The 496,254-nt window shown below is 42.6% G+C and overlaps 2 protein-coding genes across 6 annotated transcripts; both read left to right on the top strand.

The window, feature by feature from the left end:
* Nucleotides 1-7,725: 7,725 nt before the first annotated feature.
* Nucleotides 7,726-192,912, top strand: grk4 (G protein-coupled receptor kinase 4). The gene is made up of 16 exons (XM_063049532.1): nucleotides 7,726-7,882; nucleotides 54,112-54,207; nucleotides 128,748-128,860; nucleotides 146,438-146,515; nucleotides 148,612-148,712; nucleotides 160,092-160,184; nucleotides 160,394-160,457; nucleotides 163,464-163,604; nucleotides 169,187-169,377; nucleotides 172,457-172,494; nucleotides 173,447-173,536; nucleotides 177,253-177,461; nucleotides 179,678-179,815; nucleotides 187,038-187,175; nucleotides 190,057-190,188; nucleotides 190,965-192,912. Exons 1-16 carry the CDS (start codon nucleotides 7,831-7,833, stop codon nucleotides 191,019-191,021), a joined length of 1,731 nt encoding a protein of 576 aa, XP_062905602.1. The 5' UTR covers nucleotides 7,726-7,830; the 3' UTR covers nucleotides 191,022-192,912.
* Nucleotides 192,913-204,782: 11,870 nt separating this feature from the next.
* Nucleotides 204,783-470,059, top strand: htt (huntingtin). Of its 5 annotated transcripts, none has more exons than XM_063049530.1 (66): nucleotides 204,783-205,081; nucleotides 224,080-224,163; nucleotides 230,698-230,818; nucleotides 232,469-232,528; nucleotides 233,988-234,067; nucleotides 238,614-238,752; nucleotides 244,810-244,951; nucleotides 255,237-255,415; nucleotides 259,508-259,712; nucleotides 279,464-279,544; nucleotides 280,778-281,151; nucleotides 284,386-284,509; nucleotides 299,872-299,990; nucleotides 309,567-309,678; nucleotides 309,772-309,909; nucleotides 318,878-319,036; nucleotides 319,891-319,988; nucleotides 327,217-327,356; nucleotides 330,272-330,335; nucleotides 331,960-332,060; nucleotides 335,287-335,433; nucleotides 338,281-338,401; nucleotides 341,404-341,546; nucleotides 345,124-345,275; nucleotides 349,827-350,026; nucleotides 354,787-354,913; nucleotides 355,596-355,723; nucleotides 357,251-357,361; nucleotides 360,636-360,713; nucleotides 361,413-361,636; nucleotides 363,109-363,187; nucleotides 365,062-365,223; nucleotides 371,550-371,605; nucleotides 375,354-375,502; nucleotides 376,604-376,740; nucleotides 384,828-384,944; nucleotides 386,945-387,067; nucleotides 389,433-389,671; nucleotides 394,400-394,542; nucleotides 396,208-396,415; nucleotides 398,276-398,414; nucleotides 400,889-401,068; nucleotides 403,015-403,191; nucleotides 404,984-405,060; nucleotides 405,931-406,069; nucleotides 409,008-409,130; nucleotides 410,203-410,404; nucleotides 411,839-411,984; nucleotides 413,633-413,810; nucleotides 416,618-416,722; nucleotides 416,928-417,115; nucleotides 419,193-419,319; nucleotides 419,536-419,639; nucleotides 421,667-421,821; nucleotides 422,369-422,508; nucleotides 423,527-423,609; nucleotides 428,108-428,238; nucleotides 430,030-430,159; nucleotides 437,197-437,352; nucleotides 450,168-450,358; nucleotides 451,807-451,921; nucleotides 455,080-455,293; nucleotides 457,593-457,698; nucleotides 460,290-460,452; nucleotides 463,779-463,939; nucleotides 465,960-470,059. In XM_063049530.1, the coding sequence occupies exons 1-66, from the start codon at nucleotides 204,993-204,995 to the stop codon at nucleotides 466,171-466,173; spliced, it is 9,297 nt and encodes a 3,098-aa protein (XP_062905600.1). In that variant the 5' UTR covers nucleotides 204,783-204,992; the 3' UTR covers nucleotides 466,174-470,059. The 5 variants fall into 5 exon arrangements, with proteins under 5 accessions (XP_062905600.1, XP_062905597.1, XP_062905599.1 ...); XM_063049527.1 differs by having other exon boundaries at nucleotides 280,778-281,280; nucleotides 410,203-410,416; XM_063049529.1 differs by having other exon boundaries at nucleotides 299,875-299,990; nucleotides 410,203-410,416; nucleotides 465,960-470,058.
* The last annotated feature ends 26,195 nt before the right edge of the window (nucleotides 470,060-496,254 follow it).

Genomic DNA, 496,254 nt, shown 5'->3' with positions numbered 1-496,254 from the left:
AAAACCCGCACTAATTTTTATAGATGCACCGTAGAAAGCATTCATCACAACCTGGTATGGAAGTTGTCCTGTCCAAGACCGAAAGAAGCTGTAGAAGATTGTGAACATGGTGCAGCACATCACACAAACCAATCTTCCATCCACGGACTCACTTTACCCCACATGCCATTGGAGCAGTGCTGCCAGGATAATCAAGGACACGACCCACCCAGCCAACACACTTTTCGTCCCTCTTCCCTCCGGGAGAAGGCTCAGGAGCTTGAAGACTTGTACGGCCAGGTTTGGGAACAGCTTCTTTCCAACTGTGATAAGACTGCTGAACGGGTCCTGATCTGGATCTGGGCTGTACCCTCCAAATATCTGGACCTGCCTCTCAGTTTTTTTGCACTACCTTACTTCCCATTTTTCTATTTTCTATTTATGATTTATAATTTAAAGTTTTAATATTTACTAATTTTAACTATTTTTAATATTTTTAATATTTAATATTTGTAATCCAGGGAGTGGGAAGCGCAGAATCAAATATCGCTGTGATGTTTGTACGACAATAAAGTATAAAGTATATGGCATATAGTTAAATATAGGACTGTATTACTGTTACTGGTGCTGTGATAAATAATGTGTATTGGGTGGTAACAGTGTTCAGAGGACACATACACACATCTACAGATACATACAATTCTTGCAGTGATGGAAGACTGCAGCCAATGACCATTAGAATCAGAATCAGGTTTATTATCACTGGCATATGTCGTGTGGTTTGTTAACTTTCCAGCAGCATTTCAATGTAATATATGGTAATATAAAAAGAGAAAATAAGTAAGTAAATCAATTACAATAAGTATGTATATGTATATTAAATAGATGAAAAACAGTGCAAAACAGAAATTACATATATATATGGGTTCACTGTCCATTTAGGAATCGGACGGCAGAGGGGAAGAAGCTGTTACTGAATCACTGAACGTGTGCCTTCAGGCTTCTGTATCTCCTACCTGATGGTAACAATGCGAAGAGGACAGGCCCTGGGAGGTGGGGATCCTTAATACAGGACACGGTCTTTCTGAGGCACTGCTCCTTGAAGATGTCTTGGATACAGTGGAGGCTGGTACCCAAGATGGAGCTGACTAATTTTACAGCATTCTGTAGGTTCTTTTGGTCCTGTGCAGTAGCCCCCCTCCCAACACCAGACAGTGATACAGCAACTCAGAATGCTCTCCATGGTACATCTGTAGAAGTTTTTGAGTGTTTTAGGTAGCAAACCAAATCTCTTCAAACTCTTAATGCAGTATAGCCACTGTCTTGCCTTCTTTATAACTACATCAGTATGTTGGGACCAGGTTAGATCCTCAGAGATCTTGACATTTGAAAACCTTAAATTGTTTACTCTCTGTTCTGATCCCTCTCTGAGGATTGGTTCGTGTTCACTCACCTTACCTTCCCTGAGGTCCACAGTCAGCTCTTTCGACTTCCTGACATTGACTGCAAGCTTGTTGCTGTGACACCACTCAACAAACAGATGTATCTTGGTCCTGTTCGTCCTCTCGTCTCCATCTGAGGTTCTACCAACAATGGTTGTATCATCAGCAAATTTATAGAGGGTATTTGTGCTATGCCTAACCACACAGTCATGGGTATAGGAGGGAGTAGAACGGTAGACTAAGCACACACCCCTGAGATGCGCCAATGTCGATCAGGCCTCTGTACCTCCCTCTGCAGCTGGATCCTCGACTTCCGAACCAGAAGACCACAATCTGTGTGGATTGGTGATAACATCTCCTCCTCACTGACAATCAACACTGGCGCACTTCAGGGGTGTGTGCTTAGCCCACTGCTTGACTCTCTCTATACCCATGGCTGTGCGGCTAAGCATAGCTCAAATACCATCTATAACTTTGCTGATGATGCAATCATTGTTGGTAGAATCTCAGGTGGTGATGAGAGGGCATACAGGAGTGAGATATGCCAACTAGTGGAGTGGTGCTGCAGCAACAACCTGGCACTCAACATCAGTAAGACGAAAGAGCTGATTGTGGACTTCAGGAAGGGTAAGACGAAGGAACACATACCAATCCTCATAGAGGGATCAGAATTGGAGAGAGTGAGCAGTTTCAAGTTCCTGGGTGTCAAGATCTCTAACGATCTAACCTGGTCCCAAAATACCGATGCAGTTATAAAGAAGGGAAGACGGTGGCTATACTTTATTAGGAGTTTGAAGAGATTTGGCATGTCAACAAATACACTCAAAAACTTCTATAGTTGTACCATGGACAGCATTCTGACAGGCTGCATCACTGTCTGGTATGGAGGAGCTACTGCACAGGACCGAAAGAAGCTGCACAAGGTTGAAAATCTAGTCAGTTCCATCCTGGGCACTAGCCTACAAAGTACCCAGGACATCTTCAAGGAGCGGTGTCTCAGAAAGGCAGTGTCCATTATTAAGGACCTCCAGCACCCAGGGCATGCCCTTTTCTCACTGTTTCCATCAGGTAGGAGGTACAGAAGCCTGAAGACACACACTCAGCGATTCAGGAACAGCTTCTTCCCCTCTGCCATCCGATTCCTAAATGGACATTGAACCCTTGGACACTACCTCACTTTTTTATTATACAGTATTTCTGTTTTTGCACCTTTTAAAAATCTATTCAACATATGTAATTGATTTACTTGTTTATTTATTATTATGTTTTATTTTATTTATTATTGTTTTTTCTGTCTGCTAGATTATGTATTGCATTGAACTGCTGCTGCTAAGTTAACAAATTTTGCATCACATGCTGGTGATAATAAACCTGATTCTGATTCTGATCGTCTGAGGAGGAGATTTATCACCAATCGCATGGATTGTGGTCTTCCTGGTTAGGAAGTCATGGATCCAGTTGCAGAGGGAGGTACAGAGGCCCAGGTTCTGCAACTTCTCAATTAGGATTGTGGGAATGATGGTGTTAAATGCTGAGCTATAGTCAATGAACAGCATCCTGATGTAGGTGTTTGCGTTGTCCCGGTGGTCCAAGACCGTATGAAGAGCCAACTGAGATTGCATCTGTCGTTGACCTATTGTGGCGATAGGCAAATTACAGTGGGTCCAGGTCCTTGCTGAGGCAGGAGTTCAGTCTAGTCATGACCAACCTCTCAAAGCATTTCATCACTGTAGATGTGAGTGCTGCTACCGGACGACAGTCACTAAAGTAATGGTTGTAACCGTAGCAGTGAGAGATTGAAAATGTCCTTGAATACACCCACCTGCCAGCTGGTTGGCACAAGTTGTCAGAGCCTTACCAGGTACTCCATTGGGGCCTGCCACCTTGCAAGGGTTCACCCTCCTTAAAGACAGCCTGACATCGGCCTCAGAGATCACAGGGTCACCAGGTGCAGCAGGGATCTTCACAGCTGTAGTTGTGTTCTCCCTTTCAAAGCGGCTACAGAAGGTATTGAGCTCATTTGGCAGTGAATCATCGCTGCCATTCATGCTATTGGGTTTCACTTTGTAGGAAGTAAAGTCCCGCAAAGCCTGCCAGAGTTGATGTGCACCCGATGTCGCCTCCAACCTCGCTTGGAGTTGAGGAAGGAGTATCATAGAGGGTGTTTGGAATCTGGAACACACTGATGGACGAGTTTTGGATCAAAGGTGTCAGGTGTGTGACGGGCAGGGCTGTCCAACAAAGCTCATGTATTGGAGATGAGGGTCTTCACCATCTGCAACAGTTTCACATCCTGGAGGGGAATTCCCCCGGTTCGACAGCAGGTGGCGATAAAGTTCACCTTGTGTGCCACGGTTCCCCACGTCGCATGAACAAGAGATTCTGCAGATGCTGGAAATCCAGACTAACACGTAAAATGCTGCAGGAACTCAACAGGTCAGGCAGCATCTATGGAGAGGAATAAAGGGTTGATAAGGCCCATCAGGACTGGTAAGGAAGGAGGAAGAAGGTGGGGAGGGGGGAAGTGAGGACAAGGAGTACAAGCTGGAAGGTGACCAGGGGAAGCCAGACCTGCTGCGTTCCTCCGGCATGTCGTTCTGGATGTCCAGCATCTGGAGAATCTCTTGTGTTTGTGATTTTTATAACGGACTTTGCTTTGAGGAGTTTACTGAAGAAGAGCCAGCACGGGAGTGATGGGTGTTTGTGTTTGGGACAAGATTTGGATGAACATATCAGTGGAGGGTGGAAGATGAGCGGGCTGTCAGGAGAGCACTGGAAAGTTTTTCCCTGTATTTCATAACAAACCAAAACCAATAGCAAAGGAAAACTGATGATTACAACTCCCAAATGATTCCATAGCTGTGATTATAAAATAACAACAGACCTTAGTCGTTACATCATCTGTTTACAATACTAGTTTACTGAAAATAGTTACCAAACCTTTTTAAACATATGAGCAATACACTCCTCTAAAAAAGCTATGAGAACCTTCATCAGGTTTTTTGGAAGGGGAAAAGAAAGATGATGAAGGTGGGGAGAGGAGAATGAGTATAAACTAGAAAGTGGCTTTTTCCCCCTTCCTTTCCATCCTGATGAAGAGCCTCAGCCTGAAACGTCAACTCCTTATACATCTCCATAGGTGCTGCCTGACCTGCTGTGCTCTTCCAGCACTTTGTATCTATGGAAAGCAATAAAGCGTTTACATTTTGGGCTGAGACCCTTCATCAAGAATTAAATGCATACCTAGTTTTCACAAGAAAGAACACAATTAGAACCAAAACAGAGTCCACTTTAGTGCAAAATGATACAAATGGTCATAATGCTGCTAACTTGTAATGATTAGGGGTGTGTGCAAACCAAATGGGTGAAGGGACGTAGTTATTTCTGAACCTGGTGGTGTTGGGCTACAGGCTTCTGTACCTTCTGCCCGATGGGAGCGGTTAGAAGGTGGCACAGCCAGGATGGTAGGCATCTCTGATGATGGATGTTGCCTTCTTCAGATGGTGTCTCCTGTAGATATTACCATTTAGGTTTAAGCCTTAATAATTCAAGTTCAAGTTTATTGTCATTCAACTGTACACCGCCAAAGGAAACGACGTTCTTCCGGACCAAGGTGCACAACACAGTACATATAATTCACACTTAACATGTGGAGTAAAATTACTGCAAGGAAATTAACAAATAATAAAATATATTCCAGAAGATTGACTTTTATCATAATGTGCATTTACAACACAAGATAAAATGTAATTAGTAAATGTAAATGCAAACAAGGGAGATTCTGCAGATGCTGGAAATCCAAAGCAACACATACAAAATGCTGGAGGAACTCAGCAGGCAAGGCAGCATCTATGGAAAAGAGTAAAGGGTCGGCTTTTTGGGCCGAGACCCTTCACCAGGAGGACTGTTGTACTCTTTTCCATAGATGCTGCCTGGCCTGTTGAGTTCCTCCAGCATTTTGTGAGTATAATGGTACTGGCACTTCATACATAATGACATCTGGTGGCAGGGAGTTCAGTAGCCTCATGGCCAGTGGAAGAAGCTGCTTCCTATCCAACGAGTCTTTGTCCTAATGCCTGATGGTAAGGGATCAAAGAGATTGCTGGACTGACGAGAGGGATCATTGACAATGCTAAGGGCCCTGCGTATGCAGTGCTCTGATAGATGGGTGGAAGAGAGACCCCGATGATCCTGTCAGCAGTGCTTGCTATTCTTTGTAGGGTCTTGCCGTCAGATGCCTTGCAATTCCCATACCAGACAGTGACATGGTGGGTCAAGATACTCTCGATGGTGGTCCTGTAAAAATTGGTTAGCATGGATGTGGGTGAAGCCTCACTCACCTCAACCTCCTCAGGAAGTTGAGATCCCGCTATGCTTTTTTGACCAAAGAGATAGTGTTGTGGGACCAGGTGAGATTGTCCATTATGTGCACTCCCAGAGCTCTCTCCACAGACGAGCCATGTAGGTGCAGTCAGGAGTGGTTAAATCATTTAAGTGGTTTAATAGTTAAATAAGCTTTATTGTAATCTCTGTTTTTATAAGCATTGGAGATTAAAGAACATAAAATCTCATGTTTCCATAACTCTCCCCTACAGTTTATCCCTCTAACGGATTGTCATTGTGTTTTCCTTGCTCAGCTTTTAACTCCTGGGGTCCCAAGATCGCTTTGGGGCTTTTTGTTCTGAGGTAGTGTTGCTATTAAGTTCACCTACAGGGAGTAACCAGTTGGAAAATTGTCGATGACACCGTGATAGAATTGTTGACGGAAAACTCCCAGTTGGAAAAATTCAACCCTCATTGAGAAAGGTAATTGCAGAGTTTAGAAAGATGTCTGTGTGCTTATTGACGTGACAAGTGAGTTTCTGTGTTTGTCAAAATGGAAAACGGGTGTTTATAGAATAGTACAGGCCCTTTGGCCCACAGTATTGTGCTGCCCTTTTAACCTTCTGTAACCTGAATCTAACCCTTCCCTCTTACATAGCCCTCCAAGTATCTCGACCCAAAATGTCGACTGTCCATTTCCCTCCATATTTTCTCCAGCTCTTTGTTGCTTTCATGTTTTTGTTTGTTCTGATTGTGTTCCTTCTAAAAATGATGCTTATCTGATGCTCTGTACTTGTGATGCTCTTGCAAGTAAATTTTTCATTACACCCGTACATACATATGAGTACAGGGCCCTGGTGGAGGACTTTGTCAAATGATGCAAGCTGAATCATCTGCAGCTCAACGTCAGTAAGACAAAGGAGATGGTGATGGACTTCAGGAAGACTAAGCCCTCTTACAATTGATGGTGAGAATGTGGATGTGGCGAGGACCTACAAGTACCTGGGGACGCACCTGGATGACAGACTTGAGTGGAGTACCAACACAGAGGCTGTGTACAAGAAGGGCCAGAGTTGCTTCTACTTCCTGAGGAGACTGAGGCCCTTTGGAGTGTGCTGACCTCTCCTTCACATTTTCTACCAGTCTGTTGTCGCCAGTACAATCTTCTATGCGATGGTGTGCTGGGGCAATGGCGTCAACACGGGTGATGCCAACAGGCTCAACAAACTGATTAGAAAGGCTGGCTCTGTTATAGGAATCAAACTGGACACACGGGAGATTGTGGTAGAACAAAGGACCCTATGGAAAATCCTGGCAATTCTAGATAATGTTTCTCACCCCCTGCATGCCTCCTTGACTGAACAGAGGAGCAGTTCTAGTAATAGACTAAGACAACTGTGCTGCTCCAAAAAAGTGCTATATGAGGTCATTCTTACCCTCAGCCATTAGGCTCTATGAAGAGTCAACGTACAGCCGGGGAAGTGATGACCCTCTCCTGTTAGACTGTTTGAGGTAACTTATTTTTTATTCTTTCTACTTCTCTTCTGATATTTATATCTATGCACTTTTATTGCTACTGTGACACTGTAATTTCCTTTGGGATCAATAAAGCATCTATCTCTATATATAAATAAGTAATAAATAATATTGATAACATGAGTTGTAGGGTCCTACAGGTTGTGGAACTGTTCCTGGACCTGGTGACGTGAGACGAATCAAAGGGGGCGGAGGGGCGGGGCATAGGTGAGTGATTGATCGGAATGGGGCGGGGCCTCTGGCGATGACGAAAAGATCAGGGGTGGGGGCTCAAGCAGTGACTTTGTGGGCCCTTTACCGGGGGCGGGGTTTCAGGCAACGACGGGCGGAGCTTCAGACGGTGACGGGGTGGGCCGTGGCAGGGTCCGGGGGCGGAGCTTCAGACGGTGACGGGGTGGGCCGGGCCGGGGCTGGGGGCGGGCCTTCAGCCGATGACGGGGTGGGCCGGGCCGTAGCTGGAGCCGGAGCCGGAGCCGGAGCCGCAGCCGCAGCCGGAGCGGTTGTGAGGCAGACCCTTCAGCGGAGACACCGGGAGCGGCACTGGGCGCGGATGGAGCTGGAAAATATTGTGGCCAACACAGTGCTGCTGAAGGCCAGAGAAGGTACGGAGCTGGCTCGCATCTGCCGCCCGGGGTTTGCGTGGCGGCAGCCGGCGGATGGAGACCGAGCCCCGAGGGGGGTAGGGAAGGATCCGCAATCCACTCCCCGACCCCCGGCATCCTTCCTCGGGACCCTGGTCTGGACAGAAGCGGCAAGGCCGCAAGAAGATTCCCCCCTTCCTTTCACCGAGTCCTCCGCCCGATCGGCCTCTCCCCTGTTCCCGCGGCCGGGGGAAGCGGTGCTGATATTGGCTCCCTTCTCCCCTTTTCCCTCCCCTCTCCTCCGGCCCCCGCACTCTCCCTTCCCCTCCCCACCCAACCTCAGCTCCCCTCTATTCTCCCGCACTCTGAGCACCCCCTCCCCAATCGCACCTCGCTCCCTCCATCTCCCCCCCACACACCTTTGCAACCCCGTCCCTTCTCCAGCTCCATCTCTATTGTGTGTTATTTTCCCCTCTCACCACCCTCACGTTTAATCGGTACCTTTCTCTTGAATACACCTTCACCCTGACCCATCTGGTCCTTATAGTTCATCCGTTTTCCCCGTTCGTTCCTGAGTTGGACCTGCTAACTGACTGCTTTATAATTCTTCAAATCTGTCGCTGTTAGGTGGAGACCTGTGTAGTTCGCAGTTTTTCATTTTGAGTTTTCAAATACTTAGCCCATCTTCATTCCCTCCTTTTTTCCGTCCTCCTTATTTAAAATTAAAATTGTTTGAGTGGTTGCTAATAGAACCAAGAGACTAGAGAATGTAAGATGACATATAATCAGCCCTATTCGATATATTCAACAGTCTTCTGGTGAACTCTTGGGTAATTAAGAGATGTGGCTTATTTCTTTCTTGGCTAACAGATGTTGGTAACACTGTTGCTGGTGACTCCAGCTACAGATCTGAGTATATTTTCCAAGTTGATGTTACTTAAGTAGTATTGAGAGAGACAGTTTGTGGTGGTGCCTCTTGAACTGAAGATGCAATTGTGAGAAATGAAGTCCTAGAGCTCCACAGTGCAGAAACAGAGCCTTTGGCCTGTCTCGTCCATGCTGAGCTGTTACTCTACCTAGTCCCATTGACACGACCTGGACCACAGCCTTCCATGCTCATCCCAGCCTTGGTACTCAACCAGACTTCTTTTAGATGTTGAAATTGAATCCACATCCACCACTTCTGCTGGCAGCTTGTTCCACACACTCACCACCTTCTGAGCGAAGAGGCTCTCCTTTAGATTCCCTTTAAATAGTTCACCTTTCACCCTTAACCAGTGACCTTTAGTTCTAGTCTCACCCAGTCTCAGTGGGGGCAAAGGTCTGCCTTTGATTACCCTATCTATAACTCTCATAATTTTGTATACTTCTATCAAATCCCTCCTCGTTTTCCTACGCTCCAGGGAACAAAGTCCTAATTTATTCAACCTTTCCATATAACTCAGGTCAAGTCCTGGCAACGCCCTTGTAGATTTTCTCTGTATTCATAAAATCTTATTGATATCTTTCCTGTAGGTAGGTGACTAGAACTGCACATAGTACCCCAAATATAGCTTCACCAATGTCTTATAAAATTTCAACATAACATCCTGTTTCTCAAAAGAAACACATCCTGGTTTGGTCAGTCATTGCTTGCAACGTTTGTTTTATAGTGTAAAGGCTTGGAGACAAAGTTAGTTGTACCTTCAAGTTTGTGTTGATTTTGCTGAGCTTTTGGTCAGAATGCTGACCATGATTTGTATCCTGGTGTAGGGTTGGCATTTTTATACCCAGCACTGTCTTGTGACATTGTGTGGCCTTACTTTGCTGTGATCGGTTTGCTTATCTTTGTGATTATGTTCCTGTACATAAGATGGGTCGTAGGGCAATCGTGCTGTAATTTCAGCTTTCAGAGATAATTACGGCAGTCGGCAACTGCTAAATGGGCAGTCTAATGTTTGGTGTGCAGGAGAGGATCAAAACCAAAGAGGGGCACCCAAAGTGTAGTGAATCTGTGGAATTTGTTGCCACAGATTTCACCTGTTGTCTGTCAAATATGGAAGTGTCCAAAACCAAAATGGAGAATCCAGCAGAGGGTTCTGCACTCCGAGATTGTAACTGTTACAGTACAGGAACAGGCCCCTCGGCCCACAACGTTGTGCTGAACCAATTAACAATCAAATGACCAACTAGCCTTAACCTTTCTGCCTATACAATGCCCATATCCTTGCATTTTCCTCACATTCAGATGCCTATCTAAACATCTCTTACAAGTATCTAATGTATCTGCCTCTACCATCACACCATCACTTTGTAAAAAAAAATGCCCCTCTCATCTCCTTGAAAATTAACCCAGCTCACCTTAAATGCACATCCTCTGGTATTAGGCATTTCAACCCGTGGAAGAAGATACTATCTGTCTTCTGAACCTTTATCAGATCTTCCCTTAGCTTTTGCTGCTTCAGAGAAAACAACCCAAGTTTGATTAGCATCTTGTATAGCACATGCCCTCTTATCCAGGTAGCATCCTCTCAAAAGTCTCAAAATCCTTCCTACAGAGAAGTGATCAGAACTGCGTGCAGTCTCTACTTCTGAATACATTTGTATTCTGTTTTCATCACCAGGTCACTGGGCAGTGTTCCTCTAGTTCCCCGAGCCCAAGGCTCTGCAAGTTCCTCTTTAGACTCTTCCTTCTCTCTGCTGCTCCGGAGAAAACAACCCAAGTTTGTCCAACCTCTTGATCCAGGCAGCGTCCTCTTGTTTGCCGCAGCTGAGGTGACTAATGTAGTTATTTATTGGCTGTGGGTGTTAACTGAATTTGGCCTCTTGACCCATTAAGTGTGCTCCACTACTCATGGCTAATTTTATTTTTAAAACCCTCTTCTCCCAGCCTCTCCTCGTCCCTTTTAACTCCCTTGCCAATCGAGAACCTGTCAACCACTGCTTTAAATATACCCAATGACTTGCCCTCCACAGCCATTTGTGGCAACAAATTTCTACAGATTTACTAGCTTCTGGCTAAAGAAATTCCCTCTCACCTCATTTTTAAAGGAGCGTCCCTTTATTCTGAGACTGTGCCCTTAGATCCTAGACTCTTCTAGTGGAAAAATCTCTTAAGTCCACTTTCTGTTTCCGGTAGGCATCAGTATTTCTACCCAATCCCGCCCCCCCCAAGTCATTCTGAACTCCATTGAGCACAGTTCTGAATCAGAATCATGTTTAATATAAAAGGCAGAGGTCATGAGATTTGTTGTTTTGAGGTAGCAGTACAGTACAATATATGACATCTATATTACCATTGGAAATAAAAATGTGTTGGTATGTATCCGTGCAGTGTTTATGTAAATATGAATTAAATAAGTAGGGAAAAAACAGGGAGAGAATGTACAAGCGTTCATTAAAGGCATCCATTAGTCTTGTGAGACCATGGACCTGAGCCTGGAAAGTCTTCACTCTCCAGGGCGCAGGCCTGGGCAAGGTTGTATGGAAGACTAGCAGTTGCCCATGCTGCAAATCTCCCCTCTCCACGACACCAATGTTGTCCAAGGGAAGGGCATTAGAACCCACACAGCTTGGCACCGGTGTCGTCACAGAGCAATGTGTGATTAAGTGCCTTGCTCAAGGACACAACACATGTTGCCTCAGCTGGGGCTCAAACTCATGACCTTCAGGTCGCTAGTCCAATGCCTTAACCACTTGGCCATGTGCGCACAGCGTTCATTATCCATTCAGAAATCTGAAGGTAGAGGGGAAGAAGGTGTCCCTAGAACATTGAGTGTGGGTCTTCAGACACTGCTCCCTCCCCCCTAATGGTAGCAATGAGAAGAGGACATGCCCTGATATTGAGGATTTCTAATGATGGATGCCACCGTCTTGATGCATTGCCTTTTGAAGATGTCCCTTGAGGCTTGTGCCCACGATGGAGCTGTCTGAGTCTACAACCCTCTGCAGCTTTTTCTGATCCTGTGCAGTGACCCTTCATACCAGACGGTGATGCAGCCAGTCAGAATGCTCTCCATGGTACATCTGTAGAAATTTGCTAGAGGCTTTGGTGACACACCAAGTCCCCTCAAACTCCTCATGAAATTTTGCAGCTGTTTTGCCTCCTTTGCTGTTTCATCAATATGTTGAGCCCAGGTTAGATCTTCTGAGCTCCACTGAGTACAGTTCCAGAGGCATTAAACACTCCTTGTACGTTAAACCTTTAATCCCTGGGACCATTCATGTGAGTGTTCTCGTGTCACTGGTGGTGTGTTGCTGCTTTGCACTGCTGCGTGCTAGAGATGTTTCCACTTTGCTCTCTGGAATTCCAGCATTTAGACCGGGGGTTCCCATCATTTTCATGCCATGGACCTCTGCCATTAATCCATGGTTCCATGGACTCCAGGTTGGAAAGTCCTGATTTAGACCCAGTGACACTGAAGAAACAGTGATGCATTTCCAAGTCAGGACTGTACACGGTCAGTGCTTACAAAGGCGTGCGTTTAAAATCTGATCTCTAGGTCATTTTAGATTCCTGCACTGAAGTGGAGGGGGCCACTTGGTAGTGTAGCGCTTTTACAGTGCTGGAGACACGGTTTCAATTTCTGCCGCTGTACCCTATCCTTGTGACTGGGTGGGTTTCTTCTGGGTGCTCTGGTTGACTCCAACATTCCAAAGGTCTATGGGTTGGTAAGTTCCAGGCATGCTACATTGGCGCCGGAAACACGGTAACACTTGAGGGTTGTGTTGCTTGTTGAAACTGTAATGTTTCGATATACATGTGACAAAGCTAATATAATTTAAAGAAGTGTATAAAATCATAGCCACACTGGACAGAATGGGCTCTTTGGCCCATCAGGTCTGCACCAGATGTTGAGTGTCCTCAATGGGAGGCAAAGGATGCTAGTGGATGGTTGTGTTTTTTTCAGACTAGTGGCCTTTAAGCAATGGTGTGCCACAAGGATCGGTTCTCGGTGCCCTGTTGCTTGTCGTGTATATTAATGATTTGAATGAAAGTGTAGGTGGTATGATTAGAAAGTTTGCATATTACTCCAAACTTGTTCGGTAGTGTTCAGTATAGGAAAGTTACCTAAAATTTAACAAGATAGAGATCGATTGGGAAAGTGGGCAAAGGATACAACAGGTAGAATTTGACTCAGTTGCATGTGAGATAATGCATTTTGTGAAGTTAAACCATGCCTGGATGTGTACAGTGGGGAACAGGTCACTGTGCTTTCCAGAATAGAAAGACCGAGCAGAATGCAGACCAGTACAGGCCCTTTGGCCAATGATGTTGTGCTGACCTTATAACCTGCTCAGAAGTTCACGGTACATTGATTTTCGAAGTACGTACAGTATGACGTGCAATGAGCTCAAATAGTTGGCATGGGCGAGTTGGCTTTTGAACCAAACAGCTGAAATCAGACTTGGAGCTCATGGTCTAATGAGCAGCAGTGAATCCGGTTCTCCACACTGTTCCCTGCGTGGAGTTGGTCCATTTTCAGGGATGGGCTTGCTTCCGATTGGACTGGTTTGTTGCCCACTTCCACTGCAGAGGAGGTAGTAGTTGCTGTAGTCCTGATCGAAACGGTGCTGAGAGTTCTAAAACAATGGTCAGTCAGGAATGATTTGAATCTTGTGCCTTAGTTGAAATGCTGCCTAGATTTTCCTGTTGATGTTGAGGGGATGTTGCCTGTCCTATTGCCATTGCTCTGTACAGATCTGCTTTTTAGCTGGAAGAGGCAAGGGGCTGGAGAAGAAAGAATCTGATAGCAGAAGGCAGTAGATCACGAAATAAAGGGAAGGGGGGTTGAGGGCAGGAGAGAGAGGAAAGATAAAAGAGTAGAGGGGCTGGACAAGAAAGGGGGGAAGATACCATTTGTGCTCAAAATCTTTTCCTCAGAAGTCCAGCATACATATTGTGCTGCCTTAAACCTATTTGTTGCAGGACCGAGTAAGACCAGCCAGTTTATTCCCCAGAAGAACCTGAAAGGACCAGTTGACAGTCTAGTGCTCCTTTTTTTGGGTCAATGGTCAAAATTTCAGGTTTATTCCAGGTCAGAGTTTAACATCCCATTGTTCATATTACAGTGATGTTGTCAATACACAGTTATCATAACAGTTCTGTACTTAATTAGTTGATTTAACTGGAAGCTACATCACTATACAATATTGCCTTAACCTAATTAAATACAGAATTATTATGGAACTGGATGCTCTTTGTCCTAGCAAAGCATTGTGAAGGTGTGCAATTGAGAATGAAAACACCAGCAGACCTTTAACTGCAACCTGATAACATCCAACTGTCCATAAGTTTATATGATATAGGAGCAGACTCGGGATATTCAGCCCAATGAGGATGCTCCACCATTCCAACATGACTAATTTATTATCCCTCTCAACTCCAGTCTCCTTCCTTCTCCCCGTAACTTTTGATGCCCTTACTAATCAAGAACCTTTCAACCTTTGCTTTAAATATACCCAATGATTTAGCCTCCACAACCACCTGTGGCAATGAGTTCCACAGATTCACCACCCTCTGGCTCAAGAAATTCCTCTTCATCTCTGCTTTAAAGGGACGTCCTTGTATTCTGAGGTTGTGTCCTCTGGTCCTAGACTCACCCTCTGTAGAAAACATCCTCACCATGTCCTTTCAACATTCAATTAGATTCCTCCCCTCATTCTGGCCAGAGCTATCAAATGGTCCTCATATGTTACCCATTTCACTCTTGGGGTTATTTTCATAAACCTTCTCTGGACCCTCTCCAATCTCAGCACGTCCTTTGTTAGGTAACGGGCCCAATACTGCTCGCAATATTCCAAGTATGGTCTGACCAATGCCTTATCAATGCCTTCAGCATTACATTCTTGCTTAGTCACTGTCAGCTGTGGGTACGCTGGCAAGTTTGTTGGATCTAGTGCCATCCCATACACCTAAGCATCATTGCCCAGTGCAGCATTCAGGACCTACCCCACAGTTGGTGCCATATCTTGGATGACCTTATTGTAAACTACCGAAAGTTGAAAGCTTCGATGGATGGATGGGCAGAGGATATTCCCAGTAGTGAGGGAGTCTAGGACCAGAGGGTACAGTCTCAGAACAGAAAGACATGATGAACAGTGATGAGGAGGAATTTCTTCAGCTGGAACGTGGTGAATCTGTGAAATTCATTGTCACTGATGGATGTGGAGGCCAAGTTGTTGGGTACAGTATATATAGAGTGGAGTTTAATAGGTTCTTGATTAGTCAGGGTGTCAGAGGTTATGAGGAGAAGACAAGAAATTGACACCGAGAGGAAAAATAAATCAACCTTGATCAAATGGCTGAGCAGACGCAAGGAACCAAATGGTCTAATTCTGCTCCTGTGCCTTAGAGACTTGCTTAGTCTTCATCTTCAGCTCTCTCAGATGAGTATGAAAGAGCTCATGCAATACTTCTAGGGAGTTTTTCAGTGTGTACCGGCCATTATTCTTTTCCCTTTAACAATTGCTAAAACTGATTATCTGGTGATTATCATTTTACTGTTCATGGGAACTTAGTGTGAGCAAATTGGCTGCTTTTCAACATGAACTTCAATTCAGAGGTATGTCTTTGTTTGCAAGCTATTGCGAGGCAGTATTAGGCATCCGTTAGTCTCGTGAAACCATGGATTTGCGCCTTGGAAAGTTTCCAGGGTGCAGGCCTGGGCAAGGTTGTATGGAGACTGGCAGTTGCCCATGCTGCAAGTCTCCTCTCTCCACACCACCGATGTTGTCCAAGGGAAGGGCACTAGGGCCGATATAGCTTGGCACCAGTGTCGTCGCAGAACATGTGTGGTTAAGTGCCTTGCTCAAGGACACAACACACTGCCTCAGCTGAGGCTCGAACTAGCAATCACTAGACCGACACCTTAACCACTTGGCCACGTGCCAACTGTGAGGCAGTATTTGGAGTAAGATACGATACAAATAAAACTCTTTCATGCTTGTAGAAAACACATTCATTCAGTAGCTACTGACAACATGTATAAAGTTGGGCTGTGGAACAGGAAGTGTACAATCGGTGAATCAAGGACTTAGAGAAGGCAGGTTTATTTTTTGGGTGTGAAACAATTGGGTAAACAGATAAGATAAAATCCTGTCAGGAAAGCCTAAAGGAATGGGAGAACTTTTAAATGCCACCCACTCAAATGTTTGAGAAAATGTCGAGTTGAATACTCGGGTTTACTTCAGACTGGTTGTAGTGCTGGATGGAAGATTGCATAGGAATGATAGGCCAAATGGCGAACTTTATTCTATTTTAAGCCATATGACAATCTGTGCTTGCCCCTTTTTAAAATAATGACCCATGTTCTAAAGTTCTTTTAGCTGATAGTTGCAACGTTATAGATAAAGACTGTCATGTATGTATTGTCTCTTGTGTGTAGCTCTTTACGGAAGGACAGCTGCCTCGCATGCAGACAAAAAAAGTTTCCGATATTCTGAGATTTATGTGATTATTGGACTATACTTTATACTGGTTTCCTTCATTTTCTTGGTGTTTTCTTTCTTGTGGCTGATTGGCGGGTGAGTGATCTGATAATTTTTTTATGTGTAAGAGTGTGGTTGGGGGTTTGGTGCTACTGTTGCTGTTGTTTTCTGTGAGTGAGGGGGTCGAGAACTGTTATTGACACTTGTTTTTTGCGTATGAGGGGGTTGGGGATTGTTACTGTCGTTTTTTGCTGTTGGGAGAGGGAATCTTTGGGGTCTGAGTTTTGTTTCTTTTATCGTGTTGGGGAGAGCTTTTGTCTGTCTTTCATCAACACCCATGGTCCTTCTGTATTTAGTGGCTCTCTGGTGAAGACAAATGTCAGAGTTGTATTGTACATACATGCTTTGACAATAAATTGAACTTTTGAAACCTCAGGTATCCTGATCAATATACACTGTACATAGCTGCGGCAGCATTATATGAACAGAACTTATGGCCATGATCAGATTTTGTGGAAATTTAATTTTACAATAGTGACTGCATTCCAGAAGGATTATACTGATTGGTCATCCTAAAGCTGTAGAAATGCAAAATATTCTTTGAAAGGTTTTACATCCGATGAAATAGTTCAGATTCAAATGTCACATATATATTGAAGCATATAGTGAAGCATGTTGCTTGCGTTAACGACCAACACACCCCAGGGTTTGCTGACGGCAGCCCACAAGCGTCACCACACATTCTGCTGCCCACAACCCTTACTAACCGAGACGCTGGCCTGTCCTTAGACCATGACCCGACTCCCTAACTCCCCTCTCTGTCCCCAAAACCATCTCTACAAACCTAAAAAAAAACTATTAAGTCTGAACGGAGACCTCAACGAGACTTAGATTTTTCTTAGATTCTGAAATGTCTTCAGGATTGCAGTTCCAGTTAACCACTGCCCCCATCCCCCTCTGGCAAACTGGATGCTGTTGGAGATTCCCTGTTGGGGGCTAGAAATTTGAAACCTCAAGGGTAGTCTGCTCCTGATTATCTAGTAATAAATGTTTACAGAGTAGCACTGATTCTGATTTGGCAGGAAATCCAATCCCAAGCTGAGGCCTTGAGTTACCTCTCGGACATTCAGTTTATTATCAGGCCCTCTATCCACCCTTTGGTTCCTGGAATCTGAGTTCCAGCTGTTGTAAATGCTGTGGTGTTTACAGTGGCCATTAAATCTAATGGTTCAGTTCACTGGAGGCTTGGGCCAGGAGGCAGAGGACAGCCTGCGTGTGGAATGGGGATTGCTTTGTTACTGTTGTCCTGTTCTTGCTGTTATTTAAGTTGGTCTGCTGAACATTGTGGGCACTCTATTTTAGCGCCGGAATGTGTGGCGACACTTGCTGCCTGCCTCTTGGGTTGGGTTGGTTGTTAACACAAATTACACGTTTCATTGTATGTTTTGGTGTACTGGTGATCCAAAGCAACACACACAAAATGCTGGAGGAACTCAGCAGGCCAGGCAGCATCTATGGAGAAGAATAAACAGTTGCCGTGTCAGGCTGAGACCCTTCTTCAGGACCAGAAAGGAAGAGGAGAACTCAATATAAGAACGTGGAGGGAGGGGATGAAGAAGTACAAGGTGGCAGGTGATAGGTGAAACTGGGAAGTAGAACTGGGAGGTTGATTTGGGAAAGAGATAAAGGGTCGAAGAAGGGGGAATCTGATAGGAGAGGATAGAAGACCGCGGAATAAATGGAAGGGGAGGAGCATCAGAGGGAAGTGATGGGCAGATAAGGTGAAAGAGTTACACACATCAAAGTCGCTGGTGAACGCAGCAGGCCAGGCAGCATCTCTCGGAAGAGGTACAGTCGACGTTTCGGGCCGAGACCCTTCATCAGGACCAACTGAAGGAAGAGCTAGTAAGAGCTAGTGAGAGAGTTATTTTTTGTCTTTTGTTTCTGAACGTTGTTGCAGAGCTTGATACGCGTTGCTAATGAGATATATGGTGTGTTCACCTTTGTTATTTGAGGGATTGAGTTTGAGCTGCTAGGCTGCCTAAGACTTTTGCACAGTACGTGTATTTGTCAACGTCGAGTAGAGAGTGAGTTTGTAAATCTGGCGGGAGCAAAGGATGTTGGCAATGGCGAGGGTAGAGTGCTGCGGGAGGGGTGTGAGACAGGTGGCAGAGGAGGAGGGGCAGTGGGTGGCACGAGTGCAGGCACCTAGTCCTGAGATACCAGGGAAGGCCATTTGATTCCAAACAATTGATCAATACAGAATGTCTCTCTGGTGCTGCCGGCTCCCTCCCCGATTCCCGACCACGATTCCCCTCTCCCTGCCCACTTCCCACTCTCAGTCAACAATAGACACCCCTATCAGAATCAGGTTTATCATCACTCACATGTATGAGTTTTTTTGTGGCATCAGTATAGTCCAATACATAATACAGTCCTAGTTATATATGTGTGCTTAAGACTTTTGCACAGTACTGTACAATAGATGTGAGGCTTGGATCAAGTGGACAGCTAGAGACTTTTTTCCCCTATGGCAGAAATGGCTAATATGAAGATGCATGATTTTAAGGTGATTGGAAAAAATTATAGGGGGACGTTGGAGGTAAGATTTTATTTACATAGAGTGTGGCCAGGTGGAACGTGCTTCCAAAGGTGGTAGTGGAGGGACGTTTAGGAGACTCTTAGGAATTTGTGTGAAAGAAAAATGGAGGGCTACATGGGAAGGGAAGGGTTTGATTGATCTTGTACTAGGTTAAAAGGTCAGCTCAACATTGTGGGCCAAAGGGTCTGTACTGTGCTGTAGTGTTCTGCGTTCTATAAGCAGTTATTTCCAGCCCTTGCCAGAACTGATTGCGATTTCAAGTTCTAACAAAGGTTCACAGATCTGAAATGCTACCATTTTGCTTTGCGCAAATTCTGACTGATGAGTTTTCCCAGTTTCCTCCTCTTATTTCATATTTTTAGCGGACACAGTTTTGCTTAGTTTTCATTGTTCTCCCCACCTAGTTTTCCAGCCCTCTGTGATACAAGATTCACCTCTTGATTGTATTTTGAGCCAAGTATTCCCCTGGCAGTGCGTCCTCCACCATTGAGTCCACCCAGCCCACTTTATTTATTTCCCTCCTCCCAACGGCTGTGTCAGGACAGTGTTCCTCTAATCGTTCCCACTTCGCAGAGTCCAGAGATCAAGTCTTGTTTGTTTTATTGGAACAAACAAATTACATAGCTTGTTCATTGACAATGCCAAATCCCTCTGTAGCGTTGACTCTCCCTATCTCTGCAGCCCTCTGACATCTTACTGGTTCTTCAGTTTTGGCCTTGTGCACCTTTTGCCCGCATCAGTTGACGTGGCCTTGTGTTGCTCAGTGCCTAAGTGCTGGGATTGCCTCCCTATATCTCGGCGTTGTTCTGTGTGTTACTAATACAGATAAGCAGCACATATCATTTTGTTGAAATGACGTAAGCATCTTGCTACTAATATGAGTTCTGTTTTACTCTCACAAAATAGAAGGTTTTCTTCACTGGGGATCTTTCTAAATTGGATTTTCTTTTTTAAACACAGATGTGATCTGCTTATTTGGGGCACCACTGACTTCATAAATTCCAGGGTTTGACTTCCCAGCTCTTGGCTTTTTTTCAGCTTGATTCACATCAGTGATCCTGGCCTCTGAAATACTCAACCAACACCAACTACTGTTTTAATGCTACCTCTGTCGTGGTTCCAGAGGAGAATTCCACAACTGTAGACTAGTCCTGTTTCTTCTATTCACATTGGAAATTACAGTGAAATGCCTTGTTTGTGTCAAGGATGTGTTGGGGAGGGTAGTCTGCTAGTGTCACCATTGGCAATGTAGCATGCCCGCAGCTTACTAACCCTAACCTGTGCATCTTTGGAAACAGGACCTTCCCATAGAAAACCCACGTGGCCATGGGTGGAATGTACAGGAATTGTTTCCAGTGGTGCTGTAAAGCGTTACGCTAACCATTACACTACCGTGCTGCCTATTTGTTTCTCAGTATGCCTTCAGAACCCTGCTTACTGTGTAGGTATCCCTAATAGACCTCCCAAAGTCACCGTTCCACACTTATCAGCATTAAATTCCATCTGCCTTTGCTCTGCCCTTCACTCTCATTACTTTTTCTAGATATTAATTTATTTAGGGATACAGCGGTCTTCTGGCCCACTGAGCTGCGTCACCGACTGATTTAACCCTAGCCTACTCACAGGAAATTTACAATGACCAATTAACCTACTAACGGTACATCTTTGGACTGTGGTAGGAAACCAGAGCACCCGGGAGAAACCCACGCACACACTGGAAGTATATACAAACTTTCTTACTGAGGACACCAGAATTGAACTCCAGCCACCACTCTGAGTGGTAAGAGCATTGTGCTAACCTGTACAACGTCGACTGCGCCTCTTCCTATAGATGCTGCTTGGCCTGCTGTGTTCACCAGCAACTTTGATGTATGTCACTCCTGTGGCACCCTGGTTTCCTGTAACTTCTCCAGTTTTCAGTTCTACTTGGGGTGATGGTGGCAGGTTGCGGTGACCAACTTTTTCATCTGCCACCTTGTTCTATTCAAAGATGCTGCTAATTCCAATTGGCAATTTTGACATTATAATATAAAGTGGTGATAATCTTAAGAGTAGGTTAAAGGGTCAGCACCTCCCTTTATGAGATCTTGCTGTGCCCCATGTGCGTGTCTGCACTCCGCTAGCTGGGAAGCATTTTGGGAACCTGTGCTGCCCCAGTGTGCGATAATGAACAGATCTGATTTGGTGATGTTGATTTGCAGGGACTAATATTGGCCAGAGGGTGTAACCATTTCCGTCTGTTTGTGACTTTAATACCCATAGGTTGACCCCAGAGCACTTTGGTGGCTCCAGGAAAATAATTCTGACCATAGTCAGCATCCTGCTCGCATGTAATCTCCTCTCACGTCTCCCATGTGTACTGGTGTTTTAGGCAATAGTATTTCGGAATCTTTGTTAAGTGTAGCAGTTACCATAATGCTATTACAGTGCCAGTGCAAACACGAGGAACTTTGCAGATGCTGGAAATTCAGGCAACACGCATCAAAGTTGCTGGTGAACGCTGACTACAGCAACTTTGATACAGTGCCATTGACCTGCTGCCTGTAAGGAGTTTGTACACTCTTCCTGCGACCACATGGATTCTGGTTTCCTCCCACATTCCGAAGACAAATGGGTTAGTAGGTGAGTTGGTCATGTGGTTGTAATAGGCCGTGGACTTATTGGGCCGGAAGGGACTGTTACTGTGCAGTATCTTTAAATAAAAATTAGCTCTGTTTCTGGTGGAAGAGGTGGTGCATGAGAAGGAGGGGGTTGTAGAAGGAGGGTAATCGATGTGAGGATTCAAGGTCACAAGACCTTTTGCATATCTCTATACTTGCTGTGCAACATCTGTGGCTTCATACTAATGAAAATGAAATGTTCCCAGGAGTAATGCCTTGTTTACTGGAAAATAAATGTTCTGGAGCCCACTAGGGAGTTTCATACAGATTGGTATTCCGTGTAGCATTTCTTGACTCTGCACCTTTTGCCAAAGTGGCAGCTTAAACTTATGGGCCAAATCTGTTTTAAATAATTGTAATTGAATCAGATTTCAAAGTACATTTATTATCAAAGTATGTATAAATTGTGCAACCTTTTGAGATTCGTCTGCTTACAGGGTGCCGCTAAACAAGAATCAGAATCAGGTTTATTATCAACAGCCATGTGACGTGAAATTTGTTAACTTAGCAGCAGCAATTCAATGCAATACATAATCTAGCAGAGAAAAATAAATAAAATAAAAATAATAAATAAACAGGTAAATCAATTATGTAAATTGATAGATTAAAAACGTGCAAAAACAGAAATACTGTGTATTAAAAAAAGTGAGGTAGTGTTCACAGGTTCAATGTCCATTTAGGAATCGGATGGCAGAGGGGAAGAAGCTGATCCTGAATCACTGAGTGTGTGCCTTCAGGCTTCTGTATCTCCTACCTGATGGTAACAGTGAGAAAAGGGCATGCCCTGGGTGCTAGAGGTCCTTAATAATGGACGCTGCCTTTCTGAGACACCGCTCCCTATAGATGTCGTGGGTACTTTGTAGGCTAGTACCCAAGATGGAGCTGATTAGATTTACAACCTTCTGCAGCTTCTTTTGGTGCTGTGCAGTAGCCCCTCCATACCAGACAGTGATGCAGCCAAAACCCCAGAGAACCCAATTTTTAAAAAAAAAGCACCCAATGAGCAGCGAGGGGGATAAAAACCATAAATGGTGCAAACAATAAAAGCAAACAACAGAATTCGGAACAAAAGTGAGTCCATAGACTTGGAGCATGCCCACAGCCTCAGGCTCAGTTTATCAGACAGTGGGGCCAATTGTGTGAAGCTTGCAAACATGAAGCCCGGGGCAGGACATAGCTTCAGCACCAATCTGAGCGGCAAGCAGAACGATCAGGCTTTGTGTCCATGGGTATTGGCTCGTTATTTTCAGGTGTATGAACATACAGTGAAAAGTTTGTCTTGTGCACTGTTCATACAGATCAAATTATTACACAGTGCATTGAGCTAGAATAAGGTAAAACTAACAATGCAGAAGAAAGTGTAAAAGCTACTGAGAAGTCAATGCAGATTAACGACAAAGTGCGAGACCACAAAGAGGTAGATTGTGAGGGCAGGAGTTCATTTTATCATGTGAGGTCTGTTCAAGAGTCTGATAAGTGGCATGGACGCTGTCCTTGAGCGTTTGTATCTTCTGCCCAGTGAGAGAGGGGAGCAGAGAGAATGTCAGGGTGGTTGGGCTCTTTGGCTGCTTTACTGAGGCAGTCAGAAACATAAACAGTCTATAGAGGGAGGCTGCTTCCTGTGGCGTGCTGCCACAGCTCTGCAGTTTCTTGAGGTCACCTGCAGACAGTTGCTATTCCAAGCTGTTACGCATCTAGACGGAATGCTTTCTATGGTGCATCAGTAAAAATTGTTAAGACTCAACAGGGTCATGCTGAATTTCTTTAGCCTCCTGGGGAAGTAGAGGAGTCAGTGAGCTTTCTTGACCGTGATGTCAAGATTGTTGGGCTAGGACAGCTACTGGTGATATTCACACCTAGAAACTTGAAGCACTCAAATTCAACGCCATTGACATAGATGTGTGCATGCGTACTTCACCCTCCCTAATAGTACTGCAAAGCTTAATTTGTGCTAAAGATGGTGTAGAACTTGGATGGGGCTACAGTTAACACTTGTACAGTTGTGGTTGTCATTCTGTTAAAGATGTGAAGTGACTGGAGAGGGTGTAGAAACGATTTGCGCGATGCCACAACTGTGAAGTCACTTGTCAGCAAAGAATGAACATTTTGTTCTGCTTTTCTCAAAAAGGGCAAGCTGTGGATGACCTAATTCAGATCTATCAAGGATTTTTTTTTGTTTTTGATAGGAAAAAAGCGTTGTTATCAGTTGAGAGAATAGAGGATGTTATAGGTGATACAAGAAAGGAAACTCAGTTGCAAGAATGTGGAACTCGTTATGACTTTGAGGAGACTGTACCAATAAACTTAAAGATAGCTAGGTGTACAAGAAGGAAAAGAGAGCTATTCTTTTGGATTTAGAGACGTAGTATGAATTGGTTTGGTTGAATAAGCTGTTTGGATCAATTTTTGCTTTATGCTAGAATGATTGGACTAGTTTGCTCATCCTCCTGCACATTTCTTTTTATGTATTTATACAATTTTTAAAAAATACAATGATCCATTTAGGATGCAGAAGCTTTAGAGAGGGTATGGAGGAGATTTACCAGGATGCTAGCTGGATTCGAGACTATGTCTTATGAGTGAGCTAGGGCTTCAAAGTTCAGAGTAAATTTATATCAAACTACATAAATGTCACTATATACAACCCTGAGATTCATTTGCTTGCAGTCTTTTCTTTTTGGAGAGAAGGATGAGAGGTGACTTGATAGAGGTGTACAAGATGACAGGCACAGATAGAATGAACAGCCAGGGACTTGTTCCCCAGGGGAAATTATGCAAGGGGGCATAATTTGAAGGTGATTGGAGGAAAGGACAGAGAACGGTAGTGTGTGGAACACGCTGGCGCGGTGGTGGTGGGGGCAAATATATTAGGAACATTTAAGAAAAATGATATTAAAATGGAGGGCTACACACATAAAAGTTGCTGGTGAACGCAGCAGGCCAGGCAGCATCTCTAGGAAGAGGTGCAGTCGACGTTTCAGGCCGAGACCCTTCGTCAGGACTAACTGAAGGAAGAGTGAGTAAGGGATTTGAAAGTGGGAGGGTGAGGGGGAGATCCAAAATGATAGGAGAAGACAGGAGGGGGAGGGATGGAGCCAAGAGCTGGACAGGTGATAGGCAAAAGGGGATACGAGAGGATCATGGGACAGGAGGTCTGGGAAGAAAGACAGGGGGGGGGGGACCCAGAGGATGGGCAAGAGGTATATTCAGAGGGACAGAGGGAGAAAAAGGAGAGTGAGAGAAAGAATGTGTGCATAAAAATAAGTAACAGATGGGGTATGAGGGGGAGGTGGGGCCTAGCGGATGTTAGAGAAGTCGATGTTCATGCCATCAGGTTGGAGGCTACCCAGACGGAATAACCGGAATATCCTCCAACCTGAGTGTGGCTTCCTCTTTACAGTAGAGGAGGCCGTGGATAGACATGTCAGAATGGGAATGGGATGTGGAATTAAAATGTATGGCCACTGGGAGATCCTGCTTTCTCTGGCGGACAGAGCGTAGATGTTCAGCAAAGCGGTCTCCCAGTCTGCGTCGGGTCTCACCAATATATAAAAGGCCACATCGGGAGCACCGGACGCAGTATATCACCCCAGCCGACTCACAGGTGAAGTGATGCCTCACCTGGAAGGACTGTTTGGGGCCCTGAATGGTGGTAAGGGAGGAAGTGTAAGGGCATGTGTAGCACTTGTTCCGCTTACACAGATAAGTGCCAGGAGGGAGATCAGTGGGGAGGGATGGGGGGGACAAATGGACAAGGGAGTTGTGTAAGGAGCGATCCCTGCGGAATGCAGAGAGAGGGGGGGAGGGAAAGATGTGCTTAGTGGTGGGATCCCGTTGGAGGTGGCGGAAGTTACGGAGAATAATATGTTGGACCCGGAGGCTGGTGGGGTGGTAGGTGAGGACCAGGTGAACCCTATTCCTAGTGGGGTGGTGGGAGGATGGAGTGAGAGCAGATGTACGTGAAATGGGGGAGATGCGTTTAAGAGCAGAGTTGATAGTGGAGGAAGGGAAGCCCCTTTCTTTAAAAAAGGAAAACATCTCCCTCATCCTAGAATGAAAAGCCTCATCCTGAGAGCAGATGCGGCGGAGACGGAGGAATTGCGAGAAGGGGATGGCGTTTTTGCAAGAGACAGGGTAAGAAGAGGAATAGTCCAGATAGCTGTGAGAGTCAGTAGGCTTATAGTAGACATCAGTGGATAAGCCGCCTCCAGAGACAGAGACAGAAAGATCTAGAAAGGGGAGGGAGGTATCGGAAATGGACCAGGTAAACTTGAGGGCAGGGTGAAAGTTGGAGGCAAAGTTAATAAAGTCAACGAGTTCTGCATGCGTGCAGGAAGCAGCGCCAATGCAGTCGTCGATGTAGCGAAGGAAAAGTGGGGGACAGATACCAGAATAGGCACAGAACATAGATTGTTCCACAAACCCAACAAAAAGGCAGGCATAGCTAGGACCCATACGGGTGCCCATAGCTACACCTTTAGTTTGGAGGAAGTGGGAGGAGCCAAAGGAGAAGTTATTAAGAGTAAGGACTAATTCCGCTAGACGGAGCAGAGTGGTGGTAGAGGGGAACTGATTAGGTCTGGAATCCAAAAAGAAGCATAGAGCTTTGAGACCTTCCTGATGGGGGATGGAAGTATATAAGGACTGGACATCCATGGTGAAAATAAAGCGGTGGGGGCCAGGGAACTTAAAATCATCGAAAAGTTTAAGAGCGTGGCTATATAGGAGGGAATGGTTAAATTGATCTCTGAGTAGGTTAAAAGGTTGGCACAACATTGTGGGCTGAAGGGCCTGTACTGTGTTGTAGTGTTCTGTGAATTTACATCCATTGCTTCTTCTGGAGAATCTCTGCTACTAACCACTCCTAGAATATCACTATAGTTCTGCCCTTTGCCTTCATTCTGTATCCTTAAATTATTGATCCTTTGGCTAGCAGCAGTTGTTTCATGACATGAATCCCAGGACATACCTTCTTCTCTTGTACAGGATGTACCAGAGTCCAAAGTGACAGACACACAGGCGATTCAGGAACAGCTTCAGCGTCAGATGTCTGAATGGGCATTGAACCCACGAGCACTACCTTGCTACTATTTTCCCTTTTTTTGCACTAATTTAATTTACCTACTATAATCATCGTGTAGTTTTATTATCATGCTTTACAATGTACTGCTGCCACAAATTCCATGACATCTGCCAGTGATATTTAACTTGATTCTGATTCTCTGTCCATTCTCTCAAGACAATGAGTAATTTTAAATTTGTCTCCGATCCACTCTCAACAAAGTTGAAGTCCGTGGCGTGAAGTGACTGAGAGTACGAGACTCCCCCCAGATAGGACGCCAGTCTATTGCGAGGTTAATCCCAGCATTTTGCCGGTACCCATTTTCAGCTGGGTGGACTGGAGCAGTGTGAGGTTAAGTGCCTTGCTCAAGGACACAACACGCTGCCTCAGTTGAGGCTTGAACCCACGACCTTCTGATCGCTAGTCCAACGCCTGAACCACTTGGCCACGCGCCACACACATACTCTCAACAAAGCTCTTTCTAAAAAAACATCCAAAGCTTCGCCACTTTACCTGCTCAACTTAAATCCTTCATTATGAGGATGTTGTCAGGACTAGAGGGCCTGAGGTACAGGGAGAAATTGGCAGGGTTAGGACTTTATTCCACGATGTAGGGGACTGAAGGTGGTGATGTTATGTAAGTGTACCAAAATCATGAAAGGCATAGATAAGGTGGGTGGTAAATCTTTCCCCGCCCCCAGGAAGGGAGGTCCAAAACTAAGGGGAACAGATTTAAGGTGAGGGGGAATTTAGGAGTTCCCCAGCTTTTTTATGCCATGGACCAATACCATTCAGCAAGACGTCCTTGGACCCCAGGTTGGGAACCCCTGACAGAGAAGGGGCAGACTAGGCTGCCGGAAGAAGTGGTTGAAACAGATACAATAGTGTCAAAAGAAGCACTTGGAGGGGTGGGTTTGGATGGACCAAACACAGCAAATTGGGTCTAGCTGAGTATGCACTGTGGTGGCACAGACTGGTTGGCCTGAAGGTCCTGTAACTGCTGTATTGGTCTATGACCCGGATTCGAACTCCAGTAACTGTTGGCGAGTTTCTGTACTGTGTTGCGTACAACATTCTGAGCCATCAAGGATTCAGCTGAGGTTGTGATTGTTGGTATTGTATATATTGTGCCATTGAAGAAAATGCTTGCTTTCCTTGATGTGGTTCCAAGGCTGTTGGGTGTCCTTTGCAAAACCTGGTCTGGTGTGAGAATTGGGAACCGTGATAGGGTTTCATTTTATCAGCTAGACTGGGTGTGTGCATCTCTGTGCAGCAGAACAGAAGGTTTTTATTTTGCTTTGGCAATCTCCCACGCTTCCTCATCGTGGAGAACAGTAGCCCCTCAAACTTCGAGTTTGTTTAGGTTTTGTGTAGGGTAGACTGGCGAGCTGCCATCAGATTCTCCAGTGTTGTTCATGCTTGTCTTGGAGACTGAGTCCACAGTCCATGGTATATTGTGAGGTGGTTTCTTCATTCAACGGTCCTGGTTTTTTTTTTAAACCCTGTTGTTAGTTAGTACAAATGTGATGGAGATAAACTGTTTGAGAAAGGCTAGATTAGCCAGTCGGGATTTTAATCTTTCTATCCTATCTGCCTCCTGATGCCACTCTGAAAACTGCTTTTGTAGATTATTTCCCTTTTTGCCAGTTGTATTGAGTGATGTCGGGGGAGCTCGAGAAATGTGCCCTTACAATAGAAAGGTTCCCTGATTCTGGCCTCTTGTATACTTGTGATTTTGCCTGTTTTGGTAGAGCCAGGAATTCCCTCCAGCAGGCTCAATGAGCTGAATGGCCTATATCTTACGGTCTTAAGGTCTCTCATTAACCCTTCCCTTGGAAACAAATTCTGTTGCCAGTTTCCTGGTTGCCTGTCCTATGATTCATTGTCACTTACGTTGCGGTCCTGTGAACTGTCTGGTTATTGATGCTGCCTCACAGCTCGAGCATGGTTAGTGCATCGCTTTACAGTGCCAGCGACCGCTGGCCAGGGTTCAGTTCCCGCCACTGCCTTGTACGTTCTCCCCATGACTGTGTGGCCTTCCTCCGGAAGCTCCGGTTTCCTCCCACAGTCCAAAGGACTCGTGAGTCCTGGGCAAGCATAGTGAAACTTGCAGGACGCCCAGCACAGTCCTTGCTGATTTGATTTAATGTAGGCGACGCATTTCACTATGTTTTGATGTACATGTGACAAATAAAACTAATCTTTATCGTTGCATAACCCTGGTTCAATTTCCAGCGTCTGGTCCGTCACTAGGTGGAGATTGTACGTTCTCCTGTTGATTTTTCCTGTGTGCTTCCACGTCGTAACTATTGTTGGTTTTTGTGAAGGCGGGTCACAGGAAAGCCATTGTGGAGTCGATGGGGCCTCAAAGGTTATGAGGAAGAGGCAGGAGAATGACGCTGAGAGGAAAAATAAATCGGCCTTGATCAAATGGCGGGACAGACTCAATGGAGCAAATGGCCCTATTCTGTCCTATATCTTATCATCTTATGGCATGTGAGGAATAGCCAACATGGAAATAAGTTGAGGGAATGGGATTGATGGGAATGCTTTGACAGACAGCATTGTGTTGGACTGAATGGCCTGTTAGATCATTTAGAGATGCCAGAGCTAAGTTTAGCATCAATGACTCAGCTGAGGTGAAACCTGTTGTTCTGGGGCAGCAGCACAGTGCAGCGACGTAGGATGGATGTGAATACTTGAAGAGCAGTGACGTAGTGTTGGTAGATTCATGCACTGTTCAGAAGCCTGGTGGTGGAAGGGGAGAAATGGGTTCTGAATTGCTGAGCGTGGACCTTCAGGCTGCTTTACCTCCTTCCTGATCATAGTAAAAAGACGAGAGCACGTCCCAGAATGAAGCATAAAATCAAGCTATTGATCTGTTTTCCCATTTGAACATCAATGAAGGAATATTAAATATTAAGTGCTACGGAACAGATAAAACGAAGGGATAGAGCACCAACTGTGGGGGCACAGAGATATAGAGGATGGTGCTGCTGCCTGGCACATCGCATGACCCAGATTAAACCTGACCTCGGGTGCTGTCTGTACGGAATTTGCATGTTCTGTTAAGGCAATGTTGGCTTCAGGGTGCTCCTGATTCCTTGCACATCCCAACTGGCTGCTTTAAATTACCCTTCAGTGTAGGTGCAGTACTGTCCAAAAGTCATGGGCACAATTATGCAGTAAGAATGGCTTAAGACTTTTGCACAGTACTGTATTTGTCAATGTGGAGCGGAGAGCGAGTTTGTACATCTGGCGGGAGCAAAGGAAGTTGGGAATGGCGAGGATGGAGTGCCATGGGGGAGGGATGTGGGTTAGGTGGCAGAGAGGGAGTGCCAGGGGTGGTGGGGGCAGACACACCCAGCCCTGAGGCACCAGGCAAGCTCACTTGATTCCAAACAATTGGTTCATCGATCATTACAGAATGTCTCTCTGGTGCTTCCATTCCCTCCCCTCTCCCTTCCCCTTCTCCCAACCATGATTCCCCTCTCCCTCCCCCTTCCCATTCCCAGTCCACAACAGAGACCCGTATCAGAATCAGGTTTATCATCACTCACATGTATCATGAAATGTTTTTATTGTGGCAGCAGTATAGTGCAATACATAAAATTACTATAGTACTGTGCAGAAGTCTTAGGCACCCTAGCTGTGTATAAGACTTCTGCACAGTACTGAAAGTACCAATGTGAATCAAAGGAGAGAGAGAATTAACGTGTAGGGCTACAGAAAAGTAAAGAGGGAGAATGAGATTGCTCTACAGGCCAGCTGACATGGACTCAATGGGCTGAATGGCTGCTGTGCTGTAACAGATTGGTATTGGTATTGAGTACCGATCAATTATTTAGAATAACTAGAGTCATAGAAAAGTATAGCACAGAAACAGGCCCTTTGGCCCATCTAGTCTGTGCCAAACAATTTAAACTGCCTCCTCCCATCATCATGCAAAGAGACCAGAGTCCTCCATACCCCTACCATGCATGTACCTATCCAAATTTCTCTTAAACGTTGAAATCGAGCTCGCATGCACCACTTGTGCTGGCAGCTCATTCCACTCTCTCATGACCCTGTGGGTGAAGAAGTTTCCCCTCCTGTTCTCCTTAAACTTTTCACCTTTCACACTTAACCCATGACCTCTGGTTGTAGTCCTACCTAACCTTTGTATATTTACCCTATTTATACCCCTCATAATTTTAGAAACGTAGAAAACTACAGCACAATACAGGCCCTTCGGCCCACAAAGCTGTGTCGAACATGTCCTTACCTGAGAAATTACCTAGGGTTACCCATAGCCGTCTATTTTTCTGAACTCCATATACCCGTTCAGGAGTCTCTTAAAAGACCCTATTGTATCTGCTTCCACCACCATCGCCGGCAGCCCATTCCATGCACTCACCACTCTCTGCGTTAAAAAAAAACTTAACCCCTGACATCTCCTCTGTACCTACTGCCAAGCACCTTAAAACTGTGCCCTCTCGTGTTAGCCATTTCAGCCCTGGGAAAAAGCCTCAGACTATCCACACAATCAATACCTCTCATCATCTTGTACACAATTTTGTATCTCTATGAACTCCCCTCTCAATCTTCTTTGTTCCAAGAAATAAAGTCCTAACCTATTTAATTTTTCTTTATAACAGGTCTACCAATTCTGTCGACATTCTAATAATTTTTCTCTGTACTCCTTCAAACTTATTTGCATCTTTCCTGTAGGTAGGTGTCCAAATTTGCAAATAATACACCAATGTCTTGTACATCCTCAACATAATATCCCATCTCCTGTACTCCATACTTTGATTTATGAAGGCCAGTGTGCCAACGGCTTTCTTTATGACTGATAAATATTTAGAAGGATCTGCTGAAATCAGTATATACATTAGCATTGTCACTTGTACATCAAAACATATAGTGAAATGTATTGTTTTGCATCAACAACCATCTCAGTCTATGCTTCCATTGTCAGCATAGCTCGGCACTACTCATTAATCCTAACCTGTACATTTTTGGGATGTGGGAGCAGCCACCTAGTCACAGGAAGAATTTTCAAACTCCATACAGACAGTCGCAGGAATTGAACCCCAATTGGCCCTGTAAAGTGAAATGGCTGCCCTCCCCCTGCCTCCTGCTTATGCATTGTCTGTAATTATTACCGTGATTAGTTTAGTCTGGTGCCTTTGTGACTGCATTTCATCCATGAGCTGAGAGAGGTCAAAGGAAGATGAAGTGTCCCTGTACTGCAGGAAAGGAGGAGGGAGGTGGTATTACCTCAACAATTTGATAATTCTGCCATAACTCTTCCCTTGGTCTATTCATGGGTCATTCTTACTGGTTAAGCTCTCCTCTATTTGAAACAACATTATGTTAGTATTTACTGACTGAGCTAGTTTGTGTGATCACTGAGTAATGTGCTGTACAGACACTGCAAGTCATTCTGGACAATACGCTTCTCGATGCCGTTTAGTACAGTATGTATGCTGCTATACCAAGACCTTACTCCTTGAATCCAGTTGGTACTCCAGAATTTAATCACTTCAAACCACTTTTTATAATGCTGTTTGCATTGTAAATACAGTGGATTCTGGTTAATTGGGCTGTCATTTAATCGTGGCAGCCACTTACTTGGGGCAAGTCTAAAAGAACAAGAACAAATTGAGCAAGCAGCTGGGATTCCCTTCACATTTTGAGACCCTACGCCACGTATTTGAGACAGGAGACTTCTAACTCTTGTCAGTTGCTTGCATGTCATGTGGCCATTAGAGCAAACCGTTTTTAAATAGCATCACTTGCACGTTTGTGTTCGTAAAGCAGTGATTGTCGTCACTGATAGTTGGCAAGTAACAAGTAGTAAGACAATCCAGAACTCACTGTTTTGCTGTCTGTGGTTTCAAGCATTCAGGCTTGGAGATGCCAGGAGCGGAAAATAAAACAATTTCACTACTTCAACAAGTTAGGAACTATAAACAATTTGAAGGTATTGACAATCATCTTGAATGTTACAATGAAAGTGAAGATTTGGAGGATGCAGTCATTGAAAGATTTATTTGAAGGCAGTCCATTACCTGCTGATTTTGTTCATTTACAGTCAATCAATAAAATGCGGCAGTGTGGACTGGATTAATTCCTCTTTTGATAATTACTAGGAACTAGTGCACAGTTTTATAGTACAGTAGGTAGTATTGATAGTATTCTAGTTCGTTTTATATTTCATTTACATTCATAAATAGTTACTCAGTTAAACAGTAGTTTCTTTGTTATACCTTTTAAACTATTTTCATGAAATTTCATTTAATTGGGCTAAAATGTACTGGTTCCGATATGTCCCAATTAACCAGAACCTACTATACATGCTGATATTTATATATTTATGCACATTTTAATCTATATCCGTGCTTTAACTTCTGACTTATCCTTATTCTTAGATAGATAGACATACTTTATTGATCCTGAGGGAAATTGGGTTTCGTTACAGTTGCAAGGATAGAATATAAATATAGCAATATAAAACTATAATAATTAAATAATAATATGTAAATTATGCCAGATGGAAATAAGTCCAGGACCAGCCTATTGGCTCAGGGTGTCTGACCCTCCAAGGGAGGAGTTGTAAAGTTTGATAGCCACAGGCAGGAATGACTTCCTATGACGCTCTAGAATGAGTCTCTGGCTGAATGTACTCCTGTGCCCAACCAGCACATTATGCAAATATGTTCTTCATAATTTTTGAATTTTTTTTGCATGTTGCAGCAATTTCCTAATAGATGTAAGTATATATGGCGGGTAAAATTGATCCTTGATTTCTCTGACACTAACTGCAATATCTGGTCTTGTGCAGCCTGTTCTATTTTCACCTGACCTCTACAGTTGCAATGGTCATCTCTATAAATGTGCGGCAGCAAGATTCCTGTTTGATTTTTGAGGGTGGCATGCTAACATAGTGCTTTATAGCACCAGCAATCACTGACCAGGGTTCAGTTCCTGCTTTTTGTACGTTCTCCCTGTGACCACATAGGTTTCCTCCCAGTGCCCCGGTTTCCTCCCACATTCCGTAGATGTATGGTTAGGGTTAGTGAGATGTGGGTATGCTGTGTTGGTGACATTCGTGGATTGTTACCATCACTGTCCTTGGTCTGTGTTTGTTCATGCAACTTGATGCCTTTCACCGTACATTTCGATGTGGATGTGACAAATAAAGCTAATGGTAAACTCAAATAAAGCTTATCTATAACCCCCTTGCTCATCTTTCCTCTACCGTGTAGTGTGCAAAGGTTTGTTGGAATGTTGTTGAGTTGCTGGGCCAGTGGCCAGCTGTGTATGATTAAGAATTGAACTTTGAACCTTTTCAGCTATATGGTGTAATGCCTTACTCAAGAGCGTTGGATTATTTCATAATCTGGTAGCCTCAAGCAGATACTTGAAGTAATAGACCAGAAGAACACAAGAGCAGAACCTCCGGCTTGTAATGTTTGTGCTAACTACACTGCCAATCTAAACTAATCCCATGTGCTGCCTGCATCTCTCTCTTTCTCTGCCTGTTCATGCTCCTTAAAACGGGCTGGTGGTGTAATGGCATCAGCGTACGGTCCCTGGTTTGAATCTGGCCGGCTCCGTGCTGGCCTGAGCATGGAGCTGGCCAACTGGAAGAAGGGAAATGCTGAAGAGGCAAGGCTGCTGCCTGGTGTGCCACGTGGCGTGGAGAGGGAAAACAGCAGGCCTCTTGAAATTTGCTCTTAGATCTGGTTTTACCATATCCCCTGGGCATGTGTCCCAGCACCTTCTACTCAAGTTCACAGTTCAAAGTAAATTTATTATCATTATGTCACACCATATACAATCCTGAGATTTGTTTTCTTGTGGGCATTCACAGTAAATACAAAGAAACGTGATAGAATCAATGAACACAAGACGGACAAACAGCCAATGTGCAAAAGACAATAAACTGTGCAAATACTAAAAGAAAAATAACCAAAATAATGATAATAAACCAGTAAGTATCAAGAACATGAGGTGAAGAGTCCTTGAAAGTGGGTACCTAGATTGTGAGAGCAGTTCATTGTTGAACTTCAAGTGAAGTTGAGTGAAGTTTATTCTCTCTGGTTCTTTCTGTACAAGAAGAAAGTTTTGTAAATCTCATTTTATTTCCTTCCATTTTTATTACCCTGCAACCAGCAGGCTCCTGAACCACTGTGGTTAACTTCACTTGCCTGAGCACCAAACTGACTGCATGACTTACTGTCTTTCAACTCATGTTCTCAGTATTATTTATTTATTTTTTATTTGCATGGTATATTTTCAAGTAGCATGTTGGTTGTTTGTCAGTCTTTATATAATTTTTCATAAAATCTGTTTTGTATTTTTTTATTTTCCTGTAAATACCTGCACGAAAAGGAATCTGAAGGTAGTATATAGTGACAGATATACTTTGAACTTCGCTCTCTCCAGATTTTGACATCCTGGGGAAAAGTGACCATCTACCCTGTCCGTTCTCTCTCACAATTTTATATACTTTGACTGGGTTGCTCCCCTTTCACCCAACACTCCAGTGTAAATCACCCAAATTTGTCCAATCTCTTCTTTTAGCCAGTACTCTCTAATCCTGGTGAACTACTTTTGCACCCTCTACAAAGCCTCTACATCCCTCCTAACCTGATCCCAAGTTAGTCGAACTAAAGTTTTATACAGTTGCAGCATGACTTACCAACTTTTATTCCCAATGCCCTGACCAGTCAAGGCAAACACGCAGGACACTTCCTTTATCACATTGTGTTGCCACTTCCGTGGATCAACGGAATGAAAAGGTTCCTGTGGTCATCAGCATTCTGTCATTTACTGTATACTGTTGAATATGACCTCCCAAAATGCATCATGTTAAACTCCACCAGCCATTTCTCCATTAAAATTTTCATTTCATCCATATCTTACTGTATCCTTTGACAATCTGCCATGCTATTCATGACTCCATCAAAGTTCACATTATCTACAGGCTTACTAATTGCACTGCCTACGTACATATTCATCTACATCAGGAGCTCCTAGCCTTTTTTGTGCATGAACCAATACCATGAAGCCAGGGGTTCGTGGACCCCTGATCTAGGTCATTGAGTTATACTGTAAACAGAGATCTCTGTAGAGCATCATTAGTCACCTCCTATTAGAAACATCTATCTACCATTTCCCTCTTCTATGACCAAGCCAATTTGGGATCCAGTTTACTGATGCATTGTGGATATCATGACTTTATCTTGTGGATCAGCGTACCAGAGGGTCTTTGGAAAATTATAGATAACATCCATTGCCCTACTCTCAAAATTCTTCCTTACTTGCTCAAAAAAAAAAATTCAGTCTAATTTGTTCCTAAACACAGCTTTGGTTAGATGTGCAGTTGCACAAGACTTTATCTCCTCGAACTCCCATAATACAAATAAAACCTTTATCTTTGCATATATTTGCATGTTTTGCTCTGTAAGTGATTTTCCCAGTTCCTTTCATTCTGTGGACTGCATATTTGCTGGTTTAGATATCTTACAGATGCTGGCTTGTCTCTGTGGTGTCTTGCTGTGGTGCCCACTGCGTGAAAGAGGGCCTTGAAGTGAGCATTGATATTGAGACTTAATCCAAACGGGTTTAGTGGGCATCATCCAGCTATCTATTAATTAATTAATTATTATTATGTTTGCTTGTTTTTGAATTTTATTTATTTATTTGTTTAGAGAGACAGTTTGGGACAGGCCCTCCTGGCCCAACAAGCCGCACCCAGAAACCCACCCATTTAACCCTAGCCTAATCCCAGGGAAATTTACAATGACCAATTAACCTGTATGTCTTTGGAATGTGGGAGGAAACCAGAGCACCGGGAGGAAACTCACATGATCGTAGGGAGAATGTACAAACTCCTTACAGATGGCACTGGAATTGAACTCTGAACTCTACTCCATGCTGTAATAGCATTGCGCTGACTGCTACGCTACCATGGCATCCCATTCTCGCCTCAGAAAGGTGGTGGGTTCAACTAGGCCTACATAACACTTTCAGTTCTTGTGCATTCACTATAATCATGTGAATTAACTTGAATTATCAAAACAGAAGGGTGTGGATCTAATGGGGGTAAATGGGATTAGTGTGTAGATTGGTGCAAAAATCGTTTTCAGGTAACCTCATTTGTACTTGGAGGTAAAATAAGCATAAGTGTTTTTCCAGCTCCAACACCGGCACAACCCCCCCACACCATCTTGAGGCAGTGCCTGAAGAAGGTAGCATCCATCACTAAAGACCCTCACTATCTGGGATGTGCCCTCTCCTTGCTACCATCAGAAAGGACGTACAGGAGCCTGAGGATGCACACTCAATGATCCTGAGCAGTTTCTTCCCCTCTGCTGTCTATCCATGACTACCTTGTTATTCCTCTTTTTTAAACATTGTTTATTTAAAAAATTTTGATATCATAAAATAGCAAATTTCATCATATACTGTAAGTTAGTGATATTAAATCTAATTCTGATATTCCCAGCTGAATGTTTCAAAAGAAAACATTCTAGAGTCACAGAGCATGCAGACATCCCACCTCTCCCGGAAATTCCGGGAGTCTCTCGCATATTAATAGTGGCTCCCTGATGCCCGCAAGTTATATACAATATCACGGAAATCAATTTTTATGAGAGCGAGAGCGATCACGAGAGAGCGAAAGAGAGCGAGCGCGAGACAGAGAGAGAGAGAGCATGCCATGGCAGAGTGTTCCAAAAAAAGAAAATATAAAACGTACTTCACCCCAGACTACACTAAAGTGTACCCCTGCCTAATCGAGGTCAAAATAATGACAGTGTTGCTCACTGCACTGTTTGCAACAGTGACTTTTCTGTTGCCCGTGGTGGGTTAAGACTAAAAGACATGTTGAGATGAGTTTAACAGGTGTCATTCGTTCATTAGCATAGCCAACGTTATTTAAACTAGCTGGCCAGCTGCTAAGGAGCTACTCTATTGCAGACACCCCACCACTCCCGGAAGTTCCGGGAGTCTCCTGCAAATTGATGGTGCTACCTCCCTGAAATGAGTTTTTGCAGGATGGGATGTTTGAGCATGGATACTTCTGCCCAACCAGTGCATGCTGACCGCCGGTCCCTTCCTCAGCTGGTCCCAATTCCCTGTGTTCGGCCAATATCCCTCTAAGCACCATCCCTCTACGTACCTATTGAAATGCTTAAATTATACAGTTGTACCTGCCTCAACCACTTCCCCGGCAGCTCGTTCTGTACACTCACCATTCTCTGTGTGAAAAATTTACCCCTCACGTCCCTTCTAAACCTTTCTCCTCTCTCCTTAAATCTATGCCTCCTAGTTTTGGACTCTCCTGGGGAAAAGTCTGCTACCATCCACCTTATCGATGTGTCTCATAAACATTTCTGTAAGATTGCCCCTTACTCTCTTGCACTCTCAAGGAATAAGGTCCTAGTTTGCCCAACCTCTCCCTCTAACTCAGAACTTCTCATTCTGGCAATATCCTTGCAAATCATATCTGTACTCTTACCAGAGTAACCACATCTTTTTTATAACAGGATAACCAGAGCTGTACACAATACTCAGTGTGCAGCCTTGCCAATGCAACATAATGTTTGAACACCTGTATTCAATACCCCACGTGAAGGCCAGCATGCTAAATGCTTTTTATCACCACCCTTGCTACCTGCAACACTGTTTTCAATGAACTATGTACCTGTACTCCGAGGTCGCTCTGTTCCATTGCACTCCCTAGTGCTCTACCACCCATAACACAAGTCCTACCCTGCTTTAAGTATTGGAAGTTATTGCATTTCTGTTTGTGGGCACAAGGAGGCTGTACTTCTGTCACTCCAAAACCACTTCATTTGACATAAAATCCCTAAGACATTCTGAGGTTGTCTGGATTCAGCAGTGGCTAGATGGGAGACACCAGAGAGTAGTGGTGGATAACTGTGTGTCAGATTGGAGGATGGTGTGTAGCGGTTTGCCTCAAGGATCTGTACCGGGTCCAATGTGTTTGTAATATCTATTTATGATCTAGATGATGGGGTGGTAAATTGGATTAGTAAGTATGCAGATGATACTAAGATAGGTGGTGTTGTGGATGATGAGGTAGGTTTTCAAAGCTTGCAGAGAGATTTAGGACAGAAGAGTGGGCTGAAAGATGGCAGATGGAGTTTAATGCTGAAAAATGTGAGGTGCTACATTTTGGTAGAACTAATCAAAATAGGACATACATGGTAAATGGTAGGGCATTAAAGAATGCTTTAGAACAGAAGGATCTAGAAATAATGGTGTAAAGTTCCCTGAAGATGGAATCTCATGTGGATAGGGTGATGAAAAAAGCTTTTGGTTTGCTGGCCTTTATTAATCAGAGCATTGAGTATAGGAGTTGGGATGTAATGTTGAATTTATATAAGGCATTGGTAAGGCCAAGTCTGGAGTATTGTGTACAGTTCTGGTCACCGAATTATAGGAAAGATGTCAATAAAATTGAGAGAGTACAGAGGAGGTTTACTAAAATGTTGCCTGGGTTTCATCTCCTAAGTTACAGAGAAAGGTTGAACAAGTTTGGTCTTTATTCTTTGGAGCATAGAAGGCTGAGAGGAGACTTAATAGAGGTGTTTAAAATTATGAGGGGGATTGGTAGAGTTGATGTGGTTAGACTTTTTCCATTGAGAGTGGGGAAGATTCAAACAAGAGGGCATGGGTTGAGAATTAGAGGACAAAAGTTTAGGGGTAACATGAGGGAGAACTTTACTCAGAGAGTGGTAGCTGTGTGGAATGAGCTTCCAGCAGAAGTGGTTGAGGCAGGTTCTTTGTTGTCGTTTAAAGTTAAATTGGATAGATATATGGACAGAAAAGGAATGGAGGTTTATGGGCTGAGTGCAGGTCGGTGGGAATAGGATAGGTTAAGAGTTCGGCATGGACTAGAAGGGCCGAGATGGCCTGTTTCCGTGCTGTGATTGTTATATGGTTATATGGATGTCTCATTTACACATTGTGAACTATTGACATTAGTTGCAATGCCATTTCTTGGTGGAGATAACCAATGCTATCAAGCTAGCATTCTCATCTAGGGATCTTTCTCTTTCTTGCAGTGAATCAGATGCCAATTTGCAAGCCATAGAAACACCATTTGCATGTGTTTTGCATATAAGGCCTTTTTTTATCATGCTAATTATGATCTTGTATTGTCCCATGGTTCTCTATCCCCATCGCAAGAGATTCTGCAGACGCTAGGAATGTTGACAACACAAATAAGATGCTGGAGGAGCTCAGGCAGCATCTGTGGAGTGGAGTAAACAGTCAATGTTTCTTGCCGAGGTCCTTTGTCAGAACTGGAAAGAAAGGGAGCAAAAGCCAGATTCAGAAAGTGGGGTGGGGTGGGGTGTGGGGAGAGGAAGGAGAACATGATGGCAGCTGAGGAGGAAGTTGGGTGGGGGGAGGGACGATGAAGTAAGAAGTTGGGAGGTGATAGGTGGAAGAGGTGACCTGCTGAAGACAAAGGAATCTGATAGGAGAGGACAGAGGACCAGGGAAGGAAGGGGTACCAGAGGGAGGTGATGGGCAGATGAAGAGAAGAGATGGGGTGAGAGGGAAATCGGAATGGAGAAAGAGAAGTTTGGGTGGGGGGAGAGAGAAATTAATGGAAGTTAGAGAAATCAGTGTTCATGCCATCAGGTTGGAGGCTACCTAGTGGGAGGTTGCTCCCAACCTGAGAGTGGCCTCATTCTGGCAGTAGAGGAGGCCATGGACTGACATGTCAGAAAGCGAATGTGAAGTTGAATTGAAATAATTAGTCATCGGGAAACCCACCCTTCGTGGCGGACAGAACGAAAATACTCCTTTATCCCAATTACAGAGACAGGCGCTATGCACTTTTTTTTTCTTGACCCAAATATTATAGATCAATTTTCCAAGATTACCTTCCATTTAATTTCCTGGCTCTGTACCAAATGATTTTTACAGCAGGTACTCGGGTTCCCTTGTAGTATTTTATTTCTAGCTTCGGCGATAGATTTTGTTTAGGAATGACGGTGGAATGTGAGAGTGAGGTTGAGCTGGTTAGGGAAGTAAATGAAACCTAATATTTGAATACATGACAGAACAATCAAGATGGGTTGTAGCTCACTAATCTCTCATGGAATTCAGGAAAAAGTATCTTCAACCAATCTGGGTTAGAATATTGTTATTATTATCACAAAGGTTGAAACAAAGAGAATTAATGCATTGCTGTTAGGTAATTGAGGTTGATTTGAAAGTAGAACATGGATCAGTACAGGCCCTTCGGCCCATGATGTATTGACCCTTTGACATACTCTTAAGATCAATCTAAAGCTTCCTTTCCACTTGGACCTCCATTTTTCTATCATCCACGTGCCTATCTTAGAATTTCTTGTGTCCCTAATGTATCTGCCTCTACCACCACCCCTGGCAGCATATTCCATATACCCACCATTCTGTGACATCACCCTATACTTGCTCAAATCATCTTAAAGTTGCACTCACTTGTATTTGCCATTTGTTGTTGTTCCTTTCCACGCAGGGTGGCAACCTTGCCATTTCTTAGCATTTTTGTCTGCCTTTTCTCATGAGGCCGAGTTGCTAGATTGACGCTCAACCCAGCATGCAAGGAGCTGGCGGGATTCGAACCCAGGGCCACTCGCCTCAAAGTCTGGTGCGGATGCCTCTACACCACCGGCTGGCATACTTGCCTTTTCAGGCCTGTGGAAAATGTCTCTGACTGTACACTCTATCTTGTACACCTATCAAGTCATTCCCTCATCCTCTCATCCTCCTTCACTCCAAAGAGAAATGCCATTGTTCACTCAACCTATTAAGACATGCTCGCCAATCCAAGCAGCGTTCTGGTAAATCTCCTTTGGATCCTCTCTAAATCTTCCACATCCTTCCTGTAATGATGCGATCAGAATTGAACATAATGCTCCAAACAGTAATACTGTGCTGAGTTTGGAAGTTTATTTTTGTGGGATTAGTAGCAAAGTGGGAGGAGGCTTGTGTTTGAGCTTTGACTGGTTGGGCCTGATGACTAGTTTCTGTACTTGAAATGCATTGTAGGTATTTCAGTGAAATTCACAGTTAGTCATGCTGAGGGTTGCTGGGGAGTAGCAGAGATGCATTAATGATTTGGATGTGAATGTAGGAGGTATGATTAGTAAGTTCACGGATGACAAAAAAAAACGATTGTGGTGGTGATAGTGAGGAGGATAGTTGTAGGCTACATAATGATGCTGATCGATTGGACAGAGTAATAGCAGATGCAATTTAATCATTTAGAGCATGTTGATTCACTTTGGATGGGGGTGTGGAAGTTATTAAAGGTACAAGCTAATCTGAGGGGACATAATTTTAAGGTGATTGCAGGAGGGTATGGGGGGATGTCAGAAGTAGGTTTTTTTGTAGTGGTGGGTCTGTGAAATGTACTGCTGAGGTTGGTGGTAGAGGCATTTAGGATTCAAGGTTCATTTTGTTTTCTAAGTGCATGTGTAATACAACTCAGATATTTGTCTTCTCCAGATAGCCATGAAATACCCACGAGAAAATAGAAGAAACAAGACTTGTAGACCCCAGAATCACCAACCTCCTCCCCTTCAGAAAAAGTGACAATACAATCCCCGATCATTTCCCTGCAGAGAAAACAGTGACAAAAGCAATCCCTTCCCCCTCCCCGCAGAAAAACAGCAACATAGCATCAAATCTCCACCCCATCTCCCGCATTTAAAAAAGACAGCAACAATACAATCCCTTCCCTGCAGAAAGGACAGCAACAATACAATCCCCACCCCATAGAAAAGACAGCGACAATAGCATCAGAACTCCCTTCCTTCCGCAAGAAAAAACAGCAACAATAACAATCCCTGACCCTTACCCCACAGAAAAACCAGCAACAATAACAAACCCCAACCTACTTACCTGCAGACAATAACATAGACACATGGATGAAAGAAAAATAGAAGGCCATGTAGGAGGGAACAGTTAGATTGATCTTAGCGGTTAAAAGCTCAGCACAACATCCCAGGATGAATGGTCTGCACTGTGCTGTAATGTTTTATGTTTTAAGATAATCCCGCCGCTGCCCGCAAGAAGTTTGTACGTTCTCCCCATGACCATATGGGTTTCTTCCCACGGTCCAAAGACGTACCGGTTGGTAGGTTAATTGGTCATTGTGAATTGTCCCATAATTAGGCCAGAGTTAAATGGGGGATTGCTGGGTGGTGCGGCTTGAAGGGCCAAAAGGGCCTATTCTACGCTGTGTATCAACAAATAAATAAATAAAACATAGTGAGAGGTAGGTCACTAGGGAATGTGGAGAGATAGAGAGATTTCATTGTACAAGCCCAAAGAAGCCTGAAGGTGGAAACAGAGGCGGTGGAGCAGGCAAATGGGATACTTCATGAGCTGGGGCATACACACGTTAAGTCAACTTGATGAAAGAGGTTGGTATTTTAGTTCAGCACACTTTATGAAGCAAGTGGTTGCTCTGGAGAGGGTGCAGAGGAGGTTAACTTATTTCTCAGCACGTAAGAGGTTGCCAACTGAGTCCGTGCTATTTACCAGGATGCTGCCTGTGATGGAAGCTGTCAGTCATGAGGAACGATTGGATAGGTTGGCTTTGTTTTGCCCTTGAAATGGAGAGAGCTGAGGAAGGGGGTCTGATTCAGCTGTACAAAATTGAGGAAGAAAGGATAGTTAGCAGGAAGCTTTTCCTCTGCAGCAAAGGTTTAAGATGGGGGAAAGAACTTCTAGGAAATTTTTCTTCCAGGACTGGTTAGAACATAGAAAATGGAACACAAAATCACAACACAGACCCTTCATCCCACGATGACTAATCTAACCCTCCCCTCCTACATAGCCCTCCATTTTTCTATCATCCATGTGCCTATCTAAAAGTTTCTTTTGCTCCTAATGTGTCTACTTCTATCACCACCACACGCTGCTCCCTGTAGAGCAAAACAGCTTAACTCTGACATCCCCTCGATAGTATCCTCCAGTTATCCAATTATGCCCTCGTATATTAGCCATTTCTGGTTTGGGATTAAGTGTCTGTCTGTCTACTTTACCTATGTCTCCTATCTTGTATACCTCTATCAAGTCTCCTCTCATCCTCCTTTGTTCCAAAGAGAAAAGCCCTAGCTCACTTGGAATACATTGGGATATGAAGTACATTATTTGAATGGGTGGTAGTGGCAGAGGTTGTCACAATGTTTAAGTATTTGGATATAAGTCTAGTTTATTGTTGTATACACAAGTATGTGATTGCCGAGGTGCAATGCAGCATCGCAGGCTCGTTGGCATGGGCAAAATCGACTGAAGAGCCTGTACCTGTGCTGTGTGACTCTGGATCATTTTGTGAGGTCACTGAACATATTTCCCGAATTGTTCTGGTACTTGTTGCAGGAGCAACTGGTTTTGAATGTTTCCTTTCTGAGCACATTCTTGAAAGTACCCGTAAGTCAGATGAAATAAGCAAACCAGTAAAACCAGTCATGTTGAAACAGTCCTGATCACATTTCTCATGTGCACACTGGAGCTGTGTGCAGGCAAGTAAAGCTCGAAAATGTGCTGCCCAGACAAAGGAGTGAAGGTGGATTGGTCAGAGGGGCCAGGGCTCCTTCTGTGATTGCAAAGGCATAAATGGCTGTCATTATCCACAATAAGACCATAAGAGAAAGGAGCAGAATTAGGTCATTCGGTTCATCGAGTTTGCTGCACCCTTTGATGTCCTCTCTCAACCCCATTCTCCTGTCTTCTCCCTGTGACTTTTGACGGCCCTACTAAATAAGAAGGGTGGCGGGTTGGAGAAGTCTCTACCAAAGGACGTATAAGGCACCCCTTCTCTGTGCTAGCCTGCAGGTCGCTCTTGGGCAAGGTGTATCACCCGCTTAGCCCCCCCTTCACCTGAACAGGGTCATGTGAAACCATGGGAACAGTTGATGGATGGTTGTGTGAGCAGCTGGTGCATATCTCAAGTCCTGGCTATGTGACAACTGACAGCAGGCAGACAATCTCTGAAGTGTATTGATCATGACTGGGGTCACCCATCTTGTAAAGACACTGTCCAGAGGAAGACAATGGCAAACCACTTCTCTAGAAAAATTGGCCAAGGACAATTGTGGTCAACAGATGAAGACCATGACTGCCCATGTCATATGACACAGTACATAGTGATGATGATAATGCCTAATCAAGAACTGATCAACCTCCACTTTAAATAGACTCAATGACTTGGCCTCCACAGCCATCTGTGGCAATGGATTCCAGAGATTCACCACCCTCTGGCTAAAGGAATTTCTCCTTATCTTTAAAAGAGCGTCTTTCTATTCTGAGGTTGTGCCCTGTGATCCTAGACTGTTAAGAGAGTGAAGGGGTGAAGTGACGTAGATGGGAACATTGTGCCTAACAATGACCAAGCAATTAAATTTGGCAAAGATTATGTAAAGGAACGATGATGGCATCTGTCTATTTCGAGGGACAATAGAGTGTGCGGTGTGGGTGGCACAAAAGTGGAAGGTATGGAGATCCTGGTATGCCCAGTCATCAAGATCCCTCTCTCATCCTCACTGGTGTCGTCCAAGGGAAAGCGAAGCAATACGTTTGTCACTGGCAGGAGCTGCCAGAAGGGTGTTCAGTGACGTCCAGCCACTTTAGGGGCTCCACTCTGGATCTTCTGTCTGGATTTACTCCTGTAGCCTCCATCTCTCCCGAGGCTGTCCACAAGGCAGTGAAGCTATTTAGATAAATAAAGATCAAATAAAGGAACGTACAATTATTACAGCTCTCTTCATGATCTCAATTTCCAAGCTCTCTGCAATCTGTACGACAAAGTTGCTGTTGTAATAGATGAAATGCACCAAGAGCATCGAGAACCCACAAGTGGCATTAAGGTGGCAACCAAATAATCTTTTTAAAAAAGAACTGGCTTGCTTCTCTTTCGTATCTTTTTCATGAGAGTCTTTTTTTTTGGGAATGAAAGAAATATAAGATTAGCTTTATTTGTCAGAATCTGAATGAGAATCAGGTTTATTATCACTGGCATGTGTTGTGAAATTTCTTAATTTAGCAGTATATGTATGTTGATCAGATTAAAAATTGTGTAAAAGCAGAAATGACATTAAAAATTGAGGTTGTGTTCATGGGTGCAACGTCCATTTGGGAATCATATGGCAGAGGGAAGAAGCTGTTCTCAAATCGCCTTCAGGCTTCTGTACCTCCTGCCTGATGGTAACAATGAGAAAAGGACATGCCCTGGGTGCTGGGGGTCCTTAATAATGGATGCTGCCTTTCTGAGACCCCGCTCCTTGAAGATGTCTTGGGTTCTGTGTAGGCTAGTATCCCAGGTGGAGCCGACTAAATTTATGACCCTCTGCAGCTTCTTTTGGTCCTGTGCAGTAGCCCTCTCCCCCACCCCCTCATATCAGCCAGCAATGCAGCCCATCATAATGTCCTCCACGGTACATCTATAGAGGTTTTTGAGTGTTTTTGTTGACATACCAAATGTCTTCAAACTCCTAATGAAGTACAGTTGCTGTCTTGCCTTCTTTATAACTGCATCGATATGTTGGGACCAGGTTAGATCCTCAGAGACCTTGACACCCAGGAACTTGAAACCACTCGCTCTCTCCACCCCTGATCCCTCTATGAGGATTAGTATGTGTTCCTTCATCTTACCCTTCTTGAAGTCCACAATCAGCTCTTCTGTCTTGCTAATGCTGAGTGCAAGGTTGTTGCTGTAGCACCACTCTACTAGTTGGCATATCTCGCTCCTGTACACCCTTTCATCTCCATCTGAGATTCTACGAACAATGATCGTGTCATCAGATTTGTAGATGATATTTGGTAAAAGGCATCCGTTAGTCTTGCGAGACCATGGATCTGTGCCTGGGAAGTCTTCACTCTCCAGGGCGCAGGCCTGGGCAAGGTTGTATGGAAGACCAGCAGTTGCCCATGCTGCAAGTCTCCCCTCTCCATGACACCAATGTTGTCCAAGGGAAGGACATTAGGACCTATACAGCTGGGCACCAGTGTCGTCGCAGAGCAATGTGTGATTAAGTGCCTTGCTCAAGGACACAACACCTTCCCTCGGCTGGGGCTCGAACTTACGACCTTCAGGTCACTAGTCCAATGCCTTAACCACTTGGCCACGTGCCCACAATGATATTTGGTATAGATGCTAGAATTGCATGTGCATTGAAATATACAGCGAAATGCGCCATTTGCATCAACGACCAGCAGAGCTGGGGTCAATCTGGATGTATCGCTATGCTTCTTTGGCCAACATAGCATCCCCTCAATTTACTAACCTTTACGTGAGAGGAAACCGGGAGAATGTCCAAACTCCTTACATCAGCAGTGGAAGTTGAAACCTGGTTGTTGCCATGTTATGCGCCTATGCCACCCCAATAGAAAGAACGCTTCACAAATTTGCATGTTATCTCCAAATTTTATTGACCACTGGTGTTGCCTTTCCCTGCTGCGTCCCTAAGCTCTGGAACTCTGTGTATGTATCTTTCTCTGTGTAATCTTCTGTATTAAATTAATCTTCAAAGAAAATTGCTATCCAAATTTTAGATTATCTGTCAAATCATCTCCTGCTCCAGCTGTACATCTGGATTTGGGATGACTTCCAGTCTGCTTTTGTGGGTTGTTAATTAGGATTAGTTCTTCATCCAATGGGTGTACAAGGTTTTGAAGACACTTCTGGAAGTGCATTGTTTTTAGCATAATTAATGTAAAATTAAAAACTGATAATATGGTAAAGAGAAAATCTGTAGATGCTGGTAATCAAAGCAACACACAGAATGCTGGAGGAACTCAGCAGGCCAGGCAGCACCTATGGAAATGAATAAACTGTTGACATTTAAAGCCAAGGCCTTTCATCAAGACTAGGAAGGAAGAAACCAACAGTTTGTAATCTTCTGGCTCTTCAAATCTATATTCTAGAAAAAGCAGTAATAATCAATTTCTACTAAGTTTTGGGTTAATTGCTGTTTTCTGTTCTCTGAAGAATGCTTTGAACTTTATGCTGTTTGGGTCATCATGTGTTGGGAGGGAGAGAGTAGGAAGTACCTAATTGATGTTGGGCGTATGAGGTTTCCGTGTTCATTCTTACTGAAGGACTATCAGTGAGAGAGTAATAGCTTTTTGTACAGATGTTATTTAGATAGAGGAAAAAAAAACATTTTAGTGACACCTCAGGATGTTCCAAAATGCTTCAGAGCTAATTAACTGCTTTGGAAATATGATCACTTCTCTAATGTTATAATTTCACATGGAGATGTTTCTGAAAAGCTATTAGATTTGTCCTCCCTTCCTGTACAGTAATGTACTTAAATCAAGCAAGAGGAAACCAGGTTGGAGGGTGTTTCTGTTTGATGTTCATTGCATGCTCTTTCCCCGTAGAGATGCCACTTGCTACTGTGACTTTCTTTCAGGATATGATCATTGCCAACATCTGTCGCCTACTCCTGATTGCTCTGACCTTGTTGCAGCAGCGTTCCCGCCCTCTCTCGCACCCTCTCACACTGCAGGAACTCAGCAGGTTAGGCAGCATCTATGGAAAGGAGTAAACAGTTGATATTTTGGGTCAGGACTTGAAAGGAGGGAGGATGAAGCCAAATTAAGGTGAGGGAGGAAGAGAAGATGGTGTGGGACCTGTTGAGTTCTTCCAGCACTCTGTGTGTGTGTGTGTGTGTGTGTGTGTGTGTGTGTGTGTGTGTGTATATATACCATTAAATCTTTTGGTACTCTATCTTATCTACCAGGAACATCTCATAGCCTCCCTTTCCACCTTCTAATTTTTAACTTTATTTTCTTTAGAGTTATGGACTCTATAGGGTTATAGAGTCACAGTAATGGACTCTTCTGGCACAATGAGCCCATGCTGCCCAATCACATCCATGTCACCAATTAACCTCCCAACCTGCATGTCTTTGGAATGTTGGAGGAAATCAGATCATTCAGAAGAAACCCATGCAGTCACGTGGAGAAAGTCACACTAGCAAGTGGCATCTCTACGGGGAAAGAGCACTGTGATAGGGTTATGCTACCGTGATGTCCGACATCTCTCTTACTCTTCAAGGGACCTGGTCCCAGCTGCCTACATTTGATATATGTCTCCATTTTTCCTTACTAGACCTCCCTCGTCAATCGGTGTCTCCTAATCCTGCCAGCCTTGCCCTTTATTCCAACAGGAACATGCTGACCCTCAATTCTTATCTCCCCTGTAAAAGTCTCCAACCTGTCAAGTGTCCATTTACCTGCCAACAGTCTCTCCAAATCAACTTTTTAAAATTGCAGTGTTTGGTGTCAGCCACCTGAGTGTAGGGTGACGTCAATGTGGGACATGAGAAAAGTGACAACGACCTTTGTGTCTTCCCAAAATAAACTTTCTATCCTGACGAGTGTAACAAGGCCACTGCACACAGTCGGGCAGGCACAAACTACTGATCTCTTCACGTGCCCCAGCCCAGCTTACGCAAGGAATGAAATTCCATCATTCTGTTGTTTTCTAATTTGTTTTTGTCAGAGTCATGGAAGAGCTGCATCTCTTCACTTCTTCATCCCTATTTTTACAGATAATGGTAGAAGTATTTGTCATGCTTACATCAAAATATACAGTGAAATGCGACATTTATATCAATGGCCCACATTGTTTGAGGATAAGTCCACAAAACATAGGAGCAGAACTGGGTCATTTGGCTCATTGAGTCTGCTCTGCCATTCCACTTTGGCTGATTTATTATCCCTCTCAAACCCATTCTCCTGCCTTCTTCCTGTAACCTTTGATGCCCTTACGAATCAAGAACCTGTCAAACTCCGCTTTAAATATACCCAGTGATTGGCCTCTGTGGAAACGAATTCCACAGATTCACCACCCTCTGGCTAAAGAAATTCCTCCTCTTCTCTGTTATCCTTTTATTCTGAGAGAGTGACTTCCAGTCTGAGACTACCCCATTATAGAAAGCAGTTTCTCCACGATCAGTCTATCTGGGCCTTTCAGATTTTGATAGGATTTGCTGGGAGCTGCTCACCAGTGTTACCATCCTTCTGGCACCAACATGGCATGGCCACAGTTCAAAAACACTAACCCGTGTATCGTTGGAATGTGGGAGGAAACGGGACTACCCAGAGGAAACCCACCGGTCACGGCGAAAATGTACAAACTCATTACTGACAGCGGTAGGAATCGAACCTGGTTTGCTGATTGCTGGCTGGCATTGTAAAGCAATGTTCTCACCACTATGCTACCGTGCTAAAATGAAGCCAGTGAAAGATTTTGGAAATTGTGCCCTTTTCATTCGACATGATTTAAGAGTAATGTGACAGGAGTTGAGGTGCCAACCATAATGCAAGAGCATTAATAGGTCAGGAATGAGCCAACACAGCTCCTCAAGGCGGCTCTACCAAAGTCAGGTTTATTCAAAGATTCACTTTATTATTGAAGTATGTACGCTGAATACAACTCAGAGATTTGTCTTCTGCAGATACCCATAAAATACAGAAGACCATAGAAGTAGTTGAAAGAAAGACGTCAATCCACCTCCCTCACATCAGAGTGGCGTAGAAATGTGATCAAAGTGACTTTGACTGTGGAATGATTGTTGGTGCCAGACGGGGTTATTTAAATTTCTCAGAAACTGCTAATCTGCTGGGATTTTCATGCACAACAGTCTCTAGAGTTTGCAGAGAATGGTGTGAGAAAGAAAAAGAACCATCCAGCGAGCAGCAGTTCTGTGGGTGAAAACTCCTTGTTAATGGGAGAGGTCAGAGCAGGATGGCCAGACTAGTTCAAGCTCGCAGGCAAGCGATAGTAACTCAAATACTCAGATGCAGAAGAGCATCTCTGAACACACATTTCGAGCTCTGAAGTGGTGGGCTACAGCAGCAAAAGCCCACAAATACACTCAGTGACCATACAGGGGGAAACTAACATGAAAAACATTTATGAAACGGTATAACAAAGACTAACAACAATATGTGAAGCAGACAAATTGTGCAAAATTAAATAATACTGAGAACATGAGTTGTAGAGTCCTTGAAAGTGAGATTGTAGAGTGTGGAGTCAGTTACAGACCTGCTTTCAAGTTCTTAACTGAGTGAGGTCTCACTCTGAAATCCTATGCCCTGGTTTCCAATTGCCTGATGAAAGGCAACATTTTGGCACCGATCCTATTCAAACCTTTTTTTTTGAATTATGAAGGTTCCTCTATAATTTTTCTTCAGCTTAATTTTTTTCCCTCCTAAGACCATTCCTTCATCCCAGCAATCGGCTTGTCTGAACCCGCCTGTAAATGAAGTGCTGGACTGATGAGTTTGAATAGCTGTATGTGGTTTCCTTTGAGAGTCCTCATGATCCCCAATTTCTACTTCAGCCCTTGCTGCCGCTGTTCATTGTTTGTCAGTAACAGGCTGTAAAGCTGAGATGTCAGCTTTCATCTTAGTTTTGCAAGTAGTGTTCATTTTCTAATGATTGTACATTAGACATTGGAGTAGAATTAGTCCATTCAGCCCGTCGAGTTTGCCCTGCCATTCTGTCATGGCTGATTTATCATCTCCCTCAACCCCATTCTCCAGCCTCCTCCCTGTTACCTTTGATACTCTGACTCAGCAAGAATTTATCAACCTCCGCTTTAAATATACCAAATGACTTGACCTCCACAGCAATGAATTCCACAGATTCAGCACCCTCTGGCTAAAGAAATTCCTCCTCATCTCTGTTCGAAAGGGATGTCCTTGTATTCTGAAGCTGTGCCCTCTGGTCCTGAACTCTTCCACTGTTGGAAGCATCCTCTCAAGAGGTCACATCTGATTATGTTGAGTGGTGTGGAAGTATTCCTGCAGAATAAGACCAGGTCACTCTGAGGTCACTCTGTAGAAGAGGGCATGTCCTGGGTGATGGGGAGGGGGTTCTTAATGATGGATGCTGCTATTTAGAGGAGTCACCTTTTGGAAGTGTCTTCAATGCTGGGATGGAGCTGGCTGAGTTTACAACTTTCTGCAGCTTTTTCAAATTCTGTGCAGTGGCCCCTCCATAGCAGATGGCGATGTAACCAGTTCAAGTGCTCTCCATGTTACCTCTGTAGAAATTTGCAAAAGTCTTTGATGACAAACTAACAACACACATCAAAGTTGCTGGTGAACGCAGCAGACCAGGCAGCATCTGTAGGAAGAGGTGCAGTCGACGTTTCAGGCCGAGACCCTTCGTCAGGACTCATGTCTCGGCCTGAAACGTTGACTGCACCTCTTCCTACAGATGCTGCCTGGCCTGCTGCGTTCACCAGCAACTTTGATGTGTGTTGCTTGAATTTCCAGCATCTGCAGAATTCCTGTTGTTTGATGACAAACTAAGTCTCCTCAACTCCGAGTGAAAGAGAGCTGCTGTTGTGTCTTCTTTGCAATTGCATCAATGAGATAGGTCTTCAGAGATGTTGACACCTAGGAACTTGAAACTGTTCACTCTTTGCTCTACGATCCCTTGATGAGATGGTGTGTTTCCTCGACTTCCTCTTCCTGAATTCCACAATCAATTCAATTCCGGAAGGGGGTTTTCAGTTTGTCCCACTTTCTGGACTTTTTGACCGTTCTCATTGCAAATCCATTTAGTTGTGAAACTGATTATTTTGACAATAGAAATGTGGAGGCAGCTTGTTAGAGGGAGCAGGAGATGCTGGGAATCTTGAGCGACACAGACATACAAATATTGGAAGAAAGCATGTCAGGCAGCATCAGTGGAGGGGAACAATTGATGTTTTGGACTGAGTCTCTCCATCATGACTGGAAGGAAGGGGTAAGAAGCCAGAATAAGGTGGTGTGTATGTGGGGTGGGAGAGGAGCTGGCAGGTGATGTGCAGGAGTACAAAATGTAAATGGAAACTGTGCCTGAGATCAACTGAAGGCAAAAATTGGAGACACACCTGAAGATCTGCTCCAATTCTTTAATAAAAATCTCTTTTTTACCAGTCGACTTGTAGGCTATTTTATGAACTCTCAGAAGAAAGTAAATGTTTATAGTCTTGTTTCATTAGTAAAATTACTTGTAATAAAGACAAAAGGATTGGGTTGTAGAGAAATCAGAAGGGCTGTAATATTCAGGCTACCGTTTGAAATGGAGATCATCACGCTGGAGCTGGAGCTACAGTGGGAGCAGTTTTTTATGGAACAAGCATGTGTGTTATCAGAATGGCTAGCCTTAGCTTGTTACTTGGTCTTCTGCAAACTGAACAAGAAAAGTCTAACTTTGAATTTAAGCCGTTACTTTTATCTCACCTCCAGCTACCAGATAATTTTTTTAAAGATTAAAAACAGATATCTTAAAAGCATTTTTAAAATTATATGCTATATTAATTCAGTGAAAATGCTGCTGACCCGTTGTACTGTCCATCATAAACACCCGACTGCCTTACTACATCAGAGGGCAGCTGAGAATCAGCCTCACTGGTTGGGTCTGGATCTGGACTTGCATGTAGGCCAGACCTGGTTAGCAGAAGGATCTTGGCCCAAAACGTTGACTTCAATTCCTGACCTGCTGTGTTCCTCCAGCATTTTGTGTTTATAGCAGAGTAGATTTTCTTTCTTGAAGAACATTACGTAAAGCAGACAGCTTTGCAGCAACATTCCTGAAAAGAGTAAATTCCCAATACTAATGGTGCATTTGTATTCCAGCACACCCCCTCTGTTTGGATTCCGTCTACACTTTTCAATGCCTTGGTAATGCAGGTCCATAAACAAACACCCCACTCCCTTTGCAAATTTTTCTCCCCTCTCCCATCAGGCAGAAGATACTAAAAGCACATACTACCAGGCTCAAGGACAGCTTCTATCCTATGGCAGGATAGTGTAGCGGTTAGTGTAATGCTTTATAGCGAAATGCTGCAAGATCAGGGATCAATTCCCCAACACTGTCTTCCTGTGACCTCATAGGTTTCTTCTGGATGCTCTGAACTCCTCCCCTATTCCAAAGGCATATGGGTTAGGGTTAGTAAGTTGTGGGCACACTGTGTTGGCACTGGAAGCATGGTGAATGTGTTGGTCATTGATGCAATCAATGCATTTAACTATATATTTCGACGTGCATGTAACAAATAAAGCTAGTCTTTATCCCTTTGCTGTTTTGAGATAATTAAATGGTTCCCTTGTAGATAAGATAAGGTGGACTCTTTACCTTACTGTCTACCTCAAGTCATGGTCTTGCACCTTTCTGTCTACCCATAGTACACTTACTCTGTAATAGTAACACTTTACCCTGCACTAAGCCATACTACCTCAATGTACTGATGTGATGAAATGATCTGTATTGATAACATGCAAAAATAAAGTTTTCCACTGCATGTCGGTACAGGTACATAACCTCTTGACCAATTTTCTGGTGTTTCAGTGAAATTTGAACTTATAATCCATGAAGCAATCTGCTGCTACAGGTGCAGAAGTTTAACTCTAAAGGCACTGTACTGTTTGGTTCCTTTGAAGCAATATAAAAATTGCTCTAAACTACTTTGGTTCCTTGCAGGCGGTGGAGGGAAGAGGAAGGGCCGGAGTAAAAAATGGCGGGAGATGCTACGGTTGCCCCACATCAGTGTGTGCGAGGAACTGCGACGCACTATTGGTAAGTAGTCACTGTATTTAGACCGTGTGGTGTCCTACTACACTGACACATGTTTTTTGTAGATTTATATAGAACATACAACAGTACAGCACTGTACAGGCCCTTCAATCACGATATTGTGCAGACCTTTTAAGCTAAGATCAATCTATCCTTTCCCTCCTACATAGCCTCCATTTTTCTTTTATCCATGTGCCTTTCAGGCATCTCTTAAATGTCCCTAATGTATCAGCCTCCACCTTGGTCATGTATTCCACACCCACTGCTCTGTGAGGTGGGGGAGAAAACTACCTCCGACATCCCCTCCTATACTTACATTTAATTGTTGTAAAATTATGCTGTCTTGTATTAGCCATTTCTGCCTTGGAATAAAATCTCAGGCTGTCCACTGGATCTATAGCTCTTATCATCTTATACACCTCTATCAAGTCAAGTCTCATCCTTCTTCTCCCCAGAGAGAAAAGCCCTAGCTCACTCAACCTTTCCTCACAAGACATGCTCTCTGATCTGGGCAGCATCCTGATAAATCTCCTTTGCACCCTCACTAATGCTTCCACATCCTTCCTATAATGAGGTTACCGTAACTGAACATGATGCTTTAGCTGTGGTCTAACCAGTGTTCTATAGAGCTGCAACATTATCTCACAGCTCTTGGGCTCAGCGCCCTGTCTAATAAAGGCCAGCACACCATTCGTCTTCTTAACCACCCTTTCAACTTGCGCGGCAGCTGTGAAAGATCTAAGCAAGTTTGATTTATGCATGTTAGATATCTTGATCAACGTACTTCATTCTGCTCTCAATAAATTTGTTCATCAAATTCCAACCATCTCTCCCCTGCTCATACACTCCCCGCTGGTCCAGAAGTGCCATGATTTTGAAACTGGCATGTGGTCAAGTGGTTAAGGCATCGGACTAGCGACCTGAAGGTCGCGAGTTCGAGCCCCAGCCAAGGGAATGTGTTGTGTCCTTGAGCAAGGCACATAATCACACATTGCTCTGTGACGACACCGGTGCCAAGCTGTATGGGTCCTAATGCCCTTCCCTCGGACAACGTCGGTGCCGTGGGGAGGGGAGACTTGCAGCATGGGCAGCTGCTGGTCTTCCATACAACCTTGCCCAGGCCTGTGCCCTGGAGAGTGAAGACTCCAGGCACAGATCCATGGTCTCGCAAGACTAACGGTGCCTTTATTTTTAAATCTCTCCAATTGTCTTGTTCCCCTTCCTGTGTCTCTGTAGTCCTTGCAAGCTCAAGTGGTTGAACTTTGCTCGCCTCCAGCTCTAGCTTTGCTGACTTCACCTCTTTGCTTGTGATGGAACTGAGGTGTCTGGAACCCAAGTTTTGGAAGACCCTCTATAATCTGTAGCCCATTTAAGACTCTCCTTGAAGGTCACTTTTCCCGTTACCTGCTTTATTACCAATATGGGGCAGCATGGTCATGCAACACTCACAGCACCAGAGACCTGGGATCAGTTCCCGTTGCTGTCCGTAAGGAATTTGTCCATTCTCTCATGACCATAAGTTTCCTCTGGATGCTCCGGTATCCTCTCACATTTCAAAGACGTCTGGGTCAGTAGGTAAATTGGTAACGTGGTTGCATTTGGGTGGCCTGGGCTCGTTGGGCCAGTAGTGTGCTGTATCTCTTAAAAAAAACAATTCATTCATTCCGATTTTCTGATAATGTGCAGTGCCTTATGATATAAAACATGTTGTTGTACACCCAACTTTAATCATGTGTGTGTGTGTGTGTGTGTGTGTGTGTGTGTGTGTGTGTGTGTTCTCAACAGAAGAAAGCAGAGTGCTTGTTTTTGGTAAAGAGTTACTCAAATGACACTGCTGTGGGCTCTCCTGTGCAGCACAGTGGCACAGAGGTTAGCATAATGCTTAGTGTAGTGCATACTTGTAAGATCAGGGTGCAATTCGCGTCTCTTGACACTAAGGACTTTCTACATTCTTCCCTTCATCTGGATCCTCCGTTTCCTCCCACCTTACAAAGGCACAAGGGTTGGTAAAGGTTAATACGTTGTGGGCATGCTATGTTGGTTCCAGAAACATGGTAACATTTCCAGGCTGCCTCCTCAGACTGTGTTGGTTATTGATGCATGGTGAAGCATTTCACTGTATGTTTTGATGTCTCGATGTACAAAAGACAAATAATGCTAATATTTAATCTTCTTGTAGATAAGTAATAGTTCTTCATTTGTCCACTATTTTTTTCATGTGCAGTAGATTTCCACAACAAATCCCCAAAATCTGGGAGCCTAAACTCAAAGATTCCTGCTATGTTTAGTGTGTGCTTGGAGGTCCAAAGCTCTACAGTACAAAAATGAAAATTGAAAAATGCTGGCAGATCAGGGCAACAACAGTAAACAGAGAAGTAGTTAGTATTTCTGAGCAATGACCTTTCATAGAATTGGTGAACTTGCTGGGTGGAAATTGACCTCCACTTTTCCGAGTGAGCCCACTCAATTAGATTAACAGCATCTTGGGACCTGGTGAAAGGCAGCAAGTCAGTGAAAGCCTCCCTTTTGTTTGCTAAGAGGAATTTTATTGCAATTTTCTGTATAGCTGAATTCTGGCAAATTAAGTTTGAAAAGTGCGGAAATGAAATTTAATTGGTTTGAGATTGTCAGGAAGTATTACTGGTTTTTGGAAGTCATTTGACTATATTTAATTTCTTCTCAAACAACAGGAATTCTGCAGATGCTGGAAATTCAAGCAACACACATCAAAGTTGCTGGTGAACGCAGCAGGCCAAGCAGCATCTATAGGAAGAGGCGCAGTCGACGCTTCGTCAGGGTCTCGGCCTGAAACGTCGACTGCGCCTCTTCCTATAGATGCTGCTTGGCCTGCTGCGTTCACCAGCAACTTTGATGTGTGTTGCTTTAATTTCTTCTCTTCCTTTTACTTTTAGAAATTAAAGAACTTTATAATTGTACCTAGTTTCCTCATAACTCTTATTATGCTTTGATAAAATAATGTGTAAACTGTCTCCCAAAACTTGCCAAGTAGAATTTAAAGCAACACCGATAAAAATGGTGGAGTTACTCAGCAGGTCAGGCAACATCTGTGGAGAGGAATAAAGTGTGGCGATTCATAAGAATATAAGAATTAGGAGCAGGAGTCGGCCACCTGGCCTGTCGAGCCTGCTCTTCCATTCAATAAGGTTGTGGCTGATCTGGTCATGGACTCATCTCCACCTGCCTGCCTTTTCCCCATAACCCTTAATTCCAACCTAGTCTTAAATATATTTACTGAGGTAGCCTCCACTGCTTCAATGGGCAGAGAATTCCACAGATTCACCACTCTCTGGGAAAAGCAGTTCCTCCTCATCTCCATGCTAAATCTACTCCACTGAATCTTGAGGCTATGTTCCCTAGTTCTAGTCTCACCTACCATTGAAACAACTTTCCTGCCTCTATCTTATCTATCCCTTTCATAATTTCTGTGTTTCTATAAGATCTCCTCTCATTCTTCTGAATTCCAGCAAGTCTAGACCCAGGCGACTCATTCTTTCCTCATAGTCTAACCCCCGCATCTCTGGAATCAACCTGGTGAACCTCCTCTGTACTGCCTCCAAAGCCAGTATATCCTTCCTCAAGTATGGAGACCAGAACTGCATGCAGTACGCCAGGTGCGGCCTCACCAGTACCCTGTACAGCTGCTGCATAACCTCCCTGCTCTTGAATTCAATCCCTTTCGCAATGAAGGCTAACATTCCATTTGACTTCTTGATAGCCTGCTGCACCTGCAAACCGACTTTTTGTGATTCATGCACAAGAACTCCCAAGTCCCTCTGCATAGCAGCATGCTGCAATTTTTTTACCATTTAAATAATAATATGCTATTTCATTTTTTTTTACAAATTGGATGACCTCGCATTTACCAACATTATACTCCATCTGCCAGACCATTGCTCACTCACTTATCCTATCTATATCTCTCTGCTGGCTCTCTGTATCTTCTGAACAATTTGCTTTTCTACTCAATTTAGTATCATCAGCAAACTTAGACACACTACACTCAGTCCCCTCTTCCAGATCGTTAATGTTTATCGTGAACAGTTGCAGGCCCAGCACTGACCCCTGTGGCACATCGCTCACCACTGATTGCCAACCAGAGTAACACCCATGTATCCCAACTCTCTGCTTAGTTAACCAATCCTTTATTCATGCTAATACATCACCCCTAACTCTTTGCATCCTTATCTTATGAATAAGTCATTAAAGCGGCACCTTATTGAATGCCTTCTGGAAATCCAAGTAAATAATGTCCATCTGTTCCCCCCTATCCACTGTGCTCATTATATCTTCAAAGAACTCCAGTAAGTTTGTCAAACAGGACCTGCCTTTGCTGAAACCATGCTGCATCTGCCTGATGGATCCATTTTGTTCTAGATGCTGCGCTATTTCTTCTTTAATGATAGCTTCAAGCATTTTCCCAACTACAGATGTTAAACTAACTGGCCTATAGTTACCTGCCTTTTGCTTACGTCCTTTTTTGAACAGTGGCGTGACATTCACCATCTTCCAATCTGCCGGTACCTGCCCAGAGTCCAGAGAATTTTGGTAAATCATCACCAAAACCTCTACTATAACTTCTGCCATTTCTTTCAGTACCCTGGGATGCATTCCATCAGGGCCAGGGAACTTATCTATCTTCAGGCCCACAAGTCTGCTCAGCACTACCTCTTTAGTGATAGCTATTGTAGTGAGATTCTCACCTCCCATTGCATCCATAACGTCTCTCTTTGGCATGTTAGACATGTCCTCATCATGAAGACTGACACAAAATAGTGATTCAAAGCCTTGGCCATTTCCTCATTACCCAATATCAATTTTCTCTTCTTGTCCAACCACCTTTTTCCTCTTTATATAATTATATAAACTTTTACTATCTATTTTTATATTTTGTACTAGTTTATTTGCATAATCTAGCTTCCCTTTCTTTATTGCTCGCTTAGTGGTACTTTGTTGCTTTTTAAAGTTTTCCCAATCTTCCAGTTTCCCACCTCTCTTAGCAATTTTGTATGCATGAGCTTTTAGTTTGCCCAAGACCCTTCATCCTCTCTCTAGATGCTGCCTGACCTGTTGAGTTCCTCCATCATTTAGTGTGTGTTACTCTGGATTTCCAGCAACTGCAGAATCTCTTGTGTTTATCAATTAGAATTTTTTTTCTTTTCAGATTACAAGACAAGTACAAGGTGAACTTCCTGCCTTACAGGAAATTTCAACAAAGATCTACCTTCTATGGTAGTTAACAATCAACTATCAGATTGTTTTTCACCATGTGTTTGTGTGTGTGGGGTGGTGGGGGGGAAGAGGTATCTATCTTTAGGTGTCAAACAACATACACAAAATACTGGAGGTATTCAGCAGGTCAGGCAGCATCAATGGAAATGAATAAACAGTTGACTTTTTGGGCCGAGGCCCTTCTTCAGGACTGGAAAGGAAGGGGGAAGAAGCAGCAATAAACCTTTTAGCAAAGTCTTGTTGCAGAAAGTTGACTTGAAATGTGATCTTTCCACCTCCCAGTTATAGAATTATACCAAGGGGAAGGAGTGGCAGTCTTTTAATGGAAAGATTTAAATGTAAGGATGCATTAAACGATTAAATTTCGCTTCCCTTAAGGGCAAAGTCCACTGCTCAAGACTGGGGTGAAAAATATTGCTGACATAAGATGCTAATTCCAGGTCATTTACAACCTCCCCACAAAAACAAGAAATACAAGAAATTGTATTTGTCTTCTATTTTTCATGAGCTCTGGCCATCCTGAAGTGGATTATGTGAATAACTAATTCACTGAAATAAAACAGAGATACCAATTGGGCCATGTGCCATCTTTGTAGAGAGGGGGAAGGAAAGGATTATTCTCTGAGTTCAGGCACCGTTCAACCAAAGGAAGGACAATGAGCTGAAGTATTAATCCTTCCCCTTCTCCACATGCAGCCTCACCATGACTGTCTGCAGTGCAGAAGCTTCTCAGCCATATCTACATGAACAAGATGTCCATTTAGTCCCAGTCCCTCCCCTGTTCTTTCTCCACAGCCCCAAGTAGAGAACAGATCATGAAATGCGGAATTGTTTGTAATAAGAGAATGAAGAGCTCCACTTCCCTTTCCCAGGATCCTGATGTCTCTATTGTCATAGATCCGTGCTTATGGGCTGGTCCAGATGACGTTCAGGGTTGTGCCCAGAACTGATGGAGGGTCTCGATCTGAGATGTCTTCTCCATAGATACTGTCTAACCTGCTGAGTTCTTCCAGTATTTTGTGTGTTATGTGAAGCATGCTAGATCTTTAGGCTATCTCCTGAATGGTGTTTCATCCAGCAGTAAGTAGCTTGTTTTTTTCTCTTGGGTGCAGTTTCAAAATCTATTGAGATATATTTATAAGTGTGGAATTATTGTCCTGCTACTTTATGACCATTTGACCATAAGACATAGACTCTCCCATTCTGGGAAAAATCCTCTCCATGTCCACTCTATCTAGGCCTTTTAATATTCAGTAGGTTTCAGTGAGACCCCTTCCCCACCTCATCTCAACTCCAATGAGTGTAGCCTCAGAGCCATCAAATGCTCCTCATAGTTAACCCCTTCATTCCTGGGATCATTTTCAAAAACCACATCTGGACTGTTTTGAATGACAGCACATCCTTTCTTAGATAAAGGGCCCAAAACTGCTCACCCTACTCCCAAGTGCAGTCTGACGAATGCCTTATAAAGCCTCAGCATTATATCCTTGCTCTTGTATTCCAGTCAATAGACAATAGGTGCAGAAGTAGACCATTCGGCCCTTCGAGCCTGCACCGCCATTCTGAGATCATGGCTGATCATCTACTATCAATACCCGGTTCCTGCCTTGTCCCCATAACCCATGATTCCCCTATCCATAAGATACCTATCTAGCTCCTTCTTGAAAGCATCCAGAGAATTGGCCTCCACTGCCTTCTGAGGCAGCGCGTTCCACACCTCCACAACTCTCTGGGAGAAGAAGTTCCTCCTCAACTCTGTCCTAAATGACCTACCCCTTATTCTTAAACCATGCCCTCTGGTACTGGACTCTCCCAGCATCTGGAACATATTTCCTGCCTCTATCTTGTCCAATCCCTTACTAATCTTATATGTCTCAATCAGATCCCCCCTCAATCTCCTTAATTCCAGTATGTATAAGCCCAGTCTCTCTAACCTCTCTGCGTAGGACAGTCTGGACATCCCAGGAATTAACCTAGTGAACCTACGCTGCACCTCTTCCACAGCCAGGATGTCCTTCCTTAACCCTGGAGACCAAAACTGCACACATTACTCCAGGTGTGGTCTCACCAGGGCCCTGTACAAATGCAAAAGGATTTCCTTGCTCTTGTACTCAATTCCCTTTGTAATAAAGGCCAACATTCCATTAGCCTTCTTCACTGCCTGCTGCATTTGCTCATTCTCCTTCAGAGACTGATGAACAAGTACTCCTAGATCTCTTTGTATTTCTCCCTTACCTAAATCCACACCGTTCAGATAATAATTTGCCTTCCTGTTCTTGCTCCCAAAGTGAATAACCTCACACTTATTCACATTAAACGCCATCTGCCAAGTTTCTGCCCACACACCCAGCCTATCCAAGTCACCTTGAATTCTCCTAACATCCTCATCACATGTCACACTGCCACCCAGCTTAGTATCATCAGCAAACTTGCTGATGTTATTCACAATGCCTTCCTCTAAATCATTGATGTAAATCGTAAACAGCTGTGGTCCCAATACCGAGCCCTGTGGCACCCCACTAGTCACCACCTGCCATTCTGAGAAACACCCATTCACTGCTACCCTTTGCCTTCTATCTGCCAACCAGTTTTCTATCCATGTCAATATCCTCCCCCCAATGCCATGAGCTCTGATTTTACCCACCAATCTCCTATGTGGTACCTTATCGAATGCCTTCTGAAAGTCAAGGTACACCACATCCACTGGATCTCCTGCGTCTATCTTCCTGGTTACATCCTCGAAAAACTCCAATAGATTAGTCAAGCATGATTTGTCCCTGGTAAATCCATGCTGGCTCGGCCCAATCCTATCACTGCTATCAAGATATGCCGCTATTTCATCTTTAATAATGGACTCTAGCATCTTTCCCACTACTGATGTTACGCTAACACGGCGATAGTTCTCTGTTTTCTCCCTCCCTCCTTTCTTAAAAAGTGGGATAACATTAGCCAATCCTCTCGAAATGAATGCTAACATTGCTTTTGCCTTCCTTACCACCAACAGTATGCAAGGACAATCAAAGAAATTTCAGTGATTTCTTGAAGATCAAAACTGTGATTGGGGTATTTAACTAAATTTTGCCTGTTAGTTTTGTGTTAGTTTATTGCCATTTACGTCAGGATAGTGAAATTCCTTGCATGAAACTGGGTGGTAATAATAAATATAACATTAAATGAAGTGAGTGCACATCAATAGAATGGTGCAAACTGATGCTGTCCACAAAGAAATGTTAACATGACAATAACAGAAGAGGTAGAATTCTTCCAGCATTTTGTGTGCGACGCTATGGATTTGTGGAGATGTACTCCCGCAGTAGATTTGGTCCAGTGATGATGAAGGAAAAACAGAAAATAAAATATGAAGTCTGCATATTGTTTGACATAGAAAGGTGGTGCTCACATGCCTGCTGGCCTCATCCTGCTTGGTAGAAGTCGTGGGTTAGACTGGAAGAAGTGAAGATACCTTGATTGAGAACCCTGGTATATTTTGTGTACGTCTGGCCCTTGTGTTTGCCAGTGGTGGAAGCCCTGTTTCAGTTCCGAATTTGAGTCTTGTCGTCTGCAACCAGTCACATTTCCTTCCTGTTCTTGTGCTGCCTTCATACTTTCTTGCTTTCGCTATGAGAGTTGTGGCCAAAGCAGAGGAGGGTGTTGGTGTGTCCAACGACCAATAAGAGCTGCAGTTGCAGAGCAGAGGGGTTGGGTAAACGTGAGCTCTCAACAGTAAGTCAGTTGGGCTTTCCAGACTGAGAATAGGCCAGAAGCAGATTGGAGATCAGATCAATTTGGGTGGCTGCTAGATGTTAGTTTGGAGAGATGTTGAAGAGAGTTGATCAATATGAAAAGGATTGAACACCCACACTAGTGCAATATAGACCACTACAACACAGAAGCAGGCCATTTGGCCCATTTAGTCTGTGCCGAACTATTATTCTGCTTAGTTCCATCGAACTGCACTGGCATCATAGCCCTCCATACCCCTCCCATTTATCTACCTATCACATTTATTGTTGAACTTGAAGCTGAATCTACCAGTTGTGCTGGCAGCTCGTTCCACACACTCACCACCCTCAGAATGAGGAAGTTCCCCTCATGTTCCCCTTAAACATTTCACCTTTCACCCTTAAGCTATGACCTTTAGTTCCAGTCTCACCCAACCTCAGTGGGAAAAACTTTGATTTTTTTTTGTAAGTTTGATTTTTGATGCACCTAATAAACACTCTTGCAGTAAAGTGAAAAAGTAACTCCAGCAATTTTTTTTGTTTGGTCATAACCCATATATCTAACACAAGGAACCTTTGCTATAACTCAGGTCCTCAAGTCCTGGCAACATCTCGTAAATTTACTGTTCTTTAAAATTTTGCTTTGTGTACATTGCCTCCTTCCAAAATATTTCCTTTCTCCCACAATTTCATCTGGCACAGCACTGAGCTGTGGAATTCTCTCCCTGGCTCTCCCTGACATCTCAGGATAAAGAAAGATTAGTTTAATTTGTCACATTGTACATAGAAACATCAAAACACACAGTGAGGTGTCTCTTTTGTGTCAATGACCAACATAGTCCAAGTATGTGCTGGGGACAAGTGTTGCCATGCTTATGGTGCCAACATACGTACTTGGGCCCTTGGCTCCCAATGGAGCATGGGCCATCAATGACCTCTCGTCTCCATCATCCTCTGAAGTTGATGGCGTGCTTGCAGTTCATCAATGCTTCTGCAATCCATTGTATCCATTGTACAGGGAGTTGACCTATATAGCTTCTACCTGTTGGCCGGCCTTGCCCATTTCCACCTCTCACGACAAGGACGTAGGGTTGAACTTTGGAGAGGTGTGGTGCTAACATACCATGCCTGCAACTTACTTATTCCAACTGACATATGTTTTGGAATGTGGGAGGGAACTAAAGCACCCAGAGGAAACCTAGGCAATCAGAGTGAGAACGTGCAAACTCTTTCCAGACAGCGGTAGGAATTGATCCCTGATCGGTGATCACCAGCACGAAAAAGCATTATGCTACTGTGTCGCTGTATTTCCTCCTTTCGTTACCTGTTCCCAGCATCTTCTTGGTTGTAATATCTCTTGTCACTGAAGATCCTCTTTTGAAGCAGCTTTGAATGTTTTACTCTTGTTAGGTCAGATAAATGTAGCAGTTCTTTGAGGAAACCTGGTATATTGTACCGGGTTAACGTATATAAATACAGTCAAGTTGAAGATTGCATGTCACACATCTCTTGCATGTACCTCAACCACAGGAGGGAACAAGAAATAAAACCTATGTCAATCTGTGGTTTGAGATGGTGTGGTGATGAGAGTAATGAGAAGAAAGTACGTGCTGTGAAAGGAAGAAAATAGCTATTAAAAGGAAGAGAAATTTGTAGAACTACTTGAAGGTTCAGAAAGTATCTGAGGAGAGGAAAAGCAGTTCATGCTTTAGGTCAGGGATCTTTTAGCAGAGCTAGATATGGTTAGAAAACATGTCTTAGGTTGCTGAGAAGGGAAGGGAACAAAATGAACCCCCTTGCCAGGGTATAAATGAACGAAAGAGAAACTGAGTGATACCAGTGCTCTTGGTAGCACTTGATGCATGGCATAGAAATGCCAATGCCAGGAACTGAAAGGTTCAAAGTTAGTTTTATTATCAAAGTACATGTATGTTACCATATACAACCCTGAGATTCACTTTCCTGTAGTCATAATCAGCAAATCTAAAGAATAGTGACTATAGCAGGATCAATGAAAGGTCAGCCAGAATGCAGAAGACAACAAATTGTGCAAATGCAAAAATAAATAAATAACTTGAGATAATGAGATGGTCCTCAAAGTGAGATCATTGGTTATAGGAACATCTCAATGATGGGGCAACTGAGTGTAGTTATCCCCTTTTGTTCAGGAGTCTGATGGTTGAGGGGTAGTAACTGTTCTTGAATCTGGTGGTGCAAGTCCCTTGGCTTTTGTACCTTCTACATGACGGCAGCAGTGAGAAGAGAGCATGGCCTGGGTGATAAGGGTCACTGATGAATGATGCATTTCATGTGGTCATGCTCAAATCCATAGAAAATGTTGGGTACAGCCTGTTCCATCACAGGCAAAGCTCTCCCCATCGTTGAGAAAATTTACATGAACGTTGTCACAAGCTCCAGGTGCTCCTCTAGCTTCTTCCATCAGGCAGGAGGTACAGAAGCCTTAAGACCCACATCACCAGGTTCAGGAACAGTTACTGTATTACCCGACAACCACCATTCTCCTGAACTGGCATGGATAACTGCATTCTCCATTACTTACCAATATGGGTTAGTAAGTTTTGGGCATGCTATGTTAGCACTGGAAGCATCCACAAGCGTTTCAATGTATACGTGTCAAATCTAATCTTTAATCTTTAATCTTTATTTTTCGCATGTTTACTGTTACTCTTTCCACAGTATCCCCAGCATTTTCTAATTTTATTGCATGTTTTTTTGTTTATGGTTTTCAGAGACGGTTTGCAAAGATGATGCAAATTTTTTGCTTTTTCCATCTGAGGGGTTGGAGTCTTGCAAATGCTTCGACCGTTCATGGGTTCAAATCTCATTGCAAGTAGTACAGACCTGCCTATATGATTCTGAGAGGTAATAAAGAGTTAAACTAAGGCACTGTAAATAGAGTAGGAGATTTATCTATGGTGTTTTGTGAACCTTTCTACACTTGTCAGTGTCATTATCTCTGTTTGTGGGAGGATGCCATGTGGAAGTTACTTATGTGTTTACTACATCATAACAGAGACTCCACTTGAAAGTGTTAATTTGGTTGTAAGCAGTTTAGGTTGTTTAGGAAAGGATGTGGAAGTTTTCTCTTTTCAAAGTCAAATTAAATTTATTATCAGAGTATGTATACTTTATACTGTATACTTTATTTTCTCAATTCTTTGCAGGCACTTACAAGAAAATAAAGAAATAATGTTTATTGCTCTCCATAGTTATTGCTTGACCTGCTGAGATCCTCCAGCATATTTCTGTGTTGTAAATGGTTAGCATAACGCTTCACAGCGCCAGAGTCTGGAAATTTGGTGTTCAGTTCCTGCTGCTCAGAGTGACCTTTGTACCTCACAAGAGAAAATCTGCAGATGCTGGAAATCCAAGCAAAACACACAAAATGTGGGAGGAACTCAGCAGGCCAGGCAGCATCTATGGAAGAGAGTACAGTCAACATTTCGGGCTGAAACCCTTTAGTAGGACTGGAGTAAAAAAGATGAGTAGATTTAAAAGGTGAGGAGAGGGGAGGGAGAAACACAAGGTGATTGGTGAAACCAGGAGGGGAGGGATGAAGTAAAGAGCTGGGAAGATGATTGGTGAAAGAGATACAGGGCTGGAGTTGGGAGAGTCTGATAGGAGAGCACAGAAGGCCATGGGAGAAAGAAAAGTGGGGAGGAGCACCAGAGGGAGGCTATGGGTGGGCAAGGAGATAAGTTGAGATAGGGAAAGGGGGATGGGGAATGGTGAAGTGGGGCATTACCAGAAGTTTGAGAAATTGATGTTCATGCCATCAGGTTGGAGGCTACCCAGACGGAATATAAGGTGTTGTTCCTCCAACCTGAGTGTGGCCTCATCGCAACAGTAGAGGAGGCCATGCATTGACATATCAGAATAGGAAGTGGAATTAAACTGGCTGGCCACTAGGAGAGTCCACTTCGTCAAGCGGACGGAGCATAGCTGCTCGCCAAAGCAGTCTTCCAATCTACCTTGAGTTTCACCGATATACAGGAGGCCACACCGGGAGCTCCAACAGACTCACAGGTGAAGTGTCGCCTCACCTGGAAGGACTGTTTGGCACCCTAAGTGGTACTGAGGGAGGAGGTGTAGGGGCAGGTGTGGCACTTGTTCCGCGTGCAAGGATAAGTGCCAGGAGGGAGATTAGTGGGGAGGGTTGAATGGATAAGGGAATCACGTAGGGAGAGATCCCTGTGGAAAGCAGAAAGTGAGGGGGGAGGGAAAGATGTGCTTGTGGATGGGATCCCGTTGGAGGCGGTGGAAGTTCTGGAGAATTATGTGCTCGATGCGGAGGCTCGTGGGGTGGTAAGTGAGGACAAGAGGAACCCTTATCCCTTGTAGGGTGGCGGGAGGTAAGAGCAGACTTGCATGAAATGGAAGAGATACGGTTGAGGGCAGCATTGATGGTGGAGGAAAGGAAGCCCCCTTCTTTGACAGGGGAGGACACCTCTGTCATTCTGGAATGAAAAGCTTCATCCTGAGAGAAGATGTGGAAGAGACAGAGGAATTGTGAGAAGGGGATGGTGTTTTTATAAATAACAGGGTGGGAAGAGGTATAGTGCAGGTAGCTGTGTGAGTCCATGGGTTTATAGTAGGCATTAGTAGATGAGCTGTTTCCAGAGACAGAGACAGAGAGATCGAGAAAGGTGGAGGAGGTGTCGGAAATGGATCAGGTAAATTTGAGGTTATGGTGAAAGTTGATGAAGTCAATGAGCTCCACATGGGTGCAGGAAGTAGCACCAATGCAGTTGTCTTGTAGCATAGGAAAAGTGATGGACGTGTAGGCCGGAACATAGACTGTTCCATGTAACAGGCAAAAAGGCAGGCATAGCTGGGATCCATGCGAGTGCCCATGACTATACCTTTTGTCAACACCACTTCATCCACTTTGCCTCCAACTTCCAGCCGGCCTTCAAATTTACCTAGTCCATTTCCGACTCCTCCCTCCCCTTTCTTGATCTCACTGTCTCTATCTTCGGAGACAGCTTATCCACTGATGTCTATTATAAACCAACAGACTCTCACAGCTACCTGGACTATATTGCTTCCCCCCACCCCCCCCATTACTCATAGAAACGCCATCCCCTTCTCTCAATTCCTTTGTCTCCGCCCATCTGCTCTCAGGATGAAGCTTTTCATTCCAGAATGAAGGAGATGTCCTTCTTTTACAAAGAAAGGGGCTTCCCTTCCTCCACCATCAATGGTGCTCTCAACTCCATCTCTTCCATTTCACGCAAGTCTGCTCTTGCCCCATCCTCTCGCCACCCTAACAGGGATAGGGTTCCTCTTGCCCTCACTTACTATCCCACCAGCCTCCGCGTCCAGCACGTAATTCTCTGGAACTTCCACCATCTCCTGAGGGATCCTACCACCAAGTGCATCTTTCCCTCCCCCCTCCCCCCTCCCCCCCCCACTTTCTGCTTCCCACAGGGTTTGCTCTCCATGTGACTCCCTTGTCTACTCATCCCTCCCCGCTGATCTCCCTCCTGGCACTAATCCTTGCAAGTGGAACAATTGCTACATCTGCCCCTACACCTCCTCTCTCACTATCATTCAGGGCCCAAACAGTCCTTCCAGGTGAGGTGACACTTCACCTGTGAGTCTGTTGTGGTCATCTACTGTATCTGGTGCTCCCGGTGTGGCCTCCTGTATATCGGAGAGACCCGATGTACATTGGGAGACCGCTTCACCAACCACCTACACTCCGTCCACCAGAAGAAGTGGGATCTCCCAGTGGCCACCCATTTTAATTCCACTTCCCATTCCCATTCCGATATGTCAATCCATGGCCTCCTCTACTGTCGCAATGAGGCCACACTTAGATTGGAGGTGGAGGAACAACACCTTATATTTCATCTGGGTAGCCTCCAATCGGATGGCGTGAACATCGATTTCTCGAACTTCTGGTAATTCAACCTCCCCCCCCACCATTCCCCATCCCCCTTTCCTTCTCTCAATTTATTTCCTTGCCTGCCCATTGCCTCCCTCTGGTGCTCCTTCCATCTTTTCTTTCATCCATGGCCTTCTGTCCTCTCCTATTAGATTCCCCCTGTTCTAACCCTGTTTCTCTTTCACCAATCAACTTCACAGCTCTTTACTTCATCCCCTCCCCCTCCTGGTTTCACCTATCACCTTGTGTTTCTTTCTCCCCTACCCCCCCCCCCACCTTTTAAATCTACTCCTCATCTTTATTTCTCCAGTTCTGCCGCAGGGACTCGGCCCGAAACATCGACTGTACTTTTTTCCATAGATGTTCCCTGGTCTGCTGAGTTCCTCCAGCGTTTTGTGTGCATTGCCAGGTCTTTGTGACCATGTGTGTTTGCTTCGGGTGCTCTGTCCAAATACGTAGAAGTCAGTGTTAGTAGGTCGTGACTACGCTGTGTTGGCACCGGGAGTATGACGACACTTGCGGGCTGCCCCCAGAGCATCCTCCAACTGTGTTGGCCTTTGACATGAGTGGTGCACTTCACTGTGTTTCGAGGTTCTGAAGTACATGTGACAAATAAAGCTATTTCGATATACCACCTAAACAATATAATATAAAGCTTTTTAACGTGCAATTTTCTGGTATGCAGACTATGTCCCAGTTCGGACTCCTTTTCCTCCTAATTTGATTGTTATACGTCTTCACTATCAGAGCTACTTGCTTTCATCTAGAAATCTACTTCCTGTATCCAGTTTCATCATTGATCATCAGTCCAATCCTTTCTGACCTACATTAGCACCCGGTATGGTAAAACCTCTTTTTAAGTACTAATCCTGTGTTTTAAATCTTTTGCTATGGCCTTGGACTCCGATCTCCAAGCTCCTCCCATTAAGACTTCCTGTCTGATTTCTGTATCTGTGCCTTCAGAGGGTGTTCTCTCGGCTGCCAAAATCCTTCAATTCCCTCCCTTAGTATACTGTTCCTATGAAACATCGTGGAGGATTTCATAAAGAGTTGGAGGATCTAAAAAAACTGCACTGGCCTCCCCACCATTGAGGACATTTTCAAAGACCAGTGCCTCAGAAAGGTGGCATCCATCATTAAGGACCCCATTACGCAGGATGTGGCCTCTTCTCATTGCTGCCTTCAAGGGGGAGGTCCAGGAGCCTGAAGACACTTACTCAATAGTCATTGTAAATTATCCTGTGATTGGACTAGGGTTACATAGATAGGTTACTGGAGTGCGGCTTGTTGAGCTGGAAGAGCCTGTTACGCGTTGTATCTCAAAATTAAAAAAAAATTATGTATTGTTCTGTACTGTTGCCATTAAACAACAAATTTTATGATGTATGTGAGTGATAATAAGACATAGGAGCAGAAGTAGGCCATTTGGCCCGTCATGTCTGCTCCACCATTCTGATTCTGTTGCTTGTTTAAGAGTATTCATAGTGTTGGCTCTTGACTATTCCTACTGCTTCTGGGAGAGAACTGGAGGATTATTACGGCACACAAGGCCACCCTCCCTTTTCCCGATAGCCCTGCAATTATTTTAATGATTTATTTATGCAGCTTAATGGAAGTGAGTCCATGATGTGGTGAATCAGCTTGAATGTTAAAGTGAGTGGTGACTAGAAAGTGGGGAAAATTAGTGTGTGTCTGGATGGAATTATTTTTCCTGTGGGTGAAGTGAACTTGTACTCTGCAATTACGAGCATTAAAACATATTAATTAGGCACAGGAGTAGGCCACTCAGCCTTTCGAACCTGCTCTGCCACTCAAGATTATTTTGTGCTTTTGCCTACTCTTACTAACCATATGCATACTTGTTTGCTGAGTTGTAGCTACTGCTGCCTTAAAAGTATTCAACACTGTTTGCATAGTCCTTTTAGCAAGACTTCCAAAGAACTTGTGACGTCTTTAGATGCATAAAAGAAATTCAGTTTGTCTTTCTTACGTGGGTGAGTCTTTATTTTGAAATGGTGAAACTATATTCTAAATCTTGCCATAGTAGGAGATACCCTCTCTGCATCCATCTTGTCCAGACTGCTGAGGATCTTGCATGTTTCAATCATATTCCCTCCTGCTCTTCCAAACTCCAGTGGATCACTGTAAACACAAAATTCTTCAGATGCTGGAAATCCAGAGTAATACACACAAAATGGCAGGAGAACTGAGCGTCTATTCAGAGTCCCTTCATGCCAGTATTGGCTCGAAATGTCAACTATTTATTCCTCTTCATAGATGCTGCCTGACTTGCCAAGTTTCTCTAGCATTTTGTGTGGGTCGCAATAACTGCTCCAACCTTTCCTCACAAGACATCCCAATCATTCCAGGCATCAGTCTGATAAACCTGAGAATTTCTTCTTAACCATCTTTCCTTACAAAAACCTTGGTCTGAGAAATCTCTGCCCATGTGGTCTGTGTTGCTGTTTGCAAATATGCCCCCTCTCATGGGGGAGAAGATACAAAACCCAGAATATGATTATTGCTAGATAGTTCAAAGTTCAAAAAGTTCAAAGTGAATTTATTATCAGAATACATACACTCTATCCTCATTATATGCGAGGGATACGTTCCTTGAAGTTGACGCATAATGTGACATCGCATAATGTAAATAATTATTTAAATAGAGAAAATAGGCATGTGTTCCAGAGGGCTTCCTAAATATGTTTTATCTGTAATTTATTCACATTTTTATACCAATACAACACAAAAGCAGTACTACAAGACAACATTTATATTATATTTCATCAATTTAAGGTAATATTCAATGTAATAAATCATAGAAAGTTAACATCCGAGGGTGTACATTACTCACCAACAGTGGCAGCTGTGTTCACTCCGGGAGATGAGTGGTTGTTGTGGTGTCGGGCAGCTTGACATGGATAAGGTGGATGATTGTGGTCGTCAGGATCATATCAAGCACAGTAAGGGGTGAAGACTCACAGAACTCTTAGAACTGCCGGCAGCAGAAGATGATACCTCTTTGAATAACGTGGTAAGGGTTGTTTGCTTGGCAGCATTTGGTTTTTCAGCATAAATTTGCTTGTTGGGAAGAAGGGTTGACGGCAGGGAACGACTGAAATGCTGACTCCGTTCTAAACATGGGTCCATGTCCATCGCCATTTGTGCCAAGTGTTCCGACTTCCACCATTCCCTCACCGTTGGTAAACTCCCGGGATTTTCAAAATCGTCTGTTGCTTGCAGCATCTGAGGGATAGTTTGCCGTAAAAAAAAACGCCTTGAATGTGGATCACACCTTGGTTGAGTGGTTGAATCAGCGATGTTGTGTTAGGCAGCAGGAAACGCACTGTTATGTTAGGATGAATGCTGTCCAAATGTTTAGGATGGGCTGGCGCATCGTTAAGCAACAAAAGAACTTTAAAGGCAAGATTCTGTTCCCGGCAGAAGCGTCCCAGAGCTGTGTTACCTTTCAGCTGATGCCGCGCTGTTTATAATTGTTAAAGCGGTTCTCTGCCGCTCGGCTGACGGCCCAGGACATGACATCGGACGCTTAGGAGGCATAGTTAAATATTTCAAGCACAAAATCACTGCACTGTAGGTAAAACCAGCAGAAGTTTAAGATCGCGCATCCATACCTTGCCAAAACCAATGCGAGAGTGGCGGGAGTGAAATTGTGAGGCGTGCACACATGACTTGTATTGGCGGGAAGGCAGTGCTCCTCGCATAACTGTGAATTTTGGACGCATATAACGAGACGTTGGTAGAAATAGGTTCCTCGCATAACTGAGTCCGCATAGTCTGAAGACGCATATAACGAGGATAGGGTGTACACGTCACCATATACAACCCTGAGATTCATTTTCTTGTGAGCATACTCAATAAATGTATAATAGAATAATAACTATAATGGAATCAATGAAATACTGCACCAACTTGGAATTTCAACAAAACACAACTAACTGTGCAAATATAAAACAAAAGGAAAAAAATAATAAATTGATAAATAAATAAGCAATAAACATTGAGAATGTGAGGTGAAGGGTCCTTGAAAGTGAATCCATAGGTTGTGGGAAGAGTTCAGTGATGGGGCAAGTGAAGTTATCCCCTCTGGTTCAAGAGCCTGATGGTTGAGAGGTAATAACTGTTCCTGAACCTGGTGTAGTGAGCTTTGAGGCTCCTGTACCACTTTCCTGATGGAAGTATCAAGAAGCTGCCCCTAGAGCTGGGGTCCATGGGCCCCTCGGTTAATGGTAGAACTCCACGGCATCAAAAAGGCTGGGACCCCGCCCCCCGCAGGAAAACCCTAAGTTCAAACGGTTGTTAATGAAAATGACCCATTTCACTGTTTCGATGTACATGTGATATTGTGAATCTGAAGCTCAAACGCTTGTACTACCAGCTGAAGGGCAGCTTCTACCCTGCTTTTGTAAGACTATTGAATAGTCCCACAGATAGGCTCTTGACTTCACAATCTATCTGTAATATTTTATTCTGCATTCTTATGTTTTATCTTGGAATACCTCAAGGCACTAATGAAATGATGCATATGGTTGGTATGCAAGACAAGTTTTTCTTTATTTCTTTGTACATTTGATAATAATAATCCAACTTACTAATTTAATTTCACCTACCCTGTTTTGTAGTCTCTCAGCACAATCCTCTGCCCTTAATTAAATGCATCTATACCATTCACCTCAGCTGCTGTTTAAGGCAGCTATTGCTACATTCTTGCTTCCTCTGGGTGAAGTTGTTTTCCTGAATCTCTTATTGAATTTATGAGAGAATTGATTGCATTTGTTTATGATTCTGGAACTCCTCCTCAAACGAACACCTGCCCTTTTAAACACTTGAGCTCGGTTCTTCTCTTTTCCAGTAAAGGAGCCCCCGGCCTTTCCTGGTGGCTGCTGTGATTTCATGCAGAACTCTTGTACATTTCATCCACCGCTCCCATGTGCTGTTTGAAAGTTGGAGATTATTGCTGCACAGAGCAATGCCCAGTGTGGTATTTTGTCATAGTCACTGTTGTCTTTTTCTGTTCCTGTTAGCTATTACGGTGCTTCGTAGATTTGGCACCAAGGTAGAAATATTTGTTTGAGTGTGAAAGTAATGATTAAGCAGAGATGATAACCTCTGTCCAGATATGTTATTACAATAGAGAAAGTAAATGCAAAGCCTATCTCTGGCTAGGGCTCGTCATGACTCCTGAATGACATGATCATTCTTTGCATACATGCAGTACCTTGCAAGTAGAATGCTGACTTACAAGCAGTCCTTAGCAGCAAGCACCAAGTGCATTCTGGGAAGAGTCTTAACAACACACACGAAATGATGGAGGAACTCAGCAAATCAGGCAGCATCTATGGAGAGAAATAAACAAAAAATCAGTATCAGATTTACTATCACTGGTGTATGTTATGAAATTTGTTGTTTTGTGACAATGGTACAATATGTAATAAAAATGTAAATTACAAGCAGCAATATATTTTGAAAAGTAAGTAGTACAAATGTGAGAGCAAATAAAAGAAAAATAATATTGAGGTAGTGTGCATAGGTCAGGGGTCCCCAACCACGGACCCGTTTAATATTGACAATATTCTTGCGTACTGGCCGACGGGGGGTGGGGGGGTGGGGTGTTCAAGTAGGTTTGCCAACTTTCTCACTCCCAAATAAGGGACAAAAGTAGCAGTCAAATACGGGACACTTGTATTTACCCTGAGAAAGACTACCATGACCATGAAGCCTGGCGCGGGCACCTGTGTGCGTTTGTGTGACGTGCACATGCGTGTACGTGCCAATTTTTTCCCCTACAAATTGGTTTTGGCTTAATCTTCTCGATTCTGTTAAGTGAAACTACACTGTACATACATTATTTCTACTTTATATAGGCTGTGTATTTATCATATCATTCCTGCTTTAACTATATGTTAGTGTTATTTTAAGTTTTATGTGTTATTTGGTATGATTTGGTAGGTTATTTCAAGTTCAACAGTGTGTGACAGGGAATGAGGAAAGGTGAAGCTGACTTATATCATTTCATATCACCAAGTCATATCGTTTCCTCGTGGACTGGTAGCACATGCTTTGCGGCCTGTTGGTTGGGGACCGCTGGCATAGGTTTATTATTTGTTCAGAAATCTGAAAGCGGAGCGGAAGAAGCTGTTCCTAAAATGCTGAGTATGTCTCTTCAGGCTCCTGTACCACGTCCTTAATGGTAGCAATGAGAAAAGAGGGCATGTGCTGGGTGAAGGGGCTCCGTAATGTCGGGTGCCTTCAATGATGTCCTCAGTGTTGGGGAGGCTAGAATCTATGATGGAGCTGGTTGGGTTTGCTACTTCCTGCAATTTTTTTCTATCCTGTGCAGTTGCCCAATACCAGATGTTGACATAACAGTCGATGTTTTCATTAGGAGTGGAAAGGAAAGGTCTTGACGAAGCCAGAATAAGATGTTGGGAGGAGATGAAAGTGAGAGCAGGAAGGTGGGTGGGTGGGGGGTGGGGGAGGGGGATGAAGTGAGAAGGTGGGATGCGATAGGCAGAAAAAGTAAAAGGTTGAAGATGATGGAGTCAGATAGGAGAGGAGAGTAGACCATAGGAGAAAGGGAAGGAGAAAAAGGCCGCCAGTGAGAAGTGGTAGGCATGTGAGTAGGAGAGGTGAGAAGGGAGTCAGAAAAAGGAATGCAAGAAGAGAAAATGGGGGGAGGGGGGAGAATTTACCAGAAATAGTTTCGAAAACATGAGATTTTGCAGATGCTGGAAATCCAGTGCAGCACACACGATGCTTTAGAAACTCAGCAGGTCAGGCAGCATCTAAAGAGTGAATAAATATTTAATATTTTGGGCCAAGGCCTTTCATCGAGTTTGGAAAGAAAAGGGGCAAACGCCAGAATAAGAAGGTAAGGGGAAGAACATGACAAAATTAACACAACTGAGTGTTTTGAATCGGCTTACTATGGTATCCAGAATTCTGCACCCAGGATGGCCCACCCACCGCTGAAATGGAAAGCATGCAGTGGCATGTGTCGGGCGTCTTCCATGTTCTATGTTTAACCCTTTATTTGACCATTGTGTAACCAGTGTAAATCACTTGCAGCATACAAAATGCTGAAGGAACTCAGCAGGTCAGGCAGCATCTATGGAAAGGAATAAACAGTCAATGTTTCAGGCTGAGACCCTTCTTCAGAACTGGAAAGGAAGGGGGAATAAGCCAGAATAAGAAGGTGGGGGATGGGAAGGCGTACAAGCTGGCAAGTGATAGGTGAAGCCAGATAAGGGGGAAGGTGGGAGAGGGAGGGGATGAAGTAAGAAGCTGGGAGGTGATGGGTAGAAAAAGTTGAAGCAGAAGGAATGTGATAGGAGTGGAGAGTGGACCATAGAAAAAGGGGAAGGAGAAGGGAACCAGAGGGAAGTGATTGGCAGTAAGGAGAAGAGAAGAGGTGAGAGGGGAAGCAGAAGGTTACTTATGACCATATTAGAAACTCGAGAGACTGCAGATGCTGGAAACCCGGAGCAACACACAACATTCTGCAGGAACTGGGTGTGTTGGGCAGCATCTGTGGAGAGAAATGGACAGTCAATGTTTCAGGTTGAGACTCTTCATCTTGAGGTACGAGAGAAGAGGGGTGCGGTGGCGGGGTTGTTCAAAGTGGCAAGGTGGGTTGAGAATAGAGGAACAACTCGTATGGAACTTTGGGCTTTTAGGACGGCACAACTAAATACTCAGTACAACATTATGGGCTGAAGGGCGTGTCCTGTGCAGTATAGTTCAATGTTCTGTGACTTTTGGCAAGAAAGCCGTGATAAACCTTTGTAACAGTAGCTTGGCTACAACCGTTTTCCTAGCACCATGCCTCACCAAGATGAAAGGTGCGAAAGAGTTTTGCCAAAAAATATTCCAGGCATGTAGATAGGATGTAGAGCTTGGTGTCGCCGTCTTATCCACATCTGATAGGAGGAGGAGAAGATGGCAGTGTGACACAGCTTGCGCAGCGACTCCGGTGAATGATATCTGTAATCTGTCAAGTAGGGTACCGTGCACAATTCTGATTTGATGGAGACGGACGTGAGAGAACGGAGGAACATCTGGAGAAACTTCTGAAATGCCTTTTTCACTGCCGCTGTTACTGTGTGATCCGGAATCTCTGGAGGGGAAGGCCCCGAATCCTTGGCTTTGCTTGTTGCTCAGCGGCCGGGACGGGATCGAAGTGCTCGGCAGAGATGGTTCTCGGTGCTTGGTGTTGAAGGGCTGGTCGGAGGCTCGAAGTTTTCAGACGGACTCGGAGTTGGCTGGGGTTGGGTGCTTCCAATGCATCGACAGTTGTCGGTGCCTGGAAGTTTATGGCAGAGAGAGTTTCTCTCTTCTGCCGCCTGCTATCGGGGACTATCAGGAGTCGATCGGAACTTTGAGACCTTTTTTTTACCGTTCCCATGGTCTGTTCTTTATCAAATTATGGTATTGCTTTGCACTGCTGTAACTATATGTTATAATTATGTGGTCTTGTCAGTGTTAGTCTTTGATCTGTCTTGTTTTCTGTGATATCACTCTGGAGGAACATTGTATCATTTCTTCATGCATGCATGCATGCATGCATGCATTTCTAAATGACAATAAACGAGGACTGAGTGTCCTCATAATCTAATTTAATCTAATCTAATCTAATATTGTTTAACTTTGTACTACCTCAAGGCACTGATGTAATGGAAGGCTCTGCGTGAATGGTATGTAAAACAAACTTTTCACTGTACATGTGACAACAATAAACCAATTCCCCAGAACAGAGGAGAGTGTGAGGGAATCTGTTGGATGTATTTGGGCACAGGACAGAAGGATTGGAGTTTTGGAGCAAAGAATCAGAAGTGACATCTGGAATCTTTTTTTTAAGCGGTTAGAGTCTGGAATGTGTTGGACCCGGAGGTTTTATTTATTTCTTTAGTAATACGGTGTGGAGTAGGCTCTTCCAGCCCTTTGAGCCACGCTGCCCCAGCAACCCCTGACAAACCCAACTGATGCCAACCTAATCACGGGGCCACTTACGATGACCAATTAACCTATCCAGCATGTCTTTAGACTGTGGGAGGAAACCACAGCACCTGAGAAAGCCCACACATTCCACGAAGATGTACAGAGGCTCCTTACAGAAAGGCTGAACTCCGGAACGCCCCGTGCTGTAATAGTGTCGCTAACTGCGATGCCACTGTGGCACCCTGATCCAGAGGTTCCTTGCAATACAGGAATAAGCCGTAACATTTGGTGTTTATGGTTATTGTATTAGATGGTGCAAGAACAAAGCAAAAGACTGTGATTATCTCAGACTGGAAATGAAGCACATTCCACTGATAAAAGTTAACCCATGAAATGGTCAGATTTAAATGGTGAGACACCAGCTGCAGAAAAACTAACTTCTAGAAACTACAGACTCTTTTCAACTACAATTACGAGACAACATACTGACCAATTACATGTATGCAAGTTATTATGTACAAATGATAAGCATGCATAGGAAAGTTAAACTGCAAGAAACATAGAATTATATTGTAGAGGTTAGTCTGACATTATTACAGCTCGGGATGTTGGAGATTAATTCTGGCACCGTCTGTAAGGAGTTTGTACATTCTCCCCATTACTGCGTGGGATTTCTCCCACAGTCAAAAGACATGCTGGTTAGAAGGTTAATCGGTCATTGTAAAATGTCCTCTGGCTAGGCTGGTGTTGCCGAGCGGTGCTGTTTGTTGGGCCAGAAGGTCCTATACTGTGCTGTTTCTCTAAGTGAAAATAGGATTCAATTGTAGCCACGAATAAGGAGATGGATCAGTATGTAAAAGGAAAGATGTTGCAGGATATGAATCACTGGTCATGCCAAGACTGCAATTCAAACTTAACTTGTGAATTGTGAAGGTTTTTGGGAAGTCTGGAGAGCATAAAAGACAAAACCAAGAATACCGAGTATATACACTTGAGGAAGTCTGCAGACGCTGGAAACTAAAGCAACACACACATAAAAGTGCAGCAAGCCAGGCAGCATCTATAGGAAGAGGTACAGTTGACGTTTCGGGCCGAGACCCTCCGTCAGGACTAACTGGAAGAAGAGCTAGTAAGAGATTTGAAAGTGGGAAGGGGAGATCCAAGATGATAGGAGAAGACAGGAGGGGGAGGGATGGAGCCAAGAGCTGGACAGGAGATTGGCAAAAGAGATACCAGGCCGGAGAACGGAGAAGATCATGGGATGGGAAGCCTGGGGAGAAAGAGAAGGGGAGAGAGGAACCCAGAGGGTGGAGAGCAGGCAAGGAGTTATAGTGAGAGGGACAGAGGGAGAAAAAAGAGAGAGAGGAAAAAAAGGGGGGGGTGAATAAAAAATGTATTAAAAAGAAACAAATAAAGGATGGGGTACGAGGGGGAGGTGGGGCGTTAGCGGAAGTTAGCGAAGTCAGTATTCATGCCATCAGGTTGGAGTCTACCCAGATGGAATATAAGGTGTTGTTCCTCCAACCTGAGTGTGGCTTCATCTTTACAGTAGAGGGGGCCGTGGATAGACATATCAGAGTGGGAATGGGACGTGAAATTAAAATGTGTGGCCACTGGGAGATCCTGCTTTCTCTTGTGGACAGAACATAGGTGTTCAGTGAAACGGTCTCCCAGCCTGCGTTGGGTCTTGCCATTATATAGAAGGCCGCACCCGGAACACCAGACGCAGTATATCACCCCAGCCGACTCACAGGTGAAGTGTCGCCGAGTATATAGTTGCCTCCTTATCGTAAGCCCATAAATTATAATAAGCAGCCCATCAACACATCTGGTGGCCTTGTTATAGGAAGGAATGGAAGCTTTGTAGAGGGTGCAGAGGTTTACTAGGATGTTGCCTGGATTAGAGAACATGTTTTATGAGGACAGGTTGAGAAAGTGAGGGCTTTTCTCTTTGGAGCGAAGGAGAATGAGAGATGACAATAAGAGGTATTGATAGAGTGAACAGCTAGCACTGTTCTCTCAATTGAATTGACTTTATTACTTACATCCTTCATATACACGAGGAGTAAAAATCATTACGTTATGTCTCTGTCTAAATATGCAATGTGCAATTATAGTAATTTGTAAGAAATAGGGCATAATTTTAAGGCAATTGGAGGAAAGTATGGCAGGCAAATGGATGTCAGAGGTAGCTTCTTTGCACATAATGGTTGGGTGCTTGGAATGTGCTGCCAGGTGGTGGTAGAGGTAGGTACGCCAGGTGCATTTTAGAGACTCTTAGATAGGCACATGGATGAAAGAAAAATGGAAGGCTTTATGGGAAGAAAGGGTTAGATTGGTCTTGGAATAGGTCAGAAGATCGGCACAATTTTGTGGGCCAAAGGGCCTGTACTGTACTGTTCTATGTGCTACGGTGTGAAGATTATTATGGCCATAGAAGAAAGGTTCATGCCATGGCCTCAGTCTCAACGGAAGAACATGGCAATCAACCAGAAACCAGGATCACATAGAAAGATATCACACATGGAGTGAGTGTGAGCAGATTGTGTTACCTCCACCCCATCAATGTAGCAGAATGGTCAAAGCATGGAAGGAGGCAACTCTGTTTTAAATATGTAATTTGGTTTATTATTGTTACATTATCACAAGTTGTGGTTATGTGCCAACTGACACCAGACAGACATTCTCTGAAAAATATTGATAATGGCCGAGTCGCCATTGTATAAAGACACTGCCCAGAGGAAGGCAATGGCAAACCACTTCTGCAGACAATTTGCCAGGAACAATCATAGTCATAATCTGCTACACACTTTATACTTTTATACTTCATTGTCGCCAAACAATTGATGCTAGAATGTACAATCATCACAGCGATATTTGATTCTGCGCTTCCTGCTCCCTGGATTACAAATCGATAGTAAATACTAAAAATTTAAATTATAATTCATAAATAGAAAAATGGAAAGTAAGGTAGTGCAAAAAAACCGAGAGGCAGGTCCGGATATTTGGAGGGTACGGCCCAGATCCAGATCAGGATCCGTTCAGCAGTGTTATCACAGTTGGAAAGAAGCTGTTCCCAAATCTGGCCGTATGAGTCTTCAAGCTCCTGAGCCTTCTCCTGGAGGGAAGAGGGATGAAAAGTGTGTTGGCTGGGTGGGTTGTGTCCTTGATTATCCTGGCAGCACTGCTCCGACAGCGTGCGGTGTAAAGTGAGTCCAAGGATGGAAGATTGGTTTGTGTGATGTGCTGTGCCGTGTTCACGATCTTCTGCAGCCCCTTCCAGTCTTGGACAGGACAACTTCTATACCAGGTTGTGATGCACCCTAGAAGAATGCTTTCTATGGTGCATCTATAAAAATTAGTGAGGGTTTTAGGGGACAGGCCAAATTTCTTTAGTTTTCTCAGGAAGTAAAGGCACTGGTGGCCCTTGGCAGTAAACTCTGCTTGGTTGGACCAAGTCAGGTCATTTGTGATATTGACCCCAAGGAACTTAAAGCTTTTGACCTGTTCCACTTGTGTACCACTGTTGTAAATGGGGTCGTGCGGTCCACTACTCCTTCTGAAGTCAACAGCCAATTCCTTCGTCTTGCTGACGTTGAGGGATAGGTAATTGTCTTCGCACTATGCCACGAGGTTCTTAATTTCCTCTCTGTACTCAAACTCATCATTACCCGAGATATGGCCTACAGTTGTGTTATCAGCAAAATTGTATATTGAGTTTGATGGAAACTTGGCTACACAATCATGGGTGTACAGTGAGTACAGCAGGGGGCTGAGTACACAGCCTTGTGGGGCACCGGTGCTCAGAGTGATTGTAGAGGAGAGCTTGTCCCAACAAACCATGATTGTGCACGACGTTTGACACGGCACGTAATGGTCACGATTGTCACATGTACCCAGGTAGTGGAAAACTGCTCTGCATGCCATCCCTACAGATCACATCAGTCCATCAAGGTAGTGCATGGTAAAAGCGATCACAGAACGCAGAATAAAGTGTACAGAGAGAGTACAGTGCAGGCAGGCAATAAGCAGTAAGGTCATAACGAAGTAACTCCACCATGGATGGCGCCAGGCAAAAGGAGGAGGGCTGGGCGTGGGGCTAGCAACCAATCGCGTAAAAACCCAGAGCTACTGAAATGCTGACAGAATCCTCAAAGACCTTATCCCTGGGACATGAAGGATCTTCGCCTCAAAAGACGTATGAAGTGGTGTGGTGAAAGCTGCGAGTCCGTGGAAGCCACAGGACCTGATCCGCCTTCTATCATCCTGATCCACCAGCGTTTTGAGAGACCGGCCCAGGATAGACGACTCTGGCGAGCTGCTGTCAGTGGCCCTATGCGCCAGTAGGGGTGATAGGCTTAAGAGAGTAAGTAATCATAACGAAGTAGATTATGAAGTCAAGGGTCCATCTATGGTGGCTGTTCAGTAGTCTTATAACAGAAGGATAGAAGCTGTCCTTGAGCCTGGTGGTATATTACGCAGGCTTTTAGGGAGTGAGGAGAGCAGTATTGCTCTTAGAAAGGCAATGAGGGATTGAAAAGCGGAGTAGCTTTCTTCCATGTCGAAACGACTCTGTCATACTGGTTGAGCGAAGAGTATGCTTCAGCCCTCTATCTTTTTGCACATTTTATGGAGTTCTAGGTTGTGTCTCCAGCAAGGTGGGCACCTGCCTGACCTGTTGAGTTCCTCCAGCATTTTGTCAAAGATAAACTTTCTTTGCCATATATATTTACGTGTATTAAGAATTTGCTATGGTGTGTTGGTCAGGGTGTGACATGCAACAACAGAAAAAAAAGTTATATATGATAAAGAATTACATAAATATTAAAAGTACAGATAGGGAATATGATGTGCACAAATATGTAAATGCCAGCCTATATTTACCATGTAAAAGCATTATAAAAAGTGGTTTAAAGTGTTTATGTTGCAGTAACTGAGGTATAAATAGAGACGAGCAGGGGTGGGGTAGGGTGTTGTGTTGCTGTGACTTGCTGGATTTCCAGTATCTGCAGCATCCCATGTGTCTCCGTTTCGCACTGGGTTGCTTGTTACAGGTTTTTAACTCTGTCCCATGATAATGTGGAAAGCACACACTCGGTGTTCCCATATCCTGCTTTTTATCTTCTCAGGCCATCCCAAAGAGTTTCATGTTGGTCTAATGTTGGTCTCTGTGGGACAGGAGAGCCACCCGTTTGCTTGTGAAACAGTCACAGCAGCCGCTTCCAAACTGGAATTCCTGAAGGTGAAAGAGAGAGACGAGCTCAGTGGGAACTGGCTGGAATCCAGAGAATGCAGGAAAGAACAATATTGCAAATCAGCCTTTAATTTCTGAAGCAGCTGATGAGTCATCTACAGTTGATGTAAATCGAGGACAGGCAGGGTGGAGTGGAATCCAGAACCTGTGTTACACCATAGTGCCCGTGCAAACCACAATACATTCTGTGTCTAATTCTCTGCCTCTCTCCCCTTTATCTCCGCCTCTCTATTTCCCTCTATCCCTGCTACTATGTCTCCCTCTGGATCTTTCTCTCTTCCCCTCTGCCCCTCTGAGGGTGTGTCTATCTCCCAGCCCCTCTCTGCCTCTGCCTGTCTCTTTCCCAACCCCTCTACCCCTCAGTCTCATTATCCCACCTCCCTCAGCCCTCCTTTCCCACCTCCCACTTTCTACCTACTTCAGAATCAGAATCAGGGTTGTTATCTCTGTCATGCGATGTGAAATTTGTTAATTTAGCAGCAGCAGTTCAATGCAATACATAATCTAGAAGAGGAAAAAATAAATAAATAAAATAATAAGTAAATCAATTACAGTATACGTATATTGAATAGATTAAAACATGTGCAAAAATCAGAAATATTGTATATTTTTTTAAAAAGTAAGGTAGTGTCCAAGGGTTCAATGTCCATTTAGGAATCGGATGGCAGAGGGGAAGAAGCTGTTCCTGAATCGCTGAGTGTGTGCCTCCAGGCTTCTGTACCTCCTATCTGATGGTAACAGTGAGAAACGGGCATGCCCTGGGTGCTGGAGGTCCTTAATAATGGACGCTGCCTTTCTGAGACACTGCTCCCTGAAGGTGTCCTGGGTACTTTGTAGGCTAGTACCCAAGATGGAGCTGACTAGATTTACAACCCTCTGCAGCTTCTTTCAGTCCTGTGCAGTAACCCCCCCCCCCACCATACCAGACAGTGATACAGCCTGTCAGAATGCTGTCCATGGTACATCTATAGAAGTTTTTGAGTGTATTTGTTGACATGCCAAATCTCTTCAGACTCCTAATGAAATATAGCCACTGCCTTCTTTTCTTTATAACTGCATCTATATGTTGGGACTAGGTTAGATCCTCAGAGATCTTGAGACCCAGGAACTTGAAACTGCTCACTCTCTCCAATTCTGATCCCTCTGTGAGGATTGGTATGGGTTCCTTTGTCTTACCCTTCCTGAAGTCCACAATCAGCTCTTTCGTCTTACTGATGTTGAGTGCCAGTTTGTTGCTGTGACACCACTCCACTAGTTGGCGTATCTCACTCCTGTATGCTGTCTCGTCACCACCTGAGATTCTACCAACAATAGTTGTGTTGTCAGCAAATTTATAGATGATATTTGAGCTATGTCTAGCCACACAGTCATGTGTAAAGAGAGAGTAGAGCAGTGGGCTAAGCACACATCCCTGAGGTGCGCCAGTGTTGATCGTCATCAAGGAGGATATGTTATCACCAAACTGCACAGATTCAGTTGCAGAGGGAGGTACAGAGGCCCAGGGTTCTGCAACTTCTCAGGATTGTGGGAATGATGGTATTAAATGCTGAGCTATAGTCACTGAGCAGCATCCTGACGTAGGTGTTTGTGTTGTCCAGGTGGTCTAAAGCCGTATGGAGAGCCATTGAGATTGCACCTGCTGTTAACCTATGGTGGCGATAGGTAAATTGCAATGGGTCCAGGTCCTTGCGGAGGCAGGAGTTCAGACTAGTTATGACCAGCTTCTCAAAGCATTTCATCACTGTAAATGTGAGTGCTACCAGGCGATAGTCATTAAGGCAGCTCACATTATTCTTTTGAAGCACTGGTGTAATTGTTCCCTTTTTGAAGCAAGTGGGAACTTCTGCCCGTAGCAGTGAGAGGTTGAGAATGTCCTTGAATACTCCCGCTAGTTGGTTGGCACAGGTTTTCAGAGCCTTACCAGGTACTCTGTCTGGATCTTCTGCCTTGTGAGGGTTCTCGTTAAAGACAGCCTAACATCGGCCTCTGTGTGAGAGAGAGAGAGAGAGATCACAGCGTCATCAGATGCAGCAGGGATCTTCACAGCTGTAGTTTATAGATTAGGAAGACACGCAGTCCTCTTTTATTGTCATTTAGTAATGCATGCATTAAGAAATGATACAATAGTGTGTTCTCCCTTTCAAAGTGGGCATAGAAGGCATTGATTTAGATTTAAACATTATATTTAGATTTAAGCATTTATCATTGCATTGAAAGCTTGTCATACTTGCAAGATCTGGAGTGAACTGTGCTGTAACAGTTTTGGAATGCCATCCAACCTGTCACTCCCCAACCACTTTATCTACATTTATATGGCTCTTTGTATGTTTATGAATCACTGAATAATCCAATTTTTTTAAACCATACTTTCTTAATGCGGATATCTCACAAATGAAAGATTAGCATATGAGGAGCATTTGATGACTCTGGGCCTTTATTCACTGGAGTTTAGAAGAGTGAAAGGGGAATCTCATTTAAACCTCATTGTCGTCATCATCATCATCACCATGTGCCATGACACTTTGACCATGATTATTCTTGGCAAGCTTTTCTACAGAAGTGGTTTGCCATTGCTGCCTGCTACGCAGTGTCTTTACAAGCTGGGTGACCCCAGCCATTACTCTTCAGAGATTGTCTGCCTGGCAACACTGGTTGCATAACCAGGACTTGTGATATGCAACGGCTGCTCATACGACCATCCACCACCTGATTCCATGACTTCCTGTGGCCCTGATCAGGAGGCTAAGCAGGTGCTACACGTTGCCCAAGGGTGACCTGCAGGCTAGTGGAGGGAAGGAATGCTTTACACCTCTGTGGTAGAGACATATCTCCACCCCAGGAAAAAAATTGGAACCTACCAAATATTATGATGTCTGGGTAGTATGGACATGGAGAGGATAGTTCCAATTGTGTCAAGGACCAGAGGGCATATTCTCACAGTATGTCCCTTTACAAGAGAGATGAGGGGGAATTTTTTAGCTTGAAGGTGGTGAATCTGTGGAATTCATTGCCACATATGGCTGTGGAGGCCAAGTCATTGGGTATATTTAAAGCAGAGGCTGATGGGTTCTTGATTAGTAAAATTGTCAAAGGTTATGAGGAGAATGCAGGAGAATGGGATTTGAGAGGGAAAATAAATCAGCTGTGATGTAATTTGGATGAGCCTATTGGTCTAATTCTGCATCGATGTTTTATGAAACTGTTAAGTTTGTGCACATCGGATGTTATGCCAGGTGCTTTTTTGTGTATACAAGGATGATACTCAGGCTGTTCATTCAGATTGTCAAACAAACCTTTTCATTGAGTGAGCAATGAAATTTTATGATATTGTTTGAATAAGAAAGAATTAGGTTCAAAATAGTGTGCTTTGGAGTGTATACAGGGAAGATTTCCTCTGACATGTTTGGTAACTAGAGGAGGTGGGTTTAAGGTACTTGTCTCAAGAACCAAAAGAGCAGGGAAAACTTTCTTTTACTTATTCAGTTAATCAGCAGTTAATTCCCCAACAATATGTTGGATACTGATGTTTTTGAACCAAAGTCAAGAATGAGGAATAAAACTTGTTCCTTGATTAAGCACTAAAACAGCAAATTAAGGGAAAAGAAACATGACGGGAGAAAGAGAGAAAGGTGCAGACAAAGAGCAAAGAATGGAGACAAAAGAGACTGAGAGAACATGGTGTGATCTTCTTACACTCGATTCCATTGAATTTCCATAGATAACAGTTAACCATTCTGAAAGCCCTCATTCACATAATGCGATACCGAAGAAGCTTCTGGAAAGATAGAGGAATTGCAAACACTGGAAAACACTAAATTATTAAGATTGGACTCATAAGCCACTTGAGAGCCCAGAAGTAGATCAACAGAACGAAGACCATCATTCTCGACCTCGAGGGATAGCCGCGACGACATATGCATAGGAGAACAAGCATAAGAAAGTTAAACTAGAAAGAAAATAACAGTTACAAAGTCCAAACCCAACAAATGTGATGAATTTAGATTCAATCAAACTTTCAAAAAATTTAGTTGAGGAAACACCAAACAAGCTGGGGGAACTCAGATCAGGCAGCATCAATGGAGGGGAATGAACAATTCACATTTTGGGCCGAGACCCTTCGTCAAGACAGAAAAGGAAAGGGAAAGAGGCCAGAGTAAGAAGGTGGTGTAAGCGGGAAGAGTACAAGCTGGTAAGTGATATGTGAAACCGGATGAGGAAGAAGATGGGTGGGTGAGGTAAAGTGAGAAGCTGGGAGGGGATAAGCCCAATAGTCTGAATCTGGTCCTTAACCCTCCATTCTCTGCATATTCTGAACACCACTGTGTTGCAAAAGCCACCACCACTGTCCCTGGAAGTGCATCCCAGGCACCCACTACTAGATTTTAAAACAAAGCTTACTTGTCCTGCACATCTCTTTACAACTTCCCTGCCCTTAACTGCAAACCCTGTAGTAGTGATACAAGTCTTTATCACTGCACCTGTACGTGTGCCAGTGAAATTATCTTTAACTTTAGAATCAAAAGGTTAGATGTTTCAATGAGTTCAAAGTTCAGAGGAAATTTATTATCAAAGTCATGTCACCATATACAACCCTAAGATTAATTTCCTTGCAAGCATTCACAGTAAGTACAAAGTAACACAGTATAATCTATGAAAAACTGCACACAAGACAAACAACCAGCCAATAGCAAAGGACAATAAATTGTGCAAATACATAAAGAAAGAAAGCAATTAAAAAATCAATCAATAGATATTGATAACATGAGATGAAGAGTCCTTGAAAGTGAGTGCATGGGTTCTGGAAACAGTTCAGTGTTGGGTGAGTGAAGTTATTCCCTCTGGTTCAAGAGCCCGATGGCTGAGGGGTAACAGCTGTTTCTGAACTTGGTGGTGTGGGTCCTGAGGCAGCTGTACCTCCTTCCCGATGGGAACGGCAGGATGAGAACATGGCCTGGGTAGCGGGGATCCCTAACCATGGATGAGACAGTGCTCCTTGTAGGTCAACTCATTTGGGGTGGGGGAGGGTTTTACCCATGATGGACTGGGATGTATTGGTCTTATCTGTTCAAGGGCATTGGTGTTTCCGTATCAACTGGGGAAAAGATACAAAATATCTACATTATTCACGCTTCTCATAATTCTATCTGTGGAATTTAAGTGCAATTCTTGTTCTGGAATTGGCAGAAGTAGTTCCTAGAACTGGCCCGGCTTTCACATGGGGCTTATCAACGAAGCCTGGTGGAGCCGTTTCTACTGACAGGAGAAGGGGCAAAGATGGGTTACTGGTACCTTAAAAGCAGTCGCTTTGAGCAGATGAGGTTCATCAGCTGTGGTTGGCAGCTCACCTGATCTCAATCCTTTGCTGCCTTTGAGAAGGCTCTTCTTCCCCAAGCCACTTATGGGGAAAGCTTCACGAGTAACCCCGAGGGAAAATCTGGAGCTGGAGTCCCTAAGTCGAGTTCAGTGCTGGTACCAAACCTTATCAGTCTCTCCCATTCCTTTAGATTCATCAGTTACATGGAGGGAGAGAGCCTACTGCATGGGCAACAGCTTGCTCTCTGTATTGTACTGCCCCGGTATGACATGGACAGCTTGGACAGCAATATCCGTGGTTGACCCTGACCAACGGAGGGCCTCAAATTGCTAGTCACTGGTAAAGGTGACCAGAGTTGTCAGAGACCTACCTGATTAATTGATATCTTCCAGGGGAGGAAACTCATCGTCTGTACCTAAGAAGTCAACATAGGACCCCAGGCGCAGCCATATATATGATTCTTAAATTTCTGAAATTGCCTAGCAAGTTGATGAGTTCAAGGACCATTAGGGCAGATTCGCCTTGCCTGGGGTTCCTGATGGAAAAACTGATCTCTTTATATATTTTGACACCGTTGTATGCCCGTGAATTTTCGCTCCTGTACATTTATGCCAAAGTTGATTTCATTGTCATACACGCACAAGTGCTATAAAAAAAACTTGCAACGCATCGCAGGCACGTACATTATATAAAGCATGAGACAGTTCTTATGAGAAAGAACACAAGAGCAACAAGAAAAAATGTCCACTTTAGTGCAAAGTGGTCAGAGTGTTGATAAACTGTGGTGATCAGGATTTTGCTGTTTGGTTCAAGAATTGAATGGTTGAAGCTGTTATTGAATGGCAAGACTGAGTACGAGAATGTTTTCACAAACAAGAGAAAAGCTGCAGATGCTGGAAATCTGAGCAACACACACACAATGCTGGAGGAATTCAGCAGGCCAGGCAGCATCTAGGAAAAGGGTACAGTGGTTCTGGCCTGAAACATCAACAGTACTCTTTTCCTAGATGCTGCCTGGCCTGCTGAGTTCCTCCAGCATTTTGTGTGTGTTACGAGAATTTTTATAGTTGTATGACCTATACTTCCTTGGTTATTGCATGTTAGTTTTCCTATTGGAATTGAGTTGGATTGGAAGATTATTCAAGAGAAAAAAAAATTATAAAAGATTAGCTTTATTATTTGTCCCATGTATATCGAAACATGTATTGAAATGCGTAGTTTTGTGTCAATGATCAGCACATTCCAAAGATTGTGCTGGAGGCAGCCCGTTCATGTTGCCATGATACCAGAGAAGGTTAGTGCTCACTTGTTTGAAATTCAAGCTAATTTTTCCTCTCGGTAAAATTTGTCAGCTGAGGCAAAACAACAAAACTAGCTAGGTTAAGTCCATTCTGCACTCTCCTGAAGGACTTACTAAAATGAGGCAAACAGAATTGGATGCATTGCTGCAAATGATGCTTAACATTCTGAGCCTCTGCACCTTATGTCCCATATTCTTTACTCTCACTCTACCAACATGCCCTGTCACTCTCAAATTTTAATTCTCACCCAACATCACTCAACCAGATTATTGTCATTTGTAGAGTCGTAGGAAAGTATTGTGCAGAAACAGGCCTTTTGGCCCATCTAGTTTGTGCCGATCCATTTAAGTTGCCGAGTCCCACTGACCTGCACCAGGGCCTTAGCCCTCTATACCCCTACCATCCATGTACCTTAACAAACTTCTCTTAAATGTTAAAATCAAGCTCACGTGCACCACTTGTGCTGGCAGCTCATTCCACCTCTCTCAGCCCTCTGAGTGAAGAAGTTTCCACTCATATTCCCCTTAAACTTTTTACCTTTCATCCTTAACCCATGACCTCTGGTTGTAGTCCCACATAATATTGGTGGAAAAAGCCACCATCAAATCTCCTCTCAATTTTCTACATTTCAAGGACTTAAGTCCTAACCTATTCAATCTTTCCCTATAACTCAGGTCCGCCAGACCTGGCAACATCCCTGTAAGTTTTCTCTGGTACTCTTTCAATCTTACTTACATCTTTCCTGTAGGTAGGTGACCAAAACTGCACACAATACTCCAAATTAGGCCTCACCAATGTCCTATACAACTTCAACATAACATCCCATCTACTGCACTCAACACTTTGATTTATGAAGGCCAATGTGCCAAAAGCTTTATGCCAAGGATCAACTTTGTTTGCAGTACATATTTGCATTTATTTGGTGTAGTGTGTCGGTCAGGGTGTGACTTGCAACAAAAGATGACAGTTAACAATGCTGGTTGTATGAGCATGTCGAAATTGGATCTTATCTTTTACCACTGTTTCTTCAATATCATAAAGCACTTTGGTTGTGCTACGTAAATATTAATTTTCTTTCTGAACATCACCCTTTTACAAGAAGTTCCCATCTTGCAAGCTGAATAAAATTTCAAGCTGCAATCAGAAAGACTTCAAGTAAAATGTAATAAATGCTGTCATACCCATTTGCAAAATTTGACCTGACAGTTCGACCTGACCTAGAATTGGCTGGGTTTCTTGTTCCTTTTGATTAACTTTATTAGAAATGATATATGGTTTTCAGGGTTTTAGCCAAAGGGATGTTTGCATATTCGCTCTTGCAGTCTTGCTGATGATGCAGCGGGTACAGAGATATATGCATTTGGTTCTCGTGACATTGAAGAATGTGTCCCTCAAGTAGATTGTCAGGGTGAGGAAGTGCAGTGATTTGGTTTAAAGCAGAGTTAAGATCATAAGATATAGAACTAGAATTAGACCATTCAACCCATCAAATCTGTTCTGCTATTCAATTACAGCTGAAGTATTTTCCTTCAACCTTATTCTCCTGCCTTCTCTCCGTAATCTTTGACACCTGTACTAATAAAGAGCCTATCAACCTCCACTTTAAAAAATACCCAGTGATTTTGCCTTCAGTGCCATTAGTGGCAATGAATTCCACAGATGCACCACTCTCTGGCTAAGTATTTCTAAAGAGATATCCTTGTATTCTGAGGCTGTGCCCCCTGGCCCCAGACCTCTCCCACTAAAGGAAACATTCTCTGGTTGTCTACTTAAATTTCAAAGTTCAAAGTAAATTTATTATCAAAGTACATGTATGTCACTGTAGACAACCCTGAGATTCATTTTCTTGCAGGCATTCACAGTAAATGCAAAGGGAGAACAAGAAAAAGCAAAATAATAATAAATAAATAAGCAATAAACATTGACAATATGAGGTAAAGAGTCCTTAAAAGTGAGTGCATAGGTTGTGGGAACAGTTCAGGGTTAGGGTGAGTGAGGATGTCTTCTCTGCAGGGCTTTACCCATGATGGACTGGGCCATATCCATTACTTGTTGTAGTCTTTTCTGTTCAAGGGCGTTGGTGTTTCCACACCAGGCTGTCATGCAACCAGTCAATATACTCTCCACTGCACATCTATAGGAGTTTGCCAAAGTTTTAGATGCAACATCTTAGCAAAACAGAGCTTTCTTTGTAATGACACGTGCTGGACGTAGGACAGATCCTCTGAAATGATAAACACCGCGGAATTTGAAGTTGCTGACCCACCCCACCTCTGGTCTCCTGATGGGGAACCTCCAGTTTCCTCCTCCTGAAGTCAATAATCAGCTCCTTTGTCTTACGGACATTGAGTGAGAGGTTGTTGTGGCACCACTCAGCCTGACTTTCATTCTCCCTCCTATATGCTGATTCTTCACCACCTTTGGTTCAGTGAATGACAGTAGTGTCAGCAAACTTAAATATGGCATTGGAGTTGTGCTTAACCTCTCAGTCATAAGTATGAAGCGAGTAGAGCAGGGGGCTTAGCACACAGCCTTGTGGTGCACCTGTGCTGATGGTGATTGTGAAGGTGTTGTTGCCAGTCTGAACTGACTGGGACCTGTAAGTGAGAAAATCAAGGATTCAAGAATTCAAAGTACATTGAGATTTGTCTGCTTACAAAGTAAGAAACCGGAAGGAACCCAATTAAAAAATGAAAGACCAACATCCAATGCACAGAGAAAGAGAAAAAAACACAAACCATGCAAACAGTAGAAGCAAGCAACAGTATCCGGAACCATATTGAGTCCATATATCTGATTCCCGGAGCAGCCGGTGTAGGCCCAAAGCCTTGATCTCAGTTTATTATACATGAAATTGCACCTGCTATTGATCTGTGATGATGTTAAGTAAATTGGAGCGGATCCAAGTCACTCCTCAGGCAGGAGTTGGTATGTTTCATCACCTTTCTCTTAAAGCACGTCAAGACAGTTGGATGCAAGTCCTACTGCACAACTCACTGAGGCAGGTTACCAGGTCTTTCAATATTTTATAGGTTTAAAGAGATTTGTCTAAACTCCAGTGAGTACAGGCCCAGAACCTTCAAGTGCTCTTCAGAAGTTAACCGTTTTCATTCTTGGGATCAATCTCAGGAATCTGATATGGAGCCCAGAACTGCTCCCCATTCTCCAAATGTGGTCTAACCAATGCCTTACAGGGTTCCAGCATTAAAGTCCCCATTTTTGAAGCTCTAAATAAAATGGGTTCCTAAAAATCTGCTGCAACTTTGCTTATGACTATGTTTAATAAAGGAGCACTAGTTAAACTTCACAACTTCCTGTTCTTTGGTCTCTGAAGAAGAGAGTATGAATGGTGATTTAGAAGAAAATAAGTTCTCAAAGATGCGCTGGGTCATCTTTGGAATTCTTTCCCCTTGTGAGTTGTGGGTCCTTAAAAGTGAAAGTCAAAGGAAAATTTATCATCAAAGAACATATTGTTTACGTTATCTTACTGTCTACTGTGTTGAGATACTTCATCTTGCTGGAATTTATGGGAAAAATAAAGAAATGCAATATAATTTACAAGAAGCTATACATAAACAAAGACTGACAAACAACCAGTGTGCATGACAAATTGCACAAATAAAAAATAATGAGAACATTAAGTTGTAAAGTGTCCTTGAAAGTCATAGAATCAGTTCAGAGTAATAGTAATTGAAGTTAACGTAACTTCCTAAACTTAACTTAGCTTAAATCCTTAACTTCCTAAAAGAGCAAAGATGTTGGTGCACTTTTCCTCATGTTTGCTTAATGTGCACAGCCCAGGGCAGGTCATCCGATATGTAAGCACCCAGGAATTTAAAGCTGCTGACTCTTTCCATTATTAGCTTGGTTATTAGGTCCAAAATTAGCTATATTCCAGTTAAATAGAACAACATCTGGGTATTACATCTGCTTCTCATTCCTACCATCTGCTTCAGATGGATGATATTGGAGTCCTAGTGCTTGGATAACTATTCATATGACTACAAGACATAGGAACAGAATTTGGTGATTCGGGCTGGTGAATCTGTGGAATGCATAGTCATAGTCCCGCTTCACTCAGGTGCTTAAAGCGACAGTCCACAGTAAACAAAATCTGTGGGTTCATAACAATTGTCACAGACTACTGTGAAGGCCAAGTCATTGGAGGGATAATAAATCAGCCATGATAGAATGGCAGAGAAGACTTGATGGATCGAATAGCCTAATTCTTCTCCTGTGTCTTATGGTCTTATTCCTACTGCTTTTTTTCCCTCATCTGTTGCACTGATATGGGTGATGTTGCATTGCCTTTTGCTTCAAGAGGTTCATCTTAAATAAATTTCACCGTCAAACGGGCATTTGTCCCCAATGTAGCAACACGACTGCTCTTGTGTTTTGGCCACATGGGTCATGGGTCAATGAGTTTGAGTTTGCAGGTCCCAGTCAGTTCAGATTGGCAATGGGTTTGAGTTGGTGGCACTTTGGTACTTTTTGACCTTGATTTAAGAAATTGAACCGAGCTTTGTCATTGTTACTTGGTAAAGGATTGACAACAGAAATAAAATACTGCAGATGCTGCAGTGAAAACTATGATACTGGGAAAACTCAGCAGGTCAGGCCACATCTGTGGGAGAAAAATGGCCCATCAGTTTGGCTAATGGCCTTTCATCACAACTTGAGGCGTAGCAGTTAAGGTGATGCTATTACAGCTTGGACAGTCAGAGTTCAATTCTGATGTCCTCTGTGAAGGGTCTCTGTACGTCCTCCCAGTGGAATGTGCGGGTGTTCCCTGGGTGCCTGGTTTCCTCCCACAGTCCATAGTCATAGTCATAGTCATACTTTATTGATCCTGGGGGAAATTGGTTTTCGTTACAGTTGCACCATAAATAATAAATAGTAATAAAACCGTAAATAGTTAAATAGTAATATTATGCCAGGAAATAAGTCCAGGACCAGCCTGTTGGCTCAGAGTGTCTGACCCTCCAAGGGAGGAGTTGTAAAGTTTGATGGCCACAGGCAGGAATGACTTCCTATGACGCTCTGTGTTGCATCTCGGTGGGATGAGTCTCTGGCTGAATGTACTCCTGTGCCCACCCAGTACATTATGTAGTGGATGGGAAACATTGTCCAAGATGGCATGCAACTTGGACAGCATCCTCTTTTCAGACACCACCGTGAGAGAGTCCAGTTCCATCCCCACAACATCACTGGCCTTACGAATGAGGTACAAAAGAAGTACAAATACATACTGAGTAGGTTAATTGGTAATTGTAAATTGTTCTGAGATTAGGCTAGGGTTAAATTGAGGTTGTCGGGCGATGCTAGGCTGATGCGGCTCACAGGCCAGAAAGGCCTACTCCACACCCACCGTATCTCTAGACAGACAGACAGACACAGACAATAGATAGAGCGAAGGTGAGCTTCAAGATGGAGGTGAAGAAACCAGAGAGTCTGTAAGTTGGAGGCTGAGGAAGATTAAATGAGGAAAAAGTGATGCTAGTGCAAGAATGTATTGAGGGATATGCAACAAAAGGATATGCTGATTTATTTTTCCTCATTTATGCCATTAATTTCACATTCCTCTCATGACTCCAGATAATTATTTTGCATTTACATCATCTCCAGACTTCCTTTTTTGGCAGATGTGTTAAAGCAGAGGATTGGTGGGGCAAAATATAGGAAGGTGTTAATTTGTCGGAATACCTATATATTTAACTGATAAGTTTACTATAGGAAACCAAGAAGTTACATATTGGTAGGAAGAGTAGAGCAAGTTACTCATTGGTATTAAGTCTGTGATTCAAGATTGTTTATTGCCATTCTTCAGTACAAGAGTGTAAAGGAAAATGGAATAATTGTTACTCCGGATCTAACATAGCGATATAGAATTTCATATACACGAATCATAAAAAGCAACACAGATCAATAAGGCTGTGAAAGATGTCAAAACAAGCACTGGTGTTAGTCTAGAGAAGTGTAATGCAGTGAAATTGGATCAAGCTTGTATTGAACCTTGATTTGACCACAGTTAAATGTCTACATAGTTCTTTTCTCTGTAATATGAAAAAGTTACAGTCTGAAATAAATGTAAAATTTACTAAGATTGTTTGAGAACTGAGAGAATGTGACAGGAAAGATTGAGCAAGTAGATAGAGGCCTTTGGCTTGCGTAAAGGCAGAGAGCTGATCTAATAGATTGAACGTGAGGGTGAACATGAACCATTAAGGGAGACCTTGGTTCGATTTATCTGATTGTACCACAGCCAACTGTTAATATAAAATAGCCATTAAGACAACAAATAATGAAAAATTCAAGAGAGTTTCTTTACCCAGAGAGAACTTAGAATGTGGAAATTCTACCAAAAGGAAGAGGGTGTTTTACATCAAAGAGGAACTGGATAAACTGATAAGGGAGATTGCATAGTCATATTCGTGCAGAAACAGGCCCTTCAATCCAACTTGTCCTGTCCAACCCAGATGTATATCTACATAAATTATTCCCACTTATCTACATTTGGCCCATATCCTCTAAACCTCATCACAAAAATGACGCATTTCACTGTGTTTCATATAGATGTGCTGAATAAATCTGAATTGAACCTTTCCACAGGGATCGTTCCCTACGCGATTCCCTTGTCCACTCGACCCTCCCCACTCATCTCCCTCCTGATACTTATCTTGGTAAGTGGAGCAAGTGCTACACCTGCCCCTACACCACCTTCCTCATTACCATTCAGGGCCCTAAACAGTCCTTCCAGGTGAGGCGACACTTCACCTGTGAGCCTGTTGGGGTCATCTGCTGTATCCGGTGCTCTCAGCTTGGCTTCCTGTATGTCGGTGAGACCTGACATAGGTTGGGAGACTGCTTCGCCAAGCACTTGCGCTCTATCCGCCAGAAGAAGCTCGATCTCCCTGTAGTCACCCACTTCAATTCCACTTCCCATTCCCATTCCAACATGTCCGTCCGTGGCTTCCTGTACTGCCTCAATGAGACCACACTCAGGTTGGGGAGTAGCACCCTATTCCATCTGGGTAGCTTCCAAATTGATGGCCTGAACATCGATTTCTCTAACTTCTGGTAATTGCCCCCCCCCCCCCCGCAAACATTCACCATTCCTCATTCCTGTTTCCCTCTCTCACCTTTATCTCCTTACCTGCCTATCATTTCCCTCTGGTGCTCATCCCCCTTCCCTTTCTTCCATGGTGTTGTATCCTTTCCTGTCAGATTCCCCCTACTCCAGCCCTTTATCTCTCAGCTCTTTACTTCACCCCCTCTCTCTCTCCCAGTTTCAACCATCACCTACCACCTTGTACTTCTTCCTTCCCTCCACCACCTTCTTACTGTGACTTCTCCCCTTCCTTTCCGGTCATGATGAAGGATCTCGGTCCGAAGCATCAACTGTTTACGCTTTTCTGTTGTGGCTGCCTGGCCTGCTGAGTTCCTCCAGTGTTTTGTATGTGTTGCTTTGGTTCACCAGCACCGGCAGATTTTTTAGTGTTTGGATTTCTGAAGCACGCTTCGGTTATGATCACATTAACAGGTGGAGCATGCATGACCAGGTTGTAAATTTGTACATTTGTCATTTGTAACTTTGTCAGTCTTGTCCTGTGTGTCTTGCACAAAGTGCTGGAGGAACTCAGCAGGTCAGTGAGCATCTATGGAAAGGAATAAGCTGGTTGTCATTTTGGGCTAAGACCCTTCATCAGGACTGGAAAGGAAGGGGGAAGAATTCAGAATAAAAAGGCTGCAGGCGTGCTGTGGATAGGAGTACAAGTCAGCTGGTGATAGGTAAGACCAGCTGAGGGGGAAGGTCAGTGGTTGGGGGATGAAGTGAGAAGCTGGGAGGTGATAGGTGGAAAAGGTAAAGGGCTGAAGAAAAAGGCATCTGACCACGTTGGAGGAGCACCGGGGGAGGTGATATGATGAGGAAAAGGGAAGACGTAAGAGGGGAGCCAGAGTAGGGAATGGAAGAAGAGGAAAGGAGAGGTTTGAGAAACCAGTGTTGAAGGCTACCCAAACAGAAAATGAAGTGTTGCCTCTTCAACCTAAGAACAGCCTCATCATGGCAACAGAAGGCCATGGACCAATATGTTAGAATGCAGATTAGAATTAAAATAGTTGGCCACCAGGAAATACTGCTTGTTGTGGATGGAGCGAAGCCTTGTCCTGGTCTGCTTTTAATTTACTTTGTGTGATTTGATGCATGACACGGCAGTAACACTGCAACTTCTGGGTTAAGAGACTTGTGGGGTCAAATTCCATTCTGGTGCACAATCTGAAATCTGAGTGCAGTACTGATGCAGTATTGAGGCCAAGAGTAGGGAAGTCTCATAGAAACTTCTTACGTGACCATAAGACATAGGAGCAGAATTAGGCCATTCAGCCTATCGAGTCTGCTTTGCCATTCTATCGTGGCTGATTTACTATCTCTCTCAACCGCATTCTCCTGCCTCCCCCCCCGCAACAAATCAAGAACCTTTCAATCTCCACTTTAAATACACCCAATTACTTGTCCTGCACAGCCATCTGTGGCAATGAATCCCACAGATTCTGCGCCTTCTGGCTAAAAAATAAACCTCTTCATCTCTGTTCTAAATAGAAGAACCAGACATCCCTCTGGTCCTAGATTCACCCATTTTGACATCCACTCTATCTCAGCCTTTCAATATTCAATGAGATACCCCTCCTCCATCTTTCTTCTGAACTCTAGTGAGTGATGATGGACCACAAGATAGATGAGGAATTGATTGACTTCATTCCTGACAATCTGATGTGTGAAAAACAGGAGTTGGACATTTAGCTTAGTGAGGAGGTATTTTTTCGCTAATTTTCACTGGTAACTAAAATTCACTAATGAATCTTCAAATTCTCACGGGGCTAAAGAGGCTCTGTTGTTGAGTATATTTAGGGCTAAGGTTGATAGATTTTTGGATGATCGTAGAATTGAATTATTTATTTAGAGATACTGATAATGTGAACAGCCCCTTCCAGCTGCACCACCCAGCAACCCACCAATTTAACGCTATCCTAATCACAGGACAGTTTATAATGACCAGTTAACCTACTAACTGATACGGCTTTAGACTGGAAGGTAACCAGAGCACCCGGAGGAAACCATGCCATAGGGAGAACGTACAAGCTTCTTGCAGACAGCAGTGGGAATTGAATCAAGTCATTGGTGCTCTAAAGTGTTAGGCTAATTGAGTCAACTGTGCTGACTCCCTCTGCTGAGGTGGTTCATGATTCTGATGTCCTAGTTGAGCAGATTTGAAAGGTCAAATGGCCTAATTCTTTTTCTATCTCTTATGTTCCCTCAACAAGGCACATTGGCCCTCATAAATCAATGTATTGTGTACAGACGTTGGGATGCTATGTTGAAGTTGTATAAGACGTTGGTGAGGCCTGATTTGGAATAATGTGTGCAGCTTTGGTCACCTACCTACAGCAAAGATGTAAACAAAGTTGAAAGGTTGCATAGAAAATTTACAAGGATGTTGACAGGTCTGGGGGACCTGAGTTATATGGAGAGATTGAATAGGTTAGGATTTTATTCCCTAGAACATGAAGATTGAGAGGAGATTTGATAGAAGTATGCAGAATTATGAGGGGTATAGATAGAGTGAATATATGCAGGCTTTTTCCACAGTGGTTGGGTGGGACTGCAACCAGAGGACATGGGTTATTGTTGAAAGGTAAAAAGCTGAAAGGGGAACATGAAGGGAAACTTCTTCACTCAGAGGGTTGTGAGAGTGTGGAATGAGCTGCCAGCACAAGTGGTGCATGCGAGCTCGATTTTAATGTTTAAAAGAAGTTTGGAAAGGTACATGGATGGTAGGTGTATGGAGGGCTATGGTCCCAGTCCAGCTCGATGGGAGTAGGCAGTTTAAATTTCTGTATGAGCTAAATGGGCTGAAAGGCCTGCTTCTGTGCTGTACTTCTCTATGACTATGAATAGTCAGCATAAATCTGGATTTTGTCTGTATGAAGGTTTATACCACCCCACCCCCAGAACTGACTTCTGTGAATTTTCTCACTCATTGTAATTATTTTATCTGTTTTTCAATCAGTATAAAATGTCCTCATCCAGGGCCAGCAGCGACATGGTTTTCAGCTCGTAACCATCATACAGAAGACAGCAATTCAAGGCCTTCTCAAAAACAACTATGGGTAGAGGAATAAATGCTTGCTTTCCTAGCGATGTATAAATATCCTATGTATAAATAATATATCAACCAAAATTTAGCTTGCGGATTTAAAATGTCCTGGGATTAGCTATTGATTTTGACAGTGTAGTCAGCCGAGGTGATTTGAGTAGTCTATTGCGGTGTACTAAAACTGACCAATGAAGATATTCTGTTTGTCTCCTTCACACAGCAGCAGGATATAAAGAGATTAGCTTTATTTTTCTTGCGTACATTGGAACATACGGTGAAATGTGTCAATGGCCTACTCAGCCCGGACATGCTGGGGGCAGCCTGCAAGTGTCGCCTTGCGTCTGATGCCCTTTTTAAAGAAGGGCAGGGGAAAGCTCAAAATTCTGCCTGTAAAGTTAAAAGGATTTTGCGTGCGTGTGTTGTTATAAAGGTTTTGCATTGGTTGGCAATCTGCCCGGACTTGTGACAGAAGGGCCAGAGATTTTGTTGATAATTAACCCTGGACATTTGAGCAGATGTTGCCTGAATAGTGATGGTCTGCACCCATCTTGTGGCTCCACGGAGTCCGCTGATTTTCTGAGCTCCAGGCGTGGCTGCGAATCAGAATTTCTTTGTTTTACTTTGAGACTGGCGGTGAATTGTTTAAAAGGGATTATGAAGTCGCAGAGCCGTGTTCGGCAAGTAAAGTATGCCAAAATCTCTGTTTGACAGAGTTCACTTGAAGGGGAAAGTGAGGAGTCATCTGCCACAATATGAAAAGAATGAAAAGAAATGGCCTTTGTTTGGCCCATATTGGTTAAAATACCACAGCATATGCTGTGTAGATAAGGTTAAGTACATATCTAAGCACTTTCCATTCCATTTACTAAGTCTTTCGGCCCAATTCGTACATTCTATCCAACATACTGGCACTTGTGGGGGCGCAAGCAGTTTTAGGCCCCTTTTCTAACAAAGGATGCACTGGCATTGGAGAGGGTCCAGAGGAAGTTAATGAGTATGATCCAAGGAATGAAAGGGTTAATGTACAAGAAGTGTTTGATGGCTCTGGGCTTGTAATCACTGAAGTTATTTTCCAATGTCAGGGAGTCTAGGACAAGAGGGCATGATTTCAGGATTGAAGGACGTCTGTTTAGAACAGAGATGTGGAGAAATTACATTAGTCAGAGGGTGGTAAATCTGTTGCCACAAGATGCTGTGGAGGCTAAGTCACTGGGTGTATTTAAGGCAAAGATAGATAGGTTCTTGATTAGCCAGGGCATCAAAGGGTATTGGGAGAAGGCAGGGAGTGGGGATAATTGGAAGAATTGGATCAGCCCATGATTGAATGGCGGAGCAGACTCGATGGGCTTAATGGCCCACTTCTGCTCCTCTGTCTTATAGTCTTATGAAGTTTAGCCAAATGGGGAGTGATGGAGGTGGGATCTCATTGAAACTGCTGAATATTGAAAGGCCTAGATTTGGAATGGATATGGAAAGGATGTTTCCTATAGTGGGAGAGTCAAGGATCAGAAGATGCAGCCTCAGAACAGAAGGATGTCCCTTTTAACCATATAACCATATAACAATTACAGCACGGAAACAGGCCATCTCTGCCCTTCTAGTCCATTCCAAACTCCTACTCTCACCTAGTCCCACTGACCTGCACTCGGTCCATAACCCTCCATTCCCTTCCTGTCCATATATCTATCCAATTTAACTTTAAACGACAACATCGAACCTGCCTCAACCACTTCTGCTGGAAGCTCGTTCCACACAGCTTTGAACAGAGATGAGGAAAAACTTTAGCCAGAGGGTGGTGAATCGGTGGAATTCATTGCCACAGGCTGCTGTGGAGGCCAAGTCATTGGGTGTATTTAAAATAGACGTTGGTAGGTTCTTGCTCAGTTAGGAGATAAGATGGAACACATCAGCCAATGTCATGCTGAATGGCAGAGCATGCTTAAAGGCAGGGTGATCTCTTTGTCTTATTTTGTTATGTTCTCCACTTTAAAATTAATAGATAAAAGAACAGTTTCATCTTCCTTAGTAAGTACTATTTTAGGAGGTACAACAAGTTCCATGGATGAGTCAACTTTTTTAACATTTATTTTAGTAATACAAAGGAGCATTATTTTAAAATATAAACACAAGAAATTCTGCAGATGCTGGAAATCCTGAACAACGCATACAAAATGCTGGAGGAACTCAGCAAGTCAGGCATCATCTACGGAAATGAATAAATAGTCGACCTTTCGGGCCAAGACCTTTCTTCAGGACTGTAAAGGAAGGGGAAAGAAGGCAGAATAAAAAGGTTGGGTAGAGGGGAAGGAGGATAGCCAGAAGGTGGTAAGTGAAACAAGGTGGGTAGGAAAGGTAAATGACTGGAGAGGAAGGTATCTGATAGGATTTTTTCTTAATAATTTTAAGATGATAGGGGGAAAGTATAGAGAGGGCACAGCTTTAAGGTGCTTGGCATCAGCTACAGAGGAGATGTCAGGGCTAAGTTTTTTACGCAGAGAGTGGTGAGTGCATGGAATAAGCTGCCGGCAATGGTGGTGGAGGCGGATACGATAGGCTCTTTTAAGAGGCTCCTGGATAGGTACATGGAGCTCAGAAAAATAGAGGGCTGTGTGTAACCCTAGGTCATTTCTAAAGTAAGTACTTGCCTGGCACAGCATTATGGGCCGAAGGGCCTGTATTGTGCTGTAGTTTTACTGTGTTTCTATGTGCAGGAGTGAGATATGCTAACTATTGGAGTGGTTCCGCAGCAACAACCTGGCACTCAACGTCAGTAAGATGAAAGCGCCAAGGCAACAAATTTCACGGCATATGTCAGTGATAATTAAATTGAATCTGAAGTTCAGTGCTGGACACTTCAAAGCGAAAGGAACAAACATACCAATCCTCACAGAGGGATCAGAAGTGGAGAGAGTGAGCAGTTTCAAGTTCCTGGGTATCAAGATCTCTGAGGATCTAACCTGGTCCCAACCTATTGATGTAGTTATAATGAAGGCAAGACAGCAGCTATAGTTCATTAGGAGTTTGAAGAGGTTTGGCATGTCAACAAATACAGTCAAAAACTTGTTTAGATGTCCTGTGGAGGGCATTCTGACAGTCTGCATCTCTGTCTGGTATGGAGGGGGATGGGGCTACTGCATAGGAGTCAGCTCCATCTTGGCTACTAGCCTACAAAGTACCCAGGGCGTCTTCAGGGAGCGGTGTCTCAGAAAGGCAACGTCCATTATTAAGCACCTCCAGCAAACCTTTTCTCACTGTTACCATCAGGTAGGAGGTACAGAAGCCTGGAGGCACAAAAACTCAGCGATTCAGGATCAGCTTCTTCCCCTCAGCCATCCGATTCCTAAATGGACATTGAACCTGTGAACACTACCTCACTTTTTAAAAAATATACAGTATTTCTGTTTTTGCACGTTTTTTAATCTATTAAATATATGTAATTGATTTACTTGTTTATTTATTATTATTATTTTTATTTTTTTTCTCTCTGCTAGATTATGTACTGCATTGAACTGCTGCTGCTAAGTTAACAAATTTCTCGTCACGTGCTGGTGATAATAAACCTGATTCTGATTCTGCAGTGTTGCGGCAAGGCAACAAATTTCACGGCATATGTCAGTGGTAATTAAATTGAATCTGAAGTTCAGTGCTGGACACTTCAAAGCGAAAGGAACAAACATTTTTTTGCATAAGTGGCAGGGAGAGTTTGTAATAATTGGTCCTGATGAAGGGTCTCGGCCCAAAACATCAACTATTCTTTCCTCTCCATGGATGCTGCCTGACCTGTGTGTTTGTTGCTCAGGGTTTCCAGCATCTGCAGAAGCTCTTGTGGATATTCAGATTGAGTTAGAATTCTCAAGAATGAGGAAAATATTGAGGCTTGTGATCCAAAGATAGGCAAAGGCATGTCAACAGTGAATTCCTGGAACCACCTCAAGGTTTGAATGCTCTACTTTCACCCAAATCTTTTACTTTGTTTTATTCAGATAAAATCTTGGCTGGATAGTTTTGCCTTGTGATAGCATGTACAGGTATGCGTCGCTTAACGTCCACGATACGTTCTGTGAAACCGGACATTATATGATTTGTACGTTAGTGCGAACACCATATTATATACTTAGCAAACCTATATGGAGTACTGTAGTGTACCTGTATTGACTAAATCCATGTCATTAGCAATTTCTCCATATCCGATATAGGTCCCTCTCGCATTTTCGTGAGCCTTGTAGTTTTCAGTGAAGCCAATCCTTTAACAGCTTCGAGAATTTTTTCTTTGTTTTTCAGGATCGTTCTGATTGTCGAGTGCGATATGCCTAAATCCCAAACCATAGCATTCACTGGTTTTCCACCTTCATATTGTTTAATAACCTTTTGTTTCACTTCCAAATCAATACTTTTCCTTTGCCGCTTGCTGCTGCTGTCACAAGGAGTGGTTTTGCTGCGTTTGGAAGCCATGATGCACTTCACGGCTATTTTCGAAAGAAAATTAAACAGATAACGCTACTACACTTAAGAGACGTGCGATACACGAGATTGGTTACGTCCAGTACGTCACGTTCTCCAATCGGGACTACGGACGTTGTCCGAATGGACGTTACGCGGCGCACACCTGTAATAGGAATTTGCTGTGGCATGTTAGTGAGGGTGTGACGTACAACAAAAAAAAAAATTCGGCAATTGTAAAGAATAATATAAAAATAATGTTAGAGGTTAAAGTATGGATATGGAATAAACTGTGCATAAGTAAATACTAACAAGACAAAATCTGCAGATGCGGGAAATCCAAGCAACACACACAAAATGCTGGAGGAACTCAGCTGACCAGGCAGCATCTGTGGAAAAGAGTACAGTTGATGTTTCAAGCCAAGACCCTTCATCAGGACTGGCCTGTATTTATAATACAAACAGCATTATAAAAAGTGTTTTAAGTTGTTTACAGTGCAGTGCAATAAATATTATAAATAGATATAGAGGGTAATAGATACAGGGGGTTGGTTGAGGGCCTAACTAAAATGGTTGATCAGCCATTCCAGTAATCTTCCCTGTTTAGTTTGTATAACTGATTTTACTGTGATGAGTGATAATCTCCATAATGCGTGTGTGCGTCTGAGCGCGTGCACGCACCTTGTTAGGTTTGTTATTTCTTTCTGCATTTTAGTGCATAAATCAGTTAGTTAATTCTCCGCATATTAACAAAATAACCTGAGGGAAAGTATGTTTTGTGTATCAACTTTTGTTGCCTTTTTACTGGAATTTTTTTCCGAGTCAATACACAACTCTTCTCGGGAAGGCTTGCAGCTGGTTTATGCACAGCAATAAGCTGTAACGCAGAAGCAGTAACACAGAGCTGACCTTGGTCTTTGTGCCAAATGTTAACTGAGATACAAGGAATTTCTTTTTGCTTCCAATTATCTTTTCAGGAAGTTATTACAACTTGGATTGTAATCATTTCCCTTTATATTGATTTGTCATTTAGAGAGTTACAGATATCGTGTGGAGAGTCTTTATCAGTGGTCAGTCCACATTTGGAGTACTGTGAGCAATGCACACAAAATGGTGGAGGAACCAAACAAGTCGTGCAGTATCTATCGTAGGGATTCCCAACCTTGGATTCACAGACCCCTTGGTTAATGGTAATGATCCATGGCATAAAAAAGGTTGGGAACGCCTGATCTGTGGAGATGAACATTTTGGGCTAAGATCCTTCATCAGGACTGTTTGTGTCCTGATTATCTGTTTGTTGTTCCTTTTCGTGCCTTGTGGCACATTGGACAGCATTTTTGCCATTTCCGTAGCATTTAACTGTTTTTTACGAAGTTGAGTTGCTAGCTCGCACTTAACCCACCACGGATGGAAAGCGTGCAAGGGGGCCGGCCAGATTCAAACTCAGGGCCATTTGTCTCAAAGTCCAGTGCTAATGCCACAGCACTATCGGCTGGTGCTGAACTGTATGTGTTTAGAATGCTGGGAGCAGTTTTGAGCTCATATATAGGAAAAGATGTTCTGGCATTGGAGCGGGTCCAGGGAGATGTGCATGAATGATCCCTGGAATGAAGCGGTTAACGTGTGAGGAGCATTTGCTGGCTCTAGACCTGTACTCATTGGAATTTAGAAGAATGAGGACGGATCTCGTTGAAACATGCCAAATATTGAAAGGCCTAGGTAGAGTGCACGTGGAGAGGATGATTCCTATAATGGAACAGTCTAGGACAAGAGGGCACAGCCTCATATAGAAGTACATCCCTTTAGAACAGAGATCGGGAGGAATTTCTTGAGCAGGGAAATATAGAAACATAGAAAATAGGTGCAGGAGTAGGCCATTCGGCCCACATTGAGCCTGCACCGCCATTCAGTATGATCATGGCTGATCGTCCAACTCAGAACCCTGTACCAGCCTTCCCTCCGTACCCCCTGATCCCTTTAGCCATAAGGGCCATATCTAACTCCCTCTTAAATATAGCCAATGAACTGGCCTCAACAGTTTCCTGTGGCACAGAATTCCACAGATTCACCACTCTCTGTGTGAAGAAGTTTTTCCTCATCTCGGTCCTAAAAGGCCTCCCCTTTATCCTCAAACTGTGACCCCTCGTTCTGGACTTCCCCAGCATCAGGAACAATCTCCCTGCATCTAGCCTGTCCAATCCCTTTAGAATTTTATATGTTTCAATCAGATCCCCCCTTAGTCTTCTAAATTCCAGAGAATATAAGCCTAGTCGATCCAGTCTTTCATCATATGAAAGTCCTGCCATCCCAGGAATCAATCTGGTGAACCTTCTTTGTACTCCCTCTATGGCAAGAATGCCCTTCCTCAGATTAGGGGACCAAAACTGCACACAATACTCCAGGTGTGGTCTCACCAAGGCCTTGTACAACTGCAGTAGTAGCTCCCTGCTCCTGTACTCGAATCCTCTTGCTATGAATGCCAGCACACCATTCGCCTTTTTCACCGCCTGCTGTACCTGCATGCCCACTTTCAATGACTGGTGTATAATGACACCCAGGTCTCATTGCACCTCCCCTTTTCTTAATCGGCCACCATTCAGATAATAATCTGTTTTCCTGTTCTTGCCACCAAAGTGGATAACTTCACATTTATCCACATTAAATTGCATCTGCCATGAGTTTGCCCACTCACCTAACCTATCCAAGTCACCCTGCATCCTCTTAGCATCCTCCTCACAGCTAACACTGCCGCCCAGCTTCGTGTCATCTGCAAACTTGGAGATGCTGCATTTAATTCCCTCATCTAAGTCATTAATATATATTGTAAACAACTGGGGTCCCAGCACTGAGTCTTGCGGTACCCCACTAGTCACTGCCTGCCATCTTGCACCTGTGTTCTGGCAGAAAGCTCTGGACCAGCTGCAACAAGACTGCCCAGGCACTCAGTGTTACCTGGACAGCATCATTGTTACCGGCAAGGATGACAAGGGACATCACCAAAATCTCAAGACCGCGTCAAAAAGATTGGAAAATTATGGGCTCAGAGGATGACGCAGCAAGTGTTGTGTCTTTAAACCAAGCAATGCTTACCCGATTAACACACAAGGATTACACAAGTGTGCTGGGGAAATTCAAGCAGCGGTGGATGTCCCGAGGCAAATACTTTTTAGGATACGTCAATTACTGTAACAGGCTCCTGCCAAACCTGACTACTGCACCCCACCCCTTGAATTCATTACTGGAGACCAGGAAGAAATAACAATGCACAAAGCAGTTAGCTTTCTCCAAAAGACAAAGGAAAGGGTGATGCCAGATACTGCGCTCACACATTATGATCCACACTTTCCAGTGACGCCTTGCCTTAGATATAGTCATGTCACATGTTAAGAAGTGAACGCTCCAAAGCATTTGCACCACGCTCCCTTACCCCTGCAGAGAAAAGTTATGCACAGATTGACAGAGCAGCCTTGAGCCTGGTTTCGGGTGTAAAATTCTTCAACCAGTACTTGTATGGGAGGGAGTTTACCCTCATTACTGATTATCAAGAAGAGAAGATGGATCTGTCAAGTAGGATGCCGAGCACAATCCCGATTTGACGGAGGCTGACAGAGAGTGGTAATTGTGGAATTCATTGCCGTAGACAGCTGTCGAGGTTAAGGCATTGAATATATTTAAAACAGAAGTGATAGGCTCTTGGATTAGTAAGGATGTCAAAGGTTACGGAGAGAAGGCAGGAGAATGGGGTAGAGCAGAAAAATGAATCAGCCATGACTGAATGGCAAGTAGACTCAATGGACTGTATGGCCTTTTTCTGCTCCTATACTTTATGGTCTTACAAAGGTGTAGTGATGGCTGCGGGAGCAATGCAGACCTTAATTTTGAGGGTGATGTTTATCACAAAAGTGGTTTGGGAAAGGAGAAAGCCATAAGAATACAAGACTGGAATATAGGAAACTGAAGGGTGACATTATAGAAGTATATAAAATCATGAAGGACCTGGATGAGGTGAATGCTCCGTCTCTCTTCCCCCACCCGTTCCCCCCCACCCGTCCCCCAGGGAAAGGAAATCAAAAACTAGAGGCATTGGTTTAAAGAGTGAGGGGAGCAATTTATAAGGGACTTGAGAGGCAATATCTTCATGCAGGAGTCACAGATTGGGAGAAGGTTAGAGAAAATAAGGGGATGAGACCTGTAGAAACTTTGATTTTATTTCAACTCTTCTATGGGGTGGCTAATGTAACCACAGCTGAAATATTGTATGACTAATTTAACCCTATCCAATGTAGGTTAACAAGCACGGTTAGTGAATTGTATGCAGAGCCCTGGTGAGACCATACCAGGAGTATTGTGTGCAGTTTTGCTCTTACCAGCGAAAGGAGTTAATTGCCTCATGAGGAGAAATTATGCCAATAAAGACTAATGGAATATTGGCCTTCAAAAATAAAAAGCTAAAATGTTGAATATAGAAACGAGATACTGCAAATGCTGGAAGTTCAGAGAAGCACACTCAAAATGCTGGAGGAACCCAGCAGGTCAGGCAGCATCGATGGAGAGGAATAAAGAGCTGACGTTTTGGGTCAAGACCCTTTGTTGGATATTGAACATAGAAAACTTTGGTGTAGCTATAGAAAGACCATATCTAGAGAAATGTACAATTTTGACCGATGTGTTTTTGAAAGAACAAGTGAATGTCAGAAAAATTGTGGCGCTCTTTCAGTAGAGTGATATAAGGGTTAGATTGAGCAGAGAGATTGGGGGAAATCAAAGCAACACTTACAAAATGCTGGAGGAACTCAGCAAGTCAGGCAGCATCTATGGAAAAGATTACAGTTTGATGTTTTGGGCCGAGACCCTTCAGCAGAAATTGTGTAAACCAGGTTTGTATGATGTGGGTGTAAAAGGCTCATGTTAATTTATTTTGGTGTTTGAGTAAATGGAAGTATTTTCCACAACCTGGTACATGCAAGACAAGGCGGCACAAGTGTAAAACCAAAGCCACAGCCATTCAGAAGGCTAGGAAACTCTCTTGGAAAAAGAACTGGAAATACTCTCAGAAAAAACAATAGATCAAAGCTCAATTTCAATGGATTTTTGATTTACCAGGTTATAAAAATACTTGAAGTTGTCAGGTTAAATTGTGTTAAGCTGGAGATAATCCAGGTTCCCTTTTAGATGGTGGAATTGGCTTGAGAGACTTGGTGGCTTACTCTGTTCCTGTGAATTGGTGTCTGGTAAAAACTGAGCCATCAAGAGCTCTGCTTTTGAGGTAGATAATATGTTTATCATCTCCGGCTAGAGGTTTGATTAATGCTTGCTTCCAAAGATCTGAAATCCAGATTCCCATCTTGTGGTATTGCACTGAAATTGAGAATGGGGTTTAATGTTTAATATAGAATACAGCACAATACAGCACAGTACAGGCCATTAACCTGTTCTAAGATCAATCTAACCCTTCCCTTTTATATAACCCTCCATTTTCCTTTCATCCAAGTGCCTAACTAAAAGTCTCTTAAATGCCCCATGTATCTGCCCAGGCAACGCCTTCCATGCACCCAGCACTTTGTGTTTTTAAAACAAAACAAACTATCACTGACATCACACATTACTTTCCCCCAAATGTGTTAAACTTATGCCCCATCGTATCTGCCATTTCCACCCTGGGAAGAAGCTTCTGGCTGTTCACTCTATGCCTTTTATCATCTTTACACCTCCATCAAGTCATCTCTATCTCACCCTCCTTCACTCCAAAGAGGAAAGCTGTAGCTCACTTTGTCTTCCTCCTAAGGCATGCTCTCTAATCCAGATGCCACTTTGGTAAATATCCTCGGTTTCTCTCCAAAGCTTCAACATCCTCACCACAATGAGGCAAGCTGAATTGAACACAATACTCTGTGTGGTCTAACCAGAACTCACTGGGTTGCTTCTTTGTGGGTGGTACCAGTCTAGTCTGTCTTTTAGTTTAATGTGCTAAGTGTGATGAACGAATGAACAGGAACGTGACATCAACCTGGACATTTGGGTGTAGAAATTATTTGAATTAATATATTTCTGCATTGGGGTTTCAAATCTTGCATGGAGAGAGTGAGACCTATATTGCTGTGTAAAGTTATGATTGTGCAGACATAATCCAAAAATAAACTCCTTTGATTGCCAAGTGAGAGAGAGAATGGGAGACAGAACATGATGTAAAACTCTTCCAATGTTATAAGAGTGTGTAGTTGGGAGGAAGTTACAGCTGGGAGGGACTACATTGGACAGTTGAACAGGAAAAGACCCAGCTGCCCTTCGTACAACTGTACTGTTTTGTGCATCGTGCTATTGACCTTCCCCCATTCCAACCCTATCCAATAAGGCTTAAGAAACCACCACAAATTCTTTACTAATCTTAGCCATCCAAAAGTAGCCCACTTGAGTTCAAAAGAAGGGTGAAGGGAGACAGTAAACATGTTAAATAATGTGATTTGTGTGTTTGTTTTTTGTTTGGTAAAAACATCCATGATTCACTGTACTCTCTTGAGACTTTTGACGCTAGCATAATCTTGAGGGGTGAGTTTAAAAAACAAACAAAATACCGGTGCTATATGCCGGAGTATTCACAGGCTAAATTTGTAAACTGCTGACAATCATTTTGATAAAATGTTTCCATTTGAATGGTGCCTTTCACACACCCCATGTCCTGAAGTGGGCTACAACTAATTAAGTATATTGGACCAGACATGTATGAAAAATACAGCCAGTTTGTGTAGATCTGAGGCTTTAATAAAAGGGCTTTCTCTCTTCTCATCTCTCACTCTTCTGTCTCTCCCAATCTAGCTCTCTGTCTCTTTCACTCCCTGTCTCCCTCCCCCTCCATCAAAGGTTATGGGGAGAAGGCAGGAGAATGGGGTTGAGAGGGATAGTAAATCAGTCATGATCAAATGGTGGAGCAGACTTAATGGGCCAAATGGCCTAATTATGTGCTTACGTGTGTGTGTGCACGCGCGCATGCGCCTCTCTCTCTCCCCTCTCCCCCTTCCCTCTCTTCCCTCTCTCCCTTCCCTCTCTCCCCTCTCCCCCTTCCCTCTCTCCCCTCTCCCCTTCCCTCTCTCCCCTCTCCCCCTTCCCTCTCTCCCCTCTCCCCCTTCCCTCTCTCCCCTCTCCCCCCTCTCCCCTCTCCCCTCCCCTCTCTCCCCTCCCCTCTCTCTCCCCTCCCCCGTCTCTCCCCCTCCCCTCCTCTCTCCCCTCTCCCTCTCTGCACCCCCCCCCCACACTCCTCGACCTAAGTGCCTTCAGCAGTTTGTATATTAAGACCATCACGCACAAAATGCTGGAGGAACTCGGCCATTAGGCTGCATCTGTAAAGGGAATAAACAGTCAATGTTTTGGGCTGAGGGCTTTCTACAGGACTAAAGGAAGGGGGCAGAAGCCTGGGTGAGAACGTAAGTGGGAGGGGAAGAAGGAAGGAGGGGTGGGAAAGAAATTACTATAAGTTAGAGAAATGTCCATGCCTTCAAGTTGGAGGCTGCCCGGATGGAATATGAGGTGTTGCTCCCCAGCCAATTGGGCTGTGCAGTGTTACTCATGCAAACATTGACTGTCTTCCCATCCATAGATGCTGCTGGACCTTTTGAATTACTCAGGCTCTTTGTGTGTGTTGCTCCAGACATCCAGTGTCTGCAAATCTCTATTGTTTATTTGGGCAGTTAGTATAGCTTGAAGGAGTCAGTTCTGGGGAAGTGCTTATCATACAATTGCACTTTCACATAACCGAGAGCATAATCATATAGAGCGTAAACAGGATGCTGGTTTATTTTGCAAACCATTTTGCATTCAGCTGCTTAGGCAGACTGCTAAAGTGGTTAAAGGCACTGGATAGTCAGCACACTTAGTGCTGTGTACACTTTGGGTTGCTGTGAAGTGAGGGTCATTCAGACTAATACACTGTAACACAGGAAAAGTGGTTGTTTAGTTTGGAAAGATAATCTCTGGTAATGAGTGGTTGTTCTGCCTTTGATGTTTCTAACTCACAAGAACTGTGGTTCCTCAGTACAGCAAAACCTCAGTTTCCCTCTGGTGAACTCTTAGCACTGCTGCAGCTAAATTAAAGCTCATACCATCCGGGACAAATCTGCAGACTTTTGCTAATTTGGATTTCTCTGGATTACGTAAAACTCGTTCAATATTATAAGTGTGTGTAGTTGGGAGGAACCAACAGTGAGGAGGGACTACATTGGACAGTTGAACAGGAAAAGACCCAGCTGCCCTTCGCACAACTGTACTGTTTTGTGCATCGTGCTATTTTCGGAAATCCTCCACCCTAAGCACTCAAAGTTAGTACATTTAATATCAAAGAACGTGTGTGTCACCATTTACTACCCTGAGATTCATTTTCTTGTGAGCATTTCTAGAACTACCATAGAATCAATGAAAAACTACACACAGAAACTAACAAACAACTAATGAAAAGAAACTGCAAGTTCAAGAAAAGAACAAGTAATAAATAACATCATCATCATCAATATGTTCCATATCTTATGACATAGGTGATCATGGTCTCATGACCATGATTGTTCTTGGCAAGTTTTTCCACAGAAGAAGTTTGCCATTGCCTTCTGGGCAGTGTCGATACAAGATGGATGACCCCAGCCATTATCAATATTCTTCAGAGCTTGTCTGATGTCAGTGGCCGCATAACCAGGACTTGTGATGTGCACCAGCTTCTCATATGACCATTCACCACCTGCTCCCATGGATTCAGCGGGGTGGGGGGAAGGGGGCAAAGCAGACGCTACACCTTGCCCTTGGGTGACCTGCAGGCTGGTGGAGCGAAAGAGCGCCCTACATCTCCTTTGGTAGAGATGCATCTCCACCCACCCATATTGAGAGCATGAGTTGCAGAGCCCTTGAAAGTGAGTCCATAGGTTGTGGAACTAGTTCAGTGTTGAGGTGAGTGAGAAGCCCGATGGTTGTAGGGTAATAATCGTTCCTGAACCTGTAGTGTGAGACCTAAAGCCCCTGTATCTTCTCTCTGATGGCAGCAATGAGAATAGAGCATGGCCTTGATGGTGGGGGTCCTTGATGTTGAGTGCTTCTTTCATCTGGCAGCTCTCCTTGTAGATGTGCTCAATGATTCCCTCCATCCATGGTGCATAGTAGCTGCAAGTGTCCTAGCTTCAAAATGCACTGACCTTACTCACCTGGTTGCGATGGTAGCATCTCTCAGACTCGGTATAAGGTCGGTGTATGGAACGTACAGGTTCTACATTCTGACTTGGAAATACTTCACCTGTGGAGTTTTCCCCCGGTGGTTCTTAATTCCAGTACTACAGTAGGTGAATTTTCAGTGGTCATGAGAGCTCGAGGAAGTTGAGACCCTTGGACACAGCTCAGCACATCGTAGAAACCACCCTCTCCTCTGTAGACTCTGTCTACACTTCTGGCTGCCTTAGTAAAGCTACTAGCCTAATCATAAACCCTCACCCTCCCTATTGGGCAGAAGATATTAAAGCCTGAAAACACATACCACTGGGCTCAAGGACAGCTTTACCCTGCTGACAGAAGCCCAGTTCCCTAGTTTGATGAAATGGACTCCTGACATCACAGTCTACCTTGTAATAGGCTTGCATTGTATTGTCTGCCTGCACTGCATGTTCTCCGTAACCGTAACAATTTTTTCTGCATTATTATTGTTTCACCTTGTTCTACCTCGATGCACTATGTAATAATTTAATCTGTATGAACAGTCTGCAAGGTGAGTTTTTACACTCTACCTGGGTACATGAGACAATGATAAGCCAATTACCATCTTTATCTTCTTGAGCACATTGGGTGTGGTCAATAAATGCTGTCGCTTACATATTCCCCCCCCCCCAAAAAAAATCATAAAGCCTCACTGACGTTAAGACCAGTTGATCAAAGGAAAGGCTAATGGCAGACTTGGAGTTCTTAATAAATATGTCCTTGTCTCTGCTTTCCATGCATATCAAATGTACTCATATAAAGAATGATTGATTTAAGAAGGTCTGCTGCAGAATGGAAATAACGTGAATTGTGTTTGGAGTCTGAATCAGCATGTTTTGATGGCCTCGAGAGATCATAGGCCATTTTGGCCATCAAGTCTGCTCAGTCATTTCATCATGGCTGATTTATTTTCCTTCACAACTCCATTCTCCTGAATTAGAATTAGAGTTTAAAAAATTTCTTATATCCATCTCCCAACATGAGAGATTAAAAGTCTTTGTTGCATCTCTGTTGCTACGTACAAGCAATTAGAAAGGGAAATGTGGGAGGATATTGCCCAAACACTAAGATGATATACATAATTGTTTTGTTACATGTACGCATAGCCAGTTACATTTATGTACAGTCAGATATGCAATCAGGTCAATGTGTATTGATAATTCTGATGGCCTGGTGAAAAAAGATGTCACAGTGTCTGTTGGTCCTGGCCTTAATGCTGTGGTACCGTTTGTCAGATCGAAGCAGCTGAAACAGTTTGTGGTTGGGGTGGCTGGAGTTTCTGATGATCCTCTGGGCCCTTTTTAAGCACCTCCTGCTGTAAATCTGTGGAATGTTCTGCCTCAGAAGGCAGTGGAGGCCAATTCTCTGGATGCTTTCAAGAAAGAGTTAGATAGATGCATTAGTGATAATTTTTCAAAACTCTTTAGGTTCTGGACTAGTTCCTGAGGATTGGAGGGTGACTAATGTAACCCCGCTTTTTAAAAAAGGAGGGAGAGAAAACCGGGGAATTATGGACCGGTTAGCTTAACATCGGTGGTGGGAAAAATGCTAGAGTCAGTTATCAAAGATGTGATAACAGCACATTTGGAAAGCGGTAAAATCATCGGACAAAGTCAGCATGGATTTGTGAAAGGAAAATCATGTCTGACGAATCTCATAGAATTTTTTGAGGATATAACTAGTCGAGTGGATAGGGGAGAACCAGTGGATGTGGTATATTTGGATGTTCAAAAGGCTTTTGACAAGGTCCCACACAGGAGATTAGTGTGCAAACTTAAAGCACACGGTATTGGGCGTAAGGTATTGATGTGGTTGGCAGACAGGAAGCAAAGAGTGGGAATAAACGGGACCTTTTCAGAATGGCAGGCAGTGACTAGTGGGGTACCGCAAGGTTCAGTGCTGGGACCCCAGTTGTTTACGATATATATTAATGACTTAAAGGAGGGAATTAAACGCAACATCTCCAAGTTTGCGGATGACACGAAGCTGGGCAGCAGTGTTAGCTGTGAGGAGAATGCTAAGAGGATGCAGGATGACTTGGATAGGTTAGGTGAGTGGGCAAATTCATGGCAGATGCAGTTTAATGTGGATAAATGTGAGGTTATCCACTTTGGTGGCAAGAACAGGAAAACAGATTATTATCTGAATGGTGGCCGATTAGGAAAAGGAGAGGTGCAACGAGACCTGGGTGTCATTATACACCAGTCATTGAAAGTGGGCATGCAGGTACAGCAGGCGGTGAAAAAGGCGAATGGTATGCTGGCATTCATAGCAAGAGGATACGAGTACAGGAGCATGGAGGTACTACTGCAGTTGTACAAGGCCTTGGTGAGACCACATCTGGAGTATTGTGTGCAGTTTTGGTCCCCTAATCTGAGGACAGACATTCTTGCCATAGAGGGAGTACAAAGAAGGTTCACCAGGTTGATTCCTGGGATGGCAGGACTTTCATATCATGAAAGACTGGATCAACTAGGCTTATACTCATTGGAATTTAGAAGATTGAGGGGGGATCTTATTGAAATGTATAAAATCCTAAAGGGATTGGACAGGCTAGATGCAGGAAGATTATTCCCGACGTTGGGAAGTCCAGAACGAGGGGTCACAGTTTGAGGATAAAGGTGAAGCCTTTTAGGACCGAGATTAGGAAAAACTTCTTCACACAGAGAGTGGTGAATCTGCGGAATTCTCTGCCACAGGAAACAGTTGAGGCCAGTTCATTGGCTATATTTAAGAGGGAGTTAGATATGGCCCTTGTGGCTAAAGGGATCAGAGGGTACAGAGGGAAAGCTGGTACAGGGTTCTGAGTTGGATGATCATCTATGATCATACTGAATGGCAGTGCAGGCTCGAAGGGCCGAATGGCCTACTCCTGCACTATTTTCTATGTTTCTATATAGAGCTCTTAAGCAGAGTCAAGGGATATGGGGGAGAAGGCAGGAACCGGGTACTGATTGTGGATGATCAGCCATGATCACAGTGAATGGCGGTGCTGGCTCAAAGGGCCGAATGGCCTATTCCTGCATCTATTTTCTATTGTCTATAAATGTCCTGAATAGTGGGAAGTTCACATCCACAGACGCGCTGGGCCATCTGCACCACTCTCTGCAGTGCCCTGTGTTTGAGGGTAGTACAGTTCCTGTACCAAGCAGTGACATAGCCAGTCAGGATGCTTTCAGTGGTGCCCCTGTAGAAAGTCCTGAGAGTCTGGGAACTCATGCCAAACTATTTCAGCCATCTGAAGTGAAAAAGGCACTATTGTGTTCTCCCCATAACTTTTGACACCGTTATTAATCAAGAACCTATCAACCTCCACTCTAAATATGCCCAGTGACTTGGGCCTCCACAATGAATTCCACAAATTCACCCACCCTCTGGCTAAAGAAATTCTTCATCTCTGTCTGAAGAGTTATCCTTCAATTGAGGTTGTGCCCTCTGGTCCTAGACTCCTCCATTATAGGAAACATCCTCTCTGCTCCACTCTATCCAGGTCATTCAATATTCGATAGGTTTCAATGAGATTTCCCCCTCATTCTTCTAAACTACAACAAGTACAGACCCAGAACATTCAAACATTCCTATGCAGTAACTCTTTTATTCCAAGGACATGAGAGACTGCAGATGACGGAATCTGGAGCAACACACAAAATGTTGGGTCAGGCAGCATTTGCGAGGGGAAATGGACAGTCAACCTTTCAAGATCCTTTGTCTGTACTGAAAGATAGTGGTTATAGCCAGTCTAGAGGTGGAGGGAAGGGATGGGGTGCAGCTACAGCTGGCAGACCATAGGTAGATCCAGGTGAAGGGGGGTTTGTGGATAGTTTCAGAAGCTGGGAGGTGAGAGGTGGACTCAATGAGGAGTTGCTACTGAAACAATCTAACAGGAGAGGAAGGTGGAGCAAGGAACCAATTAAGGGAGGTAGGGAGGAATTTGTGGATGATGTTGTGGGAGGGGGAATGAGACATGGTGATGGGGTCCGGGTGGATCAGGAAGATAGAGAAGGAGGAACAGTTACTAAGCGTTGGAGAATTTAGTGTTCATGCTATTAGCTTGAGTGGATATGGCCTGCACTGCCACATCTGTAAGGCTGTGGAAGTTGATATAGAGCATTGAACGCAGCACAGTACAGGCCCTCTGGCCCACAGTGTTGTTCCAACCCTGTAACCTACTCCAAGATCAATCTAACCCTTCCCTCCCGCTTATCCCACCATTTTTCTATCATCCATGTGCCGATCTAAGAGTTTCTTAAATGTTCCTAATGTATCTGTCTCTACCACCATCCCTATCTCTGACATCCCCTATACTTTCCTCCAATCACCTTAAAATTATGCCCTCTTGTACAAGCCATTTCTACCCTGGGAAAAAGGCATTTGCTGCACACTCTATTTGTGCATGTTCAAATCTCTGTCACGTCACCTGTCATCCTCATTCGCTCCAGTACCTAAACTTCAGATCGTGTGGATTATCAGGAATTCAGGAGTTTCAGAGACTTGGCTTGTTTTACCTGGATACTAATGGATTGCCTAGTATATGGGGGGAAATTAAGAACTATAGTAAAGCCAGATTAAATCACACAAAGGTTTATACTAGAAGTACTATTCTGATAAATCTGTGGTAGCTTTTTTGATTTTTGGAATTGTGCATAAATGGTTATAAATAAATGAAAGTCAAAAATACTTGTTCATGCTTGGAACAGATGAAGGTGTTCCACTGGACACAGTAATTCATTCCTGCCATTATGGTCAATATCTAACTCTTGTCACTGCCATGCTGTCTAGATAATGGCCGTGTAGGTGGTGCTGTGGCATTTTCCTAACACTTCTTCCCCTCAGGAGGAGCAGAGTAGCTGTTATGGAAACTGCCACCCCCAAGTTGCATAATATCCCATACAAATTTCCGTCATTATTGCAAAATCAACATTCACTCCATGGGAACGTTAACAACAAGAACTGCTGTGGTTTCTGAAGACTCCCAGATTAAGTGAGTTGCTAAGTTGAAGTTGGATAAGATGTTGGTGAAGCCTAATTTGGAGTGTAGTTCTGGCCACCTACCTACAGGAAAGACGACAATAAGATTGAAACTATGCAGAGAAAACTTCACCATAAGATATAAGAGCAAATTAGGCCATTCAGCCCATTGGGTCTGCTCCGCTATTTCATCATAGCTGATCTATTTCCCTCTCAACCCTACCTTCTCCCTGTAACCTTTCATGGCCTGGCTCATCAAGAACCTATGAATCTGGGCCTTAAATACACCCAGTGTCCTGGCTAAAGTTTGCAAGGCCTTTACCAGGGCTTGGGGATCTGAGTTATATAGGGAAAGGTTGAGTAGGTTAAGACTTTATTCTCTAGAGCGTAGAAGATTAAGGGGAGATTTGATAGAGGTATACAAAATTATGAGGGGTATAGATAGCGTAAATGCAAGCAGGCTTTTTCCACTGAGGCTAGAAATCGAGGTCATGGATTCTTTTTCGAGTGTTGTACGAGCTGCCAGTGGAAGTGGTAGATGTGGGTTCAGTTCAAAGTAAAAATTTATTATCACAGTACATACGTGTCGCTACATACAACCCTGAGATTCTTTTTTTCTGCGGGCATACTGAGCAAATCTATAGAACGGTAACTGTAAACTGTAAACAAACTATGCAAATGCAGATGTAAATAAATAGCAATACGTAACAAGCATGTAAAACAATATAACAAGAGTCCTTAAGTGTGTAGTTAGCCCCTTTTATTCAAGATTTGATGGTTGAGGGGGTAGTAACTGTATTTGAACCTGGTAGTGCGAATCCTGAGGCACCTGTACCTTCTACCTGATGGTAGCGGTGAGAAAAGAGCATGGCCTGGGTGGTGAGGATCTTTGATGATGGATGTTGCTTTTCTATAGCAATGTTTCATGTAGATATGCTCAATGGTTGGGAGGGTTTTACCTGTGATGTACTGGCCCAAATCTACTACCTTTTGTGGGATTTTCCACTCAAAGGCATTGGTGTTCCCATACCAAACCGTAATGCAGCCAGTCAGCACACCTTCCGCCACACATCTATATAGGTTTGCCATGGTTTTCGATGACATGCCAAACTTCTGCATACTCTTGAGGAGGTAGAGATGCTGTTGTGCTTTCTTCGCAATAATATTTACATGATGGGTCCAGGATAGGTCCTCTGAGATAGTGACACCCAGGAATTTAAAGTTAGTGACCCTCTCCACCTTTGATTGGCTGGCTGGTGGCGTAGTGGCATCAGTGCCGGACTTCGGAGCGAAGGCTGCCGAGTTCAAACCCACCCGGCTGCCCAGGCACGCTTTCCATCCGTGCTGGGTTGAGCGCCGAGCTAGCAACTCAACCTCATAAAAAAGAAATTGCCTGCTACAGAAACATCAACAGTGAGAAGTTGATGGCCTCTGCTCTCTCGTGAGTTTAAAAGGTAATTTCCTTTTTTTTTTTACACCTCTGATCCTCCAATGATTACTGGCTTATGGATCTCTGTTTTCCTTCTCCTGAAGTCTACAGTCCGTTCCTTGGTCTTATTGACATCGAGTGAGAGGTTGTTGTTATAACACCAGCAACACACATCAAAGTTGCTGGTGAACGCAGCAGGCCAGGCAGCATCTCTAGGAAGAGATGCAGTCGACGTTTCAGGCCGAGACCCTTCGTCAGGATTAACTGAAGGAAGATAACACCACTCAGCCAAGTTTTCAGTCTCCCTCCTGTATGCTGATTCATCACCCTCTTTGATACAGCCCACAACAGTGGTGTTATCAGCAAACTTGTATATGGTTTTGGAGCTGTACTTAGCCAAACAGTCATAGATGTAAAGCAAGTAGAGCAGGGGGCTAAGTACACCTCCCTGCGGTGCTCCTGTGTTGATGGAGATGTTTTTTGTCAATCTGAAATGAGGAAATCCAGGATTCAATTGTCCAAGGGGGTATTGAGGCCCAGATCTTGGAGTTTACCGATTAGTTTTGAGGGGATGATGGTATTAAATGCTGAGCTGTAATCGATAAAGGACATCCTGATGTGTGTACCTTTGCTGAGCAGATGTTCCAAGGTTGTGTAAAGAGCCAATGAGATAGCATTTGCTGCAGACCTGGTGTTCTATGGCAGATTGGAGTGGATCCAAGTTGACACTCAGACAGGAGCTGATATACTTCAACACCAGCCTCTCAAAACACTTTTATCACTGTGGATGCAAGTGCCCCTGGGCAATAGGCGTTTGGGCAGGTTACCATGCTTCTTGGGCACTGGTATGATTGAAGCCCACTTGAAGCAAGTGGGTATCACACTGCCGGAGCGAGAGGTTGAAGATGACTGTGAATGCACTGGCCAGTTGGTCAGCACAGGTCTTCAGTACTCAACCAGGTACTCCATCTGGACCAGATGCTTTCCTTGGATTCACTCTCTTGAAGGCAGTCTGCATGTCATCTGCAGATACTGAGACCAAAATATCATCGGGGGGCATGGGGGTGCATGATGGTTCAGCCCTGTTCTCATGGTCAAAGTGAATATAGAAGGCATTCAGCTCATCTGGAAGTGAAGCTCTGCTGCTTTAGCTTTAGCTTTGTGGCAGGTTGTGGCATTCAAACCCTGCCACAGCTGTCGAGCATCCCTTGTTGATTCCAGTCTAGTCTGGAATCTCCACTTTGTCCCAGAGATTGCTTTCGGGAGATCATACCTGGCTTCATTGGCTGTTCAGATATCTGAAGGAAGAGGGAAAGAAGCTGTTCCTAATGTCTTTGGGAACTGGGCAACTGGAGGAAACCCATGCGTTCTTGGGGAGAATGTACAAACCCCTTAAAGAGGACGCCGGAAATGAACTCCAAAATCCACCTTCCGAAGCTGTAGCAGTATCTCGTTAACCACCACACTACCGTGACATCTTGGTCAACATGGACCCATTGAGCTGAAGGGCCTATTCCCCTGTTTCCTTGCAGAGGGACTTTGTGCTTCTGGCTCTCTGTAACCACTGTGTTAATGTAAATGGTGGTGAGGGTTGGGACGTGAAACAATTAGCCGGCCCTTCCCAGGCTCTTTTTCTTCTACCTTGCAAATGTCTCCCCTGTCTGGAGTGTGTTGGTTTTGCTGTTTCCACTCATCACTGGCGTTTTTGTCCAGCTGTTGGAAGTGCTTTGAAGTTGTGGGTGGAGTTATTTCTAGATGTTCTGTTCTGACTGAGAAGTTGTTTCATTTTTCGTCAGTTGTTACACAAATGAAATTTGTTTGTGAGCCATCCTGGGTGTATTCTACCCAGCACAGAGTAGCCCATTGGGCCTGATAGCCCAATTCTGCTCCTATGTGTTACCAGCATGTGCAGCATAAACTGTTCACCCCATAAAATGACTGAAGGTTAAAGTAACGGCAAGTTTAAAGTAACGGCTCCCTTTTATTTATTGGAGAGGGTGGAGGTTGAGGATGGCAGAGGAGGAGTGAAGGTGATAGAAGAAAGAGAAATGTTAATTAAGAAGCAGCTCAGAGTGATTTCCTAAAATGGGTGATTACTGACTTGTGCTTTGCCACAGAGAGTTTGAGTGCAGCCTACAGGACTGAACTGGTTCCATACTGTAATGGGTGAGTTCTTCAGTAACGTTTTAGTGCCGCCCTTGCTGAGGTGGCAGTTTCAACTGCACCCGTGAGTCTTTCTGACGACAAATTTGCCTTCATGGCTTCCACAGAAGAAAAACTCATCTTCACATGGCTCCTTTAATCAGTTTCAGGGTTATTATCACTGAGAAATGTCATGAAGTTTGCTTTGCAGCAGTAGTACAGTGCAATACATAGAAAATAACTCGGTTACAATCAGAAATATATATTTAAAAAGTTAGTAGCATGGAAAGAGAGCACAGCAGTGAGGTGGTGTTCATGGACTGTACAAACATCTGATTTAGATTATGAGAACACTCAGTCCTCGTTTATTGTCGTTTAGAATGACATCACAGAAAAACAGGACAAACCAAAGACTAACACTGACAGAACCACATAATTATAACGTATAGTTACAGCAGTGCAAAGCAATACCATAATTTGTTAAAGAACAGACCATGGGCACGGTAAAAAAAAGTCTCAAGTCCCGATCGACTCCCGAGTCCCTGATAGCAGGTGGCAAAAGGAGAAACTCTCTGCCATAAACCTCCAGGCACCAACGACTGCCGATGCATTGGAAGCAGCCGACCACAGCCGACACTGAGTCCGTCCATCTGAAAACTTTGAGCCTCCGACCAGCCTCTCCGATACAGCCTCCCGAGCGCCATCCTCTGCCGAGCGCTTTCGACCTCGCCCCAGCCGCCGAAACAAGCAAAGCCGAGGATTCAGGGCCTTCTGCTCTGGAGATTCCGGATCACACAGTAACAGCGACAGCAAAGTGGGCATTTCAGAAGTTTCTCCAGATGTTCCTCCATTCTCTCACGTCTGTCTCCATCAAATCAGAATTGTGCACGGCACCCTACTTGACAGATTACAGATATCATTCACCGGAGAGGCCGCACACGCCGCGTTGCGCTGCCATCTTCTCCTCCTCCTCCTCCTGATGGTGGAGGGGAAGAAGCTGTCCCTAAAACATTGAGTGTGTGTCTTCAGGCTCTTGCACCTCCTTAATGGTAGCAATGAGAAGAGGGCATGTCCTGGGTGATGGAGGTACTTAATGATAGATGCCTTCGCCTTTTGGAGATATCCTCAGTGCTGGGGAGGCCAGTACCCATGATGGAACTGGCTGAGTCTGCAGCTCTTTCCGATCTTGTGTCGTGGACCTTCCATATCAGATGATGATGCAACCAGTTATCTCTTACTGAAAGCTGCATCAGCCCTTGCAAACATTCATATCAGAGAGCTCTTGGTTCCCCATTTAATCCTTCATTTCTGGACAAAAGTGACCCGTGCCTTTCAGTGACTCAGTGAAACTCAGCCAAAGTGAGCTTCAAACTGGTCTGCGCTCATAACATGTAACGAGGTTTCCATTGCAGTTGTTAATGAACCACAGTCATTACAGGTTGTCGGTATGTGAGCCTTTCTGCAGGAACAAGAACAAGAAAATGTTATTGCACACACCCTTTCCTGTTGATTTCTTTTTGTAAAATGGTTTCGAGCTTTATTTTGTCGAGTGGGTTATTCTTTGACATTTCATTGTCTCAACCGTAGGGTTTATTATTTGTGGATTGTGTGGGTGTTGGAGGACCTGTGGCTGTTGGAGCACGCTGCCATGGTTACACTATGCCTTATAATTCTGTTGTGGTTTTGGGAAAGGAGTGTACAAAATCATTAGGGGCACAAAGTTACACACACAAAATGCTGGAGGAACTCAGCAGGCCAGACAGCATCTACAGAAAAGAGTACGGTCGATGTTTCAGGCCAAGACCCTTCAGCAGGACTGGAGAGAAAAAAGGAAGAGGAGTAAAGTTAAAAGGTGGGGGGATGGGAAGGGAGGGAGAAGCACAAGTTCATAGGTGAAACTGGGAGGGGGAGGGGTGAAGTAAAGAGCTGGGAAGTTGGTTGGTGAAAAAGATATAGGGCTGGAGAAGGGGGAATCTAATTGGAGAGGACAGACAGCCGTGGAAGAAAGAAAGGTGGGGGGGAAGCACCAGGGGGAGCCAATGGGCAGGCAAGAAGATATGGTGAGAGAGGGAGAAGGGGATGGGGGGGCGCATTACTGGAAGTTTGAGAAAGCGATGTTCACACCATCAGGTTGGAGGCTACCCAGACAGAATATAAGGTGTTGCTCTTCCAGTCTCAGTGTGGCCTCATTGCGACAGTAGAGGAGGCCATGGATGGACATGTTGGAATGGGAAGTGGGACTAAAATGGGTGGCCACTGGGAGGTCCTAGTTTTTCTGGCGGATGGCAAAACAGTTATCCATACTACGTCGGGTCTCACTGATATAGAGTTGGTAATTGTGCACAATCTTTTTGCAGGATTCGGGAACGTGAAGTAGAAGGCATAAGTTTAAGGTGGGGGGGGAAGAGATTTAACAGGAACCTGAGAGGCAACTTTTCCACCCAAATGGTGGTCAGTACAATGGATTCCTGTTAATTGGGCCATCAGTGAATCAGGGCAGCCTCTTATTTTGGATGACTCTTAAAGAACAAAATCTAATCAAGAAAATAGCCTTCCCCACTCATTTCCCTCTTGGCACTTATCTCTGCAAGCACCAGAAACGCTAGCCTGCTCCCTTAATTCAATTTAGGGCCCCAAACAGTCCTTCCTGGTGAGACAACACTTCACCTGCGAAATAGTTTGGGTCGTCTACTGTATCAGGTGCTCCTGATGTGGCCTCCTCTGCATCGGTGAGATCTGATGTAAATTGGGAGGCCACTTTGTCGAGCATCTCCACTTCACCTGCCATAAGCAGAATTTCCTTGTGTCCAACCATTTAAAATTCTACCCCCATTCCTGTTGCAACTTGTTGGTCCATGGCCTCCTCTTTGCCACGATGAAGTCATTCTCAAGGTGGAGAAGGAATACTTCACAGTCTGTCTAGGTAGCCTCCAACCTGATGGCATAAGCATTGATTTCTCCTTCTGGAAATTTTTTCTGTCCCCCTTCCCTCTTCTACTATTCCAGACTCTGACCTCTTAGCTCTTCTCCTTACCTGCCTATCACTTTCCCCGGTGCCCTTCCTTCTTCACTTTCTCCCACGGTCCACTCTCCTCTCTTATCAGATTCCTTCTTCTTCAGCTCTTTATCTTTCCCACCTACCTGGCTTCACCTATCATCTAGCTAGTCCCCCTTCCCCTCACCGCCACCTGGCATCTTCCCCCTTCCTTTCCAGTCCTGAAAAAGGCCTCAGCCCAAAATGTCAACTGTTTATTCATTTCCATAGATGCTGAATTCCTCTAGCATTTTGCATGTGTTGCCCCGAATTCCCCTTTGTTTATTTGGGACAACATGCCTTTTAATTGGGACAGGAGACTGTTGTCGAACAGTTTCTAATTCATGATAGTCGCATGCCCTTGTGTGGCCGTTAGTTAGATTAGATTAGATTATGAGGACACTCAGTCCTCGTTTATTGTCATTTAGAAATGCATGTATTAAAAAATGATACAATGTTTTTATACCATGCTTTGAGCAATCGGCTTTCAAATAGCATCAGTTGCATGCGCTTGTGTTAAGTTATCCACATGGGCCAACGAACACCGATTCAAGAAGCATTGACCTTTGATGATGTTGTACCAGAACACTTATTGTTGGATTACGACACTACTTCATGTAGGAAGGCAATGAAGGAGTCCATTGTCTGCACCACGTATCTGTGTAGATTTTGTTCTTTATTTTTATTTTGACTTTAAATGACAGATCTGAGCTTGAGCTAATGACTACACAGGATGCCAGGAAATTTATTGTTGGATTATGACACTACATCATGCAGGAAGGCAATGAAAGCAGTCCATTATTTGCACCAGGCACTGTTCCATCTCAGCTGAGTGTGCTTGGCTGTGCAATAACTGAAATGCTCCTATGCACATAGCCTTTGTTGCCACACAGCTGGAATTGTCTTTTATATAATAATATAATTTTGAAATTATGAAATATTAATTGTGAAATACCTGTAATTAATTGTTAATGAATATAATCCATAAATTTTCTAAATAATAAGCATACCACAGCCTTTACTTTGAAATATTTTAGAGCTTCAATGTATTTACATCGTCAGTGTTTCAAGTTACACTTACAAACTGTACCAATAAACACAGAATGGACCTTGGTAGCTCAATGTTAATAAACCGTGGCCCGCTGAACGTTGACGCTATCTGAGTTAAAAAGTGTAAGAAATATGAAAGAGTTTTCTTGTACTTTATTTCATTATACCCTTCAATCAGCAAAATCGAAAGTATGTGATTTTTCAATTTTCATTCTAAATATTCATAGTATGCATATTACAAAACAAATTAAAGTGCCGCGCAGTTTTTAGGCTGTGGAAAAGGATTTCTTTCTCAGAGCAATGTTTGGTCTACGCAGCTGTAAAAACAATTAGAGGGAACTTTGGAACCAGGTGTCTGCACTAATTTTGTTCATTTACAGTCAATCAAAGAACATGGCGGATGAATTCCTCTGTCAATAACTACTATGAACTAATACTCCATTTTATAGTTCTGTACTAGTTTTGGTAGTGTTCGAATTTGTTCTGTATTTCATTTAAAAACATAATCTGTTACTTAGTTAAATGCTGGTTTGTATTTTTTAATACCTTTTCGACTGTTTCCATGAAACTGATTAATTGGGGCAGCAACTTAATTGGGCCAAAATGTGCTGGTCCCAATGTGTCCTGATTAAGCGGACTTCATGGTAGAGTATATGGAAAGAGCTGCCAGAGGAAGTGGTCGAGTCAGGTACATTAACAACATTTAAAAGATACTTGGACAGGTATGTGAATTGGGGGGGGGGGGCATACGCCAAATGTGGGTAAATGGGACTAGAGGAGAACTTTGGTCAGTATAGACCAGTTGGGCTGAAGATCCTGTGTCACTCAAGTAGGGAAGAATTTTCTTCTAGATTTTATTAGAAATTGTAGGTTTCATTTGGATGTAGTGTGAGTTTTAAGCAGTGTCACATGTACATTGAAACAGAGTGAAATGTGTCATTTGTGTCAATGACCAACACAGTCCGAGCCCACAAGTGTCACTCTACTTCCAGTGTCAATGTACATGCTCACAACTGACTAACCCTAACCGTATGACTTTGGAATGTGGGAGGAAAGCTGAGCGTTCATGAATTCACAGGGAGAATGTATGAACTCCTTATGGACAGCAGTGGGAACTGAACCCTGATCGATGATATTGTGACGCATTATGCTAACCACTAGACTACCATGCCACTCCAAACAGATGCCTTTTGATTTAGTGAGGATGGGTGACCCTACCAAGAGCCTTCAGCGAACATAGCTCTTCATGTCATTGAGGCACACAAGCCTCCATACCCTACGACAAGGTGGTGGTCCTCCTGGAGGATAGTAAGTGTCACATCCCATTAATTAATTTATTTATTGAGATACAACATGGAGTAGCCTTTCCTGCCCTTTGAGCCACACTGCCCAGCAGCCCTCGATTTAATCCATGGGACAATTTACAGTGACCAAATAACCTACCAATTGGTATGAGCTTGGACTGTGGGAGGAAACCGGATCTCCAGGAAGAAACCAATGCAGTCATGGGGAGAGCGAACAAACTCCTTTCACACAGTGGTGGGATACACTGGGGTCAGAAAGGGCAAAATCCAGCAATTGGGCTGCAGTGATGGCGTGCATGGATTCTTCTGGAAGGCCAAGGCTTTCAGCCCAAGGATCTGCTTTGCTGAAGCCCAAAAGCAGCAGGAAAGGTTAGGAGCACTGAGGTAATCAGCAGCCCCAGGGACAAAAAAACAGGGCTATTCTCTCCTTATTACTAACATTAGGGGAGCAGAGAAGGTTATTGGGGTCTCCCTACCTTCTGTCCAAGACCTCTTTCAGAGTCGATGCCTCCAGAAGACACGGTACATCATTAAAGACCCCTCACACCCTCTCCATGAACTGTTGGTTCTTCTGCCATCAGGCAAACGTTACAGGAGCATCAAAACTAAAACCACAAGGCTACTAAACAGCTTCCTCCCACAGGCAGTCAGACTGCTAAATAGCTGCTCCACCTGACTCTGCTTTGGACACTTTTACCTTGCACTGGACACTCATAACTTGATTTTAACTGACATGTGGCTGTTGTGTTTTACTATTTATTGTTATGTTTATTATTTAGTGTTGCATTTTGTTATATTATGATTGCATTGCTGCTGGGAAACGCTGTCTCATTCTGCCCTGCAGAGCTGATGTACGGTTAGAATGACAAAAAAGTTTTTTGAATCTTGAATCTTGAATCATTGGGGAGGAGATACTGAAGGTGCAACACTCAACATTTCAAAAAGTATTTTCCCCGCCACCATCCAATTCCTGAACATGTCTCTGAACACTACCTTATTATTTATTTTTATTGCACGATTTGTTTTTGGAATTTACTGTCAGCCTTGTACCTCTGTAGTCTTGAGTTGAATTGTGTTTGTTTTTATTTTCCAGAAAGGGACTACAGTAGCCTCTGTGAGAAGCAGCCAATTGGCAGGCACCTATTCCGGCAGTTCTGTGAGTCACGACCCGATTTGAAGAGATGCATCGAGTTCCTGGATGCAGTGGTAAGGCTTTAATCTTAACCAGCATTTCAATCCAAGATAAAAGGCTATGACTTGCCTACTTCACTTCCCCCTTCTGATCGTGGCTTGATCGGTAATAGTTGTCAATAATTATTTACAGTATGGTTTCAATGAGTGAATCGAAACCAGCTCCTGAAATGATGCAGGGACAATCCAACAGCTGGAGACTGGATGTCACAGTGAATCAGAATTAGCTCCATTATCACTGACAGGTGTTGTGAAACTTCAAAGTTTCAGGCTGAGATCCTTCATCAGGCCCAAAACATTGACTCTTTATTCCTTTCCATAACTATTGCCAGACCTGCTGGGTTCCTCCAGCATGTTGTGTGCATTACTCTGAATTTCCAGCATCATCTGCAGAATCTTTTGTGATGTGATGCCTGTTGTTTTTTGGCAGCCATACAGTGCAATATAATTTGTTACGTACCCCGTAGCTGGGTCGCCAAACCAGCAGAAATGGATCACTCAGTTGGAGTCTGGATTACTAGAACTAAGAAAGTTTTATTAGAGAAACAAGCAACACAGTACTCTAATCAAAAGGATAATGAATGCAACAGTTCAGCAATGATAAACAGACATGTACACAGAATTCAGATAACAGGATCAATCAAGCTCTATCATTGTCTAGGGGCAAATGACCAGTTTCAAAGTGACACAAAGTTCAGTTCAGTTCGCAGTAATCGCTGCCGTGGGAGATGGACAGTGTGGGGGAAGGAGAGAGAGAGCAAAAACGAATGAATATTCAACACAGCTTCCACACAGACCTTCGCAGTCAGCTGTCGGGCGAGTCCTTTGTGATGTCATCTGAGGTCACCGACCGTGACCCCTCCGTTTCCAGATACGATCGTTTCCCTGCGCTGAACCGGGCACCCAGGCAAGGGTGGACACACACCAGGTTCCCGCCGATCGTGCCTTTCCACCCTGTGCGTTTATGGCCCGGTACTTCCCACCGACTTGTGAGAGACGCACCGCTTCCAGGGTCTTGTTACCTTGGGTGTCGTGTGTGTGTTGCCTTAGCAAACCTGTCCCTTTTTATCCCCCTGCTGGGGTATCGCCTGTCCATCACTTCAAACAGTTCAGGGATCAAAGGGGGAGCCGCTCTTGACAGCTCTCCTTCTGTTACTCTCTCTCCCGTCCCTTCATTACACATCTCCAAATGCTGCTCCATTGTTTTCCTTATCTCTCTCTCTCCTGAAGACAGGTGGCAGACCAACTGCTGATCACACAGGACAGCTAACATCTTAATCTATGTGTATTCTTGTCACAAATTGAAAACAATAATTTACAAAAAGAAGTATAAAAAAAGAAAAAAAGTAGGTGAATAAGTAATTGAAAAAGAGCAAAATAATAAATGAGGAGGTATTTATTATTCATGGACCATTCCGAAATCTTCTAGTGAATGAACGAAACTGTTCCTAAAGTGAGTGGGTGTGAGTGTGTTTCTGTCTGTCTGCTGGCTTCTGTACCTCCATTCTGATGGTAGTAATGACAAGAGGTCATGTCCTGGAGGGTGATGGTCCTTATTGATGGATGCCTTGAGGCATCACCTTTTGGAAATGTCCTCGATGGTGGGGAGCCGGCTGATTTTGCAGCCCTCTGCAGCTTTTTCCAACCTAGTGCATCACAGCCTCCATACCAGATGGTGATGTAACCAGTCAGAATACTTCCACTACTTCTGTAGATGTTTGTTGGTCTTTGGCAACATTCCAAGTCTCCTCAAAATCCAAATGAAATATAGACAATGCATCAGTATGGTGGGTCCAGGAGAGATCTTCAGAGATGTTGACACCAGGAACTTGATGCTGCTCACATTTTCCACTGCTGATCCCTCAATGAGGACTGGTGCCTGTTCCCTCGACTTCCCCTTCCTGAAGTCCACAATCAGTTCCTTAGTCATGGAGCTCCCAAGACATGATTTCAGTCCTTTCAGCTGAGACAATACTTCACCTGTTGGGGTTGCCTACTGTATCCAGTGCTCTCAATGCGGCCTCCTGTACACTGGTGAGACCTGACGTAAATTGGGAGACCACTTTTTGGGCGCCCCTGCTCCATCCGCCAAAAGTGGAATTTCCCGGTGGCCAACTATTTTAATTCCTATCCCCATTCCTGCTCTGACATGTTGGTCCATGGCCTCCCCTTTTATCATGATGAGGTCACCCTCCGGTTGGAGGGGCAACACTTTATATTTCATCTGGGTGACCTCCAAACTCATGATGTGAATATTGATCTCTGCTTCCAATCATCTTTTCCCCTCTTCCTTCCATCTTCTTCTATTCCCCCTCTGGCCTCTTACCTCTTCTCCTCACCTGCCTATTACTTCCCCACCCCCTCCAGTGCCTCTTCTTCTTCCCTTTCTCCCATAGTCCACTCTCCTCTCCTTTCAGATTCCTTCTTCTCCAGCCCTTCATCTTTCTCGCCCACCTGGCTTCACCTATTACCTTCTAATTTCTCCCCCCACCTGGCGTCTTATTTATTCTGGCGCCTTCCCCCTTCCTTTTCAGTCCTGAAGAAGGGTCTTGGCCTGAGATATCGACTGTTCATTCATTTCCATAGATGCTGCATGACCTGTTGAAGTTCGTCCAGCATTGTGTGTGTGTGTGTGTGTGTGGATTTCCAGCAACTGCGGAATCTCATGTGTTTATGGGTTCAATCCTGACCTGAGGCAAGGGTCAACCTCATTTACATATATTTACATGTGTTAGGAATTTGTGCTGGTTGGAGCACGGCTTGCAACAAAAAAACAATATTCGACAATTATACAGAATAAAGAATTATATAAAAATAAAGTTAGAAGTACAGATATGGAATACGATAACGTCAAATATGGGTGCCACAGTAGCGCAGCAGACAGCACAACATAGTTACAGTTTGGAGCCTTCTGTCGTCCAGAGTTCAATTCTCGTGCAATCTGTGATCCACTTGAGTTTCCTCGTACCAATTGGTAGGTAAATTGGTCATTGTAAATTGCCCTGTGATTAGGTTAGTGTTAAATAGATAGGTTGCTGGATAGTTTGGCTCGTTGGGCCGGAAGAACCAAATTTAAAAAATTTTTTTTTAAACTCCCAAGATTTATTAACAATGTAAGTAGCATTATCAAAATTGATTTGAAGTGTTTACAGTAGAGTGTAGTGATGGGGGTGGGGGGCTAACTGGTTGATCAGATTAACTGTCTGGGGAAAGAAACTTTTAAGCTGGCGTGAAGTTTTTGTTTTAATAGCATATAGCCCCTTGCAGAAGGGAGCTTTTGGAAAAGATAATTCGCTGGGTGGGTAGTGAACGCAAAAATTTCAAAGTTCAAAATAACTTTATTATCTAAGTACATATATGTCACTGTACCATTCCCTGAGATGCATCTTCTTGTAGGCATTCATATCAAACAGTGGAGTGGACATGATGGGCCAAGTGGTCTTCTTTGAAATTTATTTTTTATTGAAGTTCATCATCAAACAAACATTTCCATAAGATGTATTTCAGATATTGTACATATATATCATATCATCATATTTGCCACAAATCTCCACATAATATTTATCTGAGGTATACACCTATAGAAAAGACAGGAAAGAAAGAACAAGCAAAAGGAGAAAAATATGTACAAGTAGGAAGTGATCTTTTTTTTACAACATATTCATTGATTTGTGAAAATAAAATCAGGCCTATGAGGTGTTATGTAGTTGAACCATTTTTTCCAGTATGAATCAAATTGTTCCAACTTATGATTAACAGATGCTGTTATCTTCTCCATTTTGTAAATGTCCATTGTAATTTCCATCCACGCGTTTAAAGTTGGGCTCTCCTGTGATAACCATTTCCTGGTAAGTCTTTTTACCAGCCACCAGCAGTATATTCCATAGAAACCATAGAAACTACAGCACAGAAACAGGCCTTTTGGCCTTTCTTGGCTGTGCCAAACCATTTTCTGCGTAGTCCCACTGACCTGCACACGGACCATATCCCTCCATACACCTCCCATCCATGTATCTGTCCAATTTATTCTTAAATGTTAAAAAAGAACCCGCATTTACCACCTCGTCTGGCAGCTCATTCCATACTCCCACCACTCTCTGTGTGAAGAAGCCCCCCCAATGTTCCCTTTAAACTTTTCCCCCCTCACCCTAAACCCATGTCCTCTGGTTTTTTTTCTCCCCTTGCCTCAGTGGAAAAAGCCTGCTTGCATTCACTCTATCTATACCCATCATAATTTTATATACCTCTATCAAATCTCCCCTCATTCTTCTACGCTCCAAGGAATAAAGTCCCAACCTATTCAACCTTTCTCTGTAACTGAGTTTCTCAAGTCCCGGCAACATCCTTGTAAACCTTCTCTGCACTCTTTCAACCTTATTTATATCCTTCCTGTAATTTGGTGACCAAAACTGAACACAATACTCTAGATTCGGCCTCACCAATGCCTTATACAACCTCATCATAACATTCCAGCTCTTATACTCAATACTTTGATTAATAAAGGCCAATGTACCAAAAGCTCTCTTTACGACCCTATCTACCTGTGACGCCACTTTTAGGGAATTTTGTATCTGTATTCCCAGATCCCTCTGTTCCACTGCACTCCTCAGTGCCTTACCATTAACCCTGTATGTTCTACCTTGGTTTGTCCTTCCAACGTGCAATACCTCACACTTGTCAGTATTAAACTCCATCTGCCATTTTTTAGCCCATTTTTCCAGCTGGTCCAAGTCCCTCTGCAGGCTCTAAAAACCTTCCTCACTGTCTACTACACCTCCAATCTTTGTATCATCGGCAAACTTGCTGATCCAATTTACCACATTATCATCCAGATCATTGATATAGATGACAAATAACAATGGACCCAGCACTGATCCCTGTGGCACACCACTAGTCACAGGCCTCCACTCAGAGAAGCAATTCTCTACCACCACTCTCTGGCTTCTTCCATTGAGCCAATGTCTAATCCAATTTACCACCTCTCCATGTATACCTAGCGACTGAATTTTCCTAACTAACCTCCTATGCGGGACCTTGTCAAAGGCCAAAGCACAGGTATTCATTAAATACTTATCTCTTTTCAACCATTCTTGAGGTATATACCCAAAATATATGGTCTTACTTTCTAAGGGTATTTCACATTTAAAAATGTCTTGTAGGGCATTGTGTATCCCACTCCAATAGTCTTTGATAATGGGGCAATCCCAGAAAATATGATAATGGTTTGCTTTTGATTTCCACAATTTCTCCAGCAAACAGGGAGGTTACTATCATAATGGGATTTCTGAGAGGGTGTAATAAAATGTCGTATCAAGTTTTTCCATCCAAACTCCCTCCATTTCTGTGAACTGGTACACTTCCATTGATACCTCCATATTATTGTCTATTCTTCCTCAGATATAATTATCCCTCCTTCCTTCTCCCATTTTGTTTTAATGTATGAAGTCGAATGTGTTTTAAGATTTGACAAACTCTTATACACGCTTGAAATGATTCTACTACCGTTACCTGAATTATATGCTTTTCCAAATAGCTCTATCAAACATGTACTTGCCTTGGTTACATTTTTAACCCTCCTATTAACATACTGTCACATCTGTAACTACCGATAAAAGTCTTGTTTTTCTAATAGGTGTTTCTCTTTAAACATTCCAAAACTGAACAGTGTTCCTTCTTTCATTGTATTGCAAAGAACTGTTATTCCTTTAGCTGTCCAGCCCTTAAATTCAGCATCCAGTTTATTCGGTGTAAAATCCGAGTCATATGCACACCATTTAAGAATTGCAATATCTCCCTCTAGTTTATATTCTTTTATAATAGTTTTCCATATTTTAAGAGTCCATTTCACCCACGGGTTATCAATAGTATTTTTGTAACTTTGTAGGTTGTGATCAGCCAAAGTTGCCTGTAGGGGGATGGGAAGTATCCCCTCCTCAATGTTTTTCCATTGAGTGTCATATGATGGGTTGCACCAGCATATCACAGCTCTCAACTATGCTGCAAAATAATAATCTCTAAGAAAAGGTATGCCCCATCTCCCCTTTTCCTTGGCTAATTGCAAAGTTTTGAGACGAACTCTTGGCCTTTTACCTTGCCATATATATCTTGATAACATTTTGTCCCATTCATTGAATTGAATTGATTCTGATTAGTAGGGTCTGAAAGGGATATAATATTCTGGGCAATATATTTATTTTAATAGATTCTATCCTTGAACTAAGACTAAAAAAAGGAGTTAGGTTCCATCTTGTTATATCTTCCTTTTTTTTATATATAGGCTGATAATTGCATTCTGATAATTTTGCCAAATTTTTGATGATGCCCAAATATTTGAAATTCTCTGCTTGCCATGCCCAGGGATATCTACTTTCAATTTCTCTTGGTGGGCTATAGTTATATGAAAATAATTGAGTTTTATCTATATTGATCTTGTATCCTGATAATTGACCATATTGTTCAAAGGATTGTATCAATTTAGGTGAAGAGTATGTTGGTTGCCCTAGATAGATCAAAATGTCATCTGCGCAATAGGCCAATTTATGCTCTGTCCCTTTAATAGCAATTCCCCTGTTATCTTCATTTTGTCTGATGTATTAAGTTAATGGTTCCAGATATAATGCGAAGAGTAGTGGTGATCATTCACAACCCTGTCTCGTGCCCCTTTCTAGGGTAAAACTATTCGATAAATATCCGTTGATTTTAATCCTAGCAGTAGGGTTGTCATATAGTGCCTGTATAGTTTTAATAATTGTGTTATGGAAACCAAATCTATGAAAACTTTGTAAAGAAAATTCCAATTAACCGAATCAAATGCCTTTTCTGCGTCCACGCATATCACTATTGCTTCCATTTTATTTTTTTGTGTATGATCCATAATGTGAAGTGTCCTTCAGATGTTGTCTTGAGTTTGGCTTTGTTGTATAAAACCTGTCTGATCCTTATGTATCAGTATGGGTAGAAACTCTTCTAATCGTTTGGCCATGATGGAGGTAAATAATCTATAACCTACATTAAGAACAGATATTGGTCTAAATGACCCACATTCCATTTTATCCTTGCCTTCTTTCGGTATGGCTGAGATTATCGTTTCCTTCCAGCTGGTTGGCATTTGTGCCTTTTTTAGAGCCCAGTTCAGTGTGGGGAGTAAGACAGGAATTAACTCATTTTTAAATTCTTAGTACCACTTTGCCATATATCCATCTGATCCTGGTGACTTGCTTAATTTAAGCCTACTAATTGCAGCTTTTAGTTCAACTTCAGTTATGTCAGCAGTCATCGTTCTATTTTGTTCTTCGCTTAAAGTGGGTAACTCTAGAGAATTCAGGAAGGTGTCAATTTGGGTTATGCTTCCCCCTGGAACTTTGGAATATAGAGTTTTGTAAAACACTTCAAAAGCTTCTTGAATTTCTCTTAGCTTTTTTTTTCATTTTTGTTCTTGGATCCCTAATTCCATGAATTGTATTTTTTGCTATCTTTTTCTTCCGTTTCCACACCAGTATTTTCATAGACTTAGATCCACTTTCATAATGTCTCTGTTTCAGAAACATTAATTTTTTCCTGATTTCTTGCGTAGCCAAACTATTAATTTCATTCCTAATTTTAAAAATTTCCTCTCATGTATCCTGTGCCAAATTCAATTTGTGTTTTTTTTCTAGTTCCTTCAGCCTATTTTGTAATTCCTCTAATGTTGTATTCCTTTTTTTTCTTATATGAAGATATCGCTATAATTTTCCCTCCTGAGACAGCCTTCAGAGTATCCCACAGAATGGGAGGTGAAACCTCTCCATTATCATTGAATTCTAAGTAAAGACCAATTTCTTTTTTAATTTGTTCCTTAAAATAGGGATCATTGAGTAGACTTGAATTTAGTTTCCAAATAGTTTTCTTTGGTTGTAGGTCAAAATCAACAGATAAATATATTGGTGCATGGTCACTTACATCTATTGTCCCAATTCCACTGGTGTTTATTTTGTCTTTTCCAAATGTTTTGAAATAGTCTATTCTTGTATGTACAGATGGATGTTGTCTAGATGGACTTCAGTAAGGCCTTTGACAAGGTTCCACACGGAAGGTTAGTTAGGAAGGTTCAATCGTTAGGCATTAATATGGAAGTAGTAAAATGGATTCAGCAGTGGCTAGTTGGGAGATGCCAGAGAGTAGTGGTGGATAACTGTGTGTCGGATTGGAGGACAGTGTGTAACGGTGTGCCTCAGGGATCTGTACTGGGTCAAATGTTGTTTGTAATACATATTAATGATCTGGATGATGGGGTTGTAAATTGGATTAGTAAGTATGCAGATGATACTAAGATAGGTGGTGTTGTGGATGATGAGGTAGGTTTTCAAAGCTTGCAGAGAGATTTAGGCCAGTTAGAAGAGTGGGCTGAAAGATGGCAGATGGAGTTTAATGCTGAAAGATATGAGGTGCTACATTTTGGTAGAACTAATCAAAATAGGACATACATGGTAAATGGTAGGGCATTAAAGAATGCTTTAGAACAGAGGGATCTAGGAATAATGGTGTATAGTTCCCTGAAGATGGAATCTCGTGTGGATAGGGTGATGAAGAAAGCATTTGGTTTGCTGGCCTTTATTAATCAGAGCATTGAGTATAGGAGTTGGGATGTAATGTTGAATTTGTATAAGGCATTGGTAAAGCCAAATCTGGAGTATTGTGTACAGTTCTGGTCACCGAATTATAGGAAAGATGTCAGTAAAATTGAGGGAGTACAGAGGAGGTTTACTAAAATGTTGCCTGGGTTTCATCTCCTAAGTTACAGAGAAAGGTTGAACAAGTTAGGTCTTTATTCTTTGGAGCGTAGAAGGTTGAGGGGGGACTTGATAGAAGTGTTTAAAATTATGAGGGGGATTGATAGAGTTGATGTAGTTAGACTTTTTCCATTGAGAGTGGGGAAGATTCAAACAAGAGGACATGGGTTGAGAATTAGAGGACAAAAGTTTAGGGGTAACATGAGGGGGAACTTCTTTACTCAGAGAGTGGTAGCTGTGTGGAATGAGCTTCCAGCAGAAGTGGTTGAGGCAGGTTCTATGTTGTCGTTTAAAGTTAAATTGGATAGATATATGGACAGGAAAGGAATGGAGGGTTATGGGCTGAGTGCAGGTCAGTGGGACTAGGACAGGGTAAGAGTTTGGCACGGACTGGAAGGGTGGAGATGGCCTGTTTCCGTGCTGTAATTGTTATATGGTTATATGGTTAATAAGGGGGCAGAATAATGAGTGTAATCCCTTCTGTCGGGGAAAGGGTCCCTTCATATCTCAATTAAACCAACATCCTCAAGAAGTGTATTAACTCTCTTATGGAAGGATTTTGTTTCGTTGGTTTTTCTATTGAAAGAGTCTAACTGGTTGTAACTGTAAATTTAAGTCTCCCCCTATATCAGGAGACCTTCTGTTTCCGTTACCATAATATTAGTAATTTTCTGAAAGAAACTAATGTCACTTCCTGGGGGTGCATATATATTCAATAGAGTAACTGAATTTCCATCTATATTCCCCCTTACCAGAATATATCTGCCCTCCTTATCTCCCATTCTGAATACTTTTTCAAAATTTAGCATGCTTGAGATAAGAACAGCAACTCCTCTTCTATATCCTGATTTATATGAAGAGAAAAACAAATTAGTGAAGCCCATCCTTTTTAGTTTTCCATGCTCATTATCACTTAAGTGAGTTTCCTGTAAATATACTACATGGACTTGTTCTTTTTTTTTCATCTTTGATAGAATTTTACTGCGTTTGATTGGATTTAACAGCCCATTGACATTAAAAGAAATGTATTTTACTTTGTCCTTAGCCATGTGTATTTATCTGTCAATATAACACTGAAATTAGCAGAATAAAACTTAATCAATCTACTCCCTGAACAAATGAGAACCAAGAAACGCGAATAATTTTAAAAAAAGGCAACGAAGGTGTGATTCCAAGGCTGAAGTCTCTAGTAGCTGACCCTGGGTTGAGGTAGAGGAAACATCTAGCCATGGGGGATAGCCCCTCCTCCCTGTGAGCTGGGGGCCCTTGTTACAGTACTCATAAAAGTAAGTGAACAAGTCTATGTCCATTACACAAAAAAGATTTCCCTGTGTATTCCTCCCATATATATATATATATATATATTTTCTCATTTAGGTGGGGAAAAGAAGTGAATGAATGAATTAAAAAAATTGAGTAATATAAAATCCACATTATAATAAGTATTTCTTGAAATAGGTATAGCACCGTCTATTTTTGCATCCGTTTATCTTATCAACACTTTTAAAGTTAGCAAAACTTTATGGCTGTTCTGAAGGGGGTGAGGGCTGTCTTTGGAAAACTCTCAGTCTCTTCCTGATAATCTCTCGCCCTCCTCCCATCCCCTGCTTTCTCGGTTCTCTTACTATTTCCCAAGCAGATCGGGATAATTGCTCAGCCAGGCTTTCCCTCGGTTTGATCACGCTGACGGGCAGCCCTCTGCTCCTCATGTCTGTAGTCGCCTCTTCCACTGCCTGATACAGTTGCATACCATCTTCATAAAACACCCGCAGTTTAGCAGGGTACAGAGTTTGGAATCTAATCTTTCCTTGCTTTAATACTCACCTTACTACAGAGTATTCTTTACGTTTCTGCAGGACCGCCGGAGGGTAATCTTAATCGAAATATATTAATTTCCCATCCAAAAACACCCTCTTTTTACCCCACGCCCTTCGTAGAATCTCTGCCTTGGCATTGTATCGAAGGAATCTAATTACTATTGAGCGTGGCTTATCTTCTCTGTCTCCAGTAGGCCTCGGGACGAGTACACGATGCGCTCTCTCAGTTTCAAGCTCCATAGTGGAGGGAATCTCTAGCGTGTCCCGCAGTAACTTTCCTACAAGCTCCATCATAGACAAACCCTCCGCTCCTTTGGGAACATTGTATATACTGATATTTTTCTGTTGTGATCTTCCCTCTTGGCCAATCAGTTTACTTTCTTGTTGATTTAATATTTTTATTGTCTTACTTAGTATCTGTTCCACGTTTCGCACGCGATCTTCCACCTTCTCAATTTGAGTCTCTGCCACCACTATATTTTGATTTGATATCGGCGAGCTGTGACTTGATATCATTGATTTGCTGTTTTATATCTTTTTGGAATCCCCGTATCTCTTCCAGAATTTTTAGCATATTTGCTGCTTCGCCTGAACGAGGCCCATCGTCAGCCTCACTAGCACGCGTTCGGGTAGGAGAGCCGCAGGCTGCATCTCCCTCGACTATAGGCTCCGCAGTGAGGCTTTTTTAATCTCTATTCTCTTTCCCCATTCTTGCCCCCCCTTATCAATTCAGATATTTCAGATCTTTGATGGATTAACGGGGCAATATATGCGTTTTTCCAGAGGAGCTATTGATTTAAGCTGCCATTCTGGACGGTGACGTCACCAGAACCTGGGCCATGTGGTCTAATTCTGCCCTTCCATCTTGTGGTCTTAAATACAAAGAAACACGATAGAATCATTGAAAAACCACACACGATAAAGAAGTCCCAAAGTGCAAAAGAGAACGAACAGTGAAAATACTGTACAAAAAAAACACTCAAAATAACAATAATAATAAATAATAAATATCTAGAACATAAGTTATGTATTCCACTCTCCTCTCCTACCCTTCCTCACAGTCCCCCACCCTGCTCTCATGACTATACCCCTTCCCCACACGAAACCACCACGGTGAGCTTCACAGCTCTACAGGTGAGAAGACAGCTGAAACGTCTCAACCCAAGCAAGGCTGCAGGACCGGATAGTGCCAGTACCAGGGTGCTCAAAGCCTGTGCCCCTCAGCTATGTGGAGTACTTCGCCATGTATTCAACATGAGCCTGAGGCTCCGGAGGGTTCCTTTACTGTGGAAGATATCCTGCCTCGTCCCTGTGCTGAAGACGCCGCGCCCCAGCGACCTCAATGACTACAGACCGGTGGCACTGACCTCCCACATCATGAAGACCCCGGAGAGACTTGTTCTGGAGCTGCTCTGGCCTATGGTCAGGCCACACTTAGATCCCCTCCAGTTCGCCTACCAGCCCCGACTAGGAGTTGAGGATGCCACCGTCTTCCTGCTGAACCGTGTCTACGCCCACCTGGACAAGCCAGCGAGCACTGTGAGGGTCATGTTTTTTGACTTCTCCAGTGTGTTCAACACCATCCGCCCTGCTCTGCTGGGGGAGAAGCTGACAGCGATGCAGGTGGATGCTTCCCTGGTATCATAGATTCTTGATTACCTGACTGGCAGACCACAGTACGTGTGCTTGCAACACTGTGTGTCTGACAGAGTGATCAGCAGCACTGGGGGTCCACAGGGGACTGTCTTGTCTCCCTTTCTCTTCACCATTTACACCTCGGACTTCAACTACCGCACAGAGTCTTGTCATCTTCAGAAGTTTTCGGATGACTCTGCCATAGTTGGATGCATCAGCAAGGGAGATGAGGCTGAGTACAGGGCTATGGTAGAAACCTTTGTCACATGGTGTGAGCAGAATTATCTGCAGCTTAATGTGAAAAAGACTAAGGAGCTGGTGATAGACCTGAGGAGAGCTAAGGTACCGGTGACCCCTGTTTCCATCCAGGGGGTCAGTGTGGACATGGTGGAGGATTACAAATACCTGGGGATACGAATTGACAATAAACTGGACTGGTCAAAGAACACTGAGGCTGTCTACAAGAAGGGTCAGAGCTGTCTGTATTTCCTGAGGAGACTGAGGTCCTTTAACATCTGCTGGACGATGCTGAGAATGTTCTACGAGTCTGTGGTGGCCAGTGCGATCATGTTTGCTGTTGTGTGCTGGGGCAGCAGGCTGAGGGTGGCAGACACCAGCAGAATCAACAAAGTCATTTGTAAGGCCAGTGATGTTGTGGGGATGGAACTGGACTCTCTCACGGTGGTGTCTGAAAAGAGGATGCTGTCTAAGTTGCATGCCATCTTGGTCAATGTCTCCCATCCACTACATAATGTACTGGTTGGACACAGGAGTACATTCAGCCAGAGACTCATTCCACCGAGATGCAACACAGAGCATGATAGGAAGCCATTCCTGCCTGTGGCCATCAAACTTTACAATCCTCCCTTGGAGGGTCAGACATCCTGAGCCAATAGGCTGGTCCTGGACTTATTTCATAATTTACTGACATAATTTACATATTAGTATTTAGCTATTTATGGTTCTATTACTATTTATTATTTATGGAGCAACTGTAACGAAAACCAATTTCCCCAGGGATTAATAAAGTATGACTATGACTATAAGAACGTGAGAGTGAAGTTGAATCAAGTTATCCCCTCTGATTCAAGAGCCTGATGGTTGAGGGTAATAAATGTTCCTGAACCTGATGCTGTGAATCCTGAGGCTTCTGTACCACCTCCCTGATGGCAGCAGTGAGGAAAGAGCATGGCCTGGGTGGTGGAAGGTCCCTGATGGAATTTTTCATGCTTGCTTCTTTGTCCTGGACACGTGCAAGTCCAGTGCTGTCTCTGTTGGGCTGACACGTTCTCCTCTGATCTCGGTTATCACCTGAATGTTACTGGTTTTCCTCCCTCAAAACAAAGGTGTGTGTATTTGGCCAATGTCAAATTCTCCTACGGTGTAGGAAGGTGAATGGTAGAATCGGGACAGAGTTGATGAGAATACGAGCAGAGTAAAAGAGGATTAGTGCTTATAATGCTTGATTGTCAACATGTACCTGATGGATTGAAAGACCTGCAAGTCTGAGTGATTTGGTAGATACAGGTTGAAAGGAATCTCCTCCTGAATTGTTTCTACAATGACCCACTTTTTTTCACGGTGTTGTTGCCCAAAACTGCTTGGTTTAAAGTCTCAAGCTAAAGATGGTACGGTCTTCGGCAGAACAGAGTGTCAGGGCCAAGGGTGGGGGTGGTGTGGGTGCAGACACGCCCAGCCCTGAGTCACCAGGCAAGGTCATTGGATTTCAAACAACTGGTTTATTGATCATTACAAAATGTCTCTCTGATGCTTTCTGCTCCCTCCCCTTTTCCAAACCATGATTCCTCTCTCCCTGCCCTCTTCCCACTCTCAGTCCACAGTAGAGACTCGTATCAGAATCACGTTTATCATCACTCACATATGTCACGAAATTTGTATTTTTGTGTGTCGTAGCAGTATGGTGAAATACATAAGATTACTATGGTACTGTTGAAAAAGTCCTAGACACTCTTATCTATACGTATGTGCCTAAGACTTTTGCTAAGTACTGTATGTCCGTGGCATACCCCGTCTCTTGCCTGTACTGGGAGTGATGCAGTGCATCATGAAGGTAGACTGGATGGAAGGGAGGGATGAGACCATGATGCAGAGGGTAGTGTTTACCACTGCGGATTCTGTTCGTCCAGAGTAATTCTCACACAGATTCAAGATTGTTTAATGTAATTTCCTGTACATAAGTGTAAAGGAGAACAAGATTATTGTTACTCCAGATCTGATGCCGTACCATTGTGATGAAAACACAGGATAAAGAACACAATAATAAAAAAAATGCAATAAATATAAATACATAGCGTTGCTTGTATACAAAGACTGATTGTATGTCCATAAAGTGACACTGCGCACAGGAGTACCTGTACATAAGGTGACCGTCAGCAAATGATAAAGTAGTGTGGTGGGGGGTGTGGAGGGGTGGGTTAGTGAGTGGAGGTGTTGATCAGCCTCACTGCTTGGGGAAAGTAACTGTTTTTGAGTCTGGTGGTCTTGGCATGGATGCCATCTAACCTCCTCCCTGATGGGAGTGGGACAAACAGTCCATGATCAGGGTGGTTGGAACCCTTCATGATGTTGCTAGCCCTTTTCTGGAACCTTTCTCTGTATATGTCTTGCACAGAGCTGGAGCAGTCATGGCGTACAGAATGGTCTCGTCTGTGCTATAATCCTGTAATTTTGTGACAGGATTCTGAATTACCCCTATGAACTGTGCTTTTGGAAAGAGAGAGAGGGGAAAAAAGAGAGCGAAAGATGAAGACTAACTGTTGGACTGTCACTTTAAGGCACGAGAAAGAACTGGCTAACTTTTGGATTTCTGCTGAGTTCGAGATGGAACCGAGCAGCTCCTAAGTTGCTATGGTGACCGAAGGCGGTGTTATTTGATGGACAATCGATGTTATGATTTTTCGGCAGCGTGTTGATACTTCCCAAGGACATTCGCCTGCTTGTACATTTCTTACACAGAGAGAGAAAGGGGGAGTTATTTGAATGACAGTTGGTGCTCAGCACGGGAAGATAAAATAGGAGGTCAGATGATATAGACCTCAGACACCTGTTTTGGACACTGAATGAGCTTTGTTGTGCCCGCAGAAAAACTGGCTTTTTGGAAGATCGATCAGTGGCTCTTGCAGTGAAAAGAAAAGGGCAGTGACCGGTGGGGAGTTGTCCATGTGTCCACCCTTGCCTGGGTGATAGCTCCACCACAGAAAACTGGTTCCCTTTGTTGAAGTCACAGTCGGTGACTTTTAAAGGATTTCGGAGGACAACGAGAAGATCGACGGCGTCAGCTCACCTGAAGACTCAAATCTCTCCCCCTCTCTGTTCATCACTACTCAACTCAACCCCACGAACTGAACTGAACTTAACTTTATTCATCATCGTAAGACTGTATCTTTTTACCCCTAGACCTAAAGAAGCTTAGTTTTTCCACATATATTTCCACACTTACTGATTTACTTACTTATGTATATAATCATTGCTAACCTGTTTGATTTATCTACATTTATGTTACTGTATTGTGTAGTTACTAATAAATATTATTAGTTTATAGCAATACTGGACTCCAAAGTGTTTTTCATTTCTGCTGGTTCTTTATTCCCGTCACGGGGTACGTGACATAATTAATACTTGGCCATGTTCAAGTTTATTTTTTTATAGTTCTTCATTATAATGTTGAATGTCTTTTTGTCGCATGTTGTGCCAACACGCCACAGCAAATTTCTAATACGTATACATAAAGTTGAATCTGCCCAGGTTGAAAACATGAAATGAAATGCTGGAAGTGTTTAAGTCAGACAACATACTGTATCTAAGCAGGGAGAAAAGGTTAATGTTTCACCCGATAGCTTTGGAGATGTGATGGGTTTTAAGCAAATGCAGAGCAAAAGGGAACGGACAGAAATGAGCCTCTTGTGGTACAAAGGAGGGCATATTAAAAATAGTGGGAAAATCGCCAGAATGAAAGCAGTGAAGAGCCAAGTTTCCAGATGTGCAACTGGAAAGAATACCGGGGGAAGGGGGCGTAATCTCTGTAACTGTCACACGTTATTCTGCATTCTGTTATTGTTCTCCCTTGTATTACCTCAGTGCACTGATGGAGTGAAATGATGTGTATCATATTACATGCAACAATAATAAACCAATTTACCAAATTAATTACCCATTTAAATTGACATTTATCAATAATATACCAATTTAAATTAATTACCAATTAATTACCATAGATAGAGAGGACAGCCAGCACCTTTCTCCCCCAGGATGCCAATGGATAATGCCAGAGGATATTGAGGTGAGTGGAGGAAGGTGGGATATCAGAAATAGGTTTTTATACACAGAGTGGTGGGTGTGTGGATGGACTGCCAGGGTTGGTGGTAGGGGCAGATACATTAATTCATTCATTACATGCCATGCCGTATGATGTGGGTGATCATGGTTTTATCATGATTGTTTTTGGCAATTTTTTCTACAGAAATGGTTTGCCATTGCCTTCTTCTGGGCAGTGTCTTTACAGCCATTGTCAATACTCTTCAGAGGTTGTCTGCCTGGCGACAGAGGTCACATAACTTGTGATCTGCACCGGCTGCTCATACGACCATCCACCACCTGCTCCCATGGCTTCAAGTGACCCTGACTGATGGGAGATGCTACACTCTGCCCAAGGATGATCTGCAGGCTAGCGGAGGGAAGGATTGCCTTTCACCTTCTTTGGTAGAGACATATCTCCACTCCACCACCCAGACGTAACATTAGGAGCATTTAAAACATCTTAGATGGGCACACAGATGATAGAAGAAAGGTGGTCTATTTAGGAGGAAAGGATTAGATTGATCTTACAGTAAATTAAAAGATCGGCTCAACATCGTAGGTGGAAGGGTCTGTAGTGTTCTATAAAATAGTAGAATTATTATTGCTAAAGTGTCATTGTTTGTGATGTGGGGTTGTGGATGTGAGTAACCTAATTCAACATGTACTCAAAATGCTGGGGAACTCAGCAAGTCAGACAGCATCCGTGGAGGCACCTGATGAAGAAAGTTCTGGACCCGAAACAGCGACTGTGTATTCTCCTCCACAGATGCAGCTGGACCTTATGAGTTCCTCCGGCTTTTTATGTGTGTCGACCCAGATCATCAATACCTGTAGTCTTTCTTTTTTTAATACACCTCCAACTCAACTACATTTTTGTTTCTTTGCGTGATAATAAAATAGTGGAAATACTCAGCAAGTCGGGCATTTGTGGAACAAGAGACGGAAGTAATGTTGCATGTTGAAGACCCTTTCTGAGTGAGAGCAGGAGGCTGCTTGTATTTGTACCTTTGCTCCACTGTATTGCTGACGCTGTTGGTGATCTGTTTTGTTTCCAGGCAGATTATCAAGTGGCTCCAGATGAGAAGAGACAAGATTGTGGTCTTCATCTCCTAGAGACCTATTTCAACAATGGGGTATGCTTTCTGTAGTTTATCTCTACACTTTTCCTCCCATCTACCTGTATGTAATGCTTAACCCTCCACTGCCTGTCTCCAAACCCCTTAAACTTCACTGGAACATCTGCTCCCACTACCATCTCTGGCAGCGGATTCCAAGCATCTACCACACTCTTGTGCTTAAACTAAAAATTTGTCCCGCACATCCCCTTTAAACTTTACCCCTTGTACCTTAAAGCTAGTATTTAGATAGATAGACATAATTTATTGATCCCGAGGGAAATTGGGTTTCATTACAGTTGCACCAACCAAGAATGGAGTATAAATATAGCAATATAAAACCATAAATAATTATATAATAATATGTAAATTATGCCAGATGGAAATAAGTCCAGGACCAGCCTATTGGCTCAGAGTGTCTGACCTTCCAAGGGAGGAGTTGTAAAGTTTGATGGCCACTGGCAGGAATGACTTCCTGTGATGCTCAGTGTTGCATCTCGGTGGAATGAGTCTCTGGCTGAATGTACTCCTGTGCCCACCCAGTTCATTATGTAGTGGATGGGAGACATTGTCCAAGATGGCATGCAACTTGGACAGCATCCTCTTTTCAGACACCACCGTCAGAGAGTCCAGTTCCATCCCCGCAACATCACTGGCCTTACGAATGAGTTTGTTGATTCTGTTGGTGTCTGCTACCCTCAGCCTACTGCCCCAGCATACAACAGCAAACATGATCGCACTGGCCACCACAGACTCGTAGAACATCCTCAGCATCGTCTGGCAGATGTTAAAGGACCTCAGTCTCCTCAGGAAATAGAGACGGCTTAAAGATAGATTAGTTTTATTTGTCACACGTACATCAAAACTTCCAGTGAAATACATTGTTTAGGTCAATGACCAACACATTCTGGGGATGTGCTGGGGCAGCCCGAAAGTGTTGCCATGCTTCCAACGCCAAAGTAGTGTGTCTACAACTTACTGACCCTAATCCATGTGTCTTTGAATGTGGGAGGAAACGCGGCCTTGGGGAGAACATACTAATTCCTCATTTGCAGTGACGGGAATTGAATGCCGATTGCTGGAGCTCTAAAGTGTCACATGAACCTCTACATGATTGTGCTGCTCTAATAGACATTTCTACCCTGAGATAAAAGACCATTTACCCTGGTGGTTGTTCTGATTGGTCAAGTTATAGTCATTTAAATTGTCTTCATGTATACTGCCAAACGAAACAATGTTCCTTGTTTCAAGGTGCACAACACATTGCATCTAACTCTCACACACAACACGTAAAGTAATATTGTCACAAATAAATGACCAAATGATAAGGTGCGTTTACATCACAAGTTAAATAGTGAACAGTATAATGCTACTGGCGCTTCATATGTGGGGAGATCTGGGAGGTGGCAGAGTGTTCAGATTTCTGAAAGAAGATATCCCAGTCAGATCCCTCTTGTACGCCCGGAACGTTGTCTCCACACCCCACTGCCCACAGGAGGACTGCAGTGAGGAGGAGTCTGTGACCCACCTCTTTGCACACTGTCAGTTCGCAGAGAGGGTGTGGAGGAGGATGGACGGGGTAGTGTCACGTTTTATCCCAAGCAGCTGCGTAACAGAGGACTCTCTGATCTACGGGCTGTTCCCAGGGACGCACACGGAGACCAACATCCGGTGCTGCTGGCAGATCATCAACTCGGTGAAAGACGCTCTTTGGTCGGCCCGAAACTTGATGATCTACCAGCACATGGAGATGTCCGTGGGAGAATGCTGCCGACTGGCACATTCTCGGCTACAGGAGTACGTGCTGAGGGACGCACTGAAACTCGGTGCAGCCACCGCAAGGGCCCGGTGGGGAAGGACCACGGTATAGGTTTCTTCACCCGTGGGAGTGGGAGGGGTCGGGTGGTGGGGAGTATACCTCTCAACAATGGTGTGGAAAGAGTAAACAACAGAGTGCCAAGTGGGTGGCTAAAAGTGTGGAAATGTAAAGTCCGTAATGGAAACATCTGTGAAGGATTGAGAGTCATTGAATGGTTTATTGTATATAATTATATTTTTGAATATATTTTGAAGTTTAAAAAAATCTGATTAATGCTGACAATATCTGTTTGCAGTCAGCGGCCCATTTACCTGAAGTGCCTGTGGACACCATAAAGCAATGCAAAGAGAAACTGGAACAGAGTCCTTGCAAAGAACTCTTTACAGAGTGTGCAAAGTAAGTTTATGGAGTTCTACATACGTGTGCTGTATTTGCACGGATTGGAAATTGACTTTGCATGGTAGGGCAGGGATGTCCCTGTCTCACCGAGATATGAGGCCCCAACAACTATCCTCACCTGGTTCAGCCTGTCAAAATGATGCACTGGGGTCTGGCCGCTGGTGTATACAAACACAGGTGAGAGCTGAGTGGCAGGTGGGGACCAAAGGTGAACTGCCCTAGAACAGACACAACAAGCCTCTTCATCAGAGGATCCACCCCCCCCCCCGAAACCCATACACCCCAGGAGATAAACTTAAATTGACATAAATTATGAATAACTTGCAAGACAGCATTAATAGCAATGAACATAATGACATTAGGAACACACACAAGATGCTGGAAAAGCTCAATAGTTCAGGCTGCATCAGTGGAAAAAAGTAAACAGTCGACGTTTCAGGCCGAGACCCTTCTTCAAGACTGGAAAGGAAGGGGGAAGACGTCAGAATAAAAAGGTGTGGGGAGGGGAAGGAGGATAGCTGGAAGGTGATGGGTGAAGCCAGGTGGGTGAGAAAGGTAAAGGGCTAGGGCGGAAAGAATCTGATAGGAGAGGAGAGAGGACCATGGGAGAAAGGGAAGGAGGAGGGGACCCGGGGGAAGTGGTAGACAGGTGAGAAGGGGTAAAGGGCCAGAGTAGGGAATATTGAAAGGGGGAGGGAAAATTGATATTTATGCCATTAGATTGGAGGCTACCCAGATGGAGTACGAGGTGTCGCTCCTTCACCCTGAGGGTGGCCTCATCTTGGCACACGAGGAGGCCATGGACAGACATATCAGAATGGGAATTGGAATTAAATTGTTTGGCCACTGGGAAGTTCCACTTTTGGTGGATGGAACGGAGGTGCTCATCAAAGTGGTCCCTCAATTACCACGGGCCTCTCAATGTAGCGGAATCACGGAGGGAGTGATCCCGGTGGGGGGGTGGGCGGAGGAGGTAAAGATATGTTGAGTGGTAAGTGACATTAGTGCAGGTTGTCCAAGGTAGTTTTCGGGTTTATCAGGTTTGATCGAGAACCCACTCTGCAAATCTCTGCGTGTCCGCTGGGGAAGTCGATAGCCCATTGTCTGTGAATCCGTGAGGCCTGCCCTGGGCTGAGAGGACTGAGTATGTGGGTGGGAGGCAGGAACGGGCTGGCACTGCAGTTCTTTTTTTGTTGTGTTCTGTGTTGTTCTGCCGAGCTTTGTGGGCATGCTGTGCAGGCGCCAGAGTGTACAGTGACACTTGCAGGCTGCCCCCAGCACACCCTCGGGTGTGTTGGTTGTTCACAGAAGCAACACATTTCACTTGTAAGTTTCAATGTACACGCGATAAGTAAACTTGAATGTTAATAGCTTTTTTTCTGAAACTCTTCTTCCACGCACTTGGCATGAGCATGCCCAAACCTAGTGTGACGGGGAGAGGGCAGGAGAGTGGGATTCAGAGGGGAAATAAATCTACCATGATTGAAAGGTGGAACAGACTCGATGGGCCGAATAGAGTAATTCTGCTCCTATGTTTTATGGTTATGGTGTGCGTGTGTGTATGTGTCTGATTCTACTGAACCCATTTTTGGTCCTTTCCTTCCTTTGAGCTGTCTGCAGATTTTTTTAATATATGATTCAGCCTGAATACTGAAGGTTAACAAAGCTAATTTAAGAGCCATAGCTGGATTGCACTGTGATTATGCCAGGCAGCATACAACAAAGAGAAAAGAGTGGGCGTGCTGGGCAGCTGATATACCAGTATCAGTGGTAAGAGTTTAACAGTTGTCATTATTACCCTTCCTTTTGCCGTGTACCATCGCTGATTTTGCTGTTTTATCTCTTCTGTGCTTCTGTCGAGATAGCCATGGCTTTTGCGAAGAACTTCTGCATCTGTGTCAGGAGGTTGATTGTCGTGGGCAGACATACCCAGGGTATAAATGGCATGAAAATGAGCTCTTTGCAGCCACAGCCCAGATAGGACTTGTTACATAAACCTAAAATCAGAATAAATTATACGTAACTTGTGAGGCAGAAGTAACAAAAATGAACATAGTGACATTAGTGCAGGTTATCCAAGTAGAATTAAGTTTTATCAAGTTGGTTCAAGAACCAACTGTGTGAACCTCTGCAAGTCCACTGGGGAAGTCTGTGAATCCACAGTGCCACCGGAGGCCGGAAGCCAGAGACCTCTTTCCTGATGGCACCATCAAAGAGGGCACAGCCCAGGCAGTGGCTTCCTTGAAGCTGTCATCTTCCTGAGTCATCACTACTTGTAGGTTTCCTGTATGCTGGGGCGAGCCATGTCGTGGTGGAACTGGCCGAGTTCACCACTCTCTGACACCTCGTGTGTTTCTGGGTGTTGGAGTTCCCATAACAGGCTGTGATGGTAGTATGTTCGAATCTATTGAACACAACTACATCATTCTTGACCAAGTGCTTTGTGATACTGAGGTTACGAAAGGTCTGGAATGCAAGTTATTTGTATAGGAAAAGGTACATCTGCCTGTCGTGAGTACAGCAGTTTCATTGACAGCATTGTGTCTGGTAGCGTCACCCTCTGGATTGGAGGAGTGATTACACAGGACGTTGATACGAAAGGTTTAAAGGGGACAATTTCACTCAACTTCACTTGCCTCATCTTTGAACTGCTCCCACAACTTATAGACTCACTTTCAAGGACTCTTCATCTCATGTTCTTAATATGAGTGAAGGTATCCCCTATGATGAAAGACGAACATCTGCTGAAACAAATCTTCTACTCTCAGCTTAAAGAAGGCAAACGTAAAAGAGGTGGACAACAGAAGTGATTCAAAGACGTCAACATGAAGAAATGTAACATCGGCATCAACAATTGGGAAACCAATGCCAAGGACAGGAAATTCTGGCAAGGCATCATCCAAGAAGGAACAGCAACTTTCGAAGCCAACAGATATGCAGAATTAGAAGAAAAGAGAAGAAAATGGGAAGAGAGGCAGCAACAACCAAAGCCGGATCTGCCATCTGGAACTACCTGTCCTGAATGTGGAAGAACTTTCAAAGCAAGATTGGACTCATAAGCCACTTGAGAGCCCATAAGTAGATCAACAGAACGAAGACCAACATCCTCGACCTCGAGGGACAGCCATGACGACGACAATCCCCTATGGTTCAAGAGCCATATAGTTGAGGGATGTTTTTTTATTATTATTATTTCTTTTTTCTCTCTCTTTTGCAGTTTTTTTTTCTTTGCACGTTGGTTGTCTGTCCTGTTGGGTGTGTTCTTTCATTGATTCCATTGAATTACATTTATTTACTGGGATTGTCAGCAGGAAAATGAATCTCATGATTGTATGTGGTGACATAAATGTACTTCGATAATAAATTTATTTTGAACTTTACCCAACTGACCATTATGTCTTTGGACTGTGGGAGGAAGTCCACGGTTTATGGGGAGAATGTACAAACCCCTTAAAGAGGACGCCGGAAATAAACTCCAAAATCCAGCTTCCGAAGCTGTAGTAGCGTCTCATCAACCACCACGCTACCGTGACATCTTGGTCAACATGGACCCATTGAGCTGAAGGGCCCATTTCCTTGTTTCCTTGCAGAGGGACTTTGTGCTTCTGGCTCTTTGTAACCACTGTGTTAATGTAAATGGTGGTGAGGGTTGGGACGTGAAACAATTAGCCGGCCCTTCCCAGGCTCTTTTTCTTCTACCTTGCAAATGTCTCCCCTGTCTGGAGTGTGTTGGTTTTGCTGTTTCCACTCATCACTGGCGTTTTTGTCCAGCTGTTGGAAGTGCTTTGAAGTTGTGGGTGGAGTTATTTCTAGGTGTTCTGTTCTGACTGAGAAGTTGTTTCATTTTTCGTCAGTTGTTACACAAATGAAATTTGTTTGTGAGCCGTCCTGGGTGTATTCTACCTGGCACAGAGTAGCCCATTGGGCCTAATAGCCCAATTCTGCTCCTATGTGTTACCAGCATGTGCAGCATAAACTGTTCACCCCATAAAATGACTGAAGGTTAAAGTAACGGCAAGTTTAAAGTAACGGCTCCCTTTTATTTATTGGAGAGGGTGGAGGTTGAGGATGGCAGAGGAGGAGTGAAGGTGATAGAAGAAAGAGAAATGTTAATTAAGAAGCAGCTCAGAGTGATTTCCTAAAATGGGTGATTACTGACTTGTGCTTTGCCACAGAGAGTTTGAGTGCAGCCTACAGGACTGAACTGGTTCCATACTGTAATGGGTGAGTTCTTCAGTAACGTTTTAGTGCAGCCCTTGCTGAGGTGGCAGTTTCAACTGCACCCGTGAGTCTTTCTGACGACAAATTTGCCTTCATGGCTTCCACAGAAGAAAAACTCATCTTCACATGGCTCCTTTAATCAGTTTCAGGGTTATTATCACTGAGAAATGTCATGGTTTGCTTTGCAGCAGTAGTACAGTGCAATACATAGAAAATAACTCGGTTACAATCAGAAATATATATTTAAAAAGTAGCATGGAAAGAGAGCACATCAGTGAGGTGGTGTTCATGGACTGTACAAACATCTGATGGTGGAGGGGAAGAAGCTGTCCCTAAAACATTGGGTGTGTGTCTTCCGGCTCCTGTACCTCCTTGATGGTAACAATGAGAAGAGGGCATGTCCTGAGTGATGGGGGTCCTTAATGATGGATACCAGCTTTTGGACGTGCTCTTCATGCTGAGGAGGGTTGTGCCCATGAGGGAGCTGACTGGCTCCACGACCCTGTGCAACTTCTTCTCGATCCTGTGCAGTGGCTTCCCCGTCACAGACGGTGATCTAACCAGTTGGAACACTCTCCACGGTATATCGGTAGAAATTTACTTTACAATGGTGAAATATTACAAAGTGCTTAAGTGTTGTGCAAGAGTATTTGGCAAAGGCACAAAAATTCAGAACCTTTCAGGGTTAATGGGTGAGTTATTTTCTGTTGATAGTTGGTCAATGAGATAGTTTCATTCTCGGATTTGCTTGCTTTTGTTGGCAGTGATTCATGCGTTATTTATTGGGTCTAAAGTTGTTTTCAGATGAACAGGCCATAATGCAGAGTTATAACCACAGTAAGAGACACTTCTGTATTGAGTTAACAAAACACATCAGGGTATTTGAGTTTTCACAACTTGTATGAAAGGGGTGGGTAACTCATGTTTTTTTAATAAACAGATTTGTTTCACAAAGGAGCAGGGAGTTGTCAGTCCTGGTGAAGGGTCTGGGCCTGAAGCACTGACTCTTTATTCCTCTCCAGAGATGCTGCCTGACCTGCTGAGTCCCTCCAGCATCTTGTGTGTATTACTCTGGATTTCCAGCATCTGTAGAATCTCTTGTCAGATGCCAGCTTTAATAGAGACATCAGTAGCACCTAGGTGGACTTATTAGATTGCTCACTCCTATGTTTAAGACAAGAATTTTCCTTCATGTACTGACGAAATCCACCAAATTGATGTCTAGCCAATGTAATATTCCTACTTGTGGAAACGGCTGTTTGTAAATTTGTAAAGTACTTTGAGGCATCCTGAAAAGAAACTGAAGGATATTATAGTAGTAATAATAATAATAATAACAATAAGGAGTTAGAGACGTCTTTCCAGAAACAAAAGGGCTCCTTGTGGCAATACAAGACCAGGTGGTTAACACACAAAATTAGCAAAAATACATAATAAAAGACCAACAAATTCAAGACGATAAATGCAGAAAATGCCAGGAGAAACCAGAAACAATCCAACACAATACAGGATCCTGTAGCAGTTTAACTCAATCTGTTACTTGCACAAAAACAATAAAGTGGCAAACATCATTCACCTAAATCTTGCTTTAAAATGCAAGCTCATAAAATTACCTTACACGCCTGATCCAGTTTTAGAGTCCAAGCCCTACAAATTATCTTACGATTGATCTATTATCATAGACAGGACAGTCCATAATAACCATCCAGATATAATATTACAGGATAAACATGCAAGAAGAGCTTACTTAATAGATATAGCCATTTCAAACACACACAACATCCAGAAATTAATAATTGAAAAGCACCAGAAATATGCTGAATTAAAAGAGGAAATTGAAGGACTATGGAACATGAACAGGGTATATACATTGTCCTGATTGCAATATCCACAACTGGTATAATTCCAGAGGCACTACACAATAGCATTAAACAATTAGGCCCATTCACCAACATGATTGGCGGGGTGGGTGGGGGGTGGAATAAACAGTCAATGTTTTGGGCTGAGATCCTTCAGGGCTGAAAGGAAGGGAGCCAGAATAAGGAGGTGGGAGGAGGGGAAGGAATATATGCTGGCAGGTGATAGGTCATACCAGGTGAGGGGGAAGGGTGGATGGGGGAGGAGAAAATGATGTGAGAAGCTGGGAGTGATGGGTTGAAATAAAAGGACCACTGCCCTTCTGACCCTCAACACAGGAGCCCCCAGGACTGTGTCCTAAGCCCCCTCCTTTACTCTCTGTACACCCATGACTGTGTTGACACCCACAGCTCCAGTCTGCTAATTAAATTTGCTGATGATACTACATTGAATGGCCTTATCTCAAATAATAATGAGGCAGCCTACAGAGAAGTCATCACCCTGACACAGTGACAATGTCGCAGAAAGCAGAGAAGCTCGTTGTGAACTACAGGAGGAATGGAGACAGGCTAACCGCGATTGACATCAATGGATCTGGGGTTTAGAGGGTGAACAGCTTCAAGTTTCTTGGTATACACATCACCAAGGACCTCGCGTGGTCTGTACATACCGGCTGCATGGCGAAAAAAGCACAACAGTGCCTCTTTCAGCTCAGACAGTTGAAGAAGTTCGGCATGAGTCGCCAAATCCGAGGACCCTCTATAGGGACACAATTGAGAGCATCCTGACTGGCTGCATCACTGCTTGGTATGGGAACTGTACTTCCCTCAATCGCAGGACTCTGCAGGGAGTGGTGCGGACAGCCCAGCGCATCTGTGGATATGAACTTCCCATGATTCAGGACTTTTACAGTGACAGGTGCATAAAAAGGGCTCAAAGGATCATTGAGGATCCGAGTCACCCCAACCACAAACCGTTCCAGCTGCTACCATCCAGAAAGCGGTACCACAGCATAAAAGCCAGTACCAACAGGCTCAGGGACAGCTTCTTCCACCAGGCCATCAGACTGATTAACTCACACTGACACAATTGTGTTTCTAAGTGTAACCCTTAGGCTCGCCCAGCTGGTGTTCGTTTGGGAAACAGCCGTCAGCCCCGCCAAACCGCGTAATCCTGTTTGTGTGGATGCTGTGTAATGTACCCCCAGTTACAAACCCACAGCGCAAAATATCAGACAGTACACCATATGCAATTAAATGATTGAACTTTATGAATCTTAATCCGAATATAGGGTTAGTAAAGAAAATAAACAAAAAAAGGGCCCAAAGTCAAATCAAAGTTCACATTGGATCTCACTCAGTAGTCATTCTTCCACCATCGGTCTCCTCTGAACGTCGTGGACCTTCGGAGCCTCAGGTCCCAGTCCACTCCGTCATGTGGTCTATAGACGCAAATTCTCTCTTCACCTTTCCTGAACAAAAGACCACGAGAAAAACATCGTTCCAGACTCACAAGACACAGCAACAATCTCTTATTGGCTAACATGCATCCTGTTATCTCCAGCCATAACCCAAACATTGCTGCTACGGACAAACCGTTACCTCAGCAGTGAACATTACAAAGAAGCCATTACATTAGCAGTGAAACCTTACAGCACTTTACATAAGCTATATTGACTGTTCTGTTGTATATCTTACTGTACATACTATTTATTACAAATTACTATAATTTGCACATTGCACATTCAGACGGAGACGTTATTTCTTACATCCTTCACATACATGAGGATCTTTACTCCTCACCTATGTGAAGGATGTAAGAAATAAAGTCAAGTCAATTCAAGAAAGAAATCTGATAGAGGACAGTGGTCATAAGAGAGAGGCCATTTGGCCCATCAGGTGTACTGTGCCATTCTAACACAGCAGTTTTATTATGCCTCTAACCCCATTTTCCTGCCTTTTCCCGGTAACTTTTGACACCCTGACTAATCAATACTCTCTACCTCTGCTTTAAATATCCCCAATGATTTAGCTTCCGCAGCTACCTTTAGCAATGAATTCCACAGGTTCACCACATGAAAGGGAAGGAGGGGAGAGGCACCAGAGGGAGGAGATGGGCAGGTGAGAAGAGAAGGGATGAGAACAGATAAAGTGGCGGGGGGGGCGCGGGCGGACAGAATTACCTGAAGTTAGAGAAATTAATGTTCAGGACATCAGGTTGGAGATGGTGCATATGGAATATGAGGTCTTGCTATTAGAATTTAGATAAACCCCTCATGTTGGGCTTCTGCCCCTTTCGTTCCAGTTACTCACCAAAAAGTCAACTGTTTATTCCCTTACATGGATGCTGCTCGACTTGCTGAGTTCCGGCATTTTGTGTGTGTTGATCTGGATTTCCAGCTTCCACTGAATCTCCTGTGTTTATATTAATGTAAGACTGTCTTGCTGGTTGATTTGGCATTGCAGTACCGATTTTAAAAAAACTTAATTCACAATTTGTCTGGCTTTGAAGAAGGTTACTGGCCTGAAACTCTGCCTTCTTTTTTCTTTACGTCAAGGACAGTGGTGATATCCACTTTCTGGCCTTATTGTGACCTAGTTGTGGGTCACAGCTTCCTGACTACTCGTCTGTCACCATTCAGCAACTGTCTCACGCTGAGATTTACTTTTCTCCTGCCTTGGGAGGAAGAGCTGCAGAACCTCATCACACAGGCGATCATTTTGGACTGGCGTCTGCATGGGTTCATGGCAAGAGCTGCTCAAGTTGATGCAGCCCCACGGTTGTTCAGTAGACAGTGTGGATGGGAGGCTGGTTTCTGTAATGTGATGAGCTGTGTCCACTGCTCTCTACAGCTTCTGGCAACCTTTGATAGAGCAGCCACGGTACTGATCCGCTATGCACCTGGCCTCACTGGCGCCACCATCAAGAACGTATACACAGAAAGATGCCGGAAAAGGGCTAGGAACATCAGGAAGGATCCCACCCACCCTGCTCATGAATTGTTTGTCCCGCTCCCTTCAGGGAGGAGACTATGTAGCATCCACAGCAGGACCACCAGACGCAAAAACAGTTACTTTTCTCCAGGCAGTAAGGCTGATCAACACCTCCACCCACTAACCCACCACTACTTTATCATTTCCTGTCAGAGTCGCCTTATGTACAGACACTCCTGTGCCTAGCACCACTTTATGGACATACAATCAATCTGTGTTTATAAGCTATTTTATATATTTATATTGATTATGTGTCTTTTATTATCTTAATTATTGTGTGATTTTTGTGCTGCATTGGATCTGGAGTAACAATTATTTTGTTCTCCTTTACACTTATGCATTGTAAATGACGTTAAACAATCTTGAATCTTGGCTAGGACACTCTCTTTGGTGCATCTAAATGATGGATGTCTTTCAACAGTTGAAAAGTATTCTCAGAATGTCCCCAGTCTCTGCCAAACCATAAAGGTTCATCGGCAGCAGGGTAGGAAGTCTGGAGGAACTCAGTAAGTCAGGCAGCATCTATGGAGGAGAATGAACAGTTGATGTTTCAGTCCTGACCCCTCATTCGGACCCTCAGCAATTATCTGTGCTCTCAGATGGAGCGGTTGTCATTCCGAGCATGGTGCATCTGGATAGGGAGCTTTCTATGGTGCACCTGATTATCAACAGTGGGAACGTCTCTGCCAAACCATGGAAGAATCCTAATCTTTGGTTACAAAGTGCTCTTGATGAAATTATTTTCATGCAATTAGCAAGTGCCTGTGACTTACACAAAAGCTCTCGCAGGATAGTGGTGCTGCAGTCCCTACTTGAGCAGTATAGTGCAAACCGATGTCCAAGTCGTTGACCCTGAATAAACCAGAAGATGACAACAATTAATAAAGGAGCACAGCAGAACACAGAGACCATAAGACATAGGAGCAGAATTAGGCCATTCAGCCCAATGAGTCTGCTGTGCTATTCCATCACGGCCATTAATTTTCCCTCTCAACCCTATTCTCTTGCCTTCTCCCCATAACCTTTGATGCTCTTACTAATCGCTAACCAATCAACCTCTGCTTTAAATAAACCAAATGTTTTGGTCTCTACAGCCATCTGTGGCAATGATTTCCTCAGATTTACCACTCTCTGGCTAAAGCAGTTCCTCTTCATCTCTGTAATGAAGCTGGATTCCCCCACGATTGGTAACATCCTCTCCGTATATACTTAAGCTCCGACTTTCAATGTTTGATAGGTTTTAATGTGGTTCCCCACCCCCCCAATTCTTCTAAACTCCAGAGCCATCCTTTCATTCCCTAGATCATTCTTACAAACTTCCTCTGAACAGTCACTAATGCCAGCACATCCTTTCTTAGATAAGAGGCTCAAAACTGCTCTCAATACTTCAATTCTAGTCTGACCAATGCCTTATAAAACCTCAGCATTACATCCTTTATTGTATATTCTGGCCTTCTGGAAATGAATGCTAATATTGCATTTGCCTTCCTGACCACTGCAAGTTAACCTTCTGGACAAGGGTTCCCAACCTGGGGTCCACGGAACCCTTGCTTAATGGTGTTGGTACATGGCGTAAAATAATGTTGGGAACTCTTGCTTTAGGGGACTCTGTATGAGGTCTCCCAAGTCCCTTTGCACATCTGATTTTTGATTCTGCTCCCCATTTGGAAACTCAGAAAATGCAAGGGAAACTCAGCATGTCAGGCAGCATCTATGGAGAGGAATAAACAGGTGTCTTGGTAACTGGAAGAGGTAATTTAAAGGTAATTGTCTCCAAACCCAAGGAGCAACAGAAATTTTTTTAATGTACATTGAAGTGATCTGCAGATCATTTCCCAACAGTGTGATGAAGTTAGATTAAGCCTAACTTACACCAAAAAAAGATAAAGAATTGAGCAACATACACGAAAAGCTGGAGGAGCTCGGCAGGTCAGGCAGCATCAATGGAAATAAATAAGCAATTGACATTTCGGACCAAGACCTTTCATCAAGACCTGTCAGGTCTCAGCCCAAAATGTTGGCAGTTTACTCCTCTCCATAGATGCTGCCTGGCCTGCTGAGTTCCTCCAGCATCTTGTATGTGTTTCTCTGGATTTCCAGCATCTGCAGATTTAGAAACTAGACTAGGCCTTTCTGCCTTCTATCAAGGTGCATGAGTTACTTGGGTCAGGCAGTAACGTTGGTGTGGCCAGCGATAACCCTCCCAGAGATAATTTTTAAGCTTTTGCTGGCTCCTTTTAACTGGTTTCCTATTGATACAGCCTTTAATGGCAGATATTTTAATAGCACCAAATTTCAATTGCAGATATGTCCATGATTACCTGAGTGGGGGACCCTTCACGGAGTACCAGGAAAGCATGTACTTTTCACGGTTCCTGCAGTGGAAATGGTTGGAAAGGTAAAACCCCTTTACACAAGATTACACTGGTAATGCTTCCTGACATCAGAGTCTCTCGGGTCTGACTTGGGTCTGTTCTGCCTGTGGTACCAGGTACATCCTTTTAGCCTCTGGGAGCCTCAGAGCGCTGTCCATCCTTTCCTCCATTCTGACTTCATTTTCCTTGCGTGGCATTTTGAGTAACGGCTTCTCCTTTCTTCATCTTTCAGGCAGCCAGCGACAAAAAATACTTTCAGACATTACCGGGTGCTTGGGAAAGGAGGATTTGGCGAGGTGAGTGTGTAAGATTGATGAATTAACAGCTAGCATTCCTCAGGGCACAGGCTCAGAATAGAAGGATGCCCCTTTCCAACGGGGATGAGGAGGAATTTCTCAGATGGTGATGAATCTGTGGAATTAATAGCCACAGACAACTGTGGATGCCAAGTCATTGGGTGCGTTTAAAGCAGAGGTTGATAGTTTCTTGATTGTTCAGCCTCGTCAAAGGTTACGGGGAGAAGATAGGAGAATGAGGTTGGGAGGGATAATAAATCAGCCTTGATGGAATGGCAGAGCAGACTCGATGGGCTGAATGGCCTTATTCTGCTCCTATGTCTTATGATCTTATTCTAACAAATCACTTATTAAGTTAATGCTTGTCTTATCTCTCAGGTTCATTGAGTCATAGATCACAGAAGCACACCCTATGTTAATCCTGAGGCCTATCTATGCTAATTCATTTGCCTCATATCCCTCTAAACCAGGAGTTCCCAAGCTGGTGTCCATTGGTTAATGGTTGAGGTCCATGGTATAGAAAAGTTTGGGAACTCCTGCTCTAAACCTTTCTTACTATGCCCAAATGTCTTTCAGTATTTGTAATTGTATCTCCCTCTATCACTACTTCTGACCACTCACCATATAACCACCTCCCTCTGTGTGAACAACTTGCCTTTCAGTCCCCTTTTGAATCTTTCCCTGCCTGCCCCTCAGTCCCCTTTAAATCTTTCCCTTCTGTCCCTCAGTCCCCATTTAAAATTTTCCCCTCTGTCCCTCAGATCATTTTGAAAGCTTTCCCCTTCACCCCTCAGTCCCCCTTTAAATCTTTCCCCTCCATCCCTCAGTCCCCCTTTAAATCTTTCCCCTCCATCCCTCAGTCCCCCTTTAAATCTTTCCCCTCCGTCCCTCAGTCCCCCTTTAAATCTTTCCCCTCCGTCCCTCAGTCCCCCTTTAAATCTTTCCCCTCCGTCCCTCAGTCCCCCTTTAAAGCTTTCCCCCTGTCCCTCAGTCCCCCTTTAAAGCTTTCCCCTCCGTCCCTCAGTCCCCCTTTAAAGCTTTCCCCTCCGTCCCTTAGCCCCCCTTTAAAGCTTTCCCCTCCGTCCCTCAGCCCCCCATTAAATCTTTCCCCTCCGTCCTTCAGTCCCCCTTGAAAGCTTTCCCCTCCGTCCCTCAGTCCCCCTTTAAAGCTTTCCCCTCCGTCCCTCAGTCCCCCTTTAAATCTTTGCCCTCCGTCCCTCAGTCCCCTTTAAATCTTTCCCTTCTGTCCCTCAGTCCCCATTTAAAATTTTCCCCTCTGTCCCTCAGATCATTTTGAAAGCTTTCCCCTTCATCCCTCAGTCCCCCTTTAAATCTTTCCCCTCCGTCCCTCAGTCCCCTTTTAAATCTTTCCCCTCCGTCCCTCAGCCCCCCTTTAAAGCTTTCCCCTCCGTCCCTCCGCCCCCCTTTAAAGCTTTCCCCTCCGTCCCTCAGCCCCCCTTTAAATCTTTCTCCTCCGTCCCTCAGCCCCCCTTTAAAGCTTTCCCCTCCATCCCTCAGCCCCCCTTTAAATCTTTCCGCTCCGTCCCTCAGCCCCCCTTTAAAGATTTCCCCTCTGTCCCTCAGTCCCCCTTTAAAGATTTCCCCTCTGTCCCTCAGTCCCCCTTTAAATCTTTCCCCTCCGTCCCTCAGTCCCCCTTTAAAGCTTTCCCCTCCGTCCCTCAGTCCCCCTTTAAATCTTTCCCCTCCGTCCCTCTTTAAATCTTTCCCCTCCGTCCCTCAGTCCCCCTTTAAGTCTTTCCCCTCCGTCCCTCAGTCCCCCTTTAAAGCTTTCCCCTCCGTCCCTCAGTCCCCCTTTAAAGCTTTCCCCTCTGTCCCTCAGCCCCCCTTTAAATCTTTCCCCTCCGTCCCTCAGTCCCCTTTAAAGCTTTCCCCTCCGTCCCTCAGTCCCCCTTTAAAGCTTTCCCCTCCGTCCCTCAGTTCCCCTTTTAAAGTTTTCCTCTCTGCCCCTCAGATCATTTTGAAAGCTTTCCCCTTCACCCTTCAGTCCCCCTTTAAATCCTTCCCCTCCACCCCTCAGTCCTCCTCTAAATCTTTCCTCTTCACCCCTCAGTCCCCCTTTAAATCTTTCCTCTTCACCCCTCAGTCCCCCTTTAAATCTTTCCCCTCTGTCCCTCAGTTCCCCCCATAACTACAGATGCCCTCTGGTTTTAGGTTGTCCCATTCTGGGAAAAAGCCAGTGGTCATGCACTCTACCTAAAACTGATATAATTTTGTAAATCTCTAAGTCCTCGACCTCCTTTGCTCTAGGAAACCTATTCTAATCACTCAGGCCCTCAAATCTTGCTAATATTTTGGTGTATCTTTTGTAGAATATCATACAGGCTCTTTTCCCCAAGATGCTGTGCAGAATTTGTAATTTTTAAGATTCTTCTATCATCTGTGAGCCCATCTAAGAATTTCTTAATGTAATGTCCCTAATGTACCTGCCTCTAACTCCATCCTGGCAGTCCATTCCATGCGTTCACCGCTCTTGGTGTAAAAAATCATTTTGTCTCTGACTTCCCCCACCTATACTTTCCTCGAATCACCTTAAAATTGTGCCCCCTCATATTAGCCATTTCTGCTGTCTGTCCACTTGATCTATATCTCTTATTAAGATGCCCTCTTCAGCTTAGTTCCTCCCGTCCATAAATCTAATGACTGGACATAGATTCCAAAATGAAATTCCTCACAGTACTCTTGGGGCGTAGGGGTGGGGTGGAGTGACACGGTGGTGCCTCTTGTAGAGCCACTGACTCCCAGCCCCCGGGTCCTGGTTTTGATTCTGACCTCGGGTGCACACTGCGTGATGCTTGTGGGTTCTCCCCGTGGCTCCTTGTGTTTGAGTTGGAAGGGAGTGTGTGACTGTGTTAGATAAAATAAAAAAGATCACTGAAAAAATATGACGAAGCAGGAAGAGATCCACCCCTCCGTGTCGGACCGGTTTTTAACCCTTGAGGAGCAGTTTTAAAAATTGGGATCATGTTGTGGTTGTACTTGTTTCAGGTGTGTGCCTGCCAAGTGCGTGCAACTGGGAAGATGTACGCATGTAAAAAGCTGGAGAAGAAAAGGATAAAGAAGCGGAAAGGAGAAACCATGGCATTAAATGAAAAGCGGATTTTAGAAAAAGTTAACAGTAGATTTGTGGTAAGATTTGTCTCTTACGAAATAGTGTGTACTGCAGAGTGGGGCGGCCGCTTTGTCAAGTAGCTTTGCTCTGTCCGCTGTAAAAGGCCGGATCTCCTTGTGGCAACCATTCCCATTCCGACATGTCTGCCTGTGGCCTTCTCTGCTGCCACATTGATGCCACAACAGGTTGAAGGAGCAATTTTCTGTCTGGGTAGCCTAAACCCTTCTTCCCCTGCCTACTTCCCTCCTTTTCCATTTCCCATTGTGGTTCCTCACTTAACCCTTCTCCTTATCTGCCCCTCATCTCCCTCTGGTTCCCCTCCTGCTTCCCATTCTCCCAAGGTCCACTGGTCTCCCTTATCCAGTTCCTCCTCCTTCAACCCTTTGTCTCTTCCACCTATCACCTCCCAGCTTCTTACTTCATCCCTCCTCCCCACCCACATTCCCACTCACCTGGTCTCATCCATCACCTGCCAGCTTGTACTCCCCACCAGCTTTCCCACCTTCTTATCCGGCTTCTGCCCCCTTCCTTTCCAGTCCTGATGAGGGGTCTCTGCTCGAAACATAACCATTTATTCCTCTCCACAGAAGCTGCCTGTTCTGCTGAGTTCCCCCAGCATTTTGTGCGTGGTACTGCTAACATAGTTCAATTCAACAATGCCACATTAGATGAAGTTCACATTAATACCTACTGTATAGTTCATGCTGACTTTCACCTTTGGGTGTTGTTGCAACTGCTCACATTTATATAACTCCTTAAAGTACAGGCACAATAAGGTGCATGTGATGGCTGTGGTACTGAGAAGTTGCAAGATCCATTTTGGGATTAAATAAATGTAAATCATTAGGGCATGTGGTCAGAAGTCTGGTCACTGCAGCAGATTTTAACTCGCAGGTGTGAAGAGAAGTGAGTGTTTAAGGCATGAATTTCTTATTCTGCACACCATGAACACGAGATTCTGCAGCTGCTGGAAATGCAGAGTAAAACATAAACAAAACACCCGGAGAACTCAGCAGGTCGGGCAGCAACCACAGGAAGGAATAAAGTGTTGATGTTTTGGGCTGAGATCCTTCATCAGGACTCAACAGTTTATTCCGTAGGGATCATTTCAGCACGGGAGTCCCCAGTTAAATTTAGACCCTGCTTACCTGGGGAGATGGTGGTATAGGGGATGTGCAGCAAAGAATTTATTTAGAAATTTAGAAGAAATTTCTTGAGAGGAAAGATTTTGTTTTTAGCCAGAGGGTGAAGAATATGTGGATTTGCTTCAAAGAGAAAAGCCCTAGTTCACTCAATTAATCCTCATAAGACATGCTCTCCGATCCAGGCAGCAGCCTTATAAATCTCCTTTGCACCCTCTCTAAAGTGTCCATATAGCTCCTAAAATGAGACAAACACAACTGAACACAGTTCTTCAAGTTCAAAGTTCAAAATTTCAAAGGTAATTCATTTTCAAAACACAGATATGTCACCATATACTATACTAAGATGAATTTTCCTGCGGGCATACACAACAAATACTAAGAGACATAATAGAATTGATGAAAAACTGTCAAATAGCCAATATGTAAAAGACAATAAACTGATAAAAGACAAAAAACTGCAAAAAAGGAAAAAGAAGCAAACAAAATAATAGTAATAAATGTATAAGCAATAAATATCGAGAACATGAGATGAAGTGTCCGTCAAAGTGAGTCCATTGATTGTGAGAACAGGTCAGAGTTGGGGTGAGTGACATTTAAACAGAGTTGTGTAGAACCCTGCGGCTTTTGACCTCAGTCCCCTGACTAATGAAGCCCAGTGCACCATTTGCCTTCTTCACCCTATCAACTGAAACTGTACCTTCCAGGGACCTATAGACATGAACCCCAAGGTCCCTCTGTTCCTCCAACCGGCTCCACACAGCTGCCTCTCAGGGTTGACGCTGAATCGAGACCTGGTTGTGTTCTTGGGTGGATGTGAGAAATTGTCTTTTTCCAAGTTCGAATTTACCTGCCACTCAGCCGTACACATGCACACAGCCGAGCAAAACAGTGGTCCTCTGGGGCCAAGGTGTAAAACATAGTACTGACAGTCACGCACAGCATAAGGCACGTATGTTTACGAAAGCAGAAAAACATGCAGTCACTAAACAGAAACATAGTCAGAACGACACCCCCCCCCCAATAACTGACTGAATAAATAAATAATATAGCCCATATGTCCCTGAGTGTTATGGAGCCAGGAATGGGAAGAGATTTTTTTACTGGTTCTGTTTCTACCGTTGACCAGCATTGCTAGAGGAGATTCACCATATTTATTGTCCTTTGTTCCTACGTACTGTGTGGAGATTTGCCGCTGTCCTTTCTTGAGTGAGCTGGGCTTCCCTTCCTCTCACCTGCTCGCTCATTCTGCAGCAAGTCAAAAATAGCCCACCAGCGCCCTCTGCTGGTCAATCCCATAGTTGTAACTGGCCTAACATCAGCTTCCAACCCCTTCATTCCTTTACTTATTTCATTTTTATTTATTTAGAGCAAGGGTTCCTAACCCGGGGTTCACGGACCCCTTGCTTAATGCTATTGGTCCATGGCATGAAAAAGGTTGGGAACAGGCCTTTCCAGTCAAGTGAACTGTACTGCCCAGCAACTACCTATTTAGCCCAAGCCTAATCATGAGACAATTTACAATGACCGAACAACTTACTGACTGGTACGTCTTTGGACTGTGGTAGGAAACCAGAACACCCAGAGGAAATCAACACGCTCACAGGAGGGACATACAAACTTCTTACAGATGGCATCAAAATTAAGCTCCAAGCTCTGAAGCCCCAAGTTATAATAGCATTTTGCTAACCATTACCCTACCGTGGCGCCCCTTTCTAGTTCTTGTGAAGGGTCTCAGCCTGTAATGTCGACAGTTTATTCCTCTCCATAGATGCTGCCTGAGCTTCTGAGTTCCTCCAGTATTTTGTGTGCGTTCCTCTGGATTTCCAGTATCTGTTGTGATTAAAATGTCATGACACATGTCAGTGTAAAATAACCCAGATTCTGATTCTTATTTGTTTATTGTTATGTAACTGCACACATGTATACCACCAAACAAAACAATGCTTCTCCCGACCAAGATGCACAACACACACACACACACACACACACATATATATATAAAACTCACAAACAACAGTAAAATTACCACAAATAAATTAACAAATAATAAAATATATTCCAGAAGATTGACATTTAGTACAAGGTGCATTCATGACACAAGTTAACCAATGTAATACTATCAGATGGCAGAGGGGAAGAAGCTTTTCCTGAAGGCACACACTCAACGATTCAGGAACAGTTTCTTCCCCTCTGCCATCCGATTTCTGAATGGACAATGAACTCATGAACACTACCTCGCAATTGCATTGCACAGCTGCTGCAAAGACAATAAATTTCACAACATGCCGGTAATATTAAACTTGATTCTGGTTCTGCTCCTGGCTTATAGGCTTCTGATAAACTTCTCTGCTGATCTTAATTTCCTAGACAATGGGCATTTTCCATATGTGGTTGATTGAAGCAATACTTCCCTTCACTTCCATTGGTATTATTTAATGTGTTGGGACTGGGTTCAAGTGCGGTCAAGTCAAGCCGATGTTTAGCTTATTCTGGTGTGCGCAATTGCATACATACGGTGAAAAACTTGCTTGCGGCAGCATTTCAGGCAATTGGCATCATATACTGTAAGTGACATTCACAAGTAACGTTAATTAAGCACACGTTTTTGATCATGCTGTCAGAAACCTCGAAGCAGGTGGTCATGGTAGAACTGACAGTTCTTTGGGGAGACCAGATTGAGGAGGTGTTTGAGCGTACAAAATTGAATTAAATTGAATTGATTTATTTCTTACATCCTTCATATACATGAGTAAAAATCTTTATGTTACGTCTCTGTCTAAATGTGCAATGTACAATTTATAGTAATTTATAATAAATAGTATGTACAAGAGGACAGTGAATATAACGTAGAAGTACAATTTTATCAGAATGAATTCATCAGTTTGATGGCCTGGTGGTAGAAGCTGTTGGTCCTGGCTTTTATGCTGCGGTATCGTTTAACCAACGGTAGCAGCTGGAACAGTTTGTGGTTGGGGTGACTCAGGTTCCCAATGGTCCTTCGGGCCCTCTTTGTAAATGTCCTGAATAGTGGACATTTAGCCTTGAGCCAAAGTCCAGGAGCTGGAAGAGCAGTGTCAGAGACAGGTGGAGGACACAATGTGAGCCTGTAGAGGTGGGATGTGGAGGTTTTGTTAGCTGCTTGCTCTGAAGAACCCACTCCCTCCTTGGCATTACAGGGACTGCAAAGAAAATAGCCATCAGGACTGTCACAGAGGCTGCTGAACAAGCCTCCAGATGGCCATGGATCAAGAGGTGTGACCCATGGACCAATGCTGCTGGGACACAAGCCCGGGCCCGATCAACCCTGGCTGGGTCGCCTGGGAAAGGGTGTCTGATGTAAGACCTGGAACACCCAATGACCCCAAGTTACTTCACTGATGATGTGTCCCAGCACATCCTGGGATTATGTGGCAGCATCAAGATTTGGAACAAAAATTCCATTGTCAAGCAAAGTGATCTTAGTGGAGTTATACTGGGCTAACTAGGGTTGTGTCAGTTGGTTAAGAACAGAATGGTTGAAGGAAAGTAGCTGTTCTTGAACCTGGTGGTGTGGGACTTCAGACTTTGGTATCTCCTGTCCAAGGGGAGCTAGCGGCAGGAAGATGGCATGAACTGGAACGTGGGGATCTTGAGGCAGTGCCTCCTGTTAATACAACAATTTTGGGGAAAGGATGTGCCTGTGATGTATTGGGCAGGGTGCACTAGGTTGTCTGGTAGAGAAGGTTAGGGAAGGAGGTCTGGGGAGGCTGAGGAGAGCTGGACTTTGCACATCCATGTGTTATTCTACAGATGCACAATAGAGAGCATCCCGACAGATTGTGTCACTGCTTGGTACGGAAACTGTAATGTTTGGTACGACTCTACAATGGGTCGTTAAAACTAGCCAACACGTCACTGGCAGCAGCCTACCCGCCACCAAGGACAGATATACAGAAAGGGGACAGAAAAGGACGAGGAACATCATGAAGGATCCCACTCACCCTGCTCATGGACTGATTGTCCCACTCCTGTCAGGAAGGAGGCTCCGTAGCATCCACTCCAGGACCACCAGATTCAAAAGCAGCGACTTTCCCCAAGTAGTATGGCTGATCAACACCCCCACCCACGAACTCCACCACTACTTTCTTATTTCCATCAGTCACCTTACGTAGAGTCTAGCATCCAATCAATCTATGTACATGAGCTATCTTGTGTATTTGTATTTATTGTGTGTTATTCTGTTATTACTACAGTATTCTTTGTCTTTTGTGTTTTTTTGTGCTGCATCAGATTCGGAGTAACAACTATTTTGTTTTCCTTACACTTGTGTTCAAAAAACATAACTAACGGTTTTGAATGGGCAATGTAACAAGGGCGAGCAGACTTTGAGGATGTTGGAGCGTAGCGTAATTTATGGGGGGTAATTCCACAAAGCTCTGCACACAGCAAATGATTTCTTTCTGTCTGGTGTGCAGGTGAGCTTGGCTTACACATATGAAACGAAGGATGCACTGTGCCTGGTGCTCACCCTGATGAACGGTGGCGACCTCAAGTTCCACATCTACAATATGGGCAACCCAGGCTTCGATGAGAAGAGAGCCATCTTCTACGCTGCAGAGATCTGTTGTGGGCTAGAGGACCTGCACAGAGAGAGAATTGTGTACAGGTAAATGAGGCTAGTGTAGTGGTGTACATGTGGTGGTTAACATTCGGATATTTTTAATCCACTTTTTCCCTCCCCGTTTCTGCTTCCACAGGTCTCCCAATCCCCTGCTCACTCTTTATCTTCCACCCGCCCCATCCCCTTTTTAATTCTTTATGCTTCCCCCCACCCCCCCACCCCTCGCTGTCTCTGGAAGTCACTGGCACCTCGAGAGTTTAGTGTTGACGGGTTGCAAATGCAGTAAACTCTTCCCTCTAGTGGTCGATGAATGAACTACAGGTTATGGAAACCTGTTCAATAAGCTGGCTGATACTCTAAACAACACCCAGAAAATGCTGGAGGAACTCAGTAGGTCAGGCAGTGTCTATGGATGGAAATAAACAGTCAGCGTTTTGGGCCAAGACACTTCATCAGGATTGGAAAGGGGGTTAGAAGCCAGAATAAGGGGATTAGGGGAGGGGACGAGTACAAGCTGGCAGGTGACAGGTGAGATAAGGTGGGGGGGAGATGAAGAACCTGGAAGATGATGGGTGGAAAAAATAAAGGGATGAAGAAAGAATCTGACAGAAGAAGACTGCGGCCTGAAACGCCAACTGTTTATCTGATGCTGCCTGCCCTGCTGAGTTTTTCCTGCATTTTCTGTGTTGCTCTGGATTTCCAGCATCTGCCGAATCTCATGTGTTTATAATATACTAACAAGCCTGCTTCAATTGTTCATTTTCTTTCTCCACCCCTCCATGCACAGTGCTAATTAGGAATGTAATCAGTATTAATGCATAACCACGTGGTTCTGCATTTAATGGTTGTGGAGTGCATTAGCATTACTGGAGATACTGCTGTAGGATCTTTTGCAAATAAATAGCTGGCAGTCGTATGCTGCCTTCCTTCAGAAGAATCTGGTATCCAGGACTGTGATGGTTCTGAGAAAAAGCTCACCTCCGGTTTAAAAGCAGTCAAGGTTGTGCAATATATTCTGGCCTTAAAAGAATGATGCAGCACAGGACAGGCCCTTTGTGTCAGACTAAACCATTATTATGAATAAAGTTTATTTTGATATATCAAAAATCTAATTAAACCAATGACTCCTACATAATCTAATCCCTCTTCACCACACGTGACCACATCCCTCCCTTCATGGGCTGCTCTTGAATACTCCTTTGCTCTCTGACAATGCATTTCAGGCCCCCATCCCTCTCTGTAAAAACAAAACTCACCTCACACATCTCCTTTGTATTTTGCCCCCTCACCTTCGGTTCATGCCCTCTGATATTAGACCTATCGGTCCTGGGGAAAAGTGGATGGGCTGTCTATCTATGCCTTGCATAATTTAATGAACTTCAGGGCTTGCTTTGCTGTTGTTGCCCGTGTTGTTTGTGAACATGGTGCTGGAATTGATAGATAGATAGATAGATAGATATCCTTTATTAATCCCGAGGGAAATTTGCATGAGTTGACCCGTACAGTACAGTACAAGCCCTTTGTGCCAAAGTAATTAGTAATCAAGTGCCAACCAAACCAGACTAATCCCTTTTGCCTCTGCAATGTACACATCCATCCACTTTCTGTGCACTCTCATGCTCCTGTCATAGCCGCTTCTATCATACTTGGCCTGGCACAGTATTCCAGGCATCCACCACTCTCTGTGTAAAAACAAAACTTGCCCTGCACATCTCCCTTCAATTTATTCCCCTCACCTTAAATGTATGCCCTCGGGTTGGTTGCCACATGTCGTTGGGTGTATTTAAGGCAGAGATTGATAGGTTCTTGAGTAGACATGACATCGAAGGTTACGGGGAGGGAGAAGGCCGGAAACTGGGGCTGAGCCAGGATCAGCCATGATTGAATGGCAGAGCACACTCGATGAGCCAGATGGCCTCATTCTGCTCCTATGTCTCATGGTGTTTTGGGCATGCCCTCTGGTTTATTATTGTCACGTGTACTGAAGTACAGTGCCATCTAAACAGATCATTTCATCACATCTCTGCATCAAAGGGCAATAACAATGCAAGGTAGTGTCACAAGGAAAGTGCAGAGCAGGCGGATAATAAGATGCAAAGCCGTGATGGTTCAGATTGTGGGGCCAAGAGTCCATCTTATCTAACTAGGGAACCATTCAATAGTCTGGTAATGCAGGATCACAACTGCCCTGAGCCTGGTGGTACAGTACGTGCTGCCAGGTCTTGGCATCCTCTGCCCAATGGGGACAGAGAGAAGAGAGGATGACTGGGGGAAGGGTGAGGGTGTATGGTTATGCAGGCTGCTTTCCTGAAGCAGTGGGAAGTATCGATATAATCCATAGAGAGAGCCTGGCTTTCATGATGTGTTCATGCCTCTTTTAGGGTAAACTGCAACTTCCCCATGTTAGCAAGGCATCACACAGACAAAGGAGCTTAACCTTCCTGCCAACAGATGTCCACCATTTCGCTGCATTATAGACATTCCCTCTGTTCCAACCATTTCCCTCCCACATCTCTCTGCTGCTTAGGTTATCTAGCTTTCTCTTTTTCCAGTTCAAATGAAGGAAGGATCTTCAACCCAAAGTGTTAACTGATGTCTCTTTCAATACATGCTGCTTGACTGGCTGAGTGCTTTCAGCATTCTGGTTGTTGTTTCAGATTCCAGCATTTGCTGTTTCATTTGTTTTCCATACTTATCAGAGCTCCTGGCTTGTTCCTCAAGTTCAAGTTTATCATCTTCTGACTGTACCTATATACAACCAAACGAAACAGCGTTCCTCCTGACCACAGTGCACCCACAATACATATATCGCCCACAGCACATAAACCAAAATATTACCATAAATAATTTAATGAAATGTAATTCAAAATGCTTGTGAAGTGTGCGGGACAAGCATTTGGTGATGGCACGGTATTAGTCTGACAGCCCGAAGGCAGAGGCTGTTGCCCCGTCTGGCAGCGCTGGTCCTGATGCTCCTGTACCTCCTTCCTGGTGGTAGTGAGTCAAAGAGGTTGTGGGATGGGTGGTAGGGATACTCAACAATGCTTTGGGCCCTTCGTACACAATGCTCCCGGTACCTGAGACTGACTTTTATTTTTTTTCTTCCCCATTCCTCCTCACCCAGAGATTTGAAGCCAGAGAACATATTACTGGATGATCACGGTGAGAGCCCTCTTTGTTCTCTGTTTGTTCAAGGTTTAGAGTGTGGGTTCCCAGCCTGGGGTCCATGGATCCCTCGGTTAATGGTAAAGGTCCACGGCATAAAAACGGTAGGGAACCCCTGGTTTAGATGTTGCAGTGAAGATTAATATGCAAGGTCCAAAACCGAGGTTATACACTTAGTGGCCACTTTATTAGATACACTACTTGTTAATGCAAATATCTAATTGGCCAATCATGTGGCAGCAACTTATTGCATAAAAACATTCAGACATGGTTGAGGCTCAGTTGTTCAGACCCACCATCAGAGTGGGGGAAGAAATGATAAAGTGATTTTTGACTGGAATGATTGTTGGTGCCAGACGGGGTGGTTTGAGTATCTCAGAAACTGCTGATCTCTTGGGATTTTCATACTCAATCAACTCTAGAGCAGGGGTTCCCAACCTTTTTTTAATGCCATGGATCAATACCATTAAGCAAGGGGTCCATGACCCCAGGTTGGGAGCCCCTGATATAGAATTTACAGGGAATGGTGCGAAAAAGAAACACAACATCCAGTGAGTGGCAGTTCTGTGAGGGAAAACATCTTGTTAATGGGAGAGGTCAGAGGAGAATGGCCAGCCTGGTCCAAATGGAGAAGAAAACGACAGTAACTCAAATAACCACACGTTACAACATTGTGTACAGTAGAGCATTTCTGAACGCACAGCACGTTGAACCTTGAAGTGGATGGGCCACAGCAGTAGAATACCACGGACATACAGGAGGTACCTCATAAATAGGATAGGTGGTGTGTCTGGTTACAGACAGCGGCGGAAATTGAACCCTGAACACGTACGCTGTATAGCACTATGCTAACCGCTATGCTGCCATTAACTAAAGTGCAGGCTGCTGATGAATGGTGAACAGACTCTCCTTGCACGTTCGCTGAACTGTCTTTGCTGTTAATTCTCAGGTCACATCAGGATCTCGGACCTGGGCTTAGCCATGCAGATCCCAGAAGGTGAAACAATTCGAGGAAGAGTCGGGACTGTAGGTTACATGGGTGAGTGAAGAAATATTCAACCTACTCACCAAGAACTTGAGACAACTCTGCCTTTGTTTTCTCAAAGTGAACTTCAATAAAATCACCTTCCCTGCACTTTCCTAAAACTCATTCTTTGACTCCTATTTACTTATCCCGCCCTCTCCCTCCCTCATCCCGTGAAAATCCTTTCTCATGGGTGGTGGGGTGGAGATGCTTCCCACCAAAAGATGTGTAAAGCACTTTTTCCCTCTGCGAGCCTGGCAGGTCACCCTTGGGCAAGGTGTAGCACCGGCTTATCCTCCCCTACCAGGGTCACGTGGTGAATGGGAGCAGGTGGTGGATGATCCCATGAACAGCCGGTGCATATCACAAGTCCTGGTTATGCGCCCACTGACACCTAGAAGACAATCTCCTGAAGAGTATTAATAATGGCTGGGGTCACCCATCTTATGAAGACACTGCCCAGAAGAAGAAAATGGCAAACCACTTCTGTAGAAAAATTTGCCAAGAACAATCATGGTCAAAGACAATAGACAATAGGTGCAGGAGTAGGCCATTCAGCCCTTCGAGCCAGCACCACCATTCACTGTGATCATGGCTGATCGTCCACAATCAGTACCCCGTTCCTGCCTTCTCCCCATATCCCTTGACTCCACTATGTTTAAGAGCTCTATCTAACTCTTTCTTGAAAGAATCCAGAGAATTGGCCTCTACTGCCTTCTGAGGCAGAGCATTTCACAGAACCACAACCCTCTGTGTGAAAAAGTTTTTCTTCAACTCCGTTCTAAATTGTCTACCCCTTATTCTTAAACTGTGGCCTCTGGTTCTGGACTCCCCCAACATCGGGAACATGTTTCCGGCCTCTAGCGTGTCCAATCCCACGATCACCCCCGTCATACGACACGGCACATGATGGTGATGATGACTGTATGACAAGCTATTGGGTAATAGCTGTAAGCTTGAGTTTCAATGTTGCATGTTCTGCATATCGGGATGTTCACAAAATGCTGGAAGAACTCAGCAAGTCAGGCAGCATATATGCAGGGGAATAAACAGTCGACACTTTGGGATGTGACCCTTCATCGGGAAGGGGGCAGAAGCCAGAATAAGAAGATGGGAAAGGGGAAGGAGTACAAGCTGGCAGGTGATCGGTGAAGCCAGGTGAGTGGGAATGTGGGTAGATGGGGAGTGGGGATGAAGTGAGAAGCTGGGAGGTGGGATGGGTGGAAAAGGTAAAGGGCTGAAGAAGGATCTGATAGGAGAGGACAGTAGACCATGGGAGAAGGGGAAGGATGAGGGGTACCAGAAGGAGGCGATGGGCAGGTGAGGAGAAGAGAAGGGGTAAGAGGGGAGCCTGAATAGGGAATGTGTAAAGAAAGGAGGAGAGAGGGGGTGAAATTACTGGAAGTTAGAGAAATTGATGTTCATGGTGTCAGGTTGGAGGCTACCCAATGGAATATGAGGTGGTGCTTCTTCAACCTGAGTTGGACTGACATGACCCTTTGTCAGGACTTGGACAACTTGGACCAAAGGTCTCAGCCTAAATTGTTGCATGTCTAGTCCCCTCCACAGATGCTGCCTAACTTGCTGAGTTCCTCCAGCATTTTGTTGTGTATCTGTGTTGCTCAAGATTTCCAGCATCTGCAGAATTTTTGTGTTTCTATAGTAGAGAATCATGATTTCAGCTTGGGCAAATGCCTTGGTGTTCCAGAAAGATGGTGCAGAACATAAAACAGAGCATAACAGCGCAGTACAGGCCCTGCATCCTACAATATTGTGCCAAACTCTGAACTTACTCTAAGATCATCTAACCCTTCCCTCCCGTATAGCCCTCCATTTTTCTATCATCTAAGGTTTTCTTAAATTCCCCAAAGTTACTGACTCTACTGCCACCCCTGGCTGCATGTTCCACATTACCACTCTCTCTGACATCGCCCGTGATATCAGTTTAGAACATAGAACAGTACATCACAGTATGCATCCTTCAGCCCACAGTGTTGTGCCAACCTTTTTCAGGTCAAATCTAACCCTTTCCTCCTACCTAGTATAGAATACACCTCCGTCACTTCACACATTAAAATGTTCATCCGCTGAACAGCTTCACACCTTGTACATTCGGTACGTCATTCTACAGACGTTATTTTTGTGTCACAGATAATTTAACTCCATCTGGTTTATTTTCTAATGTTGTAAAAATCAAGATGGGAAAGTAGGCTTCAGCGAATCAAGGGAGATTGAAAATCTGGCTGAGCGCTGCTACAACAGTATCAACCTCTCCTCAAAGTCAGGAAGACCAAGGAGCTGATTTTTGACTTCAGGAGGAGGAAACCGGTGGTCCAAGAGCCCGTACTCATCGGGGGATCAGCGATAAAGAGGATTATCATCATCATCATTTTGTGCCGTGTCGTGTGACGTGGATGATTATGGTCTTTCCCTGACCATGATTTTTCTTGAGAAATTTTTCTACAGAAGTGGTTTGCCATTGCTGCCTTCTGGGCAGTGACTTTACAAGTTGAGTGACCCTCCCCCCACCCCCCAGCCATTATCAATGCTCTTCAGAGATTGTCTGCCAACCTCAGTGGTTGCACACACAGGACTTGTGATCTGCACCAGCTGCTCATACGACCATTCACCACCTGCTCTCATGACTTCACATGACCCTGATCGAGGGGCTAAGCTGGTGCTACACCTTGCCCAAGGGTGAGGGTCAGCAACTTTTGGTTCCTTAGTGGTATCATTTCAGAGGACCCGTCTTGGGCACTGCATGTAAGTTCTGACCCTCTTCGACTCTGATTGCAAAACAATGAAGAATCTCAGAGTTGCGTATGATGGCATGTATGTTCCTTGATTATAAGTTTACTTTGAACTTTGAAATGCGGTGTGCAGAGATGTAGGCAGGTTATGTGTGGGGCAAGAATGTGGCAGTTGTATAAGATGTACAGAAACGGTATGATTTTTTAAACTAACAAATATTACTGCATGATTAAATTTTCTGTCTTGTACATGAAATTCAAGGCAACATGCAGCTAGTCATACAACATTGAAACAGGTTTTTTGGCCCAGCTGGTCCTTGCTACCAAGATGCCTGTCTAAGCTAGGTCCACTTGTCTGTGTTTGGTCCATAAACCTCTCAACCAGGCATTCCCAACCTGGGGTCCGTGGCATAAAGCTGTTGGGAACCCCTCCTATCTGTGTACTGTACCTGTCCAAGAGTCTTTTACATGTTGTTACTCTGCCTGCCTCAACGACTTTGTTCCAACTTGTTACTACCTTCTATGTGAAAAAGGTTGCCCCTCAGGTTCCTGTTAAATCTTTCCCTTCTCATCTTAAACAGTTTAAGGTAAGGCAGCATGGTAGTATATCGCTATTACAGTGCTAGAGATCTGGGGTTAATTTCCAGTGTTGTCTGTAAAGAGTTTGTACGTTCTCCACATGATTGCATGAGTTTCCTCTGGGTGGTCTGGTTTCTGCCCATATTCCAAAGACGTATGGGCTAGCAAGTTGTGGGCATGTTATGTTGGTGACACTAGGTTTGCCCACAGCATACTGCTGGACTGTGCTGGTCGTTGACTCAGACAATCATTTCACTGTATGTTTAGACAAATAAAGCTAATCTCTATTGTATTTTGTCTGTAGTCTGAGTCTCTGATGAACTGAACCAGTTTGTGTGCTGGGATTCAGTTCTCTACATTGTGTGTGTGTGTGTAATTGTCCTCCTGTGTTTGCCTCCCCAGCTCCAGAGGTTATCAACAATGAGCGTTACTCCTTCAGCCCCGACTGGTGGGGCCTCGGCTGCCTGCTCTTTGAGATGATTCAGGGCCAGTCACCTTTCCGAAAGCGCAAGGAGAAGGTAAAGCGGGAGGAGGTCGACCGCCGAGTGAAGGAGGACAGGGAAGATTATTCTGAGAAGTTTTCAGCGGAGACTCGTTCCATCTGCAGTATGGTAAGCAAGTCCGGTTCATCTTTGAGTGTGGTTGAAATAGTTAAAACTAGTGGCTGATGGGATACTTGACCATTCTGGAACAGCTGGGCCTAAGACTGCTGATGTGTGTCGAGAATACCTTGGATGATGAGCGCAGAACCAGGAACTCCAATAAATAAGAACCAGGAGGGAGGATGCGCCGGGGGGGGGGGTAAATTATGAGTCCTGATAACAGGAAGTGGGAAGAACTGTTAGACTTGCGCTGAGGGATAATTGACATGTCTTTTAAGCGATTCATCATATATTGACCATGGGATGCCAAACAGAGTTATGTGAACAACACACATCAAAGTTGCTGGTGAACGCAGCAGGCCAGGCAGCATCTCTAGGAAGAGGTACAGTCGACGTTTCGGCCCGAGACCCTTCATCAGGACTAACTGAAGGAAGAGTTAGTAAGAGATTTGAAAGTTGGAGGGGGAGGGGGAGATCCAAAATGATAGGAGAAGACAGGAGGGGGAGGGATGGAGCCAAGAGCTGGACAGGTGATAGGCAAAAGGGATACGAGAGGATCATGGGACAGGAGGCCCAGGGAGAAGGAAAAGGGGGAGGGGAGGGGAACCCAGAGGATGGGCAAGGGGTATAGTCAGAGGGACAAGTTGTTTATCTTGCTGTAAATAAATATGAGCTCTGTATAACCTAAAGATCAGAGTTCTGCTGGCGGTGCAGACTGCTGCAGACTCTCCATGACATCATGTTAATAAACTCTTAAAACAAAATTCAAAGTCACTCTGATATTTATAGTATTTTAAACCCATTGACACTTTCCGCTCCAGGAACTCATGAAAGAACATGAGTGCGCAAGGTTAGAGGCATAGACAACCTGAGACTTTTACCCAGAATGGCTGTGGCCGATATGAGGGGCATAACTTTAAGGTGATTGGGGAAAATATAGGGGGGCGTCAGAGGTAGGTTTTTTTCCAGAGTGGTGGATGTGTGGAATGTCTAGGGTGGTGGTAGAGGCAGATACATTAGGGGCATTTAAGAAACTCAGGGATTAGGCAGATGGATGACAGAAAAATGGAGGTTTATGTGAGAGTAGGTTAAAAGATTGACACAAACCCTAGGTCCTGCTGAAGAATCCCGATTCATTGACTATTTATCCCCTTCCATAGATGCTGCCCGACCTGCTCCTGCATCGTTAGGTTCTTTGTTCTATGCAGATGGAAATAGGGGCTTGTGGATTTGGTACCTCAACCGCTGACAGATAACTGGGTACTCTTCATGACTTTAAATGTCTTAATGGTCACATAAACCACATGGAGTCATAGAACACTACAGCACAGAAACAGGCTCTTCTGCCCTTCTAGTCCATGCTGACTTGTTTTTCTACTCAGCATCCAGGACATTTTCAAAGAACAATGCCTCAAAAAGGTGGCATCCATCATTAAGGACCCCCCCCCCTCACCCAGGACGTACCCTCTTCTCATTGCTACCATCAGGGCGAAGGTACAGGAGCCTGAAGACACACACTCAATGATTCATGAATACCTTTGTCCCCTCCGCCATCAGACTTTGAATGGATATTGAACCCATGAACACGACCTTACTACTTCTTTTCTTCTTTTTGCACTACTTAGTTAATTTAACTTTTTAAGTATATATAAATTTACTGTAATCTACAGCCTTTATTGTTATGTATTACAATGTACTGCTGCCACATAACAACAAATTTCATGACATATCCGGTGATATTAAACCTGATTCTGATTCTGAACATGACTCTTGTACTCTGTGCTCCAACCAATGAAGGTAGGCTTGCCTCACACCCTATCTATAACCTTGGATTTGCTTCTTTGTCCTTCATATCGCCGTCAAACTTGCCCTCTCTGATGTCCTTGAGTATTTGACAATTTCACCCTGGGAAAATGATTCTGCCACCCTGCCTGTGCCTCTCAAGGTTCTCTGTACTACTGTCAGGTCTCCCCTCAGCCTGTGATGCTTCAGAGAAAACAACGTTCACCCAACCTCTTTTAACTCACTAATCATTAACTCGCTCATACTCACTAATCCAGGCAACAACCTGGTGAACCTCATTTTCACCCACTCCAAAGATGCCACATCCTGTATAGGGTGACCACAATACTCTAAGTGCAGCCAAGTCTAAGTTTTGTATATCATTGTTAAGAATATCAATGTACAAATTGTATTGACTGAAGTGGTTTTATTGCCTTTCGTAGTTACTAACTAAAGATTCGAAAGGGCGACTGGGTTGCCAAGGAGGAGGAGCAGCCGAAGTGAAGCAACATCCCATCTTTCGGAACGTCAACTTCAAAAGACTGGAAGCGAGCATGTTGGACCCTCCCTTTGTTCCAGATGTAAGTGTGTGAAAGATGCAAATGAGAACCCTGAGTTATGAGAAACAGTCAAACCACATTGATCTGAACATTGATTTAATTTAATCCTCGGCCTCCCTGCAGCCTCTAACGCTGTAGAAAACAATAGCATAGCGGTTAGCGCAGCTGGAAGATTGGAGTTTGATTCCTACTGCTGTCTGTGAAGAGTTTGTATGCTCTCCCCAATTGTGTGGGTTTCCTCCTGGCGCTCTGGTTTCCTCCCACATCCCAAAGGCATACAGGGTCAGGATTAGTAAATCGTGGACATGCTTTGTTGATGTTAGAATTTTGGGTGACACTTGCGGGCTGCCCCCAGCACTATCCTTGCTGATTTGATTGAACACAAATGGCATAAATCACTGCATGTGTTGATGTTCAGGTGACAAGTAATCTTTTTCTGTATACCTATCTTTATAAGAGTTCTGTGACAGTGTGGGTTTTCTCTGGGAGCTCCAGTTTCCTCCCACATTCCAGCGATGTACAGGTTAAGTTAGTAAGTTGTGGGCTTGTTATGTTGGCACCAGAAGTATGCTGACACGGGCTACCCCCAGCGCATCCTTGCTAATTTAGTTTCACAGTGCAAAGTAGATTTTATTATCCAAGTACATAGATGTCACCATATACAATCCTGAGATTCATTTTCTTGGGGGCAAACTCATCAAACCTATAGAATAGTGAATGTAACAGAGTCAATGAAAGACCGCCCAACCAGGGTGTTCAACTAGAGTACAGAAGACAACAAATTGTGAAAATGCAGAAAAAAGAAACAATAGTATAAATAAATAAGTAATAAATAACGAGAACATGAAATGAAGAGTCCTTGAAAGTGAGTCTATAAAACCATAAGACATAAGAGCAGAATTAGGCCATCTGGCCCATCGAGTCTGCTCCGCCATTCAATCATAGCTGATCCTTTTTTCTGTCTCCTCCTCAACTCCTGTTCCCTGCATTCTCTCCGTAACCTTTGATGCCATGTCCAATCAAAAACCTACCAATTTCTGCCTTAAATACACCCAATGACCTGGGCTCCACAGCTGCACGTGGCAACAAATTCCACAAATTTACCACCCTTTGGCTAAAGAAATTCTCCACATCTCTGTTTTGAAAGGGTGCCCCTCTATCCTGAGGCTGTATCCTCTTGTCCTAGACTCTCCCACCATGGGAAACATCCTTTCCACACCTACTCTGTCTAGGCCTTTCAACAGTTGAAAGGTTTCAATGAGATCCCCTGTCATCCTTCTGAATTCCAGCAAGTACAGACCCAGAGCCATTAAATGTTCCTCGTATGATAATCCTTTAATTCCCAGAATCATCCTTGTGAATCTCCTCTGGACCCTCTCCAATGCCAGCACATCTTTTCTAAGATGAGGGGCCCAAAACTGTTCACAATACTCAAGGTGAGGCCTCACCAGTGCCTTATAAAGCCTCAGCATCACATGCTTGCTCTTGTATTCTAGACCTCTTGAAATCAATGCTAACGTGGCATTTGCCTTCCTCACCATTGACTCAACCTGCAAGTTAACCTTTAGGGTGTTCTGCACAAGGACTTCCAAGTCCTTCTGCATCTCAGATTCCTGGATTTTCTCCCTGTTTAGAAAATAGTCTGCACATTTATTTCTACTACCAAAGTGCATGACCATATGTTTTCCAAGATTGTATTTCATTTGCCACTTTCTTGCCCATTCTCCTAATCTGTTTAAGTTCTTCTGCATTCTACCTGTTTCCTCAACACTACCTGCCCTTCCACCAATCTTCATATCATCTGCAAACTTGGCAACAAAGCCATCTATTCCATCATCTGAATCATTTATATACAGCATAAAGAGAAGTGTTCCCAACATCGCCTCCTGTGGAACACCACTAGTCACTGGCAGCCAACCAGAAAAGAATCCTTTTATTCCCACTCGCTGCCTCCTACCAATCAGCCAATGCTCTAACCATGTTAGTAACTTTCCTGTAATACCATGGGCTCTTAACTTGGTGAGCAGCCTCATGTGTGGCAGCTTGTCAAAGGCCTTCTGAAATATTGGTCCCCCTCAGGTCCAGCAACCCGTCACTTTTGAACAGGTCATACCTTCCCCAGAAGAGATCCCAATGATCCAAGAACCTGAAGCCCTGCCCCCTGCACCAGCTTCTCAGCCATGCATTAATCTGCCAGATCATTCTGTTTCTACCCTCACTGGTACTTGGCACAGGTAGCAATCTAGAAATTACTGCTTGGGAGGTCCTGCTTCTCAGCTTTCTACCTACCTCTCTAAGTTCTCTTTTCAGGACCTCATTGCTTTTCCTTCCTATGTCTTTGGTACCAGTACGTACCAAGACATCTGGCTGCTCCCACTCCCTCTTCAAAATGTTGCGGACGCGTTCTGAGACGTCCCTGATCCTGGCAACTGGGAGGCAACGTACCATCCGGGTGTCTCATTCATGTTCACAGAATCTCCTGTCTGTTCCCCTCACTATTGATCCCTTCTTCTCTCTCTTTCCCTTCCGCACCACGGACCCATGCTCAGTGCCTGTAACCCAGTTGCCATGTCATTCTCCTGGGAGGTCACCCCCCACAAAAGTATCCAAAGCGGTATACTTGTTTTTGAGGGGAATGGCCACAGGGGTGCACTACTCTAACTGCCTATGTCCATTTCTCCTGACGGTCACCCAGCTACTCGCCTCCCGCCACTTCGGGGTGACTACTTCCCTGTAACTTTGATAGTTATCTCCTCGCCCTCCCGTACAAGCCGAAGATCATCCACTCCTGATCCCTAACATGGTCTTCAGGGAGCTGCAGCCAGATGCACTTTACGGGAGACTCTGGGTCTCCGAGTTCTCCAACATCCAGCACAAAGAGCACACCACGGCCATTTAATTGATACAGGAAGGGAGGGGGAAAAACACAAAAAGGAGTCCATTGGTTGTGGGAACAGTTCAGTGACGGGGTGAGTGAAGTTATCCCTTTTTGGCTAAGAGCCTGATAGTTGACAGGTAATAACTGTTACTGAATCTGGTGATGTGAGTCCTGAGGTTCTTGTACCTTCTTCCTGATGGCAGCTGTGAGAAGAGAGGATGTCCTGGGTGGTGGAGGTCTCTGTCGATGGATGCTGCTTTGCTGTGACAGCGTTTCATGTAGATGTGCTCAATGATGGGGAGGGCTTTACCTTTGATGGACTGGGCATATCCACTACTTTATCTACAATTTTCCATTCAAGATTCTTGGTGTTTCCATACCAGGCTGTGATGTAGCCAGTCAATATACTCTCCACTACATATCTACAGAAGTTTATCAAAGTTTTAGATGTCATGCTGAATCTCCACAAACTCATAAGGAAGTGGAGGCACTAGCTCACTTGCGTGCTAGGCCCAGTTCAGATCCTCTGAAACAGTAGCACCCAGGTGTTTAAAGTTGCTAACCCTCTCCACCTCTGATGAAGACTGGCTCATGGACCTGTGGTTTTCCTCTGAAGTTTACGTTCAGCTCCTTGGTCTTGCTGACATTGAGCGAGAGGTTGTGTTTTGACACCACTCAGCCATATTTTCAACCTCTCTCCTGTGCTGATTCATCAGCATCTTTGATTCAGCCCACAACGGTGGTTATCATCGGCAATCTTGAACATGGCATTAGAGCTGTGCTTGGCCACACAGTCAGTGAGTAGCGAGTAGCGCAGGGGGCTAAGCTCACAGCCTTGTGATGAACCTGTTTAGTGCATTTCACCGTACATATGCTGTATGTGACAAATAACACAAACCTTTATCTTTAACAGAGCGAAATGTAAGGTCATTAGGGTTTGAAAGGGGGATATTCTTCATCAATAATTCCCTAGTTATCCATTTGATTTACTGTTGGAATTTAGGATACGGAAAGAAACATCATGGAAACAGGACCTTTGGGCAATGAGTCCATGCTAGCCATCAATCATTGACCCATGAATTTTATATTAATCCCATTTTTATTTTCCTTACATTCCCGTCAACTCCCCTCAGGTTCGACGACTTACCATTATTAAGGGGAATTTAGAGCGAGCAATTGACCTATCTTTCCGCACGTGTTGGGACGTGGAAAGCAATGGGAGCATTGGGAAGAAACCCACAGGGTCACAGGGAAACCTTGCAGACGCCAGGCCCTGGTCTTCAGTTCAACTTTAATCACCCCAGGTCACCATCTTGAAGAGATATGGGGGGGGGGAAATTTGTCCCAGAGTCCAAGCCAAGATTTACCCTGAGAGGATCTGCATTTACATAGCGTGTTTCACGTCCTTTTTGAAATGCTGCAAAAGCCTTCACAGCCAAAGTAACTTGGGTTGCCCCAGTAGTGTAATGGTTCGTGTGACGCTATTACAGCTTGGTGAGTTATGGAGTTCAGAATTCAATTCCGGCGTTGTCTGTTTAAGAAATTTGTTCATCCTTCCCATGTGGACGTGGGTTTCCTCCGGGTGCTCCGTTTTCCTCCCACAGTCCAAAGGCGTACCAGTAAGTAGGTTAATTGGTCATCGTGAATTAGGCTGGGGTTAAATAGGTGGGTTGCTAGGCGGCACGGCCCGTTTGGTCCGGAAGAGCCTATTCCGTGCTCTCTCTCTAAATAAAACAAAATAAGAGCAGTCAGTGTATTCATGCAGGAAGCTCAGCAGCTGATCTGTGCACAGCAAGCTCCTACAAGCAATAGTGTGAGAATGGCCAGAAAATTTTGGATTTATTGGTTTAGACAACCAGAGATAACTTTTAAATAGTTCCTTGGGAACCATGATGTCCACCTGATACTTCTGGCCTTCACAGTTCATCCAGCAACCACGATTTCTGACCATGTCATGCTACCACAGTTCTTGTTACATATGCACAGAGCAAGAACAACAATGGAGTAGTGTGATTAAACGTCTTTACTGGGTTATGTCAGCCACGGTATACTCTGGGTAACTTGCGGTGCAGGAGCGACGAACCTGGTTTGCTGAGATGAAACATTGCGTGACTGAGAGCCTGCACAATAAAGAGTGCCTTCCACGTGCGGGAGGTGCAGTCGATTCCCTGTGCGATCAGTCGGCCGTACGCTCACTTGCCACATTCTCGCAGTCGATCCAACTCAGTTCTCCAGTCCAGCATGTGTCCAGACCCTTGTGCTCATCCTGTGGTCCTCTACTGCAGATGAGAAATCAGCTGGGACAAACATCATGATTTAAAGGAAATTACTGTGTCAAGTTGCATCTAACATGCAACATAGAAATAGGCCAATGTGTTCAGCTGATTCATGCTGATATGCACACACTGTACCGACCTCCTCTAAATTGCTTCCTCATAAATATGTTGTTGTTCTTACAGAGGATTCTGGTTAATTGGGCCATCGGTTAATCAGGACAGCTGCTTATTTGGGACAACACTTAAAGAACAAGAACTAAACAAGAAAATAGCTGGGATTCCCTTCATTTTTTTGAAACAATATGCCACTTAATTGTGGCAGGGGACTTGCTGAACTAGCGTCAGTTGTGTTACCATTAGACACAATGCAGGGCTTCGAGCAAACAGTTTTTAAATGGCATCAGTTGCGTGTGTTTTGTTCAAAAAGCAGCGATTTTTGTCCCTGATAGTTGGTGACAAATAAGCAGTAAGACAATTCTGAACTGTTTTGCTCACTGCATGTTCTATTCATGTTTGGGGATGCTCAAAACAGCTGGGAATGAAAATGAAACTATTTCTCTACTTCATGTTAGAAACAATGAAGAATTTGAAGGTATCGACAATCATCTTGAATGTTGCAATGAAACTGAAGATTTGGAGGATGCAATCATCAACAGTATTGTATGAAGGCTGTACGTTGCGCTGATTTTGCTCATTTACAGTCAAAAGAACCCAGTGCAGATGAATTCCTCTGTCTATAAGTATTAGGAACCAATACACAATGTTATAGTACTGCAGTAGTATTGGTAGTTTGTAGTTTGTTCTTTATTACATTTGCCTATCTAATTTATTATTCAGTTTACCTTTTTTTTTAATACCTTTTTAACTATTTCCATGAAACTTCGGCTAATTGGGACAACCGCTTAATTTGGCCAAAATATGCTGGTCCTGATGAGTTCCAGTTAAGAGGAATCCACTGTATTTTATTTGTTGTGACTTGCAGTAACTTTCATGTCCTGTACTGTACTATTGCTGCAAAGCATCAAGTTTCACGACCCATGTCAGTGATAAAGATGAACTCATTTCGCACATGTACATCGAAACATACTGTACAGTGAAATGTGTTGCTTGTGTCAACTACCAACACAGTCTGCAGATGTGCTGCCCGCAAATGTCACCACACTTCTGGCACCAACATAGTAGTAGTAGGCAGCCGTTGATCGCAGGGGATCATGGGTTTGCTCCTCTGGTGGACTGTGTCCTCTTCAGGGCGCAAGCCTGGGTGGGAAGATTTGAAGAACTGGCTGTTGTCCATACAGCAGGTTCTTCCTCTCCACATCACTGATGTAGTCCAAGGGAAGGTCAAACACCAATACAGCTTGGCACCAGTGTCGTCGCAGGGATCGCCAGAGTGAAGTTGTAAACAACATCAAACTGCCTTAGGGACCCCAGCTCTGGATTTCTTCATTGGACTTTACTCCCAAAACCTTTCCCATGGGTGGGTATGGCCACAAGGCAGCGGACGTTTAAAATCAGAGTTTTTCTTCTCCTAGGTGGGCTGCCATCCAAGGCTGACAAGCCCCACCTGCCCGAAGCAACTGGTTTTGAGGGGCCAGTGGTCCGCTTTTTCCCCTTCTCTTGTCAATAGAAATACCTCAGCCGGGCCTAGTAGCTAAGCCACATGTGAAGGCCAGAAGTTGGACTTGGTTGTCAGAGGCTGTTAGAGACACACACCATTTGGAGCACTTTATAGGTAGTGGGAGCTTATCCCCACTACCACCCTGGCTGGCTATGACAACCTTAGGAAGTGCACCAACATAGTATGGTCACAAATTACTAACCCGTACATCTTTGGAATGTGGGAGGAAAGCAGAGCACCTGGGGGAACCCACACTGTAATGGGGAGAAAGTACAAACTCCTTTGCAGACAGTGGCAAGAACTGAACCCTATTCACTGTAGCCGTAAAGTCTTATGCTAACCATTACTCTATCGTGCAGATCTCATGGAATTCTGTTGGGTTCATTCCTAGAGAAAACGAAAAGGCCCACTTGAAAATACTAAGCCATCCACCTGAAAGGATTTGTAGAAATTTATTTGTTTGCATTCCAGCCCAGAGCAGTGTACTGCAAAGACGTCTTGGACATCGAGCAGTTCTCCACAGTCAAAGGGGTGAACCTGGATCCAACAGACGATGACTTCTACTCGAAGTTTGTCACTGGCAGCGTCTCTATACCTTGGCAAAATGAGGTAAGTTACACTGCATGCAGATACATGGCAGCTAACTTAAAACATCTGAGATTGTTGTTTATCGAACATAGAACAGTACAGCACAGTACAGGCCCTTCACCCCCCGATGTAGTGCTGACCCTTTCACCTAATCCACAATCAATTTAATTCTTCTCTTCAACACAACCAATGCTTACTTTACTTACTGCCTGTTATGCCTGCTGGTGTTTAGGGCAGCAGTGAAAGTCCTGCATCTCTGTCTGTCTTTGGCCATCTTCCTGGTGGTATTCAGGGCTTCCTTCATTGTGGCAGTAGCTTCCTCTCAGTTTTCAGTCATGCCAAGTCCCGGGTGGAGACTCGGGAATACAATTGCACACAGATGTAGAGGGATCCTTCATTGCTGTTTCCGTAACAGTTTTGTTTGACCAGTCAGGGTTGTTAGCCCTGAGCTGAACCCCCGAACATGGAGAACCAATGGACCACTCTTGGTCTGATTTCTACCCTTTGACCTGTTTGGCATAAGTGACCCCACCAAGAGCCAAAGCATAAAGCCCTGACTTCCAGTTACAGCTTTCCAGGTAATTGAAGCATACGAGTCTCCAAACCACGATAAATTTGTGATCCTCTTGGAGGGCACAGTCCATAACCCTCTATTTTTCTTTCATCCATTTGCTTCTCTATGAATCTCTTAAATGTCCCTAATGTATCTGCCTCTACCACCACCCCAACAGTGCATTCCATGCACCTACTGTTCTGTGTAGAAAAATCCTACCTCTGACATCTCCCCTCACCTTAAAAGCGTCCTCTGGTATTAGCAGAGGGTGTCCTGGGGAAAACGGTGTTGGATGTCCTCTCTACCTATGCCTGTTATTAAATGGTTTATAATTGATGAACGTTAATTAAAATGGATAATTAATTTGGTAAGTTGGTACATGTACTGAGATACAGTGAAAATCTTTATTCTGCATGTCATCCATACAGATCAATTCATCACATCAGTGCATTGAGTTCGTACAGGGGAAAACAGTAACAGAATGCAGAATGAAGTGTTACAGTTACAGAGAAAGTGCAGGCAGGCAGTGAGGTGCAAAGTCACATCCATAATCAATGAGAGATTACGAGAATACTTTGTATTCTTGCTATCAGAATTAATGGTGAGACATGAGAGCCTGTGGGCCAGCTGGTGAAAGCACTGGACTTCAAGGCAGACAGCCCTGAGTTCAAACCTAGCCGGGTCCCAACCTGGGCAGCAGCAGTATCTGTGCCATGAAAACCCTGTGGACCATGAGGTCACGAAGAGTCGGACTCGACTGAAAGACGTAGAACATAGGAATTTACAGCACATTACAAACTCTTCGGACCACAATGTTGTGCCAACCATGTAACCTACTCTAGAGATTGCCTAGAATTTCCCTAGCACATAGCCCTCTATTTTTCTAAGCTCCGCATACCTATCTAAGAGGCTGTTAAAAGACTCTATTATATCTGCTTCCACCACTGTCACTGGCAGTGCATTCCACGCACCACCACTCTCTGTGTGAAAAACTTACTACTGACATCCCCTTGGTACCTATTTCCAGCCCTAGCTGTGTACATACATCTATTGATGCTTCTGGACACATCTTCAGTGATGTTCCTGGAATCATCGGGTGTTTCGGGTCTTCCAACATCATACACCCTCCTCCAGGTGACCCAGCCGGGGCTGATCAGACCCCAGTTTGTGTCCAGATGGCTAGCTACTTATGACTCCATGGCTCCCCTCTTTTGAGCCACAGCCATCTTGAGGCCCTCTCTGCCGCATCGGTGGTACTGCGGATGGCTCTCCTCTTCCTCTCTCCCTCGATGCCCAAATTGCTGAAGGCTCTGGCTAAGGAACGGGCTGCGAATCCCCTACAACCAGCCTCCACTGGGAGACACCTCGCTCTGCATCCAGCCTGCTGACAGTTGCTGACCAGTCCTGCGTACTTGGAGAGCTTCCTTTCAAAGGCCTCTTCCAAGCGATCTTCCCATGGGACTGTCAACTCCAGCAGCACCACTTGCTTAGTAGACTCAGACACTAGGACAATGTCTGGTCGCAGGGTGGTGGCTGCGATATGGTGCCCCTTCATGTTAGCCATTTAGCCATTTCAGCCCTGGGGAAAAGCCTCTGGCTATCCACACGATCAATGCCTCTCATCATCTTATAACAATGAGAGTCTGTGGATTCAGCATTTTAGGAACAGCTTCTTCCCTTCTGTTGTCAGATTTCATGAATATGCCTCGATATTCCTCTTCCACACTATTTATTTATTTTGATTGTAACTTATTGTAATTTATGCCCGAACTCAATGTTCTCTAATTTGTAATGACTAGTGTATGCAAAACTCTTGGGCTGTGCAATTTTTTGCCCAGTGACAGTATGTGCACACTGAAAAATTTCTTCAATAAAACAGTTATAAGTAAGCCAGTTCACAAATCTGCAGACACATCATCGCAAACTCCACATTGTCAACACCGTCCGCATCAGAAACTGGAAAATGAAATGTGATTGTGTCCAATTGTGAAATATACTTAACATGCCAACGAGGTAGAAGATGACAGCCTTTTGAGTGCAGTTTTAATTTCTTTGTGCGCTCGTATCAAAAGATGTGTGTGTGTGCACACCTTAGGGGGAACATTGCCTCTACTGTACTGCTGCCACAAAATAACAAATTTGAACTAATGTCAGTGATTCTGATTCTGAACTACACTAGGATTTCAAACCAAAATGCCAACTGTTTCTTTACCCCCACAAATGCTGCTTGACCCACTGAGTTCCTCCAGCATCTGCAGTCTCTTGTTTCTCCATTTCCCATTACAGGTTGCTAAGAAAGCAAGGTAATTTATTCTTCATTTATGTACTGTTTTTGAAATTGTCCCACAGATGATTGACACAGAGTGTTTTAAAGAAGTGAACACCTACGGGAGTGATGGGACCCTGTCACCGGACCTGGACAACAACAAGCCCGAGCCACCTCCCAAGCGAGGCGTTTGGTATAGACTTTGCCGTCGAGAGGTGAGCTATTTCCCATTCTCGAATGTGAGGAGAAGAGAAGGGGTGAGGGGGAACAGGAATGGAAAAAGAGAAGGGGGAGAAATTTGCATAAGTCAGAGAAGTTGATATTTATGCCATCAAGTTGGAGGAAGAGTTACTTTGCAGAATGAGACTTTATTGAGATGTGTTTAGGCTGTCTGAAATGGTGGTGGAAGGGAATTCAGAGGACGATCGAATAAATACTTGAAAAGGAAAGATTTGAAGCTTTTTGATGAAGAGTGATCAAATGGGATTAATGGATTGAATCATTGCCTTTAACTTGCATTGCGGACTACCTTGGAAATGTTTACATGCCTGTGGATGAAAAGTGTAGGGAGAGAGGAAGAGGCACTGAGGAAAGCTGTTCTAACTGGGGAGTCCGGGTCTGGAGGACACAGCATCGAATAGAGGGATGTCCATTTGGAACAGAGAGGAGGAAGAATTTCTTTTGCCAAGAGGGTAGTGAATCTGTAGAATTCATTGACAGAGATGGCTGCGGAGGCCAAGTCATTGGGCCTATTCAAAGTGGAGGTCCTTGATTAGTCAGAGTGTCAAAGGTTCTGGGGAAAAGGCAGGAGAATGGGGTTGAAAGGAATATTTAATCAGCCATGATGGGAAGGTGGAGCAGACTCAAAGGGCCGAATGGACTAATTCTGTTCCTATGTCTTATGGTCTTACGTGATACTGAATCAAATTCTGTTTGCTGCTCCCTTCAAGCTTCTGTCTGCCTTGACTCATTTGCACTTCTCTCATTGCAGATGTGTTTCAAAAGTAGCTTCAGTGAGGAAGAAGATGACCCTTCAAAAACCCTGTAGTTTGAGCCAAATGTAGGTTTTCCTGAATAACAAAGGAAATTAATAGATTTCAGGTTAAACTGGGAACATGTATTAAAGTGTATTATATTTCAACAAAAAGAACTGCTGTATGAGTTTACATATTTTGTACATTTATATTTGAATTATGTCTTAGATGTATATTTTAACTAAAGTTGTACAAAAAGCCATATATTAAGTACCACTTGAATGCGTATGTTAATTTTAGCAGGAATGACTTTGTGAATTATCTATTTAAAAGTTTATTTTTAATTATTTTTTTAAAAACAAAAGAAGCACAGCAATGTAAATGTGTGCTATTAGCAACTCGTGACAGTTAGCTGGATTTTATTTCATATGGAGTGGGCCTATACAGTAGCAGTCGCTCTTGAGAAATCAATGTGTGCTGCGCGTCTGTAAATATGCGCACGCACGTGTGTGTGTGAGTGTGTATGTATGTGACTGGTTCTTCATGTGTACATATGCCCGTGGGAGGAAGTGTACTTTAGTGTGATTGTGGCCTGGAATCGCACTGTGTGTGCGTGCGTGAGGGCGCGTGTGTGTACAGTTAAACTCCACCTCAAGTGCAAATAGTGTGGATCTAGTCTACGCTTGCTTCTATTTTTTCTTCTTGTTGGAATTGGACCTCCGCTGTGCTTATGGGCCCTATGGCTAATCATCCGCAGTGGATCATAACCAGGGCCAGTGATTCATGGTCTGGTGGAAATAGGACACATTTAACCTGCAAAGCACCATATAATGCAGGGCAATGCAATGACAAACTGCATCAGGTAGATTCAATACCTCTTCCAATCTGATAGAATGTGACACCCTCAGTTTTTCCCCCACTGGTAACCTTGTCCCATGAATATATAAATGATCATTCATAATCTTGGCTTGATGGACCGAGTCAGGTTAATGTCCATTAAGAATTCTTGACCTCTGTGCAATTTTAAACTGTGGCTTATTTGACCGATGTGAACCATTGTTGGCAACACACAGAATGCTTTGCAACCTCAATAGATCAACGGAAACATTCCCATCTTACCTTAACAAAAACTCAGTTCTGACAATGTCAGATCCATCTGTACCAAACCATTTATAAAAAATACTCTATTTTCTTTTATGTTGGGTGTTTTATCTATGATTCATTTTCTAAAAGCTGTGAAAGATTTAATTTAATGACCTCTCTGTTCAAAAAAAATAATGACTTTAGTGGTTTGTGTCTTGCACTAAGTGCCATTTTATTTTTTAGATGTTGTGTGTTCTCATTAAATATTCTCCACTTGTATTTAAAACGAGCATGTTGTATATTGTATCTGTGGTTAGGCTTTGTCTGAATACTAGAAACGTGGAATAGGTCTCATTTCGTTACATTTGATGACTGTTTTCATGCTAACGTTAGACTTATCTCTTTTTTAAAAATTTGGTGAATTTATCCATTCTGAACTGGGAATCCTAGTAGGTTGTTAACCAATGTTTTTATGTTGGAACGTTTTAAATGAATAAATACTGCCATTTGTATACAGCTCCTTGGTCTCCAGTTGCTTTCCCAAGGTGATGCCTCAGCTTTTTAGCTCTGGGTGTTCTGGAATTCGTCAGTTTTGCCACCTTTCACTCATTCACAGTGGGTAGCACAGTAGCAGTTAGCACAACACTCTACAGTGCTAGCTGTAGGATCAGGGGTGGCTCTGCTGCTGTCTGTAAGGAGTTTGCATGTTTCCCCGTGGGTTTCCTCCCACATTCCAAGGACGGCCAGCTTACAGACAGTGGGCATACTGTGTTGGTGCCAGAAGCATGGCGACCCCTGTGAGCAGCTCACACCACTACCCTCACTCATTTGATTTGACATAAGCAACACATTTCACTGTATGTTTTGATGGGTATGTGACAAATAAAGCTTATCTTTTCTCTTTCAAATGAGGTTGGTTCATTCATCGAGATGAATGGGGTCCATGGGCCCCTTGGTTAATGGTTGGGGTCCATAGCTTAAAAAAAGGTCTCCTCCAACAGCTCTTTGAATCACTTCAGCTCGTTTCCACGAACTGTTTATCAAAGTTCTAAGTAAATTTATTATCACAGTTACATATACGTCACCATATACAACCCTGAGATTCATTTTCTAGTGGGAATTTTCAATAAATCCACAATAGGATAATAACCATAATGGAATCAATGAAAGACTGGTTGTTCAACCAGTCTGCAAATACAAAATGAAAGAAACAATAATAATAAATAAATAAGCAATAAATTTTGAGAAAATGAGATGAAGAGTCCTTGAAAGTGAGTCCATAGGTTGTAGGAACAGTTCAGTGATGGTGGGAGTGAAGTTGAGTGAATTTATCTCCTCTGGTTCAAGAGCCTGATGGTTGAGGGTAATAACTGTTCCTGAACCTGGTGGTGTGGGTCCTGAGGCAGCAGGGAGAAGAGAGCATAGCCTGGGTGGTGGGGGTCCTTGATGATAGATGCTGCTTTCTTGCGACAGTGCCCCGTGTAGATGTGCTAAATGGAGGGGAGGGCTTTACCTCAGAATCAGGTTTATTATCACCGGTACGTGACATGAAATTTGTTAACTTAGCAGTAGCAGTGCAATACATTACACAATCTAGCAGAGAGAGAGAAAAAATAATGATAAATAAAATAAAACATAGTAGTAAATAAACAAGTCTGATGGACTTGGCCATATCCACTACCTTTTGTAGGATTTTCCATTCAAGGACATGGTGTTTCCTTACTGGGCCATGATGTAACCAGTCAATATACTCTCCACTACACATCTAGAAAAGTTTAACAAAGTTTTAGATGACATCCCTAATCTTTGCAAACAGATAAGAACTGACTGCAAGTCAGGAAATCGTAGATCCAATTGCACATGGAGGTACTGAGTCCGAGGTCTTGAAGCTTATTGATTAGTTTTGAGAGGATGGTAGGATTGAAAACCTGTCTCTAGTTGATGAAGAGCATCCTGATATATGCATCTTCGCTGTCCAAATGTTCTTTGGTTGAGTGAAGAGCCAATGAAATGGCATCTGCTGTTGACGTGTTGTGATGGTAGGCAAATTGGAGTGAATCCAAGTTACATCTTGGGCAGAAGTTGGTATGTTCCATCACCAACCTCTCAGAACACATCATCACCATGGATATACGTGCTGCTGGATTTTTAGTCATTGGGGCAGGTCACCACATTCTTCTTGGGCACCAATATTAATTGAAGCCAAGTTGAAGCAGGTGAGAACCTAAGACTGCCAAAGCTAGAGGTTTAAGATCTCTGAACATTTCAGCAAGTTGATCAGCACAGGTCTTTAGTACTTCGCCAGGTACCCTGACTGGACCAGATGTCTTCCGTGGGTTCACCCTCTGGACTGATGGTCCCAAGTCTATTGAGAGATCTCCTTACATCGGCCACAGATCACCCTCTATTGTCTGGTGTATTTTAAGTTTGTGCTGCCCTTCCTCTGCTTTCATTGCTTAAGTAGCAAGAGTGTGTAAGATAATTTTAGTTTGGGAAAGGAGTGAATGATTTATTCATTTGGAGCCAGCCCATGATCCCAGGAATGACAGGCTTAATGTATGAGGACCATTTGATGGCACTGGACTTGTACTCGCTTCAGGTTAGAAGAATGAAGAGTGGATCTTATTAAAACCTATCAATTATTGAGAGGCCTATATAGAGTGGACATGGAGAGGACGTTTCCAATAGTGGGAGAGTCTAGGACCAGAGAGAAGAGATTCGGAATAGAACAGAGATGAGGAGGAATTTCTTTTGCCAGAGGGTGGTGAATCTGTGGAATTCATTGCCATGGATGGCTGTGGAGTCCAAGTCATTGAGTATATTTAAAGCGGAGGTTGATCATTCGTTCATTATGTGCCGTGTTATATGATGTGGGTGCTTAAGAAGAATAATGTGAACTGCCCTAATGACTATCACCCGGTAGCACTCACATCTACAGTAATGAAATGCTTTGAGAGGTTGGTCATGACTAGACTGAACTCCTGCCTCAGCAAGGACCTGGATCCATTGCAATTTGACTATCACCACAATAGGTCAATGGCTGATGCAATCTCAATGGCTCTTCACACGGCTTTAGACCACCTGGACAACACAAACACCTACATCAGGATGTTGTTGGACTATAGCTCAGCATTTAATACCATCATTCACACAATCCTGATTGAGAAGTTGCAGAACCTGGCCCTTTGTACCTCCCTCTGCAATTGGATCCTCAACTTGCTAACAGGAAGACCACAATCTGTGCGGATTGGTGATAACATATCCTCCTCGCTGATGATCAACACTGGTGCACCTCAGGGGTGTGAGCTTAGCCCACTGTTCCACTCTCTCTATATCCATGACTGTGTGGCTAGGCATAGCTCAAATACCATCTATAAATTTGCTGATGATACAACCATTATTGGTAGAATCTCAGGTGGTGATGCGAGGGCGTACAGGTGTGAGATATGCCAACTAGTGGATTGGTGCCGCAGCAACAACCTGGCACTCAACGTCAGTAAGATGAAAGAGCTGATTGTGGACTTCAGGAAGGGTAAGACGAAGGAACACATACCAATCCTCATAGAGGGATCAGAAGTGGAGAGAGTGAGCAGTTTCAAGTTCCTAAGTGTCAAGATCTCTGAGGATCTAACCTGGTCCCAACATATTGATGTAGTTATAAAGAAGGCAAGACAGTGGCTATACTTTACTAGGAGTTTGAAGAGATTTGGCATGTCAACAAATACACTCAAAAACTTCTATAGCTGTACTGTGGGGAGCATTCTGACAGGCTGCATCACTGTCTGGTATGGTGGGGCTACTGCACAGGACCAAAAGAAGCTGCAGAAGGCTGTAAATCTAGTCAGCTCCATCTTGGGTACTAGCCTACAAAGTAGCCAGGATATCTTCAGGGAGCAGTGTCTCAGAAAGGCAGCGTTCATTATTAAGGATCTCCAGCACCCAGGGCATGCCCTTTTCTCACTGTTTCCATCAGGTAGGAGGTACAGAAGCCTGAAGGCACACACTCAGCGATTCAGGAACAGCTTCTTCCCCTCTGCCATCTGATTCCTAAAAGGACATTGAATCTTTGGACATTACTTCACTTTTTTTTAATATACAGTATTTCTGTTTTGCATGTTTTATAAAATCTATTAAATATATGTAATTGATTTACTTGTTTATTTATTACTATTATTTTTATTTTTTTTCTCTCTGCTAGATTATGTATTGCATTGAACTGCTGCTGCTAAGTTAACAAATTTTATGTCACATGCCGGTGATAGTAAACCTGATTCTGATTCATGGTCTTTCCATGACTACAATTGTGCTTGGTTAATTTTTCTACAGAAGTAGTTTGCGATTGCCTTCTTCTGAGCAGTGTCTTTACAGGCCAGGTGACGCCAGCCATCATCAGATTGTCTGCCTGTTGTCAGTGGTCACATAACCAAGGCTTGTGATCTGCATTGGCTGCTCATATGACCATCCACCACCAGCTCCTATGGCTTCACGTGACCCTGATCAGGGGGTAAACAGGTGCTACACCTTGCCCAAGGGTGACCTTCAGGCTAGCGGAGGGAAGGAGTGAATTACACCTCCTTTGGTATAGGCACATCTCCACCCCGCCACCCAGGAGGTTGACAGGTTCTTGATTAGTAATGGCATCAAATGTTATGAGGAGAAGGCAGACAAATGGAGTTGAGAGATAAATAAGCCATTGTAGAATGTTGGAGCAGTCACGATAGGCAGAATGGCCTAATTCTGCTCCTATGTCTTATGGGTAAAGTCTTGTTAATGTCCTGTATTACCATAGTAAGACCTTTCTATTGAAATGTATAAAATCCTAAAGGGATTGGATAGGCTAGATGCAGGGAGATTGTTCCCGATGTTGGGGAAGTCCAGAACGAGGGGTCACAGTTTAAGGATAAAGGGGAAGCCTTTTAGGACCGAGATGAGGAAAAACTCCTTCACACAGAGAGTGGTGAATCTGTGGAATTCTCTGCCACAGGAAACAGTTGAGGCCAGTTCATTGGCTATATTTAAGAGGGAGTTAGATATGGCCCTTGTGGCTAAAGGGATCGGGGGTATGGAGAGAAGGCTGATACAGGGTTCTGAGTTGGATGATCAGCCATGATCATACTGAATGGCAGTGCAGGCTCGAAGGGCCAAATGGCCTACTCCTGCACCTATTTTCTATGTTTCTATAGCGATAAGTACCAACCTTCCTATGTACTTGTTGCACCTGCATGTTAGCTTTCAGTGACTTGCATCTTAGGTAAAAATAAAAGTAAGGAAAATTCAGGACCCCATTTTCCTTTGGATATTAACATCTTTCAGTCTCTCTCAAAATTTAAAAAGCACTCAGCGTTTCTGGTTTCCCCTTCTGGTGTATAATCTCATGTTTGAAACACTGCCGTCCACTCAGTTTGGTAATATCCACTGAAGTCTTCCTAAGATTCAAGTCTATTTACCAAGTGTTAGGCATGTATATATAGCTAGGGTGCCTAAGACTTTTGCACAGTACTGTTCTAATTTTATGTATTGCACTGTACTGCTGCCACAAAAAAAAACAAATTTTATCACACACGAGTGATGATAAACCTGATTCTGATATAGTCATAGTCATACTTTATTGATCCTGGGGGAAATTGGTTTTTGTTACAGTTGCAATAATTAAATAATTAAATAATATTATGTAAATTATACCAGGAAATAAGTCCAGGACCAGCCTATTGGTTCAGGGTGTCTGACCCTCCAAGGGAGGAGTTGTAAAATTTGATGGCCACAGGCAGGAATGACTTCCTATGACGCTCTGTGCTGCATCTCGGTGGAATGAGTCTCTGGCTGAATGTACTCCTGTGCCCAACCAGTACATTATGTAGTGGATGGGAGACATTGTCCAAGATGGTATGCAACTTGGACAGCATCCTCTTTTCAGACACCACTGTCAGAGAGTCCAGTTCCATCCCCACAACATCACTGGCCTTACGAATGAGTTTGTTGATTCTGTTGGTGTCTACTACTCTCAGCCTGCTGCCCCAGCACACAACAGCAAACATGATCGCACTGGCCACCACAGACTCGTAGAACATCCTCAGTATCGTCCGACAGATGTTAAAGGACCTCAGTCTCCTCAGGAAATAGAGACAGCTCTGACCCTTCTTGTAGACAGCCTCAGTGTTCTTTGACCAGTCCAGTTTATTATCAATTCTTATCCCCAGGTATTTGTAATCCTCCACCATGTCCACACTGACCCCCTGGATGGAAACAGGGGTCACTGGTACCTTAGCCCTCCTCAGGTCTACCACCAGCTCCTTAGCCTTTTTCACATTAAACTACAGATAATTCTGCTCACACCATGTGACAAAGTTTCCTACCGTAGCCCTGTACTCAGCCTCATCTCCCTTACTGATGCATCCAACTATGGCAGAGTCGTCAGAAAACTTCTGAAGATGACAAGACTCTGTGCAGTAGTTGAAGTCTCTATTGTGGACTGAGAGTGGGAAGGGGACAGGGAGAGGAGAATCATAGTTGGGAAAAGGGGAAGGGAGAGGGGAGGGAACAGGAAGCGCCAGAGATACATTCTGTAATGATCAATAAACCAATTGTCTGGAATCAAATTACCTTGCCTGGTGTCTCAGGACTGGGTGTGTCTGCACCCACACTGGCACTCCTCTGCCATCTGTCCCACACCCCTCCCACGCCATTCCCAACACTCTTTGCTCCCGCCAGATCTATAAGCTCACTCTCCGTCCCACGTTGACAAATACAGTCCTGTGCAGAAGTCTTAGGCACCCCAGCTCTATATATGTACCTAAGACTTCTACACAACACTGTAGATCGAAAAGTACAATGAACTGTGTAATTTGACAGAGGTGAGGAGGAACGGCTTTTCCCAAAGACTGGTGAATCTGTGAAATTCTCTGCCCAATGAAGCAGCAGAGGCTACCTGAGTAAGTATATTTAAGTCAAGGTTGGTCAGATTTTTGCGTAGTAGGGGAATTAAGGGTTTTGGGGAAAAGGCAGGTAGCTGGAGATGAGTCCACAGCCGGATTATTGAATGGCAGAGCAGGCTCGACGGGCCAGATTGGCCTACTGCTGCTCATATTTCTTATATCAGAAAATCTGGACATATAAAATTAGGTCCCTTCAATCTAAATCATTGATATAAGTTATGTAAAAATAGGAGCCTAATACTGATATCTGTGACCCCATCAGTTATAGCCTATTAACCCGAGAGGGGCTTATTTATTCCCACTGTACTGAATACCAACTTTCCAACCATGCTATTAGATTACCTACAGAGATCAACTTTACTTGTCACATGGACATTGAAACAAACAGTGTCATTTGTGTCAATGACCAACACAGTCTGAGGATGTGCTGGGGGCAGCCCACAAGTGTTGTCGTGCTTCCTGTGCCCCATCATAGCATACCCACAACTTACTGACCCTAATTCGTTCATCTTTGGAATGTGGGAGGAAACTGCAACATCAGGAGGGACCCATGTGGGTCTTGAGGAGAATGTTAAACTTCCTGACAGATAGTGGGTATGTGCTCTGACCCTGTCCTCCAGTTTCCTGTATGTATCGGGTTGAGAATTTTCATCTGGACTTAATTGTGCCCAGATGTAGGATCTCGACTTGAAACATTGCCTGTCAATTACCATCCATAGATGCTGCCTGACCTGCTGAGTTCCTCCACTGCTTTGTGTGTGGTGGTGTCCCTTAGGATCTTGTATGTTTGAGGAAATCCATCTCTCATTCTTTTAAAATGCCAAGAAATACAGGCGTAAACTCAGGTCAGCAGTTCACATTTCTCATTCAGTGGTGGGATCACAATTTTAATTTTACTCCAAAGTTCAGGAATCATCTCAGAATCAGATTATCACTGTGTCATAAAATTTGTTGTTTGGCAGCAGAACAGTGCAATACATAAATTATACTATAAATTAAAATAAGCTGTGTACATACATCTACTGATGCCTCTGGACACATCTTGCGTGATGTTCCTGGAATCGTCGGGTGTTTCGGGTCTTTCAACATCATACACCCTCCTCCAGGTGACCCAGCCGGGGATGATCAGACCCCAGCTTGTGTCCAGATGGCTAGCTACTTATAAAAGATAGTGCAAGAAGAGAGCTAGATAGTGAGGTAGCGTCCGTGGGGGGCTTCACTCGCCTCGGCATTGAACTGACTCCACAGCCTGGGGGACTCTGCAGTCTAAGTTCTCAGTATCATTTTTTCAAAGATTTGCATGACTTGTTCTCGTTTACATACTGGCTGTTTGTAGGTATTCCTTGTGTGTGGTTTTTCATAGATTCTGTTCTATTTTATATTCCTACAAGAAAATGAAGCTTAGGGTTATATATGATATACATACTTTGATGAATTTCCTTTGAGCTTTTGGGTTCATGGACTATTCAAAAATGTGAGTCTAATGAATTGTGAATAATAATAACCAGCGATTCAATTACGTAAACAAAAGAGATCCTGTGCTGGAAATCTTGAGCAACACACACAAATGCTGGTGGAACTCAGCTGGTCATGTAGCATCGACGGAGGGGAATGAACAGTTCTGGGCTGACACCCATTATCAGGACTGAAACAGTACAGCACTCCTTTGGTAGCTGCCTGAATCTTTGTTATCGGTACTGATTTATTAATGTCACATGTACAGAGGAAAGCTGATCTTGCTTACTGTTCATACAGTTCAAATCATTACACAGTGCGTTGAGTTGGAATAAGGTAAAACAGTAACAATGCAGAATAAAGTGTAACAGTTACTGAAAAAGTGCAGTGCAAGTTTCCAAATGTGGCCTTTCGGCCCATCAAGTCTACTGCACCATTCGATCATGTCTGATTTATTTATTGTCTACCTGCATTTTTTCTGTAGCTGCTGCAGTTTATTCTGCATTCTGGCATTGTGTTCTATTGTGTTCAAGGCACATTAGGGTTCACAAAGGTCAAATAGCTCCACGGTACAAGGTAAAGCAATAACTGGATATCTACAATACCATAATGCAGAACAAAGTGTCGCAGCTACAGAGAAAATGGAGAGCAGGTTGACGAACGCAAGATTATTATGAGGTGGATTGTGAGGCCAAGACTCCAACTTATCGGACAAGTTGGTAAACATAGAAACATAACATAGAAACATAGAAAATAGGTGCAGGAGTAGGCCATTTGGCCCTTCGAGCCTGCACCGCCATTTATTATGATCATGGCTGATCATCCAACTCAGAACCCTGCACCAGCCTTCCCTCCATACCCCCTGATCCCTTTAGCCACAAGGGCCATATCTAACTCCCTCTTAAATATAGCCAATGAACTGGCCTCAACTGTTTCCTGCGGCAGAGAATTCCACAGATTCACCACTCTCTGTGTGAAGAAGTTTTTCCTAATCTCAGTCCTAAAAGGCTTCCCCCTTTATCCTCAAACGGTGACCCCTCGTTCTGGACTTCCCCATCATCGGGAACAATCTTCCTGCATCTAGCCTGTCCAATCCCTTTAGGATTTTATACGTTTCAATCAGATCCCCCCTCAATCTTCTAAATTCCAACGAGTACAAGCCTAGTTCATCCAGTCTTTCTTCATATGAAAGTCCTGCCATCCCAGGAATCAATCTGGTGAACCTTCTTTGTACTCCCTCTATGGCAAGGATGTCTTTCCTCAGATTAGGGAACCAAAACTGCACACAATACTCCAGGTGTGGTCTCACCAAGGCCCTGTACAACTGCAGTAGTACCTCCCTGCTCCTGTACTCGAATCCTCTTGCTATAAATGCCAGCATACCATTTGCCTTTTTCACCGCCTGCTGTACCTGCATGCCCACTTTCAATGACTGGTGTATAATGACACCCAGGTCTCGTTACACCTCTCCTTTTCCTAATCGGCCACCATTCAGATAATAATCTGTTTTCCTATTTTTGCCACCAAAGTGGATAACTTCACATTTATCCACATTAAATTGCACCTGCCATGAATTTGCCCACTCACCCAACCTATCCAAGTCACCCTACATCCTCCTCACAGGTAACACTGCCGCCCAGCTTCGTGTCATCTGCAAACTTGGAGATGCTGCATTTAATTCCCTCATCCAAGTCATTAATATATATTGTAAACAACTGGGGTCCCAGCACTGAGCCTTGCGGTACCCCACTAGTCACTGCCTGCCATTCTGAAAAGGTCCTGTTTATTCCCACTCTTTGCTTCCTGTCTGCTAACCAATTCTCTATCCACATCAATACCTTACGCCCAATACTGTGTGCTTTAAGTTTGCACACTAATCTCCTGTGTGGGACCTTGTCAAAAGCCTTTTGAAAATCCAAATATACCACATCCACTGGTTCTCCCCTATCCACTCTACTAGTTACATCCTCAAAAAATTCTATGAGATTCGTCAGACATGATTTTCCTTTCACAAATCCATGCTGACTTTGTCCGATGATTTCACCGCTTTCCAAATGTGCTGTTATCACATCTTTGATAACTGACTCCAGCAGTTTCCCCACCACCGAAGTTAGGCTAACCGGTCTATAATTCCCCGGTTTCTCTCTCCCTCCTTTTTTTAAAAATGGGGTTACATTAGCCACCCTCCAATCCTCAGGAACTAGTCCAGAATCTAATGAGTTTTGAAAAATGATCACTAATGCATCCACTATTTCTTGGGCTACTTCCTTAAGCACTCTGGGATGAAGACCATCTGGCCCTGGGGATTTATCTGCCTTTAATCCCTTCAATTTACCTAACACCACTTCCCTACTAACATGTATTTCGCTCAGTTCCTCCATCTCACTGGACCCTCTGTCCCCTACTATTTCTGGAAGATTATTTATGTCCTCCTTCGTGAAGACAGAACCAAAGTAATTATTCAATTGGTCTGCCATGTCCTTGCTCCCCATAATCAATTCACCTGTTTCTGTCTGTAGGGGACCTACATTTGTCTTTACCAGTCTTTTCCTTTTTACATATCTATAAAAGCTTTTACAGTACGTTTTTATGTTCTCTGCCAGTTTTCTCTCTTAATCTTTTTTCCCCTTCCTAATTAAGCCCTTTGTCCTCCTCTGCTGAACTCTGAATTTCTCCCAGTCCTCAGTTGAGCCACTTTTTCTGGCTAATTTGTATGCTTCTTCTTTGGAATTGATACTAAACAGACAAATGCTAAAGAAACAGCAAGGTTTCCCCCTGATGCACCAAAATGGCATGGGTGGAATTACAGCTCTCTGCAATTTCTTGTGGTCAACAGCAGCGCAATTTCCCAACCAAGCCCTGAGGCCTCCAGATGGGATACTTTCTGTAGTGCATCAACAAAAAATTGGTAAGGGTTGATGGAGACTTGCCAAATTTCTTTAGTCTCCAGTAGAGGCTGACTTTCAACCCATTAACTCATTTTCTCTCTCCCCACAGAAGCTGCCTGATTCGTTGACAATTTCCAGTGTTTGCGCCTTTCATTTCAGCTTTCTGTGCATTGCTGTCGTATCTGCTTCCACTACTTCTCATTCCAGGCTCCACCACTCTGTAAAAATATAAACTTGTTTTGTAAATCTCTGGTAAAATGTTCCCCTCTCATCTTAAATCTATGCCCTCCTGTATTTGGTATTTCCACGCAGGGAAAAAGTCTCTGGTTACCTATGGCTTTTCATAACTTTATAATCTTCTATCAGGTTGCCTCTCAGCTCCCCAAAAAACGATCTAAATCTGTCTAACTTCTCTTCATAGCTTGTTTCCTCTAATTCAGCTAATACCCCGGCACCCTCTCAAGTCTCCATAACCAATTTATGTTGTAGCAACTTTGAACTTTGATCTGGAACTCCACACAGTACTCCAACTGCATTGACCAAAGACATAGGAGCTGAATTATGCCATTTGGCCCATCGAGTCTACTCCACCATTCGATCATGCCTGATTTATTTATTGTCTGTAGCTGCTGCAGTTTATCCTACATTCCAGTATTGTGTTTTATGTCATTACGACCTTAGTGATACAAGACAAGCTCTTCACTGCATTTCATTCCGTCTTTCCACCCATCTTTCTTTTCATTTGGCCAAGATGAAGACGTTCTCATCTTTCATTGGAGGACTTGAACAACCTTAAACCCCGATGGCCCCTTTCACACGTCCATGGTTATTGGCTTGGGTGGGTTGTTCGTCATCGGCCGCTTCCTTTGAATTTGGAGATTCCCGCCTTCAAACCATCACCATTGATTTTGAATCAACATTTCGTCCCTCCTTTATCACGATATCATTGGTCTAAAATACCCAAACACTCATGATAATTGGTAAACATGTATATGTTTAAGTCGGACCGCCTGTCCCGTCTCGCTCTGAACTCCCATTGGTCGGCAAAACTAAATCTAGATCTGGATTGGATATCGGAACCATCAATCGGTGCTGCGTATGACGTAATATTATGATACAATGCCGCGTCCAGGCCTGGAAAGAAATTTCGATAGATCATTGCTTGGCGGAGCCGTCAATCAATGGACGGCGTGGGGCGGGGAAGTGTGTGTCATTCCCTGCCGTTGAGCTGAGGGAAAACAAATCCAATCGCTTATTGGTTTAGAGGACTGTTCATCATCGGAAGGCGGCACGCTTTACCCCGTCCAGTGCGGCTCTTCCCTTTTAGTCCCGCCTTCTTCCCAGAATCGGCGATCTGATTGGCGGCGAGGTGAGCGTCGACTGGTCGATCGGAGCAGCAATCAGGAGACGGGGGCGGGACGGCTGCCGGCGTCAGGTGAGGTTGTTGTGGACGAATTGTGGGATATTTCCTCAGCAAGATGGCGGCGGGTGCCGGGCTTGGCGACAGCTGGAGATTCGGTTAGGGAGCCCGCCTCGGGAATCAGCCCTGCGCCCGCCTACACACATCCGGTCGGGGTGTTTGCCTGTTGCTGTCTTGGATTGAAACCGCTTGCTACAGCGTGAGATTGCCGAGCTTTCGTTGCCCCCCTCCCCATTATTCCACTCCCTTCACTTTCTCCCTAATAAAATGGCAACCATGGAGAAACTGATGAAGGCCTTCGAGTCACTGAAGTCATTCCAGCAGGGACCGTCCAGCGAGGAACCGGGACAGAAACAGTGAGTAAACAGACGCGCACCCATCCCTGCATGTGTGCGCTTATCCGCAATCATAAAGACACAACCACTCGCAGCCACATAAACACATGCATGCGACCTCTTTCCAATAGATGCACACAACTCCGATGTATTGATGTACTTAACCACACTCTTAAATACAAATATACAACCATTCGCAGTCACATAAATGCACGCAACCCCCTCTTATATGCACCCAACCCCGTAGTACGTATGTGCTTAACCACACTTCAATATAAATTACACTTCCACATAGACACATGCATACAACCCCGATGCCTGTACTTAACCACACAGTCAAATACACAACCACTCTCAGCTATATAAACACATCCATCTATTCTCCCACTCTCACACAACCTTGCGTCAATGTGCCTAATTCGCGCTCTCAAACTTGCTTTCACAAATGTATACACAGTCATGCTAAAAATCAAATTTCCCTCACTATCGGTCATTGCAAAGGTGCACAACTAGTTATACAAATATACATGTGTAGACAAATACAAGAATATATATATAGGAAAAGACAGTAGACAAATCTGGAACTGTGGACACTGAAATATGAACACAGATAATTAAATATAAAATAAATTGTGAAAATGCGAATGGATCAGTCAAGATTCTTTAAAGTCATTTCTAGTAAACAAGTATAAAGGAGAACCAGATCTGATGCAGAACAAAAAAAAACACAGTAAGATAAAGAACACAATAAATATACAAAATAGCTTGTATACAAAGATTTATGTCCATAAAGTGACCATATGCAGAGGAGTGCCTGTAAGACCATAAGACGTAGGAGCAGAATTAGGCCATTCAGCCCATCGAGGCTGATTGATCCCAGATCCCTCTCAACCCCATACTCACCTTCTCGCCATATCCTTTCATACCCTGACCGATCAGGAAACGATTAACTTCTACCTTAAATATACCCACGGACTTGGCCTCCACCGCAGTCCGGCAGGCTGCGTACATAAGGTGACTGACAGGAAATGATAAAGTAGTGTTGGTGGGGGATGTGGAGGGGTGGGTTAGTGGGTGGAGGTGTTGATCAGCCTCACTGCTTGGGGAAAGTAACTTTTTGAGTCTGTTGGGAGTGGGGCCAACAGTCCAGGAGTAGGGACTGAAAATATTAACTTAATGTGTTTGAGGCAGATCCTTCATTTCAGTGTTATGTATCAATAATTGCTAATTGACTAGCTGATTTTTGAAACATTCTAGTTGTAGTTATTATTTCATTATTAAGAGTGCACATGATTTAGTTACTTGGCAATTGTGCTGTCATGTGGGATGTGGAGGTGATCACTCACTCACTCACTCTGAGCAGGTCAGAGTTTTGGGCCAAGACCCTTTATCAGGACTGGAAAGCGAGGAGGAAGAAGCCAGGATAAGAAAGTAGGAGGGGAAGGAGGACAAGCTGGCAGGTGATAGGTGAAGCCGGGTAGGATGTGGCAGATGTGTTCAGTCATTCAGTGGCTTTAAAGCAGAAAGTTCTATGTGTACAACATGTTTAGTCAGCTTGTCAAACTGCACTGTTCTTTTTTTTGCAATTCTGTATTTCAAAACAGATGCTTAGTTTGGTAGAAATAGTATGTTTAATAATACTAAAATCAAGAGTCAATAAAATATGTTTTACAATGATATCAGTAAGTCTCAGAATTTGGGGTGGGTGTAGAGTTATGCAAATTGGCAACATCGTGGTTTTTATAACTATTAAATAAAGGTAGGTTCTATAATTTGTGGAAGTTGCACAACTACAGCTATAGTAGCGTGGTGACTCACCTGCTGAAGGGATGGTCAATGAATACCGGCCTAGTCAGCAATCCCCACTTCCATGAATAAACATAATTCTGTATTGGGCTCTTTGCCTATTGTCTGTGGTGGAATGGTTACAGCACAGGAGGTGTTAATCAGCCCTTTGAATCTAGAAGTATAGAGTCATAAAACACTACACAGAAACAGGCCACTTGGGCCATCTAGTTCTTGCCTAGTCCAATTGGTCTGCACCCAGTCCACAGCACTTCATACCCTTCCCATCCATGTACCTATCCAAATTTCCCTTCAATGTTGAAATTGAGCCTGCATCCACCACTCCCGCTGGCAGCATGTTCCACTCTCTCACTACCCTCTGAGTGAAAAATTTCCTTCTCGTGTTCCCCTTAAACATTTAACCTTTCACCCTTAACCCATGACTGCTGGTCTAGTCTCACCCAACTTCAGAATCAGAGACAACAGGAATTCTGCAGATGCTGGAAATTCAAGCAACACACATCAAAGTTGCTGGTGAACGCAGCAGGCCAGGCAGCATCTATAGGAAGAGGTACAGTCGACGTTTCAGGCCGAGACCCTTCGTCAGGACTAACTGAAGGAAGAGTGAGTAAGGGATTTGAAAGCTGGAGGGGGAGGGGGAGATGCAAAATGATAGGAGAAGACAGGAGGGGGAGGGATGGAGCCGAGAGCTGGACAGGTGATAGGCAGAAGGGGATACGAGAGGATCATGGGACAGGAGGTCCGGGAAGAAAGACAAGGGGGGGGTGACCCAGAGGATGGGCAAGAGGTATATTCAGAGGGACAGAGGGATAAAAAGGAGAGTGAGAGAAAGAATGTGTGCATAAAAAAGAGTAACAGATGGGGTACGAGGGGGAGGTGGGGCCTAGCGGAAGTTAGAGAAGACTTCTCTAACTTCCGCTAGGCCCCACCTCCCCCTCGTACCCCATCTGTTAACATTGACTTCTCTAACTTTCGCTAGGCCCCACCTCCCCCTCGTACCCCATCTGTTACTCTTTTTTATGCACACATTCTTTCTCTCACTCTCCTTTTTCTCCCTCTGTCCCTCTGAATATACCTCTTGCCCATCCTCTGGGTCACCCCCCCCCCGTCTTTCTTCCCGGACCTCCTGTCCCATGATCCTCTCGTATCCCCTTCTGCCTATCACCTGTCCAGCTCTCGACTCCATCCCTCCCCCTCCTGTCTTCTCCTATCATTTTGCATCTCCCCCTCCCCCTCCAGCTTTCAAATCCCTTACTCACTCTTCCTTCAGTTAGTCCTGATGAAGGGTCTCGGCCTGAAACGTCGACTGTACCTCTTCCTATAGATGCTGCCTGGCCTGCTGCGTTTACCAGCAACTTTGATGTGTGTTGTTTCAGAATCAGAGTCAGGTTTATTAGCACCGACATGTGACGTGAAATTTGTTAACTTAGCAGCAGCAGTTCAATGTAATACATAATCTAACAAGAAAAAATAAAATAAGAATAATAACAATAAACAAGTAAATCATTACGTATATTGAATAGATTAAAAAAAACATGCAAAAACAGAAATACGGTATATTTTTTTTAAAAGTGAGGTAGTGTCCAAAGATTCAATGTCCATTTAGGAACTGGATGGCAGAGGGAAGAAACTGGTCTTGAATCGCGGAGTGTGTGCCTTCAGGCTTCTGTACCTCCTACCTGATGGTAACAGTGAGAAAAGGGCATGCCCTGGGTGCTGGAGATCCTTAATAATGGACGCTGCCTTTCTGAGACACCGCTCCCTGAAGGGGACCTGGGTACTTTGTAGGCTCATACCCAAGATGGAGCTGACTAGACTTACAACCTTCTGCAGTTTCTTTCAGTCCTCTGCAGTCGCCCCTCCATATCGTAAAGCGTTAGAATGCTCTCCACGGTACAACTAAAGAAGTTTTTGAGTGTATTTGTTGACATGCCAAATCTCTTCAAACTCCTAATAAAGTATAGCCGTTGCCTTTTTCATACCTACATTGATATGTTGGGGCCAGGTTAGATCTTCAGAGATCTTGACACGCAAGAACTTGAAGCTGCTCACTCTCTCCACTCCTGATCCCTCTATGAGGATTGGTATGTGTTCCCTCGTCTTACCCTTCCTGAAGTCCACGATCAGCTCTTTCATCTTACTGACGTTGAGTGCCAGGTTGTTGCTGCGACACCACTCCACTAGTTGGCCTGCTTGCATGTATCCTATATACACCCTATCCTTTTATATGCCGGGATACGTTCCTCAAAGTCGACGCATAATGTGAAATTGCATAATGTGAATAATTATTTAAATGGGGAAAATAAGGATGCGTTCTTGAGGGCTTCCTAAGTATGGTTTATCTGTAATTTATTCACATTTTCATACCAATACAACACAAAACCAGTACCACAAGGCAACATTCGTATTATATTTAATCAATTTAAGGTAATATTCAATGTAATAAATCATAGAAAGTTAACATCCTAGGGTGTACAGTACTCAACAACAGTGGCAGGTGTCTTCGCTCCGGGAGATGAGTGGTTGTTGTGGTGTCGGGCAGCTTTACATGGATAAGGTGGATGGTTGTGGTCGTCAGGATCATATCAAGCACAGTAAGGGGTGAAGGAAGACTCACAGAACTCTTAGAACTGCTGGCAGCGGAAGATTACAGTGATTTGAATAAAGTGGTGAGGGTTGTTTGCTTGGCGGCAATTTTGTTTTTCAGCATAAATTTGCTTGTAGGGAAGAAGGGTTGACAGCAGGGAACAACTGAAATGCTGACTCCGTTCTAAACTTGGGTCCATGTCCATCGCCATTTGTGCCAAGTGTTCCACAGCCTTAAAAAAAACTCTGCCAAATGCTTCAGAGTGGAAGACCTGACCTCTTTCCAGGATTCATCAGAGTTGTTGATGGCATGTCTGATGTTGAAGGACTTCCACCATTCCCTCACCGTTGGTAAACTCCCGGGATTTTCAAAATCGTCTGTAGCTTGCAGCATGTGAGAGACAGTTAGCTGTAAAAAATACACCTTGAATGTGGATATCACACCTTGGTCGAGTGGTTGAATCAGCGATGTTGTGTTAGGTGGCAGGAAATGCACTGTTATGTTAGGATGAATGCTGTCCAGATGTTTAGGATGGGCTGGCGCATCGTCAAGCAACAAAAGAACTTTAAATCAAGATTCTGTTCCTGGCAGAAGCGTTCAGCCTCAACAGCAAATTGATTAACAAACCGATCTTCAAAGATTTGACCAGTGACCCATGCTTTCATGCTAGCTACCCAGTGGACAGGAAACATATTCTTACTCAAACCCTTAAGAGCACTGGGGTTTAGTGAATGGAAAACTAAGAGTGGCTTCATCTTACAGTCTCCTTTGGAATTGGAACACATAAGCAAAGTCAATCTGTCCTTTGCTGCCTTAAAACCTGATGCAGTTTTTTCATCCGTACTTATGTAAGTGTGTTTCGGCATATGCTTCCAAAAAAGCCCGGTCCCGTCTGCATTAAACACCTGTTGTGGTGTGATGCCTAACTCAGCTATCATAGCCTGCAACTGCACAGGGTAGCGTCCCAGAGCTGTGTTATGTTCACCTGACGCCGCCCTGTTTATAATTTCCAACTTTTTTTTCCAAGAGTTAAAGCGGTTCTCTGCCGCTTGGCTGATGGCCCAGGACATGACATCGGACGCTTAGGAGGCATAGTTAAATATTTCAAGCACAAAGTCACTGCACCGTAGGTAAAAACACAAAAGTTTAAGAGCGCAAGATCGCACAACCATACGTTGCCAAAACCAATGCGAGACTGGCGGGAGTGAGACTGTGAGGTGTGCGCACGTGACTTGTATTGGCGGGAAAACAGTGCTCCTTGCATAACGGTAAGTTTTGGACACACATAACGAGAAGTTGGTAGAAATACGTTTCTCGCATAACTGTGAATCCACATTGTCTGAAGAGGCATATAACGAGGGTAAGGGTGTATACCTCTCATAATTTTGTATACCTCTATTAAATCTACCCTCATTCTTCTGTGCTGCAGGGACGGAAGTCCTAATCTTTCCCTATAACACAGGTCCTCAAGTCCCAACAATATCATTGTAAATTTTCTCAGCACTCTTTGAATCTTATTGACATCATTCTTGTAGGTAGGTGGCCAAAGCTACACACAATATTCCCAATTCGGCCTCATTGATGTCTTACACAACTTGAAGCAGATGCTACAGAAGAGTTACTGTTTACAATTCTCTTTTAAAATAGCGCATAACCGTGACTTTTGAAAAACGTAAATCCTAATTCTGTTTATAAACTCTGCAGTATTATGGTTGTTTGACAACTGGATGTAATGAACTACTGCAGTGCGCGATGCCAGCAATAATAGATCTGGTGGCAAGCAATGCATTGAATTAAGAGTTCAGAGAAATGTGTTTAATTTCTGCTATAAGCCATTGGCAATATTTTCTTTTATTGAGCAAAACGTTCCTTTGGTATTATTCAGTTAAATAGTCTCTATTTCAAGGAGGAGATTAATACTTGAGCTATTTCACAAGATTGGAAATTGAGCAGTGTGTGGATTTAAGGCTATAAAGCTATTGGCACACAAGTCTTAATACTTAACATAGACACTTTGTTGTTGAAGACCAGATCTCCTGCATGAGTTCTATTGGAAAATTGGTTCGTCAATTTCTTGGATTCTTGGATTACCGGCTAGAGTTGCTGGAGAGTGGGGTGACTGTTTAAGTGCTTTCCAAATAGTGTTGTTGTAATTTTGTGGTAATTGTAACCAGCCTTGGTGACCCATTATTTTGCACAAGAAAATTGCATCGATACTGGACCAGGGGTAGGGTTGTAAATGTTCAGTTAGTTAAGTTGATTAATTAGTGTCTATTTTATTTACAAGCAGATATAAAGAATGGTGATTGAGACATGGACTTTTCTCAAGTTGACTCCATTAGGGCACATCCTTTCAGAGGCCATGGCCTAACCTTTATTTTGTGAAGTGATCACACTCAACATTTTAGGAGCAACTTCTTCCCTTCTGCAATCAGATTTTTGGATGGACAATGGACCCATGTATACTACTTCAGTATTTTATTTTCCTTTTTCTTTTTGCACTATTTAATTAAATTATTAAAAATATATTTCTTATTATAATACTTAATGTAAAGCAACATACCGCTGCTGCAAAACGACTGATTTCATGACATATGCCAGTGATATTAAACCTGATTCTGACCAGTGAGGAATCCTGTATTTTAAGCTTCAAGGGCTGCCTTTCCAAATTCAATAAATAATCAGTACTTCACATCCTTATTGTGTACTTGTGTTCACCCGGGGGAAAGTGGAGACAAAGTAGCTTCATTAGCTAAAGTAATTAATAAAATTTCTTCTAAATCATAAACCTAATATCCTCCTTGGAAATCAATTTCAGTATCAGTTACTTACTGTCCATATTGCCGCTGGCATTTAGGGCACCAATGACAGTCCTCCATCTCTGACAGTGTTCAGGGCTTCGGTAGTTTCCTCTCAGTTTTCACTACTGTCAGTCATGCAAACTCAGGAGTACTGTCGCGCTCAGATGTAGAAGGAATCTTCATTGCTGTTTCCGTAACAACTTTGTTTTACCAGTTAGGGTTGTTAGCCCTGAGCTGAACCCCCGAACCATGAACACCAGTGGACCGCTCGTAATCTGGCCTCTGCCCTTTGACCTGTTTGACATGGGTGATCCTACAGAGAGTCAAAGCACAAAGCCCTGACTCCAGCCAACATAGCTCTCTGGGTCACTGAGCCTCCAAACTACATCTACTCCTGGAGGACGTTCAGAATCAGAATCTGGTTTAATTATCACTGATGTGTCATGAAAGTAATTGTTTTGCAGTAGCAGTGCGTTGCAATGTGTAAGGAATTACTAAAAGCTGCAATTAGAAATATAAAAAAGTAAGGACTGCAAAAAGAGCAAAATCATGGGGTAGTGTTCATGGACCATTCAGAAATCTGTTTGAGGAGAAGAAGCTATTCCTCAAACGCTGAGTGTGCATCTTGGTAGTAATGAAAAGAGAGTATGTTGTGTATGGTAAGAATATTTAATGTTGGATACTGCCTTCTTGAGGCATTGCCCTTTGAAGATGTCATCAATGGTGGCAGGCTGGTGCCCATTATGCAACTGGCTGAGTTTACAATTCCCTGCAGCTTTTTCCGATTCTGTGTACTTGATATACCGGATATTGATGCAATCAGTCAGAATACCCTGCATGATACATCTGTAGAACTGTGCTAGAGTCTTTGAGTGACAAACCAAATCTCCTCAGACTCCGATTAAAATGTAGCAGCTGGCATATCATCTTTGTAATTGGATCAATGTGATGGACCCAGGATAGATGTTCAGAGATGTTGACACACAGCAACTTGAACCTGCTCACCCTTTTCACTGCTGACCACTCAGGGACTGGTGTGTGTTCCCTCGACTTCCCCTTCCTGATGTCCACAATTGGTCTTACTGACATTGAATGAAAGGTTGTTGCAGATGACACTATCTCGCTCCTGCACAGCTCTGTCACTGTCTGAGATTTGCCAACAACCGTTGTTATGAGGGAAAGTATTTTGACTAGATCCACCCTTTTATGTCCTTTCACTGTCTAATCTTCAACCACAAAGGGGAAGTGAGTTTGTATGCTCAGTTTCATTCAATGTCTCAGTGTTTTGGCAATAGTTGGTAACCTGGTTTAGTGTAAACTTATTGATACTATTTATTAATGTTTTAACAATATTTTTTAAATAGTAAAAGGAAAAAGTTGCACTTAAACAGAACTTCTAACATCCCTTTAGTATATCCCAAAACACTTGGATCACACCCATAAGACCATAAAGACATAGAAACAGAATTAAGCCGATCATCTACTCTACCATTCCATCATGGCTGATTTATTTTCCCCCTCAATCCCATCCTCCTGCCTTCTCCCTGTAACCTTTAACACCCTTACTAATCGGGAACATAACAGCTTCCACCTTAAATATGCCCAATGACTTGGCCGTCTGTAGCAATGAATTCTATAGATTTAACACAATCTGGCTGAAGAAATTAGATTAGATTATGAGAACACTCAGTCCTCGTTTATTGTCATTTAGAAATGCATGCATTAAGAAATGATACAATATTCCTCCAGAGTGATATCACAGAAAAACAGGACAAACCAAAGACTAACACTGACAGAACCACATAATTATAACATATAGTTACAGCAGTGCAAGCAATACCATAATTTGATAAAGAGCAGACCATGGGCACGGTAAAAAAAAAGTCTCAAAGTTCTGATCGACTCCCGAGTCCCTGATAGCAGGCGGCAAAGGGAGAAACTCCCTGCCACAAACCTTCAGGCACCGACAACTGCTGATGCATTGAAAGCACCCGACCACAGCCGACACTGGCCGGCCATACGAAAACTTTGAGCCTCCGATACAGCCTCCCGAGCACCATCCTCTGCCGAGCGCCTTTGACCTAGCCCCGGCCGCTGAAACAAGCAAAGTCAAAGATTCGGGGCCTTCTGCTCCGGAGATTCCGGACCACACAGTAACAGCGGCAGCGAAGCGGGCATTTCAGAAGTTTCTCCAGATGTTCCTCTGTACTCTCACGTCTGTCTCCATCAAATCGGAATTGTGCATGGTACCTTACTTGACAAGTAACCTCATCACCACCAGAGTGGCTGTGCGCACTGTGTCGCGCCGCCGTCTTCTCCTCCTCCTCATCTCTGTTCTAAAGGGACGTCCTTCTATTTTGAGGCAGAGCCATTAAACACTGATATTCCTGGGATCATTCTCATGAACCTCTTCTCGATCTTCTGCAGTGCTAGTATATCCTTTAGATTTGGAACTCAAAACTGCTCACAGTACTCCAAATTCAGTCTGACCAATGTCTTATAAAGCCTCAGAATTACATCCTTGCTTTTAAATTCTAGTTCTCAAAATATACACTAACATTGCGTTTGCCTTCCTTACCACCAACACTTCATAGGAGGGGTAATTTTGCAAGAAATTCAGCAATCAGTTTGTACACAGCTTCCACAAAATAGCAGTGTGATAATATCCAGGTAATTTGTTATTTTTTTGTCTGTTGGTTGTGGGATATACAATGGCCAGGATATCAGAGTGGATGGAGTACAGTGTAGGGAAGTGCATGGTCATGTGGAAAGAATAATGGTGTACACTATTTCACAAATGGGGAACACATTCAGAAATGAGGTACAAAGGGGCTTGGGGGTACTTGTGCAGGATTCCCTAAAAGTTAAATTGCAGGTTGAGTCAGTGGTAAGGAAGGCACATACCATGTTAGCACTCATTGAGAGAAGGCTAGAATATAAATGCAAAGATGTAATGCTGAGGCTTCATAAGACATTGGTCATATCGCACTTGGATTATTATGTGCAGTTTAGGGCCCGTTATCTAAGAAAAGAAATGCTGGAGTTGGAGAGAGTCCAGAGGAGGTTTACGAGAATAATCCTGGAATGAAAGGGTTAATGTAATGAGCTCAACTCGTTGGGCCTGTGCTTGTTGGGATTAAGAATGTGTGGGGAGGGGGCGGTGTGGGATATCATTGAAATCTACCTCATGTTGAAATGCATAGATAAGAGTGGATGTGGAGAGGATGTTTCCTAAAGTGGGGGAGTCTCGGACCAGAGGGCACAGCCTCAGAATAGAAGGATGTATCTTTAGAAACAGAGATGAGGAAGGATTTCTTTAGCTAGAGGGTGGCGAATTTGTGGAATTTATTGTCATAGACGGCTGTGGCAGCCAAGTTACTGAGTATATTTAAAAGGAAAATTGATAGGTGTTTGATTAGTAAGGGCATCAAAGGTTATAGGGAGAAAGTAGGAGAATGGGGTTGTGAGGGATAGTAAATCTACCATGAAGAATGGCAGAGTGAACTCTAGGCTGAATGACCCGATTCTGTGCCTTTGTTTTACGATCTTACAGTTCAGATTATTATATCTTTAGCATCTTGCTGTGGAAGTAGCTGAGGCCTCATAAGCTTTCAAACCACTCCAAAGCTTCCTCAATACTGTATACAATATCTGCAGAGAGTTTCAAGCTGAATAGCTGGAATGAGGCAGAGACATTTTGTTGCCACATGCAGCTGTGGAGGCCAGGTCGTTGGGTGTATTTAAGGCAGGGATTGATAGGTTCTTGATTGGACATGGCATCAAAGGTTATGGGAAGAAGGCCGGGAACTGGGGTTGAGAGGTAAAAATGTTCAGCCATTATTGAATGGTGGAGCAGACTCGTTGGGCCAGATAGCCTAATTCTGCTCCTATGTCTTATAGCCTTATGAACATTGAAACATAGAAAACCTACATCGCAATACAGGCCCTTCGGCCCACAAAGCTGTGCCGAACATGTCCTTACCTTAGAAATTACCTAGGGTTACCCATAGCCCTCTGTTGACTTCTGATTTGAAGACAAGAGGACAAACAGTGTCCAGGACACAAAATGTGTCATTGTGGAAATCAAATTTTCAAATCCTATGCTTAAATTGGTCAAAAAAATCACTCAAAATCTCATATTTCCAATCTTGTTTTTTTGTTACACCTATTTACATCCCAGTGCACATTAAACAAAGTAACTGTTGAATTACATTGGTTCAGATAAAGTTACACCAAGCACGAAGATAGAATTGGATTTCTATTACTTGGCATCGTTTGGTTTAAGATGGTGCTGGTGAAGCATAGCGACAACTTGCTGGTTGCAAATAAGACTACTAACTACTTTTCTCGGGCTTCCAGCTGGGTACAGCCTATTGGTTGGAAGCCTGAGAACAGTTTGTTTGTCATATACATTGGAAAAGCACTAGATTCTGTTTTTATTTACTAACTACTTTATTAATCGCATTTTTCTCAAAATTGATCACTGCAGTCAATAGCCTATAACTTCCCTCTCGGAAGTTGTGCTTTGTACTGCTGGTTGGACCTGGCATTTTTGCATTGTGAATTGAAGTCTCGAAGGTGTGGGATGGTTGTGGTACAGTGTGTACAGACTGAATTGAGGTGGTAGGGTCCAGGCCCGAGCCCGAGAGTGGGGAATGAGCCAGTGTTTAGCCATTGCTGGAATAGACTTGGAGGCCATTCAAAGTGGCAGAACTAAGGCAAGGCTGAGTTGTGGCGGTGTGGCACTGACCCGAGAGTGATTTAAGCAGCTGGCCAGATTGGAAAGGTTGGGTATGTGCCAAATCGAGGTGGCAGGTCCCTGGTCCGAGAGCATATTGAAGCGGCAGGTCCTGGGTCCGAGAGCAAGGGACACCCCACTGTTTGGCCAGTTTAAGTGCTGGGCCAGATTGAAAAGGTCAGGGTGTTGGGGCCAGAGATGAGGGTGTCCAGCTTTGACCTTCCTCTCTGGAATTACTAATTGTACAACTTCCTTTTTAGATTTATACAGCATGGTAACAGGCTTTTTGGTCCAATTTGTTGATGTCGACTTAAACTAGACTCATTTGCCTGCATTTGTATTCCTTTAAAGCTTTCTTTTCGTGTACCTGTCTAAATTCTTTAAACACTGCAATTGCTCCTGTAATTTCAAAAATTTGATTTGCACTTGAACAGATAATGTGTGTTGGTTATCAGTTTGGTCTCTGCTCTATTGGTTGGCTTCCCAATTTGTAATCTGTAGATTTCTAAAACTCATCTGTTCATTTCTTAGTGTTTATGACTGAGAGAGTAAGCACAGCTCTAATGCCATATTTACGTTTGCTGATGACACCACTGTCGTTAGCCGAATCGAAGGTGGTTGACTCATCTTCGTTGTTGGAGGGAGATTGAAAAGCTGGCTGAGTAGTGCCACAAAAACAACTTCTCATTCGATGTCAGCAAAACTAAGAAGATGATTATTGACTTCAGGAGAGGAAACCGGAGGTCCTGGAATCCATACTCACCAGGGGGATCAGAGGTGGAGAGGGTCAGCAACTTTAAATTCCTTGGTGATATCACTCCAGAGGATCTGTCCTGGATCCAGCATGCAAGTGCCATTACAAAGGAAGCACAGTACTGCAACTACTTCCTTAGAGATTTGCAAAGTTTCAGTATGACATCAGAAACTGATGTATGGTGAAGAGTATATTGACTGGTTCAATGCCCTTGAATGGAAAATCCTGCAAAAAGTAGTGGATATGGCCCAGTCCATTATGGGTAAAGCCCTCTCCACCATTGAGCACATTTACACGTCACAGGACATCAGGGACCCCCACCACCCAGGCCATGCTCTCTTCTTGCTGCTGCCATCAGGCAGAAGGGACATGAGCCTCAAGATCCATACCACCAGGTTCAGGAATAGTTATTATCCCTCACCCATCAGGCTCTTGAACCAGAGGCGATAATTCACTCAACTTCACTCACCCAACACTGAACAGTTCCCACAACCTATGGATTCATTTTCAAGGACTCTTCATGTTATGTTCTTGATATTTATTGCTTGTTTATTCATTATTTTTATTATTTTTTTGTATTTGTAATATATTGTCTTTTGCGCATTAGTTGTTTGCCTTGTTGGTTATGGTCTTTCTTTAATACTATTGTTTCTTGGATTTACTGTGTATGTCCACAAGAAAACAAATCTCAGGGTTGTATATAGTGACATGTCTGTTGATAGTAAATTTACTTCGAGCTTTTGAACTTTGAACTTGAACCTGAATACCCAAAGCCCTTCTGCTTATTGAGTTCTATTGGCTTCCAAGCTGGCAAGGATTTATGTTTTTGTTCATATTTTCAAATCACTCCATGGGCTTATCCATTAATATCTCTGAAACGTCCTCTGACTTCTTGCCTCCATTTCTGGATACTTCTGATGCCCTTCTGTATTATTTACCCATTGTGCCTTTTTGATATTCATTGCTACAGACTTCAAGGGACACGGACCTAAGATCTGGTATTTTTCCTTCAGAGAAATGACTTTGAACACATCTGGTCTGTACACCCCGGTTGAGGAAGTTTGGTATGGGCCTCCAAATCCTAAGAACTTTCTAAAGGGACACAAATAAAAGCATCCTGACTGGCTGCATCACTGCCTGGTATGGGAACTGTATCTCCCTTGATTGCAGGATTCTGCAGAGAATGGTGCAGACAGCCCAGCGCATCTGTAGTTGTGAACTTCCCATGATTCAGGATATTTGCAAAGACCAGTGTGAAAAAAGAGCCCGAAGGATCACTGGGGACCCAAGTCACCCAAACCACAATCTATTCCAACTGCTACCATCTGGGAAATGCTACCGCAGCATAAAAGCCAGGACCAACAGGCTCTGAGACAGCTTCTTCCACCAGGCCATCAAACTGATTAACGCACGCTGATTTGAGTATATTTCTATGTTACATTGACTGTTCTAATTATTATAAATTACTATGATTGCACATTGCATATTTAGACGGAGATGTAACGTAAAGACTTTTACTCATGTATGTGAAGAATGTAAGAAATAAAGTCAATTTAACTCTTTATTTGGCTTTGCCTCAAACTATAGCATCATCATCATTATGTGCTGTGTCGTATGACGTGAGTATTCATAGTCTTTCTATCACCATGTTTGTTCTTGTCAAAATTTTCTACAGAAGTGCCCTGCCATTGCCACCTCCTGGGAAGTGTCCTTACAGGACTGTTGACCCTGTGTTATCAATACTCTTGAGAGATTGTCAGCCTGGCATCAATGGTCACATAACCAGGACTCATACGACCATCTGTCACCTGCTCCCATGGCTCTTCACGTGTCCCTGATCTGGGTGGGGTGTGGGGGTGCCAAGCAGGTTCTATACCTTGCCCAAGGGTGACCTGCAGGCTGGCCGAGGGAAGGTAAAGATGCATCTCCACCCTGCCACCCAGACCATCGCATCCCAACGAAATATCTTGGGACACTTTACTAATATATAAACACAGGTTATTATTGTAGAGCAATAATGAGAGATGCCCTGATGTCTCCTGATAAAGGGTCTTGGTCTGAAATGTTGACCTGCTGGGTTCCTCCAGCATTTTGTGTGTGTGTGTGTGTGTGTGTGTGTGTGTGTGTTGAGGAAATGATATGCAGGAGCGCTTAGTTTTTTTGAGAAATGGTGGACTTTTTTCTCTTTCCTTATTTTTAATTTAAATATATGGCAGATTTTCTTGATATGGCTGTGTATTTTGTTTGCTTTTCTCAATGCATGCTGCTTTGTGTATTGGAAAGGGTGTGCACCACTGTTTAATTTATCAAAACCATAATGAGCAGGTGCAGAAGCCAATCATTAATCATATAAACAAGTTTAGCTCATGTCTGGGCTATCTTTTATAACAGATATGCTGGAGATCGTATGTGTACCAAGCACAAGATTCTTTATTGGGCCTTGCTTTTGAGCTAAGAATAAAATCCAAAAAAACTTAATGAATTCAAAAATTTAAGTGGTGGTGCCTTAATTACGTTGCATGGGGTGGTGGAAGAGGCAGAAATATTAGGCTCTGATGTTTTTTATGCAACGGACCCTTTCTGTTAGCCGAGGAGTTCATGGACCCCAGGTTGGGAACCCCTGCATTAGGGACTTTTAAGTGATGTGTAGCTAGGCACATGGCAGTGAGGGAAATGGAAGGATATGGATATCGTGTAGGTAGAAGAGATTAGTTCAGCTGGCCATTTGCTTACTCATTTAATTGGTTCAGCACAACATTGGGGGACTGAATGGCCTGTTCCTATACTGTTCTAAGTTCTATATTTTAACTCGTGAAATATACTGCAAATAAAAGTTTATTACGTTGAATAATCAGGGTAGTGGTATAATGCTTGTGACTTCAGTATGTTTGTGTTGCATGGAAATGGCTTCATCCAGCTCTTGCTAGGGGGTTCTGCTGCAATGAGCTGAAACCTAGTTCACAGTATGTATACATTATACAACCTCGAGATTTGTCTTGCAGGCATCCACTAAATAAAGAAACAATAGAATCTGTTCAGTGAAAATCCCTACACAACAAAGACCATGAACCACCCAATGTGCAAGTGAAAACAAACCATGTAAACAATAAAAAGTAAACAAATATCATCAACTGCAGAGTCCCCGAAAGCGAGTGTTTAGTGCTATGCTGATGTCCACAGGCCATAGCTGCAGGGTCAGTTCAGTGCTGAATCGCCCTGATCAAATGCACAAATAGTTTAAAAAAAAGTAAACAGCAAACAGAAGGAACATGAGTCTGAAGCAAGACCATAGGTGCTGAGCGTGCTCTGCACTGAGACAAGCCTGTCCAGATGTCCATTGACTTCTGGGCAATGTCTGCTCTTGAAGCCGGCGGCATGGGACTCCTGCACCTTCTGCCTGCTGGCAGCAGCGAAAGAGACCGGTTAAACTCAGACAGGCAACACTGAGCACCTGTTCATTTTCTGCTCTCGTCTTCTGATTTTAATCTTGTTTGATGCTTTAATTGGCAAAGAGTAATGAAACTGACCACGGGTTCGTGTTCCGTCATGAGGGAAAGACACAGAATCTTATCCACACCAAATTCCCCAGAAGGTAGCAGAAGCACCAGAATATTCAGTCAGCCCAAATACACATTCTTAAAAGCAAAATTACAGGCTGCAATGGATCGAAATTCAGAAGTAATATATTCAGCAGAAGAGTATCCAGTAGTTTTGTAAGCTGTCTGCAAGATGTCACTTTGGTCACTGGTGCCATCTTGCTGGAAGTATTATTTAACCTAGTTAATGATGATTAAGTACTTTATAGTTAGTGAAGGTAATACACATGGAATTTAGACTAAGATAACAGTGTAGGGGATCAGGGCACTATGGTGGCATGGTGATTAGAATGGCACTATTACGATCTGAGGCCTGGAGTCAAAGTTCAGTTCTCACTGCCGACTGTAAGGAGTTTGTATGTTCTCCCTGTGACTGCGTGGGTTTCCTCCGGATGCTCCGGTTTCCTTCCACCGTCCACTGGTTAATAGGTTAATTAGTGATTGTAAATTGTCTTATGATTGGGCCAGTTGGGTTGCTGGTTGGCATGGCTTGTTGGGTCATAAGGGCCTGTTCCTGTTCCGTATTGCATCTTGAAATAAATAAAATAAATTTCAGGTGAATGTAAGAGATGTGGCATTTTTTTCCAAACAAGAGTAATGCCGATTCCTGACTAATGTTTACCTTCTGCCACGTAACCAAAATGGATAGTTAAGTTGCTTTTTCTGTAGGAGCTACAATTGCTCCTATGTTTCCTTTTTTAAAAAAAGTAAGTAATTGAAAAGGAATCAGCATGACTTGAAGTCAGGGAGTTATTTCGTAAAATATTATCTTTAGAAAAAAACTTTAATGCTGTTTATGTTCTTTCCATCAGTGATTGCAAGTAGAAGCTCCAAATAGAAATGATAAAATTACACAGTCTATGTTTTTGTATGTGTGTTGTGATTGAAGTCATATATGTTTAATGTCTTATCACAGAAATATGTCTAATTTCCTCAAACAATTACCAGTATTAAATTCTTACAGTGATAAAGAGAGCCAGTGGATCCATAATGCATACAATTACTCTTTGGAAGAGTCATGTAGTTAATATTGTTCCCTAATGTAATTCTTTTTCTTGGTTCATGAGGTGTCATTTGAAATGGTTGATATATATTTTCAATCCCTAATTGTCTCTGAACGGAGAAGATATTAAGAGATGAATTCAGATGATTCTGCAGTGTGAATTAGCCAGATCTTGTAAAGATGTTCTGCTCCCAGAAGAGAACCAGATTGATTTTATGGCAAGCTACTTCTAGCTTTTTAAGTTCCTAATTTACTTAATCACTTGATTTTAAATTCCTTGGCTACCAGGATGTGAATTACTGTTTCTGTGTGAATGGTCTAGGTTTCTGAATGCACATTCGGCCTGAAACGTCGACTGCACCTCTTCCTAGAGATGCTGCCTGGCCTGCTGCGTTCACCAGCAACTTTTATGTGTGTTGCAATAACTTAACTGTTGCGCTATTATACCCCAGTTTGTGTTCATACAAGTCCGTCCTGGAGTACTGCAATTTAATCTAAATTTTTATTTTTTTAACATTGAAAATAATTCAAGCTGACTTAGAGAAATGTGGGTAGGGAGAGAATTCAACTGATACATTAACCCTTTCATTCACGAGAATGTTCCTGGAGATGAAAGGGTTAACATATAAGGAACGCTTGATGGCTCTGGGTCTGTACTCACTGGAGTTTAGAAGAATGAGGTGGATTTCATTGAAAACTACTGAATATTGAAAGGCCTGGAAAGAGTGGATATGGAGGCGATGCTTCCAAGAGAGGGGACAGTCTAGGACCCGAAGGAACCGCCTCAGAATAGAAAGATGTACCTTTGAACAGAGATGAGGAGGAATTTCTTTGGCCAGAGGGTGGTGAATCTGTGGAATTCATTGCCACAGATGGCTGTGGAGGCCAAGTCATTGGGTATATTTAAAGCGGAGGTTGATAGGTTCTTAATCAGTAAGGGCGTCAAAAGTTACAGGGAGAAGGCAGAATGGTATTATAAATCAGCCATGATTGAATGGCAGTAGAGACTTGATGGGCCAAATGGCCTAATTCTGCTCCTGTGTTTTATTGTCTTATGACAATAGATCTTGGGGATTTATCTGGGGAAGATACTTGCGAATAATTCTTGAAGATCCCGATTGTATACGTGACACAATATTTGTTTCTCCACCAGCCCTCACCATTGCACAAATAACAAGTGTATTGGCAGAATGTGATAAGTAGAATATGCTGTGATGTTTGTTCTGTGTTTCCGTGCATGAGTGGTTGTTCAGTTGCCTTAGTGAGCAACAGTGTAATCCTTAATGACACCATGTTATCCGCTCTGCTAGATGTTGCTTGAAGCTGTTTTATGATACATACTCACACATGCAGGTAGGAAAGCTCTATTATGGAGGGGCTATATGGTTTAATACTATCCTTGATTAAATGCTGTGGGTTGATTTGGCAGGTATCGTCTTTATGAAATAATTTGCTTTAAGAATTTTTCACTCATATGGTTGTCATAAAATAATAAACCAAGATATTCTTGAATGCACTGGGAGGGAAACTAGAATTGTAGGCACCTTGAATTATCTAAGATTTAAATATGCTGTTGTCGTTGCTGCCACAATCTCCCTTTCCTTGTTGCTAATCCGTTCATTATAGTCAGTGTCTGGAATAAGCTAGGCAAGTTAAAACCCTATTATTTATTAAATTATTTCCTGGACACTCATGCCCTGTAATGCCTAATTATTGGTCTTTTCATCTTTGCAGGAAGAAAGAATCTGCCACAACCAAAAAAGACCGCGTGACTCACTGCCTGACCATATGTGAAAACATCGTTGCCCAGTCTCTTCGGTAAATGACTTCAGTCTTAATAGAAAAATTTGTAACTGCAGATACTGAAAATCAGAAATTTAAAAAATGGAATGCTGAATACTTAACAGTTCAGGTAGTATCTGACTAGAAAGAAGCCGTTAGCATTTCAATTCTGATGAATAGTCATCGACCTGAGATGCAAATTCTGTTTTTTTTTTCCTTTACATGTACTGACTGACCCTAGGCTGTGAGACTACTGTCACCACCCAGGTCTCATCACGTACTAAGTGCCTGTTGCATTACTCTGTTTACTTTTTAACTTGTGACATGTATGCACATTTTTATTTGTTAGTTTATTTATGGGAATATTATTTTGTGTTATTTGAGTTTTATGTATTGTGTTGTGCACCTTGTTTAGTTTGACTGTACAGTATTTTCCAGTGAGATTAACAAGGTTGAAGTCTCTTTCGGGGAAGGGATATATATCAGAAGGAAAGAGAAAATTTTCCAGGGTTCTTTGGAACGGGGAAGTACAGAGGACACAACTGTGGTGCATAAAATTGAGGGGCACAGAATAAATACAAAGAAGAAATGCCTTGCAATTCCCTTACTTGATCTGTCAAAAGCCTGAGAACAAATTTAAAGTAATTGGAAGAGGGTTAGAAGAAAGATAAGGAAAGGTTTTCTCACCCAGCAGGTGGCAGGGAATCAGACAGTTAAAAAATCCTCATCAGATTTTAAAAGCCATGTCCTGTAGGAATGTGAGGTACTGGAAGCCAAGTAGCTGTTTTGCAGCCTGTGCAGGATCAATGGGTTGGGTGGCCTTGTTGTAATTTTTCTACTGTCTCAATTAGCTATATAAGGTCCATGGAGTGTGAGAGGCTTGGCAGAAATACTACTACCTGTAAAAAAATAAATAAAGCATTAGAGAAGGAAACCATCTTGGATAGCTAATGTTGAATATATTCTAGGTATAGAATCAAGTTCAGGATATTACAGACCCATTGACATACTGCTTAGCATATCTTATTTTAAGCAAAAATAGTTAAAAGCTGAAATTACAGCAAAGAATAGTTGATGATTAGTTTCAAAAAGTTATATTTGATCAGTTTTATTGGTTTGTATTTTCTTTTACCGAAGCAAAATTAACAGTAGGAATAGGAAAATGCAGCAATTTTAAGATACTAGGATTTTCCAAGGGCTATTAATAAAGAACTTCACAGATGAAAAATGAACAAGTTCTGAGTTTTGTAGAGCAGAATAACAATTGGAAAGCAAAAGGATTGGCAGAAGGCAGAAATTGATGTTGCAAGACACATTGTTGGGAATCAAGAAAATCCAAAAATTTGAGAGCAAGGTAAAACTAGAGCTATTGACGATACTGAGGAAGAGCAATATATTAATAAATTTACAATGTACGATGTGTAATTTTAGGTATGGGATGGTTCCGTAGTGTTACAATAACATTACTACAGCACCAGTGACCAGGACTGAATTCCACTGCTGTCTGTATGTTCTCCCTGTGGTCATGTGTTTCCTCTGGGTGCTCCAGTTTCCTTTCACATTCCAAAGGGTTAGTTCGTTAATTGGTCACATGGGTGGAATTGAGTGGTGCAGGCTTGTTGGGTTGCAAGGGCCTGTTACCATGCTGTATCTCTAAATAAATAAAAGATAATTACTGAATTTCACTGGTAGTAATTAAGTTGTGCATTGTGATTGATAGACAAGAGGCCAAATATTCCAATGGGTGGAAGTGGAAAAGGGTTCTGAGGACACAGACTATCAAAAGTAGATGTAAATTAAGCATAACACCATAAAATGCTGATAGCACGAGGATTCATTCTAAGAAGAATTTTAAGGCAGAAAAGTTGTATTTAAGTTGCTTATTCTAATGTGCGTAGGTTGAGCAAGCTTGAGGCTTTTCACTTTGGAGCGAAGGAGGATAAGAGGTGACTTGATAAAGGTGTATAAGATGTTAGGAGGCAGAGGTCAAGTGGACACCCAGAGATTTTTTCCCCTCAGGTGGAAATGGCTAATACAAAAGGGCATAACTTTAAGATGATTGGAGGAAAGTATAGGGGCAGGGGGGGATTTCAGAGGTAAGCTTTTTCAATACAGAGAATGGTGGCTGTGTGGGTAGTGGTAGAGGCAGATACATTAGGGACATTTAAGAGACTCTAAGATAGGCTTATGGTTGATAGAAAAAATTTAGGGCTATACTGAAGCGAAGGCTTCAACTGATTGTAGATTAGGTTTAAAAGTCGGCACAACATTGTGGGCCGAAGGACCTATCCCGTGCTATTCTATGTTCAGTGTTCCCATGTTAAAAAATAGTATGTAGAGCGGGTTAGAACTTGGAAAGAATATCTAATCCAAAAGGATTTTATCAGAATTGACATAACTGTCAATAATGTCTGACTAGACCTGGATTCTTTCTTTCAAGAGGCAAGAAAGTTGAGAAGCCTCCTGATAGCAATCTCATCAATTATTGAATCAAATTTGATACATCTGAAACAAGGTTTTTTTTTGCTGGTGTGGGAGACCGAAATACATGCTTCTAGATATAAATGGTCGCCAGTTGAATACTGTATTTGAAATAAATAACCTTGACTAGGATGTGGAACTGTTACTCTTGAAAAATGAAAATAACATTAAGAAGCTGCTTAAATTGAAGGTGTTTTGCATTTGGAAATAGATGACGTGGTGAGTGGGTGGAGAGGAACTGTTTGAGGAAATCGATACTGAGCATTTAATAGGATGGACCTCCACCATGTAAGGTCCAAGCCCAGCTGTGAAATGAGGAGAGTTGCGTCTGGGAATTTCAACCCCATCCTTTTAAAAACCCAGTGCTACAGAAGCTGCAAGAACCTTATCCCAGGGAGAGGAGGGATCTTTGAAGATGTGCTACACTTGGGGACAGCTCGAAAGACTGGTCCTAGACAGAGTACTCTGGCAAGCTGCTGCTGTTGGTGTCACGTACCCTGTGATGGGAATAAAGAACCAGCAGAAATAGAAAACACTTTGGAGTCCAGTATTGCCATTACCTAATTATACTTATTAGTAACTACGCAATACAGTAATATAAATGTAGATAAATCAAACATGTTAGCAATGATTGTATATAAGTAAGTATGGAATATAAATGAAAATCAAGCTTTTTCAAGTCTAGGGATAAAAAGATACAGTCTTATGATCAAGAGTAAAGTTCAGTTCAGTTTGTGGTATTGAGTTGAGTAGTGACGGAGAGAGAGAGGAGGAGAGAGATTTGAGTCTTCAGGTGAGCTGACCCCGTTGATCTTCTCGTAGTCCTCTGAAATCCTTTAAAAGTCACCGACTGTGACCACAACAAAAGGGACTGTTTTTCTGTGGTGGAACTATCACCCAGGCAAGGGTGGACACATGGACAACTCCCTACCAGTCAATCCTTTTCTTTTCACTGCAAGAGCAACTGATCAACTTGCCTGATCGATCCTCCAAAAACCCACTTTTTCTATGGGCACACAAAGCTCATTCAGTGTCCAAAACATGTGTCTCCGGTCTATCATCTGACCTTCTATTTATCTCACCGTACTGAGTATCAACTGTCATTCAAATAACTCCTCCTTCCTTTGTCTGTGTAAGAATACAAGCAGGCAAATGTCCTTGAGAAGTATAAACACGCTGCCGGAAGATCATAACACGACTGACCATCAAATAACGCCGCCTTTGGTTACCATAGCAATTTATGAGCTGCTCGGTGCCATCTCCAACTCAGCAGAAATCCAAAAGTTAGCCAGTTCTTTCTCGTGCCTTAAAGTGACAATCCAAAAATTGGTCTTCATCTCTCTCTCTCTCTCTCTCTCTCTTTTCAAAACAAGATATCGGTGTTAAATACCTTTCTCTCTCTCTTGTCAAAAGCTCAGTTCATAGGGGTAATCGAGCACAGTTCATAGGGGTAATTCAGGACCCTGTCACAGTGGTCTTTACCCCAGTAGGGCCTGAGAAGAATTAATAGGATGTTTTTGTTTCTCATTCTGTTGATGCTTCAGGTGGTTGAGTTCAAACTACTCTGTTAGAGTCGTTTAAAGTAAATATAAACCTGCCCGTACACGTCCTCTCACACTTCCATTCAGGATCCTTCCAGGTGAGCAGTACTTCGCATGGAATCTGCTGAGGTCGTCTGTTGGGTCTGGTGTTCCTGATGTGGCCTCCATTACATCGGTGAGGCCCGTAATAAATTGGGGGACCGCTTTGTTGACAACCACCACTCCATCTGCCAAAAGCAGAACTTTCTGGTAGCCAAGCATTTTAATTCCAATTCCCATGGCCTTCTCTTGTGCCACAATGAGGCCATCCTCAGGGTGGAGGAGCAGCACCTTGTGTTCTGTCTGGGTAGCCTCTAACCTGATGGCATGAATATCGATTTCTCCTTCTGGTAATAACATTTTTCCCTCCCCTTCTTCTTTTATTCCCCATTTTAACCTTTTGCTTCTTTTCATCTGCCTGTCATCTTCCCCCTAGTGTCCCTCCTTCTTCCCCTTCTCCAATGGTTTGATTTCCTCTCCCATCAGATTCCTTTCTCTCCAGCCCTTGAACTTTCCCATTCACCTATCACCTTCCAGCTACCCTCCCTTCCCTCCCTCCACCTTTTCAAATCCCTTACTCACTCTTCCTTCAGTTAGTCCTGACGAAGGGTCTCGGCCTGAAACGTCGACTGCACCTCTTCCTACAGATGCTACCTGGCCTGCTGCGTTCACCAGCAACTTTGATGTGTGTTGGTTGATTTAATTTCAGCCCTGTCATTTTTAGAATTCTTTATCTAAGCAGGGCAGGTGATTGACCTGTAACAGTGAACTCTGTTACGATTTTTTTTGCCATATAATTTGCTGAGTTTGTGTTTCTTTTTAAGATTTCTCGGTATGCTGTGTGTTGCAATCGTATTAGACCTTTGTAAACTTAGAATTCAGATCTTCCTCCTGTAGAGGAAGTGTCATGCGAGGTTGTAAATGGATTTGAGCAAATTGATGTATCCTGTATGTGACAAAGTATATGATTTTTAAAAAGGGCATTGGATTGAATTTGTACCTTAATGGTCTAAATTTTCAGATCTGGTTCTCTGCCTGTATTTGACCTGGACACAATCTAAAAGGCTCTTGAAGTAAATGACTGTGTTATCTCCGATTCAGATTAATTTATCACATCAAAACACACAGTGAAATGCATCGTTTGCATTAGCAACACGACCTAAGGGTATTCTGGGGGCAGCCGCAAGTGTTGCCACACATTCTGGCGCCAACGTAGTATGCCCAGCATGTTTATAGAGTATGCCAGCACAGCAGCAATAAACGATAACAATAAAACAAGCCCCTTGCCCACCCATGCACACGTATATGCAGATGGTTCTCTAACCCCCAGACAGATTTTCACAGGGCCTCCAGTGGACTTGTGGATTCTTTTTGGGCTGCAGCCCTAATTCAGATGTCACATGCAGTAAGTTTTGCCACCACCAAGAGTTGCAGTTTACTTCCTTTTCAAAATATATTTTCTAATATACCAGACAATTGACAAAGAAGAATTGATCTTGTGTTGGCTAGAAAGAACAATTGTATGACACGAGATTTTGCATCACTACTTTATCATTTCCTGTCAGTCACCTTATATACAGATACTTCTGTACCTGGTATCACATATCTGTACCTGGTATCAGGTATACTGTTATTTATACTTTTTTTTATTGTGCTCTTTGTCTCAGTGGTTCTCCTTTACACCTGTGTACTGGAAATGACATTAAACAATCTTAAATCTTGAGCAACACACAAAGTGCTGGAGGAACTCAATAAGTCAGGTAGCCTCTATGGAGTGGGAAAACAGTCAATGGTGCAGGCTGAGATCTTTCATCAGGACTGGAAAGGAAGAGGGAAAAAGCCAGAATCATCTTCTCCCCTCCCCTTTCCAATCCTGATAAAGTTCAAGTTTGTCATTCAGCCATACATGATTCTAGCCAAGCATAATAGTGTTACTCCAGGGCCAAGGAGCAGAACACAGTACCAACAATCATACACAACACAAGGCACATATAAGACAGCAGTAAAATACAGTCACACAAAAAAACCTAGTCCAAGGTCTAGATGTTGTAGTAGTCTGCAATTGAACACACTAGAGTTTGTCTTGTGCTGAGCAAACACTGGAGGTTGCACTGACCCCAGCATGTACACCACTTCACACTGCCTCCAGCACTCCAGCTGGAGCACACTGACTCTGGTGCAGTCTCCTGGGCGGCTGCACTACGGCTTGGGGTCTAGTCCACCCTATGACCGAGGTCACGCAGCTCCCCTGCCATCCACCCCCACTGTTCGCCAATAAACCAGTGAGTTGGGCTTGGAACATTGGTTTATTTCAAAGCCTGTCTAATAATTCTTGTCCCACAACAGCAAAATGTTCTTCAGATTTTTTTACTGTTGTGTGAGCTAGTTCCTCATTGCTTATGAAGGATGTGAGGCTATCTAGTGTTGGGGGAGGGGTGGTATAAATGTTATTTACAATCTTGATTTTGGAGAAAAGTGTGTTTCTAATTACAGTTCCTCATTTACTTAGGAACTCGCCAGAATTTCAGAAGTTGTTGGGAATTGCAATGGAAATGTTTTTGCTGTGTTGTGATGATGCAGAGTCTGATGTCCGGATGGTGGCAGATGAATGTTTAAATAAAATTATTAAGGTAAGTTGCACGTGGCTTCATTACTGCTGCAAACATCAGTCTCTGTTACTTGGGAGGCTTTGATGTTCTGATTTTGTTTTCTATGCGTGCATTAAACTCATTTCTGTGACAAAATAGTTGTTAATCAGTGGCAATAAGGGTAAGATGGTGTGTGAATGTTATGAAAATCTATGAGAATGTGGCAGGTATGTGACCAGATAACCTCTGGTACTCTTGTCTGTTTCTCTATTGAAGTCTGTATCCATGCTTCTTTTCTGCAAGTTATGTCATTCGTCACTTCTTTACCCACTGACTCGCAATGGCTTCTGGCTTCGCAAAGTTCTCTCCCTTACTTACAAATTCTTCTGTTTTGCAGTCTGTTTGAATTCTAATGCTTCTTCCCTCGATTTCTTCAGCTCTGCACTTATCTTTCTTACCTCCCTCCCCAACTGAGATGATCTGTGCTCCTACATGTTTGTTGTACAGTGATTCTGAGGGGTCTAGTCAGGGTGATATGGTGAGATCTGGGAGAACCTAGAATAAAGCCTCCCTGTTTAGAAATGAGAAATGAGATGAAATTCCACACTGCCCCACCCATGCAAGCCGGGTGGTGATGAGTCTGTGGAGGTCAAGTCATTGGGTACAGTATATTTAAAGGGGAGGTTGATTGGTTCTTGTTTGGCGACCTTTTATTCAATATTTTCATTTAATTTGATTTATTATTCCAATATTTTTTCTGAAGTTTTAGATTTGATCAGAAAGTCTTTTTTTATGGTCGTATCCTCAAAATGGACTGCCCAGTCCCTTTTTTTTGTTTCTTTTTTTGTATAATACAATGGGTTTTTTTTCCTTTCATTTAAAATTCAAAACTTTTCCTTTTCTCTTCATGAACTGATAAGAGGAGAATTGCTTTTTTTTAATTGTATATTACATACTAGCTTAACACTGTATGATTTTGATAATGTATGTTTTAATCTTGGTTTGTATTATTGATATATATATATATGATAATTCTCTTGTTTGTATTTATGTTCCTTTTAAATCAATAAAAAGGTTAAAGAAAAGATTGGTTCTTGTTTAGTAAGGGTGTCAAAGGTCATGTGGCGAAGGCAGGAGAATGAGTTTGAGAGGGATAATAAATCAGCCTTGATGGAATGGCAGAGCAGACTCGGTGGGCCAAGTGGCCTAATTCTGCTCCTGTGTCATAGGGTGTTATGGCCAATTGTAAATATTTGGCACTCTCTCTTCCTTAATGGTCAGCTGAAGAAGAGATTTTTAACATTTTTACTCAGAAAAATATTTTGATGGGTTAACCTCTGTCTTAATAAGTGGTGAAACAGATTGGGGAAAGGAATGTCTGTACTCTTAATTTACATGTTTATACCTGCTTTCTGTGGTAGATTTTGAACTATTAAAGCTGTTTTATAAGAAAATATGTTTTGAAAATAATACATTCTATATATATATTGGTGTTGATTAAGAGATTGGGGTGTGATTTTTGTCCCATGATGCTATCAAATGTAAATAAAAACTTCTGGAATGTTGTTCTGTTTGTGATTCTATTTACATAATTAAATGGAATAGTCCCAATACTAATACTTGAAGTTTGTGTTTGCAGAAATTTTTAAATATTGTGAGAAATTTATTCCTAATCAACTTTTTACTTAACAGGCCCTGACTGACTCAAACTTACCACGGTTACAACTGGAATTATATAAAGAAATTAAAAAGGTTGGTAAGCAATTAGAAGAATGTTTGCAAAAATAGTTTTATGATATAATTATCTGAAGTAAAATATTAAAATGTTGTTACGTATGCTTATGGAACATTGGGAGTTGAGCTGCTAAAACATGGCCAAATGGAGTTCCATGCATAGTCATTTTAAAAACTCCTCCTCTTGTGTGTTTTTGAATTCTTATTCATCTATTAGTCTGATTTATTGAACCATACAGCAGAACACATTTTGAAAAATTTTAGCAGAATAAAATTTGTCTTTGTGCTGGTGTTAATTTCTCACCTTCAGTACCTATACATTTTAACAAATGTTCTGAATCAGCACTTATTCCAGTAAAGAAATTAAAACAGAAAGATTTGCATTTGTACTGGAGTTGCCATAGATAATGAGCTTGAACTCTGTCAGTATGCTGTCATTGAGTCATCTTTACCCACCTGAAAACATCGATGTGACCTCTCTTGTCCCATCCCCCTACATTTCAGTGCTACCTCATCCTTGATTCTTGTTGTTTGTTCTGAAGTGAACAGATGCTAAATTCAAACAATTTAGTAGGCTAACAGTATGATTAGGCATGATGGCAAAGTGACTAGGTAAACTGGTTCATGCAGGCTAATTGGTTTAAAGCTGTGTAGCTTTAAAGCTAACAGAAGGTCATGTTTTGGGAGAAAGTAATTACGGTATTTAATCAGTGATTGCATGACAGACTCTGAACTAGAAACAAATTTATTATAATCTGTAACTTTTTAGCTAGATTCTTTGTTGGAAATCTCAATTGGGCTGATCAGTGATGTTGGACTTGAATAGTACTGATGTTACCTGTACATGATGCCCATTGTTACATTTTCTTGGGAGGCAACTGGTAAACTAGTGTATGAATGATGATTATGCTTACAAAATGCCTTGTTAGCCATTATTTTCCAATTTAATAGCATATACTTTGCCCTCCCTCTTCAACCTGTAAGTTTGACCAGATTAGAATATAAAGAACACTTGTTTTATTCCTTATGAAAAATTTCCACCCTTTTCAAAAACAGGAGATTTGGAAGTAGACAATTCAGTCCCTTTTGTGTCTTATTCCATTGAATCGTAGCTGATCATGTTTCACCTTGGCTCCCTTTAGTTGCACTAACTTCAAATCCTTTAATATTTTAATAACTCTTACCCTTTTTTTCCCCCAAGGTATTTTCAGCTCTTGAGACTTAATTAACCTCTTGGGAAATGAATTGAGTGCTTTTACTACCCACAGGGTGAAGGTATTGCATATGCCTCTGGGAGTTCCGATTCTGTGACCCAGCAACAGTGATAATATGTGTGACTAAAAGGAAGACTTGGAGGTTGATGATGTTTCTATGGATTTTGTGATTTGTTTCTTGGAAAAAGTAGTAGATTTGAGAGGTGCGTTGGTGCATTGTCATTCACTTTACAACACGGTTATTCTTTTCCTCCGCTACACAGAATGGCTCATCGAGAAGCTTGCGGGCTGCACTTTGGAGATTTGCTGAGCTGGCTCACCTTGTTCGTCCGCAGAAGTGTAGGTCAGTTACCGAATCACGTACATCATTTGTAATTTGTTACTGCCTTTATATTGGAATAGCAATACCAGCTTGATGTTGTGAGGGCTTTCTACGCTCAAGTCTACAAATTCTGTTCCCATTTCGAACACAATGGCTTCTAAAGCACAACTGAGTTTGGGTGCTGGAGATTTTTATGTCATTCATCTACCTCAGGATTCAGGTTATTTTCTGTCATACAGTTTCTTTAAAATGTCTGCTAATAATTAGCACTCATGCTCCTCATCTCTGACCTATCTTAAACAGTGTCCATGTAGGCCAAGTGAGTCCAACTGAAGGATCTTGGCCCAAAACATCAACTGTTCATGCATTTCCATAGATGCTGCCTGACCTACTGAGCTCCTCCAGTATTTTGTGTTTGCTGTGGATTTCCAGCATCTACAGAATCTCTTGTGACCATATAGGCTTTAGTCAGACTCAGTCCTTCCCCCATCCCCAATTCTGGTCTGAAATTTCAAATTCTCCACTCTTCTCCCCGCCCTCTCCCCACACCAGTGCTGAGAAAAGGTCACTGACCTGAAATGTTAACTGCTTTTTTTTTTGCACAGGTGCTGTCTGACTAGCTGGATTCTTCCAGTTCTTTTCTGTTATTTTGCCTGCTTATTTAGCCCGCATATGTAGCAGCGCTTATTAGCACCTCTAAGTAAAAGAAAATTAGTCAAGAAATGATAGAGTTTTATCTTGTTAATCATTCAGGTTCATGTGAATATTCTGTGGCTGAGAAGAGTGAATAGAACAAGAGAATGGTTCAGCCAAGGTTTCTAATGTGAACTTCTTTTTAATCATGCCCTTCTTTGTAAGCCTTTGTCCCTCCAGTGCTTAGTAAGCTGTTATAATTAAGAATAGCAAGCCGATAGAGTTGACTCTCCTGTCTTCAATTTGGGTATTGTAAGTCTGAAGTTTGTCCTGGGTATGACTCTAAACTGCAACGGGGAGAGTGGAGTTACCCCATAGTTATTCGTTGCTCCCAGGGCTGCTCTGACCCGGAACAGTAGCACCTGCAAGGGTTCCTGTTCAGGATACGAGCGGAGGCCAATGGCAGATCCAGCAGGTTCAGTAACTGAACTTATGACAGAGAAGGCGGATGAGCTAGGACCTCAAATGTCAACGGCTATAGTACAAGCGGATGAACATTTGGGAAGAGAAATGGCGATTTCTTTAGTTCACCCAAACCACCGTTGCTAGATACTAGGTTTCCTAGAATCTATTTGCTAAGAAAACCATGGTCAAACTCACAAAATGTATCACACAACAACAGTGTCAAGAGGGTCTTCAAGACAATTCTGAAGATGCTTTCCTTGGTAGGGTTGATTCTGGTCAGCAGGAGATCCCTGACTGTCATCAAGCTACTGCTCATAAAATTCAAGTAACACAGAAGAAAATTATTGCCACTTGGAATGTAAGAACCCTATATCAAGCAGGAAGATTAGACTATGTGATAAATGAAATGAAAAGACAAAAGATTAACATCATGGGAATTAGCGAAGTTTGTTGGATAGGTGCTGGAACATGTCAGAATAGAAATAAAACACTAATTTATTCTTGTGGAACATCTAATGAAATAGGAATTCTTATGGATGAAAACATGGCAAAAAGTGTTTTAGGACATTGGGCAATATCAGAAAGAGTGCTCCTTGTTAGATTCAGAGGGCAACCATTTGATTTAGCAATTACACAGGTATATGCACCAACAACAGATGGAATAAATGAGGATATAGATAAATTCTATGAAGAGCTTGAACAAGCAAAGAATTGATGCAAATCTCAAGATATTGTTATTGTCATGGGAGATCTAAATGCTAAAGTAGGACAAGGTGCTGATGGAAATACCATAGGAAAATTAGGACTAGGGGAAAGAAATGAAAGAGGTGAGAAATGGGTAGAATGGTGCACGATGAATAATCAGGTCATTATGAATACCTACTTTAAAAACCATCCAAGACGCTTGTGGACCTGGCGAAGTCCAGGTAATAACGCTGGAAATCAAATTGACTTTATTACTATAAACCAAAGATTTAGGAACTCAGTGACTCAATGCAAAACATATCCAGGTGCAGACTTTAATAGTGACCATAACCCAGTAGTATGTCATGTAAAGTAAAACTTAAAAAACTGAAGAAGCAAAAACCTGAACAATCCCTTGACTACTTGCAATTAATTAAAGAAGAAAACTTAAGACAAAAATTTACAATTGAAGTAAGGAATAGATTTCAAAGTCTAGAAATAGAATCTGTTGAAGATGATAGCAATCATGTAGAAATGAAATTTAACTCTCTAAAGGATGCCTTGGTAGAATCAGCAAAGTCAGTGATTCCTAAAAAAGAAAAAAGCACAAAGAATAAATGGATGACAGATGAAATCAAAAATCTAATGGAAGAAAGGAGACGGAAGAAAGCAAATCCTATAGAATATAAGTCCTTAGATAAAAAAGTTAAAAGCTTAGGTCAAAAACCCAAAGAAGAATGGTTAAACCAGGAATGTGAGCAAATAGAAAGAATCCCTATTACTGATCCAAAAAGGTTACATCAACAAATCAAGAATATCACTGGTAAAAAGCTCCTCTGTTCTTCAGGTGGATGTTTGAAAGTAAAGGACTGTACCATTATCATGGAAAAAGATGAGATTATGAACAGATGGACTGAGTATATTCAGGAATTGTTTGAAGACGATTGAGGTGAAAAACCAGAAATTAAGAAAAACATTGAAGGTCCAAGTATTTTAAAATCTGAAGTTTGTGATGCAATAAATAAGATGAAGAAAGGAAGGGCAGCAGGTCCTGATGAATTAGTAATAGAACAAATTATTATGGAATTGAAGAACTTACTGATTTAATCAGTGACATTTATGAGACTGGAATAGTACCAGAAGAGATGAAAAAATCAGTATTTATCACACTTGCTAAGAAACCTGGAGCAATAGAATGTGAATTACATAGGACCATAAGTTTAATGAATCATATCACCAAGATACTTCTAAGAATTTTGATGACAAGAGCTAAAAGTAAGATACAAGCTGAAATAGGCAAAAAAACAATGTGGTTTTGTGAAAGACAAAGGTACAAGAAATGCAATATTGATGTTAAGGATACTATCAGAACGAGCTATTCAAGTGCAAAAAGATTTTTGTTTTATCGTCTACACAAAAGCATTTGATAAAATGAAGCGCAGTAAGTTATTTGAAATATTACAGAAAGCTCCAGATCTAGATTCGAAAGATCTCCGCCTAATCAGAAATCTGTACTGGGAACAAACTGCTGCTGTAAGAATAGATGGAGAAGTGAGTCAGTTTATGAAAATTGAGAGGCGTTAGACAAGGGTGTGTTTTCTCCCCGATATATTTAATGTGTACAGTGAAACAATATTCCAAAAAATAAGACATCTTGGGAATCGAAGTTGGTGGTGAAAACATCAATAATTTCAGATATGCTGATGACACTGTGTTAATTGCAAGTACAGAGGAAGCACTGCAAAACTTAATTGATATAATTGTTGAAGAAAGTGCAAAAATGGGTCTGTCTATCAATTGCAAAAAGACAGAATATATGGTGATATCCAAAAGGAAGGAGAATCCTATCTGCAGGCTGAGAATAAACAGGGAAGACACAAAACAAGTACAGAACTTTTGCTACTTAGGAAGCTGGGTGACATCAGATGGCAGGTGCGACGTGGACATCAAATGAAGAATAGGGATGGCAAAAGGCACCTTTACGAGAATGAAGAGTATACTGACCAATACTAAACTAGGCATGACAACCCACCTCAGAGTACTGAAATGTTATGTTTATCAAGTTATGTTACATGGCTCAGAGTGTTGGACAATATCTAGTAACACGAGGAAAGGAATTGTAGCAGCAGAGATGTGGTTTTTGAGGAGAATGCAAAGCATATCATGGACGAAACGAATATCTAATGAGGATGTCATGAATAGAGCGAACACAAAAAGAGAAATAATGTATGAGATCATGAAAGGGCAGTGTAACTTCATTGGATGTGATTAGGAAAGAGGAGTTAGAATGCACGATAATTATGGGAAAGATTGAAGGGAAGAAAGCAAAAGGAAGGCAAAGACAAATGATGATGGAGACAGCAACCAGAGAACTGGAAATGAATACCAATGAATTGATCCACTTGACCCGAAACAGGAGTGCGTGGGCCATGGCAGTCAAAGCTCAAACTGGGCACGGCACCTGATGATGATGATGAAGTCTGAAGTAATCCAACTTTCCTGTTTCCTGCAGCCTTTATATAGCCAATTTCAGATACCAAGTCAGACAGTGTCGATTGAATCTGTCAATTCAAATTTGAAACTGATTGTTTTCTATTGGTCATCTGCAGAATAAGCTCTGTAAATACCTGCTATTGAATGCTGTAGAGTTTTATAAATTGAGTAACTGGTATATCTAAAATATCTTGCACAAGTCTAAGATATTGTATTTGGAATTATTGATTTTTTTTTTGTCCTGGTTGAGTAAAATTACTTTCATTTAATCCAACATTTCCTCCTTTACTAGGCCCTATCTGGTGAATCTGCTTCCCTGCCTGGCTCGGATCAGTAAGCGATCAGAGGAATCTGTGCAGGAAACACTGGCTGGTGCCGTTCCAAAGATCATGGCAGCTTTGGGCAATTTTGCCAATGACGGTGAAATTAAGGTACTGCCACTTAAAAGACATTGCATTATTTTTAGTAATAACCCCCCTCCCCCAACACTTAATAAAAAAACATTTCCATGAGCAACTTCAGGCTGTGGTATTGATGTATAATTGATATATTTCTACTAAATTTCTTTTAAGTTGTATTTGAATATACTTCTGAAATAAGCAGGGTAAAACTCAATAAATAACACAGACTAAAGAGATTGGCTTTATTTGTCAGGTGTACATCAAAACAAAGTGAAATGTGTCATTTTGCGTCAACGACCACATCTGAGGATATGCTTGGAGCAGCCCTCAAGTGTTGCCCTGCTTTTGGTGAAGATATAGTTTGCCCACACTTACTAACCCTAACCTGTACATGTTTAGAATGTGGGAGAAAACCAGAGCATCTGGAGGAATCTCTTGTGGTGATGGGGAGAACGTATAAACTCCTAACAGACAGTGGCAAAAATTGAACCCTGATCGTTGGCGCTGTAAAGCGTTACGATAAACACTGCACTACTGTGCCGCCCAGCAACTGGGGTGATTTGATGTCAGTGAAGTTGAAACCTGGATTTTTATTTTAATTTGGAACTTGACCATGCTGGCAATTTAGGGAACATTTTGATGCTTTGTAACATTAAGGCAAATTTTATTTCAGGATGTTGGCAATGGTTCTCTGTGAGCAGTTGTCCAATTAGCTGTTTTAGGAAGACAAGCACTTTTCTTTTGAACATTCAATCTCCTATAAGTTGGTTGCTCGTTTCTAATGACCAAATGCATTGTATAGTACTCTGTGGTACAGGTCCATGAAGTGGTCATTAATTTGTGCCAGGTTGAGCTTGACTTGTGAGAATGACTTTCTTTAGTGCTATCCTTCTGGTGCTATACTTTAACCACTATCCTCCCACCATTATCATCTTTAGTCCTCATTTCCTTCATAATTACCCTGAATTGTGCCTTCTCTAATTTTCGTCTATCTTTTATGCTTTTGGGATGGTCAGCAGACTTCAATTCAGAACTCCTAAAAGTGACGTTACCAATTTGAACAACCTCTGGGGCTGCTGCTATGTCTGTGTGACTGTATTTCCTCTTCACATGGCTTTGCCATTTTATTTTAATGTTGAAAGCCCATGACCATGACAATTTCTGTTGTGTGTATCTGAAAGGGTGGACTTCAACATCCATTTGATTACTTTTATAATGTAATTCACTTGTGGAACAATATTTCTGTTGATAGTGGCCTGATCTTGTCTATTCATTCTCTAAGATGGAGGCTCTATAGACAAGTGACATTCATTGTTAATCCCATGTGTCCTCACAGGCAACAGCTGCCTCCTCCTTAAATAGCGTTAGTAAATACACAGGGTAGGTCAGAGTCAGTTGTTTTGATTTAAGACTTGGGTCACATAGGTGATGCTGTACGAAGTCAGTAAGTTTTGCTGATTAAGACTGTAGTTGTTACTTGAAAACAAACCAAAACCGCTCAGGGCTAAGCACAGGGGTTGACACTGTATGATGCACTCCAAAAATAATGAAGTTCTATGTTGAAGAAAGTAAATTTGATCCTTTATTAAGAAACCAATTAAGACGAACAATCTTGTCATGATAGAAAAACTAATGAAACTAAAACTAGTGATATAACAAAATAAGCAGTTCAAACATTCTTAAATGTAATAGAGAAATTAATGTTCTTAGGAGTTAATGTTAAGCGGTCAACCAAAAAAAATCGTAATTCCCCCTGGCCTATCCCTTGCTTTCACCGGACGAAATCCAACTAAAGATAAAGTGTGAATACGTAACTATACTCTTCACTTCTACCACGTCCTGACCCAGATGACATATTATCCAAAATAAACATGCAAAATACAATACAGATGGGCAACAAAAGATACACGGTGCCTACAAAAGCTTTAGTGAAATGGTTGGCTTTTCACTACAGTTCGTCAATGTCATGGTAACTTTAATTGATGCCAGTTCTCACATTTTTCACCTGAGTTTGGTTTCAGTTCCAAGCTGTTAGGTTGAGGTTTAATCTCTTACTTCCTGCACTCAGTTGAAGCTGCTGATTGTTATAATATACAGGTAGGATAACCACTGTACCCATTTTGTGCTTTAAAGCGTACATAAATAATGTGTGATTAGTTTTACTGAATGTTTATCAACAATTAATGAATTAGCATCAATTTCATTATCACTGAAATATGTTTTGTAGCAGCAATATAGTGCAATGCATAATAAAAGTTACAATACGAAATACAAAAAAAGTGCAAAAAGAGGAGCAAAATAATGAGCTTCATAGACTGTTAGTATATCCGATGGTGGAGGGGAAGAAGCTGTTCCAACAATGAGAAGGGTGTGCCTTTCGGCTCCTGTACCATCTCCTGGATGGTAGCCATGAGAAGAGGGCATGCTTAAGTGATGGAGGTCCTTAATGATGGATGCTGCCTTTTGAACCCATCATAATGGTGTGTGTCTTGCTGCATTGAAATAGACATCGATCCTTTTGAACCATATATGAAGTAAACAGACCACATGTAGGCTATTTACCTCCTTGATTGAATTTGCTGTCACTGAGGTTACTGTGTTACTGGCCCATGTATCAATCTTTGCTTGATTCATAGCCTCAGCATTAGACGATATTGAGTAGTCTATCTCAGATTTAAAATGAGCATTTCACCTGTGTGATTGTGAAAGAGCAATTGCAAATGTGTACCACTGTTTTGCATGTGAAGGTGCCTGAAAACACAGTCAGCATTTTCGGAAGTTTCTTCCCCTCTGCCATCAGATTTCTGAATGGTCCATGAACGTGACCTCACTAATTTTCTCTCATTTTGAACTATTATTCTTGTAAGTTATAGTATATTTTATGCATTGCTCTGTACTACTGTTGCAAAACAGCAAAGTTCACAACATGAACATGAGAAAGTCTGTAGATACTGGAAATCCAAAGCAACATACACAATGCTGTAGGAACTCAGCAAGTCAGCACCTATGGAAATTAATAAGCAGTTGACGTTTCGGGCTGATACCCTTCTTCAGGACTGGAAAGGAAGGGGGAAGATGGCAGAATAAAAAGGTGGGGAGATAGGGAAGGAGGATAGCTAGAATGTGATAGATGAAGTGAGGTGGATAGAAAAGATAAAGGACTAGAGGGGAAAGAATCTGATCGGAGAGGAGAGTGGACATAGGAATAGGAGGGGATAGGAAGATGAGAAGTGGTAAGAGCCCGGAGTGTGGAATGGAAGAAGAGGGGAGGGGGAGGAATTTTTTTTTACTGGAAGGAGAAATTGATGTTCACCAAATAAGTCATTGATAATAAATCTGATTCTGAAGGTGTTCACTAGCTTCCCTTCTGAAAGCCTTGGCACTAATTTTTTAGCTTGTACTTCTGGTCCTAGATTTTCCCACCACTGTATTTCCAGTTTCCTTAAATATCTTGTAAATATTAATTGTATTTTCTTAACCTTCTAAAAATCTATGAAATGCATGTAAAAAAATCAAATATTACTTACTGGAAATTAGTCTATTGGTAGACAGGAGAAAATCACTTCCTCTGGTGAAGGAACCTGGAATAAAGTGGGCACTGCATTAAAGTTAGAGCTGGAAAATTTGGAATTAAAAAAATTAGGAAGCTCTTTTTGACTCAGTTTTATGGCTGCATTTTCACGGAATTGAAATGAAATGTCATAGTTTATAAATCTGTTAAGTAGACCAAGTCAAAGTAGTTCCATGTGTGTATTTTCAGTGCAGCGCATTGGGTCTTGGGGGATGATTATCAATCCAGGCATTGGTAGGTGATCAGCCAAAAGAATGATAAGCAATGTGCAAACTTAGCTATTTAAAGATATCTGAAAATGGGGAATATTGACAAGACAAAAGGTCTGGAATGGGGCATGTATCTAATCAATGCTTGGCATACTTTGAGAAAGAGTCAGACTTCTCCCCCATGCTCCTTTAACTCAAGGACTTTGAGAATTAGATGGTTTATTTTCTGAGCAAAAGTAGTTTAATACAGGGTCTTGGTCTCAGTGAAATGATTATTAACCAAAGGGCCCTTGAGGGCTCTCAGTATTGTCGTTAGCTTATTGAAAGATAAGTTTAATAAGAAGTCTGTCAGCTCTTTTATTTAGATCTTTGTTTGAGTGGTGTGAAGTAGCTAGCTTTCTGACTGCTCTTGTTAAGTCTGATTTGTAAACATGCCAGAACAGTTCGTGTGTTGTCACTGATGTCTGGGGAAAGCGGCGGTGCATCATGAGCTAAATGTGGTAACTGATGTCATGTATTTTTTTCTGATCTGGCCTCTTTCTTAAGATTAGGACAGCTTTCAGAACTGTCTTGAAAATGCCATTATTTTTAGACCTTGTTCCAGATATTTTAATGATGATACAGCTTTAAGTTTGCAATTGAGAGGCACTGTTTATGAGATGACAGACAAGTACAAGTGGCTTTTAGTATTTGAAACTGCAAACATGCTTTAATACAAAAAAACATTTTTTGTTTACACTTGAGTGACAGTGCCTTCAGTTTTGTGTCTTCGGGTTGCGGAAAATACACAAATAACTTCTTACTACAGCAATTCCCGCCACAGCCTGTAAAGAGTTTGTACATTCTCCGCATGACCGCGCGGGTTTCCTCCGGGTGCTGCGGTTTCCTCCCGCAGTCCAAAGACGTACCAGTTGTTAGGTTAATTGGTCATTGTAAACTGTCCCGTGATTAGGCTAGGATTAAATCAGGGGATTGCTGGGTGGCGCAGCTCGAAGGGCCTATTCCATGTTACGTCTGAAGAAGAAAATAAAGAATATTCAGTGAGCTCTGTGTCACAAGATTAGGATAGATCTTGGTTAATTTCACCGTGTGGAGTTCCTGACGTTCCCTTTATTTATTGCAGCTCTAGCCAAAAACAGCTGCCTTCAGAGGTGGAGGTGGAGATGGCCTCCAGTGATGACAAGACTTATTGCAAGGTCCTATCTCCAGGCCTTCCTGGAGCTTTTGAGTTATTTGAATTGATCTTGCAGCGTAATGGTTTACAGCACCAGCTGTAAAATTAGAATTCATTTCCCACCGCTGTCCATAAGGAGTTTGCACGTTTTCCATGTAACTGTGTGGGTTTCCTCCCACAGTCCAAAGATGTATGCAATAAGATTAGTAAGTTGTGGGCATGCAATGTTGATGCTGGAAGTGTGTGACACTTGTGGGCTGCCCCCAGCACGTCCTTGCTATTGATCATTGACACAAATAACTCATTTCAGTGCAAGTTTCAATGTACATGTGACAAATAAATTTGGCCTGCAATGAAAATTTACCTTATAGGATCACTGTCACAGATTTGTGATGTGGAATAAAATTTGCTCTCGTAGAATTAATCTTGGGGTAAACAGCTTTTTTTTTTACAACCCATATTTCTTGACACGTGCAGATGTCATGGCCTTAAGTTGTGGAAAATCATGATATGAAACTTATTCTGGATATTTAAAGAATGGTTGAAAAAACAAATTTAAAAAGAAAATTAATAAATGGTACATTGTTTAACACCTTTTAAGTGCTAAAATGAATTGAAATGTGAAGTAAAATAAAGAGGAAAAAAATACCAACTGCATTTCTTTTGTCAAGGTCAACAACCTTATCTGTTTGTCTATAAAGCTGAAGAGCAGAATGAAAGTTCTTGTCAACTGAGGACAATTTTGTCCTGAACAATGGCTTCTCTTTTACCTTTGTTAACAAAGCCCTTGATTGCATCTCATCCATTTCCCTCCCCTCCCCTCTCATCTTCTCTCCTGCGGGATAGAACAAAGATCCACCCTCTCCATTTATGGTGCTTCTCAGGGAGCCATGAACTTTCACCCCAAGATCTCTCCGTACATCAGTAGTCCTAATGGTCTTTCCACTTACTGTATACTTTGCTCTTTCTGTTGGCTTCCCAGAGGCCAATACCTCACAGTAGTCCAGGTTAAACTACATCTTTATTTTTATTTATGTTTCATATAAAGCAGATCCTAATGCTATTTCTCCAAGGATTGTTGTTCAACTGGAATGTAGTTTTTAATCATCCTGTATGTATTTTGAAATTTGCAGATGCTTTTGAAGACCTTTATTGGGAACCTTAAATCAAGTTCTCCAACCATACGTAGAACTGCAGCCAGCTCTGCTGTTAGCATCTGTCAACATTCAAGAAAAACCCAATACTTCTACACCTGGCTATTGAATGTAATATTGGGTAAGGCTAGTATGCTTCAGACATCATTATTAGAAGCAACAAAAAAATCTACTGTAGGAACATCTGTGGGAGGGAAAGGAATTGTTGACGTTTTAGGTTGAAAACCTGCGTCAAGGTTTTGACCTGAAATGTTGACAGTTCCTTTCCCTCTCCTACAAGTGCTGGTCAACCTGCTTAATTTTTCCAGCAGATGGCTTGTTACTCCAGATTCTGACATCTGCAGTCTCGTCTCCATCGGTATTAGAAGTTTGTCTATTAAATATTCTTGAGCTCCAAGTGTTTCTTTCATTGGTATATGTTTTGCAGATAGGTCAGGGCATTTTTACTCAACCCTAGTTGCCCATGAATGGGTGGTGGAGAGCTTGCTTTTCAAATTGGTAGTAATTGCAGTGATGATACAAGACCATAATGCATAAGTTGGAGTCAACAGAGTTAGAGTGGTGGTCTTGACGCTTTAGCTCTTAGAGGTTTCAGTCAGAGAAAATAAAAACAAAGCTCTAGATAAAGTTTTTTTTTCCCTTCCCTTCTTTATATTTGCTCAGCTAGGACAGTAGAGATGCCGGGTAGGACAGTTGAATTCTCCTCTTGTGGGATGTGGGAAGATAGGGAGATCTGTAGTGCCCCTGACAGCTACAACTGCATCCAGTTGCAGTTTCTAACAATCCACATTAAGGAGCTGGAGCTGGAACTGGATGAACTCTGGATCATTCGGGAGGCTGAAGGGGTGATAGATAGGACATATGGAGAGGTAGTTACACCCAAGGAGCAGGACACAGGAAAATGGGTAACAGTCAGGAAGGGGAAAGGGGTTAAGGAACCACTGCAGAGTATTCCTGTGGCCATCTCTCTCAACAACAGGTATACCATTTTGGATACTGTTAAGGGAGGATGACCTAACAGAGAAAAGACATAGCATTTGGGTCTCTGGCACAGAGTCTCTCTCTGTGACTCAGAAGGGAAGGGGGAGGGAAGATGAGGCACGCTGTGGTGATGGGGGATTCGTTAGTTAGGGGAATGGACAGGTGGTTCTTTGGGCAAGAATGAGATTCCCGGATGGTATGTTGTCGCTTGGGAGCCAGGGTACGGGATATCTCATAATGAATCCTCAGCATTTTCAAATGGGAGAGTGAATAGCCAGAGGTTGTGGTCTATATAGTTACAAATGACATGGATAGAATGTGTGATGAGGTTCTGTATAGGGAGTTCTGGGAGCTGGGTGCTAAGTTAAAGGTCAGGACCTGCAGGGTTGTGATCCCAGGATTGCTGCCCGTGCCACATGCTAGTGGGGCCAGAACTAGGAAGATTATACTGTTTAACATGTGGCTAAGAAGTTGGTGTAGGAGGGAGGGTGTAAGACTTTTGGATCATGGGACTCTCTTCCAGAGAAGATAGGACCTGTACAAAAGGGACAGTTTGCACCTGAACTGGAGGGGTACCGATATCCTAGTGGGAAGGTTTGTTAATACTGCATGGTGGGATTTAAACTAGTTGCAGGGTGATGGGAACAAGAGTGCCAGAACAGTTAGTGGAGAGGTTGTCGTGTCAGATGCTGGTAAAACCTCAGACGTTAAAAATTAAAAGGTTGAGCATGGTGTGACGAGTGTCCTGAGTTGCGCCAATTTCAATGCAAGAAGAGTCATAGGAAAGGTGGATGAGCTGGGTGCATGGATCAACACCTGGAATTATGACGTAGCCATTAGTGAAACTTGGTTGCAGGAGGGGCAGGACTGGCAGCTCGATATTCCAGGTTTCCATTGTTTTAGAGCAAGAGGGATTAAAGGAGGAGGGGTGGTGTTACTAGTCAGGAAAAATGTCACGGCTGTGTTCCCTCAGGACCGACTGGAGAACTCGACCAGTGAGGCGTTATGAGTGGAACTGAGAAATGAGAAAGGTGTGACCACGTTAATGGGGTTATATTACAGACCACCCAACAGTCCTAGGGATTTGGAGGACAAATTTGTAAAGAGATTGCAGACTGTTGCAAGAAACAGGTTGTTGCAGTAGATGGGATAGAGTTTGTCAAATGTGTTCAGGAAAGTTTCCTTCATCAGTGTGTAGATGTCCCAACAAGAGAGTGTGTGATACTTTTAGTAAGTGAGACAGGGCAGGTGACAGAAGTTTGTGTAGTGGAACACTTTGAAACTAATGGCACTGTGGTCACTGGTTGCAAAGTAAATATACAAAAAGATAGGTCTGGTCTGTGGATTGAGATTTTAAATTGGAGAAAGACCAATTTTGATGGTTTCTGAAATGATCTGAGGAGTGGATTGTTTTCTGGCAAAGGTGTACTTGGAAAGTGGGAGAACTTCAAAAGTGAAATTTTGAGAGTATAAAGCCTGTCAGAATAAAAGGTAAAGATAACAAGTTCAGGGAACCTTGGTTTTCAAGATAAATTGAGGTCTTGGTTAAGAAAAAAAAAAGGATTTTCATAGCAGGTTTTGGCAAGCAGGAACAAATGAGGTGCTTATGGAATATAAGAAATGCAAGAAAGAAAGAAAGAAATCAGAAAGGCTAATAGAAGGCACGAAGTTGCTCTAGCAGACAAAATGAAGGCGAATACTAAGGGATTCTATAGATAATGTCAAGAGCAAAAGGATTGCAAAGTACAAAATTGGTCCTCTGGAATGGTAATCCATGTATGGAGCCAAAACAGATGGCAGAGATCTTAAATGAATTCTTTGCATCTGTATTTATGCAGGAGACTGATATAAAGTTTATAAGAAGTGAGGCAAAGCGGTATCAACTTCATGGACCCTGTACAGAGGAGGTATTTGCTACCCTGAGGCATATCAGGGTGGATAAATCCCCAGGGCCTGATAGGAGGCAATTGCAGAAATTGCCAGGGCTCTAGCAGAGATATTTAAAACATCCTTAGCGACCAGAGAGGTACTAGAGGATTGGGGGATAACCAGTGTTGTTCCATTGTTTAAAAAAAGCTCTAAACATAAACCAGGAAGTTATAGGCTGGTGAGACTGACATCAATTGTGAGAAAGGTAGTTGAAGGTATTCTAAGGGACCAGATATATAAATATTTGGATAAACTTGGAATGATTAAGTGCGAGATGTGCGAGGTTTTGCACTTCGGTAGGACCATCCAGGGACCACCTTACACAGTTAACGGTCGGTCACAGAGGAGTGTGGTAGGACAAAGGGATCTTTGAATACAGTCCATAATATGTTGAAAGTGGCATCACAGGCAGATAGAGTCATTAAGAAAGCTTTCGGCACATTGGCCTTCATAAATCAAAGTAATGAGTACAGGAGATGAGATGTTGAAGTTGTGTAAGTCGGGGAGGCCTAATTTGGAGTATTGTGTGTAGTTTTGGTCACCTACCTACAAGAAAGGTGTAAACAAGATTGAAGAAGTGCAGGGAAAATTCAGAAGGATGTTGCTGGGTTTGGAAGACCTGAGTTATAAAGAAAGATTGAATAGGTTAGTACTGTATCCTTTGGAACGTAGAGGATTGAGAAGAAATTTGATAGAGGTATATACAAAATTATGAGGGGTATAGATAGGGTAAATGCAAACAGGCTTTTTCCACTGAGATTGGGTGAGAATATTACCAAAGGTCATGGGTTAAGGGTGAAAGATAAGAAGTTTTCAGAGAATATGCGGGGAAATTTCTTCACTCAGAGTGTTGTGAGAGTGTGGAATGAGCTGCCAGCACTAGTGGTGCATGCAAGTTCAATTCCAACATTTAAGAGGAGTTTGGATATGTACATGGAGGGCTGTAGACCCAGTGTAGGTCAATGGGAGTAGGCAGTTTAAATGGTTTTGCCATGGACTAGATGAGACAAAGGGCCTGTGGTGCTGTACTTCTCTATGACTCTGTACACAGTAAGGCCATTTGGCCCATTGACTCTGTTCCATCTTAGCTGATTCACTATTTTTCTCAACCCCATTCTCCTGCCTTCTCCCCATACCCTTTGACACCCTTAATAATCAGGAATCTCTCAACTTCTGCTTTAAGTATGCTCATTGACTTGGCCTCCACAGCTATCTGGGGCAAGAAATTCCACAGATTCAGTATCCTCTGGTTAAAGAAATTGCTCGTCATCTCTTTTCTAAAGAGACATCTTTCTATTCTGAGGCTGTGTCTTCTGTTACTGGACTTCCCTACTATAGGAAACATCCTCTCCACATCCACTCTATCTTGGTTCCCAAAACTGCTCACGATACACCAAATTGATACCTTATAAAGCCTCAACATTACATACTTATTTTCTATTGTAGTCCTCTTGAAATGAATGGCAATATTGCATTTGCCTTCCTTCCCACCAACTCAATCTGCAAGTAAGCTTTAGGGACTCCTGTACAAGGATTCTTAAGTCCCTTATAACTATATGGTTCATGGCCAGATCGTTTCAGAATCACCTTATAAATACATGCTGATATTTATGTATTTATGCACATTTGTTCCATATCTATACTTTAATCTCAACTTTATTTTTGTATAATTCTTTGTTCTTTATGTTTTTGTTTTATGTTTTCTGAATGTTTTTGTTGCATGCCGCACACCATAGCAAATTCCTAATACGTGTAAATGTATATAACAAATACGTGGGGTGATTGATAAGTTCGTGGCCTAAGATAGAAGGCTATGAGTTATTAACTTCAAACTTTCTGCATAATCACTCAGAGTTGAACTGCATGTGCATGTAACGAGAGCCGTATAACTCATTGCCTTCTACCTTGGGCCACGAGCTTATCAATCACCCCTGCTGTGGACACTTTCTGGAGGTCCAAGATCCGTATGCTCCACGACCGCTGGACTAAGTGTGCAAATGTAGGAGGGGACTATGTTGAAAAATAAATGTGCTAAGTTTTCTAAAATTGACTCCGCCTACCTTAGGCCATAAACTTATCAATCACCCCTCGTAAAGTTGATTGTTGATCTTGATCCAACCACTGCAAAGAATGACTCAATATATGACTGAGCTAGACAATTCTTGATTTGGAAAGGCTCCTGTGCAGCCTACTGCTATTGAACTTGTGTGTTGTTATAGTCTTGGATTGAAGATGTGTTATTTCGTTCCTTTTACGTGCCCTTCTGGGCCAAGAGTTTTGGAGAAAAGTGATAGTTTATCTTTGTGGGTGATTTTTTTCATCGATTCTGTTGTTTCTCTTTGTATCTACTGCGACTGCTTGCAAGAAAATGAATTTCTTGGCAGTATATGATAACATCAACAATGTAAGATATGCAGATGATACCACTCTAACAGCAAGTGCTGCAGAAGACCTACAAATCCTCCTAGACAAAGTAGTACAAACAAGTGCAGATTTTGGTCTAACCGTCAACTGTAAAAAAAAACAAATGTATGGTAATATCAAAACAGCAGGATACTCCCAACTGCCAATTGTACATCGGTAACCAAGAGATTGAACAGAAGACCGGCTTTCATTACCGTGGTAGCTTTATATCACAAGATGCTAGAAGTAAAGTAGAAATAAAAAAAAGAATTGCCATTGCCAAAACCAACTTCCAAAAAATGAAACCCATTTTTACCAACAGACACATTTCTACGACAACAAGACTTAGGCTACATCTGGTCAACCTTGCTGTACGCTTCCGAAATGTGGACTATAACACCAGAACTCCAAAGGAACTTAGAAACAACAGAAATGTGGTTTCTTAGAAGAATGCTGAAAATATCATATAGGGATAGGGTAACTAATGAGACAGTACTCCAACATGCCCATAATGAGAACATTAAATGAGAGGAAACTTAAATTCCTGGGCCATGTCATCAGAAAGGGAGAAATAGAATGCCTTACATTACAAGACCGTATGCCTGGGAAACACGGAAGAGGAAGGCAAAGAAGAAAATATATGGACACTGAAAGAACTAACAGATCTAAGTGTGCGAGATATCATTGACGCTGCATGGGATCGTTCGATGTGGAAAACCATGATCGCCCAAGCGTGTAAGGCGCAAGGCACATGAAGAAGAAGCTATGATAACATATACATATTTAGATTATAAATTTATTTTGAGGAATTCCCGGCATATGATGGATAAACTCTTCTCGGGCTTCCAGCCGGATACAGGTAACAATTTTAACCAACGTTTCAATGGCAAATTCTGCCATCTTCATCAGGGTTATGTCTGGGTATGCCTAGTATGGTGGTATTTTTACCCCCATCGACCGTGCCTCCTGATTGGTTGGTCTTCATCCAGTCAGGTTTCCTCTGTCCCACCTTGTTTACAATCGAATTCCAGTTCTTACTCAGAGTGAGACCTTTGTCTTTGTTAAAATTCTTTTCCCCTGTGTTTCGATGGCTTCCTTTACCAGGCGGTCCCAAAAGATATTGGCACAGCAACAATATTTTGTGCCGTCGAAGTCAATCCTATAGCCATTGCGAATGTGATGTTCTGCTACTGCCAATTTTGTTGGGTAACCCAAACGGATACACACCTCCTGCGCTCCTTGTTGTGGGCTCCCACTGTGCGTCCCATGTGGCCGATTATGCACTGCTCCGCATTCACAGGGAATCCTGTAAATGCCAGCTGCCTTGAGTCCCAGTTAAAGTTCAAATTTACTTTGAACTTTGATTTTCCTGTCAGAGGAAACCTGTGATTAAATTGAATGTCATAAATCACTTGAGATGATGTGAAGGTGAATTATGACAGAACCACGTGTTTTGTTTAGAGAATATTCATGTACACTGATGAAATTGCCCTGGCTGTGACAACATTGGTGTATATGCATGAATTACTGTCTAGCAAGATCAGAATTGAAAGCTGTTTCAGCTGTCATGCAGTTGCAAATGATTTAGTACTGCTGATTTTGTTTTTTATCTGTATACTCACCTTGAATTTTGAAATTTGTTCTTGGAATTTGGGCAACTTATGTAGATGCTGGGGGGGAAAAAGTATTGGATTGTTTATATAGCTTTCTTTGTGTTAGTCCTAAGGGTAGCTTTGCTCTATTTCTTGCAAGTATTTTGAAGCATGCAGTGAAATGTTTGCTTCAAATCAGTGAGAATTGTGCTGGGTGTTCAGCAAGTGCCAGCATAACATGCCCACAACTCACTCACCCTAACTGTACGTCTTTGGAATCTGGGAAGAAATGGGAGCACCCGGAAGAAACCCACACGGTCACAGGGAGAACAGACAGTGAAGGGAATTTAACCCCAAACTTGATGTAGAGCTGTAGTATATTCATGTTGACAGTTAATCCTATAGAGAGCTGTAGTATATTCATGTTAACAGCTATTATTATACCTCAACTTAGCACTACCACAAGGTTAGTGTTGTTCTAAATTCAATGCATCCTTCATAACAATCCTGCATTGTTTATGACAGAGATGTATTCCATTGTTAGCTATGGAATACTAGAATATTAATTCATAATGCTGCTACTCCAGTCCATGCAAAACATATTTACAATGCATGTGGCACTGCTTAATTAAAGAAAAATCCCATATTTAAGTGCAACAAGTGACTTTGATTGTCCATAATACTCAAAGGTCATTGGCAAAGCAGGGTGTAGCAATATTCCGTGGCACAACAGCCCTCAGGATGAAACAATGTTTCGGTCTTATTGTCTTGGCTAAGATGTTTCTGTGTTTCCTACCACATGGCAGGAGATTGAACAGTGTCCTGGATGGGATGGGTCTTTAATGATGTTATGACAGTGCAGTAGGCATCGAGAGTTGTAAATTGCCTCCAGGTCTGGTAGTGGAGTCCCAGTGATTGCTGAGCTATCCCTAATAACCATTTTGTGATCTGTCTTGCTTCAGCTGGAAGTGAGAGCTCTTATTGCTGGAGAATACAATCAAAACAAATGTTATAGTTTACAGGACAGTGTAAAATGTCGGATATGTCCAAAATGTCATTCAGTATGTCAGTATGCTCTGTATTGCACATCGATAAAAGTTGGCCAGCAATTTTGGGGGCAGATTTGCTCTCCTTAAGCACTTCAGGGGGTATAGGTACTGTTTTGCCTTCCCTATAATTGAAGGTTTGATAGACCAAGAAATCTTCTTGAAAGCAGGTTGTTTTGCGGCGGTAGTGACAAATGGAGTACACAAGGATTTGAAGTAAGTCCCCAGTTTTCATCGTCTATTTTGAGGGAATTAAGTCAAATACTGTATAAAGCTAGGTGGCTGTGTGGGCTGTGAGGAAGGTGCAGTGAGGCTTCGAGGGGATTATTGAATGGGTGAGGACATGATATCAAAAGTTCAAATCAATTTATTATACATCACCATATACAACCTTGAGATTCATTTTTTTGCTGGCATACTAAAAAAAAACCATAATAAAATAATAACCATAACAAGATCAATGAAAGAATACACCAACTTGGACATTCAACATGCAAAAATGACAAACTGAAAATACAAAAAGCAGTAAATATCAAGAACAGGAGTTGAAGAGTCCTTGAAAGTAAGTCCATAGGTTGTGAGATATTTCAATGATGGGGCCAAGTGAAGTTGAGTGAAATTATGCCCCTTGGTTCAAGAGCCTGATGTAATAACTGTTCTTGAACCTGTGGGTGAGAGTCCTAGGGCTCCTCTACCTCCTTCCTGATGGCAACAGTGAGAAGAGATCATGTCCTGGGTGGTGGATGTTCCTGAATATGGATGCTGCTTTCCTGTGTCAGTGTTTCATGCTTAGTGGACATGGCAGATGGGAGATAATACGGACGAAGATGAGGTCCTCCATTTTGGTAGAAAAAAAATAGAAAGATGATGTGTTTATTAATTGGTGAGAGATAAAAAGGAGACACAAGAGACCATCAGACATCCCACCTCTCCCGGAAGTTCCGGGAGTCTCCCGCATATTGATAGCGGCTCCCTGACGCCCAGAAATTATATACAATATCCCGGAAATCGATTTTTTTCCTAAGAGGGAGAGCGAGCATCCTGATTGGTCTCTCTTAATGGTAAGTAGACCTATCAGTTTTCTCTGTGGGCGGGCTTTACAGTTGACCTCAAAAATAATGACAATGTTGCTGGCTGCACTGTTTGCAACAGTGACTTTCCTACTGCCCATGGTGGGTTAAAATGTAAAAGACATGTTGAGATGAGTTTAACAGTCATTCGTTCATTAGCATAGCTAATGTTATTTAAACTAGCTGCTAAGGAGCTACTCTATTGATGTCGTATGTGATGAGTCCAAACTCCCTGTAGACTTGCTTAAAGTTGTAATAGGATAAACATTATAATATAAGCACATATTTTAATGTCACATTTTCTGCATATACCCAACTTGGTTTACAGATTAGACAAAATCACTAAACAAAGTATTACATACACCCTTGGAGGTCGACCGGGGTGGGGGGGGGATATGTGGTTGTGGGGGGTGGGGGTGCTACCTCCCTGAAATGAGTTTTTGCGGGGTGGGATGTCTGGACTATAGATGGAAACTTGATTTTAACTTTGAGTTGACTAGAGAGAATGAACAAAAACTTTGAAGTGCGAGTTGTTATAGCAGGAGAATACAAAAAAGAAACAAGACGTTACATGTTACAGGGCAGTGTAAAATGTTGGACCTATCCAACAGGTCAATTTGTGCTAATGGTTATATAAAAACTGAACCCTTATTTCAGATAGATGATCTAATACAAAAATTCCACTCTTCACCCACCATCTTTCCAATTTAAAATCAACTTGTTTTCTCTCTCTTCCATTTCTGACTTGGGATCTCGAAACTGAAGTGATGGGTGTTTTATGTTTTTCTTTTTTAAGGATAGAAACAGTTTAGCCATCTGCTGTGTAACTATATCCTTCCACCACCACCCCCTCCCCCTTCTCTCTTCCAGATGTGGGCGATGCTGCCCACTTGCCCATTCAAAATTGCCAAAGTTTACAGTGATTAATTAACCCACTAACCCATACGTGCTTGGACTGTGGGAGGAAACCGAAGAAGGAAACTCGTGCGCTTATGGGAAGGATGTACGAATTTCTTACAGACGGAACTGAGCTCCCAATACCAATGCCCTGAGCTGTAATAGCGTCGTGCCAACTGCTGTGTTACTGTGGTGCCCTGGCATACTTTAATGATAATTAATCTGAATCTTATTCTGATTCGGAATCAGTGTAGTGGCACATAAAACCAAGACACTAAAAATTTAATACCCAAGGTCTTCAATCACCTGAACAAGAAAGGATGGGCTCAGTTGGAATTCATTAAATGGGCAATGCCATTTCCATAAATATTGATATTGTCACACCATTTGAAAAGCAGTACACCCAACTTTATGTGTGCATAGCTGTAGTACTTAACGATGTGGTTTCATTTGCTTGAAAAGTCTGCATAACTGTACTTGCATTGCAGGCTTCTTGGTCCCTGTGGAAGAAGATCGACCTACTCCACTTATTCTTGGGGTGATGCTCACCCTACGTTACCTGATGCCGTTGCTGAGGCAACAAGTGAAGGACACCAGCCTGCGGGGCAGTTTTGGTGTGACTAGGAAGGAGGCTGAAATCTCCCCTTCCTTGGAGCAGCTTGTACAGGTAGCATCTTTGGCTCAAATTAAATTGTGCTGTGAAATAGATGAATTCTTCATTGGTCATTTTAAAAAGCGATTCTGGATTTGTTGCCAGTTAATCCAGTGATAAAACAGTGGTCTCTTTTATCTGAATCAAATTAATTTGTGTAATTTCACCCTTTTGATTTCATCAACCATTTTTAATATGTGTAATTAAAGCAAGAGAGGACAATACAAGATGGTGCATTTCGGGAGCATGCAAGGGTGTACAGGGAGAGCCTGGGGTCCAAGTACCTAGCTCCCAGCGAGGCACACAAATAAGGAGGATGGAAACTAAGGTATATGGCATACTTGTCTTCTTTGGTTGGGGAGTTGATTTCAAGGTTAAGGATGTCATTTTGCAGGTATATAATACGTTGGTTAGGCTGCATTTGAAGAATTGTGTGTTTTTCTGGTCATCCAATATAGGAAGAATGTGGAGGATTTGGAGAGGTGCAGAAGAGGTTTATGAGGTTGTTGGTTGGATTAGAGCAGGGGTTCCCAACCTGGAGCCTGTGGAACCGTGGCTTAATGGTATTGGATTATGGCCTAACGAAAGGTTGGGAACCCTTGGATTAGAGGATAAGACTGTATGCTATAGAAGCAGAATTAGGCCATTTGGCCCATCAAATCTGCTTCACCACTTTATCATGGCTGTTCCAATTTTCCCCTCAGCCCCAATCTCTTTCCTTCTCCCCATATCCTTTCATGCCCTGACCAATCCAGAATCTATCAACCTCTCCCTTAAAAATACATAAAGTCTTGGCCTCCACTACTGCCTCTGGCAAAGAATTCCACAGATAAACCACTGTCTGGATAAAGAAATTCCTTCTCACCTCCATTCTAAAAGGTCGCCCCTCTATTCTGAGGCTGTGTCCCCTGGTCTTAGACTCTCACACCATAGGAACCATCCTCTGCACATCCACTCCATCAAGGCCTTTCACCATTTGACAGGTTTCATTGGGCTCACCCCTCATTCTTCTGAATTCCAGTGAGTACAGGCCCAGAGTCGTTAAATGCTCTTCCTATGATAAGCCATTCAATCCTAAAATCATTTTTGTTAACTTCCTTTGAACCCTTTCCGGTTTCAGCACATCCTTTTCTAAGATAAGAGGCCCAAAATTGCTCACAGTACTCCAGGTGTTGCCACACCAGTGTCTTATAAATTCTCAACATTACATCCTTACTTTTATATTCTGGTCCTCTTGAAATGAATGCTAACATCGCATTTGCCTTCCTCACCACAGACTCAACCTGCAAATTAATCTTTAAGGAATCCTGCACAAGGACTCACAAATCCCTTTCGTGACTTAGTTTTTTGTATTTTCTCTCCATTTAGAAAATTGTCAGCACTTTCATTTCTTCTACCAAAATGCATGACCATACACTTCCCAATAGTCTGTCATTTCTTCACCCATTTTTCTAATCTAAATCTTTCTGTAGTCTCTCTACTTCCTCAAAATTACCTGCCCCTCCAGCTATCTTCATATTGCCTGCAAACTTTGAACCAAAGAAATCAATTCCATCATCCATCATTGACATATAACGTAAAAAGAATCGGTCCAAGCACAGACCACTAGTCACCGGCAGCCAGCTGGAAAAGGCCCCCTCTTTGCCTCCTGCCATTCAGCCATTGCTTTATCCATGCTAGAATCTTTCCTGTAATATATGGGCTTGTAGCTTGTTAAGGAGCCTCATGTGACAACTAGTCGAGACCTTCTGAAAATCCAAATACACAACTTAACTGATTTTCCTTTGTCTATCCTGCTGGCTATTTCTTCAAAGAATTCCAACAGGTTGGTCAGGCAAGATTTTCACTTGAGGAAACCATGCTGACTATAGCCTATTTTATCGTGTGCTTCCAAGTACCTTGATACCTCATTCTTAATAATTGATCCAATATCTTCCCAACCATTGAGGCCATACTAACTGGCCTATGGTTTCCTTTCTTTGGCCTCTCTCCCTTCTTGAAGAGTGGAGTGACATTTGCAATTTTCCAGTCTTCTGGAACTATTTTGGAATCCAGTGGTTCTTGAAAGATCATTACGAATGCCTCCACAATCTGTTCAACCACCTCTTTCAGAACTCTGGGGTGTGTACCATCTGTTCCAGGTGACTTATCCACCTTTCAGACCTTTCAATTTCCCAAGAATCTTCTCTCTAGTTATGGTAACTTTACAGACTTCGTGACTGCTGACACCTGGAACTTCCACCGTACTGCTGGTATCTTTCACAGTGCTGACTGATGCAAAGCGTTAGAGGATACAGGATAGTCACAGGATAGTCGGTCAGAATTTTTTTCCCCCACGGTAGAAATGACAAGTACCAGAGGATGTGCTTTAAAATGAGGCTATATTTCATACCTCGTTCTGTCCCATAACTGTGCGGTTTTTATTTTAAGAACCACAAAAGCAGGTTATTTCCTTCAATGGGTATATACAGGTTTTCGTTCACTTGTAACTTCTTGACACCTCTCATTACAATAATATATTATCCCTCATGAAGTTGTTTAAGTTTATTTCAGATATTTTATCATGCTTTGGAAAGTTGCTATTAAATTGTTTCCACCTTTCGGTTAGTATATTTCGGGTAAAAAGGCTGTAGTTAATTTTAACTTGAGAGAAAGAGAAACAAAACTCATGCTTTTTGAGTGGGTGATTAACATCCATTGGACTACTTTTTGAATGTGGGAAAAAAACAACAATCAAACTGGGTACAATTTTGACTTCCATTCATTAGAGTTATCTGGAAAGACTGGGTTTGCATTAAGTATAGTTGTGTTTATGATTCAAGATATCCCAGAGCAAATTGCACCAAATAATGAATATTTTCTACTGTAGTCATGTCATTATTTAGGGAATGGCTGTTCTGAGCATAACAACATCTCACAATCAAGGTGATCATAAGCCAACTATGTGGGAAATAAATGTGGGCTAGAAGACTCTGTCCTGCTCTACAAGTAGTTATTGGTTTTCTTTTGTTATTACACGGGCAGATGGAGAGATGTATTATGATGAGATTTACATTTTATTTGACATGCTTGGAGATACAGTATGGCAACAGGCCCTTCTGGCCTGTGCTGCCCAATTACAATTAAGCTACTAACCTTCGAAAGTGGGAGAGAAACAGAGCAGGCAGAGAAACCCATGTGGTTACAGGAAAAATGTACCAACTCCTTATAAACAGCAGCAGGAACTGAACCAGGGTTACTGGCGCTCTAATGGTGTAATTTTATTACTACACTACCATGCTGCCCAGGTCATCTCTGTTTCTTTGGAACACACATCAAAGTTGCTGGTGAACGCAGCAGGCCAGGCAGCATCTATAGGAAGAGGCGCAGTCGACGTTTCAGGCCGAGACCCTTCGTCAGGAAGATGTTGCTTGAATTTCCAGCATCTGCAGAATTCCTGTTGTTTTCTGTTTCTTTGGGTTTGTTTTAATATGTTTAATTTTGTTTAGCATTTTAATGCAACTAACAATAAATGCTGAATTCAAACTGCTTGAAAATGTCTCTATCACAACTTAGGAACTTTTCAACTTGGAACTGAGAATTATAAGATCACATTAACTCAGCTGGGCATTTGGATTTCAGTCTCAGTAGAAAAATAATACTTTTGATAGAACAACTTATCCTCTTAACTTAACACCCACAAAATACTGGAGGAACTCAGCAGGCCAGGCAGCATCTAAGGAAAAGAGTAAACAGTTGGCATTTCAGGCTGAGACCTTCAAGAATCATGATGAAGGGCTTTGGCCCAAAACGTTGATTGTTTGCTCTTTTCCATAGACGCTGCCTGGCCTGCTGAGTTCCCCCAGCATTTTGTGTGTGTTACTTTGCATTTCCAGCATCTGCAGATTTTCTCATTTGTGATACATCCTCTAACTTATATTGAACATGCATTTAATAGATTCTTAACAAGAGTTAGGGAAAAAAAAATTGAACTTGTGAAAATTCTATTCTAATATCGCTGGTGTTTTTGCTTACATTATTTTGAAATAAATGTGTTCTTTTAAATTTGAACAGGTGGAACGTAAGCTTAAAGCAGGCACTGAGAGTTTCTTGTTTCGTTTCAAACAGGCATATGAGTTGACACTACACTACACCCAGCACAGGGACCACAATGTGGTAACAGCAGCTTTGGAGATGCTGCAGCAGCTGTTCCGTACCCCTCCACCTGAGCTGCTCCGGGCCCTGACAACTGCTGGCAGCTTAACCAGAGTTAGCATTGCGCGAGATGACACCTCAAACCGCGTTCGCAGCAGGAGTATCGTGGAGCTAATAGGTAAGATGACCACGTAGGGGTTCCTTGTTATCTCTGCATCTATGTTATCAGTTTTAATTTTTAATAGTGACATTTATTGAACTACTGATATTACTGAATGAAATCTTTAGATAATGGTCAATACCAGAGTGGACAGATGGCATACAAATCAGCTTCGTTCTGATTCAGTGATAGAATAGATATTTTTGGGCTGAATACCTAATTTTTTTTTGATATAGAAGGTAACAATTCTACACTGCAATTGATAAGTGCCCCAAAATTAACTGCTGTTTGCCAAGAATTGGAAATTCACACCAATTATTATAGTGAAGTTGGCAGAGCATGGGCAGGTGCCTTTTGCTCTTTTTATAGAATGTTCTCATTCACCTCAACACAGATTCAGGAACCAAGAAATATTCCAATTGCTGATCAATAGTTTTAATTGATTACTGGTTTCATTGTATTGATAATTTTGGCATCAATTGCCCTCTTCATTGCTGGTGATCAGACTTCATTTCTGCTTGTTTTGGTTAAGAGGTGTGGATTTTAATGAGGTCATAAAGTTGTTGGTCAAACCTAATTCATTATTACTACTGCTTTTGCTAGATCACCTTATTTAGTGGCTAAGTTTGCCTGCTATCAATTTGCATGTTAACGATAATCTAGTTTATAGACATTTAAACTTTCATCTTCAGTTTTTATTGCAAAAAGTATATTATTTTAAGTCCATAATATCCAGATGTATTCCAGACAACTGGCAATTCTTCAGTGAAATGCCTTTACCTGTGTCCAAATTAAACCTTAATGTAATTCCTATAGTAATTCAGATTAATATTTTGTATTATTCTAATAATCTATGTTGCTACTGTATATCCACATAGTGCCCATATAAGTTGTGTGTTCAAGGAGTTTTTTTGCCATCTGGTTCTGTTGCTGCCTCTCTACTTGCTCTCCCTTTACATTGCCTGCCTCCCACAAGTGTCTACACAATGTCAGCTAGTGATCCAGTGCTCAGACTGCTGGAATTGTTAAGTTAGAGCTGTGGTGCTGTACTTCGCATACCATAGCAATCTGACCCTCAAAGCCCCAAGTGAATTGCTTTCTCATTGTTAACCAATCTTATTCCTGATTTTGTGATTTTATTTTTCTGGACATAGATATTTAGGAATATAAACTGCTGGAGGTAATGAAACAGAAATGGCCATATTATATCTGCAACTACTCTGTCATTTTGTAGATTTTTGCTAATCACTCAATTCTCAATTCTACTTTATCCTGTATCACTTGAGCTCCTGAGTGTTCAGAAATATGTTCAACAGCTAAGCATGTAGAATTCCAGTGATCTGTAGCCCAATGAGTGGGGGGAAAAGAAATCTCATTTCATCTGGTCAGCTTTTTACCCTGGGGCCACAAGACCATTAAAAAATTGAGACTGTCTGTGAGAAAAATTGACCATTTGGTATCTACTTGTACTTTGTTCTCAGTTATTTTACTGTAAGTCCTAGAATCAGTTCTGAGTGATACGGCAAGGTCATTTTAAAAAAACTGTAATTAGGAAATAATTCTCTCTTTGTGCTACTTTCCTCTTATTTTCTTGAATAATTTTCAGATAATTACACATTTTGGAAATAATATATAAAGTGTATGTATTAAGATCACAAAATCTATTCTGCATTGTTGCTATAATTGTGTACTCCCAACTTCTGTTATTAATATAATATATAATATCAATTATACAAAGGCAAAAAGTAAAATATTTGTGCATTGGCTTATCAACTAGAAATATTAGCTCTTTTTTTTCTCTTTGTCAATGCTACAGAGTGTGAGCGTTTCCTGTTTTTTGTATATTATAGCAATGTTGAAAGAACCTATGGCAATTGGAGAGTCTCTGGATCAGGCAATTGAAACATTAAATATTACTTTGCTACAAAGCAGAATTTACCATTCATGTTTGCAGAATGAGGCCATTTGATTCATTGTGCATTCGTGTGCTCTTGAACTTTCTAAGTCAGTCCCTTGCCTCTTTGTCCATGGACCAATTAGTGCTTCAATTTACTAGGATTTTACAGGAGCCAACCGAATGCTTAGTCAAGGAGTGTGGTGGGGTGAAATGGATGTTAAATTGTGGCACATTAGCAACAAAAGTTACAGTTAGTGTCTTCTATGTCCATTTTGGTGTAAGCAAAAGTGCTTTATATCATGAGGAGAGGTTGAGCACCCTCGGGCTTTTTACTTTGGAGCAAAGGAAGATTTGTTAGAAGTATCCAAGATAAGAGGCATAGATAGAATGGATAACCAGAGGCTTTTTCTCAGGGCAGAAATGGCTAATACCAGGGGCCATAATTTTAAGGTGATTGGAGGAAAGTATAGGGGAAATGCCAAGAGTGAATTTTGTCCCCCCACACATTGGTGAGTGCCTGGGATACTCTGCCGTGGTGCTGGCAGCAGAGACAGATACATTAGGGACATTTAAGAAACTCTTAGATAGGCACGTTGGATGGGTTATGTGGGAGGGAAGGGTTAGGTTGATCTTAAAGTAGGTTAAATGGTCTGCACAATATTGTGTGCTGATGGGCTTGTACTGTGCTGTCATGTTTTCTGTTCTGTGCTAACTGCTCACGAAGTATTTGAGCGATAGGTATTCCTGGTAATACCAGAAGTATGGTATCCAGTTTGTGCAAATTCCCACCAGCAATAGCACGAATGTCCATAAGACAAAGGAGTAGAATTAGGCCATCCACCCCATCAGGTCTGCTCCGCCATTCCATCATGCCTGATCCTGGATCCCGGATCCCGGATCCCGCTCAACCCCAAATGTGACTGTCCTGCCACAGCAGTATCTATTATGTTCACTTAAAGTGGCTGAAAAGCTGTGTTTGTTAGAAGTCTGGTCAGAAAGGTGGCACATTCTCAATTCTACTCTGGAATACCACGCTAGATTTTAATGACTTTTATCTCCTATGTGTGGCTTAAACACTATCTCTGATCATGAGCTAAAAGCATTGATGAATAAGTAACATCTGATAAGCACCAAGGGGGTTCTGCCAATGCCTTGATTAGTTTTTCTGTTTAAATAAAAGGCCAAACAGAAGTCAGTGATTCAACTCGTTGTGCATGCTCTACCATTCAACAAGATGATGACTGATATTTTTTTTTCCCTCGAGCACCATTTTATTGCCCTATTTTTTATTCGTTAATATCCAGAAATCCACGTATTTCAGTTTTGAAAGCAGTCCATGACTGGCCTTTACAGTTTACAGAAAAGAAAATTACCAAACACTCACCTCTCTGAGTGAATCAAGTTCTTGCTAAATGGCTTTTGACACCATGACTCTTAGCTCTACACTTAGTGGCCACTTTAGTACAGGAGTGGAACCTGGGGTGGTCGTTTGCTGCTGCAACCCATCCACTTCAAGGATGAACAAAGGAGAATTGATTGATGTTGTGTACTTGAGTTTTAAGAAGGTCTTTGACAAGGTGCCACACATGAGGCTACTTAACAAGCTGCGAACCCCAGTGTTACAGGAAAGATTCTAACATGGTAAAGCAGTGGCTGATTGGCAGGAGGCAAAGAGTGGGAATGAACACAGCATTGTGGGCCGAAGGGCCTGTAATGTGCTGTAAATTTATGTTCTATGAAGGGAGCCTTTTCTGGCTGGCTGCTGGTGACTTGTGGCTTTCCACAAGGGTCTGTGTTGGGACCAATTCTTAAATGATTTGGATGGTGGAACTGATGGGTTAGTTGCAAAGTTTGCAGATGATATGAAGATAGGTGGAGGGGCAAGTAGTTGAGGAAGTGGCGAGGCTCCGAAAGGACTGAGAGATTAGGAAAATGGGCAAAGAAGTGGCAGATGGAATACAGTGTCGGGAAGTGTATGGTTATGCACTTTGGTAGAAGAAATAAAAGGGTTGACTATTTTCTAAATGGAGAGAAAATACTAAAAAAAACCAAGGCGGAAAGGGACTTGGGAGTCCTTGTGCAGTATTCTCTAATTTGCAGATTGAGTCTGGTGAGGAAGGCAAATGCAATGGTATCTTTAATTTCAAGAGGACTAGAATATAAAAGTAAAGATGTAATGTTGAGACTTTATAAAACACTGATGAGGCTTTGTGTCCTTTTAGAAAGGAGATGAAAGGGAATATCTTTAGCTAAAAGTGGTGATTATGTGGAATTCTTTGCCACAGGCAGCTGTGGAGGCCAAGTCTATGTATATTTAAGGCAGAGTTTGATAGATTCTTGATTGGTCAGGGCATGAAGGGATGGGGGAGAAGTCAAGAGATTGGGGCTGAGAGGAAAATTGGATCAGCCATGATGAAATGGTGGAGCAGATGCAATGGGCCAAATAGCCTAATTCTGCTCCTATATCTTATGGTCTTGACATGTCGTGCATTCAGATATGCTCTTCTTCACACCACTGTTGTAATGCATGTCAAGGTTATTTGTGTTACTGTTGCCTTCCTGTCAGCTTGAACCAGTCTGCCCATTCTCCTCTGACCTTTCTCATTAACAGTGTGTTTTCACTCTCAGAACTACCACTCACTGAATGTTTTTGTTTTTTTTTGCACCACTCTCTGTAAACCCTAGAGACTGTTGTGAGTGAAAATCTCAGGAGATCAGCAATTTCCGAGATGCTGAAACTACCCCTTCTGACACCAGCGATTACTATACAGTCAGTGTCACTTAGTAGCATTCTAATGTTTTGCCTGAGCAACAACTGACCTCTTGATTATGTATGAATGCTTTTATGCTTTTGAGTTGCTGCCACATGATTGGCTGATTAGATATTAGAATTAATGAACAGGTGTACAGGTATACCTAATAAAGTGACCACAGTGGATCTTCCTTGGCCATGTTTACCCTTTATTGAGCCCCGTGAGATATTTGTGTTTCAGCAAGGTCTTCTCTTCCAAGACACATGACATACCAGCCATTTCAAGATCCAGACAACATACACAAAATGCTGGACGGACTCAGCAGGCCAGGCAACTTCTATGGAAAACAGTACAGTTGACGTTTTGGGCCGTGACCCTTCAGCAGTGCTGACTGAAGGGTCTCAGCCCAAAACGTCGACTGTATTCTTTTCCGTACATGCTGCCTGGCCTTCTGAGTTCCTCCAGCATTGTGTTTGTATTTCATGAACCAGTCAGGGCAAATATATTCCAACTTCCAACCCCATTCTCCTCCTCCTGCCGGTAACCTTTTGATACACTTACTAATCAAGATTCTGTCAACCTTCACTTTAAATATACTCAATGACGTGGCCTCCACAGCTGTCTGTGGCAATGATTTCCTCAGATTCACCAACCCCTGGCTAAATAAAAATCCTCCTCATTTCAGTTCTGAAGGGACATACTTCTATCCTGAGGCTGCACTCTGTGGCTCTTGGCTCCCCAACTACAGGGAAGCATCCTCTCTGCATCCACATCCTCTTCCGAATATTCATTTTTCTATTCAATATTTGGAAATACAGGCCGAGTACCCCTCGTCTGAAATGCTTGGGGCTGGATGTGTTTCAGCTTTTGGATTTTTTCTGATTTTGGTATGTATAACCATCATTTCCAACTTTGAATTTATGTGCTAATGGTAAGAAGTCTTTGTCTTACACTTGTTCATCACACGTGTATACTGATGCAACCATTCAGTGTGTTAGATTTTCATCAGCATCGATCTTGGCAAGCTCATCAGTGAATTGATTGGCAGACGCTTTATCACCACAAATCAATAAAAATTTAATGCAACACACATCAAAGTTGCTGGTGAACGCAGCAGGCCAGGCAGCATCTCTAGGAAGAGGTGCAGTCGACGTTTCAGGCCGAGACCCTTCGTCAGGACTCCACTGAACTCCCGTTGAAGAGAGGATCTAAACTTCTTCGGTGTAACACTGAACTCCCGTTGAAGAGAGGATCTAAACTTCTTCGGTGTACACTGAACTCCCATTGAAGAAAGGATGAAAGGTCTTGGCCTGAAACGTTGACTGCACCTCTTCCTAGAGATGCTGCCTGGCCTGCTGCGTTCACCAGCAACTTTGATGTGTGTTGCTTGAATTTCCAGCATCTGCAGAATTCCTGTTGTTTGCGTTTTTAAAAATTTAATGCTGTGCTTTTTCTTAAATTTCTGCAACCAGCCTGCTGAATATTCATGGTTACCTTCAATTTTCAGTTCATCATGATAGGTCTTTGCTTGTTTTGTGATCAGCTTACTGTTAAGAGGCATATGTTCACTCCGCTGACGAATCCACTTTTTCAATACACGATCGAGATCTTTATTCACTTTATACAGTGTTTTTCTTTTTCGATTTTTCATTAAATTTTGTTTATTACATATGTGAGGTCACTTATCAGAGCTGTTTGTGGTGTGCAGGAACCTGTGCATTTCCTGGGAACTTCCCCAGCGCCTTATGGAATTCTCCATTTGTGATATGTCAATGCTCAAAACAATTTTGGATTTCAGAGTTTTTCAGACTTTGAAATTTTGGATAAAGGGTATTCAAACTGTAGTTGATAGTTGTGAGGTACTGTGAAAGTACAGTCTAAATCCAAAACCAGGAGGAGGCATTTTTAGCCTGTTGTGAAGGAATTGTGTATTTCCACTCCCTTGTTCTTTGTGTCTTCCTCTGTCGTTTTACTGATCTTGCAGGTATTTATCAAATCAGGGAGAAGATTTTCAGATATGCAATATTTAAAGTTTTAAAAAAATCCAGTGTCCTTTTTATTTTTTTCCCTATTTTTCCAACTGCTTTCCCAGTCCTGATAAAGGGTCTCAGCGTGAAATGTCAGCTCTTTACTCCTTGCCATAGATATTGCCTGACCTGCTGAGTTCTTCCAGCATTGTGTGTGTGTGTGTGTGTGTGTTTCTTCATTTGCTCCTTGGCAATTCATTGTTGATAGAGCAATGATAACACCTTTTTTGGGATGAGGTACTGCTAAGCTTCAGATGTTTATGGTAGGCTGTGCTGTATTCACAACCCAAGGTCATGTTGCCTGCTGCTCAGGCTGGAAGGGACCACAGTGTGAGCCATGCTATGAAGTCAGATGAAGTGTCCAATGGGGAAGAAAGCAATTGAAGGTGTGATGAAAATGCTTGTCCTTTTGATTATATGCTCAGGAACTTACAGTGAAGTAATGCATCTCATTTTTGGCAGGGATCCACCTAAGTAAAAAGATTTGATTGCACTTTTCTGTGCACACGCCATTTCAGATGAAAACAATTCCTCTTTGTTTAAAAAAAGTCATGCTGGAAAAGAGAATAGACAGGATAAATTCAAGCAAAATTTTTCCACTGAGGTTGGGTGATACTAGAACTGGAGGTCATGAGTTAAGAGTAAAAGGGGAACATGAGGGAGAACAACTTCTCTCAGTGGGTGTTGAGTGTGTAGAACGAGCTGCCAGTGGAAGTTGTGGATGCAGGTACATTTAAGAGAAATTTGGATAGGTACGTGGGTGGGAGGGGTACAGAGGGCTACGGTCAGGTTGACTGGATGAGGCAAAATAATATTTTGGCATGGATTAGATGGCCCAAATGGCCTTTTTCTGTGCCGTAGTGTTCTGTCACTTAGATTTACATGGCCTTTACTGTCTGAAGTTTGAAGCAGACTCAATTTTACAGGACCTGATGCAAATGGGGAAATGAGAATCAGTATAGCAAAAATATACAAGTATCAGCCTAATCCAATCCTACTGACAAATACTAATGTGAAACAGTCGTTATAGAGTGTAGCAGTCTGCAGAGCCGAGAACATAAGAAGTAAGGTGTCTGGATTCTATATCATTCTGTTTGTATGTGGAGTCTGATCCTAAAGCTGATTTGGCTCTTCTGCTTAAATTCTCATCTAGCCATTTATGTCCAGTTTACTGCACTATTTCCATCTGCCATCTGTAGGCTCAGAACTGCTCACGCATTTATTGCCATTGGTCTCACTCACCATCCCATTCACTTTTCTTCCTGTTGCTGCTGACTTAAATAGGCTCACTGTGATGATTTGTCAGTAGTGCATTTTATTTTCTTATTCGCAGACACAGTGCAGACTGGCCCAAGGAGGCACTTCGCCCAGTACCCAACTGATCTAACCCTAACCTTATCACGGGACAGCTGACAGACCATTAACCTACTATCCTTTGGACTGTGGGAGGAAACTGGAACAACCACGGGGCAAACTCATTGCAGATGCTACGCTATAGTGGGGCCCATTTATTGTTTCTGATTGTGTTGGTAGTTCATTTGTCATTCAAAAACAGCATGACGGCCTGGTATGGAAACACCGATGCCCTTGAACGGAAAATCCCACAAGAAGTAGTGGATACGGCCCTGTTGATCACGGGTAAAGCCTTCCTCACCATTGAGCACATCTACACAGAACACTGTCACAAGAAAGCAACATCGATCATCAGGAACCCCCACCACCCAAGCCATGTTCTCTTCTTGCTGCTGCCATCAGGAAGAAGGTACAGGAGCCTCAGGACTCATACCACCTTGTTCAGGAGCAGTTATTACCCCTCAATCATTAGGCTCTTATACCAGAGGGGATAAATGTGAAGTTATCCACTTTGGTGGCAAAAACAGGAAAACAGATTATTATCTGAATGGTGGTCGATTAGGCAAAAGGGAGGTGCAATGAGACCTGGGTGTCATTATACACCAGTCATTGAAAGTGGGCATGCAGGTACAGCAGGCGGTGAAAAAGGCGAATGGTATGCTGGCATTTATAGCAAGAGGATTCGAGTACAGGAGCAGGGAGGTACTACTGCAGTTGGACAAGGCCTTGGTGAGACCACACCTGGAATATTGTGTGCAGTTTTGGTCCCCTAATCTAAGGAAAGACATCCTTGCCATAGAAGGAGTACAAAGAAGGTTCACCAGATTGATTATGATGAAAGACTGGATGAACTAGGCTTATATTCATTGGAATTTAGAAGATTGAGGGGGGATCTTATTGAAACGTATAAAATCCTAAAGGGATTGGACAGGCTCGATGCAGGAAGATTGTTCCCAATGTTGGGGAAGTCCAGAATGAGGGGTCACAGTTTGAGGATAAAGGGGAAGCCTTTTAGGACTGAGATTAGGAAAAACTTCTTCACACAGAGAGTGGTGAATCTGTGGAATTCTCTGCCACAGGAAACAGTTGAGGCCAGTTCTTTGGCTATATTTAAGAGGGAGTTAGATATGGCCCTTGTGGCTAAAGGGATCAGGGGGTATGGAGGGAAGGCTGGTGCAGCGTTCTGAGTTGGATGATCAGCCATGATCATACTGAATGGCGGTGCAGGCTCGAAGGGCCGAATGGCCTACTCCTGCACCTATTTTCTATGTTTTCTATGTTTCTATAACTTCACTCAACTTCACTTGCCCCATCATTGAAATGTTCCCACAACCTATGGACTTGCTTTCAAAGACTTTTCATCTCATGTTTTTTGACATTTCTTGCTTTCTATCTATCTACCTGTAGTTTGTTGTCTTTTGCACTCTGGTTGAAGACCCAAGTTGGTGAGGTCTTTCATTGATTCTATTATGATTTTATTGAGTATGCCTGCAAGAAAATGAATCTCAGGGTTGTATATGATGACCTATATGTACTTTGATAATAAATTAAATTTGAACTGTGAACTTTCTCTGCTATCAGATTTCGGAATTGTCCACTGACACTATTGTTATTCCTTTATCCCTTTCCCCAATTTATTTATGCAATTTATAGTAATTTTATAGCTTTGCACTGTACTGCTGCCGCAAAACAGCAAATAATAATTCTGATTCCTGAACTGTTTGCAGGCATTTGATCATTACTCATGGCTTTGCAATCTCCAGGGTTTTCACTTTCTTGTTGAAATAGAAGCTTTCAAGTGCTGGCATTATGCCACAAGGCTTCTGGCTGTGAACAGATCGAATAGTTTAATGGGCACATGTGTCGGTTCTGAAATTGTGCTGTCCTATCTAATTTCTCACCCCCTCTCTCTTCTCACCTTTTCCATTCCCCATTGTAGCAGCTCCCCTCTTACTCCTTCTCTTCTCACCTGCCTATTGCTCAATCTCTCTCCTTCCCTTTCTCCTACAGTCCACTCTCTTCTCCTATCAGATCCCTTTACCTATTCCACATTTCATCTCCCAGTTTGTTACTTCCTTCCCCCTCCCCCCCACCTTCTTCCCTCACCTGGTCTCACCTATCACCTTCTAGCTTGTACTCGTTCCCCTCCCCCAGCACCCTATTATGGCTTCTTCCCCCCCCCACCCCGCCACCTTCCTTTCCAGTCCTGATGAAGGGTCAAGTGCTGAAATGTTGATTGTTATTCCATAGATGCTGCCAGACTTGCTGAGTTCCTCCAGCATTTTGTGTGAGTTGTTCTGGATTTCCAGCATCTGCAGAATCTTCAGTGTTTATCAATATTTGTTGGCAGTTTATCATCATTGCACAGTCACAACTTTAAAAGGAAGCAACTTTCTGCATAGTGAAGTATTTCTAGTACAGATTACCTTTTGAGATAAAGTAGCTGATTATCTCTGTGGCACTATATTTCTTGTCTCTTCTCTTTCTGTTCTATTGCATGCAGCTGGAGGGGCTTCTCCATGCAGTCCTATTATTCTCAGGAAGCAGAAAGGTGACTATCCAGAAAATATCTATTGTTCATTGATTCGTTAGTCATGTCATTTTTCCTTGCGGTTTGGTCATGTTAAAAATGTGTGTGCTGCTTGTCACTGATTTCAGTGTGTGATAGTCAGTTAGATATTTTCATATTTCAAACTGTGACAGTGTTCAGAATTCCAACTGCAAACACTATTCTTTCATCAGACTTGGTTTGTGTCTGATAACATTGTGGTTAAAACTGTCATTCTGGGACCAATTTGAAGTACACGTACAATAATCTGTACAATGCCTCTACAGTTCAGCTGGGGTCCCCAACCTGGGCTCCACAGACCCCTCATTTAATGGTAGGGGTGTGTGGCAGAAAAGAAGGCTGGGGACTCCTGGGTTAGGATCTTCAATTTAAGTAAGTTTTCCTGCTCTGTTTTGGTTCTGGTGTCCTAATGATGATGTTTAGATTGAAATGAAAGCAGTTTGCAGCATGAAAAATTGGTATCTGTATTTGGGTATTTGACACACTGTCAAAATCAATAATGAGCGCTGCAGGTCTATGAAGGGGGATTGTTGTCCATGTGTAATATTATCTTTTTAAAGTTTTTTACTGTGGCTGTCCCTGGTCAGGGTCAACCATGGTTATTGCGTATAAGCTGTCTACATGATAAGGCAAATCAGGGCAATATAATATGGAGAACAAGCTGTTGTGCATGCAGCAGGCTCCCCCTCTCCATGCAGGTGATGAATCCAAAGGAATAGCAGAGACTCATGCAGTTTGGTGCCGGTGGCATCAGTGTTGAACTGCAGCTCTGGATTTTTCTTCAGGGTTTACTCCCAAAGCCTTTCCTATGAGTGGGTATAGCTACAAGCTGGCAGAGGTTTGAGATCCGAGTTTCCCTTCCAGATGAGCTGCCAACTACAGATGGCAAGCCCCATCTGCCTGAAGTGACTAGCTTTCAGGTGCCAGTGTCCCACCTTTGCCCCTTCTGCCAGTAGAAATGGTTCTGTCGGACTTGGGAGCTAAGCCACGCGTGAAGGCCAAGATCTGGACTTGATTGTCAGAGGCTATTTGAGGTGCACACCATTGGGAGCATTGGGTGGGAGCTTGTCCCCCTTACCTCCCCTTAGTATGATAACTTGGAGGAACCTATCTTTGAAGTAAATCACACCCATGAGTAGCAATAATTCTGATTGAGGGGCTGGCATCCGAAGTGGGTGATTGCAATCTCCCCCATCTTCTCAGGACAAATTCATGGTGGGAAATAAATGTGATTCTTAAAGGCTGCATTCTGTGATGAAATACAAAATGGGTTACATTTTTAAAAAATTTATGATCATTTGGCTTATCAGGCCCATGTCAACACTAACAGAGCAGACCTAACAATCCCATTCTTGTTTTCCTGTATCCCTGTGACTTAATTTCTCTCATCATTTTTTGCTACTTATCTTTACCCAAGGGGCAATTTACAGCCTCAGGTAATGTATCAACGCATTAATACTTTATACTTTATTGTCGCCAAACAATTGATACTAGAACGTACAATCATCACAGCGATATTTGATTCTGCGCTTCACACTCCCTGGATGACAAATATTAAATATTAAAAATAGTAAAAATTAGTAAATATTAAAAATTTAAATTATAAATCATAAATAGAAAATAGAAAGATGGAAAGTAAGGCAGTGCAAAAAGACTGAGAGGCAGGTCCGGATATTTGGAGGGTACGGCCCAGATCCGGGTCAGGATCCGTTCAGCAGTCTTATCACAGTTGGAAAGAAGCTGTTCCCAAATCTGGCCGTACAAGCCTTCAAGCTCCTGAGCCTTCTCCCGGAGGGAAGAGGGACGAAAAGTGTGTTGGCTGGGTGGGTCGTGTCCTTGATTATCCTGGCAGCACTGCTCCAACAGCGTGCGGTGTAAAGTGAGTCCAAGGATGGAAGATTGGTTTGTGTGATGTGTTGCACCGTGATCACGATCTTCTGCAGCTTCTTTCAGTCTGGACAGGACAAGTTCCATACCAGGTTGTGATGCACCCTAGAAGAATGCTTTCTATGGTGCATCTATAAAAATTAGTGAGGGTTTTAGGGGACAGGCCAAATTTCTTTAGTTTTCTCAGGAAGTAAAGGTGCTGGTGGGCCTTCTTGGCAGTGAACTCTGCCTGGTTGGACTTAATAGTAAGGCATGTGGCAATGCTGCACTTGTAGGTAAAATGTAAAGAGTTTGGATGTTATATTGCAAAATTACAAAACACTGGCTAGATGGCACTTGGAATCTTGTTTGTTTCTGGTCACCACACTATCGGATGGATGTAATTCTGCTGGAGAGGGTACAGAGGAGATTCACCAGGGTGTGCCTGGATTGGAGGGCTTTAGTTGTGGGGAGAGATTAGATAGGTTAGGTTTGTTTTCCCTCAGTTAGGAGACTGAGAAATGAAGCATACATAAGGTAGATGGTCAGAATCTTTTTCCCATGATAGAGGCAACAAAAACAAGAGGGAATGGGCTGAATGTCAGGGGAAGGAGTTTTCAAGGAGACCTGAGGGGATTCTTTTTTCCTGGGGGGATATCTGGAAGAGAACAGACCAGATGATGATGGAATCTGATGGTCACTATGTTTAAGTGATATTTGGACACCATTTGAATAGGCAAGGGTTAGAAGGATATTGGCTAAGTGTAGATGGGTAGAAAGATCGGCATGAATCTAGTGAGTTGAAGGACTATTTCCATGCTCTATGACCCTTGTGACAGAGACTTCGGGAGAGATGTGGGTGGAAAATGGAGTACTCTAGAGAACCAGTTGTCATAGGGAGAACAACCGACCTGTAGCAGCTAACACTGCATTTCCCCTGCTGCTCTGCAAGTTATCTTCTCTCTTTATTTTGATTTAGAAGTAGAGCACTGTACAGGTCCTTCTGGCCGAATAAGCCTGTGCCACTCAATTACACCCTTGTAAGAAATAATCCACTAACCTATGTGTCCTTGGAAACCGGAACAACTGGAGGAAACCCACCTGGTCACAGGAGAACATACAAACTCCGTACAGACAGTGGCAGAGTCGTTCACGCTGTAATAGCATCATGCTAACTCTATGCTATGTGCTGCCCCTTTTTGCCTTAAACATTCCCCCTCTTTAATGTACTTCTGGAAGACACGATTAAAGTTAGAGGTTTTCATAATTGCATGCATGCAGTTTACTGAGCCAAGGCGCATATATGTAGTGTTTATTTACACCATTACTGCCAGTATGCTTGAAGAAAACTAATCGTGGAAATCTACTAACTACAACATTTAGCTTGTCAACATGTATTAACTGGCAATGAGATGCACAACATTAAGAGTAGTCATGAGGCACTCTGCGGTTGAATAAGTTGTGATGCTTTGCTGTGTTGATTCACTTGTGAAATAATATCTTGTAGACTTTGTTCTTTAAAGTTATTTAAACATTAAAGGTACAAGTCGTTCCTGGGTAATGAATAGGTTCCGTTTGTATGGACATCCTGAAGTCAACTTTCTTTGATTTTTTTGTGTGTATTTTCTAGATTGTTCAATTCTGGGTCATAAGGTATAGGAGAAGAATTTGGCACATCGAGTCTTTTTTGGCATTTAGTCATGGCTGACACTTTTTTTTTACCTCATTCTCCCTGTAACCCATAACCCCTTTACCAATCAGATTGCCTTACGCATACATAATGACTTGGCCTCTGCAGCCCCCTGAGGGAATAACTTCCATTGTTTTAACACCATTTATCTCCACAGTACAGTACTGAGTGCCATCAAAACCACAAGACTGATAAAAGAGCTATTAAAATTGTGTGTGTGTGTGTGTGGGGGGGGGGGGGGGCTGGTGGTTCTGGTTTTGCCAGCCACGGGAGTGAGTGCAGCACGTACATCGGTCTTCTGTATTTAATAATATAATGGGAGCTCATTCAGCCTGGGGACAGCTTCTAACTTGGTGATGGATGGGCATAGTTAAATTCCCAGCATTGTTCTACATAACTTGTGGAGAGATTCAGCTGCATTTTGAAATAATTTTTGACGTGACATTGGGACTAGTTGGGATTCATTGTTAAGAAAAAATCAAGCAATTAGAATCTTTCTAAGTAGGAAAGAATAGGATGGATGACCAGATGTTTCCACTATAAAATTGACTAGAACTAAGGGCCACATGTCTATGATAATTTGTAATAAATTAGGGAGGGATTTCTGCAGAAACTGATTTACCCCAAGGTGAAACTTGCGAAGGAACAGGTAAGTAGGAGTAAAAGTGTGGAAATTGAAAGAGAGGTTAGTTGAGTGGATGGAGGCTCATTCAGAGCATGAACTGTTGGGATCGTCCTGTTTCTGTATGGTAAATTCTGTGTACTACTTTATTGCTCAGAAGGATGGGGGTTGTGGGTCAGTGCTCTAATTTGGGGACTGGGTTGTACTGTATAATTATAAGTGAAATTTAAATAAGATGTTAAGGAGCCACTTTCCAAGTCCTCAGTAGCCATCTCCGAAAATTGGCTAAAGGATGGCTACCATTGGGAGCTGAACATCCAAGGATATACGGTTTATCGGAAAGATAGGTCAGTAGGCCGAGGGGGTGGTGGGGCTCTGTGTATAAGAAATAATATTGAATCATTGGAAAGAGATGACATAGGATTGGAAGGTGCAGAGTCTCTATGGGTTGAGTTAAGAAATGGCAAGGGTAAAAGGACCCTAATGGCAGTTGTATACAGGCCTCCAAACAGCAGCTGGGATGTGGATTACAAATTACAGCATGAGATAGAAAAGCTGTGTCAGAAAGGCAATGTTATGATAATCGTTGGGGATTTTAACATGAAAGTGGATTGGGAAAACCAGGTCAGTACTGGACCTCAAGAGAGAATTTGTAGAATGTCTAAGGGATGGGTTTTTAGAACAACTTGTTGTTGAGCCCACTAGGGGATCGACTGTGCTGGATTAGGTGTTGTGCAATGAACCGGAGGTGATAAGAGAGCTTAAGGTTAAGGAACCCTTGGGGAACAGTGATCACAATATGGTCGAGTTCACATTGAAATTTGAGAGGGAGAAAATTAAATCCAGTTTGTCGGTATTGCAGTGAAAATAACAATGGCATGAGAGGGGAACTGGCCGAAGTTGACTGGAAAGGGCCATTTGCAGGAAAGATGGCACAGCATCAATGGCTGGAGTTCCTGCAAAAATGAGTGAAGTGCAAGACAGATATGTTCCAAATAAGAAATTTTAAAAGGGAAGTCGGACACTACGGTGGCTGACACTTGAAGTCAGAGCCAAAGTAAAAGCAAAAGAGAAGGCATACAAGGAAGCCAGAGCTAGTGGGAAGATAGAGGATTGGGGAGATTTTAAAAACTTGCGGAAGGAAAAGATGAATTATGAGATGAAGCTGGCGACTGATATCAAAGAAGATACTAAAAGCTTTTTTAAGTATATAAAGGGTAAAAGAGAGTAGAGGGTTGATATAGGACCAATACAAAATGATGCTGGAGATATTGTAATGAGAGATGCAGAGATGGCAGAGGAACTGAATGCGTATTTTGCATCAGTCTTCACAGTGGAAGGTGTCTGCAGTGTACCGGACCTTCAAGAGTGTCAGGGAAGTGAACTTTGTGCAGTGAAAATTACGATTGAGAAGGTGCTCAGGAAGCTTAATGGCCTAAGGTTGGATAATTCTCCTGGACCTGATGGAATGCACCCTTGGGTTCTGAAGGAAGTAACTGGAGACATTGCGGAGGCATTAACGATGATCTTTCAAGTATCGTTAGGTTCTGGCATTGTACCGGATGACTGAAAAATTGCAAGCATTACTCTGCTATTTAAGGAGGCAGCAGAAAGGAAACTATAGACCTGTTAGCCTGACATCAGTTTTTGGAATCGATCATTAATGATGAGATTATGGATTACCTGGAGGCACATGACAAGATAGGCCAAAACCATCATGATTTCCTGAAAGGAAAATCCTGCCTGACAAACCTACTGCAATTCTTTGAGGAAATTACAAGCAGAGTAGACAAAGGAGATGCAGATGTGGTGTACTTGGATTTTCAGAAGGCCTTTGACAAGGTGCCGCACATGAGGCTGCTTAGCAAGATAAGAGCCCATGGAATTACAGGGTAATAATTAGCGTGGGTGGAGCATTGGCTGGTTGACAGAAAACAGAGTGGGAATAAAGGGATCCTATTCTAGCTGACTGCTGGTTACCAGTGGTCGGTGTTGGGACTGCTGCTTTTTACAATGTATGTCAATGATTTGGACTACAGTATTAATGGATTTGTGGCTAAGTTTGCCAATGATACAAAGATAGGTGGAGGAGTGGGTAGTGTTGAGGAAACAAAGAGCCTGCAGAGATACTTAGATAGTTTAGGGGAATGGGCAAAGAAATGGCAAATGTTCATACACTTTGGTGGAAGAAATAAACGGGCAAACTATTTAGATAGGGAGAGAATTCAAAATGCAGAAAGACAAAGGGACTTGGGAGTCCTTGTGCAGGATACCCTAAAGGTTAACCTCCAGGTTGAGTCCGTGGTGAAGAAGGCAAAAGCAATGTTGGCATTCATTTCTGGAGGTATAGAATATAAGAGCAGGGGTGTGATGTTGAGGTTCTATAAGGCACTCATGAGACCACACTTGGAATCCTTTTTTGGAACCAGTTTTGGGATCCTTATTTTAGAAAGGATATACTGGCATTGGAGAGGGATCAGCGAAGGGTCACGAGAATGATTCCAGGAATGAAAGGGTTACCGTATGAGGAACGTCTGGCAGCTCTTGGGCTGTATTCCCTGGAGTTCAGGAGAATGAGGGGGGATCTCATAGAAACACTCCGAATGTTAGAAGGCCTGAACAGATTAGATATGGCAAAGTTATTTCCCACGGTAGGAGATTCTAGGACAAGAGGGCATGACTTCAGGATTGAATGACGTCTCACCCATGACGTTTCTTGTCTCACCCTCAACTACACCCCCTAGTTTTGGACTCCCGTACCCTGCGGGGGGGTGGGGGGTGGAGGGGGACTGGTACCATCCACATTTTATCGGTACCATTCACATTATTACTTGGCCTGTCATCTTCAAAGTTGCATATAGCTACATCTCTCTGATCCTACATCCTTTCATGTACCACTGCTTCTCCTCATTCTTCCCACTAAAACATTTTGCAGATCCCGACCCAAGTCACCAGTCTGTGATGATTCGCCTGATTTACTCCCTTCTCTTGAACGGTCTTCCTAGTTGGCTCGTAATGGTCTTGCACACACCATCATTGGTGCGGCAAGTGGGGTTTTGTTTTTTAGGTGATGCACTCCTTCCACCACTTATGCTGGCAAATAATAGCTTATTTATAGATCACTTTTCATACAAATTATTTAGGTGAAAATGCTTTACATAGGACTAAAAGATGTTGGTTAAAAGCAAGGTTAAATAGATAGGTTTTGAACTGGAGTTTAGAAGTGCCAACTGAGACTGCATCCCTTATAGTTTTAGGGACTGAATTCCACGGCTTAGGAGCGCAGTTCAAAATAGCTGACCTGCCAATTATCTTTTGAGGAAGATTGATTAAATATAAGAGAATGGCTGAGAGCTTGAGCAGGATTTATAGAATGAAAATGATTCTATGATGGACTCTGGTCCCAGACCATTGAGAGCTTTAAAACAAGTTAAGAGAACTTTTTAAATCCATTCTAAACGATACAGGGAGTTAATGCAGAGTATCTGGGATGGGAGCGATATGCTCCTTCATCCTGGTTGTAGTTAAAGGTCTAGCAGCGGTGTTCTGAATGAGTTGAAGTTTTGTCATTAGATTGCTCTGGAAGACCGATTGCATTAATCTAGTCGATTTGATATAAAGACATGAGTTAATTTTTCAGAATCGTTACATGATGGAAACAGATGTACCTTTGTAGCTGACTCAAGGTTCTCAATGCCATCCTGAAGGCTGCTCCCTCACTTTGTGGTTATAGTGCTTAGGTCCTCAGAAGTTGGTGAGGACGTTGTAAGTTTTCAAGGAAGCTTGAGTAACCTTGAATCCATTTCTGTCCATTTGGTCATTTGTTGCTGTGAGGGTGCATGGAGTTCTGCTTTGGGAATCTGATGTAAACAGTGTGGGTTGTCCATTAGAGTAGACTGTGTTATCGAGGCCTCACTGCCAGGGGATGTTGTCCCAAGTGAGGACGTTGATGTTGTGTTGCTTCTCCTGCCAAATAATTGAGTATTTTGTTTTCTGACGTCTGCAATCCACATTGACTGCAAACTTTGTAGTGCAGACCTACATTTCTATGTGATTAATATACATTAGAAAAAGGACCGATGATCTGATTACAAACCTATGGGGGGGCCCTTATGTTAATTTTTATAATCTACACCTCAAAAAAATGAAGATACCATCTTCAACACCATTTTAATATCTGCACTCTATACAGGTTGGGAATGCAATAACCTGCAAAATGCCCTCTAATTTGTAGATCTCATTGATGTAGAAATATATTGCTGTTAAATATTTTTATTTATTAAGAGAGGTGGTGAGGGCAGCCTGATTCCCACCTTGTTGGTCATGAACAAGGGTTGTGAAATTAGCTGCCAATTAACCAAGTTATCCACTTAAAGACAACATAAGATGCAACACAGAAACAGGCCCTTCCGGCTTAATGAGCCTGCACAGCCCTATTACACCCATGTAACCAATTAAGCGACTAATCCGTACGTCTTTGGGATGTAGGTGGAAACTTGAGCACCCGGAGAAAATCCACTTGGTCACGAGGAGAACATGCAAGCTCCTTATAGACAGCGGTGGAATTGAAATCTGGTCGCTTGCACTGTAAAAGCATCAAAAGCATGGTGATTCAGGAAAGGAGCTTGCCTGTACTTTCACAGGGACATTTTAAGGATTGCCTGTATCTTTGAGTTGATGTAACAAAAATTGGGCTGTAGGAGAATAAAGATTAGTGTCAAGATTACTAGGAATAAAATGAGCTTTGTACTGCAGAGAAAGGAAAATGAATAAGCATTTCTGGGCATTTGCCTTTCCTGTGTGAAAGCTGAGGGACTGAACCTGTGAATGCATTCAGAGCGTTCTCAGGTTAAACATTGGTGGGATTTCACTCGTTCTGAAATCAGTTTATAATAACTTCTATTTCTGATTCAATTAGTTCATATGAATTGTATTTTTAAACATTGTTTTAACTTTGTTTTAACCTGGTGTGTGTCCTTTTAAAACATGAAGGCAAGGTGGTTTCGGGAGAGGAGGATGGACTCGAAGATGACGCAGAGACCCGGTCAGAGGTCAGCACCACCACTTTTCCAGGTACAGGTCATGGAATAATTAGTGATCCAGTTACTGAACTTGATAGGCTGTGTGACAAAGCTTTGTAAGTTACTCTCTCTCTCTTAAGTATTTATTTATTTATTTATTTATTCTCTCTCCCCCCCCATCGTCCTGTTCCTCCTGGTAGCAAGCCCATCACGCCACCCAATCACCCAGTTAAACCCATATAACCAATGAACCTACTAACCTGGACATTGGAAGAATTCAGTTGGTTAGGACTGATGGAGAACTTCGAGCCGAAACATCAGCAATTCCTCCCCCACCTCCCTTGTGGATACTGCTCAACCTTCTGACTGTTGCTCCACAGCCTTGTGACTCCAGGCAGTGCCCTGCTAAGTCTCTGTACTTCAATGCAATGCAGTGTCGTGAACTGTCATAGCATGTAGCCCACTGTTACTACATATCTTCTCACCTTACTGCCCTGATGCCGCTGGTATTTAAGGCAGCAGTGAAGGTCCTGTATCTCCGGTGGTGGTCAGGGCTTCCATCATCGTGTCAGTTGCATCCTCTCGGTTTTTACCACTGACAGTCATGCAAGTCCCAGGCGGAGACTCAGGAACACTGTCACACTCAGATATAGCAGGATTCTTCGTTGCTTTTTCTGTAGCAATTTTGTTTGACCATTCAGGGTTATTAGCCCTGAGCTGAACCCCCAGACCTGGAGGACCGATGGACCACTTTTCATCTGACCTCTACCCTTTGACCTGTTTGGCATGGGTGACCCTAAGAGAGCCAAAGCATAAAGCCCTGACTCCAGCAGACATAGCTCTCCGGGACATTGAAGCACTCAAGGCCTCCAAACTATGACGAGGTTGTGGTCCTCTTGGAGCACATCTCCATAAGGATTAACTATATTCACCATATACTTTTACATGTATTAGGAATTTGCTGTCATGTGTTGGCAACAAAAAACAACATTCAACAGTTGTAAAGAATTACATAAAAATAATCTTAGAAGTTAAAGAACAAATATTGAATGAAATGTTCATAGATGCATAATACCAGCATGTATTTACAATGTTTACAGTGCATTGATGGGAGTATTAGATAGTTATAAGTGGGGGGGCTAACTAGAATGGTTGATCTGATTAACTGCTTGGGATAAGAAACTTTTAAGATGGTGTGGTTTTTGTTTTAATAGACTGTTATGCTTTCCAGAGGGGAGCTTTTGCTCCTGCTTGCTAATGTGGTTGTTTTGGCATGTAATGTTAGGTTCGATGAACAGCGAAGGGACAAGCGAGGTGCCGTCATCTTCTGGTGTCTCTACCTTGGGGTCAGCAAGCCCTGTGGCTGATTCTGCAGGGCAGGACATCATCACCGAGCAACCACGTTCTCAGCACACGTTGCAGTCTGCGGAGTCCGCCGATCTCAACAGTTCAGCAGCGTCGGACCTGACTGGCCTGACAGTGGAGGGAGTGGTTGATGAAGAGCTGAGCCGAAGTTCTAGCCAGGTCAGCACCATCCATTCCGACACCAATGCTGACCTGAACGACAGGACCAACCAGACCACGTCTCCGCTCAGTGAGAGCTCGCAGACCACCGAGGGCCCAGATTCGGCCGTGACCCCGTCGGACAGTTCAGAGCTTGTAAGTGTGCAGCATTCTGAAGGGATATCCCACTCCTCCACCGAGGGTCCCGACATCTCTCTCAGCTCCCACCTAGAGGTCCCAGACTCGGAAGCTACCACTTTCTCTTCAGCTAGTAGCAGTGAAAAGGTTAGCTTAATCCCATTGAAATGCCATCATTAAATTTCCCTTTCCCAAATTACTTGCTTCATTTGTGGCTGGAGAGCTTCCTAGGCTTCAGCTGGTCATGAGGTGCACATGACCCAAGGTGAATGCTCCTTTAAATTTTCCTCTCCTGCCTCTCTTTTTTCCCTGGCTGCACATCCTCAGCAGCACCACCTTGCTGTGCCTGGCATATCTACTGACTCTGTTCACCCTTGTTGCATCCTGCTCTTTCTTGCTTTTTGCCTTTTCCTGCCTGTGAAGAGATGTTTGGCCACCTTACAATCCTTCCCCACTCGACCCTGATTGAGTTCAGGTGTATGCTAAATGTGCTTTTCTATTGCAAGTCCACATTGCTTCTACCATTTGTCTGGTATGAAAGCTCTGGAAAAATTCAAATATGTACTCTAGGCATAAACGCAAGATTCTGCAGATGCTGGAAATCCAGAGCAGCGCACACAAAATGCTGGAGGAACTCGACAGGTCAGGCTGAATAAACAGTCGACATCTTTCGCCTGGCCTGCTGAGTATTTCTAAGCATTACAGAAACTGTTCTTGCTCTGTGTTTGTAGACACTTAGTAATTAATTTTAAGTCATGCTACAAGTTGGATTTAATTTAGTGTATATATTGATAAATTATGCAAGGAAGGGATGCTAACTCTTGACTATGCCACTTAGTATGCTGCTGTTTTAGGATTGGACTCGAAGGTATGAGCTGCTTTCTTCCCTTGCCTTTTACCCAAGTTTAGATCTTTCCAAATTTAACCATTCTTGTAGCTATCTATTTCCTGCCCTATGGTAATGTTTGCCTCTATTATTGCCAGAAACTACGTTTTATTAATGCCTTTTGTCTATATACAATCTCTGTATGCTGGCTCTGTTATCACTAATATCTTGTTATGTTGAAAGCAAAATCAATTACAAAGCTTAAATTTTAACAGAAGTTCAATTGTCAAACCATTTCTCAGTGTTGGAAGGGCTGCACATAGGAGTCAACAATTGTATCTAACCATCGGATTGAACTGTCATGAGACTAGTTGGTGAATTCTTCAAACAGGTTTTGAGCATTTGCTCAGAGTTAAGACATGTATCATTATTGGGTAGAAGATAACCTGGTAGATCTCCATTTGCATGTTCCCAGGATTTTTGTTTTCAGTTCTTGATGCCTCATGAATGCAGAAATTGCCGGAACTGCTCAGCAAGTTGAGCAGCATCTTTTGGGAGAGAACCAGATAATGTTCAAGTAGAAGATACAAAAACATCACAATTATAATAGATAACACAGGCCTAAAGGGAAAAGGAACTTCATAGAATCCCTTTCAGTGGCGAGGGGGGTAGGAGAAGGAGGATAAAATTACCAGTCAAGCTAATGGAGTTGAAGGCCAACAAGTCTCTTGACTTGATGGTCGGGATCCTAGAAAACTGGAGGAAGGGGATGTTTTGATAGTTTTTATCTTCTTTTACTACTATTTAAGCTCATTACCCCTACTTGGACTTAGGCTGCTGACAGTTGCTCGCCAGTATCCTCTATTCTGGGTCAGTCTTTTTATGTGGTCTCAAAGTGTAGCTCATCTTCTTGATGTATCCTTCCTCTCCCAGGGATGAGCTCTTTGGAGTTTCTGTTGTCATTTCTGTAGCACTGGGTTTTTACAGGGTGTGGTTGTTATCCCCATAGCCAACCCGCCTCCTTTCGGAGCCATGCTTGGGACTGTCCATGGTAGAGTTACATGTTGACAGTGATATACCAAAACTCACTGGATTCTGGTGATTGGAGAAACTGCACACTCTTCAGGAAAGGAGACAAGAAGTTGGATGTTGCACCCGTTAGCCTCACATTTGTTATTGGATTGAAATGCTGGAATCCATTATTAAGGAGCTAACAGACAAAAACATTTTATAAAAGATGAGGCAGCCAAGCAGAGTCAACAAGGTTTTATGAAAGGGAATTGGAATATGATAAATCTGCTGGAGTGTTTTGAGGACGTGACAGGGTGGATAAACAGAAAGGAGTAGATGTAATATATTTGGATTTCCAGGAGGCATTTGGTCAGATGCGACACAAAGATATTACATAAGATAAGTGAATGTGGTTGGGTATCATATCAACACGGATAAATGAAATAGGAAAAGAAGTGGATAGGTTAGTGACCAGAAGAAGTTCCACAGGGATTCATGACAATATCTCACTTTTGCACTTTTTTGTAACTTTCAGTAATCATTCTGCACTGTACTGCTGCCACAAACCAACTAATTTCATGGCAAGTTGGTGATAATAAATCTGATTTATAATCTATATGAATGATTTGGATGAAATGGTTGAGTAATCTGTAGGCTGTGAGCAAGTTGTATGGAGGGCACAAAGAACTTGCAGAGGAATATGGACAGGTGAACTCCTTGGAAAGAAGTTGGCAGATGTAATATAAAGTGGTAGAGTGTGAAGGAAGAATGAAATAGCTAATTAGTACTGACACAGTCCCTTTGGCCCATCTAGTTAGTGCTGAACTGTTATTCCGCCTGGTCCTATCAATCTGCACCTGGCCTACAGCCCTCCATACTCCGCTCATCCATGTACTTATCCAATTTCTCTTCTGCTGGCTGCTCTTTCCACACTGTCACTGCGCTGAATGAAGAAGCCCCCCCCCCCCCGCAAGCAGGGTCCTGTTAAATATTTCACCTTTCACCCTTAACCTATGAACCTCTAGCTCTATTGTCATTCAACCTCAGTGGTAAAAGCCTGAATGAATGCATTTACTCTTCCATACTCATCAAATCTCCCCTCATTCTCCTACACTTCTTGGGCTGAATCGCCTAATTCTGCTCCTATGTCTTATAGACTCCAAGGAATAAAATCCTACCCTACGCAACCTTTCCCTATAGCTCAGGTCCTCAAGTCCTGGCAACACCCTGTACTCTTTCACTCCTGAATTCCATTCTTCCAGAAATTTGGATGTCAAGACACACGGTGTCTCATCCAAATGGCCACACTCTGAAGGAGACTTGTGGGGTGAAACAAAATGGGTCAAATTGCCAAAAGCACCATGAGTCCTTCAAATGGTTTGAGAATGGTTACTGAAAATCCTTGTTTAAACCAGGTACTCGATGGAGCAGAGAGCCAGTATTCAGCAATGCAGATTGGCCAACTTCAAGATGAGGAGGAGGATACCTTAAACACCACAGGAGAAGTAACAATAGACGGTTTCAGTACTTCCACTCTAGGTATGTTTACAAGTCCTATTAAAGTAGCTTGGATTGTTGGTGATGGGATGTGCTACGGTTCAATGTTGACTTTCATGAACTGCTTCTAAACATTTTGAAATGATACATTGCTGTTTATACAAATGCCAATTCTGTTAAATATTGTTGATCCTACAAATCAACCTTCGTAACATTTGTATCAACCTTCGTAACATTTGTATCAATTAATATCATGTCTTTATCATGTGCTAACTCCTTGTTTTATGACCATGTTGAATGAATTATTCAGCTATTGTTTTTGAGAGCAAATAGTCGCCTGAGACTAAAAATGATTTTACATCAGTAGATGGAAACATGGACTGTAATTATAAAATAGTCACTAACATGATTAGTAGGGAAATCAAGAGAAACATCTTTGCCGGATAAGTTGTTAGTAATTGGAACTTGCCTCTGTAAGGAGGAACTAACAGGAGACAAGATAGCAGATGGTATGAAGGGATGGATAGATATTTTGATGGGATTAAATGAACAAAGGCATAGAAAAGACCTTTGTGTTGAATTGATAATTTGAATCAAATGGCCATCTTTGTACTAGATAACTCTAAAATCATCAGACCGATTGGAAACCATATTTTTAATTATTGCATTTTCATGACTATTCTTAGGATGCTAGATTTGGCTAGTTGGTGTGAGTTTGAGTTCCACTGCTGACGCTTGGCTCCATATGCATATTCCTTTATTAAAGGAATTAAGGGATATCGAGTTGGTGCAGGGAAATGACACTGGGGTAAAAAATTTTATTGAATAGTAAAGTGGGTTCAAATGATAAATGGCCTACTTCTGTTTATATGGAACAGAGTGAAATATTTATGATCGAAAGACATGAAGCCAGAACTGGTTAGAAAATTCTCACACATGTAAAGAATGCTTGCAGAGGCAGTTTGCTTGAACGTCAGCATTCTTCCTTTGCTGATAAAGTAAATCTATTACAGCAAAACTTATATAAAAAGCCATTATCAAATTGCTTTGATTTGAACTTGGAAATCTCTGCCCAATTAGCATGTCAACTCAAGTAGGAGCACAGTGGCATGGCTTGATACAGAAAGGGTCTTCAGCAAAGAACTACCTGCAGTATTATATAATTGGCACTGAACTGAGAGATGGCAGCTGACATGGAATTTGAAGGATTGTCACCTGACGCACCTCCTGCTGTTTTTGAAGTTCAGACTGTGCAGTGGGATTTTGTGATAGCTTATTGCTAAGAAAAGGAATATTGTCTGATTTCTCACGAGTATTTGATTGATGGTGTGACTGATTTGGGAGAAGGTACAAATGTTAGCCATTTGACAAGGTTCCACATGGTAGGCTTATTCAGAAAGTTAGAAGGCATGGGATCCAGGGAAGTTTGGCCAGATTGATTCAGAATTGGCTTGCCTGCAGAAGGCAGAGGGTGGTGGTGGAGGGAATACATTCAGATTGGAGGATTGTGACTAGTGGTGTCCCACAAGGATCTGTTCTGGGACCTCTACTTCTCGCGATTTTTATTAACCACCTGGATGTAGGGGTAGAAGGGTGGGTTGGCAAGTTTGCAGACGACACAAAGGTTGGTGGTGATGTAGATAGTGTAGAGGATTGTCGAAGATTGCAGAGAAACATTGATAGGATGCAGAAGTGGGCTGAGAAGTGGCAGATGGAGTTCAACCCGGAGAAGTGTGAGGTGGTACACTTTGGAAGGACAAACTCCAAGGCAGAGTACGAAGTAAATGGCAGGATACTTGGTAGTGTGGAGGAGCAGAGGGATCTGGGGGTACATGTCCACAGATCCCTGAAAGTTGCTTCACAGGTAGATAGGGTAGTTAAGAAAGCTTATGGGGTGTTAGCTTTCATAAGTCGAGAGATAGAGTTTAAGAGTCGCGATGTAATGATGCAGCTCATAAAACTCTGGTTAGGCCACACTTGGAGTACTGTGTCCAGTTCTGGTCGCCTCACTATAGGAAGGATGTGGAAGCATTGGAAAGGGTACAGAGCAGATTTACCAGGATGCTGCCTGGTTTAGAGAGTATGGAATATGATCAGAGATTAAGGGAGCTAGGGTTTTACTCTTTGGAGAAAAGGAGGATGAAAGGAGACATGATAGAGGTGTACAAGATATTAAGAGGAATAGATAGAGTGGATAGCCAGCGCCTCTTCCCCAGAACACCACTGCTCAATACAAAAGGACATGGCTTAAGGTAAAGGATGGGAAGTTCAAGGGGGATATTAGAGGAAGGTTTTTTACTCAGAATTGTTGGTGCGTGGAATGCACTGCCTGAGTCAGTGGTGGAGGCAGGTACACTAGTGAAGTTTAAGAGACTACTAGACAGGTATGTGGAGGAATTTAAGGTGGGGGGGGTTATATGGGAGGCAGGGGTTGAGGGTCGGCACAACATTGTGGGCCGAAGGGCCTGTAATGTGCTGTATTATTCTGTGCCTACAAAAAGTATTCACCCCCCCCCCCGGAAGATTTCATGTTTTATTGCTTCACAATATTAAATCACAGTGGATTTAATTTGGCTTTTTTTGGACACTGCTCAAAAAGAAAGACTCTTTCATGTCTAAGTGAAAACAAATCTCTACCAAGTGATCTAAATTAATTATAAATATAAAACCCAAAATAATTTATTGCATTAAGTATTCACCCCCCCCCCCCTTTTTAATATGACATGCCAAATCATCATTGGTGCAGCCAATGGGTTTTGGAAATCACATAATTAAATGGAGATCAAGGTGTTTCACTTTATTGTAGTAAAAATGCACCTGTATCTGGAAGGTCCAATTGCTGGTGAGTCGGTATCCTGGCAAAAACTACACCATGAAGACAAAAGAACGCTCCAAGCACCTCTCTGTAAAGGTTATTGCAAAAGCACAAGTAAGGAGATGGATACAAGAAAACTTCCAAGTCACTGAATATCCCTTGGAGTACAGTTAAGTCAATCATCGTGAAATGAAAAGAGTAAGGCACTGCTGTAAATCTGCCTTGAGCAGGCTGTCACCAAAAACTGAGTGACAGTACATGAAGGGGACTAGTGAGGGAGGCCACCAGGAGATGTATGTCAATTCTGGAGGAGCTACAAGCTTTGGTGACTGAGATGGGAGAGACTGCATATGTAGTGACAGTTGCCCGGGAGCTTCACTAGTCGCAGCTTTATTGGAGAGTGGCAAAGAGAAAGCCACAGTTGAAAAATAAACTCACCTGAAATCTTGGCTGGAGTTTGCCAGAAGGCTGTGGGAGACTCTGAAGTCAGCTGGAAGGAGGTTCTATGGTCTGGTGAAACCAAAATTCAGCTTTTTGGCATCAGTCTAAATGCTATGTTTGGCGTAAGCCAAACACCACATATCTTCAAAAACGCACCGTCCTGACCATGAAGCATGGTGGTGGCTGCATCATGCTGTGGGGATGCTTCACTGCAGCAGGCCCTGGAAGAATTGTGAAGGTAGAGGGTAAAACGAATGCAGCAAAATACAGGGAAATCCTGGAAGAAAACCTGATGCAGCCTACAAGAGAACTGCAACTTGGAGAAGACTTGTTTTGTAGCATGACAATGATCCCAAGCATAAAACCAAAGCTAAAAGTTAAAGTCCAAGAGTGGCCAAGTCAGAGTCCAGACCTCAATCCAATTGAGAATTTGTGGCTGGACTTGAAAAGGGCTGTTTGCTCATGATCCCCATGCAGTCTGACAGAGCTTGAGCTCTGAAGAAGAAGTAAAGAAGAATGGGGAAAAATTGCAGAGTAAGACCTATGCACACTGACTCAAAGCTATAACTACTGCCAAAGGTGCATCTACTAAATACTGACTTGAAGGCGGTGAGTAATTAGACAATCAATTATTTTGTGTTTAATAATTGCAATAATTTTAGAGCAATTTGTAGAAATTTGTTTTCACTTTGACACGAAGGAGTCTTTTCTGTTGATCAGTGTTAAAAAAAACAAATTAAATCCACTGTGATTCAATGTTGTAAAACAATAAAACATAAAAGCTTCAAAGAGGTTGAATTTTTTTATATAGGCACTGTAGTTTGAGGATTATTTGCTCATGAGGTTAGAGACCTTGCATTATCAATGGAAGTGATGTAATGGAAAATTGGGAAATCAGATTTATGTGAAGAAGACAGCTTTAGCCTTAAATTGGGAAATATAGGTCCAGGCACAAATATGGTTCTGAAAATGACAGAAGTAGGATTGTGACAGTTACTCGGATTGACTGGTGTGACTAATCGTGTCCCATAAAGACCTGTGTAAGGATTTAAGTTATTTGAATAATATCCACTTAGTGTGTTGTTTTTTTAAAACTGAGGCAGTACGGTAGCATAGTACTGCTTTACAGTACCATTGACCTGAGTTCAAATCCCACTGCTGCCTGTACAGAGTTTGTACGTCCTCCCAGTGGCCATGTGGATGTCCTCCGGGTACTCCGGTTTTCCCCCGCAGTCCAAAAGACGTACTGGTTGGTAGGTTTATTGGTCATTGTAAATTATCCTGAGATTAGGCCAGGATTAAATCAGGGGATTGCTGGGCAGTGTGGCTCAAAGGCTGGAATTCTTCATTGTTTCTTAATAAATAAATAAACCTGATTAGTGGGGTTGACCGAAATGTTAAAGTGTAAAAGAGCATTAATGAAGTGAGAAATTCAGAATAGGCAAGAGTGAAATAATTTGTGGATTTCAGCCAAACAGTTAGTGGTAAGTCCTTTTAAGTTTTTGAAATGCTTGAGAGTCATTCAGTGTACTTGAATGCTTTGTCCTAAGTTGCCGCAATTGCTAGGTCAGGTTGTGGACATCAACCAAGTTTTATTGATTCAAAGATTCAAAGTACATTTATTATCGAAGAATGTATAAATTATACGACTCTGAGATTTGTTTGCTTACAGGTAGCCACAAAGCAAGAAACCCAAAAGAACCCAATTAAAGGGGAAAAACAATTGAATTTTGGTAATTGAAATTATTAGGGATGTGAGACAAATCCAGGCGTGTAGCACAGGATCACAAATCATTCTTAGCCACTCAATGATCAAAAAAAGACTTCACAAACTGAATAAATTCTTTCTATTCAAATATCTTTGAATTAGAAGAGTTCAGTGTGAAAAGTTGTGATAATGGCTTAAAACTTAGAGTTTTGACATTTTGGCAACATGCAGATTGTATCCCAGTGATACGTAAATTATTTAGAGCAGTTGTATGTTTACTGTAGCATACATCATGCTGAGAGGGCTAGAGCTGAATCTTTTATTCTTGTTGACCCTGTCTTTTTCTATCCTTATTTCATCTGCATTCCTGTCCATGAAGTGATAGGTAATGTCTCAACTTTGTCCAAGCTGTTTAATGCAGCTTGGTGGCAGAGGGAAAACTAAAATTAGTTTGGCCTCTCTAGCAGGTTAATTGGACTTGGTAAAATGGCTCATGTTTGTGAGTGAAAGAATCTGGATGGGGGTGGGGAGGAAGCAGAAGTTGATGGAATGTGGAAAAGAAAATGAGATTAGTATAGCATTAGTTTAAATGGGTGCCTAATGAACAACAAGGGCTCAGTGAGCAGGTTCAAGGTCATCGGGGACACCAGTCCCCTCCAACCATAAACTGTTTGGCAAATGCTACCGCAACATAAAAACCAAGACCAACAAACAGGCTATGGCACAGTTTCTTTCTACAAGCCATTAGACTTATAAATTCACATGTCTGTAAATTGCAACGGAGTTGTAATGCAAAGATTTTCACGCCCTCATGTGTAGGATAGATGTAAGATTTAAATAATTTCAAATTCAACTGAAATCCGCTAGCCTTAATGAAATAATGGAGCAGTTTGTATTTCTTATTTGTGCATGTTTCATTGAGTTTACAGGACCAGGGACATCCTCAGAGGCAGTGCAAGCTGTCTTAAATGGTTTAAAAAAACATCCTTCAAAGATCTAATTGGATTCTGCTCTGTAGGCAAAGCTGTTCTTCTAAAATTATTTACATCAAAGTTGGCTTGATAATTGGATTTAAAAATGCAAACACGAGGAAATCTGCAGATGCTGGAAATTCAAGCAACACACACAAAATGCTGGTGGAACGCAGCAGGCCAGGCAGCATCTCTAGATCTCTAGGAAGAGGTACATTCGACGTTTCGGGCCGAGACCCTTTGTCAGGACTAACTGAAAGAAGAGATAGTAAGAGATTTGAAAGTGGGAAGGGAAGATCCGAAATGATAGGAGAAGACAGGAGGGGGAGGGATGGAGCTAAGAGCTGGGAAGTTAATTGGCAAAAGGGATACAAGGCTGGAGAAGGGAGAGGATCATGGGACGGGAGGAGAGGAGCACCAGAGGAGGATAGAGAGCGGGCAAGGAGTTATAGTGAGAGGGACAGAGGGAGAAAAAACATAGAAACATAGAAAATAGGTGCAGGAGTAGGCCTTTCGGCCCTTCGAGCCTGCACCGCCATTCAGTATGATCATGGCTGATCATCCAACTCAGAACCCTGCACCAGCCTTCCCTCCATACCCCTGATCCCTTTAGCCACAAGGGCCATATCTAACTCCCTCTTAAATATAGCCAATGAACTGGCCTCAACTGTTTCCTGTGGCAGAGAATTCCACAGATTCACCACTCTCTGTGTGAAGAAGTTTTTCCTAATCTCGGTCCTAAAAGGCTTCCCCTTTATCCTCAAACTGTGACCCCTCGTTCTGGACTTCCCCAACATTGGGAACAATCTTCCTGCATCTAGCCTGTCCAATCCCTTTAGGATTTTATACGTTTCAATAAGATCTCCCCTCAATCTTCTAAATTCCAGCGAGTATAAGCCTAGTCGATCCAGTCTTTCATCATATGAAAGTCCTGCCATCCCAGGAATCAATCTGTGAACCTTCTTTGAGAGAGAGAAAAAAGGGAGAGAAAGAATGGGGGGAATAAATAATAAATAAGGAATGGGATAAGAAGGGGAGGAGGGGCATTAACGTAAGTTAGAGAAGTCAATGTTCATGCCATCAGGTTGGAGGCTACCCAGAAGGAATATAAGGTGTTGTTCCTCCAACCTGAGTGTGGCTTCATCTTGACAGTAGAGGAGGCCATGGATAGACATATCATGAATGGGACGTGGAATTAAAATGTGTGCCCACTGGGAGATCCTGCTTTCTCTGGCGGACAGAGCGAAGGTGTTCAGTGTAGGTGATAATTGGATTGTTTACTTTCAGACAGAATGGCACTTGAATGGCATCTGGAAGACCGTGTAAGGAATCTGGAGCAGCAGCTGGATGACCTTTGACTCATAAGGGAGAATGAGGCAGTCATAGATGAGAGCTACAGGGAGGTAGTCACACCTGGCTGTCAGAAGCAGGTCGTTGGGTGACAGTCAGAGGGGGGAAAGCGAAGGTGAGCAGACGGGTAGTGCAGAGCACCCCTGTAGCCATTCCCCTGAATAATAAGTTTACCGTCCTGGATACTGTTGGCGGGGTCGACCGACCAGGTGTGAGCCACGGTGGCAGGGCCTCCGGCACTGAGTCTGACCCTGTGGTGCAGAAGGGTGGGATGGAGAAGAGGAGAGCTGTTGTCATTGGAGACTCTATAGTCGGGGAGCAGACAGGAGATTTTGGGACGTGAGAAGGACACCCGCATGGTTTGTTGCCTCCTGGGTGCCAGGGTCCGGGATGTCTCTGACTGGGTGCACGACATCCTGGTACGAGAGAGAAAGCAACCAGAAGTTGTGATACATGTTGGGACCAACGACTTAGGCAGGAAGAGGGATGAGGTCCTGAAGTGTGAGTTTCGGGAATTAGGCAGAAGGCTGAAGAACAGGACCTCAAGGGTGACGTTCTCAGGATTGCTGCCAATGCTACGCGACAGTGATGGTAAGAATTGGAGGAGATGGCAATTGCATGCGTGGCTGAGGAGTTGGTGCAGGGAGCAGGGTTTTAGATTTTTAGATCATTGGGATCTCTTCTGGGGAAGGTGGGACCTGTACAGATTGGATGGGTTGCACCTGCACTCAAGAAGGAGCAACATCCTTGCAGGTAGGTTTGCTAGCATGGTTCGGGAGGGTTTAAACTAATTTGCGAGGGGGATGGGACCCAGAGCGATAGAGCAGTGAAAGAAGTGCATGGGGTAAAGCCAGATCTAAAATACAGAGAGGGTTTGAGGAAAGAGAAGCAGAATAAACGGTGTAAAGACAGTAAGGTAGAAGAGCTGAAATGTGTGTACCTCAATGCAAGAAGCATCAGGAACAACGGTGATGAACTGAGAGCTTGGATACATACATGGAATTATGATGTAGTGGCCATTACAGAGACTTGGCTGGCACCAGGGCAGGAATGGATTCTCAATATTCCTGGATTTCAGTGCTTTAAAAGGGATAGAGAGGGTGGAAAAAGGGGAGGAGGGGTGGCATTACTGGTCAGGGATACTATTACAGCTACAGAAAGGGTGGGTAATGTAGCAGGATCCTCTTTTGAGTCAATATGGGTGGAAGTCAGGAACAGGAAGGGAGCAGTTACTCTACTGGGGGTATTCTATAGGCCCCCTGGTAGCAGCAGAGATACAGAGGAGCAGATTGGGAGGCAGATTTTGGAAAGGTGCAAAAATACAGGGTTGTTATCATGGGTGACTTTAACTTCCCTAATATTGATTGGCACCTGATTAATTCCAAGGGTTTAGATGGGGCAGAGTTTGTTAAGTGTGTCCAGGATGGATTCCTGTCACAATATGTGGACAGGCCGACCAGGGGGAATGCCATACTAGATCTAGTACTAGGTAATGAACCGGGTCAGGTCACAGATCTCTCAGTGGGTGAGCATCTGGGGGACAGTGACCACCGCTCCCTGTCCTTTAGCATTATCATGGAAAAGGATAGAATCAGAGAGGACAGGAAAATTTTTAATTGGGGAAAGGCAAATTATGAGGCTATAAGGCTAGAACTTGCGGGTGTGAATTGGGATGATGTTTTTGCAGGGAAGTGTACTATGGGCATGTGGTCGATGTTTAGAGATCTCTTGCGGGATGTAAGGGATAAATTTGTCCCTTGAGGAAGATAAAGAATGGTAGGGTGAAGGAACCATGGGTGACAAGTGAGGTGGAAAATCTAGTCAGGTGGAAGAAGGCAGCATACATGAGGTTTAGGAAGCAAGGATCAGATGGGTCTATTGAGGAATATAGGGAAGCAAGAAAGGAGCTTAAGAAGGGGCTGAGAAGAGCAAGAAGGGGGCATGAGAAGGCCTTGGCGAGTAGGGTAAAGGAAAACCCCAAGGCATTCTTCAATTATGTGAAGAAAAAACGGATGACAGGAGTGAAGGTAGGACCGATTAGAGATAAAGGTGGGAAGATGTGCCTGGAGGCTGTGGAAGTGAGCGAGGTCCTCAATGAATACTTCTCTTCAGTATTCACCAATGAGAGGGAACTTGATGATGGTGAGGACAATATGAGTGAGGTTGATGTTTTGGAGCATGTTGATATTACGGGAGAGGAGGTGTTGAAGTTGTTAAAATACATTAGGACAGATAAGTCCCTGGGACCTGACGGAATATTCCCCAGGCTGCTCCACGAGGCGAGAGAAGAGATTGCTAAGCCTCTGGCTAGGATCTTTATGTCCTTGTTGTCCACGGGAATGGTACCGGAGGATTGGAGGGAGGCGAATGTTGTCCCCTTGTTCAAAAAAGGTCGTAGGGATAGTCTGGGTAATTATAGACCAGTGAACCTTGCGTCTGTGGTGGGAAAGCTGTTGGAAAAGATTCTTAGAGTTAGGATCTGTGGACATTTAGAGAATCATGGTCTGATCAGGGACAGTCAGCATGGCTTTGTGAAGGGCAGATCGTGTCTAACAAGCCTGATAGAGTTCTTTGAGGAGGTGACCAGGCATATAGATGAGGGTAGTGCAGTGGATGTGATCTATATGGATTTTAGTAAGGCATTTGACAGGTAGGCTTATTCAGAAAGTTAGAAGGCATGGGATCCAGGGAAGTTTGGCTAGGTGGATTCAGAATTGGCTTGCCTGCAGAAGGCAGAGGGTGGTGGTGGAGGGAGTACATTCAGATTGGAGGATTGTGACTAGTGGTGTCCCACAAAGATCTGTTCTGGGACCTCTACTTTTCGTGATTTTTATTAACAACCTGGATGTGGGGGTAGAAGGATGGGTTGGCAAGTTTGCAGACGACACAAAGGTTGGTGGTGTAGATAGTGAAGAGGATTGTCAAAGATTGCAGAGAGACATCGATAGGATGCAGAAGTGGGCTGAGAAGTGGCAGATGGAGTTCAACCCGGAGAAGTGTGAGGTGGTACACTTTGGAAGGACAAACTCCAAGGCAGAGTACAAAGTAAATGGCAGGATACTTGGTAGTGTGGAGGAGCAGAGGGATCTCGGGGTACATGTCCACAGATCCCTGAAAGTTGCCTCACAGGTGGATAAGTTAGTTAAGAAAGCTTATGGGGTGTTAGCTTTCATAAGTCGAGGGATAGAGTTTAAGAGTCGCGATGTAATGATGCAGCTCTATAAAACTCTGGTTAGGCCACACTTGGAGTACTGTGTCCAGTTCTGGTCACCTCACTATAGGAAGGATGTGGAAGCATTGGAAAGGGTACAGAGCAGATTTACCAGGATGCTGCCTGGTTTAGAAAGTATGCACTATGATCAGAGATTAAGAGAACTAGGGCTTTACTCTTTGGAGAGAAGGAGGATGAGAGGAGACATGATAGAGGTATACAAGATAATAAGAGGAAAAGATAGAGTGGATAGCCAGCGCCTCTTCCCCAGGGCACCACTGCTCAATACAGGAGGACATGGCTTTAAGGTAAGGGGTGGGAAGTTCAAGGGGGATATTACAGGAAAGAGAGTGGTTGGTGCGTGGAATGCACTGCCTGAGTCAGTGGTGGAGGCAGATACACTGGTGAAGTTTAAGAGACTGCTAGACAGGTATATGGAGGAATTTAAGGTGGGGGCTTATATGGGAGGCAGGGTTTGTGGGTCGGCACAACATTGTGGGCCAAAGGGCCTGTACTGTGCTGTACTATTCTGTGTTCTATGAGTCAGTTGTACCTTGTGTCAACCTAACTATATAACTTAATTAATTTTAATATGGTCTCATGACCTTGGAGTAGTGCTAATATGAGGGGCCATAACTTTAAGATGACTGGAGGAAAGCATTGGGAGGGGATGTCAGATGTAAGTATTTTATACACAGTGGTGGGTGTATGGATTGGGGTAGTAGAGGCAGATACATTTGTGGGCAATTAAGAAACTCTAGATAGACACATGGATAATAGAAAATTGGAGGGCTATTTAGGAGGGATGGGTTAGGTTGATCGTGGAGTAGGTTTAAAGGTAAGCACAACGTCGTGGGCCGAAGGGCCTGTAATATGCTGCATTGTTCTAAGTTGGTGCCCTGCGTGAATGACAGCACCTCCTGATAAACAGCACTGTGTTGGGGTGCCCATGTTTACCTCCTGAACCTAAGGTGAGCACACTGGTTGATGTCATGCAACATAGAACCAGCTCACTGAACCCTTGTTCTTCATTAGGCACCCATTTAAACTAATGCTTTACTAATCCCATATTCTTTTCCACATTCCATCAGCTTCTGCTTCCTCCCCACCCCCATCCAGATTCTTTCACTCACATACATGAGCCATTTTACCAAGTCCAATTAACCTACTAGAGAGGCCAAACTAGTTCTAGTTTTCCCTCTGCCAGCAAGCTGCAATAACCAGTTTGGGTAATACTGAAGCTCGGGGGTCTTGTTCAGCATGGATGTGTTGGGCCGAAGAGCCCATTTCTATGCTGCAGGAAATAGGAAAACTTGGTATCTGGTGACATTGGCCCTCTGTTGCAGAGAAAGCCCTTGATACACTATTGAGCTGACTAAAATTCTGAAAAGTTAATGGAAATGTGCAAATGCAAAACAGATTCAGAGTGATCATCTAGGGTATACAAGTCTGAATGCTTCATTACCTCATTGGAGACTTTGAGAACCTTGTCATAAGACTGTGGGAGGTGGAGGGACTCGTGAATCAAATTGGGCAGCCTATGTATGGGCCCTCCCTAACCAAAGAGGACTTTTTAATACAGAGGGCTTTTTTGTGTTTTTTGCGTTTTTAAAACAATACTTTACTTTGAAATTCAGTAAGTATTGTGGAGGCCACTTGGTGCAGAGGAAGATTCTGCAGGGAGCAACAAGTGAAGATTTGATTAGGTTTATTATTACTGACCCATGTCATGATTTTTTTCTGTTTTATAGCAGCAATACAGTGCAAGACATAAAATATATTATAAATTACAATAAAATCAAAGTTTAAAGTAAATTTATTATCGAAGTACAAATACTGTATGTCACCATATGTTACCTTGAGATTCATTTTATTGCAGCCATTTACAGGAAAAGAAGTACAACAGAGTTTATGAAAACTATAGATAACAGAGACTGACAAACATCCGATATGCAAAAGAGGACAAATTGTGCCAATAATAAATTTTAAAAAGTAAATAAATAATTTTGAGATAACAAGTAAATAAATAATACTGAGGATTCAATTGCAGAGGGAGGTATAGAGGCCCAGGATTTGAAGTTTGTTTTTTAGTCCTGAGAAATGATAGTGTTGAACGCTGAGTTGTAATCAGCGAACAGCAGCCTGACGTAGGTGTTGCTGTTGTCTAGATGGTCGAAAAGCGAGTGGAGAGCAAGTAAGATTGCTTCTACTGTAGACCTATTGTGGTAGTATTCAAATTGCAGTGGGTCTAGGCCCTCATTCAGGCAGGAGTTGATTCTAGCCGTGATCAACCTCTCAATGACAAGCTCTCTGAGTACCTTGGGGAAGATTGCTGATGTAATTCAAGGAAGAACATGGGATTTGAATAGTTCCATGTGATCTTCAACATATACCAGCATAAGCAAGGACATCTTCTTTCTAATACTTGATTTACCATTCGGCGCTACTGTAGCATAGCAGTTAGCGCGATGGCATTACAGCTCGGGCTGTTGGAGTTCAGAGTTCAATTCTGACGTCATCTGTAAGGAGACAGTACGTCCTTCCTGTGGAATGCTTGGATTTCCTCTGGGTGCTCTGGTCTCCTCCCACTGTCCTTCCTGTGGAATGCTTGGATTTCCTCTGGGTGCCCTGGTTTCCTCCCACTGTCCATCCTGTGGAATGCTTGGATTTTCCCAGGGTGCTCTGGTCTCCTCCCATTATCCTTCCTGTGGAATGCTTGGATTTTCCTCCCACTGTCCTTCCTGTGGAATGCTTGGATTTTCCCCGGGTGCTTTGGTTTCCTCCCACTGTCCTTCCTGTGGAATGCTTGTGTAACGCTCAGTTATCTTGGCTTGTATATGTCTAGGGGAAATCCTGCCCAGCACCTGCCTGGACGCTTCCCACTGAGTCAGTTTCTGCACCACTGCCGCCCAAATCACTCCCAAACATCAATCATCAGCCAGCACACACAGTACGTTTTACCAAGTACACTTTATAGATATTACTAAGTCTATGAAATTAATATAAATTCGATACAGAAAAAGAAGTAATGGAAAAGAAAAAGGCGCCAGATTTATCAAAGTCCAAGTTCTTCGTGCACAACCGTTGGAGCTCAATAAATTCCTGACGACCGCTCAGATCCTGTCGACTCACAGCTCGGGACCATCCGGAGTGATCGACCGGAGCCTTTTGCACGTCCGCCGTCCTCCTTGTCTGTCCTCCTACTCCCCGCCAAAAACTCCCGTTCCCAGTCATATGATACAGCATTATCACCCGAGAAAAACGATAACATGAATACCCATTGGCTAATAGCACCCTGCTATCTGTATTAACCCAAGCAAATGTCTAGCTAGAGACTTTCTCAGCATTTAGCATAACAAAGAAGCATTCCCCAGTATAACATAACAAAGAAGCCATTTTAAATTTAACATACAAAAGAAAACCCTGTACACTTGGATTTCCTCCAGGTGCTCTGGTCTCCTCCCACTGTCCTTCCTGTGGAATGCTTGGATTTTCCTCCCACTGTCCTTCCTGTGGAATGCTTGGATTTTCCTCCACTGTCCTTCCTGTGGAATGCTTGGATTTTCCTCCACTGTCCTTCCTGTGGAATGCTTGGATTTTCCTCCCACTGTCCTTCCTGTGGAATGCTTAGATTTTCCTCCCACTGTCCTTCCTGTGGAATGCTTGGATTTTCCCTGGGTGCTCTGGTTTCCTCCCACTGTCCTTCCTGTGGAATGCTTAGATTTTCCTCCCACTGTCCTTCCTGTGGAATGCTTGGATTTTCCCCGGGTGCTCTGGTTTCCTCCCACTGTCCTTCCTATGGAATGCTTGGATTTTCCTCCACTGTCCTTCCTGTGGAATACTTGGATTTTCCTCCCACTGTCTTTCCTGTGGAATGCTTGGATTTTCCTCCCACTGTCCTTCCTGTGGAATGCTTGGATTTTTCCCGGGTGCTCTGGTTTCCTCCCACTGTCCTTTCTGTGGACTGCTTGGATTTTCCTCCCACTGTCCTTCCTGTGGAATGCTTGGATTTTCCTCCCACTGTCCTTCCTGTGGAATGCTTGGATTTTCCTCCCACTGTCCTTCCTGTGGAATGCTTAGATTTTCCTCCCACTGTCCTTCCTGTGGAATGCTTGGATTTTCCTCCCACTGTCCTTCCTGAGGAATGCTTGGATTTTCCTCCCACTGTCCTTCCTGTGGAATGCTTGGATTTTCCTCCCAATGTCCTTCCTGTGGAATGCTTGGATTTTCCTCCCACTGTCCTTCCTGTGGAATGCTTGGATTTTCCTCCACTGTCCTTCCTGTGGAATGCTTGGATTTTCCTCCACTGTCCTTCCTGTGGAATGCTTGGATTTTCCCCGGGTGCTCTGGTTTCCTCCCACTGTCCTTCCTGTGGAATGCTTGGATTTTCCCCGGGTGTTCTGGTTTCCTCCCACTGTCCTTCCTGTGGAATGCTTGGATTTTCCTCCACTGTCCTTCCTGTGGAATGCTTGGATTTTCCTCCCACTGTCCTTCCTGTGGAATGCTTGGATTTTCCCCGGTTGCTTGGTTTCCTCGCACTGCCGAAAGACGTATAGGTTAATTGGTTTTTGTAAACTGTTCTGTGATTAGGCTAAGGTTAAATCAGGGGATTGCTGTGTGGCATAGCTTGAAGGGCTGGAAGGGCCTATTCTGCACTGTCTCTCAATAAATAAATCAAAAATCTGTTACACATCCCGCGATGAAACACACTCTTTAACCTCTGCACTGGGAGTATCATTTTGCAATATATGCTTAAGACCAGATCAAGTGTTATAAAGAACATATCCAGACTAGCTACTCTTGCTGTCTTTAGCCAGGGAGTGGCACAAGTGGACCTAGTAAATGAAGATGAACGTTTTTATTGTAGTTAAGAGCAGAGGAGAAAAATAATTTCTCTTAATCTTACAGCAGTAAACAAATCTCATTTGTTAAGTCACATGGGCCACAGTCGGCAGTCCTCTGACAGCAGTGTTGATCGTTTTGTGTCGAAGGATGACTGCGTTGAGTCAGCAGATCTTGAAGCTAAGGTGAGATGTCTTTATGTTGTAATTCTTTTGCAAGCTTTTTATAGAGTAAATATGGGGTAAATGCTTCTGTTGGCAGGAGGCTACTTCACTGAATGTTGGACAAAACAGCTTTAGAAAAGGTGTCAAGGCATTAGGAGTGCTGCTTTCTTTGAATTCTGGACACTTACATTCAATATTTTGATGCAATGCTTTCAGTAGTCCAGGGTATAAGCTCTGGAGTTCCCTCCCTCAACTCTTCAGATGCTTCTTAAAACCAAGTCTTTGATTAGCATTCCTGGAATCTCCTGAGGTAGCTTGATTTGCCTTGGTTCAAATGACCTTAAATTTTGTACAATATGTACGGATGCTGAGACATACGGAGAAGTTTAGAGGAGTTGGAGATGTGCCCTTTGGGCATGGCTGTTTAAGTATAGATTTTAATTTTCCAGTACGGAAATTAGGAAGGCTTTTCATAGGTCAGGTATGGAGAAATGATTTTCATTTGAAAGGGCTATTGATCAAAAGAAAAATAAAATCTGAACTTGCAAATGATCCAGATATTTGGTGACATTTTTTTAGTGCATTGTCATCTGGAGTACACTATCTGAAAGGGCATTAGATTGGCATTTAATAGTAAACTTCAAAAGAGAATTTCATAAATATTTAACAGATGAATTGGTAGGCAAAAGGGTGAGAAAATGGGTCTTTCTACAAACTATGAGAGGCTTGATGAACCAGGGAGGGGGTGGCTGGGGACAGAGGTTTAAATGAAAGGATAAAGATTTACAGTGGTTCTGAGAGGCAAGTTTTTCATGAAGAGAGTGGTGGGTATATGGAATGAACTGCCAGAGGAAGCATGTACAATTACAATATTTAAAAGACATTTGGACTGGCATTGGTTTATTATTGTCACATGTCACATGTACCAAGATACATGTGACAGTACTTCTGTATTTTTTTAATATTCTTGTTTTGCATGCCAAAAGTAATTGTATCAGGCTACTAAAAAGAAAATTGAATGCAATGTTTAGGTACGTGGATCGGAGGGTTCAGAAGGATATGGGCCAAGGCAGGCAAACAGGTTTAGCATTGATTGATATTTTGGTCAGCATGGACTAGTTGGGCTGAAGGGCCTGTTTCTATATAGTATATTTCTGAATCTGATTATTTAGCAAGCTCACCAATGATCAGTAATGAGATTCTGGGTAGCACTGCAATATTTCCAGAGTGGGATTCTCCACAGTAACTTCCAACAAGCACCCGCCTCACTGAATGCAACCATCAGGTACAAAGATGGGCTCTTTTGATGGTTGCCTGATGGGCTTTGGATTGAATGAAGATGACCTGGGGTCTGTTTTATGCAGAGGTTAATTTACAGCATGATATTTGGAAAAACTTGTCATCGTGCTTTGTTGCATGATTAACTGGAGCCCTGAAACGGTGCAAGGTAGAGGGAAAATGTCAGTAGCTCGTATGGGCACCTCTCAAACTGACAAAATCCATCATGAGGTAAATCTGCTAATTTGTGAATATATTCTCCAACAGCATTAGTGAATCTAGCTAATTTATATCAACTTTTAAGTTATCCACGTTCTGCTATTCAGACTTGCATAGGAATTTTAGAAAGTGTAACTTGGGTTATTTATAGCTTTGAAAACTGTCCCTTGTTTAAATGTAAGTTGCTATCTTAATTAAATTTGCTTCCAGTATAAACCTTTACAATGTTCGTACTATCAAATGAACTTTAGGGCAAATGGTTTAACTATTGAAAGTGAAAATATCTGTGAATTCCAGGGTATGCCTGGACACACTCTACCCATATGTGCAATAGTTTGTATCTTTTAGGTGTGTGGTCTGCAACTTTTTATTTGCTCTTGATGATGAGACTCTCCTTCCGTCTGTCAAAGTGTTAATGTTCAGCATTTCTCCTTGGCGTACACGCTATCTGTCTCAGCTCCTCCAGAGTCCAAGAGCAGTGGTTCCTAATCTGGGCTCTAAGGATCCCTTGACTAATGGTAGAGGTCCATGGTTGGGAACCCCTGTCCTAGAGTAGGGCCTTTGGACAGTTTATCTACAATGACCAAGATACTCATCCAAGCTCGTCCTGTTTGCCTGAGTTTGGCCCATTTACCTCTAAACGTTTCCTTTCATGTACCTGTCTAAATGTTTTCTTAAATATTGCTATTGTACTCACCTCAATCACTTTCTCTGGCAGTTCAATCCCAACATTATACATGCTTATTAAAGATGGAAAAATAAGCGTTATTTGTCACGTGCAACGAAACATACTGTATAATGTGGCGTTTGCTTCAAATCAATGAGGATTATACTGGGCAGCCCACAAGTATTGCCATGCTGCGATGCCAACATAACGTGCCCACAACTCACTAACCCTAGCCCGTACATCTTTGAAATGTGGGAGGAAACTGGAGCACCTGGAGGAAACCCAACGTGGTCACAGGGAGAACGTCCAAACTCCTTGCAGGCAGTGGCGGGAATTGAACTCCAATCTTACAGCTGACGCTAAAGAATTGCACTTCCATTTGCGGGTATCCTTTCCATAGCTGAAACGTTGGGCTCTGGAATTCCTAAGCCACTCTCAATCTCTTTTGTTCTGGTAAATTTTGTGTTTTAGAGTCATAGTAATAGAGCACTACAGCACATAACAGGCCCTTCAGCTCATCTTGTCCATGCCTAACTATTAATCTGCATAGTCCATAGAACTGCACCTGAACCATATTCCCTCCATGGCCCTCCCAACCCTGTCTATCCAAATGTCTCTTATCTTGAAATTGAACCTATATTCACCACTTCCGCTGTAGTCATTCCAAACTTTCGCCATCCTCTGAGTGAAGATATTCCCCTTAAACATTTCACCTTTCATCCTTAACCCATAACCTCCAGTTTTAGTCTCACCCAACCTCAGTGGAAATGGCCTGTCTTTACCCTATCTACACCCCTCATAACTTTGTTTACCTCTATCAAATCTCCTGTCAATAGTTCCATTTAATATCAGAGCTTGTATACAATATACAAGCTGAAATCCTTACAATGCTCATTCTCTAGAGCTCTAGGGAATAGAGTCCTAATCTATTCAACATTTTCCTATAATTCAGGTCCTATAACTCAGTCCCAGAAACATACTTGTAAATTTTCTCTATACTCATTCAAGTATCTTTCCTGTTGGTAGATGCACACGAGGCCAGGCTTGTCCTGCTGTCTCAAAAACATATTTCTGCATTCGCAGAAAAATGTAGGTTCTCATGAGATTTCTTATGTCCTGTGTTCCTATTTTTGACCAACTAAACATGCAGATTAACTGAATTATTATTGTAGATCGTTGCTGTCAGATCTGATAAAAGAATATGTAAATTCCATTGAAGTTCTTCATAAACCTGTTAACTTGCAATTTTTTTCCCGGTATGATTCATCTTGGCTCATGTAAGGAACCAGTGATGCACTTTGAATTATTGAATGTGAACATAATGGAATATACTCAGAGGCTTTGGTCTTCTGCTGTAGTCCAACTACTTCAGAATTCAACATGTGCATTCAGAGACGCTCTTCTGCACACCACTGTTATAGTGTGGTGGTTTGAGTTACTGTCACCTTCCTGTCAGCTTCAACCAGTCTGGCCATTCTCCTCTGACCTCTCTCATTAACAAGACATTTTCTCCATAAAACTGCTGCTCACTGGATTTTTTTTTGTTTTTTTGCACCATTCTCTGTAAACTCAGTTGTAGTTTCTGAGATTCTCCAACCACCCCTTCTGGCACCAGCAATCATTCCATGACCAAAGTCACTTGATTACATTTCTTCCCCATTCTGATGTATGGTCTGAACAACTGAACCCCTTATCTATGTCTGCGTGCTTTTATGCATTGAGTTGTTTCCACATGATTGGCTGATTAGATATTTGCATTAACGAGTAGATGTACCTAATAAAATGGCCACTAAGTGCAGATAGTTTTATTTGGTCATTATCATTCCCCACAAAATAGTTTTATTACAGAGGCAGATTTGAGGGGTTTATTACAACTGCACAGACTGCAATTTCTTGAGGCTTGAATCTAAACCTTCCACAGATTTTGTAGCAGAATCGATTCTGCTAAGCTGTAGAAAGTAATGAACTTATCAACTATCCATTTTATAACAAGTTGGATGTGTTTTTTTAAATAAATGAATAAAACATAATAGGCTAATAGTGGCTCGAGTTTCCATAAATTTGCCTTTGTTAATTTGTTTTTCTGTTTGGCATTGATTCTCTGTATAAATGAGGCACAATAAGGTATTTTTTAATCTGCCAAAATGTGATGAATTATTAACTGCTCATTGGACTTTAAGATGTAGTAACAGGACTCTGTAAAACATTAGACTGGTAAATGTTGGGAGTGGGTTTATGCATGTTTTCACAAGGTATGAATTGTACTGATATTGAGAGCACGAAGCCGATTTACTTATACTCTTGGGCAAAGTTTAGCTTACAAAGATTTGATTTATAGATAGAAATATCAGAAAATTCTGCCTTGATCAAAAATTGTGAGTACATAGAATTGGGCTATATTTTGATGATTGGATGTCACGCCAGTAGGCACCGACTCATTAAATATTAAGAGCTGTACAACTGAGAGCGAAAAACTTACTGCACGTTACACCACAGGCATTTAGGGCAGCATCTATGGGGATGTTCAGGGCTCCCTTCATCATGTCATTAGCTTCCTTTCGGTTTTCACTACTGTCAGCCATGCAAGTCCTGGTTGGAGACTCAGGAATACTGTCGCACTCAGATGTAGAAGGATTCTTCATTGCTATTTCTGTAACAATTTTGTTTCACCAATTGGGGTTGTTAGCCCTGAGCTGAACCATGAACACCGGTGGACCACTCTTAGTCTGACCTCTACCCTTTGACCCGTTTGGCAAGGGTGACCTGACCAAGAGCCAAAACGTAAAGCCCTGACTCCAGCTAACATAGCTCTCTGGGTCATTGAGGTTGTGGTCCTCTTGGAGGGAGAATAGGAAAAGCTTATTTATAATGAGGCACAGTTACACAGTGGACTACCACAGAAAATGATTACAACTGTGATGGTCAACATTAAGACCATGAGACATGGGAGCAGAATTGGAGCATTTGGTCCATCGAGTCTGCTCCACCATTCCATCATCTGATTTATTTTTCCCCTCAACCCATTTCCTGTCTTCTCCCTGTAAACTTTGATGTCCTCACCAATCAAGAACCTATCAACCTCCACTTTAAATATATCCAGTGACTTCACAGCCATCTATGGCAAGGAATTCAATCGAGGTTGTTGGAACAAGAACAGGCATAATAGCCCTCGAGGCTTGCCATTCAATAAGGTCATGTGCTTAGTCTTCTGTCTCATTCAGTTTCATGTTCGTTTCTCATGTTGCTAATCGTTCAGAGAAATTCATGATGAGGGTGGGTTGACCTCTAGCATCTTAATTTAAGGATGGGCAAAATAGTCATAGTCATACTTCATTGATCCCGGGGGAAATTGGTTTTCATTACAGTTGCACCATAAATAATAAATAGTAATAGAACCATAAATAGTTAAATAGTAACATGTAAATTATGCCAGTAAATTATGAAATAAGTCCAGGACCAGCCTATTGGCTCAGGGTGTGTGACCCTCCAAGGGAGGAGTTGTGAAGTTTGATGGCCACAGGCAGGAATGACTTCCTACGATGCTCTGTGCTGCATCTCGGTGGAATGAGTCTCTGGCTGAATGTACTCCTGTGCCCACCCAATACATTATGTAGTGGATGGGAGACATTGACCAAGATGGCATGCAACTTGGACAGCATCCTCTTTTCAGACACCACCGTGAGAGAGTCCAGTTCCATCCCCACAACATCACTGGCCTTACGAATGAGTTTGTTGATTCTGTTGGTGTCTGCTACCCTCAGCCTGCTGCCCCAGCACACAACAGCAAACATGATAGCACTGGCCACCACAGACTGAGCTAACGTTGCCATTGATGCTTTTATCCTTGGAATGATTAGATAGAGTAAATGTGGAGACGATGTTTCTAGTTGTGGGAGAATCTAGGACTAGATGGCACAGCCTCAAAATACTAAGTCGTCCCATGAGAACAGAGATAAGCAATTCCTTTAGCCAGAGGGTGGTGAATCTGTGGAATTCATTGCCACAGATGGCTGTGGAGGCCAGTTATTGGGAACATGTAGATACAGAGGTTGATAAGTTCTCGATTAGGGTGTCAAAGGCTACAGGGAGAAGGCAGAAAAATGGGGTTGAGAGGATAAATAAATTAATCATGATGGAATGACATAGCACACTCAATGGGACAAGTGACCTAAATCTGCTCCAATGTCTTATGGTCTTAGCCCAATGATGAATTAAAGTACAGCACAAAACTGCCAGAGTAACTCAGCAGACCAGGCAGCATCCATGGGGAGAAATAAACAGGCGATGTTTTGGTTGAGATCCCTCATTTGGATTTTCTTGCTCCTGGTTCGGCATCTGCAGTTTCTTGTGCCTCTAATGAATAAAGTATAATGATTACAAATGGGAGTAGCAGAAATGTAGTGTGAAATTGTTACCAGAGAAGTCAGTATTGTGCTTAATAGGAAGATAAGGTGTTCATTTCATTTCCATTGTGATTCTTTGGAGCAGAATATAAGTCTGAGAATGTAGTGGCATGGATGGAGATTCCAAACTACGCTTTGGTGTCACAACTGTGCACTGAGTCATCCACACAGTCATTTCGTCTCCCCACAATTTTGAGCAGAAGGTGCTGTCAATACCAAATATATTATTTTGAAAATATTCCTCATATTGACAGCTACTGAAGAAAAAAATATATATATATTCATAACAAATTTTAAAGTACGTGGGGCAAGGTGTTTTAAGGTCCAGTTTGGATTCGTTAGCAATTGTTTAGAATTGTTTGCAGTTGATATCTTGGTTGGAAAAGTTAAGTGAATAACCAAATGCAGTTGTTTTTTAATAGTTTTGCAGAGGAAGAATTTCATTTCTAAACTTGGTGCCATGTTGAAGATGGAAAATGACATCAAGTTTAGAAAAGTAGTTCGAATATTGATGGCCTCTTCCAACAGTGGGTAAGATGTAAACAGGTTCAGGACTTGACATCAGAAACTTTGACCAATTTCGATAGATGTGTGTGGGGGTGTTTATTAATTGGTTACATCACGGCCTGGTATGGAAACATCAAATGCCCTTGAATGGAAAATCCTACAAAAATTAGTGAATACAGCCCATTCCATCAAGGGTAAAGCCCTCCCATTCAGCACATCTACACGGAGCACTGTCGAGGGAAAACAGCATCCGTCATCAAGAACCCCCACCATCCAGGCCATGCTCTCTTCTCGCTGCTGCCATCAGGAAAAAGGTACAGGAGCCGCACCACCAGGTAAAGGTCCCGCACCACCAGGTTTAGGAACAGTTAGTACCCCTTAGACTCTTGAACCAGGGGGGATAACTTCACTCAACTTCACTCGCCCAATCACTGAATGGTTCACGCAATCACTTTCAAGATTGGTCATTTTGTGTCCTCAGTACTTATTTATAATAATTACTGTTTTTCTCTCATATTTGCAGAGTTTGTTTCTTGCACATTGGTCTTTCATTGATTCTGTTGTGTTTCTTGGATTTACTGAGTATGCCCATAGAAAAATAAATCGCAGTATTGTATATGGTGACATATATGTACTTTGATAATAAATTTACTTTGAACTTTGACTTGTGATTTTTTTTTTCAACTCTTCTAAGCTTTCTGACCCAGCAGTAAATGTGCAGGTAAATATATTGGAGCAGATAAGTGTTCTGGTGGGAGGAGGTATAGTGTACTAGAATAAAAACAAAGTAAGAAATATCACATAGATAACTTGCATGTTTTGTATGTAGATGTGATAGATTTCTGAATTCAGGACCCTGAATAATTAGTGTGTTGGTGTCCTTCGTTATCATTAGCATGAATCATTTATTTGTCTAACCAGCATTTTAGCCTTTTTGGTCTGGGAATGAGAGAAGACAAATCTATTCTTCAGTTACTAAAGCTTTGAAGCTGATGTCCCACATTAAAAACAGCCTCCGTTTGTTAATATGCGAATTTGTTTGATCTGCTTATCATATTATGGGTTCAAGAACTGGATTTGAATACATAATCCATACCATAATGATTACTGCTGAGAGGTATTGATCCAATATTCAACAGGCAGGAGTGAAGAGAAATTCTATTGTGTTCTATTCCGTAATATCGCAGCCCTGGTAATACTTGGTTGGTCCGTTGGACCAGTTGTATAACTTCAATAATGGAAACTAGATTTCTGGAAAAAAGCGCTCAGTTTGGAATTCTGCCATTGGGAAGAGAAGTATCATGTGGATAGGCAAAAAGATTGAAAATGTTCTCAAAGCCACCTTGATTAAAAAGGTGACATTCCCAATAATTCCTTAGAACCCTTGATCCATGAGGGTAGGAAACATTTCTGTGATGGTACTGAGAACTTCGAGTCCATGTGTGGGCAACATACAGAGCAGTGGAAGATGCACAGCACCATAAAATCTACCTGCTTACCTTCCTATCAAGCAACTTTACCCCACTGGTGATAATATATGCAGGTCTCAGATTGTCCTTGGAAGTCACAGAACCAGAGTAGAAGCAAATAATCTGTGATTCTGTGGGGCTGTTGAAGAAGGATGATGCATTGCTGAAGGTGTCACTTTTTTGACAGCACATCAAGCTGAGGCAACTGCTATCTGCTGGTGTGGGTGTAAAGAATCCAAGCTCAAAGTCTCCCTTAATCACCTCCACCAAAAAATTGGTTAAAAGATCATTTAGTTTATTACAGTTTCTGAATATCTAAATAATTCAGATACTCTGTTAAGGAAGTTACTCTGGAACCATTGCATAGAATTTATTAAGCTGTAATTTAGTTTGCTAGCTCAATCATAATAAGTTTAGGATTTCCTTGTGTTTCCACCAGCTGTTCCCCTGCTGTGCAACTTTCCATTTGTATTGTTTTGAAATAATTTATTTTTGGGAGTTATATTTGTGTGGAATGGAGATAAGTTTCTCCCATTTTTTTTGAAGCATCATGTGAAGAAAACATCATTCACCAATTTTACACAATTGGAATTTATGGTGTTTAATCTTGTGTTTGGATTAATGTTTACAGGTAAATATCCAAAGGCAGATTATATCCCCCACAGATGCTACTTGACCCAGAGTTCCTCCAGCGGATTGTTTGCTACTGAAGATAGCCCTCATTTGATACCACAAACATTACCAGTAATTTTCATTGAATGGTGCACAGAAATGCAAGATCTGAGCATTTTCCCCTGTGTGACTGTTACGACACAAGTGAGATAGGCTAGGGTAGTACCAGGAGATCACGCAGTGATGATTCAGAAATGATCCATAGGTGGTTATAATGCAGCAGTTCCTCCAACAGATGGAAGAACTGGTTGTAGAATACCTTGTTGCTCACTGAATTTAATAACTCAAAGTTTGATCACTTCAAAAATTATTTTTGCCTTTCAAACGGTCATGCTGGATAATGACAAATAAAGCTAATCTTTATCTTCCTCTTTATAAACAGCCATGCCGGATAAAGGGAGACATTGGCCATTATACTGATGAAAATGTGGCACCTTTAGTCCATTGTGTTCGTCTTCTTAGTGCATCTTTCCTTTTAACCGGTCAGAAGAATGGTAAGCTGCTGTATTGGAATGGCATCAACTTTCATCTTTTGTTGTTCTTGCTGTGGAATATTATCTTTCATTCAAGATTTTTCTTTGATATAGGTCTTATCCCTGACAGAGAAGTTCGGGTGAGTGTCAAAGCATTGGCAGTTAGTTGTGTTGGAGCAGCCATTGGACTTCATCCTGAAGCTTTCTTCAATAAACTATACAGGACTTCGCCTGAAGTTCTGGAGGTTCAAGGTAATTGGATTAGTATGGTGTGTTTCCAAGAGTGAGTCACAACTGCAGTAATGAGTGAATAATTTATTGACTATTGAAAGAAAAATGGAGGGGTGGGTGTGTGTGGCTAGATTGATTTTGGAGTAGATTAATAGGATGGCACAACATCCTGCACTGAAGGGCCTGTACTGTGCTGTATTTATTGTTCTATGTTAATATTCTAATCCTGGGATTATCAGTAACTGTTGTAAGATTGTGTGTTCCACAAAGGAAAAAGCCACTGCCTTTACAGAATGGCTTTATGAGTTGTAATGTAAAAAATAATGAATTACCTTACCGAATAACCCTTCCTAGTGTCCTCATTCTCTTTCCTGCTACCCAGTATCTTTCTTCAAATTTATATCCCTTTCTGTTTCATTGTCTCTGCCTACATTTCTGTTCCTTCCACCCCTCACCATTTTCTTCCTTCTCTCCCATACTGACCTGCTCCTCTCTCTTTCTTGACCTGTTCTTCCATTTTTTCCACTGCTACTTCTCAGCATTGAACCTTCTAGTTATGTTTATTGAAAGATGGCAGAATCATTAACCTGCCCATCTCTGTGAGCTTATAACTCGTGAATATGAGGGAGGCTAATAGTGTATCAGTCCAAGGTGGATCAAAGCATAGTCAGAAAGCACTACAATGCAGAATTAGGCCCTTCAGCCCATCTAGTCCATGCTGAACCATTTATCTGCTCAGTGCCATCAACATGCATCGATCCATAGCTCTCCCTAGCCCTCCCAGCCATGTACCTATACAAATTTCTCTTAAATGATGAAATTGAACTTGCATCCACCCTAGCTCGTTCTACACTCTTACCTTCCTCTGAGTGAAGAAGTTCCCCCTCATGTTCCCCTTAAGCACTTCACCTTTCACCCTTAACCCATGACCTCCAGTTCTAGTCTCACCCAACCTCATTTACTCATGAGGAATGTTTGATGGCTCTGGGCCTGTACTTGCTGGAATTTAGAAGGATGAGGGGGAATCTCATTGAAACCTTTCAAATGTTGAAAGGCCTAGACAGAGTAGATGTGGAAAGGTGGGGGAGTCTAGGACAAGAGGACACAGCCTCAGGATAAAGGGCATCCATTTAAACCAGAGATGCAGAGAAATTTCTTTAGCCAGAGGGTGGTGAATTTAGGGAATTTGTTACCACAGGCAACTGTGGAGGCCAGGTCTTTGGGTGTACTTAAGAGCTTGATTAGTTCTTGATCGGACACGACATCAAAGGTTACGAGGAGAAGGCTGAGGAAGGGAGCCAATGGTGGAGCAGACTCGATGGGCCAAATGCCCTAATTCTGCTCCTATGTCTTATGGTCTTATGTACACCTCTTTCACATTCCCCTCATTTTTCTATGCTCCAGGGAATAAAGCTCTAACCAATTCAACCTCTTCGTATAAACTGAGGTGCTGAAGTTCTGGCAACATCCTTGTAACCTTTCTCTGCACTCTTTCAAACATACTAATATTGTTTTTGTAAGTAGGTGGCCAAAACTGCACACAATACTTCAAACTATCTCATCAACTTCTTGTACAACTTCAACATAACAACTCAACTCCTGTACTCCTTTTCCAATGAGGTTGGGCGAGACTAGAATTAGAGGTCATAGGTTAAAGGTGAATTATTTAAAGGTAAATCTGAGGGGGAATTTCTTCACTCAGAGTGGTGTGAGAGTGGAATGAGCTGCTGGTAGAAGGGATGGATGTGGGTTCAATTGCAACATTTAAGGAAACAGTGAGAAGCAGTGAAAAGCTTTTGTCTGAGTGTCATGCAGACAGATCTTGCCATATGTAAGTACATCGGGGTAGTAAAAAGAAAACAATATAGAATATAATGCTATGGCTACAAAGTGCAAGTGCACCGGCAATGTACAGTACTGTGCAAAGTATCAGGTACGTATATATAACTACAGTACCTAAGGCTTGCAAATGGAGCAGAGAGAGAATTTGTAAATCTGACGGGAACGAAAGATGTTAGAAATGGTGAAGGTGGAGTGCTGCAGGAAGGGTGTGTGACAAGCGGCAGAAAAGGAGAAGGGGCAGGGGGTGATGCGGGTGCAGACACACCCACCTCTGAGACACCAGGCAAGGTCATTTGATTCCAAACACTTGGTTTATTGATCATTTCAGAATGTCTCTATGGTGCTTCCCACTCCCTCCTCTCTCCCTTCTCCTTTTCCCAACCATGATTCCCCTCTCGCTGCCCCATTCCCACTGTCAGTCCACAATAGAGACCCATATCAGAATCAGGTGTATCATCACTCACATGTCATAAAATATGTTGTTGTGTTTTTTTTTGCAGCATTTAATAAGTAGTGGGAGTAGTGCAAATTTTAAAATTTGTTTAGATGTGAGATGTAAAATGGCTGCGTGCTTGGTGGCAGTGGCCTCTTTGGGTCCAACAAATGGTGCAAAAGTGTGTCCTAAACATTTTTCTTGTGATCATTGGGAACATAAAACACTAAGTCTGGTACATTGGTGAGGTTGGTGGGGGAGCTGCATGGGCTCTCCCTCATGCTGTGGTGTCTCCTGCTACAGTCGCAGAAGGGAGGAGGTACTGAAGGTGGTGTGGGAGAGAAACAGATGCGGCGGGCACGCTGGAAATACCATCCATACTGGGTTAGGGATTAGTCTGTCCCGTCGGTGCTGCTCTCCAGTGTCGCAGCTTGGAAGACACGCTGGAATGCTTGTGGCTGACCCAGCACGATACAAGCTGGTTTGCCTTCGTCTATTGAACCAGCACAAAAAGAGGAACTGCTGCAAACTTCTTGCAGAAACAGGACAACATCCCATGCACCATCAGTCTTCAGGGCCTGCTATTCAAGGACTTGTACTATTATTATTTTGTGACTGTATGTGCTGTTGAAATAATATGTGCTAGAGACTTCCGGTAGCGCTCATGGAGTGAAGTCGCGTTCTTGACTCGCTCCATTACCTCTGAGTTTTTTTTCTCTATGGTCAGCTATACTTTTATTAACCATTAAGGCATCAATTCTTACAATACTTTGAATTAAACTGAATTCTCCGACAATTGGATGATACTTAGATCTGCTATGTCTAAGAACGGGAAAAACGGCAAGGATGGTAAACCTCCGGTTAAACCGAAAGCTACGGATCTCCCCCCGACTGAATCACCGGTGACTTTGAAAGTGATATCGGAGTTAATTCAGAGGGAAATTTCAACCTCTGTTAGGGAGATGATTCGTACGGAAATTGCAGGCCCTGTTAAAGACCTGATTCATACGGAAATCTCAACTAATCTCCAGAAAATTGCCGATTTAATTGATAAGATGCAAACATGTATTGCGGAACATCAGTCGGCTATATCTGATCTTCAAAAATTCGCGCAACAAAGTGAGCTTAAGATGGGGAAAATCGAAGAAACAATTAATGTAATGAAGAAGAAACTTGACTTTTTGACTTTTAAAAACTCTGACTTGGAATCTAGAATGCGACGGCAGAATTTACGAATGATCGGGGTAAGGGAAGCTGTGGAATCTAACAACCCCATGAAATATTTTTCTCAACTTTTAAAAGATGCATTCCCTACTGTATTTCCTGACGAACCACCGCTTCTGGATCGTGTTCACAGAATCCCATCATACTCGTCTAGGTCAGATAGACCTAGGCATGTTATCTTACGTTTTCATTACTTTCAAGACAAGGAGAGACTGTTTCGATTCGCTCGATCTAAAGGTTTCATTGATTTTTCGGATCTTAAGTTCCGATTCGTGGAAGATTTCAGTAAACCAATCTGGGACCAGCGGGTTCGTTACAGATCCGTGATGTCGGAATTCTATAAGATGGACTTAAGACCAGCGCTGCTGTACCCTGCACGTCTAAGGATTCGCATGTCAGATGGAGCCCTTCGTTTTTTTGATTCTCCATCGGATGCCCAGAGTTATCTGGATCAACTTTCATCTTTAACATCTTAATTGCTTTTTTTTAATTATCTCCGTTGATCGGAGGCTGTGAATTGGTTGGTTTTAACTTTTTCGTGCCCTATTTGGGCAGAAAAGTTTATTTTTGATTTCTTAATATGGTTGCTAAACTTTCTTTTTAACTGCGTCATTTCTTTCTTTTCCCAGGGGATTCTGGGTGGTTACTTCCTTTTTGTCATCTTACGTATTTCCTGTGTGGCCTTAAATTTTGTAGTTTTTTTAAATTTTATTCTGTTTTGCTTTTTATAACCACTTTATGTCAATAATCTTATTTTTTCTTGTTGCTGTGTCTATTCATGGGTTTGAGGTTTATTGTGGGTTTTTTTTAATATATATTTTCCGGCTTTTGTTCTGTTCTGTGTGTATTTTAATTGAGCTACCTTTTTTTTTACTTTTTTACTGTTTTACAATTAGCTGATCCTTTTCATATTTATACCTTTTTTTTAGGGAGCGTATACCGGAAGTCATGGGGGTAGTTTTAGCGCTTGCTTCTTTCTGGCGGGTCTGCTTTAGATTTTGCCTTCGGGTCTTGGGGCGGGGGGTGGTGGGAGGGGCTTCACGTTTTAGTTTGTTTCTCTTTGGGCTATATACATTATTGAAGTACTGGTTGCGTCCTTTTTCCCGGTATCTTTTGTATGTTCTGTTTCCTCTCCGGGTTTGTGGGTCGCGCCTATCGTCAATCCTCCTTGTTGTGGGTTGACTTTAGGATTTATGGAGTCTATTATTAATTTTGACTCCTGGAATACTAACGGTCTTAATCATCCTATTAAAAGGAAAAAAGTTTTTAAAGTGTTCCGGAGACTTAAAGCACAAATTTTATTTTTACAAGAGACCCATGTACGGAGGGGGGACAGACTACGTTTTTTCAAATTCTGGAAGGGACAACAATTTCATTCGAACTCCAATGCTAAGATTCGAGGCGTTTCTATTTTTATAGATTCCTCAGTTACTTTTATACAACAGGATATTATCTCTGATCCGAATGGTAGATTTTTATTGGTTAGTGGTTTACTATTTAATAAAAAAGTAGTTTTGGTTAATGTTTATGCTCCTAATATGGATTGTCCAGAATTTTATAAATCATTGTTTGATCAGTTTCCGAATTTGAACGAGTTTTCATTGATCTGGGGCAGAGATCTTAATACCTGTTTGTCTCCAGCTTTGGACCGTTCGGCTCCTTTACGGACTTTACCTAATAAATCTGCAAATCTGATTAATTTCTTCCTTTCTGATTCTGGGTCGACGGACATTTGGCGTTTTCTGCATCCTCAGGAAAAAGATTTTTCCTTCTTTTCACATGTTCATCATTCCTATTCAAGAATTGATTATTTTTTCATTGATTCTCGTCTTATTCCTTCAGTGATTAAATGTGATTATGATTCTATAACCATTTTGGATCATGCTCCACTTAAGCTTTCTATTAAAATTATGGCCAATATACCAAATAATAGACAATGGCGTTTTAATTCGCTGTTGCTTCAGGACTCGGACTTTGTTAATTTTATGAATGAACAGATTGGGCTTTTTTTTACAATTAACCATACAGAAGATATTTCGGTTAACACTCTTTGGGACACTTTTAAAGCCTATATTCGGGGTCAGATTATTTCGTATTCTGTTGCTTTGAGGAAGAAACAGAAGCAGGAGGAGATGGCAATTGTGGACAAGATTAAAGAAATTGATAAGAAATATGTTATGGCTCCTTCTGAGGAGTTATACAAACAAAGAACTGAACTTCAAATGGAACACAGTTTACTACTCTCGTCCTCGATTGTAAACCAATTAAAGAAAACAAGAAGTGACTTTTATGTTCACAGTGACAAAATTGGCAAGCTGCTGGCTAATCAATTGAAATCTAATTATGTTAAATCTCAAATCAATCAGATTTATAACCAAAATGATCGATTGATACTGGATCATGTGGGGATTAATCAAACCTTTTGTGATTTTTATTCTTCTTTATATCAATCAGAGTCTCCTCGAGATTCTAAATATATGAATGATTTTTTAGATAAGTTAGACTTCCCTCAGATTTCACAGGATATGTCTTCTTTATTAGATACTTCCATTACAATGGATGAGATTAAGAATGTTATTTTTTCTATGAATCTGGGGAAAGCTCCTGGGCCTGATGGGTTTACCGTTGAATTTTATAAATGTTTTGCTTCTTTATTGATTCCTTGGCTCTGTAGGGTTTTTGAGGCTTCTTTGAAACTTGGTAAACTTCCTGAATCTTTTAATAGAGCATCAATTTCTCTAATACTAAAGAAGGATAAAGACCCTGCTCAATGTGCATCTTATAGACCAATATCTTTATTAAATGTTGATTCTAAAGTTTTTTCTAAGTTATTAGCAAATAGACTAGAAAAAGTACTTCCTTCTATTATTTCGGAAGACCAAACGGGTTTTATTAAAGGTCGTTACTCTTTTTATAATATTCGTACATTGTTAAATATCGTTTATACTCCCTCACAAAATGTTCCTGAGTGTGTTATTTCTTTAGATGCCGAGAAAGCTTTTGATAGAGTAGAATGGCCTTATTTATTTAAGGTGCTTGAAATGTTTAATTTTAGCTTGAAATTTATATCCTGGATTAAACTGTTATATCATTCCCCTGTAGCCTCGGTTCGTACTAACTCTTTAAACTCACCTTTTTTTCCTCTCTTTCGTGGTACCCGACAAGGCTGTCCTCTTAGTCCCCTATTATTTGATATTGCATTAGAACCTCTTGCAATTGCTATTCGAGAATCTTCAAATATTACTGGGATAACTCGGGGATTAAAGTCCCATAAATTATCACTCTATGCTGATGATTTACTTTTATATATTTCTAATCCTGAGAAATCCATTCCTGCTGTTTTAGAGTTATTAGCACAATTTGGTCTTTTCTCAGGTTATAAATTAAATCTTAGTAAGAGTGAACTTTTTCCGATTAATAAACATCTTCCCTTATATTATAAATTTCCATTTAAATTGATTAATAATTACTTTTCATATCTTGGGATTAAAATTACTTGTAAATACAAAGATTTATTTAAGACTAACTTTTTACCATTAATAGACCATATTACTCAACTTTCATCTAAATGGTTTCCCTTATATTTAACTTTGATTGGTCGTATTAATGCAGTTAAGATGTTTTTTTTGCCAAAATTTTTATATGTGTTTCAGGCATTACCAATTTTCGTTCCAAAATCTTTTTTTGATAAAGTTGACTCTAAAATTTCTTCATTTATTTGGCAGAATAAGAATCCGAGACTGGGTAAAATACATTTACAGAAAGCTAAGAGAGATGGAGGTTTAGCATTACCTAACTTTAGATTCTATTATTGGGCTATTAATATTCGACATATGAAATTTTGGTTACTTGACCAGGATATACTATCTATTCCTAAATGGGTAGCATTGGAATTACAATCTGTTCAGGGTTATACACTTGGTTCTATTTTAGGCTTCTCTCTCCCTTTTGATTCGAAACGTCTTAAGCAGGTCTCTAACCCGATAGTTAAATATGCTTTGCGCATTTGGTTTCAATTCAGAAAATTTTTTGATCTTAATCAATTCGGGTTAGCGATTCCTATTTTAAGTAACATATTTTTTCCTCCCTCTTTTACGGATCGCGCTTTTCAAACTTGGAAGACTAAGGGTATTTTACGGTTTTTGGATTTATTTTTAGATGGTTCCCTTATGTCTTTTGAACAATTATCTAATAAATATAACTTATCAAGAATACATTTTTTTAGATATTTACAAGTTAGAAATTTCCTAAGTACTATACTTTCTTCCTTTCCAATGCTTCCTCCTACATATATTTTAGATTCGATAATTAACCTTAATCCATGTCAGAAAGGTGCATCGGCTATGATTTATAATATTATTATGAAACTTAGGAAAGCTCCATTTGATAAGATTAGGGTAGATTGGGAACAGGAATTGGGGCTTACCATTTCTGTGGATGATTGGGGGCAGATTTTACAATTAGTTAATACTTCCTCTATTTGTGCTAAACATTCCCTAATTCAATTTAAAGTGGTTCATAGAGCACATATGTCCAAAGATAAGTTAGCGCGTTTTTACTCGTATATTAATCCTTTCTGTGATAGATGTTCGGGGCAGATAGCCTCTTTAACTCATATGTTTTGGTCTTGCCCTACTTTGGAAACTTTTTGGAGAGATATTTTCAATATTATTTCTAAGGTATTAAATATAGATATCTCTCCTCACCCTATTACTGCTATCTTTGGACTACCTAAAATTTCTAGTAATCTTTCCCCTTCAGCCCGTAGAATGATTGCATTTCTTACTTTAATGGCGAAAAGATGTATTTTACAACATTGGAAAGAGCTTAATGCTCCAACTACCTTTTTTTGGTTTTCTCAGACGATTTTATGTTTGAATTTGGAGAAAATTAGAAGTAACCTTTATGATTCTTCATTTAAATTTGAACAGATTTGGGGACCTTTTATTCGATATTTTCATTTAATGTAATATTTACCCTTCTTGTTTTTTTTTCACTGTTTTTAATGGAGGTCGGGATTGAGGACGTGATTTTAAGTTTAACTTTGTTTGGTTTCAAGTTAGCCCATTGCTTTGCTTTGCTTTTAGTTAGCTGCACGGTGGGTTTTTTTTGGGGGTTTTTTTTTCTTTTTTTTTCCATTGATATATATAAAATTTAGTATACTATTATGTTATCTTGGTTTCTTATGTTTAAATTACATTGTTTGTAGTATTTTTTTTTGGTATTGATATCTTTTGGAATTTTATTATACTTTAACATTGTATTAATGTTTATATGGCTTACCTTTTTTGTATACTTAAATAAAAAGATTTAAAAAGAAAGAAATAATATGTGCTGTGTGTAACTGTATGTACTGTGTTTTGCACCTTATCCCTGCAGGAATGCTGTTTTTTTTGGCTGTATACGTGTGTGGTTGAATGACAATTAAACTTGAACTTGAAATATTTTCGGAGATGACCTCATCATGTCTTAATTCTTCTCATTCCACAGAAGAACAGTGCATATCAGACATTTTGAAATATGTCAGCCATGGAGATCCACAAATAAGAGGTGCCACAGCACTCCTCTGTTCAACATTCATTCACTCCGTTCTGACTAAGACTCGATTTAATCCAGAAAGTTGGCTTGCTGTGGTGCGAGGCACAACAGGTAAATGGACAATATCCTTCTAATATGCTGTTAGTCTGATAGTTTGTGTGATGTTACTTGTTCAAGTATCTTTAAAACATTGTGAATGGACCTGATTTGACTGCTTCCTCCGGCAGCTCATTCCATATCCTGATCACACTCTGGGTGGAAAAGTTGTCCCTCAGCTTCCTATAAAATCTCTCCCCTCACTCTTTAACCTATGCCTTCTCATTCATGTTTTACTCTTGGGGGGAGAAAGTAAACATGAGATACTACAGATGCTAGAAATCCAGAGTAACTCATGCACTTGCTCTCTCTCTCCCTCCCCCTCTCGCGTGCACATTATTCTGCTGGAGGAACTCAGCAGGTCAGGCAGTATCTATGGAAAGGAATAATGAGTTGATGTTTCGAGCTGAGACCCTTCATCAGGATATGGCCTTGGCCTGAAACAATGACTCCTTATTCCTTTCTATTGATGCAGCCTGGTCTGCTGAGTTCCTCCAGCACGTGTGTGTGTTAACCTGCGGAAAATGTCCATGCATTCACTATAAATGTGCCCCTCATGATCTTATACATCTCTGTAGGGTCACTCTCCATTTTCCTACGCTCCAGTGAATAAAGTCCCAATCTGCTCATTCGCTCCATAATTCAGTCACCCCCCCCCCCCCCCGCCGAGTCCTGGCAACATCCTCGTATATTTCCTCTGCACTGTTTCCAGCTTAATGGCATCTTCCCTACAGCAGGGTGACCTCTGCAAATGCAGCCTCACCAACCCACACAACTGTTGTGTGTGATAGATGTCTATGTGCAAATTAATACAGCAATCTTTCCTGAGCACATCAGTTCATGGACTTGTTCCCTGTCTTTCTTTCCAGGGTATGGCATCAGTTTGGAGGATTGTGTTCCTTTACTCCAGAAGACCCTGAAGGATAAATCATCTGTGACTTGCAAAATGGCTTGTGCTGCGGTAAGGGTAGGTATTGCTTTCCTGAAGGCAAAATTAATAAGGTAAAACTTTTTATTAACTCGCATGTTGGATATTCGTTAATACAGATTTTTGTATTAGTAGTTTCATTGTTATGTTTTGTTATCAAGACAAGCAATAGATTTTAGTGGTACATTTTGATTGGAACATAGAACAGTACAGGCCATGATGTGTGCCAACCATTTATTTTCAAGATCAATCAAACCCTTACCTCCCTGATAGCCCTTCATTTTTCTTTCTCCAAGTACCTGTTTAAGAGGCTCCCGAATGTTCCTAATGTATCTGCCTGTACCACCACCCCTGACGGTGTATTTCACACAGCTACCACTCCCCTTGTTTTTAAAAAAAACTATCTCTGACACACCCCTCCCCCAATAACTTCCTCCAATCACCTTAAAATTATTCATCCTCATTTCTGCCCTGGGGAAAAAGTCTCTGGCCATCCACTCTATCGCGGCCTCTTAATATCTTGTATACCTCTATCAAGTCACTTCTCGTCATCCTCTCCAAAGAGGAAAAACCCTAGCTCGCTCAACCAATTCTCAAAAGTAGTGGAACAGCTTTGCTGCAGAGGGATTGAGGCATATTATTCAATTACAAAATTGTTAACAAGAAGCATGATATAACAAAGATGTATTATATGAACAGAAGGTAGTGTAGTAGTTAGCACAACACTTTACAGTGCCTGCGACCCAGGTTCAATTCTGGCTGCTTGCTGTCCGTAAGGAGTTTGAACGTTTTCCCGTGACCGAGAGGGTTTCCTGCAGGTGCTCCAGTTCCCCCCACGTTCGAAAGATTTATCAGTTAGTTGGTTAATTGGTCATTGTAAATTTTCCCATGATTAGGCTAGGGTTAAATTGGGGGTTGCTGGGTGACATGGCTCAAAGGGCCAGAAGGGTTTGTTCTGTGCAGTATCTCAGTAAATGTATAAAAGTGCCTGAGAAGCCGTGGGGCCATTAAGCATCAATAATGGATACAAATTCCTGGTTGAAGTGCTTTAAACATTGTAACTGTGTTTACCAAGAAAAAAATATTTTGGTAAATCTTTAATTGTTAAAATTTTCTTCGTCTTGTGGTTTCAGTAAATCAGAGTGTTGTGGAGCTAAAAGAACAAGCTGAACGTGGAGGAAGTACTAGTAATGCTCATAGCACCTAGAATGTTAATGTTACTAAGTTGTATGAGGTGGCTGTGGGTAAAGATTGCAGAAGTGCTGGTCACAGTCTTCCTCCCTCAAGGGTGGAGGAAGGGCCAAAAGTGGAAGAATCCACAAATCTTGTTTTTTTTTTTTGGCGTGTGTGTCTGTGCATGTGCGTGCGTGCGTCCGTGATGATGTCCTTTTCATGGCTTTTACAAGGCGCGGAGCGAGAGAGAGACTGTGTGGGGCGCCACTCCTCACACAAACATTGTTGCAGTATTTTTCCCTTTTATTTTACGAGGCAGAGTTGCGATCTTGACACTCAACCCGGCACGGATGGAAAGTGTACTCGGGAGCGGACCCGACTAGTTTCGAACCCGGGAACCTCCGCTCCCGGATTGGGCGCCGATGTCGTTGTGCCACCAGCCGGCCCCACAAATCTTGTTCAGATATGGGGAAGATGGTAAAGCTGGGATTAAAGACTTGGTGGTATAAAGTCAGTGTTTGGGAAACTTTGAATCAATAGGTCACAGTTAATAGCTATCTGGATAACACACAAATACATCACAAATTCATCTCATGACAAATAGGATTCACCTGACACCGCAGGAGAGATCTCTCGGGGATAGACAATTTATGCTAACAGTGATGTAACTTCTTGAGTATATGACTCCAGGGAAAAGGTTTTATTTTACATTGTCGCTTGAAACACTGCCAGGGGTGGTGATGGAAGCGTTGCCAGGGTGCTGGCAGAGGCAGAAACATTAGGGCCATTTAAGAGACTAAAGATAGGCACATGGATGAAAGAAAAAAATGACAGGGTTATGTGGGAGGGAAGGGTTAGGTTGATCTAAAGGGTTTCACATAACATTGTGGGTGAAGAGCCTTTACTGTGCTGTGCTGTTCAGTGTTCTTTATGATGAGATGTGTTTGCTGAACATAGTGGGCATGTGATGTTGGTGCCAAAATATGTGGCAACACTTGTGGGCTAACTCAGCACCTATATCTTATGGCCTTTGTACTGCAAAGGTTGCTGAAGTTAGGCAGGATTACTTCACTGATTGGGCAGAAACTGACATCATGGAACCTGATTAGGAGCAGTAGTTGTTTGCTCACTCAAACTTGAGAGCACTCACAAGGTGGTGGTTAATCCCGTCTTAGCCTCAGCTTCACTTTTCCCCATTCTCTATAGCGTTGACTCCTTGTGTATGTAAATGACGAGAAAATAGAAACAGGTATGAGGCACCCTACTTCAAACCTGCCCTACCAGTAAATATGATCATCATAAGCGACCTACCTCAGACCACATCTCTGCCTGCTCCCTTTTATTTTAGTTTTAAATTTACTTATTTATAACGTGTAGAACACATCAAAGCATACGTGCATTGTTTGCTTTAACAACCAGTACGATCTGAGGATGTGCTGGGGGTAACCTGCAAGTGTTGCGACACATTCTGTGCCATCTAGTATGCCCGCAATGTTCAGCAGAATAACACTCAGCCGACATACAGCAAAACAGTAACAGGAATACAAATCCTTTGCACCCCCCCCCCCCCACCACACTCAGACAAGCCACTTCTGGCCTCTAACATCCAGTCTGTGCTCAGACATTGGTTCTCAAGCCTCTTGATTCAGCAACCTACTGGCTTAGATCTCCAGACTCTCTGACCTCTGCCTTTGGATTCTCTCTCCAGTCTTTCAAAAAAATCTTTATCTACCTCTTGAAACACTTCCAGTTCAAACACTAGCACGACCCTCCAGTGTAGGCAATTCCAGAGATTCATCAACATCTGTGTAACAAAATTTTATGCATGAGTTTTCATATCTTGTTGATGTCCCCTTCTTTGAGAGCTCAGCACTGTCTCCTCCTACCCATCACTCCTCTTCATCTGGTGCACCTGTCACTTACTAGATCTTGCACTGCTCTTTCCCTTCAGTCCAAATGAAGGGTCTCATCTACAGATGCTGCCTGACCAGCAGAATTCAATGGCTCCATTTAATATCAGAATGTATACAACCTGAAATTCTTACTCTCCGCAGACATTCTCGAAAAAGAAGAAAAACCCCCAAGGAATGGATGACAGAAAAAAGATGCAGGAACCCAAAGCCCCCGCCTCCCTCCCACGCACAAGCAGCATCAACTGTCCCCCCCTCACCCTGCCCCAAGTTATTCTAGCACAAAGCATCAGCATTCCTACCACCCACCATGCAAGCAACAGCAAAGTCCCAGAGAGACCAGGGTCCACTGTACATCAAAAACTGTACATGTAAAGAAAACCAACATGCTACTTGCCAACTTAATTGCTTCCTGTATTTGCATACCATCGTTTTGAGATTTGGGCACCAGAACACAGGATCTCTCCGAATTTCACTCTCCATTTAGATAATTTGCAGTGCACGACTTTGCACTTTCCCACATTGAACTTCCATTTGCCAGATTTACATCCACTTACTCAATCTGTCCACATCATGTCACAGGCACCGTACGTATCTTTTCACCTATGTACGGTGCCTGTAAAAAGTATTCACCCACCCCTCTTGGAAGTCTTCATGTTTTATTGTTTTACAACATGGAATCACGGTGGATTTAATTTGGCTTTTTTGACTTGAGAAAAGACTCTTGTGTCAGTGGAAACAAATTTCTACAAATTGGTCTAAATTTATTACAAATATTAAACACAAGATAATTGATTGCATAATTACTCACCCCCTTCAAGTCAGTATTCAGCAGATGCACCTTTGGCAGCCATTACAGCCTTGAGTCTGTGTGGATAGGTCTCTTATCTGCTTTGCACATCTGGACACTGCAGTACTTCTCCATTCTTCTTTACAAAACTGCGCAAGTTCTGTCGGATTGCATGGGCATTGTGAGTGAACAGCCTTTTTCAAGTCCAGCCATGAATCCTCAATTGGATTGAGATCTGGACTCTGACTTGGCCACACCAGGACATAACTTTGTAGTTTTTAAGCCAGTCCTATGTAGGTTTGGCTCTATGCTTGGGGTCATTTTCTTGCCGGAAAACAAATCCTCTCCCAAGTTGCAGTTCTCTTGCAGACTGCATCAGGTTTTCCTTCAGAATTTCCCTGTATTTTGCTGCATTCATTTTACCCTCTACCTGAACAAGACTTCCAGGGCCAGCTGCAGTGAAGCATCCCCACGGCATGATGCAGCCACCACCATGCTTCATGGTAGGGATGGTGTGTGGTGTTTGGTTTACGCCAAACATAGCATTTAGTCTGATGGCCAAAAAGCTCAATTTTGGTTTCATCAGATCATAGAATGTTCTTCCAGCTGACTTCAGAGTCTTCCACATGCTTGCTGGCAAACTCTAGGCCAAGATTTCATGTGAGTTTTTTTCAATAGTGGCTTTCTCTTTGCCAGTCTCCCATAAAACTGTGACTGGTGAAGCACCTGGGGAACAGTTGTTATATGCACAGTCTCTCCCAGTTCAGCCACTGAAGCTTGTAACTCCTTCAGAGTTGTGTCATGTGACTGGCAACAATGAATATAGAAATGAGTCAGGTTTTTATAAATAAATAAACATTTATTAAACTCTGCTCAAAATTAGTAAAAAGATAAACAAATGAAAACCTTAACCGGAAGTAAACTGCTATGTGGCCATTTAACAAACTGCCAAACTCAGTACTAGTTCTTAAAGCGTTAAATGCGAACACAGTCTTAAAGTGGTAAATTAGAACACAGTTCTTAGAATGGTAAATTTGAAAGTCCAAGAGATTTATACAGTCAATTAGGAGAGACTTCCCTGAAGTAAAGAATTCCTCGAAGACTCGACGTTACTGCCGATCCCAGCCGGAACCTGCCTTGTCCATAGGACTCACGACGACAGAAGTAAAACGGTTTAAAGACACTGACCTTTTTACTCTATAGACTAGATTGTGCACAACCTTTTCTGCTGCTTTTAGCAGAGGTTATCTCATGCAGATCACTTACTTGAACGAATTCAATAATGGTCGATCCTCTCCAAACCTGCCGAATGACTCCTTCAGGTTCCCGTCTTCACTCTCCAATACCACTGAAAAGGTACATCAACAAACCTGGCAACGATGGTGAAACTACTGGCCCAACACTTCTGTACCTTACAATAAAAAGTAAAACTCCATTTTAAAACTACACTGCGTCATAAAAAAAAACACAGCAATATGGAGTAACTGACGAACTAAACTTAAAACTCAACTGGGAAAACTAACTGTGTCACCAGGGGTCTACCCTTATATATACCTGTTCAGAACAGGTCATCACATGACCTCACATCGGCAGGAAAATTTACATCATGTGACCTCTGCAAGACCATTACATCATCCTCATAAGACAGTCACAAGATATCCATGAGGTATGTAACAGTTGTCATAGGTCACTTGGGGACCTCCCTCACTTGTCCCCTACTTGCACATCACAATTTTTGAGGACTGCCTGCTCTAGGCAGCTTTACAGTTGTGTCATATTCTTTTGATTTCTTGATGATTGATTTAACTATACTCCAAGGGATATTCAGTGACTTGGAAATTTTCTTGTACCTATCTCCTGGTGTGTGGATTTCAATAACCTTTTTGCAGAGTTGCTTGGAGTGTTCTTTCGTCTTCATGGTGTAGTTTTTGCCAGGATACTGACTCACCAACAGTTGGATCTTCCAGATCCAGGTGTATTTTTACTACAATCAATTGAAAGACCGTCACTGCACACAGGTGATCTCTATTTAACTAATTATGTGACTTCTAAAGCCAATTGGCTGCATCAGTGATGATTTGGTGTGTCATATTAAAGGGGGTGAATACTTAGGCAATCAATTATTTTGTGTTTTATATTTGTAACTAATTTAGGTCACTTTGTTTTCACTTTGACATGAAAGAGTCTTTTTCTATTGATGTGTCAAAAAAGCCAAGTTAAATCCACTGTGATTCAATGTTGTAGAACAGTAAAGCATGAAAACTTCCAAGGGAGGGGGGCGGGTGAATACTTTTTATAGGCACTGGGGTACTGTATATTGTCATCAACAACTTCGATATGATGTTCTATCCCCTTCTCCAAGTCATAAATATAAATTTACATATGATAAATAAAGCTTATCTTTAGGTAGATACCTACTGAATATTAAAAGGTCTAGCACAAGGGCACCTCCTCATTATAGAAGGACATCCCTTTAGAACAGCTGAGGAGGAATTTCCTTAGCTAGACGGCTGTGGAGGCCAAGTCATTCAGTGCATTTAAAGCAAAGCGTGATGGGTTCTTGATTAGTAAAGGTGTCAAAGGTTACAGGGCAAAGGGAAGAGAGTGGGATTGAGAGGGAAAATAATCAAATGGCAGAGCAGACTCAGTGGTCCAAATGGACTATTTGTACCCCTATGTCTTATGGCCATTTTGTAAATAATTGAGGGCCAAGAAGTAATGCTCCTAATTACATAATTTTCAACGTGAAAAGATCCATTTATTCCAACTACCTTCCATCCAAAATCAGAATCAAGTTTATTATCAATGACTTGTGATGTGAAATTTGTTTTGTGGGAACAGTACAGTGCAAAGACAGTAAATTACAAATATATCACAAAATAAAAAGGAATAATGAGCTGATGTTCGTGGATCATTCAGAGATGGCTGAGGGGAGCAATCTGTTTCTGAATTGTTGAGTGTAAGTCTTCAGGCTCCAGTACCTACACTTCCATCTTGGTTGTAACAAGAAGAGGGCATGTCCCTGTTAGTAAGAGTTCTTTAGTGATTCCTGCTGAGAGGCACCATCCCTTGATGGTGGGGAGGGTTATGTCCATGATAGAACCAAGGTAAAGTCTATGACCTTCGGCTTCTTGCAATTCTGTACATTGGAGCCTCCATACTAGACTCTGATGCAACCTGCCAGAATACTTTCTGCTGTACATCCATCAAAATTTGTAAGTCTTTGGTGATGTTCTAAATCTTTTAAAACTTGTAATGAAGTAGAATCACTGGTGTGCCTCTATGATTGCATTATTTTGTTGCGTTAGGATGTAGAGTTGCGTCCTGTGGCACTTGTTACCTCAATACATACAATCTAGAACTTGCTGTGACTGTCATCGTCTTTTCTTCCTAGCAATGCATCACAAGCCTGTGCAACAGCAGCTACAGTGAGCTGGGGTTACAACTCATCATTGATCTCCTGAACTTGAAAAATAATTCTTACTGGCTGGTGAGGACTGAGCTGTTAGAAACTCTGGCTGAGATGGATTTCAGGTAAGCTTGTTGTCTGACTGCCTCAGTTGCTGGAAACAATGCAGATTGCTTTAAATTGCTTTCAGTCAGCTCCATCTTGGGTACCAGGCTCCTTAGCATCCAAGACATCTTCAAGGAGCAGTGCCTCAGAAAGGCAGTGTCCATTATTAAGGGCCCTCATCACCCGGGACATGCCCTCTTCTCATTTTTACCGTCAGGAAGGAGATAAAAGAACCCTGAAGGCACACACTCAGTGGTTCAGAAACAATTTCTTCCCTCTGCCATCCAATTCCTAAATGGACATTGAACCCATGAACACTACCTCACTTTTATTAAAATATTATTTCTGATTTTGCACTATTTTTGATTTAATATACTATCTATTTAATATAGAAATAAGTAAGTCAATTACAGTAAGTATGTACCGTAACTGACTTATTTATTTCTATATTATCATGTATTCCATTGTACTGCTGCCACTATGTCAACAAATTTCATGACATATGCCGGTGTATTAAACCTGATTCTGATTCTGGACAAACATGATGTTTATATAAATGTTTGATATGGTTAGTAGAATTCTTTCATAAGGTAAAAGCATCTTAAATGGAGGAAGTTCATTGGACCTCATTCATGTAAAATTTTTCAAGATAAAATGATCTATAAGAACATTGTTACTTTTTAAAAGGACATACAATTTGAATGGGAATGTGACCATATAAATTGGAAGTTAATAAAAGGTTTTGAAGTCTTTTCCACTGAGATTGGGTGAGACTAGAGCTAAGGGTTAAGGATGAAAGGTGAAATGTTTAAGCGGAACATGGGGGGGAATTTCTCCACTCATCGGGTTAGGAGTGGGATGAGTTGCAATCGGAAGTGGTGGATGCAGGTTTGGTTTGATTTCAAGATACAAGAGAAATTTGGATAAGTACATGGTTGGGAGGGATATGGAGTGCAATGGTCTGGGGGCAGATGGATGTGATTAGGCAGATTAACAATTTGGTATGGACTAGATTTGCTGAAGGGCCTCTTTCTGTGCTGTTGTGTTCTATGACTGAATGATTAGGCCATAAGATGTTGGAGCAGAATTAGGCCATTAGGCTCATCGAGTCTGTACTGCCATTTCATAATGGCTGATCCAGCCCCAGTCTCCTGCCTTCTCCCCATGTCCCTTCATGTTCTGACCAGTCAAGAATCTATCAACATCTGCCTTAAATATACATAAAGACTGCCTGTGGCAAAAATTCCACAGATTCACCACCCTTTGGGTAAAGAAATTCGTCCTTATCTCTGATGTAAAAGGACACTCCTTTATTCTGAGACTGTGTTCCCTGGTCTTAGACTCCCACACCATATGAAACAACCTCTCCATATCCACTCTATCAAGGCCTTTCACCATTCGATAGTTTTCAATGAGGTCACCCCTCATTCTTCTGAATTCTAGTAAATACAGGCCCAGAGCTACCAGGTGCTCTTAAAGCATACTTATTTAAATTGGTGAAGAAGGGATGCTTACTGTATTCAAGTGAGTCCTTGACCTTGGTATGTATGGTGGTGTTTCAGGACTGCCGTTGAACATATAAGCTGTAGTGCTGTAGTGCTCTATGACTCTATGGTTGATAGTTTTTTAAATTTCAGGTTGGAAGACAATAATTGCATAGAGACAATGAGTATGTGTCCATGGATTGTGTGTAGCTGAGGACAATTCTTATCTATTGCTGGAATAGAAGTTCTGGAATAATATGTGAAGGTTGTCAAGTTGTCGTGAAAATCTCAATTGGTTCCTAAAATACTGTTCAAAATCCTATTTTGATGTTTCGTGGGCAAGTGATGTGAGGCAGTATGTAGTTGGTGAGAAGAATAGACCAAGGAGTCACTTTGGGAATGGTCTGGTTGAAATGCTCAAAAGTAAGAGGTGTGGAAGGTCGGGTGGAACATAGGACATTACTGCACATTGCAGGCCCGCAATGCTATGCCAACTAGTTAACCTAGTCTTAAGATCAATCTAACCAGGTGAGGACCATGGGAATTCTATCCTTGTCTTGACCAGAAGTTTGAGGGGGGGCCAGGCAAAGATCTGAATTAAAGGTTGGTTGATTATCGAGGGGATTCTGAGTGCTGATGACTATGCAGCTTACAGCACATTTCTGCAAAAATGACATAATTTGTAAGCTACAGCTGAGGGTTTCTAATGTATTTGGAGCTGGTTGTTGAGATAGATAAGGGCAAGACTATGAAACAATATGAATACTAAGCTGAAAGTTTTAAACCTGAAGCAATTATTTTCCCATGAATGTCCTAACATTGCTTAGAAAATGAAACTGACTACTTTGTCCTTGAGCAATACACACAAAATGCTTGAGGTGCTCAGCAAGTCAGGCAGCATCGATGGAAGTCAATGAACATCAACTGTTTGCATCTATGGGGGAAACAAAGAGTTGATGTTCATTCCCTTTCATTGAAGCTGCCTGACTTGCTGAGTACCTCGAATATTTTGTGTGCGTTGCTCAGAGACAAAGTAGTAAGTTTTATTTTAGTAGTCAAGGCCTGCTAGACTGGGTAACAAATTCTTCCCTCAAACTATTAAGACTAATGAATGCCATGCCACCACCAAGCACTCTGCACCAAGAGTTTACTGTTTACCTGTGCTGCACGCTACATGTATTTGAATTATATTTATTAACTTATTTGTGATAGTTTGTTTTATGTGCTGTGTGTGATATGTTGTGTAGGTGCAGTACAGGCTGGAGTGTCATTGTACGTGTAAACAATCAAATGAAACAGTTAGATGACAATATGTATGAACTTGATCTGGAGTTTGTCCGGCATTTTGTGTGTTTCACTCAAGATTTCCAGCGTCTGCCGAATCTCTTGTGTTTATAATTTGTCCCTGTGCTTCTTTGAACTTGACCATTGATGAGGCCTTTATTCTTCAGGTTAGTAAGCTTCTTGGAAAGGAAAACAGTAGAACTTCACAGGGGTCAACATCACTACACTGGGGTAAGATTTTTAACTATAATTTCTTGCACATATTCTCATGAGTATGTTATACAAGTGCAATTGGTTCTATTTTACTTGCATGCCTATAGCAGCATAATAGGTCATTCAGCCGAGTAGCTTTGGGCTAAAGTATGTGTTCCACCTAAACCTGCTTCCATCTTTATTCCCACACCGTTGCCATAATCTTTTCTATCTTCCCTTAAGGACATTTTAAAGAGGTGATGCCTGAAAAAGGCAGCTTCCATCATTAAGGACCCCCATCACCCAGGGCATGTCCTCTTCTCATTGCTACTATCAAGGTATAGGTACAGGAGCCTGAATACTCAACGTTTGAGGAACAGTTTCTTCCCCTCTGCCATCAGATTTATGAATGGACAATGAACCCATGTACACTACCTCACTTTTTTTGGCCGTTTCTGATAGATATATAATTACAATATCTCTGTAATTCATTGTTTTTTAAAATTATTTATTGTAGTTTACTGTTGTGGCAAAACAATATATTTCACGATAAATGTCAGTGATATTAAACCTGATTTTGATTTTTTAACACATTTCTAATATTGCTTTAAATCCAGCAACCCGCTCCATTCCAATTACACTGGTTCAAAAAGTTTCTCCCGAGTCTTGTTTGGTTTATGGCTGGCCTGTGGAACAATTCTTTTTTGCATTTTCTTGAGGATTTTGCTTGAGGATTAAATGTTGGATGGTAACTAGAACGAGGTAGTCAGAATATTGCAGCTCGGTGTGTCAGAGTTCAACCCAGGTGTCCTCTGTAAGAAATGTGTACATTCTTCCTGTGTGCACATGGGCTTCCTCCTGGTGCTCAGTTCCCTCCCACAGTTCAAATAAATTCCAGTTACTAGGTTATTGTAAATTGACCTGTGATTAAGGTAGAGCTGAATTAGTAGGTTGTTGGGTGGTGTGGCTTGTTGGGCCAGAGGGGCCTATTCAGCCCCGTAATCTCCAAATTAATTAATTAATCTGAAACCCGTGGCCACAGGAAGTGATTGAGATTAGAGGAGAAGAAATAGAAAAACACAGAAATAGGAGCAGGGCAGGCCACTTGGCTCCTGAGATCTTCCCTCCCATTGAATGATTATGGTTGTTCTGTCCCAGGGAGCATCTATTCTCTGCCTGGAAATTAGACTGAAAGCTTGAGATTTTATAGCCATTTGGTTGTGTACATAGTTAGGAGGGGTTTAGATGGATATGGACTAAATACGGGCAATGGGTTCTAGCTTAGTGGACAGTGGACACCTGTGGTCATGGACAATTTAGGCCATAGGGCCTGTTTCCTTGCCATAATACTCTTGACTCTTAGTAGAGCTTGAATCTGTACTTTAAAAGCTCTGACATCCAAGGCTGGAACAAGTGCTGGAAGATGTGATAAGGTTGGAACATGGCAAGCATGTGACCTATGTCATACATTTTATGATTTGTAAAAAGACCTTGTGGATTTGAGGAACCTATCCATGTGATAATTCTGTAATCTCCAAATCTGCTGGGATTAAGTAGCAAAGCTTTTTTTCCCTGCCTGCACTGAGAAGTTTTACTATCTTTAAAGTGCACTTGCATACGTCCTTTTTGTTGCCTATCTAATTCAAGCGCATTTGTTTTGAAGATGCTGAAACTTCAGGAGCGAGCCATCAATGATGTCATCATTAATCTACTTGGAGACGAAGATCCACGGGTACGGCACGTGGCAGCTACGACCCTCGTTAGGTAATGATTGAGAGAGGTGCACTGAGGTGTAGGATATGTCGAGAGGCAGTCAGCCACACAATTACTGAATCTCGTATGCTATCTCTTTGCTAAAACTCTGCTTAGTATCATTTCCTCAAGTTGTATCTGATGGCACCCAGCTCCTGCCCACCTCCTAGGTCATAAGACCCAGGTGCAAAATTGGGCCTTTTGGCCCATCCTGTCTGCTCCGCCATTCCAACATGGCTAATTTAGTATCCCTCACAACCCCGTAACCTTTGACACCCTAATTAATCAAGGACCTCTGCCTTAAGTATACCCAATGACTTGGCCTGCACAGCCATCTGTGGCAAAGAATTCCACTGATTCACCACCTTCTGGCTAAAGAATTTTTTTCCACATCTCTGTTCAAAATAAACTTTCCTCAATTCTGAGGCTATGCTCTCTAGTTCTAGGCTCCTCTATACAGAAAACATCCTCTCCACATCCACTGTCTCCAGACCTTTCAATATTTGGTGGATTTCCATGCGATCCATTCTTCTAAACTCCAGTGAGTACAGGCCCAGAGCCTTCAAATGCTCCTCATACATTAATGCCCTCATTCCCGAAATCATTCTCATGAACTACTTCTGGACCCTTTCCAATGCCAGCACATCTTTCCTGAGATAAGGGGCCCAGAACTACTCACAGTACTCCTAGTGCAGTCTGATCAATGTCTGATAAAGCCTCAGCATTACATCCTTGTGTTTGTAGTCTAGCCCTCTAGAAATAAATCCTAGTATTGCATTTTCCTTTGTTACTTGGTCTGCCAAAATGCGTGACCATGCTCTTCCCTGTATTATGATCCATCTGCCATCTCTCTCGAATCCTTCCACAATATCTAAATTATTCCCTGAATACTGGACAGATAGATATTTCCTCCAACTAATTTTTTTCTGAAAGTCTGAAAGCATTGTGTTTGATTGCTAATATGAATGCTGTTTTCCAGCTGTGTGCCTTTATAGAAGAGCAGGTCGATAAAAGATGCATTTAACTAAGAATCATACAACTATATTTAGAGAAGTACATCAATAGGAAAGCTTTAGAGGGACCTGGGTCAAATGCAGGCAAATGGGACTAGTTTAGATGCGCATCTTGGTTGGCATGGATGAGTAGGGCTGAACACCACCAGACATCGGAGCAGAATTTGGCCATTCACCCCACTGGGTCTGTTTCACCATTTGATTATTTTCCACTCAACCCCAGTCTCCTGGCTTCTTCCCATGACCTTTGATGCCCTTACTAATCAAGAACCTATTAACCTCTGCTTTAAATATACCCAACAAAATGGCCTGCACAGTCATCTATGCAATGAATTCTACAGATTTACCACCCTCTGGCTGATGGGCCTGTTTCTGTTCTGTATCACTTTCTAGGATCTGTTATTTCAGAAATGTTGGCAAAATCAAGCTGGTGCTATTAAATCTGGACAATTGCTTATCAAATTACTGTAAAAAGGAGTGTAAAAGAATGTCACTACAATGAAACAAAACTAAGAGGCTGCTGTTATGAGAGCCCCATGTATTTTCAAAAGAAGCGTGTCGAAATATTCTATTTAAAGGATTAATTGATGTAAATGTTACAAGCAGTTTTTTGCTGTGAATTGAGAGAGCGATCTCAGAACACAGATCGAGAGATTGGAAGAGGTTTTTAGAAATTTCAGTAGTTCTGTTTTCACTTACCAGTACTCTTATTTTTCTGTCTCTTTTCCAATGCTGCCACATTCGCTAAGAATCATCTGTATTTATCTTCAAGTAGAGTACCCAGCCCCCTCCTGATTATGGTTTTCCTCATAAGGACATAATTTTAAATGTTCTAGGAAGCGAGCTCCTCTGTATACAGATCAGAATCAAGTTTGGTATCACTGGTGTATGTCATGAAATTTGTTGTTTTGCTGCAGCAGTACATGGCAATGCATAGTAGGAAAAACTACGTATTCCAACAAGAAGTACATGTAAAAAATAAATAAACTGTGCAAAATGAGAGGAGAAAATTAGTAAGTGTTCCTGGGTTCATTGTGCATTCAGATATCTGATGGGAGGGTAAGAAGCTGTTCCTGAAACGTTCAGGCTCCTGTATCACTACCTTGCTGGTAGTGTTGAGAAAAAGCCCTGTCCCAGGTGATGGGACGCCTTAATGATGGATGCCACATTTTTGAGGCTTTGCCTTTTGTAGATATCCTCAATGCTGAAGAGATTAGTGCCCATGATGGAGCTGGCTGAGTATACATTATATCTGTTCCAGCTTGCCACACTATTCCCGTAATTTCTTACTTTGCACAGAGCTAAAAACAAACAATCTAATGTTGTTTGAATATGGTCACACGACTGGGCATCCATGGTTTTCTAGAACTGAGAATTCAAAAGTTCGAAGTAAAATCTATTATCAGTGTACGTACATGTCACCATATACAACCCTGAGATTCTTTTTCTAACAGCTTACTTAGCAAATCTCTTGATCGGTAACTGTAAACAGGATTAATAAACAACAATAAATAAAAATAATTAACAAGATAGAGTCCTTAAAGGGAGACCATCAGTTGTGGGAAAACCGAAGTAGAATGAGTGTAGTTATTCCCTTTTGATCAAGAGTCTGATGGTTGAGGGGTAGTAACTGTTCTTGAACCTGGTGGTGTGAGTCCTGAGGGTTTGTACCATCTACCTGATGGCAGCAGTGAGAAAAGACCATGGCCTAGATGGTGAGGATCTTTGATGATGGATGCTGCTTTTCTGTGGCAACATTGCATTTCGATGTGCTCAATGGTTGGGAGGCTTTTACCCGTGATGTACCTGGCTGAATGCACTACTTTGTGTAGGATTGTAAAAAGGTACTTTTGTAGGTTCATGGTTCTGAGTGACAAATTTTATTCTCAGCTCAACCCTCAATGTCTGAGACTTTCATCCCTCGTTCTTGTCCAATTCCTTGAGAATTTTATATTTCAAAGGAATCATAAGATCAGCGGTTAATCTTTTTAATTTGGAGGTATCTGTCTACTGAAATATTTAAAGTACTTAATATTGAACTTTTGATCTGGGAAAAGCTCAAATTCCATTCTTTTATCTATGTCTGAGTATATATTTGCCATTTTACAGTTGTTACCCATTCAGAACATACATTGCTATATTAACTATTGGCTTCAGCATTTTTATGAAATCATAATTCAGGTATTTTGCTGTTAAATGTGCTCATTTTTTTTTTGTCTCTGCAGGCTTATTCCTCGGTTGTTTTTTGACTGTGATCAGGGACAGTCAGATCCAGTAGTAGCTGTAGCCAGAGACCAAAGCAGTGCCTACCTGCAGCTGCTCATGCATGAGACCCAGTCATCCTCTCACTTTGCAGTGAGTGCTATCACTAGGTAGGTGACATTCATTGAAGACTGTACTTAATCATTGCATTCCTATTATTTTCTTCTTGCAATTAATTATTGTTTTAAACCATTCAGATTCAGCTCTGGATTTCCCCCCTCTGAACCGCTGCTTTATCTGTCTTCCTTCAAGGCAAACTTTAAATTGACATCTTAACTACACATTCTGCTCTAATTTTTTTAAACCTTTTTTTAACCTATTAATGTACCTTTGTTTGCCCTTGAGTTAGTGAAGGAGAACTAGTGTCCTGAACTGTGTATATTTCAATACAAGAAATACAGTAGGAAAGGCAGATGAGCTCAGGACATGGAACAACACCTGGAATTATGACGTTGTAGCCATTAGTGAGACTCGTCTGCAGAAAGTGCAGGACTGGGAGCTTAGTGTTCCAGGATTCTGTAGTTTTAGATGTGATAGAACGGGAGGGATTAAAGGAAGAGGGATGGTGTTACTAGTCAGGGAAAATGTCACAGCAGTGCTCTGTCAGGACAGACTGGAGAACTCTAGTGAGGTGTTATGGTGGAACTGAGAAATGAGAACGGTATGGCCATGTTAATTTAGTTATATTACAGACCACCTAACGATCCTAGGGATTTAGAGGAACAAGTTTGTAAAGAGATCGCAGACTATTGCAAGAAACATAAGATTGTTATAGTAGGTGATTTTAATTTTCCACATATTGACTGGGAATCCCACACAGTAAAAGGACTAGATGGGATAGGGTTTGTCACATGTGTTCAGGAAAGTTTCCTTCAACAGTACTTAGAAGTCCCAATGAGAGAGCATGCAATACTGGATCTGCTATTAGGGAATGAGACAGGGTAGTTGACAGAAGTTTGTGTAGGGGAACACGTTGAAATGAATGGTTTTGTGGTCACTAGGTGCAAAGTAAATACGCAAAAAGTTAGCTGTGGTCTGCGGGTTGAGATTCTAAATTGGAGAGAGACAAATTTTTGATGATTTTGGAAGTGATCTGGCAAGTGTGGATTGTGACAGGCTGTCTTCTGCCAAAAGTATACTTGTTCAGTGGGAGACCTTCAAAAGTGAAATTTTACTTTCCCACTTCCCACTGTCACACTTGATAGGTCCTAATCTTTCACATCTTCTTGTTCCTCACATACTTGTAGAATGCCTTGGGGTTTTCCTTAATCCTACCCGCCAAGGCCTTCTCATGGCCCTTTCTGGCTTTCTTAATTTCCTCCTTAAGCTTTTTCCTGTTAGCCTTATAATCTTCTAGATCTCTAACATTACCTAGCTCTCTGAACCTTTTGTAAGCTTTTCTTTTCTTCTTGACTCGATTTATTACAGCCTTTGTACACCACAGTTCCTGTACCCTACCATAACTTCCCTATCTCATTGGAAAGTACCTATGCAGAACTCCACTCAAATATCCCTTGAACATTTGCCACATTTTTTCTGTGAACATCTGTTCCCAATTTAAGCTTCCAACTTCTTGCCTGATCGCCTCATAATTCCCCTTACTCCAATTAAACGCTTTTCTAACTTGTCTGTTCCTATCTCTCCAATGCTATTGTAAAGGAGATAGAATTATGATCACTATCTCCAAAATGCTCTCCCACTGAGAGATCTGACACCTGACAAGGTTCATTTCCCGATACCAAATCAAGTGCAGTCTCTCCCCTTGTAGGCTTATCTACATATTGTGTCAAGAAATCTTCAATACCTGAACACACCTAACAAACTCCACCCCATCTAAATCCCTTGCTCTAGGGAGATGCCAGTCGATATTTGGGAAATTAAAATCTTCCATCACGCCAACTCTGTTATTATTACACTTTTCCAGGATCTATTTCCCTATCTGCTCCTCGATATCCCTGTTACTATTGGGCGGCCTATAAAAAACACCCGGTAGAGTTATTGACCCCTTCCTGTTCCTAACCTCCACCCACAGAGACTCCATAGACAATCCCTCCATGACGTCCACCTTTTCTGCAGCCCTGATACTATCTCTGATCATTAGTGCCACGCCCCCACCTCTTGCCTCCCTCCCTGAACCATCCAAGTCTCTGTAATGGCCACCACATCATAGCTCCAAGTACTGATCCACGCTCTAAGCTCATCCACTTTGTTCACAATACTCCTTGTGTTAAAATGGACACATCTCAAACCGTCGGTCTGAGCGAGTCCCTTCTCTATCACCTGCCTATCCTCCCTCACACATTGTCTCCAAGCTTTCTCTATTTGTGAGCCAACCTCCTTTTCTTCAGTCTCATCAGTTCGGTTCCCACCCCCCAACAGTTCTATTTTAAACTCTCCCCAGTAGCCTCAGCAAACCTCCCTGCCAGGATATTGGCCCCCCTGGAATTCAAGTGCAACTCGTCCTTTTTGTACAGGTCACACCTGCCCCAAAAGATGTCCCAATGATCCAGAAATCTGAATCCCTGCCCCCTGCTCCAATCCCTCAGTCACACATTTATCCTACACCTCATTCTGTTCCTATTCTCACTGTCACGTGACACAGGCAGTAATCCCGAGATTACTACCTTTGTGGTCCTGCTTCTCAACTTCCTTCCTAACTCCCTGTAGTCTGTTTTTGGGACCTCGTCACATTCCTCCCCTTTTCTGATGTTTGGTCTGAACAATAACTGAACCTCAAGCACGCTTTTATGCATTGAGTTATATTATCGAGCAGAGGTGTAGGTGTACCTAATAAAGTGGCCACTGAGTGTACAATTGCGGTTAAAAGTTTCAACGAGGTTAAATTTTTCTCTGCCTAAAATTGTACAACTAAATACAATAGTTAAATCTCTGAGTGAAAGAAAAATGTACCATGCCTTTGATCACTGAATAACTTGTGTGCAAAATTTATCTTCCAGAACGTACAGAGGGTTCAACATTTCACAGAGCACCACGGACGTGACAATAGAGAATAATCTTTCCCGTGTTATCACTGCAGTATCTCATGCATTAACTTCATCCACTTCTCGAGCCCTTATCGTAAGTTCCTTTTCAAAAATAGTTTTTTTTCATTCTTGTTTACTTTATGAACAAAATCCAATTGAAAACTGTTTTGGCAGAATAATAGATTATTTTTAAAATGTGGCTGTCAGGAAGTTAGAAAGCAAGAGTAAGACAACCATTTGTAATTGGAGTTTTGAGACCATACGTGTGGGAGGATATGCTTGCCTTATTGAAGACACGGTGATGGAAAAAAAATAGAATTGTCCATTGAGAGATTGAGAGGGATTAGGTTAAGCTCTTTAAAATTTAAGTGATGTAATTGACATAGCATGACTCAGTGAGGGGTTCATGGGAATTACAGGAACCTCAGGATTCTCACCACCAGGTTCAGGAAAAGTTACTACCCCTCAACCATCTGGAAGAAGGTACAGGGATCTCAGGATTGTCACCACCAGGTTCAGGAACAGTTACTACCCCTCAACCATCAGGAAGAAGGTACAGGAACCTCAGGATTGTTACCACCAGGTTCAGGAACAGTTACTACCCCTCAACCATCAGGAAGAAGGTACAGGAACCTCAGGATTGTCACCACCAGGTTCAGGAACAGTTACTACCCCTAAACCATCAGGAAGAAGGTACAGCAACCTCAGGATTGTTACCACCAGGTTCAGGAACAGTTACTACCCGTCAACCATCAGGAAGAAGGTACAGGAACCTCAGGATTGTCACCACCAGGTTCAGGAAGAGTTACTACCCCTCAACCATCAGGCTCTTGGATATCTTCACTCAACTTCATTTGCCCCGTCACTGAAATGTTCCCACGATGAATGGACTCACGTTAAAGGTCTCTCCATCTCATGTTCTCAATACTTATTGTTTATTTATTTTTTTTATTATTTCTTTCTTTTTGTATTCGCAGTTTGTTGTTTTGTTTTGTAGACTGGTTGAATGCTCATGTTGGTGCATTCTGTCATTGATTCTATTATGGTTGTTATTCTATTATAGATTTGAGTATGCCCACGAGAAAGTCAATCTCAGGGTTGTATATGGTGACATATATGTACTTTGATAATTTACTTTGAACATTTTTTTCGCAGATGGAATAGTCTTGAATTAGAGGTAATGAGCTCAGGATAAACGTTTGCCTGTTATGCACTGAAATAAGTAATGAACCTTGGGAATACTGTAACCCCGAAGTGCTATAGGTCCCCAGTTGACACTTTAAGACTGATTGAAACTTTGGACAAAGACAGATTTGAAGCTGAAATTTAGCTATCAAATTTTATTTTTAACTTAAATTTCTTTGAAGGTGCTTGAGATATATATAACCTTTTATGCACTGCAGACCGTTTATTATTGACAATATTCTTGCGGACCGGCTGACCCGGGGGGGGGGGGCAGTAGGGTTGCCAACGGACAAGAGTAACAGTCAAATACATTGGATTTACCCCGAGAAAGACTACAATGACCATGAAGCCTTGCACGGGCACCAGTGCGCATGCGTGTACATGCCGATTTTTTTTTTCTACGAATCGTTTTTAGCGATTCTGTTCAGGGTGGGGGGTTGTTAATCATGACTGGAATATAGGTGGTAAGTGGCTAATACACTCAATTTCACTTCTGAAAGGGTTTATCGAACGAATTTAATATTAAACACACAGCACATATTTTACTCGCATGAATATAGTGATAAGTCAATTATCAGGGGAGCTTGAAGTAAGTGTTGAACAAACTTTCAGTAGAAGTGGTAGAGGCAGGTTCGATATCATCATTTAAAGAAAAATTTGACAGGTATATGGACAGGAAAGGAATGGAGGGTTATGGACTGAGTGCAGATCGGTGGGACCTGGTGAGCGTAGCGTTCAGCACAGACTAGAAGGGCAGAGATGGGCTGTTTCTGTGCTGTAATGGCTATATAAGTCACTTATGAGTCAATAGCATCATAACATTTTAAGTAACATTTGGATATTCAACACACAGCACATATTTTCCCCGTATGAACATATAAAATCATTGCAACACACCAATATTGCTGAATCAGTGGGAGCCCTGGGCTTGTTTTCCTGCAACAAGACGGTCCTATCAAGGGGTGATGGGAGACAGCGATACTTGAACGGGGTTCCTTATGTCCAGTCTATTCCGCAATTTAGTTTTCGTTGCATTCATTGCAGAGATATGTTGGAAATGGAAACAACATTTTCAGTGCTTTCGTGGCTATCTCAGGATATTTAGCCTTGACTTTGATCCAGAATGCCGGCAGAGATGTTATGTCAAACATACTTTTCAGCCTGCCGTCATTTGCAAGCTCGAGGAGTTGATCTCCTTCCCGCACTGACACGGATGACGTGTGGGTAATGACCTAGCGTGCGTTCAAGCTCAACAGTGGGCGCGACAGGGAATGAGAAAAGGTGCCGCTGACTCATATCGCTAAATCATATCGTTTCCTCGTGGCCCGGTAGCGCATGCTTTGCGGCCCGGTGGTTGGGGACCACTGTATTAAGCCATTTATTTTTAAAAAATAGAAAATACATCCTGTTTTGGGATCTAAGAAACTGTGGGTCACAGTCTGTTTAATGTTATGGGATTCTTGCAAAATGGATGTTTAAATGAGTTACATTCGAAGAACTACAGATAGTTCAAGAATTCCACTTAAAATTAACGAATTTGTACTTCATGAAATTAATTAGGGAAAATAATGCCAGCATACATATTGCCAAGACACTTTTGGCCAGTTCCTCTTGTGGTTTCAGGAAAGTTAACTTAAAGTGTATATTGCCAGCTATACTGGTCTGATGGTATCTGTGAAAATTATGCTACAGTGAGAGTTCATGTTCATGTTTGGGTGACTGTGTGCATGTCCCTTCCATTGATCTCCAGTCCTCTATCGACCTGGATCTGCTGTCTAGAAAAATAATAGTTTGAAAAATTTTAGTTTCCTTCTACAGGGGCAAGATGTGTGTTGGAAAATAAGATATTAACTTCCATCTGTTCACAACCTAACCAGCCCTTTTTCATCTCTTTTACTGTTTTATCTGCAGCTTGGTTGCTGTGAGGTGTTGTGTTTGCTTTCTTTGAACTACCCTGTGTGTAATTGGAGCATTGGCTGGCACTGTGGGTATACGACGAGCAGTTCTCAAGCATCCAGAGTCTATCTCTACAAGAACAGGGGCCGATCATTCAGGTACAGGAACAGAATTTGCCATCGTCACCAAGAGATCTTGCTGCTCAATCCTGACTGAATTTCAACAAATTCTTCTCATTGATTAAGTGTTGAAATCTCATGAACTGAACATGATTAGTCCACTAGTTCTTAATGTGTTTGTCTGATACTCAGCATTCTAATGTTTTTTAGAGGGGTTTTTAGCAATTAACAATGGTGAGAGCCCTTGTGCTAGAAGAATTAGGAGTAGGAATTCAAGATAGAAACAAAGAAACATAGAAAACCTACAGCACAATACAGACCCTTCAGCCCACAATGCCGTGCTGAACATGTACTTACTTTAGAAATTACCTAGGGTCACCCATAGCCCTCTATTTTTCTAAGCTCCATACACCTAACCAAGAGTCTCTTAAAAGACCCTTTCGAATTCGCCTCCACCACCGTCGCCAGCAGTCCATTCCATGCACTCACTACTCTCTGCGTTTTTAAAAAAAAAACAACTTACCCCTGATGTCTCCTCTGTACCTACTTCCAAGCACCTTGAAAATGTGCCCTCTCATGTAGCCATTTCAGACCTGGGAAAAAGCCTCTGACTACCCACACAATCAATGCCTCTCATCATCTTTTCACCTCTATCAGGTCACCTCTCATTCTCCGTTGCTCCAAGGAGAAAAGGCCGAGTTCACTCAACCTATTCTCATAAGACATGCTCCCCAATCCAGGCAACATCCTTGTAAGACTCCTCTGCACCCTTTCTATGGTTTCCACATCCTTCTTGTAGTGAGGTGACCAGAACTGAGCACAATACTCCAAGTGGGGTGTGACCAGGGTCCGATGTAGCTGTAACATTACCTCTCAGCTGTTGAACTCAATCCCACGGTTGGTGAAGGCCAGTACGCCGTGTGCCTTCTTAACCACAGAGTCAACCCATGCAGCAGCTTTGAGTGTCCTATGGACTTGGACCCCAAGATCCCTCTGATCCTCCACACTGCCAGGAGTCTTACCATTAATACTATATTCTGCCATCATATTTGACCTACCAAAATGAACCACCTCACACTTATCTGGGTTGAACTTCTTCTGCCACTTCTCAGCCCAGTTTTGCATCCTATCAATGTCCTGCTGTAACCTCTGACGGCCCTCCACACTATCCACAACACCCCCAACCTTGTGTCATCAGCAAATTCGCTAACCCATCCCTCCACTTCCTCATCCAGGTCATTTATAAACATCACGAAGAGAAGGGGTCCCAGAACAGATCCATGAGGCACATCACTGGTCACTGATCTCCATGCAGAATATGACCCGTCTGCAACCAATCTTTGCCTCTGTGGGCAAGCTAATTCTGGATCCCATGCCTCCTTACTTTCTCAATAAGCCTTGCATGAGGTACCTTATCAAATGCACTGCTGAAATCCATATACTCTACATCTACTGCTCTACCTTCATCAACGTGTTTAGTCATATCCTCAAAATTCATTCAGGCTGGTAAAGCATGCATGACCTGCCTTTGACAAAGCCATGCTGACTATTCCTAATCATATTATGCTTCTCCAAATGTTCATAAATCCTTCCCCTCAGGATCTTCTTCCATCAACTTACCAACCACTGAAGTAAGACTCACTGGTAAGATGAACCTCAAGTATCCATGTACAGAAACTGAGGTGTTTTTTTTTCCCAACCTTTTGACCCATTTTCGATGTTAGTTTTTTTCCAGAACAGCTTAGCACTTCAAGTATTTTGACCATAAGATATAGGAGCAGAATTGGGCCATTCAGCCCATCAAGACTGCTCTGCTATCCTACCATTGGCTGATTCATGATCCCTCTTAACTCCATTCTCCTGTCTTCTCCCTGTAACCTTTGACACCCTTACTAATCAAGAACCTTTCAACTTCTGCTTTAAATACATCCAATGACTTGGACTCCACAGTCACCTGTGGCAATGGATTCCACAGATTTACAATTCCATGCCTCAAGAAATTCCTCCTGATCTCCGTTTTAAAGGGATATCCTTCCATTCTGAGATTGTGCCCTCTGGTCCGCGACATCCCTGCTTTGGGAAGCACCCTTTACACATCCGTTCTGTCCCGGCCTTATTTATCTCCTTCTGTAAAATGTTTTCCTTAAATAGGAAGATATTAGCAATAGAAGTGAAGGTGTCTTTTTTGTCCCCCAAACAACAGCCTAGTTGATGCTTCGTGGAGATACAAGAGACTGCAGATACTAGAAATCTGGAATGACACACAAAATGGTGAAGGAACTCGGCAGCGCAGACAGTATCTGTGGAGGGGAATGGGCAGTCAATATCGAGAAAGGTCTCAATCTGAGATGTCCATTTTCTTCAGGGTTGCTGCCTGATCTGCTGAGTTCCTCCAGCATTTTGTCTTGCTACTTGTTATGGTTTGAAGTCTAATTGTATACACTGTGTTTAACAGTGTACCAATAAATCCTTTATCAATTCAGTTCTGATCTGAATATTTGTCCTCTAATCAACAAGTAACCCTTCTGACGTGTAGGAGGCCAGTCAGTTAACCTTTTCTGTTTTGTGTGTCCTTGTATTGTGAGGGTGATAACAATTCTCTTTTGTGAACATTGAGTCAAGGTCTTGCGAGTAAAACTATTTTTTAATGTTCAATTAAGGTTATACCCTACAGATTAATATTATTGAATCATAGTACAGTTGAAGCATGGAGGAGTCACTGGGCCCATTGTGCCCATGCCAGCACTTTACCAAAGCATAGTCATAGAGCTATATTGCATGGAGGCAGGCCATTTGGCCTGTCTTGTCTATGCTGACCAAGTGGAACTACTTCTATTTGCATTAACTCATATCTCTCTCCTTTTCTGTCCAAGTAACTGCCCAAGTCTTTAACTGGTACTTTGATGCTGCAGTGTTTACCAAGCTTGGCATTTAGCTTACAGACGTTTCGGCGCCACTTGGGGTGGCAACCTCAGTGCGCAGTTGTTGGTGTTTCTCTCTAGGAGTGCTCACATTTATATAGGCCCCTGTTTGCTTGTCTCAGTCCTGATTGGCTACCCCTTCAGTGTACCTTTGAATTCTATTGGCTCGTGTTCCTTTGGCTCTTAGAGGTTTGATACGTTTGTTTATGGAGCTGATGCTATTAGGAAATGCATTGCTATGTGTGCACTCATAGAGAAAATACAGTTGTTCTCATGTGAAAGCTTCACGACAGGCGAAGGTCTCCCAGCATCGAGCTTCTTTGAGCGTTGCTCACTCGAAGTAGTTTAGGGTGGTGGTGAATATTGGTAGTTTGAGTTATATCGGTAGCTTTAAATGGTAGACTGAGCGATAGTCCATCTAAACAAATGAAACTTAAGTCATTAAATGTAGGTCACTACTTCAGTGATCTAAACATTTCAGTCACTAACGGAAGGAAAGTTCATTTGTGTTCACTATGTGCAAGGTTAATGTGGAGTCCTGTGGTGGTGCTGCCATGTTATACTGAGCATCATGTAAGGCAGGTAAATTCTCATGAATGTGGCCTTGGTAACTGTTCCATTTAATCATGAACATAGAATGTGATGTTTTCTAAAGTCGTTCATAAAGTTAATGTTGCTTAATATTTGGTTTCTAGTTTGTCCCAGAACAGTCCAACTGATGATTCCCGCAAAAGCTGTACTGTGGGGATGGTCAATATGATCCTGTCTCTACTTTCTTCAGCGTGGTTTCCTTTGGATCTTTCTTCTCATCAAGATGCCTTAATATTGTCTGGAAATTTGCTGGCTGGTATGTAAAATTATCTAAACGTTACCTGCTGCTTAGAATCAGGTTTATTGTTACTGAAATTAGCCATGAAATTTGTTGTTTTGTACCATGATGGATCTGGCTAAGTCCACAGTCCTCTGAAGCCTCTTGCGATCCTGTGCACTGGCTTCTCAGCACTAAATTGACACCAGATTTGCCATTGTTCTCTGACAGAGTCACAGAATCAAAAAAACCTTACAGCACAGAAACGGCCCTTGCCATTACCAACCATGGCGTTTATCTACACTAACCTCATTTATCCACATTAGGCCCTTATTGCCACATGCTTTTCCTATCTAAGTACTTGTCCAAAAGTCTTTGAAACATTGTGATTGTATCTGCAGATCTAATTTACGTAATCTTCTTGTCTCCCACCAGTTGCGTTATGTTGTAGGAAGACTGGTTGCACACAGTTTACATTTTAGCCTGGCATTCAAGTAAAGCTTGTATTCTACGATTCTTAGATGCATAGTAATTAGATTAGTAGACTATTATCATGTATGAACTGGGCAAACTGTCATTGGTCTCAACACCTTCTTCTGCAACTGGCTCTTGGACTTCTTGACAGAGAGACCTCAGACAGTCCATGTTGGGAGAAACATCTCTAGCTCCATCACGCTAAGTACTAGTGCCACCCAGGGTTACGTGCTCACACTGCTGAAGCACAGCTACTAGATCCAGTTCTTTTTCTTTTCTTTTTAAATCTTTTTATTGAGTAAGTATACAAAAAAGGTAAGCCATATAAACATTAATACAATGTTAAAGTATAATAAAATTCCAAAAGATAACAATACCAAAAAGAAAATACTACAAACAATGTAATTTAAGCATAAGAAACCAAGATAACATAATAGTATACTAGATTTTATATATATCAATGGAAAAAAAGAAAAAAAAAACCCCAAAAAAAAACCCACCGTGCAACTAACTAAAAGCAAAGCAAAGCAATGGGCTAACTTGAAACCAAACAGAGTTAAACTTAAAATCACGTCCTCAATCCCGACCTCCATTAAAACAGTGAAAAAAAAACAAGAAGGGTAAATATTACATTAAATGAAAATATCGAATAAAAGGTCCCCAAATCTGTTCAAATTTAAATGAAGAATCATAAAGGTTACTTCTAATTTTCTCCAAATTCAAACATAAAATCGTCTGAGAAAACCAAAAAAAGGTAGTTGGAGCATTAAGCTCTTTCCAATGTTGTAAAATACATCTTTTCGCCATTAAAGTAAGAAATGCAATCATTCTACGGGCTGAAGGGGAAAGATTACTAGAAATTTTAGGTAGTCCAAAGATAGCAGTAATAGGGTGAGGAGAGATATCTATATTTAATACCTTAGAAATAATATTGAAAATATCTCTCCAAAAAGTTCTAACCACATCATTAAGTTGACTGATGACACAACAGTGGTTGGCCTCATCAGCGACAGTGATGCGTTGGCATGCAGAGAGTTGATGGAGTGGCTTGTGGATTACCATCAAGAGTGTCCTGACCAGCTGTATGGAAATTGTCAGGCATCTGACTGCAGTACTCTGTGAAAGATTGTGAAGACTGCTGAGAGAATCATTGGTCTCTTTTCCACCTCCCTCATTCATGACATACACTAGAAGTGCTATATTTATAGAGCCCTAAGAATTGTAAAGAACCCCTCCCATCCATCACGCAATCTCTTTGACCTCCTGTTTGGCAGAAGGTGCTGCATTATAAGAACAAGGATTGTTATGCTGGGTAACAGCTTCTTCCCCCAGGCTGTGAGACTTCTGAACACCCTGCTACCACCATTCCACCCCCCCCCCACCGAAAAAAAACATTATTTTTACGTGTGTATGGTTAAATGACAACAAACTTGAACTTGAACCCTGGGCATGAGACCAAATTTCACTGTGACCTCTGAGGAACTTAAATCCAGATAACTGCATAAAGCTGGTATAACAAGCTGGAATTGCTTCTTTCTTCCTTTTTCTTTTTCAATATGTTTATTGATGTCTATGTAGAAGAATACAGAGTCCAAGAGAATACATATTATAAAACAAAAGAAAAAATATAATAATACCAGATACAGTATATTGAATCACATTAATGAACTCCTTACCCTATATTTATATAGATTAGATTAATTCTTATATTAGAATATAAACAGTTTTATTAAAAAAATCTATACCCATACCAAAGTCGAAGCTGTTGGGCGGGGGGGGGGGGGAGAAAAAACCTTATCAGATAATAAGATATGCTATTAACCAACTTCTGCAGTTTAACGAGAAGTCAAAGATTATGAAAATAATTTAAAAACAGCCCCCACAAATTTTGAAAATCTTGGTTAGATTCAGAAATTGAACAACGAATCTTTTCTAAATTTAGGCATGCCATAACATCCCATAACCACTGAGCATGATTAGGCGGAACAGCACCCTTCCATTTAAACAAAAAGTGCCCTCCTAGTCATAAGAGAGATAAAAGCCAGAATGTGCAAATCAGATGTCTTTAAAATGATATTTTTCCTTCCAACAATGCCAAATAGGGCAGTCAAATGATTAGGCTTAAAATTTACTTTAAAGAGTACAGAAGAATTTTGGAATACTTCCTTCCAATATTTTCCAAGACTTGGGCACGTCCAAAACATATGAATAAATGAAGCCTCGCCATTGTTACACCTATCACAGTAGGGAGATATATCCATATAAAAATGAGATAACTTATCCTTGGTCATATAAGCCCTATGAACCACTTTAAATTGTAGGAGGGAATGACGAGCACGTAAAGATGAAGTATTAACCATTTAAAAATTTCATTCCAAGTTTCTTCAGAAATTGAAGTCTGTAAATCTTGTCCCCAAAGATTTTTGATTTAGTCTGCTGGAATTGCTGACGGTAGTCTCCGCTGAATTTTCTTACCCATCTGGTTCATCAAGGTTCTAGGAAGAAAATCTGCCATCCAAAGACAGTCTGGCCTGTTTGTAACTTCAGACCATGTGGAAATGTTTATTCTTAATTGTTTTCCACTGTAGTACCGAGGACAATCTAGCCTGAAGTGCCACCATTAAGGGGAGTCATTTCAACTAATGTGTGTATTCTATATATGCAAATAGGGTAGAGTAACTAGATAACAATTGGGGAATCCAACAGAATTTAGTCCACCAACTCCCTAAGACATTTGAGGAGATGGCTCTCTGTCCAACCTGTCTGTTCATCTTCCTCCATCTGGTGGATTGACGTTGACATAGACTGGATGTAATACATGTACAGTAAATCACTTCACTTCAAATGTAATTAACTTTTGATCTATTTAAACTATTTTCTACATGAAAATATCTGCTGAATGTAATATAGCATATTAAAAGAGAAAGATTAAAGATTACCTTTGTCACATGCATATTGAAACGTTTGTAACATCCGATCAGTGAGAATTGTGCTGACAGCCCACAATGTCCAGAACCATCAATCCCTTTAAATTTGTTTTACAGCTGCATGGCCCATCCATTGCTCTGAGCAGGAAATTTTTGCATGGCCTGAAAACTGCACAGCACTTTGTTTTATTTTGTGTAATATGCATGCAATGAATATTTAGAACGAAAATCGAAAAATCACAAACTTTTGATTTAATGTATTAAAGAGTATAATGAAATACAGTACAACAAAGAAAATAATTCACATTTCGTAATCTCTGGCAAAGATAAACATTTGACTAAATTGCGCTGGCAGTTTATTAACAATGAACAATCTTCTTCCATTCTGTGTGTATTGTTACAATTTGTAACAATGTTGAAACTTGAAAAAATGTCAGTGTGAATGTGTTGAAGCTCTGCAATGTTTCCAAGTAAAGGTTGTGGTACATATTATTTAGAAAACTGATAGATTATATTATTTGACATAATTAATTGCAGGGCATTTCACAATTATTTGAACAGGGATTTCAAAATTATTTTAACATTGTATTTAATAAAACTCCAGCTACGTGGCAACAAAAGTTATGTGCGTGGGAACATTTTAATTACTGTATAGGAGTGCAGCTTAGAGGGAACAGTGCCCACAACTCACTGACCTTAACTGTACGTCTTTAGAATGTGGGAGGAAAACTGGAAATGCGGTCATGGGGAGAATATACAAACACTTTACAGCCAGTGGTGGGAATTGAACCCTGATTAGTGATTGCTGGTGCTGTAAAATGATGTGCTAATTCCTATACTACTATGGCGCCTACTGATAATATTCCACTTTATAATTGCTAGGATAATATACTATATTATGATATATACATTGTTATTCTCAAGACAATGTCTAATATATTAATATTTGTATTATTACTACTCAGCTGTATTCATGCAAGACTATCCAGTACACATATTCTACTTGTAATGTATTTTTGTGTATTTAATACATCAATACAGTGCATACAATTAATGCCTTTTCTTGTGTTTTTGTTATTAGCCTTCATTCTATCTATGGTTCAATTGCAAATGTACAGCAACATTTTTCCCTGAGGATCGATAATTGAGTCTACTAATTTGATTTTCCTATATCTTTATATGTTGATAGCCATCGCTCCTAAATCTTTAAAGAATCCTTGGGCCAATGAAGATGATTCTAGTGCACCCACCAAGGTTGAAGAGCCATGGCCTGCCTTGGCTGACAGGACGTTGGTAGGGATGGTGGAGCAGCTCTTTTCCCATCTGATGAAGGTCATCAATATCTGTGCACATGTCATTGATGATGTTACACCTGGCCCGGTGTTGAAGGTATGTGAATCAAGCTGGAGTCAGCAGGTGAAAGAAACCAGATCCGATAAACTGAAAAACTAACATATTGGTTTATTATTGTCACATGTACTGAGGTTCATTAAGTATATTTAGAGTGGAGATTGATTAGTCAGGGTGTCAAAGGTTACAAGGCGGAGGCAGGAGAATGGGTTTGAGAGGGATAATAAATCAACCATGATGGAATGGTGGAGCAGACTCAATGGGCCAAATGGCCTAATTCTGCTGCTATGTCTTATGGAGGTACAGTGAAAGGCATGCCATGCATACAGTGTTCAATTCATTACAACACTGCATTGAGGTAGTACATTGTAAAACAATTATAGAGTGCCAAATAAAATGTTATTGTTACAGAGAAAGTGCAGTGCAGGCAAGCAATAAAGGTGCAGCACCATGTCAAGGTAGATTGTGGGTCCATCCTATTTAGAAGATGTGATGAGAATCTTGAGTTGGGAGATTTGTGAAATCAAGAGTCCATCTTCTAGGGAGCCGATCAATAGTCTTGCAACAGTGAAGCAAGCAATGGTTAATACTGAGAGACAGCCAATGTAGAAAACGTGTAGATGTCCCGAACAACCTTCAGGAGGAACTCAGCAGGTCAAGCACCTGAACCCGAAGGGGGCTAATATCCTGGCGGGAAGGTTTAATAGAGCTGTTAGTGAGGGTTTAAACTAATTTGGCAGGGGGATGAGAACCAGAATGATAGAGCGGAGGAAGGGGAAAACAGAAATAAATCTAAAATAGTGAGCAGTAAAGATGTTAGGAAAGACAGGCAGGTGATGGGGCAAATTTGTAGCCATTGGGATGAGTTGCAGTGCAATAAAGTTGCAGTGAAATCAAAGCAAAAAGTACCAAATACTGGTCTTAAGGTGTTATACTTAAATGCACGCAGCATAAGGAATAAGGTGAATGATCTTGTCGTACAGCTACAGATTGGCAGGTATGATATTGTGGCCATCACTGAGACGTGGCTAAAGGATGCATGTCTCTGGGAGCTGAACGTCCAAGGATACACGGTCTATCGGAAGGATAGGAAGGTAGGCAGAGGGGAGGCGTGGCTTTATTGGTAAGAAATGATATTAAATCATTAGAAAGAGGTGACATAGGATCGGAAGGTGCAGAATCTTTATGGGTTGAGCTAAGAAATCGCAGGGGTAAAAGGACCCTGATGGCAATATATAGGCCTCCAAACAGCTGCAGTGATATGGACTACAAATTACAACAGGAAATAGAAAAGGCTTGTCAGAAGGGCAGTGTTATGATAATTGTGGGGGATTTTAACATACGAGTGGATTGGGAAAATCAGGTCGGCACTGGATCTCAAGAGAGAGAATTTGTAGAATGTCTGCGAGATGGCTTTTTAGAAAAGCTTGTTGTTGAGCCCACTAGGGGATCGGCTGTACTGGATTGGGTATTGTGTAATGAACCGGAGGTGATTAGAGAGATTGAGGTGAAGGAACCCTTAGGAGACAGTAGTCATAACATGATTGAGTTCACTGTGAAATTTGAAAAAGAGAAGCCGAAATCTGATGTGTCGGTATTTCAGTGGAGTAGAGGAAATTATAGTGGCATGAGAGAGGAACTGGCCAAAGTTGACTGGAAAGGGACACTGGTGGGAAGGAAGGCAGAGCAGCAGTGGCTGGAGTTTATGCGAGAAATGAGGAAGGTGCAAGATGGGTATATTCCAAAAAAGAAGAAATTTTCGAATAGAAAAAGGATGCAACCATGGCTGACAAGAGAAGTCAAAACCAAAGTTATGCAAAGGAGAGGGCATACAAGGAAGCAAAAATTAGTGGGAAGACAGAGGATTGGGAAGTTTTTAAAAGCTTACAAAAGGAAACTAAGAAAGTCATTAAGAGGGAAAAGATGAACTATGAAAGGAAGCTGGCAAATAGTGTCAAGGAGGATACTAAAAGCTTTTTCAAGTATATAAAGAGTAAAAGACAGGTGAGAGTAGATATAGGACCGATAGAAAATGATGCTGGAGAAATTGTAATGGGAGATACGGAGATGGCGGAGGAACTGAACGAGTATTTTGCATCAGTCTTCACTGAGGAAGACATCAGCAGTATACTGGACACTCAAGGGTGGCAGGGAAGAGAAGTGTGCGCAGTCACAATTGCGACAGAGAAAGTACTCAGGAAGTTGAATAGTCTAAAGGTAGATAAATCTCCCGGACCAGATGGAATGCACCCTCATGTTCTGAAGGAAGTAGCTGTGGAGATTGCAGAAGCATTAGTGATGATCTTTCAAAAGTTGATAGATTCTGGCATGGCTCCAGAGGACTGGAAGATTGCAAATGTTACTTCGCTATTTAAGAAGGGGGCAAGGAAGCAAAAAGGAAATTATGGACCTGTTAGCTTGATGTCGGTGGTTGGGAAGTTGTTGGAGTCGATTGTCAAGGATGAGGTTACAGAGTACCTGGAGGCATGTAACAAGATAGGCAGAACTCAGTATGGATTCCTTAAAGGAAAATCCTGCCTGACAAACCTATTACAATTTTTTGAGGAAATTACCAGTAGGCTAGACAAGGGAGATGCAGTGGATGTTGTATATTTGGATTTTCAGAAGGCCTTTAACAAGGTGCCACACATGAGGCTATTTAACAAGAGCCCATGGAATTATGGGAAAGTTACATACGTGGATAGAGCGTTGGCTGATTGGCAGGAAACAGAGAGTGGGAATAAAGGGATCCTATTCTGGTTGGCTGCCGGTTACCAGTGGTGTTCCACAGGGGTCCGTATTGGGGCCGCTTCTTTTTACACTGTACATCAACGATCTGGATTATGGAATAGATGGCTTTGTGGCTACGTTTGCTGATGATACGAAGATAGGTGAAGGGGCTAGTAGTGCTGAGGAAACAAGAGAGTCTGCAGAGAGGCTTGGATAGATTGGAAAAATGGGCAAAGAAGTGGCAAATGAATTACAATGTTGGAAAGTGTATGTTTCTGCACTTTGGCAGAAGAAATAAATGGGCAGACTATTATTTAAATGGGGAGAGAATTCAAAGTTCTGAGATGCAACGGGACTTGGGAGTCCTCGTACAGGATACCCTTAAAGTTAACCTCCAGGTTGAGTCAGTAGTGAAGAAGGCGAATGCAATGTTGGCATTCATTTCTAGAGGAACAGAGTATAGGAGCAGGGATGTGATGTTGAGGCTCTATAAAGCACTGGTGAGACCTCAGTTGGAGTACTGTGGGCAGTTTTGGTCTCCTTATTTAAGAAAGGATGTGCTGACGTTGGAGAGGGTACAGAGAAGATTCACTAGAATGATTCCGGGAATGAGAGGGTTAACATATGAGGAACGTTTGTCCGCTCTTGGACTGTATTCCTTGGAGTTTAGAAGAATGAGGGGAGACCTCATGAAAACATTTCGAATGTTGAAAGGCATGGACAGAGTGGATGTGGCAAAGTTATTTCCCATGATGGGGGAGTCTAGTACGAGAGGGCATGACATAAGGATTGAAGGGCGCCAATTCAGAACAGAGATGCGAAGAAATTTTTTTAGCCAGAGGGTGGTGAATCTATGGAAATTGTTGCCACGGGCAGCAGTGGAGGCCAAGTCATTGGGTGCATTTAAGACAGAGATTGATAGGTATCTGAGTAGCCAGGGCATCAAAGGTTATGGTTAGAAGGCGGGGGAGTGGGACTAAATGGGAGAATGGATCAGCTCATGATAAAATGGTGGAGCAGAGTCGAATGGCCTAATGGCCAACTTCTGCTCCTTTGTCTTACAGTCTTATGGTCTATATGGTGGTGGTGGCCGGGGGGGGGTGGGGGGGTTTGTAAAAGCAAGGATTGTTCCAGGCAACCAACAAGTATCACCATGCTTCTGGGACCAACATAGCATGCCTATTTCTCACTGACTAACCCGTATGTCTTTAGAACATGGGAGGAAAGCAGAGCACCCAGACAAAACCTGTGAAGTCATGGGGAGAGCATACAAACTCCTTATAGGCAGTGGTGGGATTTGAACCCTGATCAGTGGTCACTGGTGCTGTAATACCATTACACTCACTACAATGCTAGCGTGCTGTCCCAAAAGGAATGTTTTGGATCAAAACCCTGCATCGGTGTCGGTGTGTATCAGCACAGCAGAGGCTGGCGGGGAGGAAAATGGGGATGTTGCAGACAGATTATATAAAGATTATCCATTACATACTGAATAATAGATAACTCTTGAGATTGTATTGCTGCCTCCTCATGTTGAAATAACAGTCAGGGCCTTAGTTTAACATCTGATACAAATGGTGACTTCTGTGCATTGAACAGCTTGCAGCTGCTGGAACTAAATTTAATTTCATTGCAAGGTAATATATTTATTCTATAAAATTAATGCATTATAGCTGGAATCTGTAATTACATTCAAAAAGAGGAAATGAGTAACTATTAAAGTTTGAAAATTAGCTTTATTTGTCACACGTGCATTGAAACATAAAGTAAGATGCGTTGTTAAATCAGCATATTAAATCAGCAAGCTGGCAGCCTGCAAGTGCCGCCATACTACCGGTGCCAACATAGCATGCTCACAGCTCATTAGCCCAAACCATACATATTTGGAATGTGAGAAGAAACGAGCACCCTGAGGTCGTGGGGAGAATGTACAAACTTATACATCGAGTCCCAGTGTTGCAGTTGGTGCTCTAATGTGATTGTGCTAACTGCTAGGCTATCATGCTACTCTTATAATTTGATAGGTGATTTGTGTCACAGTTGGGATTGTGTTGAATTTTTCTTCCCAGGCAACACTGCCATCACTTTCGACCACACCGTCACTCAGCCCCATCAGGCGCAAGGCCAAGGAGAGGGAGTCATTAGAACAGGCAGCTACACCCATGAGCCCCAAGAAAAACACCGAATCTAGTCCAGGTGAGATATTTTGCTTCAAGTCGTCTGTGTGCTGTGCAATATAACATTATTTCAAAAGTAAAATTTATAGAAAAAGTTGCAGAGCTGGACATGTGGAACTCTTGCCCTCCCGCTCTTGTGCACGCGTGCTCATACACTGTACAATCCCAACATTTGTAGTTTTTTTTGATGTCTAATTCATTTATGGTCAATCAAAAGAAAGCACCTATGTACACTGGATGAATTTCTCCATCGGTAACTATTAAGAATTAATTCAGTTTCCTTTTACTTTATATCTTTTTAACTATTTCAAAGAAACCTTAGCTAATTGGGGGAGCTGCTTAACTGAGCCAAAATGTACTGGTCCCAATATGTCCCAGTTAACCAGAATCAGATGCAGAATCAGGTTTATTATCACTGGCATGTGTCATGAAATTTGTTAACTTAACCACTTTAAATCTCACTGAATAATACAGTATGCAATAAGCCTTTCAGCCCAACTCATCCTTGACAACCAAGCTAGTCCCATTTGTTAACATTTGGCCCATGTCTCTCAAACCCCCTGTATCTGATAACTTGCCCAAATATCTTATTAAATCTATGCTCTGTTTTCTGGTTGTTAATCCTTCTGTCCCTATAAATAGGCTTTTTAGAAAGTGTACTCTTGTTGATATTTTCCTGCCATTCATACTTTCTTTTGCAGCGGCCAGGCCTGCAGATGCTGTGGGTACCGCACCAGCCAGCAAGTCTACCTCGCTGGGCAGCTTTTACCACCTGCCTCCGTATCTGAAGTTGCATGATGTTCTGAAGGCTACGTATGCAAACTACAAGGTACCAGCTCAAACTGGGTGTGTTTCACAGATCTGATAATGTTATCCACCCCCCTAATAGACACATCAGTCTAGTGACCTGTAGTTAGAGTCATAGGAAACAACAGCACGGTAACAGGCCCTTCAGCTTATCTAGTCTATATTGAACTATTGTTCTGTCTAGTCCCATTGACCATAGCCCTCCATACCCATACCATCCATTAAGACATAAGAGTAGAATTAGGCCCTTTGGCCCATCAAGTCTGCTCTGCCATCTCATTATGGCTGATCCATTTTTCCTTTCAGCCCCAATCTCCTGCTTTCTCCCCGTATCTCTTCATGCCCTGACCAATCAAGGATCTACAAACTTGTATTAGCCTCTGCCTTAAATATACAAAGAGACTTGATCTCCACTTGGTATCCAAACTTTTCTAAATGTTGAGATCGAACCTGCATCCATCACCTCTAGATGGCAGTTCTTTCCACACTCTTACCACCCTCTGAATGGAGAACTTTTCCCTCATGTTCCCTTAAACATTTCACCTTTCACCCTTAACCTATGATCTCTAATTCTAGTCTCATCCAACCTCAGTGGCAAAAGCCTGCTTATAAAGTTTACCCCATCTTTCTCACTCATGCACTATGTCATGAGTAGTCTCAGAATGTGTAGTTGCTGCCATCGAGTAGGCTTTATTTATGGAGGAACAAGATTTTGAAGCTGCTGTAATCTAGAACATCAGTCTGCTGGAAGATCTTAGTGGGCTAATCAGCATCTGTGTGGTGAAGGTGGTGGAGGGCTATGGGCCAAATGTGGGTAGATAGCGCAATCTCCCAGTCGGTATGGACGAATTGGGCCGTAGAGCCTCTTACCATGCTGTATGACTCTTATTCCTTCCAGACACTGCTTCTGCAGACTCCTGTCTCCATTTGAAAGCTGTTGGAAGTTACTACTAAATCTGCTTTCACCTTCTTCTCAGTATCGTCATGGCCTTCGTGAATTATGTGGCTTTATGACCTACCCTATCAAAACTTGCCATCATTTGAGCATATCACCAGCACCAGCCGATCTGCCATCAAGGACATGTATACCAAAAGATGTTGGAAAAGGGCCAGTAACATCATGAAGGATCGCACCTACCCTGCTTTTGGACTGTTTGTCCCACTCCCTTCAGTGAGGACCACCAGACCCAAAAACAGTTACTTTCTACAAGCAGTGAGGCTGATCAACACTTCTACCCACCAACATATCCCTCCACATCACCCACCTCTGCTGCATTATCATTTCCTGTCTGTCAGCTTATGTACAGACACTCCTGTGCCTAGCGTCACTTTATGGACATACAATCAATCTATGTACATAAGCTATCTTTATGTATTTATATTTTTGTCTTTTTTGTTATTGTGTTCTTTATCTTACTATGTTTCTTTTTGTGCTGCATTGGATCTGGAGTAACAATTATTTTGTTCTCTTTTAGACTTGTATACTGAAAATGACGTTAAACAATCTTGAATCTTGAACACATCAATTAAATGTCTTCTCTTATTTCAGGTTACTCTGGACCTTCAGAACAGTAACGAGAAGTTTGGCAGCTTTTTACGGGCAGCTTTGGATGTTCTGTCTCAGCTTCTCGAGATCGCAACACTTCCAGACATTGGGAAGGTAAATAGTTGCTCCAAGGGGAGGTTAGAGGTGGTGTTGAACCATTATTATACACAACTTACAGATGCTGTGCGCGGCTCTGAATTCAGTAATTAACACCAGTCTCCAGAGCCATAAGAGCGTGTCAAAGGATTTACAAGTTAACACCAGAGTTGAGAGAATACTGTCAGCAAAGAGTGAGTAGATTGGAGCTCCTTCCAAAATTTTGGTAGGTCTGATAATGTTGGGATGATACTGCCGGGGGTAATGCTGTTCCAACTAGGAATGTGTGCTGTTTCCCAAACGATAAACCTTGGGTCACAAAAGACATCAAAGCCATACTGAACAGGAAGAGGAGGGCATTCTGAGATGGAGATAGGGAGGCGATAAGGCTGGTTCAGAGGGAACTAAGGGAGAATTTGGCCCAGGGCGACGACTGCTACAGGAGGAAACTATCTCAGACTATGTGGCATGTGGAGTGGTATGAAAACAATCACAGGGTACAAAAAGACTAGGGACCAGGTGATTGAAGGGGACTGGGATAGGGTCAACGAGTTAAACTGGTTTTTCAACGGGTTTGTTGAGGAGGCTTCAGTTTACCCCTCTACAACTCATCCACCCACCAGCTCCTCCCCCCTCACCCCTTGCCCTCCGTCTCTCTCCAAGGACATCGGAGAGCCAACAACCACAGACGTGTGGACTGGCACTGCTGAGCAGGTAAGGAGAGAGCTCAGCAGACTTCATCCCAGGGGTACTCATGGTGTGTGCTACTCAACTGGGTGCAGTCTTTCCATACGTCTTTAATCTAAGCCCGAGCCTGAAGAGGGTCCCTGTGCTGTGGAAAACATCCTGCTTAGTCCAGTATCCAAGAAGATGTATCCCACCACGCCCAGTGACTACAGACCAGTGGCACTGACCTCACGTTATGAAATCATAAGAAAGACTAGTCCTGATGCACCTCCTGACCATTGTAAATCGATCACAGGGACCCCCTGCAGTTTGCTTACCAACCATGTATTGGAGTTGGGGACGCCATTATCTTCCTGCTTCAGTGGGCTTACACTCATCTGGATGAGCCAGGCATCACCTCTCCAGTACTTTTAACACCATATGACCTCTTTTACTAGGGAGTAAGTTTACAGAGATGCAGGTGGATGCTCCACTAGTGTCCTGAATTACAGGCGGCAGAGCTGTGTATCAGATATTGTTTAACAATGCAGGGGCGCATCAGGGGATGGTCCTGACCCCTTCCTGTTCACCGTTTACACTTCGGACTTTAGATACAGCATGGATCCCTGTCACCTGCAGAAGTTTTCGGACGATTCGGCAGTAGCCACGGTCAAGAGGCTGAGCGGTGTGGGCTGAATTACCTGCAGCTGAACATCACTACGACAAAGGAGTTGGTGGTGGACTTCTGGAAGGTGAAAACACCCTGTATTCTCATCTCCATTAAGGGAACGGATGTAGAAGCTGTCCAGGACCACAGATACCTGGGAACTCACCTAGACAATAAACTGGACTGGACTAAAAATACAGATACTCTGTACAAGAAGGGACAGTGCTGACTATACTTCCTGAGGAGGCTCCAGTCATTCAAAGTCTGCAGTACTATGCTGCCAATGTCCTATGACTCAGTGGTGGCCGGCATTCTGTTCTGCATTGTGGTCTGCTGGGGCAGCAGGGTGAGAGCAGCTGACACCAAGAAGATCGATAAGCTCATCAGGAAGGCGGGTTCTGTTCTGGGGGTGGAACTGGATTCCCTGGTGGTTGTGTCTGAGAGGAGGATGTGGCAGAAGCTACGGAGCATTATGGACAATCCCTCTCCCCCCTCCATGACAGACTGGAGAAACAGAGGAGCACCTTTAGTAACAGATTGATTCTACCTAGGTGCACCACTGAACGCCACAGGAGATCCTTTCTCCCTGTGGCTCTAAGACTCTAAAACTCTAAAACTCTTCCTCCTTAAGTATATTAGTATATAGTTTCATTGCACATCTCTATTTTGCAGTGTTATTTTTTTAACGCACATTTTGTATTTTTTCATACCTCAGTGCTTACATTTTGGATTTTAAAGTGTCTATTTCTGACTGAACATCGTTGCAACAATAATTTCTTTTGGGATAAATAAAGTTTTATTTTATCTTGTATTAAAGGTGATACAGGGAGATTTTCGGGGGTGCATTGTGGGAGGAGGATATTAGAGGCAATTCAAGATGTGTTTGGAAAATAGGGCGGTGTATATTTAAACACATTCAGAGAGCGATTAGAGAATACAGCACACAGAATATTAGAGGGATTTCAGGGTGAGTTTAGAGGAAAACAATCCTTAGGGTATTGGCGGATTCATGGGGTGTTTACAGGATGCAATGTGGAGAATATTAGAGCGAATTCATGGAGGCATTCAGCTGGCTGATGGGGTAGTGGCATCAGTGCCGGACTTAGGAGTGAAGGCTCCTGAGTTCGAACCCAGCTGGCACCCCTTTCCATCCGTGCTGGGTTGAGCGCCGAGCTAGCAACTCAACCTCATAAAAAAGAAATTGCCTGCTACAGAAACATCAACAGTGAAAAGTTGATGGCCTCTGCTCTCTCGTGAGTTTAAAAGGCAATTTCCTTTCCATGGAGGCATTACAGGACCTGATGCAGGGGTATTAGAGGGGATTCAGGGAGTACTTAGGACACGGTGCAGGGAATGTTAGAGGATTCAGGGAGTGTTTAGGACAGTACAGGGAATGTTAGAGGGGAGTCAGGGAATGTTTAGGACACAGTGTGGGGAATGTTAGGGGATTCAGGGAGTGTTTAGGACACAGTGTTGGTTGACCAAATCTAAGAGTCACAAATAGTCTCTAATCACTAACTGATGAATTTGCAAGAAGTCTTTTTACCTATTGCAGGCCAGACTGTAGTTCTTTTTGTCTACTTTCATTGTCCTTGATTCATTCGAATGCACTAATTTGTGGACTGTAGTTCCTGTGGTCAACACCAGAGAGGTTGAGAATGTGGAAGGGTGGTACTTGAGATAAATGTTTGGTGTAGAGAAGGTGGAAGAACACAGGTTGGATGAAGTCCTTGGGGAGCATAAGCAACATGAACTGTTTGGGCTGAATGGTCTGTTCTCATGTTATCTAACAAGGCTCTTCCTATAGTTTGATTTCTTTAACTTCATAGATGGCCTTGGAGTGCGAGCTTTAGAAATGTTGTATTTGAAGTCTTAACAGTTGTTTTTAACATTCACGCAATCTGTATCTACTGAAACTGGTCTAATACCTGATGTTGCATTTTACAAAATCCTTTGCAGTGTGTGGAAGAAATCCTTGGCTATCTGAAGTCCTGTTTCTGCAGGGAACCCATGGCAGCCACTGTCTGTGTCCAGCAGGTAAAGTGTAGTCTTGTTTTGAATAAGTTGCGGCACGGTAGCATAGCAGTTAGCCTGACGCTACTACAGTGCCAATGACATGGATTCAGTTCCATCACTGTCTGTAAGGAGTTTGTACGTTCCCTCTGTTCCTGTGTGCGTTCCCACTGTGCATTCCCTCTGTGCATTCCCTCCGTTCCCACCTACGTCTCTGTTCCCACGTGCGTTCCCTCTGTACGTTCCTTCTGTTCCCTCTGTTCCCACGTGCGTTCCCTCCGTTCCCACGTGCGTTCCCTCCGTTCCCACGTGCGTTCCCTCCGTTCCCACGTGCGTTCCCTCCGTTCCCACGTGTGTTCCCTCCGAGTGCTCTGGTTCCCTTTCACTTTCCGTGGGTGTAATTGGGCAGCACGGGGCCGTTGGGCCAGAAGGGCCTGTTACCGTGCTGTGCCTCTAAATAAATGAATAACATGTTGCAAATTACATAAATTAATATGCAGAAATTACACATTCTCTGTGCCAGCTATGATGCCAAATTAAACTAAACCTATCTGCCTGCATGTCATCCTCGTCCCTCCATTCCCAGCATGTGCCTGTCTCCTTCCACCACCACACCTTTCCTTCCTCATGCTCCAATAAATAAATGTAGCCTTTGTTTGGTAAATGTATATTTGCTGAGTGGCCTTGAATGTAACATTTGTTTCTTACCTGCATTTTACTCAGCTTCTGAAGACACTGTTTGGGACAAACCTTGCGTCGCAATATGACAGCTGCTCCTTCCACCCCAGCAAGTCGCAAGGAAAGGTGCAGCGCCTGGGCTCGTCCAGCCTAAGGCCGGGGCTTTACCACTATTGCTTCATGGCGCCGTACACCCACTTCACACAGGCACTGGCTGACGCCAGCCTGAGGAACATGGTCCAAGCAGAGCCAGAGCAGGACACGTCCGGGTGAAGCATCAATTGTTATTACTATGTTACAGATACGATTCTGCTGATGTTCAAAATCTGGAGGAACTCAGCAGATCAGGCAGCAACTATGGAGAGGAATCTATTAGGAGAGGACAGTGGACCATGGAAGAAAGGGAAGAAGGAAGGGAACCAGAGGGAGGTAACGGGCAGGTGAGGAGGAAAGGAGGAGTGAAAAAGTAATCAGAATGAGGAATTAAAACAAAATGAAAGAGGGAGGGGGGTGAAATTCTTTCTTCTATCCACTTCCTCTCCAGTCCCATTGAAGAGTCTCAACACAAAATACCGACTGTTTATTCCCCTCCATAGATGCTGCCTGATCTGCAGAGTACCTCCAACATTTTGTGAGTGTGTTCTACTACGTTACACCTGGATTTTGAAACAAGATCAGATTGGAAGTTCTGTGCACAGTTCTGATCTCCATATTATACTAAGGTCCTGACATCTGCCCACCACTCACTTAATAGTTGTGGTTATAATATGCACCACTCGGAAAGCATTGGCCACCATGTTCAAATTCAGCTGAGCGATTGCTTCTTGTGCATGGCAGTGATGTAATCTCTTTCTTTGTGCAGATAATTGATATTGAAACACTTTGTGGTATTTATCATCATACCCTATCCCACCCCAGAAAGGTGCACAGGGACATCTTGAGAATATCTGTCTCAATCAACTGGGAAGAAACAGGAATTTGGAAAAAATGGGGCTGCTTCTGTCTTTTAATTGCTTGCTTAAAACGTCTCTGCCTTGTGTGGTGATGATTTAAGTGAACTCTGATTAAAAAAAAAACAACTCATTTTCTGCCTGTCCCACCCTCGAGCTACCACTGAGAGTGATAAAATGAGCCACAGCTCCTGTGAAGGTCTACGGTCAAAGTGACCCAGAAGCTTTTAGCCACTTTGCAGCCCTGTGGACTGAGAAATCTCGCCAAGCTGAATCATTGTATGGCGGGTATTACACACTGATTTTAAAAAAAATGCTGGGAGATTCTAGTTATTGGATATATTTAAAGTGGAGGTTGATAGATTCTCGTTTATTGAGGGAAAAGGCAGGAGGATGAGATTGAGAGGGATAATAAATCAGCCATGATTGAATGATGGAGCAGACTCGATAGGCGAATGGCCTATTTCTGCTCCTATGTGTTATGGTTTCAAGAAGTGCTGGCCTCAAAGGCAATTGGGAAGTCTTAAGGTGGCCAGATCACTAAATGACAAATCAATCCTCCCAATGGAAACATAGCCAAGTACGGGCTTAGCTATGCGATAGCCAAAAAGAAAATGATGAGTTAGATTGAGAAACCAAAGAAAACTTTGTAGAGACTTTGTACAATGAATTGCTTTAGGTAAATCCATAATAATAAAATGTTAATTAATCTTGAAATGATTTTCAGCAAAGTGACACACTTTGTTAAAAATCTCAAGCTTATATGTCTTTTTTGGTTGCTTAACTTTTAGTTGGTTTGATGTGCTGCAGAAGGTTTCATCACAGGTGAAGGTTGGCATGACGAATGTGACAAGGCATCGAGCTGATAAGGTATGTTCTGTTTCAGTTGTCATACAGAGCTTTCGTTAGAGAATGGATAGGGTGACATAGTGCTGCAGTGGAGGATGGAATGTACAGTACTGTGCAAAAGTCAAACATGTATAGCCAGGCTGCTTAAGGCTTTTGCACAGTAATGTATTTGTCAACATGGAGTGGAGAGTGAGTTTGTAAATCTGGGAGGAGCAAAGGACGTTGGGAATGGCGAGTGTGAAGCACCGCGGGAGGGGTGTGGTACAGGTGGCAGAGATGGAGAGACTCACCTAGACCTGAGACACCAGGCAAGGTCTCTTAATTCCAAACAATTGCTTTATTGATCATTATCGAATGTCTGTTTGGTGCTTCCCACGCCCTCCCTTCTCCCTTCCTCTCTTCCCACTCACGATTCACCTTTCCCTGCCCCCTTCACACTCTCAGTCCACAAAGGAGACCCACATCAGAATCACTCGCATGTCATGACATTCATTTGTTTTTTGCGGCAGCAGTACAGTGCAATATATAAAATTACTACAGTACTGTGCAAAAATCTTAGGCACCCTAGCTATACAGTATATACGTGCCTAAGAATTTGGTACAGTACTGTATGTGGGTGCTTAAGTGGATGGGGAAACATTCATGATGTAGGCGATCATGGTCTTGACCATGATTGTTCTTGGCAATTTTTTTCTTATGTAGCTGGTTCAGCAACGGCTTGTTTGTGTGCTATATTTTTCTATGACTCTGACATCCACCCCTGTACTTCACTCCAATCACCTAACATTGTACCACCTCCTATCAACTACTTCCATCCTGTGATAAAGTCTCTGGTAGTCCACTCCATCTGTGCCTTTTATCATCTTGTAGGCCTCTATCAAATACATCTCATACTCACTTGCTCCAAAGAGAAAAGCACAATCAATCCATCCTTAAGACATGCTCCCCAATCCTGGTAAATCTCTCTCACTAAAGGCAATGTGGTCAGCATGGATGAGTTGAGCTGAAGTGCCTGTTTCCATGCTGTATAACTCACTCCACAAATCAGTCATGTCCTAATAATTGATGCTGCATTCCAAATTTCAACTGGTACAGCAAATGCAAAAGATCTTTGTCTGATACAATAGATGCCTGACACCATGTGATAGTGTGCTTCATGTAAGTTATGACACTGTCGGTTCATCTCAGTTTATGGTGCACTGTCATGGAGCCAGAAAGCAGTCAGATTTATTATCAGTGACTCCTTCTGTGGCAGCAATACAATTACAATAAATTTTTTTAAAGTACCGGAAATAAAGTAATTATCAAGATAGTTTTCCTGAGTTCATGGATCGTTTAAGAAATCTAGTTATAGAGGGGGAAAAAGCTTGTCCTGAATTGTTGAGTCTGGGTCTTCAGGCTCCTGTACCACCTTCCCAGTGGTGGTAATGAGAAGAGGGTCTTTAATGGTGTACGCAGCACCCCTTGGAGATGTCCTTGATGGTGGAGTTGGTTATGTCGATGATGGAACTGACAGCATCTACAACTCTCTGCAGTCTCTTACAATGCTTTTCATTAGAAGTTCTATACCAGGCTGTAATGCAACTACTCTTACCATCGAACAACTGTAGAAACTTCTAAAATTCTTTTGGTGACATAATGATTCTCTTCACTCTTAACAAAGTAGAGCCTTCATGATTGCAGCTTTGCGTTGGACTGAGGATAATTTTAAGAATACCCAGGCACTGAAGTAATTTTTTTTGATATCCTGGCCAGATTGGCAGCAACAGAATTAAAAGCAAGCAAACGGGCATTTTAAGACAATGCACATTGACAGCATACTTCAAATTGTGATCGCTGAATGATGTGCTTTGAGCCATTCTAACGTGCTTAATGTGTTCTCTCTTAAACTTTAGAATACGATTCACAACTACATCCGTCTCTTTGAGCCTCTTGTCATCAAGGCTTTGAAGCAGTATACCACGACCACATCAGTTCACCTGCAAAGACAAGTGCTTGACTTGTTGGCTCAACTGGTACAACTCAGGGTGAACTACTGCCTGCTGGACTCGGATCAGGTTTGTGTCTGCTTTAGTTAGAAACGGTAAGCCGTGGCAGAAGTCAAAGGAATGTTGAGTGGGGACAGAGGATAAATTGTTTTCATTTTATTGTCATGTACAGTGAAAACTATTTTGCATTATATCCATACAGACCATTTCATTACAGCAGTGCATTGAGTTTGTATAAGGGGAAACAATAACGTAATGAAGAATAGAGTGAGATCTGATTCATGAAAAAACACAAGGGTAAACTGAAAAGAATGATTTAGGACGTCGATCAGTACAGGTCCTTCAGTTCATGATGTTGTGCTGGCCCTTAACCCTTCCCGCTAACATTGTCCACCATTTTTTTTTTATCATCCATGTGCCTGTACGTGCCCCTAATGTATCTGCCTCTCTCGCCACCCCTGACATGGTATTACACTCTGATACATTACCCCCCCCCATATAATTTCCTCCAATCACCTTGAACTGTTTGTTCTTCTGCCATCAGGCAAACGTTACAGGAGCATCAAAAACCACAAGGCTACTAAACAGCTTCCTCCCACAGGCAGTCAGACTGCTAAATAGCTGCTCCACCTGACTCTGCTTTGGACACTTTTAACTGACTTTAACGGACATGTGGCCGTTGTGTTTTACTATTTATTGTTATGTTTATTATTTAGTGTTGCACTTGTTATGTTATGATTGCACTGCCCCTGAGAAACGCTGTCTCATTCTGCCCTGCAGAGCTGATGTATGGTTAGAATGACAATAAAGTTTTTTGAATCTTGAAAATTATGACCCTGGTATTTGCCATTTCAACCCTGGATTCAAAAGTTCAAAGCTTAATTTATTATTGAAGTATACAACTCTGAAGTTCTTCTTCTCCAGATAGCCACGAAGTCAAGAAAGAAAAGAATGGCAGCACGATCAACAACCCCCAAATCCCTCCTCCCTGCACAAAAAAATGAACCAAAGCAGAACAGGCTCATCGACCCCCATAATCCCCCTCTCCCGTACACAAACAAAGGAGAAAGATTGGGCAAAAAGACTCAGAATATTAAAAAAAAACTATAAGACTGAAAAAAAAGGTCTATAGTCCAAGTCCAAATCTAAAACGCAGGAAAACCTGGGTATCATTCACCCGGACACCAGGGGGAGGTGTTAGATAGGCAAGGAGAAGAGGTAAGAAGGGAGCCAGAGTGGAGAATAGAAGAAAAAGGGAGGGGGAAAATTACCTGAAGTTAGAGAAATCGATGTTCAAGAAAGATTATTTGCCAATTGTGACTGTTCTAGCAGTGTTTGGTGTACATATTTCTGGTCAGAGTTCCCCATCTCGTTCTTACTCAGCTGCTCATAGCAGTGCAACTAGTGTTGAAATAATACCTTTTTTGAGTAACACAACTTGGAAGGAGGAGGAGAAATTGCAAGATTAGGGTAATCAGTCATAGTCCAAGGAGCAGAAGAGCTTCCAAGAATAACTGCCAAGCTCGCTTTATGAAGGACGTTAGGTTCTCAGTAAAGTAAGGAGTTGGCCAGGAAACTAAATTCTGTTGCCAGAATTTCTTGGACCGATTTCTTTCATTCACTGTTCCAATCTGCTTTACTTTATTGTAACAAATAGAAAATGCTGGACAAACTCATCAGGTCAGACAGCATCTGTGGAGGGTGGGAAGAAAGAACGGACTGAAGAAGGGGGAATTTTATAGGAGAGTAGAGTGGACCATGGAATGAAGGGAAGGAGGAAGGAAACCAGGGGAAGGTGACCCCTTCCCACATCTCCTTATCATGTGAGGTTTTCACTGAATCTGCCCAGATAACGTTTCAGACTTTGCTCTGCTTCCCTGTCCATATTTTGCAAAGCTTTTGCCTCCACACCAGTGGGTACATTTCACTTAACAGTTTAGGCAGTAAGTGCTGTTGAACTATTTTCACTCCTGGAAGGTTAATACCCAGAGCATGATCCAGGTGTTTATGCAGCTGCTGTAGGTAGGCCAGCTTTGTCAAAAGTACAAAGTGAAAGCAGCCATCTCCCTCCTCTCTTCACTTTTCTCTTTCTCTGTCCAGGCTACTTAAATTGACTCTAGTCACCATGAGCTTGTTTATTACAGGACACAAAGTCAGTGCTTAAATCTTATAGAGAAGTGTAGTAAACAGATTATATGGTGCTATGCTTCTGTAATAATCTCAAGGTTTCATTTCTGAAACTTATGGTATAATCTTCCCTTTTGAACAGTTGCAGGTAGATTGCACTTTAAAATATTGTTACTGGATATCTTCTGGGAAAGGAACTATTGTTTGTTAATACCGAACCATAGAGGAAACAGGCTAAGTGCTCTTGTTCCATAAGATCTTTTCACTCCATTTCACTTCAACTTCTATAAAAATCGACATGAAACATTGACCTGTTCTCTTTCCACAGATGCTGCCTGTCCCACTTTCCATTTATGGAATTTTGGGTTGTTATTTTTCTCTAATATTATTAAACTCTACTAGTCGTTTCCCCTTTATCTACTTGTTAGCTTCTTCTTTGATACAGTTATTCAACCGCATCTCATCGATTGCGTGAATGTATGAGTGCATAAGCAGCCGATAGATCGTATGGTAAATTGACTGGGCTACCTACATGAGAAAGGCTTTTGAGTGTGCATGTTTTTTGTCTCGGCAAGCCTGGTTTGTTGCTCCCTCCCTAAACTGCCTAGTGTCTACCATTCAAACTCGACTTAGTAAACACCTTTAATCGTATGTACTGCTCAATTGCAGTTCTTGCTCCATGCATATGTCATGATTATTTGCTCTAAAGTGCAATTCCCTGGATAAAGACGCAACTCCCAAGTTCCTTACAGGAGTTATTAGTGATGGACTCACAGTACATATAGTAGGCTAGCGGTTAGCACAATGCTATAAAAGCTTGAAGCGATCCAGAGTTCAGAACTCAGTTCCGTGGCCATTCTGTAAGGATTTTCTGTGCGTCCTCTCTGTGGAATGCGTGGTTTTTCCCCAGGTGCTCTGGTTTCCTCCCGTAGTTCAAAGACGTGCCAGGAGGGTTAAATGGTCATCGTAAGTTATCTTGTGATGAGATTAGGATTAATTGGAGTTGTCAGGAGTTACTGGGGCAGTATGGCTGGAAGGGCCTAGTCTGCGCTGTATCGCTAAACTTCAAATAAATAAGCAAATAAATAAAGCTCTTATTTTTGGTTATCCATACTACTCCTGTATTGTGGCCAACTGCATTTTTCCTCTCAGTACTCCAGAAATAAGATCTGTAAATATAACGGTTTAGGAACTGGAGTAATACAATCCCTCCTTGAGTCTATAATTTCCATAATATTATGACTGATCTTTTGCTGGCCTTAAATCAACTCCAAGTAGCCCATCATTCAGAAGCTTATCCATGAACATATTCAAGGACTTGTCTGCCACATGTCCAAGCAGTAGATCATGACACTTTCAGAAAATAAATTCTTAATCTTTCTGATTTTATGTGATCCTTTATTCACCTTCTTCCTTCCACTTCCACCCACTACGAAAGGAAAATCCTCTCAACAATGCAGATAGCCTCCAGAATTGTTTGTTTCCAGGGAGTGGAGGCACAGCTAGCTCAACATTTCTACATGCACACAGTGGCCACTGTATTAGGTACAAACAAGAGAAAGTCTGCAAATGCTGGAAATCCAAACAACACACACAAACTACTGGAGGAACTCAGCAGACCAGGCAGCATCTATGGAAGAGAATACAGTCTGTTGTAAAGGTACACCTGGATGTTAATACAAGTATCTAATCGACCAATCATATATTAGCAACTCAATGCATAAAAGCATGCAGACATGGCCAAGAGGTTACTGTTGTTCAGATCAAACGATAGAATGAAAAGGAAATGTGATCTAAGAGACTTTGTAGTGCTAGATGGGATGGTTCATATCTCTCAGAAACTGCCAATCCCCTGGGATTTACATGCACAACATTCTCTAGAGAAGTACAGCACAGAAATGGGCCCTTTGGCCCATCTAGTCCATGCCTTGCCATTTAAACTGCCTATTCCCGTCAACCTGCAGCGCACCATACCTCTCCATTTACCGAGAATGGTGCAAAAAAACAAAAAAATATCTGGTGAGCGAAAACACCTTGTTAATGAGAGAGGTCAGAGGAGAATGGCCAGACTGGTTCAAACTGACAGGAAGGCGACGGTATCTCTGAACACACAACACATGGAACCTTGATGTGGTTGGGCTAAAGCAGCAGAAAACCACACCAGGTGCCACTCTTGTACCTAATAAAGTGGCCACTGAGTGTAAGTCACATCCTTCAGTGCTGACCTAAGAATCTTCTCGGAGCCACCTTTCATGCAAATATGTTCCTCAAGCAACAGATGAACACTAATAAATCCAAGCATAAATTTCAGAAGGACTCCATTCATAGGAACTAATTGGAATATGGAACTTAATACCACACAGACTGATTAATGTGAGTGATGAAAACTACTTCAAAATACAAGGAGGCACGAGCAAACTTGGGGAACGTGTAAAAAAAATTTGTAAATTAACGTAAACATTGGTGTGTTTCATTGGAGGTGGGTGAAAGGGGATGACTGAGAAAAAAGAGGATGGATTCTCAAGTAGCGACTAAGTTTACAAGTGTTAAAAATGCAAAGAAGGCACATAGAGAAGTAACATTCAGAACATTCAAAAGTAAGTTATATTAAACATATAATTATGTTTACAATGTACATACAGTGGTTCCAGTTTATCGGGGCTCTCAGTATAGTTTGGTCCATTTAAGCAGTTGCTCCAGTTCGCTGACATTTCATGGAAATAGTTAAAAGGTATATATAAAAAGAGACAAGCTACCATTTAACTGAGTAACAAATTATGTATTCAAATGAAATACAAAACAAGTTAAAACACAACAAATGCCACAGTACTATATGTTGAAGTAGTGAAATTGTTTTATTTTCACTCTTGGCCATTCCTGGCATTTCCAAGCCTGAATACTTGAAACTGCAGTGAACAAAACAGTTCTGAACTGTGTTACTGCTTATGACTCACCATACGTCAGTGACAAAAATGACTGCTTTTTCAACACGAGCACATTTACCTGACACTATTTAAAAACTGATCATTCTAAGCACGGTGTAGTGTCTAATGGCCACACAAGTGTTTGCATCTGATGCCAGTTAGAATCTGTTTGGCAACAGTCTGCTGCCTCGATGAACCAACATAATGTCCTAAATAAAATAAGGCCCAATTAACCAGGATCCACTGAATAGTAAAGGGTTTTACATGAAATATTTTGTATATTTTATACTGTAAAGTTATAACTACAGAGAAATTTATATATTTTTTATATATACACACACACACACACACACACACCATATAGATTAAAGTTATATTGGACATTCTCATCTTGTGATAATGCACAAACATCTTTATGATATGTTGCATAGCTTGTGCTCCTATCCCTACCCGCTTCTTCTTATTCTGGCATCTTCCCTCTTCCTTTATCGTCCTGTTGAAGTGTCTCAGCCTGAAATGTCAACTATTTATTCCTCTCAGTAGATGCTGCCTGACTTGCTGAGTTCTTCCAGCATTTTGTGTGTGTTGCTCTGGATTTCTAGCATCTACAGAATCTCTTGTATTAACCATACTGTTTATGCACTTAGGATATGTTACACAGGCAGGAAGCAGGACACACAGCACCATAGTAAAGTATATTTACAAATTTTAAAAACATTGTAAAGGATACAGGAGCATTGTAGAAACTAAAAAAGAAAGGATAATATTGTAACTGGAGCTGTATCTATGAAGGAAGAGAGGACTGGTAATTAAAGTGATCATTGGGTAAACATGGGATTGATGTTTCTACTGATGGAGCTGGATTTTGAAAAACTAGGAGCTTTACTTGTAAGATGGTCACTAATAACTCCTGTAAGCAATTTGGGGGTAGCCTCTTTATCTGGGGAATGGCACTTTGGAGCAAATAATATAAATGTATCAAAGGGGAAGCTAACAAGTAGGTGAAGGGGAAATAAGTTCTCGAGTTTATTAATGTTAAAGAAAACTAACACAATTCTGTAGACAGCAAATGGAACTGGCAGCATCTGTGGAGTGTGAAACACTGACCTGTTTCTTAAACACAAGAGATTCTGCAGATGCTGGACATTGGAGAAATACGATAAATGCTGCTGGAATTCGGCAGTTCAGGCAGTATATTTGGAGAGGAATAAAGAATGTGATCAATTATTATAGAAGATGAGGTGAAATGGAGTGAAAAGATCTTGTGGACCAAGGACATTTGGCCTGTTTCTGCTGTAAATTGTATGTAATGGAATGACTGATTTAGTTATATTCTCATTGTAGGTATTCATCGGGTTTGTTCTAAAGCAGTTTGAATACATAGAAGTGGGCCAGTTCAGGTGAGTATGAACATCTTGGGATTAGTGTCCAGTTTTATTTTGACAACTGTTAACTATTCGTGCTTAATCATCCTGTTTACCAGCACTTGGTCTACAGTCTTCTATGCCTTAGTGATTCAGATGCTAAAACATTTTCCCTGAGGTCCTCTTGTTTTTACCCAAGTCTTAATCTATTCTTCCCCATTCCTTTCATTTTCTGCTCTGAGAGGACTTTTGTTAACACAGGGTGTGCTGAACAATTACAGTTTCTTCTTTACAGCAGACACGAGGCTAGTTTGCCAACTTCTGCTCCTATGTAACTTGGAACACACTCACTAGCATTTATAGTATCACATTGCAAATGGAATCACGTTGTGCCATTATTCACTCTCTAGACAAATCAACTGCAGAGTGTTGAAAATACTGCCCATATCTGTTCTTAAATCCCCATTTGTGTACTTTTTGAGTAATGATTGGGGTTTGATTTTTTTCCCACTTATTTTTCATTCTGTTGTTTTTTATTTTGGAAATTTTTCAGATTTAGGGAAAAAAATGGCATTTGGATCAATTTTAGTTTTATGTAATAATCTGGTAAAATTTGTGCTGATAAATAATACATGCTTTCAAAGTTTTCCACTGTCACTACCTCCAAAGTGTTTTTGGGGCTGTATCTAAGGAATGATGTTCTCGCCATGGAGAGGGACCTTAGAAAGTTCACAAGAATAATCCCAGGAATTAAATCTTAACCTATGAGAATGTTTGATATCTCTGGGTCTCTATTCGCCGAAGTTCAGGAGGATGAGGAGGGAATCTGATTGTAACCTACTTGATACTGAAAGGCCTGAACAGAGTGGATTTGGAGAGGATGTTTCCATCAGTAAGAGTCTAGAATCTGAGGGCACAACTTCAGAATAAAGGGATGTCCCGATGGAACTGAAATGAGGATTTTCTTCAGCCAGAGGGTTGTGAATCTGTGGAACTTGTGGCCGCTGGGGCCAAGTCATTGAGAACATTTAAGGGAGAAATTGATAGGTTTTTGATTGGTATCGGGTTTAAGGGTTATAATAAAGTAATAATAATTTATTGAGCACTTTTCATACAGGCGGTGTAATTCAAAGTCATAAAGTAGAAGCATGTAAATACAAAATGATAGGTAAAAGCAAGGCTGAATAAATAGGTTTTGAACTGGCATTTAAAAGCCTCACCTGAATCTGGATGCACAGTCTTTTGAGAGAGATTGTTTAAATTTAAAAGACTGGCAGAAGAAGATCTGAGAGCTTGAGCAGGAGTATAAAACAAAGGCAATTCTATGATGTGTTTCAGTTCCAGACCATTGAGAACTTTAAAAACAAGTCAGAGAACCTTAAAATCAATTCTAAAAGATACAGGAAGCCAAAGCAGAGTATCTAGGACAGGAGTGATATGCTCCTTTATCATGGTTTTAGTTAAGAGTCTAGCAGCAGCCTTCTGAATGAGTTGAAATTTGAAAATAGATTGCTTTAAAAGTCCACTTAAAAAGTGCATTGCAGTAATCTGGTCTGTTTAATATAAAGGCATAAAGTAGTTTTTCAGCATCATTGCATGACAGAAACAGATGAACCTTTGCAATGTTTCTTAAGTGTAGAAATGCCCTTTTGGCCACTTTCTTTATGTGGGATTTAAAATTTAAATCTGAGTCACAGATATTACTCAGGCTAGTTCCTTCTGATTTTACAAGGGGAAAGTGGAAGAATGGGGATAAAAATATTCAGCTTTGATTGGTGAAGCAGATTCGATGAGCCAATTGGCTTGATTTTGGTCATGTGTCTTATGGATTTGCCCAGTTATTGCAGACCAGAATATTCTGAATTTCTGTAAACCACTTCATAAGACCATAACGTATAGGCAAGAATTAGGCCATTTGGCCCATCGACACTGCTGTGCCATTTTATCATGGCTGATCCAACTTTCCTCTCAGCCCCAATCTCCTGCCTTCTCCCTCTATCCTTCATGCTCCAACCAATCAAGAATTTATCAACTTCTGTCTTAAACATACAAACAGACTTGGCCTCCACAGCTACCTGTGGCAAAGAATCCCACAAATTCACTACACTCTGGTTAAAGAAATTCCTCCTCATCTTCATTATAAAAGGACACCCCTCTATTTAAAGGCTGTGTCCTCTGGTCTTAGACTCTCACATCATAGGAATCATCCTCTCCACCTCCACTCTTGTCAAAGCCTTTCACCATTCGCTAGGTTTCAATGAGGTCATGCCTCATTCTTCTGAATTTTAGTGAATACAGGCCCTGAGCCATTAGACAGTCTCTCATATGGCAAGCCATATAATCCTGGAATCATTTTTGTGAATCTCCTTTGAACCCTCTCCAGTTTCAGCACATCCTTTCTAAGATAGGGGGCCCCAAAGGTTCTCACAATACTCCAAAAGAGCCCTTACCAGTGCTTTATAAAGTCTCAACATTACATCCTGTATTTTATATTCTAGTCCTCTTGAAATGAATGCTGACAATGCATTTGCCTTCCTCACCACAGACTCAATCTGCAAATTAACCTTTAGGGAATCCAGCACAAGGACTCCCAAGTCCCTTTGCACCTTAGTTTTATTGTATTTTCTCTCCATTTAAAAAATAGTCAACCTTTTCATTTGTTTGCCCATTCTCCTAATCTGTTTTGTTCTTCTGTAGCCTCTCTACTTCCTCAAAGCAACCAGCTGCTCCACCTATTTTCATTTTGTCTGCTAACTTTGCAACAAAACCATCAATTCCATCATCCAAATCATTGACATACAACCTAAAAAGAATCAGTCTCAACACAGACCCCTGTGGAACAGCACTAGTCACTGGCAGCCAGTCAGAGAAGGTTCCCTTTATTCCCACTCTTTGCCTACTGCCAATCAGCCACTGCTTTATCCATGCTAGAATCTTCCCTGTAGTACCTGTAACTTGTCAAAGGCCTTCTGAAAATCCAAGTACACAACATCAACTGATTCTTTGTCTATCCTGCTTGTTACTACTTCAAAGAATTCCAACAGATTTGTTGGGCAAGATTTTCCCTTGTGCCTCCAAGTACCCTGAAACCACATCCTTTACAATTGACTCAAACGTCTTCTCAACCACTGAGGTCAGCCTAACTGGCCTATAGTTTCTTTTCTTCTGTCTCTCTCTTTTTGAAGAATGGAGTAACATTTGTAAGTTTCCAGTCTTCTGGAACCATTACAGAATCTAGTGATTCTTGAAAGATCATTACTAATGTCTCCACGATCTCTTCAGCTACCTCTTCCAGAACTCTTGGAGTGTAGATCATCTGATCGCGGGGACTTACCTACCCTCAGACCTTTCAGTTTCTCAAGAACCTTCCCTCTAGTTATGTTAACTTCACACCCCCGACACTTGGATCTTCCACCATACTGCTAGTGTCTTCCACTGTGAAAACTGGTGCAAAATATTTATTCAGTTCGTCCACTATTTCGTTGTCCCTCATTACTACCTCTCCAGGATCATTTTCCAACGGTTTGATATCCTCTTTTACACTTTATGTATTTGAAGATCAATATTCAGCAGAATGTATGTATCTTGAACAAGCATTCTTAAAGATCTGCATTCTTAATATAAAGTACAACATTGTTGTTATCAATTGATGTAAAAAGAATTTTTTAAAAATTTAATGATTTTTAGGGATAGAGGTATATGGTATTTTTTTTGGGGGGGAGCTTTAAATATAACCCCCAAATCCTATTAATTTGCAAGTTGTTTCTATAATTTTATCTTTCAGAGAATCAGAGGCCATCATTCCAAATATATTTTTCTTCTTGGTGCTGCTGTCATACGAGCGTTATCACTCCAAGCCGATCATCGGAATTCCCAAAATTATCCAGCTGTGTGACGGGATCATGGCCAGCGGTCGGAAAGCTGTTACACATGGTAATGACGCCTGCTCCCTGCGTTGTACTCCTTGGTGTACAACTACTGCAAAATCCGAGGTCAAATTGACAGCCAAATCAGTTATAACATGTACTCAGTGGCCAATTGATTAGGGACAGGAGTGGTCTTCTGCTGCTGTAGCCCATCCACTTCAAGATTTGACGTGTTGTGTGTTCAGAGATGCTCTTCTGCACACCACTGTTGTAACGTGCAGTTATTTGAGTTAGTCACCTTCCTGTTAGCTTGAACCAGTCTGGCCATTCTCCTCTGATTCCCTCATTAACAATGCATTTTCTCCCCAGAACTTGCTGCTCACTGGATTTTTTTTGTTTCTCGCCCCATTCTCCGTAAACTTCAGAGACCATTGTGACTTAAATCTCCAGAGATTTGCAGTTTCTGAGATACTCAAACCACCTGTTCTGGCACCAACAATCATTCCACGGTCAAAATCACTTAGTTCACATTTTTTCCCCATTTTGATGTTTGGCCTGAACAACTGAACCTCTTGACTATTTCTGCATACTTTTATGCATTGAGTTACTGCTACGTGATATTTACATTAGCAAGCAGGTGTACCTAATAAAGTGGCCAGTGAATTTTTTTTTGTGATGTAAGCTTTCTAAAATGCTGGTTTGTAGTTTTTTTTTTGCAAAGTGACTAAGTGTTTTATTTTTCTGTCAATGATTTCATTTTTCTGAATATAACTGGTGGTCTTTTCCATGAGCTTTTCTCCAGACTAGTAAGGGTCTTCCTCAGAATCCGGGCTTAGGGTTAGGGTGAGAAGGGAAAGACTTAAAAGGAACCTGAGGGCAGCCTTTTCACTCCATGGGGGGTGAGTATATGGAATGAGCACATGAGTATGTGCTGAGGGGAAAGATCCTGGCAAATTTTCAAAGTTTTTCTTTTGAAGGTTTTAGAGATCTGACTTTGGTACTGGTAAAGGAAAAATAGGGTCTTTTCAGATACTATTGTGTACTTGCATAATTTTTTTTGGCTGAATTTCAAACTGCTTTGTTTAACGTTTAAAAAAAACTTTCTCTCTGAAGAGCTAATGTTTTTAAATTTCCAGTGGACAAATTCTCCTCTTGTACTTTGCCATAGCAATCCCGGCACTCCAGCCTATAGTACATGATCTGTTTGTTCTGCGAGGGACCAACAAAGCAGATGCTGGCAAGGAGCTGGAAACACAGAAGGAGGTGGTGGTTTCTATGTTGCTGAGGCTTATCCAGTACCACCAGGTACATCCTTAACTTTGTTTTAAAATACTGCTGCTATCAAACCCCGCCCCCAACCCCATATCCTTCCTATTCTATAACTTACAATGTTTGTATTAACGTGGTACAGAGATTTGGTTTCAAAATGACCAATATCACAATTGTTTGTGGCTGTTACCACTCATGGTATCTTAACACTATCTACTGCCCTCAGTACTATAGTCTTCTGTAGTCCTACCTAACAAGAACTTACCAGACATTGCTGATGACTTTCACCCTCCTGCCTCCTTTTGATGTGAGTTCCATATTTCTGCCACTGTGTGTGAAGAACTGCTTTGTGTCTACATGACCTAGTTCTAATTTTGTTATGCTCTTTTGCTTATCCATGCCATCAGGCTCTTGAACCAGTGAGGATAACTTCACTCACCACCTCTCTAAACTAATTCCAAAACCAACAGGCTCACTTTCAAGGACTTTACATGTTCTCAGTATTATATTTTTTTTTTAATTTGCTGACTTTGTCTTATTTTGTGCATTGATTGTTTGTCAGACTTTGGTCCTGTTTTTGTTTGTAAAATCTTATTGTATTTCTTCATTTTCTTGTAAATGGATGGAAGAAGATGAATCTCAGGGTATCATATGTTAGCATGTGCATGCTTTGATAATAAATTTACTTTGACTTTAGATTCTACTACCAAACAAAATAGATTATCTACTCTATCAAATGCTTTAATCACCTCTCCATCTCAGATCACCCCTTAATTACAACAGGAAATAGAAAAGGCTTGTCAGAAGAGCAGTGTTATGATAATTGTGGGGGATTTTAACATGTGAGTGGATTGGGAAAATCAGGTCGGCACTGGATCTCAAGAGAGAGAATTTGTAGAATGTCGGCGAGATGGCTTTTTAGAACAGCTTGTTGTTGAGCCCACTAGGGGATCGGCTGTACTGGATTGGGTATTGTGTAATGAACCGGAGGTGATTGGAGAGATTGAGATGAAGGAACCCTTAGGAGGCAGTGATCATAACATGATTGAGTTCACTGTGAAATTTGAAAAAGAGTAGCCGAAATCTGATGTGTCGGTACTTCAGTGAAGTAAAGGAAATTACAGTGGCATGAGAGAGGAACTGGCCAAAGTTGACTGGAAAGGGACACTGGCGGGAAAGACAGCAAAGCAGCAGTGGCTGGAGTTTATGCGAGAAATGAGGAAGGTGCAAGACAGGTATATTCCAAAGAAGAAGAAATTTTCAAATGGAAAAAGGATGCAACCATGGTTGACAAGAAGTCAAAGCCAAAGTTAATAAAGGAGAGGGCATACAAGGAAGCAAAAATTAGTGGGAAAACAGAGGATTGGGAAGTTTTTAAAACCTTACAAAAGGAAACCAAGAAGGCATTAAGAGGGAAAGGATTAACTATGAAAGGAAGCTAGCAAATAATATCAAAGAGGATACCAAAAGCTTTTCCAAGTATATAAAGAGTAAAAAGACAGGTGAGAGTAGATCTAGGACCGATAGAAAATGATGCTGGAGAAATTGTAATGGGAGATAAGGAGATGGCAGAGGAACTGAACGAGTATTTTGCATCAGTCTTCACTGAGGAAGACATCAGCAGTATACCTGACACGCAAGGGTGGCAGGGAAGAGAAGTGTGTGCAGTCACAATTACGACAGAGAAAGTACTCAGGAAGCTGAATAGTCTAAAGGTAGATAAATCTCCCGGACCAGATGGAATGCACCCTCATGTTCTGAAGGAAGTAGCTGTGGAGATTGCGGAGGCATTAGCGATGATCTTTCAAAAATCGATAGATTCTGGCATGGTTCCAGAGGACTGGAAGATTCCAAATGTCACTCTGCTATTTAAGAAGGGGGCAAGGAAGCAAAAAGGAAATTATAGACCTGTTAGCTTGACATCGGTGGTTGGGAAGTGGTTGGAGTCGATTGTCAAGGATGAGGTTACAGAGTACCTGGAGGCATATGACAAGATAGGCAGAACTCAGCATGGATTCCTTAAAGGAAAATCCTGCCTGACAAACCTATTACAATTTTTTTGAGGAAATTACCAGTAGGCTAGACAAGGGAGATGTAGTGGATGTTGTATATTTGGATTTTCAGAAGGCCTTTGACAAGGTGCCACACATGAGGCTACTTAACAAGATAAGAGCCCATGGAATTACGGGAAAGTTACATACATGGATAGAGCATTGGCTGATTGGCAGGGAACAGAAAGTGGGAATAAAGGGATCCTATTCTGGTTGGCTGCCGGGTACCAGTGGTGTTCCACAGGGGTCCGTGTTGGGGCCGCTTCTTTTTACATTGTATCTCAATGATTTGGATTATGGAATAGATGGCTTTGAGGCTAAGTTTGCTGACGATACAAAGATAAGTAGAGGGGCCAGTAGTGCTGAGGAAACGGAGAGTCTGCAGAGAGACTTGGGTAGATTGGAAGAATGGGCAGAGAAGTGGCAAATGAAGTACAATGTTGGAAAGTGTATGGTTATGCACTTTGGCAGAAATAATAAACGGGCAGACTATTATTTAAATGGGGAAAGAATTCAAAGTTCTGAGATGCAACGGGACTTGGGAGTCCTCATACAGGATACCCTTAAGGTTAACCTCCAGGTTGAGTCAGTAGTGAAGAAGGCGAATGCAATGTTGGCATTCATTTCTAGAGGAATAGAGTATAGGAGTAGGGATGTGATGTTGAGACTCTATAAGGTGCTGGTAAGACCTCACTTGAAGTACTGTGGGCAGTTTTGGTCTCCTTATTTAAGAAAGGATGTGCTGATGTTGGAGAGGGTACAGAGAAGATTCACTAGAATGATTCCGGGAATGAGAGGGTTAACATATGAGGAACGTTTGTCCGCTCTTGGACTGTATTCCTTGGAGTTTAGAAGAATGAGGGGAGACCTCATAGAAACATTTTGAATGTTGAAAGGCATGGACAGAGTGGATGTGGCAAAGTTGTTTCCCATGATGGGGGAGTCTAGTACGAGAGGGCATGACCTAAGGACTGAAGGGTGCCCATTCAGAACAGAAATACGAAGAAATTTTTTTAGTCAGAGGGTGGTGAATCTATGGAATTTGTTGCCACGGGCAGCAGTGGAGGCCAAGTCATTGGGTGTATTTAAGGCAGAGATTGATAGGTATCTGAGTAGCCAGGGCATCAAAAGTTATGGTGAGAAGGCGGGGGAGTGGGACTAAATGGGAGAATGGATCTGCTCATGATAAAATGGCTGAGCAGACTTGATGGGCCGAATGGCCGACTTCTGCTCCTTTGTCTTATGGTCTTAATCTTCTAAACGAAAGCAGGTATAAATCAGTCCATGCAATTTGCCATTGCTTTACTGTGTTAGACCAATGATTATTTGGTAACCATGGGTTGTACCTTTTCCGTGGCTGTATATCCTTTCTTTGTGAATACGAGATTGTTTCACAATTTATTCACATCGAACAGAAGAAATAAAGTTTGTTTGTAATGTAGGGTTGTGAAGATCGAGATAACGAATGAGTAATTGCTATTAAAGGAGTTACTTTTCACTCATTGGAGACAATAACAGTAGCCTTTTGTTTTGAACCATGCTCTGATTATGGCTGCTAAAGCAACTAAGCTGGTTTCCTCTTTTTGAATGTCTGGTCTAGAACACATTGTGATAACCTAACGAGACTTGAATTAGTCACAGTATTTATCACTGTCAATTAACTGGACTGTGAAACATCCTTGGGTTTGACTTTTTTATAAAAACCAGAGGCATTGACTTTCTCTAAAGCAGTTACTATCTCTGTTAGGGAGGAATGCCATATATGCATAGAAATGGGATGTCCGTACTGAGTTCAAAATAATTGTCAAATGGTGTTCATTAAGCGATTGTTCACTTTGGGCAATGCTGGAATCCAGTGTTCAGGAAATAATTGCAGGACATTGAAGAAGACCATGAAGCAGTCTTTTCTGAAAGGCAAATTATAATTGACTATTTTGTGAGCCTTTTTTGAAGATGTAACAAACAGTGTGGATAAGGGAAAAACAGTAGATGTAGCATAAGATATATGATGAAGTATCTCATTTTAAAAACTCACAAGAGCACATGCAGTTAAAAACACTGTATTGGCATGGATAGCTGTGAAGGCTGGCTTCAGCATAAAAATATCAATTTCTGATTGGAAATCAGCAATGGTACCATTGAATATGAATTTCTGGAGTGTATACAGATTGGTTATTTGGACAGCTTTATTTTGCAGCTATTGTACATATGAAACAGGCTGTTCTAGATCAACTCCTTTGCAATAAGAAGGAAGAATGACCACAGCAGAGAACAACATGTGCAAATGCTGGAGGAATTCATCAGGACCTGACGAACAGTTTGTATCTGAAATGTCGGCTGTTTATTTTTCTCCCTAGATTCTGCCTGACCTGTTGAGTTCCTCCAGCATTTTATGTGTGTTGCTCTGTATTTCCAGCATCTGCAGAACCTCGTGTGTTTATAACAAAGAACAGATGGAAAGTGAAGTATTTTGATTCTAAACAGAGGAATTGTCACAAATACGAGAAATCTGCAGTTGCTGGAAATCCAAGCAATACACACAAAATGCTGGAAGACCTCAGCAGGCGACGTTTCAGACTGAGACCCTTTATCAGGACTGGAGATAAAAGATGATGTCAGGATAAGAAAGTGGGGGGAGGGGAGGAAGAAGTACAAGGTAGTAGGTGATAGGTGAAACGGGGGGGGTGAAATAACAAGCTGAAAAGTTGATTGGTGAAAGAGATAAACAGCAGGAGAAGGGGAAAATCTGATCGAGGACAGAGGCCGTGCAAGAAAGGGAAGGGGGGAGCACCAGGGGGAGATGATGAGCAGGTAAAGAGCTGTGAGAGAGGGAAATGGGAATGGGGAAAAGTTGAAGGAGAGGTGAGGGGCAAAAATTACTGGAAGTTGAGAAATTGATGTTCGTGCCATCAGGTTGGAGACTACACAGGCAGAATATAAAATGTTGCTTCTCCAACCTGACTGGCCTCATCGCGGCGGTAGAGGAGGCCATGGACTAACATGTTGGACTTTTCCCAGTTCAACTACCATTCAGACTGTTCTACTGATGATGCCGTAGCCATGGCGCTCCACTGTGTACTGTCTCATCTACAGTAGGCTGGCGAGAAGGCAGATGTATGGAGTTTAGTGGAATCAGTGCAGACTCGATGGGCTAAATGGCTTAATTCTGCTCCCATGCCTTATGGTCTTCTATATATATATTTGTGATAAATTATGTGCATTGTTTAGGGTTATGAATATGCTAACAGTTTGTGGATGGTAGACAGTGACTGATGGAGTACCATAGTGTTTGACGCTTGGATCTCAACAAATCGCAATGATTTGAACAAGTGAGCAACATGTAAAGCGAATATGGTCGGGGTTTTCAGAGGGATACAAAGAGACTTCAGTCTGATTTACAGTACTATGCAAAAGTCTTAGGCAATATATAAATAACACCCACACCCACCTACACCACGTATAGTGCCCACGACTTTTACACAGCACTGTAATACTTTTATGTATTGCACTGTACTGCTGCCACAAAAAACAATTTTATGACACTTGTAAGTGATAAATCTGATTCTGATATGGGTCTCTTTTGTGGACTGAGAGTGAGCAGAGGGCAGGGAGAGTGAAATCATGGTTGGGAAAGGGGGAAAGGAGAGGGGAGGGAATGCGAAGCACCAGAGAGACATCTTGGAGTGCCCATGAACCTGCTGTATCCTAAGCTTGTTTATTTTTCATATTCCATCACATACTGTGTACAAAGTTTGGCATTTGCAATGTTGACTAGGTATCCCATTCCCAATTCAACTTTTGTGTCTATATTAAATATTTATAATGTTCAACTTTATCCAATTATCTTCATACCTCTTGAATATAGGAAAGAGGAATAAATCATATGAAGCTGAACTCCCAGGTTCTTATTTCATCACCTTTCCCCCACCAATTCACCTTCCTCCTCACCTGGTTTCACCTATCACTTGCCAGCTTGTAATCCTTCTCCTCCTCCACACCTTATTCCGGCTTCTGCTCCCTTCCTTCCAGTCCTGATGAAGTACTTTGGCCTGATACATGGATTTTTTTTCCTTTCCTTAGATATTACCTAACCTGCTGAGTTCCTTCAGCATTTTGTGCATGTTGCTCAGTGGAAATGGCTCATTAAAATTGCAGTGTACCAATTGTCGTGTCTTAGCCCAGATGCTTTAACAAACATAGTTTTCTTTTTTTTTTAAATAGAGCTGCAGTAATCATCTTGCCATGGTAAGAATTGCAGGTTTAATTCTTATACAGTGACATTGATATAACCGGTCTTTCAGCATTGAAGAACAGTGTTGACTTCAATCCACTGATTCTGAATTGGTGAATGCTTAGGATGCAGTGTTGGAGCTGTGCACCAGGTGCTGTGAACTGCTCCAGGCTGCTGTTATGCCTTGCCTAGAAATAGTAGTGTGACTGGGTGTTGGCAAAGGAGGTATCCTTGTGCTTACAGTGGTTTTCATAATGGGGTTTTGGCACTTGGACTGCAATGGAAGATATGATAGGGAAAACTGGAGAAACATCTCCTTCATTCCTCTTCCCTCTACTCAGTACAACAACACCTCCCCACCACCACCCATACTTTGGTATTAAATTTTTAAACATGAAATTATGCAGTTGTTGGAAATTCAGAGCAACACAATTCTGGAGAAACTCAGAAGGTCAGGCAGCATCTATAGAAAGAAATAAGGAGTTGATGTTTTGGGCTGAGAATCTTCATCAGGGACTGACTAATGATTTAAGTTTTTAACTTCCCTACTTTGCTGGTTAAACCTTTGATTACTACATTCTTTTGTTCATTTTGAACAAAATGTGGGGTGGCCAAATTCTTATTGCAGATAGGCAACGATTCCATATTTTTGCTCAATGCTATAATTGTATGCCAAAACAAACTGGGTCTGAAGTTCTCAATCCTGATTTAGAATTCAAACTAAGGGTTAATTGTAAGACTCAGAACAGCATAAGGGCAGACCCTTCAGTCAATGATGCCTGTGTCAACCATGAAGCCAAAGGATTTCCATGAAGCTGATCACAGGCAATTTAAGTGCGGAATTGTGAAGCAATTATTAACATAATGAGCAGCGGGAATCTCTGCCACCTGTCGAACAAGCTGAGGTGACCTGAGGAATTGAATTGTTCAAGACACCTTGATACATTTTTGCTGATCATTGAAATGACACAGGTGGCCACATTGTTAATTTGGTTTGTTCTGCTTCCCAGCTTTCAGTCCACAATCTTGTAAATGGCAGCTATTTAAATATTTTTAAAAGTATTTCGCATTTCTCCATGCATTCAGGTAGTGAGTTCCTTTTTGGTAAAATGTCTGTTCATCAGCCTCTATACCTTTCACCACTTATTATTACTGATAGCTCTCTAGTAATGGAATCTACAAAGGAAAGTAAATCCAGTCTGTCTATATCTCTTTATAATTTATCATAACTAGATTGTAACTCTGTTTCTGTTACAAAATAAAACAGCTTGTAATAATTCCCAAATAACTACACTAATTTAAATAAACAATGAAGCTCAAAGCACATTTTTGGAATGTGGCAGGAAAACAATGCACTTGTGGCCTGAACATGCAAACTTCACACTAGGCAACTGAGGTTAGGATGCAACCCAGGTGATCTGAATTAGTTGGAGTAATGCACACAAAATGATGGAGGAACTCTGCAGGTCTGGGGCGGCTATGGTATGATGAAGGACCTGATGAAGTGTATCAGCCCCAAACATCAGCTCAATTCCTCTCTACAAATGCTGCCTCATCAGCTGAGTTTCTCCAGCATTTTTGCGTGTGTTACTCTGGATTTCCAACATCTGCAGAATCTCTTGTCTTTATGATTTCCCACTAAGCATTTGGCCCAAATGAGGGGAGCCTGATTACTGAAGTTGGCCTCTATATATCCCACCTGAACAAGCCTCCATGCAAACTGTTGAAGAGCAGTCCAGTCCATCTCATCTCCGCAAATCTCCTGGTACTGGTATAAAATTCACACCAACTGGTTAGAAGAGGTTCTCAGTATTAACAGCTGCATTTTTTTGTTATTGCAGGTGTTGGAGATGTTGATTCTGGTCCTTCAGCAATGTCACAAAGAGAATGAAGATAAGTGGAAGCGCCTTTCTCGTCAGATTGCCGACATGATTCTGCCATTGCTGGTTAAACAGCAGGTACTGGTGTCTACATTATTGCTCATGGGTACAGTCATTCAGAGGGTAGGTCATTAGATTTACGTCTGTTGATTTGAAGACATGATTTCAGATCCTGACGAATGGTGTAAAACAAAAATGGTCATTGGGAAGAAGGATTATGGTTGTGAACATAGTTCAGCACATGGAAACTAGCCTTCCCTCCGTGGATTCTATCTACACTTGTCAGTGCCTTAATAAATCAGCCACAACAATCAAATACTCCAGAAATCCTAGTCAGTCTCTCTTCTCGAGATGCTGGCCATTCTGTTTTCTCACCCCTCCCATTAGGCAGAAGATACAGAAGCTTGAAAGCATATACCACAATGCTTCAGGACGGCTTCTGTCCCACGATTATAAGACTATTGAATGGTTCTGTTCAACAGTGAGATGGACTCTCAACTTGGCCTGACCATCTTCCTCATTATGGCCTTGCATCTTATTGTCTACATGCACTGCATTTTGTAACTATAGGACTTTACTTTACATTCTTATTTTCATTTTCTTTCTCAATACACTGATGTAATGAAATTATCTGCCTAGATGAAATACAGAACTAGTTTTACTATATCTCTGTACATGTGACAATAACAAACCAATCTCAAAGTTCAAAACTCCAAAGTAAATTTATTATCCAAGTACATAATGTCATTATATACAACCTTGAGATTCCTTTTCTTCTGGGCATACACAGCAAATCCAAGAAACACATAGAATCAATGAAAGACTGCATCCAATAGAACAGACAAATAACCAATGTGAAAAAGACAGCAAACTGTGCAAATATGAAAGATTTTTAAAAATCATAATGATAAATAAGCAATAAATAAGAAGATGAAGAATCTTTGAAAGTGAGTCCATAGACTGTGGGAACAGTTCACCGGGGAATTACAAGACAATTTAATGAATTATAAGTCATAAGACACTTGAATTACAGGCAAAGTGAGGCTGCTTTTGAAAGTGGATTGGTGAAACAAAGTGATTCAGAAAGGAAATCCAAAGGGAGGGTGTTCGTTGACTTATGAGGAAGAGATGCAAGTAAGGGAGAAGAAGGGTCATGTATCGAGTTGGTGTTAGGAGAGGAGGTTTCACTCAAATGTGTGATGTATAAGTAAGAATGGGACTGAGCTTCAACATTTTAGGAACATTGATCAGACTGCACTTAGGGTATTGTGAGCTATTTTAGACACCTTATCTAAGAAAGGATGGCTGGCATTAGAGAGTGTCTAGAGGAGGTTCTTGAGAATGATTTGGGGAATGAACGTGTTAATGTTTAGGGAGCATTTGATGACTGTGCCTGTAGTCGCTGGAGTTTAGAAGAATGGGGCAGAGTAGAAGAATCACATTGAAACTTATTGAATATTGAAATATTAGATAGATTGGATGTGGAGAAGATGTTTCCTATGTGGGGGAGTCTAGGGCCAGAGGGCACAGCCTCAAAATGAAAAGGATATCCCTGTAGAACAGAGATGAGTAATTTCTGTAGCCAGAGGGTGGTGAATCTGTGGCATTCATTACCACGATGGCTGAGGTGGCCAAGTCATTGTGTATATTTAAAGCAGAGGTTGATAGGTTCTTGATTAGTAAGGGTGTCAATAGTTATGGGAAGAAGGCAGGAGAATGGGATAGTGAGGGCTAATAAATCAGCAATGGTTGATTTGGAGCAGACTTGCTGGGCCAAACAGCCTAATGTTGTGCCTGTGTTTTGTGGTTTAACAGCTTCTTTCCATCTTTGATTTCTGAGCATTCCATGAGCCCATTAACTCTACCTGTATGTCTTTTCATTCATTTTTACACCTGCATTGTACAGCTGTCACTTAATAACAAATTTCACGACTAATGTCAGTGACTACATCTGATCATGTGATTGAGAAGGATTTATGCCTGCATTCAAATTTGTAAGTTTCCTGTGTATTTTGGGTGTGGAGTTAGTCGGGAAACAGTGAGTTTAATTTGTGCTTTATTGCTTGTTCTTGTTATAGATGCACCTTGATTCACACGAGGCCTTGGGAGTACTGAACACCCTGTTTGAGACGGTGGCACCCTCCTCCCTGCGACCTGTTGACATGCTGCTCAAGAGTATGTTTGCTATGCCTGTTACGCTGGTAAGATCATCATTTGAAGCTCTAAGATGTTGTGTTTGTGAATTCAAATAAAATTCGTTTCTTAAAACCCACTTCACCTGTCCCACACGTCCTGATGATGGGTCTTGGCATGAAACGTTGACTGTTTATTCTTTTCCATAGATGCTGCTTGGCCTGCTGATTACCAGCATCTGCAGATTTTCTCTTGTTTTAATGCCTTCGACTGATTACACAATTGAAGAAACTGTGTTTTGCTTGGTTAAAAAATTACATAAATGCAAGTGGCTTCCATTATTTGAACTCCTGACTTAAGTTTGTTATTTTTTCAGACAATTGCCACATTGTTGGAAAAGCGTAATAATGAACATACAACACTATAGCACAGTACAGGCCCTTCGATCCACAATGTTGTGCCAACCTTTTAACCTACTGTAGCTTATTCTAACCCTTCTCTCCTATAGAGCCCTCTGTTCTTCTGTCATTCATCTGCGGGTATCTAAGATTCTCATAAATGCTCCTAATGTATCTGCCTCTATCACCACCCTGGCTGCATGTTCCACTCACCCACCTCTCTATTTAAAAAAAGCTTATCTCTGACATCTCTTCCCCGCCCCCCCATGCTTTTCTCCAATTACTTTAAAATTATGCCCCCCTTGTATTAGCTATTTTCACCCTGTGAAATATTCTGCCTGTCCACTCAATCTATGCCTCTTATCATCTTGTACACATCTATCATTACCTTTCATCCTTCTTTGCTCCAAAGAGAAAAAGCCTTAATTCACTCAACCTATCCTCATAAGGCATATTGATAAATCTCCTGGTAAACCTCCCTCTCTAAAGCTTCCACATCCTTTGAGGCAACCAGAACTGAATGCAATTTTCTAAGTGCTGCAGAGAATGCAGAGGACATTCACCAGGATGTTGCTTGGATTGGACTTCAGTTATGGGGAGAAATTAGAAAGGCTGGGCTTGTTTTCCCTGGAGTGAAGGAGGTTGAGAGGTGCCCTGATGGAAGCACCTAAGATTACATAGTACATAAGGAGTATGTACACTAGATTTCATGATCGTTCTGTAGAATATGGGCATTTAAATAAACTCTTAGGCACATGGATGAGAGAACAATGGAGGAGAGAAGGATTAGATTGAATTTAGAGTAGGTTAAAAGGTCAGCCAATATAATAGGTCAGAGGGCCTGTACTGTGCTTTTATGTTAACAAGTGGCACACAGCAACATACAAGAATAAGGCATAGGGGGAGTAGATGGTCACATTTTCACCCCCATAATAGGACTATCTAAAACAAAAGGTTTAAGGTACAAGGTAGTTCCTTTGCACAATGTGTGGTTGATATCTGGAATATACTGCAAGAAGTGGTGGAATTGGTTACAATCAAGCTAGCGCCTTCCCTCCTAAATAGCCCTCCTTTTTGTATCATCTATGTGCGTGTCTGAGGGTCTATTAATGCCCCCTGAACCCCATTTTCATGTCTTCTCCCCATAACCTTTGAAGCCTTTACTAATTAAGAACCTATCAACTTCCACTTTAACTACACCCAATGGTATGGCCTCCACAGCCGTCAGTGGCAATAAATGTCACAGATTAGCTTTATTGTCACATGCAGATTGAAACGTACAGTGAAATATGTTGCTTGCGTCAACAACCAACACAGTCTGTATCTGTGTTGGGAGGAGCCCACAACTATTGTGCTTCTGGCACCAACACAGCATGTCCACAACTTACTAACCCATATATTTCTTGGAATGCGGGAGGAAACTAGTTTTAGGAAATCCACTCAGTTGTGGGAAGAACATAATACAAACTAATTTCAGACAAAAGCATTACACCAATCACTACTTTTCAATATACCATGCTGCTTTCATTCTAAGTTCAAAGTACAGTTGTTTTGTAAGGCAGCCACAAAGCAAAGAAACCCAATAGAACCCAATTTTAAAAAAGACTGTCAAACACCGAATGTGCAGAGAAAACAAAATCGTGCAACCGAAAAAAGCAAGCCAACAACTGAATTTCACAAAAGTGAGTCCACAGCTGCAAAGCCAATCACCACTGCAGTGGATCCAGTAAGGCCATTAGTTGCAAGCCACAACCTCAGTTCAGCGCAGAAATGAGTGCATCTCGCAGACCAGCGAGCTGAACCAGCCGTCCCTTGCCTCCAGCCCTGACACCCTGATCTTTTCAATCTGGCTCGCACCGAAATAAGCACCACCCTTCGTGTGAAGTGGCTGCCCCTGATGTCCCTTTTAAATCTTGCCTCTGCTCTTTACCTATGTTCTCTTGTTTTTTAGCACCCCCTCAGTTTTGTTTTCCATAGTCTGTGTGTCTGTAGCATAAGGAAAAAACTGAGTGAAACCCATCTTTCACTCTTTCAGATATCGGTCGGAACTGTTCAGCTTTGGATATCCGGCATCCTTGCTATCTTGCGGGTACTGATTTCTCAGTCCACTGAGGATATTGTCCTGTCGCGGGTTCAAGAACTGTCCTTGTCCCCGTATTTGATTTCCTGCCAGAACATCAGTCGGTTGAGGGATCCAGGGAATCAAACCATGCCATCAGTGGAGCAGGACGAAGAGACACAGAACAAACATCTGCCTGAGGAAACTTTTGCAAGGTATTTGTTGTCATCTTGTACACTCTATAAAGTCACTTGATAGATGTTTTTTCAAGAAGTATTTTGTATTTGGTGATTTGATGGAATACACTCTGTGACTACTATTAGATACAGGAGTGGATCCTGGTGGTGTCTTCTGCAGCTGCAGCCCATCCACTTCATGGTTCGACGTGTTCTGTGTTCAGAAATGCTCTCCGGCACACTAACATGTAGTTTATAGAGTTACTGTCACCTTCCTGTCAGCTTGAACCAGTCTGGCCATTCTCCTCTGACCTCTCGCATTGTCAAGGCGCTCTTTGTTTTGGCACACCATTCCTTGTAAACTCTAGAGACTGTTGTGCATGAAAACCCTAGAGTCTCCTTGACTGTTCACCTTCATTCCATCTGCTGATGACCAATCCATATGGAATGTAAATTGGGAGGATTTGTACAGGAAGTAGCCATTTGCCCTGTTTTTGCTTCAGCTGGTTCATTGGAAAAGATACCTGGTTTAATTCCAGATTATTTGCAACAGTTCATCCAGTTACAGCAAAAGTCATCCCATTTATTCACTGACATAAAAGTTGCTGGTGAACACAGCAGGCCAGGCAGCATCTCTGGGAAGAGGTGCAGTCGACGTTTCAGGCCGAGACCCTTCGTCAGGACTAACTGAAGGAAGAGTGAGTAAGGGATTTGAAAGTTGGAGGGGGAGGGGGAGATCCAAAATGATAGGAGAAGACAGGAGGGGGAGGGATGGAGCCAAGAACTGGACAGGTGATAGGCAAAAGGGATACGAGAAGATCATGGGGCAGGAGGTCCGGGAAGAAAGGGAGCGGGGGGGACCCAAAGGATGGGCAAGGGGTATATTCAGAGGGACAGAGGGAGAAAAAGGAAAGTGAGAGAAAGAATGTGTGTATAAAAATAAGTAACAGATGGGGTACGAGGGGGAGGTGGGGCATTAGCGGAAGTTAGAGAAGTCGATGTTCATGCCATCAGGTTGGAGGCTACCCAGACGGAATATAAGATCCCACCGTCAGCTCCTGGGCCCTCAGGGGCTCCATCTTCCTCTCACCCCAACCAGCCCCTCTCCACTGACACCCCCAGCCTCCCCCCCTCCCCCCTCTGATCCGAGCTCTCAAGATTCCAGCCTTGAACTCCAGGCCGGGTCTTTATGTGCTGCTATTGTGACTCCCGTCTCCCCTTCCCCCACCAATACTCTGCAATCCCATCTCCTTCAGATCCCATCGTCAGCTCCTGGGTCCTCAGAGGCTCCATCTTCCTCTCACCCCAACCATCCCCTCTCCATTGACACCCCCAGCCTCCCCCCTCCCCCCTCTGATCCCAGCTCTCATCCGTGCCGGGTCTTTACCATCCCCTTCGACCTTCAACTGTCGGAGGCAGAGCGCTCTGTCCTCAGTAAGGGCCTCACCTTTGTCCCCCTTCACCCACACCTCAGCAAGTTCCGTGTTTGCCATGTTGCGGAACTTTTCTTCCGCCATCTCCGTCTCCGAGCCTACTTCTTCGGCAAGGACTCTTCCACCCCCACCGATGACCCTTTCTCCCGTGTTCAACCCTCCTCTTCTTCATGGACACCCCGCTCTGGTCTTCTGCCTGCTCTGGATCTCTTTATTGCTAACTGCCGACGGGACATCAACTGTCTCGACTTCACCGCACCTTGTCCCCATTCCAACTTTACTCTTTCCGAATGCTCTGCTCTCCACTCCCTCCGCACTAATCCTAACCTTATTATTAAACCCGCCGATAAGGGGGGTGCTGTTGTAGTCTGGCATACTGACCTCTACCTTGCCGAGGCACAGCGACAACTCGCGGATACCTCCTCTTATTTACCCCTTGATCGTGACCCCACTAAGGAGCACCAGGCCATTGTCTCCCACACCATCACTGACTTTATCTGCTCAGGGGATCTCCCATCCACTGCTACCAACCTTATAGTTCACACACCTCGCACTTCCCATTTCGACCTCCTACCCAAGATCCACAAACCTGCCTGTCCTGGCCGACCTATTGTCTCAGCTTGCTCCTGCCCCATGGAACTCGTTTCTGCATACCTGAACACGGTTTTATCTCCCCTTGTTCAATCCCTTCCTACCTATGTTCGTGACACTTCTCACGCTCTCAAACTTTTCGATGATTTTAAGTTCCCTGGCCCCCACCGCTTTATTTTCACCATGGATGTCCAGTCCTTATATACTTCCATCCCCCATCAGGAAGGTCTCAAAGCTCTACGCTTTTTGGATTCCAGACCTAATCAGTTCCCCTCTACCACCACTCTGCTCCGTCTAGCGGAATTAGTCCTTACTCTTAATAATTTCTCCTTTGGCTCCTCCCACTTCCTCCAAACTAAAGGTGTAGCTATGGGCACCCGTATGGGTCCTAGCTATGCCTGCCTTTTTGTTGGCTTTGTGGAACAATATGTTCCGTGCCTATTCTGGTATCTGTCCCCCACTTTTCCTTCACTACATCGACGACTGTATTCGCGCTGCTTCCTGCACACATGCAGAGCTTGTTGATTTTATTAATTTTGCCTCCAACTTTCACCCTGCCTTCAAGTTTACCTGGTCCATTTCCAACACCTCCCTCCCCTTTCTAGATCTTTCTGTCTCTGTCTCTGGAGACAGCTTATCCACTGATGTCTACTATAAGCCTACTGACTCTCACAGCTATCTGGATTATTCCTCTTCTCACCCTGTCTCTTGCAAAAACGCCATCCCCTTCTTGCAATTCCTCCGTCTCCACCGCATCTGCTCTCAGGATGAGGCTTTTCATTCTAGGACGAGGGAGATATCTTCCTTTTTTAAAGAAAGGGGCTTCCCTTCCTCCACTATCAACTCTGCTCTTAAACGCATCTCCCCCATTTCACGTACATCTGCTCTCACTCCATCCTCCCACCACCCCACTAGGAATAGGGTTCCCCTGGTCCTCACCTACCACCCTACCAGCCTCCGGGTCCAACATATTATTCTCCGTAACTTCTCCGCCAACATATTATTCTCCGCCACCTCCAACAGGATCCCAGTACTAAGCACATCTTTCCCTACCCCCCTCTCTCTGCATTCCGCAGGGATCGCTCCCTACGTGACTCCCTTGTCCATTCGTCCCCCCCATCCCTCCTCACTGATCTCCCTCCTGGCACTTATCCGTGTAAGCGGCACAAGTGCTACACATGCCCTTACACTTCCTCCCTTACCACCATTCAGGGCCCCAAACAGTCCTTCCAGGTGAGGCAACACTTCACCTCTGATTCGGCTGGGGTGATATACTGCATCCGGTGCTCCCGATGTGGCTTTTTATATATTGGCGAGACCCGACGCAGACTGGGAGACTGCTTTGCTGAACACCTACGCTCTGTCCGCCAGAGAAAGCAGGATCTCCCAGTGGCCACACATTTTAATTCCACATCCCATTCCCATTCTGACTTGTCTATCCACGGCCTCCTCTACTGTAAAGATGAAGCCACACTCAGGTTGGAGGAACAACACCTTATATTCCGTCTGGGTAGCCTCCAACCTGATGGCATGAACATCGACTTCTCTAACTTCCGCTAATGCCCCACCTCCCCCTCGTACCCCATCTGTTACTTATTTTTGTACACACATTCTTTCTCTCACTCTCCTTTTTCTCCCTCTGTCCCTCTGAATATACCCCTTGCCCATCCTCTGGGTCCCCCCCCCTTGTCTTTCTTCCCGGACCTCCTGTCCCATGATCCTCTCATATCCCTTTTGCCTATCACCTGTCCAGCTCTTGGCTCCATCCCTCCCCCTCCTGTCTTCTCCTATCATTTTGGATCTCCCCCTCCCCCTCCAACTTTCAAATCCCTTACTCACTCTTCCTTCAGTTAGTCCTGACGAAGGGTCTCGGCCTGAAACGTCGACTGTACCTCTTCCTACAGATGCTGCCTGGCCTGCTGCGTTCACCAACAACTTTGATGTGTGTTGCTTGAATTTCCAGCATCTGCAGAATTCCTGTTGTTTCCATTTATTCATTGGTTTGTTTGCCAATTACATTCTTAATCTCTAAGTATTGCCCCATTGACAATGGACCACTTTTGATCAAAGAACTTTAGTTTAAATTAAATCCATCCTGAACATTTTATACATTTTTTTTGTTTTTATGTAGAGATACAGCACAATAGTAGGCCCTTCTGGCCCAGTGATCTGTGCTACCCAATTATATTCGTGACCAATTAACCTACTAACCTGTATGCCTTTGTGAAGTGGGGGGAAACCAGGGCACCCAGAGGAAGCCCACTAACTATAGACTTCAGCGAGATTGTTCGCTGGCACTGTCGTAGCTACACTAACTACCATACTGCCCTGCTGCCCCATTATCTGCTTTACGAGAAGCAATCCTGACTTTTATTTGTTCTTTTATCAGCCAGCCTCTCAAGCCCTCTAGTGTTGGTAACATCCCCGTGAACCTTTTCTGCACTCTTTCCAGTTCATCCAAGTCTTTCCTATAACATGATGTCCCAAACAGTACACAGTACACCAAGAGCGGCCCCACCAACAACTCTCAGCTCGAAACATCAACTCTCTATTTGTTTCCATAGATACAGCCTGACCTACTGAGTTCCTCCAGCACTGTGTGTGTGTGTGTGTGTTGCTAGTAATTTATGAAGTTTGATTGCCTTGCTTTGGTCCACTGTTACTCGGTTTGCATTGAATGTGTAGTTTCTTTTCTGCATCTATCTTGCACTGGGAAGCTGACAGTCATGTCTCTTTTGTTCAGGTTCCTGCTGCAGCTGGTGGGCATCCTCCTGGAGGATATTGTGAACAAGCAGCTGAGGGTGGATATGAGTGAACAGCAGCATTCCTTTTACTGCCAGCAGGTTGGCACACTGCTGATGTGCTTAATCCACATCTTCAAATCAGGTAATGAGCAGCCAATCCTTCCTGAACATATGGAAACGTGTGAAATTGTCAGCATAAATTCGCAGTTCCAGTAATGACAAATATTTAGCCTGATGGTTTTAAGTCCATTAACATAGGAAAAGAAGTAGGCCATTTGGTCTGCTTTGCCATTTGATTATGGCTAATTTATTATCCCTTTCAACCCCATTCTCCTGCCCACAACCTTTTGAGGTACTTACCAATTAAGTACCTATCAATCACTCCTTAAAATATACCTAATGACTTGGCCGCCTCAGCTGTCTGGGGCATTGAATTCCACAGATTCACCATTCTCTGGCTAAAGAAATTCCCCCTCATATCTGTTCTAAAGGGATGTTCTATTTTGAGGCTGTGTCTCCTGGCCCTAGATTCTCCCACAATTGGAAACATCCTCTCAACATCCTCTCCACATCCACTCTATCTAAGACCTTTCAATCTTCATCTGTTTTCAGTGGGATCCCCCCCTTACTCTTCTAATTTCCAACGAGTACTGGCCCAAAACCTTCAAACACTCATACATCAACTCTTTCATTCCTAGGACCATTCTTGTGAACCCTCTCTAGATCCCCTCCAAAGCCAGCACATTCTTTCTTAGATGTGGGGCCCAAAATTTCCCACAGTACTCCGCATGTGGTCTGACTAATGCCTTATAAAGCCTCAGCATCATCTTGAACCATCATGCAGAAGCATGCACCTCAAGGAGGTGATTTCACCTGTTTAAACTTCAACTGGATTTACTACATTACTGTTCCAGTTGTAATAGCTGCTTGGGTTTTAATGTCTCATTTGAAAGGTGAACTACAGGTGCTGCTGTAGTCTGAAATCTGTGGATTTGGGCCCTGCTTAACAGACTCAAATGTAGGCTGACATTTCCTGTCCAATCCTGGCAGAGTACTCCATCATTGAATCATACAATCATACAGTTTGGGAACAGGTTTTCCAACGCAACTCATCCATGCTAACCAATGTGCATCCTTCCACTATTAACCTCCTTGCCCACACTTGGTTCAATAGTCCCTTATGCGTAAGCCACGGGTTCCCAACGAACGTTTTTTTTATGCCACGGACCCACTATTATTAACCAAGGGGTCGGTGGACCCCAGGTGTGGAACTTCCTGGTCTAAGCAGTTCAAATGTCATCAGCACATCTGTTCCAGGTATTTGCCACTCTCCGGGTAAAGAAGGCCTCCCTCATATCCGCTCTGAATCTCTTCCCACTTGTCCCAAAGCTGTGTCCACTAGTTTTATCTAACTGCTGGGGAAACGCTTCCTGCAATCTCTCTATATCTCATAAATTTAAATCATGTCCCCTTTTAACCATGGAGAAATGATTTACCTTCACCATTCTCTCTCCATAAACTCGGCTGCTTCATCCCAGGCAACATCCTGCTGAATCTCCTCTGCATTCTCTCTAGCGTCCAGTGCTATCATATCCTTCCTGTAGCTTGGTAACCAGACTTCTAAGCAGTACCCCAGCTGAAGTCTGAACAATGTTTTTAAAAGTTGGAGTGTCTACTTCTGAATAGTGCGAACTTTTACACCACCGTGCCGTCCTTCTACAAGAATGCAGTGATTTCACTTCTCAAAGTACTTCAATTGGCTGTGAAGTGAAAGGAGTAGCATAGAAATTCCAGGTTTCTCTTTCAGGAATGTTTAGAAGGATCACTGCTGCTGCCACGAAGTTGATTATGGGGAATGGCTGTGATGGGAGCTTCTACACACTGGAGACCTTGAACAACTTGGTTCAGACCATCATCCCCACTCATCCATCTCTTGTGTTACTTTGGTGCCAGATTTTGCTGCTCGTTAACTACACAAACTACAGCTGGTGGTCAGAGGTGCATCAGACACCAAAGTAAGTGAAGGAAACAACAGGTTTATTTTTAAGTTTGTTTTTAGAGATGCAGTGCAGAACAATTTACAATGAACAATTAATATACTACTGGTACGTCTTTTAAACTGCGGGGGGAACCCCACACACTGACAGGAAGAGCGTGCAGAGGACACCGGAATTGAACTCCGAACTGCGGCACCCAAGCTGTAATAGCATCGCGCTAACAGCTCCACTACCATGGCGCCCCTGCGGTACCTCCTGTTAGGTCTCTGATTCACATTGTGCAGTACAGAAACTGTTTGCTGCACTGAATTACGATTGGGTGTGAAAAGTCCGAGTATTGTAGGAATAAGGTGGATGGATTTTACAATGGGAGAGGCCTGCAGGTGGTGAAATGTCTGAATTTTCAGCTGCCTGAACTTTGAGCTTTGGAATTCCTTTTGAAGGTTCTTCACCTTTCTTTGTCTCCTTTAGCATACAGGAAAATTAATGTGTTATAGTTTATTGTTTTCTAGAATCATAGAGACTACAGCACAGAAATAAGTACTTCAGTCCTTCTAGTCTGTATTAAATTGTTACTGTCTCGTCCCATCGACCAGCACCTGGAACATAACTCTCCATACCCTTCCCATCCATGTACTGCATTATGCAGTGAAATTCCTTGCTTTTTATGAAGCTTTAAGAATAAGCAATATAGAAAAAAGATTGTGGATTAAATGCTGTCAGATAGGTTGGGCATCTTCGTTGCCATGGCCCAGCTGGACAGAAGGGCCTGTGTCTGTGGTAAATGACTCTGAGACATTGTTACAATAAATACAGAGAGCACAGAAATAACACTGGTACAAAGTAAAGTAGCGCAAAAAGAAATTTAATTATGAAAGAGGTAGAGTTCAGGGTCGGAGAACATGGCAGCACCACTGGGAAAGGGAGTGAAAGGTGATTGGTTCAGAAGTTGATAGCGGTGGGGAAGAAGTTGTTCCTGAGTCTGGTCATCAGGGCTTTCAAGCCCCTGTATCATCTTCTAAATGGTAGAATAGAGAAATCACATGATTCAGCATGTCCTTTGGCTAGCCATGTCGTTTTCAGTCCATAATTTTCCTTGTGTCATTTTGCAATGTTAAAGGCACAATATAAAACAATTCTTCTTCAGGCCTTTCCCTCTTTCGCCTGTCACCTCCCAACTTCTCACTTAATCCCCCCCACATCCTCCAGCCATTCACCTTCCCCCTCATCTAGCTTCACCTATCACCTGCCAGTGTGTACTCCTCCCTCTCCCTCCACCTTATTCTGGTTTCTGCCCCCTTCCTTCCCAGTTACGATGAAGGATCTCAGCCTGAAGCATCGATGTTTGTTCCTCTCCATTGATGCTGCCTGACCTGCTGAGTTCCTCCAGCATTTTGTATGTGTTGCAGTGTTGTCGGGGGTTAGCGAATATTTCAGCCAGCACAAAAGCAACGCTGGTGCTAAGTATAGTTGCGGAGTGGAGAAGGCAGTGCTGTGGGGATAACATCACCTCTATCCAGCATGACATCTTTGGACCATGTTGTCATTTTCTCTTGTTCAGGTCCACCCTCTTCCCCATCTGCCCAGGGAATTCTTGAATAATTGTGTATTCTTGTTTCCTTGCCACATAATTTATTACGTAGAAGAAAAACAGTTTTTGGTATTCACAGCCTGAACTTCTGCTTTGTAGAGGGGTTTCATTTTGGAAGGAAAATAAACAAGTCCTGATGAAGGGCTTTGGCTTAAAACATTGGGTGTTTATTTCCCTGCATAGATGCTGGAATTCCTCCAGCATTTGGTGTGTGTTACTCTGGATTTCAAGCATCGGCAGAATCTCTTTTGATTATGACATTTCTTCTCTTATTTCCTCAAACACAGGAGACACAGCTTGTCTAGTACGAAGCTGCTGAGCCCTCAGATATCTGAAAATGGAGATTCCAAATCTCTTTCAAAATTGGGCATGTGCAATAGGGAAATTGTTCGAAGAGGAGCTCTCATTCTTTTCTGCGATTATGTGGTAAGGTTATTTAAAACCTCTTACGAAGAAATGAAATATTAATGAACATATTCAGAGAAACTGCACTGCATTCACAGAATTCAGATCACTTTTTTGTGGTTCCTGTTCTAATGGCATAAAGCACGGAACCAGAAAAGGGGAACAAATTCGTTTTTTACAAGCTGGAGGAGCCATGTATCTATTTTCTGTTTGTCTGTATTGGATTTTGTGCTGCATGTTTTATTATGGGTTATGGTACTTTGTCACGTGGGTTTGGGTTTGGTAGAAGTAAATGAGTATAGTTACATATTCAGACTTTACCCTCGTTAGTTTAGTTTGCGATAGACTGATCATGGATTGGATTTTTTTGTTACCTGGTTATTACGCTAATTTTGTTACTACTGATATCGTTAATCTATACACAAGATCGTTCATCTTTGCTGGTTTCGTAATAAAGAATCAAATGTACTTTTTTCAACTTAGAATTCAGTTATTTGAAAGCAGATCACACAGTGTCAGTTTCCTCACTCAGTCTCTCAGTGGTTTTCAAGTAGATGCTACACAAGCGTAACTTGTATAAAATCTGGTGTTTCTTTTTTGTCCGTGTGCTGGTTAGGTACAAGAACAGGGTTAAGCTGTTGGACTTCCATTGAAGTACTCCATTGTTCCATAGTCTTTCATGTCAGTATTACACCACTACAGTGGGCCATTGGTTGTCCTACAGTTGCTCTGCCAGGTTTTGGTTTGTATAGATCAGGGGTCCCCAACCTTTTTTGCAACGCGGACCAGTTTATTATTGACAATATTCTTGCGGACCTGCCGACCCGGGGGTGGGGGGGTGGGGGGGCGTGGTAGGGTTGCCAATGGACAAGAGTCGCAGTCAAATACGTTGTTTTTACCCCGAGAAAGATTACAATGACCGTAAAGCCTTGCGCGGGCACCAGTTCGCATGCGTGTATGTGCCGATTTTTTTCCGCAAATCGTTTTTGGCGATTCTGTTCGGGGGGGGGTGTTAATTACAACTGGAATATAGGTGATAAGTGGCTAATACACTCAATTTTGTTTCTAAAAGGGTTTACCTAACGAATTTAATATTAAACACACAGCGCATATTTTCCTCGCATGAATATAGTGATAAGTCAATTATCAGGGGAGGACAGGGGAGCTTGAAGTAAGTGTTGAACAAACTTCCAGTATACAGTAGAAGTGGTAGAGGCAGGTGCGATGTTATCATTTAAAGAAAGATTGGATAGGTATATGGACAGGAAAGGAATGGAGGGTTATGGGCTGAGTGCAGGTTGGTGGGACTAGGTGAGGGTAGTGTTCGGCACGGACTAGAAGGGCAGAGATGGCCTGTTTCCGTGCTGTAATTGTTATATGGTTATATAAGTCACTTATAAGTCAATAGCATCATAACATTTTAAGTAACATTTGGATATTAAACACACAGCACATATTTTCCCCGTATGAACATATAAAATCATTGCAACACACCAATATCACTGAATCAGTGGGAGCCCTGGGCTTGTTTCCCTGCAACAAGACGGTCCCATTGAGGGGTGATGGGAGACAACGATTCTCGAAGGAGGTTCCTTATGTCCAGTCTATTCCGCAATTTAGTTTTCGTTGCATTCATTGCAGAGATATGTTGGAAATGAAAGCAACGTTTTCAGTGCTTTCGTGGCTGTCTCAGGATATTTAGCCTTGACTTTGATCCAGAATGCCGGCAGAGATGTTATGTCAAACATACTTTTCAGCCCGCCATCATTTGCAAGCTCAAGGAGTTGATCTTCTTCCCGCACTGACATGGATGACGCGTGTGTTCAAGCTCAACAGAGGGTGTGACAGGGAATGAGGAAAGGCGCAGCTGACTCATATCGCCAAATCATATCGTCCCCCTCGCGGCCCGGTAGCACATGCTTTGCAGCCTGGTGGTTGGGGACTGCTGGTATAGATGTCCCAGCATATTATTTATAGTTCTCTGATCGCCTCTTGTGTCCTGTGGCTGGTTTAAATGTAGGCACTTTGCATATTTCGCACCACTTTATTTAGTTATAATAATTATTTCTTATAATCCTAGTTTCTTGGCCTTTCTGTTTAACTGTTAGTAGGAACAGAAGTGAATCAATTACATCCTGATTATTATACTGACAAATTATTTCAGAAAATCAGTTTGAGCCAAAGATTGAGTGATGAAACTGGGCAGCACAGTAGTGTAGTGGTTAGTGTCATGATATTACAGAGTAAGCGACCTGGCTTGCAGACATGCTCTTAGTAAGGAGTTTGTTCATTCTCATCATGACCCTGTGGGTTTCCTCTGGGTGCTCCAGTTTCCTCCCACATTCCAAAGATATAGTGGTTAGTAGGTTAATTGGGGGCATGGGTGTAATTAGACAATGTGGGTCAAATGAGCTAGAAGATCCTGTTTCCATGCTGGGTCTCTGAATAATTAATAAATCTATACAAATACTGATTTCTGCCTTTTGTTGTTACAGTGTCAAAATCTCCACGATTCAGAGCACTTGACTTGGCTGATTGTCAATCATGTTCAAGATCTCATCAATCTTTCTCATGAGCCACCGGTGCAAGACTTCATCAGTGCTATTCATCGTAATTCTGCTGCCAGTGGGCTTTTCATTCAAGCTATCCAGTCTCGGTGTGACAATCTTGCGACAGTAAGTGGGATCTTCCCTCAGATATGCAAGGTCAATTACTCAGCCGCTCAATTGGGGAGATTGGTTTTGGGGTACTGGGCAGCTAAGCTGTTCTCACCAAGGAAGAGCTGATTTAGGTTCTTTGTTTGCCGTAGGCTCGTCGAACTGGATTCAGTTTGTGGTTGCAGCACTGATGGATTTAAAGCTCTTTGGCCAAATGAGCAATACTGGCCATTGTCGCTATCATTTCTGTACTAATCCCATTTTCATTCACCCCATTCAAGTCTGAATCAGGTTTATTACAATCATCTTATGGCATGAAATGTGTTGTTTTGTGTCATCTGTACAGTTCAAAGACAAAAAATTGCTTTAACTTACAAAATAAGCAATTCAAAAGAATCAATAATGAGGTATTCATGTGCTGTTGAGAAATCTGGTGACTGAGAGGAAGAAGCTGTTCCTGAATTGAACCCCTCCAGTTCTGTCACTTCCCTATGCGGTCATGACAATTTACAGTCAGCACCTAATTTGCCAGCTGTGGGATGTGGGAGGAAACTGGGGCACATGGAGCAAACCAGTGCTGTCACCACAGAATGTGCAATCTCCATGTAGACAGCACCAGAGGCCGGGACTAAACTTGGGCTGTTGGAGGTGATGCAGCCCAACTAGCCTTTGTACTGTGTCATCCCAGAGTGGAGGAGAGAGGTCATAAGCAATTGATACTTACACATGTCACCTTATGCAACCTCAGTGGGTCTAAAGCACTCTATAACCCATGAAGTATTAGTGTGGTCTCTGGTCTGATGTAGAAGAATGTAAGGACATGCTTCTCTTCAGCTGATGCTGATAACAAGACCACCAAGGTCTTCAAATTTCAAAGCAAATTTACTACCAAAGTACATATATGTTGTCGTATGCTACCTTGAGTTTAATTGTCATTCAACCATATACCTGAATACGACCAAATGAAACAGCATTCTTCCACGGCCAAGGTGCAAAGCACGGTACTAACAGCGCACACAGCACGTATAGTTGTGATATCATGTATAGTTTTTGCAGGCACTTACTGGAAAAATAGAGAACTACAATAGAATCTACAAAAAAACATAAGCAAAGGCTAACAACCAAGGTGCAAAAGGAGACAAACTGCAAATTAAAAAAATAAGAAGAAGAACATGAGTTGTAAAAAAAAAACACAAAAGTCCTCTGTATTATTACCACATATCAGCCTTGGGCTGTGAGTGTTGTGATTAGTCCTTGGAGATGTGCCTTGCAATATTTAACCAAGGTACCGGGGGTGCTGGAAATACAAAATAAAAATGAATGCTCAGCAAGTCAGGCAGCATCAGTGAGGATTAATATCCCTGTGGGTCTAATAGGGAGCTTGCAGCTGCCAGTGAGTGAACAGCTTTTAAACATTACTCATGATCACGTATTTAAAAGTTGTTCTAAAGGATTATAATTTAATGTTGAAAATGAATGTAATTAAAATGTTGGTTAAGCAAAAGCATTAAGGTGAAATATATATATTTAAGCACCCTTTTTTTTAAAAAGATAAGTGGTATGGTAGTGTAGCAGTTAGTGTAACACTTTTCAGTGCCAGTGATCAGGATTCAGTTCCTGCCGCTGTCTGTAATGAGTTTGTATGTTCTGTGACTGCGTGGGTTTCCTGCGGGTGTTCCCAGTTTCCTCCCACATTCTAAAGATGTATGGGTTAGTAAGTTGTGAGTGTGTTATGTTGGTGCCGGCGGCATGCGATAGTTACAGGCTGCCCCCAGCACATCCTTGGACTGTGTTGGTCGTTGATGCCAACGATGCATTTCACCATATGTTTTGAAGTACGTGTGACAAATCTAAACTTTCTCTGTAACTTTTCAGTTAAGGTCAGTGGCTCCATTTAAACCAATGTGACAGCTGTATATGTTCCAGTATTGTCTGCATTAAGATGTTCTCTCCCTTTCTCCCAGCCAACCATGTTAAAGAAGACTTTGCAGTGCTTGGAGGGAATCCATCTCAGCCAGTCGGGTGCAGTCTTGATGCTGTACATCGACAAGCTCATCAGTACTCCCTTCCGAGTGCTGGCACGAATGGTGGACACGCTGGCTTGCCGTCGAGTGGAGATGCTTTTGGCTGAAAGTTTGCAGGTAAAAAAAGCTTAGAACTTCATCTTCGATCATGACATGTTGAGTACAGGAGTTGGGATGTTATGTTGAAATTGTATAAGATGGTGAGGCTGAATTTGAAGTATATTGTGCAGCTATGGTCACCTACCTGCAGGAAAGATATAAATAAGATTGAGAGAGCTTTGTTTTATGAAGAGAAATTTACCTGAAGTTCTCTTTATGACCCTATCTACCTGTGACGCCACTTTCAAGAAATTATGGTTCTGTATTTCCATATCCCTTTGATCTGTCACATTCCTCACTGCCCTGCTGTTCGCTGTGTTGGTCCTACTCTGGTTTATCCTCCTGAGCCACTTGTCTGCATTAAATTCCATCAGCCATTTTTCAAACTGGTCCCGTTCTTGCTGCAAGCTTTGATAGCTTTCCTTGCTGAACACTATGCCCCCTCCAATCTTGGTGTCCTCGGTACATTTGCTGATCCAGTTTGCCACTTTATTGTCCAGATCATTGATATAGATGACTGGCTGCATCACTGTCTGGTCTGGAGGGGCTACTGCTCAGAACCGAAAAAAGCTGTAGAAGGTTGTAAATCTACTCAGCTCCATCTTGGGCACTAGACTACAAAGTACCCAGGACATCTTCAGGGAGCAGTGTCTCAGAAAGGCAGCGTCCATTATTAAGGACCTCCAGCACCCAGGGCATGCCCTTTTCTCACTGTTACCATCAGGTAGGAGATAGAGAAGCCTGAAGGCGCACACTCAGCGATTCAGGAACAGCTTCTTCCCCTCTGCCATCCAATTCCTAAATGGACATTGAAGCTTTGGACACTACCTCACATTTTTTAATATGCAGTATTTCTGTTTTTGCACATTTTAAAAAATCTATTCAATATATGTGAATGATTTACTTGTTTATTATGTTTTATTTTATTTATTATTATTATTTTTTGCTCTCTCTGCTAGATGATGTATTGCATTGAACAGCTGCTGCTCAGTTAACAAATTTCACGTCACATGCCAGTGGTAATAATTCTGATTCTGAAGCAATAACAGCACCAATCCCACTGGCACAGCACTAGTCACGGGCCTCCAGTTAGGGAGGCAATCATCTACTATCACACTCTGGCTTCTGCTAAGTCAGTGTTGAATTCAATTTACTACTTCGTCCTGAAATCTGAAATAAGGATAGAAAATGGTGGAAAGACTCAGCTGGTCAGGCAGCATCTGTGGAAATTAGCTTGTGGCGAATGGGACTTGAATTAGTTGTACCTTGGGATAAGCTAAATTTTCAGAGGGTGGATAGTAGGAAACGGAATGGAGCTTCAGAATAGTCTGCAGATTGAGTCAAGAGATCTAAAAATTGAGGACCCTGACCAACAATCCCACCATCTCTTTAACCCACTGCCGTCAGGAAGGAGGTACAGGAGCATCAGAACTAGCACTGCTAGACTTGGTTACAGCCTCTTCCCCCAGGGTGTGAGACTAATAAGTACCCTGCCACCACTGAGGTCTCATCACTACAGCAGCCTGTTTACAGTTTACCTCTACTGCCTACTATGTGCACTTTGAATTGCATTTTTATTTACTTATTTGTGGTATTTTTTATGTGCTGTATATGTGAGATATGCTTTGTGGGGGCACCGTGGTCCAGAGCGATGCCGTTTTGTTTGCTTGTATGGTCTGATGACAATAAACTTGAACTTGGAAAAATCCAGTCCACTACAACCACTGGCCCACTTTCATCAAGTGATATTTGTGTATCATTTTGTGCTTCTGTGTTGGTTTTCTTATGAATACTTCTTGTCTCCATCTAGAATAGTGTTGCCCAAGTGCCACTTGAAGAGTTGGAAAGGATTCAGCGTTACCTCCAGACCACCTGTCTCGCACAAAGGTAGCATATCTGTCTCGCCAGTTTACGTTGGGGAGGAAGGATAGAAATGCATTACACATTCATGATTAGGCTACCGAGGGAATTTGAAAAAAACTGCTGTGTGTGGACTATGGAGTGATCACCGTGTGGCATTCATTGGACTATTACGTCTAGTTTGGGTGGTATTGGATCTGATATTGTTTGCATGATTTGTGTTCAGTTTTTTCTCCCTCTGCACATTTGGTGTTGGTCTTTTTCTAAATTGGGCTCTTTCAGGTTTCTTGTTGTGTAGCTCCCTGTAAACAGACAAATCTCAAGGTTGTATAATTTGTACTTACTTTGATAATAAATGTACTTGGAACGTTGATATCTGGTCTTAACCTGGATCTTGATTCAAGATTGTTTACTGTCCTTTCCAATATTCAAATGTAAAGGAGAACAAAATAATTGTTACTCTGGATCTAAGCAGTACAAAAAAAAACCCACAATAAATATAAGTACATAAGATAGCTTATATGCATTGATTGTATGTACATAAAGTAATGCTAGATACATAAGATGACTGACAAGAAATGATAAAGTAGTAGTGGTTGGGGATGTGGAGGTGTGGGTTAGTGGCTGGAGGTGTCAATCAGCCTTACTGCTTGGGAAGAATAACTTTTTTATTCTGCTGGTCCTGGCCTGGATACTACATAGCCACCTCCCTGATGGGAGTGGGACACACAGTCCATGAGCAGGGTGGGTGCAATCCTTTATAATGTTACTGGCCCATTTCCAGCACCTTTCTGTGTATATGTTCTTCATGGTAAGTAGGTTAGTTCGGGTGATGGGCGGTTTTGATAGTAAAGCCTTATTTCAGCTTGACTGATTATTTGTTTCCCTGTCTTTCAGACACCAAAGATTATACTCCCTACTGGACAGATTCCGGGCAACCATTGCAGCAGACACAGTTAGTCCGTCTCCAAACTTGACCTCTCACCCGCTGGACGGGGACAGGCTGTCTACCATAGAATCCATCGTTGTGGACAAAGTGAGATATCTTGGGAATGTGACTTCCTTTTGCTTTGGGTTGCATGAAGGGGTGCCACAGTAGGCTAGCAGTAAATGTGGTGCTATTACAGCTCAGTGTTGGCATTTAGAGTTCAGTTCGGGCGTCCTTTAAAACATTTCTATGTTCTGCCTATGAACACATGGATTTCCTCTGGGAGCTTCAGTTTCTCCCCACAGTCCTAAGACAAACCGTTTAGTGGGTTAATTAATCATTGTAAATTGTCCTATGATTAGGCTTGGGTAAAAATAGGTGGGTTGCTGTGCGGTTTGGCTTGCTGGGCTGAGAGGGCATCTCTAAGTAAAAATAAATCCATCTGAATCTGGGAGGGTCCGTTCTGATAGTTAACTGTGAAGTTTAAATATAATGAAAGGGTTCATGAGGTTGTAGGGGTAGACTTTAAATATCATGGTTATCCATCATTCAGGTCCTCACCATCCCTGGACATGTCCTGTGTGCATTAACATCATCGGGGAAGAGTTACAGGAACCACTGTGTTTCAGAACATTTCATGAACGCTGCTTCATTATTTGCCTTTTGCACTATTTATTTATTTTTGTAACTTATACTAATTTTTGTCCTGTACTTCACAGTTGCCAGAGAACAATAAATTTCATTATATATGTCAGTGATAAATAACCTGATTCCAAGCCAGTGCTGAAAGGTCAGTGATAATGGTTATGAACTTAAGATCCTCACAGGAAATAATACATTTGGAGAAATATCTGGTATTCAGGTTTAAAATTGCCCTTGAGTGCTGCCCCATGCTGCAAGCAGAGGTCAGACTTTCTTCCCAGTGCATCAGTCTAGTCCTCATGTCCTTTGTGGAGAGGGAAAGAGATACAGGAATAAAGGCTAATTTATACTTCTGCGTCAAATCGACGCCTTAGGTATGGCGTAGCCGCGAACCCTACGCAGATCTCTACGCCTTAGCCTGACGTGCACCTCTCCCAAAATGTAACTACGCAGACCGCAACAGCTGTGATTGGTCTGCTTGGTAGCATCGCATTTCCTCCTACACTCCAATAGCTTCCCATTGGGCGACTGAAGGGCAGGGAAGGAACTCTGGCTGCAATGCTTTCCATAAAGCTTTACAGACCTCCGAAATTATGGAGGACACATTTCGCTTTTACGAAAAAAGACGCTCGCTTTAAACTTGTTCACCCCAAGAAAGACTACCATGACCATGAAGCCTTGCACGGGCAGGTGTGTGCGCATGGGCGATGTGCCCGAATTGCAGAGCGACACAGACTCACCAACGCACAAGTATAAATGCTCACAATGCGTGTCGGTCACTTGCGTAGGTTACGGCGTCCATTTGATGCACAAGTATAAATCAGCCTTAAGTAATCCCAAGGAGCAGTTATCAGTCTTACAGAATCACTCAGTACAGAAAAAGGCTCTTCAGATTACTATGCCGACTATCCAATACCCTTCAGTACTAACCCTGCTTTTGGTCCATTGACATTACTATTTATATGTGAGAAGACCTGCCTCTATCACTCGTATTAGGCAGTGTGTACTGGGTTGCAACCAGTTTAATATTAAATAAATAATCTTGACTGAAATAGCCACTAAACATCTTGTTCATTTACCCAAACCAATGCCTTCTAGCTTCCAACCATCTACCCTATCTGTGCACTTCAGAATTTTACTTCCAAGTCTCTTTTGAGCCTCTTGATTTAAGAAGTTATTTACTTTAAAAATAACTTTCCAGTATTACAGAATGAGAATCAGTTTTAATATCACTGGCATATGTTGTGAAATTAGTTGTTTTATGGCAGCAGTGCATTGCAAAACATTAAAAAGCTATAAATTACAATAAGAAATATATATTAAAAATATATTAAATTAGTGCAAAAAGAGCAAAAAAAAACATAAAATCAAGAAGTAGGTTTGTGGGTTCATTCAGAAATCTGATGGTGGAGGGGAAGATGCTGTTCCTAAAATGTTAAGTGTGTGTCCTCGGACTGTTGTCCCTCTCCCTTGATGGTAGTATGAGAAGAGAACATTTCCTCGGTGACAGCAGTCCTTACTGATGGATGCCGCCTTCTTGAGCCAATGCCTTTTCATGGTGTCCTGAATGCTGGGGAGGCTAGTGCCCATGATGGAGCTGGCTGAATTTACAACTTCCTGCAGCTTTTTCCAATCCTGTGCAGTGGCCCTTCCTCTGAGGCCTCCATCGGTCAGAGTTGACCATGGATGTTGCGTCTTACCTGTCTAGATACACAACCCTGCGCAGTACGATATGGAGAGCAAGCTGTTGCCCATGTATCAAGCTCCCCCTCTCCACGCAAATGATGAACCCAAAGGAACAGCAGAGACCCATACAGTTTAGTACCAACAGTATCACAGGAGTTGCCAGTCAGCATTGAACTCAATGTAGAACTGCCTTAGGGACTCCAGCTCCAGATTTTTCCCTCGGGGTTTACTCCCGAAGATTTCCCCATGAGTTGATATAGCTGCAAGGCAGCGGAGGATTGAGATCAGAATTTTCTTTCTCCTAGATGAGCTGCCAACCACGGCTGACAATCCCCACCTGCCGGAAGCAACTGATTTTAAGGCGCCAGTAATCTGCCTTTGCCCCTTCCCCAGTCAGTGGAAACTATTCTGACAGGCTTAATAGCTAAGCTACACGTGAATGCCAGGAGCTGTCAGAGGCTATTTGAGGTGAATGCCTTTGAGAGCATTTAATAGATAGTGGGAGCTTGTCCCCATTACCATCCCTCGCTATATAAACTTTAAGGAACCAATATTCTTTAATAACAGATGATAATACAACAAGTTGGAGTGCTCTGTAGAAATTTACGAGTCTTTGGTGATGTCAGTTAACGAACAAGCGTCATAAATTGGGAGAAATAGAGGAGACAGAGCAGTCTCTGTGGTGGTGTTGTATTAACTGTGCTGTCTTGTGTTTTAGGACTGGTATGTGTCACTTACCAAATTCCAATGCTGCAATCACTCAAACACTGCTCTGATGGAATGCACCGAATTACTAGATAAACTTCCAGAAGATGACCTCCATTCTGTCATGACAACCAAGGTAATGGTCATGTGAGGCTGCAAAGGAACAGTATTGGCACTTCATTCCTCTACACCCATTTGCTATCGGAACTGTATTACGACTGAATGCAGTAGATTGTGTACTTGGGTGGTGTCACTAATTGTAGCAACTACAATGCAGGGATACCCTTCAGGAAAGATCAAGAACTGGACTGTAAGCCAAAGGACAGTGATGTGGGAGGAGTCCCCAAAAACTTGGCATAGATCGAGTGGACAGCTAGAGACTTTTTTGCGGAGTGGAAATGGCTAATGCAAAGTCAAAGTAAAGTGTGCAGTGATTTGTTTTCTTGCAGGCATTTACTGGAAAATGAAGAAACACAATAGAGTTTCAATAAAGACTGACAAATAACCAATGTGCAAAACGAGACAATTTATGCAAATAGAGAATAAATAAATCATATAGAGAACACGAGTTGTACAAGGGGCATTACTTTAAGGTGATTGGAAGATGTCAGAGGTAGGGTTTGTTTTTGCACTGAGTGGTGGGTGTGTGGAACTTGTTGCTGGGGTGGTAGTGGAGGCAGATACATTAGAGTTTCTTAGATAGGCACATGGATGTAAGAAAAATGGAAGGCTGTGTGGGAGGGAAAGGTTAGATTGACTTAAGAATAGGTTAAAGAGTTGGCACAACATCATGGGTCAAAGGGCCGTTCTGTGTTCAGAGGATTTCTTGTCTTAGGTGACTGCCAGTGACTATAAATGGCCCTTCATTCAGTACAGTTACTCTCAAGAAGATTTATGGCCTAGGTTTTCCGGCCAACTAGTATGTTAAGTGGTTATTAATGTGTAAAACATCCAGAAAGAGGGTATCTGCATTGGAATCATGGGGCTTCATTCTACGCCAGCCTCGTTTTCCATTAGTAGAATCATTCTGTATCTTTTCTTTGTAGAGATAAGTATAAATATTCTTGCTACAGTTGTTAAATGTTGATAGTTTAATGCTTTGTGCCAATTATGCAATTATTAGCTTAGAGAAATTAAATAGCAGCAGTGAAGGACCACTGCTGTCTCTGTGAGACTAGCTTTAAACATTGTCACCCTTATTGTTCCAGGATTTCAACTTGAACCTTCTAGCACCTTGTTTGGCCTTGGGTTTGCAAGGAATCTGTGCAGACCAGGCAAGTGTGCTGTTCGCAACTGCTCGGAGAGTTACCCTGGACCGAGTGACATTCCATGTTCAGCATCTTCCCAGCAACCATCAAGTGTTCCAAAGCCAGTCTCCTTTGCCCAGTTCTTCCTATTGGAATAAGATTGGTGAGCTTTATGGTAAGATCCGCTGCCTCGACAAATATCAATGATGAGGAGCTACAGAGGACAGAGTAAAGGCATTTTAAAAATATTTAAATTTGGATAGGTACATGGATGGGAGGGATATGGAGGGCTCTGGTGCAGGTGCAGGTCAATGGGACTAGACAGATGGATAGTTTGGTGTGGTCTAGAAGGGACGAACGGCCTTTTCTGTGCTGTCATGTTCTGTGACTGTTATTCTTGACCACAGGACATTCCAAAGCACTTCTGTTTTTGATGTGTGTGACATGGCAAGAGAGAATTCTAGTCATCAGAACCCTAGCAAAGAAGGGATTGTCAGCCAAAATTGGCTCTATATTCTCTGAAGTTCAGCTGAATGAGAAACATAGAAAACCTACAGCACTATACAGGCCCTTCGTCCCACAAAGCTGTACGAACATGTTCTTACCTTAGAAATTACCTAAGGTTTCCTATAGCCCTCTGTTTTTCTGAGCTCCATATACCTGCCCAGGAGTCTCTTAAAAAAAAAACCCTATTGTATCCGCCTCCACCACCATCGCTGGCTGCCTATTCCACATACTCACCACTTTCTGCGTTTTTAAAAAAAAATTACCCCCGACATCTCTGTGCCTGTGAGGTGGTGTATTTAGGTGGAAAAAGTTACATACTATCATAAAATTCTGAAGATCCAGCATATTCAGAAAAGAGTCGCCTGATTAAAATTTCTGCGGTTCTTGAGAGGTGAGCGGTGCCAGAATAGATGTGAGGCTCTCTCCTCTTGTTGAAATTGTCCAGAGCCAAAGTCATAACCTCAAGGTAAAGGGTTGCCTGATCGAAATGAGGAATTTCTTAAGGGTTGTAAATCTTTGGAACTTTGTGCCCAAGAGAGATGTGGCTGCAGCATCTTTAAGTATGTTGTTGTGCAGGGGGAGAGGGAACGTTATAAAACAAATCATATACAGGAGATGAGTGGAAAAACAATTGGAATGCTGATGTTCAAGTTTATTGTCTCACGACTGTACATATATACAACCAAATGAAACAAAGTTCCTCCGGACTGTTGTGCACGTACAAAACATACACAGCACATAAAACAAAATATTACCATAAACAAATTAATAAATATAATTCAAAATACATGTAATATGCAGCACAAGTAAACAGCTCGCTGTCCTAGTGACAAGGCTTTGGTGTGACAGGGTATTCAGTAGTGTCTCAGCCTGGGGGCAAGAAGCTATTACCCCCTCCGGCAGTCCTAGTCCTGATGCTGCCGTGCTTCCTTCCTGTCGGTAGTAGGTCAAAGAGACTTTGAGATGGGTGGTAGAGATCCTCAACATTTTGTTCTCTGGTCTGACAGCTACTGCAAATTGAATACAGATTATTTTATTGTAATGGCTGAGTTTCAACCCTGAACATTTATTGAATATGTTTATTTTGCAGGAGACATGCTGTTCTATCATTCTGTCATCAGCCTGTGCAGTGCATTGGCCCAGTACCTTCTGTCTCTTCCCAAGTTGCCCCCATCTCTTCAGATTCCTGCTGACAAGGAGGCTGACGTTATCAGTTTCATGGTCTTGTCTTTAGAGGTATGACTGAGTAAAGTTGCAGCTGAAAGTTTATTGGCTCCATCCAATATTGAACTTACTGCTCTTTGTGTAAAATTGCCACCTTTACTCTTTTTTACTTTGAGTGTTTACATCTATATTTTTTTAAAAACTAAGCCATATTCTTTCTCATTCTCCTTTATCAAAACAAATGCCTTGCTGGCCTTGAGACTTCAGTCAAATACAAAATCTTAAACTGACACACGCTAAAGCAGTTAAGTTTTCTTTCCTTTGCATGTTGTATTTTAAGCCTGCAGGGGCTGTGTAATATGTAGTTAGGAGCAGGGAGATGATTTGAGGAGTGGGTTGCATCAATTTGAAAGGCAGCAGCTCTGTTCAGCGATTTTGTCGTTGGTGAAGGAAGCTTTCTTGCCCATTCTCTGTGTCACAGGAAAATGTTCCCTGACCAGCTCTTGCCAATCTGCAACAATGTCATCAGCAAACCTGAGCGGCGGAGGAGCTCAGCAGGTCAGGCAGCTTCAGGTCCTGATTCAGATTCGTTTATTGAAGCATACAGTGAAATGAGTCATTTGTGTTAACAGCCAATGGACCTAAGGATGTGCTGGAGGCAGCCAGCAAGTATCGCCTCACATTCCACCGCCAAAATAGCATACCCACTGTGTTCAGCAGAACAACATAAACAACAAAATTACAACAGCCAAACAAGCCCCTTTCCTCCCTCCCACCCAGCCATCCACTCTCACACTCTGTCCTCCCCCCCCCATCCGCCCCAGGACAGGCTGCCTCCACGCCTCTAGTGGACTTGCAGATCTTGGGTGTGTGACTTTTCCATTGGACTTGCAGACACAGGGCTTCAGCCACCAGGCCAGACATTAGTCTTCAACCTTTGTGCCTTAGTCTTCAGCATTGATCTCCGGACTCGCCAATGATGTGACCCCAAACTCAAGACCTCGACCTCTTGACTCTCCAATTTAGGGGGTCACCAGACCTTGTTACTCCTGCCACATGGACCTCTGATCTTGGGGCCCACAGACCTCAACATATCCCACCTGATAAAGGCACTCGGCCCGAAGCATCTACTGTTTATTTCCCTCCATAGATGAGATTTGACCTGTTGAGTTTGTCCAGCATTTTAACTGTGTTGCTCAAGATTTCCAGCACCTGCAGAATCTCTTTGGTTTATGATTTCCCAGTTAACCTGAGTTGGTTTTGGTGGATCATCTTGCAGTACTGCAGTAGTTTATCATGCAGTTTTCCCAGTGGCTTGCAGGGAAGATGATAACTAGTGAACTGCATTGGTATGGAGTTTTCTGGATGCAGGCTGTGTATAGGTTTACTGAAGTTTTATTAGTCCTCCCTAGTTGGTGCTTGAGAAGATGGTGGTGACCTGCTGTCATGAATTGCTGCAGTTTAGCTACAGAGCTTCTAGAAGCAAAGTACAAGCCAATTTGCTGTCTACAAAACTTTAGTATAAATATGGATTTGTGGTTCAACTTTTCGTAATGTGCATTACCACTCATAATACATGCAAATCTATATGGTCCCTAATCCTTATGGTAGAATTATCATTGAACAGTCACACCTAAAGAAAGATTGAAAAATATGATGTGCATCTGTGTGCTGATTGCTGTATTGGTCTTTCACATTGGTTTTGGTGTTGCACACACAGGCACTGTGTTGGCACTTGCTGCACGATCAGGTCCCTCTAAGTCTGGATCTACAAGCTGCTCTCGATTGTTGCTGTTTAGTGCTACAACAGCCCACCATTTGGAACCTGCTGGCATCTGCTGCCTACGTAACGCAAGCTTGCTCCATTATCAATTGCATACGGTTCATCATTGAAGCAAGTAAGGATTTTGTTATTTTGTGAGAAACAGAAACTGATTGTTGATTTTTTTTTTGTTGTAATTTGTGTGGTGGGTTAGTAAGGATGTTGTTCGTTCCAATGTGCGCTGTGGAGTTATGAGACATATTTAATTGTAACGATGCTTAAAAGCATAAAAATAATACTGGTCCCAAAAGACAGAAGTCAAGTTGGCAAGCACTGGGGATGAAGACCTGCGATCCCCAAGATCAAGAACTGCAGGGTGAGGGCTGGTCATTCCCGTTGTACAGTAGAGCTGTATAGCCATAGAGTACTCCGGACTCCTCATAAATGTTGAAATTGAAGCAGCGTCCAACACTCCTGCTGACAGCTCATTCCACACTCCCACCACCCTCTGAGTGAAGAAGTTCCTCTTCATGTTCTGTTAAATATTTCACCTTTTATCTATAACCTTTGACCTCTTGTTCTAGTTTCACCCAACCTCAGTGCAGAAAGCCTGCTTCCATTTATCCTGTCTATATCCCTCATCTATCCCTATGCCTCCATTAAATCATCCCTCATTCTTCTGTGCTCCAGACAATAAAGTCTTAAGCTATTCAACCTTTTCCTATAAGTCATGTCTTCAAGCCCTGGCAACATCGTTGTAAGTCTTCTCTGCACTCTTTCAATCTTATTGATATCTTTCCTGTAGGCAAGTGACCCAGAGCTGCGCACAATACTCTGGATTTAGCCTCTGCAGCATCTCACACAACTTAAGCATGGCATCAGTTATCCCGTGATTCCAATGTGGAATTGCCAGATGCCTGAATGAAAGCAGCTTGGTACTGAGGTCTTATAATCGCGAGGAACTGGATAGACAATATCCAAGGGCATGAATCTGTTCATTGAGCATACCGTGCATACAAATCCCATATACAAAAACATTGGTTCCACTCTGATAGGTATCAAGTTTTTAATGCTGAAAACTTCCCTCTGTCTGACTTTCAACAAAAATGCTGTACATCTGTTGAGAAAAATATTGGAGTCACTGTTTGTTATCCTACAGCAATGCAATGGAAAATTGTTAGAAATGCAATCCTTAAGTCCTCTTTTTATTTGGATATAATCTGTGGACCATTTGTCATCACCCCCTATTCATGTGCTTTGCTTCACACTGACCATAAGACAAAGGAGCAGAAGTCGGCCATTCGGCCTATTGAGTCTGCTGAGCCATTTTATCATGAGCTGATCCATTCTCCCATTTAGTCCCACTCCCCCGCCTTCTCACCATAACCTTTGATGCCCTGGCTACTCAGATACCTATCAATCTCTGCCTTAAGTACACCCAATGATTTGGCCTCCACTGCTGCCTGTGGCAACAAATTCCATCGATTCACCACCCTCTGACTAAAAAAATTTCTTCGCATCTCTGTTCTGAATGGGCGCCCTTCAATCCTTTAAGTCATGCCCTCTCGTACTAGACTCCCCCATCATGGGAAACAACTTTGCCACATCCACTCTGTCCATGCCTTTCAACATTCAAAATGTTTCTATGAGGTCTCCCCTCATTCTTCTAAACTCCAAGGAATACAGTTCAAGAGCGGACAAACGTTCCTCATATGTTAACCCTCTCATTCCCGGAATCATTCTAGTGAATCTTCTCTGTACCCTCTCCAACATCAGCACATCCTTTCTTAAATAAGGAGACACGAACTGCCTACAGTCCTCCAAGTGAGGTCTCACCAGCGCCTTATAGAGCCTCAACATCACATCCCTACTCCTATACTCTATTCCTCTAGAAATGAATGCCAACATTGCATTCGCCTTCTTCACTACCGACTGAACCTGGAGGTTAACTTTAAGGGAATCCTGTACGAGGACTCCCAAGTCCCGTTGCATCTCAGAACTTTGAATTCTTTCCCTATTTAAATAATAGTCTGCCTGTTTATTATTTCTGCCAAAGTGCATAACCATACACTTTCCAACATTGTACTTCGTTTGCCACTTCTTTGCCCATTCTTCCAATCTAATCAAGTCTCTCTGCAGACTCTCCATTTCCTCAGCACTACCGGCCCCTGCACCTATCTTTGTATCGTCAGCAAACTTAGCCACAAAGCCATCTATTCCATAATCCAAATTGTTGATGTACAATGTAAAAAGAAGCGGCCCCAACACAGACCCCTGTGGAACACCACTGGTAACCGGTAGCCAACCAGAATAGGATCCCTTTATTCCCACTCTCTGTTTCCTGCCAATCAGCCAACTGACCTTCCCTCTCTCCTCGAAGAAAATTTCTCTTAATTCCTTTTCTCTTGGCGATGATCCCCTCAAATAATTTTACACAATTTGATTCCTTTTCTATTCTTTTGATTCTGTATTGCTCTGTTTTGCCTTTACTAATGTATGTTATTCCTTTTTCTGTAATCTGCTTTCCCTTTCTATTCTGACTTTTGCTTTTAAAGCAGCATTATTTGTTTTGGCACAGTGCACACTTTCATACATCTGTATTGTCAATAATATGCTTAGTCTGGAGGTTTATTAATGTCTACTGGTTGGAGATTCCTGTGTATGTGTGTGTGCAACAATTCACACAGCATCTCCAAGAGTGTCATTATTTGCAATGGGATTTTGCAATGTCTTGAAATCTCAAATAACACAACTCAGTTTTAAGTGTTTCAACAGTGTGGAAATTATGCATCTGGTCTTTTTGCAAAGTAAGTGGGATAATCCATTATTCATCAGAAAGTGTTGTGCAATGTAAATTTAATTCTACAGGATTTGAAAATATAGTGACTGTCTCGTGCTCTCTCGTCTCTTCGGTATGTGATTAATGTGGTTTATTTATTTCAGTGGCTGTTGAACCAGGAGAATATCATCTTCTTCACGAGGAGAGGAGGAAATCGAGCATTGACAGGGCTCCTGTGGAAGACGAAGAGAGTGCAAATGTGTCTGAGAGTAAGTGTGTATTAAGCTGTGTCTTTCCACTGAAGATTACATACAATCTTGGGTTGTCATAGTAGGCACCCAGTGTTGAATAAGGATAAACCATGTCTGACTGTCTCACATTTGGTTTACTTTTTAGCAGCTGTGTTTTCTTCATATTACTGTCATATCTTATAATTGTTGCTGACATGATAAAGGACTCGTCATTCTGTTGTAGAATCCAAGTGCATTACGAAGGCCTGCAATGTGATGACTGAGATGGTGGAGTCTCTCCAGACAGTGTTATGCTTTGGACATGCCAGCAACAACCGAATCCCAGCATTTCTGAACCCACCAATCCGGAACATCGGTATTAGTCTAGCCAGATTGCCTCTAGTCAATAGCTACACACGTGCCCCTCCATTGGTGAGTATGTGTAACTTAGATTTTCTTGGGTTTAACGTTTTCACAAAAACTGTCTTAAGTCTGACCAGAAACACTGCATTATTTTAAAGACTAAAAAGGAATTTTAAACCTTCATGTCCAGATGGCAATCATTTGGTTTTTGAATTGGATAATTACGGAGCTAAATTCTACAAAAATGATGCAATGGTTAATTAAGATTTAAAAAAATTTCTGTAGTTCCATTAATTCCACAGATTAAGTTCATAGTCTCTCAAATCTCCATCACAAATGTCCTCCTGCACTTGATTTAATTTTGCATCAGTGATTCCTGGGGAATGTTTAGTTTAAGTATCTTGCTGATCATAAAGCTCAGAAGCAGATCCTTTGGCCCATCTAGTCCATGTTGAACTACTATTCTGTCTAGTCCCATCAACCTGCACCTGGACCCAACCTGAGGGGGAAAAGCCTGCTCCTTCCTTAATTTCTGCTTCAGGTGAATGTTTAATACTTGACAGCAGATTTATAGGAAGAGGAGGAAGCAAAAGCCGCAGGTGCTGGAATTCTTAGATAAAGACAGAAAACTGTGGAAGCACAGAGCAGGCCCTGTCGAGATCATAAAATAGAACATGGGTTTAAGGTTTGGATGTGTATTCTTCATCAGAATATGGAATTTGATGAAGATCTTGGGGTCAAAACATTAGTTCATCTTATCTGGCATTTTCTGTATGTATTTGCAATTAGTCTTTCAGTACAGCAACAATCTCTATTTTGATTAGTTTTCTCAAGGTCCACCTTGTGTTCCTGTGAAGAGCCTTCCTTATTACCTTTTAAATTGGCTTAAAGATTATCAAATAAATTACGCCCTGATTTAACATGAATAAATAGCCCTAATTCCTTTTATTGTTGTAATCCTGTTTCCATCGATTTCTTCTTCTCCATTCACTTGTCTAATGATGGATATTGTTATTGTTTTGTCTACTAAACTTTGAATTTCACTTTTTGGCAATTCTCTACCAAGAATTCTCTTCTGATTTTTGTTGTAAATGCCTTCAAATTATTCATTCTGTTGTTGCTGAGTGTCGGCGATGCTATGGATAGTGTAGTTGTCCATAGGGTTTTCGTGGCAAGATACGGAAGTTGATTGCCCGGCCTTTCTTCCACACAGCTACTGCTGCTGGATTTGAACTCAGGACCATCCGCCTCGAAGTCCAGTGCTGATGCCCCTACATCACTGGCCGACTGTTAGTCATTCTACAGCCTCTAAAATCTGTCTGACATAAGTACACTGCTGCTTTCTTTCATATAGTCTTGTATGTGTTAATGCTTTTTTTTAAAGGTCTTTCTAATCTTTGTGTTTCCTCACTCCTTCTGAGATTCTTACATTGGTCTTTCTTTCTCCTTGGTGTCGCCTTGAGAATTGTCTGTTATTTTGGTTTGAAACCTTAGTGTCCTGTGTAGTGGACGTCATTTTTTTAAACTCATTTTTCATTCCATTAGTTTCTGATGTCAAATTAATCAAAGTTAAAGTCCCATTGTGGTGATATCTCCACCAATTTTAAATCCCTGTGAATCCCAGACAGTACGAAAAGTACAAAAATAAATCAGCTTGTCAGAACTGAGAGGCATAGATTGAGTGAATGCGCCCAGTTCTTTCCCAGGGTTGATGAAGAAAAAACTAAGGTGGGAGGGGTGAGATTAATAGGTACTTGAGGGGCAACTTTTTTTTACACAGTGAGTGGTATCTGTGTGGAATGAGTTGCCATAAGAAGTGGTTGAGTAAGTAACAATAACACATTTTCAAGAACAGTTGGACAAGTACATGGATAGGAAAGGTTTAGAAGGTTATGGGCCAAACACTGGCAAATGAGATTGACTTGGATGGGGCACCTTGGTCAGAATGGACTAGTTGGGCTGATGGGCCTGTTCCATGTTGTTATGACTATAACATCACAGCAAACAACTGCATATTTCAAGATCAATGTTTATTCCCAGGTCAAGTTTAGGTGCCACTTCAGCAAACGTGAAATTACATGTTATAGAGTCCAACGTAAAACACTGAATACTGTCGTAACATTGCTTTGCAACCAACTGTCCTCAGGTTTGGAAATTGGGATGGTCACCTCAAGTTGGTGGTGAATTTGGAACAACCCTTCCAGAAATTCCAGTTGAGTTTCTTCAAGAGAAAGAAGTCTTCAAAGAGTTCATCTACAGAATAAATATTCTTGGTAAGTGATAGAGATGATGAGGAAAGAAGCATTTTGCTGGCTAAAGTTTGATTTATAAACTCCTATCTTTGCAGAAATTGTGTAAGAAAGTAATTTCCATGTACACCATACTGCTTTGGGTTTATTTTTACTGGTCCCCTCTTACCCATAAGACTTTTAAATACAAGCATTGATCTGCGGTAATTCAATTATTGTCATTGAATCTCTCTGTTCCAGGTTGGACCAGCCGCACTCAGTTTGAAGAAACCTGGGCAACCCTTCTTGGTGTGCTAGTGACTCAGCCTCTAGTGATAGACCAAGAGGAAGAGGTCCCACAAGAGGTACAGTCAAATGGCTGGGAAGTAGCAGAATACTCACAGATTTTGTTAAATATTGCTTTGAGAAGAAATAGACACTGTATGAAAACAGGCCTTTTAGCCCATTGACCATCAAGATATTAACAACATTTTGGCAAGTACATTGATAGGAAGGGTTGAGAACAGGGATTCCCAACCTAGAGTCCACGAACCCCTTTGTATTGATCCATGACATAAAAAAGGTTGGGAGCCCCTGGTTTAGAGGCCAAACACAGGAAAGTGGGGCCTCCTGAGATAGCATAGATGAGTTGGGCTGAAGGACCAAGAACGAAGAGCAGGAGTCAAGTATCTGGCCCCTCAGACCTGCCCTGTCATTCAATACAATTGTGAGTGGTTTCTGACTGGCCTCAACACCCCTTCTGTGTCACTTCATTGCAACCCTGGATTCCCTTATCTTTCAAAATTTTTTCCACCTCCTTTTAACATACCTCCAATGACTTGGCCTTCACAATCCTCTCAGGTAAATAATTTTAGAAATTTGATTGCTGACCTCAGTTTTAAATGACTGCACCTTTGATCTGTGACTATATTCCCTATTCCCTTGTACAACATTCACTCACTGGTGGAAACATCTCGACATCTACCCTGTCGTGCCTGCTGTGTGATTATCTTCAAAGTTGCTGGTGAACGCAGCAGGCCAAGCAGCATCTGTAGGAAGAGGTGCAGTCGACGTTTCAGGCCGAGACCCTTCGTCAGGACGAACGAAGTCCTGACGAAGGGTCTCGGCCTGAAACGTCGACTGCATCTCTTCCTACAGATGCTGCTTGGCCTGCTGCGTTCACCAGCAACTTTGATGTGTGTTGCTTGAATTTCCAGCATCTGCAGAATTCCTGTTGTTTGTGTGATTATCTTGTTTATTTTGGCAAGATCACCCTTTGTTCTTCTGGACTCCAAAGTAGACAGATCAGAAATAGCCGTTCACAGAGGAAGTGTTAAAAGTCAATCCAAACTTCAAGTAGACAGCCGATGATATTTTGAAGTTAGTAAGGAAAATTGTATCTCAGTTATTGGGTGTATTTCAAATTCTTCTATTGTTCCTATCTCATCCGTTTCCGGCATCTCCTATTGTGTAAAGGGACGCTATGTTTTAGGAAAACCTTTCTGGAGAAGTCTTACTCGTTTGGCTTGAGTACACAATGCCACTGTTACCCATGCTTGCCTGTAGTCAGCAGAGGTGTGTCTGGTGATCTCACTTCAAAGGCTTCACTTAACTACAACAGCCCCAAGCTATCCTTGCCTTAACATTGTCGAATAAAAGTTTGGCACAAAATAGATGGGCCGATGGGCCTGTTTTCTGTGCTGCAGTTCTCTACGCTTAATGTTTAGACAGCTGGCAAAGAAGAGTTGCCAGCATCCAGAATGATAGATGATGTTATAGATGATTAGTTAATTAATAGAATAATTCATCATTATTGCACAGTTGTATTTTCACAAGTACCTCCCTAATCAAAAGTTGGAAAAGTGTCTCTCTTGTGGACTCTTCACACCTTTCCCTTGTTTCCACTGCCGCTGCCCACGATAAGTTGACTGGGCTCCGGAGTTGTAAATATCTGCAGTTGTTTCACTGCCTGGACTCTGATGATTTTACTGAGGATTTGTAGACTATAAGGAGTGTTATTAAGCAGACGCAGAAATGTTTGTGAGATCTAGGCTGTTCAGAATAAGGTCATGACCACAAAAAGGGACTACCAAAAAACTTGGTGTTGACCGGCTGTAGTTGGAGAGAATTAATTGAAAGTTCTGGCATTCAGATGGATATTGATTATCACTGAGTAAGGGTTGTAGACCAAGGCAGATAGATAGCATGATGGTACTGATTGGCCATGATCTAACTGAATAGTGGAAGAGATGAATGAGATGGGATTACATCTTCGTATTCCCATGAACCCTGAGCAGCTGGCCTTGTACATGTTTTTGCAAATATTTTTGTACTTGGAATGAGTGTGTTTTGTTCCTTTGATCTGTTTTCTTAATTTTTTTTTATTATTAAGGAGGATACAGAGAGGACTCAGATTAACATCCTTGCAGTGCAAGCAATAACATCTCTGGTACTAAGTGCGATGTCGATTCCAGTGGCCGGGAATCCAGCCACCAGCTGTCTGGAGCATCAGCCTCGTAATAAAGCTGTAAAAGCTCTGGACACTAGGTCAGTCAAGCAACGTCTGTATGCCTGTGGCTAATTATCTGCAAGTACCTTGTGGGTTATTAATTCAGGTAAAATCACTGACATACCAGAAATTGTATTTACAGACAGGTTTTTAAGAAAGTAAAAGTCCTTCCACAAGACAGGGACAGAATTAAGCTATTCGGCCTATCAGATTAGCTCATGGCTGATTTATTCTCTCTCTCAACCCCATTTTCCTGCCTGCTCCTGTAATCTTTGATGCCCTTACTGATTAAGAACCCATCAGACTTTAAATATATCCAATAACTTGGCCTCCACAGCCATCTGTGGCAATGAATTCCAGATTCTCCACACTCTGGCTAATGAAATTCCTCCTCATCTCTTTTCTAAATGGATGTCCCTCTATTCTGAGGCTATGCCCTTGGGTCTAAGATTCCCCTGCTATTAGAAACATTTCACTATTTTGAACATTTGAACTTTAATAGGGTTTTAGATATAATAACTGCAAGTGTGAATCATGCCTTGTTGAAATTAAGGTTGAGTTGAGACTTTGACAATGACTTTACAGGTTCGGAAGAAAGCTAAGTGCCATTCGGGGAATAGTGGAGCGAGAAATCCAAGCAATGGTATCAAAAAGAGACAACATAGTTTCACAGTACCCTTATCAAGCCTGGGACCCCGTTCCGCCTCTCTCCCATTCAACATCAGGTATATCAGTGTGGTAACATTCAACTTGATGGTCGGATTCAATCCCATGCTTTATTTGCATACAAAGTTCAAAGTAGATTTATTATCAAAGTACATGTATATTACCATATACACCCTGAGGTGTATTTTCTTGCGGACATACTCAATAAATTCGTAATAGAATAATAACCACAATAGACCATTTGAACCTGAACCTTATTGGCTGGTTTCAGCTGTCTTTTGAACATTAATTTGTAAGCTGCAAAGTGAGGGGAAGATGCTGTCTGAAGATGACAGCTGGACTGAGTATCCGGACTGGTTGCTTCACAGCTTGGTGTGGAAACACCAATGCCCAAGAAAGGAAAAGCCTACAGAAACAGTGGGTACAGCCCAGTTTATCACAGGAAAAGCCATCCCCACCATTGAGCACATCGACAAGGAGCGCTGCCACAGGAAAAGCAGCATCATTAAGGTCGCCCATGCTCTCTGGAATCTCAGTGGCATATACATACTTTGATGATAAAATATGTGCAATGCTATTGCAGCTCCAGGCGTTGTAGTTTAATACCTAAGTCCTCTGTAAGAAAGTTTGTATGTTCTTTCTATGTGCGCATGGGTTTCCTCTGGGTGCTCCGGTTTCTTCTGTCAGTCTGAAGATGTACCGGATGGTAGGAAATTCCCCTGTGATTAGGTTCGGGTTAAATTGATAGGTTGCTGGATGCACAGCTTGGTGGGCCGCAAGGGTTTGTTCCCCTTTGTACCTCGAAATAAAATAAAAATTTACTTTGAACTTTGGTTTAACTTTTATCAATGGTTAATGATAAGTCCTGCAACAACAGTATTGTATTTGAATTATTCTAGCTTTAAATAGAGAGGGTTAAAATTATCCGAGGAGATCGTTTTGAGGACTGTACAAGTATAAAGTGGTTGCTGTCCTGGTTTGCATACTTGTTGCCTTGCATTTGGGAGTTAATTCGATAAGTGCATCATTTAGTGACTGGTTATAATCATGTTTTGGCTTTTGTTTTATTAAACCTAGGAGTCCTGATAAGCCATGAGAAACTTCTGCTGCAGATAAACACCGAACGGGAAATGGGGAATATGGATTACAAACTGGGGCAGGTGAAGCACGATTGATTTGTGTTATCGAGTAACAAACTGCATATCTGCGCACTATTCTCAACTCCCATCCCTTTGTCAATAATTTTTATATTTTGCAGACAGGAACATACAAGTCCTCTAAAGTTTACCACCCCTTGCTTGTCATATTATTATGCAACTTAGCAAAGACCCAGGATGAATCCTGGCCTCTGTCACTGTTTGCGTGAAGCTTACATATTCTCTCTGTGACTGCGTCTTCCCCCAGAGTGCTCTGGTTTCTTCCCCTTTCCCAAAGATGCTCTGATGGGTGAATTGGATGCTGTAGATGACTCCTAGTGTTGTAGGTAAAGGGATTGCTCTGATAATCAGTGGGCTGATTGGTTTGTCTTTTGCAAGAAAATACAAATAAGATGAAGCTCTCTTAAGCAAAACACACAAAATGCTGGAGGAACTCAACAGCTCCAGTTAGCATCAACAGAGGGAACTAGTTGACGTTTTGGCCTGAGACCTGGGAAGAAAGATGGAAGAAGCCAGAATAGGAAGGCAGGGGAGTAGGAGGAGTTCAAGCTAGCAGGTGAAAGGTGAAACCTGGCGAGGGGGTTGATAATGTGAGAAGCTGGGAGGTGATGGAAGCGGTAAAGGGCTGAAGAAGGAATCTTGACAGTAGACCGTAGAATAAAGGGAAGGGTGTAAGGAACCAGAGAGAGGTGATGGGCAGGCCACCGAACACATCATTGGTGTTTGGACGGATTTGTTCCTTTGATGTCTAACTAGCCCAGTGGCCCTATGGTGTATGAAGAATAAATACGTAGAAACATAGAAAACTTACAGCACAATACAGGCCCTTCGGCCCACAATGCTGTGCCGAATATGTACGTACTTTAGAAATTACCTCGGGTTACCCATAGCCCTCTGTTTTTTCAAGCTTCATGTACCTATCCAGGAGTTTCTTAAAAGACACTATCGTATCTGCCTCCACCACCATCGCCAGCAGCCCATTCCACATACTCACCACCTGCTGCGTAAAAAAAAACTTACTCCTGACATCTCCTCTGTACCTACTTCCAAGCACCTTAAAACTGTGCCCTCTCTTGTTAGCTATTTTATTCCTGGGAAGGAGCCTCTGACTATCAACACGATCAATGCCTCTCATCATCTTATACACCTCTAACTGCTTACCTCTCATCTTCCAGAAAAGGCTGAGTTCACTCAACCTATTCTCATAAGGCATGCTCCCCAATCCTGGCAACATCCTTGTAAATTTCCTCTGCTTCTTTTCTATAGTTTCCACATTCTTCCTGTAGTGAGGTGACCAGAACTGAACACAGTATTCCAAGTGGGGTCTGACCAGGGTCCTATATAGCTGTAGCATTACCTCTCGGCTCTTAAACTCAATACCACGGTTGATGCAGGCCAATGCACCGTATGCCTTCTTAACCACAGAGTCAACCTGCGTAGCAGCTTTGAGTGTCCTATGGACTCAGACCCCAAGATCCCTCTGATCCTCCACAGTGCCAAGAATCTTACCATCATATTTGACCTACCAAAATGAACCACCTTACACTTACCTGGGTTGAACTCTATCTGCCACTTCTCAGCCCAGTTTTGCATCCTATTGATGTCCCGCTGTAAGCTCTGACAGCCCTCCACACTATCCACAACACCCCCAGCCTTTGTCATCAGCAAATTTACTAACCTATCCCTCCACTTCCTCATGCAGGTCATTTATAAAAATCACGAAGAGAAGGGGTCCCAGAACAGATCCCTGAGGCACACCACTGGTCACCGACCTCCATGCAGAATATGACCCGTCTACAACCACTCTTTGCCTTCTGTGAGCAAGCCAATTCCAGATCCACAAAGCAAGGTCCACTTGTAACCCATGCCTTCATACTTTCTCAGTAGGCCTGGCATGGGGTACCTTATCAAATGCCTTGCTGAAATCTATATACTCTATATCTACTGTTTTACCTTCATCAATGTGTTTAGTCACATTCTCAAAGTATTCAATCAAGCTCGAAAGGCATGACTTGCCTTTGACAAAGCCATGCTGACTATTCCTAATCATATTATGCCTCTCCAAACGTTCATAAATTCTGCCTCTCAGGATCTTCTCCATCAACTTACCAACCACTGAAGTAAGACTCACTGGTCTATAATTTCCTGGGCTTTCTCTACTCCCTTTCTTGAATAAGGGAACAACATCTCCAACCCTCCAAAAGATCATTGCCAGAGGCTCAGCAATCTCCTCCCTCGCCTCCCACAGTAGCCTGGGGTACATCTCCTCTGGTCCCGGAGACTTATCCAACTTGATGCTTTCCAAAAGCTCCAGCACATCCTCTTTCTTAATGTCGATATGCTCAAGCTTTTCAATCTGCTGTAAGTCATCCCTACAATTGCCAAGGTCCATTTCTGCAGTGAATACTGAAGCAAAGTATTCATTAAGTATCTCTGCTATCTCCTCTGGTTCCGTACACACTTTTCCACTGTCACACTTGATTGGTCCTACTCTCTCACATCTTATCCTCTTGCTGTTCACATACTTGTAGAATGCCTTGGAGTTTTCCTTAATCCTGCTTGCCAAGACCTTGTCATGGCCCCTTCTGGCTCTCCTAATTTCCTTCTTAAACTTCTTCCTTCTAGCCTTATAATCTTCTAGATCTCTATCATTACCTAGTTTTTTGAACCTTTCGTAAGCTTTTCTTCTTGACTAGATTTTCAATAGCCTTTGTACACCATGGTTCCTATACCCTACCATTCTTTCCCTGTCTCATTGGAACGTACCTATGCAGAACGCCACACGAATATCCCCTGAATATTTGCCACATTTCCTCCATACATTCCCTGAGAACACCTGTTCCCAATTTATGCTTTTAAGTTCCTGCCTGATAGCCTCATATCTCCCCTTACTCCCATTAAACGCTTTCTTAACTTGTCTGTTCCTTTCCAGCTCCAATGCTTTGGTAAAGGAGATAGAACTGTGATCACTATCTCCAAAATGCTCTCCCACTGGGAGATCTGACACCTGACAAGGTTCATTTCCCAATACCAGATCAAGTACAGCCTATCCTCTTGTAGGCTTATCTACGTATTGTGTCAGGAAACCTTCCTGAACACACCTAACAAACTCCACCCCATCTAAACGCTTTGCTCGAGGGAGATGCCAATCAATATTGGGGAAATTAAAATCTCCCACCCCGACAACCCTGTTATTATTACAACTTTCCAGAAACTGTCTCCCTATCTGCTCCTCGATGTCCCTGTTATCATTGGGTGGTCTATATAAAAAAAAAACACCCAGTAGAGTTATTGACCCCTTCCTGTTTCTAACTTCCACCCACAGAGACTCAGTAAACAATCCTTCCATGACTTCCTCCTTTTCTGCAGCCGTGACACTATCTCTGATCAGCAGTGCCATGCTCCCACCTGTTTTGCCTCCCTCCCTGTCCTTTCTGAAACATCTAAAGCCTGGCACTCTATGTAACTATTCCTGCCCCTGAACCATCCAAGTCTCTGTAATGGCCATTGATCCACTCTCTAAGCTTATCCACTTTGTTCATGATGCTTCTTGCATTAAAATAGACACATCTCAAACCATCGGTCTGAGCGCATCCCTTCTCTGTCACGTATCTATCATCCCTCTCGCACCGTCTCCAAGCTTTCTCTATTTGTGAGCCAACCACCCCTTCTTCCGTCTCTTCAGTTCGGTTCCCACCCCCCAGCAATTCTAGTTTAAACTCTCCCCAATAGCCTGAGTAAATCTCCCTGCCAGGATACTGGTCCCTCTGGAATTCAACTGCAACCCACCTTTTTTGTACAGGTCACGCCTGCCCCAAAAGAGGTCCCAATAATCCAGAAATCTGAATCCCTGCCCCCTACTCCAATCCCTCAGCCATGTATTTATCCTCCACCTCACTCTATTCCTATATACACTGTCGCGTGGCACAGGCAGTAATCCCGAGATTACTACCTTTGAGTTCTTGCTTCTCAACTTCCTTCCTATCTCCCTGTAGTCTGTTTTCAGGACCTCCTCCCTTTTCCTACCTGTGTCGTTGGTACCAATATGTGTGGAAAGTTTGCTGACAGGCTGCAGCCTGCAGTTCTGTCACTGTAAAGCTTTCATCAGAGAGCCCCAATCCCAGGAGTCCCTTGGATGCTTGTACACTTTGTACCTGAAGTACTTGTCTGTTGTATTTGATGTGCAGCACAGTAGTGTAACGGATAGCACAATTGCTTTACTGTGCCAGTGATCACCAATCAGGGGCTTCGGTTACTGCTGCTCTCTGCAAGGAGTTCTCATGACCACGTGGGTTTCCTCTGGCTACTCCAGTTTCCTCCCACATTCCAAAGATGTACAATTATGGTTGGGATTTCTGAGTCATGGGCATGCTAATTTGGAAGCGTGAAGACACTTGTGATTGCCCCCCAGCACATCGTAAAATATGATGACCCGCAAAAGACGCATTTCACTGTGTGTTTTGACATGAGGCAAATAAAACTAATCTTATCCTTTGCTCAGGTCTCCATTCATTCAGTTTGGTTGGGGAACAATATCACTCCTTTGCGGGAAGAGGAATGGGATGAAGATGAAGAAGATGAGAGTGATGTGCCTGTTGTATCCTCACCTCCCACTTCACCAGTGAATTCTAGGTAAGTGAATTGTCTCTGTTTACGCTTTTTACTGCCTCAGGAGAGCAGCCAGCATAATCAAAAAACCCCACCCCAGTCATTCTCTCCTCTCTTGTTAGCGGAAAGATGCAACCACCGCCTGTCTCAAGAACAGTTTCTATCCTGTTGTTATCAAGCTCTTGAACAGGTCTTACAGAGCCAAAAGACAAACTTTTGAACTATGATCTCCCAATCTAGAATGTCATGGCCCTTCCACTTTGCCTGTACACTTGCTCTGTAACTGTAACACTAGATTCTGCATTCTGTTTTCTTTTTACTACCTCAGTGTACTTGAATATGGAATGATCTGTCTGTATGGTATGCAAGCAAGTTCTTCACTGTATCTAGGTACATGTAGAACAATAAACTCTTACCAATGTACAGTCAGTTTCCATACACCATGCTCTCACAAACTAGATCATTCTACAGATTTTGATAGAGTGATAAGTATTGGTGAATAAACGAGAGTAACTTATTCTGAATAGTGCCATTATGATTTAACTTCCCCCCCCCCCACCCCAAGAGTAGATGGGTCATGGGTTTAGTGAAAAATGGCACCTCCAACTGTACTACATTGTACTCAGTGAAGTGAGACTTGAACCATGTATGTTCCCCATACAATATGTTATCCAGTGACTGGCACAAATGTGAGATCAGGTCTTCAATCTCGCGCTGCGCATAGAGAGATGGAAGCATAGAGTACAGGAAAGCAGAAGTAGAAGTAATCCATTTGCTTCTTCAAGCCTATGATCGCAGGGTTCTCTATTTCAATACCAGATTTCCATTCCCCTTGCGCTTAGAAATCTGTCCCATTATCTTAAATGCATGGGTTTACCACTCCGAGTGGAGACATTTTGCCTCATGGCAGTCCAAAATTCGTACTCTGTATCCTGTGACCATTTGTTCTTGATTTTTAACCCCAACTTCCTCAACCAGGGAGAGCCTGTCAGAATTCTTCTGAAGTTGATTGAATGAGAAGATGACCATGGTCCAACACTGGAGTTTCATTCAGTGCTTTACGTCTGTATTGAGCACTTATTGAATTCACAGAACATGAAGTCCAGATTTAGCTGGATGCTAAGGTTCACTTATTCAGCACAGACCTTCTGACTTGAATGGCTTTGTGCCACATCACATGGTGAATCAGATTAAAAGTTCATGCCATGAAAGTTTGATATCTCCCTGTACCTAGTTGACTCTTGTCAGCAGTTATCTGTTACCATGGGTACATGAGATCACATGGCTTGTTTGGACACACAAAGCCTTTTGGATCATTTTTCTACTGCACTTTCTGAATACTAAAAGAGAAACTTCCGCATACAAATCAAAAATATTACAGAATGAAATGCTGGTTAACTGGGTGGTGTGGCTTGTTGGGCCAGAAGGACCTGTTCCGTGCTGTGTCTCTAAATAAATAAAAGAATAAATAAATTCTGAACTAAAATCAAAGTAGGAATTTTCTCTTTCCATAGATGCTCCCTGAGCTGTTGACTTTTTGTTTCCCAGCTTGTTGCTTGTTTTTATTTGTATTCGCAATATGGTAATTTGACATTCACCTACCTGAGCAGATGTTCAAACTGTTGACTGAAAACCTTGTCACAGTTGTGGGAGTTATCAGAAAAGTAGAAGTGCTGTCCATTGAGTTGAAATGATTTAGATTTAGCACTTTCTAGTCACTTTTAACTTTTGCTTTATCTTTATTAACTTTATTTTTTTTTGTTCTGTTTCTGGCATGTTGAGTGTTTTCTAATATTTACTGCAATTTATTTCCAGGAAGCATCGAGCTGGCGTCGATATTCATTCCTGTTCCCAATTTCTTTTGGAACTCTACAGTCAGTGGATCCTCCCAGTTAACACTGGCAAGAAAACCCCTGTTGTTCTGGTCAGCGAGGTGGTGAGATCGGTAAGTGTCAGCACTTAGTTGTGGTGCCTGGAAAAGGATAACAAACTGAAGCAAGAATTAGATTCGTAATCAGACTTATTGTTATTGATGTGCACTCAGTAGCCACTTTATTAGGTACAAGAGTGGAACCCGGTGTGGTTCTGCTACTGCTGCCCATGCACTTTAAGGTTCAACGTGTTATGTTGTTCTGTACACCACTGTTGTAATGTGTGGTTATTTGAGTCACTGTTGCCTTCCTGTCGGCTTGAACCAGTCTGACCATTCTCCTCTGACCTCTCTCATTTGTTACGTACCCCGTAACTGGGTTGCCAAACCAGCAGAAATGGATCACTCAGTTGGAGTCTGGAGTACTAGAACTAAGAAAGTTTTATTAAAGAAACAAGCAACACAGTAATCGAAAGGATAATAAATGCAACAGTTCAACAATGATAACCACACACGTGCACAGAATTAAGATAACAGCATCAATCAAGCTCTATCGTTGTCTAGGGGTAAATGACCGAATTTCAAAGTGACTCAAAGTTCAGTCCAGTTTAGTAGTTCAGTTCGCAGTAATCGTTGCCATGGCGATGGACAACGTGGGAGAAGAGAGAGATAGAACAGGAACAACTGATCATTCAGAACGGCTTCACTCACAGACCGGCGATATTGCTCACAAGCAGCTTTTGGGCGGGTCCTTGGTCACCTGAGGTCACCTACTGTGACCCCTCCTCCAGATGCGGTCGATCCTCTGCAGTGAACCCGGCACCCAGGCAAGGGCGGACACACACCGGGTTCCCGCTGATCGTACCTTACCACCCTGGCCGTTGTCTGATACTTCTCACCCACTCGTGAGAGGCACACCGCTTCCAGGGTCTCGTTACCTCGGGTGGCGTGTGTGTCCTGCCTTAGCGAACTGGTCCCTTTTTATCCCCCTGCTGGGGTATCGCCTGTCCATCACTTCAAACAGTTCAGGGTTCAAAGGGGGAGCTGCTCCAGACAGCTCTCTCTCTCCCACGTCCCTTCATTACACATCTCCAGACGCTGCTCCATTGTTCCTTATCTCTCCTTCCCCTGCGGGCAGGTGGCAGACCACTTGCTGATGTCACTGATGCTAACCCAGGCCAGCAAACATCTTAATTTTATGTGTATTCTCGTCACACTTCCCCCCTTTAAGGGTTTTTACCGGGAGGTAAAAATTACAAACATGAATACATTATTTGATACATACACAAATATACATCTTTATCAGCTATTTGGCTAACACAGCAAGTTTGAAGCTGTCAACACCTTGACAGACAGTCATCACATTTTCTGTTCCTTTTACACGTGTTATTAATAATCCCTTAGACCAGGCTCCAACTCAGCAAACTTCATAGTGGCCAAAAACACTGATGAATTGCGACCAATGTAACCTCTCATTTGGTTTTGTCCCGGACCACAATAACAAGGGTCGTCCCATTCCGACTCAGTTTTCTCTCGCAAGGGCTTAGTAGGAGGGGGACGGGTATTGACCGCAGAGTTATTGCAAAACTTCCTGCAGTACCCCACCATCTCCAAGAGCCTTCTGAGGGCCCTCTTGTCTGTCGGGGTTGGGAGGTCAGCGATAGCCTGCACTGTAGCTTGCATCGCTGCCAGCTGCCCCTGTGTCACCACAATTCCCAGGTAAGTGACCCTCGTGTGGCCGAATTCATTTTTTTCAAGGTTCACTATCAGGCTGGCTTCAGACAGCTGTATTAAATTGCCAATACACACCTCTGTGTTCATCAGCCCTTTAGTCACTGAATTACTCACTATATATGAGTGTTCTTTACTAGGCTGCCCTATTGTAACAGACATCACCCAACGTCCCAGTTCTTTGCATTTCCTTGGGACAATCAAACCCACGGGCGCGAGTCGTTTAATTACTTCTTCTAAAGATTCGCTTTGTTCGGGGATTAAGGGAGAGACCTTATCAGTAGATCTGGCCAAAACAATAGCCTTCTCCCATCTGATCGATCCCATACTAATCTTTCCAAAATGTTTTTTTCCTCTTATCAGGGGGCCCCTAGCTTCATTGATTTCCACGCCAACACCGACTAGGTTTGTTAGCATATCAAAAGCCGGTGACCGTCTCAGTTCGCGTCGGTCATGATCAATAACATTCTTCCCCCTGGGCAGCCGGTAAATCTCTTTCATGATTCCACCAACTGTTTCCTCCAGCACCGCAAGATGTCCACCGGGGGGTACCTCGTGGGCCATGTTAAAAACCTCATCCCCATAACTCTTTTGCACCACCCCCCACTCCTCATCTGCGGATACTGTCCTTGATTTCCCTTTCTTCCTTAGCACTTCCTCATCCGCACAATAGCCTACTAGTTCCCTTGTTAAAGCTGTGTCAGAGAGAGCTGTCTCAGCAAAAACCATCAGCCCCTCGTCTTGCTCCTGCGTCTGCACAAATTCTTTCCTGGCTACTGCTACGTCCGTCCCAGCTCCCTCACTACCTCTTATCTCACTACACCCTGTCTCATACAAGGTTGGCAGAAATGTTTCAGCTAAATTTACCACCACAGCTAAATTCACTACCGCAGCCCCATGATGAACCTGTGAGTCCATGGGCGGGGCCTCACTGTTGGCAGGCTGACCTGTCAATCTCACGACTGGGAACACGATTCCCCCGGCGTTGTCATTACCGAGCAAGACTTCCACGTCTTTCATCGGTAATTCGGACCTCACCCCGATCGTGACTAGTCCAGAGACCAGGTTGCTCTGTAAGTGTATCTGGTGCAAAGGGACTGACTCTGTCCCTTCCCCAACACCTTTGACCTCTACCTCCCCAGTCTGGGTCTCTGAGCTAAACTCTAATACACTCTTCAGTATTAGTGACTGACACGCTCCCGTGTCTCTCCAGATCCGCACTGGAACTGGTTTTAACCTCTCCTTCACTGACACCAATCCGGCTGAGATAAACCTCTCGCGCCTTTCCTGGATTTTTTCAGACCTGTCCTTCCCTAGCGGTTCGCTTAACAGCTCGATACAGCCATTCCAAATTTCCGCTTTTCCTTTCCCCGTCTCCTTCCTTGGGGCAAAGCACCTGGATGCAAAGTGTCTGGCTTTCCCACAATTATAACAGACGACCCCAGGAGACTTCCTACCAGACTGCTCCCGGTCTACCTTATCCTTTTCACTAGTCCCCGGCTTACTTTCTGACTTTTCCGGCGGACTCTCCCCGCCGTCCTGACTACCCTTCTGGTAGCCTTTACTCGGAGCAAACTTCATTTTATGCGTCAACGCATACTCATCCGCTAACTTAGCAGTTGCGGCTAACGTGGCTGCCTCTTTCTCATCGAGGTAGGGTCTCATACCCTCAGGGACACAACCTTCAAACTGCTCAATCAGGATCAGTTGTAGCAGTCTGTCATAATCCCCCTCTACCCCCTTTGAGGCGCACCAACGCTCACAATATGTCTGCATCTCACGGGCAAACTCCAAATACGTGCGGTCCCACCGCTTCCTCGCATTCCGGAACCTCTGCCGGTATGCCTCCGGGACCAACTCATAAATCCTGAGGATGGCCTCTTTCACCACCTCATACCTCTGGGCATCTTCCGCGGACAAAGCTGAGTAAGCTTCTTGGGCCTTCCCTTTCAGTACACTCTGAAGTAACACAGCCCACTTATCCCTCGGCCATTCCTGACTTATAGCCACTTTTTCGAAGTGGAGAAAGTACCGATCCACGTCGGTATCGTCAAATGGGGGAACCAGCCTAACCTCCTGGGTCGCCCGGAACCCTCCACCTTGGTTCGGCACAAGCCCCTGCTCGGCCCTTATCTTTAACTTCTCCAGCTCAAATTCCCTTTCCCTCTGTTTCCCTCTCTCTTCTCGCTCCCATTGCCTCTCTTTCTCCTCTCTCTCTAACTGTCTCTCTCTCTCTTTTCTCTTTCCAACTGTCGTACCCGGAACTCGTGCTCGAGTCTCAGTTTTTCAAGCTGTACCTGTACCGCGTCTCCAGCAGGTTTTTCAATAGACACCACCCCCAGCTCACCTTGGGGAAACACACCTTTAGATACATAGTGCTCTACAATAGCTCTGTGTATCTCCTCTCTCCTCATTGTCAACTTCACCTTAGCAAGATTCAACCGTTTGGCCACAGCTACCAATTCCGATTTCCTGGCATCCTCTAATGCCTCCAAGGTCGGCGCCTTTATAAATTCCTCAGCCTCCATTTCTGCTGTTTGTCTTTTCTTTCTTTCGGGAATTTTAACCCAATCAATTTACTCCGTCCCAAATTTAGCGTTCAAAATCCCGGACGAGCCCCCACTTATGTTACGTACCCCGTAACTGGGTTGCCAAACCAGCAGAAATGGATCACGCAGTTGGAGTCCGGAGTACTAGAACTAAGAAAGTTTTGTTAAAGAAACAAGCAACACAGTAATCGAAAGGATAATAAATGCAACAGTTCAACAATGATAACCACACAGCATCAATCAAGCTCTATCGTTGTCTAGGGGTAAATGACCAAATTTCAAAGTGACTCAAAGTTCAGTCCAGTTTAGTAGTTCAGTTCGCAGTAATCGTTGCCATGGCGATGGACAACGTGGGAGAAGAGAGAGATAGAACAGGAACAACTGATCATTCAGGACGGCTTCACTCACAGACCGGCGATATTGCTCACAAGCAGCTTTTGGGCGGGTCCTTGGTGATGTCACCTGAGGTCACCGACTGTGACCCCTCCTCCAGATGCGGTCGATCCTCTGCAGTGAACCCGGCACCCAGGCAAGGGCGGACACACACCGGGTTCCCGCTGATCGTACCTTACCACCCTGGCCGTTGTCTGGTACTTCTCACCCACTCGTGAGAGGCGCACCGCTTCCAGGGTCTCGTTACCTCGGGTGGCGTGTGTGTCCTGCCTTAGCGAACTGGTCCCTTTTTATCCCCCTGCTGGGGTATCGCCTGTCCATCACTTCAAACAGTTCAGGGTTCAAAGGGGGAGCCGCTCCAGACAGCTCTCTCTCTCCCACGTCCCTTCATTACACATCTCCAGATGCTGCTCCATTGTTCCTTATCTCTCCTTCCCCTGAGGGCAGGTGGCAGACCAACTGCTGATGTCACTGATGCTAACCCAGGCCAGCAAACATCTTAATTTTATGTGTATTCTCGTCACACATTAACAAGGTGTTTTTGCCCACAGAACTACCACTCATTGGATGATTTTTGTTTTTTGCATCATTCTCTGTCAAGGCTGTTGTGTGTGAAAATCTCAGCAATTTCTGAGATACTCAAATCACCTTACGTGGCACCAACAATCATTCCACAGTCGAAGGCAGTTAATCGTATTTCTTCCCCATTCTTACGTTTGGTCTGAACGAAACTGATCATGTCTGCATGCTTTTGCAGATACATATTTGGCTGATTAGATATTTGCATTAATGAGCAGGTAGGTGTACCTAATAAAGTGGTTACTGAATGTATGTCATGAAATTTGTTGTTTTGTGGCAGCAGTGCAGACATAACAAATGACTATAAGTTACAATAAAAAAAGTAAGTACTGCAAAAGAGGAATAGTACTCGTGGGCTGTTCGGAAATCAGATGGCAGGGGGGAAGAAACCATTTCTAAAATGTTGAATTTGGGTCTTGAGGCTCCTGATGGTAACGATGAGAATAGGGCATGTCCTAGATGGTGAGAGATCTTCGTGATGGATGCCACCGCCTTGAGGCACTGTCTTTTGAAGATGTCCTCAGTGGTGGAGAGGCTTGTTCCCGTGATGGAGAGGCTTGTTCCCGTGATGGAGCTAGCTGAGTCAACACCCCTCGTAAGCCTTTTACAATGCTGTGCATTGGAATCTTCATATCAGGCTGTGATGCAACCAGTCAGAAACACCATCTTTTGAAGAAATTTCTCCTCACCAGTCCTAAATGTGTTACCTTGTATCCTGGGCTAATGGATTTAAATGAGAGAAAAATGGAAAGCAGGTGAACTGAGCAGAAAGAGCCTAATGCACTGGTTGGGTTAAATGGCCCTCATCTGTGCTGTAATCAACGTATTGCATTTAATATTTGGGAATTGTCCAGCAATTGGAGTTTGCCAGTTTCGGATCCGGATTAGTTTATTGTCATAGACAATAGGTGCAGGAGTAGGCCATTCAGCCCTTCGAGCCAGCACCGCCATTCACTGTGATCATGGCTGACCATCCACAATCAGTACCCTTCTCCTGCCTTCTCCCCATATCCCTTCACTCCGCTATCATTAAGAGCTCTAACTCTTTCTTGAAAAAATCCAGAGAATTGGCCTCCACTGCCTTCTGAGGCAGAGCATTCCACAGAACCACAACTCTGTCATATACACCAGGGTGCACTGAAACTCAGAGTAAAGTGATATACACAGTAATAATAAATACAACAGGCACAAAGCAACAGACTGGTGCAAAGTACAGAAGTGTAAACTGGGGTAGTATTAAAAAAAAACTTGCAACACAATGATGTGAGACGTTACATCCTGAGACAGACACTGGATCTCAGGGCCATCCTGGCAGCCCTCCGCTGAAATGTTAAAGCTGGCCTGTAGAGCCAGGTCTCGGGCGCTGCACTGTAAATGCAATACAGATGGGATGGGTGAGGGGATTTGGTGGAAGAGGTTGGAGTGGGGAAGGATAACAAATAAAGAAAGCTTGCTTTCTGAAAGAGTCTGAAAAGGCAAAGTAAGGGGATTCATTTTTAGAACAAATCATAGAACATAAAAAACACAAATGGATCCATTGTGTTATTACTCATGTGGTGTACCCTGATCCTGTAGCCTTCAACATTTTAAATAGCTTGTCCTATTTCCTCAAAAAGAATTTCTGTAACCCTGCAGTCATTGTTTACTTATTCCTTTTATCCTTAAACTCTTCACATTTTTTCCATCATTCTCTTTCCCCTTCCATTCTGTTTCAGTAGCAACTTTTGGCATTTATATATTTTTCTGCCTGAGATTCCTGCTGAGTTTGTTGATCTTAACCTGCCAACCTGCTGCAATGAATACCCCTTGGAAAAGTTCCCCTCATTCCCACTGATGTGTGTTTTTGTGTTTTCATTGTAGCTTCTGGCAGTCTCGGATTTGTTTACGGAGCGGACGCAATTTGAGATGATGTACAGCACTTTGACAGAGCTTCAGAAGATCCATCCAGCAGAAGACGAGATTCTGAACCAGTATCTGGTCCCTGCCATCTGCAAAGCAGCAGCTGTTCTTGGCATGGTAAGGGAAAAGGGAAAGGACCTTGTAAAAGAAAACTGGAGTCTGTAGGAAATTCCATTGCTGTCTTGTTCCAGGAAGTCTAGTGGAGTGCGTCCAAAACTCTCCCCTTGGAATTTAACTGTAATGCATACCTTTACATCCTTGTTATACTTGTACACTGGCCCATGTGCATCCATTTGTGCAATATCAGGTGTATAGGGTAGCTTGCTCACGTCGAGCATGGGTGTCGCTCACTTAGCTCCTTCAAGGTAAACTTTGTTTGCTTCACAACTTGCGCTGGGAAGATAGGAAAGTTACTTGAGTCATTTGAAAGATTAGTTTTATTTGTCATACATACATCAAAACATATAGTGAAATGTTTTATTTGCGTCAACAATCAACGCAGTCCAAGGATGTGCTGGGGGCAGCCTGCAAGCGTCGCCATCTTTCCACACCAACAGAGCATGTGTACAACTTACCAACTCTTACTGAGCTGCATGTCTTTGGAATGTGGGAGGCCACAGCGCCCGGAGGAAACCCACGTGGTTGCGGGGAGAATGTACAAATTTCGTACAGTGGTGGGAATTGAACCCTGATTACCACTGCGGTTAAGCATTACGCTAGCTGCTACACTACTCTGTCATCCATAGAATAAATGATCGCAACGACTTAGTCATGTCCTGAACTGATGGTGTGCTATATTACATATTTACATGAGGAAAGAAAAGGCAGGAAAACACCATGACTGTTAATCCTCTTGCAATCCATCTGGTTCAGCAGCCCATTAAAGTGCTGTTCATCCTGGGAAGATTTAAAAATAGATGAGGGTCAATCTTAGGTCAGTTTAAAAAGCTGAAATACAATAGAGTGTATAGCATCCAGAAAATGATATCTATAAAAGATCTAACCAAAAGTGACCTTCTCTCTTGGGAAATTGAGTTGATATTGTGATGCAGATCTGATGCCTTAATGTTATCAGCTGACAGCACTGGACCCAGCTGTGACTTCACTCTGGTCCATGAGGCAGTTTTATGTTGGAAGAACAGCTCCTAGCAGATGGCCGAGATCTAGTACAGTGCTCTCTTCTGCACCAGAGGCTCCCTCCACTGTCAGAGCAATTCTGGCTAGTGAGGCTTCACCCTCCCAATCGAAGTCAGCCTCATCAGCTGCTATTTAAATCTAATTCTAAATCACTCAGTGTTAGACTAAAAAAAACCTGTAAAATAAAATTAAATGATTAAAATAAGTTGACTAGGCTAGTTTACTAGTTTATTGTCATGTACAGCAAGGTGCAGTGAAATTCCTTGTTCACATATAGCTCACAGCATAAACTCTGCATAGCAATAATAGTGAGTACAAAACAGAATTGTGTAAAGACTAAAGCACTTGACAAAAATTAAAACACTTGAGCATGTTTATGCATATACAAAGCAGTGAACATTTAAATTGCTTAAATAGAAATCTTACCATATTTTTACAGCAATTGATTTTTCACATTCATTGCAGTTGGCCGGTTGAATTTATGTTGGTCGGGTCAGTTGGCAGACTGCCCAGCTTGTTGAGAGTTGTTGTTAGTAGTGACTCCACCCCACCTCTATCCCAGTGCAAGTGGTACACTGCAGAATGAGAAGTTTCTGCTTGGGAATAGTTGAGTTAGCAGCACATTTCCCAAAGTATGCATGTCAATCTCAACAGAACAGGTCCATGGTCCACTGCCCTCTCCTATCAGATAACTTCCTCTTCAGCCCTTACTCCTTCCACCTATCACCTCCCAGCTTCTCACTTCATTCTCCTCCTCCCTTCCCCATCTTCTTATTCTGGCTTCTGTCCTCTTCCTCTCTGTTCCTCTCCATTTCTGTTGAAGGGTCTCAGAGCAAAACGTCAACTGTTTGTTCCTCTCCGTAGATGCTACCTGACCTCCTGAGTTCCTCCGGCATCTTGTTTGTATTTTTCTGGATTTCCAGCATCTCAGCAGAAGTTTGTGCTTGGGGTTGGGGGGAAGACCTTGACAAAAGTAGTGATGCCTAGGTTTTTATGTGAGGTGTAAGAGATTTTAGTGAGGATCTGCAGAAAATAATTTTCACTTGGAGGGTGTTTGAAGTTGGGAGGATGCTGCTTGCAAAGGTGTTGGAGAATCAGATCCAGGTGACAATAACAGAGTAACCGAGAGAGGAAGAATGAAGAGACCGGCAACATGGCATTAAGAAGCATTTGGAAGAGCACTTAAATCATTGGGTAGAGAACACCATGGACCGAGTGCTGGTTTCGTGCCTTGAAGAAGTACTCAGCCCCTACAACTATTTTCACATTTCACTGTCATATTTTCTGAAATTTAAAATATTATTGAAGCTGGATTTTTAAACTAATCTACAAAACATTGTGCATCATGTCAAATCAAAAGAAAAATTCCAAAATCTGTCAACACTTAACTCAAAATTAAAAACCAAGATTCGTGAGGCTAAAAAAAGTATTCATCCCCTTTGTAATTACTATGCTAACTTTCCTTGGGTGCAATATACAGTAACACTTCACCAGCTTACCCAGTTTGTTGATGTAGAAAATTGGAGAATGTGTTTTCAGTAAATTCTTAAGAATAAATACCCTCTCTATCTGTAAGGTCGAACACTATGGTAGATTTTCAACGGACCAAACTAAAGTGAAAGCTAAAGAGCTTTCAAGACAAGTCAGGGAAATGATAATAGAGAATCATAAACCTGGAGAAGAGTACAAGGCCATCTTAAAGGCACTGAACACACCTTGGAGCTCAGTGCAGCCCATTGTGTAAAATGAAAAAACATGAAACCACAGCCACACAGCCTAGATCAGGTTGCCCCTCTAAGCTTAGTCACCAAAGAAGAATGACTCGTGTAAGAAAGGTGACTGTGATGTCCACAGTCACTCTGAGTGAGCTGCAGAAGTCCGTGATTACAATTGGAGATGAAATTCATGGCTCCACAATCTCTTAAGGCCTTGCACAAAAGGGGTATTTATGGAAGAGTGGCAAGGAAGAAGCTCTGGCTAAAAAAAAAAGCATATCCTTGCCCTTAAGACTTCACAAAGCATTACACAGAAGATATTGTAAAGATGTGGAAGAAGGTCTTGTCACATGAGACCAAAGTGGAAATTTCTTGGCCTCAACACTAAGCAGTAAGTGTGGCGTAAATCTGATACTGCACATCAGCCAGGTAATATCATCTCTACTGTCAAGTATGGTAGAGGTACCATCATGCTATGGGGGGAGGGGTTCAGCAGCAGAGACTAGAAATCTGGTCAGGATTGATGGGAAGGAATGTTGCTAAATACAGGATAAAAAACCTGCTAGCCTCTGCCAGAAAGCTTAAACTGGGGAGGAAGTTTGTTTTTCAGCAATACAATGACCAGAGCAACCATGGAGTGGCTTCAAATGAAGAAAATTGATGTCCTTGAGTGGCCCAGTCAGAGTCTTGACCTTAACCCATTTGGAATATCTCTGGCAAGACCTCAAGATTGCTGTCCACCACCACTCCCCAACTAACCTGGTACAGCTTAAGGAATTTTGCAAGGAGAGATGGGCAAATCTTGTTCCATCACGTTGTGCAAAGCTAATAGTGACTTATCCAAAATGGCTACTGGCAGTAATAGCTGCAAGAGGTGGTTCAACACGTACTGAGCAAAGGAGGATGAATACTTTAAACTGCTGACATTTCAGTTTTTGAATTTTTAGATTTTCCTGCTTTACAATTTTCCCTGCTTTTTGGGCTCTACTGTGAAAAGAAGAGCATGTGATTCACAAATAAAAAATATCAGTTAAATTGACCAATATCCCTGGTTGTAAAACTCATTTACATGAACAAAGGGTTGGGACTGAATACTTTTTCAAGGCACTGTAGATCTGTTTTTTGGCTGATTTTCGGAGCCAAGGCAGTTTTTACCACTCGAGGTAAAAGGGAAGCAAGACTGCGCAGACGCATGAAGTCGGCCAGTAGAGCGCGAAATGTTTAAAAAGAAGACAGCCATATCCAGTGGGCAGCAGAATGAGAGGCAGCAGAGCGATAGGGCTTTGGCTCAATGGGCTTAGGCGGTAATTTGACGAGGCAAGGTAGGTTTACCAGTGTTATTTGTGGAAAGGAGGAATTATGCGTGTGAGGCCAGTTTTCTGTGCTCGGTGTCGGATGTGGGAAGTCCCAGCCTCCCGGACGGCCATACCTGCACCAGGTGTATCAAGCTGCAGCTCCTAAGGGAGCGAGTTAGGGAACGGGAGATGCAGCTCGATGACCTTCGCCTGGTCAGGGAAAGCGAGGAGGTGATAGAAAAGAGTTATAGGCAGGTGGTCACACCGGGGCCACAGGAGACAGACAAGTGGGTCACAGTCAGGAGAGGGAAGGGGAAGAGTCAGGTAGTAGGGAGTACCCCTGTGGCTGTACCCCTTGACAATAGGTACTCCTGTTTGAATACCGTTGGGGGGGAGCCTACCTGGGGGAAGTGACAGTGACCGTGCCTCTGGCACAGAGTCTGGCCCTGTGGCTCAGAAAGGTAGGGAAAGGAAGAGGATGGCAGCAGTGATAGGGGACTCTATAGTTAGGGGGTCAGACAGGGATTCTGTGGATGCAGGAAGGAAACTCGGATGGTAGTTTGCCTCCCAGGTTCCAGGGTCTGAGATGTTTCAGATCGCGTCCAAGATATCCTGCAGTGGGATGGAGAACAGCCAGAGGTCGTGGTATATATTAGTACCAATGACACAGGTAGGAAAAGGGAAGAGGTCCTGACAAAAGAGTACAGGGAGTTAGGAAGGTTGAGAAGCAGGACCGCAAAGGTAGTAATCTCGGGATTACTGCCTGTGCCACACGACAGTGAGAATAGGAATTGAGTGAGGTGGAGGATAAATTTGTGGCTGAGGGATTGGAGCAGGGGGCAGGGATTCAGATTTCTGGATCATTGGGACCTCTTTGGGGCAGGTGTGACCTGTACAAAAAGCACGGGTTGCACTTGAATCCCAGCGGGACCAATATCCTGGCGGGGAGGTTTGCTGTGGAGAGTTTAAATTAAAATTACTGTGGGGTGGGAACCGAACTGAAGAGATGGAGGAAGAGGAGAAAGCTTCTAGACAGAACAAGAGGGAGGATAGACTGGTGATAGAGAAGGGACGTGCTCAGACTGAAGATTTCAGATCCGTGTATTTTAACGCAAAGTATGTTGTGAACAAAGCAGATGAGCTTAGAGCGTGGAAAAGTACTTGGAGATACAAGGTGGTGGCCATTACAGAGACTTGGATGGCTCAGGGACAGGAATGGTTACTTCAAAGTGCCAGGTTTTAGATTTTTCAGAAAGGACAGGGAGGGAGGCAAAAGAGGTGGGGGCGTGGGAGTGTTGATCAGAGAGTGTCACGGCTGCAGCAAAGGTGGACGCCAGGGAGGGATTGTCTACGGAGTCTCTGTGGGTAGAGGTTAGGAACAGGAAGGGGTTATTAACTTTACTGGGTGTTTTTTTTATAGGCCGCTCAATAATAGCAGGGATATCGAGGAGCGGATAGGGAAACAGAGATCCTGGAAAGGTGTAATAATAACAGAGTTGTCGTGATGGAAGATTTTAATTTCCCAAATATCGATTGGCGTCTCCCTAGAGCAAAGGGTTTAGATGGGGTGGAGTTTGTTAGGTGTGTTCAGTAAGGTTTCTTGACACAATATGTAGATAAGGCTACAAGAGGAGAAACTGTACAGTACTTGATTTAGTATTGGGAAATGAACCTGGTCAGGTGTCAGATCTCTCAGTGGGAAAGCATTTTGGAGATAGTGATCATAATTCTATCTCCTTTACCATAGCGTTGGAGAGAGATAGGAACAGACAAGTTAGAAAAGCGTTTAATTGGAGTAAGGGGAATTATGAGGCTATCAGGCAGGAAATTGGAAGCTTAATTTGGAAACAGACGTTATCAGGGAAAAGTATGGAAGAAATGTGGCAAATGTTCTGGGAATATTTGTGTGGAGTTCTGCATAGGTACTTTACAATGAGACAGGGAAGTTATGGTAGGGTACAGGAACCGTGGTGTACAAAGGCTGTAATAAATCTAGTCAAGAAGAAAAGAAAAGCTTACAAAAGGTTCAGAGAGCTAGGTAATGTTAGAGATCGAGAAGATTTTAAGCCTAATAGGAAGGAGTTTAAGAAGAAAATTAGGAGAGCCAGAAGGGGCCATGAGAAGGCCTTGGCAGGCAGGATTAAGGAAAACCCCAAGGCATTCTACAAGTATGTGAAGAGCAAGAGGATAAGTCGTGAAAGAATTGGACCTATCAAGTGTGACAGTAGGAAAGTATGTATGGAACCGGAAGAAATAGCAGAGGTACTTAATGAATACTTTACTTCAGTATTCACTATGGAAAAGGATCTTGGTGATTGTAGTGCTGACTTGCAGCAGACTGGAAAGCTTGAGCATGTAGATATTAAGAAAGAGGGTGTGCTGGAGCTTTTGGAAAGCATCAAGTTGGATAAGTCCCTGGGACCGGATGAGACATACCCCAGGCTACTGTGGGAGGCGAGGGAGGAGATTGCTGAACCTCTGGCGATGATCTTTGCATCATCAGTGAGGATGGGAGAGATTCTGGAGGATTGGAGGATTGCAGATGTTGTTCCTTTATTCAAGAAAGGGAGTAGAGATAGCCCAGGAAATTATAGACTAGCGAGTCTTACCTCAGTGGTTGGTAAGTTGATGAAGAAGATCCTGAGAGACAGGATTTATGAACATTTGGAGAGGTATAATATGATTAGGAATAGTCAGCATGGCTTTGTCAAGGGCAGGTCGTGCCTTACGAGCCTGATTGAATTTTTTGAGGATAGTCAGAGGCTTTTTCTCAGGGCTGAAATGGTTGCCACAAGAGGACACAGGTTTAAGATGCTGGGGGAGTAGGTACAGAGGAGATGTCAGGGGTAAGTTTTTTTACTCAGAGTGGTGACTGCGTGGAATGGGCTGCCGGCGGTGGTAGTGGAGGCAGATACAATAGGGTCTTTTAAGAGACTTTTGGATAGGTACATGGAGCTTAGAAAGATAGAGGGCTATAGGTAAGCCTAGTAATTTCGAAGGTAGGGACATGTTCGGCACAACTTTGTGGGTCGAAGGGCCTGTATGGTGCTGTAGGTTTTCTATGTTTATTAAAGATAGGAAGTTTGTTGGCTGAAGGGCCTGTTTCTGTGCTGTATGACTGACCTGTGCTTTGGTTATTCTCCCAATGGGTGGCACAGTAGCATAGTGGTTGGTGTAACACTGGTACTGCGCCAGTGTCCCGATTGTTCATATGGAGTTTGTACGTTTTCCCCGTGACCTCGTGCTTTCCTCCAGGTGCTTGCATTTCCTCCCACATTCCAACAACATACAGGTTAGAGTTAGTAAGTTGTGAGTATGCTATATTGGCACTGGAAGTGTGGTGACATATGTGGCTGTTCTCAACACATTCTTGTACTGCATTGGTTGTTGATGCAAACAGCACATTTCACTGTATGTTTCAGTGTAACGTGATAAATAGGCTAAGCTTTAAATAAGATCTTAAGATATAGGAGCAGAATTAGGCTATTTGGCCCTTCGAGTCTGCTCTGCCATTTCTTTATGGCTGAGCCAATTTTCCTCTCAGCCCCAACCTCCTTTCTTCTCCCTGTATCCCTTCATGCCCTAACCAATCAAGAATCTATCAACCTCTGCCTCAGATGTGATCGAGGCAGAGGAATGAAAGGCAGGGGAGTAGCATTGCTTGTTAGGGAAAATATTACAGCAGTGCTCAGGCAGGAGAGATTAGAGGAGCTGAGAAACAGGAAAGGTATGGCCACATTAGTGGGATTGTATTACAGACCACCCAATAGTCAACGAGACTTGGAAGAGCAAATCTGCAGAGAGATAGCAGGCAACTGCAGGAAACATAAAGTTGTGGTGGTAGGGGATTTTAATTTTCCATACATTGATTGGGACTCCCATACTGTTAGGGGTCTAGATGGTTTAGAGTTTGTAAAATGTGTTCAGGAAAGTTTTCTAAATCAATATATAGAGGGACCAACTAGAGGGGATGCAATATTGGATCTCCTGTTAGGAAACAAATTAGGGCAAGTGACAGAAGTCTGTGTAGGGGAGCACTTTGGTTCCAGTGATCATAACACCATTAGTTTCAATTTGATCATGGACAAGGATAGATCTGGTCCTAGGGTTGAGGTTCTGAACTGGAAGGCGGCCAAATTTGAAGAAATGAGAAAGGATCTAAAAAGCGTGGATTGGGACAGGTTGTTCTCTGGCAAAGATGTGATTGGTAGGTGGGAAGCCTTCAAAGGGGAAATTTTGAGAGTGCAGAGTTTGTATGTTCCTGTCAGGATTAAAGGCAAATTGAATAGGAATAAGGAACCTTGGTTCTCAAGAGATATTGCAATTCTGATAAAGAAGAAGAGGGAGTTGTATGAAATGTATAGGAAACGGGGTAAATCAGGTGCTTGAGGAGTATGAGAAGTGCAAGAAAATACTTAAGAAAGAAATCAGGAGGGCTAAAAGAAGACATGAGGTTGCCTTGGCAGTCAAAGTGAAGGATAATCCAAAGAGCTTTTACAAGTATATTAAGAGCAAAAGGATTGTAAGGGATAAAATTGGTCCTCTTGAAGATCAGAGTGGTCGGCTTTGTGCAGAACCAAAGGAAATGGGGGAGATCTTAAATAGGTTTTTTGCATCAGTATTTACTAAGGAAGCTGGCATGAAATCTATGGGATTGAGGGAATCAAGTAGTGAGACCATGGAAACTGTACAGATTGAAAAGGAGGAGGTGCTTGCTGTCTTGAGGAAAATTAAAGTGGATAAATCCCCGGGACCTGACAGAGTGTTCCCTCAGACCTTGAAGGAGACTAGTGTTGAAATTGCGGGGGCCCTGGCAGAAATATTTAAAATGTCGCTGTCTACGGGTGAAGTGCCGGAGGATTGGAGAGTGGCTCATGTTGTTCCGTTGTTTAAAAAAGGATTGAAAAGTAATCCGGGAAATTATAGGCCGGTGAGTTTAACGTCAGTAGTAGGTAAGTTATTGGAGGGAGTACTAAGAGACAGAATCTACGAGCATTTGGATAGACAGGGGCTTAGTAGGGAGAGTCAACATGGCTTTGTGCATGGTAGGTCATGTTTGACCAATCTGTTGGAGTTTTTCGAGGAGGTTACCAGGAAAGTGGATGAAGGGAAGGCAGTGGATATTGTCTACATGGACTTCAGTAAGGCCTTTGACAAGGTCCCGCATGGGAGGTTAGTTAGGAAAATTCAGTCGCTAGGTATACATGGAGAGGTGGTAAATTGGATTAGACATTGGGTCGATGGAAGAAGCCAGAGAGTGGTGGTAGAGAATTGCTTCTCTGAGTGGAGGCCTGTGACTAGTGGTGTGCCACAGGGATCAGTGCTGGGTCCATTGTTATTTGTCATCTATATCAATGATCTGGATGATAATGTGGTAAATTGGATGAGCAAGTTTGCTGATACAAAGATTGGAGGTATAGTAGACAGTGAGGAAGGTTTTCAGAGCCTGCAGAGGGACTTGGACCAGCTGGAAAAATGGGCTGAAAAATGGCAGATGGAGTTTAATACTGACAAGTGTGAGGTATTGCACGTTGGAAGGACAAACCAACGTAGAACATACAGGGTTAATGGTAAGGCACTGAGGAGTGCAGTGGAACAGAGGGATCTGGGAATACAGATACAAAATTCCCTAAAAGTGTCGTCACAGGTAGATAGGGTCGTAAAGAGAGCTTTTGGTACATTGGCCTTTATTAATCAAAGTATTGAGTATAAGAGCTGGAATGTTATGATGAGGTTGTATAAGACATTGGTGAGGCTGAATCTGGAGTATTGTGTTCAGTTTTGGTCACCAAATTACAGGAAGGATATAAATAAGGTTGAAAGAGTGCAGACAACAGGAATTCTGCAGATGCTGGAAATTCAAGCAACACACATCAAAGTTGCTGGTGAACGCAGCAGGCCAGGCAGCATCTATAGGAAGAGGCGCAGTCGACGTTTCAGGCCGAGACCCTTAGTCCTGACGAAGGGTCTCGGCCTGAAACGTCGACTGCGCCTCTTCCTATAGATGCTGCCTGGCCTGCTGCATTCACCAGCAACTTTGATGTGTGTTGCTTGAAAGAGTGCAGAGAAGGTTTACAAGGATGTTGCCGGGACTTGAGAAACTCAGTTACAGAGAAAGGTTGAATAGGTTAGGACTTTATTCCCTGGAGCGTAGAAGAATGAGGGGAGATTTGATAGAGGTATATAAAATTATGATGGGTATAGATAGAGTGAATGCAAGCAGGCTTTTTCCACTGAGGCAAGGGGAGAAAAAAACCAGAGGACATGGATTAAGGGTGAGGGGGGGAAAGTTTAAAGGGAACATTGGGGGGGCTTCTTCACACAGAGAGTGGTGGGAGTATGGAATGAGCTGCCAGACGAGGTGGTAAATGCGGGTTCTTTTTTAACATTTAAGAATAAATTGGACAGATACATGGATGGCAGGTGTATGGAGGGAAATGGTCCGTGTGCAGGTCAGTGGGACTAGGCAGAAAATGGTTCGGCACAGCCAAGAAGGGCCAAAGGGCCTGTTTCTGTGCTGTAGTTTCTATGGTTCTATGGTTCTAAACATACATAAAGACTTGGCCCCCTAAACTGTCTGTGGCAAAGAATTCCATAGATTCCCCACTCTCTGGCTAAAGAAATTCCTCCTCATAGCAAAGATTAATTTGCATCAGTATTTTACTGGATTATGGAAATGTTCTAATAACACTGTGATATTCAGTGAGTGACTCACTATTAGTCATGATGTTCTTTACATTTAGTGTTGGGGAGACTCCTGGATGCAAAAGGTTGCATGTTGTTTTAGAGAATAGGATGGTGCTTCCTGAACTTTAGCCAATCAATACTCAGCCTTCAACTAATTACAGATAAAACTGTTTCTGGGAACTTGCAGTGCACAAATTGAATGAATAAATTGCTCTGTGGAGAGCTGGAATAGAATGGCCCATGAGTGAATGGCTGTGACTCACTTCCTACTTTGCATCTAGGATTACACTTTTAGTACTTAATTGGTTTGGAAGTGCTTTGGGACATCCTGAAGGTCATAAGGGGTGCCCGCCTGTCTGCTTAATCACTCTGTGGCTCATAAATGTGAATAAATAGAAGGAGTCACACACACAAAATGCTGGAGGAACTTGGCAGGTCAGGCGGCATCTATGGAGAGGGATAAAGAGCCAATGTTTCAGGCTGAGACCCTTCACAGGACCAAAACATCAACTCTTCTTTCCTCTCCGTAAATGATGCCAGACCTGCTGAGTTCCTCCAGCATTTTGTGTCTGTTACTCTGGATCTCCAGACTTTGCAGAATCTCTTGTGTTTATAATTCAAGGAATCAACCTGCATGATTTAGACTTGTATCAGGGGAAGTTTAGCAAGAATATGAGAAATGAAAAGATACAAAACCAGCTAATATTAGATTAAATAGTGTGGAAATTTTATCATGTAGAATGAAATCGGTTCAAATTAGTTGGTATGATTGACAGTTGTGTTGTAAGTTGTGTTAAAGGAAAGATGGTATTATGTTTTAAAAATTGGTAATTGTTTTTTTTAGATTTTTAGATTAGATTATGAAGACACGTAGTCCTCTTTTATTGTCATTTAGTAATGCATGCATTAAGAAATGATACATTATTTCCTCTGGTGTGATACCACAAATCACAGGACAGATCAAGACTGAAAAAACTGACAAGACCACATAATTATAACATATAGTTACAACAGTGCAACAATACCATAATTTGATGAAGTCCATGAGCACAGTAAAGTTCAAAGTCTCTCAAATGTCCCACATCTCACGCAGAGGGGAGAAGGAAGAAAAACTCTCTCTGCCATCCCGACCACAATCCGACTCTGAGTAATCCGAAAACTTCGAGCTCTGATCAGCTCTCCGACACCGAGTACTGAGCGCCATCTCTGTCCGAACGATTCAACCTCCTTCTCGGTCGCCAAAAGCAGGCAAGGCCGGGGATTTTGAGGCCTACCCTCCGAAAGATTCCTGACTACGCAGTAACGACAGCAGCGAACGAGCGTTGCAGAAATTTTTCCAGCTGTTCCTCTGTACTTTCACATCCATTCTCCATCAAATCAGAATTGTCCACGGCCCCTATTGAACAGATATGATATCATTTTTCACCAGAGGGCTGCACACACGCAGGCACGCCGCCATCTTCTCCTCCCGCCTCTTCACACATATAAACTGAGGTATACTGAAAGGCTTTGTTTGCATGTCATCCAGACAGATCATTCCATACACAAGTACATTGGTTTCACTTTTATAGATCAATAACCATGCAGAACAGTTACTGGGAAAGTGCAATAGGTAAAGGTGTAAGGGCAACAACAAAATAGAATGTGAGATCACATTCATCTGTATCATACAAGGGGTCTGTCTGTTCAAGAGTCTTGTGATGTCGGGATTGAAGCTGTCCTTGAGCCTGATGATAGGAATTTGAGCGTTTGTATCTTCTGCCCAATGGAAAGGAGTAGAAGAGAGTGGGAAGGGTCCTTGATTATGTTGGTTGTTTTAAAGACAGTAGAAGGTGTAGACAGGGTCTGTGGAGGCGAGGCTGGTTTGTGTGATGGACTGAGCTGTGTCCACATCTCTAGTAGTCTTGGCAAGAGCGGTTGCTGTGATATATCCTGATAAGATGTTTTCTATGGTGCCATCGGTAAGTTGGTAGGGGTCATCTTTCTAGTGCATTATCACGTTTATTACCCATCCCTAAAGAATTGAACGAGCTTTGGATTATGTGCTAAACAAGTGTATTTTGACTAAATTATTGCTTCCACTGTTTCTGTTTTGCAGGATAAAGCCATTGCAGAGCCAGTAAGCCGGTTGTTGGAAACCACAATGCGTAGTACCCATCTGCCATCTCGAATTGGAGCACTGCATGGAATCCTCTACATCCTGGAATGTGATCTCTTAGACGAAACAGCGAAGCAACTCATTCCAACCATCTGTGATTACCTGCTGTCCAACCTGCGTGGAATAGCACAGTACGAAACAATGCTCTTCATTTTTTATTACCAGCAAGCTTGTGTTTATCCTTGTTTTCGAGCATTAAGCAAGGTTCCTCGGTGTGTGGGTAATAAGGTTAGGAAAATCCTCTCAAGTGTGGAAAGCCATTATGTGTTTAGAAGATACAGAGAAGATTGAATGCCACTGTCATTGAGAAATATTTATTCTTTGGTGCTCCCATATGAGCAAAATACTTGAGATACTTTGGCTGTGATCTGCTGCCTAATCACAAAAAAAAATTCTAACTACGGCTGTGATCTGTTGCCCAATTACAAAAAAAAATTCCAATCTAGCATCTGGAATGCTGCAAATCTGAACCAAAAATATTGCAGAGAAGGAATGATCAGTGTTGAATCTCTGATCTAATACATATCTCAAATCAGCTTCACCTGAGCTAACACATTGATTGGTGAATCAGTGCAAAGTGCTATTGATTCAATCCCCTCATGACACAGGTTTGCCACAGTTACTTGGCCATTGTACCAGAATCAATAGGTCAGGATGCCAGATTAAACCTATGTAGCCCCCCTGGCCACTCAGGGTCACTCGGCTCGCTGTCGTCTAGAGAAACAGCCTCGGCCCCGCCAAAGTGGGTAATTCGTTTGTGTGGATGCTTTGTGAGGTACCCCACCCCGCCCAAATAACAGACAATACACCAGATGCAATTAAATGATTTACAGTTTATAGATATTACTGGAACTATATAATTAAAAGAGAATAAAATATAAAAGGAAAATAAAAGGCGCCACACTTATCAAAGTTCAATCTCTTCGTGCACAAAAACCATTGGAGCTCAAGGACCTTCTTCTTCACCCTGCGACCCTCTCGGACCACCTCGACCCGCCGCCTGGGACCAACAACGGTGGTCGACCAGACGCTCCACACGAGTCCATCTCCGTCTCCTCGCCGAACGTCCCGCTCGGGGTCCGACACCGTTAGCGGACTCACAGCACCTGGTCCATCCTCTGTCTCACTCTCCCGCCTTCTGCCCCCAAACCCCCTCGCAAACAGTATCTTCAAATACACCAAAACCATAACAACTATCCCAATTGGTTAATAGCACCCTCTTATCACCCTCTAAACCACAATAAGCTGCTAGCGCAAACTTTCTCAGCGTTTAAGCACAACAAAGCCGCATTCCCCAGATTAACATAACAAAAACGCCATTTTAGTTAGCCTCCGCAGTAACATAAAAATCGAAACCCCTTACACCTATATTTGAAAATAGGTTAATCCCTATTTACCTTGACTTGTTGCCCATAGCTGGAGAAATTGAGAGGCTTTGAGAGGGAGTGTTGCCATTATTACAGGAGGCAAAGGATATTTCATTGCTGTGAAAAATTATGTATTACATGTAAAATAACCTGTGTACTGGAAACAGGGCCTAGCCACTTGTTCTGCTAATATCCATCTGTTTCTTTTGCAGTTGTGTCAACATCCACAATCAACAGCATGTTTTGGTGATGTGTGCAACAGCGTTTTACCTGATTGAAAACTACCTGCTTGATGTGGGGCATGAATTTACCGCAGGCATAATACAGGTATTGTAGAGTCATATAGAGATACCGCACAGACACAGGATCTTCAGCCCATCATGTCCCTGCTTGACCATAGACCATCTATGTTTACACTAATCCTATTTTACTTTTCCTCCACTCTCCACATCCATTCCTGTCAACCCTTCTGAAATTTTAGTGCTCACAAGTGTGCTACAGAAGCTACAAGTGATTTTCTTTCACATCACTTTCCTCCCCCACACTAAAAATGGTGTGGGAGGAAATTCGCATACCCAGAGGAAACCTGTGCATTCACAGCGAGAGCTTGCAAACTCCACAGATCAGCTTCAGAGGTCAAGATTTAACCCAGGTTGTTGGGGCTGTAATGCAGTGTCTCTGTTAACGGCACCACACTGCTAGTGTCATAGGGTTTTTAATTAAGACCTTTACCAGTGTAAAACAAAACACAACCATTCCTTTCTAAAAGGATATAATGGAAAATAAGTGGAATTAGGGTTAACTTGTACAGAACATTGGTAGTTTTACTGGGATGCTGTGCATGGATCAGATCTCCATGTTATGAAATATTACTTATATTAGAGAATGTGCAAAAAAATCACTAATATGTTGTCAGAAATAAGATAGGTTTCATTTCAAACCTTTCAAGTTTTCTCAGGAAAATGTCAGCAGGCTGCTCTTTTCCTCTGGGGGGCAGGTAACTTGTCAGGATATATGTTTATCCAGAGCTAGAGGTTTAGATGGTTGGGGGCGGTGGGGAGAAAGCATCCTTGTCATTGACAAACATAACCAGTTTAAGAGTGACTTTGTTTCTCAATATTTAGAATGTGGAATGGTTTGGATCAATTCAGGGTGAGGCTAGGTCTATGCATAAGATGTGTAGAAAAGGTATAAGGGGTGTCATAAACAAGGTGAACTGAGTGGCCTGTTTCCGTGCTTGGTCCAACTGTGATCTATAAATGCTGTTTATCATGGGAACCAGTATTACAAAGTTCTTGCATTGTGGTAACCTGCTCACACCTCCCTCATTATTTCATTGCACTTTAGCGGCCCATGCTTTCATATCCTGCACTCAAGTTTCTATCAAGCTTTACCTTCAATTTCAGTTGCTTTGCGGTGGTAAAGGGCTGATGAGCTCTTCATTTTGTGAAGGAGACTGATGATGTAAGGCTAGGTGAACAGAAACTGATGTTCACTTTGTTTAATACAGTGGATTCTGGTTAATTGGGACACATCAGGACCAGTACTTTTTGGCCCAATTAGGCAGTCGCCCCAAATCATGGAAATAGCTAAAAGGTATTAAAAAAAAAAGTTGAACTACTATTTAACTGAGTAACAATTTATGTATTTAAATTGTTACTCAGCACTCTACAGTGCTATGAAACCGTATTAGTTCCTAATAGTTATTGACAGAGGAATTCACCACCATGTTCTTTTGACTGACTGTAAAAGAACAAAATCAGTGGAGACACCTAGTGCAGATAATTGCCTGGCTTCATACAAAGCTTTAGATGATTTCATCCTCCAAAGCTTTATTTTCGTTGTAATATTCAAAATGATTGGCAATACCTTTGTAGTTCTTATCTTGAAGTAATCAATTCTTTCCGTGATCAATTTTTTTTCCCACTCCTGACTGTTTCTGGCATCTCTAAGGCGGAATGCTTGAAACTGCAGAAAGCAAGACAGTTCTGAATTGTCTTACTGTTTATTGCTCGCCAACTATCAGTGACAAAAATCACTGCTTTGTGAACACAAACACACGCAATTGATGCTATTTAAAAACTGATCGGTCTAAGCACCGTGTGGAGCAGGGGTTGGTGAGAATGGTCCATTGCAGAAAAAAGGTTGGAAACCCCTGATGTAGAGTCTAACGGCCTCGCAAGTGCATACGACTGACGCTAGTTAGAAACTGCTGGGCAACAATCTTCTGCCTCAATTTAGTTGCATATTGTCCCGTTAAACAAACGGCTATTTTCTCGATTTAGTTTTGTTCTTTAAGAGTTGTTCCAAATAAGTGGCTATCCCAATTAAGTGATGACATAGTTTATTAGAAGCCACTGTTTTCCTTTAGTTAAACACAGTTGTATCATTTCTAATCATCTTCAGATGAAACCTCTGTCCCTGTAGTAAGTCCTGAAACAGAACTTAATGCTTATGCCATTATGTCATCAAAGTCTGATTTAATTCTGACCTGCCCTTCATGAATCTATTTCAATCCAAGCTTTTCATTTTAACTAGTGCTGGTATAGTGTTGTTATTATGTTGGGTAATTTCACTTTGTAATTCAATCTTGTTGATTTTTAAAAAAAATTTCTAATCTATTTGTAAGCTGTCTTGTCATGCATTCTCCTACGGTTCACAGACTTCCTCTTTGTACATTCATTAGCGTTTGGATGTTCTTGTACATTGAGCAGAATATATTATCTAGAGCTCTGAATACCATTTTAAATGTTTCCAATTGTCATTCTACGTGCTTGCCAGTTAGTGTGTACAATGCATTTGATGGCGTTATTGATCTTTATTCACACAGATTTCTTTCTTACTGATAGCAGTGTCATCTTTTTTTATATGCTGGAAAAAATACTCCTATGTTGGTACTTGTTGATTAAAAGTTTGAGTACCTTCAATACCGAGCAGTTCAGAAATACTTGGGCATCAGCCTGAAAATGTCATTTTGTCCTGACGTTAAGATACATGAAGATAGAATCCCACGTCAACCAGCATTTTTGTTTATAAGGTTACTGGTACATTATATCGTGGAGGCCTCATGTTTGCATATCATACCCTTAGTTTAGGAATTGGGTGCGGTTTGCATCCTTTTTATGAATGCAGCTTGTAATAGTCCTGCAACTTGGTTAACTGGATAATTGACTGTTTATGCAGAAATTAACTCAGCTGTGCATGCTGGCCTCAAGTCGTATGTGTACTTAAACAAATTGAAGGCTTAACAGAGCAAATTTATAATTGTGAGGGGAGAGTGATATCAATGTATCATTAAAAAAGAGCTACAGTTACATCTATTTCTATCTTCCTTAGTGATTGGTTGTGAGAATATTTGATTTTTTTGTTTGATCCTACGAATCATTCCCAAGACACATAAACAAATGCTTCATTTTGAAACTTGTACATTTGGAATAACCTGTATTATCAGTCTGTCAATGAGGTAAGTTGTTGCTTGATTTTAGATGTGCGGAGTCATGGTCTCTGGCAGTGAGGAATCCACCCCTTCCATAATCTACCACTGTGTCTTGCGTGGGATGGAGCGACTTCTTCTCTCAGAACAGCTCTCAAGACTGGATGGAGAGGCACTGGTAAAACTCAGCGTGGATAGACTGAACATGCACAGTCCACACAGGGCCATGGCTGCCCTGGGGCTGATGCTAACCTGCATGTACACAGGTATGGTACAGTTGCACATCATTTACTCCAAGATTAATATTTGACCAATAAACTTGAACAAGTTTCACTAGATTCTTGAGGTTGTTCAAAGAGGAGAAAATCTGCAGATGCTGGAAATCCAAGCAGCATACACAAAATGCTGGAGGAACTCAGCAGGCCAGGTAGCATCTTTGGAAAAGAGTAAACAGTTGATGTTTTTGGCCAAGACCCTTCATCAGATCTGGCAAAAAAGACAAGAGGTTAGAGCAAGAAGGTGTGGGGAGTGGAGGGAGAAGTACAAGGTGTTAGGTGATAGGTGAAACTGGGAGGGGGAAGGGGTGAAAGGTGAAAGAGGTAAAGGGCTGGAGAAGGGGGAATCTGATAGGAGAGGGTAGAAGACCATGGAAGAAATGGAAGGGGGAGGAGCACCAGAGGAAGGTGATGGGCTGGTAAGGAGATGAGGGGAGAAAGGGAAACGGGAATCGTGGAAGAGGGGGCACTTACAAGAAATCAATGTTCATGCTATTAGGTTGGAAGCTACCCAGATGGAATATAATGTGTTGCTCCTCCAACCTGAGTGTGGCCTCATCGTGGCGGTAGAGGAGGCCATGTTCTGACATAGGGGAACAGGATGTTGAATTGAAATGGATGGTTCGCTGGGAGATCCCACTTTTTTTGAGGGACGGGGTTAGGTGCTTGGCAAAGTGGTCTCCCAATCTACATTGGGTCTCACTGATATACAGGAGGCCAGACCAGAGGCACCAGACACAGTATATGACCCCAAAAGACTCACAGAAGAGTGTTGCCTCAGCTGGAAGGACTGTTTGGGGCCCTGAATGGTAGTATAGGAGCAGGTATGGCACTTGCAAGGATAAGTACCGGGGGAAGATAAGTTGGGAGGGATGAATGGACAAGGGAGTCACATCGGGAGCAATCCCTGTGGAAAGCGGAAAGTGGGGTGTGGGAGAGAGGGAAAGATCTGCTTCGTTGAATCCTGTTGGAGATAGCGTGAGATACGGAGAATTATGTGCTGGATGTGGAAGCTACTGACATGGTAGGTGAGGACAAGAGGAACCTTATCTGAGGTCGGGTGGCAGGAGAATGAGGTGAGGGCAGTTGTATGTGAAATTGAAGAGATGCGGGTGAGGACAGCATTGATGGTTGAGGTAGGAAAGCCCCTTTCTTTGAAGGAGAATATCTTAATAGTTCTGGAAAAAAGCCTCATCCTGAGAGTAGATGTCGTGAAGACAGGACTGAGAGGAGGGGATTGTGAAGACGGAGGACTGAGAGGATACAGCAAAGATGGAGGAATTTTTTTTGAAGTTGTTGGTAGCTTGACAGTGGATTTTTTAATCTCAAGGAAAAGTTTTTTCTTTTGGCATTTAAGGCCATAGTTACATTGTCAGAATGTAAATCCTGGAGAATCTGGTGAAACACACTCAATTGGTAATTGGTTTATCAATATTACACATGCTGAGACACAGTGGAAGACTTCGTTTTGGAAGCCATCTATACGGATAATGTCAGAACATAAATGCATCAAGATAGTACAAATGAAATGCAATAACAGTGCAGAATGTAGTTACAGTTACAGAGAAAATGCAATGTTCAGGTAATATTTGCTTCATAAAAAGAAACTTGCAGGATTTTTGGAATATTATTTCAAAGTGCCAACATAGACATGAACTGGCCCCTCTGCTCCAGAGATGTGATTCTTTATGGCAAGTTGTTGTTAATTCAGTAAACTTTTTTTCCCTCCAGGGAATTTTATTTAGAGATACAACACGGTAAAAGGTCCTTCTAGCCCAATTGTATTTATTTATTTGGCATGCAGTGTGAAATAGGCCCTAATAGCCTTTTGAGCCATGCCGCCTAATCACAGGACAATTGACAACAACTAATTAACTTACCTACTGGTGCGTATTTGGATTGTGGGAGGAAACCAGAGTCTCCGGAGGAAACCCAGGCGGTCACAGGGAGAACATACAAACTCCTTACAGGCATTGGCGGGAATTAAACCTGGACTGCTGGTACTGTAAAGCTTTGTGCTAACCACAACGCTACCGTGCCGTCCCAATTAGCCTGTAATGCTTAATGAGTTGCCAGAATGTTGTATAACCCACCTGGGAAGTGACTCTGCTACCATCTCCGGTGTGTCCAATACAAGTCTCATACCCAGTGCTTAATGTCTTGATTGTTATATATTAGCTGTAAATGGCTGAGCTGAATTGAATAGAAAACTGAACATGTGTAAAAGAATAAATAAAACATCGAGTGCTGATTCTTTTTTTTTCTGTGTGTGTGTATGTACCATAAACAGGTAAAGAGAAGAGCAGCCCTGGTCGAAGTTCAGACGCTGACCCCACAGCTCCCGATAGCGAGTCTGTCATTGTGGCGATGGAGCGAGTTTCTGTTCTCTTTGATAGGTGGGTGTACAGGGAAGTTTTCACTTGCAGACTGATCCAGCACATGTTCCCCATTTCTCTGCTTTTGTTAACTGCCCCTTTCTTTCATCATCCAATCAGTAATGATGTGAGAATTTCCCAAACCTGCTTCAGCAAAATTGAGATAAATCTACTAATTATTGAGATTGCATCAAGCAAAAAAAGCAACCAATTGGATATTGTGTTTTAGCCTTAATTCCCTGTGCAAGTTTAATCCCACAGAGGAGCAAGGAACATACTGCTACTTCCACTTCGGTGAGGTGATTATTAAAAGACTCCGAACTGTGATTTACAGCTGGTTTTCAGCTATGTGTAAACTGCAGGAATGAAGCAATCTGTTCTCAGTGTGCCACTCACTAATTTGCACTTCTTTCTGAATGCCATGCTGGCGGTTTCTTTGGATCGATCCTGGTGGGTTTTGGTTTGGGCCATATTCAGCTTCGAGTGGGTCTGCTGAGTAAACATACCATGCTGTGTCTAGCTGCTGGGTGTCTGCCATACAGAGCTGGCTGTTGAACAGTGGACAACACAGAAGAGGTTTCAGCACTGAATGGAGCATTCATGAAGGGGAAAATACAGTAGCATTCTGTCGGGGCAGAGACCCTTTCATAGTGAGACTTATGACACTTCAGGGACTGTAACATTCAGTACCAAAGTTAGTGAATATGAAATTATGATGTAGAAGTGTGAAGACTTGTTCTGTGATTCTCTTGCCTACAATTAACCCTGGAAATAGACACAAGTAATTTTATATTGATTGAAACACAATACTGTTCAGAATGGTATTTGGTACATAAGGGAATAAAGACCTAACGTTAGTGTTCAGATGCTTTTGCTTAACTTATGCTTCTGAATTTAAGATGCAGTCTTTCATTTAGAAATTTTGTACCTTCTCACCAATGTGTCAGTTATCACATAGACTAGCAAATGCCAAGCAGCCAAGTCTTATTTTTGACAGGTACATTTTTCCTTAAGTATTTTCTTTTCTGTTTCTAGTTTTGATGACTTTTAGTTTATTAAAGCCACAGTGTATGAAGGTGGGGTAAGCACTGGCACACCATGTTTTGCATCCACAGAGAGTGGCTTTGTACAGTATCGTGCTCTACCAATTAACTGAAAGTGCTCAGTCAAAGCATCACACAGCACAGATATAGGCCAGTGGTGATGTTGAATTAGGGTGTAGAACTGATTCTTTTGTTTCAACTGTCATATGCTTGCTTGTATTTTATATTAATCACTTGTATGTGCATAATTGTTCAGTGAGTTTTCCAGTAATTGTGGTACAGTCGAGTCTGTATTTTTCTAGAGGCTTTCTAGTTATCTATAGCATTAGTCGTGCCACTTGAACCTGGCTATTTTATAGGTTAATTGTTATCACTAGAGTTTTGTTTACCTTTAGTCTAAGACGATCACTACTTTTTGTCTTTTTGATCACTTGACTCCTTTGCACATTCTTTGTTCTTCTAACACTTAATAAAACAGCCACAAGTAATAATTTCATGCCTTATTCATGTCTTCCAAAGAACCTTTGTATCACAAAATCACCAGGATCCAACCATGCTACTTTGCTATACTAGCTCCATTGTCCTGCATTTGGTCCATAGCCTTGACATTTCAAAGGCTTGTGTAGGTGCTTAAATGTGAGAGTGTCTGCCTCCGCCATTTCTTTATGCAGTGCGTTCCAGACTCCAGTCATCCTCTTCAGATCCCTTCTAAACCTCATGCCTCTCATTTTACGGATTGTCGTCTTATTTTAGACAACCCACTAAAAGGGAAATAGTTTCTTATTACTGTATCTAATCTCATAATTCTTTGTACCTTTTATCAGGGGAAAAGGTGCCTCAACACTAGGGAAAGCGAACCCAGCCTATCTAATCTCTCCTCATAATCCAAGCAATTTCCTGATTAATCTCCTGTGTCCTCTCCTGTAATATCACATCCTGTACTGTGTGAGCAGAACCCCTTACAGTGCACCACGTGGCCTAACCAGTGCTTTGTAATATTATATCATGCTGTCTTTACTACGCCACAGCTGATCAAGATGTGCATTCCCTACATAGTCACCACTTTTCTATCTGTGCTGCCATATACAACCTCCAAACTGGGGCAGTTAGCCTTTGAGCAAAACAGGCAAATGGTGGAGCAATTCATCAAGTCAGGCAGTAACTACTTAGAGGATTAAACAATCAGTGTTTTGGGCTGAAACCCACCATCAGGACTGGAAAGGAAGAGGGAAGAAGCCAGAATAAGAAGATGGAGGGAGGGGGAAGGACTAAAAGCTGGCAGGTGAGACCAGATGAGGGGGAAAGTAGGTGAGTGGGGGAGGTGGGAGAATCAAGTGAAAAGCTGGGTCTGTGAACCAGCAGTCTAATAAAGTAGATAAACATAAATTGAAATTATTCTCCTTTGGAAATGTCCTACCTGTTAACTGAAGAACAATCCTTGTGGATCCATTTTGCTTACAGCTGTGATGAATTGAAGGCATCAGATGTTCATAGAATATATTAAAAAATTATTTTTAGCTTGTCCAAGTTGCTTGCTGCCTTTTCAACTGAATTTCTTTTCTCTGTTAGAATTCGGAGAGGTTTCCCTTGTGAGGCGCGGGTCGTGGCACGAATTTTGCCACAATTCCTTGATGACTTCTTTCCACCACAAGATGTGATGAATAAGGTTATTGGGGAATTTATTTCCAATCAGCAGCCCTATCCACAGTTCATGGCCACAGTTGTTTACAAGGTATGTCTCTGTTTGCTACTATATAAAGCTTGCAGTCCTAAAACCAGTCAACTATTCTGTGACGCAAGTTTCTGAAAATGCTTGCTGAAAATCCGGAGTAACATACAGAATGCTGAGGAACTCAGCAGGTGCTTTGTCGATCTCCTTTGTTCCATCCACAACAAGCAGGATTTCCCAGTGGCCAACTATTTTAATTCCACTGCCCATTTCCATGTCAGCATGTCAGCCCATGACCTCCTCTACTGCCACGATGAGGCACTCTTAAGGTTGGATGAACATTCTGTCTGGATAGCCTCCAACCTGATGCCGTGAACATTGATTTCTCTAACTTCTGGTAATTTCTCCCTCTCTCTTTCTCTATCCATACCCCATTTTGGCTCCCCTCTTACCCCTTTTCTTTTCCTCACCTGCCTATCACCTCTTCTGGTGCCCCTCCTCCTTCCCTTTCTCCCAACTATCTCCTCACCTATTAGGTTTCTTAAGCCCTTTACCTTTTCCACCTACCAACTCCTAGCTTCTATTTCCTTCCCCCTCCCCCATTCACCCACCTAGCCCCTCATCTGGTCTACCTTATCAGATGCCGGAATGTACTCCACCACCCCCCCCCCCAATACTTTCTTATTATGGCTTTTCCCCTTCCTTTCAAGTCCTGCTAAAGGGTCTCAGCATGAACAAATGACTATTATTTCCTCTAGATGCTGCCTGATCTGCTGAGTTGCTCCAGTATTTTCTGTCTGCTACAACTAGTCTGTGCCAGTGTTTTGCTTCAGGAGTAGCCTCCGCTGCCATTAACCTGTATTTTTACCAGCTTATTCTACTTTGTTTTTGTTCTCTTGTATCGTTATCTAATTTCCTTTACAAGGGCTTGGTTTGCCTGTGACCAACAAGACTTCTCTAGAACAGCCAATTATAAAAGTAAATTAATAAATCTTAGATGCTTTAAAAACAACTTGTCAAAAGCCTGAACAGTCAACCAGACAAGTGAGAATTAATGTTGCCTTTACAAATAAAGTCCCTACTGTAGGTAATTATCTCATAGTTCTTATTAGGATGGAATTATATAAAAATAAATAAATTAGGGGCCATGAAATTATTTTAGCAAATAGGATTAATGAGAATGTGTATGTGTTTGAAGCAAGGGATGTGTTGAAGTCCTAAATTAATATGTATTATTGGCATTCACCAGGGACAAGGTTAGAGAAGTAAGGGAGCATGGCGTTGTCAAAGTAAATTTATTATACTATCTGGAGATTCATTTTCTTGCAGTCATTTACAGGAAAATAAAGACATAGAATATATAAAGAACTATACATAAAGACTGACAAATAACCTTTGTGTAAAAGAAAACAATTTAATGAGAATGTATGTTGTAGAATCCTTGAAAGCAAGTCTGTAAGTTGTAGAATCAGTTCAGAGTTGTGGTGAGTGAAATTATCTACATCCATTTAGGAGCCTAGTGGTTGCAGGGTAATAACTGTTCTGAACCTGATAGTGTGGGACCTAAGGCGAAACCCAAAAGTTGTAGCAAGACGAGAGCATGACCTGTATGGTGGGGGTCTTTGACATTGGATGCTGCTTTCTTGTGGCATCACTCCACGTAAATGTAATCAATGGTGGGGAATGCTTTGTCTGTGATGGGACTGGGCTGTATCCACCACTTTCTATGGTCTTTTTTTTGTTGCTGGGCATTGGTGTTTCCCTACTGAAGCATGATACAAACACTTAGGATGCTCGCTGCTGTGCGTGTATGGAAGTTTTTCAAAGTTTTATAAGTTTTATGATCTATATCAGGAAGGAAGAAGTGCTAGACTTATCAGTACACATTAGGATAAAAATCTCCAGTACCTGACAGGATCTAACCCAGGATAGGAGATTTTTGCACCTTCGTTAGCTAGTTGTCCCCTTGTTCAAGGAGGGTATTTAGGCTAAGCTTGGAAACTACAGGCCAGTGAGCCTTGCGTGAATGGTAGGGGAATTGTTGAAGGTATTGCTGAACGGGATGTATGTTCACTTGAAAGACAGGGATTGATTAGGAGTCAGCATGGTTTTTGTTCAGGGGTGTCATGTTTCATAAATCTGAGTTTTTGAGGAGCCAACTCAGAAATTTAATGAAGGGAGGGTAGTAGATCTGGTTCCTGTGGTCTTTGGAAAGCTGTTTGACAAGATCCCACGTGATAGGCTCATCCAGAACCTTAAGACATAAGGGATCTGAGGCATGTTGACAAATGTATCCAAAACCTGCTTCGTGATGGGAGGTGTGCTCTTGTGCAGGTTTCGTTTCTGACTGAAGGTCAGAAACCATGGTCAACATTGATAAAATGGCAGAGCAGTCTAGATGGGCTGAATGGCTTAAATATGTTCCAATGTCCTGTTGTCTAACAGGTCTGCAACCAGTAGTGTAACTGTAGGGATTGGTGCTGGGACACTTATTGACTGATATAAATACAAGAATGTAGGTGGGCTGATTAGTAAGTTTGAAAATGCCATGAAAAAGGAGTCATAGATGGCAAAACCTGGGATATGCAGTGGCGTAGCTCAGCTAGAAAGTTGGCCTGAGCAATGGCAGACAGGTGTGAGGTCATGCATTTTGTGATATCAAATGTTGGCACAACATGTAAAGTAAGTAGCTGGGACCTTAACAGCACTGATGTATAAGAGGCACTTGACATGCAAGTCCATGTCTCCTTGGAAAAAAAGAGACAGGTGGATATGGTGGTCAGGCAACCTCTTGTTGTGTTTGCCTTCATAGGCTGAGCCGTTGATTATAAGAGGACATCACATTACAATTGTAAAAAATGTTGTTTTGATGGCATTTAGACTATTGTGGATAGTTCTAGGTGCACAAAGTTGTGAGTATGTGGAACAGTGGATAGAGTGCAGAAGATATTCATCAAGATAGTGTCTGAAATTACAAACAGTCTGGAATGGAGGGATGTATTGGAAAGATTGGGGAGGCTGTTTATTCTCACTGGAATGTAAGAGTCTAAGAGGTGACATTACAGGGGGTTTATTAAACTACAAGGAGCATACAGTAGAGTAGGAGTCTTTTTCCAGGGGCAGGGAGGTCTTGAACTAGGAGACAGTTTAATGGAGATCTAAAGGGATCTTTTTTACACTGAGGGAGGTGATTTTATCTGGAATAGACAACCAGAAGAAGTAGTGGAGGACAGGCATTTGGGATAGGAGAAGCAAAGAGGGATATGAACTTAATGTAGGCAGATGGGATTAGTGTACACAAGCATCACAGTCAGCATAAACGTGATGAGCTGAATGATCCTATGAAATGTATCCCTATTACAAAGTAGTTCTGTATGTTTCCTTTGCAGGTGTTTCAGACCTTGCACAATACTGGACAGTCTTCCATGGTGAGGGACTGGGTAATGTTGTCACTGTCAAACTTCACGCAGAGAACTCCGATAGCGATGGCCATGTGGAGCCTGTCTTGTTTCTTTGTCAGCGCATCAACCAGCGCGTGGATCTCAGCTCTGTATCCTTGCCAAAAAATCCACATGTACTTGGAATTGAAAATTCTATTCAAAAATGCATGCTAGCTCTGGAGTTGTTAATTATTCTGTGACCTAACAGGGATAGGCGGTAGGTAGTTACCAAGTATGTTAAGCATAACTACAATCTGCAATTCTGAAGACCACCACATAAATTTGCATATTTATCTTTTATGTTTTATTGCTAAGTTCTGGTGGGTGTTCTAATTTTTCTTGTTTTTCATTACTGAGTCTCTCTGAGCCACACTACAAGGGTGGGAGGGCTGAATACAAAGCTCATTTCTTTAAACTGGGAGTGTGGCGAATTTGGAGCATGTTGCACATAAATTGGAGCAAAGAATATTGTGTCATTTTCATGGGCGTTTGTATTGATAAACAGTAAGTTGGTGTGGTGGTGGAATACAGGCAACACACATCAAAGTTGCTGGTGAACGCAGCAGGCCAGGCAGCATCTCTAGGAAGAGGTACAATCGACGTTTCGGGCCGAGACCCTTCGTCAGGACTAACTGAAGGAAGAGCTAGTAAGAGATTTGAAAGTGGGAGGGGGAGGGGGAAGATCCAAAATGATAGGAGAAGACAGGAGGGGGAGGGATGGACCCAAGAGCTGGACAGGTGATTGGCAAAGGGGATATGAAAGGATCATGGGATAGGAGGCCTGGGGAGGGGGGGCGGAACCAGAGGATGGGCAAGGGGTATAATGAGGGGGACGGAGGGAGAAAAAGGAGAGAGAGAGAGAAAAAGAATGTGTGTATATAAATAAATAACGGATGGGGTACGAGGGGGAGGTGGGGCATTAGCGGAAGTTTGAGAAGTCAATGTTCATGCCATCAGATTGGAGGCTACCCAGACGGAATATAAGGTGTTGTTCCTCCAACCTGAGTGTGGCTTATATTCAACCTGAGAATTGTGTGCAATTATTTGAGCTTGAAGTTAGAATTGCAGTTGGATTGATGTGGTGTTTAATTTGGAAGAATAGAAGTAATCAAGTGAAATGGAGTTTGCCATGTGCACAAATACTTTGGGGAATAGGTCCAATGAAAAACTTGCAGAGGCAGCATCACAGGCATGTAGGTACAGCCAACACATACAATACAAATTATACAAGTCATTGAAGAGAAAGGTGAAGATAAAAAATGAGCAAAAGCAGAAGCTTGGTGCAAAAAAACAGACTGTCCAATGATAACACAAGAGGTGGTATGTGTTCTGTTGCTAAGGTAGGGTTAGGATTGTGCAGGTTCATTCAGGAACCTGATGGTTATAGGAAAGTAGCTGTTCCTGAAGCTGGTAGTGTGAAACTTTGGGCTTCTGCACCTTCTGTCCGTGACCTATATAGTGGGGACCCTTGATGATGCATGTGACCTGATAGAGCTGTATAAGATGATGAGAGGCATTGATCATGTGGATAGTCAGAGGCTTCTTCTCAGGGCTGAAATGGCTAACATGAGAGAGCACAGTTTTAAGGTGCTTGGAAGTAGGTGCAGAGGAGATGTCGGGCAAGTTTTTTACACATGGTGGTGAGTGCATGGAATGGGCTGCCTGTGACAATGGTGGCGGCAGATACAATAGGGTCTTTTAAGAGACTCCTGGATAGGTACATGGAACTTAAAAAAATAGAGCGCTTTGGATAACCCTAGGTAATTTCTAAGGTAAGGACATGTTTGGCACAGCATCGTGGGCCAAAGGGCCTGTATTGTGCTGTAGGTTTTCTAAGTTTCTGCCTTCTTGAGACAGTGCTTCCTGTACTGTGGTCATGGTGGAGAGGGCTGTGCCTGTGATGGACCAGGCAGTCACCATTACTCTCTGCAGTCTCTTACATTGGAATTGCTATACCAGTCCATGATGCGATCATTAGGATACTTTCAACAGTATATCTGTACAAGTTTTAGAGGATTTGGTGACATGCATAAACTCCTTAAGCTTCTGAGAAGGTAGAATTGCTGGCTTCAATTTGCTGAACATACTGGTATTTGTAAATTGAAATTATTTCTTAACTCCCTTGCCCAGCCTTCCCCATATCATCAGCCGAATGGGTAAATCTGAACAGGTGGATGTGAACCTCTTCTGCTTACTGGCTATGGACTTCTACAGGAAGCAGATTGACGAGGAGCTGGATCGCCGGGCCTTCCAGTCAGTGTTCGAAATGGTGGCAACTCCTGGCACTCCTTATCATCAGCTCTTGTCCTGCCTGCGAAGCATTCACCAGGTTGCCCAGTTCTGATTTTTCAGTGTCGGCAGACTTGGCACATGGAAAGAACTACTTAAACACAGTGGGACAGATTGCCAGAATTCATTTGCAGCAGACTCAGTATTCTTAAGTCACGCTCCCAGCATGTTCCTTCCAAATGATCTGAATCTTTCAGCTACTTGTTGTAATGTGGTTGTATGTCTAATTTAGTGCATATAATCACAAAACATTAATCTTCTCAGGATGTAAGATGTGGTAATATAAGTATAATTTGTCTTTTAACCGAAGATTTATATATCATGTAAAATATGTATGATTGTAAAACTCGTGATGCATGAATTTACCCCATAATTTGCAATGAACAAAACCACTATGTTGAATGTCTCCTACGCCTGCCTGTCCTTGGCTATGGATGGAGTTTGAATGTGGTTTAAAAACAGGTGTGAATGTGATGTGTGAGCGAGTATTTATTTTGATTTGGTGCGGGCCCATAATGCATCATTGATTTAGGTTTCCATCAAACAGCATTTGATTCCTTTAATGAAATACTGTCTCTATGTACTATAAAAAGAAAAAATATATTTATTATTAGCTATGATGTTAAAGACATATCATGATCTGGTATTCAGGTCTTATTAGAAGAAAGAGCAAAATGTACCAATTCTATCAAGGTGACATATTCCATGGAAAATGAAACATAGCATACTGTATTTGGATTTGGTATTATGAGGTTAAACATTAAAGAGGTCAGAGTTTAGAAGTATTCAGCATCTTGGCTCAAGAATCCTTCATCAAATTACTTGTTTTCCCATCTTGGAATTTCTTTTTTGAATCAGAGATTTGCAGTGCAGTTGCGCAAGTAAATTTGCAAGATTAGACTGATTGTGCACCTTGACTTAAATGATTATTTGACTATATAGTTCCATTTTTGATGCATTGAAACAGAATCAGCCATAGAAATGCTTCAATAAAGCAATAATCTTGTTTTATATTTAGGATTTGTAGTGCTATACAAATAGGGTACTCCCATGTTTTGTTGAGGTGTATGTGTGTGAATACATCTTTTCATCTCTTCTTCCGCATGCCTAGTACTGGGGCAGACACTTGATTGGTTGCACATGACGATGAGATTGAATGAAATTGGCAGGGCTACCAGGTTCATTTAAGTAAAATACAGTTAATCTACTTGATGTTAGGGGAGGGATGGGAAGGGGAGGGGGAAGAAGCTTGAGTTTTCAATGTAGTTTCCAGATTTAACGCTGTACAATCTTGTGCTTCTGTCATGTTCTGGCAGTGTGGTTTAAATATTGGCAACAACAGTGTCTAACAACCTTAGAACTCGGCCAATAGCATAAGTTCTTATCACAGAGTGGAGAGTTACTCCTGGTATAATATTGTGACAACGTACTGACACTGACACACTGTCACTGTGTCCTGTGTTAGACTGGGTCTCTACTGTTTTTCTTAATTTATATATCTCTTGTAAAGGCTGAAAAGACTGTCAATAGTAACACAGATACGGTAAAGCTGCTTTAAAATTCCACAGACACTCAATATGACAAATGTTTATACAATGGCTATGACAGACACATGGCTAGAGCCCTTGTATTAAGTGTTAGTCCTCATAGTACCATTAAAACCTGGCTAAAATGTTGCATTTTAATTCTAAAAGACTTAATTTGCACTTTGGAAAATAATAAAAGGACTTGCTGAAACAGAACCTCCAATATGTGACCTTTTGTATTCAGCTCTGAATTGAAGCATATCCTTAGTGGCTACTTTATTAGGTACACCTAAATGCAAATATTTAATCAGACAATTGTGTGCCAGCAACTCAGTGCAGAAATGCATCAAGACATGGCCAAGAGTTTCAGTTGTTGTTCAGACCATCAGAATGGGGAAGAAATGTGATCTAAGTGACTTTGACTGTGGAATGATTGTTGGTGCTGTACAGAGTGGATATCAGAAACTGCTGATACCATGGGATTTTCATGCATCACAGTCTCTAGTTTACAGAGAATGGTGTGAAAAACAAAAAAAAAATCCAGTGAGCGGCAGTTCTGTGGACAAAAATTCCCTGTTAATGGGAGAGATCAGAGAATGGCCAGACTGGTTCAAGCTAACAGGAAAGCAACAGCCACGCATTACAACACTGGTGTGCAGAAGAGCATCTCTGAACATGCAACACGTCGGACCTTGAAGTGGATGGGCTGTGACAGCAAAAGATCACAAACATGTAGACACTCAGTGATCACTTTATTAGGTTCAACTGTAACTAATAAAGTGGCTACAGAATGTAAACTGACAGGAGTAAAGGAAATAAAGCAAACTATTCATTATAAATTTGCAAAACCAAAGTAACAAATCGATGATAAAGCCTAAAATATAATGGTAGAATCATACAGATATTTGTCAAAGGGTCACTAAACTGAAACATTAACCTTGTTTCACTCTCCACGGGTACTGCCTGATTTGTGAGTGTTCCTATCTTTGTTTTTTATTTCAGATTTCCAGCATCTGCAGTTTTTTTCCCCCTCCCCACCCACCCTCAACTTTTTCTCTTTCATCATGAAAAAGGTTACATAACATTTTCGATAAGAGATCGTTTAGGATCTTAGGATTTATCCGCTTTTCAGTAAGATTATGGCTCATGTTTTACCTCAGCACCACCTCCCTGCACTCACCCCTTGATTCTCTTAACTTTTAAAATCAGTCTTTGCCCTTGATATAGTCCTTGGAAGATCTAATTTTTTCCTAATTCTATCCCATACTTTCAATGTATAGTTAACCCATTCATTCTGAGCCTCAACATTCTTCCACACATTTGGATTTAAAAAGGGAAGAGCTGCTAAGGATAACTCACCAATTGAATTTTTCTCTAATGTGAACCCATCTTGAATCCACGTCTTCTCTATCCATGACACAATTGCTCTTAATTTGGCAGCCCAATAATAGGTCCTTAAATGAGGTAAAGAAAGCTAAACCTCTCTTTTTTATTTTTAATCTCAACCTGGGCCTCTTCTTCTGCCATATAAACCTACTGATTAGTCTATCCAACATTATAAAAGTAGATATAAGAACTATAATGGGCAAAGCACTGGAAAGAGAGAAACCTGGGCAAAATATTCATCCTGATCACTTCTACTCTACCTATCAGTGATAAAGGAAGCATCTCCCAATGTTCAAGATCTCTCCTCACTTGATTAATAAGTTTAACATAATTGGCTGCAAAGAGCTGAAAGGAACTATGAGGTAAACTAACCCCCAAATATCTAAAGCCCTGTTTTGGCCAATGAAAAGTCACTTCATCATCCAGCTGGTTTGGCCAGGTCCCTGTAGTCATCATGGCTTCAGACTTCGCTTCATTAACTTCGTATCCAGAGACTCTCTATAGCTTCTCAAACATTGCATAAGCAGGGGAACTGATGAAAGAGGAGTCTTTATAAATAGAAGAATGTCATCTGCAAATAAAGCTATCTTATGGGTTATACCTCCTTTCTTTTATACCTTCAGTTTGTTCATTTTGTCTTATTAATTCAGCCAGTGGTTCGATGCTTAAGGCAAATAGTATCAGAGATAGGGGACTCTCCTATTTGGTTCCCCTTTTAAGCCTGAAGAAATTGGAACAGTATCCATTTACTCTAACCCTGGAAATTGGATCTTTATTCAGTGTCTCCATCCAACTTTGAAATGTTGTATTAAAACCCATTTTTTCTAAGATACAGTCTTAAGTATATCCAATCCACCCTATCAAATGCCTTCTTGGCATCTCAGCTAAGAAGCATTGAAGGATGGTTGGATCTCTGTGCTAAAGACTGGATATTTAAAGCTCTTCTAACATTATTTGCTCCCTGGTGGCCTGGAATAAATCCAGTTTGATCTGGATTAATCAATTTTCCTATATATTTCTGTAGAATCTTCACATCAGTACCAAGCAGGCTGATTGTTCTATATGAACTACATGCTATAGGGTCCTTTCCATCCTTCTGGATTACTGATAGGATTGCCTCTGACCATCTCTCAGGGGTCATGTTCATTCAGAGCATAATTAAAAACTAGAGTAAGTTCTGTTGTAAATATCTTTTAGAACTCACCCAGAAATCCATCCATACCCAAAGATTTATTATTTTTATTGCTTTAATAACATCATCTATAAGTCATTATAATTATTTATTGGTGGCATCCATTAGTCTCGCGAGACCATGGATCTGAGCCTGGAAAGCTTGGCCTCTCCAGGGCCCAGGCCTGGAAAAGGTTGTATGGAAGACCGGCAGTTGCCCATGCTGCAAGTCTCCCCTCTCCACAACACCGATGTTGTCCAAGGGAAGGGCAAGGGCCGATACAGCTTGGCACCAGTGTCATCACAGGAGTTGCCAGAACGAGATTGAAGGCAATGTCAGACTGCCTTAGGGACTCCAGCTCCGGATTTGTCCTCAGGGTTTACTCCTGAAGCCTTTCCCATCAGTGGGTATGGCCGCAAGGCAGCGGAGGTTTGAAAACAGAGTTGCCCCCTCATAGGTGGAGTGCCTTCCCAAGCTCCATCTACCCAAAATATTGGGCAAGCAATTATATAAAACAGTAAAGCATTGGACAAGCCATTTGTCCCACAATGTTATGCTGATCTTGATGCCAATTTATACTAAATGTCCACCTCGTGTGTACCATCCATATCTCTCCCTCTGTTCCCTTCATGGGTTAAAATTTGATTGTATTCCCAGATTTCTATTTTTTAATACTATTTCACAGTAATCAAATTTTGATTGTTCTGATTATCATCAGTTTTGAACACAATGAGCAGCCAGTTAATAGTACATAGAATAAAAGCTGAGTTAACTGGCAACATGCTGGACCTAACAGGTCCAAGGTAAGCAGATGCCAATGTAAACATGCCCTCAGTAATTTTCTGATATAGGCTGATGCCCTCTTTAGACAATCAACATTGGCTCCAGGTAGTGCAGTACCAAAAAGCAGAGCTTTCACTGTAGGCTTTCCATTGTGATTTCATAAATAAATTGTATAATGATATATTCAGTGGGAGGGAACACATTTGTAGGAGCTAATAAGATTAAGGTAAAATGGTGTTTTCTCTCCTAACATTTTATTGTATAAACATTGTGCCAGGAATCTAGTATATTTATTTCTATTTTCACACACCTCAGTTCTATAGATTTTACCTTATTAACTTGTTTAATGAAAATAAGATGTGTTTGATGGTGAGAGCAGCAACAGTAGTGTAGCAGTTAGCATCAGCAGTTAGGGTTCAATTCTCTCCGCTGTCTGTAAGGAGCTTATACCTTCTCCCCATGACCATGTGGATTTCCTCCACATGCTTTGGTTTCCTCCCACAAAAGCACATGGGTAAGGGTTAATAAGATGGCCATGCTACATTGGTGCTGGAAACATGGCGACACTTATGGGCTGCCCCCAATGCATCCTCGGACTTTTGTCATTGACACAAATAATGCATTCACTGTATGTTTTGATTGACTACTGACAAAGCTAATTTCTTTAATCTTTATTTTGGTAAATGTGATCTGGAGTTAAATGTTTTGGACAGCAAAACTGATCTTTTCTGCAAGGTTTTGCTGAATTTATGCCAATGATCTCAGGAGTGAGATAGGAAGTCCAATTTGCATCTGGGAACAGTGGGACCTGTCAGTATTTCCTGATCAGGATTGGCTTCCAACAATTCATTGTCTTACAGTGCCTCACTCAAGTTAACAAATTTCAAGTGTGTATCTCATACACAAGAATTAGCAGGCCATTTGTGGGGGGAAAATGGCAGTTCAACTATGCATGTTCTCACTCTTAACCAGCCTTCACACAGCTATCACGTCTAAACAACCTGTATATATGTTAATCTACAGGTGCATAAACATAATAATATTCTAGGATAGAAACCTGATAGAATTTTTTTTCGGTACCTGATTTGGCAGTTGGGAGAAATTTGGCTAAGTTAATACAAATTTGTGATTAAACATCCCAATGGCTCAACCCCTCACTGCTGATCTGCCCCTAATGATTGGGCCATCTACTTTTTTTCCTAAACAAAAATGCAAGTCTTACATTTTGCTCTACTCTCTATACTCATGACTGTGTGCTCAAATACCATCTATTAATTTGCTGCTGATACAACCATTGTCAGTAGAATCTCAAATGGTGACGGGAGGGAATACAGGAGCAAAATATGCCAACTAGTGGAGTGTTGTCGCAACAATAACCTGGCACTCAACGTCAGTAGGATAAAGAGCTGATTGTGGACTTCAGGAAGGGTAAGATGAAGGAACGCATACCAATCCTTGTAGAGAGATCAGAAGTGGAGAGAGTGAGCAGTTTCAAGTTCCTGAGTGTCAAGATCTCTGAGGACCTAACCTGTTCCCAACATATCGATGCAGTTGTAAAGAAGGCAAGACAGCGACTATACTTCATGAGGAGTTTGAAGAGATTTGGTATGTCAACAAATACACTCAAAAATTTCTATAGATGTACCGTGGAGAACATTCTCTGAGAGTGTGGGGGCGGGGGTTGCTACTGCACAGGACCAAAAGAAGCTGCAGAGGGTTGTAAATTTAGTCAGCTCCATCTTGGGTACTAGCCTACGAAGTACTCAGGACATTTTCAAGGGTGGTGTCTCAGAAAGGCAACGTCCATTAAGGACCTCCAGCACCCAGGGCATGCCTTTCTCACTGTTACCATCAGGTAGGAGATACAGAAGCCTGAAGGCACACACTCAGCCATTCAGGAACAGCTTCTTCCCCTCTGCCTTCCAATTCCTAAATGGACATTGAACACTACCTCACTTTTTTAATATATATAATTTCTGTTGTTTGCAGGATTTTTAACCTATTCAATACACGTATACTATAACTGATTTACTTATTTATTATTATTTTTCTTCTGTATTATGTATTGCATTGAACACACTTTACGACACATGCTGGTGATAATAAACCCAATTCTGATTCTGATTTATATATCGCCTTTCATTTTGGGATTATCTGTATCATTTTATGACCAGTTAAGCATATTTGTTAATTTTATTCCTTTTGTATGAAATGCAATATCTTATTTATTAGATTTTCTAAATCAGTCCGTGTTTCACTTTGTAAAGTACTCTTGAAACTGACTTATCTGTGATCTTATTTTATCAAACAGCCTCCTGGAAACAGCTGGATTAGAGCTTGAATGTACATTCTGGGCAAACAGTAATAGTGATGCGCAATGTCAGTGCCCTGTCAGTTCATGTGCTATCTTTCTGATGTGCACTTCTTATCCAAAGGAATTCTCAGTCACTGTTGGCTCAAAGAAACTATCTTCCTAAGCAATTCCAGGAGAATTTCCCAAGAACAAGATCTTGTGCGAAGCAATCATCTGAATACCCTATAAGATGATGATGAACTGAGTGTTTTTTCTCTGTCAGAATGTTGCTGCCTACATGGTGGAAGTTTGGGAAACTTGAATATTTGCCAGTGTAAAACATACAAAATGCTGGAGGAACTCGGCAGGTCACCCAGCATCTATGGAGAGGAATAAACGGTTAATTTTTTGGGTCAAGATACTTCATAAGGACTGAAAAGGAAGGTGGAAGATGCCAGAAAGAAAAGGTGAGGGAGGGGATGGAGGGCATGCTAGATAGAGATAGGTGAAACCAGGTGGGTCCTCACCAGCCTATCACCTACCCCAGATGCCGCCTTCTCCATCTATCACCCCGTAGTTTCTAACTTCATTTCCCTTTCCCCACCCATTTGTCTTCACCTATTACCTTCTGGGTTTATCTTTTCCCCTCCCCCCACTTTTTCTTTCTGGCATCTTCCCCCTACCTTTCCAGTCCTGATGAAAGGTCTTGGCCTAAAACATCGACTGTTTATTCCCCTCCATAAATGCTGCCTGACCTACTGAGTTCCTCCACTGAGTGTGTTGCCCAGGACTTTCTCTTTGGTCTTGGTTCACAGAAAGGTCCCATTCTCAACTGCTCCTACATAAAAGTAGTTTAATGAGTTTTGGCTCTAGTTGCTTAGAGACACTACAAAGTACAAAAACGTGAATTGACCTTATAAAGTGTTGTGATATTCTACTTAATGTATCAGGAGTTTGGCCTTGCACAAACTCCTGTTTGGGCTGTGGTTGAAAAATTGCCTTGCTTATCTTGAGGTTCAGACTGATTTGTGTGGATGATAATTTGAACTTTAATCTTACAATGTAGCATTTGTAACCTACCCAATAATAGTACAAAGGAACTATTGTACTCTCACTACTGATGCTTAATTTTCCGAGCAACTGGGCAAGAACTAAACAGTTTTTTTTTCAGCAGAATCAAGTTTTTATTTTCCATACAGAAGGAAAATGGAGAGTGTGTGCGCAAACTAATGGTACCAGAAAGCCCACAGCCAAAATACGAAAAAACCTGTGTCCAAAACAAATTTAGAATTGCTTTGGGAAATTGTTCTGGATCTATCTCATAAATGTAGATTAATTATTTATTATATCTTCAATGCCGTAAAACCTTATTGCATCATGGGCATTATAAAACCACAGAAATATTAAGGGATAACTAAGAGAAGTTTTAAGGAACATTTTTCACTGGCCATGAAAGCAATTAGGAAAGGGGTGATGTTTGTTATCTACATTAATGATTTGGATGATAATGCAGTAAACTGGATCAGCAAATTTCCAGATGACACCAAGATTGGGTGTAGTGGAAAGCAAGAAAGGCTATCAGGATCTGGACGGGGTTGAAAAACAAGAAGTGTTGGGTGTGTGGAACACCCTGCCAGGGGTGGTGGCAGAATAGTCAACATTAGAGGCTTTTAATAAACTCTTAGATAGGCACGTGGATGATAGAAAATATTAGAATGATCTTAGAGTAGGTTAAAAGTTTGGTACAACCTCGTGGGCTGAAGGACCTGTAATGTGCTGCAATATTTTATGTTCTTAAATATTTGTTGCAGGGCAAAAAATTGCTGACTAAATCTAACATTTTTAATGTACAAAATAATACCAAAACGTAACAGTTACAGCAATTGAGAAAGGGGTGTGTTTATTGAGAAAGTTTAAGGTTGACCTAATTAAGATATTTTAAGTTATGATGGAGAGAAATCAGGAAAAATTTAATGTTTCTGAAACAGAGACATTATGAAAGTGGATCTAAGTCTATGAAAATACTGGTGTGGAAACTGAAAAAAAAATAGCAGAAAATACAATTCATAGAATTAGGGATCCAAGAACAAAAATGATAAAAAATAAGTTAAGTGAAATTCAAGAAGCTTTTGAAGTGTTTTACAAAACACTATATTCCAAAGTACCAGGGGAAGCATAACCCAAATTGACACCTTCCTGAATTCTCTGGAGTTACCCACTTTATGCAAAGAACAAAACAGAACAATGACTGCTGACATAACTGAAGTTGAACTAAAAGCTGCAATTAGTAGGCTTAAATTAAGCAAGTCACCAGGATCAGATGGGTATATGGCAGAGTGGTACAAAAAAATTTTAAATAAGTTAATTCCTGTCTTACTCCCCACACTGAACTGGGCTCTAAAAAAGGCACAAATGTCAACCAGCTGGAAGGAAGCGATAATCTCAGCTATACCAAAAGAAGGCAAGGATAAAATGGAATGTGGGTCATTTAGACCAATATCTGTTCTAATGTGGATTATAGATTAGTTACCTCCATCATGGCCAAACAATTAGAAGAGTTTCTACCCATACTGATACATAAGGATCAGACAGGTTTTATACAACAAAGCCAAACTCAATCATTCTGCAGATGCTGGAAATTCAAGCAATACACATCAAAGTTGCTGGTGAACGCAGCAGGCCAGGCAGCATCTCTAGGAAGAGATACAGTCGATATTGGATCTCCCCCTCCCCCTCCCCTTCCCCCTCCCCTTCCCACTTTCAAGTCTCTTACTAGCTCTTCCTTCAGTTAGTCCTGACGAAGGGTCTCGGCCCAAAACATCGACTGTACCTCTTCCTAGAGATGCTGCCTGGCCTGCTGCGTTCACTAGCAACTTTGACAATATACAACGGACACTTTACGTTATGGATCATATACAAAAAAATAAAATGGAAGCAATAGTGTTACGTACCCCGTAACTGGGTTGCCAAACCAGCAGAAATGGATCACTCAGTTGGAGTCTGGAGTACTAGAACTAAGAAAGTTTTATTAAAGAAACAAGCAACACAGTAATCGAAAGGATAATAAATGCAACAATTCAACAATGATAACCACACATGTGCACAGAATTAAGATAACAGCATCAATCAAGCTCTATCGTTGTCTAGGGGTAAATGACCAATTTCAAAATGACTCAAAGTTCAGTTCGCAGTAATCGTTGCCATGGCGATGGACAAGGTGGGGGAAGAGAGACAGAGAGAACAACTCATCATTCAGCACAGCTTCACTCACAGACCAGCGAGATTGCTCACGAGCAACTTTTGGGCGGGTCCTTGGTGATGTCACCTGAGGTCACCGACTGTGACCCCTCCTCCAGATGCGGTCGATCCTCTGCAGTGAACCCGGCACCCAGGCAAGGGCGGACACACACCGGGTTCCCGCTGATCGTACCTTTCCACCCTGTGCGTGGTCCGGTACTTCTCACCACTCGTGAGAGGCGCACCGCTTCCAGGGTCTCGTTACCTCGGGTGGCGTGTGTGTGTCTTAGCGAACCTGTCCCTTTTTATCCCCCTGCTGGGGTATCGCCTGTCCATCACTTCAAACAGTTCAGGGTTCAAAGGGGGGAGCCGCTCCAGACAGCTCTCTCTCCCACATCCCTTCATTACACATCTCCAGACGCTGCTCCATTGTTCCTTATCTCTCCTTCCCCTGAGGGCAGGTGGCAGACCAACTGCTGATGCCACTGATGCTAGCCCAGGCCAGCAAACATCTTAATTTTATGTGTATTCTCGTAACAATAGTGATAAGCGTAGATGCTGAAAATGCATTTGGTTTGGTTAACTGGAATTTTCTTTACAGAGTTTTACATAGATTTGGTTTCCATGACACAATTATTAAAACTATACAGGCACTATATGACAACCCTACTGCTAGGATTAAAATCAATGGATATTTATCAAATAGTTTTACCCTAGAAAGGGGCACGAGACAGGGTTGTGCATGGTCACCGCTACTCTTCGCATTATATCTGGAACCATTAGCTCAATACATCAGACAAAATGAAGATCTCAGGGGAATTACTATTAAAGGGTCAGAGCATAAATTAGCCTGTTATGTGGATGACATTTTGATCTATCTAGAGCAACCAACGTACTCTTTACCTAAATTGATGCAATTCTTTGAACAATATGGTCAATTATCAGGATACAAGATCAACATAGATAGAACCCAATTACTTTCATATATCTATAGCCCACCAAGAGAAATTGAAAGTAGATATCCCTGGGTGTGGCAAACAGAGTCTTTCAAATACTTGGGTGTTATTATGCCAAAAGATTTGGCAAAATTATCAGGATGCAATTATCAGCCTATATTAAAAAAATTAAGGAAGACATAAAAGATGGAACCTAATTCCTTTTTTTAGTCTCAGTTCAAGGATTGAATCTATTAAAATGAATACATTTCCCAGACTATTATATCTCTTTCAGACCCTACCAATAGAGATGAACCAAAATCAATTCAATGAATGGGACAAAATGTTATCAAGATATATATGGCAAGGTAAAAGGCCAAGAGTTCGTCTCAAAACTCTGCAATTAGCCATGGAAAAGGGGGGATGGGGCATACCTTCTCTTAGAGATCATTATTTTGCAGCATAGTTGAGAGCTGTGATATGCTGGTGCAACCCATCATATGACGCTCAATGGAAAAACATTGAGGAGGGGATACTTCCCATCCCCATACAGGCAACTTTGGCTGATCACAACCTACAAAGTTACAAAAATACTATTGATAACCCATGGGTGAAATGGACTCTTAAAATATGGAAAACTATTATAAAAAAAACAAATAAGAGGAAGATACTGCAATTCTTAAATGGTGTGCATATGACTCGGATTTTACACCGAATAAACTGGATGCTGGATTTAAGGACTGGACAGCTAAAGAAATAACAGTTCTTTGCAATATAATGAAAGAAGGAACACTGTTCAGTTTTGAAATGCTTAAAGGGAAACACGTATTAGGAAAAACAAGACTTTTATCGGTATTTACGGATGCAACAGTGTGTTAATAGGACAGTTAAAGTGTAACTAAGGCAAGTACATGTCTGATAGAGCTATTTAGAAAAGCATATAATTCAGGTAACGGTAGTAGAATCGTTTCAAGCGTGTACAAGGTTTTGTCAAATCTTAAAACACATTCGACTTCATACATTAAAACAAAATGGGAGAAGGAAGGAGGGATAATTATATCTGAGGAAGAGTGGACAATAATATGGAGGTATCAATGGAAGTGTACCAGTTCACAGAAATGGAGGGAGTTCGGATAGAAAAACTTGATAAGATATTTTATTACACCCTCTCAGAAATCCCATTATGATAGTAACCTCCCTGTTCGCTGGAGAAATTGTGGAAATCAAAATGCAAACCATTATCATATTTTCTGGGAATGCCCCGTTATCAAAGACTATTGGAGTGGGATACACAATGCCCTACAAGACATCTTTAAATGTGAAATACCCTTAGAAAATAACACCATATATTTTGGGTATATACCTCAAGAATGGTTGAAAAGAGATAAGTATTTAATGAATATACTGCTGGTGGCTGGTAAAGAGACTCTTACCAGGAAATGGTTATCACAGGAGAGCCCAACTTTAAACGCATGGATGGAAATTACAATGGACATTTACAAAATGGAGAAGATAACAGCATCTGTTAATCATAAATTGGAACAATTTGATTCATACTGGGAAAAATGGTTTAACTACATAACACCTCATAGGCCTAATTTTATTCTCACAAATCAATGAATATGCTGTAAAAAAAAAAGATCACTTGCTACTTTTACACCAGCAACTTTTATGTGTTGCTTGAAATTCCAGCATCTACAGATTTCTGCATGTTTGCGACTCCCTACTTGTACATATTTTTCTCTTTTTGCTTGTTCTTTCTTTCCTCTCTTTTCTATAAGTGTATACCTCAGATAAATATTATGTGGAGATTTGTGGAAAATATGACTATATGACATACAGCATATGTACAATATCTGAAATACATCTTATGGAAACATTTGATGAACTTCAATAAAAAAAATTACAAAAAAAAATAAAGTTATGATGGAGTTTGATAACAGATTCTGAGAATTCTGGTTCTGGGAAATTCAATGCTACACTTTGTGGACTTGATCTAAATGGCTAAGTGATGCCAGGAGATTCTGTGACATGAATGGGACACCGAGATGAGATGTTGCCTTCACATCCACAACATTATCGAGGGGGAACGAGAGCAGCCAGATCTCTAGGTGCATATTGGAGCCAATGACATAGGAAGGAATAGCAAAGAGGTCCTGAAGAGAGAATTTAGAAAGCTAGGCAGCAAGCTGAGAAGCAGGACTCCAGGGTAGTAATTTCTGGATTGCTACCTGTGCCACGTGCTAGTGAGAGTAGAAACAGGATGATTTGGCAGATAAATGCGTGGCTGAGAATCAGGTGCAGCAGGCAAGGCTTCAGGTTCTAGGATCATTGGGATCTCTTCTGGGGGAGGTATGACCTGTACAAAAGGGACGGGCTGCATCTGAAACCGAGGGGGGCCAATATTCTCACAGGCAGGCTTGTTAGAGTTGTTGGGGAGGGTTTAAACTAATTTGGCAGGGGGATGGGAACCGGAGTGAAGGGACTCAGGATAGGATGTATGGTTTTAAAAAAAAAACAAAGACAATGTGCAGTCAGACTCGGGAAGGGCAGGCAGATGATAGAACAAAATTGCAGCAACCAGGGTGAGTATCAGTGCATTACTACTGAATGCCACAGGAGATCCTTTCTCCCTGTGGCTCTAAGATTCTACAATTCCTCCTTCTTAAGTATGTAAGTATATGGTTTCATTACACATCAGTATTTTGCACTATTACTTTTTAATGCACATTTTGTATTCTTTTCCACACCTCAATGCTTACATTTTGTATTTTAAGTATATATTTCTGACTGAGCAACCTTGCAACAATAATTTCCTTTGGGATAAATAAAGTTTTATCTTAACTTATTAGGAATGCAGAATCAAAAATGGTAGCAAATACAGTACACCGTGTTATATCTTGATGCACGGAGTATAAGAGATAGGGTGGATGATCTTGTTGCACTATTACAGATTGCCAGGTATGATGTTGTGGCCATCACTGAATTGTGGCTGAAGGATGGCTGTAATTGGGAGCTGAATGTTCATTCATTCCACCAATTGTATGGTGGGGATAGGAAGTTTGGCAGAGGAGGACAGCATAGCTCTGCTGGTAAAGAATGGCATCAAATCATTAGAAAGGTGTGACATAGAATCAGAAGATGTTGAGTTAAGAAACTGCAAGGGTAAAAGGATCCTGATGGCAGTTAAATACAGTTAAATACAGCAGTTGAGATGTGGACTACAGATTACACAGCCAATGTTATGATAGTCATGGGGGATTTTACCATGCAGGTAGATTAGGAAAATCAGGTTGGTAATACATCTCAAGAGACTGAGTTTGTTGAATGCCTACAAGAAGGCTTTTTAGAGTGGTTTGTCATTGAGCCTACTAAGGGACCAACTATATTGGATTGAGTGTTATGTAATGAACCGGAGGCAATTGGGGACTCTTAGGAGACAGTGATCACAATATGATTGAGTTCAACTTGTCTGACATTCAGTGGAGTAAAGGAGATTACCATGGTATGAGAGAGGAGTTGGCCAAAGTAAATTGGAAGGAGATGCTGGCAGGGATGACAGCAGAGCAGCAATGGTGTGAGTTTCTGGGAAAAATGAGGAAGGTGCAGGATATGTGTATTCCAAACATACATACTCAAGTGGGAAAATAGTCCAACCATGGCTGACAAAGGAAGTCAAAGCTAATGTAAAAGCAAAAGAGAGGCCATGCAACAAAAACTAGTGGGAAGAGAGAGGATTGGGAAGCTTTTAAAAACCTACAGAATTATTACAAGAGAAAGATGAAATATGAAAGTAAGCTAGCAAACAATATCAAGATGGATAGAAAAATCTTAAAGTATATAAAAAACAAAAGAGAGATGAGAGTGGATATAGGACTGCTAGAAAATTAGACTGGATAAATAATATCGGGGGACAGGAAGATGGTAGCTGAACTAAATAAGCATTTTGCATCAGTCTTCACCGGAAAAGGTGTTGAAGGGTGTGAGGGAAGAGAAGTGAATGCAGTTACTATACAAGGAGAAGGTGCTCAAAAAGTTGAAAGACCTAAAGATGCATAAGTCACCTGGACCAGATAAACTGCACCCGAGGATTCTGAAAAAGGTGACAATAGAGATTGCGCAGGCATTAGTAATAATTTTTCAAGAATCATTGAACTCTGGCATGGTTCCAGAGGACTGGAAAATTGCAAATATCACTCCACTCATTAAGAAAGGAGGAAGGCAGTAGAAAGGAAATTATAGACTGGTTAGCTTGACCTCAGTTGGAAATATGTGGGAGTCAATTGCTAAGAATGAGGTTATGGAATACTTGGTGACACAGGACGAATGGGATAAAGTCAGCATAGTTTCCTTTTGCCTGATGAACCTGTTGGAATTCTTTGAGGAGATTACAAGTAGCATAGGATAAAAGGGATGTAGTAGATGTTGTATATTTGGATTTTCAGAAGGCCTTTGACTACCAAGTTAAGAGCCCATGGTATTACAGGAAAGTTACTGGCATGGTTAGAGACAAAATAATCTGCAGATGCTGGGGTCAAAGCAACACTCACAACACGCTGGAGGAACCCGACCTGCTGAGTTTCTCCAGTGTGTTGTGAGTGTTGGCATGGTTAGAGCATTGGCTGATAGGTAGGAGGCAGTGAGTGGAAATGAAAGGATCCTTTTCAGGTGGGCTGCCATTGACTAATACTGTTCTATAGGGGTCATTGTTGGGGCAGCTTCTTTTTATGCTGTATATCAGTAATTTAGATGATGAAATAGATGGCTTTGTTGCCAAGTTTGCAGATGGTACCAAGATTGGTGGAGGGGCAGGTAGGCTACTGAAGGACTTTGATATATTCAGAGAATGGGCAAGAAAGTGGCAAATGAAATACAATGCTGGAAAATGCATGGTCATGCACTTTATCGGAAGAAATAAATTGTGCAGACTATTTTCTAAATGGGGAGAAAATCCAAAAATCTGAGATGCAAAGGGATTTGGGTGACCATGTGCAGAGCACCCTAAGGGTAACCTTGCAGATTGAGTCAGTGGTGAGGAATGTAGATGTAGTATTTGCATTCATTTCAAGAGATCTAGAATATAAGAGCTGGCAAGGCCTCACCTTGAGTATTGTGAACAGTTTTGAGCTCCTTATCTAAGAAAGGATGTGCTGGCATTGAAGAGGCTTCAAAGGAGATTCCAGGAATGAGAAGATTACCATATGAGGAATGTTTGATGGCTCTGGCTGGAATTTAGAAGGATGAGGGAGGATCTCAGACATCCCACCTCTCCCAGAAGTTCTGGGAGTCTCCCGCATATTAATAGTGGCTCCCTGATGCCCGCAAATTATATACAATGTCCCAGAAATCAAATTTTTGAGAGGGAGCGAGAGAGAGAAAGTAAGAGAGAGCAACCACAAGAGAGAGAGCGAGCGTGAGAGCAACCACGAGAGAGAGAGCGCGCGAGTGAGAGAAAGAGAGCAAGAGAGCGCCATGGCAGAGTGTTCCAAAAAAGACAATATAAAATGCACATCACCCCAGACTACCCTAAAGTGTACCCCTGCCTAATTGGGGTCAAAAATAATGACAGTGTTGCTCGCTGCACTGTTTGCAACAGTGACTTTTCTATTGCCCATGGTGGGTTAAGACAGTAAAAGACATGTTGAGGTGAGTTTAACAGGTGTCATTCGTTCATTAGCATAGCTAACGTTATTTAAACTAGCTGGCCAGCTGCTAAGGAGCTACTCTATTGCAGACATCCCACCTCTTCCGGAAGTCCCGGGAGTCTCCTGCAAATTGATGGTGCTACCTCCCTGAAATGAGTTTTTTCAGGGTGGGATGTCTGGGATCTCATTGAAACCACTTTCGAATGTTAAAAGGTCTAAATAGAGTGGATGTGGAAAGGATGTTTCCCCTGGTGGGCGAGTCTAGGACAAGAGGGCACCGCCTCAGGATAGAGGGTCATCCATTTAAAATGGAGATGCAGAGAAATTTCTTCAGCCAGAGGGTGGTGAATTTGTTGCCACAGACAGCCGTGGAGGTCAGGTCAGGTGTATTTATGGCCATGACATCAAAGGTTATGGAGAGAAGGCTGGAGAGTGGGGCTAAGGAGGGAAATAAAAGAATTAGCCATGATCAAATGGTGAAGCAGACTCAGTGGGCCAAATGCCCTAATTCTGCTTCTATGTCATATGGGCTTGTGGTCTAAATATGTATTTTGAATACAGGTCTATAATCTGATCTTGGAATCAATAACAATTGACTACTGTAAACAGCTCTTGCAGCTAATTATACCATTTCTCCCTCAACACATTCAGAGTAAACTTGCAATCACCCTTTTGTATCAATTATTTAGAGCTGATAGGTTTCTTTTACACTTGCATGTTGTGTACGTATACAAGCCTGTTGGGTCTCATTACTTCTGACTCAAAGTTATTAATGTTTCATGCATGATGCTCAAAATAACCTTTTCTCAGATCACTTGAAGTTAGCTCTCCACCAGTTAAGCATTTTTATGAAAATTAAAAAATACAGAATCAAGAAATCTAAAATAATAATCAGAGAATGCAGAAACAATGAAAAAGGCAGAGGTAATTAGGGAGCAAAAGGGAGATCATGAGGTGAGTGCAAAGGGATAGATGAGTTTGAAGCATGTACTTTTCCATAATAGCAGAGGGTACAGTAAAAGGAAGTGTGTATATATGGGGTGAGTACAGTATTGCGGGGTGTATGGGGTATCAGAGAGGGGTAGCACCTCTGGTGGGGGAACATGTCACATCCTTTTCAAGGCAGTTAGTCCACCTTTGAACTAACCTGGCACTCAGCTCTCACCTGTGGCTCCCTGTAGCTGTTTGCATGCGACAGCAGCCACACCCCGGGCAAAGGCTTCGACAAGCCGGCTAAACCAGGTGAGGGTAGCCAACGGGTCTCAAACCCTCGGTGAGATAGAGAGTTATCTATCCCAGCATGTGAAGACAGACTCCGGCGGATTGAGTGGATGAGACCAATGGAAGGTCCAACGGTCAAGAAGGCGGTCTCTGCAAGTGTCGTGGAACGTGTAGAGCAGAACAAGACACAGAAGACGTCCTGGTCATCCACTGCACCTAGTCCCATCTCCAGCCGTCTCAACCCTGTCTTGCCACTGGATCCAGAAGGGAATTGGGAAGAGAGAGTGAGGCTGACGCTGTGCAACTCTCCTTCACTTAAATCCAAATCATGCACTAGTCTCGACACCATCATAATGGTGTCGAGGTCCTCATCGACGACGATGGACAAACACACAGTATTACACTGTTTGCCCTGACCACTTTGACAGACAATTAGATTCAAGCATTGCACATGAAGTGAAATAATGGAATAGCAAAAAGTCAACATGTTTCCTTCTTTGTTTTTATTTAAAAATATTGCTTACAATGTATTTCCCAAGAATTACCTATGTTACATTCCATAAGACCATAAGACAGACATCCTACCTTGCAAAAACTCATTTCAGGGAGGTAGCACCACCACCCCCACATAAAAGCATAAGCTGTATCCTTATTATATTGTCTTAAGCAGAAAATGTGACATTAAAATATGTACTTATATTATATTATCATGGAGTCTTTTTTTTAATTCTATTACAACTTTAAGCAAGTCTACAGGGAGTTTGGCCTCATTTCGTAGGACATCAATGGAGTAGCTCCGTAGCAGCTAGCCAGCTAGTTTAAATAACGTTAGCTATGCTAATGAATGAATGACACCTGTTAAACTCACCTCAACATGTCTTTTACAGTCATTTAACCGACCATGGGCAATAGTCACTGTTGCAAGCAGAGCAGTGAGCAACACTGTCATTATTTTTGACCCCTATTAGGCAGGGGTACACTTTAGTGTAGTCTGGGGTGAAGTACATTTTATATTTTCTGTTTTTGGAACACTCTGCCATGGTGCTACAGGACACTAAACTGAACTGATGGACAACGAAAGAGAGAGAGAGGTCAACTGTAAAGCCTGCCCAGAGAGAAAACTGATAGGTCTACTTAGCACAAAGGGAGACCAATCAGGATGCTCTCTCTGTCACTCTCTCACTACATCTGTCACTCACTCTCTGTCTCTCTCTCTCTCTCTCCCCCTCTCGCTCGCTCACTCTCAAAAAAATCGATTTCCGGGATATTGTATATAATTTGCGGGCATCAGGGAGCCACTATCAATATGCGGGAGACTCCTGGAACTTCCAGGAGAGGTGGGATGTCTGATAAGACATAGGAGCAGAATTAGGCCATCTGGCCTGTCGAGTCTGCTCCGCCATTCAATCATGGTTGATCCTTTTAGTTTTAAATTTTCTCCTCAACCCCAGTTCCCGGCCTTCTCCCTGTAACCTTTGATGCCATATACAATCAAGAACCTATCAATCTCTGCCTTAAATACACCCAAGGACCTGGCCTCCACAGCTGCATGTGGCAACAAATTCCACAGATTCACCACTCTTTGGCTAAAGAAATTTCTCCTCATTTCTGTTTTGAAAGGGCCCCCTCTATCCTGAGGCTGTGCCCTCTTGTCCTAGACGCTTCCCACCATGGGAAACATCCTTTCCACATCTACTCTGTCTAGCCCTTTCAACATTCAAAAGGTTTCAATGAAATCCCCTCATCCTTCTGAATTCCAGCGAGTACAGACCCAGAGGCACCAAACACTCCTCGTATGATAACCCTTTCATTTCTGGAATCATCCTTGTGAACTTCTTCTGGACCCTCTCCAATGCCAGCACATCTTTTCTAAGATGAGGGGCCCAAAACTGTTCACAATACTCAACGTGAGGCCTCACCAGTGAATTATAAAGGCTCAGCATCACCTCCTTGCTCTTGTATTCTAGACCTATTGAAATGAATGCTTACATAGCATTTGCCTTCTTCACCACTGACTCAACTTGCAAATTAACCTTCAGGGTGTTCTGCACAAGGACTCCCAAGTCCCTCTGCATCTCAGATTCCTGGATTTTCTCCCCATTTAGAAAAGAGCCCGCACATTTATTTCCACTACCAAAGTGCATGACCATGCATGTTCCAACATTGTATTTCATTTGCCACTTTTTTGCCCATTCTCCTAATCTGTCTAAGTCCTTCTGCATCCTACCTGTTTCCTCATCACTACCTGTCCCTCCAACAATCTTCATATCGTCTGCAAACTTGGCAACAAAGCCATCTATTCCATCATTGAAATCATTTATATACAGCATTAAAAAAAGTGGTCCCAACACCGACCCCTGCGGAACACCACTAGTCACTGGCAGCCAACCAGAAAAGGATCCTTTTATTTCCACTCACTGCCTCCTAAGCCAATGCTCTAGCCATGTTATTAATTTTCCTGTAATACCTTGGGTTCTTAACTTGGTAAGCAGCCTCATGTGTGGCACCTTGAAAGAGGCCTTCTGAAAGTCCAAATATACAACAGCCACTACATCCCCTTTATCTATCCTACTTGTAATCTCCTCAAAGAATTCCAACAGGTTCATCAGGCAAGACTTTCCCTGAAGGAAACCATGCTGACTTTGTACTATCTTGTCCTGTGTCACCAAGTACTCCATCACCTCATCCTTAACAATTGACACTAACCACTGAGGTCAGGCTAACTGGTCTATAATTTCCTTTCTTAAAGAGTGGAGTAACATTTGTAATTTTCCAGTCCTCTGGCACCATGCCAGGGTTCAATGATTTTTGAAAGATAATTTCTAATGCCAGCGCAATCTCTAACATTACCTCTTTCAGAACCCTAGGGTGCAGTCCATCTGGTCCGGGTGACTTATGTACCTTTAGGCCTTTCAGATTTTTGAGCACTTTCTCTCTTGTAACAGAGGACATGCTGGTGTATCGCTCTTGCCCCAGACATGGAGGTTTGCAGGGCTTGGCAAGACATCATAGACAGCCTGGATCATAAATTTAATACGCTGGGGTTCTGCCTGCCAGATGTCAGACCAGGAGATTTTCCGCTCCAGTGCACTTTCCCACCTTGTCCATGCTCCCTGCTGCTGCATGCCCACCATCCTGCTATTCCTCTCCTCTTCAACGCCAGCCTGCACTTCCTCCAGGACTTGTTGGCATCTGTCCTTGCCTTTGGTCTTGTCATAGTGAGGTTGTGAAACGGAGCCCAGCCCCGCTCGCCCAGTTGACACTGTCCCCACCAGAGTCCTGTGTCTCAGCTGGGACTCTGCTACCACCAGCCCTTCCTGTGCCTTCCACTTCCTGCCCATCCGTACCTGGATGCCTGCTACTGCCATTTTAGAGTCCTTGGAATCCTTGTACTGCAGCACCTCTCTTGTGTGGGGAAACCCTGAACTCCTCATCCAGGCTGCTGAAGGGAAGTTGCAGCTTATTGCACCTTCCGTACAGTGCTATGCCACTCAAACTACAAGGTAGGCCCAGCCACCTTCGAAGGTAGTTACTGACCTTTCTCTCCAGCAACTCCACAGTTGTCACAGGCACCTCGTATACCAGTGGCGGCCATAGGATTCGGGGTAGGATGCCATGGCTGGTAAATCCAGGCTTCGAACCTTCCAGGTAAGCCTGACTTGTCCACCGTGGTCAGCCAGCTCTCAAGCTCCTTGGAAGTTGATTGGACGGCAGCTGCATCTCTGAGGCTGCAGTCGAAGACCTTCCCCAAGCTTTCGACTGGCTTCTCGGTGATAGACGGAATTGTAGTACCATCCAAGGTAAAACGAAACTTGTCCACCACTTTGCCCTTCTTCAACACCATGGACCTGGATTTAGCTGGTTTGAAGCTCATCCTTGTCCATGCGATGAGCTTTTCCAGGCCCCGGAGGATCCACCTGCCGCCAGGAACTGATGTTATTGTGACAATGAGGTCATCCATAAAGGCTCTGATCGGGGGCTGCTGAACACCAGACTTGGTCAGCGGGCCTCTACACTCTGCCTCAGCTGCCTTGACTATGATATTCATGGCAAGGGCAAAGAGAATAATGGAGATTGTGCACCCAGTTATAACCCCCTTCTCCAGCCTATGCCAGCCTGATGTCATAGCTCCAGAAGTGACTCTCAGTCTGAAGTTCCCATTGTAGTTCATGATGAGGTCCTGGATCTTTCTGGGAACGTGGTGTTGGTCCAGTGTAAACTCCACCAGTTTGTGGGTTATTGACCCATACGCATTGGCGGGATTGAGCCAAAGCATGACCAGGTCTCCCTTCCTCATGTGCACCTCCCTGATCAGCTGGGTGACTACTCCGGCGTGTTCCAGGCACCCAGGCACTCCGGGAATTCCACCCTTCTGCACTGAAGTGTCGATGTAAGCGTTCTGGAGGAGAAAGTCCTCATCCAGTGGGACAAAACACTAAAGAATATTTTCCTTTCCACACTAGACAGCAAGATGGACCTGAACTGCTCCAAGCTCAATGAATTTTCCTCCTTAGGAATCTAGACCCCCTCTGTGTACCTCCACTGGTCTGCCACTGTCCCCCTACACCAGATCACTGAGTCCAAAGGGTTCTTTTACTTTCAGCTCCCTAATAGCCTCCAGTTCATTACATAACACCCAATTCAGTATAGCTGATCCTTTAGTACACTCAATGACAAACTGCTCTAAAAACCTATCTCTTAGGCATTCAGCAAACTCACTCTCTTGAGATCCATTACCAACCTGATTTTCCTAATGGACCTGTATGTTAAAATCTCCCATGACTACCATAACATTGCCCTTTTGACTCGCCCTTTCTATTTCCTGTTGTAACCTGTGGTCCACCTCCCAGCCACTGTTGGGAGGCCTGTATCTAGCTGCCATCAATGTCCTTTTACCTTTGCACTTAATAATAGTCTGCATTTGGCATTTTGAATGGTTTTTTTTTACAGAATTACAAAGGTTATATGTTCCATCATATGGCAACACACACAAAATGCTGGAGGAGCTAAGCAGGCCAGACAGCGTCTATGGAAAAGAGTACAGTTGATGTTTCAAGCCAAGACCCTTCAGGACTGAAAAGAATGTGGGGGGAGGAGAGGAAGAAGTGACCTATGTTATGTATTCCATCATATGGAAATTTTCTCCCTAATCTGTTCTGTTTGTTTCTGAAGACCCTGTAATCTCATCTTCAAGAAACAAATTATTTTCAGATGATAATCTTTGCTTCTATAAAAGGTTTAGGCAGAAAGTTCCCTTTTTTATCAGTATAAAGGATGTACAGTCAGTGGCTGCTTTATCAGGTAAAGAAGCCTATCCACTTCGAGGTTTGGCATGTTGTGTATTCAGAAATACTCTTCGGCACATCACTGTTAGAATGTGTGGTTATTTGAGTTACTATTGCTTACTAGTCACTTGAACCAGCCTAGCTATTCTCCTTTGACCTCATTTATAAGGCATTTTGGCCCATAAAACTGCCACACACTGGATTTTTTTGTTTCTCGCACCATTCTCTGTAAACTCTAGATACTTGCATGTAAAAAAAACCACCCAGGATATTGGCAGTTTCTGAGATGCACAAACCACCCCATCTGGTACCAGCAACCATTCCACAGTCAAAGTCACTTGGATCACATTTCTTCCCCATTCTGATGTTTGGTCAGAACAACAACTGAGCTTCTTGACCATGTCTGTATGCTTTTATGCACTGAGATGCTGCCACATGATTGGCTGATAAGATATTTGCATTAACAAGTAGTTGTACAGGTGAATCTAATTAAATGTCCATGTCTAACCAATCTTGTAGAGTTTTTGGATGTTCTCTACATGGACTTTAGCAAGGCATTTAACAACATCCTGCATGGAAAGCTTGGCATTTAGGATGAGCTACTAAATTGGATTAGACACTGGCTTTGTGGGAGAAGCCAGGGAGTGGTAGTAGAGGATTGCCTCTCTGACTGGAGGCCTGTGACTAGTGGAGTGCCGCAGGGTTAGGTTTTGGGTCCTTTGTCATCTATATCAATGATTTGGATGATAATGTGTTAATAGGATCAGCAAATTTACAGATGACATCAAGATTGTGGGCATGTGGACAGTGAGGTCGGCTATTATCGCTTGCAGAGGGATCTGCATCAGCTGGAAAAATGGCAGATGGAATTTTGATGCAAATGAGTGATGGTGGGGCACTGAGGAATGTGGTTGAACAAAGGGTTCTGAGACTACAGGTACATAATACATTGAAAGTGGCGTCACAGGTAGATAGGGTTGTAATGAAAGTTTTTGGCACATTGGCCTTCATAAACTAATGTACTGAATACAGAAGATGGGATGTTAAGTTGAAGTTGTATAAGTCATTGGTGAGGCCTAATTTGGAGTGGCGCAGCGACATCAGCGCCGGACTCTGGAGCAAAGGTTCCCGAGTTCGAATCCAGTCAGGCCGCTCCCGGGCACGCTTTCCATCCGTGCTGGGTTGAGTGTCGAGCTCACAACTCGGCCTCGTAAAAAAAATTGCGCTGTGAGGAGGACATGGGGGACCACTCACAGAATCTTTCCTCCAAGACAACCACTTGAAAAAGTGGTCGCTGAGGCTCTGGCAGAGTATGGCACACACACAAAAAAAATTTTGGTGTATTGTGTGCAGTTTTGGTCACCTACCTACAGGAAAGATGTAAACAAAGTTGACAGAGTTCAGACAAACTTTACCATGATTTTTCCAGGTCTGGAGCGGGGGTCCCCAACCTTTTTTGCACCATGGACCGGTTTAATATTGACAAAGTTCTTGCGGACCGGCTGACCTGGGGGGTGGGGGGTTAATCTCGACTGGAATATAGGTGATAAATCAACTATAAGACACTTATAAGTGGCTAATACACTCAATTTTGTTTCTAAAGAGGTTTATCTAATGAATTTAATATTAAACACACAACGCATATTTTCCTCGCACGAATATAGTGATAAGTCAATAGCATCATAACATTTTAAGTAACACTTGGATAGTAAACACACAGTGCATAATTTCCTCATATGAACATATAAAATCATTGCAACACACCCATATCACTGAATCAGTGGGAGTCCTGGGCTTGTTTTCCCGCAGTAAGACGGTCCCATCGAGGGGTGATGGGAGACAGTGATACTCGAAGGGGGTTCCTTATGTCCAGTCTATTCCGCAATTTAGTTTTCATTGCATTCATTGCAGAAAACTCCGCTTCACAACGATATGATGTTGGAAATGGAAGCAATGTTTTCAGTGCTTTCGCAGCTATCTCAGGATATTCAGCCTTGACCCTGATCCAGAATGCCGGCAGAGATGTTATGTCAAACATACTTTTTAGCCCACCGTCATTTGCAAGCTCGAGGAGTTGATCTTTTTCCCACGCTGACATGGGTGATTCACTGGGGACATTCACAAATGGGTCACGGACCCATTCCTTTGCACGTCTTGGGTCATTTGCGTCCTGGGTCACTGATGACATCGCGTGTGTTAAAGTTCAACAGTGGGCATGACAGGGAATGAGGAAAGGTGCAGCTGACTCATATCGCCAAATCATATCGTTTCCTCGCGGCCCGGTGGTTGGGGACCACTGATCTGGAGGACCTGAATTATAAGGAAAGATTGAATAGGCTAGGAACTGTATTCTTTCAAATGTAGAAGATCGAGAGGAGATTTGATAGAGATATACAAAAATTGAGGGGTATAGATAGGATAAATGCAAGCAGGCTTTTTTCTCTGAGGTTGGGTGGGACTACAACCAGAGGCCATGAGTTAAGGGTGAAAGGTGATAAGTTTACAGAGAACATGAGGGGAGATTTTCTTCCCTCAGTGGGTCATGAGTATGTGGAATAAGCTGCCAGCACAAGTGCTGCATGCAAGCTTGATTTCAACATTTAAGAGAAGTTTGGAAAGGTTCATGGATAGGAGGGGTATGGAGAGCTATGATCCCGGTGCAGGTCAATGGGAGTAGGCAGTTTAAATGATTTTGACATGGACTAAATGGGCTGAAGGGCCTGTTTCTGTGCTGTACTGCTCTTATGACTCTATGAGAGTATCTCTTTGCCCTTTTCCAAAAAACATTTTTTGTAATTGTTTACCTATCTATATACCACCAAAACTCTCATGCTCTGTCTGTTTGTCTGTTTGTGACCTCAAATCAGCGCAAACGGTGCATCACAGCGGTACATTTTTTGGCTAAATCAAATTAAAATGCGCTAACTTACAGTATGCAGGCAAAGTTCAGGGTTATATATTCGCATAAAATTGCTCATTCGCCAAAAATCAACAGGCTGCCTTTCACCTGAGACCCCATTGTCCATCATGGAAATCGGGACGCCACACCACAACGCATGCGCACGGCCAGCCTCAGCAGCACCTCACGATGCTCACAGAGCCACTTCCACCTTCCATGGAGACCGCAGCACCACAGCCTGATGCATGTGCACAGCCAGCCTCAGCAGCTTGGAGGCTTTGGTGTTACTGTTTCCTATCTTTTATCAAGCATTAGGATAAAAATATATGGATAGCCTAATTATGCTGCGTAGAAAGAGAAGGGGAACATTATGGTCAAGAGATGATGCCAAACGCCGTTGGGAAGTGGCTAGGAGAGGGAGAGAACAATCGGATGAGGCCAGGGCCGCACAACTCCAGGATCAAAGAGTCAGGACAAAAAAGATGAGAGAAGATGAGACAGAGGAGGACAGGCATGCACATCTCTAAAATGACAACAATAGGCACAGATGGAGGACAGAACAAGAACCTGATCAGGCAAGGGCCGCCGACTCCAGGATCAGAAAGAAAGAACAAATGGTAGAAGAGATGAAGAGACGAAGGATGAAAGGGCTGCGCATCTCCAGAATGACAAAAACAGGCAGAGAAGGAGGAGAGAGGAAGAGACAGAGGAGTAAAGGAAAGATCAACTCGAGAATATGCGGCACAGAGTAATTATTGCGATAGTTGCTGAAGACAACAATGGCTGCTTTCGACGACAATACTTCGACAGAGGAAGAGCAAGGCAAAATGCACGACTGGCATGCCGTCACATTTCTGCTGATGTTGGCTCGATGACCAGAGTATGCCCTCACTGTCGTGCCTTCCTATTCACTGGAGAAACCGCACATTTCTGCTGTATGAAGGGACAGGTCAGGATAGGCAATTTGCAGCCTCTACCTAAAGAACTCCTCAATTTGTACAGCAATGATGAACCTATTGCAAACAAGTTCAGGAAAAACATCAGACAATACAATTGCCTCTTCCAAATGACATCCTTTGGTGCCAAAGTAGTCATTCCAACTAGGAATCAATGGAATCCTCCTGTGATTATTCAAGGCCAAATCCATCAATACATTGGACATTTAATTCCAGACCTGACCCAGCAAGCCCGATTCCTTCAAATTTACTTCATGGATGTTTAATGTTCATTCTGGTCACATATTTGTCTTGCTATGCATCTTTCTTCTTTAATAAGCTGAGTTTTTCTTCTTTAATTTCCAAATCAAGGAGATAGCAATACCATTCAGGAAAATTTAATGTTTATTTTGGTCACATCAGAATGCACTACCCTTCTCTCAAAGGGTACCCCAATGGGTCACCCCGTTGTCTAGTATTACCTATTACTTCAATACACCCTGCACATTAAAGGTTATCATCCTTGTAGTTATATCTTGCAATGATTTTCTTCTGCTACAACTTCTTGAGATGGCTCAGTAGCGAAGTCTTTAGTGTAATGCTTTACAGACCCTGCGATCAACAATGGAGGTTCAACTCCTGACACTGCCTGAATGCTTGGGTTTTCTCCAGGTATCTTGGTTTCTTCCTATATTACAAAGACATATAGTTAGGGTTAGTATGTTGTGGGATTGGCATGTTGGCACCAGAGTATGGTTATCTGTCACATTACACTCCCTAGAACAAGCTTCCCCGGAACAGTCCTTGCTGAGTTGATTTGATTTGATTCATTTCACTGACGAATTATTAATTTGAGGCAATGTGAGACATGCAAGCAGATTTCAAACTTCTCTATTTGAACACAAATAGTGGTTTTTCCCAATATCTTGGCTGAGTTCCTCTGTCAGCCAAGCAAGTTCATTCTATTTTTGCTTGTAGAGGAGAGTTGTCACTGTGAAAAATGGCTAACTTATTTAAACCCATAACAGACATCTGTGCTCCTGGTGTTCACATTTTCTAAATGATGCTGAGAAGAACAAATCATGGAATAATTCAGCATAACAAGAGACGAAGAACATATTATAAACACAAAATAATCTGCAGATGCTGTGATCAAAGCAACACCTTCAGTACGCTGGATGAACTCAGCAGGTCGGGCAGCATCAGTCAGAAACAATGAGTCGACGTTTCGGGCCGGAATCCTTCGTCAGGACTGAAGAATGAAAGATGAGGAAGGATTTATTTTTCTTTCATTCTTTCATCCTTGAGATTTGAGATTTGAGATCTTTTATTTTTCAGTCCTGACGAAGGATTCTGGCCCGAAACGTCGACTCATCGTTTCTGACTGATGCTGCCCGACCTGCTGAGTTCATCCAGCGTACTGAAGAAGATATTATACTGTTTAAAACAGCTATCAAATTAGTCCTTTCCATTCCTCTTTCTAGATTTTGACTTTGAAATTGAAATTCCAGTTTAAGATGGTGTTGGTGAATCTCAGTGACTTCTTGCTGGTGGCCAATGCAACAGAAAAGAACTAAGTACTTAGTTAATCACTCTTTTCCTGGTAAATGATCATCACAAAAAATAGCCTGTGTCTTCCCTTTGGACTTGGAGGCAATTTGATGCAGCAGAACCGAGGCGAGGTGACCGACCCATCGCCGGGAACAAGGTAGAGCAAAGGTACGAAAGGTCAGGTACAGGACCCAGAGAGTATCGAAGCAACAGAACCCAACGTTCAGACAATATTTTAAGCGCCAGGGCAGAATGAAAAAGTTAGTGTGTCGGGTCCTGAGTCAAGGGACAGGCCAGTTCAGCTCGCTGCTCTGCAATGTTTACCCGGTTCTGTGTTGAACAGAGGGTCTGTGGATGGACTCTCTTTGTGGATTTCAGTTCAGAACTCTATTTACTCGTTTGCAAGATTGTTTTTTTTCCCCTCTCTGCACATTGGGTGTTTGACTGCCTTCTTAAAATGAGTTCTTTTGGATCTCTTTGTTTTGTGGCTGCTGTAAGGAGACGAATCTCAAGGTTGTTTAATGTACACATACTTTGATAATAAATCTACTTTGAACTTTGAATCTGCTTTATGAATATATATCTCCATCATTAAAATAGAACTGTTCCCTCCATCGATCCTGCCTGATCTGCTGAGTTATTCCAGTATTTTGTGTGTGTTGCTCTGCATTTCTAGCATCTGCAGAATCTTGTATTATTAGGTCTCTGTTACATTACACTTGCTAGTGCCCAGCCATTCATGGTATTTTGCTGGTTTGACTTTCCAAAATATATCCTTTCATACTTAACTGTATTGATATCTATTTACCGCTCCTCAGCTCACGTCCCTAACTGAACATGATCTCCGTCATCTACCATGACCACGTACACTATCATAACACTGAATTTTGCATCAGCTGCAAGTTTTATGTATTTGTTTCCAAATCATTGATCTAAACCCGACTAGGAGTTGAGGATGCCATCGTCTACGTGCTGAACCGTGTCTACACCCACCTGGACAAGCCAGCGAGCACTGTGAGGGTCATGCTTTTTGACTTCTCCAGTGTGTTCAACACCATCTGCTCTGCTCTGCTGGGGGAGAATTTGACAGCGATGCAGGTGGATGCTTCCCTGGTATCATGGATTCTTGATTACCTGACTGGCAGACCACAGTACGTGAGCTTGCACCACTGGGTGTCAGACAGAGTGATCAGCAGCACTGGGGCTCCACAGGGGACTGTCTTGTCTCCCTTTCTCTTCACCATTTACACCTTGGACTTCAACTACTGC

Source organism: Mobula hypostoma, chromosome 5 (assembly GCF_963921235.1).
Source record: "Mobula hypostoma chromosome 5, sMobHyp1.1, whole genome shotgun sequence".
NCBI classification, from domain to species: domain Eukaryota; kingdom Metazoa; phylum Chordata; class Chondrichthyes; order Myliobatiformes; family Myliobatidae; genus Mobula; species Mobula hypostoma.
The sequence above is the reverse complement of the archived record's forward strand: the minus strand, read 5'-3'. Positions and strand labels throughout refer to the sequence as shown.

Bases quoted from the DNA above. Each gene is read 5' to 3' on its own strand.
- grk4 (XM_063049532.1), top strand. From the start codon at position 7,831: ATGGAGCTGGAAAATATTGTGGCCAACACAGTGCTGCTGAAGGCCAGA. The intron at 163,605-169,186 runs GTAAGATTTGTC...TCTGGTGTGCAG, and splicing joins AAGTTAACAGTAGATTTGTG to GTGAGCTTGGCTTACACATA. The intron at 179,816-187,037 runs GTAAGTGTGTGA...TTTGCATTCCAG, and splicing joins ACCCTCCCTTTGTTCCAGAT to CCCAGAGCAGTGTACTGCAA.
- htt (XM_063049527.1), top strand. From the start codon at position 204,993: ATGGCAACCATGGAGAAACTGATGAAGGCCTTCGAGTCACTGAAGTCA. The intron at 279,545-280,777 runs GTACAGGTCATG...ATGTAATGTTAG, and splicing joins CAGCACCACCACTTTTCCAG to GTTCGATGAACAGCGAAGGG. The intron at 284,510-299,871 runs GTATGTTTACAA...TTAATCTTACAG, and splicing joins TTTCAGTACTTCCACTCTAG to CAGTAAACAAATCTCATTTG.